The 476,785-nt window shown below is 38.6% G+C and overlaps 1 protein-coding gene across 6 annotated transcripts; it reads right to left on the bottom strand.

The window, feature by feature from the left end:
• Positions 1-27,842: 27,842 nt before the first annotated feature.
• On the bottom strand, positions 27,843-430,655 carry PCLO (piccolo presynaptic cytomatrix protein). Of its 6 annotated transcripts, none has more exons than XM_037389894.1 (26): positions 430,563-430,655; positions 403,414-404,665; positions 391,675-393,084; positions 241,042-242,253; positions 229,058-234,128; positions 226,668-228,682; positions 192,594-194,802; positions 187,187-187,335; positions 179,662-179,743; positions 159,333-159,458; positions 120,205-120,313; positions 119,544-119,611; positions 116,138-116,349; positions 111,047-111,097; positions 109,996-110,126; positions 108,344-108,370; positions 104,555-104,648; positions 98,623-98,694; positions 95,784-95,964; positions 94,397-94,591; positions 92,979-93,161; positions 82,776-82,917; positions 78,793-78,860; positions 37,719-37,853; positions 36,953-37,098; positions 27,843-32,971 (listed from the first exon to the last, which is right to left on the bottom strand). In XM_037389894.1, exons 2-26 carry the CDS (start codon positions 404,467-404,469, stop codon positions 32,831-32,833), a joined length of 15,285 nt encoding a protein of 5,094 aa, XP_037245791.1. In that variant the 5' UTR covers positions 404,470-404,665; positions 430,563-430,655; the 3' UTR covers positions 27,843-32,830. The 6 variants fall into 6 exon arrangements, with proteins under 6 accessions (XP_037245791.1, XP_037245792.1, XP_037245793.1 ...); XM_037389895.1 differs by having other exon boundaries at positions 92,979-93,158; XM_037389896.1 differs by having other exon boundaries at positions 92,979-93,053.
• Positions 430,656-476,785: the final 46,130 nt, after the last annotated feature.

Raw genomic sequence — 476,785 nt, 5'->3', positions numbered from 1 at the left:
TGAAAATGCATACGCTGGGATAGGAAGCATGGCTCATTCCACTCTGGGCTTCGTGTACACATCACAAGAGGGATGACTTTGATCCCAGCCCTACCTCTTCCTTAAGCAGAGTGCTCCCACTCCCTGTGTGCAAATTACTTACGCATACACGTTCCTGTGCTTTGCATGGGGCAGTCAACCACGTTGGAAACAAGATGGGAAGGGAGGAAGCTTAGAAATGCGCCAAACAGCTGCTTGAGACTATTAGACATCTCAAATGCCACAGCACTGTCGACCATAAGGAGTGACTTTTGTTTAAAAAGAAAACTGGTGATTAAGAGGGAATTTGGAGTAGTAATACAATATGATGTTACATTAGAAGCAAGACTAAAAAGTAGTTAAAATGTGCTACCAAAAGACATCCAATAATGATATAAAAAGAGAGCAATGTTCAGAAAATGTTTTGAGTGTTTTAAACAATCCTGTGTTTGTGTAATAATTGTATTTAAATACTTCCTATTCAAATAGTAACCAAGGAATTTAGCATAATCTACTAAAGATAAACTCTTTATAATCAGCCGTTCCAGACAACTTGCACTATGAGTTGTAGGGCCCTGAACTTCTGATACTCGTTTTTACCAAATCTTGTAATACAAGGACATGTTGTGACAATTTGTAGAAAGCACGGCTCCATTATTCCAGGGTAGATTAAATGAGTTGAATAACAATTGACTAGTTAGCCAGAGATCAGTAAATCTTCTCCACAGATATCTCCATTTTTAATAGGCTTTCAGTCCTTGGAGTTCTCTCTCATTTTAGATGAAAAACAGCCTGAATAGTCTTACTTCTGGAAAAAACTGGAAATATCAACCCTGGCACAGGAAATACCCATGCCAGCACATCTTACTGTCTCTGAGAATCTGGGAAATCTACATAGCCATGTATGAGCATGGTTGCATATGACATTAATTTCCTGTAGGAGAAAATGGCTCAAGGCAGTAAGACGTAGCAGCTCAGATCACTTTTTGTCTAAATGTTTCCTCTCCTTGTGCAGAGGAAGCCTAACAGAAAACAGAAATTATTTATTGCTTTGCAATACATTTCAGAAAGTAATTGTGATTAACTAGACTGTCAGTATCCCATAAATCCTAAGAGGCATACTGTGGTTGGATCTGACTCCCTCCAATTTCAAGTCTTAATTGCCTTTTTAAAAATTTTAGATGGTGTTGGAATATAAAACCATACTTAACTTTCTTCCAGCTAGGGATTTGTTTCCTCCCAAAATGGCTAATTAGTTAGATAAATGTCTTCCACAGGGAGATCTCTATGTCATCTGAACCATCTCGTCTCTATTTCATACATTCCCAAATTATATATCATACTTTTTGTTTCCCCATATGCTCATTGTTTCCTGTTGCACTACTATAACTGGGATGTGGAACAGTTCTAAAATCACAGCTTTTCAAGTGGCTGACAGTGATATCATACTTGTTTTATCGCTACTCCCACATAGAAATCCTGCAATATCATTTCTACCAACACTTCATTTTTTATTACAGCTCTTAGTCTGAGAAAGTATATGCAGTCATTGTTATTTATAATGCTTAAAGATCTCTGTGACATTGCAAGAACATAGAAGAGACATTGCCTTTGTCCCTGCTGTCTTTGCAGGAGCATGCCCGGGGAAGCAGGCAAATCTCAGCATGGTTTTCCCAAGTCTGACCAGTGTTATGTCTACACTGCCCTCAAAACTAGTCCTTTATGTAGCCTGCCAACTGACCCCACACTGCTTGGCTTCATGCAGTTCCCAGTGGGCCAATTTATCTTCCACATCATGTAGGTAGGACCAGCCATGTGGTTTAGACGGTACAAAACTTGCCTGTGTCAGGTCCATCTGCTCTATAAACAGAAAAGCTGCAGTTTGCACGCTGAGTGTGGGCTTGGACCAGAGATATGTAAGGCATGTTTGGATTTCAGTTGGGCCTCGCATTTATGATACAACCTAGACCTTTTCATTAAATTGCATTCTGAACTGGTAATACCTGTTAACATTAGGGAACGTTCAGTGCTTACCTCAGAAGTTGACCTGGTCTGTGTTTAAGTACAGGTGTTGCAGCCATTGACAGCTCTGGCTGGAGCCATAGAAGTGAAGATGCTGAACACCTTGCAAACTAACGCTTCATCTTGTCAGGTCTGCACTTGGGTTATATACCACATCAAGATACTGAGCACTCATCATGGCCACTGGCAGTATTTAGCAGCAATATTACAAAGCCAGAGTGAAAGGAACAGAGCATTAACATTCCCTTTTAAAGTACCCTATTCCCTGTAACACTGCAATCCTTCCTCCTGGACTTCAAAAGAATACAAGAATTCATATTGCAAAAATGTTATGAGATTTTCATCAGCAGTTTTTTCTCAATATGCTTTGCCCTGTGGTTTGATTGTTTTTTGTGGTTGTTTGTGTTTTGTTTTGGTTTGGGTTTTTTTGTAGCTATGAAGCTTACGAAACTCATTGTCTTCAATAAAACAGCATTTTAAAAAATTAAGCAGAACACAAAGCATATATGCAAAATTATAGGAGCTAACTGCAACATCTCATGAAAATAGATTTGTCTGTCTTCAAGTTCTGTTTACAGTCTGCCCTTACTGTATAGATGGGCTTCCTAGCTGCAACAGTCCTGAGATTAGAGTCTTGCAATGGGACATGGAGATGATTTTTAGAAGATTCCTTCTTGAGCTTCCTTCTTCCTTCCCAGGCTTCTCAAGTCTTCAGAGTACACTTAGCTCTGCGGGGCTGTGTGCATACAGGTGCATGTGTCTTTTGTGTCGACTACCTCAACAAGTCATTGATAGACCTGTAATCCTTGGCAGGGCAAGGTTTCATAATGACGGCAGCTTTGAAAATCAAACCCCAGGCTTTGGATTGGCAATTGTAGATTGGAAGTCCATGAAAGTATTGGAGCATTTTGCTGTGGTGGCCTGTCCCTAAGGCAGCTCATTGGGCAAAACATATAAATTCATACAAGGACACAGCTGCAGCCCTGAAGAGCTTGACTTTGACTTTACAAAATTATGCATTCTGTGAACTGAGAGAGCAGCAGTTCGTAGAATTTTGTTGGTCCTAAAATAATTTTAAAAACTGTCTTTGGACTGTTCCTTTTCAAATTGTGTTTGTGCTATAGATTTGGCTTAGCTTCTGTGGTGTGTAGGATTTCAGCATATTTTCTGTGGCATATGGCATTTCCACTCCTGCTTGCAGATTGTTTTTAAGACACATGAGCTAATGCTTTTTTTCCTGTGTCGCTCAAACCATTTATGCACAGGCATGTATCCCAAGAGTGAGTAGCTCAGAGGATCCTGCAGGTATCTGAACAAATACAAGCCTGTCAATTAGTCTTAAATTCAAACAATTGCCTCTTCAGCCTCTGAGGTTTGTCACTGTTAAAACCTACTCTAATCATTACCAAGAATATCAGTCAAAATATCTGATTTGATATGAAGTGTTTATAGCACTATGGACAATAGGTGGCAGATGGCTATTCTTTCCAGTATTCTGAAGTACATTAACGTTGTATAAGATTAAATGTTCTCAGCTGCAATACCACCTGGTGGTTTTGCTTTTGTTTATTTTCCCCAAAATGAAAGTCATGGGTGACTGTTTCAGGTGTTACTTTCAGTCCGCCACTTGCCTGATCATGTCATAGATATTTCCAGGAGCTTAGCATCAGCCAGTTGTGCAGAACTGATGATGTAGGCAGAGGTTTGCCTGTGCATGCGTGGCAGCATCAGCAGAAGGGATATTAACAGCAGGGGTGGGAGCGGGGCTCTGAGCAGGAGGGTTTGCCCTTTGCTTCGTTGTTGGCTGCTGATGCATTTTTTCTGGCTGCCTAAATGACTGTTTTCCTTTTGGTTCTGATTGTTCCCTTGCCCTCATTACGGTCCCATTGTCTGTAGGCTCCCTTGGTTTGCTGAGGCTCATGTTTCACTGAATCGGGCCTCTCTTCCTGCTTTTGGTGCCTCCTGCCATGGGAATGAGATTTAAATGTATGCAGCACTTGCTGTCACTGCCTGATGAAAGGGGCTATTTCTGTCCTTTCTGTCAAGACATATTTTCTTCATCTCCTTTCTTTTTTACAAAATTTTCTGTCTCCTTTAGCATTTTCTTGCCCTTTTCCATTTGCCTTCTCCTGTTTTATTCCTTCCATTATTTCAATATTCTCTCATTTTTCTCTTTCTCCTTTTAAATGCTGATACAGCTTTCAGTATTCTCTTATCTATGAAAAGTGCACATAGAACAAAGTTTAATATACTCATTCAGTACAATACAACTTTCTAAAATGCCTCGTTAATACTAAGTAGCTTTTCAGTAAACTGAGAAACACCACAATACCAACAAGATGTCACTACCTGTACATCCCATGTCATGTAACTTCCTGGAGATCCCTTTCTGTGTTGACTAGATAGATAATGCAGCATGGCTGTGCATAGAAAATGCAAAAGTTAGGAAGCCTGACTGAAGAAGGCACAAGTGGCTGTATCAAAACTGAAGCGTGCGATGGGTTTAAAACATTAAATATGGGGTGTTTTCCTGAATCTGAATTTTAGATTCTTGTTGGCTGGATTTCATCCTGCTCCCACAGCAGAAGAAGGGATTTGATGGAAGAGAGGGGAATTTTGGTTATAACCAAATCATACAGCTTTCAAATCAAGGAAAAATAGAACAGAGAACAGAGAAAGAAAAGGGACAAATAAAAGGACGGGAGGTTAAGTCTTATTGGCAATGATGCACAACAAAACAAAACATTAGCTTCATTTTTTGTGTGCCTTGGTGTGGTTTTCCAGGACAGTAGTTGGAAGATACGTTATTTTAAACTCTACAGATCTGATGTAGAGTTACAGTAAGACAAGGAACCTGGAATCTCATGACAGTATTTTATAGAGTCAGTTTTCAGAGCACAGTCACTATTAGATAAAAATTATTAACACTCACCTGTAGCCACCAGAATGTCAGAAGTAACTCAAAGTTAACAGGAACAGAATAATTTCTTGGATACCAACAAATTTTGAAACCTCAAAGGGATACATTTTCATGAAGTTACAAGCAAATGAAAACAGTACCATATAATAAAACATGTAGATGCTATATGCTGTAACTGTATCCTGCAAAAGGTGTAATTGCTTGTCTAATGCACTGCAAAAGTTAAATCTTTGTGACCTTTTCCATTTGCTGCTGAAACAACCAGACAGAGAAGTATAAATGACCGATGGAGAATAAATAATTCAGTTCATTCAGGTAAAGCTCCTTGTGGAACATCAAAATAATTTTTTCCAACAGTGTGGTATTTAGAGTGTTTTCTTGGCTCTAATTCATGTAGAATTTATATAGCACAACATGAAATGGGGGATGTGAATTGGGCTTTTAAGCACATTCTTCCTCCTCTGCCTTGAGCCATCTGTGTTCAGTCAGCCTCCTGTTCAGGGTACAGCAGCGTGAAGGTTTCCTGTGAAGCCTTAACTGCAGAAGTAGCTTGCCAGGGAAATAGGAGTCCTCTCTGTTTATCTTTGCCCTAACCAAGCCCATATGGCAACCGTAGAGTGAAACAAGCCACCTAGAGTGTGGCCAAGCTCTCTCAAGCTCTTTCACACCAGTAAGCAACTGAGTTCATTTCCCAGGGTAGGGCCATCACACAACTGGCAGTCAGACTGCCAAAATGTGGGGACTGTGGGGTAATTCACATTCCTGGCTGATGGAAAAGATGTGCTCACAGATACTGCTGAGGCTGGTGTTTACACCAGGTCTTACTAGGAACCAGTTAAACAATTTCATCCTGTAAGGATGCCAGGGTGCCCTATAGACAGCCACCATCGTTAATAAGTGCACCTCCCACCTCTGGCAAACAAAGCCAGCTTTAGGCTGTAAAGCAGTATGAACATTTGGCAGATACCTCTGAGTGTAAACAGGCTTTATCCTGTCACAAAATTTTTATGCAAGGAAGAGCTTTCTGAAAGGTAAGGCACCAACTACCAAATAACAGGTTATTTTCCTCAAAGTTTCCTTATGATCTGATAATTTACTACCACATCTGCAGGTTTTTTCTCCTTTCCTAACCTCAAAATAATAAGCAGGATTCAATCTGACCACACTTCAGATCGATCAACATCATGAAAGGTGGATTTTCTTAAATACTGGGTTGAGGGGAAAGTGAATTTGTGCAAGGACACACATACCTTGAGATATATGAGCCAATCGGCTTAAAATGTTGTTTTGCCCTGACCTGACAAGGATTGCTGTCTCTGGCAACACATAATCTCTTCTAATATACTACCAGGAAGGTGATGGCTGTTCGAAAGTGCTTCTAAATTGCAGTGTATCTTGAAGGCTGACACCTTAATAGAAACTATGCTATATCTTTGGGAACCCTGTTATGAGCAGGTTTTAATAAGGGTTTGTGTTGATTCAGGAGAGAAATGGATAAGGAAAGACTCTGAATCATCTTGTTATAGGTTTTGTGCTGAAGTTTAAAAAATGGTGTGTCGAGGATTTTAAAGCGGACACTGCCAATGGAGATACCTATTTCACTTGATAAAGTCATGATCCTTTGTCCTGCACATCAGGATGTTTTCCTAATAGTGTGCTGCTCTGATCCATCACTGTCAGCACGATTTAAAGTTGTGCATTTAAGACTCAAGTAAGCTTCTTTGCAAACACTCTTATGAATAGGATCAAAATGGGAAGAGATTACATGTAATCTAATTATGTTAGGTTCCATTCGAAATCCTTCAGTCTAAAAATTAAAAGAATACGACACAGCTTTACGATATGCTATAGTTCACAGGGAAATTATGTGAGCATGTGTGAGGCAACATGTGAGAAAATACCATGCGTTTGGTATACAGCAACATTTGCTTTAAAGAATCTAAATCTGGAGACTGGAGTGGTTTGGTGAACTAAAAATAAATTATAAGAACTTTACCTGCTGTGTCATTAACGTGAAGCTAGCCTTTACTTCTTACTGTCCTGCCACAGCTTATATGAAAAAGCTGATGATCAAGAGATCTGTGTCAAAAAATCAACACCAAACATGACATCAGCAAGGTTGTGGCTGGAGCAGCACTGACACCGAAGATTAACATCTGTTCACAGGACAGACAGTAAATCTCTGTTGCTAAATGGTCTGTACCTTTACACTCACTTTACATTCACTTTATGGTAAGGGCTGTGAGAACATCCATAATCACTAGAGACTGTTTTGAGTAATTCTTCATTTTCACAGTCTTTTCAAAAACACACGAGTGAATTGAATGAACTTTGGCTGTAGGAGGAAGAGAGGTAGTTTCACTGAAATTGCACCACCTTAGGGGCCATACTGAATCAGACCTCAAATTATGTATTAAAAGTCTGATATTCACTTGTGTTCAAGATCTGCTTAGAGGGAAGACATAGAAAGCCCTGTAGTCTCACTCACCTCTTGCCTTAAGTGCTTCAAATGATCTGGCAAGAGGCTCAGGGACAGTATTTCCCCTCCGGGCCACCACCAACGCACCATTAAAATTAGAACTGGACAACGCTTAGTTTGTCACCTGGGTTTTGGAATGAAGGCTGTCCTTCCTAGACTTGGGTCTAGAGAACCAGCCAACTTCCCAAACTGTTCTGTGACATCACTCACTCCCTGGGATTGTAGAAAGCTCATGAAAATGTCTTGTCCAGCTACATTCCCATTTTCCTGAGTTACGTCAAAAGTGGATTCAGAAAACAGGTTCCTTTCTCATTTGGAATTCCATCTACGAGCTTAAGCGTTTTCTAAAAAATCCCCTTAAGAAGGAGAAGGTTGGATTTCTCTTCAGATTTTGCTTTGTTTTAGAAAATGGATGAAGCGGCAAAATTCAGACCTGGGTTTTACACTCCACTACAGGATTCACATTCTAATTCCCTGTAAGACTGCAGATCATTTGCCAAGGCTGTTTCTAGCCCAGTTCCAAACATTTGGGCACATCTTGATCTCATGGTGTAATCTGGGTCTGTCTGACCATGGAACAGCAGCTAGGGAATCCTCATGTTATGTGTTCTACAATCAAAAGAAACAAATACATTTAAAACAAGTTCTGTACCAGTTGCTGGCCAGATGGTATTGTGAATTGTTATAATTCATCAGCAAAACAGAGGAAGGAAGTGTTTTAAAGCAAGATTATATTATTTTCCTTAAGTTCTTGTTATGAAATCTTCCTGAAATGAGCTTTCAAAACTTGAAAACCCTTCCAGAGGGAATGAATGGAACAGGCCAAACCGGAGACTTGCTGGGGAGTAGTTAAAAACAAGGGAAAAGTATAGCATGACAGTGAAATAAAGGAAGAACCCATTAGCAAGTTTTCAGTTTGGGAAGACAAATGAAAGAAAACACCAGTAACAGAAAAAAAGTTGTCCATAAAAGCATATGGTGTTTCTGTCCTTTTAGTAATTATTGATTGGAAAACACCCAGGGTCTTCCCTCCCACTGGAGGGAAATAAGCCTGAAAGCTGAGAAAGCAGATAGGGCAAGCAGTGATATATTCACTATAGAGGGAGACGACAAGGTTTAACAAACTACTGCCAGTAAAGTGCCTTGAGATCCTCAAGAAAAATGCTGAGAAAAAAAGAATTTTATTTTTGCTGTAATTTAAGAAACAAATTACATTTGAAAACCATGAGAAAAAAAATGTATCTAAAATGAAAATGAACCCTGAGCATTAAGTTCACTCAAATAAAACACATCCTGTTTTTGTAACTTTTTTATACAAGGTAGATTCTGGTCTGTATACACTCTTTTCACCCAAGGATTCGAGCCATATTTGAATTTTAATTAGAAGCAGGGGAGGTCGTGGAAAATACAAGGGGCTGCTACCACTTCAGTTAAGATAAAGAGTGACATTTGCATTTGGGAAAACGCAGGAAATGGAGTAAGTTCCTTGTACTGTCTCTCAAATTAGTTGGTACAAAGAGTTCAGAAATCCACCCTCACAGGGCTAACATATCCACTGTATCAGTTAATTAAATGACACACAATTTGCCACTTAAAGTACATTCCTGACTTTCCATACAGTCATAAAAATCTGTCACACAAGGTGCATCAGCCTTTTCTTGATAATTTTGTTCTGGAACTTCTGCATTGAGAACAAAAAGCATAGTCATGTTGTGTCCTGCATCAGTCACCTCAAGTCCTTCCCATGGGAAGAAGGAATCATTGGTGACCCCTGCCTTTATTGTGTGTAAAGAAATCTTTTTTCTCCTTGCCTAGACTTAGTGGAAGAGCTTGGAGAAGCCTGGTGTGTGCAGAGTATCTGAGCAAGCCATAGATTAGTGGGGTTGCAAGTGTATCTAACCACCTTTTTTGAGAGATCTTTGCTTATCTAGCACCTGCTGAACTCAGTTGTACAGCCTGTTTCATGCAAGAAGTTAGACAAGAGGATCTCCTCTCCCAGTAGCCACCCAGGGTAGGATTGATCTCACTTAACCTGAGGTGTCTGCAATGTACGTGCCTATACATAAACCAAGTGTCTAGGCTCCCATTCTGGTTGCTGGCACCTACTCAAAGGAGTTGAGGGCGTGATTCAGTTCATTATAAAACAGACACTTTTAGCTGATTGGATTAATCACACCTAAGCTCCACTGACCAGCTCTTCATTGATTATACTGGGAAATTGCTCAGTAAGTACTTGCTCAGCTTTAAATGTCTATTTTATGCCTGAGACCAGGTTCTGTTTGCAGTTTGACACCTAACAATATGCATCTTCAAGATGTGAGTTACCTGAGTTTCCTTTACAGATAATGGTGATCTGATCAACAGTCAATGAATCCTGAGCAGTGTCCAGCTAACCAGCCATAGGTGCCTCCTCTGATTGCAATGAGAGCTACAACAGCTAGCTCACATGCAAACACCTACGTGCAGATACCTAAATTTAGGTGTCTTAATCTGTCTGCTGAGTCTAACCTTTTACATTAGGTAAATGATTCTGCTTCCAGTCAGCTTTGTAGAAACACAGGTTTAAAACCCAGATTTGAATAACTTTGATGAACTAAATGGAGAGAAGTAAACGGTCTGGAAAATATAATCTGAAGTGCACGGAGAACTGAATATAAACCAGTATAAGAACAAAACAGGAGTCTGCCCTGTATGTGTGGTATCTTGTCTTTAAATGCATACATACCTCCTACTCAGCTGTTCAGATGCCAGAACAGGATCTGCCTTTGTAGAAATAGAACAGGATCATTTGTCCTCTTTCCTGATTATAAGCTGATTGTCTATTTTTGCGTAGATAAAACATACTTTGTGATTGTTCATCCTTACTGAAAAGAAAATGTTTACCTTGCATTGAAATGTGCTGCCTGGTTGATACGTTCAGTCATATCAACATCAAAATCAATGTTGATACAAAAACAATCTTAATGATTCTTGGTATTTCTGTTGCAAAAGAAAATCAGGGATTTATAGGTTTTAGTGTTTTCAGGTGATGACATTGTGTGCCCATGTAGGTCCAAACACTTAGCATTTAATACAGTGTAAAAAATATCGGGTGCATAATCTATTCTTGCCAGAGATTATCTATGTAACTAAGTGTTTTCAGTGCTAATTAAAGCACTCATACAATGACAATGAGTGTTAGACAAATACCTTGTAATCAGGCAGCACTCCAAAACTGCTCCTGTGTTCACACTGGATATTGCTGATAATTATCCTCTTCCCAATCATACTATCATAGAAAACCTGACTGGAAGGGACACTGAGATGGGCTCATCCACTGCATTCTCCTACCCCCAGCTGGATCAGCTCTACCTAAAGTTTCTAAGTATACCTTTTTAAAAAAAATATTAAAATAATACCTAGTTCTTTACTGTTTGTGTGTTTGTTTGTTTGTTTGTTTGTTTTCAGGGTTGGACATTCTTTTATTTCCTTTTGGGGAACAGGAATTGTTTGGATCAAAGAAATAGGTCAAAAACCCCATGCTTTTTCGTTTATTCAGAATCCTGGACAGAATGCAGCTACAAATTTCCTGTCCGTATAAAGAAAGGAGACTGACTTTTTTGTCCCAGTTGTCATGTGTGGACATAACTGGAAGAGGAATAGTAGGCTTGAGGATATAGAAAGGAGAATTATTCTTCATCAAAATCCTACCTCTTCCTACAAAGGGTAGAAGAGGCTTCTAATGATAATAACAGACTTGCAAAAGCCAGAAAACTAATTCTGAGCAATATAAAGGCATGCAAGTTTAATAACAGAAACAGGACAAAGTTATCCTCTTGGATTCATGTCAGTCATTTTTCTACAAATGAGTGGAAGCTGTAGGTGTACAGCTGAGCAGGATACAGTTCACAGCTGGCAACATTCCTCGTACCTGAATCCCTTCCCATGGTGAATCTGTGAAGCTATAAAAAGGAAATGGGGATTCCTTGAGACAATTTCTAATCCCTGCTCTAGCAGATAGGAGCAGATGGAAGAAACAAACAGCTCAGTGTGTTACAGGAGAACTCCCTCAGTGGAGGACAAATTCTGAGATGGCCTGGAGCTGATGTAGTGAAGAAACAAAGGGGCATAAAAACATCTGTATTTTTATGTCACGTGATCAGTGAGGCTGTGAGCAGCCAGATCTAATTTAAAACCAGCATTAGAGTTGCTGTAATTTAGCTTGTGGGTACCTAGTTTTAGTTCCTGAGCTTGAAAATCTGGGCCAATATTTTCAACACATTACTGCAAACCTCCATTCATATACACTGTGTGTTTCACTCCTTAAATTGGATTAAAAACAAGTTCAGAAAGAGAAAAAAATAAACTATAGATATTCTGGCTTACATCTATAATGACAGCAGTCCCCATTTCTGGGGGAACCAGGTCTCAGATGGGGAAAAAGCAAGCCATGAAGGCAGCTGCCAAAGCAGGAGTGACAACCACCCCCAGAGGCATTCTGCAGTTCTGGCTCGACTTTCACCCACATTCACTCATTTGTTGTTCCAGCCCCTGTGTTCTAAATCTCTACACTAGCTTCATCCCACTCCTGTTACTGTTACTCCAGCAATCCCTTTTTTTTTTTTTGGGGGGGGGGGAGTATTCTCATCTTTTCTCTCTCCTTTCTCTTTCCTTTCCATTTGTGTTCTTTTAACTAGTCTCGCATCACCAAAATACTACATAACTTACATGCTTGCTATCAAATGGCAGCCTTCACTTTTATGTATACATTAAGCTGCTTTCTCCAGCTCCGTGCTTTTCTGGAGCAAGGAGTACAGTGTCTGGGGGGGTGGGGGGGTGGGGAGTCTTATGCTTTCTCAGCCTTAGGCACTCATGTAATAAAAATTATTTACCTTCCTAACGTCCCTGTAATTTCACTCCTATAGATTGATCCAAACCTAGACAACTGATTAATGTTAATGTGTACTGAAGAATAGTAGTTGGTCTTCTGCTATCAAAAAGCTGTGCAATTATGTACTTAGCTGCTCTGCAATTTTAGGAGCACCAGGGAGCCAAGGTGCTGTCTGAACTCCGTTTTGTACTATTGTGGCTCTGAGACTGCACAGATGTTATTAGCACTGCATATCCAAAAGCTGAAAACAAGTCTTCATCAAAGGTCAGGAATCGCCACTAGTGTCAGTCCTTGAGAATTGCTGTGCCAGGTCCAGAAAACTGGCAGTTGGAAACCTGGTGCCAGTGAAGTCCATAAGAATCCAGCTGTCAACTTCAAATGGGACCAAGATTCCGCTAGCTTACAAAGCCAAATCTTCGATCCTCAGCAATCAAACGAAACTTCATGCCACTGTCAACAACTGAATCTGTATGTTCATGAAAAACATGAAGAATTTGAAAAGCTTCGCAGCCACATTTAATTCATATAATCATATTTCTTTTACCTCAGATGTCCAAATATATGCTGTTCATCTCCCTGAAGGTTCCTACCCAGGTTCCTAGAACTGAACATGCCAAGCATAAAAGGTACTCCTGAAACTAGAAGATATCAAAAGTGGAATTTAAATAAATTACTAGCTAGAAATGGTCTTTTTTTGGCCTCCTCCAGCAAGAAGCAGATTTATTTATTTATTTATATATTTATATTTATACTGATGAAGGACAAATGCAGGTAGCCGTGTTTTAAAATAAGTGATATATTAAACTAGATTATTTTAAAGAGACCTAGCCAAACCCTCATATTTTGCATACTGTACAGATCTAATTGGACAACTAATGTATCCAGATTTAAGTAAATTAATGTTAGCAGGATTAAGTAGCATGTAAATTGGGGAAGCATTTGATTTCCTTGCCTCTGATGAGAAGAGAGGGGGAAATCAGCATGCACACGTCTCTCCTGCTGTCTTGTGAAGCCCAAGCACAAGTTTCTTATACAAGTGGAATGAAAAAGTGAAAAAAAACCCAAAGAGAAACTAGTCAGTTGGCTGTTTAAAATTAATGGAACTCTCAAAATTCACTAATGGGATTAGTTCATTGAAATGTTCATTGATAATTAGTAAGTCCATTGCCATATTAAGAATATTTCCAGTGCTAATCAGCTCAGCTCTCAATAAAACAGATACATAATGATGAAAATCTCTAATTTACTGTAGTGTGGCTGTTGTGCAGGAGGCTATTATTTTTGAAAACAACAATGCAATTTTAAATTAGGAGATTAACGTTATCATGGAGGTTACTGTAGCCTGGAAATATGATCATACGTTTTTGTCTCCTGCTACATTTGACAGTAGGTTGGGTTTCTCAGTAATCTTAAGCATCCACCTCTCTTAAGAGCACTGATGGCTGGACAGAGACTAGAGACCCAAAGGATCTCCCCTAGTAAAAGAAAAGCTGCAGAGTTCACTGGGAAATCATCTGTTGTGTTTGACCTGCCAAAACCCGGCAGTCTTCACACCATAGCACGTCTTGCTCGATTAATGGATGGGATGATCAAGAGGGCTGGAGGTATGGTGGAGACTGAGAGGACAGGCAATGGAAAGCGTTAGGGATGTAGCAACATAAGGTATTTTTTCAACTACAGAATTAGTAAAGACTGTTTTCTACAAATTTTAATTCAGTCATGCACTGTCACAGTAACCAGAAGTTCCCCTTATATATAATCCCCTCTCTTAAAGTGCCTCTTTGGCACAGATACAGACACGCTGTGTCTCAGCTTCCTTCCATGGCTCGTAGGTCCTCACTGGCACACACGTGCAGATTAATTGGTCAGTAGGTCACATGAGACACATGATCACTGAACTTGTGTTGCAGCCTTTTCCTCACAGTAAGCATTCATTTCTGTCTTTTGTTCCCCTCAGCAATAATTTTCCTGCAACTTTTCACATCTATTCCAAACTCCTTGACAGATCTGGATGACTGGCAGACATAATTTCCTGAACTTCCCCTCCCTTCGAAACTACAGTAATCTTTATTATAAAAATGCCCCTTTTAATTTGTGTGTTAGTATTCCCTAAATATAGGATAATTTTCTTTGCTCATTATGTATTACTATTTCCTCTGCCTGGAAACAGGAACCACGAGCACTTTGACACAGAGAGTTACAGGATGTTTCTCTGCAATATCAGACAGCTGTGTTGAATCAGGCCATCACTTCTTCCTTAGTGCCAACATACTGCGAATGTAAAATGTGTGGCCTTGATAAAACGGTGCAGTGAGAGTATTGGGCCTGGCTGACTTATGGTCTGAGTCCAGATTCCTACCTGGTATTCCCTTCCATCAGAGGGAAGAAAACACACGTGAGCGGTTGGCACTTCATTGGTGATTCCTTGTCCTGCCTCATTGGCATCTGACACAGCAGGGGAGATAAGATGTAAGATAAGATAAAATGTAAGACATCATGTAAGTCACTGACAACCCATTAATGAGCAGCATTCTGGATCAAGCCCCTTGCAAGAAATATTTCACCTGAGGACACTCGAAAGCATCCTTCTCCTCTTGCCTCAATCTGGTATTGACGTGCCTGGCTTCAGCTCCAAACGGAGCTCTTGTTTTCTGTGACTAAACTTCTCTACCCAGGGTGGATTTTAGCTGTGTTCCCCCTGTGAACCTTCTGATTTAGGTGGTACCAAGGAACCGTTAGCTATTACCATTCTGTCATACTATTTCCCTATAAAACTTGTGCTCATTTGGAAGATTCTGGTGTTCTTATTGGATGAAAATCCTGTATAATGGGAAATGAATGAATATTTTCCCCAGTTCCAATAAGATGCCTCTGGTGGTTGTTGTTAGGCGAAAAGAAAAGGAATGAGAGAAAATGAAATGAGCTGACCATTGGCCAAAGGGCAGGAAACAGGTGAACAGGAAGAACCCAGAGAATTCAACATATTTTGCTATGGAAAAGCAGTTACTAGCAGAGGCAGGGACAAGGTGGGTAGAGGGTATAATTTTGTGGTGAGAAGTGTCATTTGCAGACATGGCTTGGCACAAAGCCATGCAACGACAGTGGCCGTTCCCAAGTATGGAGATCTTTTAGGCAAATTTTTGCTCTTGGCCCCAGACCCAGACATCCTTGCCTTATCTTTCACAGCATTCTATTCATAACCACAACAGAGAGACACTGACATCTGGAAGAGACCTCCTTCAATACAGTCGGAGGATCATCAGGCTGAGAGGATCCTGGTAGTCTGTTCCTCCAGCGAGGTCCCTTGTGCCTTTTGTGTGGGTGAGGTGAATGTTCACACCATCTGCGAGAGGCATCTTAATGGTTTCCCTTGGTTCCCTATTGTCTGGTTTTGGCTGGGGTAGAGTTAATTTTCTTCTTAGTAGCTGGTATGGGGCCATGGTTTGGATTTGTGCTGGAAACAGTGTTGATAACACAGGGATGTTTTCATTATTGCTGAGCAGCACTGACACAGAGTCAGGGCTTTTCTGCTCCTCACCCCACCCCACCAGCAAGAAGACTTGGGGGGGGCACAAGGAGCTGGGAGGGGACACAGCCAGAACAGCTGCCCCCAACTGACCAAAGGGATATTCCAGACCATACAGCATCATGCTCAGCATATAAAGCTGGGGGAAGAAGAAGGAAGGGGGGGGGGGGGCGAGGGATGACACGACAGTCACAGTGATGGCATTTGTCCTCCCAGGTAACTGTTATGTGTGATGGAGCCCTGCTTTCCTGGATATAACTGATACTGCTGATGGGAAGTGCTGAATTAATTCCTTCCTTTGCTTTGCAGGCATGGCTTTTGCTCTACTATCAAACTGTCTTTTCCTCAACCCCACAAGTTTTCTCACTTTTACCCTTCAGATTCTGTCCCCCACCCCACCACGGGCAGAGTGAGTAGGTGGCTACGTGGGGCTGAGCTGCCAGCTAGGGTTAAACCACGATGCCTATGCAATCCATAGAGGGAAGGAGGCAGCCTGGAGAGGCATTGGGAGCCGTCTCTAATTCAGACACTGAACAGCCTTGCAGAGGAGTGCATGTCTCTATTGATTGTGTAGAGCCTTGCAGTATCTAAAGTATCTAAATTGGGAAACTAAGGTTAGATACTCTGAAGGCAGGAATGAATACCACCTTTCCAAGCCTCTTATAATCTCGCATTTATTTTGTAATTCTGCTCATTGTTCACATCTTGACACTCTCATAATTGGATGCACGTACCAAAAAAATCTAATGTTAAAGCTAGGGAAATACGATCACTGTAAAACCTCTGAGAAAGTGAGGACAATAAAGGGATGAAAAATGACTGTGGGGATAATAAGAGAAAACAGCAAATAAAGCGGAACGGGGATAGGTCTAGTGACAAAAGGGCTTTGATCATTCACCTGGTTCCCAAGTTGAAGGGAATTAAGCAGTATCCATTACATGGAGCAGTGCTGCCACACAGTGACGGAGGAAGCTCTGAGCAGTAACTGCAAAAATTAGAGCAGCAATGACACTGGGAGCTTTATGTTTAATGACAAAGCCAAACGGAACACTGGATTGTTTGCCAGAGGAACACTAAATGTAATTAGAGGACACAGCAGTACTGCCAGGTAAGGACCTAATCTGAGCCTGACCGGAGTGGCAGGTGTGTTGAGACTGGGTTACAGGTTATTACAAAATACCAGTGGCAGTCATGGAGTTAAAAATGAATTAAAGTCCTTTCTTTTAGCAGAATAATCAATTTCTTTTTTTAAAAAAACACTTTCTTTTAGAGTACAGGCTAAACTTTTCTGAATCTGCTACACATTAATCCTATAACTGATTTTTAATGACTACTTCTAGTAATTAAAGCCTTTCTAAAGAGAAGGCTGATACACGACATATCTTTCTGTTACTAAAGTAGAATAATATCTTTTTTTTTTAAAAAAAACCAACAAACCAAAACCCAAATAAATAGACAAAAAACCCCAAAACACCAAAAAACCAACAACAACAAAAAACCCACCCCAAAGCTAGGGCCCAAAGAAGGTTATGCAGCAAAGCCATATGAATTACAGGCATGGACAAAGTAAAGAGCCCTTAGCTTGCTGCCCTTAGAAATTCCCAGCCCAGGTGAGTATTGTCCTGAAATTTCTGTGCTATTTCTGTCTTAATATCAATACAGAAAACATAACTTGTCTAAGGATACAGTAAAATATGTTACACAGACAGCAGCCATTGTGATGCTGGGACTCGGCTCAGAGATCTGGCTAAATGGGAACAAAAATGCAAAATCTTTTTCATTTTTTCTTTAGGCACTCCTGGAAGGTTCCACATGGGGGAAACCATAATGCACTGGTCTATCTCTTTGTTAGCAGAATTCACAAAGCAGGAAAATAATTTATTTCCCTTGGCCTGGGTGCAAGAACAGGGCCCTGCTCTTCCTGTTATCCTGGAACTACTACACACCTGACCAGAATTAAGCAGTCCTTGAGTTTTAGAGGTGCTGAACCCCTCTGGCTCCCAGTGGGATTTGAATGCCTTCAGCAGCATTGAAAATCAGGTCACAAGATCCTCTGGGAATGCCAGAATTTCACGAGAAATAATTTGCATGAAACTCAGCTAGGGATATGTCCGCCTCATGATCCTTAAAATAGTCTCACTTTTTCATCACAGCATCTCAATTAATAGGTGGAAGTGTCTATATGTATATATTTACTAATTTACCTATGTGTGCCTATGTGTTTTACATTTCAGCTGCATCCCAACAAAATCTGCCTTTGCCCTGGGATGAGCTGCTGGTTACACTGACCGTTGTGGTGAAGCAAGTACTCCTACAAGGTGCATGTCCCATCTGGGTTCATTGAAAGCCAAGGAAATAAAGACCCAGATGAACACTCGTGCTTCATAAAGAAGGGGATCCTGTATACTATCTTCACTGTCCATGCGTGCTATCTAGCAACATTAGAATGGAGAGCCCAGAGTGCTTTATAGCAGCTAAGCACACTTGAATTTTAAAACATCTTTTCCTAGCACAGTGTGATACACTGAAAGTTTCTGTAATGATCCAATGATGAAGTTGCATTTATGTCCCTTATCATCTCCTTTTTTATTTTGTATGAAGGATTAATACAGCTAAAGGTTAGAAAAGCCCTGTCTGGTGCTTGCAGTCCCGGCTTCTAGTTATTTCTAGTTGGAAGTGTGAGGTCAGCCATAACCACAGTGCTGCCAGCAAATGCTATAAAAAGGAAAGCTGCCTGAAATTGGAAAAGTTTTTTCAGCACTTTCTCAGAAAAGGCAGCAGCAGGTCTGTTTAATGCACTGGGGAAGCCACAGCCAAAAAAAAAAAAAAAAAAATCTGTAGTGGGGGTGGGTGTGAAAGGAAACATGAGGTTGTCAATCAAAGTGAAAAAACAGAATTTCCAGGGAGCTGGAAACACTATATTAAAAGGAAGCTTTTTGGAGAAGACCAAAAAAAAATTCTTTCCTTGGAAATGGACAGAAAAAGTGCAAGAAGGCAGAGAAAGAGAAGGAACTGGAAGAAAAAGAAATAAGGTTGATTCCGTTGAAATTCACACACCATTTAAAAGGGTTGCTGGTCAGAGTTGCAGGGGACTGGGAGCTCCTCCCAGAGCTAGCACAGGCATTGTGTTTGCTGTGTGCTGGCCTTTGCCACACCAAGCAGAGACTTTGAAAACTGCTGTGATGTATTTAATATGATCTCATTTGCTTCTAAATGGATTTTTTTTTTCTACAGATTCCTACCAAATACTAAAAGTAAGTTCTGTAAGAACTTTTCAGTAAATTACCATGAATAATAAACAACCACGAGAAAATTAAAATGGGCAAGCGGGGAAAGCCCAGTGCAGACCTAGCTCTCAGGTCTCTCAGTGTCCTTCAGCACTTTAAAATTAGTATTTAAATGTGATACCCCCTGTTGGTATTACAGTACAGCCACAAAGCCCTGTGATCTGATGGGTCATTGTTTTAGGCAATATAAAATCAGTAAGCAGAAAGTGCACCCCCACACCAAAGTGTTACTGTCTCTGTAAGCAAATACATTATTAAACACAATTCAAGTGCTTCTTTTATGAGGCTGATGCTCAGAACAGAAAAAGACCCAATTGCCTCTGTAGTCACAAGAAGATGCAGCGGTTCAACAGATACTGATGAAAACTAGAAACACATTTGGGAGCAACAAGTACTCTGAAAAAAAACCTCACAGGAATGGGGAGATCAGGAAGCAGGAGCACAGGTTTAAATTTAAAAGGAACATAGGCTGGAAATATATCTATTTCAGGGTAACTATTGCTGAAACAGAAAATGGACAAACAATGAATATCTGCATGTGCATAAAACACTGGTTACTAATACTTCTCCCTCACATTTAGGAAAGTATACAAAAGGAGTCCACACAGAAGATGCAGGAAGGAATTTTGTTGCTGGCCCTCACCTTCCCTTTGCAGCCATAGAACTAACCCAATAAAATGTGGGCTACCTGCTTTCTGAGCCAAGTGAATGGCCCCAGCACATTCTCACTCTAACACAGCCCATGGGACACGTTGCAAACATCCAGCAAATACTCCTACACAGAAGAGGTCAGGAAGAAATTCTGTTGCTTGATTACAGCACTCTCAAAACTATCAAGCTACAACAAGGTCTTTCACCATCTCATACCAACACATTCTTCAAACAGCCCCTCTGCTACCTTCATCTCATCTAAGGCATGTGCTCTCTCTCCTCCCTTGTTTCGTGCTCTCTCTCCTCCCTTGTTTCGTGCTCTCTCTCTTCATTGGCTGCCCAGCCATTTGAATTGCCCAGCCACAGCTGCACCTTATCTATATTGACCAACCTGCTGCCCCTGAAGCCAGCCCACAGCTGTACATTATCAATGATAATGCTGACCCTTGGCCACCACAGACCTGCTGCAACAGGGCTCTGGTTACCTGCTTTCTCGGCCAAGGAAATGGCTGTGGTAAATTCATAGCTCTACTAGAGGCCCTTGGCTGCAACTGCAAACATCTGGCCTCTGCTGCCACAGGGAAGGCACCAGGTAGGAGTTGCATTGCTGGCTGTCACCGGCCCTTGGCCACCACAGATCTGCTGCAACAGGGCTTGGGCTACCTGCTTTGTGAACCATGTAAACAGTCTCCATGCTTGCTCAACTGTAACGGAACTTGTACCCTGCATTGGAAATGCCTGGCCACTGCTACCCTTTCAAGGGTGCCAGGAAGGCATTCTGTTGCTGGCCCTCACCTTCCCTTTTCAGCCATAGAACTGCTGCAACTAAACTTGGGCTACCTTCTTTCTGAGCCAAGAGAATGTTCTGCCTGCTTCCTCAAGTCTAGAGGGGCCTGTTGGCCACGTTGGAAGCGTTCAGCTACTGCTCCAACACAGAAGGTGCCAGGAAGGCATTCTGTTGCTGGCCCTCACCTCTCCATTGCAGCCATGGATCTGCTGCAACAAAATTTGGGCTAGCTGCTTTCCAAGCCAAGGAAATGGACCCCACATGCTTTCTGAACTCTAGCAGGGCCCCTCAGCCACATTGGAAACGTTCAGCCATTGATCCCACACAGAAAGTAGCATGAAGGAATTCTGTTGCTGGCCCTCACCTTCACTTTGCAGCAATGGAACTGCCACAGCCAAACTTGGGCTACTTGCTTACTTAGCCAACAAAACAGTTCCTATGCTTTCTCAGTGTAACCGAGTCTGTCAGCCGCATTGGACACATCCAGCCACTGCTCCCACACAGAAGTTCACAGGAAGGAATTCTCTTGCTCTCACCTTCCCCTGGTAGCCACACAACTAAAGTTAGGCTACCTGCTTTCTCAGCCACGAAATCGGTTGCCTCACTTTTGCACCGTTTTTTGGCTCAGAGAGCAGGTAGCCTATGTATAGTTGTGTCAGTTCCATGGCTCCCAGGGAAGGGTGGGAGCCAGCAAGAGAATTCCTTCCTGCCACCTTTGGTGTGGGAGCAATGGCTGGACATTTCCAATGTGCAAGCAGGGCTCCACTGGAGTCCAAAAGTGCGGGAACCTTTTCCTTGGCTCAGAAAGTAGTTAGCCCAAGTTTTGTTCTGTTGGTTCCATGGCTGCAAAGGGAAGGTGAGAGCCAGCAACAGAATTTCTTCCTGGATCTTTCTGTGTGGGAGCGGTTGCTGGACAATTCCAGTGTGGCTGGCGGGCTCTGTTAGAGTTGAGAAAGCATGGGGACCATTTACTTGCTTCAGAAAGCAGGTAGCCCAAGTTTTGTTGCAGGAGTTCATTGGCTGCAAAGGGAAGGTGAGGGCCACCAAGGTAATTCCTTCCTGGCACCTTTGGTGTTGGAGCAGCGGCTGGACGTTTCCAGTGTATAAGTCAGGCTCCATTAGAGTGTGAGAGTGAGGGGACCATGTTCTTGGTTCAGAAAGGAGATAGTCTGTCCTGATTTCAGATGGGATAATGTAATTTTCTTCTTAGGTAGTGCAGTGTTGAGTTTTGGCTTTGTTGTGAGAACAGTGTTGATGACATACTGGGTTTTTTTTCAGTTGTTGCTAGGTGATTCTTTTAGCAAGTCAAGGACTTTTCACTTTCTTAGGCCTTGCCAGTGAGAGGGCTTGAGGGGCACAAGGAATTGGAAGGGGACACAGCCAGGACAGCTGACTCAAACTTGCCAAAGAGGTATTCCTTTCTGTGGGATGTCATGCTCAGCACATAAACTGTGGGGGCTGGCTGGGTCCTGATGATCGCTGCTCAGGGGCTGGCTGGGCATCAGTCAGCGGGTGGTGAGCAATCGTACTGTGCATCACTTGTTTTCTTTCTTCCCTTCCCCTTGGATTTCATTCCTCTCCCCCTCTCCCTCCTTTTCATTATAATTATAATTATAATAATAATAATTATTATTATTTATTTTCCAATTTATTTCAATTATTAAATTGTTCTTATCTCAACTCTTGACTTTTACATTCCTTTCTGATTCTCCTCCCCATCCCTCCAGATGAGGAGGGCGTGAGCAGCAGCTACGTGGTGTTTGGCTGCCGGCTGGGGTTACACCAGGACATAGCCCAAGTTTTGTGTGTCGGTTCCATGGCTAGTTAGAGCCAGCAACAGAATTCCTTCCTGGCAGCTTCTCTGTGGGATCAGTGGGTGGACGGTTTCAATGTGCGTTTGGGCTCCGTCAAAGTAGGAGAGTGAAGGGACTGTTCTCTTGTGTCAGAAAGCAGGTAGCTGGAGTTTTGTTGGGTCGGTTCTGTGGCTGCAAAGGGCAGGTGAGAGCCAGCAAGAGAATTCCTGACACCTTCCGTGTGGGAGCAATGGCTGGGCAACAGTAAATTACACTCAAGAGCAGTGGGACTGCACTGTTGCCAAACAAGGGGTGCTGTATCTTCCTTCTTTGTACAGAAGCACTTCATCTCACAACCACATAATAATAATAATAATAAACCATGATGTTTAATCTAACTAAAATATTATGTATATTGGTGACTGTGACATGTATAAAGCCAGAGGAACTGTCCTTGAATATGTAAAAAATGAAGCTGTAATACAAAGATGTAATTTCTGGCTGTTATATTAACTCTGGAGTCATAGACAGTAGTTTAGTTCGGAAGACATGAGGACAGGTCATCTAGTCAAATTCCCCACCCTCGCTCAAAGCAAGTCCAGAGGTATCAGGTTGCTCAGGGACTTGTCCAGAAGTTTTAAATACTCCCAGGGATGTGGATTGTACAAACTCTGTGGGCAGCCTGTTGCAGTTTTTTCTGTGTTTTTTTTACCCAAATATATAAGCAGAATTTCTCATCTTGTAATTTGTCCCTGTTGACTCTTGTCATATCATTGCACACCTCCGAGAGTCTGGTTCTTTCTTCTTTGTACCTTCCTGTAAGGCATCTGTAGACAGCTATGCTTAACCTTATCTTCTCCAAGCCAAATAAATCCAACTATCTCAAGGCTCTCCTCATACTTCATATGTGCCAGCCTCCTGATCATGTTGGTAGGCATCTGCTGGCCTTGCTTAGGTTCATCAGTGTCTTTCTACTACTGGAAGGCCTAAATCTATACACAATACTGTCAGTTCTTACAGGTGCCAAATAGAAAGAAATAATACTTTTTTGATGTGCTGGTTACATTTGTGATAATGAGCCCTAGTCTCTGGTTGGTCTTCTTTGTAATAAGGGCGTGCTGCTAACTCATATTCACAAGTTGTCTTCTGCAAAGACAAACTTCATTCAGTTTGCCCCAGCCTGCTGCATGGGGTTATTTCATCGCAGGTTCAGGACTTCACATCTGCATATTTCAACTTCATGAGTTTCCCATCAGCCTATTTCTCCTGACTGTCAAGGCCCCTCTAAACAGCAAGAACCCTACTAACTCATGTATTGATTCCAGCTCCCAATTTGCTGGCAGTGCCTTCCATCTTTATCACAGCTGTGGATGCTGAACTGCTGATACAAAGAACTTTCTGAGTCTGTGCTGAAATAAAGGTTTTCTTCTGTATTTTCATCTGTGTTTGAAATCATATCTGATACATCATCTAAAAATGATAAATCTGATGAAGTAAGTGGAATGTTATAGGATCAGGCAATACTAGATCCTTTGGAAAGACCGAAGTAGTAGCCACTCTGAAATGGTAACCACAGTAAAATGACCAGCCTGTACAAACTAGAAATTACCTTTCTTCTGTCAAACCTTCAGTGCCTGAGTCTTTGTCTGCAAACAATCATACCATTTTAGCTATACTGATAGAGATAAATCATCCAAGTATCCCTGTGTGCTTAGTTTTTATTTTTTTCCCCAGTTTGAAGTGATACATGCTGGTGTGACCAATTTGGAGAGATCTCTGATAATTTGTAACTGGTTTTTACTACATTATTTTGCTTATTGTTGTGGCCTAAATTCATAAATACCTTTAACTGACAGACTGAAATTTGTTGAACTTGGTGTCCTTATGAAGCAGGGCTGAAAGAGATGCAGTGCTCTTTCTGCGTCAGGTGTGTCAGGAACATCACCTAGAAAAAGGAAGGGATGAAGGAGTTTCCTAGTTCCCGTGTACAAGCAGACATGAATTGAGAGTAGCCCTGTGGAGAAAGATATGGTGGTTAAATACTAGACATGAGCTGGCAATGGGCACTCACAGCCCAGAAAGCCAGCTGTATCCTGGGCTGTGTCACCAGCAGCGTGGCCAGCAGGGCGAGGGGGGAGATTCTGCCCCTCTGCTCTGCTCTTACAGATCCCCCCCTGCAGCGCTGCACCCAACTTTGGAGCCCTCAGCACAGGAAAGACACGGACCTGTTGAAGCAGGTCCAGAGGAGGCCACAAAAATGATTGGAGGGCTGGGACACCTCTGCTATGGGGAAAGGCTGAGAGAGTTGGGGTTGTTCAGCCTGGAGAAGAGAAGGCTCTGGGGAAACCTGATTGTGGCCTTCCAAAGTACAAAGGGGGCTTATAAGATGGGAACAGACTTTCTAGCAGGGCCTGTTGCAATAGGACAGGGAGTAGTGGTTTTAAACTAAAAGAGGGTAGATTCAGACTGGATATAAGGAAGATTTCTTTTTTTTACCATGAGGGTGATGAAACACTGGCACAGGTTGTCCAGAGTGATGATAGATGCCCCATCCTTGGAAACATTCAGGGTCAGGTTGGATGGGGCTCTGAGCAACCTTATCTAGCTGAAGATGTCCCTGCTTGTTGCAGGACCTTTAAAGGTCCCTTCCAACCCAAACTATTCTATGATTCCATGAAAATAATGTTGTTGAAGATATTTGCTGCAATGTTCTTACTAGAGTCCCTGAGAGTTTGGCCTTCCCAATAAAACAGGAGATCAAATAATTCACAGGTTTTCGGTAGGTTGGATACTCTTTTGCATGTTGGCATAGCTGGGAGCTGTAACTTCTGCTGGACCTCAAAGGCTTGGTGGTCCCTGGGAAGAAAACCTTCATGGAGATGTTCCAAAGCAGAGAGACATTCAGGGTCAGGAAAATATGCCTGGAGACCTGTGTTCCTGGGGACAATTTCAACAATTTAAAATTTTAAGTTCTTATGTGAAGACATGCTTGAGTTACTAATTGTCCTGGTTTCAGCTAGGACAGAGTTAATTTTCTTCTTAGTAGTTAGTACAGTGCTGTGTTTTGGCTCTGATGTGAGAACGATGCTGAGAGCTCACTGATGTTTTTAGTTGTTGCTGGGTGATGTTTATACTAAATCAAGGACTTTTCAGTTCCTTGGGCCCTGCCAGCCAGAGGGCTGGAGGAGCACAGGACATTGGGAGGGGACACAGCCAGGACAGGTGACCCAAGCTAGCCGAAGAGGCATTCCATACCATATGGCGTCAGGCTGAGTATATAAGCTGGGGGAAGAAGAAGGAAGGTGGGGACATCTGGCATTATGGTGTTTGTCTTCCCAAGTAACAGTTACGCGTGATGGAGCCCCGCTGTCCTGGGGGGGGCTGAACACCTGCCTGCCCATGGGAAATGGGGAATGAATTCCTTGCTTTGCTTTGCTTGTGTGTGCAGCTTTTGCTTTACCTATTACATTGTTCTTATCTCAACCCTTGAGTTTTACCTTTCTTTCCGATCCTCCTTCCCATCCCTCTGGGGGGGGGGGAGTGAGCAAGCGGCTGCATGGTGCTTGGTTGCCGGCCAGGGTTAAACCACGACACTAATTTAAGTGAAACTGAAGTGTGTTGAGAAATCTGTACAGCCTACGAGAGGGCCTGAGAGCAGAGGGGAGGAGAGTACGCTGGAAGGAGGACAGCGTAGAGAAGCAGGTGTCTTTGATAGGTGACTTCATTGGAAGAGAGAGGAGTAAGTCAGGATTATTTTTATTTTTGAAAAGAGAATTACTAACAAGGGCTGCGAACGGCAGTGGGAGCGGTTGCAGCAGCGTGAGCTGGGTGCCCGCGGGATGCGGCCGGGCGGTGCGGCAGGGGGCAGCGCGCACCGCGCTCAGACATCAGTGGCGTTTAATGGCCGCGTCTGAGAGCCGAGGGACGCCGCCTCAGAGCCAGAACGCTGAGCCGAACCCCTGGGTATATTGCTCGGTGAGTTCTCTCTCTATGAGCTTTAATTTCAGCCTATGTTTTAAAAATATTCCGTGAACCACCCGATTCCCAGGTTCACATCGTTGTACCACGTGCAGCTGCTGGGTTAAACTCCGCAACAGCACTGTGAGGAAATATTTCTTGCCTGCTCCATGCTTTAACTGAGTAAACACACATTGTTGTTAAACATCATTATTTATTTAAAAAAAAGAAGCATATTACTTAATCATTCTCTCTGTGCGTGTAAAGGGATGCTGGGGTTTTCTTCCAGCAAGCTAGTTTCACAGACCTCAATTCAGATAAACCTACAGCTTCCATGGCAGCTAGTTCCAGTCAGCTTTCTGTCCCATGAAGTTTTTAGCATTTTAGGAATGTTTTCTAACCGTTTCCAGAGGGCCAGCATGCTGGAGAGCATCTCCGTCACCAAAATAAGAGGATGCTGAGAAGTGGGGCTGAGCATGGGGTGAAGTGTTGGTTGTAGCCATGACTATTTCCTCAGAGAGAGGTACCCAAAGTACCCTGAACATACATCTCTGTGGTTAAAGCAGGTACTGGGAAGAGTCGAGTTTGGCTCCTGGTGGACATTAGTAGAAGTTAGCCTCTGTCACTGCTGTAGCAAGTAGGCTAATGTGGAGAAGGGTACTCTTTTCTTGAGGCATCCTCAAAATTGTTGCCTATTTCTCACTATGCTATTTCTTGAGAAAAGGGCATCACCTGACAGAAAGAGAAAAATCCAGGCTACGTGTTCCAGGTGCCAGACTCAAACATCAATTTATCTTGCTTGGGGAGAATGAAATTTTTATTATTTGTATCAAAGAGGGAAACTATGCAAACACAATAAATATAGGTCTAGATGTGACTCATAAATGCAAGCTCTGTGGGAAAATCTCACAGATGTTCTCCAAGTCAGGCACAACTCTGTAATATAAAAATGATTGCTGAAAGAAACTGATTTCTTATTTATAATATGGTCTAGAAGATACAGTTCCTGGAAACCTTTCTACTGGAGGAAAGAGACAGAAAATCCCTTTAGGGTTTCTCAGGTGCTTTCTGATCCTGCCTTCATCAGGAACCTGAAGGGTACAGAGTTAGGCTACATTTTCAATTTTATTTTCTTCACAGTGAGAAGACAAAACCTTGTACATTCCTAAACTGTGCTGATGTGTGCGCATTTTTTTGTTCTCTATATGGGATGTCAGAGATGAATCCATGTGAAAGTATCAACAAGTATATGGGATGTCAGAGACGAATCTGGGTGAAGATATCAACAAGTTGCATGTGGATTCTGGTTCTGACTTGTTTGAAGAAAAGTTGCGATGAACCAACTGTTCCTCATTTCATACTGAAATGTGGGATGTTACTGGTACCCTGGGAGTTGTGCTAATGCTGAAATAGGACACATGAAAATGGGCAGTGTGTACAGCGTTACAATAAAACCACTGTGGTCAACAAATGGGAGATTTGAACCAGCAAAATAGATTTTTGTGCTAATTACGGAAAAGAAACCAAACCAGATATTTTAAATATTTATTTCTCAGACTGGGATAACAGCCTTTATAGAGCACAATTTGCATAAGTTCTCAAGATACATCCTGTATACAATCACAAAACCATGACATGGATTTATACATAAAGTGAAAACTGAGACAGATTTACAAGCATTTTTATACAATTCCCATACTGCTTTTTTTTTTTTTCCAGTTTTTACAACTTTTAGAACAAATCTGTATTTTTTTTTCCTGATGAATCTGGAAGCAAAATCAAAATTAAAAGAAATTCAAACCAAAATGAGCATCAACAAACCACCACCTATGCATGCAACATTCACTGTGGAAACATTACATTTCTCCAAGGATTAATCTTTTTTTTTTGTATTTTTGTGGGTTTTTTGGTATTTTTGGATTTTTTTAAACATTGGGTATGCTGTACACGTTGTCCGTAGCATGACAGCACATGTTAGTCAGCCATTGTGGAGCACCTGAGCACGTCACTGAACATCTATAAGACACAGTCAAATAAGAACACATTCACATGCTTGGATGTCAGATGGAGTTAATAATTTAAACTGTTTTACAAAAATGTATACTTATTTACAGGGTAACAAATTAAGAAAACGGCTTTTGCTCAAATCATCTATTTGAGTTATGGATATCTATATATATTATATTTTTTTGAGCTCATCAATATATTTACCTATTAATCTTTTCAAAATAAGAAAATGGAACATATAGAAAACATTAAAATGCTTCTTATGATTTAAAGAGAGAGTATCCGGTCTCATTTATTCCTTCTATTTTCCTTCTAAAGGCAACATGTATTCATAAAGAGCAACTGATCCTACATGCCAGGTGTACCAAAAATTCACAAGGCGTGTAGGACTATGGTTTAAATATAATGTAGGTGGATACTTACACTAAATTTCCTCTCTGTTTCATTACCTTTATAACTTACACTCACACAAATGCAAACTTTCTCTGTTATTCACATAGGTATGTACATATCTAGATATATACTTAAATAATGAAATCTGGGACATTCAACACTGTAGCAATCAAAATAAAGTACTTAAAAATAGTGTCAGTTATGATTCAAATAATAATTTAAAAAAATACTATTAACATCTTTATGATATCTCCATGAAACTAAATCCTAATTAAATAATCTCTATTGGGCACACACTAGCTTACAATGTAATAGATGTCTTCTTTTTCTTCATAATCATCCTCAAAGTAAGAATCAATATCAGCTGGTTACCAGCTACCATACCCCACAACCTAACCATGCAAACACCCAGCATCCAGAAAAAAATGAATCAAATATTTCCTAGGTCTTGATTTCAAGCCAGTTTAAGTCAACAGATTGGTTGTTATTGACTTCAGCTGGTTTGGGATGGGTTTTGGTTTCTTCCACACAGGATCCATGTAATGTAAAAACATGGTTAATAACGAAGAAGCAGCATTCATCGCCTCTGGATACTATCCCTTTAAAGTGTAATGATAAGGAACTAGCTCAACATTCATCACAGAAACTCTCATGTCTAGTTTTAACCTGAAAAAAAAAAAGTGGCTGTTTGCTGCTTATTGTATGCATAATAATAATAATGATAATGTTAGAAATCCCTGTCATTTGTAAACACACAACACTGTGCTTTTGCTCATTTTTCAGCTTGTTTCCACTACACAAGGCCTTGAACAAAGAAACGGCTTCAATTTCTGTTGACTCAGCAGATTTATGAATAAAAAAAGTTAAAATACTTCTGCTATTGCCTTCCTGCAATATGTGTTTTCAAAGCAATTGTAGGTATGTGTGAACTCATTAACAAGCAATCACTCAGAAATTATAAAAGCTGTTGCCACATCTAAGCACTTTTGGCCAGGTGAAAGAAACAAAAATTAATGAGAAAACAGTGAAAAAAATATACTGAGATATATACAAAAAAGTAAAAAAATACTAATAGTCCTTGTTTGATTATTTTTTAAAAAACATTGTCACAAGAGAGTTTTTCCTGACTTCATTCATAAAACAAGAAAAAAAAAAAGAAAAAGAAAAAGAAAAAAATGCATTCAAACATGAATCTGTGTTGCATAGAGTGATTCCAGTACAACCTAGAAATTTGGTCAAAAAAAGGAACTTGGCACACTTTGAAAGCATCCTTTGACCTCTGAATGATGCTGCCTCAGAAAAGAGGGAGTGTGCTGGGCCCAGGTCTGTCGCTAGCCCACCCTGGGTGACACCAAAGGAGCCCTGGCCTTGTTGCAGCTGGCCAAGGCAGTGCTGCACTCCTGACAAACTCTACTCTGCGTTTCACAACAGGAGTCCAAAACTGCCATTTCAACGTGCAGAAACATTTTTCATGTTGTTCAGAGAATCAAAGATGCTTAAATTAAACCCTTGCCGACAGCTGATTACACCACAAAGGTAGCTGCTCCATACAGCCGCAGCTATACCACCCAACACAAAGTATTTTACAAAATATTGGCCACATTTTTATGTGTGTGAGAGCAAAGCACGCCTGTCCGCTTCTCAATCAGGAGTGATGATTACAGGCTTCCCAGTCAGGCAGCCAGATAGTGCTTGTTCCTGCTGGAAATCTCCATAGCAACTACCAGCGTGACTTGCTGTCTTCATAATAAATCTTAGCAAAAACAAAATTACTGGCAGTTTGCACAAAATTGCACACCTCATGGCTTGTACTTCACACAGTAATTGAAACTGGACTTTTTTTTTTCTTTTTTCTTTTTTTCAAAGAAAGAATATACTATAGCCATCAGGAATGCAAAATAACCCACCAAAAGAGCAACACATATGTCAAATATATCCACGTAGGATTTTTTGGTTCAGTTGGGGATTTTTTTCTTTGAAGTATTTGTTGTCTTATAAAAACATCACACAACATCAAAACATATAGGATGTTTACAATAACTCCAGAGGACTGTTTTTAAAATATATGAGAGGTAGGGTATACATATACCGGTGAAAACATAAAATTCATCAAAGCACACATCCTACTTCCACTGTCAGTGATGTTGTGTTTTTAAGATAGCTAATAAGATTTTGATAAGATTGCTTTGCTTGCAAGTTAAGCAGGCTGCCAACAGGTTATCAATACCTTAACAGGAGTTTCCTTTGTGTGTACAGTATTAATATCTTCTGTGTGTTCCTTCTCAAATTCTTTTTCCACACTGCTAAATTCACAAAGTTAAATCAAAAACTGTATGTGGGAAGTGTCACCAGATTAAATGGTGTAGCTTTTTCATGGTCAGTCCATCTTCTGAATAAACTGAGCCTTATTTCTCCCTTTTTTTTCAAGCATATATTATTTTCCAGAAGAATATTTTCAGTTGGTCTTGCACAGCCTGTGGAAGTGTACTATGTATATTCAGAAAATGTAAGAAGGTGGACATTAAATAATTTTTGAAAAGCCCTTATTGGGCAAGAAAAATAAACATCTGAAGTGCAGAAGCTTGGTCATTTTCTTTTTAAATATGCAAAGGTCATGAGGTAATATTTCCAGGGAAACTACTCTTTAATGAAGCTATGAAATATTAAATGACTTCTGAGTAACTTGGGAGTTAGTGTCGTATTGATTCTTGTTTTTTAAAGAAACTACTATGCTTTTAGGAATGGGAGAAAAAGCTCTCCCTTCTTCCCCAAAACTGATACAAGGCAAAATACAACCACCAGCCTAAGCCATCCCAGGCAGCAGTGCCTTCCCAGGTGAGCTAACTGCTCAGCTTCAAGCCCCGGGCAGTGGGACTTCAGGCGTGGAAGTGCTGACACAGTCTTAAAGGTTTCAAGTACCTTCCAATTTAATTCTTTCTTAACTGAGAAGCCATGATGTTGAGCGGATTATACTCAGACATTCACCTGAGACAGCAAGAGGATATTTCCAATTATCTCTAATGCAACAGCACCCCGGCAGTACCCTCCCTGCTGTCCCTTCCCCTTAGATTTTGAGTGCAGCACTAGTGTTGATACAGAGCCCTGCACCAAGCAGGTTGGTTAGCACGGTGGGTCTACTGCTCCAAAGTGCCCACCAAATAGCCTAGAATTCATCATCTCGGTAGAGTTTCAGAGTAAGACTGGTTGCTGAAAAAAGGAAGGACTAGCTGAAATGATTTTGTTAGTCCCAGTGCTTAAGTCTCTTCAATTCCAAACTTTTTTTTAAAACTGCTGATTCAAAGGATAGGGTGAAGTACAGTGTCACTGACATCAAAACAGCATTTTTTCTTCCTGATGTAGTGCAGTTGGCATCCTGTCCTTTCTTTGTCTTTAAAACCACATCCAAAATTATAGACTATTGGTATAGTTTTGTCCATTACATTCTAGGACAGTGGTTTATATTCATTGTTAACACACAGAAACAAATGAAACAATCAGATCTGATTTTCCACAGTATGGTTTTTGAAGGAAAAAGGAAGAAGGAAAAAAACTAATGTAAAACAACATTACCACTCTGGCAAACGACTTGCAGTTTGTGTCAAGTGGCATAATCTCACTACAGCAATTTATCAGAGATCCTAAGGTGCAGAGAAACAAGTTTTGCACTTCTGATCAGTGAGATTTGGAAAGTCAATCACCCTAGGTGCTTTTGCATAAAATGATCTCCTTCTGATTGCACAGAAAACCAGACTGCTCTTTCCATCGCACTACCTCCAGCTGCAGCTGAACTCTACGGGAACACCTGCCTTCCAGCCTTCGTTATTTCCTTCACAGTTACTCTCTTCACAGAGTCCAATAACACGGAGCCCTCGTATCAGTCTTCGTTTCAAACAGCCTCACTTTAGCTTCTGGGCCCAGGTTTTCTTTTACTTTTGCTGTCTTTTGCAGCAAAACAAGTCTACTAGCCCTCATTTAAGTGTGCTATGTAGCCCAGAGACTGCTCTTTTCTACTTTGTATTCTGAAAGACTAGCTAAACACAATGATATCAAACTATAGTCTTGGAGGGATGCTGTTTATAGCAGACTCTGCAGGTTTTGTGCCCTAAGCAGATAGCTCTGCTCAGTGTGTTTGTGTGGAGCTGACCAACAGTTTGTGCCAGTTTACTATTCTTTTCCTTAGATCCACTTTGTCAAGCCAGATATAAGCTTCCCCAATCAGTGTCTTTTTCATAAACTTTCCTCCATTGGAGACAAGAAGAATCTGGGAAAATAATGATAACAATAAATAATTACCAACGTGCATATTAACATACTGCATTTGCTAGCAAACATGAAAGACTCAGAAATGTTGAGCTCTGATTTGTTACTCACGGAAGAGAAAAGAAAGAACGAGTGCAACCCTTTCTATAGAGTCACTTTCACAAGGGAAAGCAAGCCCTGTGAAAATTGAACCTGCCCCGTCCTCTCTTTTATTGTCAGGGGATGTAGCAACTAGAAGATTACAGTCTTGAACTTCAGCGGGTAATTTGTTCGCCTGCTGGCTACCAAAGACAAACACAAGGTCAAGTTTGAAGTTACAAGGTGAAGCTTGATGCAGGTGAGGTCCTGGTTCATTTTCAGTGTGTGGAAGTCAGAGGGTGCTGGGCATAGGGGCTGTAACTCCGGGCAGGCTAGTGTGTGAGAAAGCCCAGAGTTCTGGTTTCTGACCTCAGCAAGCGGCAGTCTAACTAAAAATGTAGAGTCAGTCTGGAGTCTCACTCCTGCTATGGCTCTGCCACGAGCCACAGTATTGTGTCTGGTCTTATTGCTCCTGCTTGCCCAGCCAGGGAGAGTGGGAAGGGCAAGGAATCGCCCCGGCACTGAGGTGAGCCATGCAGGCTCTCCCTCATTTATCCTACAGACACATTTTCCAGCTGAGGAGCTTTGTGCCATGCAAGCTGAAGAACTTGATTCATTCTGTGGATCTGTAAGTTCATTCTACACGTTTCTGGGAGAAACATTTTTGATAATGTATGTATTTCAGGGCGTGATTTATAGTCACACATTCAGATAAAATTTGGCATTTATTAATTATTAACTGAATTAACAAGCTCAATGCTTCCTTTCTTTTTTATCAACTTCCTAAGTTTTTCAAAAAGAAAAAGAACTCATGAAAAACAGCATTTCCATGCTAGGATTAGCAGCAGGTTTGCAATGTTCACAGTCACAGAGTAGACCTCCAGCAATGAGCGAGGGATGTGACTGATAACTGTAGGAGGCTGTCACCATCCATGTGAGCCAGCAGGAGAGAAAACAGGGCATTTTGTTGCTTGGTTTCAATGATCTAGGCTAACAGAAGGATGGCAGAACTCAAGGATTTTGTACTCCACTGACATGCTAGAAAAGACCATACAGCAGTAGACACAGAACTGTAGAAGAACTAGTGTTCCCAGTAATCAAGAACTCCAACATTTTTGAAAATTTTCCGTTCTGATTTCGGAAACAAAGTAAAAAATGCAAATTTTACATTACAATGGAAATAATAAAAAAAAAAAAAAAGTAAAAAAAGGGAAGAAATTTGCAATAATTTTCCTGGATGAGCTTCCCAGTTCTCTGGCTGATTTTGCAAGTAAGCTATGTGCAAAGGCAGCTTAGACACCTACATATGCCTTATTCAACAGGTTTGAGGATGCAAGACTAAATGACTCTTAGGCACTGAGCTGTTAGGGAGCTCCACTCATCAGAAAGCCTCTCCTTGGGAAAAACAGGCAGCCTGCCTCCACTGCTGGTGGCTTTCTAGGTCACTTGGTTCAGTGTTTCCTAAATAAATGGTCAGCCCACACTCTGGCAACCCAAACAAGAACATCTGTGAAAAACATTCTTCTGGGATTTTCTGATCACACTCACATAGGACATAATGTATTTCTAATAGCAGCCAGCCAGTCAGCCAGGAGCCAGCTAGGGAACAAGGCAAAGGAGCCAGGAGCTTAGTGTTTTCCAGAAAGGTCCCAGGTGGGTTGCCAGGGAAGAGGGAAATCCGGGAAGTGAGCAAGCAAGCTGCCAGGGACTGAGGCAAATGCCTGTCTGAAACCTATCAAAATGTTTTTTGCAGGATGTTTTCATACTGACACAGCAACAGTTTGGGGACAGAAAAAATTCTATCAATGTTCCTTCTAGGATTACCATGTTTGATCTTATCTTACTTTACCTCTGATCTTTTTGCCTTCCTTAATGTCCCAATTCCATTTTTGTTCTGTACATTCTGGTTTTATTTCTTTTCCCTCTCCCTGAAATCCCTTTTGACAGTGTCCATCTCTTTGGCCCTAAATGTTCATCACTCAGATTCAGCATTCAAATCAGCCAGCTTCATGCTTTGCCATAGGAACAAACTGACTGATAAGCATGAAGGTCATATAAAAACAGATGTACTGTGTCAGATCAAAAATCTCAACAAGAAAATACTCTGCTTCCAAAAGTATATAGAGCAGCATTTAAGGTGGAATGTAAGAACAGGACAATCATGTAGTGACACTTACCCAAAATACCTGCTATGATCTGTGCACCATTGACTTCCTGACGCACAAGTGGTGTGTTTCTATTTAACAGATTAGGAGGTATTTTGCCCAAGAATTTGTCCAATCATTTTCTCCAGTTACTTTTTCCATAAAGATACTTAGCATCCCAAATACATTATGGCAATGAATTTTACAGCTCAAACTCTGAGTGGTGTGAAGAAGAAACAAGTTTTGTTTGTTTTAAACTTGTTCCTTGCTACTTTTACAGCCTTCATTCTCTCAGGTATGTAGCACCAGCTCATATCACAGAGTTTCTAAGGAAATGTTGCCAAGTCTAAGTCCGACTGTTCCTGTGGTTACCTCCTTCACTATCCCCCTCCTTGTCAGCTTGATAGCTTAGTTTTCCATATGACTCTGTTGGTTTTTCTTTACTGGTCTACTCACCCCTTATGGTTTCCTCTTCAAACCACCATTGGAACTAAAGTTTTTACAGGAATTTTAGCTCTTAAACTCTGGCAAGACTTTACTGACCACTCTGGATTTCCCCAGGTAATACAACATCTTAAATAGTCTTTTACTGAGTCTGTTGAATCAATAAAGATGTTAGGACACCTTAACACAGGAAAAAGAGTATCTATTTTTGTTGACCTCATTTCATAAACAGCGTCCATTTTGGCTTTAATGTTAATGATACAACCAATAAGCCTAACATAGGCACTTATATATTCCCATTTACTGTAGTCACCAAAATGTAGCTGGCTTGTTTACATTGGTCTTCCAGATTCAGAGCTACACTAAGTGGATGCTGATATGCCCAACATTTCCTCCTACTTACTTTTAAGGTTAGTATGCAGATGCCCCTGGAATTGTCCATCCCTCTCCACTGACTAGAGGAAGCCTGAATATCTGGTTTACATTAGTTATCGACCCATGTGAAAGTAAATGAAGGTAGGTAAAGTGAATGCTACCTATCTAAAAAAGCAAATCTGACCAAATGATCAAATCTGTCTAAGCAACCAAATCACAGGAGAGGGACTGTTCCAAAATCAGTTCCACACATCATTCATCCACAGACTGAAAATCCTGTCGTCTCCTTTACAAATGTACACCAAGAATATTTGACTTGGAATTATCAGTAATTCTGCCATGTCTGAGATTATGACTATTGTGTCTAATTCTAGGCACCACAGCTTTTAAAGTTGAAGAACCGGAGAGAATGATAACATGATTAGACATTTAGGCAGTGGAACATGTCAAAGAAATTTGGTTTACTAGCCTGGAAAAATGGAAAGGAGAGATATGGTAGCAACCTTTCAGTGTGCAAGGTTTTTTTATGAAAAAGAAGCAGAATAGTTTTCCTCTGTGCTTTGTAAGGATATTTAAGGATAAGTAAACTTAATTTAAATATATGGCATATATAAGTCAGATATTGCACTAAGCTTTCTAAATACATAGAAAAGCATTTTTGGAAGGCATGCGTAGCTTCCTTCTCTATGGGTTTTTAAGAACAGATCAAGCATAAAACTTTCGATCAAGGTCTATAAATACTCTTTGCCAGTCTGGGGTGATGGATGAAACCATCTTTTAAAGTCTCCTTCAACCTGATATTTCCATTATTATGTAATTTTGTTATTATCTTTGTAACTTTCTCTTTCCAGCAAACAACTGGGGTAGAAGATCGATCTCAAATGCCCACAGCACAGCATGGACAACATCCAAAATTAGGTTTTAATAAAACACAGAATTACCTGAAGAGAATGCCCAGCAGGACTCAAGCTAAATCTAAACGTTTCATTGAATGAAGGCTCTCGGTCATGCCTGCATACCCTGGTTTTCTTCTTAATTATTCTCTTTTGGGTAGAGATATTGACAACATACAGCTTCACATACAGGTCTGGGGAAAAATAGTTCAATGAGTTAAATACAGAAGCTTTTAAATAATTGTTGTTGCTAATGACTTCAACAGAGGGGAAGTGTTGTGAAGAAATAGAGCATGGTGCTTTACAGAATCATATTCTGTTCTCGTTCACATAGTGTACAAATGGAATCACCCTGCCAAATCCAGGGGAATTACTGTGTGCTTATAATGCTGTCATTAAAGGAACAAATACCTGATGTCTTTATGTAGATCTGAAAATACTATTGCTCACATGAGGTTTTAATTTTTAAAAAACTTTTATGCCAAAATATAATCTTTCACTGGATATAATTGTTCTTTAATAACCTAGGAAGTTGTAATTTTTATTAAACTTAAAAAAGGATTAATTTTTAACAACCAGAAGTAAATTAAAAGAAGGATTAACTTCTGAGAGCTGATTTGTTTCTACCAAATGTTTTTACTTCCATTGAAGTTGCTTACAGGAGAAAAAAAGAACTTCAGAAAGAATCCTATAGATTATGTCATTCTGATTAAGAAGCAATGTTCTCTCCCATTTTAGTGGTGATTTTAAATGACTTGAGATACATCCTACTTCGTGTTTTTAAAGTATCATGAAGCTGGTTGCTGTGTGATACCTGGTAGATGATCTGGAGATTTAAATTTGTATGTGATATTTCTGCACTGAAGGATTTCTACTATCAGCTGTTCTCCATCTGTCTTCATTTCCTTCTTTAATGCAATCTTGATTTCACCCATAACCTGTGTTTTACCTGGAAAAGCAGAAAAAGCAACCCTCATTAATGTTAAAGGAATCTGAATGTATCTTTCTAAATTGGAAAAAAGTAGGTTTCCTTTTTTTTTTTTTTAGTTTGGTGGGGTGAGTTTGGTCTTTTTTTTTTTTAAGGCAGTGTATAGTTTTTACTGAGGAGTATAAGGATAATGTATTGCTTAGATGAACAAATGGTATATATGTGACATACACTTGTGTAACTAGGTTATATGCTTCAGAATGTATTTGCTTCAGAGGACCTTTTTTTCCCAAGAATACAAATTTCTCCAGGAGTCATTACAAGTCATGTAATGGTTACTAAGTGCACCTTTTCAGAAACCTTTACTACAAGATCCTGAAGTTATCTCATTTAAAAAATGAAGGGGGGTGGGGTGGGATGGGGTGGAAAGGAGACCATTCAAAGAATGTTAAGTAAGATTCTGAAAGGCAATGAATTAAGACTTTGGTGAAGTTAGCATTTCATTTTACCTTCTTATATACATGGAACAATACCATTCACACGATTTAAAGGGAAGTGCTCACTGTGACCTTTAAAAGTAAAGGTGATTTTCCTTCTTGTGTGGGCAGAAATCCAGGACCATTACTCCTACATCATATGGATTTCTCTCTAAATCAGTCCAGAGATGGAGAAAAGGCACAGAACGAAATGTAGGCAAAGCTGTTCTGCCTTTCCCCTGCCTTTCCTCCCAAAAGGCTTTACCGAAGCCAGGCAGATAAAGCAGGGCTACATCTTCTCAATGCATGCGGTGCTGTAAGTGGAGCCCATGCCCTCAGCTCCATGCTGTCTATAGTAGCGTCATGTCATAACAGGGGTCGTGCCTCTGTATTTATTATCCTGCTACTGTAAAATATTATTTCACCTTCCACTTCTCTTTATACATTAGTTAAAAAGAAACCAAACTGTTAAGCCCCTGAAAGTCTTTATTACCTAGTTTCTGGTGCCAGCAGGCTGCAGACTTAATGCATTACCGGGAAATTCTAGAAGCTGGTGCCAAGATGTAAAGAGCAAAGCAATTCTGCAGGAAGTAAACAATTATGATACATCTGGAGAAGCTTGTCTCTTTAAGAGTAGAAAGTTACCAAGTGGCATTTAGAGATTACTTACTTGTATCACAAATGTATAACCAGATCCCCACTAAAAATGCCAGCTGTTGTTTCACAGATGTCCATGAGCAATCAATTATGCATTCTATTGTTTTTCCTACTCAAAGTATTTTTTGGGATCATGAGTAAAAATTTAATAACAAATAATCACAGCTACAACCTTGGGCCCCCCTCCTCACGAACTGAAGCTGGAACCAAACAGTTACAGTCGATAACAAATTTGCTGTTGGGCTTCAGCTGGGTCAGTGTTTCACCTGCAGTTTGTGAGGTGGGTGAGGACCTGTTAGGATGCAAGTGATTATTTCACCGTGTCTAATACATGTTTGAACATGTATTAATAGCATCTTGCTTTCTGCTGTATGTTTCATTCAAAGAGAATGGAGCTCTCATCTTGTGATGGCAGCAGTGAAGGTCATCGGTAGCGGGGATCAAAGAAGGAAAGGCCAACAATGTCCCTGTTGTTATTCATTAATTGTTAAAATGCCCTTTTTCTGCAAAGCGTTGAGTGCCCAGTGGGTCTAGTTTGGCTAAACTGTGGATTTTGAATGACTGGAAAGGGATACAAGGAAAAATTATAATGCCACCTCTGCCCTGTGTATAAACTACTGAAACCACTGATGAAGATGTGACATCCCTGATAGGTATTGCATAAATCTGACTTTTTGATCAATATTGATTCTTGCACTGACTACAATGCTTGATCATGAAAAAAAACCCAGCATGGACAGTTGTAGCACAAACCTAATGTTAGTTTCAGGCAGGGGTCCTCAAACTACGGCCCACGGGCCAGATACGGCCCCCCAGGGTCCTCAATCCAGCCCCCGGTATTTACAGACACACCCCCCGCCCCCCCCCGCCGGGGGTTGGGGGGGAAAACCAAGCAGCCGCAGATGGCTGCCTGCCGCTTCATCTATGCGCCAGCCCCCTGGTTAAGAAGTTTGAGGACCCCTGGTTTCAGGCAATCTTTAGTTAGCCACAAACTTTTCTGGAAAATATGCTTGGCTTATTTACCTTACTTTCTTCCCTGTCTGTCCTAGAAGGTCTGTTTGTAGCAGTTGTTAGACCTCCTCTTTCTTGATTGCCTGAGTACCTTCTTTCTCACTGATGTGCATTCAGCCTAAAATGAGATCTGGTGGGTTGGATGCTACCTGTGATGCTGTGAGCCAGAAAAAGGGAGAAATGCTTCTGGTAAATTAGAATGTGTTTGAAAATCCCAGCACCATTTCTCAGCATCTGGAAACTTTCCGTAGACTGTTCTGTGTCCCCAGATACTCTTTATGACAAACAATCCTGCTTCACTATTTAAGCCTTATGGGGAAAACAATGATCTCCAGCTGTGAGTCCATGAAGCATGATAGCTCTCATGTGCTTCCATACTGTTTCATTTCTCCCAGAGCATGCCGTGAAAAAACTTTAACACCAGCCTTATGAAACATTGCACTAAAATAAATCACCACTTCAAAACCTAGCAGAATTTTGAAGATATTTATTCTTTCCATTGCTTGGCTTTCCCCCCTCTTTCTCATATATGTTCCTTACATCTTTCCTTTGACAGGTGCGTAAGGATAGAGCAAATGTACGTTGTTTTGTGGAGATACACTGATGAGGGGGAGTGTTAATCCTCAACTGTCTATGAGCTGTTGAGAGAGTGCACAGTGAGCTGCACTGGACATGCATGTTCTTTGACTGATATGACAGAAATAAAGTTGCTTAGGCTGTCATGGGATTGGATGACCCCAAGGACTGCATTGGCAAGAACAGCTTTAAATATAGTGCCCAGTCACAACCTTTTGCATTCTTATATAAGTTTAGAAAACATCAGTCATAACTGGTGTGCAACTGGAACTGATTGTGGGTAGTTTGGTATACTGGATGATGATAAAACAATGCTATAATGCAATTCTGAAAAAAAGTAAATACAGTGAAAGAGACATTGCATATCTTTCTAGGAAAGTACTAATATGGCTTTCCAAGACACTGGGAAAGAATTTGTAACCTGATTATTAATATTTGCCTCAATAAAGATGAATTCTGGAGCAACAGGTGCAAACCAGGTTTATCACAGTGGCTAAGAACCATGTTGCAAAGCACCAAAACCATTACTTTCTAATTTAGCCTAGGAAACAAGGAATGGAAAAAGATGAATTTGCTTTCTACATATGATAGGGTAAATGTTGAAAAGGATAAGAAATATTTAAGCTGAATTTGTGTGATATTTTACCTCTGATGTATATATCAAATGCAGACTTACTGATGTGCCACAAGAGGATCACAGGCATGCATAGCAGCACTTTAGGAACACGTTAATGGTAGCTAATCAAGTCTTAAAAATATATAGCTATGATTAAATACATTAGTGTTTTTTATGTGAGAGCACACCTCTTTTTAAGGGACCAGATTTATTAAAAATCCATTAACAATTAAAAGGTGATGGTTAATTAACTGAATTGCTTTAAGGTATTTGAGAAGTGAAGGAGTTTAAATTTGTGATGGTGATGGCAACATAAGCTTTTGCTCTGTAGAACTGTCACACTCTGTGCTGTGAAAGGTTAATTAATTCTGCTATTAGTCTTAAATGACCGCTGCTGTAAATCACAGGACATGTCCTATGCATTGTTGTTGTCAACTTCCAGGGATTGATAACTATGGATTGTGCTGCTGTTCCTTTTTGATCAGATGCCTGCTGTCAAACAAAATTACCCAAGACAGTAATAAATAGTTGTTTCCCATTGGTCTGTGTTATCAAGGCTAATTCAGTGGAGCATTTAAATGAGCGGGTAAATCTCCCTGGACAATGCCAGGAATTTCATTCAGTTCAGTTGTCTAAATGTAAATTTCTGAGCTAATTTATACATTTATCTTAGAATCAGTTGAATTGCCTTCTGAGATCAACTATGTCTATTCCCATAGACAGATCAAGTGTGAGTAGGTTAAACTTGGAAATTTAAATGTGAGATGCCTAAATGCTGCTACCCGATAAGCGTTTAGGTACTAGAGTAATTTTCTGAATGGATGCCAGATGGCCAGAAATCACAATTAAGAAAATACATAAACTGACATTTTGTTCCATGGTTGTGTATAAGTTAGTCTGGGCTGCTTCTGTTCCAGAAGAGTGACTGGGAGTATTACAGCAGTGGAATTAAAAATGAAATGGGGGGTATGTGTGGATATTGACAATCATTTCCCAGATTATTGTTTCCAAATGAAGCTTATAACAAAAATATTGTTCCCAAAATAGGTAGGAAATGCTCTTCTGGAGCTTCAGTACTCATACACTTTATGGTCAAGGATTTAAAATCACAGAAAGGTCCCTCTGAGCAGCTTCCAGTGAGCCTGGACTACTGAGCACAGCAATGATAATTTTGGGTTGTAGTTCTGGGGGGTTTTGTTGGGTATTTTTTTTTGTGTTTTTTTTTTTTTTTAATTCTTTACAGCCCAGATCATTCTCTTACTACTTAATCAAAGAACTCAGATGCTGGAAAAAATAAGCAGGACAAAACAAAAAGACCCAACCAAACAAAATCCAACAGTAAAACCCCCAGCTTTACTCTCCTACTTTACAGCTACAATCTATCGGACCAGCATGCCTTATCCATCTTGTATGCAGAAGAGGAACATAGAGCCCTCATTTGGTTTAGCAGGATTTCTCCTCCTATTTTTCCTTTTTGTGTGTTCAGGGAGATGGCTGCATTTCAAGAATACACAGTCTTTCATGGTTTATTTCTACACTTTCTGATTATGAATACTCATGTTACTTTCACTTTTCTGAAAGCACCCATCCCAGAGAGCAAATTCAGCCCAGTTTCCAAATTCTGGTGCAGAACAACAGCTTGCTCTACAGACAACCCCCCTTGAAAGACCAGGCACATCTACATGCTTTGCCATTAGTCCTGTGTCTTCTGACCCCCATCTCGCTGCCTTGTGGCAGAAACAAAAAGAGCAGTTGGGGGGTAGGGGGTGGGATGTGTTTTGTGAGATTTTAGTGCAAAAAGCCTGAGAAAATTTGAGTTGTCTTGTTGCAGCATGGTGGCGGTTGTATATGGACAGCATGATGCTGCCCTGGGGGATGCGAGGGAGAATGCTGGAGCACTAGGTGGTGCACGGCCAGCTGTGTCAGTGCTGGCAGTATGGAACACAGGGAAACAAAGGCGTCCCCGACGCTGTTGGGAGATGAGCAGGCTGTCTCAGGCAGAGCAAATTACTCTGTGCTAAAAGAATTCCTAGGAAAAAACTAAAATCATTCAGTATAGAAATTAATCTAGATCAGGGAGTCAACCAAGGAGAGAAATTATGTGACAGTGCAAATGCCAGTTGTGAGGCTACATGATACAACTCTGTAAATCTCTGTACATTTTCTCTTGAGGGAAGTCTGGGAATAAGAAATCACAGATTTTTGTATTAGTGGCTTCTGGGTTTTGGTACTTGTATTTTGTGGGAGTGTTGCCCACGAGCAAAGTGAAGTGAATGAACTCTGTCTCCCAACTTGCCTTACAGTGGTTCTGAGTATGACATGAAGAATTGTTTCTTCTGAATCCTTTACATTTACAATTCTGAAACAGTAAGTCATAAACCTCAGAATTTCCATAATCTTTCAGTCTAAGATGAAGAACTGAAGAATGATTAGCATAGTGTCATCATAAGCATATGATCAGAAATAAAGACTTCTTTAGTTAGAACAAATTTCATTTCCTTAGGTCTTTATCTGTTTTGATACTCTGAGACATTAAATTAATGAACCTCTGAGAACTCTGAACAGTGTTTACTGGTAGACTACATACATTTTTTTGATGTATTTTACTACAGCTTGTCTCCTAGGTACCTCGTGACTTGGACTTGGTGCAGCTATAGTTATCTCTAACTCTGTAGTAAGACACGATGTTTCGAGAACTAAGCAACTCAAATGCTCCTTACGTAGCTGCATTTCTTAAACAAAACCTTGGCTTCAGCTATATTAGGGTATGTTTGTAATATTTAGGGAGTTAGAATATGTAGTAGCATGTCATAAAATGTAATGAATCCAAGGTGGGTTCTGGAAAACTTGATTCAAAGTAGGAAAATTTACAGCTTTAAAAATATGAGACATGATTAAAGAGAACCTAAAACCATGGGTTCTGTCCCAAGATTCTCATCCCTTAGTAGCTTTCTGTGATCTTAGACTTCACGTCTGTGCGCAGTCTCAGAGGTGGAGATAATAGTATCTACTTCTCTAAGTTGTTTGGATTTTGTAATGAAGTTGGTATACTGTAAAGAGAGAGACACTGATCACGTAAACGTAAACAGGACTTTGGTGTGTGATCCCTAATTCAGTGAGAAAACACAAAGACATCAAAAGGCTGACGAGGACCTATGCCACTGTTATGTATCCCTCCACCATAGTCCATGAAGCCCATACAGACATTATTTTCTTTCTAACAGAGTACTGTTGTAGCAAAAAAATATGTTTCTGCTGGATTCCTTTAACAGTATTTTGAGAACCAGAAGTCCATCCTCCAGCAGACAGCTGTGCTTCAGGAAAACAAGATAACATCGCCTTATTACAATAAATAATTCAGTATTACTGCAAATACTAGCCATTTATTATTAACATTTCAGTATTACAGTTGAACTGCTCCAACTGAAGGTAAAGCAAAATGGTATTCAATATAATTTTAAAATTAAATATACGAAGAATGCAAAATACCAGCCAAAACTTTCTAATCTTTTTTTTAAGCAAACCTTTCTTTTTTTTTTTTTTTTTATAATTTTTTACACCTCATTGGGTACTTACAGTACCAGCTGGTTTTATTCATAATGCTTTTCATCCTCTTGCTGGGACATGAGCTACTGGCAAAGCTGTTGTAAAATAATGATGGATGAACTTTATAAACAATGCCTCCCAATGTTTACAGCCTCCAACCTTCTCTGTCCTTTTGAGGGTTTTTTTCATTACCTTCCTTTTGTCTTTCACCTTTCTCCCACATATTTCTTTCTCCCTGAAAACTGCCACAATTTTCTCTGTAGGTTGGTTTTGTCTTTGTGTTCCTTACTGTAAGAAAAATCAAAGATCAAATACAGTCTTAACTACTACCTCCTCCTGTCTCACAGTGTTTTAAATAGATGTTGGATTTACTGGCATAGGACTGACTCAATAAATGCGCTTTCCAGCTCCGCAGGTGAGGCTGAATACATGCAGGTTCTGAAATTTGTTGTTCTTGCAACTGGATATCCAGCCTGCCCTGCACGATGCTATTGGCTGGTCATGGGACAAACCAAAGCTCAGAGTAAGGCAGTCTCTTCTTATTCCCCCTGCCCTGAAGAGGAGCTGCAGCTGCTGAGGGTCCCTGGTCTGTGTTCCAAGTCTTCTCCAGTCTGCCTACAAGAAGGCCAGGTGTTGTTATATGTGATGGGCTCAAGTGTAATGACAATTTATTCTCTCCCTTACCTGATGTAGATAGGCATACTGTGTGCAGGCAGTCATGCTCCTCTGAGATGGCAAACACTATCGGTTCAGCTGATGACAAATGGGTTCCCCCTGGGATACAGGGATACTCTGTGGCGGGAGGAGGCATGAACTGAGGGAACTACTCTCTTTTGCTTTCCCTCTTCTTACCCTGAAGATGCAAACTGCTGTGAACAGACTGTGTATCATGAGATGAGCAAAGATTAAGGTCTTTCATTAATATTTCCCTGCCTCCTCTGGTGTGATGTGCATGTAATCATGTAATGAGGGAGAGGAGCAGAATTAAGGAACTGTGCTCACAGCAAACACAATTTAAAATTGTGTGGGCAGCAAGAGTGGCTGGCTTTAAGGCTGAGGCACATGAACAAACTGACAGTTTTAAATTGTGATCCTTAGAGCTAGCAGGCTCACTGCACACAAAATTTTGAATATACTGGTGCAGAAATTTAGCCTGTATGCCCAGGATTAAACAAAGATTATTTGAAGGAAAATATGGTTTAGCCTTTGTTTTCAGATGAAACAAACCCCATGTGCAAAATACATTCAGAAAACAGAGAATGCTTCTTGCCCGTTGAGACTCTGAGAAGTGGAATATTTCCCAGAAAAACTCTCTTTCATTTATTGGTTGCTCTGTGTGTGCACCTCTTTTAGAGATTTGATGAACTTCTTTTAAAAGAAAGAAAAACAATAAATAATGCTGACTGCGGACTGATGCCATATGTAAAAACTCTTGGCCTGAAGTAAAGTGATTTGTGGGAGAATAATACTGATGCTTCACACATGCTCAAATATAAAAAAATAAAAATCATTGTATCAATCCAATTTCACCCAGCTTTATTTCTGTTAGTTGGCAGTCTAAAATGTTTTAGGAAAATGTCAGTGAGGCAGTAGGAAGAGGTTAGTGAGGTGGTAAGATTAATTAATATGAATTAGAGGAGAGTTTCCCTAGTGTCAGAAGCTGCCCAAGTCATTGACCTAAAGGACAGTATAATTTGTCCAGAAAGATTTTTTCAATATTTTAGTGGGACTGGTCCCTGTACCATGGAGGCATTTGGAATAACTGAATGGGAAATCATGAGAACTCTAAATATCACATTCAACCAATTTAGGTGACTACTGAGATCGCTTTTAACGATGAAGACAAACACAGAATACCTGTATGTATTTGACAGGTGATAGGTAGAGGGAGAATAAAAATGGGATGGGGGAAGTAAAAAAAAAAAAAAAAAAGCAGAACTAATTCATAGTCCATCCTACTAGATATCTCTTATTTATATTTATTTATACTTTTGTGGAAGGGAAACCTTATGTTCTGAGCTGATTATTCTGTCAACATTCTCTCCGCAGTTCCTGCAAATACCAGATTTACCCAAAGTTTAGTTTTGGTTTAGAAGAGCAAACTAATGACAGGGTTAATCATAAGGAAGTTTAGGTGCCTAATTCAAACTCCTTAGCCTCTGTAGTCGATAGGGATGGCACCTCCTTAAACTTGTATCTTAGGATGGACAAATGCCTTCTGGAGATACCTACCTTTTTTTTTTTTTTTTTTTTTTCCAGTGACAGTTAAGAAGTGATGTGATGTGTTTAATTTAGAAACCTGATCTTTAAACAGTGAAATTAGGCTAGAAGTATCAAAAAGCAAACCTACAGCTCTAACATGTTCCATCACATCAATGACAGAAAGCTAAAATTATGTTTTAAATTCTTCTTCCTATTTTAATTGAACTTCAAAGATAGGTGCAGCCTGGATCTGAAAGGGGGAACTGTGCACCCTCATGCCTCAGAAGGTAGAACTCTCTTCAACCACCTTTTCTCCCTTTCATCCTCATCACAAATTACTGCCTGAGCCTAAATATACATTCACAGTCTTCTTTTCACAATTTTAGCATCTTACATAAGGAGACATACCAGACACTGCAGATAGATTCAGCTGCATAAAAGGCGGCTTGCCACAGCACATCTGAAATTGTGATGATGAAAGGCACACTTTGCCCTGGCTTTTGGATGGACAAAAGTCCATGCAGGCAAAAGAAGAAAGCTATTTAATGTCATACATACAAAGCAACATGAACCTTCATTATTTTAAGCCTAGTCTATTGCAGATTTACCAAGGAGAAAATGTGTTGCTAAAGGGAGAAGAAATTTGCAAACTGCCATTAGAAGTCTGTATTAGACATAACCACAGTTCAGGAAAGTATTTTGCACAATACTACAATAATCTTTGTGTTATAGAGTGTAAATGTTATGTTAAAGTGGGACAAGTGAGTCTGCAACCTCTCCATATCAGTATGAGAACACAAAATGAGTTGTACCAACACAAAACCAAGGGGGATTTTGTTAGATTTTGCTTAGATTCTCATTTAAATGGTGACAGATTTTAAGCTACTTTCTCTCTCCCACAGCAAATAAATTTTGTATCTTTTATTTTTAGTTTTGATATGCAAGTTTTTGAGTGTTTGACAATATATTCTGAAAAGACAGAATCTCTTCTGAGCCAACCTTCATTTTCTATGCCAAAATAATGAAAAAGTTTACACCTTCTCATTCTGAAGATGTGAATATCACAACAGATTGATTTATTCTTTTGATCCACTTGATGTCATGAAATTGGACATTCTGGCTTGAACCACTAGAAACTCCAGAAACTGGATTAAAGTCCATTTGGCTTGCACTGCAATATGATGAAAGTATAATAGAAATAATATGAGCACTGTCAGATGAATGAAATGACTCCCATGGATGGTAGCAGAAATAATAGAAAATTTGCCCAAAGATATAATGAAGAGGATCAAATGATTGTAATTATAATTCAGAAATACTAGGTAGCACAGTATCAGAAGGGAAAAAAACCTAGATTGCCAAGTAGGTTTTGTGTATGATTTACTTTGTGAATCCAAAAAGAAAGTAATACTTTCAACAGAGTATTTTGTACTTGGGATGTAAACAAACATCCCCAACCTAAATTCACATACACAGACGGCTCTGAAAATATTGTAAGACTATGTATTTCCTAAGAACAACAGCTAAAAATGAAAGCAATGAAACCAAAGTACTTGCAGATTGCATTTCTGAAAAGTAATTGTTATTTTAGGAAACCTGCTGAGCCCTTTGGGATCAGTGACATGAAAACAAAGTTTGTTTATATAATTTCCATCAAATGTGTAGGTCAGACACAAGCAAAATCAGTCATATTGCATTTAAATGTAAACTAAAGAACATGCTGCATTACAGGACCAATTAGGAACCTCCCCGTTTGCTTTGGCAGATAGCTGCCCTGGTGGTGACTTTTCATTCCTTTTAGTCTTTTGGACATATGGGCCGATGAAAGAAAAAAATCAAGCCTCAGAGGTAGATGGCCAAAATTAGATCCAAGTCTTTAAAGAATTACAATCATTAGAAAGATAAATAGAAAAAGAGCTTAAGGATAAAGTGCTGACTTCAGGAATAGATGTTACCTACATATCTAATACAGCTTTAGTTTTACTAGGCATGCTAAAGATTTTAAAAGTGGTGACTAAACTGAAAAAACTACTCATGTTTTTTGACTTGGTAGTGCAAATAATAGAATAGTTTGGTGCTTTATCTTTGTCATAAAGCCATCCTATCACAGTGAAATGTACACAATGAATAGGAATTGGTGTAAGAACCACATACGAAGTGTTTTCATTCCAGCTAGTTTGGAGAGCAGCTCATTGCACATTTGCTGCACAGACAATAAGCACTGAGCCTGCACAGTTAGTGCAGTGGAACAAGCTGTTTCATTTCACAGCTTGGCCAAGTCATTTATAGCCCATAAAAAAATTACCTAACACATGGTGGCATATGTAACTCTATAAAGCTTTCTTTGAGAAGGAGGTGGAAGATGGCATTTGTATACACAAATATATCCATACACATACTGAAGCTAATGCAATATGTTAGCACTCTTTTGTGCTATAAACCTAGTAGGCACACTATCATGGTAACTGAAGATGAAAATTTTTGGTAAGAACCTGCCTATTCATTCCTTGCATCATGATTTCCAGATTCCCCCTCAGATTTATACTGCAGCTCTGAGGCTCTTCAGTGAAATATGCTTAAAGTCTTGCTCATACCTCCCTGGAACTACACACTGGTGAGCACAGCCGTGCGTGCTGCACAGCTCGGGTACCAGAGCAGATGCTTCTGCACTGACTGTTCATGTGGAAGACAGGTAATGCTATGATATTAATAGCTTTTCTTTTGCATATTTACATTACCTGGACCAGCGGTAGCAGCCCACTGCTGAGATGCTATTTCTCTATCATTAAATAAGATTTATTACTGAAATAATTGTTGCTAATAATACTACTAAATATAAGAATACGAGAAATTGCCTATTCAGTGTGATACTAAGAGCTGTGGTAATTCTAACAAAGCTCGCTGTGTCTAATATACAGAAGAAAACCAGAGCTGTCTTCCAGGACCACCAGAGTGTTTTGTGGCTGGCTGTAGAGAACCTGAGAGATTTTAGCACAAAAATGAATGCTTGTAATTACTACTGGGATTCAACTACCTGCGTAATCTGTCCAACAGAGCAATAAGGGATGAGCCTTTCCATTAATCAGGATAAACATGGAATCAGCTCAGTCAAAACTGGAAAAATGTGTTAATCCAAATTTTGCTCACGAGGGATGGACAGAAATTATATGCAGACTATTCCACAGTATTATGCAGAATTCAGAGTTCTACAGTCTCTGGAGGATTGATGCCTGGAAGCATTGCTTACAGTAATGTGGAGATGGTTCCTAAAGTTGTTACCAGTTTGGAGATATATAAATTTATCTTTCAGCTCCTGCCCAAAATCTTCTATTAAATAGATATTAATTTTTTTTGTGAAGTCTGTAATCTTCCATTGGAAATCTTTATAGTCTAAAGTACCTGCTTTTCATTGAAATACATACTTTACATTTTCTTCCTCATTCAGCACTCAGCAGTGCCATTATTCTTCATTTCATGCAATGCTGATTCCCTCAAACTGCTATAATAGACATATCCTAAAGTTGGTATTTCATTGCGCTGTTGAACTGATGTGTGTGGTTAAAGTCCATGGAGACACATTTGACTAAAAAATATCATATAAAAACCTAGAACAGAATTAAAAATACAGGGACAGTACAGTACTTACATAAATCCACTCATAGAGCTTGGTGTTGAAGACTGAAATGACGGAAGGAAAAAGGGAAAATTTGCACCTATTTACAGTGTTTGTGAAATGGGAAGAAACTTGGTAAGTAAATGGAAATAGATACCACTGAAAAAACAATTGTGAAACTCAAAATGATAAGTCCATGTTCTAAGTGGACTAAATGAGTCCACAGAAGAGGTCTCAGTCTTCTTTTGGGTGTGGAAATGCCAAAAAAGGTTTCTGAGTTTCTGAACTTTCATGGGGGATGGGGGAGATGGTGGAAGTCCTCTTACAAAAAAAGGAGAACTGGGTTCTCCTAAATATTGAATCACTAAAATATTGAATATGGATTTTAGAAAAACAGAAGGGCCTAATGCTTAGTATAGGTTGGTAGCAGAGATGCAAGGAGAAAAAAGATTTATAGTGCAAAAGTGAAAATTTTCCAGTCTGAGGACCTAAAACATATTCAGGACCTTTAAGAGTTAGGAAAAAAAGTCAGAGAACGAGTCCTGAAGATCTCACATCTCAGGTGCTGAGATGTTTCCCTGGTGCCACACCGAACAGCATTACTGAGGGTGACACAGCACTGGAAGAGGCTGCCCAGACAGGCTGTGAAGGCTCCTCTGGAGATATTCAAAACCTGCCTGGATACGATTCTGTGCAACCTGCTCTAGGAGAACCTCCTTCAGCAGGGGCCAAATGATCTCCAGAGATCCCTTCCAGCCACAATGGTTCTGTGATTCTGTGGGAGCTGAGAGTCTGTCAGAAGTAAGGAGTCTTGAGGCTATGATCAGTTGGCCTTTACCTAGATTTAACAGCAATTCCACCTGCAGCTGGGAAACTTTTCTAAACTGTGTGCCCTAGAAAAGGTGAATCAGAAAAAATGTATTTGTATTTAAATATGGCTGGCTGGCTGGCTTAGGAACTCCCCCTAGATGTTCTGAAGTCACTGAAGCAAATACCATCTATCTGTAGAAATGAAAAAAAACCAAACACTTTTTTGTAACTCATTAATTTTTTTTTTTCTGCTCCTGGGCAGTATATATGCGGTAGGATTTGTATAATTAACTGAACCTTTTCAGTAATGAATACAAAGGAGTATCTCATAGAGAGCTAAGGCTCTGACAGCTCCTGTAGATTTACTGTCTGGCAACTGTCTTTAAACAGAAATGAGGCTTTTTTCTGTCTCCTACCACAGGTGAGACTGCTTTGAGAGTGAAAGCCTCACAGACTTTAGGTACTGTGGCCAACACTTGTGATTTTATCAAGAATCTCTGAGATTTAGTACCACTCTTTTGAAGATGACTATTGAAGTCTTGCTTGTAATTTATATTCAAAAAATTAAAGCTGTGCATATGGGAATTAGAAGTAGGGTTTTGCAAGACCTCACAAACTGAAAGTGCAACATAGATTCTTTATGTAACATGATTTAAAACTTGCCTGGTGGGTTTTGAAATGTGAAATACCTGGGACCTGGAGAAATATTATTACTGTTGTATACTCATGAATTTTGATTAAAGTATAGCAAATATTGTGTTTGTGATCATCATCCAGGAATATGATTCCACTGCCAGCAGGAATTACACAGGCTTTCTTTACAGTTTCAATCAATTTGTAACAGAAAGTAAAAGGTTTTTTTTCAACTAAAAATGAAGACAGATCTTAGGAAAACAGAACAGACATTCTTCTTGATTTTGAACTTACTCAGAAGCATTATATACTGTAAGAGAGAAGACTGAATTGAAGTCTTATCAACAGTTCAGGTCTACATGAACTGAAGAACAATGCCTTGCCCTAAACAGTCGCCACAAAGTGTCTTGAATGATGTAAAGAATATTTAAAATCTCTAAAGTGCTGCCTTTTTAGAAATCCTGAAGAGACATGATATGTCTACCGAGTATCTGCCTGGAATTGGCTCAAAAATACAAAAATGCACTGTCCCTTAGGGTAGTGTTCATGAAGAATGACTTGCTGAGCCCGTGCCAGGCCATAGTTAGGTACCAGGCTGGCTGACATGCTCAGCATCATTAGATAAAACCTTGTGAAGAACAGTAAAGTATCACATGAAACTCCTGTTTCATTACCATGTGGAAGAACTAGCATCAGGTTTTGGCTCAAATGCTATTTGTGAGCAACCTGATGCACAACAAATTGTTTCTGTACCTATGACAAAAAACAGCCTGTGTAGGTATATTTTCCTACAGAATACAAGTCTCTTAATTCTTGGTCAGAAAAAATATTAACAGCTGTAGAAAATTGTAGAAATAAATCCAGCTGTTTAATGTGTATGCTGAATATTAAATGATTGAAGACAGAAAAATTCACAGGCTCTGAAAACTAGTTAGTGGTTCTCATTAGTGTCTGACATTATTTAGTGACTTGAACAGCTGTTCACTGCATTCCCAACAAAAGTAATTAATCACTGAGAACTGAAGCATAAAAATAAAAGTAGAAATATTATTTAAATATGCAAAGATTGAGGTATAGATATAGATTAGCTCAATGTCAGTCACTAAAGATCATTTCAGATTGTGATCTGCCTCTGGAAGGAAATTATGTTTTCCTAAAAGTCGATGAGACAACTTTTTCAGTAGTAATGAATATGATTGGATCTGAATTCATCTTTGGTAAATTCAAAATGCAATATCTGGATTCATCATACAAAATTGACTTTCATGGACTTCCCTGAGAGCAGTATCAAGCTGCCTATCTGATTTGGAAACCACCACATACTGATACTTAAAGACTGTACTACTCTGCCCATTTTAATGGGCATACTGTCTGTGGTGGTAGCACTAATTATTTCTGTGAAGTGATTATCATTATGAAAGACAGGACTGCAAGGCTGAAGTACCTGAAGACCATGTTTTATCTCTGAAGTTATTTCAGCACAATTTTACCTCCTTATGACCACATATAGCAGAAATGTTCCCTTGCATGGGGTTTCACAAGCAAAATCTTGAGGATCTATTGCTGAACTGCAAGTCTGTGAGTGCTGTTATATTCATGTTCCTCTCAGTGCTGAATTCGTAAGGTCTCTGTATTGGTAGCTCTTCCAAAGAGAAGGGCTTTATTTACTAGTCAAATATATACATTTTTCTATCTTCAGATCTGAAATTTGAGGATATGTATAGAACAGAACTCAGGTCTACACTTTTTAACTTTACCATTTTCATTCCTCCTTCCTGATATAGTTTGCCTACAGGGAAGAATGTAGACATTTAAATCCATGCCTTGGAACCAAGGACATCATACCCATGTGGGAGACTCTAAACTTGATTCTGAAATGGCTTGTGAGACATCTAATTATCCCGTGCAAGGCACTCAACTTCAGATTTTGAAATAAAATTAATACAATACAGTTCAGTTGAACAACAGATGCAGCCCTCTACATTAAATAGAATTAAGCCTGAGGTGCCCATCATACTGTCAGTTAATAGTCATGACTTTCATCAAAATAATCGGTTTCTGTCTCAGGCCCTTTGTGATACATACTCTCAACTGCTTGCACAAACTGTTTCTCATAAAATTTTCGTTTGCTTCCCTTAGTAATATTAATACCAGTGGTAGCTGGCAAAAGACAAAAAAAATTAAAATGATAGTATAATTATTTTCAGTTTAGAAGAAACTGAGGTTTAAAGAGCATAAAAAGCTGTCTACTGTTGCCCAACCCAGCAGAAAAAAATCATCAAATAATCCTGTTTTCTGTTTTAATTCTGAGGGAGAAGATACAGAATTCTTTATGCACCTGTTTTGCAGTGCTCTGTATTGTACGTTTACGTTCAGTATTTGCACAAAATTATAAGCAGGTCTTCTAGTCAGAAGGGTCAGACAACTACAGCTACAGACAGTAATTGCAACTAAATTTATATTGGTAGTCTTAATTACTTTTCTAACCTATCTCAGGGAAGAACAGAGACAAAATTATAAGGAGCTTTCAAGCTCCATGCTGAATTTCCTTCCTTTCTCCATGCAACATGCAAGCTGCAGCACATTTTTATCAAGAATGCATCCAGAGACAGAAGACAAGTCTGCTATCCTGCTGAGCAGCGTGCTTTCTCATTCTGAAAGCTGTGTGTTACACTTTGAAAACCGGCACTGGTCATGGCAGAGTTAACTCCTCTACTGGAAAAACAAAACTAGTGCCATTGGGAGCTACAAACATTGTTGCTGAGTCTTCCTCAATGCTTTACCCATAAAACCATCACTCTACTGCTCAGACAAAGAAAAGACAAAGGAAATCTGGTTTGGTTTTTTTCTGTTATTTAGCAAAGATTATTTTTTTTTTTAAATAACCTCCAATTTACAAAGCCTGTGATGAGATATGCCAGGTCTTGCTGGCATATATAAGGTAGGGAAAGAAAAGGGTATGTTATCTGTATGCAGTGGCAGAGGGAACCTCAAGCAATAGACAATAATTATGTGAGAGAAATTTGGCCAACTCAGTGGTTATGAAAAATACTATGGATTGTTTAATAAACAGCCGCAGCAGTTTGCTGCTTTAAATTCTTTCTGGTGAGATGATCCCTTAAAGAAAATAAAACCATCTTGGCACAAGTCTAGCTGCAAAGAACATCTTCATCTGTAACTAATCACTGATTCTTACTCATCTTAAAATGGCATAAATGGGCATTGGCGCTAAAAGAGCTCTGTTCACACTCCTGCTTTTCTCTTCCCACAGTTTCACTGACGTTGTCTCCTTTAGCCAGAGATGCTTGTGAACTAGTTGGCAGAAATGATCCTAGTAACTGCCACCTCACCTCCAGCCCCCGGCAAGGTATTGACTTTGGGTTAGTCACACAAATCCATTCGGCGCATGCTTTACACCACCAGGAAGGATGTGACGAGGTGGAGGGAAAGAAAGAATGGCAGTTTTCAGCAATAGTGCTGGTTTACCACAGTGTGATTTGTAAAGAAATTACAGACTGATAATTCAGGGGGGAAAAGACTGCCGGAGGTCTCCAGTCCAACCTCACATTCACAGTAGGGTTAACTTCCAAGTTACAACAGGCTGGGCAGAGCTTGTTCGTTGAGTTTTTAAAACCTCCTGGAGAGGCTCCACAGTCTCTCTGGGCAACCCTACCCAGTGCTTAACTACATGGTGATTTTTTTTAGGTTTCCTTATATTCAGCTGGAACTTCCCTTACTCCAGTTGGTGAATATTTCCTTTTTTTGCTCCAGAGCTCTGAGAAGAGTCTGGCTCCGTCTTCTCTATACTATCCCATAATGTACTTAGCTACCCATAGAGTAGCTGATTTCCTGGAGTTTAAAGAAACCCTTAGCCCCTCCTCAGTAGCCCTTGCACTGGCCCGTAACGATCGTACTGGCACTCTGCTGGAGTCTCCTCCATCTCCAGAGCCCCCAGACCAGACACACTGTTATGGATAGGGCCTTACCAGCACCTGGTGGAAGGGAATAATCCCTTCCTATGACCCGCTCCCTACACCGTTACTTTTGCCGCTTGGTATGCAGCAATAATGATCACAAAGCCATTTTCCAAATTAATAGTGTTTAAAGAAAAGTTTTTGGTGGTATTTTACCAGTGACTTTCTCAGAGAAAATGAGATTTGAAGAGTGCTTTAAACAAGTTCTGTTGAGCAGACACCACACATTTTGAGATGAGAGCATGTAAAACTCCAAGGACATTGTCTCTAATGCCAGTACTTCCACTATTTTTAAAACTGCTTTGGGCATCAATTTTATTTTATTTTTTTTTTACTCATGTTAAAGAAGTCTAAAGAACACTGAATCTGCTTTGTGGTCCTTGCATTATTCCCCAAATGTCTGAAAACAAATAGTGGCACAAAAATCTCTTTTCATAGACCATCCATTTTACTGTCAACTATAAAGAAAAGCTGCCTCAGGAAAAGAGCTTTAAATATAGCCGTGGTGCTATCAACAAGTCAGCGCTCCTGCATGAAAGCAAGTCCCGTTGTTTATTCGGGAGTTTTGCTGCAGGAGATAGAAATCAGTAGCGCTGTAGCACGAATGTAAGCCCAGTTCTTCGTTGCTTAGTTTTGCTGCAGGGAGCAGGAGAGATAGGATGAATCCACCTTTCTGGCTGGTCATGTATGGCTGAGTTTGCTCTTTGTACAGATGGAAGGTTGGTTGTGATTCCCAAAGGCTTCTGATACTGGGAATGTGCGTTCGTGAAGTGAGCTGGACTAAGCTAAATATAAAGTTTCTACAAAGCCAGCTTGGCAGTTCTCTGAACTGAGCAGGTTTGCTTCAGTTATGCTGAAATCAAAGAGCAAATGTAACAACCCTGATCGGTTTTGTCAGCTGCCTACGAGAGGTGTGATTGCAGCACAGGCTGGGAGCCCACGTTTAACAGTCCGCTGGGGGCTGCCCAAAGCTCAAGGATACTTCAATCCCTTGTTACCATTCCCTAGGAAACTCTACACAATGAAATTTAGGCTTTTCTTCACTCTTGTTTTGACAGATGCATGCTCAGTTTCCTTGTGGGCTGCTCACTTCCCAGGCTTTCAGGTCTACACTACCCAACAGGCCCATGGTGTAGGTGATAAGGTTTATTTTATACTTGCAGACTAGTTCCTACATCAGCTTTGTCCCTACTTCCCCATTTCATCTTTGTGCCTCTAACGGCTCCCCAAGTTGTTTCTCTCCCACCCTCCCAGCTGGTGCAGGCAGCCCTGCTGGGATCCTTGTCTTCCTTCCATTAATGAAGCATTAAGTAGATGTCTAAATACTGATGGTTTTGAACCCAGAAGAAATCGTTGAAGTATGAGACAGTGAACTTGTCTTAACTGCTGAGGTTATTTCTGTGCCTATCCTAAGGCCTGATTCTAGGCCTGAGACTGCAGTTTAAACCTGAGACAGATATCATCATCTTGTTATATATTTCATTACCCAGTTGTGACAAATATTAGGGATCTTGTGTAAAAAAGGAGGAAGTTAGTAATTGTAAGTATATTTAAATTTGTTTTACTTGTCCCCCCCCTCTCGAGATAACAACTGAAGTTATGACTCTGTGTGTTCTTTTTGTGATGAACTACACTGAAGCAAACAGGAGTAGAGCAGCAATCTCCACAGAGCTACAGAATTCAGAAAGAAAACATATAGGTCTTTTTTGGCAACTCAGGGCTTCTTGCCAGGCTTGCCTCAGCTCAACGAGGGAGACTGCTGTCTGCTGGTGTGCTTTGAGGGTGAGATTCTTTCAACAAATACAAGGCACAAACTCTTCTGAGAGACAAAACCAATTACAAGGCAATCAGTAACTCCAGGTACAGTGAATCGTGAGTGTTCCTAGCTCTCTTCTTTCTAATGAGCTTTGTGTCAGTCACTGAATCTATAGAATAATTCTGCAGGCTGTCTATAACATCTCTACAGTGTTAGGGGTTGTTTTTCCCAGTGAGATTTGAAAGGTGGAGAATAGAGAAGATTAGTGTGGGGCTTTCCTCAAGTAGAAGCAAAAGAGAAACTTATTTTATTGCTAAATTGATTACTAATCCTGGCAGAATTCCTGTTGCCGTGGGGAAAAAAAAATCAGACGGTGAGCAACATTAAATTTGGAGAACTGCAAGTATTAAGTTATATAAATGCAATGAAAAGAGAATTATTATTTGTAATATAAACATGCACAAAATTGGTCTTTAATTGAGATTTTTGACCTGCCTCAGTTTTCATCTTTAATGAAATAAACCTGTTCTCTGTTACCCTGTTATATGTTTGTGATTTCAAGATTATTATGTTGTATCCGAGTAAACTGCTAACCCAAAATTTCTCCCCTATTCCATTTTTCACATCTTAATTAGAGCCTTTCCTACCAAACCAAACCAAACCAAACCAAACCAAACCAAACCAAACCAAACCAAACCAAACCATAACACTATCTTGTGCTTCTTGTTAGTTCAAGATAATTATGGAACCAAACACTCCAAATGGTAATTACACTTGCTGTTGAGCACAGCAACCATTTTAGATCTGCAGACCAAATCAAATGAGCATTTTTGTCAAATAAAGTTAAATGAGCTTAAAAGTTACTTCTTGATGCATATGGAATAACATTTTATAGTGACTGTCAGCTAACACCTGTTGGAGATAGACCATGCTGCTAGGATACATCTGCCTGAACAGTGATGTCTATATCTGAGCGAGATGTCGAGGCTCCTTTTATAGCAAAGGAAGAGCAACTGCTCTTCTAGAATGTGGTTTGTCTTATTTGCAAATAGATCTCTAAAGAAGGTCAGATGAATTGTACCTTCAAAATGGTTATTTCTTTCCACTGATTGCAAAAGTTTTACTGAAGTGGCTGATCCTCCCATAACTCCCATGATAAAATTTCTCTTTGCACTGTCTATTTCCGAGTTCTCAGCTGTAGAAGGAAATTGGATTAGTTGGTTGGTTTTTTTTATATAGATATATAGTAGAAAAACCTCTAAGGTTTTTAATTATACAATTAACAGAACTAGAATGAGTATGAAGCTGAAATAAAACTTTTACTATTCATAGAAATTCCTAAACTACTTAAGCAGGTCCTGTTTGCAAAATGTAAAGGAACAGACCAGAATTCTCCTTAACTTCTCTTTAAGATTCACAAGGAATTGCCAATGAAATCACTAATCATTACATTATTGTAAATGTATTTAAAGAAAAAAGACCATGAAATTAGTAGAACATGTGAAAGTAGATTGTAAAACTGGGTGAGATTAATAGGATTCGTTGCCTTTCTGTGTGAGAGCCAGCATGAAACACAGGTCTCATCTTTTCTGCTCTCCATTGTAGCCACAAACAGTGGCATTTATTTTCCAGATTATACAAGCTCATGAATCAAAAGTGATATTTTGAATAATGGAGAATCCCATAGGCACAGATGGAGCATTTTGCTCTGAACCCAGGGGTTTTTTTTCCAAAAATGTATGTAGAACTATTATTAGGTCATAGCATGTATAAGTATACATCTATATGTATACATAGATGTGTGATACAATCATTTATATATGTGCACATACATGTATATAGACATGTACACGTGTGTACAAATGAACATGTATACATCATTGAAGTTGACCTAATCTTAGGAATCTACATATATTAAATCTACCTTTACTTAGCACAAAGTATTCACTTGTTGAACTAATTAACACTAAATCCTTGGGCTCAAATTTAAGTTTATGAAGTTATAGCTACCTAAATTAACTTAAAACTGCTGGCTTCGCTTTTGCTCCTAACGTGGTATTATACAAATTTTCTACTTCAAATTATTAATAAAACTTACCTTCCTTTTTTACAATCTAACTGCAATTCCAAAAAACCCCAAACAAAACAAAACCCCAAAACAACCACAAAAAACCCCCCCAAACAACACTAACATGAGTACAGAAACCAGCTAGGGGAGCAAAAATATTGCATGCTTTGGATATTTCTCTGAGGACAAGACAGGTGATCTGAATTCCAATAAGTTTCTGTTGCAAAGGATTCCTTACATTTGTATAAGCAACATTCTGAAATAAAATACTGCTTATTTAAAGTAAGTATAGTACAGTGAATCAGTCCAGTGAAAACCTGGGGAGTTAAAGAGCATAGGTAGAGTAGGACAAAAGTGCTGCTACACTAATAATGGAGCGAAAGCTGCAGAGCCTGAGCTGGGGGTTGCTCAGAGGACAGACCTCCCACCTTCAGGGATCCTTTGCAGCACTTCAGTTGCTCAGTCAGCTAAATGCTTTGATCCTAATTTTGCTGCACTCTCCAATACTGCTACTGTGTTTTTCACAGTACGTGAAAGTTTCTCATTGTGTGGTCCATCTTCTCTTGTGCCACTCAGGCTGATGAAATTTCAGTGACTTTCATGGAGTATGTCCTGATCTAATCCATAACACATCAACTAGCCCACTACATCTATTTGATTCTGTATGTCATCTACGTATGTCATGACTATGTATACACCTTATATACTTTATAGTATAGTGATGCAACGTTTCCCATACAATGCAATGAAATATATTCGAGTAATTTATTTCACAATTTATTGCAGAACTCAAAGGGCACTATGAGGAATTCTGAATCCCAATGGCAAAATGCCCATTAACTCACTGGAGGCAGTCTCTCCTGTCATAAGCATAAGCTGAATTCCAAAACCTTTAGGAAAGGATGAGTGTAACATAATTTTATGAATGAATATACACATATATTGAGACATTAACTTACTTAATTCAGTTCATACAGTGAGTGAAAAAACATGTAACACCTCCCACAAGAATCCTGATTGTCTGCAACACAACAATGTCTCTTATATTAAGAGCTTTAAATATGTGTCTTGAGGTGAATAAAAAAACCCACTGGATAGCACTTCCTTATAGATAAATTCAGTTCAAATAAAATGAATGACCTAGCATAAGAAAAAAATTATAGGGAAATAAATGGAAATATTGTGGGACTTTTTTGTGTGTCTTTATTTATTTCCTCCTCAAAAGAACCTGAAAGACTCTTTATTAGAGGCTTTCCCTCAGTGCAGTGTGGTAGAACGAGATGAAATATTTATCAGTGTTCACCTCTTTCTTGTTTGATTTCTTATAGAATATGGCAGCTGACATCTATCGCCTTTATTTTGTGTGACTCCAGAACAAAGGGGTTTTCTCACCAAACTGATCACAGGGTGACAGCATGAAAAAGAGGTGTGTATATACCAATTTTTTTATTTTTTTATATATAGCAGTTTTAAAGATCGACAGCAAACTGGGTTCTCAAATGATACAGGCTTATGCTTAGGTGTTTGCTTAATTACCTTTTACTGTGTCTACGCAGCACTAGTCTGGCGCAATAGGAAGAAATCAGATCAGTTCTGAGGCACCTATTTCTATGTTGTATAAACAGCTTTTACTTGAAACTGGAATTACTCTGGTCTGTGATACAAATGTTCCTTTTCTGCATGTGGTCCAGTTCTGTCCAAAGGCCCCATTGTTGGCTATGACATATTTAAAGACAGGAGCACATTTTGTGCTCACCTGGAACAGTTTCCAAAAAAGCAAATCAACACAATGTCAAGCAAGGAAAAATTGAAGAATTTGTTTCAAAGTTATGTTGTTGCTCTGAATCATAACAAGGTAGATGCAGCCTGCATGAACATAATGGTGTCAGAGAGAATATTTTCATGTAAAGCAGGGAAGCATTTGCTTTTAGACTGTAGGTCTTGGTCACTGCTGCATTTCTTAGCAGGGTCATGCTCAGCTTGCTTAGTGGGCTGTTTTCTGTGATCCCTGACATTATTATTTTTTTCAGTGAAATTTTGCTTGGAGAATCTTTTTCTCTCTATTTTCCCCCATACCTTGTGACTAAGTTATCTTTGAAGATTTCTGTCTTCCTACAAAGAGGTTAGATTTAGTGCAAAGTAGATGGGACAGTTATGGATTTTGGTCTACACATGTAAGCTGACTACAGTTTTTGTGAGGCTACACAAGACTGGTTGTCTGCTGAGGATTTCACAGTCATACTGGAGTGATGCTGAAGGTAAAATATTCCGCTATCTCAAGTGGAATGGATATGGATGAAGTTTTGTGACTTACATTTGTCTACAGGTGGATAAATAGATGATTGCTTTTAGGAAAAGGAGACCACAAGGTATACAGTACGCTCTATGAAAATTTCCAGGGGGATAGCAGAGGGACTGACCATCAGCAGTCTTTCCTCCTAATCCCATTTTGGGTTGGGGTGGATAGCACTTGAGTGATGTATGCCTCAGCTGTATGTTATTGCAATGAGTTGAATGTAATGGCATATGTCCATTTGAGATCGCACAGATAATAATTAAGAAGGACAGAATGCACACAGAGTGTGCATTATCTATATTTTCCAGATAGAAGCATCATTTTTGGGTGCTAACTCCACTGTCTTAAAATGATGCAGAAACCTTGAAGTTCCTCTACTAACCACCAAAGGTAACTGGTACCATCAGGAAAAGTATTTACCTAAGGTGCCCCAGCCAGTATTCTCAAAGCATTTTAGGCAGTATTGGAACCCTCATTTTGTCATGGGAAACTACATTATAAAGATCAGGTTATTCATTCAAATGGCTCATTAAGAAACTAAGGGAGAAAGATGTCAATTTTATGTAACCCTTCCTAAGATGTTTTTTAATTTAAAATCTAAAATTTCATCAAAACTTGTAATGTTTTGAAGAATTCTGTTCTGAGATATTTGTTTACATTGAGCTTTGTTATGAAAAAAAACCTGATCTTGATTGGGATTTTTCAGGTAAAACTAGTCATGTATATAAATTCACAAAATGCATCCAAAAAGATCTCACCACTTTTTATTTAATTTATGAACATAACAGACATATTATCTCTAAGAAAGAATTTTCTGCTCAAAATTATAGCAGAAATTTGAATAATTATTTCTTTTGGTCAGTGCTTTAAATATATATCCATATATTCAGTTGATTCCAGAGAGGGGCTGGGAAGAAAGAATGTGTTTGTGGTTTGTGTGTGTGTGTGTCCCCTTTCTCCCAGGATTTACATCAGTTCCTATTGTACCTGTTTTTCAAGCTGTCTTCAACTTAGACTCTAGCCAGTGGCAGAAAATTTTACTTGAAACAAATTACTCAGCTTTGTTCAACAAGAAAACTGCAATATTTAATTTTGGAATTTGATTCAGAACAAGTAACCTGAGGGAGGAGATGCTGCCAATAAAGAGGGGACCGATTTGTCATATTATTCTTGGATGCATCTGTGATTTCAGTGCAGTCTGCCTTACAACGTGACAAGGCATACACCCAGAATAATGAGGCATTTATGGGGGGGGCTTTGGCCTCTCTACTTTTCCTCCTTCTTGATAAGTCTGTACGTACGTACCACCACTTAGATGGAACAAGCCAATTTCAAGAGGCTGGGAAGAAAAGGACGGTGTACAACGACATTAGTTACTGGGCTTTGTTCAGAGAATGGCAAAAGTTGTTAGGAAGACTGGCTTTGTCTCACTTATATTGGTGCTTCTCAGGTTTCTGTTGGAAAACAATATGCTTTCAAATTGGTTCTGCTGCTGCAGATAAATTGTAAAAATTTATTTCTCATGTTGCATGATTCTTGGAGGTATCCCCAATAAAAAAAGAATATTAATCCTCAATTTATGTAATTCCAGAAGAGAATGCTCCAGTCATTTTCTGAAAGCAAGCTGAGACTCTTCAGTGTCTCTTTGTATCGTTTTGTAAATTTGAAGTAGCCCCTTCAGTCAATGGAACAACGTCCAGGTAAGGTGTTGTTGATAAGGAGAGAGAAAGAGCAGCTCCTCAGCTCTGCTTCCCAAACTCCGTTTCCATTTTAATGTGAAAGCTCTTTTCGTGCCCAGAATGTTCATCAACAGGAAAAAAATAATCTCTTGTTAATTTTCTTTCATTTTCTTTCTAACGCTGCTCAGATTCCTTTCTTTGGAAATGCTAGCTTTCATGTACAAATTTCTTATGGACTTACAAAACTATTGTTACACTGTATAGTTTCTAGATTATAATAAGCTGTAGTATAGTTTTATAGGAATTTAGGTAATTTTGCTTTGTGGGTGTGTTTGAAAAGAAAGTGCTGAGTACAAAGGAAGATACTTGGTGTGGATATTCTGTAGGCTTCACTTTTTTAAACATGGAAGATAGCATGAAAAATCTGTCTGTATAATGTCATAGACATGGTGTACTGCTTTTAAACATAAACAAAACACTAAATAGCCTTAAAACCAACATATAAACAATGAGTTAAGGTGTGTAAGTTTCTTACTCTCTCAAATGTCCAGAGACAAGAAGGAAAGCCTCTCTTTTCTCTCCTTTACTTGCCAAGAAAGAAGGAACTCTGAAGATGATCAGACTAGTCAGAAGGGCATAACTTACTAAAAAAAATATAATCAAATGATTGTATTCAGATCAGTGAGAACCAAATTCCTTCAAGAATATAAGAGTATTCTATGAATATGAATATGTTTCTAAAAAGTGAAACACTTAGCCAGATGCAGTCAAGGCAATCAGGAGGCTAGTGAATAAATGCTATAGATATTAGATGAGCAGCAGGAGGAAGCAGCAAGAATCCATAGCATGCTCGGCAGGCAGTGATGCAAATTACATATGGGTTTTTTTCTAGTAGATCCTAGAAACTGACTAATTATCATAGGCAGTATGTTAGCAGACTGCTGGAAAATATGTGAACGTCTAGATACAACAGCAGCATGAAGCATGGAGGCAGATGTGTGCATTAGGTGTTTGACCCAGCTGATCTCCAGAAGCTTTGTGCATTTTTCCAAGGCATGGAAAGTCAATCATGTTATATTATCGCATCACAATCAGTCAGAGTGCTAAGCCAATGTGGCAGACAAAAAAGTCAAAAGAAAGCCTAAAAGAGAAAATATAATGAAAATAAAGCATACCAAAGGGTGTTTCAGAAAAGAAAAAATGATGCAGTGGATGGCACTTACACACATGCAAACCTGGGGACCATTTGGTTTAACTAATCTCATTTAACATCAGCCACCTAAACTATAGACATGCAAACTAAAATAAATAAATTTTCCTTACAATCTTTTGGTTCTTAACAGACAACAGAAAAGGACTGGCAGTCTGTAGTCCATAGCAGCTGACACTGCGGGGAATTCTGAGTACTCTTGGCTGTAGTAGGAAATCAGGTTTATGCCTGTACACACATGGGTCATTTAAGGTGTGGTAGTGAAACTGAAGTATCTGCTCGGGAATGGCAGATATGATGAAGAACCTGTGGGATACCCATGACTTTCTGGAGCAGCAACTGGATTGAGGCAGAAAAACACTTCAGGGTATTTAAAAAAGCAGGAAACATCTGTGTTTCAAGCCCCTGAATCCCTTTGTAGGTAAAGATATATAAACTGCATCCTACTCTACACGCAGAGTACATCACTGCTGCTGGATTTATCTGGTGTTCTGTCCATTTGATTCCCTCCCAGGCATAGCCTAGTAGTATCAGAATAAATAATACACAAAAGAGAAGAGCAACATATAATAGCCTAAGGGAATTAAAAATGCCTGCACAGGACAAACTGTTAGGAATTCTGTAAGAGAAATACCCACTCTGAAGCTTTTCCTTAGCAGACAAAACATTATTCACATAATGCTGCAATGGGTAACACATTTCATTAGAGCTGCAAGCCTCTCAGACTGCTCTCATAGGAGGAAATAATGAACATGGAGCATTATGAAAACCATATTAGCCTGAAAATAAACTGGGGACAAAGCACAAGCTTCTAATTATAGATATGAAAGCAGACTTTCTACCGTGAGAATCAGATGCATCTAGGCAATTTCATTGTAGGAGATACATATTCATTCTAATGCACTGATTTCCTAAAACTGTATTGAAACACAACTTCCAGTCCAATAATTCTGAACAGTCTCACATGCTAACATAAATATCAGCTGAAGTTTAATTTTAGCTTGCCATGTGATCCCACCTGGAAATGCTCTAGTTTCATCTGCATTTAAACAGCGTTCCAAGGCAACTGACCATTAGTCTAAAAAACCAACGGTTTATACTACAAGAACACGAGGGTAAATAAAAAACTCATTTCTGTACCTCCAGCTTAATAGTTTAATTTCTAAGCAAGCTCTACATTATCTAACAGAAATAATAAAGAATAAATAATCTTCTAAACCACACACATGTAATACAATACCAGCTCCTTTTACATGAGTTACAAACATTAAGAATTACAAAGGACTGTCAAGTATAGAAACAGGTTATGATATTCCTTTTTTTTTTTTTTTTACATTTAAAAAAAATGCAACAAAAGCCCAGCTCCATACAGAACTGTTTGGTAGGAACAGCTGTGTTAACATTTGTAGGCAAGCTTAGAAAAATCTATTTATAGGAAGTCCTTCATAAAATATGCTGTGTTTGTGAGGGGAGGAGCTTAGATTTTTGGATTCTTCCTTCTCTCTTTGAGCATTAATTTCAGCAAGCAAAATTAGGCTAGAAGTTAGGAAAAACATTTAAGTGTCAGGGATAATAAAGCACTAGAACAGACTAATGAAGCTGTAAAGTCTCTATGGCCACTAAGAATTTTTTTGGTGCAAGTTGTCAAAAGCCTTTTAAGAACAATATTGTGTTTGGAAGCAATGGGATGACCTCTTGAAATCCCCTCAGCCCCATTCCTGCTACATAATAGCTCATACACGTTTGAGCACTGACATTTTTGTGCTTAAAACAGGTCTATTTTACTTACTTCTTTTTCCTGGAGTATGCACAAAATTCCAGGGTCTAATCACACTGCTAAATGACGGAGATCACCTGAATTATCCAGGAAGATGACATTTAAAACCCCTGCTCAGTGCCTCCTAGTTTCATTTTCATCACAGTGGGGAATTTATTTAGGATTTAGCAATTCATCATATTAATGCTACAACCTGACTTTTGCTGATGCTAAATGAGCACATGTCATGACAAGCGACTGTTTCAAAGTTGTTTTAAATTACTCACTAGTTGAAGCAGCCTTTCTTCAGACTTACACCAGACAAGGCTCAGGTCCAGTACCCATACATTGCAGCATCTTCCCTTACTCCCCCTGTTTGCTTTCCAGTGTTGAAGGTCTTCATTATTAACTGGTATTTGTATTAATTGTGCCATCTGGTATTAAATTAGAATTCTTTCACCATCATATCCTTAAAGACACAGATTACAGAATTCTACCAAAACTTTTTTTTCTGTTTTCCAGAAATGAAACCATGTAGCTTTGTCTAATTTTTGATGGAATTACTAGCACTCTGATTCCCAGCCCAAACACTCTGAGCCCGTTACATCTCCAAGAAGGCACCAGAAGAAACCTCCTGAAGGTCCCAAGCAGCTTTGTTTGTGGAAATGCATTTCAGAGCTAAGCCAATAAAAGTGATTATCTTCATTTAGGCAAGAAAATTATCTTTCAAGGTGATTACTGAAGCATCATATCAAAGAGTGGTATTTTGGTTTCAAGATGAAATACATGCGCTTTCAGGTTTTTCTGTTTTTCTTTTTGTTTGTTTGTCTTAATATCTGTTAATTTTCTACAGATCCCATGGGAAAAGCAGACTGTGTAAATGAAAGTTTAAGCAAATGAAAGAAATCCAGGGGTTTTTTTTAGAATTTTCTTGCCACACAATTTAATGGCTAATATCCATTCAGTCCCAGTTCATACGAGGGTGGCACAAGCTCTTGGCCAGCTACTAGTTAATCACAGTCAGGCTCCATGGTTTGTGATTTTTTTTTTCTTTTAATGACACTTTATAATAACAATTCAGGAACAGGATGATTTGTAAATATGTAAAGCAATGTTGCTTGTGATGCAAATACAAGACTATAGATTATCTTGTCCTTTTTTCTGCTCTGTTTCTATCTCTGGCTGCAGTCTTTTTTCTTATTTAAATACTTTCTGCTTCCTTTTAGGAAAACCAGCTGGACTGTACTGGCAAATACCTCAGGAAGGCAGAACTAATTGCTCCAATTATTACTGGAGAGCCAGGTGGGCAAATTAGGGTATTGGGCCAATCAGGGATAGATAAAAGGAATGTTTCCCAGAGTTGAGAGAGGAAGATGATGATTCTTAGGTTTACAATACTGCTGTTGTTGTTGAACTTTAATCACTTCTTCAAATTAGTGTAGTATTTAGGTATTAGAAGTATGGCTATTCCTAGATTGAAGGAGTGTGCATAAAATATTACAGATAGCTTAAAAAAAATGAGAGGATAAAGACTACTGTCAGTACACAAGCTGGGTTCATTGCTTAAGGATACTTTGTGACTGAAAGCATATCTGACATTTTCAATTTTTTTAAATTAAAATTTGCATTCCCCAAAAGAAAGGAGATACAGTATGAAGGGATCAATGTGTGACAGGCTAGCTGCAAGTGCTTTCATTACTTCTATTCTATTCCTTTCTGTCCTTTTTTTTTCCTCTGTGCTGAAGCAGCTAGTCATGCAAGAAATCACCCTTGCAGGTATTTTCTGCTCAAATTTCGTAGCATTGATTAATCTTATGCTGTCAAGAGTTTTAGATGGTAGGCCTTTGGTAGAACCTGATGGCAGAAAGCAAGGTTGTGATTTTATATTAAAGACAGTTTAAACAATGCCAGGTTGAATTTTAGCTTTTTTTATTTATAGAGATAGTAAAGAAGTCTGGCAATACCATTTTCTTTCATTTAGATCTCTTCTTGGACAAGGATTACAGTAATTTTTTAGTTCACAAACTAACCTCATCTACCTGCAAATCAAAATGGCAATAAGACTATAAAAGCAGTATTACATCTGCTTAAAATGGGTTTTAAAAAAAGATATCACCAGGCTTATATTGCTCTTGAGGAAAGACACTGAGAGCATGCAGCAATTTCTTTTGTTATGTACTGCTGGACATGTACTCAAAACCAAAAAATGCAATTCAGCCACTGTTCAAGTCAGCGTTGGTAACATTTCAGCTGGATCAATACCTATTACAATCAAGTCAACAGTCTCATGCTTGGTCAGTAAAAGATCCTATTGATTCCTGAAAAATACTTGCAAGTCCAGACTGTTTTTTCAGGTTCTCTTATCTTTTAGTATATGTTAGGATTAAAGGTTCAATACTCCTGAGATATTTGAGTTATTGGGAATGCAGCAGACAGCAAAGATAGTATTTGACGTGTGCAAGAACAAAAGAGATGGTGCTCCTTGTGCTTTTCAGATTCCAGTCTGAATCCAAGGCAGTGGGGCAGCCCTGAATCTGAATTTCAAGGTCACTAAAAAGGCCTCAAAAAGAATTTGATCAAGCTTTCGTGCAGAAACATGAAACTATTCCAAAAGAACATAAATTCTTTGCTATTCTGAAAGTGCCTGGTTCTGCCTTGGTCATGTATTGCTGATTTATATACCGCTAGTGTGTTATGAGTTGGGGATTATGCTGTAGGAGATAAGAATTTCCTCTCTGGAAGATAATTTTCAGTTTAACTACATTTTAAAAAAATAAATACGTGTTGGTGTATGATTTGTAGGTTAATTGGAGACTACTCTTGCTAGTAACCTTGGGCATGTGGATTCACAATCCCTCTGTCTATTCAGTCACATCCCCACATAAACATAGAGGTGAGCAGTTGCATGATATATGATGATACTTTCAACTTTCCTTGCAGATGACAGTTCTCAGACTCTTACTTCCCAATACTACACATGTGACATTCTAATGTTGCTTCAGTAATTGAAGCTCAATACAAAGTTAAGAAACTGAAAAGAAAGCGAAATTTTCCCAGCACAGAGTCACTGACTGTATTTGTTCAAGACAAAACACTGGGCAAAGCAAGTAAGATATGGGTGCCTGAAGCTCCTAGGCAAAGCTACAGAAGAAACCACTGTCAAGAGATAAAAAGTGTTTCTACTCCTGTAACTGCAAAATACCTTTGCCTGAATGGGCAACTTTTCCCAGAATACCACTCCCACGGGTACAGGAGTATTTGATGTTTGTGTGTTGAACCCTTCAATAATTATTGTCACCTTTTTCATCTCATAGCATCATAGAATGATCTGGGTTGAAAGGGACCTTTAAAGACCATCTAGTCCAACCCTGCTGCCAAGGGCAGGGACATCTTTCACTAGACCAGCTGCTCAAACCCCCATCCAATCTGACCTTGAACTCTTCCAGGGATAAGGCATCCACAGCTTCTCTAGAAAACCTGTTCCACTGTTCCACCACCCTCAGCGTGAAAAATTTCTTCCTTATCTCCAATCTGAATCCACTCCATTGTTCCTTGTCCTGTCACTACAGGCCCTGGTAAAAAGCCTCTGTCTTTCTTATAAGCCCTCTTTAGATATTGGAAGGCCACAATAAAGTCTTTCTGGAGCCATCTCTTCTCCAGGCTGAACACCACCAGCTCTCTTATAATTATCTTCACAGAAGTGTTCTAGCTCTCCGATCATTTTTCCAGCCCTCCTGTGGACCTGATCCAACAGGTCCATGTCTGTCTTGTACTGGGAGCCCCACAGCTGGACGCAGCGCTGAAGGGGGGGTTCTCAGGAGAGCGGAGCAGAGGGGCAGAACCCCCCCCTCGCCCTGCTGCCCATGCTGCTGGTGGTGCAGCCCAGGACATGGCTGCCTTTCTGGGTTGCCAGCGCACATTGCTGGGTCATGCCTAACTCCCCATCCACCAGTACCCCAAGGCTTTCTTTGCAGGGCTGCTCTTGATTAACTTACCACCCATCTTTGAGTATCGGTAAGAAATACGAGCTCTGTCTAAACACCCTTCCGCTTTACTCATTCTGTGGGTTGTATTTTATTCTATAGTTTAGCCTTCTGGAAGAAGTTACCTACTATATTTTTTCTGATTGCTGACTGAGAAAAGCAACAAAAGCAGTTGGCTTAATAATGAAAAATACATTGGTAGAGATCAGTAGAGAATTTCCTTCATACCAGAGGAAGTTAAGGATATATTAATACCTAGAGTATTTTAAAGTCATCATGTAGTTCATGAGAAGACTTAGATATCTGCAGGGACAAATTATATCACATGAACTAGGAGCTGATACACTTTGGAATGCTGGCCTAAAGTGGTGGTGAATCAGCCCCCACAGAAAGTGAGGCCGTATCCCAAAATGAGGTGCTGCCGGGCTCTGGGAGCACACCAGAAACCCTTTGCTACAGTAACTGGCTGCTATCACAACAGTAACTGGTGTTCATCTGCTTTACAGCAAGGCTGACTTCTGTCCTGTAGCCCCTGGTATCCCAGGGCTGCTGAGGTGGCAGGGGGGCACTTCTGCCTCTCTCCTGTGATGGAGATCCTCCAGCATGAGCCTCTCAGGACTTCCCCAGAATGGGGATTCCACTAATTTTGCCATCAAACCACCAGAAAATTTGCTTCCTTCCATGAATTAATGCGAATCTCTCTGGTCCAAACCCAGAACATCCACCTTAGAGTCTCTTTTATCACATTTTTTGCATTTTCATACCTAAATTACAGTGCTTCTCCATTAAATATCAAAGAACTTATTCCAAACATTTAAATCAAGTGACTGGATGTTTTACCATCTGGTTTCCATTATGCATCTTTGTGGGGGAAGTGTCTACAAATGTTGTAATACTTCCTTTCTTTTATATATATATATATATTACATTTAAGAACAATTACAGTGAAAAATGCTTGTGAGGGAAAAATGGCTAACTATGTCTTTCTGGCATACATGTTAGATGGCCTAAGATAAATTTATGTTTCACAGAAGTTGCATTCTAAGAGATACATAGATATAAGTTAGACTTGATTATAAAAGAAGGGAAGTCTTAGACAATCTCAAATTTACATAAATTTAATATTTAACCTGATCTCCGTCCAACATTGTTCCCTCTCTCAGTGTTTTCATTCAAACTCACCATTACTTGTGGAAGGGCAATAAAATTCCCTGTAATTTTAATCCAGCAAGAAGTTAAATTCTAATTATAACCTCCTTCATGAATATTAAGCAACGTATTTTAATCTGATCTCACAGTCCTCTTTTTGTGTTAAGTGATTCAGACAAGTGCAAGAAAAGTTTCTCATTAGCAGTAAACCCCATATTTTCAGCCTGGCCAACCAAGACATCAAAGTACAGATTTGTGCATAGGCAAAAGCATTTGCAGACCTCAGTAACTGTATTGTGATTAGCCCTTAATAATTTCCTTCATCTGTCTTTTTTTCTCCTCTTATAACTTTCTGGTTGAAGGTCCAAAATTAAGATAATTTCTCCCTGAACATCCTCATAAGCACCAACACAATAGTTCTGATATTTCAACTATTTGAGTTAAAAAATTCCAAATGCTAAATCTTTAACATGTAGGGAGGCAGCAAGTTGATTTAAGCAACATCTGAAGCCCTTAGTCTGTTCGCAGTCATACCACAGTGAGTCCTTTGGCTTAAACAGAGTTACTCTAGCCTAACTAAGCAGCAAGTAAAAGGAGAATGTTTTGGGTTTTTTTTTTTTTCTGAGTTTTAATTACTTTGAAGAACCTGCAAATGCTTAGTTGTTCCTGTGCTGTCAGTTTGTTTCATGCCTTATTTTGGTTGAGAAAGCTAATCCACTATTACTCCTGGGTATCAATTCAAGGGAAAATGTGATACAGTTTGTAAGATAATTTGCTCCAGGGTCTATTCTGTGTAGACAAGATGGATGAAAATTTCACCAGGACTATTCAGAAAGCTTTAAGGGAAAAATTACACATCAAATGATTGACAATCACTTACTAGAGATCATGCACCTTTCCATGAAAACGTTATTAGAAAATGACCTCCTAGCCTGTTTTAAATTTTGTGTGGTATTTCAACCATTTTTCTTATAAATAAAGATTAGACTGTCTTAATTAATGAAATATAAATTTAAGTGATGAAACTGTTAAAACTTCATTACTTTTTTTTATAATCCAGGCTGATGAACTGCAAAGCTCAGAAATTAAGAAATAAAAGGGTGGTTTTTAGTCTAGACTACTCTGAACAGATGGAAGAAATATTACAGAATTGTAAAATTTGCCTGTTAAAGATTGATGTTATCACAGAGCTTGTTTGTTGGATTTTTTGTTGTTGTGGGGGGTTTTTTGTTTGTGGTTTTGTTTTTTTTTTGTTTTGTTTTTTGTTTTTAATCTGTAATTCAGGCAAATGCATAGCATGCAGAAAAGGAAACCCTGGAAGAGTTGTGCATCACCAAATTTTGAAATAGTACCAATCTATTCTTTCTGCTTGGGTGTGAAAGCACATCTACAGAGGCTTTACTAGAATATTCTGCAATTTTCTGTTCAGGTTCAGTCATTTATACAGGGACAGAGTTTCTTACTTATCACAGAATCATATAATGGTTTGTGTTGGAAGGCACCTTAAAGACCATCTGGTTCTAGCACCCCAGCCATGGGCAGAGACACCTTCCACCAGCCCAGGCTGCTCCCAGCCCCGTCCCGCCTGGCCTTGAGCACCCCCAGGGATGAGGCAGCCACAGCTGCTCTGGGCAACCTGTGCAAGTGCCTCACCACGCTCAGAATAAAGAATTTCTTCCTTATATCTAATCTAAATCTACTTTGTTTCCATTTAAAGCCATTACCCCTTGTCCTTTTACTATATTCTCTTGCAAAAAGTCCCTCTCCAGCTTTCTTGTCAGCCCTCTTTAGGTACTGGAAGGTGCTATAATGTCTCTCCAGAGCCTTTTCTTCTCTAGGCTGAACACCTCCAACTCTCTTAGCCTGTCTTCCTAGGAGAGGCGCTCCAGCCCTCTGAGCATCTTCATGGCCCTTCTCTGGACTTCCTCCAACAGGTCCATGTCCTTCTTATATTGGGAGGCTGAGAGCTGAATGCAGTGCTGCAGGTGGGGTCTCACAAGAGCAGAATAGAGGAGGAGAATCACCTCCCTTGACCTGGTGGTCATGCTGGTGATGCAGCCCAGGGTACAGTTGGCTTTCTGGGCTGCAGGTGCAAATTGCCAGATCATGTTGAGCTTCTCATCCATCAGCACCCCCAAGTCTTTCTCCTCAGGGCTGCTCTCAATCCATTCTCTGCTCAGACTGTATTTGTGCTTGGGATGGGCCCAACCCACATGCAGGACCTTGCACTTGTCCTTGAACTTTATGAAGTTCACACAGGCCCACCTTTCAAGCCTGTCAAGGTCCCTCTGGATGGCATCCCTTCCCTCCAGCATGGCAACCACACCACGCAGCTTGGTGTCAGCGGCAAACTTGCTGAGGGTGCACTTAGTCCCACTATGTCACCAACAAAGATGTTGAACAGTACAGACCCCTGAGGAATACCACTCATCACTGGTCTCCACTTGGACATTGAGCCGTTGACTGTAACTCTTTGAGTGCGAGCATCCAGCTAATTCCTTATCCACTGAGTGGTCCCTTCATCAAATCCATGTCTCTCTAGTTCAGAGATAAGGAGGTCATGTAGGACAGCTTTGCACAAATCCACGTCAATGACATCAGTTGCTCTTCTCTCATTCACCAACATTGTAACCCCATCATGGAAGATTACCAAATTTGTCAGGCACGATGTGCCCTTACTGAAGCTGTGTTGGCTGTCATCAATCACTTCTTTTTCCACGTGCCTTAGCATAGTTTCCAGGAGGGTCTGCTCCATGATATTGCCAGGCACAGAGGTGAGACCGGCCTGTAGTTTCCTGTGTTTTCTTTTTCCCCCTTTTTAAAAATGGGAGTTATGTTTCCCCTTTTCCAGTCCATGGGAACTTCACCAGACTGCCATGATTTCTCAAGTCCCATGGACAGATGCTTAGCCATTTCATCCATCAGTTCCCTCAGGACTTGGGGATGCATCTCATCAGGTCCCATGGACTTGTGCACCTTCAGGTTCCCTAGCTATTCTCAAAGATCTTCTTCTACAGTGGGCAGTTCTTAATTCTCCCAGTCCCTGCCTTTGCCTTCTACTACTTGGGCAGCGTGGCTGGAGCACTTGCCAGTTGAAGACTGAGGCAAAGAATTCTCAGCCTTCTCCACGTCCCAGCTAACCAGGTCTCCCCTTTCCTTCCAGATAGGGCCCATGTATTCTCTAGTCTTCCTTTTATCACCAACGGGACTTAATTTTATGACACTCAAAGGATCATGCTCAAAGGACCACTGGAAATGCCAGAAAGTGAGCCTCTGGGCCATGGCAGAACTAACTGCGTAGAGAAGTTTTTGTTATTCAGAATATGGACTATATGGGAAAATTTTTTTTCAAAAGAAAAAACCCACTCTTTTGGAAGATGTGGGTGTGGAACCACTCTGCTCCTATACAAAATTGACAGTTTTCTGGTTTAAAGTCCTAAAAGCAATGAGGCCAAGCACAGCATGACAGAAGCACCGTGAGTGCTCATTTACTCTAAAAAATACTGAATGAGTGAAGCCAGGCCATGCTTACTGACATGTTCATCTTTCCTAAAAGAGTCTTTGTTTGAGGTGAAACTCAATGTCTGTAATTGTAGAGGAATGGTATTTTGCATGTATAGAGCATCTTCAAAATAAGACTATCCAAAATTTCTGTATAGTAAACTATTTAAATTAAAATGCTATTTATATCTATATAATCTCTGTTCTACTAGAATTAGTGGCAATTTGGGATTACCTAGCAAATTCACACTTTTGAAATACATGAAAATAATTTCCCCCATATATTTCTTAACTGGATGAATAGTTGGTAGGTGGAAAATACCATCTGGGATCTATTGGCTGAGCAGTTTCATAGGGCAGAAAGACCAATCATGATCTACAACTGAATCAAGATATTAATCATGTGCTTTTAATCATTAGTTTCAATCCTTACATGGAATGCAATTGGACTTTTTGTCTGTAATGTCTGTAATATTCCATGGCATGTCATAAGAAATCTTTAAACAGAAGATATTGCACTTTCTGAAACGAATAGAGAAACTGGTTTGCATAACTCAATGAAGATCACAATATGTATCATAAGGTTTACTGAAGTTTAAGAAGATGAAGTATTTCATCTGCTCAGGGCAGAACGTCCAGTGTAAGATAGCATGCAACAATGCATATCATAAAAATAACTGTAACACAGTGTCCAAGAGCAAAACTCTGCATTATTTTATATTATTAAGTAGTATGAAAATACAGAATATGACAAGATGATATGTTCAGAGAAACAAAGATTATCATAGCAATACTCACAGTTATTCATATTGACCATTTGGTTGTGTCAGCAAAGTAAATAGTACTGTTTTCCAATATTCACTTATAACTTAACTGATACATCTTAATAGCACAGAAACTATTCCCAGCAAAACATTAGCACATTTTTCAAGTGGGTGAACAGTTACAAAAGGAGCATATTTTCCCCTAGTGATTCCACTTACATACATGACTAAATTTCGATGTCACACCCCGCGAGCTGAATCAGAGCTCTGTTGCTACAGTTTTGATTCAGTTGCCTAGAGACCAGTTTTCGTTGCTATTTAAGAGTCCTACCTTGCTTCACGTCCAGCTACTGGTCCTAAATATCTTGTTCCTCTAAGTCCCCTGCCATATTTGCCAGGCCTGCGTGAATGACTTGGGTGACTAAAATATTTCAAGTAGCAGTAGATTGCATGTTTAGGCAATCGGATTTATTCTGCACGGTTTCAAAGAGAGCCATCCACTGGCTACCTTTCACAGTTCTCTATTAAGAATATTTGAAAATGTAAAAATAGTACTAGTATTAAAAGGTTTGAAGTATAGCACTAAATCCTGATTTGCAAATGAGAATACAAATGTCAACTATGGGAGCGCTCTACAAATTAATGGAAAGTGGGAATGAACACTTCTCCCAGTCAATTGCAGAGCTCACCTGATCCACAACACAGATAAGTGAACTACAGAAAAAATATCATTTGATCTTGAAAACTTAAAGTTTTTCATTCACTTTTGTTCATCTATGAAAAGAATACCACAATAATTCTGTAACACTGTGTAATTCTCAGTTAAACTTGAATTCCTTTAAATTCTGAACTACTTCTGCAAAGTAATTGCATTTGCATGTTGAAACTGAAATGCTGTTAAATTGTTTTTCAGCTTTTAATTTAATTTATCGTTTGAGATTGATCTGTCCCATCTTAGTCAGAAGTCAAGACACTAAAAACTAGGTTGGCTGCCCCAGCTTCTCTCACCAGGGAGAAACAACATTTAGGAAGAGCTACTCACTTGATCAGACTTGGAGTGGTAACTGAGAGTTTTCAGGTAAGGAGAGGTGAATTGCATCATAGGTAGAAATTAGGGAATTATGGCTTTTGAGTTGTCTGCAGATTTTGATGAGCAGAGACATGACTTTGACTGGAAAAGCAATTTTAGTGACCAAATGCTATATACACATCTTTTAAAGCATTTAAAATGTGCTTTTTGTTTGGGTCTGTTTGCTTGCTTGCTTGTTTGAATGACACAAGCATTAAATGAAAACATTTTGTATTTATAGGTTCTGAAATTTATGATCCGAGACCTTACCTAAGGGGTATTTTATGATGAACAATATGATGAAAAGCTATTTGTTTACAATTATCATTCTGTATAAAAGACATCATGACAAAGTAAAAATGGAAAATTCCTGATTTCCCATTTTCATCCCACCATTTCTCTTTTTTTAAAAAAAGGTTTTTCAAATACTTAAAAATACCATTGAACAAATTAAAATTTGATAAGCAGCTGAATTTGGATTTTTGTATGATGATTACTATGTACTGAAAGTAAATTTAGTAGAATGCATATACACAGTTAAAGTTTCTTGCTTTGAAAATGACAGTTTCATAGTTCTACCTTCAAATTCTAATTTGATTTCTTCAAATCTGTGGAACATTAGACTGCTTTTACCTCAAATATAGCAACAGCAATTATTTCCCCATGTATACAGATTGCAGAAACCTGAAAAATGTTGATTTTTTATGACTTAATATGAATTTAACTTCAATTGTATATATGAATTTCAATTTCTGAATTAATTAATACCTCAAAGCTGCATTGAAATGCATTTCAATGATAAAAGTATTATTTTAATGATAAAATTAAGGTCATGATAATGTAGTTTTATATTTGAGGTCAACAGAAACATACACTTGAAAGAATATACCTTATATGCAAAGGGAAATGGAATTTTCCTAACATATCCTTCAATACAAAACTCTTAATTTTCATGCAGTTGTCCATTATTACACATGAAAGAGATAATGACATTGCTTATAGAACTCTGAAAGCCATTCTGTCGGGCTCTTTCCAGCTCCAATATTACAATGTCTCCTTTGGCAGCACCCCATCCATAATGGACAAATTCACTCAGGATTTCCCAATCAGATAAGAGTTTCACTATACTCTTAGTGCAGCAGTCAAGCCTGATATTCAGCTAATATTTTTTTATTTAAAATTGATGTTTTATGTAGACACCAAAATTAATAATTGCTTTATGAAGTAAATATTCTAAAATGTTATAAAAATAGAGCCTGACAGCCATTGGATATTTTTGTCTATTTTAATAAGTATTGAGTCAGCTCCATACTTCATATTTTTTATTCCAATACTATGAAAAGCAATGAACATTGAAAGACAGATATTATTCATTGCAATCTTACTATTTAACTAATTTAGGTAGACAGGTAAGACACTGTTCTCAATTAAACTGAAGACTCATTACATTAGTGCTATGTGTAAAGGGCCTTAGAGTAAACAAAGGTTAGGATCTTAATCTACAATACAAAGAAAGCATAAACTAATCTTTCATATCATAACATGTAAAAGAAATAAACATATTGGTTTTATAAACATGGGATACCACTGTAGTGTTGTTTGTATTTCTTTTTACCTTCTGCATCGGTTAATCCTACTCCAGACTGCTTTACTGGTTCTTGTCCATTCTGGCTCATCTTCCCTCTGTTAAAATATATGGTGGTAGTTGTCAATAAGACTGTAAAGAGATGAGATCTGAGAAAATGCTACATCAAGCCAATGAGGCTTGGTTCTGTATGAAAAGACAAACATCACAGGTATTTCTAAAAAAAACCCAACTGTGTGTGTATATATATACATACAAATTAAATTTCAAGAAAATGAAGTGGATGATAGGTGGTGTTTTTTTTTAATTTGGACAGATCACTTAAGAATATTATTATATATTATTATATATATTTTCTCTCTTTTGGACTTTTCTCTCTTTTGGAGACAACTATAATTGCAGCTTGCTAAGCCTGTACATTCTTAGAGGAGGGAGACATCAGGTGCTGTCTGCTACCTGCCACCCATCAGCCTGCGGTTCCACAACCAGTCTGCATAACTCCTCCTTACTTTATCCTGTTATTGTGAACAGCGAAATATATAATAAGGAGTCACAAAATTGATATTTGGTCTACAATACCGTTACTGCAAAGGTAAGGCATATTTGTGGTCATTATCTTCTTTTAATGATTTACATTACAGTGTAGCTGTAGCATAAGAAACAATTCAGTTCTGTGACTTACATTAATCTTAAAATAAGGTGAGTGGAATAAATCATGCTCTGGAGGTCCCTATCTTTCTCCACTGGATGTAGAAAGAACCTGGATTACAATCTAGATGTATATTTTTAGGCAATGAAAGTTAGGTAAAATATAATCTATCTTTAAATGTACTTCTTGCAAGCTCTAAGGTATGATTACAATCACTCTCAAAAACGTGTCTGCTCCTCTTAGTTATTTGTGCTTCTATTTGTCTTAAGACTCCCTGAAGACTGGAATGCTGTGATAAAGAACAGAAGGCATTGTCTTCAAATGCATGTGGTTCCTCTGGGTTAAATGGTCAGCACTGTTCTTTGCTACCAGTGAGCCAGCTTCATGTTTCACAGCAGCAACAGAAACTGTCCAAGTTCACAATAAACTAAAAACTCAGTATAAAATGTCATTTTCTAAAGTGATTTTAAATTCAGTTTTAACTGAAAGTTATTATTTTCTTCTGCTATTGTAAAGGAATGAAGCTGGGTTAATTAATGTTGATAATATACAGCTGTGGGCTGGCTTGGGGGGTTGGTCAATGTAGGTAAGGTGCAGGTGTGGCTGGTTCAGTTAAGTGGTTGGGAAACCAATGAAGAGGGAGCAGGTGAGGAAGAGAGAGGAGGGGGAAGCAGAGGGAGTGACCCTGCCCTGGGTGAGGAGGGATAAGGAGAAGGCAGCAGAGGGACTGGTATGAAGAATATGCTGGTATGAGATGGTAAAAAGGCCTTGTTGCAGCTAGTTTGGAGAGTGCTGTGAAAACTGGAGTTGTATATTATCAATGCTAATTAACCCATCTTCATTCTGCTTCATTCCTCTACATTCTATGAGGTAATGCTTCATAAAATGTTTTACAAATATGATGTGAGAATTATTTGTCCCCAGCCTTAGATTCCTTATGTGTTGTTCAGTTGTTTTTTACCTTTGCATTCAAAATTAATATAATTTTGTGACAATGTGCTGGTATAGATGGTTACACAATATGAAGGCATACAGAATTTGGTCTTATCAGTGATGGTAACATGAGTAACTTCCACAGATACTAAAGTGGATAAAAAGAATCTTTTTAAAAAAATCTCCCAAATAGGAAGACTTTACAAGATTTATTCAGCTGTGTATAATGATTAATTTCCCTTGATAGTTATAACTATTTAATATTGGCAAGTATTCTAATTAGTTACCTCATCAAGCAATTCCCATGGTGTCACAATTTAATTTTTTATTTTGCTTCACAACTAGATGGTTAAAAGCATTTGGACTAGAGTAAAAAGTTTAAAACTCAGCCTACCCAACACTTTTTCTATTGATAGATCAGAAACTTAATCTAAATGGGATCATATAGCCAAAAGGATTTTAATATGCCAAGACACTTAAAATTATTTAGCCTACATAATGCTTCACATCCAAATTGTGAGCTGTGGTCTTATGGACATGCTGTATTAATGTACAGGGTCAGAGTCCCTGTGGTCATTATCAAGCCACTGCAAATGTTGCTTAGAATTTCAATCATACATGTACTCATATATATAAGAATTTTTATCTAGAATTCAAAACGGAAACAATTATCTATTTCAAAACATTCTCCCCATGAATGATCCCAAAGGTCTCTTACGGTAACCAGTACTGCTGTGATTCATGTTCCTTACATTGCTATGTGAAACCCTTGAAACTAACATGAAAAAGAAAACACTGCCTGTCTAAATGTCCTGTGTAACTTGTAAGGTCTCTCTCTACTATCAGAAGATAAACAATTTATTTTAAAAATGCCATAATAAAAAAAGATAGTCTAGCCCTTAATGGAAAATGAGAGGGCTGCATACATTTGATTTAATTTAGTAAAATTCATGGGAACAAATTACTGTAAGGGAAAAGCTGAAGTCGTGGAGGCTTCTTCCTCCTTTTCAGCAGAAGTGGGGCTGGTTTCAGGCTTAGCAGACTAGTGAATCTGTCAGTCAAATACCAAGTAACTGTAGATACTGTCACATTGCTAGACAATACACAATAAATTATACTGTTTGGACTCAAATTTAGTGTATGTGAACTAAAAACTTTTATTGAGAGCTCCATCTTGTGTTTCTGTGCATGAAGATTTTATTCATCATTGCTTTTCTCTTTAGGAATGATGGCAAAGTAACTTTATTCACGTGCAATTAAAGACTGTCTTTTTGCCACTGGGAAGTACAACTCATTTAAACCTACAACATGAGTGGAAAGTTCAGTGGAGATTAAAATATTGGCACCCCACAACTTGGCTTGTGTTGTCCTCATGAAGATAAGATCGAAATATTAGATTTGTGTCTATTTCCCTTTAGCTGCTAATAAGCTGTATACAAATAACATTGGGGTTTTTTTTTAGACAATTATGAATGCTTAGAAATTTCACAGTTCTAGAGAATTAATTTTTTCTTCATTCAAGCTTTTTAAAGCAGATTGTATCAAGCTCTTGTGACTAATAATTCAGGACTTCAAGGGAAAAGCAAGAACTTGTGTCACAGAGAAAACCATGGAACAACTATTGCAGACACTGAATAAGCAATGACCACCAACTAATATTTTGACAACAGTCAATCTAGAAAATGTTCAGGCCAGAAATTGCTATACTCCTATAAAGGTATCTAAATGAAATTCCTAACTGAAGGTCCATGCTGTCAAAGTTGAGCGGAAAAATTCTGGCAAAACTTTTCTCAGTGGAGTAGTTAACTGGGTAAAATGTTTGAATATTAAATCATTTTATAGGATCATTTCACTGCTGGTAGCTTGATAATTCCTACAGGGACTCAGTCCCAAAGAGCTTTTTCCAGCCAAGAACTGAGCAATTCTACTCAAAGTCTTAAAAACTTGGGAAAAGTTGGGCTATGTCCAGCACCTGAATTTCAATGGCACTAGTAACATCTCTTTCTAGAAGGAGATCAATCTGAAAACTTAAAGTAAGCATTCTTAGGCCTACAAAAGTTGTAATTTTAAAATTACATTGTAATTTTATACATTTATATTACATATAGTTATATAAATAAAATTACACAATGTACATTTAAAAGATAACCCAAGTTCACCTATACACACTTTCATGAAATGCTGAGACTAGCACCTCTCCTGGGTGACAGCAATAAATTCATGAGGTTGAGGCAGAGGTTTGGTTGGTTATTTACAATTCAAAGCTCAACAAAGTAGAATAAAAGTATGGGCTCTGAGAAATTCTCCTGTTAGATCCTATTCTACTGTGTAACCCAAGGCTGCAGAGGAAACAACATGAGAAGATGACTGGCAAGTGAAAGAGCTATACATAGTTCATGGATGATAGAGGATATTAAAGGAAAATCCTTACATTCTTGGGATGGGAAATAGGTTATTCTCTCCTGTGGCACTGCTGCTGCCTTCGCTATCCATGCTGTATCCACTGCCAAAACTACTGGCTGACGAGCCAGTGGAGACAGAACCTTCTGCAGGTCGGTGGTTAGTAGACCTTGCTGTACAGGGCGGGAACAGTGGGTTACCAAAAAACTTGTAAGATATCAGTACCATCCACGTTAAGAAAAACTGCAATTTATCAAAATCACATGCTGCAAACACCTTCATTTTTTTACTTTATATCCCAATATTGAGTTATCATCTTTTGTAGATGTTTATTTTCACATGGAATAAGGTTCTAAACCAAATAGTATACCACCGTATTTTTTCCTCAAATCTTGTTAATAGTTCAAATCGAAAGCCTGAAGGAATAAAAGAGTGGGTTAGATTGATTAACATGGTTTTTCTGATTAAAGCTACAGAAAACCAGTTATTAATCTGTAACATTTCATATGGTGATCTTGTAAAAATGAAAGTCCCAGTGGGCCTTCCTCATATTCCTCACAAAAATTCTTTGCATTTGATGATTTTGAGAAGGAGAGGAAGCTGAAAGGAAATAAAAGAACACCGTCTATAGTCACAGAGACTGTATGAAGATCTCTACCTCTCTTCAGATGTAATGCAGCTACTGCATTATATTTCTCAACTGCTCCTACCCATCTAGACCTTTTACTATACACCTAGAATTTTAATGCCCATATGGTGATGGGAATTGTCCTAATCTTGTTTAAGAACATTTGGTGTAGAAAATCTACACCAGCACGTGTTATTTTTACTTCAGGTGCCTGCTTATTTTGTGTTTTGGATATTTTTGTACTACGTGAACAAATCTTTCCATATTCAGGCTTTAGCAAGTTGAGAAATATAAACAAAAAAGGACATAGTGACATTACATGTAATAATTAATACAGGAACAACAGAGTAGCTCTTCTCATATTGAATAATACAATTGTCTGGGAATATTAATACAGATTTTTAGATTATTTTTTGTTAAATGTTACTTAAATACATCTACTATTGTCATGGCTCATCTATTCCAACTGACTGAGCTTATATGCTGAAGACAAAACCAAATCTTTTGGGCCAAGTTATTTTTCTGTGAAGACTTGATTAAGTTTTATGTTATTTTGGTGAACTGTGAAACTCTAATGCAAGCAGTTAAAAAAGATTATTCTTTAAACAAGAAATCAGTCAAATACCTAAATGGAAATTACTTCAAATAAGAGCCAGAGCCGCAACAGTGTATTGCCTTAAACTGCCAACCAATATTATTTATGTTTGAATTATAAATATTTTTGGTGAAGACTGCTGCATACTGCCTGATGTGGGACCAGGAAGCTGAGTGTGACTCCTCAGATGTAATAAAAAAAAATAGATTAATCACTGAAACTAGAAGAAAGGAATGAAGCAGTTCACGTATCATCAGTGCTTGGGCCAAACTGTGAGTTAAGACAGAACTCTGTCTACAAAGTGATTCTTCACTGCTAAGCCGAGCTGTCACATAATATTTTAAAAAACTCTTCTCTTAGCCTCCTTTGTTTCACTATTACCTATAGCCCAAGAAGGAATCTGTCAGTCTAAATTATTTTTAGACAAATATATTCTTTAGCTCTATTTCATGATTTTACACATTGATCATAGGCTATCTTCTTGGACGTTAATACAAATTAATAAACTCATGGTGTTATTAACAGATACCCTCACTAGCTCATCTGGAGAGAAAGCCATGCATTTTCTCCAGCAGAGACAGCCCGAGCACAGCAGTGTGCCCTGCTCAGGCAGCGGTGAACGGTGGCTTCTGCATCATGTACAGCCTGTGGCATCATGAGTGAATTCTTATGACTATGGTGACATGACAGCAAACTGCTGTTGGGAAACATTGGGCAAGAGCGAGATTTCAGAGAAGAGAGGTCAAGCTCTCCTTTATAATGCATTATTGCCAGCTGCAAGGTATGCAACTGCCTGAGCGGGGGCTAGCTCACACCTGCCCCAAACTAAACCATAACCTCAGTTCTCACAGGGTTTGTATGAATGGTACAACTTCTGACTTTTGTTGTTCCAGAATCTGAGGGTTTCTTTAGGTTGGGTTGGGTGGCTTTTTTGCTATCGTATGACAAATACTTCATAGGTGGGGAAAGCTGGAAAAGCCACGCATCTGCAAAACCCATGGAAGCCAAGACAGCATTGCGCCAGCATAAAAGAGCATCTTTCATTTTTCCCTTCAGCATGAATTTGCTTAGCGTAGCGTATGTGTCCACCATGACATATGGGGCTGAAAGCATTGTTCGTGTCTGGGCTCTAATATTGCTGTAAAAGCTAGTGCCTGACGTAATTATTTTTATATCTTTACTGGTGGATTTCTAAAACCAGTAAGAACCTAGAAATTATTTCAAGCCAGAAAAGCTTGAATTAAGCCTTTATAAATGGTTTAGGAGTTTTGCTACATTGATTTACAATTAAAACAGATGTTTCTTTCAAAACAGCTGTATCCTGATGATACATTTAGTATGCTGTATTTTAAGTTTCTCTGCTGTTTTCACTAATTTACAGCTTTTCCTATATTGATGGTTTTTCCCATAAGATCTCTTGGTAAATGGTTATAATGGAGCCAAATTTAGACTCATGACTGGATTTTGAAAATGCTGACGTTTAATGTTATTCTTTTTTTTTCCTTTTCTTTCCCTGTCTGCTCTAAGAAAGTAATGAACTGAAATGTCAAGTTTGCAACAACAGATGAAATCCACAAACCTATTTACAGCTGGTTTTGTGACAAATTAAGAATCTGGATACAAAGAACTCTGTAACTCATGAGAAACCCACATTTTCTAGATATCTGTATTTTTACAAATATACCTAGACCTCTAAGCTTCTGCTGTTGGTTATATAGGAAACTTTCAGATTTTGAATATGTGGTGATGCTTGCTGCCAGGCAATATTTTTCCTAAGAGTTAGAATAACCATGGTTAGGTTTGTACTCTTAAGTTGAAAGTTAGAACTTGCTTCCTGTTTTCATGTGTGAGGGACTAATTCGTACCTTCATTTCAAGTGCTTCAAGTCTTTCCCTTTCTCTTTGAACAAATGCAAATGTTGTAGGAACTTTCACAAGGCAGTCTGAGCTCACTGTGGTACTCTGGTCTTACTAGCCTATGTAAGGTCTGTGAAGCCCTGTAAGTGTCAGAACAATTGCCACCTGGCTTGGCCAGTGGGATTCCCACCCACATAAAGGACAAGTAAATAAAGTGAGATTAGGGCAGGTTCACTTCTAGGTTACAGAGCTTCTGCTTACAGATGCCTAGGCTAGAAAATGCTTAAGTTTTCAGGTTTTGACTTCAAAGTTCTGTCAGGAGGTGCCTTGGTCTGTAGGGAGTTGAATTGTTCCATATGGATTCACTGTGGTCCAGAGATTGGATATTCTCCTCTGATATCGCAGAGGCGCCTGATACTACAAGGTACAGTCTCGTTTTACTTAAATCTACAACATTTATCTGAATAGGAACTTGGGCAACATTTGAATATTAAGTATCCAGAGTATGGAAGAGCTGTTTCATTGCTTCCTCGCCCTTTGTTTTTTTTCAAATTATTTCCTGGTTCTTAGAAAAAAAAACCAAAACAAACACACCACAAACCCAAACCTTTTAAAAACTCTTAGAAAGCTTAGAAAATTTTAAAAATACTTCTTATAGGCAAAGTCCTGCTGTCAATTACATATGATGCTGAAATATTTCCATTTTTAGAGAAAAGCCTTAAGGTCTCAGCAGATGAAAGAGGCTAAGCTTAGCTGAAGGTCGTTACCCAGCTTATAAGACTTATAATAATGAACTCAAATCAGTCAGCAGCAAAATGGAACCAATCCAGCACTGTCAGCCACTCCAGCTATTCTCTACAGTGAATGGACTTTTTAATTTTTTTTTAAAAAAATATTTAAATTTGAAAAATGGGACTGTGCTGTTCTGTGGTTCCTGTGGGTAAAAGAATATCAGACCCAAGCAGAACTTACTCTTGGGGATTAAGTTGTAGATGTTCCCCTTTTCAGGTATCTGTCTAGAATTCTAGTAGAAATAAAACTCTCAGAATACATTGGGAAAGACAGTTCTATTTGTTCACCAAACAGGAGGAGCAAAAAATGCTTTTGTGTATGCATTCAGGATTAAGTTTTGAGAATTTGCCTCTAGCTGCTTGGAAAAAAATGTTCTTTGTAACTGGCAATCTTGTGAGAAACCCTCAGTGACAAAAAGGGCATACTGAGTCTTCTCAAAGAGATGGAAGCAGGTAAAATCAATGATTTGCTTTGGAGAGTTCTCTGCTGACCAACAGACTGGGCATGTCACATGCAGTGTCTTCTGGCAGAAGCTTGTCTACTCTTCACTCTCAACCACCTTGTGCCTCAAGTGCTCCAACATCAAACTGCCCCCAAATGCCGGTTTGCCTTGCTTTATGAGGGGTTCACTAGCACTCCAAGCAAGTGCTACTCTGGTCTGCTCTGTAAGATTCTGCTGTGTAAAACCCTGGTTTTGGGACTCCAGTTGCATCTTTTGTGAACCGGCAACAGAAAGGGGATACCTAAATAACTAGTGATCAAAGACATATACCTCAGGTCAGTTCTGATCATTTTTCCTCACTCTTTCTTTTACTGAGCAGTACTTCAGACCATGGTTGTGCCCATTTCAGCCACATTTATATATTAGGCGCTGCTCTGACCACCTGCTGAGCAGTGATATTTTGTGACATTTCAACACAGCTCTTTACAGAGCAATTTACCATTTGAAGTGAGTAATGGTAGAACAGCACTCATCTTAAACTGCCGTGATGGCGTTTCTTTACCCAGCAAAGCGATTCTGAAGAAGTAATTTTCTTCCGTGTCCTCCATAGGGTTAGGCTACCATCTAACAGACTTTTTAAATAAGAGTTATCAAATCAAGAATCTGAGCAATTTCCTGAAATTACATGTCAGCTTAAAATGGTGGACGAGTAAATAGCAGGAATAGCCAAAGCAAAATGGACCAGCTATTAGCCTGAAACAAGATTCAAGACAGCCTCAGATTACTGCTCTTTGCAGAGACTGGGGACAAACAGCTCTTGTTTTGATAATGATTCTTAGAAATGGGTTATTTGTAGCAATATGAAGGCCCATTTAAGTTGGAAATTAAGAGACTAGTGAAGCTAGGCATAAAACAGCTTTAGGCAGTAAATTATTTAAAGTATGAAAGAAACATCCTAAATTGTTGTAGGAAATTAAAACATGGCATTGCCTACTAAAAGTGTGAAAATGCGTATAGACCTAAAGGGACCCCAGATAAGCAGGTATTTAAATCCAGTCATATCCAATTCAAAAGGTTTAGAGAACCTAGGAATCAATTTCCTTTCACTCGGCATTGTTGCTAACATCAGTAAATAGAACTTAGTGATAAGGAAAATTCCTGTTGATTTTAATTTCATGCAGCTAAGTGGTTAGAAATCACACAGTGCTGGCTCAGCCCCGTATCATGGATTTCACAGTGCTAGTGATATCTTGGTCCATACATCACATTGCATTTCTGTGTAGTTTTAACCTGTTATGCTGACACTTACGTGAACTTTCGTCAAAGTTGTTGGAACAAGGGAGTTAAAAGCAGGCATGCCCTTTTGAACTGAAGTGATTTAAACCCAAGGACATTGAGAAGTGTAAATTGACAGACTTAGTTGGGAACAATTGTGAAAATGCTGATGCACCTCCTGTCTACTCTAGATATTCTCCCCAACAGTATCAGCTCTGACAGTAGACCTCCCTCTGACCAGCAAAATCGCTTGACACACATACCTTGGGAAAGTAGTTTCCTCTTGGGATATCACAGAAAAGCTTTTGTCACAATAGAAAATTTATAATATAAAAGATGAAATGTTCTCTATGAGATAAGAGAAATAAATAGATTATGGGTACATGCATTAGATTTGGAGGTTTTCAGAGAATGTTGTGATTTTAAATTCCTCTATGTTTAGGGTTGAAAAAAACCCCTTTCTATTACTGACTAAAATAAATATTTGAGAAATTTCTGTAGAAATATATTGTTTGTATTACCTTAAATGATAATTTAACAGGTATGTTTGAACCTTTAACTGAAATACATGGCATTTTCTCCAGGTCTTTAACATTTCCTAACTAATGCAGGTCAAGAGCATAGCACTACTTTTCTCCTGGCAGCTTGTTTGCTTGTTTGGTTGTTTTTTAAATGTGTGCTAAATAAAAGAGGAGCTGCATGTGGCATCTGTCATCATATGATGTTCAAGAAGCAGCATATTGACTTGTAGCTCCTCTCTTATGAGCGTCTGTTTGAAGGGATAGAAAAATGCATAGGACTACAATGATGTTCAGGCTTGAAACCACCTATTGAGCTCCTGAAATACTTCTTTACTGTTCTCCAAACAGCCCAGGAAGAATCAAAATAATTTTCTAGAAATTTTCTTCTTTGGTCAGAAAATAATATTTTTATTGTTGACCATTCAACATTCTGATGTAATAAAGGAATTGTTTTTTTCATTGGACAATCATTGTACCTTTGGGGACAAAACTGGCACCTCTTCCTCTGCAAATAAGGTCCAGCCCATTGAATTTTACCCATGAAGCTACACCCATGTAGAGACCACAGCTCCCTATGAAACTGTGTACTTTAAAAAATGGCCAGTTATGTAGATAAATACTGACTACATGGTGAACACCATCTTTTTTTGTTTGTGCTCTGAGCTTGTTATTTCACTGGAAACTACGCCTTCTATTCTACTGAGGCAGAGCTGGTGCACCTTCCTACTTCACAGGGGCATTGAAGGGAAATTTTGCTGTTCCTTGTCTGTCTTATTCACTTTATTGGAAGTTATTTAAACTAAAGCATGTAATTAATTCTTTTAAAAATATAAACTGGCTTTGAAAAGGCCTTTTACATAAAATCGGTAAATAACTATATTGTAGGTACACCTACTGTTCTATATGCATATATCCAGATAACTGGTAATTAACATTAGAATATCTCTAACTGTTCAAATATCTGAAGAACTCTAAAATAATTTATTATATTTAAGGCACAGATGACCTACTGAGAAAATTCAATATAATGGAAAGATTATTCTGTGGGACAAAGTACTGACTTAAAAGAAGGTGGACTGGTTTACACTCTCTAAAACTGACTCATGTAAACTCTAACACACAGATTTATGTTTAAAGGAATGTGCTTAATTTTATGTGAATGTGTAATTGGCAATGATTCATATTTTTCACAAAACAGAAATCAAATTAACTCAAACCTAGGCACTGCTCTCTCCCTCTGGCTTGGATCCCTTGCAAATTCTGCCTTCAAAGGTTTGGCTCTGAAACATTATTGTTCCTCTCTGAGGGGTGTGGTGGAAATGTGTATTATGCAATCGGTTTCTTTGCAGATCACGCTTTTATCTCTCACAGGCAATAAGAAAATTATACTTCAGGGTTTATCTTTAATTAAATGCCGTAGTTGAATATTGGATTTTACAAAGTTGCTGAACAAAGACCAATTTTCTGTTATAGCGTCACCTTAATTTTAAAAGAGAGTGATTAAAATACACTTTTTGCTATTTAATATGAATACAGAAATAGTTCCATGCAATAAACTTAAAATGATGCAAGTCCTTTGCATTCACAAAATATATATACCGTGGGTGCTGGTTTTGGTTATGATTTCCTTTTTACTTCTCATCAGACATATAATTAATAACTGACAAAACACATCAAATAGAAGCGGTCCTAGGAGTCAGAAGTAGAGAAATAATTCTCTGCAGCATTCTAAGAATGACTAAGTGTTCTTACATTGTTTTGGTTTTTTCAAGTGACAATTGAATTCAAGGAAAAAAAAAGGTATCGAGAGACTAAATTAAAGGAGTAAACTTTCTGAGGGTTCTCTTAGCTACAGAAGGACTGATGATCAGTCACAGCATAGAATCTTTCCCAACACTCTTGTGTGCTTGGACTGAAAAAACCACAAACAGTTGTTCTAATAGATGCTGTTCTCTGATAAAATCACATAGAAATAGCTGTGTTAAAAAATAATAATGATGCTGATGATATGTAATGGCTTCCTTAATAAAGGACTTTGTGACTTAGTGACAAAAAGCTATTAATTTGCCAAGATGACCGTTCCAGTCCACAAAACCAGTTCATAATGGGTTCTTTTCCAGGTTTCAATACAGTAGGCTGTAATGGGTATGGGTACCACAACCATGCAGTATCTCTGTAGGACTTCCAAACTGATGATGCTGTAATATTCACAATACTCTTAGAACTTTTGAACTGCAGGGGAATCCTCTCCTTCCTTCATCACCTCTTCCTCCTGCAAAGAACTCCATAAACTGAAAGCTGTTTTGAGCATCTTTGGTGCTTTTTCTATTTAATGTCATAGTCTCTTCTTGTTTTACTTACAGACTCCACAGAACTGCAATTAACTAATCTTGCTTCTTGTTCCTGCTGAAATGCATGAAAACCTTTAACCTCAAAACAGTAATTACTGGCCCACCTCATATGAATAAATTAGGACAAACTAGTCTTGGCACACTAAGAAGCCAAAACTTCTCACAGATCTGAAACCAGGCTTGTAAACGTTGTGTAGGTGACCATGCATTGCATATTATTGTCAGAAATAAAATGACAAAAGTACCATGTCTCTTCATAGTAACTCTAACCTCACTTATATGTTAATGACATTAATGTGGGCTGCTCTTCCCATAATTTTCCATGATGCTTTTAATATTGCTGAGCCAAGTGCATATCGATACTTCCCCCCCACCCCCCCAATTTTAGAAGTAAAGAACCTAGCATAGCAGTTCAGCGGCAAGAATACTTGAGCAACAGCCTAGCTATTTATGATAAAAGTGTATGTGAACCTTGATTCAACCTTGTATCACAAGCAAGAGGTTTTACTATTGCTTGTCTACACCAAAAGGCATCATAGGACTAGAAGTGCTATGTAGTTCTGTTCCAACAGACATGACACCTCAGAAGATCACCAGAGTTATTTAGATTTCTGTGGTATAGCTCCCAGGAATAGGATGGGCCTTTCAGCTGTGGTGCCTGAACTAGTGCCATGATATCCTCTGGCCTTTGCTTGAATTAAGTGTCTGGAGTTGAGCTATAGAGTAAGACAACATGTGTGGGTGGACGCAAACGTGTGTAGACAGATCTATTTATGGAAGAGTTCTTAAGGCTTTCATAAGAAACAACTTGTTATTTCTAAATACAAAGTTTAAAATAATTTGTTAAATTTGCCCTGTTAATTAGCTGTTTTAACAGTACACTAGTTCTCTTAATGAACCTTTAGAGTACATTGTTTGAAGTATTGTTCCCTCTTTCTCTCCTGCAGCCTTCTCAGCCAGACTGTACTGTCCACAGTGTGTAACAGTGTTGACAGAGAAAAAACTTCAATGACTCATGAGAGCTTTGGAAGGGGTTACAGCACAAGAAAAGCTCTGGGAGTCCAGTCTGTAAGTTTATTGGGATAAGCTCTCAGATTTCATGGAAATAAACAAAATGCTCCAGAAGTCAAAAGATCCGTACCAATTTGAACCAATTGAGATTCTGGCTCTGTATTTGTGATGAGGGGAGAAACTGATGGTATGTGGTATTTAGGTTTGATGTACAGGTGCCTACAGGTAGAAAAAAATTTTTTTAGAAGCCGATAGGAAAGTCAAGAGATTGAGCTATACATTGGTCAAAACTCCCTTTCCACTGGCAGTTTAAAAAATTATCTATCCTAATGACTTTTGACAAAACAACTAAGTTGGGAGAGGAAAAAGAAATTGTTAATGTCCTAATTAGAATTCCAGAAACAAAAATGTGCAATTAGGTTTTTGTCACAGTACAAGAAATGTTCAATCATGCTTAAGCAGACCAGCTTGGATGCATGCTTTTTATTAGGCAACAACATGAACAAAGCTATACCATTTTTCAACAGATGTCTAAGTCCTCCAGTGGAATGGAAGTGCACACATTTGTTTTGTAATGTATCTTAGCACAGCTTTTCGTTATGGATTTATGTGCTGATGTGGAAAAATCAAGCAGATTTCTTGATTCATGTTAACATTTACAGCACTTAATGGGGGGGATAAAATAAATATCGCAATGAATTAGTAGACATGGCAAGAAGGATTTGGGCTGTGATTGGTTTCTTAACCATGTCTTTCTGCTCACCTCCTTCAGGCTTGACTGGTCCATCAGACATCACTTTCCTGAGGGCTAGTTGGCTTTGGTCTTTGTTGTCATTGGCTGGTGGAGGCAGATTGTCAGACTGAGTTCTTTGAATAGGGAGGACTCCTGCTATGCTGTGTCTGTGCTGCTTCCTGGCATGATTAGACTGACCGCTTTTATGTGCTGCTGTGGCAGTGTGGGTGAAATGGAAACCCAGAATATGTATCCTCAGATGGAACCAGCTTAAATGTTATTCATGCAAACAGAAGTGGGTTTTTTTTTTCTGTATTTAAGTAGTGTTTTCAAACACCAAAGAGACACCACATGCACAGCATTAAAGATTATTAAAACTGGCTGTTTCTTTATTAATGATGGTGAAGACAAGGGAAGTAATTTTCCCCCACTTTTTGCATTATACCACGGTAAGTTTATGGCATATCAACAAATCCTGAAGACAAACACAATGATTCCACAGTCAGAGAGTTTTAATTTGCCATCAACTGAATCCTTAGCTAGAATTAAGATACTGGTCTGAAGTATACTCTAGAGAGCAATCCTTTTGAATGGAAAAGTTTTAATTTATGAATCTATTTAAAGTTGTCAGATGAAATCTATCTTGACTGTAATCAATCCATGGCACAAAAATTACCAGAAAAATTGAACTGACTATGACACCTGACTTAGCTCTCAACTCCTTTTGACTTTGCTAACTTGGTAACATTCTTGAAATCTCATGTTGTTAATGACTTTGTATATTTAATGATTTCGCATTTAATGTGTTTAATGCTTTTGTCTATTGCTGTTCTGCTCATCACTTGAATTATATATCTGATATATTAAGAAGGTTGCTTATAGTTCCTTTAAAAAAAATAAATTAGATATTTACAGTCATGTTTCAAAAATAGAAATCTCAGCCATGTAGTTAAAAAACTTTTTTCTTTGTCTTCTTTCTTGTATATAGTACTATCCTTCCCGATTACTACTTATATCTTGTTGTTAATGTGCTCTCAGTACTTGTTGTGTGCAACTTGAAGAGCTGGCAACTGCATCTTTGCAGGTTTTGATTATTTCATTGGTAGTTGTTCAGTGACATCAAAACACTACCACACAATGGAATTCTCTGGGAGTCACGCACAACCATGGAACATCACGGACCCTGAGTGCAGGGACTGATGGAGAAACAGCCAGTTTCACTGCAGTCTATATAAATTAAAATAAATAAATAAATAAAAGACTTCTAAATACAAGAGTATATTGTAATTATATGTATTCACACACAGGCACACAAAGAAAGACATTGAACAGTGAGCACAGTGTGCCAAGAATAGAAAATAAATAGCTGAAAAGGGAAGGACAGCAGGGAAAAAGGCAACAGATGAATATTAAGCTGCCATGCTGAGGAATTTATTTGCGTCTTTTACTTGGTTGAAGACGAAGCTGTTGGACAGCTGCTTCAGCAGCGGCGATGGCTGCCCCAGCGTCTTCAAGGTGAGTTTGAGTGACGCTGGTTTTGCTTTGGCTGCGAGATGGGCCATGAGAGCGTAGATGTCCTTCAGAGGAAGATTTGGAGCTCCCTGGACTGCTGTGGGACTTCTCAATGGTGGGCACCTGCATGTCTACCAAGAAAATGAAGAAGCGCAGCTGCTGCATTTATTAGTCACAAACAGACAGATAATTTCATTTTCTTTCTCTTGACTGCACTTTCCAGCTGCATTCCAGAACAAGGAATTAAAGATTAAGCTGTGCAATGCCATTCAGAGTCTCAGGATATATCTTGATTAGGAAACTCTTATGGAGAACCTTTTTCTACTTCCCCACTGTTCCCTGGCCCAGGGAATAAAATAATTTACTATTGGGTTTCTGTCACCTGTGAATTGTGCCTACTGTGGTGATTTAAACTGGTGGAATGATGGGGTAGCCTAAAGAATTAATGTTTTCCACTTTCTACTTCTTTAGTATGTAAAGACTAACTGGCGTCACTTACACTGGTACCAAACACTTAGCTAATGCAAGCAATTTTATTCTGATGAATGCCACAGTCAAAACCATAACCTAACTTACAGCAGCTTCTATACTACCCTCTAATTTAGATATAGATCTTAGGCACCAATCCCTAGCAAAACGTTACACAGAGTAACAGAGAGGAGATGGAGCAGAATCTTATCACTCTGAGGCTCTCATCTGGAAGCTACTTGGGATGGCTTTTGCTTTGGTATGACATACACTGTATTTTAAGTGAGCAACTGGCCACCAACTACTTAGTATAAAAAAAGAGAGATAAATTTATTGGAGCCGAGATTAATTCTGCTTTTGTAAACATTAGTGTAATTCTACTATATCAGCTCTGCTGATTTCCAATACAATTGAGATATGCTACAGCCCATTATCATAGACTGGAAATGCATATGCATCATTATAGCATAATTTTTATTCTATAAAATATTAATATTAGATTTCCAGAAGATAAAATACCATAGAATATTTAAGAAGCATCAAAAATTTAAAGCTAGATATGTATTGAATTTGGCCAGGGCTACCAGAAAAATGAAAAGGTCACAGAATCTATTGTAGATGTGCAAAGCACGTAGAGCTTGTAAGCTGCTGTTTTAAGGACACATTTACTCAGCAAGCTGAGTGGCACTGATCAAGCCAAATTAAGCCTTGGCTCCAATGAATTAATCACATTTTAAATAAAAATGTATACAAACTTAATAGCAGTAACTTTATTTTTCTATTAGAACATATGCAGCAAAGTTTTCCCATCATCTGGGAAAACATTTTGTATCAGGTGCACCAAGTCATTCCTACCCTTGGAGGGGTCCGGGAAGATTCCATGACTTCTGCTTTTGATGACAGATGGTTTTGGAGATTGCTGGCTACTCTGTCCAGAGTGAGATTTCCCATGATCAATGTTTTCACTCTGCTCTTTCAGAGGGTACCACCGAGGAGTGTTGTCAAGCTGAGAGATGCTGGATAACTCGATTAATACCTACAAATAAATCAAAGTATAATATATGGCCTCTATCTGATCTATTAAAAGTTGTGTACAGAAGAGTCTACAGTTGCATTATCAGAAGTTGCAGTCAAATGTAAGAAGTTAAGGGTATAAGGCTGTATGCTGACAGATTCAGGACTCTGCCCATGCTCTGACGTCACCTGATATAAGCCAGCTATAATCCCAAACCCACATTTGTTAGCATATTGATAAGTCTGAACTAAATAATTCTTGTCAACAAGACCTCAGTAAGGACTATGAGCTTAGAATAGCTCCATACCAAGATGGCTAGATAGTTGAAAGGGTAGCTTGTGAGCATTAACTTGAAGATTACACTGAAAAGACACCTGTCATTCTGCCTCTGTATAGACATATTTTATAGACAGCAGGGTGGGGTTATTTTCTCCCTTTTTCCAGTGTTAGTAAAGAGGCAAATAATTTGATGTCTGTTTTTAATACAGTCTTCAATAATATGAGACTGGTCCTTGTTGATTCTTTAAAAAATCCACAGGTACATAATTTGTAACAGAAAAAAAAAACAAAAACAAAACAACAGGGATACCTTTGCTTTTCACTAAAACAACAGAATTCAATAGGCCATTTAGGCCTCAAAACTTCACTGGTTAAAAAAAAAAGAATATGAAAGGAGATGCAATGGCAATGTGGAAATTAAATAAGCAGCTTGGCTAAAAAAACCCGTCATTGTAGCTATAAACTGCTCTATGCCATCTGCACTGCTAGCAAGAGTTCTGTGAAACTTCTTTTAAAAACAGAATAAGTAAAAAAAACCAGTGAGCACTGGGGCCAATAAAGACCATTCCTCCCTTAATGGTCTTGCAGCTGAGAGAAGGCCAAGAGAGGTAAAGTAGTAGAATCATCATAGAGTCTTGAGTGAAGGAAAGGACAGAAAGTTCCTTGCATTTGGCTCTAAGGTGACAGGATTAAAGCTAATGTCAGGTAGGGACGTTTTAAAACTGCCAGACAAATAAAGCGTGCAATTACCTTAAGGAACCATGTCTTCATCAGTTTATTACTAGTCCCTGAATGAAAGCAAGCCTCTTTGAGTTTAGGGATGGGGAAGTCTCTTCACAACTGATTGTTTGCAGAAGGTTTAAAGCCTTTTTTCTTTCAGCCTCATAGGCTGTGTATGACCTGGCTTGGTCTTTCCGGTTAGGTCTATACTTAATCTGAACAGAGGAACTATTTAGCATGCTCCCTGTTGTGGTTTTTGGTCATAGCTTTGGGAATGACTGGAAGACATTATGGTTGAGGATTGTTCCCAACAGGCTGTATAAGCTGGGGGCTCTGATTTGTAGGAGAAGAGAGGTCACATGCCATGGATGTGAACCATGATGTGCCATGTGCCTTCTGGGGCATGCAGGTGGTGCTGGCCCTATTCAAGCAAGTCCTTGGGGCACAATTTGGATATCCCATATCTGATGTTGTGGTGCAGGATTACTCTGAACATCCTGGTCCTGAAATACACTGGATCGTCTTGTCCGTTCCTTTTTTCCATGAACAATTTTTTTTATATTTAAGGCTGAATGATCTAATAAATAAAATAGTTCTAGAGGTTGAAAATATTTAAAGGCAAAATTTTAAATCTTCCTCTAGGAGCAGCTGCTGGAGCATCCATTTTCTAAATGTCATAAATAATAATGATGTAAATATTCAGTAAAGCCGTGCATTTGGACAAACATGCTGAACTCAACAAGAATACTGATGGATCATGCAGGAAATAAGTAAACATGTAGCCACTTCCTATACATTTATTTTAGTAATTGTTCAAATAGTGACACTGATTGCTCAGTTTTGTAGTTACACAAAGGGGAACTGGAGCTGAACTGAGCACCTTTTTCATGAAATCCAAATGCAGACTGAGCAGAGATACTCAGAGTTACTCTGTATATGAGCGTTTGATTTTCCTGAGCTTCTGTTTCTCATTATAATCCTCTTGTGCAGTAACATTTTTAATTACTTTTTTGACATTGTAGCTATTGCTGGTAATTACATATTATACATGCGTATATTTGTAGATTCACTTTTAAAAGAGAGAGCATACTTCTTCCCATGATCACTCGTCTCATTTATAATTAATTACAAAGTTTTGCCTTCAGTCATACTTTGGTAATGATATTACTGTTTTGTAGTATTAAAAATTAGACCTTGATCAGCAAGAACAAATTACTTAGACTTGCAGATACTTGTGCATGTGCTAATTTATGGCTTGATGGCAGATTTTAATCCTTTAATCATTTTCAAAGACTGATAACCTCCTCAGCCTTCCCATGTTATGTTAAATTCGAGGCAGACACCTTATCAGGCATAATAAGAATTCTCCATTCAGTCACTGTGAAAGATGTTACCATCTCAGGCTCAAAAAACCCTCTTAATTTTCAGTGAAGTAACATTCTGTTGAGTCCTGCGTGAATTTGTCCACAGTTTATCAAGATAAAGGGAAAGTATCTTTCATGTGTGAATGAATGAAATCATGGCCATTTGTTAAGAAATCAGCATAAAAAAGTGATGTAAAAAAGGTTTTACTTAACACATGTACTGTACCTTGCAAAAGAACAGTTTCCAAACACCAGTATGCAGTTCATCAGCTTTCTAACTAGTCAGGGTTTAGAGAGGAGGAAATAAGATACTCACTTCACCGAGGAAGTCATTCGAGGAGAATCGATCATAATCCCAGACAGTCACTTCCAGTGTTTTCTTTTTCAGCTGTAATTTAAGTCAAAGGATAATCAACCCCATTGCCATCATAAACTTCAGATCAAGTCTTTTTGGTGGCTTCTATTCATTATCTGCTCCTTTCACCCTTTTTCACAGTGACAGCTAGGCAGCTTTTGTCCTCCCATCAACCTTGGTCTCAGAAAAATAATTTGGGACTATTACTTGTTATCAAGACAAATGGACTTCTGCTTGGCCCTATTTTAGGAAATTCCACAAGTTGTTTTTGACAGAATGTGCGTCCATTACAACAGCCAAACTGATTTTTAAAGCCCAATTTTTGTATTTCTGTAGCTTTTCTCATCATCAGGTCTGAATTGCCTAAACGCAGGCATTTGCCTCAAGTACCTTTGAGTGTGAATTTCAAATATATTATTTAAAATACTCTGTTTACACAATCTCATTGCTGAAGACCAGGCTTTAATACCCCCAGAATTCAGTGCAGTCAATGGGACTTTGCAAGTGATCCAGGCACGCAGGACAAGTTGCACTGTTAAAGATTTAATGACAGCCATCAAAACTCATTACCAACAGACCTTGTTAAGCATGATAGCTCAATCTGTGTAAGAAGGCATTCTTCTTACAGGCCACAGTAAGAAACAAGCACGTCTTTTTATGACAAGATAGTGCAAGACAGACAAGATGTTGACCAAAGTAGTTGACCTTATTGGAAAGATTGACCTGAGTGTTATTCCAGGGGACAGAGAGAGAATTCATTACTGGTGGTGTATGCTGGAGCAAAAGGCTATCAGGTGGCTGGAGAGGCAGTAATAAATTCATGTGGCTTGACAGGACAAAATCCTAGGGCTATGGGATGTCTACAAAGTCAGGCTGAGAAGTTGTAAAGTGATTTGTTGGACACTTCTAAGCATTACTAAGAAAAACAGGACTCTTTTCACATACTTGAATAAAAGAGGTTAGAACCAGAAATCTGATGTGGTAATTGAGGTCATCATCCTAACAAAAGCAACATGTCACTCACTGCTTTGACTAATAATTGGCTGCTTGGGAAAAAGGGACAACCAAGGATCAAGTCAAAATTGTTCAAAATTCTAAGCTACACCATTTACTGTACTTATATATTTTTTTTTTTTCCAAGAAAAGCACTGTTTGTTATTTACCCCCACTGCCCCTTGGCTTAATGCAACACAGATTCAGACAGTTCTTAACAAAGAGATAAAATTATAATTTAAAGGCAATTTACAGTTATTATGTGCTCGGAATATCTTCTGCTCCCAGGTAACTTTAGAAAAATAAGCAACTACGCAAACCCAGTAGTTTGAAAAACAAGTTTAAATCAGCATCTCCTGGAAAATCCACATAACAGGGAATTGTACTATTTTTAGCATCCACAATGTACTCTTTAAGAAAGCAACATGACTTGAAAGCTAAGATTAAACTAAAAATATTTGAGAGCAATTCTTTAATCTTTGTTTGATTCCCACATAATTAAGCAAGATACTTCTTAAACATTTTCTTTTAAAAATCCTGCAGAAATTAAGGAAGAAGTTAACAAAAAGCTTCTGTTTTGAACATCCCTTACAGAACATTTGTAAAGTTCATTCCCCTGACTGAATAAAATTCCTTTTCTTTGCTGTTTCAAGACAGTATCACAACTGCGTGAAAAAAGAACCTGAAAAAACGAGTTGAGCTGCCTCTGGTACATGCTACTTCTAGTTTCCTGGGTAATGTAATTTCCTGCTAGATGCTACACTAAGTATATGTATTTTTACCTTTTAAGAAAAGAGGAATAGCATAAATACTTTTGGGAGGACATGTTATCTTCTTGTTTCAAGTGCTGACTGTGGCCTAAGATTTGAAGGATTTTTGGTGCAAAGGGGAAAATGGAATATTTTCAAGAAGCTGCAACCCTACTTTGCTAGCCTCTTTGCATTAGCATGATACCAAAAGTATGCTGAAAACTTGCAGTACCCTATATTTCTTTGAGATATCTATTTTAAGCCTCTTAGTTTAATAAACCTTTAATAAAATATTATGACAATGAAAAAACATCAAAAGAGCTTTATTAGGTAGTGTGCATGAAATAGGTTTCAAAGAGGAAGAAAATTTGCTTTTCTGAAGATATATTTATGTACCACTATTGAAGGCAAAGAACACTCAGTGGCTTGTGATTTTAAAAGCAGCCACTATACCATCACAGCAAAGTAGGGTTCTGCCTTACATCATCCAGTTTTAGGTCATGAAGGCAGAAGTTCAGATCCCCGTCAGGAATTTAACCTACAGCAATACTGAAACAGGTTGCAGAAACCCACTATCCATCTGACCATGGCTTTCTGCAAGGAGGCCATGTATCGGCAGGAAAATGAGAAAGCATTCCTATAAGAAGGAGAGCACCTTACATGTTGTGAACCTCATACAAGCACATTATGAAAAAAGTGTTACTAAGCTGCAATTAATTTCAGACTTTGCATTGTAGAAAAATTAAAAATAATAATTAAAAAAAGAAAAACAAAAAAGAAAAACCTACTTAAAAGCATATTACTGCATGTGAACTCCAGTTAGCTTTAGGCTGCTGTGGACAACTGTCATTTAAAGAAAATGAAGGAATATGCAGAAACAGCCAACATGAATAATATTTTCTCTTACAAAGACGTAAACACCACACATACAGAAGTGCCTGCTTCTTGTTTTAAATGTCTGGCGATCACTGGGTGTTGTTATGGATAATTCAGGTCTGTGTTACCAAATATGCGTTACTTGAAATATTTAACACTTATTCCTTGAAAATCTCATACATTTGTACAAGGTATTTGTACAAGGAAAAAAATATAAGATTGCAGTCTCAGTCAGGGTATTTGATGAGAAGAAATTAAGGTGTTGTATTAGATCATGCAATATACTTATTTGTGTTGACATTCATATTTAACATTTTATTGTACTCTATAGTGCTGTACTTCAGTATGTGGGAGGAGAAAAAGACTTTTTGCTAGGACACTTAGAAGCTTACTTTCTCTTGTCCAAGATACTAAGATGTAAGTACCAACACCTTACTGATTCATAAGAAAGCTCTTCTTACTTTTGGAAATAAGACATAGGTTCCTACCTCACTCAAGAATTTTGAAAATAATTACTGTCTCTAAATACATTTCCTTCAATTTAAGGACATGACCTCTAGCTAAAGCTATTTGCTTTACCAAACTATATCAATGATTTAAGGAAATACTCTTATTTGCTTTCTGACAAGTAAGAAACTGAGGCAAAGCCACACCTTATATTGTGGCCATACATTATACCAACAGCCTGACCAGTAACAGAACTTATATCTTTTACCATCTTCTCTTTAAATCATTCTAATGCTTTCTTTCATGCTTTGAGTAGGTATTTGACTTGAGTTAGTAATTATTATACAGTATCTGTAGTGTGTGTGTACTCAGCCTTCCTCTCAAATTGTAATTATCTCCAGTTTATTACTTAACAAAAAGCTGAAATTACTAAATATTCAGTTTAATTTATTTTCTCTCCAACTGTCAAAGTAGAATTTTTCACATGATAAATCTAATCATTCCGACCTTGAAAAAGTCTGTTTCATTTCAAAGAGTGATCTATTTCCCATAATTATTTTCACTTTAATTTCAGCTAGCTATGAGAGAGAAAAGGAACATGAAAAATTTTACAACCATCTGAAGTCTAGACAGTGACGTTAAAAGGACTATGTTAGGAAATATTTAATAATACTTATTTGCTGTCAGCAAGCAACCCATGCTTTGATGAAGCGAAAGAAATGTTTCTTTGAATAAATAATATTTGTAAAGATTCATGAACTTATGTTAGGGTATGACTGCTAACTCTGTATAACTTAGTGTATGATGCAGTTTTGCTTGTTTGATGATCAGAACATTCATTCTCAGTCTGTCACAATTATCTTGCATTTCTCTTTATATTCCTAATTGTTTTGAAATATCCATTCATGAGGGTTATGAGTGCAAACAATATACTATTGCATGGTGATAGTTATTCAAACTGTAGGTACTTATCATCAGCATGGATTTGGTGATTTAGAAACATGCTTTATTACATATTTTCAAAGTCAGGGCATTGAATTTTATAGGGGAAGAATCACCCACACTGGTATCGTAGCACTAAATACAAGCCATGAAAAGCTGTGGAAGGAAATACTATTCCTTGCACACACTTCTATGTGATAAGAAGACAAAATATACAACATATGTGGTGCTCAGATGAAGCTTATACACTTACAATCATTAGCACTGCATAACAGTCTCAGAGGAAGGGAAAAGGAGGAGATTTGCAAATAGAAAGCAAAAGTTCAAAGAATTCAGCCTGTGACCCAAAAGCAAATTTCATCAAATAACAGTTAAGAAACCAACATCAAAGATACTAGGATATTTTCTGTCATAAAAATCTCTGTCCAAGAAATCCTAGACTAAGATCGTTATCTAATTTAGAATCACCAAACAGCCACCGTATATCCAATACTCAAGCACTCTTAATTACAGCTCTGTAAAAAGTCACAGCAGAACCCGAAAGCAAATTAAGTAAACTGAAGAGCCTGTCTTAAATGGAAAGCTAAGTTTGGAAATAGTGCTAAGACTTACTAAACATTTTCACAAAACTCAGAAGACCTAGGGTTTATATTTCAGCGAGACAAACATGTCAGTTTTTCTTTTTCTGATGCTTTCACTGTCAATGAGCTACCATTGATGCAAGCCCACATGAAACAGCATGCAAACCCCAGGAAATAGTAACCACAACATATAACAGGGCACCTCTGAAGAAAATGTGAGCTACTGCCTGTTAAGTTCCGATGTGTTGACTGCATGAGCCACCATGCCAGTCTCTTTGTGGGAAAGGTCTTCCTCCAAGGAAAAATTAACAACTTAATCTGTGTTCCTCTCAATGAACAAGAAGAATGAATGATGAAATTTTAAGTTAGGAAGATAATATTGAGGTCTTGGTGCTGTGTTGGAGAAGTTTATTAGAAGCACTGGGAAATCTATTCACTAAAGAGTCTGGTTATTCTGGGCTGTTTTAAGAAGCACTGAAAGATTAAATGGCATTGAAAAATGAAGTTGAAAGTATCAAGAACAAAACACTAAGAAAGGCAAAAAGATTTAGGACTGCATACAGATCCATTATTCTATAAAATATACTTCATAATTTAAACAGATAGACTGATCATCATTTTTCTCATTATGTCTTTTTGAAATGGTAAAAAGTCCCTTTTAAAGAGGAGATGCAGAAAAAGGGTACTCAATTGCTTCATACTGCTTCAGTGAACCCTGCAGGTCAGTTAGAGTTAGGAAGCCACCAAGAAACAGAGAATGTTTGCGCAGAATTCTTTCCCAGCTGTGAGTTAAATTTTTCTGTAACAAGGAAATTAAATAACTTCTAAATTTTTTTCAGGTGATTCATATTTCAAGCCCATTGCTGTAAATTACTAAACCAAAAAATGTATCTCTCCATTCTATAAATATTTTTTAATAAGACCTGTGTTTTGTTTGACCTTGCATGGCTTTTGGAATGAAGAGTGACAGTGATTTCTCCATTTGCTTCAGAAACGTGTCTTAATTTATTCCCTCCCTCTATTTCATTAGCATTTTTGAAATTGTCACATCTGTACTTATGACATGGTTACAGATTTAATCCCCACAAATCACCATTTTTATGAGTAGAAGGGACAAGAAAAGAGTATTGATATAGTAAGCTCTATCAGCAGCAAGGAAATAGTTCCAAATTTCCCCTAAACATGGCAAGATTTTACAGGGGTTCACAGAACAGCCAGTACCACTGCTCCCTTCACAGCAAGCACTGCAGACCACACAAATAATGAAGCAGCAAATTGCACTGAACAGTACTACCAGTCACGCACCTGCTCCATGGAGATATTTTTATAAATGACTGTCTGATTCCACTCAGGATTCAAGCTTTTCTGTACGTACTTAGTTCTCCGCTTGTACTCAGCACTGAATTTAAACAAAGGAAGGAAACATTACATTAGCAATCTTTTGTTTGTTTCAATTATAACACAAAAAAAACCCACCCACAAAACAAAAAACAGAAAAAGAGAAAGCACTGCATTTCCCATTTCTGCAACAACTCAGAGGTTACAAGAGGACAATGACAGCCTTTGGTTTTTTTTTTCTTTAGCATGCTTTCCTGATGCGGTCTTTTACAACATCTTCCGACTCTTCAGCAGGTTAAGCTCTGCCTATAATCATTCCAACATAAAGCATGAGTCAGCACATGCATATATGCTTTGTTCTCTCATTGTCGGTGTTGGGGTCTGGTTATAAATTGAAGTGATAATGCACTGACTACATTTCCAAGACCATTCTCCTATTAGCACTTGAACGTAGCACAAATCCTTTATACTTATATGTTGCAGCCTCTAATTACAGAAGGCCATCTCACAAGAACATTTAATGAATGCCATGGGGTAACTAATATCCTGTTAATGATAGAAACACTAATTTCTTATTGATCCTGTTCTCTGCCTATACTTCTAACTGTACTGGAAACAAACATAAAAGTGCATCAAGCTCATGATTGTTTTTATCAATAGCCAAGAATAAAAAGTTTGGCTGCATAATCTATTTTTAAAAAGAAATGGTAGTGCTTTCGATTGTACTCTGCATTTCCTGAGTATGGAGAAAGCAATTTACTAACCTTTAACAGAATATGGATTCAACTAGCTCTGTGAGCTTTGATGTCAGATTTGCTTCCATTCCAATTTTAATTTAGTATAGATTTGAATGGACATCTCAAAAGAGCTGGGTGGGAGAAAGTTTTAATACTTTGAAAACCCAACAAGATATAAGGTAAAGAACTCTTTTTTTTTTTCTTTTTTTTGCCTGTCTGCAAGTGAACTGCCCTTTCTCTTCTGTTCAAATCTCTCATAACTTAAAGGACTTACGTGCTGTATCTATTACTAAATTAAATGTGCCCAGGACTGTTCCCCAGCACTAAGGCCAAATGGCACAGATGACCTGTATCTGCCCTATTAAAATCTTTTATGGTTCCTCTACATTAATTTTTGGTAGTGTGCTGTTCCCCTGATTCTCACTTCTGACTTTCAATTGAACTGTGGTTTGGTTCACACTGTGGTATGCTCTCAGAGCGAATGAACTAAATTCTTTTCTCATGAGATTAACTTAGAAGATGCACTCCAGGGACTCATTTAATCAGCTAGTCATTAATGGTGTACCATGCATGGTACAAGACTGGAGCAGGTCTGAATTGAGGTTATGTAAAGGATGCATATTTTACTGACGTGTATGTCAATGTTGTGTCTTTAGCACCAAGATTTTCACTCTAGAAACTCAATTCTACCATGCAGTGCTCCTGTAATTATTCTGGAGTGTCTACTGCCTTTTTTTTCCAAAAGGGGGTAGCCATATCCAAGCTGCCTACTAGACTGATATCTCTCTGAAAGAGACTTGCAGTTATTTTTGCTCTTAGTTTTTGTTTTACTCATTCTATGTAGTTCCACTTATTTTCTTGCAAAACATGGTATCCAATGTCTTCCAGTTTATTGAAAAATGTGAAGGGCATTGGGACCCGTGAAACAAAGTATCTGCCCACCTCTGCTTATGAGAAGAAAGCAGCAACTCTCCACAGTTCAATCAATTCTATCAGCCACACCATACATTGGTGTATATATACAATTATATTTTTTTTGGGGGGGTGGTGGGTGGTGGGGTGAGGCAGGGAGGGGAAGATTTCTTTTTACTTACTTTCAGTAAGAAAAGAATGAATTAAAACCTAGAGGGACCAAGAGCATATGAAAAAGAAAGTCACACAAAGTTATTTCTTTGCATATCTTGGGAGGAAATCTGAAATACAAAATTGGAATCCTTTTGGAAACTAGATTTTGATGGCAAAACCTGTTCAGTAATGCACTTGAATTTTTTAAGCACCTCTTCTCCCACTCTCTGATCTGATAAAAGCATCCCCATCACTCAAAGTATTAATGAGATTTAACTGACCCATATGGAGACATGGGACACCGGCAAGCCACGGCTAGGTTAGCGGTATCTCTGGGCTCACAGTACTCATCAAATGCATGTCTATTCTGATCAGCTATTAACTTGTCCAAACTCCTTCTACACGCAGAGTAACCCACTTATTTCTTAACTAAGCCAGGATAGTATTATATAGTTTGGGCCTGTCTAAATGCCATATGATCTAATGGTTTTAATGAACCATCTTTCTTTTTGAAGAAAGTGGGAAAGGACTATTTGAGCACTCAGCCAAGAAAATGACACTAATGACATTCCCTTTCCTTGCATGGATTTCCTTTCCCACTATTACAACTTCATCACCTATTCAAAGTTTCTGATTCTTTTCAGAAATATGTGAGACATGAGTCATGCAGTGCTGAATTTCAGGGCTGGCAATGACAGAAGGTAAATGTGTTGTTAACATGGTAACTCTGGAGTATTTTCAGTGAAGTCCATAGAGTGTCTGGATCTATACTGGCAAGGGTGGCATTAGCCCACATTCCTGTAACCTATAGTCTGGATCTGTTGCAGAGGGAAGCAAGAGACCTTGGCCACTTCTGAGGCGGTGCAGACCCAGGCTAAGTTGGATGACAACTGAAGGTCCCTAGACCTCTGAAGGGAAGGATCTGGCACATATATTAAGTTCATACCACAGATGCACCTTTCCCCCAACAATTGTGATTAACAGATGGGGATAATTTAATAAAATGCATTCATTAAACCAGTCTATATCTAGTGTGAAATAATTTGCACTTGAAATTCATAGTATGCTGTGTGAAAAGATACAAACTGTATTACTCTTTTCTTTAGCATTTCTCTACGCTTCCTTAATGATAGTTTATTAATGCATAATACAACTGCAAGTATAATGAAAAAAGTGTAACAAAATAGCTGCATATAAAATGTGTAAGCACATTCATTACATAAAGAAACAGACTGATAATAGAGAAGATCTGTTTATTGAAATTAATTTGTTGACTTGTTTGATCAGGTTTCTACTTTTAAACAAATTTGGAATTTGGGGTGAATTACTATGCTTATGTACTTAGCCTGGGCTGATACTGGCATATCTTGAGCACGAAGGTTTTGCCCTATGTTTCCAACTCCAGGACAAACAAAGCACTAGTCATTTTAATAACTAAAAATTCAACTTTGTTTACCACAAATAACTATTTATGTGGTCAAAGAGCTCTAAAGCTGGCTGGGCAACTACCTAGAATTATACCTAGCTTTAACATCTATATACTGTGCAAGGTATATAGAGAAAAATACTACATTTCATTTCCAAAGAATGCCTGTTCTTTGTAGCAGTAACACCATTCAGAATCTTGATACAAGTTCACAGTTAAGTATTTTTCAACTTTCAGTGAGTGAGAATGAAGTTTTAGGTATTTCTGAACTAAATTCCTCCAAACATCAAAAGAAATTTTGTCATCAGTGTTTGGCCCTAAAATATTACTGCATTGATGAGCATTAATTACTTGTTTCCAGTTCCTTCTGACCTGGAAATGGGATTAATTAGAGAATGAATAGCAAAACCATGCTGCAATTGCGTTCCATTGAAACTCAGGAGAAATCTTTAGCTTAGCACGCAGACTGATTGTATCATGCATGCATACAAAAAGGAAAGAATAAAATTGGAAGATAGTACACTCTACCTTGCATTTTGGACAACCATGACTTGTCTGCATACCCAGCATTTACAGAGTTAGGAACATAGAGGAAGCGGAGTGAGAGAAAACGAAAGCAGAGATGAAAGAAAACGTGAATAATGGGTAGTTTGTAGTATAAGAATCAAAGGCAATAGAAGCATTACAAAGAATAAGAAGTCTAGCATAGACTGAACTACAGGTAAAATATATTCAGTAGCAATTCAAGTTTCTGCTTTCAGAAGCAAGTTTGGCACTTTTGAGAAGCTCTCCATTTTCCTTATTCCCTAAAGCTCCAAGTTACATGCAAAACCATAACAGTGCCATGTTTTACAATAATGAACCCAAACAAAATTAAAATCCTAACTCTTCATAACTCAGCAGCAAGTTTAAACCTATAGTTGGATCTGGCCTAGACCTCTGCAGGCCAAACATCTCTCTAGTTCAAAGTCTTGTTTCTACATCAGTGAATTTACCTGCAAACATTCAGTGAGATTGATTTGACAAGTATTTTACAAGTCTCTTCGGTACAATAAGCCCCCCCTCAATATTTAGGAGCTGTTCCTATTATATTCAGTAACAATTTTGGGCCCAGTGCCACTGAGCAATATTGAATGCTGTATATCTGGAATTTGCAAGCTATAAGAGCCTTTAGCTGTTCGATTCATGTGCTTTTAGTGGTGCTTGCCCATGTGCCAAATGCTGAACTGAGACCTAAGCATCCACTTTCCTCTTACTTTGAATAGAACAGAAATACAGATTTTTAGTTCCACGGTCCAAGCCTAAGAGTCTTTTAGGATAAATGTGATTACACAAGCAGAGAAGTTTGAAGGAATTTCTCTTTGCAATCTAAGGTCTATTCCATCACCTTAATTTTAGATATATCTATTGTGCCACAGAAGTCAGTAGGATTATTATAACCATGTATACTTATGCATATGTATGACATTCTGCAACTTTAGAGCACCAAAGAAGAGTTTTAATATTGCTGATATGGAAACATATGTTCTAAAGGAAACGCTAATGAGCTATTTGTAATTACAGAATCTAAAGAAGCAACGGTTTGTGAAAAAATGATTAGTGATTTGTATAGTCATTAGGTACAAAATCACCAGAATTTCTAAAACACATATTAGCTCTTAAAAAAAAAAAAAAAAAAGTCATAAAAAATCACATGGAATGAATGTTATCTGATTAGTATTTCTCATCTTTGGTATTATACTACAATGCTAAATTTATCTCAGATACTAAAATTCTGCATATTTGCAAATCTGTCCCAAATTCTGAACACCTTGAGCTGAAGCAACAATTCATTCCATGTTAAACTTAACATGTAGCTTCCTATATTACAGAACGTATTACATATATTTAGTATGTTTAAGTAGAGTCTGCTGTTCTTTTAATACGTATTTTTGCATGGATTAGAAATTTTAAAAGGAAACATGAAAAAAAATATTTAAATCTTCAGGAATGATCATGAAGTCCCTGAGGTCATTAGCAAATTCTCCTGGGAATAGGGTCTGGCTCTCTATTAAAAGTCCACCCTTTTTCCTGGTGTTTCACCTGGACCTTCTATAGCAGTAACTCAGTTCTGTTTATTAGTGTCAAGTAACAAACCCAAATTAAAAGAAAATTCAGGGTACAATTTCTCCTACACTTACCCTCTCCCTGGAAGAAGGTAAACTTTAACAAAGGGGTCTGAATAGCCATTGTTGTCTCTGGGAGCAAGGTTTCTTGCCTGAAGGATGTGGATGATAAGGTTGCCAAGGTGTTTGTCATAGTTGATTTGAAGCTAGAGAATGTATTAAAACACAGTAAGATTATTAGTTATTTTTACTTCCTAAATGATTCAATACCTCTACTACATCCTTTGAATAAAATGAGTTTTAGAGCTTTACTTTAGCTGGAAACAAACACATTTTAGGAAGTTTCTGTCTCTCTCTCCTGACTTGAATGAGATGCTAGATTATTATGTTTGATCTTGAAACAAATTTTGCTTTTAAAGTCTGCCAGCCTTAGTCAACAAAACAAAAAAAGGAAATATCCATATTGATCTATTCAAATGCTGGAAAAAGCAAATGAAATTTGAACTCTTTATGTTATTCTGAGCAATAGCCAGCTTACTGAGTAGGAATTGCAGAAATTCTGGCTACCTAGAGCTTAAGCCCAGGAAGGATATTATAATACTATGAAAAGACTGTTAGTACTAGTATAGGGGAGAGGGATTAATTGAGGAAAAAATGACTGAAATCTATAGGAAGTTGGGCTTCCTTTATTCTGCTGCTCTCAGTTCCACCAATTTAAAAAGCTAGAATAATGTCAGTTTACGTAAGAGACAACTACAAACTTGGCATTACATGGAAATAAACACACTGCACCATGAGAAACCCACAGCAGTCTTTGCTTAAATGTAAACAGTCTGGAAATTTCTGTAGTAAACCGCAATAAGTTGCCAAAGATTAAAGATTAGAATGAACTTCACTACGCTTTTAGCCCCTTCAGGAACAGTAGCATTTTCCATTCTATCTGTTTGTATCTCACAAGCCAACAATACAGAGGCAAAAATCAAGCACTGACTTACATTAGTGACATTTCAAAGGGCTGGAGTTGAATAAGAAATCAGTTAATGGAGACTGTTTTCTGCAAACTTATTCATCGGAAAAATACATCCAGCAGCAACAAGAACGTGCACAGTAGAAACTACATATTTACCTGAATTTCTCCAGTGATTGGATGGGAAGCAGACTTCGTAGTTTCTGTGGGCTGCCACATTAAAATACATAAATAAATAAATAGGCACACACTTCCAAATATACACATATGCATATTGGAAATAACAGATTTTCAGTTAACTTGTCTTAGAGGTATCATTTATACTGCTGTATCACCACGTTTTAAAAACTGTTTATCTCCAATTTGTATGCTCAAAACGAATAGTTAAGATATTTCAGCATCACCTAAAGTCCAGCCCAGCCTTTTTGATCACCCTTTGTGCAAGTATAGAGTCAGACAACTTAAACACCAAAGTTTTTACAGTCAGAGCAGGTTGGTCACACAGGGAGGCATGGGGAGAAAAAGACATATAGCATTAACCCTGTCTAACGGAAGTGAATGCTGCAAAGAGAAACCAAATACCATGTCAAGTACAAGACGGCTGTATTTCTATTGAAAGGCAAAAGTTACACTAGTTTAAATCAAGTTTAGGTGAAAGCAGGTAGAAAGAGTGGAAAGAATGGTACTAAAACTGATGGATGTGTATAAGTGGATCTCACAATTGCAAGCCATCTTGTAAAATATTTTTTGCTTTATTCTGTGTTTTCTGATCATCAGTTCAGCTACAGCACTTCCCATTCTTCCACACACTTTGGGTGACATGACATTTAAATTTTCTGCCCTCCCCTTTACAATGCTGTCTAATTGTGCTTGCTCCTCTCTGTTCTTTTTCACTGAGCTTCTCTAGGTTGCTGACAAAAGCCATAAAATACTTGGAGTCTTTATTTTTCCCCTTTTCTTCCCTCCTTTTTGTTAGTAGTTGGAAAGTAGTATCACTTGCTTCAAATCCTGGGCTCAGAAATACGCTGTTTTGCTAAATGGTGGTGCCCTTGAGCCACCCTGGACCTACCTCCAATCTGCAAGCCATCAGTCAAGCAAGAAAGCTCTCTCTGGTTCAGTAGCAGTATTTAAATGTTTTTGCATTCTCTCCACACCTGCTTCCTTGGTTGATGCAGAAAAAAAAAAAAAAGGATGCAAACAAGGACAAACTTACTGTTCTCTGAAGACTGATCTGGAAGTCAACTTTTCCTATTTTGCCAGATGTGACCAGCAGTCTGACATACTAGTCTTTGCAGTTAGGATTTCCTTCACTTTCTGAGAAGAGTAAACCCCATCTGCCTCTCATGTGCTGCTATACCCTCCAAAAAATCCCTTAGCGATTTTCTCAGGATGTTGGCCATGAATTGTTTTGACGTAGGCCAATGCAGAGCCCATGTCTCCTGGACCAGAGCATGAAGTTAAGGTGATGCACTGCCTTATTCAGGTTTGCAATGAAGAACATCCCCTCAATTACTCAGATCTGCAGACCAGAACTAACCAGAAAAATCCCAGCTAAACACTAGCACAACATAAATACAGGAGATAAACAGCCCAGACCTGCCCGTTAAATAGTTGTATTCACTGTCATCTGTCACCTTTTTTTGTTTTGTGTGCTTCAACTTGCCTTCTAGATGTGTTCCTTTATGAACACAAGCATTTTCATGGGGAAAAAAGAAAAGTTGATTTTTCTGGAAGTGCATGTGCCTCAAAATATTTCTCATGGAAAATTTTAAATCAGCTTTTCTTGCTACCTTACAAAGCTTTTAAGGAAGTGTCATCCCTCTAACAGCTAAAGTAGGTCACCAACTTATAAAATGTTCTGAATCTTAAATGATATTTTAGATTGGTAGAAAACTACTCCTAAAACTTGTTTGGTCCTTGAAAGAATATTTAAAGAAAGAATTGCACTCTTTCTGCCAAAGACACAGACCTATCTAAGCATCATGCAAACTTTCAAAGTAGGGCTTAAATGGCTTATATTTATTATACTTTACCTCTACAAATGGATTTTATTACATTTTAATAGTTCCGACCTCAGTCTGTACTAGCACAGACAATGCTACAAAATAACATGGAGTTGGTTGTGCTGTGACTACCAATTCACTGCCAGATAGATAAATGCTCTAATTTTTCAGAAGTTTGAACAGTAAAAATAATGAGCTCATTCACTTTAAATATCATGTAATACAGAATGTATTAGTATCAATACTGTAGGAGTTCAGAGAAAAGGCAATGGGCATGCTGAATGGGACTTCCAAAGGTGGTTAAAGTGAATTTGCCTTTAGTCATGCAGTTACTTTGCTTTCATCTACTTGTCTGCAAAAATAAATGTGTATCGTTACATTTCTATACCACTGTTAATTCTCTGTATTCATTTACAACACTATGAGTCAGTATATTAAATAGTTTGTTTTCTCTCTGATGTCAGCTGATTTAAAACTGACCGTGAAGAACTACCCAAATATTTCAAAGAAACATGAATAATTTAAGCTGAACGAGACCTCTCAAGGTCATCTGGTCCAACCCACAGCTCAAAGCTGGGCCAGCTTTGAAGCTGGATCTGGATTGAAAGGCAGAGATGCAAATAAGTATCTTTCTTTATCAGGGAATCAGTGAGGATTAATTTGAAAAGAAGGGAAATTATTTCACTGCCGACTTCTCTAGGAGCTAAAGGAACTGAGGATTTAGAAAAACAATCCATTCTTCAAGATACAAAGATACAATTAAATGCTTCTATAGAGCATTTATATCCTGGATGTAACCTGCACCATAGAATGATCATACATTTACATTACAAAAGAAACAGGTCTGCACAGGGTATAGTGAACTCAAGTCTCCCAAAGGTTACATCTCTCCTATGATGGCTAATCTCACTTCATTCTAATTTCTTTTGATACTCCCTGCATGCACTCACACACACTGTCTAAAAGCCAGTGCTTTGTAATGCCATCATACCTGCCAGAGAAAGCTGTCATGATCATGATGTGAAATTTGTTAATGTCAGGCTCTGATGCTATGCACTACCACTCTCTGTAGTAATGGGACAAAGCATTGGCACTGCAGGATCTCCTACAACACTTCTGGCGTGTACATTCTATACAAAAAAACTTAAAAAAAAGAAAAAAAGATTGTACTTGCTAAAAATAAGAACAGTTGCAAAAACAAGATCTAGGCAGTTTGGATATTTACTCTGCCATGATACTTCGGCAAGGCTGCAGCCAGCTTAGAAACGCCGTCAGCCCAAGGCAAAGAGCCATTCCAGAAAGGATGAGCAGTAGCGTTGTCTTCTAACAGAGATCAACACCATTATAAACTTGGCCTGCAGTCAATGAACAGAAACTATACAAGTCAACAAGAGCTACGGCTGTTATGAAAGAAATGCCTCTCAATTTGATTTTCTGAAAGAAGCAAAGAATGTTTTAAATATTTACCTGATTGGTTTTGACTTTTGCATCCCCTACATAAAGGTATTAATTTTAATTTTTTTTTTTGTTTCATCTTTATAAGCCTCCAGCTGAATTTTCACAAAAGATTACTAAATCCTCTGTGAAGCAGGAAATTAAATTTACATATATAATTTTAGGTGACCTGCTACAGTGCCAAAGCTAGGAACCCAGTCTTCTCATGTGGCCAGGGAGGGGCACCCCTCCAGGATACACTGCACATCAAAGATTTATGGGTTTCTATACACTGTGCAGTGAATTTAGGGGTGTGATGCATTCAACCAGATGAACGGGGTTTCAGTGTAGATGGTGACATCTGTGCTAAGAGCCCTGCCCTCTCCCTTCCATGTAGTGCATACACTTTAGTGGCAGGTTTCATCCAGTCTCATGAACTGTACTTCAGAAGTGGTTTATTCTCACTGGCAAACATAAAGCACATGGCAAACTAGTTCATATGTAGATGTATACAATACTCAGAGTAAGGTGTAAGGAAACCAACTATTCATCTGATGATTAAGCATTTCTGCCAGGTCCCTGATGTTACATGCAGTGAAGCTCAACATACAGATTTAACTTGTGCACCACAGACCTTAATTAGTTCATAAAAAGTCCATGGGAATTGTGGCAAGACAGAATTACTATATAAAACAAACAGATCAATAAATACATTTATAGTTTTTGCTAAATTGCTGGATGAAAGATTTTTGTGTTTCCTCTCACATGAAAGCTATGTAAGCATATTGCAGAGCTATCTGAAATGAGCAGGCACCGTTTGCTGATTTTGATTTGTACAGTGCCTAATGCATTTGCAGTTCAAGTCACAGTCACGGCTTCAACAGCACAAAAATATAAACATAGCAATAATGCAGTAGGAACCTGACAGTCCCAAGAAGGAATAAAGATACAGATAAATAAATACCTAGAAAGAACCCTGTTTGCAATGTGAAGCTTTGCTTCCAATAGTAAGACAGTGAGAAGCTGGGTATTCAGGATAGCCATCAGCTTTAGCTATCTTGCAAATTACTTAAGCAAATGCAGTCTTCGCAGAATTGATTTTCACTTCAGGTGTTAACTTTTTTGACACAAAATGCAAAAATGTGACAGATGACATTATGATCTAGTTTTCAGTTTCAACTGTGAAAAAATGCTACTAAATTCCCACTTTGCCCTTTCCAGGTGTGCAGGTGGGTGCACAGAGAGAAAGAAGTTCAGCTGAGAAATGGACAGGACGTGTCAAAGAAAATGACAACTCATGCTTAACAAGTTCACTGGAACTAGCTAGTGACAAAACACATTTTGATGGTAAATTTATTTTGCATTCTTTCCCTGGTTTTCAGAGAAACGCTTAATATTGCTATGATTATGCATAGCTTCTAACACTTGAAACAGTAGCTTAGTGCAGAGAGGGAAATTACAATCTTTGGAATATCAGCTTCTCCTGTGGAACTAGTACCTCACCATCATGTAGGATGCACTTAAAAAGCAACAGCAAAAAGAATGAAAAGGGCAATTATTTTCTTTAAAAACAATAATATTAAGTTTGAGAAACCTGTTTGCAGAGAGGGCCTAATCTTCTATGACCTTGGACAAATCATGTAGTGCCCTTTCCTTGTGTCCAAACTCTGTATCTTAACAGTAATACTCATCACTGTCGCGGAAATTAATTCATCAATATGTGCTGTGATTTCTTGCTACACTAAAGAAGATAAATACACAGTTTCTTCTTGTCATCAAAATGTTATTGCCACATAACTGAGAAGTTTCTTACCTTGCTGCTGTGCCGCTTTTTGCTCACTGAAGGAGAACCAGGCTGACCAGGGCTAGGAACAGCACTGGAAGTGGCAGAAGTGGTCCCAGAGTGAACATGAGATCCTTTTTCCACTCCTGAAGAAGCAACCAGAGGCGACTGCTGTAGAGAAACCTTTTGGAGCTCTGCAGCCAGCTGCTTGGGATCAACCCCTGGTGACTTCGCTTTATCTACTGGATTAAAGTAAGAAAGCATAGTATTGATAATCACTAGCACATTCAAATCCATCTTGCCACAGTACAGGTACAGGATAATGATCTTTATAAATTTTCATGTCATCTGCTTGTAGACTTCGAAGATGCAAAAGCCAAACTACAAAAGATAGATGTCTCCCCCACAACATCAACATCCCAATTCCAATCTTTCTACTCAACACTGTCAACTAGTGTTACTCACCTCACAAGCTTTTTGACAAGATTATTCTCTAGCAGAAGAAAAATAAGCCTTGCTGATCATTCTGAATCATACTGGAGCAAATTACAGTTTTCAAGACTGTCTGTGCTAACTTCCACTGTTTCGAAGTCCAGTTTCACCAAGTATCTGAACTTTCTTGTAACAATCTTTAATCTCAACTTTTTTTTTTTTAAAAAAAATCAATTAGCCATTCCATAAAACTGAATTCTGCTCCTGAAATAACTTATACAAAAATAAAGAGAAAAGAAGATCAGAACTTCAATGCCACAAATTAACCAAGGCAGAATAAAATGGAAACAAATGAAGAGTAAAAGCCCTGACTCATCTTTCCTTATTACACACACCTATGTAAGGCATCTGCAGTAGGAGTCTGATTGCCCTCTCTACTGCCCAGGAATGACTAAGGAAAAATTAACTTTTGTAGATGGCAATCTCCATTTAATAGAGAAATGAGGTCAAGTAAGTTCCATCTGTGCTTTAAGTGTGTAGAGTTAAAAGGATACTAGGCTCGTCTTGCTTCCCAGGTTCTCAGAAGTATGAGAGGTTTAAAGCAATACGTTAGCCTTACCCTGCCTGCTAGGCTGTATCTGTTTTTAATTTCTAGAGGGAATGGAGATTGTTTCTTTCCAAAGCACAGTCTGCAAAAACTGAGGTGATGGCAAGAAAGACTTGGCTTGGTAGCCAGAAGGGACTCTGCTGAATTCCAGCTCTGAAACCACTAGAAGATTCCTAAACTAGGAGGAAGCATGCCTGCGATAATGTGGCAATTTACTTTTATTCCTGTTCTTTCCCATTTTGAGTTTTCTCCGTTAATAAAAAACACTGTTTATTCTAGCTTCTATCCTTTCAAAACCCAATTTCTGTGTCTATGAATGCCTTTGGTGTTTTTGATCTGCTCACTAAGAAAAAAAACCTGTGTGTAGCTCTGACTCAAAGCTCTGTCAGACTCAGTGTTTGCTTTCCATTAATACCAATACCATCCATTTTCAACAAAAGGTAGCTTAGTAGTAAGTATATTAATAGATGGGAACAGTTACATGGTCAGAAAATGGAGGATTTAATCCAGGTAACTTGTGTTCTTATTGATAAAAGAGCAGCCACAAAACCACAGAACTCAGAATGGACCCATGAGATGCTAAGTGAAACATTCGTAATCTGCACTGAACTTGCTGAAGGGCGGTATTACTGGTAAGATTGTGGATTGTGGTTCAGACTTAGGTTAGTTACAACTAATACCACAACTGGAGCCTGCGGTCATGGTATTGACCGAACAGAAGAGAATCCCCCCTAAAACACTGCCATGTTAGAAGTCATGTAACAAAACTTCACACAAAGTACTTCCTATTGCACCCCTGTATCTTAGTAAATACTGTCTTTTCATCACTAATAACAGGCTGAAGTCCTGTGTTAAGCTAACATAGGCCTTAGGACTTGTGTGTTATTTGGACTTGCTCCAGTTTGCTAGGAGCTTTGTTTTAGCTTGTCTGGCTGCAACAGCAATTGTCTAATGACTGGATGGCTATGACCTTAATTTGTCTGAGTTACATTTCACCTTGTATAATTATATGGTATGAGGCCTATTCTTAGCAATTTAGAAATATATAAAGGCACAACAGTAATTGCGCCATGCAGACTGAAGTATTTTTGACTTCAGATTAATTTGCAGCTTATAGGAGCACAAACTTGGGGTGACAGCAGTGCTGCAAGGTTTGGGCACAGGACAATAGCTGAGGTCCCAAGGATACCAGCTACTTGCTGGTCAGTTACTGACACTGATGCAAACTCAGGAGCTCGGCAAAATAAATTTTAGGAGCGACAGAATGAACAAAGAACAAGAATGCATCACATGTAAAGCGTACAATATCCAGTTAAGTCATATGCAATGCAGAGCTACTGACCACTGAGGAAAGAGCCATCTGTGCTAGAAAACACAGAAAAAGCCCCAAGCAGATCCTGAAGAGGAAGGAATCATCAACATCATCCACCTCCCAGCAAGGAGGAGTAAAACACTCTCACCAAAACCATCACTCCCAGCAAATTCCTCAGGACACAGTCAATTTGCCACAATGCCTCAGAGTGAAAGTACAGCCTGCAGGGCCCAGGGCATCTGCCAAAGCGGGACATTTGTGGCACAGTTTTCTGTGGCGTGTAGAGTTGAAGGGGTAGCTAGTGTGAGGTTTTCCCTGGCTCCCAAATGTTAGCTGCAGTGTTGTTACTGATATTTCCTTTGTATTAATTAGTGTAGACTCTGTAACTATGGATTGAACTGGGCTAACAAGCATAGAACCATGGAATCCCTTAAGCTGGAAAAGACCTTTAAAATCATCAAGACCAGCCATTAACATAGCACTGCCAAGCCCACCGACTAAACCACTAAATCCCTAAGCGTCGTATCTACATGTCTTTTAAACACCTCCAGGAACGGTAACCCAACCACATCCCTGGGCAGCCTGCCCCAATGCTTGACAACTCTTCCAGTGAAGAAATAAGCCTCCCCTGGTGCACCTTGAAGCTGTTTCCTCTTGTCCTATTGCTTGTTACTTGGGAAAAGAGACCAACCCCCACCTCACCACAACCTTTCAGGCAGCTGTAGGGAGCCACCAGGTGCCCCTGAGCCCCCCCTCTCCAGGCTGCCGGGGACTGCTGTGCCCCACGGGCAGGGCCCGGCACTGAGCCCCGCTGCCCCTCACACCACTGGCCTCGGCCCCTCGGCCCGCCTGCCCAGAGCCCCCGCAGAGCCCCCTGCCCCCCGGCTGCCCAACTTGGTGCCATCGGCAAACTTACTGAGGCTGCTACTCGATCCCCTTGTCTTGGCTTATGGTCCACTTTCTGCGCATGGCAAGATTTGGGATGTAACACCTGAGCTTATAATGCTAATATCCCATCTTATATCCCATCCAATTTACAGCTGCTATCCTGTCTTACAATATCGAAGCAACAACTTGTCGCTCACCTGCCTTGACAGGCTCGTGCAGCTCCAGGTGCTGGGGATTCTCAGAGTCCGAGAGCATGTTCAGGTCCCTAAAGAAAGCAATGAGAAGCCTGAGACAAAAGAAACTCTTCCCTCATACCCTCATTATTGTATTAAGTAGATAAATGAATAGTGGTTCATGACAGAAAGCAGCTCCCAAGCATGGCCCCTTCGTAGCTGATATAGATTTGCAATGCTGTTAAAGAGCTGAGAAGAAAAGGTTCCTTTAAGGTGAAATCTTTAATGGATTGAATGCAAGTCTATATATTTCTTATGATGCTTAAATGACTTTCATCTAAAGGATGCAGATTTCAGTAAAAATTAGTGCTAAATTACCATCTTTTTCTAACCCTAGTATATTCAGTGAATTGTATGCGTGTCAATGAGAGAAGATTGTGGCCTGACAATAGGTATCATTTCTTATAGAAGTATAATTACTAACAGCTGATTCATATCTTTCCTTATGACTTTAAAAGAAAACAAAGAACAAACAGACCTCCCACACAGTGAACTCTCACTAATTATTACATCGGTGTTTCGTGCTAACAAAGGTTCCACCTTAACAACTGTAAATTTAAAAAAAAAAAAAAAAGCCATGAAAAGCCAAAAAAAAATGGAAACAGAAAGATGGGGAAAAACTCACAGTCTTACACATATTTCTGCTTCCCCACTCTGTTGAATAATAATGCTCTGGACTTCTTCATAAGTTTTCCCAGTCAAGGGGATGCCATTCCATTCCAGCACCTGCATTCCTAAGAAGGCAAAACAGCATCAGCTCAAGCTCAGATGTTGACAAAGGCATCAGATAGACTGCTTTGATGAGAAGATTTGATGTGACATTCAGTGAATGTTGTTTACATGGCACGACACATTAGCAAAGCACTTTCACTTCACACAGATTCTACTGCCCCTTCAGCTACATCTTACCTGTTGAAACAAGACAGGAGATTAATTCCTTTTGGATTAAAACTATACATGCACTCTCCACCGTCTGGATTGCATGATATTGAAAAACTTTTGCAATATCAAAAACATGCACACCCACCAACATGGCAAGAAACCAAAACATATTCTGTATCAGACGTTTCCTGGCCAGCCATGGTCTTGGAAGATAACTGTTCCCTACAGTAGCACATTGCTGTTCAGAAGCTGAGACTCAAAAAGGGACTGAATTTGTGAATGTGATTTGGTAATTCAAATACATTTTCTCTACTTTGTCACTTCAGAAAATACAACCAGATGAAGGCAGCTGAGTGACGTGATTTTAAACAAAAAATGTACCTCCACATTTAAAACATAAGCCTGGAAATATTCAGGTTGAAATTTTTCTTCCTTATCTTTCTTATGAAAAAGTGACAAAACAGCTGAACATAATTTGTTGTGGAAGATAGGAACAGAGCTGTGATAACCAGGCTGAAAAGTCCTGAATACTGATCTAATCAGTTCTGTCTTCCAAGTGTCCCAGGACTGAGCCAGGAGACTGTATGCAGCAAGGTATTGCTATAAGGAAGTTTTATGCTCAGTATTTGCAGAGTCAATACCTCTATACATAATATGAGGTGTATCCTGACAAGGCAAGAAATTTTTTGGTTACAGTAAAATGCTTAAAGAAAGGAAACTGTAGATTCATATCTGGGATTTATCTTAGGTTCTGAGAACTGCATTCATATTTTGAAGTAGTTAGTCATAAGGATGATTCCAAAGAGATTAACTTCTCACTAATGTGGAAATGTCAAAATCTAAGCCTCCGGCTCTAGGGGAAAAAAAATTGCTTAATGGGACAAGATACTGAATTCTTAATAGTCCGCTAAAAGCTATGTATTACGAAACATCTGAAAAACACATCATCCACACAGCAAAAACCACAAACACTTAGCTTGCTACCACTTACACAGATAAAACCAAGTCTTCACCTGGGTCATATTTTTATTTCAAAATCCTGTGCTGTTGCGTATAACAAATGGGAAAAATAATGAAGTGAAATGTGCAGATAAACTCATAGGAAAACATGTTGCTAAATAAAATATAATGAGAATTGCTTGTGGAATAAAGCAGATGAAATTATTTGACAATGAAAGAATATGAGAAATAAAGACAATAACTTTATTGTACAAATTTTTCGATAGGATTCAGTGAATTAGGATTTGAAATATCAGATTTGCTCATAACTCTGGTCAGTAAGAATTTATCATTTTGTTTGCAGCTGTTTACAGAACTACAGACTGTGCAGAATGTCTAAAAAGTGATGCTCAGAAGGCTGTAAAGCCAGCTGCTTACTGCCAAAATAGATTTGCCTTTTCCTAAAATTTACCCCCTTTCATTTACCAGCCATCATTCAAAAGCATGATCTTGCTTTTGCTTGTTAGAGCAGATCTGATTTTAAGCTCAGTTCCTCTGGAATAAAGCAACAGTAATTATGAATAAAAGCATCTCCCCCTATTTTCTGCCATACAAATACACCAGCATGCACTCTGTCTTTAGAAGGCTTCTAGAAAGGAAGGAACTGAAGTTATTTTTGTTATTTGTGTGCCCTCATAATGCTATCGTGGCATAGGATGTTGAGTACAACAGTACAAACCACTTGAGTAAGCCAAGCCAAGCCATCACTTCTATGTATTGGCAATGAACAAGAACAAAGGTGGAAAGTTTTAGGTATGTGAGAAAGTGGTTAACACCCTTTTGTAAAAAAAAAGAGCCTTGTTGACAAAATGCATCCAGCTACTGTCGCAGATTTATCACATTCTGCTCGCACTGCCTTCAGAAGAAAATTTACCAGGGGAGCAGTAAGGCCATTGTCAATTACATGCTTTAATTTAAAAGACCAGCAGGAAGAGCCTTGCTGAGTACCGCTGCAATGCTGGGATCTGGAAATTAAGTCTGATTTCTACTGGTGAGATTTTCACTGCGTGCAATAGCATTGCAGTCGCTGTCTTGGTCAGTAAGGCCAAGCACACGTGAGCAAAGCAGCAAACCGAAAGGAAATTGAATCTCAGCAGCCTTGACTCACACAGAGATCCATTTAAGTTGTCAGTACAGGGGTATTTTCTTTTTATTGGCTGCCTTGTGGATTCATGAATATTTAAAATCAAAGCAATTTAAACATGACTTAATTGATCTGACTGATAGCCCTGGGGTCTAAGAAAAAAGCTTTTAGGCAGGAAGCTGATTTCTTTTCTTAGAGTAACTGCTAAATACCTTTTGCTGAAAAAACAGTATTTTACAAAGAAAACCTTTAGGAAAAATGTGAGTCTAATCAACAAAAAGAGGAAAAAAGTATTGAGAAGTCAAGGACACTGTGATAAAAAACTTTTTTGCCTAAAACCCAATCACATTCTGTAGCTGTTTTTAGGTAGTCAGGACATGTAATTCACATTTCCAAAACTTTGTATGCTTCACATCACCAGTTTAGTAAACAAAAACAAATAGGAAGATGAGAAAACTTACATTGCTCCATGACAACTCTGCTGACAGAGGAAGAACTAGCAATTGCCCTGATAATTGAATCCATAATTCCTTCTAGCATCTTTTTTTTTTTTTTTCCTTTCTTAATTTTATTGGGATGGCTACATCCTGCATTTATGGTGAGCAATGACTTATTTTTAGCAATATCAGCTCCCACAGTCAGCATATCAGCTTTATATATCAAGACCTCCTCCCTGCTCCACTGAGTGTGCTTACACACATTATCTGTTCAGTCTTTTTGGCATCTACTTTATGGTGACATTTAGAACCTGGAATCAGAAGTTTATAATTTTCCACTGATTACAAAATGATTATTCCAGAGAGGGAATCTCATACATTTGTAACTGCCATGGAGATATCCACATTTAGCTAGCTAAATACTATCCTTTCCCTTAAAAAAAACACAAAAAACATGCTACAGTCCTACTGTATTGAGAGAAAAAAGCCTATTGTGTTCAGATATTCTTCCAAATGCATGTAACTGGCCACAATTGGAGACATTATCAAAATCTAAGCGTACCTTTCCTCTGACACAATATAGGCACAGTGTTCTTTATATGTACCAAATAAATATCTCAAAGTCTCCTGTATTTGTAATAGTTGCTGCCATCAGTGCTTAAACTAAGAGCTTGCTCCTGGAGGGAGAGTTCAGTGCTTACATTGCAGCAGTAAGGAAAAGCCCACCTTTCACCAAAACCCTCATGGCAAGGAGAGGCTGTTACTTTGCTGTATTGGATTATAACGGCATATTTAACACATGGCTTAATGCTGTTCAAGATTGCCAGGCTCTTTTTAGCAACTAGTAAAGTGTTAACATTTATTATTTTTGTTTAGGCATTGGTAGGCCAGTTATCTGTTAACTGGTAATAAAACCTGACGACTCAACAGAACTGATTTCCTTTTCCTGACATATGTCATTTTCCTGACTAGTCATTTGACAGCTTGTGAAATGGTAGCTAAGTACTAGTGAAACTTGAACTTTGCTTTTAACAGTGGGGACCCAGGGACTATTAAGAAGTAGTTTCTATCAGCCCAGGGATGAAAGTGCTCAAATAATTACCTGGAGCCCCTGGGGAGCATTCAGCATGCTTTGTTGATCCTGGAAGATCTGTGAAATTTTGGGGAAGAAAATTTTTGTGTAGAAAATATTAATTATGTGGAAAAAAGATGAGCTCAGATTCAAACCTAGGGCCAGACTTGAGCTTACACCACCATACACAATTTCTCAAGAGCCTGAGTAAACCTGTGTCCCAATATGAGGAGCTAGTCTACTGAAACTTGTTTTGACTGACCACACACATGGTTTGAATTGGTAGTCTTCTGCTGATAAGGTTTTATTGCTTATGGTAAACAACTAAGCGCTCTAATTGCTGACTATTTAGATTTATAAACATCCTATGTGGAACAGCTGTCAGAAAAAAAAAATGCTTACCTAACAGCAAGGACTGTGTTGGTATTGCTCCCTGTTTAGTCTTGTGAAATGTTTTATAGCTGCTCAATCAAGAAGTGCAAAATGCAGCTCACTACTAATGTTCAACTGCCAGTTTAAAATAAGGCATATCTTAATCATAAATGTTTCCATATATTTACAAGTATTGCAGAATTATAGATTGACCAGAGAGATTGTGGAGTCTCTGTCCTTGGAGGTGTCCAAAACCCGACAGGACACAGCCCCGGGGAGCCTGCTCTCACTGACCCTGTGCTCAACAGGGAGCTGGAACTAGGTGATCTCCAGAGGTACTTTCCAGCATCAACTGTTTTGTGCTTCTGTGCAAAATGGTTAAATTTTGCTTTATAGATTATGCTAATGTTTTATTCATATATGCTGTAGCTCTATATTTCAAAAAAAGCAGAAATAGACAATTCTAGGGATATTAGACCTGCCCTGTGATGTCCATAAATAGTGTGCAGTTCCATGAATTAACAGATTTGGTCTAACTGAGGAATAATGAATAATTATTCCTTATCTCTTTGATCTCCTGTAAGTGAGTGGGTACCTACTCAAACTATTTGTCTTTTTTTTCATGAAGAGGAAAATATTTAGAAACAATGAAAAGTCTGCAATATCAAATGATCAGAAATTATTTCCATATTGAAACCTCTGTGTGCCTAAAGCTCATAGCTTCTTTTAAAATCTTGGGTTATACTGAATTTTAAAAGTTAGATATAATTGCATCCTGTATCATGGATCACAGTATTTAGGAGAAACTTACACAAAAACAATTGTTCTTTGTTCTACTTTTTGGCACAGATACTTTGATGTAATTCCTTTGGGTAGACTCTGCCCTCATTAGGTAATTAGTAATCAAACTCATCAACTGTCATCCTATTTAAAACTAAACTGTGAGAAAGATCTGAGCTGATAAAGTGAATCATTGTCTTATTGACTCTTTTCAGAGTTCTGATAAAGAAAAGATACCTAAGAGTGATCAAAAAATAGTACCAACTATGGTCTTGACCCAACAAACAAAACACCCTTAATTTTCAAAGTGTTTCCTACCACTGATTTTGTTATGCTATAGCAATACACAAATCTCAGCACTAAAATTGTTGCTTTTAATGGTTAACAGTGAAGATTCGATGGTATCATGGTTATGTCAAATGTATTAAACTAAAAGCATTTCAGGAGTGGATCTCTGTAGGGCATATACAACCCCTGTTCATGGTCAGTGGTTTGAGGACTGTTTCTTTGGAGATGTTGTTTAAGGACTGTAGCTGCGAACACTCCCTGCCACAGTCCCAGACACTGGTTCTCTTTCTACTTTCACTAGTTGCAGGAATTCCATTAGCTTTACTACTGACTTTAATGTAAAACACTCATACAAGTGCTCTTTAAAAAAAAATCTAATTATTAGATACTACTGTACAATACCTTTGGACCAAAATTTGCTCTGTATTTGTGTACACCAAGAGTGACAAAGAGTGTAGAAATTTTATAGAAATGACAGCTTCTCTCAAATGCCAGTAACAGGAGTGATTCAAAGCCACAACCTTGGACTATTTATAATGCATTTTCATATTCAGAAGAGTTTTCAGGAGAAAGACATGCTGCAGAATACCAAATAAATGACTACTTTTTCTCTGAAGTGAATTTCATACCAGCAAAGCTGTCAGATTTGAAAACTTAAACAATTTATTTATCCACAGAAACAATAGAGCAAAGTTGCAGATAGCCTATGCTGGTGCTTCAGAGTATTTTACCTTAGACCCAGAAGAGCTACTTCTAGCTTCCTTCTCTGTAACTGGTGAGTCCTTGGCTTTGCATTAAGATCTTGAACTTTATTTTCATTTACTCCATGGAACCATGCATCTATCAGTTATTTAGATCCCATGGCTTCATATAGAGCTGGCTGGAGAGGGTTTTGTTCCTTTATCCTGCAGCCTTGAGTGAGAAGCTGATCATATGGCATGAAAAAGCAATTGAGAGAAGGTTAACAGAGCAAAATAACTGAAATGTTGATGATGTCTTTGGGGGCTGGGCATGGCCTGGATTTAGAAAGGCTATAGCATCTGTGCCCAGATCTATCCCAGACATTCTTGTATAATTTCCTTTTTTATGTCTGCTTCCTTAATAGTGATCAAAGGCAGAAATATTTCTCTGCTTCATGAGGATACTGCAAGGGTATATGTATATATATATATATGAAAATATATTTGAAGAGCTCTGACTCTGCTTGGGTGGCTGCTTTCAATAAATACATCCTTCAGTCCATCGCCTGGGCGACAAAGCTGTACTGTGTAACTGAATGTGATTGTATATATGGCATTCCTATTAATGAAAAGGCATAAACCAAATCACAAAATATGCTGGCAGAATAGGTCTTAGTATTAGAGTTTCTGACTGCCAACTGAAAGACACAATATATATCTCAGTTTCAACTCATTTTCTGTTATTTTCCACATTTTCTGTCCTCTTCAGGTTCATCTTTAAGATATGAGCTGGCTGCATGAGTAAAGTTGAAATTGAAAGGAATCTGAAAATCAAAGGATTTTATTTCTCTGAATATGAGCCCCAACATTGTTGCTTCAAATACAGGAATACTAAACTGAGCCTGATTTTTATTCCCATCTGTAACACAATGTACACAATTATAAAGTTAATCTTGGTCACCCTGCATACACTGTTAGACTGCAAAGTCTCCTATTTGGTATATCCAAGGTGCCTGAGAAGTGGTAAAACTGTTGTTGGCTGTGTCACTATGAGTTTGTAATTACTCCTAAAAAATCAGACTACACACATAAACCCGACTATTTTTCCATTTTTTAGAGTCTCAGAAATGCTCTCCTACTGGAATTGAAAAAAGATTTAGACACTACAGTATTAGAATAGAGGCTCTGGCCATCCTTACACCATCATTATACACACAGGTTGCTGGGGTATATTCTCTGCTTCTTCATAGTTTGTATTGCTTATTCTTATGCAAAATAAACTTGTCAGTTTGAGTTGCTATTTTCACTAATCCAATGCTCACAGAGGAAAACTGGACTCCCTAAGCTAGCAGCTTCAATCAGTAGAATGTGAATGTTAGTGTCTTTCCATTTCATAGAAGAATTAAAATTCAGAAACATTACTTTGAAATCCCAGAAAGTGCTATGGAAGTTAAACGTGCACTCAGAATAAGCAGAAACAGTATCAACTTGCAGCCTGACATTCAACACTAAATGACTTTATGTCCTGTGTTCTCCAGTTATTTTTCTTTTATTTCTAAATGTTTCTGATGTTTAAAAACAGGTTGATGAAAGTCAATGTGTTAATGTATTTCCCTGTACAGCTGGGCATGAATCACAGGAAAACTCATTATTTTTTTTTAGACACCTTAACTCTCCAATTCATCATTTGCACCCAGGCTGCGTATTTTCCATTATTACAATAATTATTATATGGACAACACTCACAATTCTTAAAAATGGGTACGTTGTTCATCAAATAGAAATTATATAATGGACCTGCCTATGCCTTATGGCTGCTACAAGGAAATGTCGTTTGTAAAAGTACAGCCAGAGCAAACCAACTGTGTATTTGGGGTGTATTTGGCATTTACAGGCAGCTGTACACCAGACCCCTGACTGGTACAGCTGCAGTTATCAACCCAACACCAAACACCACTCTAAATTAGCCTACCGTCAGATTTCTATATACATTGGCACAGGATTCTGTAGATCACCCTTCAGTTTGAACTATGCTAGGACAACAAGTGATGATCTGGATGTATTTGTACGACTAGGATTGAAGCTCTTGGCAAGTTAAATGAAGATTAGAGTTACTATTTATGAAAATAAGTATGATATAAATGATAAATTTATAGTGCTTTCATCGCTGCTATATCCTCAAACATTGTATTACATTGGAGTTACAGACAGATGATCAGTTTTACCATGCTGAACAAAATGCTGTGGTGCGTTGTAATTATTCAGTGTTTCAGAAAAATAAATGTTTTTCAAAACATACTCTTCACTGAAGCTATAGAGCATAGTGTATTTAATTTGCTTTCAGTAATGTCATATGAAAGATGAGAATTATTTTTCCAGGAAGATGAGCTTCCTGTAGAGAGCTCTAATTTAGCTGAAAGTCTTAAACATTTCATTATCAGGTTGTGTTCACAAAAAAATCCACTTTTACAAGTAGTTTGCTATAAATTCAGATTTTTTTAAAAAAAAACAAAACGATTTTAATAATATAAATACACATTAGAATGAAAATTCACCTAAAGATTCACTTAAAAGATCAGTAAACAATGAGGCAGCAGGAATTTCTTTTTGGCGTCTCCTTCATGAGCGAGAAATAAAAAACATTCTTTTAATGGGAGTTTAATGTCAGGTATGAATTTAAACTAGTATATCCCTGTCTACAGTCAATATTTATCAATATTGATGTATTTAGAATTCAGTGGTGTGTTTTTCAATTGCTATTTTTGAGGAAAAAAATATTCTTGTTTACACAAATGCACTTATCTTAATCCAGCTTCTATCAGTTACAACTGAGAACAGTGATATTTGAAATTTTCTTTCAGAGGGACAAGAGGAACGTGTCATGAGATGCAAGCATACAGTTCTTGTAGAAGTTTCAGTGTGTGTCTGAAGAATCATTCTCTCTGTATTACTTAGTTTCTAGTTTCCTTAACAGTACAAATTACTACAGCGAACATGTCAGTCTATATAGAACGCTGTTTTATTGTGAAAACAATTAGACTCTAAGCACAACTCTTAATTTAGATTAAAAGAAAACTGACATAACTTATTAGTGTTAACATTCCTTTTGTACTTCCAAATAATAAAAAAAAAAGCTTTAGTGGTCCATCTTCTACAGATGAGGAGCGAAACTACCCATACCTCATGCAGCAGGAAGCCCACTGGCTGCTGCTAAGATACCCATGGCCTGATCTTCCCTTTAACAAAGTGAATCTCTGCCGAGATCAAGCTCAACAGAGGGATCCAAGACAGATCCAGACTCTCCAGCCCCAGTAGTGTTAGTGACTGTATGTCAGCAGAGGATTTACACCTGACATTCTGTTCTGCCTCCTATATCGCCTCCATCACTTCTTGTTCTTCAACAAAAATAACCCCCATTAATGAAAGAACATGGGATATATTGGGTTCAGGCCACTCATCATTGCTACATCAACAAACTAGCAAGTATACAGCAGTCTATGGCATCCTAGTTGCCACTCAAGTGGCAAGAAAAACAGGGAAACTCATGAAGATTAGGATCCCATCTCTGTCAAGCAGAGCTACATAATAGAAATCTTAAGACTAGCATGAATGAAATATGAGTGGGAATTTATGTATGTAGGACTGCCAGAAGGAGTGGTGGAGGAAGGAAAAGGAGATTCATGGCACATAGGTTAGCAGGTCATCAAAATCCCAGCACATTTACATGTGGCTTCTCAGGACACTTAGCTCAAGAAAGGGAAAGCAGCCTAAAAAAGACAGGGCAGGCTCACACTTCAGCAAAGGACTGAGGAAACCAGTGCAGCCTAAAACCATAAAGAGACAATGGCAGGAAGATAAAGAACAGGACTAAGGCCTTAAGACCCCAAGATAAAGAAAAAAGGTCCGAGAGCAACCCAGCCACATTTTCCAGTGACTCACAGAGGTATTGTTACAGATCTGCTAATAAGTTAGAATTAATTGACTTTATTTGATTTTATAAAATAATTTAAATAGAAATATAAAGGAATAAGAAATATATTTTAATTAAACTCATAGTTGAACAGCAAAAGCTGCTATGAAATCCTCTGTACAGCCCTATACCAAGGCCAGAAGAATGGGTTAGAATCATTGAATAGGAACGCTTAGAACTTAGGTAACAAATTTGAGACTTTTAGATAATAGTCAGTTACAGATTTTTTTGTATTTGACTAGTCTTCTGTATGTAGAAAGTGTATTGAGATGTCAGAATGCAGAAATAATGGGAACTGGGAGCAACCAAATGAAACAACTCGTAGTTACCTGCCAAGAAACAGTGAACTTTAGTAAAAGGTAATTCCGGCAGGGAGAGATCACGACCACCGACTCATATACCACCCACCCAAATCGTACCCCAGACCCATTTCTGGACCTTTCTAACCTTTACTGTGCAAAATCGGATATGGGAGGAGAGTATGTTAATGATTTTTGGGAAATACCATGTTTATGCATGAATACTTAATGAATATGTATAAATAAGTTCTATAGATGGTGTGTGATTTTGAAGCTCGGTGTGCGTTGATCGTGAGAGGACTCACTCACGCACCCGGCTGTCCATAAAGAAGTGTCTGCTTATCTGCATCACATTGGTGTCGATAAGTTCTTCATTCTGAGGTTTCGATAACAATATGAGGTATAGAAACAAACAGTCAATCACTATCAGCTTCTAAAAGTGTGCAAAAGGCACCTCTAAGACCGTCACATGGGTGCCAACTCAAGAACCCAGATGTTGCAGCACAAACAAACTAGTAGGCTGCAAGAAGGCTTTTACCATCCCGTACCAGGTTAACTTCAATAAGTAGTTGTCAAGCCTTGCCCTGGCACAGCCATCAACCCGCTCACAAGGTTTCTAAGGTTCATCTACTGTCCATGCTCTTTCTTCATACTCTACAGGCCAGTCCACTCTGCTTCTTGCCTCTGCTGCATCCTACTCCCTGTTTCTCCTACCTCCAGGGCACGCACTCTCTCTTCCCTCTGCTTCTTCCAGGTCTCTCTTCATTGACTGCTCCCCTCTATTACCCCTTAGAGCTATTTAACTACTTAGCAGGAACCAGCCACAGCTGCACCTTATCCACATCAGCCAGCCCACCGCCCCTGAAGCCAGCCCACAGCTGTATATTATCAATGTTAATTAACCTGCCTTCATTCCTCTACACCCGGAGGATGATAATAAGAGTCACGAGCTGGCATCCCCTGCTCTCTCAACATACCACCTGCATACACACATTCTGGTGCTTAGGAGAATGTGTGTTTGACAGAATGGGTTTATTAAGAAAGCACAACAGACATAGAACACTAATGTAAAAAAAAAAAATTACTCTTAACCGAGGATCCCCAGCCTGCTGCCTCCATTGGGGTTCCCTGAAGAAGGGCTTCTGATACAGATCTGCACTGCCCTGGGAATCTACCCTTGCTCGATGAAGCTCTGGCTGGTCTTGAGTAATGCCACTGCTAAGGCACTACGGTCCAGTTCAGAAAATGGAATTATTGGGATAATTTAAACACTGAAGGCATGCTAGACATGAGCAAAGGCCATGGTTATGCATTGGATGACAATGTTACTTAGGGTCATATACAAACAAGAACATAATTTTTTTGTAATTCACACTGAGCAAACACCACTGTTCAAGTAAGTCAAGCCTTCTTAGCGAGTATGACTGAAGACCTTAAATTACCACTCTGTTCTATAGGATAGAGTGAGATCTTTACTTGATGTGTTCTAACAGGAGTACTCCATCAGATAAGGAGTCACTGTCAGTCAGTCTGTTCCCCTGCGCGCCAAATGGCTGTACACCAATGCACGCAGCATAGGGAATAAACAGGAAGAATTAGAGATCTCTGTGAGGTCACAGGGCCATGATCTCATTGCGGTTACAGAGACATGGTGCGATAGCTCACATGACTGGAATGCTGTCATGGATGGCTATGTACTTTCTGGAAAGACAGGCCAGCAACGCAGGGTGGTTGCTCTTTATGTGAGAGAACAACTGGAATGTATCAAGCTCTGCCTAGGGGTGGATGAAGAATTGAGTCGAGAGCCTATGGGTAAGGATTAAGGGGCAGGTTAACATGGCTGACACTGTTGTGACTGTTTACTACAGGCCACCTGATCAGGAAGAGGAAGTCGATGAGGCCTCTACAGACAGCTGGGAGTAGCTTCATGATCACAGGCTCCGGTTCTCACGGGGGCCTTCAACAAACTTGATATCTGCTGGAAAGACAACACAGGTAGGCACACAAAGTCCAGGAGGTTCCTACAAGGCACTGATGATCACCTTTTGACACAGGTGGTGGAGGATCCAAGGAGGCGAGGTGTGTTGTTGGACCTTGTACAAACAAAGAAATACTAGTGGGATAGTAGAGTTCAGGATCCTGCATGGAGGAAGCAGGGCAATGAGTAGGATTGCAATCCTGGACTTCAGGAGAGCTAACTTTGGCCTCTTCAAGGACCTTCTTGGAGGAATCCCATGGGTTAAGGCCCTAGAAAGTAGAAAAGTCCAAGAGAGGTGACTAATATTGAAGCAACACCTCCTCCATGCTCAAGATCAGTGCATCCCTATAAGTAAGAAATCAAGCAAAGGGGGCAGGAGATCTGCATGGGTGAGCAAGGATCTTCTGGCAAAACTCAAACAGAAGAATAAAGTTCACAGAATGTGGAAAAAGGGATAGGCCACCTGGGAGGAATACAGGAGCATTGTCAGAGTATGCAAGGATGTGATAAGGAAGGCCAAGGTCCATTTGGAATTAAATCTGGTGACAGATGTCAAGAAGGGCTTCTTCAAGTACATCAGTAGCAAAAGGCAAATCAGGAAAAATGTGGGCCTGCTGCTGAATGAGGTGGGTGCCCTGGTGATGAAAGATACAGAGAAGGCAGGGTTACTGTATACCTTCTTTGCTTCAGTTGTTACTGCTAAGGCCAGCCCTCAGGAATCCCAGACCCTGGAAGCAAGAAAGTCTACAGAAAGGAAGACTCTCCCTTCGTCGAGGAAGATCAGGTTAGAGATCATTTAGGCAAACCTGACACACATAAATCCATGGGCCCCGATGGGGTGCACCCTCAAGTCGTGAGGGAGCTAGTAGGTGGTATTGCCAAGCCACTCTCCATCACCTTTGAAAGGTCACGGCAAATAGGAGAGGTCCCTGAGGACTGGAGGAAAGCCATTGTCACTCCAGTGTTCAAAAAGGGCAAGAAGGAGAACCCAGAAAACTACAGGCCCATCAACCTCACCTCCATTGCTGGAAAGGTGATGGGATAGCTCATCCTAGATGTCAGCTTTAAGCATGAGGAGGAAAAGAAGGGTATCAGGAATTCACCAAGGGGGAATCATGTTTGACCAATCTTCTCTGATGGAATGACTGACTGGGTGGAAGACAGGAGAGCAGTGGATGTTGTTTACCTTGACTTCAGAAAGGCTTTTGATACAGTCTCCTATAACACACTCATACATAAACTCAGGAAGTGCGGACTAGGTGAGTGGACAGTGAGGCGGGTTGAGAACTGGCTGAGTGGCAGAGCTCAGAGGGTTGTTATCAGTGGCACAGTCTGGTTGGAGGCTTGTAGGTATTGGTGTTCCCCAGGGGTCAGTGCCAGGTCCTGTTCTGTTCAACTTATCCATCATGAGAGGGTCCAGCGGAGGGCTAAGGAGACGAGTAGGAGGCTGAAGTATCTCCCTGATGAGCAGAGTCTGAGAGAGCTGGGGCTGTTCTGCTTGGGGAAGAGAAGACTGGGAGAGGATCTTATCAATGCATAAAAAAATCTTAAGGGCAAGTGCCAAGAAAATGGGGCTGGGCTCTTTTCAGTGGTGTCCAGTGACAGGACAAGGGGCAATGGGCACAAACTGCAACACAGGGAGCTGCTTCTGAATATGAGGGAGAATTTCTTTACTTTGAGGGTGGAAGAGCACTGGGACAAGCCGCCCAGAGAGGGTGTGGAGTCTCCTTCCCTGGAGATATTCAAAACCTGCCTGGACGTGGCTCTGTGCAACCTGCTCTAGGTGCTTCAGCAGGGGGTTGGCCTAGATGATCTCCAGAGGTCCCTTCCAACTCCAACGGTTCTGTGATTCTGTGATAATAATCTTCTATACCCTGGGGGTAATTTTACAGTTTTGACATTATGTGATTATTCAAATATAAAGTAGATTTTACTCGCTATTATCTCATTCATGACAGTCATGTAACCTGAAAACTAAGGAAACCGAATACAAACTGCTGGCCAGTGCTATGCAGTTCTCATCTCCTGTATCTATCTATATTTCAGATATATAATTCTCCTTTTAAGAAAGTTTTAGGAAATTATGCTCTTCAGAATGTAAATAGGTAAGGTAAATCCATGATATTGTCTTGGAACCAACATGTTCGTATTCCAGTTCCAGCTGAGCTATATTTTTCAGTCACATACTGAGTTTTCAGATAGGCAGAACCATTATCAGTGAAGATATGTAAAAAACAATTTAAAAATCTTTGGCATCGTTTCAGCTGGAAAATATCAAGCAATTCTTTATCTTCTCCCCCCCCCCCCCAATAAACAGCTTTTTAATTTCAAAAGGATTTTTCAATCCTAATTTTTTGATTTGATAGAATATTTAATTTGAAAGTGAAACATTTCCATTTTTCAGGAAGAAAATTTTACTTCATTAGAAATCCAACTTCTATTTTTATATTAACAGACACAGGCATTGGTGAAAGGACACAGACATGCCAAAATATGGTAGTGATGTAGAGTTTGCTACTTTTTTTTATTTTTCAGGAAAAGGTTTTTTGCTTGTTTCACACAATTTCCATCATTTCATGGACATGTTTATCACCAAACATGTTTATCACCAACAACATTAATTTACTAGGAAGTACTAGGGTAGAACACAGATTTTAAATTGCAGTATAAATAGATCTGTTTGCAAGTTCTTAATGGTATCTTCTGAGATGGATAGATGCTCTAATATTTAATCAAATAAATACTGCTTTAGAAATTTGACTAAATGTGCCAGTTAACTAATTTAGGAAAAAATACTTTGTGTAACAGCTTATAAGCAAGAAGTATTGTTTTTTCTACAGGGAATAGTAACCTATTCACAGAGATTAAGAAACTCTTGATTTCTTATGAGATGTTAAAATGTTTTCCCTTCATAGAGCTGTCTAGAATTCTAACTACTGGAATGACCAAATGGAATGAACAACCAACATTTGCTATGTTTCTTTTGTAGAGGTTAACTTGATGTTTATATGAATTCCTGACATATAGCATGTCCATAGCTGTAGGACCACAGTAGAAAGCATGTGGAGCAGATACATTTGATTATTGGCTGGTTTCAACAATTAATACTCTAAACCACAGATGAAAATGCATAAAACAATCTTTTTCTTTTCCTCATCAAATTTTGAACATATTTAGAACAATAAATAAAGAAGCATGGATCGCAGTATGTATGTCTGCAGGGAAGAACTGTCATGCACACAGACAAAATCTATCTTTTTTTTTTACCATTTTAGGCTTACAGTCAATATACCAATTTTTAGCTGTTTAAAGATAAATGTCTTGCCTCAGCAGTTTTCTAGGAATTTTGAGTAGTTAATGAGCAAGAGAGGCAGGCTCCTCTTAGCATGGTTCTTCTCAACTGACACCTATTTGGAATGAGATGAATCACGTCCCTTGGCGTATCCTTTTTTCACTTGTGGTTAGAAAAGGAGCCCATAATAAAAGCTTAGGAAAAATACTTACTTTTCAGACACCTAAAAATAAGTGGATTGATTCCCTTATTTGTCATCTAAGATTATAAATCTGTCCTAGAAATGGAAACAGACTTTGTTTCCCCTTCAATTTAGCAAACTGGCAGCTGTACCTTATCAACAATGAGATGAATGAACTGAGAGATGGATAGTGTACCTGAAGTGAAGGGAATTAATGGAGCATCATCAGAGATGATGTTGTACACCTACTTCTGCTACAGTCAGTCAGGTGACCGCTACAGGTAAGCCAATTAGCCTCTCTATGTCTCAGTTTCTTCATGTGTTAAAAAGGTGTGTTGGAAAGATAATGGTATTGTACATTAATTTTGAGATTTGCAAGCAGCAAGTGCTGTTTACTAAGTGTATTTGCACATCAGAAATCTTGCTAACATTGAGTTGTAGGAGATAGAACTTTTGAAGTGTCAAGGGCTTGGTATTAACTCACACTTTTGCACCACTGTAACTCATTCATACAGGATTTTACTGAAAAAAGTTAGGATTGTTCAGCTTTAAGAAGAACAGTTTACATATCTGCTAGACAAATGAGAGATACTAAAAGTTACCAGTTAGTAATGATTGGCATTTTAATTCTAAATTTGACAAACTGCAGAATTTCTGTTTTCAATATTCATTCTTCCAAGTTCAGTGATAAAATTAGGCACAAACCCCACTTTTAGGAACATCTACTGAGTAACATTATTGGTAGTCCAATTTCACTGCTGGGTTCAGAGCAACTAGGTTCCCTCATATGATGCTAAGACTGCCTGGAGCAGTATTTCCAGATCCCAAAGTTGCCTTTCCCGGAAACTCAAGCACTACTCACTGTCTTGGCACAACCTGAGCTAGGAACTACGAATCAGAAAAATTTGGCAGGTTTAAATGTGATTTATGAGTAGATTTTAAAAGTAGAGTCAGATCCTTATAATATATATATCCCCTATAAAACTAACCAAATAGGGATAGAAACTTGTGCATGGTCATATTTAAGAATATGGTTTAACTTGCTGTACTGGTTTTGGGTGGGACAGAGCCATCTCCCCCCATCTCACTGCAGGGGAGTGAGTGAGCAGCTGTGTGGGGCTTAGCTGCCTACCAGGGTTTAAACCACACTTGCAAATCTGCAACATGAATCAGAGAAAGGGAAGTGAGCCTCACTAAGAGCTGCCATACATCTCAATGAGAATGGTCCATGATATGCAACTAAAAAGGCCTTTAAAAAAATCATTTTAAATCAAAAAATTTAAATTAAAGAATTTAAAATAATCACTACTCTTCTTGCTACCTTAGAATGTAATTCTGCTGTTGATTACACATCTCTGACATACTTGGAACTGTCATACAAAGTTTTTTATTAACGTCTCTTCGTGCCAATTTGATCTGCAGTGGTTGATTCAAGGAAGTAGCATCATTCTCACAAATAGGTCCATTGTTATAAGTGTAGAATTCATGCATGAGGAAAGAAATAACCTTGTATGTAAATGATGTAAGCTTAGGCCCATGGTTATGGCATTCTCTGTAGGGCTCTCTAAAAGAAATGTGAATGCACAATTACTGAAGCTATACTGTATATTTAATATGGGACGGTGGTTATCTGGCAGCTACATACTTATCAACTTAGATGAATATTCATGCAAGATGTTAAAAAGAGGCCCTGTTGCTTTTACTGAAACTGTTCTTTATAGTAAGGTTTTTTATTATATTACAATAAGCTTTTGGAACTGAAGTCATAGCTTAAGAACTCGCTATGCAAAACACTGCCCAGCTAAAAACAGAAAAAACAACCCATGAAGACCAAGGACTAATCAACTTTATGACACACAGGGTGGGAGAGAAGCTACAGGAAAGGAGCAAAGTAATAAAATAATAACACAACTATGTTCCTGTTTGACTGTTCCATACTTCCTATTGATGTCAAATTTTGATTCAAAAGTTGGCTTTAAATTATCCCCAAGAGACATAAGGAACACTTTCTTTACATGTACATGAGTTCCTTCTTCAAGGCAGAGTTGCAATAAAAATTTCAATACCAAAACCCTTACAGCTGCAGGTTCTTGGAGGGAACTTGCATGATAGAAGTGTGGTTCTTTTTTATCGGTTTTAGTAGGATTAGAAAAACTACTTAGAATTGTCATAGGCAAAAATAGCTTAAATTGTGAAGGCTAGCAGGAGGCAGATAATTGGGTGCGTGTGTGTTTGTGTATGAGTGTTTGAAACTGAACTCCTGAACTCTCAAGAAGAAGTGGCTACTCGCTAACTGCAACCAGTGTGATCTGGTTTGAAATATTGATAACACCTGGACTAAAGGAAAGTGACCCTTCCCGAGTCCTCCAGTTAACAATGAGAAATGAGACAGAACCACCAGTTAGCAGACTGATCACATGGTGTGCTTCTGCACATAGTTTTGACTGAGGAAACCGGTGGGCTACTGGGTCCAGAAATAAGATAAGGTGTTTAAAAAAAGGGCTTCAAAAAGAAGTGGCCTTGGAAAGGAGAAGGGGGTCTGGAAAGGAAAAGGGGTTTTGGAAAAAATAAGGTGAAAATCCTGGCTGGAGGAGAGATGTAGGAAAAGGAGTAGACCCCGGAGATCCAGAAAATGGTTGGAGATGAGTGCCAGGGGCCACCCAAGGGGGCAGAGGATGCCTGAGACAGACACCTTCGAGCAGTGGCACAGCAGGAGCCAACAGGACGTCCTGCCCAGCTAATCCAGACAGCAAGTTCTGGAAGGCAAGTGGGACCTCCTGGATGAGGCGCTGGGTGAGGGATTGAGTGAGCATGAGAACACGGTAGGGCAAGGACTCTGCTTTCATTTGGTAGCAAAAAAAATCCTCCACAACCAGGTCCCCTGTTAGCAGACATTCATGGTCTCATATGGGGTAGACAGCAACCAGTCAGAACAACCAGTCATGTTACATTCATTGCCTGCTGGTTTTAGTAATCCAATGTATTTATTTACTTACTTATTTATAATCACAGAAGATAAGGGCAAATTCAAGCTAGCTTTGGCATATGTACTGATTAGCAGCAGCTTCTATTTCTTCTCTTTATTGACACTAAAATAAACGAATCTTTTACCAGGCAGTCCTTCTATACTTGTGTGCTCCTTACGATCACCATTAACATACTGAATTCACCATGTAAGCATCAGGAAGACAAACAAAAGAAGTGTATGATATCCTTTACTGATAACTATAGCTCTAGAAATATTATTCATGCCCCTCCAGGAAGAGCAGTTTGCCCAGGGAAGAAGCTGCTGTTAACCCAAGGATGACAATGGCCACTTGCAGCTGATGACAAGCAAAAGGAGGACAGGGCTGGTAGTTTCAGCGCTTATTTTCAAGTCTCCTGAAGGCACTTGGGAGCTTTTCTGCTGAAGTAATGGAGTACATCAAAACTCATAGGGAATAATACAGCCTACGAGATTTGGTTTAAAACTTGTGGGCCCAAGGATGAAGAGTTTGGCTTGGTGAAACTGTGGCTAGGTAGGGGCAGGGAAGGTACTGGAAGGATGTGTCTCCAGCCTGAGTGCTGCATGTCAATGGTGCAGTGCAAGCACCCATCCTGCTGTTTCAGCTGCTGTGTAGCAATCAATGATCGCTGCCTATACAGGCAACCTCTTTTAACAACAACTGTAATAAGCCTGTTTTGATCCTCTCATAGTCTCAACTCAGGAACCACATGCTATCCCTACGACAAACTGTGCCCCTATTTCTTAAATCTTGTGTGTCTTAATTACACATCAATACCACATTTAAACACCAAACCATTACTGAATTCTCAGCACTGCATCCTCACTTTAGCTTCACTGGGTATTGCAATGGCCTATTCTCCTTCAACAACATGCCCCAAGTGAGACATTGAGCATTATTTTTAAACTGCCAAATATAAGCATTAAACTAACATTTCAACTCTAGACTCAAGTATAAATGTGTATTATGGGTCAACTATGACAAAGGAGTTTGATCATTTCACTATTTAATCTTTTGAGACTGCTTTCATTTCACCAAGGCTATTGTACAGGTCAAAATCTTTTTCTCAGGACTATATATTAAAATTATTAGTATCAAACAATGTAAGAGAGTAAAACAATCATCTCTGCTTCTTTACATCAAACCACTAAATATCTTTTCCCAGGCAAAAGTAAAAATAGGTCTTGTACTTAACTGAATAAAAAGTACAGATTTTCTTTCTTTTAGAGAAATTTTGAGCAAAAGCACCCTCCCCTCAAACCTGAGCATTTACATCTGTGAAATACTGTGAATCAGTTATGTAACAAAAGGTAAAAAAGGTAAAAATATATGCAAGCAGTAAAAAATGCCAGCTGGAACTATAAATCCCATAAACATACCCAATACAATAAAATAGTAAAGCATAAAGGATGTTGTTTGCTTTAGAGATGAAAGAGTTTTAGCAATACTCCTTCGGTAAAAAGTATCCAAGGAATTCCTAAATTGCCTATCAACTCATCACCATTTCAAAGGCATTTTATTATCTGCATGAAAACCAATAATTATTTTCTCTAAAAGTAATGAACCAGATTCATCTAATGTGAATACTTTTTACAGAAGACACTAAATATTGTCTTGAATGCATACAACAAATTTCAAAGAAAATAATAAAATGCCCAGTCACTTTTCCCAGTTCATTCCAAAGGCTCAGAAGCAACAGAAATATAATTGCTAATTCTACTTCTTTGCCAACTGCCTGGAGGCCTGCAAGACCACTCCTAATCATATTGTATACCTGTCTCTTCGCAGGCAGATGAAAAGAACTGAACCCATAACGCATCCTGAGGGACTATAAATGCAAACTGCAGGTGGAAACTTGGTCTCATTCACATATGCACCTCTTCAAAATGCGCTTTTACAGACTGAAATTCATCAAACAGCACAATTTTTCTCATTCTTCCACTAAACATGGAAATTAAGAACCAGTGACAGTTGCGAACTGGGCATGATGCTCAAATTGCAATTCTAACACTGATGCTAATGTTCTAGCTATGGATGATGCTACCAGGAGGACAGGCTCAAACAAGCAAAAGGAGATATTGCATCATATAACATACAGTTACTCTGCGGAAGGCCATTATGCTGGAAGTCTAAGGGTGAACTTACACATTGCTCATGTGCAGACACCAGATTATGTCTGCACATGCATGCAGACAGGAGCATGCAGGAAAAATTCCTCACAGTTTTCAAATAGAAGAGTACCATGCTGTACACTTGCCTAGGGAGTTCCTGGGTCGTATAGTCTATGTCATATACATATAACCATATGACTACATATATGACTATATGTACAAACATATAATCATACAGACACATACATATATCACAGACATATATGTTTAATTTACTGTTTCTGGGACATGCTAGGTGGTTCATCTGATTAAGTAGAGATACTCCTATATTTTTTTACTTATTTTGCTTTCTGAAGTACATGATATACAATCAGGTCATCATCACCAACTTTTGCAGGAGTAACAACAGTTTACGGTGTTGTTCATTATGACAGTCATTGTATTGGTGGTGGTGTAGCCCAACTCCTATTTCCTAATGTATTTTGTAAATATACACATGCTGGTATAAACCCCAGGGCTAAAGTAATACTTTATTGACATAGTCATGACTTCTACTAGGATAGAGAGCTATGTCCATGGAGCTAGAGCAGTAAACTTCTTTAAGGATGATCAAGAATAATCTATCTGACTTTGACAAAATAGCTAGTTAAATTTCACCTGTAAACACATCAGAGCACTGAGGTACAATAATTTAGTTTCATGTGTGTTTAAGTTGCTGAAATCGAGGAAGCTGTGTGATGACCCCAGTTCATAAATTTAATGCCAGCAAATGCAGAAATCCTTGTATTGCTTGTGTGGCTTAGTAAGTCTTTGCCTCTAAAAAATGCGTATTACATCCCAAGATATATGATTAAGCATAGTGAATTAGAAATTCTTAGTGTGAAGCATTAACAACTATAGGTAACAGGCCTTTATAGAACCCTTGAAAAAGCATTTCTATATAGAGTTTAACAGACGTTTGAAATTTGGGATGCAGAGGGGGTTGTCCATTAGGTGGCACCAAATTTTTCCATACGTCTGGAAACTGTAGGCAACAGAGAGAAGCGTTTATCGGCTAGTGGCTGTCAGATGCTCTCTCAACTACTCTCCATTCAGAGACAGAACCTCTGAGATGGCATTGCATGCATCACTGACAGGTATTCATCCAGATAGGGAAGCGTGTGCTTCAGCCCATGGTTAACTTACTGCTCCTCCGGCGTACAGCTGTTTTTATCATATCCACCAGTCTATCTGCATCATAAGGGTCACTGTAGCAATTGAAGATATTTTTCAGTTCCTTCTTTGGATCTTCAGTTTTTCCTAAACAGTGGGAATTGTTTATCTTTCCTCATGTTCTCCACAGCTATTCAATCAGAAGAAAGCCCCCACTTTTCAGCTAATCAGTCAGCTTCCACTGTGCGAATTGCCGTGCTATTACTATCATTGAGATAGGCTGATACTTGTAAGAATAGTACAGTGGTCTGTGAATAAGACGATGAAAGATTGTCTTTTCTTTCTTTAGCATTGTCTAAGACTAAAACTGTTACTACTTCCCCATTAGCACCAGTCATGAAAGTCCTTGCCAAGAATTTTGCTTCCTTTTATCCTTGTTTTCACACACACCTCAGGAACCCTCAGTTCTCCCTAATCATTCACTTTGTATCCATTTGAAAAGTATAATCAGTAAATGTAATAAAAAGCTTTGCTTTATGTAGGCATGCGTCAATGCATATTTCTATTTAGCAGCCTCAAAACTGTCTGTATGAACAGCAAATGTATCCATGATATAGACTGATTCCACTTCACCCACACTATGACAGAATTAATTTAGCAAGCTCAGTGCTCACACAGTGATGAATATTGCCTGGAATGACTCATTTCCTCTTACTGTGTCATCTTCAAGGATAATTTCATGGGATTCTCTTCAGCACATTATCTAGTAACTAAGACATCATCAGACCTTCTTCTGTTCATTGCGGTGGCTGGTCAGCACCTCTAAATGGCCCTGTCATTGCACTTGGGCAGGTAAATGGTACTCATCCTTCCCCTGCAAATAGAGTCTAAAGATGAACATGTATGATGGACATGAATGACATACACGGGAGTTTGCTTTCCACCACATTGCTTTCCACGCAGTTCTAGAAATCCTTTGCTTTAGCACTATCCAGATCATTCTAATGCCCCCTTTACCTCCTGCCTGCTCTTTTGTACCTTGTGCTTGCCATAATGTAGCTAACGTGCAGCCTAACCCTCCAAGACAGAACTGGCCCATATTTAGCATGCATTTGTAATCTGGTGTCTGCGCATGAGCAATGTGTAAGTTCACCAGTCTGGGCTAAGGGAACCTTGGTTGTACAAAACAGCAGTTGTTAGAGGAGTCTTCTCCTGGCTCCAATAAGAAGTGCTCAGAAAGAGGGATAACCCGAGACCCCACAGTGCTGCTGAAAACTGTGCCCTCATAGAACAAAAGGGCCCATGTGCAGTACCAAATCAACCCTCCTTGCCTGGGTATCTTTGAAAGGTATCCCAGACATGCTTCCTCTTGACCTGAGCTGGTTTGGGATGGGAATGGGGCAGAAAGGTAGCACATAAGCAAGTAAGAAGAATCCAAACCTCTTCCCTCTGTTTTTACTTGCCAGTTTCTTTTTGTAGATGTACATCTCTGGCTCTCTATCCCTCCTGGCCTTTTAAGAATAAACTTATCAAAAGAAAAAAAAACCTACAAATCTAGCAGAAAGTCTTTACGCTTCCACAGACTAAGGAAAAAGTAGAGTACAAGCACTACTGCTGGATGATTGCTGAGTTCTTTCTCATCAGACAAATCAACTGTATCCTCATTGAGGCCTTATGGACTTTTTAAGACTTAATACTTCTCACTTACTAACATGTCCTTTTGGTTTGGCAGCAATGAGTCCTTAGGGTAAGGTCTCTTACAGTCACAACTTATAAGTATATGCATAACATTATATAGGTAGGTGGATACAGCTAATTTTAGATCAAAGAACATTATTATTAAATCAAATTATTACTATATCTAAGTGGGATTCTTCTTGGCATTCAGAAGTAGACATAGAGGTGCAGACTCATTACTCTGCATCTTTGTATACTATTAGTAAACTTCATCGCCAAGAATGCAAAGTGCTTTCTCTGTATTTCCTTAATATCAGCAAGCAGACACTTTTCTACACCTTTTTCATATGAGATCTTAGTATTATTCAAACTGTTCAAATCCAGTTCAAGACCTAGATGAAACTGTAGTCATTCTTCATGTTTTATTTTCAACTGACAGTGGCCATATCCAAAGAGAACAAGAATGAACATATTCTAAACGTATCTTAATTTGCAAGTGTTTGTCACATAGCAGTACACTAATGAACTATCCCTTTTGTGAAAGTCAGTGTAAGACCCAAAATTTAAAGACAGTTCAGCTGGAATGAGCATCATGGTCCTATAATGGCTGCAGTGTTTTACAATTTCATTGGAAATAATTTTAAAGAAAGCTACTGTTTCATAACTAGGTGGTTTAGGGAATGTGCAATAATGCCAAGGAAAAAAGAAGTACAATGAGATCCTCAAGCAAGAAAAAGTAATTGTGTTGAACTGCTGCAATTCCTATTTATGTCAGTTAGGGAAGAAACTGCTCAGCATCTCTGATTTTTCCTTGGCACTTTGCAACATACATTCCTAGGAAAACAGCAGATAATTTTTGAAGAGGATTGACTTGAGCTCCTGAAGAGGAAATTCACTAAACAGAAGTGTATGCCCAAGAGCAAAGGCTGCAAAATCGCAACTCTTGCTTTAATTGTAAGTCACATAGGAATACCTGATGAGAGATTCCAGTGTCACAGTAGTCACTTCTGGACTTTCTCAAAATACGTGAATTTTTTGCTTCACAGTAAATATTTAATAAAATCTTATTGCAGTGTTAAGCTTCCTAAAGTTTTAATGGAATTTCCCTCATTTTTATAAAATGTAAATTTATATTAAAGTGTAATATATTTTCAGTATTTGCCCAATATAAAATTTAAATCTACAGGTAATACACTTCCCGTAGTTACCCCGTACAGAGCCCTCAGAATTAGTCCTGTGGATGCCCTAGCATACAATGAACCGTTTTCAGACCATTTTTTTGATTTACTTTAAACATAATTGACACCTAAACATTCTCATTGTGAATACTAGTGCACGTCCTATGTGTGGTACGTCTCTCATGCTGACATTTGTTACATTAATAATGCACAAAGAAGAGAATAGTGAGCACTTAATTTTCATGTAATTGGTGTTGTGAAAGATGGCAGCCAGAACAGAGGTATACGAATGTTAAAAAAACCCTCACCAGTATCCATAGGAAAAAAAATAATGAAATTTTACAATTGAACAACATAAAATCAGACTTCATAGTATAACTTTGCCACTATCAGATTCAGAGGACTACTAGCTACTTACTGGGAACGACGTTATAACATTCTTTATAGCTATAAATCATGAAAGGATGCTGTGTCTCTGGGAAAGCCATGGCCACAATCAGCATGGAAAACAACTCACTGTTTTATCTAGGTTATTCTTCCAGGGAACATTTTAATGTATTTGTTCCCCTGTTCAGTCTTAAGCGTTTGCTACATTATATGGCATTCTGTTTCAGGTGGATTATTAATCTTAGCCTGCAACTGTGCAGTTCAGTACAAATAGCAATATAGTTCAGATCAACTATAACTTGGCTAAGACACATCCATTGGCAATGTTTCGTTTGTTTCCTGTGCAAGATGCATATTTAGAGAAGGTAAGGATGTCATGGCATCCTTTGGAAAGAATAGGAGATGTAACTTCATCATGTTTTTACCCAGCACAATTTACTGTACATGTACTATCTGTCATGATAACTGAAAGCAATGGAATACATTGCAGGAAACTTAATACAGATATACTGGGAAATATGCAAGAATTTGGGCCTTAACAATATTATTTGAATATTTTGAATCTGTTGGTATGACCACGCTTTTAATGAAGACTATGTCAGCTCTTAGACTTTCAAATTACACAAGCTATCCTTTCATGGTAAGTACCATGGAGAAAAGTATTACAAAATGGTGTTGAAATTAATATTGTGTCATAAATAATCAATAGTGGGTGCCAAATTATGCAGAGAAATTTTTAAATGGGGATCCAAAGGCTTTCATGACCTGGCTGCAGAATTTTCTTCTGTATCCGCACATTAAATCCTGAGTGCAAGAGGAAGCCTTCTCACATGAGGGCAATGGACTGCTTAAAGGCAAGCTGACAGACAGGGAAGAAGAATTCAACATTTTAATATTTTATTTTTATTATTTGGTTTTATATATTTATTATATATGTATTTTATTAAGATTGGAATGGAATTCTACATACTGCGTTATTTCTAAAGTAGTCATAAAGACCTAAGTGTAACGTAACGATCCAGATGTCATCTTTCTTTCCCATTACCTGCTCCTGAGGTATTTAACTGATCATGTGCACACATCATCACAATTAATTTAAAGAGGCTGTTCCTTTACTGGAAAATGTACAACTGAAAGTCTACACACTGTAATTTTATGTCTCACGTTGAACTGACCAGTATATGCCAGTGGGGATCTTGCCTTGCAATAGCAATTGCAAAATTATGCATAAAAAAAGATGGGACTAATTTATAATTGAAAAATATAAAAAAAATTATAAATTTTTTAAATTTAAAAAATTTTAATTTTTTAATTCTAAAAATCCTTTTCCATGCAGTAAAAATCAAGACAAAATTAGAACTTTCCCAGAACGTGCCTGAACTATCACGATACATAACAGATTAGGGTTTATTGTTTGGAAGACAGACCAGCTGCAAAACAGAAAGCAAGATCCAATTCCCAATAAAATGGTCTCAGCTTCCCATTTTTAATGGAATTTTAGAGTTAGCAGCTCAGTTTCAAACAAAGCTCTCCTTAGATGCAGAAGTATCTAACTGAACATCAACCATGTTGGGAAAGGCCCAGAATTAGGGTTTCCTATTCCCTTGGCAGGTACCAAACCACAGCATTTTCACATAAAAGCAGTCAGGATCAGCTACGCCATGTATGTGATGACTTGGAAAAATTCTTAAAACCTACATGTTTCAAATGTGGCATGAACCACCTCACATACCCTGTGTCCTTTCAGAGACTTGAGCAGATCTCAGACCCTGGAGAACTTAGTTGCTATCTGCCCACGCCTGCCAGACACCAGAAGCAGCAGTCTGAAATCTCTTTGCCTTTAGGTTTTTTACTTCTCATATTCTAGTTTACTTCTGCTGTTACACCCAAAAAAGGCAAATGTCACTACATACTGACCTAAAAATGCCATTCTACGATGTATTATTTGTGAAATCTGATATCCAATATCCAAAGTAGCTATTACCATAAGATTGCTACTGTCTTAGTGAGTTGAACATAATTGTCTGCAAAGCCTTGTGTTTTGTAATCGGTTAGTACTCTTCCCCCACAACCATCCAAATCAAGACTAACTCATTTTTTCCAGAAATAATGATAAGATTTAAGTGCCTAACATAAACAGTTTTAAAAGTTACCTAGAATGTATTAATTTACCTATAAGGTAATTTCAGAAGTTTTCAAATGTACCACAAGCCTAAAGACCTCAACAGAATTCTGCTCGCTGCTGTATTTAGAGAGAACGGACAGATTTACATTCATTTTGGATATGAGACACTCCCATTACAAACAAGGAGACATAATACAGATACCAATGAGTTCTAGCAGAAGCCTTTTAGGATCCGCACAGGAGAAAAGCATAGCATACCCTATTATTTTTCAGGCAACATTTCATGTAGCAAATATATATATTTTTTAATTAGAACCAGTTTGGAGTTGGAAAAGATCTGTTATCAGTTACTTGCACCAAGGCTTAAATGAAATCCAGAGATACATTTTGATTTTTTAATAGGTTTTTTTCCAAAAGTTTTTTGTTTTGTTGGGATGTGGAACAAAAGTAAGATTTTATACTCAATTTCTGCTTGATGAAATAAATTCAAGCTTTAGTCATTAATAATTTAGATAATTTGTGATTCAATCTCTTCATTTGGAGTTACATTTTAAGTTGTATTATTATATTACAATTATACTTTAAATGGCTTTTTTTAACCTTTTTGTATAGAAATGGGAAGTTGTAACTATCTAGTTTTACATGGTAAGCCTCAAATATTTATCTTAGTCAAAATGATAAATCTGGATAAAGAATAATCATTTTTTGTCAACATTTTGCTGTTTTCTTTCAAATTATATAATCACCCTCCTCCTTTTATCTTAACGAAACCTGAAGCTTCCCATACAAGATTTTCTCAGCCATACCTTCTGGATGATCAAATTCGCTTTTCGAATAGAATATGTTTCAAGAAATTTGAAATTAAGTCTTTATGTAGTTTTTGAGAGTGCTCATAGGATTTTTTTCTTTGTTTAAGATGACTTCTAAAACATCTTCTGTATTAACTTGCATAATATTCCTATTTTGTACTGTATTGCAAAACTGATTGCAGAAAATTATTTTTTGTTCTTCAAGTTCCTTTATTGTTTCAATGGAATAAGAAAATCTCTGTCAGATCAGATTAAGTCAAAGCACAGCACAGCCTAGTTCAGCATGTTCTCTCAAAACAGTTGATACCAGATGCTTCAGAAGTGTTTAGAAAACCTTGGAAAATTCTGGAATAACATGATTACACAACTTCTAGCGCTTTTTTTCTTCTTTTTTTTTCCCCTAGGTACTTCTAGAGACCAGTTGATTTAATTTAAGTAATTTAGGAGATATCTTGTTTTTCTCTGTTTCCTCTCTGTGTATTACCTGATACTTACTAGAAAACATGGGCTTTATCTATGTGACCAAATTGCTTTTAAAAACACTAAAGTGAAGCTCTGTGACCGAGTATTCCAAATTTGCATCCAAGCTTTACATATTACCATGAGGGAAGTCCATCTAAAAGACAGATAATGTACTACTCTGAGACAACCCACTTTCAGTAGCCCTTCTTTCTTCACAGTAAATTGTTAATAACTGTTAACAGTATTCTTTAGAGTCTTGGAAGAATCAAATGTGCAGACACCTATCTAGAAAATGCTTGGAAATAACAAGCTATTCCAGCAAGCCTGCTTGCTGCAGTATCTAGTTTCATTGGCAAGAAAATCTGCTCTTTGTCAATCTCTTTACTTCTGGGAAGTGTGACTTGCAAACAGCTAACATGCTGCCTCCAAGATGTTCAGCAACAGTGGGTATTTGCTTACCCAGATTGCAGCAGAACAACAGGAAATACAACTGCATCTTCTTACAAGTACACATCAATTTGATTTTAATCCAGTGTTATACTGCAATATAGCCAATGTCCGGCCTGCAGCCACGTCTCTGATGTAAGAATGGACAAATCATGCTACAAATAATGAAAGAAGGAATTAAAGTCTTTTATGGAGACAAATGAATCTTAGTAGTACTCCCAGTGTCAGAATATAGCAAGCACTAACCAAGAAGAGTAAGAGGGGAAGACTGCGACCATGTGGACGGGTGATAGCTGTCAATGACAGAGGCAGAAAATCAAAGCACCCACGACGTGCATGATCAGGTCATGGATCATAGCAGAGAGCTGCACGTTCCCATGGGAGTCAAGAAGAAAGCTCAGAACGCTGCCCACTGCTGTTTCTGCTGTGCTCAGAGAGACAGGGCTTCAGGCACATTTCCTGGAAGGAATGAGGGTTCTTTCCAAGAAGTACCTGGATATTCTTCATAACAGGAACTATCCATCAAGGTCCTGAATAATAACAGCTGTCGAAAGCTGTGGGTCTGATAATTAACATTGTATAGCTTACAAGTACCTTACGATACCTAATAGTGCTTTCTAATATGATCTTAGTGGAATGTTATTGAAAGCTAGTTATAACACAAATGACATTTTTACCAGTGGTCCTCCACAATTTGTGTCATATATCTGATGAATGCTTTTAGCTTAACCTTTGTAATTGTTCTCCACTTCATTACCTCTGAAATGTCTAGTGACTGTGTTTGCATCTACTCTGCTTGAAGCATGCAGGTTATTTTGCTCGTATCTATAAATTAGACTTACCTATTTAAGACTAAACAGAAAACTCTCTAAACAGATATTTTGATGAAATTATTTATTTATTACTACAAATCCAATTTCCTGGTGCGATTTGTATGACAGGGTTTTTCCAGCAAAACTGATTTTCAGCAATAGTTAGCTGTTCAAGGTATTTTCAGAGTTCTTGATCATAAAGAAGGTATAATCTATACCAGTTTATGTGGCACATAGCAAGGCTAAATGCAGGAGTGAAAAAACTGTAACATGTTATGCAAGAGGCCAGATCTTTAATGGCCCTAATATGTATTCATTTAATGCTTCTTTCTTATAGCTTTAAAAAATTTGTAAGTGCCCCATAAATTTTCTCTTACCTTCTGCTTTAGATTACATAAAAAAAGATCCTAAAAGCTCAGTCTATCCAGCTGCACAACTAGTTCCTAGATCCAAGTTATTCTCTAATAGCTATTTTCAGTGTTGATTTTTATTGCAGGGAAATTAAATATAGAGCAATTACGGTCCTGGGCAGAAACATTACAAACTCATATTATCTGCTTTATCTCATTGAAACAGATAGTGCTCATTGAAACAAATATTTCTCATTGAAACAGATATTTTAGGTGCACAAAATTTTTTCTAATAAAGTAGCCTCGCAAAATCCCAGTTTCACCATTCTGCCATCATAAGATTAAATTAAATCTCCATAAACCAGATGCCCTATATTGAGAAGAGTATTATTTTCTAAGTGTGTTTCAACTGCCATAAAACAGGTTTAGTAAATAAAGTTGTGGAGAGTGTTCCAGTAACCAGCTCTCACAGATTTCCACGTCAAGCGGTCATACTGCAAGTCTTTCTTCTCCCATTTCCCTCTGTAATCCCCACACAGGTGCTGAAACAATTCTCATTCCTGCTGGGTGGGTCTGATTTCCTCCTCACACCTTAGCACACAGACAAAGTAAACTCTCATTTCAACTCAGCTCCTACCATATTGCATATGAAATGGCTAAATCACTAGGAGAAACCTTTCTTCCTGCCTTTCTTCATTCCAACAGATACAAGGTTAATTGTAACGTCTGAGTAATATACTTTGTTGAGGTGGCCTTTCCATTAACTTAATTTTTAGAATAGACCTTCTCTTTAAAAACAAACACCCATAAATAATTCAAAATATTTGAAAGACATTTTCTTGTATGTTGAATGCCCACAGACATTAGCAGGAACAACACTGCAGATTATTACTTTTTACTTACTTGAAAAAAGTACAAGGCAGAACAAAATACATGGATTACAGGAGCACAACAACGCAAGTGAAGACTTACAACTGATAGGAGGCATTTAGGGGTTTGTTTAGATTAAGTCCTTTCTAAAGAGCTTTAGGGCAAAGCTTTTGACTGAGCTATGGCATCGCCTGTTATTTTGTGCACACTTCCTTTGATAAAGTCAGTTTCTGCTGGGACAGATAAACCTGAGCCTGTAGCCCAGGGGATATGTTGAGAGCAAGTTCTCTTCTAACCCCACAGAGTAAGTGTGAACAGCACAATAAATCACAAAGACTAATGCTCACAGAAGTGGGTGAAGTTAATTCTTTGTTTTCCCCAGCGCAGTAATAAATTAAAGCAGTCAAACTACAAAATGAAGTGCAGGATGGTGAGACTATTTCTGTTAATTTAAGACCTGATCCAAAGGGGTTTTTTTCAGAATTTTTCCTGCCCTTCTTGTTTTCCTTTTGATTTCTTTTCATCATTTTCCAGCTTCATCATGCTATCTGCTTTCTCCCAGAAGTGTAATTACCAGAGGGACTCAAGAAGGGATGCTGGCTCTTCACTATCCCTAACTTCATAGGGACTGGAAAATCTCTTTTCACTATGATGCCCCGATCAATGTTTCTAATTTTAGCTGGCTAAAGAGCAAGCAGCGCTCACTACAGCCTGTTAAAACTCAGGAAGATCTGGTGCCTACTGCACTTCCCACTGATAGATGACCAAGATCAGTCAGTGTTACACTTGAGCCCATATTTAACTCAGGGATAAGAGAGAAGTGTGGCAAGAGGAGGACGGGGAAGGACAGTGACTTACTGCTTCTGTTCTGGTTTTCTAATTATTTAGGTGCCCCTGACCATTCCAGCCACGTTGCATTTTCCAAGCAACATGCAAAGCATGTCTATGATATGACAAGAGATAATTTTGAGAAGATGGACAGCCATCACACATGTTACTACCTTTGCAAAAGAAGTTCTGGTCTTGTTATTCAGCACTTGGTACTATCCAAACTAGCCCACAACATTTCAACCAGCTGCATAAAAATTGCTCTTAACACTTCCTCTATAATCCTTTCATGGATGGGTAAATAATCCAGTTGCATGTCCCACTGTTCTTCTGAAAGGACTTAAAATAAATCATGTATTTCTAATGCCAGTAAATAATATGCTTTAAGATGACAAGGACTTAAAAGCTTGAGGAGTTATGATTGAAAACTTATGTTCTGAAAATACATGAAGGGAGCACAGACTCATAGAATCATTAAATAGTGCAGACTGTCAGTATGGATTGAACTGGGCTAATAAGCATTGAATCATAGAATCACTTAGGTTGGAGAAGACATTTAAGATTATTAAGTCCAACCATTAACCCAGCACTGCCAAGTCCACCCCTAAACCATGGACATATGCATTGCATCTACGTGTTTTTTAAACACCTCCAGGGACAGTGATTCCACCACATCTCTGGGCAGCTTGTTCCAGTGCTTGACAACGCTTTCAGTGAAGGAATTTTTCTTAATATCCAATCTAAACCTACCATGGTATAACTTGAGGACATTTCCTCTCGTCTTAATGGTTGTTACTTGGGAAAAGAGACCAACACCCACCCTTCTACAATGTCCTTTTAGGCAGTTGTCGAGTGTGATAACGTCTCACCTGAGCCTCCTTTTCACCAGGCCAAACAATCCCAGTTCCATCAGCCGCTCCTCATAAGACTTGTGCTCTAGACCCTTCACCAGCTCGCTGCCCATCTCTGGACATGCTCCAGCACCTCAATGTCTTTCCTGTAGTGAGAGGCCCAAAACTGAACACAGGATTTGAGATGTGACCTCACCAGTGCTGAGCACAGGGGGACAATCACTTCCCTTGTCCTGCTGGCCACACTGTTTAAGATACAAGCCAGGATGCTGGTGGCCTTCTTGGCCACCTGGGCACACTGCTGGATCATGTTCAGCCAGGTGCCAACCAGCTCCTCCAGGCCCTTTCCCACCAGGCAGCTCCCCAGCCCATCTGCCCCAAGCCTGTAGAGTTACGTGGGGTTGCAGTGACCCATGTGTAGGACCTGGGATTTCTCCTTGTAGAAAATCATGGAATTGGCTTTGGCCCATCAATCCAGCCTGTCCAGATCTGTCTGTAGAGCCTTCCTACCTTCAAGCAGATCAACATTCCTGCCCAGCTTGGTGTCATCTGCAAACGTACTGAGGGCACATTCTATCCCCTTGTCCGATCGTTGATAAAGACATTAAACAGGACTGGTCCCAATACTGAGCCCTGGGGAACACCACTTGTGGCAAACCCCCTACATCCCTGGGGCACACCTGAGGTGAAACAGCTTCTGGGAAACGGCTACTTGGCACTTTTACCTGGAGGACTAAGCAAGCTGCTTGTATTCAAAGATGTTACTGCCCAGAACCCAGGAAATACTTTGCAGATTAAACAGCAATGCTAATATTCCAACAGCCTCTATCCAACATTGCTTACGCCCAGATTCATCTTACTTATACTAGCAAAGTACAGTCAATCTTCTCCCCACACTGGCCAGCTCCTCTCCAGTCTGCTCATCAGCCTTATGTACATTCACCTGTACATAAGACGAGGCACTGTAGGTAGTATAAATACTCAAGATCTTTTTCCTCAGATAATACAGGCTTCACTGTGCACGAGGGATTGCTCACACACCATGAATCTGTTGGCTGTCTTTCAGCATTCACTTGCAGGCTTCCCTAGACTCAGAGTTGCTACACAGGGCTCTCGTATTTGGGTTGGGATGAACCATTGCTGGGTTGTCACCTGTTTCTTGTTTTTTTGTAGTAGATTTCCACCTAACATAGCAGCTTGCCTCTTTACCATCAGATACATATATATAACTCCTTATACCTTTATCACAATTTTCATTTTGATTAACTGCCTGTCCTGGAAATAATGAAGAGCTGTGGTAATGACACTTGGACCCATATAGGTGAGGGTCCAGTGAGCCCTGGCTTTTTCTTCTCTATCTTCAAAGAAATCTCTCAGTATATCTTCTTCTATTGTGAAGCCTGAGGCTACAGGATGCTTGAAGTGGCCTAAGTCAGACGCCAAAGTCCACACCATGGGTGAGAGCTGTACAGCATTCTGGTTAAGGCAGATTTCTGACAGGCCTTTGACAGTTGTCTCCTTTTTCTGAGAACTGATGGTGGGAGCTTGGCTGCTCCCTGAAATCCATGGAGGTAATCCATATAGCTCTTTGCTCCCTTTTCCTGCCATATTCTGTTTTGGGTGGAAAATACTTTCCACTGGTCTAGATGTAGCCCTTTTTCACCAGTCACAGCATGATGTTTCGGTACACCCTGTTCATCTTTTATGTCAGCCCTGGTGTGGAAAGCTGTATGGTGGCAAGCAGTGAACACATTTCACTCCATACTGGCTTAACATCTGTGAAGAAGTGTTCTCTTTGCCACTGTGGCCATGGGCCATGGCTTCAAGAGATAAAATGCTTTGCCATCCCATAACAGTCCAATGGAAGGCTCTTAATTTTAATCTGAGGAATGATTCTCGTATTTATTTGGCCTTGTATAGGGCATTAGAGAGCGAGCTGTGTACCAAAGGTCAAAATGAAATTTTGACACTTGAATATATAACAATATGTAAGACATTCTACAGAAGAAGGAAAAGAAGTGTGCATAAATAGGGACAAAAGGAATGGAGTGACTTCAGTTTATTTCCTGAAGGCATCTTGAAATTCTGAGATTCCATTGTTTTCTAAAAGATGAAAGAGAACTCAGACATTCCCAATAAAGACCCACTCATGCAAAATACTCTCCTAAGGGGAACTGGCCATGTGGCCTGAGGAACTTCCAGCACAATTAAAGGCAACCAATCAATTTGGAAAATGGCCCACCTGCAACTTAGCAGTTGAATGGAAGTCTAAAAGATACGGAGTACATTTAAGAACTCATCATCAGCTTTCAGACTTTGATGGTGAGTACACTGGATGTGCTTTTACCTGCTCTTGGCAGGTGCCTGATCAGGCAGCAGGTGGTTCTTCATAGAGGACCTTCATGGTGTTTTGAAGGGCAATGTTTCTTACATCCTAAGGGGAGTAGTTACTAATCTAGATCAAAAAAAGTGCCTAAGGTTTGGGCTGAGGGGCAGGGCAGCATCAACCACCACAGAACTCTCAAATGGCAGTTCATTTTCTCTTCTCTGAGAAGCTTCAACAGGGTGGCATTATCTTTTGTTGTGTGTACATCCAGTAGTTTTTCTTACAATATTATTGGACCAGCTTCAGGATGGGGAAGCTTTAAATATCCCTGTATGATGAGTATTTTTATTAAATTATGAAATTGAATAGCCTATCTTTTTGCAAGCATGAGCTGTTTATATGCTAAACTCTACAGTGAAGGTCTGTGACTCATAGGTAGGTGGCATCCTTCCATGTTATGTTAGAAATGTTACATCATTATATTTGCTATAAAAACAGAAACTGGGAGTGCTATTTCACTATTTTTGATAAGAGGTTTTGTCTTCACTATATATGATTTTCCTATTTTTAAGTTTAGAAAGCTGTTATTGAAATGATGCATACATATTAAAACTAAATATGCACCCATAAAGCCTTGGACAAGTTAACACAGATCTGGTCAGTGTCATGGTCACTGTTGAGTGGTGTATCAGCAAAGACAGTTCAGATCACCGCAAATCAAGCTCACCATTAGCTTCCAGACCATGCACATTCTCTGTAATTGCCAGGCAGCTGGGAAGTCAGGGAATCTCTTCATGTCAGTGAATGTCAGGTGGCTTAAGCACTGCAACACAGGACGCCTGGCCGACTGAAAACTTGGAACAAAGACACCCACGGTTTACCAGTTCCCAGGCTCTTCACCCAGGCTGTTGAAATGGTCCGATAAGACAACTTGAAGGCTGAGGACATCCAGCAAATTTGTAACAGTCGGTAACGCACATTAATATTTTATTTCTGCTCTTTAGGTTCTTCCGTTTCTGAAAAATGCTGGCAGAAATGCCATTCACCCAGTAGATTTACCAGGTGCAATATAACTGAACTGTTTCTGTCAACACAAGAGGGAGCACAGACACATCTATCAAATTGACACAGTCCCTGCACTTGATGAGCTCAGTGGAATGAGTCTTCCACCTCCAGTTTTTGTAATGCCAGTGAGTGATGAATCAGAGATATTTTTGACATCTGAAAGCAATTCAAGGTGAGAGAACCAAGAAGACTGGTATTTGCCAGTCAGAACTATAAATAAACTTTTCAGCACTAAGACTCCTCCAAAACTATTTCAATAGACTAAAATTTTATGGATAGCTATTCCCTAAGGAAAGGAATGCTATCTGTATTCTAAAGTGTGTCACGTCCTCATAGATGCAGTCATGGAGACAGCAGGTAGGACTTTGGCTTCCTCCACAACCACCATAGATCTATCTTTGTTCCTTATGCTATTGATAGGATTTTCAGACCTGACTCAGTGTTTTCTGGTTTTAGAATTAGAGAAATTAATTAAGTTGATAGGATTTTTTGCAGTGAATCATGTTCTTAGAAAGGCTAATGAGTCAAGATATTAGCTTGCAATGACATCAGTGTAAGTTTACTCGATGACTAGGTATATACTCTAACTTGAAGTCACACAGCATTTCAGCAGAAAAAGTGACTCATGTTTTCTATACAATCAGTAGTATGTAATTGTCATTGACAGTTAATGACATATAAAGTTTTCTGTATGTGATGCGACAGACAGTAAACAACTTGAAAAGGAAATGAGGGCTAGCCTCTATTTTCAGACATAACAATATCAGCAATATTGGTAACATTAGCAGTTTGGCTGGATTTACACAGATCAATATGAGAACGACTGAAGACCTCAATGGACTTTAGCACTTCTGAAGGGTAGAAGTTAAATGTGCATCAGCCACATTTCCACTACAGCAAACAAGCAAGACTAAAGTGAACTAGCCAAATATTCTTTGTTGATCAATGATAGCCATCAAAAATAACATAAAAAGTAAACTAGATATAAAGGCAAGATTGAAAAGGTAAATGACAGTAAAGGGAATTGTTTGTCTTGTACACTATAGTAACAGTACATTCTACAGAAAGCATTTTTGCTCTCTGAATGACAGAACATTTAACACATCAATAGTAAAACATTTTGGGACATTGTGTGGACAATTCTACAGATTAAGTATCGTGATTTTGATGGAGTTGATTTATGCCAACATACCCAAGTGTAGGATGCTTTTATAAGGGTCAATCAGAAACATGACTGATCATATGATGGGAGAATTGAACAAAGGAATAAATATTTTACTGTCCTGTTCATCTTTTTATAAAATATGAATAAACCTTTGAAATACATTATGTGGACAGAAAAGAAAACTGTCATGCCTGAACTTCCCCTGTAGTTATTGTAAATCCAAGATGTTCTTGATCACAGCTAAAATATTCCTACATGGTAAAGAACTTATTTAAAATTTAATTTTCAGAGAAGTTCCTGATGAGAAGTGCAAAGACCAGAGATAATTCAAAGCAGTAACTGCTCATCTTTCTTGAAATGTCCAGTCTTGGGGAAATGCTGAATAACCACGTACTCCTCTTTACCTGCTTGGTAATAAAGCAATGCATGCATGATCTAGCACAGCTATGAAGGACCTACTTTTTTGTATGGAGGGACCCCAAATAATACTTGCTTCAAAACACACTAAATTAAGGTTGGTTCTTTCATCATTCCTGTGCAATAAATAGCACTATTCTAATGTTTGATGAGTGAGATACTACCTATTAAATATGAATGGGAAAATCAACTCTATAGGGCAAACAGGAAGATATTTTTGTTGATACATCATTTCATTGACACCGGTGTTTGTGCACCTTTTTACATATATAATTTAAATATTGGCAAAGAAACCACCAAGGATGTAAAAAGCAGCAGGGTTAATGCAGGTGACACTGTTTTATAATACCCACAACATATTTAAACTCTTATTTTTGAATACAGTCTTTAAACAATTTACTCAGCTTTTCTACATCCAAAATACTTTAGTTTAGATTTAATCATAGCTTTTGTTGCAAGTTTACTATTCAGAAAATTTATGTGAAATAAGTTCTGCCTGGGAGAACTATTCTTTTTCTTTCTGCTTATCTTCTTTCCTTTTTGTTATTTTTTTCCAGGATATCTGCCTTTATTAAAAAGATAAAAATAAATAGTTGAATGAATTAGAAACAAATATATTCTATTTTTGTCCATGGATAAACTGACATTTCAGGTGATCATACAGATATTCATATGAGAAAAGGAAACAGAAACTAGTTATATGGAGAAGAGACCATTTATGTGATCATGGATAGAAATAAATTGTTATTAGACAGAATTATCACACTTGTAATAATCCTAGAAGATGTAATAATAACTAAGTCAAATTCACTTCACCTAGCTTTAGTTGCCTAGAGGATGATATGTAGCCTAGTGCAGTTTTCTTAAAGTCAATTGACTGAAAAAAATACCCCCAGCTCTTGAAACAGATATCTATGGTAGATAAAATAATTTCCTTTCTATAGATGCTTCTTTTTCTCTGTCATTTGTTGAGGCAGGTTGGTTCACTAACTTAAATTGGAAAAATAAAGTTAGGTCAGGTAAATTCAGTCAAGTCTAACTTTAGGGAATTTCTGAAAAAGTTAGTGGGTGTAACTGAGAGCCAACTGGATCTGTGATCTGTTTTTACCTGTGCAACTAAGAAATGTAAGCAATCCCAAACACAAATGTCTACATGATCGAGCCAGGGTCAAGACCTTCAAAACACCATGTCCATGATCCACGTTGATGATATACGTCCATGATACGCAGCTGGACTCCAGCCATACTATCTTACCCCCACTGCAGACAGCATGTTGGCAGATATTACTGAAGACACACCATAATATTCTCATCATGGCAAATCTCTTTGGCTATAGAAGTCATTAACGTACCTTCTGTCAGTCCTTTTCTGCTTTTTTTTTTGGCAATGCATTTATCTTACCTTCTATCAGCTTCCCCGTCTGCTCTGCATTGCCCCCAGGCAAGATCTTGGCAATGTAAGCTCCAATTTCCCCACTGCTTCCTGGAATTTCTTTCCCACCTACAACTCGGATTCCCAGTCCATTGCCTGTGATCAAAAGAAAGAGAAAACTTTAATCAGAGATAAGGCAATGAATAATTCACTGGAAAGAGCAGAACAAGTCATCAGAGGGTACTGTAGGAATGCACCAATAACTTCCAGCTATGGTTGGAAGATGAAGGTTAACTGCAGTCACATCCACTGCTTTCCCAAAGACTTTAATTTGGGTAGAAGCACCTCAGTGAAGGAAAAGATCTTGAGTAACTACTGCATGACAGACATAGCAGAAAGAATTGATTTATTAATTTGCTTCGAAGCCAATCCTACCTTCTTCCAACAGCCTTACTGTACTGAAAGGGACTATTTGCATGGCAAACCTATTTCAAGAAACCCATCATTTGCAGTATTATTCAAATTGCATTAAATGGCTAGAAATCCACATGAAGTGTGGATTCAAAGGATAGCTTTATCATATGCCTAAAACATGCATGCAACATAGCTGAAAATTTATAGTAACGGAGCTTTTTGATTCACATAAATATGGAGCCAGAGATCATTCAGCTCCAGCAGCAAAGCATGTACATTTACATGAACATATATTTAGCAGATGCTATTATTTTCCTTAATTATTTGCTTTTAATTGACATCTTTTACATCAAAGAATGCACAAATTATCGAAATGAAAAAAACCTTACAATTGGTCTGTGCAAAGCATCAGTAAATCTAACATATTTCCCTCCTTTTTTAAAAAACTACAAAGAAAAAACCATTTTGATCACTCAGATGATTTTGGCTGGAGAGAAGCAGATCACTATTCTCCTTTATGTACAGAACAATGAGAGCGAAAACAAGAGCTTAAAAAATAGTCTTATAAAGCTAATATTATGTATTTGCAAACTTGTCAAGCTATCTTGCTTTTGTTAAAAAAAAAACCAACACCAACACTTCCCATACAAGAAAAACAAATGTATTCTTTGAAGAAAATTTCCTATGAGATGATTCATACTTTCACCTGGGAATGTAAAGGCTGATTTTCCCACCTCTATTGTAATGGCTAAATAATTAATTTTCAAGTTATTAATTTAATAAGACCAACTTGCTGAGTGATTAGACTATTCAGCTATAGGGAGCTCACCACACAATCCCTTTGTAAAGCTTTATCTTTTTAGATTAAAGTTTTACCTCATGATGCTATTGGTGTTTGATAAGTCAGCCCTGCGTTTGTTTTAGAAGCAAGATAGCCACATCGAGTTTCTGGCCAAAAAAGTTTCCATTATTTTTTTCTATCCCAGTTCAGCTAAATCTAAGTCCTTTGTGCCTCAGCTTTCCTCAGAATTGCATATTAGATGTTTTCCAGACAAGCATTTTCTTTTCTTTTGGAAGATGTTTGGTGTTCAGATGCGTGCGGATACATACACCTGTATCTTCAGATGCATACATATATATAAATATATTGTACAGTGCAATATAAAGGCAAGGAAGGCCACCTTGGTAGACTCATGACTTAAGGGGTTTAGCAGGGATTAACATGGAAACAGCTCATCCCACCACTGGAGGCCTAGACCAAAGGACCAAAATGCTGTATCCCCCTAAGACAGATGATGGGTACAGACCAGACTGGGGAGATGGCATACTTCCATGAGATCTACTTTTTGTGATGCAATGTAACACAGTTTGGGTGGGGATCAGTGATGGGATGACCACTGGTGATGTGCTATCAGCATACAGAACTCTTAGTGAACGGTCTCAGCATGGGCTGATGGCCAAGGATGAGTTTCAGGGTGTTGTAGGGATACGCCACGATCCGGTTGAGGGCTACTGTATGATAAATGGTGTGACAGACCTTGAGTTTTCACAAGGGATGATCAGGATTCTTTGCAGACCAGATCTTGTACTGTTTGTTCACCACAGTATGTAACAGAAGAAACCGATTTTGGTATGGCACTACTGGGAGTGCAGGCAGGAGTTTTATACACATATGTTGAACTGGATTATAGTTATATACAAGTTTGAGATAAAGTTCAGACCTGTCATATAAACCCATTTCAGTGCCTGTATTTTATTATTATTATTTTAACTTGTGTGCTGATATTGCTGATATTTAGTCTTGATACATTCAAAACAGGTAAGAGTTTTAGGGAATATGCAAACTCAACTTTATGACAACATGAACAATACATCTGTAAGTTACAACTGTAAAAGATTTGATATGGCAAGAATGTCCTCTCAAGTTTACTTTGGTTTTTTTGTCCAGTGCAAACTGGCCAGTAAAAAACCCACTATGAAACATGTGCAGGCACGTCTAAGTATCTTCAGTAGTTGTGAATCTTCAGCTTATAGCATGAAATTTGCTATTGAGTTCCCTGAATTTTTTGCTAAAAATTGTAGCCAGTTTGCCCCCTCTCTCTGTGTTTGTCTTCTTTTTTGTAATTAGGAGACCTGAGAACATCTTTAAAAAAGTCAGCTTCTTGTAAGACTTTACACCTGGGAACGTAAAGTAATGCAAATGTAATGCAAAAGAATGGAAGACTTTTTAAGCCTTTCTTTGGACATAACAGGTGAACAGTTGTCTCTCTTTTAACAGCCAATTAAGAATTGGGAAAGTATAAATATTTCAGCTAGAGAAGGGCCCTCTAAACAACACGTAAAGGGACCCACATAATAAACATAAAACAATACCATCTAAATACTCAAGCTAATTACAGGCATGGGGAATATAATTAAATTTCTGCTACAAGATATATCCATCAGGGTAGTTAATATCCCTTTAATTATAAACTTGGTATGGATGATAATTGATTAACTAAACATGTTGCTGCTTGGCTTGTTTCGAACACAAATTGTTTGATATACAGAAAGGATGCTGTGTTTTAAACAACAGCTATATTGTCACTCTGGGGCTGTGCTATGGGTAATTCTAAGATTATTTTTATTGAGGAGAATAATTTTTCAGTGTAATTGGAACAAACTGCATAGTTATTTGAAATTATTTCCTTATTTTCATGAAATCTTGTAATTTAGTACTGGTAAATAATGACTTGATAGAGAAAGCAAACTCCCCATTCTAAGGATAGGTCTAAATGTCCTTTACAATCGTTGAAAAATACAGTCTTTTAAAAAAAACAACACCTTGTTGCATAAAGCAAATGCATACACCTATGAAAGCATGTAAACAGTCCATTAGGACTCAAATTCATATGGGCTGCTCTACACATTTATCAAAGGACTTCTGATCAAACACTATGGAAAGACTCATTAACATGTTACAGATCTGAGGCTCGCAACTGGGAATTACTAAATTCAGTAAATCCAGTAAACAACTATTCTTATACAATGCAACAAATGAACACAGCAACTAATTCTTAACTCACACGATCGACACACGGGCTTTTGAAGACATCAGTAGGACTGGATGCTTTCCATCACGTAGGGGAGTAATTCCAAAGGGCTGGAGTTTTTGCATGATACGCTACACTAGTGTCTCTACCTCTGACAGCTTAATTGTAACAGAATGGCAGAGAGGTGGCTTGCCATATAAATGAGCGCACAAGACACTTGATCTCAGAGGCCATTCAATGGACAACCACGCTAGATAACTTTGACAATCATGGCCTAGATTGGTTCCAATTTTGAAAATCTACAGTGTCCAGCCATATTACTGCTAATAAACCCAATTATTTCCTACACCTATATAGACGGATTTTTATTCCTAGACACTTTGAAGAAGCTTGTGATTTTATATTTGCAGGTCTTCGAGTCAAACGCATGACTGACATTATGTACTAAGTAGGAGCATGCTTGCTAAGGGACAGCCGCAGGGAGGGGTCTACCTGTGTGTGTTCGTACATGGTTTTGCTGAACAATTCAGAGGGTATTTAATTTAATTTCACCTGCTTGTACTAAATTAGAAAACAGTACCCCATTATTACTATGTCGCAAAAATGTTACTAGAAGAAAAAAGTTAGCTTAAGTTACCAAACATACCATTCCTGGCAGTCAGAATGAATGAGCTACTTTCTGCCCAGTGAACTTTAAGTGCTCCATTCTGGCTGACAAAGAAATATTGCTTGCATGCTGCTCTGTTTTCTCATGTGAACATGGGATTTCAAATTTGCTTATACTATATCTATTGAAAATAATGAGTTTACTGTCACAGCACTCTCCAACTATCAAGCTGCAACAAGGTCTTTTACCATCTCATACCATCATACTCTTCATACCAGTCCCTCTGCTGCCTTCTCCTCACTCAGGGCACATGTTCTCTCTTCTCTCTGCTTCTTCCTTGGCTGCCCAACCACTTAACTTAACCAGCCACAGCTGCACCTTATCTACATCAGCCAGCCTCCCCACCCCTGAAGCCAGCCCACAGCTGTATATTATCAATGTTAATTAAGCCAGATTCATCCCTGTACAATTCCCCCTTTTTTCTTTATTTCATACCTCATGTTTTTACCAACCATCACAAACTTTTTACAAATAAACTTTAAATACAGTTTTGACAACTTGTCCCCGAATTCCTTCTTCATTTTTATCTTGGCCTTTTCAGTTTCTACAGGTTGATCACCTTTCTTATCTGCTTTCTTAGCATCTGGGATTTTGCTTTCTTCAGAGGGGGGTTCTGATGAACTTACAGTGCCTTGTCCTTTCACCTCTTGGGTCACACTGGACAGTAACCTGAGTGAGATTTCAGCAGCAGCAGATCTAGAACACAGCACTAACACATCATTCTGTGTCCTGAAAAAACTTCTTAACATCCTTGTGGTTGCCCATTTCTTCTACAAGTGGGGACACCTTCAAGAAGCACATAAACGTGGGAAAGAATGCCACCAGGCTGAGCAGCAGCAGCAATGGCAGGAGCCACCTGCAGCACCACACTGCTCCCACACCCCAACACAGCCTTCACGGCTTCTGGCCAGACCCACTCTGGACCCACCGCCACTGCAGGCTGCTGCCACATCTGGCCACATACTCTGCCGCTATCACCCATTACCCTGTTTCTTAACTCCACAGCAATTAAGCTTCCTTCTCTTTGATCCCAACAGCTCACCTTTACTGGTGTCTGATCCAGATTCCCAGGCTCTTCCCACCTATCTCAACACAATCTGGATCGCAGGCTGTCCCCACTACATTGGGCACCACCATCACTATTCAAAACTTCAAACATGCCCCAGCACAGCCATCACTGCTATTGCTGCTCATTACACTCAGTCTCATAATCTGAAGGGCCTCAATTGTTGCAGCACAAACAAACCAGTAGGCTGCAACAAGGCTCTACCATTGGCCAGATTCTACTGTCTGCACTGTATCTCCTGCCCCCAGAGGTCAGACCACACTGCTCCCCCTCCATCCAACCCCCTCTCCCACACTCCTCAGGGCTATTTAACCACTTGGCAGGAACAAGCTGCAGCTGCACATCGCCCATGTCAATCAACCCACTGCCTCTGAGGCAAGGCCAAAGCTGCACGTTATCAGTGTTAATCAACCCACTGTCTTCATTCCTCTACAGTTTACTACTTCTGTTTGCAATGACATTGCCCAATTTATCACCTCAAATGCAGACAGTTTATAAATTATCATCAACCATATGCTTTCTCAGATCTCTTTTCCCTTTGTTTTTGGATATTTTTTTTTAAATTTTTGAGTCTTAATTCCCATCTCTCAGACTATTTTGGTATAACCAGACATTAATCTTTCAATTTTAGATTTTCAGATGTCTCTCACAGCATCCTTCTGGCCAAGTGTGGGATGGGTGGGTTCACAGTGCGCTGGGTGAGAGGCAGAGCTCAAAGTGAGTGAGGCTACATCTGGCTGGTGACTGGTCACCAGTGGTGTTCCTCAGGGTTCAATTCTAGGACCAGTTCTGTTCAAGAGTTAACAAACTGGATGCAGGAGTTGAAGGCACCATTAGCAAGTTTGCTGATGGTACCAAAATGGGAGCTGCTGTTTAACTCCCTTGAGGGGCAAGAGGCCTTGTAGAGGGATCTAGATAGAATGGAACATTGGGCAATGATTAATGGGATTCAATGGAACTAGTCCAAATGCTGGATCCTGTACCTAGGACAGAGTAATGCTGGGCACAAGTATAAACTGGGAGATGAGTGGGTGGAGAGCAGCCCTGTAGAACAGGATCTGGAGGTGCTGGCCAACAGCAGGTTCAATCGGAGCCAGCAGCATGCCCAGCAGCCAAAGGGCAACCTGCATCCTGGGGTGCAGCAAACAGCATCACCAGCCAGTCAACAGGGGTGACTATCCCACTGCTTTCAGCATTTGTGCAGCCTCACCTTGAGCACTGTGTGCAGTTCCAGGCCCCATCATTTAGGAAGGATGTGAAGGTCCTTGAATGCATCCAGAGGAAGGCAACAAAGCTGGTGGAAGGGCTGGAAGGAATGTCCTATGAGGAGCAGCTGAAGACATTGGGTTTGTCAAGTTTGGAGAAAAGGAAGCCGAGAGGTGACCCCATTGCTCTCCACAGCTTCCTGAGGAGGTGAAGCCAGAGAGGGAGGTGCTGAGCTTTTCTCCCCAGGATCCAGTGATAGGATGCGTGAGAAAGGTTCAAAGCCACACCAGCTTTGGAGGTTCAGACTGGACGTTGGGAAGCATTTCTTTACTGAGAGGGTGGTCAAACACTGGAATAGGCTTCCTAGAGAGGTGGTCGATGTCCCAGTCAGTATTTAAGAGGCATCTGAACAGCACCCTTAATAATGTGCTTTCACTTTTGGTCAGCCCTGAACTGCTCTCATCAGGGAGTTGGACTAGATGACTGTTGTAGGTCCCTTCCAACTGAAATATTCTATTCTATTCTGTTCTATTCTATTCAATTCTATTCTAATGTAGATTTCAAGTGACTAATAAATGAAGAGCTACTTTTGAGAGAAATCCATACTTGGGAGAAAAATATTAATAAAATTGAATGGTTAATAGCTCTTTTTTTTGCTTTTGGGCAATTATTCTACTTTGTGACTTTCAAAAGGACATTTCACTTGTCTTTTCATATCCTTCCAGACATCACGAACTGCTTCAGTGATACATATTCACTATATATATAAAAAAATATATATATTTTAAAAAATAATGTATATTTGAGTAGTGACCAACAACTTGACAAAAATTCTGTCACTGGTGACCCAGCAAGCATCAGTGCAAAAGTATTTTAAAAATTCATCATTCCTTTTTCCTTAATTCCACCATTACATACTTTGTGTCCAATTACACTTACTTATTTTGAACTTGTGCAGCTCAGTGTATCTTAGACCACTATGAAATTGTATCCCCTTGTGTATTTTCTTGTGTTCCAGTAGCAACACAGCAGCAAGACTGTAATTTATTTTACTGGAATAGGCTGACCATAACCTGAGCTCTGCAATTACAATTTGGTCTTTTTTGTCCATTATGGAGATAATGAAGATCAGATTGCTGCCAATCTGTTTCTGTTGCTTTGGTCACAGGGAAGCTCACAAAATCTTATCTTTCTACTACTTTGTGGAGTAGCTCCACTACAGCCTTTAGAGTAAAAACAGCCTAGATTTCCTGGAACTAGTTTAGCATCTATGCAATGATTAGACTTGTCTTTCCAAAAAAACTGTCAATAACCCCTCACATAAGGTACAGGTTAAAAAAAAAAAAAAAAAAAAAAGAAGAAAAGAGCAGAGACAAACAGTAATTCCAGGTACACCAGGCTTTTGCCGGTGTTGGTGGTCTTGCCTTTAAAAAAGAGGTGAAAATTAAGTTTCCAGGGATTTTTCTCTTATAAAAGCAAATAGTATTCCAGCACCAAATGCACGGACTAATATTGTTGAATTATTAGATAAGTCCCATACAGTAGCAACACTTCAGCGTGGGCAGAATGCAGGCATGTGACCCAGAAGCTCTGTGCAAACATTGTTCATGTGCTAATTCAAACAAATATTTCCTCTGGGCTAATTTTTCAAAGTATGAAACAATTTGTCTATCTGATTAGATGAGCAAAGAAAGGAAGGAAGCAATTAGAATGTACAACGAATTTTCAATAATCACACATGAGTTTGTGCAAATTGGCATAGGAAAGTGTAAGTAACAAGCATCAGCAATTTGACTCTTGTCACAGAAACAGAGTTAGATGAATTTTTAATAGACTTAGGTGACTGAATTTTTAAGATAGATATGAAAAAAAACCACTACTGATTTGGATTTCTAAGAGCATAAGAGCATACCCTTCAAGTTGGCATTTGAAAATCATGATTTATTTCTGTGAAAACACCTTTGGATATTATGTGCTTTGAAGCTGAAACTATACAGAAGTAAAATGGGGAAAACTGAAATGGGCTTAAACTGCAAAATGCAGATGAGAACTACATCACATATCTTGGAGTAGTTTGAAATGGAAGGTATGTTGAAACCACATAGATAATAAGTGTTGTGTTTCAGATCCATGAGCCCATGCACAGACATACCACTGAGGGAGGAAAAAACTGCAAGTCCAAAAACAGTTTTCATCACTTTCTAACATCGCTTTCAAAAACCAATTTCAAAACCAGAAGGTTGACTCATAGCCAGCAAGCACAAGGGTGACCTTTTCTGGGCAAGGTCCAATGGTAGCAACTGGATAAATGCATGAGGATAAAGAATGAAAATGAGACATTAGGCATGGAAGATTTTGCAATGTGCCAAAATACTACGCTACAGCAATAAGAACTTATCAATCACACCAGATAATGCAAAGTCTTTGGACTCGATTTGGCTGTGAACAGAGAGAAAACACCTTTCTCCTGTGCTCATTTACTGACGTTATCTCCCCATTTCTCCTCCAGCCTTATCTAGACCAGACATATGCCAGGGCGCTGGTAGGCCCTTATCTGCCGGAACAATTTTACACCACCTTCCATTGTCTGTATGAAACAGCAATGTCAGCCACAGCAAAAAACCACCACAAATTCTCTTTGGAAAGTTCAGACTTAAAAGTTCCATGCAAGCTATTTACTTCAGTATCATAATACTGTGAAGTTTGGAGAACAGACGGAAAGGAAGCATGACAAAGCAAACAAAACAAAGTTAGATCAGGTACTTGGAAATCAGAAGGAAAAGTAATGTGTATAATGAAATCCAGGCTAGATTTTTATTTACATTATTATTCTTCTGCAATTCTCTGGAATACATAACATGATGATCCATATCAGAGCTTGGTTGCCTAGACAGTTCTAACATTTTCAAGCTTGTGCTCAGGAGAATTGTTTTGGTGCTTTCTAATGAAATTAGCTTAAATGAAGTTGTTTCCTAGAAACATGATTAAGCCTACTCAGTTACTGCATTTCTTGGTCATTGGCAATTAAAGCATAAAATATACATGAAGCCAAATCCTGAGCTGATGAAATTCAGATATATTCCAGTTGTTTTAATAGCACAGCATTTCTTTATATCAGCTGCAAATCTGCTTCATGCTGATTTGCACACTGGTTATCATCCTGAAGGATCATTAAGTGGTTTATGAATTAGCATCTTGGAGCACTTGTCATATCTACTTGAAAACAAGACACGGGTCTCTTCTTCTTGGATGATCTGTCACATCAGAATCAATGGTGTCAGCTATGGTAGACTGTAGCTTTAAATCTATAAAAATCCTGTAGGCACTGAGATTCGTGGTGTTTACTGATAGACAACAGTGGCTCAATAAATGTCACTGACTGACAACTAAACTCCATTGTTTAAGAAGTTAGTTTTGAATGTATATCAGCTTTGGTATTTGAGAAACAGCAACAGATTTAATGTAAATGTAATTGTATACAATATTCTACAATATGTAAGATGTAAGGTGTATATGCTAGTCATAATATAATGCTTAAACAAAAGTCTTTAGGAAAAGAGTAGCTCCCTATTAAATGCAAAGCAGCAGTCACTGCTTCACAAAGTGGCTGGACCACAGACTCTTGGAAGCTGTGAGAATATTGCACCATGTTTACCCTGGCCTTAAATTCTCAAATACCTCCTGTCAAGGCCACAACAAAGGGCTAAACAAATTTTATGCCTGACCTAGTAAGACTGTTCTTATCTTTAATAAATTTGGGAAAATTTTGCTATCTTCAATGAACAGTGATCATTATTACACCTGCTAAAAATTTTGTCCAGGGTGTTGCAGACTTGTCTAACACACAGTCAAGCTAAGAAGGAAGGAAGGAATGCATTCCTTTCCTTTATTTAGCATTACTTCTCCAGTAACCATGGTGCTGATATTTGGGGAGCACAAAGGCTATATCTATCATAAATTACTTTTATGAAGCTGGAAGACTGGAGGAAAGGGTTTAGAGGAAATAGAAACACCGCTCCATCCTATTACCTACTGGCCAGCAGTTCATGCTATCTATGCAGAGTGCTGATAGTATCCTAAGGTAAGATATGCCAATGGTGACACTTTTCTTAAATGCACACAGAAATGCAGACTTAGTGAGTTTACTCACTGTAAACTTATACTCCGGAGCACCTCAAGACTTTAGCAAAATCCAGAAAGACCATTCAGTCTTGGTCTTGTTGTCAGGACTGCATCAGTCAAAACATGATCTGGACCCTTCCCTATCTGTTCTGAATCTTCTCTCCCTTTGTCGCAATGTTCTTGCCCACACAACTTTATTTAGTGAGTATCTGATCACGTACACTCCCTTTCCCATCCTAAAATGAAGGACTTTTAAGCAAGTCACAACATATGTTAGATTTACACATCTTAATAGTTATAGGTAAGTGCAGTGGGGAAGAAGTTTTTCTTTACAACTAGTATTAACCTATCCTGTTTTAACTGATGCCCATTGCCTCAGCATCCTGCTGTGAAGAGCCTTGCTCCCTCTTGATAAGCTCCTCGTCGGTATGGGATGGCTGCTGTTATGTCCCCCCAGAAACTGTCTCCTCTTCAGGCTGAACAAGCCCTGTCCCCCAATTTCTGCTCTCAGGGCAGGTGCTACAGCCCCCAGCCACCCCCCTGGCCCTCTGCTGTGCTGCCTCCCATTTGTCCATGTCTTTCCTGTGTTGGAGGTGGGCTGGGGGCAACACCAAACACAGTATCTAGACACAGCCTGACACATATTGAGTAGAAGGGGATGGTCACTTCCCTTGATCTACTGGCATGGTGCTGGTAACATGGCCTGGGATGCTTTTGGCCACCTTTACTGCCAAGGCACATGATGGTGGTTTACAGAGACCTCCCCCAAGGGCCTCTTCTGCCGACCTGCTCCCCAGCCAGTCTCTCCCCAGCTTCCATCAGTGCACAGGGCTCTTTGTCTCCAGGTACAAGATTTGTACTTAATCCTGTTCAACTTCACAATGGTTCTGTTGGCCCATTCCTCCAGCCTGTCCTGGTCGCTCTGAATGGCAGCCCTGCCTTCAAGTGTATTCCCCCAATTTCATGTCATCTGAGTGTACTCCATCATCTCCTCCGTGTCACTGATAAAGTTATTAAATGGTCCCATGACAGGGTCTTCTGTGGTATTTGTTACCTGCCTCTAGGAAAAGCACAGCCCATTAACCACTGTCCTCAAAACCCAATCATCTGACCAATTCTTTACTCATCTAGTTGCCCAGACATCAGACCTTTACATCCCAATTCCAGGCTAAAATTTAATGTAAGAAAATAGTCGAAGTCTAAAGTCCCTTTCCATTTACTGCAATACCCTAATTTCAGTCCAGTTTCACAAAACTTTACAGATTCTTATGAGGATTAATCCACCATAAAAATAAACTTTTGTCTGTTCAGCCAATGTGTCAGTCGATCATTCATGGCTTCACTGTAAAAAAATCAATCCCTGCGGTATTTTTAGTGCTACAGTAGTTGTTTTTAGCTCAAGCATTTTATTAATGTTCTTCTCAATGAAAGAGAATAGTTGAATAGATTTTATTCATGTTTCCTACATAATGTCAGGCAGCCCTGCCATCAGAGAAAAACATAAAAGATGCTTTGCTGGAATATCACAGCTTAGTTGGTATGTTATGAATCTGGCATATTAGCGATGTCTTAGCAACTATTATTAGCAAATGATAGTTCAGTCCTAGGTAAACGGAATGAGCTTTGTTAGCAAGATGTTATCTTAACATCTTGGACCAAAACTCCAAATAATTTGGTTTTATTTAGCTGTTTTGGAAGAGGATCTCCAGCTTTTGAGGCTATCTATATTTTGTTATGAAAACACCAAGTAAAGGCCTGAGGATCTAGCATGTAAATTCTCTCTATTACAATTCTGTGTGCTGATCTTGTGTTACAGACTTGGCATAATGCCCTGCTATTATAGAGTCATTCAAACTGCAGACAAGTGCTCATGTAATTAATCAACTTTTTAAACTCCTCAATAATTTTCTTAGAGCAGAGCAAATCTGTCTGGTGTTTGTGCAAACGTGTGTTGGTGATGGTTAAATAGAAGCTACTCCACTCTACCGCTTCCTTTGGGACAGGAGACACCACAGGGAGTGCACACATTATGGGGAACATTTTGAGGAATCTGTAGAGTGATGATACTGCCTGTGGTTAACAGCCACCCAGCAAAGCCTCTGTACACTAAATAATTTCTCTTGAGGGAAAACCAAAGGAATATCTCACCCAGATGACTCTCCTGCACCAAGGAATCAACTGATACAGTCCTGCATGAGTATCTGCCATGAATGGGGAAGAATCTGTGGAACAGTAAGTTGTAAAATGCCATTCGTCCAAAACAAGCAATACTTCCAATCATGTATTGTCTTTGTAATATACTCTGAATTCTCCTTCTTTTCTCAAAGACAAACACAGTATCTAGTTTTGGTGTACAATTCCTTAAAAACATTATAATATTCATATAAATTACACAAAATAAGTGAAGGAATTGTAGTTCCCCTGTTGTTAAACTTCAAATTAACTTTTGACTCATTGCTTGGAAAAGATCCTAAGCTGGCAATGGCAGAGACAGAAGCTTATGGTTTATTCTCAGAAGGGGTATCACAGAGCAGCTGTTCAGACTGTCTCCAGGAAGGATGGCGTGGCCATTTGACAGTTTGTTTCTTACAACCATTCAGTCTGCAGATACAGGCTAGCTTTGTGTTCGGAAATAGGAACTGTTCGCTAAAGCACGTTGAGACCTTCAATGAACCGCACATGCTCTGTCCCTGATGACATCAGTCGCTGCTGAATGAGGTCAGTAACTCTTTGCCATCACTTCTTATCTAAGTGGGGTTTAAACTCACGTCTTTAAGTAATGAAGTACCTTACTTCTCTTGTACTGAGCTGAGGTTGGTAATGAAAAAATAATAGAAAAATAATACTTAAAAAAAAGGAACATAGAAAAGTACATTTTGCATATTTTAAAGAGGGGGAGTTGACGAAAGGATTTTTAGTTGTTTTTCTAAAAAAAAAAAAAAAAAGACAAGGCATAAACCTTGTAAGACTTGGAATGTCACATCTTGTTTGTGATATACTCATTTGATGTCTCACACAAAATGAGTATTTCTTATAATAACTCAACTGACTACTGCAAAAGAAAAACACCATATGAATTAAGTGCATAGTAATTTACTAGTCAGCTTGCTTTGTTGATATTAACCCTTCAAAATGCAGGGTTTTTTATGTGACAGGGATAAAGGTAATTTATTTACCTGCATACCTCATTCCTTTAAACACTGCAGTCTTCACTTCTATATCAAGAGAATGATATATCAATTTTTTCTATCCATTAGAAGAAGCTGTCAAATGAGGGAAATTTTCTGTCTTTCCTGAGAAAATAGTATATTCTCAAGCCAATGACTACTGCTGTCCAACACATCAACAAGCAGCCACATATAAGCATTTTTTACAGAAAACAAAAAGAAAATTTCTGATAAACACGCAAATTAGCACTTCGATAAGTCTTACATTTTTGCCTCCTGAAATTGTATCTCCTTTAGATAAATACGTATTCTAATGACTATGGGGCACATGATACCTTCTTCTTGCATGGGGTGTTTTTTACAAAAAACAAAATTTTTTTTATAAAATTCATGTAATTTTGGGGTACCTATCCTCAGACAGCTTTGGCTTTATCAGCGTTGACTAACGTCAGCTTCACTCCCTTCCCTGTTGAATAGATTTCTTCAGGAATGAGAAAAATTTCTGGCAAACTTTAGGTTATTTAAAAAAAAAAAAATTCTGACAACCCCCCTCCCTCAACTTCTCTTTACTGAAGCAAACCAGCAAACAAACATGCAGGCACTGAGTGCGTATTACCTGTAAACAATATTAAAGTTTTTAAAAAAATCAGAAACACAGATAATGAAGAAGAAAGGTTTCACTTGACAAATGCTGCACCTGTTAGCTCGGTGCAATGATGCTATGAGACAATCAGAACCTCAGAGTTCTACCAACTCACAAGGAACATTTTCTTTGCGTCAGTGACCTGCAGAATCAGAAGGTCTTAATGTTAATCATCCTGCATTCAGATTGTACACCTAGTGCACTTCAAAGACCTGTACAAATCTGTGAATAGTTAAATAATGTCCTCTACAAGTCTTTTGACTGTTCTGTAACTTCTTTGTATATAAGCCATATCTGTTCATCTCATCTAATTTTAGATCTCTACAAGACATTCTCTGCATTATTAACTTTTTCTGGTGTCCTTTATCAGTTGTCTCATCAATATTATGCAGCCCTGAATGTTTTGTCTTCTACTCCATCATGAGAAAGTGCTGGTCTGCATCCCTTATCTCCAACACAGAAAATTCTGCTTTGTCTTCTGTGAATCTCATTCTCACATGCCAGCTTTTCTCTTGGCTTTCCATGGAAACCTGGGAGGCCGACTGAGCTCTAACATTCAGCGTGGCAGCGATATGTTTCTGCAGCCCCTTCTGCTTGAAAACTATGAAAGGAAACTGGACCTTTATAACCAGTAGATACATTTCACTCTCAACTACCTCCACTCATCTTATTAGACATCCTTCAACAGATGTTCACACACTGAAAAGTGAATAAACAACAGAGCAGCCAAAAAGGGTTCAGGGAAAGTATTTTAAGTACACACACTAGTGCTTTTCAAATTCAATTAGAGACAAGGCACATCAACATGGAATATATGGTCTGTATCTCAACAAAATGTTTTTAACAAATCCAAAATATTGCTTGTGATCATATATATATAAAAGACAAATGATATTAAGTTCTTTCTAAGATTGCTTTTAAGACACAGAAAGACATCTTTCCTTCCATTTATTTCCATCCCTGTCCTTACTTACTGCTATATGACCAGTGGAAAATCTCTGACATTGCCTGGTTGTAACGGCTATGTCCCTTTCTGTTTATGGGGTTTTACCTTCTGTACCACATCTCTGATAAGGAAAGAATGTTTAAGGCAATGATGGCCATTAATTAGGGATTAAATCCTTCGACAGTGACAAGTTAAAGGAGGGTACTGGGGTTTTGTGCAAAGTATTATCTTAGTTCTTCACAACATTAAACCAAAGAAACAGGACGAGTTATCCTCTAAGAAAAGAGTATGAGGAGAAGAGATGGGTTACACTTCTCACCCTCTGTTTTTCACTACTATATCATATTCAAGACACAGACTGTGACTATATTTAATGTGGTTTTTAATTGATTAGTAGTCACATACTCACCATACTTCAGTATTTTGGTGCAAGAACTAAATTTGCTGAACTTGCAGGTGAAAGAACCCTAAATACATACGGTTATTTATTTACAGGCTATCTATAGCAGTAAGGCCTTGCTATAGGAAAATTCTTTGAATCCTCTTCCTCTCTTTTAGGATAAGTACCCCATGAGCTGGCATGCTGCAGAAGCGTAGTTTTATGTACAGGAATCAATGATCCTTATGGACAGTATGAGGCATCTCTGATGTGTACGTAGCATCACAGCTACCCCGTCATCCTCTTAGTGTTTCACTGACATCACTGCTGAAGTGAAGATTAGGGACACAGCCTTCTCCCACAGTCTAATTCTCTTCTTTACTGTAAAGTTCACAGCTTTTTCTTAATGCTTCCCTGCCTTTTTATTTTCATGAGAACTGAAGAGGATGTTGCGCAATATGGGCAGCCTGGGTTCTCAAAGGTATGTTCTGCTGCCTGGAAACACAGAATATCCTACCTTTTGAAAGGGAAGAATTCCTTGTGAAGTAAAGTAAGTGAAGTAAAGCAGCAAAAATTACCTTTGAGTGAACTCATTGCACCTATAGACCTACTGAGATGTGTCTACCTTGTTGGGTTATCACCCAGCTTTCTGATCAGGAATGACACAGTGTTAAGTTTTTATCTTTACAACGTTTCCAAAGGTATTGCCAATGCTTTCATTACCTTCAATAGCCATGTCCTCTCTTGACTTTTTCAACTATAACTATGACATGTTAAAGAACAGAAGAGAAAATTCTGGCAGTATAAAACAGTGCTTATGCTGCTATGCTAAAAGATCCAAAAGGAGCAACGGATTCTCAGTGAAAACAAACAGTGAGTTTCTGGAGCGTTAAACACTGCTACATTATCATTCACTAATCACTGCCAACATTGCTTTGCAACTCAGCATAACCATGATGCCAATTCTTTTTCTTTAAATTGCAAATTATTAATTGATCTTTGCAGAGAAAATCCTTGACAATTCCTTCATATCTATCATCATTGCCTGAGGAGGGGGATATTGCACACCTTGAAAGCAAAAGATGTGACTTCTAGATGATGGCATATGCTGATAAACAAGAACCCTCAAGAGAGAGTCCAGCGAGCAAGTATACATTTATTTTTCATTCAGAGCTACTATTCTCTTTCCATCGCAATTTTGGCTGGTTCCTTGCTCCTTAAAAACCTCATTCACATGCTAAAATTTGCAGAAAATATTTTTGTGTTTAAAATTATGCTAGATTATCTAAGAGGCATCAAAAGCATCTGTACCTCTGAGCTAGTTTCTATTAATCAAGAAAGTAAATAAACAGAATGCATCTGCACATAGTACGTAGTGATGTAGCCTGAATTTTAAGTAATTTGGCACTGCTATTATTAATATTAATGATTTGACAATTTCTGGATCCATAAACAGGAAGTAACCTCCAGTATGGTAGGTATGTGATGAGATCTATGGAATTCAAATTATAACAATGATACTAGGATGAAATTCAAGCTTGCCCTATAGTTACAGGTGTTGTATAGCCAGGTCCCTGGGCTGACCCAGCACCCTGAGTCATTCATGCCAAGGCTGGCCCAGGAACTCTCCAGTGAGATGAGGTGATGGGCTGAACCAATGGCCAGCTTCCCAACAAAGCAGCTATCAACAGTTAGAGGAGTTCTCCAAGTGGGAATTGTGGACAGATCGGGAGATTTCCCCATGTAGCTCCTGCTGGATATGCACCAGTTAAGATACCCCATTTGTATACTTAAGATGCGTTCATTAATTCCCTGAGAGGAGAACCTGTCAGTCTCAAGCAACTCCCCAGGCAACTCCTGCTGTTGAACTGACAAAACTGCACATAGATCATTTAAAGCATCAGCAGAAACTGTTCTTGCATGTGCAGAAATGATCGCATAGGACAGGCTTTTGTGCATAGCGAAGACAGAGGATGTACACACTGTACATCCTGTAAGATAATCAGAGACAACAGATGATGCATATGCTGTTGTGGCCACCCAGGACCACAGGCCAGCTGGCTTGTAAGAATACAGCAATGCAAGGGTTCAGGTAGTCTTGTCCAATACAGCCAAAGATGCTGCTGAAAGAGTGCTTGCCCTGAAGATGCTGCAGAAAGGACGGTTGCCCTGAAGATGCTACTGAAAGGATGATTACCCTGAAGATGCTACTGAAAGGATGGTTGCCCTGAAGATTGTACTGAAAGGATGGTTGCCAGAGAGACGCCCATCAGCACGTGGACAGTGACTGGCTGTCCTCTTGGAGAGATCTGACACCCCATGTGAGCTTTATTGAGGGTGGTTGGTTTTTTTAACATACGGTCTTCCTCTGCCTGTGCAACATTTTGGTACTTTGGGTAAGAAAGAGAGGATGAAGGAGAAAGGGAGAGCAGAAGAATGTGAGTAAGGAAAGAAACAATGAAAAAAAGAAAAAGAAAGAAACCAGCTGGCCAACACACCAACAAATCATGGCATCTAGATGAATATCCAACAAACTTGTAGCAAGGTAGCTGTGGTGGAGTAAGAGTGTATGTTGTTTAATGTACCAATAGGTTAAGCAAATTTTGCTGTATAATAGATTTCTAAGTCTGCCTCTGGTTAACAGCAATTGTCTGGTTAATGAACAAAGATACTGGCTATTAGTTTGCAGAGAATAATCAGAATTGATTTTTTTAAAAAATAAATAAAACCCATGTGTGCGGCTCTGAGAAATGTCATCTGGAAAGGTGAAGGCTAAGCAGAAAGCACTGCATATTTAAAGAGAGTTTCCGTGCACTTTAATTCTTCAGACACTGAGAGAGGGGGAGGAAGGGACGTATGAAGTCAAGGAGTCACAGTACTTCAAAGACGTACAAGGTGCAAAAAATACAACTTCTTCTGGCTCAGATCTTCCCTGTTGGCATCCTATTCCACTTTTGGCTCTTTTCTGTACAAAGCATTTAAGCCTTTTCACACCTGTAGGGAAATCTATAAGTACATCATATAGAAGTATGTCTGTGCAGGTCTCCAAAGGTGTATCTGGACTAAAAGCCAAAAGTATGACTGCAGCTTGTAGACACATAGCCAAGCTTGCTTAATCCAATTAAAATGTAGGTACAATACATCACAGCTATAGCAGCCAGCAGTCCTAGGGTGGGCTATGAAACCTTAGCAGGATCCTGAGTAAATATTTGATCCTGTGTGATCTCATGTTGTGCAGGGTGTTAGTCAATGGGAAGTCAATACCTACACCTTGGTTTCCCAGTCACCATTTACAAGGCATTTACACCGATGCACAGTACATTGCTGTGGCTGTCAGCACGAGAGCTGGCAGATAGTCTGGAGTAGACAATTCACATTGCGTGAGAATAAGCAATTTTACAGAGGAGAGCAGGCTGTCAGAGGCATTATATAACGAGCTATGCACAGTTGTGTGGTTGTAGTTCCACTTGTTCTTGAGTGAGCCAGCAGCTTGGTACACAACGTCACATCACCCTGCAGGGCACCCATCCCCACTAGGATGTCAAGGAGCTCCTTAGGGACTGAGGGCCCTGGGCAGCAGGGGCTGACACATCAGCCGACCAGGTGGCTCCTTTCAGACTCTGCTGTGTGTGTCTGGGGGTCTTTCCGTATCCTGAAATCATCACCGGGTGTTGTTACACTGGCTAGCAAGAAAATACATCATAACGTGTACAGAGCATTCATTTAACAGCCTAATTATGAGGGAGATACTGGGGATGGAAGTGATCAAGATTTTACTGCCAGAAACCCTGTGAAAACAATATTTAGCAATTCAGTTAAGTTCACGCCACTTTATACTTAATGCTTGAGGGAACACCAGAGCTGGAAGTCAGTAAATACTTCTGCTAGAAAAAGAGGTTGACACATGCTATTAGAATTTTTTAAGCAAGTTAAAACAGAGTCTGATGGTTTCATGACAAAACCGCTTCGAGCATGTACCTCTGAAAAAAGACAAGGAGCGTATTAAAAAGGACTTTGAGTTCCTTATCAGTATGAGATGTGAGAAAGAGGGCAATTCCAAAAGCTTGGACAGACAGACCTTACCTGTGCTAGCTCTAGTAACTGGCAGCCTTTTACAATTTGATACATGAAAACATCACACTGCGCTCCCGCTCACAGTCCGGGAGGTGAGCAACTGTAACCTTTGCCACTTTCATCGCCTTTGCAAGCAGAGTCAAACTTACATGAACATTTGTGTTAGCACCAGGGAAAGCAGAATAAATCTGAAGTCCTGTGATAAATGCCTCCATGTGAAGAGATCACCGAAAAATGGGATCCGATTGTTCTGCTAACCCCCTTGTAAGTTCCAGTACAGAAAGAATAAAATTCTCGGTTCTGTACATGCTGAACACCTACCCAAGCCTGTTTTATAGAAACTTCTCATACAGAGAATATAGTTACATAAAAAGCAACAGCAAACCAGACTGCTCATATGTATAATACAACAGATTTCCTCTCTGTTTTTAATGTCTGGATGGCTTATATATCTCAAACAGATCTTGTGACCTTTTTTCTGCACTGCTGCTTTCTGTTACAATCAACTAGCAAGATTTAAAATGACCACTGAATTCCCTGCTGCCTATGACAGAGAAACTATTTTTAATACTGCAAATCTTTTGCATGATTCACGCTAATCAAATTAATTAACATGTCTCGTAGAGGGCTGTGGTTTTTTTACCTGAAACTGTGTGATCCTTCGGGTCTCTCAGTAGTTTGAGCCTTGCGTGAGGGAAAATGTACTGCAGGGGCTTCCCATTTATCTGAGGAACACAAATATGCAAGTCATAAAAAGATAAAACAGCATCAATTCTATCACTAATTTTAGACAGCTGAAACAGAAACAAGCAAACCAACTGATTTCACCCAGGGAAATATCACGGCTTCACAATTCAAATGATCCTCCAAGTTTCAAGACACTTGTCAGACTGGAAAATCCTTCTGCAGGGGAATGAATATTTGCTTCCATAAAGCCAGATTAATTTTGGATACAGCTTTAGATCTGATTTCTATTTCCTAATGACTAGAAGGTGGTCACTGTCCTCTGCAGCTTCTCTCAACATTAATCATTTGTCTAAGCAATGTTCAAGAGAAGAATGAAATTCAGTATAATTCCTGTAATTTTTATAAAATCCTGTTCATACAGACCTAAACAAAATGGTAGTGGAACACGCAAACAGGCACGAGTTACTACTCTAGTTTCAGCAGACCCACACATCCCAACGTCTCTCTTGCCATCACATTGCAAGTCTTTTGAAAGACCCAACCTAAAACTTGTAGGACTACGTTCTGAATGACAATGCGCAACATTTGCTTGGGCTAATACTGGGAAGTGAACAAGCTGAAAGCAACACCTCCCCACCACACACACTAAAGAGCAAGGTTTCCAGCTGGGATGATCCCACCTGCCCCATGACACAGGCACAGGAGGGGCCACACAGCAGGGACTAACCTATCTGCCGGGGATGGTCACCCTGTGTCCCCACCAAAACGCCTTTGCAGAATGCACGTTTGCTGCAACGCTCACACACCTCACAGATATCACGCACCCTCTTCGCCTGCACTTTTGGTCTTCCAGAGGCAAAGCAGAATCCACCACATCTCTGCCCATGCCATGCTGGTGCCAAGCCAGAGCGCTGCACCCGGACCAAGAGAAGTGAGTGCCTGTGGCTGCTCAAGGCTGGGCATCAAGACAGGATGGGACCCGGGGGAGGCAGGATGAAGGAGCCAGTGGGACAGTATTAACCAGCATGGTAATGCAGCAGCCTGAGTGGATCAGCAGCCTGCTGTCAAGGGTTTATTACAATTACTTATATGTCAGTAGCATTTAAAGGGATTAATCTCCCCCTGAACTAGGCACTTCAAACCCAGTTTCCCCCCCTGGAGAGTTTATCATGATAATGGATATCAGAGAAATGACAGGAGGGGAGAGAAAGAAGTCAAGGGACTCGTTTAGCTCAATCCCAACACGAGCAGAAGAGGTGTTTATACATCTGTTGTCATAATTCAGTTTCTTATCCAGTGGATGATGCAGCCAGAAGGCTGAAATCCTCCCGTAACACAATGAGAGAAGTGTTGAGCGTAATTAATCTCACACATAAAGGATATCAGGGATTTGGTAGTGGACAAGTGGACTCCAGAATAAATCAGAACATGAGATCAGGCAGACTTTAGGGCTTACCACAGAATTTTGCCAGGGCATAGGGTCTGATGCTACCAGAAGTGTATGAAGCACCATGACACTTCCATGCTTATAAATGAATAGGGACACTGTTACGTTTTTAATGACATGATCAGAAATTCAGCAAGTGTAATTTAACAGTAGAAACAATTTATTTGGCGTGTGTAGCTTACATAAAATTGTAAAAAAAGTGAAAGACTGTATGTAATTTTATTTTTACTTAAATAAAAAAGAATACAGATCAGTGCTATTCAAGAGAAGCCTATGAACACATTTGAGCAGATCCTTAGTTGGGATCCATTTTGGTGGGAGCAATTCCATTTAACTGAGGAATGTTGCAGCTCATAAACTTCAGTTCACATTGTTTTTCATTGCTCTATCTTATCTTTCTTTAGCAAGATTGTTTTTTTGAATAAATAATAATCCAGAAATATCCAGTGCCGTATTGTACATAATTCCTGACAAATATATCAGAAAACAGAAGTCTCCTACTTTAGCTTCCTCATTACTTTCACTTCCAGAATTTTACAAGAAGTATAAATCTTGGTGATTCATATAGGTATGAATAAAAACATTAACGTTTATTAGCATTCAGGATGGCATATTTTTTTTTATTGGTGGTGGGAATCAGTACTTAAATCGAACATGCCATTAGGCATTTACCTTCAGAACAGCATGTGTCTGAAAGTGGCAGAATAAACAGGAAAAAACAGTGGTTGCTGGAAATAGATAATGCAAAGAGCAGCTACATTGTTTTTGATGGTTTTACTTTAACCACTAATGCTTGTACTTATCTGAAATCTAGTAGTCTATTTGAAAACCTGCAGAACACAAATTATTTTCTGTTCCCAGCTGTTTGTTTCTTCTGACTTCCACAGAAGTTGATTTCGCTTCATCTGAATATATGCCAGGAGCCCTTTCTATATGACTGTCCTCCCAATCACCCCAGTGAAGATGCAGAGGGACACACCGAAGTTGCACAACTGTGACAGCGTAAATCTGAGCTGTGGCACAGAAGAGGCAGTCCCTCCACTGCAAGGCACAAGAACGGAAGATGTGTAAATTCCCAAGCCCAGATTTAGGTCCCAGGGAAAAATGTGACTTGATCCTGCTTACTTGCTACAAAACCCCCAGATTCCTGCCATCTGTCCTTGCCATCAAGACCCTTTCCTCACCTTTCTGGGAGCATTTGGTACGCTCCAGTAACAATTTTTGTAACTCAGCACTGGCAATGCCATCCTCTTCTGACTGCAGGCACATTTTGACTCTCCAGTGTATCTCCCCTCCTACTGCGCTCCAGGAGCTGACATGGGACTCAGCTCATGTTTTTTTTCTGCATATTACTCAGCAGGCCCTCGGGGGTTGCATCCCAGCGAGTTAAATGAAAACGGGAGTATAAAGTGTTTCCTCCAGGAATTTAAGTTCTGGTTATGTGTTTCATGTTATTTGTCAGCTCAATGCCTCTCCAAAAAAGATGGAACGAATGGCAAATAAATGCACTGAGGTTTTCTAACACTGTTACAGAGGATCAGTGTAAATATACACTTTATTTTCCCTTTGGTACCTTTAAATGTTTTATCTGATAAAGAAACTCCACAGAAGACTCATTTACTGGAATTTTATAAGGTAAAGAGCACAACTAAGAATAAATTTCTTCAGTGCTATATTTAAGAAATAAAAAAGCATCAAATGTATTTCAGTGTCCAGGCAGAGCCCATAGCAATAGCTGTAACATATTAATTGTTTTTTGGATCAGGTCATCAAAGCCACAGTAATTCCTGGTTTTAAGTGGCGCTGCACCTCCCCTTCCACCAGTATCTTAGACAGGACCTGGTAAGGTGAATCTCAGCAGCTACACCTGGCTGAGTCCTTTAGGAAATCCAGTCTGCCAGGAAAATTCTACCTGAGTTCTGTATCCAGGAACAAGATGGTGGATGCTCAAGGTGACGGGTTAGACAGTATCTGTCCTAATCTCTAAACACAACAGGTACTTGCATGGCCTGCGAAAGCTGGCCAAGGATTTCCACGGCTAAGGTGACCCTGCCCCTTTGAAGCGCTACATCTCCTCTGCACAACGGATGAGTGTCAATTTGTCTGGAAATTCTCTGTACTGATAGATCCCTGATGATGGAGACGTTTTGCAAAAGAAGTGCTGAAGAAAAATGTAACAAATACAATGTTCCTGCTCATTAGAAAATTGCAAAGCCTTTGCTTCTGCTATAAGGTCAGTACAGAACTCTGACTTTCGATGTAGAAGTCATTCTGGTATGCAGTGAGAACATCATTTCTGGATGACTCAAAAATGAGAAACTGCCTGCTAAATTCCATCCTGAATTACAGTGAGGGGGTGGCTAACAATTCACTCATTAGATTAAATATTTTAACAATTACACTAAATTTGGAAATGTTCTGTTTCTCATCGTATTTCCAGAGAATGTGAATCACAAAACGCCTTCCTCCCCTCAAGCCTCGAACAGAGAAAGCAGTTCACTATAAATGAAAATAAAATCTCCCTGCTAGCCAGAAAAAAATCCAAACCAAGCAGGATGGACTTAAAAAATGTGGAACAGAAGTTTGCAGGTAGCCTTCTGGATGTCTGCCACAAACAGTATTTTCTCCTTTTAACCCCCCTGCTCTACAGTACGACCCATTTTGTCATAATTTCTAAATATTCAAGTGCCTCTTAAAAGGCATGGCTTAAATTTCAAGGGAATGATACAGATCCATGAACCAAGACAAGCATCTACTTTTTGAGGCCCTTTAGAAATAAAGCCCTTGCCTTCTCCTTGTGATTAGCAAACTGTTGCCAAAGCGAACTGATGACAACACACTGGTATTACGATAAATCTGGGATTTTATTATTCATTTAAGAAGGCCCACTAATGGTCACTGTTAGTTCTGTATTTAAGCAACTAAGCAAATTGTAGAGGTCAACAGGGATCAGTGAGAAATCTGCAATAGATTATGTATTGACTAGGTTTTAACCCATGTTTAACCCTCCTCAGGTAAGCAGTTCAGAATTGTTATACTGGGAAACAGCTATTGAGACACTAAACTGCACTGCAATTTAATGTGATTTAAGAATACTATGTAGCACCACAGAAGTTGTATAGAAACAAACATATTTTAGATTAATAATATAGTATAGTGAGCTTAATCCACGAGGTTATAAGAAATCCATGGAAACTTAGTTCAGGGTTGTCACTCTGTTGCATTCTTGCTTCAAAAGCACAGGGTTGTACTTTATTTACTACCTTTAATTGTACAAGGTCTGTGGGACTTAATCAAGCAGTTCTGATTTCATTTAGCAAGGAAATTATGTTTCACTCATGAAACAAAATCTTCTGGAATACAAATGTCATAGTGGTCAGTAAAATATTCGCATTTTTTTACAAAGGAGAAAATTGGCAAATTCACAGCCAATAAGTGTATTTGGAAACATCGACTGATACATTACAAACAGATCAGTGCTATTGATGCCAATGCTTCCTTTTGTGCCTGGTGTGTGGCAGTATGGGATACTAAAGGAGTTGCAATGGTTTAATACTGTGATAACTAGGCATCTGTCCTCCTAACTGGTTTCAGGAAAGCCTCTGTGACAACGCAAGCTCTGGGTGAAGGTGGACCTGTTGGGATGGTCAGGATGAAGAATGATTTGCTGCTGTTGGCAACAGAGTACTTTATACTTGGACACTACAGCTCTCGGTGCAGAATGGAGTTGTGGACCCAGGAGACAGACAGCATGGGACAGTGAATTCATTAACTTTTTTTTTACAGAAGAGACAGGGCTGAAAGAGCCTTTAGGGAGTGTTTACTTTGCCTCAGCACACTCACTGGCCTGAAAAAGGTTTCTTTTTCTTGATAGCTCTAAAATATAAAATGAATGCTAAACCCCAGAGATGTTAATACTGATTTACTTGATTCCGTTGCTAAGTGGTTTACTTTCAGGATTCAGTGTGGAGCTAATTAAACTTTAAAATGGCTCTGACCCTTTTTATCTTGTCTTAAAGTAACTCCATTTCTGGATGTGTCTGAAAATATGTATTTTTTAAAATTATAAGAAAGAAATGTTCACAGAAGGTATCTAACATGCACAAGCTCTGAGTAACATTTTGACAAGGTAGATGATGCAGAGTTGGTATTTCTCCCTTCTGCAGACACATTGGTACTATTTTCTAGCAGTGGGTGAATGTCAGTAGCTAAACTCTGCAGAAACTGATGAAGAAGAAATGGCTGTAAATCTTCCACATCACTTTTCTTCTGCAGAGGCTTTACATGGCACCCCACAGAATCATTTAGAACATGTTCACTCCCCAATTTCCAACCCAGATTTTACAAAACCTTAAAAAATGCCTTTGGGGAGATCTAAAATGTGGTATCTCTATTTCCATATAAACATGGGCATATCATGACAGCTTCAGGGAGAAAAAACCCCAATCTTTTCCTTTTGGAAATAATCCAGGAAAACAAGAACTCTCAGGTCCCTTAACTTCCTTTCGAAAATTTTTGATCAAAGTCTTTAAACCAGTCCTAGTGTAGTGCTATGTATACAAGAGAACAAACAAGTATCAGAGCTTTGAGTAAATTGCCTTGGAACTGCTTCCAAGGACAAAATCTCTGGAGTTCTAAAAGTTAAGTACATCTTACTGACCACTTCCAGATCACAGAGCTCAGTGTAACAGCAACCTTTTTCGATAAATCTGCTTTTCAAGGGAAACCTTTAATTCTACCTCATGACCATGTAGTGGTCAAATACAATTATCTAGACTTAGAATAATGCATGTTTCCCATGAGGATTAAAGTGCTCAGATGATAGGCAGTATTTTACCTATTGCCAGTGATATTAAGAGCTGTGAAGGCTCTAAAACATCATTTATCCTGCAATAAAGTTGGTTCATAGAATGAGTTATTTGAATAGATTCCTGTAAGACTTGTATCTTGTAAATCCCTCTTTCTGAACAAGAAATGGTCAGGCTCAGTACAGCCTAGGCTGTGTGAATCTCAATATATGCTAAACTAGAGATAGGAAAAGAGGGAAAAATAAAAATAAATTACTTTTTGTATTGTAAGACCTTTGAATGCTTACTTCATAAATTCTACATCCTTACTTCATAAAACCTACATTCTATTGTCAAATATCAGCATAATTGCTCACCAGCAAAAAAGTTCCAATCACTGCCAATGACATTAGGATATTCATGTTTCTATGTTATCAGAGGAATTAATAGGCTAATAAGTACCACATATACCATATACCACTATAGGCTATTAAGTACCACATATACTATATACCACTATAGGGTACTAAGTACCACAAAGAGGCCATGCAATACCTTATCTTGCATCCATTGCGCCTCATGGGAAACAGTATAATCTCAATCAATCAGTACAAATGACAACTGATAGAAGCAAAGACCTTAAAGATTTGAAATATATAAACTTAATTAATACAAAGAAGACATTTGATGGTACACTACGGTGAAGCAGATTTAAAAGTTGGCAAGCTTGAAAAGCAGAATACGATGTTTTTATTTCTCCCGATAATAAATTAAATATTCTAATTATTAGAATGATAAAGTCTTGCTGATTTATTCAGTAACTGATCACAGACTGTTGGGATTATACTAACCAACCAAAAGCAGGAACAAGTGTCAACACGATAAAGCAACTCTTTTCCTTAGAATACTAAAACAACGGTTTGAATTTGGATGGGCTAAAGCTGGTAAGGTAAAATGGGACTGCTTTATTTTTGTATTTTTTATTTAAATAGGAATACCTTATGTATAGATAGCTGTGGTTAGCAGATTAAATCCTTTCAGATATGTTTCAAAAATCAAAAGACAACCTGATTAGTACCGAGTTGCAGATGAATGTTACTTCAATTTAATCAAGTACTGGTGACAAATACAGGTTCAACAGCACTTCAGCTGAATGTAGCTGGAATTTGATTAATCCTGTAGTCTCTGCACTATGGGGCAGTATGGTTAAATCATCAAACATTTATGAAACTAAATGCGCATCTTACTTGACAGCTCACTTGATCTTGGTGTTGACTTGTTGGTCGAGAGTGGGACAACTTCTCTGGCAGCCTTCTGTCGAGGGCATGTCCGTTCTCCAAACGAGACTCCCTGGGTTTGTCAAACCAATCTGTTTCTTCACGACGGAGATGATAGGCTTAGAAAACCAAGGACAGGTCAAATGTTCTGATCCAGGGCTGGGCAAAGGGCAATAATGTGCATTGTTCATAGCAAACATGCATAGTGGTTACTAATTGGCCATGCAGCTAAAGCAAAGATACAGGCGAGACTTGAGACATTGAACTCAGGCATAATTTAGCAGTATGTGATAAAGTGAGAAGATTCTGTTTATGCCAAAACTATGGATATTAAATACCAGAAGAAACCCACTGCTGGGTGCTATAGCCATCTCCTTCCTTCTGGCAGCTCAGAAATACACTGTAGATCCCACACATTTGAAAAAAAGTAGCCAAATTAGTTAATTTGTAGTAAGCTAAGGAAAAGAAAACAACCCCAAAAATCAAGCCTCAAAACCCAATCCCCATTAATTCCCAAACTTATGAACTAAATATTGGTCAAAATATTTTGGAAGTCATCTAGAACTACTTGTAAGCAAATTGACTCCTTTATGAAAGCAGTATCATCCCAAACCAAAGATGACATGAAGCATTCTATACTCTTGGTAATCCTAAGCAGAAATGCATTGCAAGTGTTGTCCTTTTGAATTCCATCCCCCGATTTTGCAGTAGGAGCCTTTGCGCATGGAAAGTCAGTCAGAATGTTCTTTCCGCAATAGTTCTAAAAGAATACTGTACTTACATTTGCAACTATTTTAAACCTGTATAAAATCTATTGTGTTAGACAGCCGTTCGGGACCAAACAGCACCGTTTCATTGAAATCAGTTTTGCACACACACATATTTATGCCTATTGACTATTGTGTCAACTGTCATAGGTTTCACTCCACTGAGATTGGAATCAGCTCCTATATATTTAAAAGTACTTCCACTATACAACATACAGATTTCCATCCATGTTTCCCATCAGTGTAAACAAAACAATGTGCAGTTAATTAGAATGTAATGCAAGTTTGAATTTTATGCTTTAATAAGCAAGATACATTTGGAAATCAAAGAAAGACAATATTTGTTTTGGCAAAACAACCAGAAATTGCAAACCTTAATTAAGGTCAGTTGTTGCTATAGTAACAAGAGTGAATGCAATTGTTCCATGACACAGAAGAGAATCTAGAATGAAAAATGGTAGCGTGTGTAATCTTGTCTATTTTGTTGTTAAAGTAAATGTAATATAGTAACAAATAATTTGAAAAGTTTAATGGGAGGAAAAAAATGTGTTTTTTCATTACTATTTTATGAAATTTCTCCAAAAAGAAGAGTATGCATGATTTTTGAAAAACTGTATTTTGTGTGTGGTAAAAATAACATCCTCTATTATATTAGGCCTTTGGAGAATTCTTAATCTTGGTTCAGATATTAGGCTATCTCTTCCTTCCTAACTGTGCACAAATTTAATCTAATACAAAATGGTTTGAAAATATTATTTAGATCAGCATATCTGAATTAAATAGAATCATTATTAAAGGTTGATGCTTGTCTGGCTAGTGATTAGTTATTGATTAATTGCTCTCAATAAACCATTAGAATCTAACATGCAAACAAATCCCTTAAGCTTTACATTTTTATGCCAACTGACCAGTGCATGCACGTAGCAGGCTCGTTCGTAACTCATCCTCTTGGACTTCTTGCTGAAGCTTACATGAAGAACTTAATGCATTTTTCTGATCCCAGATACTAATGCTGACTATTGCAATCTGTGCCTTCAGATTAACAGAAGAATGATTTTTTTACTTTTGTTTTCCTCCTCGTCTCAGCTGAAATCATTTTGCTGGATTCCTTCTTTTGAAAAGCTAGCACGTACATAGAATCCCATACTGCAGTTCAGACCATCCTACTTTTTTATCAAACTGTGATGAATGTGCATATTTTATATGAAGTTTAAAAAGTGATGTATGTATGTGTATATAGACACACACACGCCACACTCACATGTACACACAACTGGGTTTGGCTTGCTCCATTGGGATTTGTTTCAGCTGGAAAGCTAGAAGAGCCCAGATGAATCACTGACAGTCTGCGAGGGTACATCCTTTTTTTTTTCTAAGACTAACAATATGCAGCCAGATGGTTCCACCTGTAAAACACTCCTGCTGGAGCCAGTAAGGTCCCACGCTGTTACTCACACACAGTTTAACACAGTGAGATTGAACTCCAGGCTGTGGAGTCCAAGAAACTTGAACGGAGAACTAATAGTGAACACTAAATCCCACAGATGAAAAATTACAAGGGGTCAGCTGTATTGATGTCTTGATGGCTTCATATCTCAATTTTAAACTTCTAAACATTATGGTAGAATTTTTTAAAAAAGCATATAAAAGAAAAAACAATCCTTTAGGTGAGAAAAGGTATATCTTCTCAGATGGCCAGTAGAGACTATTTACATTCATAACATTGAGTACTAGCTTTGGCATCCTTGAAAATTAATGTCTTCAACACATTTAATAGCTTGTGGAAACTGTGGCAGCTGTGGGGTTAATAAAGAGCTATTTGCTGAATCAGAGCTTTCATGGTACTCTGACCCCTGAGAAAATACCAGGTGTTTCAAAAGCTCAAGACGCTATTTATTTTCAATAAGAAGCTCTGGATGCTGTGCTTTTTTAACACTAAACCCATTTTTTAACCTGTTTGAAGTTTGGAATCCTAGCGTAAGGTACTACTTCAGTGCTTAAGCATGGTTTTAAGGTTTGTTACAATATGTAGGTGTACTTAGTAAAAACCAGAAGGTTTGGCCTCAAAGTCCTATTTGGATTCTCTTTTGGTGTTTGTTATAGAATATGACATAAAAAATGAACAGCAAGTCAAGAACCTCTCTCAATTTGAACTGAATAAAAACATTTTTAATGCAACAACTTGACTTGTATTCATTTTTAGAAGTCTCTAAAGATGAAAATTCAAGCTTTAGCACAAGAAGAGTTTTCCTAAGATAGTGGTTAAGACTAATTTCTTTTAATGAAATCTCATCAAAACCACATAGCAGTTGTTTAAAACAAATTTAAAAAAAAACCAAACAAACAAAAAAGAAACCAAAAAACCAAAACAAAACAACAAAAAAACTAAAGCAGAAGCAAAGCCAATTAAATTAAAAGGCTGAATGCCACGCACCAGAATAGCTGTCCACTGCCAGGGCATTACAGAGAAAAGTACAGTCCGAGAAAAACAAAGCCATAACTTTCTGAAGAACTGTAATTGCTTCTTCAGAACATTTTTTAGCTTAAATCTAAATCATCAAAATTATTTTCAACTCAAGTTACTTGCTATTAGACAGCATATTTGAAAATAATGTCATAAAGTGTTTTGATTTCCCAGGACTTTACATGAAATGGTTGCAAATATAAGCTATTTTTGAGGAAACAAAAACTTCCTAGAAATTAGAAAAATATGGCTGAAAGGGGAAGCCCCGCTATTCAGGATCATATCAACCTAATAAGGAACATGTGGATTGAGTTAGAATTCTGAAAGAGTGTAACCAATCAGAAACTAATTTAAAGCCCAAACATGTTCACCCTCTAATGTAACATGTATGATATGTACAAATATGTAACAGAAACATAATGCACTGTAGTGCAGAAATATAATTCCCTGTAACTGGTCTATATGAAGTAGAATAGCAGCAAATAACTTTTTTTGGTCCAGTTTGGTTCTCCTTAGTTTTCTGGAGGAAAAGTCCTATGTCTTCCACAATGTGACCCTAGAATGACCCTTAAAAGTCAGAAGTTAGGCTGAGACAACATAACATGTACTTAATTAAGAATGATATGAGTTGCAACTTGGGGAGTTCCTCTCAGCTGCCTTCAGATTAATATTACAGGACTCTGTGCCAAAAATTTAAGAATAGTGAAACCACTTAAACTTCTGATAAAAATCAAAAAGCTGATGATCCTGAACCTCTCCTGAAACACAGACTTCATGAGGGGGTTGTAAATATCTAAGAAATATGAAAGCAAACTTACAAAACAAAACACTTCAATATATATTATTGCAATTTTCTTTTCTTTTGATTCAATTTTCTAATGCTTATGAGAGGTTCATCATATGTAAAAAAGCAATAGTGCAATAATGAACATTGAGGTTCATATAAACCTGAAAACCAAACCATACTGCTTCAGAATCATGCAGATGTGTCTTTTGAGACAATCATTGCCATTTACAGACAATATAGCGCATGCAAAGTCTCTTTTATTGTGCAGTAAATACACATAAGAAAAAGTTAAGGGAGCGCATACAATTTTGAACATATTAATTTCATTTTCTTTCCAACTGTCTTTATGATTTTTAAACAATTCAGAATATATTAAATCTGAACTGAATCAAACAAAACTAATACATAATTTGCAATTCTTTAGTACTCAACATCAGCTTTAACATTCTGCTATACTTCTCTGGAAGAAACTTTTTTAATTGCACCATATATAATACATCAGGAAGGTTCCTTTCATGAACCTAAGCGAGATAAACTCTTGTGCTTATTTGGCAGACATATTGTATGGGGTGCATATAAAACCAGCTATGCTGCATAGTCCATCAATAGAAGTAAAATACTCTATGTATGTTTATTGAAGGATGAGATTGTCTTGCACCATCCAAATGACAAATTATCTTACATCATCACAACCCTGAATGCACAGAAGTCCACATGACAGGATGCTTTCAACAAACCATACGTAGAACATCATTTTACTGCTATGTTAATCTCTATATGGTTCTAACATACAATATGTACTTAATGAACATACTATTTCTATATAAATGCAGGTCTAAAGGGGTGCATCGGGAGATGGAATTTTCAGTTCTTTAATATATCATGACATTTCATGCAAATAAAAATACTAGAGTTTTTTTGAGATTTGGGAGATTATTTCCAAATCCCAACGAAAACAATTTCAAATAAGTTCAATGATTCACAGTCACTGAAGGCTCCACATAAAGACTGATGGCAAGGTCTGTATCATACATGGAATATTCTACACAGCGTCATCAGAAAAGTAGACATCAACAAGTGAAAAGGAAAATGCACAAGCAAACCAAAAGGAAAGCAAATCCACAACAATATAGTGAGCATGCTAGTGTAGCTTAACACCATCCAAAAACTGCTGTTAGGGTAAAATAAAAAATAACAAATGAAACAAAACAAAACAAACTCCAAAAATGTAGATACACAGAAGATGCACCAAGGAACAGAAAAAAAAAGCAAGTCTTTGAAGAAACAAGAATCAGACACATGCATAGAAATGAGGATTTGTGTTGTGATAGTAAGATACCAGTCTGAGGCCTAATTTACCTTCACTGTCTGACATGGCATGCTGGAAGTCATCCATGATGAAGGCTATATCTCGATCATAGCCTCGAGTCCGTGACTCCTCCCTCATATGTTGCTGGACCTCAGGTAATGAATGGCTTGATCCAAACTGGTCCCTGGTATCTGCAGATATTGGTGGCAAGGGTCCAGCTGCTGCTCTTGCCATTCCCATTGGCTGGCCAACGGGACTTAGCGGGCTCTCCTCCTCTGAGTTCTGCGCTACTATTGGGATCCTCCCCCTGCTTTGGCTAATAGGTAGACTGGTGGGTTTAGTTCTTCCAGAAGGTGCTGCATGGCTAAAGGAAACATCTAAGGGTTCAGCTTCCTGGGCTTTCAGTCTTAAAGAAGAACTGGAAGAATCCCTTTTCAATGACAAATCAAGCCCATAAACTGAGGAGGGTCTAGATGAGGGCCTAGATCTACTACCGCTGCTATAAGACTTGTCTGCTTCATCTTGCAATGTGGATCTCATTGTTGGACCTAGCGCAGTCCCAAGGCCTGCTCCAATGGATGAAGTCAGTGGTGGCCCCATGTATTTCTGTTGGTCAGTGATGTTTTTTCTAAGGCCAAAAGTGATATCATCCTGAAGAAGCCTTGCCCTAGTAGTAATTCCCCCAAGAGTTGAAGTGCTAGAAGTCATATAGCTTGAATAGTCAGGCTCAAGGTCTCTGCTTTCTTGGATAGGTGAAAACTTTGTTAGTTTGGGGTCTATCAAAGCTTTCTTGTGTTTTGACTGCTTCTGGTAAAGGAGGGCTGCTGGGAGCTGCTTAGCAGCCTGTTTCTCAAGAGTAAGCCTACCTATGCTGTACTTCTCAGATTTCGGAAAATGTCTGTAGCTGCCCTCCGCGTGGTAATATTGTGACAGGCCAGCCAGATGATCAAGACTTTCTGCACCTCTACGGAACTCTTGTTTTATCTGGTGTTTCAGAAGTTTGAGTTCATAAGGATCTTCCATGGGGTCTTCCTCAGCTTTAACGTAGGAATGTAATCTAGAAGAAGTCTGCAGTGGTGCTAAGAAGTCTGACACTTCTTGTGCTCTCCTTGCCTCAGTTGTGCGAAGCAGTCGATCAGTTTTGGTCAGATCTTTCTCATGGAGGCTAAAACTGGAACCAAGAGCTCCTGTTCCTTTAGTAAGTTCTCCTATGTCATCAATCAGCACATAATTACGGGGTGTGTGGTGGTGGTCTATATCTGCATAGAATGAATCTGCAGATATGCTTGATATAGGGCTGCTTGCTATGCTGTTTCTCTCATCTAGTCCTATCCTTAAGTCCAAGGTGGAATATTTACTGCCCAGCTGGGAAACAGCATAATTATTGTCAGTTGAAACTGGTGCTATCATGAGAGGCTGATTGCGAATTACATCATAGTTTGTTGTTATCTTAGGCTCCAGATATAATGTGGTCTGTCTTGGCTTTGGCTGTATCACCATCATCTGTGATGGGAGTTGATATGATGGCTGTTGAGATGGTGGAGGTTGAGCCTGTGGAGTAAAGGACATAGTAGCTCCTGTTTGGAAAGCTGTCTGGGTCTGATAGGGTGAAACCTGTTGGTGATACAAAGGCTGCTGTTGTTGGTAATGTGATTGCTGTGTGAACTGAGTCGGTGCTTGAGTAGGCAGAGCAGGAGATGAATACTGATACTGAGCATATGGGCTTGTAGCAGGGGCAAACTGTGTTTCTGGTTGGGTTTGTGGTGGCATAAACTGGTTAAATTCTGTCTGGGGTGCAGTGCGTGGTCTTTCCAAGCCATGCTGAGTTTCTATTCTGGTTGACCTTGTATTATTAACTTCACTGTCTGACATATAATCGCGTTCTTCTGCTACTCCTTGGAGATAGGCACGCTCTCTCTTTTCTCTTTCTTTTAGTAAGGCTTCTTTCCTCCTATTAATGCCCATTTCCAAGTATCTCAGCTTGGCATCTATTTCTTTTTCTTCCTCATCTAACTCTGCTTGCTTCTTCCTAAGCTTGGCTGATTCACGTTCGACCAGATCCAATTCCCTGTCTATATCCTGAAGAATTTTGGCTCTCGCCATAGTGTTGGTCCTGCAAATCCTTCTCCGTGAGACTGATCCCACAGAAGTATATGGCGACTGAGTTCCTGCTGTTGCTTCCTCTGGAGGTGGGTTGGGCAGAGTCCTCTTCACCTTCTTTTGAGTGCCTGATGGAGTTATGCTTGAGGAACCTTTTGTCTGAAATAGAAGAAACAAGATTGAATCACTACTCTGGAAGCTTGATTGCAAAGTAATCACAAGTAGTTTAAATTTTTTTCATGGTATGGCTTTATATCTTAACCACATACCTTCCCTAATGTAAAGGAAATCTTCTGGTATCTGTGCATAAGCAGCACAAAACAGCACCAAAACTGCTGTCAGTCTGCTAAAGGTCAGGAAGATAAGCAATCTAATGCAAAATAAGGGTGACACTCACTATGACTTTGTTTAGCCTAAGAATGAAAAATCTACTTTATATTCTTGACATTGAATTGACTGTAAATTAAGAGTTTGGGGTGGTGGGTTTTTTTTGTTTTTTTAATTGCCATATGCTTATACATAAACTTATACAGTGCAGATGTGCGAGGGGAATACATATATAGACCTACACTCTCCTTTTATAAACCTATGTGAAATTATAAATGCAGAAATACACATATTCATATACAAATATACGTATAATCTGTACAATCTAATCCAAGTCTCTGAGCCAGACAGTGAGCGCATACTGAGCAGCTATAGCTGGTACTGAAACCCAGACATCAAAGCAGGACTTTCTGGTGCCAACACATTTGGGACAACATGTAGCTCTTAGCTGATCTTTTAGTTTTTGCCTCACCTCTGCTGCTACATATATATTTTCAGGGAAGAATCTTGTGCTTTACAAAAGCGGTATGCACTTTCTTCAGTTACTCGAAGACTTTAGTAAATTAAATTTGTTCCAGTTCCAAAGCTACAGTTTAAAACTTTTAAAAAGTTAAGCAGTATAAAAATATAGGGATCTAGTTCAGTCCAGCTGTCCTGACTTCCCCACAGCTAATGGTAGAAGGGTGACTCATCCTGATCTAGCAGAAATATCTACCTCAGCCTGATGAGTCATTTTTTGGAGGTGCCTCTCTCTCTTCATCCACTGGGAAAGTAGGCAACGCAACTGGTTAGATGCAATCTAAATTGAACTCTAAATTACTAGAGGTTTTGAAAAGCTCTTCTTAGTTTTGAAGTAATTTTAGGCTCCCACACTACCTAAATACATTAAAAAGTGGGACTTGAATGATTTTGAAATTGTATCCTGTCTCCCCAATAGCTTCTTACAAACTTTGCCTTAGTAAAGGAAAAGGAATTGATCTATCCACACACGCTAAAAATAATCTCCTCAGCCATTACAGAATGCAGCTGTGTTAATAGCAAAATATGGAAACACTTCAGCACAGTTTAATAAGGGAAGTAAAAAGAGTATTAACCAACTTGACTCTTCTGACTCTGCAGGCAAGGACAGCAGGTTAGCAGGCATTAACTGTTATTAATTAAAAATAGAATTTCTTCTAAAATAAGTGCTACTTCACTTAGATAAGAAGTCAACAAGATTAATTTCAATTACGAGCTTATAAATCACTGTTTTGTCAGTTTATTCTAATACATTGTCAACAAACTGTAGAAGTTTTTAAGAATTGTTGGCAACTCTTTTGCTGCTCCCCTGTTACCTAACCTTACCAAATCACAATAATCAGCACATAATTTGTTACAGATCTTTAAAGAAACTTTCACTACCTTTTCAAGTGCCATTTAAGCTCTTCTCATCCTCTTCATCTAAATTCCATTAACTTTTGCCTGTCTCAAATTTCAATAAATGCAATTTAATTTTGTTTTCAGCTTCCCATGGTCATTTCCCAAACCCACGTTGTGCCAACAAATCAAAGAAACTAATTTTCTCTTGCTCAGTGTGTACTTATAATCAAAGACAAATTAATCATCTACAGTAGTTCTAGCTGGCTATTAATTTCTATTGTAAATTCAGTGTAATACCACTGTTTTTCCCCCTCCCAAATTGAAATAGCAATCACAGATGGTGAAGCAGTCACAGATGGTCACTGGTATTGGGAAGAGCTATTAATAACACCTTCATTAAAAGGTCTATAATACTTTATGAAATTGCTACTTTCTGATGACAGTTAAATTGGTGATGAATAAATCCCAGCATTAGCTTACAATACATTTTATAAAAAACAACAACCCATATCTTGTTTTTTATCTTTGTCTACATAGAAAGAAACTCATACTAACAGACATTGCAGGAAGATGTACCCACTTGCTTTTGAAAAAGTATTGATAATCTCTATTTCTCATCAGCTAATCTCACAAAAGGCAAGTCTTAATTATTTTTACTTGATATTTATATTGGGATAAGAAAAAGAATAAATATATATCTTAGCAGCGTAATAAAATGTGTGGGGTTTTTAGTTCTTCTTGGATATTGTCATCATCAGCTATGTGCTAGTAGATCAAAGGGAAGTTCAACTGCAGTATTTTGGCAGATAGCTTTAGAGTAGTTGTTAAACTTAATTTTTGCATTTCCTTTGAATTTGTTAAGTAGCAAGGAAAAAAGACAAGCTAGGGATGATCTTCATCAAATTCTAATCTCTTTATCACAAAGAATTGGGAGTGAAAAGCATTAATTGTGCTGCCTAGCTCTATCCCTGTATTTTTGGTCCCTGTAACACATGTATAAAGTAATGCTTATTTTAGGTTTAAAATATCCAAAGGAAAGATGGGGCAAAAAGACTTTGTGAGACTTCTCTGGAGCCAAATAAATCTATAAAATACAGGTAGGCCTTCTTATGCCTTACAATTTACTGGTTAAAAGTTAGGTTAGTTGTCAGACAGGTGACCTTAGCAAGCTTTCTGACTGAGTATGCCATGGTTTTCTGCCAAATGTTATCACATTTTCCATCTTCTTCATTCTAACCTATTTACTTCTAGCTACTTACTATTACTGTCACTAATTTTAAAAAATCATTTTGTGTTTAGCAAGTGATTACTCTAAATTCTGACTGTAAATCTCAAGAACTAGAAGTAAATTATTCTGCTCCTTGTTTCAACATGACAAACTTATAAACATTATGACTTTATTCCTGACCCTGTAGATGGACAGAATTTCACACTAGTCTAGGACATTCCTTCAGGATGGACATAACGGTGATCAGATCTGCTTCTGAGGCAAAGCTGGCCTTGCCAAAGTAAATCCAAAGCTTGTGCCTGAAATAAAGCTACATCTATGTTCTCCCCAATAGTACAGACTGAAGAACTGAGGAAGAAAGTCTTCTCCCTTCTCCACCAATTTTTAAGCTCAACGAGGTTTTGATAGTAACGGCAGGAGAAAAATGTGCTCCTCAGTCTTGCAGTTCAATGACAAGGTAACATCGCAGTGAGGAACTCAAAACACTGAGCTGAAGGTTGCGTGCAAAGAGATTTAGCAAAACCTTCCTTTTCTGCCTTGCCAATACACATTAGTCTTGATGTGCTTTATGTCCTGAGTTTTAACATTTAGAGGTCATCTGGACAACAGCTTGCAAACCCTGTTAAATGGTGTGGTAACTTGGGCGTAGCTCCTTTGAGATGACCATCCTATTCCTTTTGAATCTTTGTGAAAATGGGTTTTTCTAACTGGTTTTGTCTCCTCTAATTTGATGGCACTGCTGACAAGGCCAGAAGGACTCTGACCCACTACAAGGATCAGTTAAGCACTAGGAAATGCTCAAACCTTCCATTGTTTTTTATCTGTTTTACAGAGAGAGTTTCCTTTGGAGGACTGAATGGTTCAGGAGATCTGTGATGAACAGACCTCTAAACAGTGTGTTTGATCCTAGTTACTCGATCTTTCTCCTCCTCTTCTCATCTGAATTTGTTTGAATATGATACATTGCTGTTCTTACCTCCTCCTCTCTCTCTATTTATCTACCCATATATTAACTTCATTTGCTCAAAGAATTGAGCTTTAACACTTGGGCATATAACGCTTATATATTTATACTTCTTGCATATTTTGGATTTTAGTAGCAATTATGTAACCCTCATTATTCATTGTTCTTCTAATGTTTTCTGTGATCACAACACAAACAAACTACTTCTGTCCTCTTTAGAGCTCACCAAATAGACTTCTATTTATATATATTTTTTTGGTACAAGTAGGGACAAATCCTGCAAAAAATGTATATAATATACACATACACAACAAACTAACTACAATTGCAATGACAGCATCCTTATTAGTTTGCCACCACTAGCTTATCTATGTAATAGCCACAGTGATGTCAGACTAACTACAGTCTGGGATGCGATGAAGCAGCAAACCGAAGTGTATCACAGCTGAAGCCACTCCTCTGCCACAGTCCCCTGAAGACTCAAAAGCATGGTGGCAAGCTTGTTCTACACCCTAGAGGAATAAAACCTTGCCATCTGCAGGGTAAGGTTTCCTAAAGCATCTGATGTTGATTTCCAACAGACCTGAAAGGTCAGCAGAAAGCTGGCTGCACCCCCAATACTACAAAACCAATGCAAATAATATTTTTTGCCTTCAAACAAGGACTACGCAGTCAATAAGCTTGCTCAGCAAACAGATGACTAGCAGCAGTTTGAGAGACGCAAGCTGATGTGGTAAATTAAACTAAGCAATACAGGGACAGAAATTACTCTCCCTTTCAGAAAAGAGGTTGCTGTAGGTGGGGACCAATGTGCGTTACTAAGGCAGCGATGGGGTGGCAGGTGAAACCTGTGCTGTAGCTCTCTGTATTCTAGCTCTCACATCTGGCATTTTTCATGTATCAAAAAAACCCCAAACCCAACCCAGATGCAACCCCTTCAAACCCTCAAAATGCACAGAAAAAAATGCAATTGTAATGAAGCAGTTCTGCTTATAAAGGGTTGTTATGGGGTTCTTGGAATTATGGTATGTGATCTTCATTAAAAAAGCATTAGTAAGAACAGTTTAAAATGTTGGCAAGTCATTATTTTAAACATTTAATCTACTTCAAAGAATTTGTGAAAATGTTATTCATTACAGATCTTTCGGCAATTTAACAGTACCTTTAAAATTTCTTGTAAATTAAACCTAATTCCCAAAGATACTAACATGATATACACTAATATTAGACTACTTCATTGTAAGTACAGAATTCTTAACTGCATCTTCTTATAGGATGCAGACAGAGATATTGGACAATGTATTGCAGCTTATCCTGTGCAAAGAAATAGTTTCTCATGTAAGTTTTTGTGGAACATTCTAGACTGAATGTCTGTTTTGTGGTAACCACTGACTGGAGGGTTAACCCTAGATAACAAACATTAGAGCAAGAACATCGAGACATTTCTCTCCACTGGCTTGGCTGACACAGGGTCACTGTCATGGCATGAAGAACCACAGAGCGTAGGAGCGACCTCTGAAGCCAAAAGGTAAAGGGAAGCAGATGAATTGTGCATGGTAAGGGAAACATTAAAACATGTATTTATAAAAGCTCAATAGCAGTGCTGAGAACGGAGTGATACCTGCTGTGAAAAAATTCTAACCATCAGTAAAACCCTATCAGCCAACCTGTACTACTACTGGCTCATGTACCACTGCTGGCAAGGGGAGTGGAAGAAGAATTTGGGGAGCTGAATTTTGTCTTTTGTATGGGAGGGATATACCCTGTTTCATGAGTAATATGCTAGAGCTTTCTTTTAATGTAACTCTTGTCTTTTTCTTTTATGCTAGTATTTTGCTCTGGGGACTGAGCAGTCAGGCAGAAGACTAGTTTCTAAATCACTACACAGCAGCACTGAGATGCCAGTCAGTCTGATTTTCTCATGTTTGGGTTTTGGGTTTTTTTTTCCTCCACTCCTTTGGAGGATCTGTAAAGATAAATTTCTCTTCTGTTAAAACCAATATATTTTTTTTTATAAACAGTCTATTCCAAAACAATAAGCATTCTTCAGGTTTTTTTGCTTTCACTTGCATCAGTCAGTCAGTTTTGCTCCTTTCATTTTCCCTGTGAAATTGTTTGAAATTGCCATTTTCACTTCAAATGCAAGGGGACCAGCCCAGTGTACTTCCTAACAGCTGACATGACATGAGATACTAAGTTCTTTCCTCAGTTAAACACATAAAAGGCCATATGCTTCTTTTAATCTCTGGGGGAGAAAGGAGAAATGCAATGGAAATTTGATATGCAAACTACAGACAGATGCGGTCCTTACACAGTGATTTTCAAAGGGATCTAAACCTACGTTTCATCTACCTTATGTGAGTAGGCATAATAGTTGTTCTCAGTCATTTGCATAGAAAAGGTAGTTTTACACAGACCAACCAATTTGGGATTCATTTGGAACAGGACTGACAACTTTTGTCTGTAAGGGAAACAGGGCAATTCCCTCCTGAATTTATACAGGTAAGAATCAGGAACAGCAGTTTAAATCAGCAGATATACATCAGTGGAATATTGGTTCGTGACAAGAACTAAAGCCAGTGTTTTGAAACCTTCACTTTAAATAGTTTAACTGGAACAATACTCCATACGTGTGCATTTAACTGATTTTAGGCAACTTATACATTATTCCCAAGCTATATTCACAATATTCATACTGGTTGCTATTTCTGCTCAGTGAAAACACAGCAGTCTCTTTACTCATTATGAAAAATTGTAATTTTTTTCTTCCGTAGCTTAAGCCTTATACAAAATGAAAACATTTCTGGCTAACTCATACAGTAACATCATACCCTAAATTCACCTGAAAACAATTACTTTCTTTTTTATTCTTAATTTCTTTTTGCTTCTGATATTCATTGCTATTTATCTTTGTAACCATATTACTTATTTTTGCAAAGTGTTCTGGGATACAAGTTTATATAAGAGATTCACTGCCCAATTATATTAAATGTACATAGAATTACATGTATCTCAGTTACTTCACAGTAGGGAAAAAAATCTCTGGCAGATTGATTTAGACAACAGGCATCTGCCAAGTCAACAGAAAGAGTCCAATTGTCAGAGCTGAGCATTGCTTCTACATTGAAATCTCTGTACCAAATGGGCTCAATATTTTCCCCACTATTGAATCTCTGAAAAAAGAAAAAAAAAAAGGGAAAAAAATAGGGGAAGGGAGAAAGGAGAAGTGAAAATCCCTATCCTCAAAACAGAAGACCATGGTCAGAGATTTCATACTTTGCTATGAATGGCTTGAAAACATTGCAGGAAGTATATATTTGCTATTTAGGCAATACCTATTGATGCTTACTAGCTGTTTCTTTTTATATGCTATGTACTAAAATATGTTAAACATTCTTAAGTATTTATTTATATATCAGTATATTAAACACTACCAAGGGACTTCACAGAAAGAAAATACTATTCTACCACTGCTACAGCACTGTGTTTTCAGTACCAACTCCACTTAGTACTGACTGCTATAGTACTATAGTCCAAATCCAGGACCAAAACCTGAATCTGATGAAGAATTCAGAATAAATACTTTTGTCTGTGAATTAAAATCTTTCCTCATTTGTACGTTACTTGTGAATTTTAAGAAGATAATCCATTTTTTGTTGAAAAGAAAAAAGGATCCAAATGAATGGATTTATCTAGATGCTATCTTTCTTATGACTCATGAAAGTTTCTGAAGAAGAGGTTTCTGAAGCATATTCTGCTTTGACAAGTCATAAGATTATGAAATAAATTACAAAATAGAGGATAAGGTATATGGAATTCTATGTACTGCACAACAGTAAGTTGGCCAAGAAAAAGATTCACTATCTGGAGAAACACTACTGGAAAAGCTAGAATTGCTGTGAAGTAGGTGCTTACAAGATCATGAAAAATGCAGAGTCATGGTGACTGTACTATACTGTTATAGCCTACAAGCATACTACACTGAATAATGAGTATTTTGAATCAAACAAAACTTCTTCCCCCCCCTCTTGTTTCACTGTCCATCTAAGAGGCACTGTACAGAAGTACAAAACTGTAGATGCTCAGAACTTCTAAGCCTAACCTGTGGAACATGATCAGAAGGTCTCTGAAGCACATGGACCATGCAATGCCTACGCTAGGTTAAGATACAACTAACTTTGCACATGATGCAGCCTGTCTCCAGCATGGACTGTTCTTGGATTTAACCAACTGATGACACAGAACTGTACCTCAGAACATCTGATACAGAGGGGATGTGATTCCATTAGTAATTCAAAAGAGTTATACTAAAGTTTATCACACCAAAGCATTAATTGTTAGCTTTGGGATTAGTTGATCGTGAAGCTGTTTGTGACAGGAGAAAAAGACATCAGTCATCTTCATCTTGGTATGACGAAGTCCTCGGAATAAATCTTTTTGCACTTAAAGCAGCATCCTTAGCATGGGCTCATTCCCTCACAGTAATTAATAATATGCTGCTTCTCACCATGTAACACAAATCATATGACATTGCCCTCAGTCAGGATAATAAATGTGATTTGAAACTCAGATCTCATCTGTGGGAAATTTTGCTGGATTATAAAACTTTTCCCAGTCAACAAGAACATACTTTAAAATCTCATGCTTTGCGATCTAACTGAGAATCCTGGCTAGAAAATACTGGTGAGAAAAATTCAGAACAGTTTATACTTATCAGTAGGATATGCATATGCTGAATTAACACCATCTGTTTTCGACTGATATCAGACTACTTTGCAAACTTTCAGCTACAATTCAAAAGAAACCCAAAAAACCCCACAAACAAACGACCAAACCCCCCTCTGTCTCCGAAAGAAAGGAAATACTAAATCTTGTTTACGCGGGGGCGGTTCGGAACAAAAAAGGTGCGAGAAAATCTTGGCTTTTTCTTCCTCTCTTTCACTACTAACTTGCTCCAGAGAACTGTAGCTGACAAGACTCCACATGCTGTGCCACAGCCCTTGTTTATTCGCAAGAGTGGGGATTCAATCTGCCCAGGCGCAGACATAACGTACAGAGCTAATCTGAGCCAGTCCTCTAGACTACTGTGCTGAAAGAAAGTGCAATTTTCCTCCAGCTCACTCCACAATCACAACTGTTCCTCTTACCAACTGTATATACAGCTGCATGTGAGGCAGATGTCACCTGTAAATGTCTCAAGAGAGAGCAGGTCAGTCCCACTCCCAGCAGCTGCAACAGCCTGAATTCCTGCCTTTGGCTCCTCATGCAGAATTTGCTTGTGGCAGAGTTTTAATCCTGTCTCTGTGCAGGAATCTTGCCACCTCTGCGATTCTTCAGAAATGACAACTCTCCTCAGCAATCAAAGGCTTGGGGTTTGGCTCAGTTTGATCGTTCAGGCAGTATTTATTTCATTCTGCGCTCATGATGCTTTGCTTCCCTGGTCTAAGATGAAAGGTGGCAGAGTCAGCAGAGCCCTGATTAATCACCTCCTTTAAAAGGCGGTCCATGCTGGGGAACAACGGCCCCGTCCCTCCTGCCGTAAGGCACGGATCAGACAAACTCACCAAGTGCCTACCTGCTTAACTCAGGCCTTTCTATACACATCACGGCTCAGCCTTCACTTTGGCTTTTCTGCTCATCCGTCCTGCTGCGCACCCGCAGGACAGCCTGCGCCAGCCTTCCTTCCCCCTCTTCCCAAAAGGGCCTCAAAATCTACCAATGCCACACATTCTGTTGTAGGAAAACATACTTCTTATGCTGCTTTGGTACCACGCACAGGATTTTCAAGTTCTGTAACAACCACTTGTCCTTTGTGGTGATTATACAGTTGTCAAAATCCCAGCATTACACAGTTAGACTGGAATAGAAACAACAAGCAGAACAGAAACAAGAAGAGGTTGGTGAAATTCTCCTTGGTTGCTGACACCTGGCTTCCAGGCTTCACTCCATTCCAACAACTCGCAGCTTTCTGCCCTGCAGCAAATTCTGCATAGTCCCCTCTGCCTCAGCTGGGCAAGCAGCTTCCTCCATCAGCTCAGGCGGTGAGTCCGTTCCTCTCTGCAATTTCTCAGTGCCTCCCCGAAACTTCTGTCTATTGGAAACCTTTCCCCCCTCTCTCTCTCCACCCCTCTTTTTCTGCAGCATGAGAACTCCTCCTAAAACATGCTCAGTTGCTCCCAGGGCAAAAGCAATCACTTCCCACCCCCAACCCCAAAGCTTCCAGCCAGCCCTGTCCTCTCCCTTTTTAAAGCAATGTAACTGAACCTGACAACAAACACAGATCGTCTGTCACAGATGGCTCCACTTCGAAAGTGTGAAAACCACTCACAGTATGTCCAGATTTTCTATTACACTTTTTCTGTAGTGAAAAAGTAGCTAGCTTTCTACTAGCCAGACCACACAAAACCCCATACTCCTATTCTCAGATAAGAATGGCATTTCCAGTTTGATATAAACCCATTTCCAAGTGACACAAGTTAAACAAAACCAAATTGATCTCCTGCCCCACCCCAAACCTTCAAAAAGTCTGCTTTTCAAAGAAGGCAGTAACACTTGAATAAACATGTCCAGAAATTTGTTATACCAATACAAATCAGAGTATCTTCTCATGGAAGAAAACCAGTTTTCACTGTGCTATCTGTTTAATTTTATACTTTTTTTTTTTTTTAAAAAAAAGGGAAGTCTTTTAAAGGGTATGAAACCATTTTTTCAAAGTTCACCTTTTTTCTCCTGTTCTTCTTGTATATGCATTCTACAGCATATGGATATTACACCTGATTTAATCCGTGGAGCTAGGAAAAAGAAGTGGCAAATGGCTCATCATTTAAGAACACTTAAAACCAGACTAGACATCAGCACCAGCTCTTCAGCGATGAAATCCAGTCATGGCACTCGACTCAGTCTTGGTTAGCTCAACTGTGAATAAAACTGGGAGAAAGTCCTGATTTTTAGAATAGCCTCCATCTTTTAAGTATAAACTGATATACTCTTTATACCTGATTGTTTTAGCAATTATTAAATATGGTTTATAAGACTAACACTGAAATCTAGATTTATTTCCAGAAGACAAAGTGTTTCACTCCTCGATAAATTCAGTCAAGACGACAACCTTGCAAGCAATGTGATATTTTAATCCAACCATGTAGGGTTGCGGAAGAAGAAAGCAGTACCCTTTAATGAATTTTCTTCTTCCTATTTTAATAGCAATTACACTAGTTTAGAATCATGACCTTCCTCTTCCCATTTCTCCTTATTGTGACAAGCAGGGCAAGAAGACAGAAATTTGGCAAGCTTACTTTTAAACACTAATGAAGTTAAAAATACAGCCCCAGAAAAAACAGAATGTGAAAGATGTGCCATTTGCAGTTTCTAAACCTACATTTGTATCAAAAAAAAAAAAAAAAGACTTAAACTTACTGCAATATTTCAAGAAACCACATAAAAATCAGAATTCTTTTGGTTGACCTAGAATCAAGGATATACTTTCACTGCAGATACAAAAGGCAAAAATGCTCTTTTTCTTCCCACCTATTTTTCAGAGCCCCTGTTATTCTTGTTCCAAACCATTCTTTGCCCACCACTGCCACAGGTCAAAATAAAGCTAAATAAAAACTAGCTCTACCTGATTACATGCACAGGGACTACAATGGTTACCCTAAAAATGCAGTGCACAGGGAGTTTTACTACAGAAACACAGGAAATAAATAGTAAAATATGTTTACAAGATGAATATCCATTTGGAATGGTTCTCTGTTGGTTTTATGTGTTTTTCTCACTGTTTAAAAATTTCTAGTGATACTAGTGAGTCTGAAGTTGATCTTACAGAGTAAACCCAGAGTTTACAAAGAAAGGGATGAAACCCTGAAATGTACATAATCTTTCCACTGCACATTCTAGACCAGTGGAAGAGTAAGGGCTGAAAAAATCAGTTCAGACCATTCAAACTGAATGGCTACTGAATACACTGCTGACATTTTAACTTCAGAAAAGTTCACAAAGACTTTATAGTCATGTCATTCAATGTTGTTTGGGTCCAGATATATTCACAGAAAGTCAAATGATTGCTTTGAAGTCTCAAGCAGTCTGATGTTCACTGTGGCTTACTGCAGCCTAAGGCACAGCGTATGGATACATCTTCTTAGATAAGAAATGGCAGTATTTATGGGTTAAAAGCAGAACTGTTGGGCGCAAGTGTGATTTGTCAAATATGTGCTCCCTAAAGACAGAAAAAGGCAGAAGTGACTGATGGTTTTTAGCTGTTGAGGATGTCAGAATAAAATGTTGTAATACACAGCTCCACAACATGTCTACATAACATCTCCACAACAATCAACACAACAATGGTTTAAGAAAACAGTATTGCACAAAACATGAACAGGGGAAACTTTACCGCGTCAGGATAAACAAGACAAGCACATTTACTAGTTAATATTTGTAAATGTCTTGGAAAAACAGGAGAAAATGGCTGAGAATGAAAAGGGTTCTTCTAAACCTTTTACTTCTTCTAAACCATGCTACCGCTGCATGTCATGATTAAGAACAAACTTTAGCTACATTATATAAAATTCAGATGGGGATGCACCCCAACATCCCCCAGGTAAGAACCACTCTGGAAAAAAGCCTTGGCTTTCTGAAAACAGCAAATCAAAGGATGGAAGAACAAGCAGCACAGACTTTAAGCAGCTGAATTCTGAAAGTTACCAGTCAGTAACAGGACATAATGGCATGTTTAATAGTATCGTAGAGGTGAAGAATGCCTACCTGAAACACTAAATACCTGGATGTTAGTCAGTGTTTGATGCAGAAGAATCAATTTGGTCATTAGCTCACCTGTACAAAATCTATGGGTGTAGAGGTTTTGTTTCAATTTTTCTCTTTCCAAGATAAATCTGTTTTTGTGCAAGGCCTAAGATTCTTAGCTTTTAAGAGATCTAAATTACAACTGTAATAAAATTATTTTACTGCATATTTTGCAAATTATTAATACTTTTGGTATTTTGTAGTATTTATAGTATTGGTTTTGGTATTTGGTATGTATATGTAGTTTTGGCATTTGGTAGTATTCTTAATATAAATATTTTATTTTTTTAAAGCAACATCGCGTAGATGAAATATTTTGACCCTGCATCAAAGTTAATGCTTAAAGGCCGCCAAGCTTATTAGCCATTAATTTATCTGCCTCTGAGCTAAGACTGGCAAAAGGTAATTGTTTAGTATCAATCGTGCACTGATTTTAGAACCTTGGATAGACCAGGATAGATATTATCAAGGCATCTCCCATGATGAAGATTGCTGTTATTTAATTTGTAAAGTCATCAAGTCAGGAACCTAAATGGGTTTTACTTCATTTTCAGATGACAGTATTTCTGTTCATAGATCTTTGATAGATCCATAAAAAAAGAATCTTTCCATAACTATTACAGAACTAGCTGTTTTTATTTCAGCAGGAAACACAAAATCCCTTAGTTCTCAGATCTATATTATGATATCTGAAGGCAAAGTAATCACTCTAGCACATTGCTTAAATATAGCAAGAGAGGAGCCAAGCTGGCTGAATAGTGATGAAGATTACCTTGACTGACGAATCATTGATAGCTTTTAACTCATCTATAAGCTCAGTGTATTAGTGTGCAATTCCTTATCGTGTTGTTTGAACATTAATTTACACATAAAGACTAAATACTGAAGTCATGATGAAACATTTTTCTTTATCTGCTCTGGTTTCTTTCTGGAACACATTAAATGACTTTGTATCTGACCACTGGCAATATTGTTCACCTACACTGCTTTTCTGCCACAGTGTTGATTCCTTCTTAAAGCATTTTTCAAATTATGTAGTCATGAAATATAACTACAATGCTGTAATATAATAATAGGTTCAGAGACGTAAGATGACAAAGAATTAGAAAATGGAATATGTAACCTATATATTTTAGCTTAAAGTAACATAAGAAGATCAATGTTTTTTTAAAAATTTTAGAACAACTAAAACTCAGGACCAAGTCAGGACAAATCCACTGGCGCAAGGATCTCCAAAAAGCAAACCCTGAGCTCTTTGTAAGCCTTTAAGAGAAGACTTTGAGGAGGAGAAAAGAGGGGATACCATTACTTTCTAACATGTTCATCGATCTGGGTCAGAGCATAAGAGCACCCTGTTCCACTCAAGAGAAATGTCCTTAACACCTACATTCATTTCATGAAGCCCCCAACACCACAGTCTTCCTATGCAGCAGTTCTGAAAGAACACTGGAAAAGTGCTGCACCACTTTGTACATATGGATCATATACATGAGGGATACACTCTACGTCTTGTAAAAATCACTTGTTTGTATGTAAAAAGTATGTGATTTTTGTGTGTAATTCTCCAGCTCACCCCAGGAAGGGTAAGCACCTAGTGATTCAAGTGATTTGGAACTGATCTAGGTCTTCGGAAAAATCTCTGCTGCAGACTTCCTATGTGAAGTGGAAGAACAGTTCAGAAAAAAACCCCAGTATTCTGCCCTAATACTTTCCTTAAAGCACTGAATATTTTCTAAGGTATAGTAAATGTGTATTTTCCATTCTGTCTTCAGATTAAAAAAAAAAAAAAAGAGAGAAAGAACATTTGTATGGATAATGAAAATGTGTTGCATTTAACAGCTCATATTAAGTAAACATTTAAATGGAATATTAAGTTAGCTTTCCAGGGTAAGACAAGTTCTGTTACAGAGGATGACGCCTAACTTCAGACGCTGACTGTATTTCATCCTTTACTGAAAATATATGGATTGGTCACTGTCATGGAGAAAAGGCTGAATTAGATGGACTTTGATCTGAAATTGTGTTGCAGATCCTATCCTCACAAAACTAAATTCCAATTGTTGAACTGCATGTGAACAAACCCAAATACCTGAAAACCATCAACTTGTTCTTCAGTCTATTCTTTCTGTATGACCAGTGCAGGAGAAACTATAAAGTATTGATTTAAATTTGCAAGAGAAAAAAGAAAAAGCAGTTTGCCACTAAATTTCAAGATATTTTCAAACTCCGAATAGTCTGAACTGCAGGAAAAATATTTCCAACACATTTCTTTAAAAAAGTTTTGAAGTTTAGTAGTAAATTTTTGGTAATCCCATATCTTTCAGCAGGAAACTCACAAGTGATCATAATGACTCTCAGACAGAGGACTGGAAATATGCTAATATTTTAAAGCATTTACATGTTTCTCCTCTGAACAGCTTAGGACCCATCGTAATCCAATGAGAAGCCACCCATTGGCCACAGTTTATGTGCAGTTTGTTATGTCCTCAGATCTTTCATTTAAGTTTACACAGAAGGAAAACCACTGCCTTACCTTGAAATAAAACTACCACTAAGTTCTTCGCAGGTGTTTTGACAAGTTTAGGAGACAGCTGAACTGTAGCTTTCTGCTTATAAATGAAGTGGTAAATTGTAGAAAGAAAATGCAGTGTCTCCAGATGTCTATTTAAGCCTCTGATGAGTTAACTCCAGTGAGGTACTCATTCAACCCATTGGCATCTGAAGTGACACCAAAGGCTTAGTCAAACCTGCTGGAGTGGAAAACCTACATCTTTTTTTCCTCCCCAAAACACTGCATAATCTAGAGGTTGGGGTTTTGTTTGTTTGTTGTTTTAGAGAGGTGTAAGACATGATACACAAGGGGAGGTGGAAAAGCCTGGGTTGGTTTACTCTGGATAAGTTTAAGAGGTTAACTACCATCTTGTAGTCCTTAAAGGGGGCAGGGCTATAGAGAAGATGAAGCCAGACTCTTTTTAGAGAAGAGAAAGAACAGCAAGGAATAGTCACAAGCCACAGCACAGAATTTCTGACTAGATATTAGGAGGCTGGGCAGTAATTTCAGAAAAAGCTTTAGGAGCAGGCTACAGAGAATATGCGTATCTTCATCCAGGGATGGATGATGAGATGTGTGAAGCTTGTTTGGACAAGGTCCAGAACAGCATGATGTACCTTCAGAGCTAGCCTGGCTTTGAGAAGGAGGTTTGAATGAATGGATTCTAGAGGTCTCATCCATCCTAAATTTCTCTGTTTCACAGCCCTCACAGAGAAGGCAGATGGAGTTTGGATACAGTTCTGCTTATTCATGAAACTAGATACATTTTTTGTGGAAAATATTTTGTAAAATCACCTAGTTTGGTGAATTTTTTTTTTTTAACATTGTCAGAACCCAGAATAAAATGGATGCTTTGTTCTGGATGTTATTCCAACCTTTATTGTTATCCTTAAACATTTTTTTTTAAATTGCATAATTACCAGCTGTTTAGTATAATGAAGTTAAAACATACTTTATTTTAAATTTCTATTCTTTGTGAGCAGGACACCTTTCTTGTTTCACCTTGTTTCTTAATTTATTGCTCATTCCAGTGTTTGTGTAACATAACGTACCAGTGTGGGTAAGATACACATCAAAAGAATTTACTAGAGACTGATAAAACAAAATCAGAAATCTGATTCAAAATGAGACTTCTAGAGTCCCAGGTATTCTATAAATATCTCCAGTCTGATACACATATTCAGAGCTCTTCTATATATTGAGCCCCTTCTGGGCTTTAAAGCAAATGGAGATGATTATCACTGTCTGTCACTTCCCACCATTTACTTTATTGACTGTGGTGTCAATATTTCTAGAACAAGTCAGACAGTTGGAAATTCTTCTCCATTAATAATTTTTTTAAAAAAATATATTTCTAGTAGGATCAGAAGTAGAAGAAAAAGCAACCCGTGCCTGCTTAGGTTTTTGTTTTGTTTTGTTTGGGTTCTGTGTTTGGGGGTGGTGGTGTCGTTTTTTTGGGTTTTTAGGTTTTTTTTAATGTGGATAGGAAAAAGTCTGTTTTAGGAGAATCACTATCTATATTTTTTTGGCTTGCCAGCTGCCAGGGCCTTATTTTTACTTTCTCTCCATAGGCAGCTGGCAAACTACCACTTTATACTTTTTTTTTTCCCCTACTGTATAAAACTTTCTTTTTTCCCGTGCAAACTGGAACGTATTCAATATAAAATTCAGATTTAAAGGATATTTTCTACTAGAACACTTCCAGTGGCACTATTTCAATCATTTCAACAAACAGGCTTCCTCCCTGTTGCCCACATTCCATATATTTGGAGGTTCCACTCTTTATAATAATCAGAATCAAGATATTTTTTTTTTTAAAGAAAATGCAAAAAAAAAATAATCCATATTGGAAATAGGGATATAACCAGTTTAGAGACAAAAAAATATTCTAATTTCCTCAAAGCATGATCCATAGCTAACTGAATTAACAGAGTGTACCGTTAACTTCAGAGAATTTGATATGAGTTATCTAGTTAACGTATTCTGCAACAACACTTGAGAGAGAAGCACAAGCTTCTATGGCTTTAAAAGTCAATGGAAATACTCAGATTTGAATTTAAGTCATCATAATAGATCACAAAGGGTTCAGCAGCAATGCTGGTTGAAAGCATTTCCATCTTTCCTACTACTCCACATTTTATCTGCCTTAACTAGCAGATATGATGTATTTATTATCACAATGTTAAACTAATAAAATGTATGACCTCTTCTAACAAACACTGCTCCCCTGTTACTTGGATAATGTATTTATGGACCATGAACAAACTTTTCTATTTCAATAGGATTTGAAAGACAGGTCTCACCTGCATGTGAATTTATTTGCTTAAGCATATTATAAACATTCATTACTCACTAGTAATGGAAAACATTACTATTTCTTCAAGACCAGGGGTCACACACCTCAAGAATCATTGAAGAATTTGTAAAGCAAAATGGAAATACGAGTCAGAACCACTCTAGCTCCAGAGTTACTGTTCTGCAAGAAAATTTAGAGCTACTTTATTAGAGACATTTGCTTAAAATTATAAAAAACCCCAACCAACCAAACCAAAACAAAAAAACCCAAATTCTTCAAAAATAGAGGAAACTCTTATAACATTAAGATTCTAAAAATCTTCAAAGAAATTCCAAAATAAAAAGGCATTAATGAGTGCCAAGTTGAATTTGGGATGCTGCTATAACTTACGAGGCATTTTGGGACTGCTCCATTGCTTATCCTTCAATTGTAGCTTCTTGTTATATTTGTATAAATCATGGAAATAGTTTTGCCATATTTTTGAAGGAAATCACTTATAGAGATGTTTTACAGAATACTGTCACTGGATTTTGGGGATCTTTTTTTCAAAGTCTAGTTACCCATAACAGGGGAATGAAAGAAGCATTTTCTAATCTATCAGCTAAAAATCTAGAATGCAGTAATAACAGCCTTTCTCTTTATAATGATGACAGACATTGAGGTATTAGTATCTCAGAATGTATATAACATTACATGCCTATAAAAAAAAAAAAAAGCTTTTATTAGGAAAGGATAATTTCTCAAAACTTCAGTGTATCAAAAAAAATCTAGAAAAAAGGAGGCGGTTCTAGCAGCACACACACACACACCCCAGCAATTTCCCAAATTACTTTAACCTAATCTTTGGGATTGAAAGCTTAATGAAGGGTGTAAGCTAGTGTTTCCTGAACTGTACTGTGTGTTCCTTTCTAAAGTTGCATAGGAAGTGCTTGAGGGAACATCATTTGCTTCTGAAGCAAAGCAGTACAGCAATCCAAGTGTCACTGCACTCAGGCTAATGAGAACACCACTTAACTAGAACAGCAGGACTCAGACGGGAGAGTTTCCCATACTCTGTGCATCCTGTTTTATATCCACACAAAATATTACAAATCCTGGCTAGAGAGTGCAACGTAGGCCAGTGAGATGGTCTGGGCTTGTGGAGAGTGGCTGTTCCATGAAGAGAGGCTAAGGGAACTGAGCTTCTTTAGCTTGGAAAAAACAGCTAATTGCTGTCTTCAACTCTCCAATGCAGCACTACTGAAAAGCCAGACCCAGACTTTCCTAAGAGATGCACAGTGAAAGACAAAAGGCACAAGTTGCACAAGGCAAATCAAGCATTCATCATCGTAAAAGCAGTGACGTCCCAGAATAAGATGCCCAGACAGACAGTAAAATCTCCATCCTTGGAGGTTTTCAAAATTCAAGTGGACAAACCCTCTAGCCATCTGATCTAACTCAGAAATTAGCCCAGCTTTGGTGTGGAGGTGGGACTACATGACCTCCACAGAGCCCTCCCAATCTAATTAATTGGTGATCCTTTTCTCTGTCACTGTGATGGCTGAGAAGTTCAGATAGCTAATGTTTGCAAAACGTAATACAGGCACCACCATACTGATGGATTTACTGCCAAGATGCTGTGGAAGATGTGAAAGAATAGGCACTGCAGTATTTATTTTTATTAAATAAAAGCTTCAATGTGGGCAATAATGTTCCAGAGCTGCAGTATTGCTGAGATGAAAAATACTGTTAGTCATGTTTGCAAAATACCCTCCAGAAAAACTATTTGCTTTTTTACTTTTTTTTATATATATATATATATATATATATATATATATATATATATAAAGGGAAAAATGTTACTTTTGTCACATCATGAAAACTTGTTTTCTTTGGTGAGGTCTTGGGCCAAATGATAAAGAAAAGAAAAAAAGAGATAAAAATGGGTTCCTCTGCCTGTGTTACAATTCTCTCGGACAAACAATGTTCCAACAGGCTGTAAGAACATAAGGGCTGGGAGCAGCCTACACTACTGCTGTCACAAGAATGACTTTTACTGCCTAAAGAAATATCTGGAGGCATTACTACGGAACCCTCGATACTACCGTATCACTGATCAAATGAGCAAAGGACAAACTCAGTGATTCCTCTCGGCTCTTCCTAGAAGGCCACGATAATTCTGCTGTGGATTGTAACTTAGGAATGATAAAAGGAGTATCAATATGATGGAAGTTAATAACCCAGGCTGAAATTTCTGAAAAACACGGTCATTGCTTCCAACTTTAACTCAGACAAGAAGCATAATTTTATTCCACTATTACCCTCTTACATCATATATATACAGCAAAAATACAACTGTGAAAGAAATTATGGAAAATGTGCTCTGCAAGCTTAGGAAGTAAATATTACTTCCAAGCTACCTTATGATTTCCTGAGGCTTATATCACTGCATTTTATTAATGCTATACAGCAGCTGAAAATAAACACTGAGTCTCAAATTAATCTTCCCTATATTAGGCTAAAATTTGAAGTGGGTAGTCCTTGTTGGGATTAACCCTGCCCATCACCCTTCCTGACTACCTCTTCACCTCTGGCAACTTCTGTCTAAATAGAGCAGTCCTCCAGATTTAGAGAAACCACGACCATTATTTTCATCTTGCACACACTGAGGAAATCCCTAGTTTAACCTTCCTTCAGGCCTTCCTCCATCCTGTTTAATTTCATCCCTGCCTTTACTTTTAGTTCATGGCTAGCCCATTTAGTCTGCTTGGCATTTACAATCCTACACCAGGGAAAAGGTTTGCCGGGCAGTGTAAGAGCACCAGCACACTCGATGCTTGAGCTGGATTCAGCATTAGCAAGCAGCTTGCAAAGTGAGTAAGGTGAGATAATCAAAGCTGTATTTTGATAGGAACCACTTAGATTGGATGAAAGAAGGTGTTAGAGAGAGACCAGCTGGGAAACAGCAGTAGGATTTAGAAGGGAGCTTAGAGGGAAGATATGGACAGATGGAGAATGTGAACAGAAATTGAACCAAGACCCAAATTCATCCTGTACAAAATGCAAGAAGTTCTGGAGGAGAACCGAGACGCAGGCATCCTCTGTAGTCTCATACAGAGGGAGAGGAGGAATACAAAGAGACAAATTCTAGGCTCTGCATCAAAGTTTCACAGAGATGTCTAAGCTGTATCTTTTGATGGTGTTTCAGACTTGCCCCTGTCTCCTATCTTCATTCCCAATAGAGAGACTGTAAGCATTTACCATACCATTATGGATTCCACTCGCTGAGCTGAACACTGCAGCTGGGAAATCACTTTTTTGTGTTTCTGAAAAAAAGTCTACCAGTGTTCAACTCCTCCTCAGTATAAAAACTGGAAGTTATTTGGAGAAACTGAACTGAGAAGGTAAGTACAAAGGAAAAGCTTGGTCTCTCCAGGTAAGAGTTGAAAACTGTTGACAGGATAGCTTCTGAAAGTCTGAACTGGTGTCAGCAAAGCCCACGTTCTTCCGTAAGTAAAAGGTTTGTCTGCGCTATGATGCCCACCTGTCAGCAACCATTCACCTCAAAAGCATGCTGGGAGAAACTGGAAACTATTGGAAAGAGCTCTTTTATTTTGATAGACATTTCAGTGAATTAAATGAACACTACTTTAATTATATTTTTTTTTTAATTGTGCTTTGGTAGCTAGAAAACAATTTATAGTCTTAACTTTAACTGAATCATAACTTGCGCTGCACAGAATTGATAAAAGGAAACTAGGAGCAATTAATCCACTGTTTTTAATAAGAGAAAAAGCAGGAAATAGGAATACAGAAGATACAGAAGACAGGCTTTTTGAAAGACCATGGGATTCACCTGACCAAAAGTAGTCTCAGTCATCTAGAATCTCTTTGTAGCCAATGGAGGAATGGGTGGGATTAATCCTACTTTAAAATAAAAATATAGAATAAGTATATGAACTGTTGTTCCCTTAGAATATTTTTGCCTGCAGATTATAACAGGAATCTAGAGTGACCAGGTCAGGTGTGACTTTACACCACCAATATCTAACAGTAAACATCACCTTTCCATTCCTTCATACATTAGCTAGGTAGCCTATGTTCTCATGTCAGTGAAGGAAGATGCTAGATCTCTCTAGATTTCTGAAGATAAATGTAAAGTGCAAATTAAAATGGGGAATAAATTCCACTTCAGCTAAGGGACAGAAGGAACAAGACAGGTGGCATTTGGGCTATGGTATTATGGACTTAATTTCTTTGTCTCAGCTTCTTATCTCACAAATGAAGGCTGCATCACTGAGGTCATTCAGATTAGCAAAAGAGCCCTATATGATGAGTGGTTAGTTTACTCAAGCAGTTTGTGACGAATGCTGCTATCTATACAAACTGACAACAAGGATGCGGATGATAATGTGTAAGAAGAGCCATGAATACTAAAGACATTTGTACTTCATTTTAGAATTCAGTTTTTAAAGATAATGCTATTACTCATATTCCTCAAGATACTCTTGGCTTGGAAGGGAAATCAGTCATGTAGGCTATAGAATCATAGAATCATAAAATCATGTAGGTTGGAAAAGACCTTTAGGATCATCAAGTTCAACCATTAACCCAGGACTGCCAAGCCCACAACTAACCCATGTCCCCAAGCACCTCATCTACGCATTATTTAAACACCCCCAGGGTTGGTGACGCCACCCCCTCCCCGGGCAGCCTGTGCCAGGGCTCGGCCACCCTTTCCATGAAGGAATTTCCCCTCACACCCACCTAAACCTCCCCCGGCACAAGGTGAGGCCGGTTCCCCGTGCCCTGGCGCTTGTTCCCTGGGAGCAGAGACCGACCCCCCCTGCCTACAGCCCCTGCCAGGCAGCTGTAGGGAGCCACCAGGTGCCCCTGAGCCCCCCCTCTGCAGGCTGACCCCCCCAGCTCCCCCCGCCGCCCCCCCCCAGCCCCTGCCCCAGCCCCTGCCCCAGCCCCTGCCCGGCTCTGGACACGCTCCAGCCCCTCTGCGTCCCCCCTGCCCTGAGGGGCCCGACCCTGAGCCCAGGCCCCGAGGGGCGGCCGCGCCGGTGCCCAGCACAGGGGGACGGGCACTGCCCCGGCCCTGCCGGCCACAGCGCTTCTGACAGCGGCCAGGGCGCTGCTGGCCCCCTTGGCCACCTGGGCACGCTGGGGGCTCCTGCCCAGCGGCTGTGCCCAGCCCCCCCGGCCCTTTCCCCCGGGCAGTTCCCAGCCCCCTGCCCCCAGCCCGCAGTGTTATTCCCAATTCAGATGTAACACGGTTTCACTAAAATATATTGCTCCCAAGGCATTTGTGTGATTGCAATTATCAAGTTTTTGTTAATATCTACTAAATATCCGAGGCCACAAGTTGAGATAATTCATTTCCCGCCTCCACTAGACATGGAGAGCACTTAGTAGCTGCCCTATTTACAATAATGTTTAACACATTGAAAGACTCTTACCTTGCTCAGCTTTGGTCTTTCTAGATGAACACAGCCAGACCCTTCAGCCTTTCAGCCAATGCCTTGTTGTCTAAATATTTCATCCTTTCTTATTTGCTCAACTTTGAAATTTTTCAGCCTCTCTAACTCTTAAGTGGTGCTGACCTAAACCACATGTAGTATTACAGCTGAAGTTTCACCAGCCACTGAGTAGGGTAGAACAACTGCAACCTGTATCTTACACATGCACTAGTAAGCAGTTCCCAAGAACATCACTGCTTTTCATGCAAGCACCTCATATTTTTAAATCACATTGTCTGAACTTTTGCTACTACACCTGAACATTTTCGGTGTTGCTATTGCCTAAACAGCTACATTCCTTTTTATTTATTTTTTTTTCTGTTGTACCTGTGGTGTCTGTATTGTTACTGAATCTGATTCTGGAAAACTGCTCTGAATTGCAATTCTGCTTCCCAAAGTAATTGTATTTCCTATATTGATGTACAAATGCTGTATGCGTGCTTTCTCCATACTCTAAATTGCAATTGAATTATTAAAGAGTCAGGTCTATGACAAAGCCTTGCCTGACCCACTTAAAACTGCTACGCAGTTTAACAGTGACCAGTTTGGCCTAAGATATCTACTTCCAGCTGGCAGATAGAAAGTAAACTCGCATTAAAAAAACAGTAATTGCAAGAATTCTAGTTTATCACTAAGTAATGTGCTGGAGTAAGAAAGTAAAATAGTACAGTAGAAGGAACTATTTTTCTCATTATTTCATACTAAAATATGATTTTGAACACCAATATGTAAACCCGTAAGTCTACACCTAGTTTAATGCATACCTGCAAATAGTTATTTATCTTACCAAATTATTCTTAATATGAAATCACTGGCTCAGAAAACCAATGCCTGAATAGAATTATTTTGAGGATCAGGTAAAGTTTAGTTCTAACATAGGCAAGCCTTATTAATTAAAACAAAAATAAAACCAAAACCCAAACAGAAAGACCCAACAACCTTTCAGGTGTTATTAGCTCACACTGCAATTTGAAACACTGATATCATGAGAGAATCTGGCCTATACAGTACTTCTAGAGATATGAAGTAAAACTTCAGAGCTCTGGTAGATGATTTATGAAGGTAATAATGCAGTGATGAGTATTAAGAACACTCATCTCGCCCAACAATTACTGGATACCAACATTTCATCTTTTTCTTTACTTTTACTTTTTGGGGTCATCATATGGGGTGTATGTAGCTATGCAGATATTTTTCTTATTTTTCCTTAGGGAAAATGTAAAGTTTTGAAATTTTTAGGAGCTCATATACTAAAAATAAATTAATCTCCAGGGTCACGCTTGTCCCTGGAGAAAGCATGCCCAGGTATCAGAATTTAATTGAGATGCACCCCTTTAAAATCTAAAGAACTGATTGCAAAGAATAATTATCTCAACACTAGCATACCCTGAACTGTTTCAAAAAAAATGACCCCCAACAAATAAAAAACCAGGGATGATTTTAAATGCACTTTGTGATGATTTAGCACATGATTTGTGCTAAAGGAGCATCCCAGAGGTTTCATATGCAAAGGAAAGGTAACCACTGACACAGTGGAGAATGAAGAGGCATACAGAGTATCTTTTTACTTTTCTGAATTTTTTGTTCTGTTTAATCATATCTGATCATAAGTTTCAGATGTACTGTGGGTTTGGGTCTGGTTTATTTTTAGTAATCTTCATATAAGACATATGAGCTCTCATGGGTTTTTGCCAGTCTTGGATCACTTCCAAGTAACATTTAATCACATTTGGCTGATCAAGACAATATTTTATAAACTTTAAAATATTTTAATAAAATGATGGGGAAAAGTGTTGGAATTAAAGCTTGCAGTTTTTTATTAGATGAAGTTTAGAGTACTTTGGCAAGAACAAATTGGTTGTCTCTAGTTAGTGCACACTGCTATATTTTGCATTACATTCCTTCTGGAGAAAACTAAATAGAAATCATTTCCATAACTATATCTGAGATGTGCTCAAATCCCAGTGAGGAAAACCAGCCTGAGCCCATGACTGGCTCCTTTTGGACAACAACACAGTATACTCGCAGATACTTCAGCATCGACTACTCTCATCTACTGTTCTGCTTTTCCTGCACCAAACAACTTGCTAACGTAGCAGACAGTGCTTCCCTTCCAGGGAAGAGTTTATGGACATTGGTCTTCTGCTCCTTTTGGAGAAGGTACGGTCATTTGCTCCATCAATATGACTTTCCTGTGCTTCGGTCATAGCTGCTCATAAAAGAGTAGACAGAATACAGTGCAAGAAGCCAAACATAGCAGTAGAACATGTGAAAGGAACTCTCTTCAGAGTTCAGTGAGGCAATTACACTAGCAGAAATGTTACCCTCCTACTACAAACTGGCTAATTACAATGCATGGCTTGATAGGAGATGAAAGTCTGAAGCAAAACAGAGCTGAAGTAGGACAAAACTGGCTGGTTGGTATGTGCCCCTCTGTCATTCTTCTGTGCCTGCTTGGTTCTACTGTATACTTTTATATGCTGTATCTATTACTTTAAAGAAGGAAACACTGTATTGGCTTCCCTCCATACCCAAAACTCAAAGTAGTCCTAAAATGGATAACCACAATAACCAATCGGCTGGATAGGAATAGAGAGATAGTATTGTACCCTCACTCTTCTTCGTCTTTTATGGAAGATAAAATAGCAAGCGATGGGATTTGTTGTCAGGGGTGGTTTTTTAATGTGTATATGAGAGCTGGCTTAAGAGGAAGATGGATAAGCTGACAGCTGGTGAGAAATGGTCCAAGTGACCGAAAAGTTAGGCTCTTTGTCAACTCTGCCATAAATAATTTCCTTTATAAAAGATAGTTAAGGATCCCCTTTGAAAAGCAAAAGAGTGAATACCATACTAATTTTCTGTTATGCATGAATGTCCCTTGGTTGAATAGAGACTGTGTGAAATCAACTAATCTAAAAGTATCAGTCAAGACAGACTGACCCGGTTAAATGTGCTTCAGAAAATAATTTTTATATGAGATACTGACCAAATGTGGGGTAATCTTTCTGTTTTGAAGATATGACAGATGGAAAAAAGACTCCTCATTTGAGTCACATAATTGTTATTCCAAAGGATTTCAAATACAGCACAAGAAGCAGTAGTTTGAAATGTTAACAGGACTCTAAATTGTAAATAATTCAGACCATTAGTGGAAAAAGTAATCTAAAATCTAGCTAAAACCACATAGTTCAAGAAGATAGGTAAGTCCTATTTCACTATTTACACAGGGGTAAGATTGTCTAGAATTGTTTCTAGATTTGAGGGAGATCATCTTTTCAACTCAGTTTCCAGTAAATTCAATTGAAACACACACAAAAGTGTGTGACGATAGTGAAGCACAAAAGGAACTCAGTGGTTATGTTCACACCTTCTCTTGCTGGCCTGAATTCTATCTCAAAATAAGATCTCCTGTCCAAATGCAATGACCCAGCCTCATATGTAGCTGCAGGACACTCTTCAGGGATGCAGGAACATGTATGCCTAACTAGACCCAGTGACTTAGCCTATGCTAAGCATGTTAACACACCGGCAGGCAGATGCAGATGTGCTGTTCACAAACTGTGTACAAACAGGAATCATGCAAACCAGGCTGCTCCCAGACTGTTAAGACCGGTGTATGCATGGACAAAAAGAAGGACCAGTTGTCACCAGCGCCTGAAGAAGCATTTCATTAAACTACAGCCCACAGATGTCATTTAGAAGCAAAGGTAAAAAAAAACCAAAAAAACCCAACCAAACCACCAACCAACCAACTTTGCACTTTAAATCTAGGTTACTCTAAGACACTCCCAGAGATGGCTCCTCACTCAACACCCAACAACAGCTTAAACCCAAACAGCAGCTGTTTCTGCAAGATGTAATGGCTCCTCTATACTGAAATGTAACTTTTACAGAAAACGAAGTGTTCTTCCTTTTTTTTCTGGACCGAATCATGGGACTAAAATGGAAAATTAAAGTCATTGAATTAAGCTTTTTGCAGTTACAGCCATGTGGCCACCTACATCTCAGACTATAAAACACTTAGGAATATTTTACAGTAACTATAAGAGCTATAACAAAGTACCAACTTCTTTTAGCTGGAATTAGGCCCAGATAGCAAGAAACCAAGGGAAACATCAATATCCTGTGCTCCAATAATAGCAGAAATCTGTGACCTGAAATTCTGGCACGACTTTAAGCAATGAATCTATTCCCTGCTTCTGAGGAAGGGAAACGGAAATACCCAACCTCTAACCAGGTGATTATCCCTACTCTTTATGCATTCCCCAAGTAGAACATTCCTTGCTGAAATACAAGCCTGGTGATCAGCTTAGTCCTGAATAAACAACCAAAACATCATGGATATGATATAACAAAGGTTTTAATTCTACTGGGAGCAACTACCCTGCTTCCCTTCTTCAGTGCCCAGATGTACAGCACATCTGATGCAACAAAGGACAGCCCAAATCAGTGAAGTCCTAAGCTTCAGTTTTAAAGTTGAAAACTTCAGAATACCGTAGAAGATAAAATACAGATGGATGTACTTTGTTTTGATTACTTTAAAAATGTATGTCATTCGAAGAAATCTGCACTTTTAAAGTCAGTATAAAATCACTTCTGCTTTTACTACAGCAATGGATGAAGTCCTGCAATTCTGACCTAAATAAAGACACAAACTTTTGGGATTTTGCTTGAAATCATGTCTATTTTACTATAGTATACAGATTTCAATAATATTTGCCTTACAAGTACAGTGACTCACATCAAATAAAAATTTCAGACAGAGTCTCTGTTAGCTCTCTTAATAAACAGATTGATAGAATTTGTTCTAAGTGTTGAAGTTTAAATGCACAATTTCTACCCTGAAGCTGACAGACGGTTGACAGATGTGTTTTTGCATTAGTTTCATGAATACAAACACTTCTGCTGAGTCTTTATGCACTGCTTAGCTGTAGATGTTGTATATGTGTGACAGTTCACGTGCAAGACCTGCAATTTGCTTCAGTTTAGTTGAGCAGACATTTTGCATCCAAAGGCAAAGGAAGACAACTTCCATCTTTGATTACACATATGCAATATGTACCAATGTCAGACCTGACTGTGGCTGGTATGTGACTTTGATTCTGTGATGCACTGGTGTAAAACTATTTCTTTATTAAAACTAGACAGGTACTCACAATTTTTTGTTGCTGTTGAATGGACAAATATAAATCTCCACTTCTAAACTCTGCTAATGCCTCCTGGTCCCCTCATGGAAACCACTGCTATGGCTATGCTCTCTGTGGAATCCTACCATGCCGGACTACTGGACAGTCTATCAAAGCCAGTGCTGGGGAGCTCATTGCCACTGGGAGCTCAAGTGGCACAAAGCTCACAAAACAGGAAAATTAGGTCTCTTTGTAAACTATCAATTCCAGATGGGTGGCTGCCACAACTTGTTTGGTGCTGACAACTTACAGTTCACAAGTTTTCCTTGACACAGCTACACTACTAATACATATCATAGAAATGTACAGCACACAAGAACTACCAAAGGGAACATAATGGAAAACAATACTTCTATGCTGGATTAATAGGAAGCCACCATCTATGTTCATTCATGTGTTCATATAGAGGCAATGACTACTATACATAGTAAATGAAAATGTAATGTAAACATGTAACTTGTTATTTAAAAATTAAATGTGAAAGCCATATTATCTAGATACTTATTATTATGTGATTAACTAGCAGGTTATTTTTCACTCTTTCACTTATACTAGATTCTATCAAATACTGGAATAATTTCCTATACAATGTGCATTGAAGAATAACATCATATTTAAAACAGCAGTTCTAAAACACAGTGTTAATTTAATCAACTTATTCATAGTCTCTATAAACTTTGTCCTTGAGATGCTGTAATAAGTACATTTTTCAATGGAAAAAGCCCATGAATTATGAAAGTGCACTACTTGAAGGACAAGGTATCATTTCATTGTAAGCCTTAGAAAGAGACTAATTTTATTCTTATCCTTTTAGTCCCACTGATTGCATAAGGATCAACTTTTTTGATAAACTCATAAAAAGAAGCCTCTGAAACATATAAATGAACACATGATCACCTTTTTCACCTGCATTGTTTATGGATGCAAAGACATAACCCTGAAACAAGAACTATTAACAAAGTGATGTGATATTCATCCATGCAAAAAGTATTCATATGCACACTCTTTAGTGAAAGATCAATCTTTCATTTCCATTTTACTATTTTATGTTCAGCTCTAGTAAATTCTCTTTCCCAGGGCGAGCTGCACTGAACTTCACTGTTCTGAATGACATAACTGATCTGTTCTACCTTTCCCTTTTTATAATTAAGCAATTAGGAAATCTCCAGTCAGGAGGCACAAAAGCATACACAGATGATTAACAGATAAAGATTTCAGCTGTTGTGGGCACCGTACAAAGAGAGAATGAAAAAAACAGTCCAACTGCCAAAAATGTTTTAAACTTGAGGAAACATCTTACTTTCACACTTAGCAGGATAATCCAAAGGTGATCCTGTATTTGAACTCAAGTGTAACAATGATCTGTTGCTATAACAACTCAGTTCTACAGCTGAGAAAATGTCAGCAAGGTTCACGCTTTGTCAACAGTGCCACTATTTGTATGCCAACTCTCAGGGAGAACTTGGAGTGTGACAAAAGGTACCAAAAGAAGAAATCACTGTCCACTCTTTCCTGTGCTTCCAAGATGATATGGTCCTAAAACCAGGTTCTCAGCTGGTGTAAACAAACATAGATGTGCTGGCGAGAATACTGTAAGTCTCATGGAAACTTGGATATTGTTTACACTGCAGATCCTTCCTTCACAACGTCACTGGACTGAGTAATCGAGAACTGAAACTGATACAGCAACTGCAAAAGCAATTTATTGCCCATATTTCCAGATGCTGATGAGGTCATTAGATTAGGTTCTGCAAATGCCACTCTATTTTCTTTTTTGTCATATTTTCCTCCTTTAAAATGGATGCACCTGATCCCAGCCTAAGCTAACTGAACCTCAGACAGTTAACAAAACTCTATCAGAAAGAGAGAGTGTAACAGGCTAAATGTTTAATATAACATCAGAGCTGAAAGCAGCTATGGTGGTCATGGGAGGTTTGCAGAGCAGTTTCCTCACCATATGCTGCACGAGACAGTGCCGTCCACTTTATATCCGTGGAAGCTTTTTACTTTCATTGCATTTGTCTACTTGCATCCCATGTTCCATAAAATTGCCCACCTCATTTGTTTAGCCTGTAAGTACTCTGAGACATGGGCTATTTGCTGCTTGATGGCTGCATACTAATAAGAGTAATACAGCTCATTACTGTTTGAGCTTAAGGCAAATTGGTAATAAACATGGGTAAAAAAGAAACAACGATGTGCAAGCCCTTTGTTTCCATGTCTCATTAATGAATACAGTGTGCTGAAACTCTACTGTAAAAGGCCTTTAAACAATCAGCTGTTTATAGAATGTATCATCCATCATACAAAATATATAATTCATATCAAATATATATGAATCTATGAAATAACTAAACTGAATAATTTGTCCTTAGCAATAGTTTCACTACAGTGAGTTACTTTACAATATTATACCTACTCTCCGATATCTAGTAGTACCCATCACTTTCTAACCCACGAGCAACATCCTTCAAGATGCTGTTCCAAACCCTCTACATCAAACTTTAGTGCTCATGCAGGTTTCCCCACTGTGCTAATCCTGCGTTAGGGAATGATGTTTATATGGAGTGCCAATGTCACGACTACAGTTTTCCCTTGAAATTTGCAGGTACTGTTCTCCAAGCAGTAACAGCATAGAAAGCATTTAATATCTGCACAAATACGTGAAGCTGCAGAAACTGCTTACAGTGTGAGCCTTGGAGGGTATAACCAGATAATTCTGCATTTGAAAGACACCACAAATTATCAAACACAGAAAACAAACCCTCTTTATTCTATCCAGCTGCACTAAGCGCTCATGTATTCAAATATATCTGAACATAAAAGATAAAAATTGCTGAAGAACTCAAATGGTAAGTCTTCCAGAGCTCTGACAAGAAAGATACTGACCCTGCAACTGACAGAAGCCAATGGACGCAAGGACAGCCAAGAACACGTTAAATTATAAAGGTGGGGTTTTTTTCTTAGCCAAGACTTCTTCCTCTTATTCATAAAGAACGGACTGATTCCCAAATCAGAAATCTTATTTCTCAAGGAGTACTGCAGAAATGAAAAATCTTAATGCTGATGATGTCACCATTATTCAAAATTGCCTCCTCTGACCCCTCAGAAACAGCCCTCAACACTTGCATAACTTCTTGATAATCCTCCTTACCCAAAACAAACAAACAAAAAATGGATTTGTGGTATGAGACCTTTTGGTATGGGAGAGATAAAAGATGTACACATTCAGACACAAGATTTCCCCTAGAATCACAAATGGCCAAGAAACCTCACGGGTGTCTAAAAGGACAGCTAACTAAGGTAATTACAAATCTGGTGTCAGCTGTCTCTCAGAAGGCACATGCAGCAATTTCAAGGCAAATGCGCTACAGAGCGTGCCACAAGAGCTGGGTGTTGACTAGAAAGAAAATGCTTTGCATTTTCTGAAGAATTGGCAGTAACCATTATATTGGCAATTAACTGTGATGTAACATACAAAGTGCCTTCCAAATTCTGAAGAAGAATTTGTTGTGTTTTTTTTCTGAATCTTAGTAAGACTATAATGTGGATTCCTCTATTCACAGGCAAAGCAATGAAGCAAATAACCATTGCTTTAGACAGCAGCTGTTCCTCAGGACTTTTCAGCAAGGTGTGCAAAACCACTACATACACAGGTATTGCAAATGAGTGTGTCAGCCATCATGCTGTAGTGATAACTGTAGAAATGCATATTTAAAAAAAACCCAAACAAACAAAACCCCCAGAAAACAACCCAAACCCCAACACCCTCCCCCCAAAAAAAAGAAAAGGCAAGCAAATACTTCTTACCATGAAACCCTCAGTGTACTGAAACTGAGCTCTGGAACTGTCTTCTGCTGTGGGACTCAGGGGCTTAGGGTCAGACAAAGAGCGTTGCATCATCTTTCCTGCTTTTGGGCTTGACGGAGGAACCTTGGCAATGTCAGCGTGCAGCATCTTCTGAGGGCTGATGTCATCAGTGATGGGTTTTTCATAGGGTACAAATGCTGACTCTATAACTTTGCTTGGTGAAACAGGTGAAATCGGTGAATAGAGAACTTTGGGAGATTTGGGAGGGGAAGGGACTACCTGCAATGTGGAGTCTGGACGAAGGTGGGATGAGTATCCTATCTCTAATGGTGTTGGGCGCTTTTTGTCTTTCTGGGGAGATGAAGCTGACATATATTGGGGACTCTGAGTATCTGACTCTGTCTCTGTTTGACATCCCAAACTTTCTCCTTTATATGTCTTTTCTGGAGCTGAAATATGCTTTATGATTTCAACCTTAGCATCCAATCGGGCCCTGATTGAAGGTGTTCTTATTGTTCCTACAGGTTCTGTTTGTACTGAAATCTCTGCCACTGTCTGAACTGCAATACTAGATACTTTGGAGAATTGTTTAGCTTTGTCTGGCTCAGAGGTACTCTCACTGTACTTCCCTACACGAGGCTTCCTTCTGGATCTGCTGGAAAGATCCCATTCATCTTGATCTTCATCATCTGTCTGAACACTCGTATCAACACTCTTCTTACTTCTCCGTCTCCTGTTTGTGTAACCTCTGTCTGCTCCATCTTCATCATCAGTTTGCACTCCACTGTCCACAATCTTTTTGAAGCACCGGGGCTCTTCTTCCATGGTCTCCTCAAGCTCCTCATATGGGCCACGCAATTTCGGCATAGAACTTCTCTTTTTCAGTTGCTTCTCTTCTCTAACATCAATATCCTTAAGGGACATTTCTGAAACGGAGCTTAAGATGCCAGACCTTGGTATGTATTGAGTAATGCCATCAGACTGAACTGTATACCATGTCTGGCTTTGTGGAATTTCAATTCCCAACACTCCTGAAGCCGTAGTGGTTGCGTCATCAGTAGGCCAAAACTGGCCATTTTCTGTGGTTGCATACTGTCCTTCCAAAAGTGTTTGATCTGTGGTCGTTTGTGGTGAGCCAGTTCCTGAAGGGTCATAACCATACTGATATATTTGACGAATTTTTTGCTCCTCTAACTGTTGGTGGAGCTGTTGCTGAAGTTGTTGGAATTGTTCAAGCTGCAGCTGCTGTTGGGCTAATGTCTCTTGCCTCATCATAAACTGAGCTTGTCGTTCCTCCTCTTGTTGAAATAAGAGATGATGCTTCATGGATTGCAACTCCTCAAGTTTTTTTTGCACCATAAACTTTTCTTGTTCCCTAAACCTTTGAATTTCCTGACGTTCCCATTCCAGCTCTTCTGCAAAGCGCTGCTGCTTAATTTTCTCAAGCTCAAGAAGTTCACGCTCCAAATCAAGCTGCTGCTGTTTGCCTTCTTCAGGGGCAATGAGAAGGGCAACTTCATCTTCAATCACATCTGTATAAACTTCAGATGCTGTAGTTAAAGCAGGTATCAAGTTGGTGGGCTCAGTGGTAATAGGTTCTATAGTAAGAGGTGGTAACCCTGTCTCCATCTCAATGGCAGTAATTGCACTATCTTTTTCAGCTGCCACTGTTGTCAAGAAACTGTATGATCTTGGAAGTGGTTGATTCTGTTGCAAAGTTGATAAAGAGGTCACCGAGTCAATTGTTTGGAGAGTCGGTAAGTCTCTGACAGATGTACTGAAAATAGAACCAGGTTGTGTAGTGATGGCAAATGTGGATGGGATTGGAGTCGCTACTGAAGAATAAACAACACCATTGGATGATCTTAAAACACTTCCAACACCAAACTGGGAACCCAGAGATGATACCATTCTTGCTTGGGAATACTGTGGTGTACTAAGCCCGATGCCAGAAATCACCTGACGAGTCTCTGGATAAGGACCAGTAGTCTTGCTTGAGTAATCCATAACCTCACCTGAAATTACAGGGCAAAGTTACAGTCCAGTCCCACAAAAGAATGCTGCTTTGTGGATTCTGAAAGTCATCCCATCTTGATGAATTACATGGGAAGGGAAAACGGCATGCAAATCTTCAGGTTAATGATCTACTTTAGATGTGAAAGAAACAGCATTTCTGAACATGCAGGCACATGCAGGCACCTCTGTGCAAAACACAAATGTAAAATGAAGAAATGAAAAACACGTGTAATCCAGAATAATTTGTCACACTGTCCAGAAGAAAACAAACCAACAAAAGGAAGGGAAAAATAATAAAAAAAATTATCCGGAAATGAGGTGAGGAACATCAAAATTATATTTCAAAGAAAGATCTGCTGCTGTGTCATACTGACCTGTAGTAACTCTTCCAGAAGTAAGATCTACTGCTGCATCAGTTGCCCCAACTCGATAATCAAAGCTATTCTTGCTTTTATATGCAAACAGTCCAGCTTCTGACAAATTTGTGTCAGACATAGATGGTTTCATACCCCCCATTCCTCGGTAGCCATATGACCCTGAACGATCATACTGATAGTGGTCATCTCTGTAACCAAACCGATCTTCAGGAAGTGTAGTTGGTGGCTGCTGTGCTGTACAGCTCCTACCAAATGGCAGTTTATAAACCATATCACAGCAGACAGCTCTTCTCCCTGCAGTCAGATCCACAGGCTTTTCATCATCTTCTATTACTGTCGTTATGATACCTGAAGTACTTTCATCCATTGTCACTACAGTTCTGTGGGATTTTGTAGTGCTAAGGTCAACTGCTCCACTCTCCATTGGCTCCTGGGAAGTGGAGAGATCAGTCCAACCATTTGTGACACCAGCAGGTGGCACAGTAACAGGCTTTGTAGTAGCCCACGTCACTGCGTGTGTTGAAGTACCTAGGGATAAATTTATTGGCACTTCGTCTCTACCCGCAGAGAATGCCTGGCTGCCTGTTACTCTGTATGCAGGATCAAAATGTTTTGATGTTGTTAGCTGGAGTGGCATTGTCATTGCATGTCCCAGATCCACCAGGCTGTCTGTACTGGCAGTGTAGCTTACAGTGGCAGTGCAGGTCATTACGGTTACCGTCTCAGTGACTACAGACAGAGAAGGATCGGCAACACATGCAGTGCTAAGATTTATTATAGCTGGCTGGACAGTACTTACTGGCCGCCCACCTGTATCACTTGCTGGTATCTGCCTTCTCACATCCATGGAAACAGCAGACAGATCCATACAGCTGTCTCTCTTTTCAATATCCAACTTAGTTAAAGTGCGAAGATCAATGACATCACCCAAAGGATGAAATCTTCCATTCTCTCTATACCTGGGTTGATCTACTACATGTAGTGGCTCTGGAGGTATAGTAATAGCGACACTACCTAAACCAAAACCAAGCGCCGGGCCCTTAACCACAGACACTGTGGTCTTGGTTATCTCTGTTGTTACTGCTTCTGATTTTGAACTTGGTATTTTTTCAAAAGCAGATTGCGTTGTGACGGGAATAGCTTGCAAAGCACCTGAAATATACATACTATGATCTGACATACTTTGAATTTCCATAGCTTTCACGGATGGAGTAAAAACTGGTTGCATAGGCTGGGGAATCTGTTCTTTCAAAGGTTCTTCTAAAGGCCAGCTGGTAACAGCCTGACTAGTTATAGCTTCCGTGGGAGTTCCAGGCTCAGATGGTAACGTGATGACAACATAGGTTTCCTGTGAGGGTTTTGTCAGCCTTGGCGAAGATTTGTTAGAGTGTGGGGACAAAGGGGAAGTGGGAGACGCTATTTTGTATTCAGCTGCAGGGACCAAATTCAGAGTCATACTTGAAGTCAATGACAAGCCTGTTGGTTTGGGCTGTGGTTCTGCTGGCTTATGACCCGCTATTGGGAGCGGAGGGACTGCTGGCTTAGGAGCAATCGGAGGTTTCGTTACTTCAGTGGGCCTGTGGCTGAAAACAAGCCCTGCGGGAATGGAGGATGGTTTGGGTGGTACAGGAGGTGGTGGTGGGGTGTATGTTTTTGTGATAGGTACTACGTGATTCTTTAATGCAGCTGCAGACTCTAGTGTTGGAACACTTGTGACTGAAGGTACCGCTGTGGGAGCTGCGGCTGCTGGTGTCTTAACCTGTGACTTCTTTTTGGGATAAATGGCTGGCTTGGGTAAAATAGGTGGAGGCAATGGTGGTGGAGGAGGTGGTGGAGGAGGAGGAGGAGGTGGGGATGGAGAAGGTTGTGCAGGAGAATCCAAAGAAGAGCTTCTAAAAAGCGAGAATACTTTGGATGTTACAGCGGGAGCTGAGGAAGGCACGGAGACCATGCTGGTCTTACTTACAACACTGGGAATAGGTACAGAAGATGTTTCTGATGCAGGCTCTGTAACTGCTACTGGTGCTATACATACAGGTGGTTGCTCAGATGTAGCACTACTCAAATTAATCCTTGTCATATCAACACTCAATTCCTTGTGTGAATCTTCATGATGAATTTTGACAATGCCAGCCTCTGCTGTACTTTTCATTTTTCTAGCTGCTTCCTTCTCTGCTTTGGAGCTATCAAAGGTGATGGTATCAGTTGCATATTGCCTGGGTTTTATAACTGTAGTTGACACTGCTGAAGGTGCAGTTTCAGCTAAACAAACTGCAGTTTGATCCACACTTTCCATACCTGGTGCTATAAACGGCTTTTTAGTGGCTCCAGCAATAGATTCATAAGGGATGCTCACTTCAGAGTACTCTTTTGTAGATGTTAAGGGAACTTCAGTTATTATCCTGATACCTTCAGAATCTATTAGTTTACTTACAGCATCTGCTGTATCTATATAACCTGTGGTTGCACTATCTATAGGTGATGAACTATCTGTGGTACAAACTGAAGATGTAGATGATGTTAAAGAAGCTGTATCAGAAGGCAAAACTGATGCAGCACCCTCCGACGTCTCAGAGTATGTCAACATTGATGTTTCATGAGAAATTATTTCTTGAATTTCTCTGGCATAATCTGTTAAGTATTCATCTTCAATTTCCTCAGCTGTAAAATGCTGTGTTATTTTAACATCTGGAATAGAAAGTGCTGTGCTACTGACAGGTGATACGTCTGAGATTGCTGAAGTAGTGCTTGATGTTAAAGATGTACTATCCACTATTTCTCCAACACTAGATACCTTTGTATCAGATGTGGGAACAAAACCTGAAGTTGGTTGTGTTGGACTGGACCCAGGGGTTAGCTGCATTCTCTGTCTTTTCATAAGCTCTTCATAAGCAGCTTCTGCATCTAACAACTGCTTTTCCTCAGTGGAGGAACTTACTGTGCTGTCTAACACAACTATTTCATGACTTTCTGGGATAATGTAAGAACTAGAAACAATATCTTCTTGAGGCACAATGGAATGTAAAGTCTCAACACCATAGTAGTCTTTCTGCAGGTCAGTAATTTTCTGTGGTTCTTCATAGATCTGTTCTGAAGCTCTTATTTTTTTCTCTTTTCCTCTTTGTTGTATATACTCATTACTCTCATCTTGTCTCATTACAAGATTAGTGTCAATAGTTCCATTGTAAGTATCCTCTACTAAAGATTCATAAATATAATCCTCTATTAGCATTCCACCATATAAAGACTCTTTTTCAAATACTTCATCTTTTTCACTTGTAATTTGAAATGACTTGGACTTATGGGTCTTGTGCATCATCTCCTCATATACCTCTTCAGCACTTTTCAATGCCTTTTGACCACTTTCTTCTTTTGGGAGTCCAGCTGGTTGTTCATCTGTTGGTGAGTACAGAGAGACAGCAGTAGGCAATTTGTAAACTTTTTGTACTTCTATTATTTTTTCTGGGCTGATTTCAAATCCTTCAGGATCTGACTCAATACTAGGTGAGTATTCAGAACAGGAAGATCTGTGCAGCTCTTCCATTTCTGCTGCCTGTCGTAATTCTTCTGTTGGAGATGCATCTTCAATGGGAGAAAGATTACTTGGTGGAGTCTTTGGACGTTCCCTTCTTCTCTGAGCTCTTAGCTCATCCTTGTCCTTTTTAGATTTTTTGCTAGAACTTTTTCTTTGCTGCTGTTCTAATTCACGCTGTTTCTCTTGTTCCTTTAGCAGTTCTTCCTCTTCCCGTAGTTCTTCTTCTTCTGAAGAATCTTCAATAGTTGGAAGAAGAGGACCATGTGACCGATGCCTGGCTTTGCGCTGTTGTTTGCTCTCCCCTCCCAGTTTTTTGTGACTAGGACTGCTGTCACTGTCTTCATCGAGTGATGACACTGAAGTAGGCGATGTACCTGGTGTGAAACTAGAAGCATGTAAACTAGAAGACCCTTCTCCTCTAGATCTATCTTCTGGTGAATCTGTAAGACTCTCCATCTCTAGCTCAGGCTCTTCATCAAAATACAAAATACCCTTCTGTTGTTCAGATGCTTCAGAATATTTTTTTGTTATTGTACTATTTAATTCTATTGTTTTGAAACGCCGAAGACCTCCTCCTCCAGATACTGCAAGTTCTTCACTGTCTTGACTTTTAGTTTCTCTGTATTTTGGCTCTGGGCTTTCATCAAAATTATCATCATCATCATCATGCCATGAATGCCTTCTTCCTGCATCCTCATCATAGCCCGCACTACTTTTCCGTGCCATTCTCCTGTGTTTTCCAGCTGTTCCTTTGGCTTTGCTTCTCACTTCTTCTTTCTTTTGGCTTTCAGTCACACTGATCTCTTTGAGTTGATTTCTAATGAATTCATCATCTTCAGAACCTGAGGCATCTTCATCAGCACTCATCTCTATGATCTGTTTTCTTATGAAGTCTTCCTCATCACCTGATCCCTGACTGTCATCTCGTTTGTATTCATCACTGCTTGAAGAACCGACACTAGCTCTTCTTTTTCTCCTTGGGACAGGCGAATTTTCACTCTCACTGCTGTCTTCCACAGAATCATAGCGTTGTCTTCTTGCTGATATGTCATCTCCTTCTTCTTCTTCCTTGTAGGCTGCCTGGGAGGAAGCACTTCCTTTGCCATCTTCTACAACAGTTCCTTCAGCTTCTTGAGTAGCTTCTAAGTCTTCTTCATCTGAACTGTAAGATTCTGGAGTGACTGGCAAAGGCTTTGCTTTATGTTGATCCTTTGTCTGTTCACTGTACGTTTCATAAAGCTCTTTGCTCTTCGCAGATTTTTCATCAGAAAGCGTACTTGCCTGAGCTTCCAAAATAGACAGTACAGTACTTTCCAATTTAGCTAGATCTGAGGGGCTTGGTGGACTTTCATGTGAAATAGTGTCTTTTTTATTAGATTCTCTGAGCAAATCCTTTTCATCACTGGGGATATGACTTGGGATTTCACCAAGTGAACTTGATATCCCATCAGAAGAATAGCCGGTGTCACTCAGACCTTGTGGACTTTTCTGTTGCTGAGAGCTTGATGTGTCTGATTTGTCATCCTCCTTTTCCTAAAAAAATAAATACATATGCGTGTGTACATATTTATATATAAATTCTTAATGTCTCCAGGCAATTAAATACATGTGATTTTTTTCCTAAAAGATGAATTAATGTCTTATGTGAAAAATTATGATGCCAAGAAGATATATATTAAACCAGAAAAGACTGAACACTAGTTTTGTTATTCATAGCTATTAAAATAACATTTAAAAGTTCCTCTGATTTTGAGTTTTTCATTGAATCTAACTACGTTTTGCATGGCTATCCACACTGGCAAGTGATTTTATTAATTGTAAGATGATCTTCTATTTTTCAGTATAAACAAATACTGTATTTAATTGTTTTCAGAACACTTCCTAATGATAATCTATCATTTATTCACATATGCATGGGACAAGTTGCTTGGGGGTTAATTTAAATGAAGCTGTGTTTCAAAACTCCCTATATAGTTCTAGATACAAAGCAATATAGCTTGCCAAACATCAGCCTGCAGTAAATCTGGGGCCTGCTCCCTTCTTTGCCCATTTAATCTTTTGTAACTGTCTAGCAATGTGTCAGTCCTCTCAAATTTTGGACCTATGGTTTCCTTTTGTTGATTTAAGTGTTACACATTGCACCATGCAACAGAATACATGGAATACTGAAACATGATTCAATGCAGTTTGGAATGTCTCTATATCTGCAGCGTGGCACTTTACAAACATTTTCTGAGCACCTCATAAAGAAGAAGTTTCTCAGTAAATTTGTAATGCAGAGGTAAGCTGCTGGCAGGGGAGTGTAGCTGCAGGGAGGAAAGCACGATAGCTGTTGATCAAAGGAAACAAGGAAGCAAACAAGGCAGGCATACCCGACTGTGCATCATAACCAATGTTTTCCTTCTCATCCCTAATTGAACATCCTTAGTCATTCTCCTAGATTCCAGATCCTTCTACAGCATTCTGAATGACAAGCACATCTACCTCCTTCTTTAGATAACAAAACCACCAAGAATATCCTACAACAGGTATTTCCACTCGGAGTTTCCACACCAGTTTCCCTCCTGCTTCTCTCAGCTGTGAAATGCTCTATACTTTGTGGAAGTACCTAACCATGCAGCTAACAAAACAGCTCACTCTCCAAGTGACAGGTCATCTTTGCTGTCATCGTACCTGACAGCCTTACTAAGTGTCCTCACCTCCACTAGCAATTTGAGAACAAGCATCCCAAAGTCTCCTGATTTAAAAACTGTCATGTGATCTTCATATTTGTTATGACCCTCAAGAGTACAAGTAGGTAGTTATTTATCAACTTTGCTTATCTAAGCCAATGACCTCTGAAATACAGCAAACCATTTATTTAAATGGTGAATTTATCAACATCCTTGGCAATATGCTGAGTTAAAAAAAAAATACTGTGGAATAAATATATTTAGAAAATGATAACAATGGTTACTTATAATTTAAGGGTGCATTTATACTCATGTTAAATTGCTATCAATTGCAAGTATTTTCAAATGTTTATGCACACTAAAGCTATATTTAATGCCAAAATATCACAAATCAAATAGTTGTTATTGTCAGTTATTTCAGTTTTAAAAACTGGTCAGCTTTTTTCATTATTTGATTTACAGTTAAAGTACCTGTTCTTGCCTATAGACATATCACTGTGCACATAATTCTATATTAAATCACTAATATTAGTATTAATGTTACAGTAATCTACTAATCAATATTTTATTAAGTAATGTGCATTTCACAGGATTTATGTTCTTTGCAAAATCACATACTACCTTGAATATAAACTAAGTCTGTTGTTACTAATATTATACCCAAAATGATAAACCCAAATATCTGATATCAGAGCAATATCCATTGCAATTAAAAATCAAATATGAAAACAAATATTTCTAAGTACAACTCCAAAGATAAGGCTGTGATTAATATATAAATATAGAGAAACCTCTGTATTTATGTACTACAAACAACTTTGGGAAGTCATCAACATGTCAGTACTTATTATTCTGAAAAGTTAGCCTGGGATATTCTCCAGCCCTTAATGACAGAATTATATATACTCTTCATAAAAAGTCAGTAATGAAGCATAGTCAAAAATTTTAGGCTTTGTATGTTATATTTAAATTTTTCTTCCCTTATTACAGAAGAAAGTGTTCAAGGGCAATTTATTGTTTTGTTGTTTTTTTTTTTAAATACATATTTCATTAAAACCAAAGGATTTTCCCATCTAGAAATACCATGCCCCTCACTAAAATGTCACCTATGACGTGATTGTTATTTTTTATTTCCATTGTTCTTACTTAAAAAGACATACCCAAACAAACCCTGTGATCAATTTAGACAAGCTACGAGAAAATTCAAATATTGCTCAAGCTCAGAAGGTCTCCCAGGACTGATGGATAGACTGTGTCCATCTAGTGAAAATGCATGTCAGATCTTGGTTCTCCACAGGGAGGTGAAGTGACACAGTCACTCGTGAAGCAAAGACAGAAGGTATCAACTAAACAGTTAAGCTAATAAATAGGTAGACAGCAACTGGACATAGAACCACTTTAGCCATACTCCTTATAGTTCGTGATGGTGCCACTATCTGTGAGTCTAATGATTGGTACCTAGTCAATGACCAAAGCAGAGGAGATGGCAATGGATACTGCTATTGCCCATCTTCTTGTTGAACCTCAGTATATGCCATAATGTCACTACTATGAATAACGGGAAACTGAATATGGGAAAGACTGCTATTTGTACAGTACAGAGAAGAAAAAGGTCTACAATAAGGAAATAAATGTGATGAGAAAATCCACTTTTCTTTCAAAGCCCACCACAATATGACTATCTTTTCTACCATTATTGTATGTAAAGTTGTCTGCCCTGAGATATGTAATGCAAAAATTATCCTGCACATTGTGTTTTGAGATCATATGCATGTAACTTACAATAAATAATATTTTGTCTTTGTTTTTTTCCCCTACTTCCTGCAGCCTGAGAACTATATTGTCATAAGCTACATCTATTCTTAAATGACTGGTAATTTACTTTCTACAGGGTTGCCCATCACATACACAAAGACAGTGTCATTGTCAAACTTGTCAACATACCATAAAATTAAAAATTTTAGATGAGTAACAAAATACTGCAGAAACAATGCTGCTGAGGATCATATATATATTCAACAACTGGAGAATGAAAGAACATATTTTAATCAATAAGAAAAAAAACCCCACTTTTTTCTTGTAAAGTTTTCTTTGTACATGTTGAATTACTGGGCTTTTCTGAGTAGTTGAATGGCATTTTTCTCTGAAAGTTTGTCTACTGGGACTTTTTAATACTGGACAAATTTAGCTCCAATACAGACTCTGCTGGGAGAATCTTCTTTAGACATGATGAACCTGGAGATGTAAAAGCTGGAGGCTGGATAAGACTGTTTAAAACCAGCAAATGCAATCTCTTTAAGTAACAGTAAAAATGATCTAATGTAGGACGTATTTGTACTATTCTAGTGGCGTTTCTACAGTGTCAGTGCCGATACATCATACAGCTATTTTACATTAGAAGGTTTTGCTTTAGAAGTATTATTTATTCTTACACTTCCTCACTTTCAGTATTCTTATTTGAAAATATAAAACAGTGCTTTAAAAAGTCGCATTGGTTATCAAATCCAAATTGTCAGTTTTTAAAATTATAGCTAGCAAGATTACATTCTGTTGCACAGAACAGAAATTTTATTTTGCAAAGGAACTTAGTATTTTTAAAAGGTCATTCTGCTTAAATAAGAAATAAAGATATCTACATTATCAAAAAGTTTCAGAAAGTTAAAAGCAGTCTTTGGTTGACTAAACTGTTTAATCTGTATTTGAATTTTATATCAACAAAATGCAACATTTAGTTTGTGTCCAGAAAGACTGCTTAGAGATAATTTTTTCCCCTTTATTCTGACTCTCTAGTCTGTGGTTTGTCATTTATGGCATGTGCTAGAATAATGTTGTCAAATTACAATATATTAATATTTATCTGTTACTTCACCTAAGCACATGATCATTTCTTGGTAAACATAAGAATATAGTAATAAGCGTACTTTATATAACACAGCTGATGTGTTCTAAATAGATGTCCAATTTACACCGTGGGAATGTGTTCACATAGATATGTTGAACTACTTATACGTTAACTTGTAAGTTCCAAGATTACCATTTTATACTGACAAACTGTATGTTATAACTGTCCAACATTTCTAGGCAGCCCTGTTAGAACATCTAACTGCTATTGCACATGCGAACAGTAGATAATGCAAGATGGTTTCTCAGGAAAAGCACCTGTAAATCATGAGCAAAGTCAGTTTATTATTTAAAACCTTTTGGAAGAGATCACTGTTTAAATTATTACTGGGAAAAAAATGCTTTGAAGAAAAAATGGCTTTAGGATACCTCAGATCATACTTTGAGACTCAAATATTTTAAAATGTTTCAATATTTAACTCAGTTTGGTTTCAAAGGACTCTGGATCTCTAAATACCATTGATAACTGTGATTTTCCAAGCATCATTATACTGATTATACTGGAACAGAACGTTACTGTCCCAATGTCTGTAAGGATTTCTTGTGGGAGTATTGTTTTGGGGTTTTTGTTTGGCTTTTTTTTTAGTGAAAAATGAGAATAGTACAATTTCATTACCTCATTGGAATACTACAAGAATTAATAATTACTGTTTATACAGATTTGGATATAAAATGCCATCGGCAGTTTGTCAAGTGCAGAAAGTACTAGTTTTTCCCTCACTACCCTATTTAAAAACAAACCTACCTGAAATCCTTCATATGATTCTGCCCTGAAGTACATGTAAAATATATTCTTCAATGTCTAGATATTGTCCTTTGCCCGCTGAAATGGAATCAATGTGTGAGATCTAAATTGTTATCTCCTCTTTCCATTCTGCCCATGCTCTCCTGATAAGAATCTTATCTATCAATGTTCAATGTACAGCATAGAGAACATTAAAATATTACCATAAATATAAATAATAATTTCAAAAATCAGTAATTTTTATGAAGTACAGGCTAGGTGAAGCACCATCTTTATTTTTAATTCAGAACAATTTGAGCTGCTGCTTTTTTTTTTTTAATTCAGATTTTTATAAGGATCTGAAAAAGAAGGGAAAAGGGAAAAAAAGGCTTTTTGTGTAAAAATAGCTGTTCCTTTTTCATTTCTTGTTTGTTTTAATTTAAAAAATAGAAGAAGATATGTAAGAGTTTGGGTTTTTTATTCATGAAACTTCTGTTTTACTAGGTTTAGGTAAGTGTGCTTCAAAGTCTGATAACTAGAGCAAAAGAAAGATAAACCTATTTATGTTAATAACTCAAGAAGTCCTGACTTCAGTTAGAAGGCAGTGGGAGGAATTAAAATATAAGTGAAATACGAGTGAAACATATGTGTGCACCACATGAGGAATCACTAATAAATCTACAGTTAAAATGTCACTATCAGAGATGGAAATGTAATATGTGTATCTAAGATTTGTCCAGAGTATAATATACTTTCACCTTCTTACAGAATATAAAAATGACCAGATAGGACTGTGACTAGCGTATGATAAAAATTTTCCCTTACAAATGTTTTCAACAGAAAAAAAACCCCCAAAACAAAACCCCAAACAATCAAATTTTTAACAGTAACAAAATTTTAAGTCAACTTCTTAGGTTTTCTGCTATGAATTAAAAAAAACCACCAAAACTAAACCAAAACACAACCCAGAAGTGACATTTTGTTAACAAAAATAAGCTTACTCTTCTTGGAAAGTCCTGCAGTAGTGTCTTATGTTTGATACGTGATAATCAAATTTATACAGGTTTTTTGTAGATCTCCTTGTTTCTTCCAGAAGGGAGGATTTCTGGCTATGTTACTCTGAGCATAATTCGGAGATTCCCTTGGCACAAGCAGGGGAAACTGTAACTCTTGATACGGTCAAGAAGACGAAACACAACGTGATAGGAGATACATTTCAGACAGGAAAGTTGGTTTACAACAATAGTAGTAATTTCCACAGCACAATTGCTGAATCAGAATATTTTTCTGTCCAAATATCTTGGTTATCACAAGGAATGAAAAATAATTACAAAAAACCCCACAAAACCCTTGACCTATTTGACTAGGATTACTTGAAAACATAATTTTGTCAAAGGTTAAACACTTTTCCTAAACTTACTCCTACTTTCACAACATAATAATCAGCATCTAATTTGCAGTGCTGATATAAAAAACACATCATTTTTCATTTCCCAACAAATTATGTATATTACCCAGTTCAGCTGATAGTGACTTGGTGACTCTGCATCCAGCAAATGAATTTATTTACGAAATGTGGACCTTCAGTAAGTGCTATCAAAAACTCATCCATTCATCAGACTTGAAAGCACACCAAGACCCTTCCTAAATGTACTTGTGCATGTGAGATAAGCAAGTGAAATAGTAAAAAGATGTAAAGGTTGCATGCTTTAATATATCACGTTCAGGCATCATAAAGTATTCCTCAAATGTTTATTGTATTTTGCTACTGCAACACATTGTACACCTTACCATCACGGATTATTCCCTTTCGAGATTAAGAACTAAGAAAACACTCCTTTCAATAATTAAACTCCAAAGTCTGGATAATCTCCAGGTAAATAAATCAAGAAATATTGGAAAAATGATTAAACAGGAACTTTGCCTTAGTTTCAACTGCTTAACTGCTTGAGACTGAAAATCATGCAAGAAGTATTGAAAAGTTGCACGTAGAGCATAGGACTGACTGGTGAAACTTTCACTCAACAGGAGGCATTGATTTAATAATTTAGAATCACCATGTACAGAGACTAACAACAAAGAGCAGGAAGACATAGAGGAGAGAACTGTAGCAAGGGAGAAGGGGGGTGGGAAGGAGAAAAGCACTTACTGTTTTTTCTCTCACTGCTTCCACATGGTCAGCTCCTGGCAAAGGTGCTGTTTGAAGAGGAATTTCTTCTTCCTGAGCTTTTTCAGCTTTTGAAACCATTTGTGAAATCCCAGTTGTCAAACCCTCTTTCCTAACGTCCTCTTGCTTCTTAGCTTGCAGTTCCTTACAAGGTGCTTCAACTTCTGCTTTCTGTTCAGCAACGTGGTCTTTATTCTCAGCTGTAATCTGCTCTTTTTTGTCCTCTGGATGTGGTGTGCTTTTTTCTGGAAGCACAGATTTTTTATCTTCTTCCAATATACTTAAGGATTTCTTCTGGTCTGAACTTATTGTTGCAGGAATTTTATCTGCTGCAAGTGTCTTCAACAGTTGCCCTTGCTGAAGTTTTGGTTCTTTCTGAGCTTCCTGTTGGATTTTCTCCACTGATGAAGTTTTCATGATTTTCTCATGTTGAACTTTTGGATCTTCTTTCTGAATTCCATGTTGGATTTTATCAACTGAAACTGCCTTTGACAATTTGACCTCCTGAAGTTGTGCATCTTCCTTCTGGGCTGCCGGTTGGATTTTGTCAGCTGATAGTGCCTTTGCCATTTTCACCTGTTGGAGTTTTGGGTCTTCTTTCTGAATTCCATGTAAAATTTTGTCAGCTGAGGGTATCTTTGCCAATTTTGCCTGTTGAAGCTTTGTGTCTTCCTTCTGAACTCCATGCAAAATTTTATCAGCTGAGGATGTTTTTGCCAGTTTTGCCTCTTGAATTTTTGCATCCTCCTTCTGAACTCCATGAAGAATTTTATCAGATGAGGCTGTCTTTGTCAGTTTTGTTTGCTGGAGTCTTGGGTCATCCTTCTGAGAAACACGTTGGATTTTATCAGCTGAGGGTGTCTTGGCGAGTTTTCCCTGCTTAAGTTTGGCATCTTCTTTTTGAATGTCTTGCAGGATTTTCTCAGCTGATGACGTTTTTTCCAGTCTCCCCTGCTGAAGTTTTGGAGCTTCCTTCTGAACACCTGGTTCTTTCGTTTTTGCTGCAGTGGGCGGTGTGGAAGTCTTTGGAGGGTGATGTGAAACAGCAGGCACAGGCTGTTTTTGAGGAGTAGCAGGTGGTTTGGATGCTGGTTGTGAGGGGCCTGGTTTCGGAAGTGGCACCTTGCCCACGTCCCCAAGCTGACCTGACATTGCCCTTTGGGTCTGGCAATTTAAGCACAGCCATTCCTGTACCTGTGATACAACAAAGATATGAAGTTACTTATTTGAAAACTTAACAGTAAAATCATATGGTGTTTTCAACTTACACAGTTGAATACTTCTAGCCTGAATGCTGTGCATACTGAGAGTTTACTTTCTTTCTTTGCTGCTCTTGCAGCAAGAGCCGTAACAACTTTCTAACAGCAATGAAGTGTATCAGGTCCCAGAAAGCCAAGCTGAACAAGTATAAAAATACACTGTGAAAATTAACAGCAACTACATTGTTCCAAATCATTGATGACCTTTACGAACAAACTTTGCTTATATATTTCTAACATCTATTGTTTTCTAAAGTCTGATAATCTGTCAATAGGTCCCACTGATTTTGTAAATCTGAGCAAAAGGGGACCCATGGCTTTTTGTGTTTCTCTTCAGAAGTTACCTTCCCCTCTTGAATTTGTCTATATGTATCACTGCAGAAATTTAATAAGGCTGTAACCCAAAAGAAAGATCCCCTGTATGGTCTTCTGCTCCCTTTACTGCTAAATCCCTGTTTCACACTGGTTCCTTTACTTGTCTTCCCAGAAAATCAGAAAAAAAGGACAAATGCTTATATCTGTGCAAAAGACCTTGTTGCCAGTTGCCTAGCTACTACATGAGAGGAGTTATCAGACTGTTTCCAGTGGGATTTGGGGTACAGTTTCTTTAGAATAGCAAAAGGAAATTCTGAACACAGAAAAGTAATGAACGAAAAAAGCCCAGAATCTTCCAGATACTAGAAAAGATAATTAAGCTCTACTTCATTAGTGCAAAATAAGCTCCACTGGAATATTAAAATCTTTGTATGCTTTTTTAAAACTTCTTTTACTGTGACAATGAAAGGTCTTGGCAATACAGTTGTTGTATTTCTCTGATTTAGAGAACTCAGTGACCTACTGAATATGAAGCACATGAAAAAAAGCAAAATTGTTTTATTAGTAATTATATAGGTAATACTGAAGATAATATTAGGATGGCATGGATGACTGATCAGTTATATACCATTGGATATTTTAGAATCTCCAGTGGTATAAAACCAGTTGGACAGATGTGGCATTTAGTCAGAAGAAGGGGTATCTGGCAGAAGTGTGTGACCCCAGAAACATTTGTGTGTTTTATATTAACAAGTAAAACGGTAATAAATGAGCTAACACCAAAAGTGGAGACTCTTAACTCTAGCTCTGCTCCTGCCAACAAATGCCCAATGACAGGGGTATAAGCATCAGACTCCCTGCTCTCCTTTCGACTCTAACTTGCCTTTTTCAGTGTAAAGAGGGACCTTAACTTCAACAAATGCACTGGCAGGTTTTCCTACCAAGAATACTTAATGCTTGGTGATGCCACTGATGTATGTATGGATACAGAATTTATCACAGAGGGATAAGGGTTGGTCATGACAGGACCACAAATGGCTTTTCAAGATGGTGAGGCATCTCTCTATTCATCTCTAATGATGGAGCTTACACGCTCAGGCTTCATATCCCATCCAGGATATTTCTGAGCCCATTGGTGCACAGTAGGTATGTCCAGGAAATTAAGATTTTTGGTATCTTTAAGAAATTTAAACATTTTAAGATTAGCTGGTTTAAAGCATTCATCGGAATTGTGTAAAATCTACCAAAACTCCCATTTATGAAGTCTATTTGCACACTTCAGATCCAAATCCCATTGTCTTTACAATGTTACTGGATTTTGATTGTTTTTAAAATAATTGAGTCTCTACTATGATGCTGCTCCTTTGGAAAAAAATAAAAAATAGCTGGTTAGGCTAATAAGTAAAAGATAAATTACAAGAACTGTAGATGAAATGACAATTGCATGTGAAACAAAATTTAGTAGGAAAAGCTCATTTGGACTAATTTTGCTGAAACAGAACTAAAGAGAAGCTATTTAATGCATAAAATAATTGTCTTTGTCTGGCAAATATTGTTTCAGGCACAAGAAATGCAAGAATGCATGCATTATCATTCAGGTCATCTAACAGTTGCCTTGCGTATTTATTATTCTACTTTTATAGAAAATGACCTAACTAGAGTGTCCTGGTAATTAACACAAATAAATATTTATTAAAAGTATTTGACAATATTGTCCCAATAAATGAAGTTTATTGACTGAATCAGCTGTCTCGAAATGCAATGAAGCCCCTAATAATTACTGTGCCCTTTGCCACTGAATGTGGTTCTCTATCAGACTATTAAACATAATTTAGGTTTAGTTTTTCTGTGCAAAAAAGGATTAAAACATAATCCTCCAGGGAAGATTACCCTTCTCCATAAGACAATGTGCTCCAACTACACATCATTTGTCTGGGAACTCCTAATTAAGAAATACGAATAAAAGGAACTTGTATTTTAATAAATGTGTAAAATCTAACAGGTTTTTTGCGAGTATTTCTGTTAGAGGGGTTTGTCTGGATTTTTTACTATGGTTTCCTTCCTTTTTATGGGCAGCAACATTTTTTTCCTAGAAAACAATATTGGAAGCTGTAAGTACACTGTGACCTGCCTTTTATAAACTTAAAATAGAATAAATACATCAGGAAGCAAATCTGGTGAACAGAAATACATGTTGTTAGTATTATCAGAATTCTGTAAGTGACTAAATATACTAGATAACGTTTAGCATAGTTAGACTACAGACAAAAAGATACAGTTTCACAGTGTCCTTGATTCTTTTCTCATAAAAGTTGTAAAGACCACTATACAAAATTGACTAGATAATTATAATAGACCAATTTTGATGTTAAATTTATTGGAGGGCACAAAAGCTTTTAAACCCACTAAAAAGTGGGCAGGTTTTTCTTTCTTAAATCAGCCTGACAAATACTCATTTCACAATGCAAGCAGAAATAATACCATTATTATTTGTCTTAATATAGCTTCTGGCACCACAGGGTACGCCAATAAGGAAATACATTAATGTTATTAAGCTTCTCAGAACCGAGGCTTAACCATCCTTGGTCAAAGCCTTGCCAAGCTGCTGAAGAGGGTTTTAAACTAAAGTTGCCACGGGAGGGGAACCACAATCCATCCCACTCCTACCAGTTTGGTACTAATGCCATCAAGAGATGCCTAGAACCTGGAAAAAAATTGCAGGGCAGCGGGAGACCACCTGAAGAAACAAGGGAATTCCAGCAACGGCACCCAGTCAGTCAGCTTCATCGGGGCCCACCTCACATGCCTCTATGCAAACTCACGCAGTGGGGAACATAAACAAGAGGAATTAGCGCGCACAGCTGTGGGGCTGTGATCTGCTTGGCATCAGGGAGAGGTGGTGGGATGACTTTTCTGGCTGGAGTGTTGAAATGGAAGGGTACAGGCTGTTCAGGAAGGCCAGGCAGGGGAGGTGAGGAGGGGGTGTCACCCTCTGTGTCGGTGACCACCTGGAGTGCACGGAGCTCTCCCTGGGGAGGGGTGAGGAGCCGTGAAGATGATCAGAGGGCTGGAGCACCTCTCCTATGAAGACAGGCTGAGAGTTGGGGTTGTTCAGCCTGGAGAGGAGAAGGCTCCATGGATACCGTAAAGCTTTTTCCAGCACCTAAAGGGGCCGACAAGAAGGCTGGAGAGAGACGTTTTACAAGGGCCTGTAGTGATAGGACAAAGGGGAATGGCTTTAACCTTAAAGAGGGCAGATTTAGATTAGGTATAAGGAAGAAATTATTTTCTGTGAGGGTGGTGAGACACTGGCAGAGGTGGCCCAGAGCAGCTGTGGGTGCCCCATCCCCTGGGGTGCTCAAGGCCAGGCTGGACGGGGCTTGGAGCAACCTGGTCTATTGGAATGTCCCTGCCTGTGGTGGTGGGGGTGGAACTAGATGATCTTTAAGGTCCCTTCCAACCCAACCCAATCTATGGTTTTATAATCTTCAGTTTCATAACAACATAATTAGGTGCATGGTTCAAGACATGCTATACAGGTATTCTTAAAGAACATGTAACTTCATACATCAAATGCACATGTTTTCACAGTACCATTTGTTCGTGACAGAATTGGGATTTATTTCCTTATATTTGTATCCAGTTTCTAGTGTCTCTATGTTTGTTTCTTTTCTATGCATCTACATTTGGCTCTTATTACTTCTCCTAGCTCTGCTGGTTAAGTAGATCCCATTTACTAATTCTTCAGCTGCACCCTACTCACTGCTCATACAGTTGCTCATTCTCAGATTCATCAAGCCACTTCCCTCATTTAAGTCCTTCAGAGACTCAGTTCTTTGAACTGCCTGTAATGACTTCAGCAACTTTAATAATAGTAGTAAGTATTTAAAAACAAGAACAGTTACCCAGCCACTGTTTCCTCTCAGCTTTGCTCACTGACCCTATTCAGTCTGTCTTTCTTGGATTAAGGTTCTTCAACTCAAGGACTGTGCTTTGAGTTGAGGACATAGTAGAATAAGTCTCTTAGAAAGGAAAACATTTACAATTAACATAAGCAATGGAAGGTGATGATGAGCAAACTGCATTAAATCTTGTCAAGAGATGGAAGTCCCAGCCTTGCCTCCTTGCCATACTGATGCAAGTGATGCTAGTGAAATAACCTGGAATTGTTCAGATACACAGTGATTTAATGAACACTGCTATTCTCCTCTTGGAGTTTTGTTGTATCTGTATCTTTTTACCACTTCATTTTTTAGTATTGCTATACACTTCTCCCGAGCTGTGTTTTAAATTCCAATCTAAGTTTTTATAATCATGTGGATATTTGATCACAAAAAAGCCAAGAAAAATCTTCTTATATCACCAACCCTCTAGCTCCTAATTCTCTGTCAGAACAGTTCTCTGTAAAATCAAATTTTGTACCATGAAGTCATATGCCTCAGCTTTAGACTTGTCTTTTCCTCAGTTAACCTCATGCCCTGAATGCAAGCTTTTCCCTAAGGCTATTTTTTCAGTTAGCCTGTCAACCCAAATTCATGAGGACTTGGGAAATGGACACCATCTTCTTTCAGCAGTCTTCACTCGATAAATCTTATAAGCTCTTTACAGAATTCTTCACACCCTTTGTTTCCAGAATTGGTAGTCAACGCTATTATTGAGCACACTAGTGATACTAGTGTGCTATGGCACTTTCCCTGTGTTTTCAGCAGTCCTTAAAACCCCATATTGATGTCCAGAACAATGTAGCTGTTTCCCAATGTTCTCCTCATTCACTTTCATAATAAACAAATGCCAACAAGAAAAAGGCAGACAACATTCATTATGCATATCTGTTTTCCAGTTGTCATGCAAGAGCTCAGGCATTTTGGTTCCTTTGCTTTTGTATTCATATACCATAATATTAGATAATTTCAAGTAGAAAATAATAGATCAACTATTCCATCTCCCTGCCAGTCAAGGATTCTTTATTGAAGTATGTTGATAAGTTCATTACCCACTCTTGGCAAACACTGATTGGCAAACAAGAGGTGTTTTTTCTCACTCTAAGTAACTCAACTTACTTAATATATCTGTGAAGGCAAAACCAAACACTTCTTCCTAGAAAACATCTCTAAGTTACTTCAGAAGGCAAATACTTTAATTTCATTTAGATACCAACCAACTACTCCCTTTGTCATGGTTAGATGATATCTTTATCCCTTCCTAATTCTTCCTCCTCACTGCTCTCTGGAAAACAAAGTCATAAAACCAACACAGGAATGAAAAAAAGCATTAAGAAATAAATCTCTGAACAAATAATATACTTCTGATTTTGCTTTCTAGAATAATCGCATTGCAAAGCAGAATCTTTATCAACAGCCCCATGCTAATTATAAAAAAACCCTGAATATTTTTATGAAAAGAAAAGTATGCTTTTTCTCCCTGATTACCTCATAAACAAAACAGAGGAAAGGAGCAATGCATGCAGTCACTAAAATATTTTTTCTTACTACTCAAATTTGCCATCTTCTTTTTTACTAGGCATAGATTTGAGTATGTTTCTTAGAAAACACAAAAATATACACCTAAAAGTAAGATGTCTCTGGCATAAATACTTATATTAACTAGTTGTTATAAGATGCTAAGACAGTTTTGCCTTGGATATTTGTTTGTAATTTATTTGGTTTTTTGTTTTCACAAACTTGTACAGCATGTTTCCAAGATCTCATAGGAATAAGCCACTTAATGAAATAATTGAAAAAGTAACCAAATAGCCCACCCAGAGAATAAAAGCTATCTGGATGAGCATAGCATCTTGAAGATCAGAAAAAGGAGGGATGAGGAAAGAACTCCCAAAAACTGAGCTAAGACCAATTCTGCAAAGGAAATGTAATCAAGCAACAAATATTTGGTAACCTTGTAGACAAAAAGGTATCTACAGAGCAGTTAAGACTGCTTCAGATTAAAGTATAGTCCATGTAATATGTGCTTTGATCTCCAATTTTTATGATAGTGATATTGAACAGAAGCAAATGTCAACAGAAATGAGGACACAGAATATAAATCACCATACTGAACATGGAAATCCATCAACCTGAACAGTATCCATTAAAGTGTATTGGCATAAGAAAGCCAAATTAAGCAGCTATGAGATACGCACAATCCACCCAAAGTGAGTGACACACAGCTTAACCACATTCAACTCACAGCCACTTCTATTTAATATGTAGAAATGTTCCTGGTAACTACGGCTCTGCTAGTCCAATTCAAATGTTTAGAAAGTTTTAGAAAACTATTTGAAAGAAAGTTGAATTGATCCTTGTGATGAAGAGAAGGGACTAAAATGCAACATGAGCTTACTGGGGGAAGACTGTGTCAGATAAGCCTTGTATTTTTTTCTTGAATAATGTAATTTATTCTAGAGGTAAAAATTAAACTATTACATGTTGAGCCTACTTGGATTCCAGCACAATAACGAAACCTGTGCCACCATGAAATGTTTAGTCAAATTTGCAGAGATGAGTCAATAAATTTCCAGGTATGAAAAACACATCTCTTATAGAGGGAAATTACCTTCCATTCTTTTTATGCTTTAGTTACTTTCCTACTGTTTTAGTTTCTTTACAGTAGATATGAACACAGGTTTTGGAAGCCTTCACATCCTCCTGTCCCTGAGAGATCTATTGTAACATGAGGCCAGAGTCACTCTTCCCCTTGTGAGGTCCCTGTCCTGCTTGTTACAGAATGGCACGTTTTTGCAAACAGGAGAGAAGGAATACTGGAAACCCTTGGCCCAGGGGTTCAGATGTCTATGATGCAAGGCGTAGGTTGGCGCAGCAGAGCTGTAAGTCCTCAATTGAGTTTTACTGTGAAAAAAGGCTGTAAAGATGTGAGAAGGTGTTTGAGAGAAAGCCAGGTGCTATAAGAAAATAAGAATAATAATAATAAAAAAACCCAAACAAACAAAACCCAACAGAGTGTCATTGGGAGAAGAATTCAAGAAGAAAAATACTGACATGAAGAGATCTAAAACCAAAAGAAAAATACACAGAAGTGGATGACAGCAACTCAGCAACAGCGATGGTCAGTTGGTTTGTTCCAAGGAGCAGAAGCTGATGCTCCCCAACCTGAGTGACGATTGCCTGCCCAGCAAACGCTATACATGGGCCCCGCTGAAGTAGTGAGTATATTAACGGTTCTTCAGATGCATGTCTGCTATGTGTGTTCATCCACAAATAATTGCTCTGCACTCCTAAAGTGTACTCCTTGCTGAGTCCCTCTGCACAGAGTAGACATTGCCTAAACAAAACAATGCAGAGAGGGAAGGTTACATTCCCATATAGAATGGGAATGGTGGCCTGAGCATTCCCTTAGGATGTGTGAACTACAAATTCAGATCCCACACAGACTGAGAACTCAGATCTCCTACCTTTAGGGGAAATATTCAAATCGCTAGACTTACGTGTAAAAAAGTTACCACCACCATCACACAGAATAGTAGAGGGACATACATATTCAGACCATGACCAACAAATCAGGTCGTAGATCTGGCAGGAGAAAAATAAATAAATAAATAAATAAAACCCCCATACACTGTTCTTTATCCAAAGTGTTAGGGAGGATGTAACTGCCTAAGCAGCCAGCTTGGCACAGACAGGGTCCACAGCTGAGCCTCTACAGTGTCCAGAGTTAGGAAGATATAAGAAGGTTTTCATAGATGCTGTGTGCCTGTGGAGGTCACAAGCAGTGTTCCAGGATTATTCTCCTGAATTGGTACGTATAAATTTTGTCTAAAATGTCACTTAGGATCTTAAACATATTTTTTGATTTTACCCCAAGTGGAGAAAGGATGTGCAAACAAATGCTTAGTCAGATGACTGGGTTTCGGAGAAGAGGTTAGAAAAATATGGCTAATTTAACCTAGGGAAATTAATCCCACAAGTATGACTTCTATTGGAGGAAAGGTATACTGGCTGCAAACCAAATGGATATAAATTTTCCATGGTTAAATTTAGGTTTTAAACTAGAAGAACTTCCTTGTCATTACTGATTTGCAGTTTGGAGTATGACACAATAGGAGGGGTGGCACAGAGAAATGCAGCTGATTTCAATATATGATGTGATTGCCAACAAAATCAGTCAAGGATTCATGAAATCCTACCAGTTTTACCAACCGCATTCCTGCATTAGTACTCATGAGCAGAATGCATTGTATTATCAGCATTAAACAGATTCACAGCATTTAGCTGACTTTAAATGTCAAGCTATCTTTCAGCCACCAAAGAGAGATCACAGAAATCCATAAAAGCTGATTCAGCTAAATGCAAAATGTCAACATAAAACAAAACCAGCAAAATTTGCTGTAGAATAAAGACGTTTGTCAACAGGAGGAAGGATTACTCTTGTAGTCTGAGAATGCCTTTTTTTTGTTGTTTGAAGTTACAATGAAGATGAGACTGTTACCTGAAAAATGCAAAAAGATGAGTAGCTTTTATCTTTCTCAAATAAAGGCTTTCAGTATGTGATTGAGGAAGACCAAGTTATCTCAGCATCTCAGGTTATTGTCATTAATTGATAAGCTTGCTTTTAAGCCATCACAACTGTGAAATCAAATAAGTTATTTTCAACTGTTTTCCTTGCAGACTTGTATACGTACTCAGTTACCGCTGCTCATGTGACATGTTGGGATATTTATTAAAAGTCACAAAACCCGACATAACTAAAAATGGATTTTATATATTTATCTCTGTTGCCACTGGGAAGCCAATACAGCAAAAACAAGTGAAAGGCTCCTACCTATTTTTCCTGCTTGCATCAGTAGAAATATTTGCTATATGCTTCCTGGCTACTGCTGTGCATTATCTATCGAAAACAATGATTGCTATCCAGGTTTATGCTGCTCAATTATTGTAGATACACAAAAGTCTCAAAAAACTTTGGTCAGTGTGTTGGAAGATACAACTAATATCAAAACAAGAATAGAATCCAGCTTACTTCTCTTTATGTCAATTTTGAAGTGCTACAGAAACCTAGAAGAAAAGAAAACAAAAAGCCAAAAAAAAACCCCCACTTAACCTCTGCATGTTTAAGGGTATTGCCTCTGACAGTGCTGGTATTTGTTCCGAACTGCGATACCTTAGCATATAGTCTACATGGGTTGCCATTTCTGCATGCTGCTCTAAAGCACCTTCATGTTTTTACTTGGCATCTAACGGGCAGCAACAAAAGTAAAATCTATTTTATTCTACGGCTGCAGTCCACAACCTTCTGTCTTAATATTATGGGAATTCCAATCATAACTGAAGGAAATAAAGCAGTTCTAAGAAAAGAAATCTTAAATTTCTCTAAGGCTGTTTTAGCTTGCCATCTTCACAATAAAACATTTTGGAGTAAAACTGTCATTAAATCCTTTAAAAATTACCTCCTGATCTTTTTTTGCCTTCAGTTGCTTCCAGCATCTTCCAGCATCTCAGTAATGGCAATATATTTCATGGTTTTAGAGTGAGAAACATTCCAGAATATTAGAAGACATTTACAAATCACATAAATTCAAGTTTATTGGAATACTGTATAACTGTTTACTGCGGTCTAACTGCACACTTATTCTTTAGGCTGTTAAATCTTATTTGTAGCTTAGCATTGTTCAAAACTGGGGTCGGCACTACCTAAGCATGTGAGAATGCAGCATTCCCACTAAACTGTGGATGTGTATTGTGCAGACATTTATAATTGTGGTTGTTAACTTCTACCTTCAATGGACATAAACGGTAACATTTAGAAGGCAGTTAATGTTATCTATTACAGGACATTAGACAGGAAGACTGGCACTTTTAAAGTGCCTGTGTCCACTGAACACAGGGTGGGAGTGTAGCTGATTAGACCAGTTACTCATGTCTACAGTTGACAGTGAATATCACCTTGATTTTCGAGCTGGAAGAAACTGCAACAAATAAAAAAAAAAATACGGGAGAACACATATGGCAATGAGGTAGCATTGACTAGTACACTAGGTGCATAGTTACCCCCTCAAAATCTGCTCTGAAGCCTCTGTCTTGAATGCAGTGACTATGTGCAACCACTGTTTGGGTCTTCCCCTCCTTTGTGTTTTTTCTTCTTGTTAATGTCTTCCATTCAAGTTTGTGCTCACTCACTAACAGAAGCTTTCAGAGACTCTGAATTTTTGAATGAACACATCTGGATGCTGGAGTGAAAACAACAATGTAAGTTGCTCAAAAAGGTGCCAAACATCTCACCTGTTTTTCTGAAGTGTTGGTAGATCCCAAGAAATTCTTCTCTACCTTGTTACTGTCCTGTCACACAAAGCCTGATGACCTCCACAGGTCCCTTTCAACTGCAACCATTATGTGATTCTGTGAATGTGCTAAAAACTAATACTCTTGGCAGGAGAAACTGTATCATTTTATTCAGTCAAAAGGTTTCAAAATCTAAATTCAAAAATAAAAAGGTCTATTTTATAGAGTGGTAGAGCAATCAGCAAGTTATTCCCCTAAGATTTTGCTTTGGCTCCAGAAAAAAAATGAAAGCCCTCGTGGAACTTTGTCAGCTGGTTTGCTGTCATTAAAAATCTCTTTCCCTCACACCAAGCATTAAAGGAAGAGAGTTGTAAATACTGCTGCAGATCACCAGAAAAGTACAGAGGAATTGGTGCTTCTCCCATGTGTCAGGAATTATTTGCTTCTTAATTTTAATAAGGTTGGGACTTCTGAATATTCCACTCAATTATGAACAGATGAAACACAAAATATGACAACACAAGGATGACCTACTTCCTCAAATGAATGTATATGGCCTTACCTTACTTCAAGATACATCCCAATAACTTCAGAAAAAGCTCAGATTTTCTATCTTTTTTAGCAACTGTTCTGCTGTCTGGGAATTTTTATTTTAGTAATTACATTTGATAGATAATGGGATTTTTCTGTGTATAGTGGCTGTGTATACTTTCCGTTAGTTATTTTGCTGAAGACCCTTAGAGGCTTAGAATCATGCTGTCAATGCATAAAAATGTATCACTAGTGTAGACATCATCATAGATGCAAAACAAGCAAAGCTGTCAAAAAAATAACTGTTTTTTATTGTGGATGGGGAACATCACTACACTTGGTTTTACTCTACATCTACCTGCACTGTCATGTGTTTGTTGGGTTTTTTTCATGCACTATTATAACAAGATGACTAACAGTCCTCCTTTGTATTGGCATATAGAGGTAGGAGTGCTGTTGCCCAAAACAAAGGAATGAGTCTTCCTCCTCAGTCTTACACAGAAAATTCCCGTCAAGCACTTTGCTGCCTCTGGTGACCACTTCTTTTGTTACCATGGCAAAATCAACGCAAATGAAGGAAAAAAAACCCAAAAGTGGATATGTGCATCATCCAAATGCCAAAGAAGTCAATGGCAGATCCTCAAGGACTTCAGTGGAATTGGGATGATTAAGATCTGTGTACACTTCCGAGAAATTCTGGATTATAATGGAAATCCATAAACATTATCTTAAATGGAATAAATATTTCTTTTTTTGTTTGTTTTTTAGGTTTGTTTTTTGGGTTTGGTTGGGGTTTTTTTGTTGGTTTTTTTTTTTTTTTTTAAACTGTAAGGAAAGATTTGGAAACTGTAACTCCTTTGGACAATTATATATCATACTTGCAGTATCTGTCATGAAAATACTGAATGATCTCCAGGTGCTACCACAATGTAATTTTGTGTAACCTCTGCTTCACACAGAATGATACCCTGTAAGCCTATGGGTTGAATGTTTTAACTAGTGATTCTATAAAACTGAATTTAGGAGAACCTGTTAACAGGCAATGTTTTATTAAGAGAGTGTTAAAACAGTCTGTCCTATAATAAATACCCTCTTGATTTTCCATCTCTACCAAAGATTCATTAAAATATGTATCCTACTGTTGGTTTCTTTAGTTCAAATGGAGAGTATCTACTTCATGTACATGCTTTATGTTTTCACCTTTACATACAAGTTTTCCAGAGTCTATACTATGGCTTTGTTTTAGAATACATACTGCCATCCATTTATTTTTGTATTTCCAATATGAACATCTAAAGAGTTAAGATACATGGAGTGGCATCTAGGTTTGGGTCTTGGGTTTTCTGCTAAAGTGTAATATTCCAAGGTTTTTTTCAGATTACTTCCACAATTAACTGCTGTCCTCTAGTCAAGGAAATAACCCACCCCTATCACACCAAGGCAGTGTACCCTTCTTTCACTGTGACAAACTCCATAAAACATAAGAGGATCCACAGGGGAAACATATCTATTCTTACACCACAGTTTCCTTCTCTGGCAGGAAACTATGCATGCTCAGTTGTGCAAACTATATTGGTAGGCACAGGTATTCATGATATTGCCTTAAAAGATAATACAAATTTTAAAAACCAAGAAGCCAATCAAACAAAGATCAACTAGATTTCTTTTTCTTTTTTTCTTTTTGTTTTTTAAGTTCTTAAGATATTTTTGAATATTGACTTTTACAACAAAATATGCATGAAAATCAGATGTGGAGAGTGTCAATACCATCTTTATGTTAAGCAGCCTTCCAATCCAAAGTCCATTCCAGCATGTTTTCAATATTATTTTGGTATCTCACTTCACTCAAAATGACACTGGAGATTCAGTATTTACTTCCAGGATAAGAAGTTAATAATTATAAACATACTTCAGCATATAACTGACAATCATAGTCAGATAACAATTGTTGCAATGACATTCTCTTTCACAGCTTCTTTTAAGGAGATTCCCAATTAGATGACCAAAACAATTTCAACTTACTTGTATCCATGAGACATGAAGGTGCCATTGTGCATTAATTAGTATCAGTACATGACCTCTATTTACATTATTCTTAACTTGTTTGATGGCATTATTGTAGTTATTCCACTTAGATCATATATACCGAAGTTGTGTTAGTGTCTGAAGCAATAATTTTATAGTATAACAGTGTTTAATAACTGGCTAGTTGCAAACTCTGAGTTTTAAAAATAATGTTAATTATCGTAATCCTTCTTGGCTATATGTAGATGTTGAGTAGCCCTATTATGCTTCTTTGTACCCTTTATTACAACAGTCTCAAGGAATAACTGCATTCTGCGCTTTCTCGTAGCTGAATCATTATTCCCCACACAACTGGTCAGCAGAGAGCATGAGTATTCCCATCCCATCACTGCTATTATTTGTTCTGAACTGACAAAATGTCTAGTGTCAGGGATGGCATTAAAACAACAAACAATTCCATCCCCTGAAGAGTTTGCGGTCTGTTCAGTCCTGTGTTCAATGCTGACCTTTCATGGAGAGTAGAGAAAATGTTTTTTGTTCAAAAACTGGGGCTTAGCTGTGGAACTAGATGAGGCGAATTCTGTACTGAAAAGGACAACCTATTCTTTATGTTTCAGAGTGTCTAGCACTCCATGGATCTTTATCAGATCTCAGACTATATATTTGATGATAGACTACAAATGCAACCTTTTTTATCTGAACCTTAATGGATCATATTAATAAACAGCTCAACCACTCTCTGTAATATCTTTTTTTTAATTTATTTTGGCCATTCCACATGGAAATACAGAGAACTGATGTACATCATTATTCTGAAAAGTCCCCTTGCATTTTCTTTGATCTCGCAAACCAGATAATCCTAAAACTAACATATGTGTTTCACTTCAACAATGGGCTTTGCAAAAACAAAAATCTCTTCAAAGACAGCTTGAAATGTGTCTGTCTTTTGCCTGTATTTTGTCTGTTACTGCATGCATAGTCCTTTTTATGAAGAGGGATCTGTATGCTATTTCACATAAGTGGAAGTGGCTGATCAACACTCCAAGTGAAATGCTATGGAGGACGATGGGAATACTTAAAGAACAAAAGGGTTATTTTTTACGCTTATTTCTATCCAGTCTCATCTCACCTAAATTCTAATACTTAACCGAGGAGCTGGAAGTTTTGACCCTGGCTACTCAAACTCACTTACTGTGGGCATCACCTCCGGATATGAACACCACTGGTGGGCTGACTGCTGCATCTATTCCTGATCAGGGTGAGAGCCTGCAGCAAACTATGCTCCAGACAAACCTCACTTCCAAGAAGAAATCTGTGAGATGTGCTGAGAGCCCACACTGAAGTCCAAAGATAAACGTTTCTTAAAATGATAGCCTGAAGCAAGGTCCTAAATCTGTTATCTGATACCTAAATAAATGGTGTGATATTTGAAAGCTCTAAATACCTGAAGACACTTCCACTTCCCATTTTTCAGTTCATCCCTTCTGTTTGAATCTTACCTTAATCAGAACCACACTGCGCATATCTGTTCCATCACTTATGTTTATTTTACTTGACTTTACCATTTGAGTTTATTAGCATTTAGTAATGATTTATGTATAATGTTTGCTCTCTGTGTTATGTGACAGATATATGAACCCTTTAGATGCCTGAAAATGAAGGGGAAAGGCAAAGAAACAAGCAAACAGAAAGACTGGGGAGTAATTCATACTGGAGGAAACAGACTATACTCAAGGAAGAGAGCACAGGTCCAGCAGAAAGTGAAGGAAAATCACTTACCTGGCTTTGGAAAATTACATAAATCATTAACTACAAATACATTAAGGAGGTTGCATATGACCATTTCCTGATATACTGGCAGCTGTCATGGCAGTAAAGAGATAATAAAAGAAACCAAGGAAACAGATATTACACCTGTGCAGTATGACCACGACTTTGGGTGGCACAATACGAGCTGAGAGGCACACACACCTTCCAGCAACTTCTTGAGCTCTTCCCAATGGACGCCTCCTCTAAAGACCCAACAGGAGGAGGTGAAAACCGTACTGACCTCCCTCCTTTAAGATCATGACACAGGCAGTGTGAAGAGCTGGCAGAGCACAGGGATAGTCACAGCTTCCATCTCCTACAAATTCACCGGCTGTTTTTGCAACAGAGGGCTACGAATAACACTTTATCATTAGGTGTGGCCACTGCCACTGATAAGAGGCAAATTCCCAAGCTTCCAGGCAACGCAATCCAAAGTCCAGGGAAAGGCAAAGAGAAAGATGAGATGCAAGTGCAAAAGGGGAAACCCAACCTTTTTTTAGTGCCGTGGCTTCTAGCTCCTTTGAGATTTATGCTGATTATGTCTCAAGAAGACTGTGGTAGGCATATTTTAACTCATCGTAATCTTTTCTGTATGCCCTGCTCGTTGATTTTACCTTGCACTTTCCTGCCTACAGTTTTGCCCTTGTACAGCCACACAGTATGAGCTACTGGAAAGGTTGTCTGAAAAAACCAATATGCCATTAGTCAGCAAGATAATCCTGTCAAACATGGTAACTCAAAAAAGGGGAGCATGCTGTGTACTTCCATAATCTGGCAAATATGTAAATAAAGAATTTAAAAAAAAAAACACCAACCCACAACATTTTTCTTGGAAAACTTCAGACCAATATTCATTAAAATTTCTTCTCAATATTTCTCACAGAAACATGCTTGCAATCTGTTTAAAAGCACAACATACTGTGATGGTACAGTATGACTTAAAGCAGATGTTTTCTTAGCATTTAATGTGCAAATAAATAAAGCAATCAAACACAATAAGCTTGAGTTTACTTTCAAGAGACACCATAAGTACAATTATGCAAAGAAAATACCAAAAAATCTAAACCCGTGTAAGTCTGCCCAAAACAAATGTACTTCTAACTCTCAATATAGACATTAAATACAAGAGGAAAAGACAGGGTTTAAATGCTAGTAAAAAAACAAAACAAACCAACAAAAAACCAAACCAAACCAAACCAAAACACAAAACCCAAAAACCAAACCAACAAAAAACTAACCAACCAAAAAAAAACCCCAAAACCAAAACAAGTCAAACAAAAAACCCCAAACCAACAAAAACCCCAAGCAAAGAAACAAACAAAAACAAAACAAAACAAACAAAACAAAAACAAAACAAGCCAAATGCAGTGAAATAAGGGGCCCTAATTTTTCTGTTTTGTTAGTGTTAGAAATCACTGGTGGCTCCTTGGACCCCAACACAGTGAGTTGAGCAATGGTAGGAGTACTGTTTCCCCCTGGACTTGCAATGCCTGCTGACCGACACATGCATTATGCTGTCACCTCATGCTGAAGTTTTGTAGTCACAGTAAAACCTCAAATTATATCATCCATGGAGTCCAACAGTGCACTCATAAAATGGAGCTTTTTAAAATATTAACCTTATTTGTATTTTATGATGAAATATTTGTTTCTGTAAGACTGAATAAGTTTTAATCAAATTTCCAAAAATTTCTAAACAACAATACTAAATGTTTCAGATCTCCTGGAATACTACCTTAATTACTTGAAGATTATTTATTTTAATTGTAAAATTCAGTTTTTCACGTCTTAAAATACACATGATTCTACTCTAATGAATATGAAGTGGGAAAAAACATCTAACAGATAACAAAAAATAAAGTGCCCCTGAAATGATTGCCTTGCAGTCCTTAGTTGCTCTTTCACTACTTTTTACTATCACCAGAAGAATAAAGAATCTTCTCAAAACAACTATGTTAGCTCAGCTTTAATACTATATTACACAATTACTTAGGTAGTTAAGATGATTCAGAATTTCTCCTTGATGAGAAGACAGAGGATCCCTCCTCAAATCTTCAGCCAACTGCTGTAAGATATTAAATTTTCCATGGAAAGGTCAAATTGATAATCTTACACTCGTACATGTATGAGTGATACACAGATGGATGTTCACATGCAGACACACGGATGCAGGATGTTGCAGGAAGCCAAACAATTTCACTCAATATATTTATAGATTCCTATGGCCAGAATAGGCTGTTATTCTCAACAGATTTGATCCTTTAATGCTAAAACCCATCTAGATTCACCAAGAGGTTTCTATTCTCATCCTTTCAGCACTTCTCTTGGGAAGATATGCAGATTTCCAGGGGAGAAACTTCTCCATCCCCAAAGTTAATTGTTCCAATAATTACTCTATACAAAATTTTTTTACATGTAGACTCCTAGATGACATAAAAAAATACAGAAATGTCAGTGAAAATATGACTCTCTAATTATTTTGTCTTCCTAAAGTATCACATTAAAAGTTTAAAAAGTTAAACCGTAAAGGAAGTATTGCCAAACCAAAACTGATGCAATACAAACTCAGCACTTTCCTACAACTCAAAACTGGACTATACATTTACTTTATACTTATGCAGTCGCTTTTGTCAACAAATATCACAGTTATTTTGTCAGGAAAATAGCTTCCACTTTAAACTAGACAAAACTCTACAATGCTAAAAAATAGAATAAATACGGCTGTACTTATTTTGAAATCACACAATTTCCATTTGTATTTTAAATCACATTCATTGATTTTGTACCTTATGTCAGATTTAATAAACCTTATTCTCGTGGTTAATGCCACATTTTCATATCATTCTTACAATGTCAGCAGAAACTGCACAGAAGCTCAACTTTTATCTTAAAAGCACGGCCTGTCTTCAATCATGCTTTTAAAAAGGCATTTGATGCTAAAATGTCCTTGGTAAAACTTTTTTTTTTGTATTGCAAATTGTAGAAAACTTGTAGCAGTATTTTAAAATAATTTTAATATAAAATGTTACTGAGTTCTAAGTTTAACTGCTCTATTGACAAGAACCCATCTCTCCTTTTGGAAGTAAACAATTTTCTTACTTTAGTTTACACCCAAAATATTAATATCTGTTGCAAAATTGGTGAAAAAAAATAATTCTCCAAACATTGGACTGAATTCTATCTTTTTATCCCTTATTAAAAAACAATAAACAACACATACACCAAGTAAGTAAATGAGGAACATTATAAAATAAAATATATAATATAAAATGCAATATTATAATTTGCTTAAAATGTTATATAATATAATAATAAACATTCTATAATGTAAAAACTACAATTAATTTGAATTTTTACATTTTCAGTTTGTTTCTTTACAATTCCCTATGTGGCCCACAATTAGCCATCTATCAAATGTGTTGCTGTTTTTTGGAACAGACTGGTCTTATTTTCTCATTGATAGTAAATTTTCAAGCCTTAATTCATCTTGAATTATTTGCTCAACCCTTGAAACACTCTTTTAAAGAACCTGTTTACCTCATAAATAACATAACACGATGCAATCTTCCAGGATGAGTGATACTAAACGTCAGCCTGTAATTAATTTAATTGTAGGTTCCCTAATAAGTCAAGAACAAACATCTGGAGATAAAAATGACAGAGCAGTCAATAGCTCTCAGTTGTTGAATGAAAAATCGAAAGTAAAACTATAAAAAAATCCCACCAAACCCAAAATATCTTCCTTCATAAGTTTGGTATTACTCCTTTCCTTCTCCCTCCTCTCTTTCTAGCTGGGGGTGGTGGGGGGTGGGGTGAAACAGAATAGAAGCTGAACAAGAGGAGTCAGCTAGGTTTGACATGTCATAAACAAACATACAAAATGCTTCTTTTTTTTTCTGCAAAAGGGTTGTTAATGAAAAAAATGTGTTCATTTCTGTACTGTAGACTATGACAGCCCAAATTCAGCCAACGGAATTCAGGTGGTTAAACGAAACTGAGGGTCTTACCCAGACAGCACCTCTATTGTTCTACGGAAAAATCATGAGCAAAAATTTTTCCTGCATTTTTATGGTAATTTTATTCTTCAGAGACAGACTCACAGTTTTCTCTGCTATTTATAACTTCTCCACTCTCTTCAGGATATTCATATAGTAAGTGGTCTAAACATAATGAAGGTCTAAACATAATGAAATAACAACTTTTTACAACAACAAAAAAAAAAAAAAAAAAAAGTGAAACAGACTCCTTATTTTTCTAACATTACCACAATTTCCAGAGGGGAAAAAAATCCTTGTTGGTAAAAAAAGCATAAATAATTGTTTAGTTCTTGGCTTTGTGGCATGTGAACAACTTGGATAGTTTATTTGCACTTAATTTACAATTTATAAACCCAAGATTTATATTTTTATGTTTGGTCTGTTGTGGGTTTTTTTTTTAAAGAAAGTTCCCTTTGGAATAGAAACTTACACATATATTTCTATGCAACTATAAAGGTTAAATTAGGAGTTCTCATTTACATTCTAAATTTCTTTTTAAAAATAATTGTATATATGTGTGTATATATATATATAATGTTAGTCAACTTGAAAAAAATAATCAAACCTTTTTGGTAAAATTGGCACCTGTCTCATTAAACAAAAGATCAATTATGCTATACATTAGTTGCAATTTTAAATAACCACAGACAGCAAGAGACTCTGTAAACATATGTTACAGAGAGCTGCAGACATAAACTCATGAAGACTGTATTACAGAAATCATAACTCCAGATGTATGGCACAGAGAATTCCCATCTAATTCTAAAACATAACAGAAATTATCATACCTCTATTATAGACTATGTAATCCATTGCCAAGCCTTTGACACTAGAATAATATGCAGTGTGCTTGTAAAATGAACCATTTATGAGCTCTCTTCAAAAAAACAACTCTAGGCAATGAAGTGGAAATTTCACATCTGTCTTCAAGGGCAGAACTGGAAGCAGTTTCCAGGGTGCAGAAGTGAATTTTTGTACATCAAAGCAATTACAATTATGTCCTCCAATAATCTGCATTTAATATAAATCAAGTAATTCAGAACTGATCTTTTTTATTTAAAGATGGCACTTGGATACAATCATTCTATTTATTCTGCAAAGACAACTAAGCAGATTTTTTAAAAAAAACTTGAATTTTTACTGCTGTGTTTTCATATTCTTTGCAGTTTAAATTATACTTTCACCTGTTAAAAAAAAAAATTAGTGCAAATAATTATTTCAATTGACTATTGATTCCATCGTCATGTTTGGTAAATTCAACCATAACCCAGAAAGACTAGCTAGATTCATAAAATTCACCATTCATGAGTTTTTTTAGGAGATTGATGGTTGAACATATTAGCGTTGGTTCAACATCTACCTGTGTAACCAATCTGACAGATTCATTTTATCACAGTATTTATCATTGTTTCTTTAAATCTCCCTGATTATGCTACATTGGCATTTAGAAAAAAACCCCAGTACTTTTCCATCATAGTTAAAAAAAGTATATTACAACTATAATGTATTATAATAAAAATGTAGATAGCTCAGGAATTACCAGTTCTTTTCAGTTCTCTCTTACTAACGGAGCATTTCCCCAATAAATCTTCACTAGGCATTGCATCTTACAAAACTAATTTCCTGATATTTTTCATTAAGTATGCCTTATAATATTACCAATATATTCCTTAGAAATAACTTATAAGAAAAGTATTGCTATCAATAATTATTAATTAAATTCATTGATTATTTGATCATGCCAGTAGGAAAACAAAGCCATACCTGCAACAATATTGAGTATTTTAGGAGAAAAAATTACCTATGTAATAGCAGAACAAAGTGTGCTGAACAGAAGAAGCCAGAGAAGAACTAAGTCTGGTTTTGTCTGGTTTTACGTAAAACAGTTCACCAAACTAAATCTACAAATCCCATAAACAGATTTAACAAGGACATACACAAATAGAAGTAGGAAACAGTATAAGACTTAAACAAAAATCTGGGTGGGGAGGGGGGGGAACAACAACCCAAACCCTCAATAATTACAGAAGCTGGGGAAAAGATGCTATAGCACATCACAAGGCTTACCAGAATGAATGCTCACGGACATCAACGAAAACAACTGGGAAATTCAAATGCTGGAGCACAAAACACAGCAAAAACCCCAGGCCACTGGAAAGCTCCAAGTTCACAGAACCATAGAATCACAGACTGGTTTGGGTTGGAAGGGACCTTAAAGATCATCTAGTTCCAGCCCCCTGCCATGGGCAGGGACACCCCCCACCAGCCCAGGTTGCTCCAAGCCCCGTCCAACCTGGCCTTGAGCACCCCCAGGGATGGGGCACCCACAGCTGCTCTGGGCAGCCTCTGCCAGCACCCCACCGTCCTCACAGGGAAGAATTTCTTCCTTATATCTAATCTAAATCTACCCTCTTTCAGATTAAAGCCATTCCCCCTTGTCCTGTCACTATATGCCCTTGTAAAATGTCCTTCTCCAGCTTTTCTGTTGGTCTCTAGGTACTGGAAGGTGCTCTAAGGCCTCTCCAGAGACTTTTCTTCGCTAGGCTCTTGAGCTTCTTGTTGACCAGCACCTCCCCAGTCCTTCTCCTCAGAGCTGCTCTAATCCATTCCATGCCCAGACTGGTTTTGTGCTTGGCATTGAACCGACTCAGGTGCAGAACCTTGCACTTGGACAGGCAATGCTGAACTTCTACTAGTTCTACTAGAACCCAACTAATATTGAGGTTAGCATGGGCCCACCTCTAAGCCTGTCAAGGTTGCTCTCAATGGCATCCCTTCAATTCAGCGTGTCGACCACACCACACAGCTTGGTGTCAGTGGCAGACTTGCTGAGGGTGCAATCAGTCCCACTGTCTGTCACCAAAAAAGCTGCTAAACAGCACCGGTCCCAGTACGGACCCCTGAGGAATGCCACTCATCACTGGTCTCCACTTGGACATTCAGTTGTTGAATGTAAGTCTTTTGAGTGTGACCACCTAGCCAATTCCTTATCCACCGAGAGGTCCACCCATCACATCCACGACCATCCAGGTCAGAGGCAAGGGTGTCGTGTGGGACAGTGTCAAATGATCTGCACAAGTCCAAGTAGATGGCATCAGTCTCTCTTCCCTCATCCACCAATGCTGTAACACCAGGCCACCAACTTTGTCAGGCACAAGTTGGCCTTAGTGAAGCCACTTTGGGTGTCATCAATCACCTCCTTATTTTCCACATGCCTCAGCATAGTTTCCAGGAGGATCTGCTCCGTGATCTTGCCAGACGCAGAGGTGAGACTGGCCTGTAGCTCCCTGTGGGTTTTTTTTTTCCCCTTTTTAAAAATTGGGGTCATGTTTCCCCTTTCTCAGTCCGTGAGAACTTCACCAGACTGCCATGAATTCTCAAATATGATAAGACAGTGGCTTAGCCACTTCATCTGCCAGATCCCTCAGGACATGCAGGTGCATCTCATTAGTTCCATGGACAAACACACTTTCTGGTTTCTTAGATGGCCTCAAACCTGATTTTCCCTTACAGTGGGCAGTTCGCCATTCTCCCAGTCCCTGCCTTTGCCTTCTGCATCTTGAGCACTATGGTTGGACCACTGGCCAGTGAAGACTGAGGCAAAAAACTCATTGAGTACCTCAGCCTTCTCCATGTTCCAGGTAACCAGGTCTCCTGCTTTCTTCTGGAGAGGGCCCACATTTTCCCCAGTCTTCCTTTTATCACTGAGGTACCTAAAGAATTTTATCTTTTTACCCTTGACATCCCTGGTGAGATTTAATTCTGTCAGGGCTTTAGCTTTCCTAACCTGGTCCCTGGCTGCTCAGACAGTTTCTCTGCATTCCTCCCAGGCTACCTCTCCTTCCTTCCACCCCCTGTAGGCTTCCTTTCTGTGTCTGAGTTTGTCCACGTTCTCCTTGCTCATCCAGGCTGGCCTCCTGGCATTTGTGCCTGACTCCTTTATTGCGACTCATTGTTCCTGAGCATGGAGGAGGTGATCCTTGAAGATTAACCAGCTTTCTCATGAGCCTCTTCACTCCAGGGCTCTCTCCTGTGGTACTCTCCCAAGCAGATCCCTGAAGAGGCCAAAGTCTGCTCTACTGAAGTCCAGGACAGTGAGCTTGCTGTGCGCTGCCCTAAGGATCTTCAACTCCACCATTTTGTGGTCACTGCAACCAAGGCTGCCCTTAAGCTTCATATTCCTCACCAGCTTGGCGGTGAGAAGGCGGCCCAGCATAGTGCCTCCCCTCCTTGGCTCCTCTATCACGTGGAGAGGGAGTGATCATCAGTGCATTTCCAGAACCTTCTGGATTGCTTATGCCCTGCTGTGTCTCTCCTCCCACAGATACTGGGGTGGCTGAAGTCCCCCATAAGGACCAGGGCTTGTGAACGTGAGGTTACTCCTATCTGCTTATAAAGGGCTTCATCCACCCGGTCTTCCTGGTGGGGTGTTCTGTAGCAGACCCCCACTATAATGTCACCTGTCCCTGTCCTTGCCTCTGCCCTCCCTTTGATCCTGAGCTAAAAGCTCTTGTGCACCTCCTCACCCCTCCCCAGGGAGAGCTCCGTGCACTCCAGGTGGTCACCGACACAGAGGGTGACACCCCCTCCTCACCTCCCCTGCCTGGCCTTCCTGAACAGCCTGTACCCTTCCATTTCAACACTCCAGCCAGAAAAGTCATCCCACCACCTCTCCCTGATGCCAAGCAGATCACAGCCCCACAGCTGTGCGCGCTAACTCCTCTTGTTTATGTTCCCCACTGCGTGAGTTTGCATAGAGGCATGTGAGGTGGGCCCCGATGAAGCTGACTGACTGGGTGCCGTTGCTGGAATTCAAGAAAGGACAGTCTTTACACTTACACTATCAATAAAGATCCTTCACAGAAAAATATTAATTTAAAAAAGGGGGAAAAGAGTGCTGCTCTCTCTGCTAAGCCTTCACGCTTTGTGAATTTGTCTTACATAACAGCACTAAGTATGGTAACAATACTTTAAGAGAAAGACATATCTGTATGATGGGCAAATCTGATTTTAAAGATACCTCTTTAAAACCTGATGAACCCTCTAGGAAGTTGTATGTTTGCTAGTTGGATTTGAAAAACATGTCATTGTGAATCTGTTGTAAAAGCTTATCATCTGCCAAAGCACAGGGTTGAAAACTGATGTCCAAATATAATTTTTAAGAGCTTCTTCTTAATAGGAATCAGTTTTAATCAGTATGTCAGAAAATGAATCCATTTTGTCAAAAGGACTATGAGAATCATCTATGCTTGATAGAGCTTTTTTTGTGACCAATTAGGAATTGAACTCACAGAGTTTCTAGAATTATTGGAGATACAAAAATACGTCCTACCCGGTCTGAATATAAAGATTACAAGGAAATAAAAGACTCAAATGAAGCTCTAGAAATTATTAAAAGTCATATTGAATACGATGCAGTACTTCACAGTCAGGCTACTTTTCTTAAATGCCACTTAACAACGTGAATGCAGTTTATATTTGCAGCCCAAAACCACCCACAACCCTTCTCAAGCCAACCCAGATTGATTCTACTTGGTTTAAACTCTCCACATTTAGCTGGAAACTGTCATCACTTTATATTATCTTTGAAATGGTGAAAGGCATGAAATATTTCTAAAATTTCTTCTTGTGAAAAACACTGCATGACCAGTTTACATTTTCAGAAAGTGTGCAGCATATTTCTAACTAGACACTGAGACAACTAAGTGAACAAAAAAAATCACTGTAAAATGGAGCAGACCAAGGGAACTTGGAAAATGTCATTTGAGGGCAACAGTGAGATTGCATTTTAGGAAGCTCAGAGAACCAGTACATTTTTTATGCTATCTTCTGTTCTCATTAAAGTTTGACAATTTTCACCAGAACAAATTAACTTTGTGATATTTTCTGTTCTCATTACAATCTATGTGACAAGAAAGTATTATAAATTTGCCATTTTCTATCCTTTTTACAATTATTATTACAAGAACAAATTACACCAGCATTCATGGCTGAGAGTTTATCACCCTGTGCACAGGTCCACTATATAGATAGATAAGCATTATCTCACTTCAATCTCACATTTACCTGTTGAGAGTTAAAAGTGTCATCAGTAAAATCGAGACCTTTGCAAATTTATGCAAATGTCATGTCAGATGTAGGTAAACATGAGGCTAATCTACAGAGTTCAGATGCAAAAAAACCCCAGTGAATGTGTTGCAGCAACAGATGAGGTGGGAATAAATAATACTTATCTTTCGCTTCTTTAACTCTTCCATTCTGATCTAGGTAATTTTTTTTTAATTCTACTCAGTTTCTGCAGACCTAATCTACGTTTCTAAAAGATCACTCTTTTGTGGTGTCATCTCCAGACTCCACCATTCTTTCTCCTGTCCTACACGGATGATGATGTGTTGCATTAAGACATTTTGCTCATTTCAGAATGTCAAAGACCTGCTCAGAATTTAATTTACAATGCTCATAAGAAAAAGCTAAGAAGCATTACAGCATTTTGTGGAATAATCCAAATGTAATTGGAGAAGTTATGATTTATTTTAGACCATCTAGTGAACCAGCCACAAGGCCTGGAAGTTGTCTTCTAGTTCAGTGTCTGTATTCCCTCTTCCTTCTTGCTCTAACTGGTTTTGAGGAAATCCAGTTTTATATTTTGCTAGAAAAGGGAAACAAAGGAAAAGGCAATGTCCCAATAATTTGACAATAAATGTTATAAGCTCCTGTTTTGTATGGTAATCCAGAAAAGTACCAGTTAAGAATATAAAGATTATTTCTATTTTAGGAATATGACTCAGTTTACTGAGGCCTTTTTTGAATTCCGTATAGGGAGGGTGTAGTCATTTTAAATAACAGGGTTAAAGACAACTCACACAAATTCCAGTTAGCTTTCAAAAAATATTGTAATACAAACATTATTTTCATACAAAAAGATCTCTAGATGCTAAAGAGTATTCGATCTGATGTGGTAAGAGCATATGCTGACTTATGTAATACATGTCTAGAACAGATGTGCAGTGGTGAGAGTAGTCACACTCAAAAACTGCTGATGTGTTTCAAGCACATCAGTAACTGCCATTGGAAAGAAATGTCAATAAATCATGACAGGCATTTTGAACTTTTGTGTTTCCCATAGAACTCATCTGAACTGTTAAAGAATCATTGTGATTTAAGGTAGGCCTGTTGCAGTTCACCCTAAACAGACAACTTAAGATTCAGGATATTGTAAGGTAATGAAATAGTTTCCCACGCAGAATAAGATTATTTAAACTGCAGAAGGGTCAACAACTATTCCTCGATATAGAATGCTTTAACTGAAGTCAATTAGATCTGTTCAGCCCACAGTAGCTGAAAGAAACATCTGAAATGCTTTGTGTGTGTATGCATGTTTGCTTACATGTGTAAGTTTCCAGGTCTGTAGGCTACTAGTATTCACTGCAAAAGCCACACAACCTTGACAGAAAAATGAAATACTCTATTTTTATACCTGGACTCACCATATCTTAATAGAAATCAGCTCAGTCTGTAAATAGTTACTACAGCAGATCTCACATTAGTTCTGAATAGAAAGGATGATGTAAGAAATGAACGTGAAAGTCACAGAAAGACAGCCTTTGAAGGCTGCCCAGCTTCTCTTCTGGACAATCCAAAACAGAAGAACCACAGAACCGTAAATCTATCTCCCCCTCTTCAATTGCATAAACACCACCTCAGCTAAAACAGTCAGAACAGATGTCAGTAGGACATTACTCTCACCTGACTTGAAACACCTAACAGAATACATCTGAGCCCGTTACCCTAAACTGACATTACAGTGTATGAAAAGAAACATGCATGTCCAAAACACAAGTCGTTGTCTTACTTATCTGTCTTAAAATTAGATACAACATAGGCCTAAAACATTTCAAGGGAGAAAATTAGGCATTAAATCTGTACCCTGCTGAGCAATTACACCATTTTATCTCAAGAGATGTACCAAGTCATGTTGTTTTGTGCTATCAATCTCCCTTATGGGCAGGTCTCCTTTTACATTACAAATAAATGGGTTGGGGTCTGTTCTTTATCACTGAGGTTAAAGTGGCACAGCAGAGCTCCTGTATATATGGCTTTACCAGCCCTTCCCCCTAAACACATTTCAGCCAAAACCAGAATGACTTCATCCAGACTGCTGTGAATATTTTACATCTGTTATGCAAACTATGACCATAAATTGCCTGGATTTTGATAAACGGGCACCCGTTAAAAACATGCCACAGAGCATGCTAGTGATCAACATTACAGACAGCTTCAGGCCAGTGCTTGTTCCACAACTCATAATTAGTTTCCTAATAGTTTATAATGCTTATGGTCTGATTATATCCACTATGTTGTGTGAAAACATTATTTCAATACACCTAATAAAACTTTTTTGTATTACTTCATCAAATATTTCAATGAATTCAGGAGAAACCTATCTTTTAAAACACACTTTCAATGAAGGGAATTGTTACTTTTGACCAGCTTCAGCACTGTAGCTGAATATAAAAACACATGGTTCTCCCTTCTAATTAAAGAATAGTTTACTTCTCAATGAACACTATGAATGAATTCACTCAATATTTAATTTGCCTCAAATTAATGATAAGCTCTAAACCAGCACAAGGTAGATTATTTGCATCACAGAGCAACTCTTAAAAGAGTGTAGTTTGGTCATTAACCACAATTTGCAAATTATCCCATATAACAGAAAGCAATTAATAGTATGAAATTACATGTACAGAATCACAGCTGAGCAGAGTCAAGTTGGTAGAAGACGACAAATGAAAAAAGTTTCTTGAAAGTTCTACATAGATTTAGCTGGAGAAAAATACTTTTGTAATAGATGGGACACAGATACCTTCTAACTATTCCCTACAGAAACTACATAATGCTATTTTTGTAGAGTGCAGAGATGTGTACTTGAAAGAGTGTATGTATACATAAGCACGTGACATATTTGCTGGCAACCTGCAAAAGGCCCAACTAAACACAGACCAAACCCTCAGTTTTCAGGAAGGATAAACAGCTGGGTAGAACTGGAGAAAATGTCATTGTTGTACCAAATTTCTGTTTACCGACAATACACAATTTCCCATGAAGTTAATTTACATTTTTCCAAAGCATTGCTGTCAAGTTCATTTTTAATGTTAGAAGAGAATGAAATCTGAGGGTTCAGGTATGCATGACATAGTGCAATAATTTTATTAACTTAAGTTTTTACGTAATTACTTTTTTAAAAAATATATTTTTATTGATTGTTTCCATTTTTTATAGAACCTAAAATAACAGAGCCTTCACTCAGTTTTATCCATGCTCTCTCAGTAATGGGGTGAATTGTAAAAGTTTTTTTTATTTTTCCTTGATAAAATTTTCTGTACCATTGGAAATAAGGAAAGAGTATACAGCTCTCGGCAGGCCTCACACTACTACATTCCTCTATGAAGCTGACTATCTTGGCAAAAAAATTCAGCACCTACATGGGAAACAATGAAACTCACTGTTGTGAATCTGTTTGTAAAGAATGCTATCAGTTATGAAAGAAGCTAAGCTTTGTATTTCTACATTACTATTTCATGTCAACCAAGTCTTTTACAGTCTCCTACATAGTTATACCCAGGTTCCAAAAGCTATGTATACATTCTAAAATCTGAAATGGTTTATTACAAGATCTGAAAATGGTTTCCCAGAACAACTTCAATAATCTGCAGTTCTAACAGCAAGCTACCTCATCCTAACTGATTCATTTTGGACATACAGTTTTCAAATAAAAATGGTATATGTTTAAGAAACAGTGATAAAGGCCTCATTCCAAAAGGTGTCAAAGCATCCTAAGAGCCTTCCAATCCTATTTCAGGGCAGCCAACAAAAGTTCTTAATTGAATATTAATTTTAGTCTATGTTATTTCCAAACGGAGCTTGGTTGCTTCACATGGTACTTTGCCTCTGACAGTGGATAACTGATACTTTGGCAAGAGGTGAGATCTCCTACTGGTTACTCGCTGCAGGTTAGCTGAAATCCTGAAACACTCAAATTTATCTCTACTTGTTACTGGTAATTGTTGTAATATCTTAAGACTTTCTTGTTGTTCAACCCTTTTCAAACTTGCCATTTACTCTTAGGAACAACTTTTAGCAATGAATTATACAGTCTGATTTCAGGTTTGTGAGGGCACATTTGCTTTGATTCTGAATGTATCATTTTAACACTAAAGTTTTTCCATGGTTCTGTGTCTAACTCCATGTTAAGTCCTGTAAGTGAGAAAGAATCTTTATGAAGTTCATTATTTTAAACATTTATCTGCACTGAAATGCATCAGAACTTTGCAATTGGCTCTTACTATTTTAACACCAGTATTTGAATTAGGGATTTGGATTTTGTGGATTTAATCCATCTTTAATATGTGTACATCTAAGCCAAATTCAGGAATATATCTTTAATGACACAAAGGGAGAAATACTAAATGGAAAAGACGAATCATGTTGCTAAGTTTAGGTCTGTAATACGTGAGAGTATAGAAGAAAATCTACACTTAACCTGTACAATTACAATTTCTATTAGAAGTAAATTCCACTATGCAGGAAAAAAAACCCCAAAACACAATGAAGAAAAATAAAGATGATAACCTTGGTGACCTGCCTACATGAAAATACAACATATACAGGAGGTCTTCAGTGATACCTACATATAATCTGGAAACCCTGTCGACTATGAACAGTGAAGAATCCAATAAACTGACTAAACACTTTAGTGTCAACTACTGTCTATGAGAGTTTAAAAACAGGGGAAGAATATAAAGCTGAACAAGTAAACCAGAAATGTCTGAATCTCCAATTCTAGATGCTATTTTAAATTAATTTTTCTTGTTCTCTATTAATTTTACTATATCAAAATATTCTGCCAAATTAAAGGGGAAAAGTTACAAATATATTAGAGTCTGTTTTTCAGAAAGGTTCATGTAGCATTGCAAATCAACCAGCCTTCAACGCCAGAGCATATCTGTAGCATAGGACATTTCTGTAGATGGAAATTTTATTTTCATTTTTATTCACTCTCCTAGGACAGCAGTCTTCTTGAAAACATGCTAGTTTGTCAAGTTAGGCATGGCTTACTGAAGTGGATTTCATTGAGAAGTTCAGAGGTCACTGAAGTTCAGAGAATCAATCATATATTTTTTAACAGAATTGATTCTGACTTTAAGGGAAAATTCAAATCAGTTTTGTAAATGTAACCAGAGAACACAGGCATCAGCTTGTGTTCTATGTGTTATTACATGACATGTAACTATGGTCATAGGTATACTTAAGAAATTAATTAAAAATTATAATAAAAATCACCAAATTTACGATTCTACATCATCTAGTTCCCTCTTAGAGTATGTTTTAGCATATACCACTATTTTTCTACATAGAACCTTAATCACTGAAAATATCTGGACATTTACCTTTTTTTTAATCTGTCTCTTACGTATGCAAATAGCAATGTGAATGTACAAATCCCATTAAAAATCAGAGCTAAGCTAGTAAATTCTGATAACACAAAACCTGCAGAATCCAGTAGCACTCACAGCATTCGTAATCAAAGGTGCATCTGAATGAACAGAAAGTGTGATTAGGCACCTTTGAAAATAGTTTGCACAGTGTGTAGTGTCTTACTGATAGAGTGTACTGCTTTTTATGCATGACATGCCACAAAACGCCGTTTCCCAGTAATTAATAGGAAAAGAACCCTTAGTTTCAACAGGAAACACTCCAAAGAACTGACTGGATTCTAGGGAGAGATTAATGTTTATCACCTCATTTATTATTGCTCAGACAAGTTAAGGCTTTTGCTTTTTCTTGCCCCTACGGAAAGTTGCTGACAGAAGCAGGATTTCACTGTTTTAGCCATCTGCTGAAATGCCTTTAACGAAGCTTGAAAGAGTAGTTCACACATTTTTCTTGCTATCGAGATAAGGTCAGGGGAAATAACTTCAGACTGGAGAAACTTCCAAACCTCTTCACTTCTGCATGTGGTAAATTAGACCTAAGGTTTCTTTGAGGTACACCAGAGCTGGAATCACTGCCCTGTTCATGGAGATGTACATGGCTATGATTTCATTCACTCTGTAACATGTTCTCACCTGAATCCTTTAAGTGTTATATCAGAAAATGTTTACCCATTGACATGAACACAATCCTAAATGGGTGGAAAAAGGGTTGATGAACATGCTTCTAGTTCCTATGGCCCAAAAGAGACAAATCCTCTGTATGGCACATTTTCCGTAAATAACGCTAACTATCAGCACTTGTTCTAAATGATCAAGAAAGGGCCACATAAGAACACAGACCACTGGTTTAGAACTTAGTATTATTAATTAAATTACCATAGCATTTTCTTACTATTAGATGGCACAATGTATTATCTCAAGGCTTCTCCTGCAGACTCAGATTAAAATTCTCCATAGAAAACATACATACAGAAAAGAAAAGAAAAAAAGAAAAGAAACAAAAAAAAAAAAAAGAAAAGGAAAGGGAAAAAGAGTACTAAAGAATAACCTAGTTTCAGGATGTTATTTCTTGAAAAATTATTTGTGAAAAATCAGAACTTTACATGTTAAAAGATCACCATGAACAAGAATATTCATCAACTTCAATTTTCAAGTACTATGTCAGAAAATATCTCACCGAGAACTTCCAATGAAGTTCTTCTTTCATTCCAAAATGCTTATTCACCATACCCAAAACTCTCTGGAGAAGTATACCACCTTCGATAAAATGTCTGTGGGGGAAACATTGAGAGGGAAGTGCTCTCAGATTTTCTAACACAGTCAGCAACATCAGAGTGCTCACAGAAATACAGCAGATATTGATATCCATAAATTCAGAACACAGATATAGAGATATGAAAGATACCAAATAGCTACATACATATTGTTGAACGTAAAGATAAATTTTGAAAAAAAATTTGCAATGTTAATTATTTATGCAAAATATAATCTTTAAAAAAAATGAAATTAAAGTAATCCATTCCAGACTTCACAGAAATGTGAAGAATCAATTTTTGCTTGAATCATATGGAGCATAAATATGAAACTGTCTCTTCTAAAGAGTTCCAGAATCTCTGGCCTGGCAATATTTCATAAATGTCAAGAGATTAAGGTAGTAAAGAAAAAACTTCCTGCTCAGCTCCAACATGAACATCCTCTAATGTTTTTAGTCATGTCTAAAGTTTTAAATCTTTTTGTTCCTATGGAGTAGTTTTTATAATTACTGCCAAGACGTAATCTTACTTTCTTGTTCAGCCAGCATTCAGAAAATATTAACTCACTTCCACTCTAGAAAACTTATTTGGTGTTTATTTAAGCAGTTAATGTAATTCAGCAACATTTACATTAAAGATAAAGTCCTTAGTCTCTCTCTCTCACTGACATGCAGAGAAAGCAAGAGGAGGAAAACAGTGAGAGGAAGAGATAAGTTAACTAGGAATTTCCCTTTCCAGAAGGGTGTTGCGAAAGACGCTATTAATCTCACGCGTCTGAGTTGACTGTCAACGTGCAAAGACATGGTTGCTTAACGTTGATGGAAACAGTCAACCAATAGGAGCTTAAGTCATTTTTTGTGGTGCTCAGAGATTAACCAATAAAATTTTGTAGGGGGATGGAAAATGTGGATGTTCATATAAAGAAACAGCTTCATGTGTGCAATTCTTTTTTTTGGTAGAAAACTTTGAATTAAGGAATGATAGTGTCATTTCTTCATATTTTCAGAATGTGAACAAACCCCAAACACAGAAGTACAAGACGCTGCCTTCCACAGCGGGAAGTCTTTTTACTTAAAATCATACATAAAGAGAGTCTCTAAATTATAAAGACCTTGTAATGACTATGAGACTTTACCCTGCCTACAACTGGGAGCAGTGAGAGGAACTTGATCTGAGATTGTGACACCTAAATTTTATTTTCATGTGCTAAGGGTGGCATTCAGTTGGTTGAACCTGGGGGTCACTGCCATTTTAGATGCCTGATCAACCTGCCTCAACTGTGCCCAACCTTTTAATATAAAATGCAGTACCAAATACACAAAAAAGGGGCTGGAAGATATGAGCCAGTATCTACAGGAGACCTGTGCCTTCTGGATTGCAAGCAACAAGCGAAGAACAATGCTTTAACATGCTTGAAATGATATTAGATATCTGCATAGCCACCTGAATCCTTGTCTAGTTTTCCGAGTTCACATTATGAAGAACTCACACAAAATAGAGTCTTGGTGGCATCTCACTAAGCGCCCTAACTCTCTCTTTGGGCTCCATTAAGTGGACTGACTGCATCTTCACTTACTGTAACAGGAGGCTGGATACCTTCTTGAAGGCAACTAAATTTAGAGATAGTCATCTTTAACTGAATCCCTCCCACTGAAGACCCACAGTGAGTCCCAGGAAACTGATCCAATGTCCTACGTTTCTGCCATTTCTTCATGGAACTTTGTATTAAAAAATGTGCATCCACTGTAGTCCAACCTGTGATTTCAAATTCTTTTTAAATATTAACTAAAAATCATAATAATGCTAAGAAATTAAAAGGTTCAAATATAATTTAAAATGAGAATAAACAGAAGTGAGCAATGTTCCTACAAATGATAACAGAAAATACATGGCAGATCTAAAATGCAATCTCACGGGTCCTATTAGTCTTTGGTCTAAAAAGTAGTTACATTTCCTCTTCAATGTCTGTTTATTAAGAAGTAGTGAAACACTTGTTAGAAACATCATACGATATAGAAGAAAACTCCTATAAGTATTTATGTACAAGTATTCACACACATCAGTGAACACAATTGTGATACGGTGCTTAACAAACAAGCGCTCATTAGATAAGGTTGTGTAACTATCAGCGTGTGCATTTTCAGCCCATTCCACTGCAAACTAAAACACAATAGTTTATTGTGATGACATTACTTCTACCGATGTTTAGCCTAATGCATTTTAATACAAAATGAGGATAAGCTGAGGATATAGCTATAAGCAATCACATTACTGCAGCTTAGCTGCCAATGTAGCCACACAACCTGACTAAATGTTCATTTCCATTCTGACTGAATTTTAAACTGTGGCATGCATCCATATATTAGGTTGCATTTGTAATGAAAAAAGTTGTCTTATCATCAGTTAATTCTGCTCAGTTGACATGAGCTAACTCATTATAATGTGATACTGATTTCTTTGCAGCCATTTAACAGCCGACATTTAATATAGAATCATAGAGTCTCATTTAGGTTGGAAAAGACCTTTCAGATCATCGAGTCCAGCCGTTAACTCAGCACTGCCAAGCCCACCACTAACCCATGTCCCCAAGCACCGCATCTACGTGTCTTTTAAATATGTCCAGGGATGGTGACTCAACCACCTCCCCGGGCAGCCCGTGCCAGGGCTTGACCACCATTCCAGTGAAGAAATTACCTAATATCTCATCCAAACCTCCCCCAGCACAATGTGAGGCTGTTGCCTGGCAAAACCGACCCCCCCTGCCTACAGCCCCTGCCTGCCAGGTAGCTGTAGGGAGCCACCAGGTGCCCCTGAGCCCCCCCTCTCCAGGCTGACCCCCCAGCTCCCCCCGCCGCCCCCCCCCAGCCCCTGCCCCAGCCCCTGCCCCAGCCCCTGCCCGGCTCTGGACACGCTCCAGCCCCTCTGCGTCCCCCCTGCCCTGAGGGGCCCGACCCTGAGCCCAGGCCCCGAGGGGCGGCCGCACCGGTGCCCAGCACAGGGGGACGGGCACTGCCCCGGGCCCTGCCGGCCACAGCGCTTCTGACAGCGGCCAGGGCGCTGCTGGCCCCCTTGGCCACCTGGGCACGCTGGGGGCTCCTGCCCAGCGGCTGTGCCCAGCCCCCCCGGCCCTTTCCCCCGGGCAGTTCCCAGCCCCCTGCCCCCAGCCCGCAGCTGCCGGGGGCTGCTGTGCCCCACGGGCAGGGCCCGGCACTGAGCCCCGCTGCCCCTCACACCACTGGCCTCGGCCCCTCGGCCCGCCTGCCCAGAGCCCCCGCAGAGCCCCCTGCCGCTCCCCCCATCCGGGTGCCATCTGCCAAGGGACTGAGGGCGTGCTCTGTGAGCAGGGTAGGTACTCAGCGATACGGGTAGGTGCCACAGCTCAGCTGACCAGTAGTTTCTCAAGCTGCTGTAATTCAACTCATACCTGATCTCATGTTTGAGCACATTTTATAATTTAGTCTAAAATAATTTAATACTTTACCAAGTAATTAGTTTAAATAAATTGATAAGTGAAAGAATTGGCCACGTACAAAAATTATCTTAAATATGAGAAACGGTATGTTGCATCAAAAACACTATTCTCCAATGAACCTGTCATCAAACAATTGGATACTGATGAGCTGCAGCAACAAGACTTGGTTATCAAGCTCCTTGAGGTACCAATAGCCTAATTAATACAGCTGCTGAGCCTAGGTGCCTTAGGATCAATAGAAATTTCTGCGTACCCATAGAGTTACTGGCTGACATTGCATGTCACAAAACTGCTTAAAGAATACCAGCATGGGATACTGTATTTGGAAAAAAGATGTGATCTCATGAAGCATCTCTGTTAAACAACAGCAACAAAATTTGTCAACACGTACAAGCAAGATAGAGATCAATTTTATATATACACAGGTTTGGGGTTTTTTTGGCATTTCAGCATTAACAGATGTCATGAGGTAAGGAAGCATGTGGCATCAATGTGGCAACTCTATCTTAGAGCAGAGAGAGCCTGCAGAAGAGCTTTTGCAACTGCCTAAACCCACATTCACTTGGCACCTGTAATCTAGTGTAATGGTCCGACCAACTTCTCAAGTAGGAATAGTGCCATGATAACAGATGGATAAAAGTGTAGGCAGCAATAGCAGCATGTACCAGCATCCAGTGTATTTACTGAGACTTGGAAAACCTAGCCAGGAATGACTCAAGTGACTGAAATAAAAGCCTATGGCCAAGATGGCTTGCCAATGGTAATTCAGCTCTTGCCTCAGCTAGCATTTCAAAGTACATACATTCCGGCACTTCTAAGTTAGGGATGACAAAGTAGGAAAACAGGCTGTATAGTAAATATAGGGGACCTTGGGTTTTCAGTCTTATCTGACATGAGGGTGCCTGTGCAAGTCACCACAGGCACTGACCAAGCATCTCCCAGTTCTGTTGGTGGATCTGGGATTATTGCCATGGCTACCCCATCAGACTGGGACAGCTTTGTAGATCTTTATTTACAAGATTCCTTAGGGTGAGTAGTGCTGTTTTATCTGCACTTTAGTGATCAATGTAATTGCTGAGCTTGCCCCTACTGTGCTACAGATGACGTAGGCAGGTTGCTATTTTCAGAATTCTGTGAAAAGATACTTGTGTCCCTCCACAAAGCAGTTTTCCACCCCATTACGTAAAGGCTTTTCAGACTAGCAGGAGGAAGCCACCAACAGCTCTTGTAAGCCACAACTGGCTCGAATGTCAATAGTGTAAAGGATTTTCTCCTCAGATTTTTACAGTCTGGTCACCAGAAACTGTTACAGAAAATATTCCTGACTCTTGCATTCACGTTTTCAACACTAAATTGAACAGGACTGTAACCAAAGATCAATTGATTTAGCCAGAAGAACCCAAGTGAAAGAAAACGCCTCCTCAGCAATGTCTGCTCAGAGGGCAGGCAGCTGTGAGGTTATCTCTGCACAGGAAAAGTGCTTGCTTTTTTCCTGCCAAATGCGGATCACTGTTCCATTATATGAAGGAGACCAGGAAGCTGGTCCCTTTCCATAGTTATCAGTCTGACAGCAGTATATGAAAAAATAGGGAATGAACTCTGCTCTGGAAATTGGACTTACAGAAATTAAATTTGTGTGTACTTCAGCATACAGTGTAGCTGGCATTAAGTTTCTAATAGACCATAACCAGAACTCTACAACACAATAAAATGGAGAGGAGTGGGACAGAGGAAGGAGAAGCAAAAGAGTAACTATAACTCTTGTACCAAGTAATGTCCTCGAAGAGCATACAGCACTTTTATTAAACAAACTTGCCTTCCAGCAAGTTGTTACGCTACAGCACAAGCTCACCAATTCTTGTAACAATAAAGGTATGACACATGACATGATACAACCAAACAACATATTTTGGTGTCATGTCTTAAAATACCCTCTTAAAAACTTGTAAAAAGCTCCTGTCCTCTAGTACCTGAAGTAAGAGGCTTTACATAGCTCCTGTCCATCAGCACTTAAATGAAAGACTTCATGTAACACTGTAACTAGACTATCACGATCAAAAGCTGTCTTTTCTGACATGGGCTAATATATACGTAAAATAAACAGAATAGATGCATGCTATTTACTACCTAGACTCAGAAATAGGCTGTTTTCAAAATAATATCAGCATCATGCTTTTGGTGCTGTTCCAAGGGTTAGAGACTGACAAGTTGAGGAAGGAGAAAGTAATATTGATGATGGATGTGTTAGGCTAATGGTTGGACTCTATGATCTTGAGGGTCTTTTCCAGTCTAAATGATTTCCAAATAAAATTACTCAACACATTAAGTAAAATTCAGCAAGCACCTGTTATATTACTTAGAGTATTATAATGCAGAGCTCATAAGAACTGCTACCACTACCTGTAAAGTTTTATTATAAGTGGACACATCATTAAAAAGACACAGAGCAGTAACACTGGACACCAGGTGACAAACCATGTACCAAGCCTTGTAGCTTTCTAGAAAGGCTACATTTTTCAACACAGTATGGAAAAGTGGGGGAGAGACCAGAGAGAGTACCTGTGTGAAAATGAAGAATGCCTCTGCTTTACAGGGAGCCTAAAAGCTGCCTGGCAAATTGAAGTTGATGTAATAGAAGTTCCTTTGCTTTGTGGAAACTTTTTGAGAGCATAGATTTGCCGAGACTGCCATGGGCAGCAGTTTGTGATGCTTGGGTATTTGCTCTGTGTCTGCGGGGCAGCAGCACCCACCAAGCATTACAGACCCATCTGTTAGCTGAAATACTGCTGTGATATCCAAGAGGAGTGCTCATGTCTGGGTACGTACAAAGTGAAAAGTGAAAGACTGCAACAAGACTTGATGCAGGGCTCTGGGTACATGAAACACATGCAGAATCGGTGACTTTGGGATTTCTTATAAAGCAAAATTGTATATGAAAAGGTATTGTTACTTAATAAAGCAAGACATCGATAAGATCAACACTGTCTCGAAATGTTCCTTTCCTTCTAGTGATTACAACATAGAGTAGCAAATTCAAAACCAAGCACATTTGTTTTCAGTACAATACACTGGCCTAATGCCAACAAGCAAACAACCTTGTCAAATGTTGGCATTGTTACACTTTCATAACTGGGATCCTTCCCTGGATGTTTAATCTGATAATGGCTCAGCAAATGCTTTCTTCCACTCACCTGATGACAGCTTCAGAAAGCTACTGCCTGTGTCCTACAGGGAATCCACAAAGATACCCTGAGGGCACAGAAAATGCCTAATCTCTCTATCTGGGTTCAGAAAGATTCTGGGATGTGCAAAGACAAGCAGCCCAGCAAGCATCTTCATGTTCTGCAATCATAAGTCACAGAACACACAGTATGAGAGAGGACTAGTCACATCTGGTATCATTAGCAAGTCTCTCTCTAATGATATATTTATTTGTTTTTCCATTCTCTAGATCTTGGAGCACAGACAAGGTTGATGCATCAAAACCAAATCCATTTGATTTTGAAGTATCCATTCAGAGCCCTGAGGAACAGGGCAGGCATAGATTACATCGGCAGTAGCAAACAACTTGCAATTTTTGTTTCACGTGTTACAGACACTTGATCACTAATCAATTACACTTGATCACTAATCGACTACATTGTCACAGAGTCACAGGCTAGAAAATCGTCTAGTCTAACCAAGTTTATCCAGACTTTTCTCATTCATTTTGTTCACAGAGCTTCAGCTCACACAAAGGTGAGACAACAGTCAATCTGGATATTAGAGAAACGTCCTGGTGGCCTTCACTGTTCTGTGTATCCTAAACCGATGGCCTTTTCCCAGTTATTGCAAAAACAGTGTTTGCTGGGCTACAAGGTGTAGTTCTCTTGACTTCTATTTCAGTTCTGAAATGGTAACAGATTTAATTATTTGGGAATCAGAGGAAAATCTGCTCTAACATTTATTCAATCCATCTAGAAGACTTCTTAAAAGGTCTCTCATTGCTCCTTTTTTAGTACCTCAGCCATCTCCAGGGAAGCATAGGATGAAGCAGGTGTCTATGCTGGATCTGCGAGGACATGGAGGGAGACAGAAAGCTCTGGACTGATCAGGAATAGCTGTACAATACCATCACGAAAGGCAATAATTAAGGGTTGGCAAATTTTTAGTCTTGAAAGAAAAGATGGGCTGACCCAGTCTGCAGTCTCCTCCTTTTCCTAAACATGTCACTGACTGGACTCAAATAAGGGTATTTCTTGGGCCAAGAGAGATGTTACAGGTTTGGGCTTCTATCCTTATGCATTGAATGGAGATTATTTATGCGACTGAAACTGAGCCCTAATGTTTACTGTCTACTCATGCCTACATCATCCATTCACATGACAATCAGTCAACACTGAAATACCAACAGAGGTCTAGCACTAGCACCGGCCCTTAAGATCAACAAGAGAATCTACTGTGTGAGTTGCTACACATTTCAAGCTACACAGTAGGGGCACTGATAGTCTTCACACATCCTCCTACTGCTTTCCCATTTGTGAGGAACCAACCTCCCAGGGTCACCACAATCCCCTTCAGCTGCAGAACGTGCTCTAGGAACTGAGTACGTGTCAAGCTCTGACTTCAACCATTCTTCCACAGATGCCTCTCAGTCACAGTGGGGCTAATTGGTTGAGATTCTTTAATAATGACAGCTAGGCTATAAATAAACACAGTATTCACACTGGTTTTGCTGATTCATTTGCAGGCAGTATAACAAACATATGCATGAACCTTTGAAGTGTCATACTAGATGCCTCAGGAATGCAAGAAGTGTTACTTCTGATGAAATCAACTGTGTTATAAACAGGTTTCAGAAGGAGGTAAACATGGCTAACTTGGGGAGAAGGGAATGATGGGGATTGTATTTATAAGAACTCCCTACTTTATTTTAAAATAAAGATTGCCATTAAATGTGAATACATACTAATCCTTAACTGAAGGAATAAGGAAATAGCTTTCATTGCCTGTAATGATACAAGATACCTTCTATTGATTTGTTCATATATTTATAAGTTACCCGTTTAGCTATTCAATATTCTTTGCCTGTCATGTTTCTATCAAAATGGATGTAGACATGGAGTTCAATGTTCCTGGGGGAATTTTTCACAGAGGAGTACTTTCTTTGCATGGAAAAACAGAAGAAAAAAATTGGATACATTAAATAAAATGGCTATTAGACTGCGGATGACTGGAATGGCTTGTTCAATATTTTTTTCCATATTAAAAGAGAAAACAGTGAGGTAAAAGAAATAATAAATCCAACACCAATCAACACCAGATAATCTTATTAACTTGAAAAGCTAACCAAGGTTGAAGAAACTCAGTAGTATCTATGGTTACACTGCCTACAAAGAACTTGTTTATAGCTGGCAACTGTAATATAATAAAGCAAGATATTATGGTGGTAAAGTATTAGGGATAACTTCACATTTCTGGTCGGCTTATGTATGGCTCTTTCCTGACAGCAGATGGGATTAAGATCACTTTGCTGCTGTGACATCGATTTGCTCTTAAGAGGCAATTTCTGTATCCTTAAATTTAGCCTTCTGTATACTGACACGTGTGCTCCACTGTCCACAAGACATAATTAATCTAAAATATACACAGCTCCTAATCAGTGCTCACTTAGTCTTTCACTAGACAGAAATCATTACTGGATATTACATACAATTTTGAGAAAAATACTGCTTCTGAAGAGGGCCAGATGTTCTTTTCCACAGCTACCGCTTCAGTTCAACTGCATACAAATACCCTACATGCCAAAGTAAACATTTTAAAACCTAGTAAGAAAGGGTCACATATCTATATATATGTATACATATAGATATATATGCATGTGTGTATATGTATATATGTATTCACAGATATATGTTTATGTCAGAGGTAAATGGAAGAGAGGAAAACTCCCTTGGGACCTTCTCTGGAACCTGTGTAATAAATTTACTTTTGCCTAACTTCCGATCAACAAAAATTAAAAGCATTTCCTACTCAATCACCCTCTTTTCTTGTGCTGAGAACACAAGGTAAAAGTATTAGAAAGCAGCACCATGCCTCATGTTTTCTATATATATGAGCATTCCCTAGAAGTACTATGGCAGAACAGAAATATATGTGTTACTGCATATAAAGAGACTGGGGGAAAGAAAAGGTCATAGTATCTGCTGGTTTTTTTCCAGGTTCTATCAATAAAAAGGAAAAAATAAACAACTCACTATGTATACCAAACCAATAAAACTATGCATAGACACAGAAATACATACATATACATACTTATATCTGCATGTACACTGATCAATATATAGTTTTATTATTTTCTTAGCCACAATAGGAAAAATAAATTAAGCATAATATTAAAATATTCTTGTATATATTTCTTGAAATACAATGGCATGAGGCAAATTTGCCTTTGTAGCTAAGAAAATATGAGCTCAGAGGAGCTTTTCTTGAAGATGTAACTTTTACAAAGAACTCACCCAAGTGGTTTTGCTTTTGAGACCTCTGCGCTTTGTCAGATCTGAAATTGCCCCAACATTCAGAAGTTACTAAGGTCTGAGGTTTTCTTGTTCCATTTTAAAGAAGAAAGTGATGAAGCCCTGGACGCCACTTGCACTACTTCCACACCTACATAAATCTGTTCCAGTTTTTTCTTTAATTCTGAAGTACATAAGATCACAGGGGAGCTATGGACAGAGTTGGGTTTCTGTTACAGTCTATATCAAGACGCTTGATTATATTGCAAACTAATTGTTCATATTACGAGAATGTGATGGTTTGTGTTTTCCTGTTTATTGCAAATAATTTTCTGTCAAATTTACTGCTTCAAGTGAAATATGATTTCAGTGCATTTATCAGATGTATTCATAGCACTATCAGCTAAAAAGCATTAAAATGCTATGTCATTTGTTGCTTGGTTCTATCCATGTTTTGGCTCCACATCTGAAGATAGGCGTGCAAACTATAGTGGATCCAGTCATAACCTTTACCAGTGAAGTGGTCTACAGCAGTTCTTAAACCCCTGCATTTAATGTTTCACACTGATTATGCTATTCTTACAGTCTTTATTCTAAAGACCCTGGACTTTCTCTTTGACATCATAATGGATATTCAGCCATTGCCTCCAGCTGATCACATTAATTGATTTTCCCTCTCTGCCACAAACTCTCCCTGTTAACACCTTTTTAATAATTCTGAATGATACCAGCATCCTAGCTCTAATTCAAACTCATAACCTGGCCACTATTGTCAACTTAGAGCTTCCTCTAGATCTTTAAATTCAAACCATGCTTCACAGCATCCTCTATCACTCAACTACACTATAAGGCAGGATGTAAACTCTTTGAGCCTAATCCAACCTCTTATGGGGCTTTAAGTGTGTGTGTGTGTGTGTGTTTGTGTGCGGGCGTGTATCTTCTTGAAAAATATTGCTAAAATATTTAGATAAAGAAATCTGACAGCCTTCCAAACTCTATTTTCCCATTTTATTAATATCTTTGTAGCCTTTCTAATATTCAATTCAGAAAATGTACCAGGTCCTATATTACCATTTCCTATAGCAATAAATTGGATTTTTCCAGAATGTCTTCCCATATAGGATAACAGCTCTTATGTCTTGATCAATCAGCCTAATTATTTTAATCTTTTCTTCATAGGTTATTCTTGTTATTCACAACTGTATTCTCTCACTGATCTATATATTTCTTAAAGCAAATACGCTCAGAGGGACACGACATTCTAGCTGAGATCCTAATAGCAGCAAATGCAGATGAAATACTAGACTCCTTATCAAGTGTCTCTTAATTTAGCAGAGTTAGATTTGTCTCCTGTGAAACCACATCACACTGTTAATTTATATGGAATTCACAATGGGTCATAACCTTCAAATGTTTTTCTGCCTTACTGATGCCCAGTAATTTTTTTTCATGTATTTGTTACTTATTTTCCTACTAAAAGTAGAGTTTTGTTCTTGTCATTACTGAATTTATCTTGTTGGTTTTAGACATCATCCCATTTGCAGCTGTATTAGGAATTCTAACCTTGCTCATCACAGTATTTGCAATTCTTCTCATCCTTACTTTGTCTTCAGTTTCATACCTTCACCCTCTCTGTCAATGTCAATAATGAAAATACTGGGATCTCACTGAAAGTATCTCAGGCAATAAATTATGCTGCTGATTCTTAAGTCCTGTGGGACTTTTCCTGTCCTCTGTAAAGTCTCAAAATAATCACGTACAGGTCAAAGACTACTTTGGATGGATCTTTAAGTACACTCATCAAATGTTTTGTCATGACCTACTAAATGAAAGTATTAATCTTTTCCTAATAGTGTCTAGCCTAGTCAAGCCTTATTCATACTGAAAATATATCTTTTTTTTTTTTTTTAAGTAATGTGATTAAGCCTCTGTTTACCATACTTGTAGAAGGGACAATGAAAATTAATGTGCCACGGATTGCTCAATAAATGTCAGGCAACAGTGAAAGGACTTTTCAGTGATATTAAAAACAATACAACCTAACATAACTTAATTGCAAAGGTCTGCAATTCCATTTCTCTCCATTTCTGTGATTTCCATGAAGTCCGATTGTTGCTTATTCTCCCCTCCTTCATCCTGAGAAGACTGCATAATTATAAGCCTCTTGATCTTGGGCTATGATTTCACGTGTTTTTCTCTGGCAAAAATACCTCTCATCCATTTACTCTAAAGTTTCTGAAAACAGATGTGGAATTAACTAAGGAACTAATATGGCAAAAAACAAATACTACCCAGGCTTCATTTTTCTTAGGACTGAGGAAACTTTCCAAGTCATCTCATGGCCACACGAATGGTTGGGCTAGTGCAATTCAAAAGGTGGATACGGGACAGCAATGAGCAACAGTGAAAAAATGCCACATAAATCACTGCAAACAACACTGACATCATAAATAAAACGCTTCCTTTGTTTAGCAGTTCAGTACCTGAAGCAGGGCATTTACAAGAACTACACTTGATTCAGCCAGGTTCCCTTCATAGCCAGTGGAGAAAAATAGACATTTCTATGACACAGTTTTTATCATTGGAATAGAGGCACACAGAGAAGGTCAAACCAAGAATCTTAAATGTACCTGTTTCTTTCCATTCATATCATGATTGATCTGATCTACTGTGGTTTTGCAGCAGGCATGCTCATGGCAGTGTCCCCACTAGCAAAGTGCCTTCTCTATATGAAGAGAGAGTAGCAGAGCTTGTGTTGCAGTTCTGACTCAAAGCATCCATGCAAGGCACATTAAAATATATGTTAAAAACCAACAAAAAAAGATATTTTGTGATTCTGCTAGTAACCTTAAGCTAATGTGACATCATGCATGTAGTTCCAGACGCCTCCAAATTTGCACATTGGGTTTTTTACACATTCATGGTTTGTTTTTTTCACTTTTGTCTGAAGTTGGGTATCACCAAAACATTTCTTTGCCTCTTCAGTCACTAGTTAGATTATTTCAAAAACTCACTGATTTATGCCAATATTCAGTTGTTAACAGTGCTTTAACTAAACAATTTACTATTTATATAATCAAATTTGTGCCAAAGTACTGTGTATAAATGTAAGGCATTTAAGATAATTAAATTCCAAGCATTCAGTATGGTTCAGTTCAGTTCACTGGCCTCAGTGGCTATTCAACTAATAGATTCCAATGCATATGAATTAAAAAAAAAAAAAAACAACAAATAAAATTCAGTTAATTAGAACAGCAATTTTCAAATCTGCATCTATCTCAAAAGCTTCTTCCCAGCTACAGAACAAATTTTGACTTTTCAGATTGTATGCAAAACCAAAGAGAGAATAAGATTCCCCCCCCCCCCAATACCATATTCCTTGTAATTTTATTCAACAAGTAACTCCTGCACATGCTATCCTAAGAAGTCTTAGAAATTGTAAATGTAGAAACCAGCACAGCTAGTAAAAAATGTAAAGTCAGGTAAGGACTGTCCTCTAAAAACAAAGATTTATGCAAGGAAATATTAAACTACACTGTTTTATTATGAAAAGAAAAATTCTTCTTTTTCCCAAGTTAACTTATTTCATTTCCATCCATTCAAATTAAGTATTTTATTTCATATTGCTTTTTGAGTCAGAGCCTACCTGACTAGGTAAGAACTAAGGGTAGAAATTCCAGTATCACGAAGCTTGAAATGATATTCTTTCTCTTTATCCCATATTGTGGACACTAATATAATTTTAATTCTTCACGTAGCATAGATTTCTTATTATTTGCATTTTGTTATGTCAACAGCTTTATTTTTCATTGAACCTGGCAATGAATTGTCACACTTGAACTAATGCAGTCTCTTGGATGAATTCCAATTAATTCAGACGCCTCCTTGCCCACCTCTTACCAGCTAGGCTCACGGGCTGGACTTCCTTCACAACGACAGTCCTTACCACAGCTTCTCTTGAAAGTACCATTCTTAGAGGAAATATATTCCCAGGGGAGACTGTAACATAGAGGCAATTTTCAAACTATCAGGAACTTCTGTGAAATCCCAATCTTTGACAAGGCTGAATGAAATCAGAGTAAAAGGAAAGCAGGAATAATCTGAATACCAAAATCAGAGACATTTGAAATGTGACAGGATTCAGGGATCAAGTCATCTTCAGCTCTAGTTTCTCTAGTTCATAATACTGATTGTGTGAGTTTCAGGTTTTATAATATTTATTCTTCAATATATATAGCACCCATATCAATTTCCTTTCTCCATCCCAGTCCACCTAATTATGAAAAGCATCCAAGAAGCCTCAGATCTTCCCTTTACTCTACGAGTTTCAACACAGCCGAATAACTACTGCATCACATAAAAAAGATTATTCTGTTTTCAGTGTCATTCTCGTATTACATACTTGAATTACTTTTCCATGTAATGTATATACTTTTATATGTTCAGTACTTTATGTACCTTTACATCACAGACGATACATAGCCCAGCATGTTGCTTTCAGTAAAATGCATAGTAGAGAGGAGCTTACTAAATGTTACATAGATATCCAGGCTGGATTTCTGTTCTGTTTAATAACTACCTGTTTTAACAGTACATGCTTTACATCCAAAAATACTCCCACCCCCATAAAAATCAAGGTTTTTCCCATTATTCCTAATGCATGTAATGCAATAAGAAAAAAATATGGTCTGTTTCACTATCTCATCATGTTTGACTTTGGGGAGGGAAAGGCTGATTACTCATAGCTGGATTTAAAACAATTTTGTGCAGCATCATCATGATAATAAACAGATTTCTCTCTACATGTGGAGCAGTAGACATTCACACTCAAGTTTAAAACAAAGAGATAAAGAACCTAATTATGAATGCCATGCAGCTGCCAGTGCTATGCTCTGCCACACTGCATGGCACAATGCCAGAGATGTTCAGGACTACCCATACTTATAGCGGGAAACCAAACTGATCTCATCCCAAAGCCAGGGGAGATCCCACAATGTGATGAGCCGGCAGTTATGCAGGCCAGGTATTAATTAATCAATGCTGTAGCATCATCACTCCAGGATGGCCACTTGCAAGGAAATTTATTGAAGAACAATTTTAGTATTACAGAGATTGGAGCTGTGGCCCACCTCAGTCCAAACTCTGCTTCCGTCTTCCTCCTCCTGCAACTGTAGATCTTGGACCCCTAACTGCTGAATAATTTCTTAAAAATGTTATTATCATTGGTGAGGCAGCAAGTTAAATTAATCCTGCTGAAATAATAATTACTGAGTTCCCTCTTTCACCTGTTGATCAATGGGAACACTGCTGCAACCAGAATGCATCTTATTTTAGAGTAAATTCTATTTTTCTGAAAAGAAAAAAAAACCCGCCAGGCAACAAAAAAACCCAAACTACAGGGATACTAGGATTAATAATGTACAAAAAAGAAATCAATTTTGATTAATTTTAGTTTTAATGAACAGGCTTCCAAATAAAATAAAGGAGAAACTGTAAACAAGAATAAGTGTAGCATTCTCTGAAGAGCTTAGTCATGTCTTGACTATGCCACTGTAAAAAAAAAATCAGCTTTTAAAATAATGTTTCTCTAGTTTTCAAGATTTATTTTAATGTAGGAATTGTAATTTTCTCCTTAAATGAATGAAATAAAATGAGGATCAAGAGGCTCTAAAGTGAAATTTTAATATGTCTAATGTAAATTTAATAAAATGACTTTAAACCAACAAAGACCACAGGTAAGAAGCTAAGAACTGTGACATGGAAATGGGAAATTCAGTCACAGATTGAAGTAAAAATGCTGAGAAGCATTAAATGAAGAGAGAACTGTATTACATTCATGACTTGCAAACGGAAAGGTAAAAATATCAGTGTTATGGTAGTTAGCTATTCAGGAAGAAAGATGAATTCAGATTCTAGACTGGACGTTAACAAGCCAAAATTACATAGCAAATAGGACTAAAAATATTCTAATTTGAATTGAAATTGATGGCCAGAGTTGGCTGTAGGATTCAACAGCCTGGTCGATGGGTTACCTTATAACATCCTACTAACTAAATATTCTGCATTTCCTGTGTTTGCATCTGTGTTTGACCTGTTCCTGGCAACAAAACAATTCAACTTCCATAATAATCATGAGAAAAGGTGCAGAAAGCAATGTCAAAACCGAAACAAACTAAAATTACAGTAACTGGAGAATGTCAGTATCTGTGATAATAGATAATATTGACACCATTTGGTAAGTCCACTGTGATGACTGTACAAAGTCTGTCCTTACTGCAAAATGACACAATAAACTGAAGAGGTTAACTGAAAGACTTGCACAGCTAAAAATAGGAAGTATGAAGTCTATGAAGTCTAAATAGATCAGTCTTTATGTAGCACGGGGAAAAGCACTCAGAAAGATGTTTCAGAAGCAACCTTAAAACCTGTGAGTCTGAGCCCTAGACTCCAAGCTTCTAGGTAACTTTGGAAAATGACACATAAGAAAAATACACACAATGATACAATATCGTTAATATATTGTACCTATCTTAATCTCATTGAAATGCATTTACTCACTGCCTTCACTACACTCAGAAACAGAGTTGGAACATACAGATATTTTTTTTCCCTTGGGATAAGCAGTAGAAAAATATATGAAAGCAGCATGTATTAAATTGGAGGGTTTGAGTTACACGGTAAATACATTATCACCAGAAAAGAATTAAGGAAAACAAACATGAACAAGAAAACACATTTACATTTTGTATTTGTGTGCCTATGAAAACTGCAGGAACTGGCAAGTAGCAACTAATTGCAACGCAACATGTTTTGGTAAACTAAAATCAGAATAAATGAAAGTTTTAAAGTGGCGACTTCCCTGGGCCATTCCAGCCTCGCAAGATTTTTATTAAGGATATTTTTCCCTTTTGTGATGAAACTTCAACTAAAGACTGCCAGATCAAGGGTCCCTTTTCAGTAAGAGACCTAGCTGAACATTTGGAAAGCCTGATCTGGGTCATGATTTTTCAAATGTTTATGAATGGAACAGGTTTGTCAAATATGCTTAAGTACTAATGAAACAAACACAAGATTTGTTGCTAACTCCAAGCACTCTCAAACCTCTGGGAGGGAAAGGCAAAAGTGGGAGCATCTATGAATATGATTATGGGTAAGTGCAGATAAGCAGGGTCCACTTAGAAAACAATACATAATTACTCTAATACAGATTTTAGGAAACTTTTGCATGTGCATTCATACAAGCTACTGCATAGAAACAAAACATATTCCTTAAATAACTAAAAATATATGAAATATTAAACACATTTTAGAATCCAAGTTTTAAGGGGCAGAAATTAAAGGTGCTAGTCTGTGAATAACAGAATCACACATTTCAGGATAACAATAAAGACAGGAAAATATAAGACAGGAAAAAATAGGGATCCATCTGCTTAACAGTTTTTATATTGTGGCTGAACTGAAATCATCAATGTGCTGATTTTATTCTGGGTTTACTCCTCATGTGCAGTTGGCAAATCATCTTGGCTGACATATAGAAAAAGCTGAAGTAGAGTTTAGAACATATTTTTTTTAATGGGAAATCATTCATCCCCAGTAGTGTGAATGAACAATGCTGTGTTCTGAACACCAATGTCTCTCAGACTTCTGACACTAATACTTCCAACTCTAAACATGCTCTGTCAACACCTTACATCTCTGTGTCAAATTTAAATACAGCACAGACAATGCAAAGAAGGGAAAAGATATGGGTCCAAAGACGTGCTACAAGGCATTTTCCAATGCAGACGGCTCTCTACGGACCAAAGTGTCCCTAGATTCAGGAGGGCAGCATTGGTTCAGACATGTGAAGCTGAGCGTTTAATCCTTTACAGGCCAAAGCAGCTAGATGGAGGGAATCCCTGCTTGCAACTTTTCCTCTGCACAAAAGTGCACGAGCTAAGGCACAGCTGCTGCCTGCCTGCCTGCAACTTCAGGATATGGCCCGTATGGTTTGCTTATAGCTGTTTGCTCCCCGTTTGGCTTACTATTGTTTACATAGAAGGATGGTGCTAATACCATATTGCTCCATATTATGAATCACAGACCAGCATATGACCATTTATTTTCTCATTACCCATTTCTGTTTTGTCTCATGAATAGGCAGAATAAGGAAATTTACAGGCAAGTTTCTGTAGACTGGAGGACACACCAGGGAAAAATGCAACGTGTACACACTCAGAATCTTATCATCACTAGCTTATTGGGCAGCAGCCAATTTATTCATCAAAGCACTCAGCTTTACATCTTTTTTAATATTCTATATGGAACAATAAAACAGCAAGACATTTGGAAGACAGAGCTAGTGATTACTTTTTTTATTTTTGCTAGCATATTTACAGATATGTTCAGAAAATGTCTTTGTGTTCTAGGATGCAGAAGAGGAGGAATGAACTGTGTCCCATACTTGGAAAAATTCCGAAGTCTCCAAAGCACTGCAGTGAAAGCCTTGGAAGGTACATGTAATATCTTATGGATAAAATATATGCTGCCAGTTCATTTGTTTTCTTTTACGTTCTTGGTCACGTGCAGGTGATAAGAGACTAATTCCCTACAGAAACCTGACAAACATGTCTGATAGCCCTCGGACGGAGGACACTAATTATTGTGCAAGTTTTAGTTGCCCTGGAGTCTCCCTGACCATGCCAGGTTCACCTGTCGGGCACTGCTAGGAGAGACACCAACCTGTAACCTCCGTGGGAGATAAAGGCAGGCAACGAGCTCTGGATTAACAAAGCCAACAAGAGTTCTAGGTAAAACCATACATATAGACGGTTGTGTTAATACATATTTTCTTACGCTGCACCTTTCCTGTTGAGATAATGTGTATCTGTGAAGAGGCTGATCTGTGCCGTTGTGTTTGCAGGTCACAGCTCCCAACAGTGAGTCCTGTAGGACAGTCAAAGCCATCCAGGCCTGCAGGACTATCATGTACCCAAAGTTTACCCCTCACATGGCCCAGTCAAATAAATGGAAGAACTGGGAGTCAGAGAAGGAATAAGATGCTGGAGTTCTGCTGTGCTTGTATGGCCTACCACCACTGTCTCAGACAGATGAAGTATTCTGCAACCCTGAGTCACATCTGCCAGCCCAACTATTCACAGATAATTTGGATCCCTGAAGAACCTCGAAGAGCACAATATGCCTTTGCTGGGAGATCCTCACCAGTGGAGTGAAGAGAGCAAATTACTTGATAGGATGGTAGGTTTCTACCCTAGAATGGGCTGAAGCACTTCTCTGAAGCCAAAACCAGGACACAAAGTTTGCTGTTAACACATTAACTAGATCTGTATCAACTGTAACAAGAACTCAAGAGATCTTTTCTAAGTACATGTGAAGCAGAGATGTATTTTTATATGAACATTCAAAACCAACATCTAATATTACACATCTGAATCTGGACATTGAACTGGATCCCATCCTATGCACCATGGGGTAAAGAAACGTTGCAAGAGGGAAAGGAAGCACCCAACTGGTCGGTTGGTTCTGCAGAAACTGGCTTGTTCCCATCTGTTTTCCCAGTATACAGAAACAGAAAATATTAAAACCCCCAAAACCAAAACCCAAAAAACCAAACCACAGCATTTTAATGTCTAATAATAATCAGCAAAATTGAGTGATAAAAGCAAAAAAGCTTTCAAAATGAAAAGTTCTATAAAGCAAATTTTCCAGGGTACCCAGCTGGAAAAATGCTCCCAGCTGTTCTCTTCCTTACTAATATTAGTAGTTGCAAGGTGGTCAAAAAGGGGAAGTGGTATGTTACCAGAAATCCATGCACACAACCATAAATTGCAAGGTTTTACAGAATATCTCTCTTAGACCAGCATTTCATAACGGAAGAGCAGCATCAGTCACCATTTCTCAGATTTAAAAATGGTTGGGCAATGACCTGGACAAACTGACAGGGCTGAGAACGTGGCATAAAGTAGTGGCAAAGGTGGGAATAACAACATTCCACTTTTGGGTTAGCAGTCCAATGAACAAGGCAACTACCCAGGCTCCTCTGATATAGTTCAACACTGACCCAGCCTGTCATAAGATATCAGCTGGGAGAAATAACTAAAAAAAGGAGAAACCACTTGTTTTTTCACCATTAATGCCAACTGCATGAAGGTCAATGGAAGGCTGAACAGAAGCTTTTGACTTTTGGCTGGAAAATGTTCCTCATAGAAATGGAAGTCAAAAACCCAATTAAATTTTCTTCACAATACTTGCCTAACAATGATGCACTTAGTCCTTTTTGTTTTCAAATTACTTTGCAAACATTATTTAGTAAAGGATGAAGAACATCATTTAAGTAACAAACATGGGATGAATATGAAATATTAAAAAAAAAAGATAACTTTTTGTGCAATCATAGCATCTGACAAATAGTGGTGATTTTTAATTACACCGAATGCCTAAATATTACAAATTACCACGTATTTGTGATACAACAGTTTTGTTTACTGGATCACAGCAGTTACTTGGAAAATACGGAGAGAAGACTTTTCAGACATAGGTCGTATGTCCTCCAAAAGGTATTTCAGATTGCTTTTTCCATACTTCCTCAGTAACAATTAGTCACAATTTTTTCGATTTATCACGTAATCGGGTTATTACTGATTTTCAGCCGCTTGGAGGAAAAAGGCATTTTACACATCGCTGCTACAGTATTACAAATTATGTAGAATAATAATAGGGTTTGGAAGACCTCACAGACTGAACTAAAAACAATTATATGAAAATATAGCTAATGAAGTTTGTATTTTAAGGTATATTCACAAAGCCCAAAGACAAAACATCCACAAAGCAGCAGGGGTTACAGCCATGTTTTATATATAGCCAAGCAAATTGTCATAGATAGAAATATTAAAACACATATTGTAGTAAAAGAGATACTAAAATATATCTGAAATTGATTTTAAAATTAAATAGTACAGTAAAAAAAATACAGAAACAATTTTTTTGTCATTTCTTTTCTCAGTGGAAAAAATTACTAATTACTGCATTTTACTATTAAAGCCTTCCAGTGTCCTCAAGACACCAATTACATATTTTTTTTGCTAATTAAAACTTCAAATAAAACTCACACAGCTTACAACTGCAGGCTGGAATTGTTACAAGCATCGTGCTTCTATCACATAACAGAAGGATTTCAAAGTAGTTTCATATAAATTATTCACATGTGGGATACTCCTGGTTTGATCTTAGTGCTATGATATAATATAATATAATATAAATTATAATATAGATTATGTTCACATAGTCAGTGAGAAATTTTGTGTATCATCATGTGCTCCACTTCAAGAAAATTCTAAAAACTTACCCATTTTCTGACATAGTGTAATTTGATTGCTTCCCTATTTTAGCAACTGATTGGAACATTGTGGGTACAGAACTGTGGATTAGAATTTATTGTGCCAAAACTATAATGAAAATGCTCATCTTATTAAGATATGGACCACTTTCCTGATTTGTCCCTAAAATAATTTCATCTCCATTCTACTTTTAGTAACCATTTTGGTGCCCATTTTAAGCTCATGAAACCCGAGTTTCTGGAGTTTACACCTGATTTGGCACTGCAATTTGGCACTAGGCTGACCTGTTAGCTTCTTACGACCACCCAGCATAATATATGCTTTCTGAAAATCGTTGTTAGCAAAATGTAAAGAAATAATACATGAAAAGGGCGCATAAAAGTGACATTCCTCTCTCTTGTTCATACAGCTTTTCATTTTACTTAATTACAGTATGCTTTTTCTGGCACTGAACTTATAGCAGTGTCTCACTGTATTTTTCAGGAAGCAAAATAAATTCTTAGGTACTAAAATAAGAGAAAGACTGACATGATTTTTTTTCAATGAGTTTTAGAAAGAAAAATGATATTTTCCACTGAATCCTAGAACATTCCAGAGGCGATACAGCACAGCAGAGGTTCCAGAATGTATAGAATTTTCCATGGCACATTACTTCATGGCCAGAAGAAAACAACACACTGAAATGATGAATTACTATTTTAGCATAGGTGAGATGGGTGTTTCCTTTACTGAACTCCCAAGACACACTTACCCACAGTGTGCAGGGTCTAAACAGCATCTGAATGAGGGCTCCAGCAGTCACTCTGTGAGCACTTCACTGATGCTGCTGTTCCCAAAATTAGTGGCCAAGCTGCTGCCAAGTTCAAGGTCAGCAAGTGCACACTCACACCCAGCTGCGGGGCCATGTGTGACCGCCATGGTCTCACAAAGGTTGAAATACTATCCTCACAAAATCAGAACTGATGGTTCTCCCGAAAGTTATTTAGGAATTACTCTGGGTTGCCCAGTAAATACAGGGGGCATGGGGGACACACACAACTCTGCTGTCCTTAATATGTCTGTAACTGCTCTGCCCCATTGGAAGGGTGAAACAGCAATGACATCTACATCAAACATGTACGGTTATTTCTGGTACATTAAATTTTATGAAGGTTTTGAGGCAAGTCAGCAGAGGGACCAAAATGCTGAGGGATGCAGTGGCGGTAAGAGACTAGACGCAACCTAGGCAAGCACCAGGACATTAAGGAAAGGGAAAAGGCACAACAGATGATTACGAGAGAAGACTGCTTCTTGATGCTAAATTTCTACCACATCCAGCCAGTAAGTTTTTTCATAAAACTTTTGTAAAAAGGCAAGCTCCATCAGTGCTACCTAATTTATCCTCAATTCCTTCTGGTGGTGGAAACAACTTTCTGCATCCAAATTTCTACTTGACTTACATAATGTTAACATTTTACTGTACAATGTAGGATGGAAGCATTATTTAACATGCATTACCAAGTTACCATTGCTGTTAATTGCTTTTTGAAAACCCATCTCAGTGCTAATAAGTGGAGACTACAACACTGAAGGATGTTTGGAACTAAAAATGACTAACGCTTACAGTTACTTTGCCACAATTTCTTTGTGCATCCCACACTACAAATTCATATATGTATTTTAATTGAGGGAAGGCTAATTCACTCAGTATCATGTTCCCGTCCACTTGTTTCTACATTGCAATTAAATAAAGGAAAAGGTCAAAAACGTTGTGTGGTTGACACCAGCCTGTCTTGGCACCTGTAAATTCAGTACCAGCTTCTTTATGAGTGAGTATTACTTATTAAGAAAATCGATCCCTTCCTGAAAACAGGATGAACAGCCAACTGTGGCACACACAATGAAATAAGAACTCACCCTCAAATTCAGAAGCTTCACAGGTAAGAAGAATATTCACAAATCCCTGATATATCAGATTTCTCAAAATTATAAAATCACATAAATGAAGATAATCTTGATTTAACTTAGTGCATTCATTTATTATAAAAACTATTCGAGGGGGAGGGCAGGATGCTCATTCAACCACTTTGTTGTTACATTTGTAACAAATGTATAGTCATTTAGAATATTATTTTTCTTTCCATCCTTCACTGTCACTCACTATTTACCATTTTGCTGTTCAGAAGAGAAGCCTTTGGAATATCTGCTGTTAAAATGAAACAACTGTACCAAAAAATTATACTGGCACAATTGTAATGATTACTGCCTATAAGCTATACCTGTGTTCCAGCTGATTCCGTAACACTCATCCTCAGCAAGCATTATCCACACTACTTCAACGTAAGCATGACTCTTGCTTTGGAAAGATAAAGGGTAGAGAATGAGACATTGCAATCTCATGAAAAGTAATAGGTAAGAGGATTATTTTTAGTAAAATAGGAAAAAATACATCAAATTGGTTGCTCCTCGACCAATCCACACGAGAAGATCACCATCAGAAGTAGACTTGCAACACATACAAGTGTCAGCGCAACTAAAGAGGCTTCTTCCCTTACAGAATCTTTCCGTAACAAGAAAACAAAACCTTCTCTTACAATTTTCCAAGGAAAGCTTTGGATTTCAAAAGAAAAGTTCATAAGTATTCTAAAACCTATACTGTTCTATTCTAATATGCTTCTCACTATAAAAATAAAAACTTTACCTAATCCATTTATTGAAAAGGTCTCTTTCCCTTGCTTATGGTTTTAAGAGTGGGAAAGCCTTTTATTTTACTTAAAATCACAAGACGAATGGAAAAAACTATAAAATCAATGTTACAGAAATAATGATTTTATTTTATTTTGTGCTTACATATACCTTTCAACAATTTACCTAATTCTTCAGGCAAACTGAATACTTGCTTTAAGTTGCTTATCTCACCAATATAAAATGGAAACAAAACTCATGCCCTTGAGACATGAATAATAATAATAATGAACATCTGACTCAGTCTGCCAGGGAAAGAATTTGGTCAGGACTAAGGAATCAGAATTCACGAAGCACTGACAGAAAAGCAGAGAACACAGCTATATAGTCTACAAAATACGCTTCACGTTCCAGTTCAGCTCTCAAGTTATTTAGCACATGGAAGTCTTAAATATGGTGTAACAGCTGTGGGGTCACTGAAAAGCTGAGGGCTACATTACATAAAAGCTGGCTATAACATGAAACAGCAGGTCCTGATGTCCCTCAAGTACGTTCTATGAGTTATCTCACGAGATTTTTAGACACCTGGGCTCTTTTCTCTGCCTGAGGCATTATGTGTGACCTGAAGTGCACAGAGTGTGTGCCTCTCGTGACAAAGACCAAAACTTCCAACCATGAAACATTCACAGGGAAGTGTCAGCCTGGTTACCCCTGACTGAACAAATGCCTGTGCCAACATGTAAATCATTTTTTGGTGTTTTTTGGTGTGGGTTTGGTTAGGTGTCTTTTTTCAATTTCATTCTTTTCAAGAAGAATTTACCACAAATATGCAGCCAATTAATTTTCCATTTTAGATTATAAAATTAACCAAAACCCATTACATCAGCTAGCCTCAGCAAACACAGCAGTTTGGACTAAACTAAAATTTAATCTTAAAAGGTCTTGCTCATATAAGTGGATTGAGGTTTATACCTAATACATGCTAGTCACTGGTAAACTATTCCTTGTCTCTTGCACAGTATTTGCAGGTGAGATGTAGGAGCATGACAAGCAACTCTGCAGTGCTAAAAATACAACATCTTGGGAGAACTGACAGATTCCGTGCTGGAATCCATGATTCAATAAAATAGCTTGCACTTCCTTTTATTAATGTTCCAAGGGGAATGCAGTGCCATAATACAAATTCGTTTTTCATATATCCAACATCACTCCCCACCAAGCACATTTCTTCTCTCAAGCTGACATCTTCTGTACTTGAGAACATCAAATGGGAGTACAAACCTTTTGCAAGACTGCATTTCTGCAACAAGCTTTCTACAGTCTCCATTCTGAAGCACAACAAGCCTGCATAAAGCCCTTGTTTGATTCAACTGAACAGCCTATTCTGCAGCTCTAACTGCTGGTTTAACTGTGTGACTCAGCCAGCAGCAACAGAAGAGTTTGGATGCCACCAAAATGAGATTCACCCAAGTACAGATTTATATCTTTGCTTTTTAAAAAATATTTTTACCACTGCAAAACTAAAAGACACCCTTAAAGTCAAATCTATCTTTATGTTTTACTCCCCCAAAAGTAATATTCTCCTGAGGCTGGGATCACCTCTAGGTTTGACGGTCATTCAAGTGAGTAATAAAGAGGATTAATGTCATTTCTATCACAGAGGCAAAGTTATCCTGGAACTTGAACACCTGGGTAAACTTCAACTCCTGCAAAAACTTTCCATACAAGTTAGACACTTTATCAAGGCTCCAGAGACTTTGACCATACAGAGTTAAGTAGAGCCATGAGTGCCTCCAAGCACTGCAATTCAACACCTGATGTAATTTAAATGTTAGGCGGGTCACTAGCCTTAGCTTCAGATCCTTTGCCTTAGCTTCTGGCCATGTAAGTAGCACTGTCCCAAGGGGCCTCCCATGGGCAGGTTGTGGGAGTTAGCCTGGGCCAGATATGGATGTAACCACTTTCTTGGGTGAAACAGTTCAGTTTTAGGGGAACGGGTTATTTTCTGCCAGCAGGACTCAGCAACTTCTGGACAGACTCAAGTCACCTGTATGAATGTAGCTGAAGAACTGACTCATCATCCATTCTTAACCTTGATGAAGTAATGAGGACTTTTTGCCACAGAAGCTAACGCGCTGTGATTGTCGGTACAGCCTTGCTGAGTTTCACACTGTGATGATATGCTTGTAGCTGCCATCTAACAACACTATGCTGAGACCCCATCACCTGGAGCCCAAAGCCTAGTGCCACTGTTTCTAAGCCCACCTGGTGGCCCCACGCACCTGCTGTAGCTGGTTACAGATCAACTAATGGCTCATAGCCTGCAGCACCCAGAGCATGAGACAGGCAGTGATGGTCCAAGGCAGCAGAGGAGATGTCCCATAAAAATGCACATTCCTCACCAGCAATCTAACACTAAGGATCCTCCCAGGTGTCTGGACTGAGCCCTAGTAGGAGAGACACGGCTTAGCTTTCACCCCTGTCATGTGGCCATATGAGAAACATTCAGACACTGGATTTCTCAAAGCTTGAAGGATCCACATACACCAGCTTTCTGCCACTCATACCTCCCCACTGTGATGACGCACTGTGAAAACAAACTCAAACTGTTCCCAAGATATTCAGATGCTGTGTTCACCAGCAGTGTGCAAGTCTTCACATAAATAAAATTAATTTATCCAATGGCATAGAATGAAGATTCTCAGCATCAATGCCAAGGAAACTTCTTATGACTAGAATTGCAAATTAGAAAGGAATTAAACACCATTAAAACATGGCTATCACAAATTGTGCTGTATTTATTTGACAAGGTCCAGCTCAATAATCTAGCAGATATACAGTAGTACATTTCATAAATGCAATTAAGCCTTAGTAGTATGAGACCTCACTACAGCATCTGCTATTAAATCCTTATTGAGGGCTGTAAAAGAGACAAGAATTTCTTTTCTTTCGTCCCAGTCTTTTTGGGGGAGATTATAAAGGGAACTGCTTAATGAAGTGCAGATTACCATTATTTTACTGAATGTAACTGTGACACAAAATTTACACATAATTAATTTATCTCTGACTTTCCCAGCCATACAGATGCTCAGAACACAGGGGTAAAGGATGAGGGCAAAATAAAAAAAATAAAAAAAAAAAAAAAGAAAAAGAATAAAACCCTGAATTTCTTTGTTATCTTTTAGGGCAACAGGGAGGGAACCCTGGGGAAAAAACACCCAAAGCACTGCACAGTGCTCATTGATGCTAAACATGGCTCCCAAGAGCAGGCAGAGAAATCAGAACTGTGCAACAGATCTGTGCAGTGGTGCACAGGGGGGGCACAGCTGACAAGGACGCATACAGCCAGAACCTGGCTCAGGCCATCATGTTCAGCTGGCCAACTCCTTTGTCATTCCTGTCACTCATCCCTGTTCATCAAATTGGCAGCATAAGAATGTATCTGGTTTTCATCATATTGGTATCTCCTGTGCTGTCCAATCCACTGGATAATCAGAATCAATAAGCTACCTCATGAGCATCCCCAACTCCAATTATCACTAAAGAAATGCAGAAGTTGAATTCAAACTTATGAATATCAAGACTGAAAACTAAAACAAACTAATGCTTCTCTTATTTACCTTCTGGATGTTCCATCACAAAACTATGATTAGAAATCACATGAAGAATGTAAGTAAATTCACATTCAGCGTCTTTACCTTGGCAGCCAGATTTCCCTGATGCTCCTCAGAATCCACAAGATATCTTTGGCATCCCCAAAAATACTGTTTTCCCAAATGCGTTTAATGGCTGTCAACCCTGATTCTCTATTGAGAGCTAGTAATAAACTGAAGCTCTTTTTCTCCTTTACAATTCAAATGCAGGAAGTAAATTTAAATCTGTATGTTTAAAGAGCTTGGTACTGAGATCTAAAACTCACCCCATCAGAACTCAGAAAAATTTTCATTCACAGCAGGCAATATCACACTCTAATTGGTTTAGTAAAAACTCTGTTAGGTGTTGAATTTGCCTGTCATAAAGAGGGTGATCCACATCTGGCAAATCCTCATTATAAACCAAGTCTACTTGAAGTGAGTTAAAAACACAGATCATGACTAAGTGTCAAATTTATGATTTATAGGGCACATTTATGGGGAGGGTGGATCTCTCACCGGATTGCCAGTGAGTGAATCTACAAACAAAAACATATTTCTTATGAAATTAGCATAATTTTTTCAGGGCGGAGGCAACATCAGGATGAGACTTGTTGATTTCTGGGTACCAGCTGACACTATGCAAATATCCTGAGCTGAAGGAACCAGAGGAAGAATTATGGGAAGTTAAACTTGAGAACAGGTAGCCATCAGCTGTGGGACAGTTGTTCATGTTTGAGCATCTATCTCTAAATGCAGCAGCTATCCTGTTAGCTTTGTATTTTCAACAGAATATATTCTTTATGTTTGCCTTAAGTAATAGCGATGTCAGCGCTGCTGGAAAACTCATCCATCCCTCAGGCAACCAACTGCAACGCAGGGGACTGTTCCACTCTAGCCTCTCAATACCTCAAACACAAGAGTAAAGGTCTCCAAGATGCTGCAGTGTGCTCCTCCACTAATCTGCAAGGCATAGTTTAAAAGTCAGTTAAGTAGGGCATCAGTTTTGAAGCCACACATCTGAGCAGCAGCCATTAAACACAGTCTTCACCGCATTGAGCAGGAGAGCAGAAAGACCATCTGTATAGATGAGGAAAACTGCCTTCACAGCAGTTACTCCTGTACTTCGCCTTTCTGTTAGACCTCTCCTCCAGAGTGCTTCATTGTTTTTCCTTGCCTTATTTACTTTGCTTGGCCTCTTCGTCCTTCATGTAGCCTGGGAGCAGGGCAAGGCCACCAGCTGCACAACTGCTCTCCAGCTGAACAGAGAGGGCAGCTCCTTGGCCCATCCCCAGTTGTGCATGATGGATAAAAGACATGGAAACGGGGAAAAAACCTCTCTCACACAGGGGAAGGGAGAAGCGAGTGGATCTGCCTGGTCTCGAGGAAGGTGTAGGCTCACAGCTGGAAGAGGAAACCACAACTCCTTCACCTCCCGAAGCAGGCCTGACACACTGCTGCAGGCAACTGACCACCCAGGAAGATCGCTTCCTGTAAAGGACAGGAATTTTAAGGTCTGTACTTCCTGGAATTACATTGCAATTGCTTCTAGCCTTACAAAGAAAGGTAAACCAGAAAAACATCATGCATAAAAAGGGCTTTCTGACAAAAACAGGCAAACTAGCTCTCCATCAGGTGATCTCCTCTAGCTCAACAAGAATATGAAGTATTTTCTGCGGTAGGTTGTTGCATGGGTTTTTCCCCCACGTGTGCACAGAGATTTTTTTCTAACCCTACACAGCTGAAGGTTCACTACAAGAACTCTCTAGACAGTTCCAGGAACACAGAAAAGCAGGTCATCACATTATTATTGCACAGAATACTTCACAGAGGACAAAGTAAAAGTATGGTACAAAACAAAAAAAAACTATGTAAACTTCCTTTTTTTTTAAATAAAAGGTTCTATTTAAAAACATGAAGATTAAATAGGAGGTTGTGAACTGGATATTTCTAGTTCCCGTCTGATTCTTGAATTTTGCAGACATAAGCAGTATAATAAAGGAGGAGGAGTTGAGGAAATAATGTCAGCTTCTAAAAACCACATTGTTTCTTCTTGTCCTGATTTATACAGAAATCTAAGTATAATAATGTATGGATTCCCTTAATTGTAATTAACAGGGCAGAGGTTGTGATTCGAAAGGATGTAATTACCGTATTTTTTCCAGAAGAACACAAATGAGAATAACTTTGCAAGAACAGAAATAAAAAATACCACAAGCAAAATTGAATAGAAAGAACGTAGAGTACTATCGCAGCTCAACAAAAACGAAGAATGCTAATTATAAAACATTCAATTGCTCAGGGAAGTCCAGTTCACACTCATACTAATTAAAGGATGTCTTCATGACCAATCCAAACAGCCAGCTGAAATCAAATTTTCTTAAAGGATTAAAAATGCAGAAGCAATGGAAATACTTAGACCAGAACAGCAAACTGCCGAAGGCACATGATGTTCCAGAGCAATGCAGAAAAGAGAAACATGTCAGAAGCATTTATTTTTGAATTCTTTAAAACAAGCCAAACTGGAATGCAAGATACCTTCAGTTTACCCTCACACACAGTGTTCACAAGCCTTTCCCTTCTTTCAATTACTACACACCATTAGTAGTCAGTGAATTAGTTTGTTTCAGATACAATAGCAAAGAAATCAGGTGTTAAAATTAGACCCACTGAAATAATTATTTTTCAGTTGGAAGGCTGCCACTATACACCATAACATGTCCTGTAAGCATCATGCCACTTTTCAATAATTAAATATTCATTGGACTACAGATAGAGACTGACTCGGCAAGGCTAAGGGTTCAGAGATAAAAGATCAAAGCTCAAACCTTTGCTCCAAATAAGGCTTAAATGGGATCTGGATGTGGGATTCCCTCTGTCCTGGGCAATACCTAACTACTTGGTAATTGGGACTATAAAGCGAGGTGATGCTGTCGTTTCAGCTCCTGAGAGCAAATCAGCTCCTTCTCCTGATGAACTGCATCTCTGAACAGTTGAAATTCCTGTATATATCATTTCAACACATTATTGACACTACTTCTACCCTAGTGAAACAAACAGGGTCATGGAACAGACTCAAGCACTGGTCCACGGCTCTCAACCCCATTTCAGTGACAGCACGTGTCATGGTCTGGTATTACCTTTGTCAACAACTGTTCAGCTTAGGGGACAGCGGCAGACAGACCCTCGTTGCTACAAGGCTGCCTCTGGTGGGAGGGTGAGCAAGTTTAGCTGTACGGATGCAACCTGTGGCATGCAAGGGCAGTAAACAGTAGAGATACTGCAGAGATACAGCTTCAGAGGCCACCAGCATCAGGTAGATTTCTTGCAAGCACCAAAGCCAGCAGGTAACTGGATTCTATCCCCACAACAGAAACATTCACAAGGAAAACATCACAGAGCACTGGAAGGATTTTGCTGTTAAAAGGTCCACCTGCACTGAACCTGGGGAATTTGGAAGACAACAGTAACACAAATTTGCCCAGGCTAGATTCTTTAGTGTCAAGCAGGCATCCTCAGGAGGAAGGAGGGTGATCAGGAGAGTCTGCTGTCCCAGAACTGCACAAGAGTTTTCAGACAATTGAAGAAGAAAAGAATTACTATGAAATTAATAGACATGTAACAAGAAAACTGGGGAGGGGGAAAAGAAAAAGGGACAAAAAGAAGGCCAACAGAGAATTTGCTAATGATGTGGCATATGATATCATACATGGAACCTCATCTGAGCTAAAAAAGACAATCTTGCAATTTGCAGAGGCTAGATAAATTCCTAACAAAAAGAAGATTGTAATTTGGATCAGTACGAATACAAAACAGAGGAAGAATAGTTACAATTAGAATCAACCCTTGCTAAAGCAAACTAAAAGTTATGAATCAAAAGAAATTATCTAATAGAATGAGGCTTATCACAAATGACAACACTTTTGCATGAGATGGTATCCAAAATACTAAAAAAAAAAAAAAAAAAAAAAAAAAAAAGACAAAGACCTGAGGCGGTAAGGCTGACGAGTTCAAAGCAGTAGCACAGCAAAAACAACATACACAGTTGCATACACTGTCAAAATGAAAATAAGCCAAGAAAATGCCCAGGAGATACAAAAATTTTGCAAATGTGAGCACATACATAGCAATAGCATAGATGGGAAAAAAACACAGTCCTTTTTGATCAGCATGTTTGTAAGAGTAATACATGATGTTGTGGAGAAAGTGGGGAAAGAGAATACAAAATAGACAAGAGCATCTCAGCTGATAGCTCAGGTGTTCGTGTCTGCCACAGTTTCACAAATATTTGATAGTGTATGTGTGTATGTTAGGGAATTGCAGCAAACTGAGGTGTTGACACCAGCATTTAAGTTTAGCACATTGGACAAAACAACAGAACTCCCCTCATAATCCCGAAGGAAATGGCACAGAGGCCCAAACAGCCTACAGCTTCCATTTGGAAGATCTCAGAAGGCACCAACCACACCAAGAAGATGGAACGGAGGTGCCAGGATAAGAGAATTCACAAGCTCTTAATATTTAATTTTCTAGAAAAGCCAGCAGGCCCAAGCAAGACTGCTTTAAAAATTAATCAAGCAATATTTGTGAGCTGAAGTCAGGAAGCTACTTCACATACCCATGAACCTGGGTGTTATATTCATTTGATCTTCATTTAGTTTTGTACTTTTATGGATTAACCTCACCAGCCAGAACCTGTGAGAGGTACTGTGAGGCTCCTGATGGCATACGCAGACAGTGAAACAAGAAACAAATATGGATTTTTTTTCTTAAGGGCAGAGAAAGAAGCCTGAACAGCACTCAAATAAAAGATGCAGTAGTTCATACACTGACTGCACAGGGCTTGGGGCTTTCCTGGAGGCTGGGAAATAGCAATAGCAAGGGCCACCTGCTAACTGGTTCCCTGCACTAGCACTGCAACTGCCTCAGTATGACTGCTAGAATGTTCTAAGGAAACTCTCTTTATCAAAAGTAATTCTTAAAAACAAAAATAAAAACAAAACAACAACAAAAAAAACCCCACCAAACAAACAAACAAAAAACCCCAAAACCAACAAAAAAACCCCAAAACCAAAAGGAGCCTTGCAAGTAGTCTACAGCCACTTTAAAGTTGTTTAGCAATTACAGAGTAATGATTGCAAAACAGTAAATAATTCCTTGTGGAACAGAAAGGTTTTGAGTTTCACAAGAAATATGCATTTCTACAGGGTCTTCCATGGTTTCAGCCTCTCCCTGGAGAGGAATTAACACTAAATTTGTAGCAGCAATGTCCTATAGACTAATGGATGTCTGGCCTAAGAAATTCAGATCTCTAGTCATTCTGATAATGGCTTCTGCTTATTTCATTATAGCCTCTCTATTATAATGTATCTCAAAAGCTATTTTAGCATCTACCACATTTTTCAAACTGCCATTAGTAAAAGATAAGCAAAAAACATTTCCAGTGCATGGAATCCAGACACCTACATTCCAGAAATTTCCAGTGAGAGGAATATTCCTAGCTTTACTGTCTTTAGAAACAATGAGCATTGGAGTTGTGGTTCCTACTGATAGGCAAGATTAGCAGTTATTGAACCAAAATTCACTCATCTGTAGTTAACTGAAACTACAATAAAGGTAAAACCAGGATTATTTTTTTTAGTATTTGTGAGTCATCCTTTAGTTCTTTTATTTATATGAGAAAGCAGCTTGTAATTGTAAAATCTTGTACCTATTTGAGAACGATGGAAGTAATTTCTGAATCAGGCTGATTCACTAATTTTACTTTACTTTTATAGCATATGAATGCTTTTTGTAATGTTATACAATATGCCACAGAGTATTTATTTCTTCATCTTCTGCCCTGGAGTCCTGTGGAGTCTCGTATGGGTATGGTTCACTCATCACACAGAAGTGTGATTATATATTAATGCTAGAAAAGACAGTGCAATGGGTGATAAGAATTCAGTTACTGTGGACAATATATTCTAGTATTCCACTCACGGCTCTAAGAAAGTGCAAGGCCATGCTCAGGACATCTATAACTAACTGTAGAAAATAAGTATTATATCATAGGAAAAAAATGAGCAAAATTTGTCACAAATCATCTCTGTCCTTTACTGATCACCAAAGTATCTTTAAACACAGCCCCTGCAAGAATTTTCTCTTTCAACTATTTCACCTGGCATGGTTTTACTATTTCTTCAAGCACAGTTATAGCAGTGTTTGTCAACAAAGCACAAAAGGCAGTAAATTTTTGCCTGTTCAGAATATTGTCAGAATTTCAATACAGTACCGTCTGACTTCTGCCAGCACTGATCTAAGGAAATGATGTCCAAATTCACCTTTAACAGCACTATGACGTCCCACTAGTATGCAAGTGAATTCCAAGACAAAGTGTTTTCCTCTTACACAAGAGAAAATTATATTAATATTAATGTAGACTATAACATTAAACGATCATCATACATGTTAGCTCAGGAGATTAGTTAAAAGGAAACTACTGAGTTATATTACATATTTTATCCCCTCTTACCTTTTTCATTTTGGCTTAAAGTTACTGACTTTTTATTTAAGATTACCTTCTATTACTTATTAATGTTAGAACTTGAGTCATGACATGTCTGTTGCTCTATATATGCTCATGTCAGCATAGACCAAATGCTGGTTTCATTAACGTTCCTATGTCCCCCAGATCTCATCCCACTATAGTGTCTTAAATTCACTGTTGTAAATTGGAAGTAGAAAATGTAGACATCAAATTCACTGCCAGGAGGCAAAGAACCTAATTCAGTCTTCCAGGAGATAAGGCTACAGTTTGGCACTGACTTTATCAACTAAAAGAAATTTAAAAAAAAATAAAAATAAAAAATCCTGGAGCAGCTTTATCTGACCAAATGTGTCACATCAGAGCTGGCTACCTTTGACCCCCCTATAGTCGCTGGAGAGGTATGATTAATATGACTGATTTTAGATGTCTACTTCAGGATGAGATAAATAGTACCCTTTCTAAGAGGCCTGCTTTGTTCCCCTGAGCATGTAGGTGGCTTCAGGTGACTCACTCCAATTGGAGACTTCTAATACTAAGTGAGATGAGTCCCTCTTGCTCATACCCACCTTCTGGGGTGATACAGCGAGTATCACAAAATACATTTAATAATAGCCATTACAAAGAGTACAATCATCATCAAACCAAAGAAAGCTTTTGCTTGCTACCTTTTCACCCTGGGGAAGTTGTCCATTTCTTCTGACTCTGTTCCTCATTCTGTAAAAATGCAATGGCACCACATTCACCACAGTACTACAGATGATGAAATATATGGATAATTACCTTCATTTTCAAATGCCATGATCCAAAAGTTTAATCATAAAACCATTATTTTCTAGGACTTGATAAAGATGCTGGAGAACTTTTGGCTGTTTGCAAAATAGTTGGGAAAGGAGAAGAGCCAACAGGCACAGGCTGAACACAGACCACCCATGTCAGGAAAACCTTTTCACACCCGGGAAGATGTTGCCCAGAAAAGCTGTGGACTCTCCATCGCTGGAGACATTAAAAGTACTGCTCCATTTGTGGGGTGGAGCAGAGGGCTGGAGCAGAGGACATCCACAGCGCCCTTCTACCCTCCACAAGTCTGTTGCTGGAATTCCCGCTGTGGAATGGTGGACCTGACATCACGAACAGAAAGCTCAGAAACGTGCCCCAACTACGTTACACTTCCTTAATGAAATAATTTGTCAGATTAGTAAAAATTCTGATTTATGTTGGCTTGTGAAAGTAGATTAAACATATCAAACCTGATGATGATTTCACAACAGCTCATCTGTAAAAAGGCTGCATTTCACATGAGACATTTTACGGTGGAAAGGAAAAGCACAAACAGTGATAACCTGTGTTACTGAAGGTGAAGAGTCTAACCTTGGTATCTTCACTGACACTAGTAAGACCACAGACACAAGCTTTGATATAAGAGCCTAGCCTGCACAATGCTTTCACAAAGCACCGCAACCTTTTAATAACATTTAACGAAATTTAAATCTTATGCCATTCCAAAGAATATTTATATGGAGCAGAAATTAAAGGATGGCTTTTTTTATTATCCTTAATTATTAACTATCCTTAAACTTCCTACACAATTTTTTTTTTCAATGGTAAAACTTCTTACTTCTGGAAGAAAGCACAGAGGCTTTAGAATAATGTGTTTTGTTTGATGGACAGAATCGTCCTCTTTGTGCAGTCAATGACATTACCGAACACAGGGCTATGACACTATTAAAAAAAATCAAAAAATAAGGCCTGTGTTCTGTTTTTTATTTGCTAATACAGTTTAATAAACCTCTGACTTCGAGAAAAAAATAAAAGTAAATACACTGCTCAGTCAAACATTGCACCAGTTTACACAGTTTGCTTAGCACCATTCAAGCAATCAGATTTTTAAAGTGCACAATTAAAAGACAAGTACACCTTTGTAAAAGAGGGGCCTATGCCAATTCATACTGAAAGAATGGATGATCTTCATCCCAGTAAAATTCAGCCTCACTGACTGTAGAAAAAATTTTCCATATGGCCACATTGGAAAGGATGAGCTGGATCCCGTTAGTGACAACCAACAGTACTGTGCTGCTATGCAGCTGTGAACAAATGCACAGTAACTTCTGCTGGGGGCGGGGGGATAATGCTCTATTTGAATCTTTTGTATTACTTCTTCATAGGCTATGAGTTATAAATTATTTCTGTTTCGTCACTTGCCCTTACTCCCACTGACATTTTTCTGTAGCTTTGTAGCTGTATTTTCATTACGCTTATTTACAATAAAATGTTTTCTGTTGTTTTAATCTTTCTTGCTTCTGAAGGAAAAAAATGTTCAAACCATGAGGGACACCCTGAAAAATCAACTATTCAGAAAAAGAAAGTGCTGTCAAATGTTTGCAGAAGTCTCTAAGTGTTCACAAAATGTGGGTTCAAAAGTACAATTAACATTAGAGTAGAAAGTGCTCACTACCTGGGAAGCTACTACATCAGGAAAGAATAAAAGATAGCCACTTGGTGATGTGGGAAATTAAAGATATTCTAAGAATAAAAATAATGTTCCATGAATAATATATATAGGAACAACAAAACAAAATAAAAAAAAAAAAAAAGACTAGAGAAGAGACACTGAAAAATATGCAACAAAATAATGGGCACCCTTTTTTATTGCAAAGACCAGGAATACAGTTTCATATGCAGTTTATGATTTCTCTTTTTTCCTAAAATAATGGTATAAATCAGAGAACTGCTGAGCATCAGAGAAGCTCAGGAATTGGTTTATATTTTGTTATCTATTCTGGAATCACAAAACTCTTACTGCAGCACAGCAAGATGTAACAGATTACTTGTTGATATAAACCGACTTATTAAACTAGTAAGGCTCACAATCTTCACTCAGCAACACGTTCTTATGTGTTAGATGAGAACTGTGTGTTATTTTAACGTTAGTTCTATTTGTGTCAATCCAAATGGGAATAGATTAGGATTTCTTTCAATCTTCAAGACAACACAATAAACCTTTCCAACTTATTGCGAAAAATTACGGAGATTTTAACCTAGAATTCATGAAGTTTATTTTGAACTCTCTTCATTAAGCTTGAACAAGTAATGATTGCAACATCCACCTGCAAATATTTATTACAGTGATTTACTATGACCTGAAAAACATCATGAGTATTTTTGTAACCTCTGGCTAGACATCTTTAAAGCGATCCATTACAGACAACCTATAGAACAGAGCAGAGACTAAGGATAGTTAGCAAGAAGAGAACCTTTGGAGTAATTGAATGTTTTTTGTTTGAGACATTAACATAGCAACAGAAAATACACATATTAACTCTCATTTCATCACTAAAAGCACACCTATGGACGTTAGCTAGGTGGGTCACCCTGTTTGCTTTGGTGGCATACAGCTATATGATGTTCATGAAACTGCATCTCTTTTTCTTAACTCCTTTATGCAAATTTCTCACCCTCATTGGCAATGTTAAAAGAAACACACTGCTATACAAAGTATGAGCTACTAACTTCAGTAGGTTAGGAAATGACTCTAAATTAACAAAAATATTCTGTCTTCAATGGACAGTCAATTAAAAACGTAGCGTGCTGCTTTAATGGGGTACTGAGACTTCCTTTGATTCTTCTTCGGAAAGGAAGGAAATTACAATATGTGTTTTGGAAGTTATCATTATATGTGCAACAAACTGCCTATGAATCCCTATATCTGATATGACCGAAGCAACAAACTCAATAAATTACCTTTGACAACTTCGGGATTTTATGCCTTCGCCCATAACTTTTATTCCCCCCAGGGATCAGCACTTGCTGATCTAAAATGTCTTTAAAACTAAAATGACAATCTACTCACAAAATGGCAATTCAGGCTTTCACGCTGTTATTCTGAATGGTTCATCACCTTGATTGCTTAGGGGGAATACGGTATCTACAAAAGTTCAGTGACTGCTTTGTTGATTTAATCAAGAAAAAAAAATCCAAACAATTAAAATTTAGGCCTTGAAGGAACTCCTTTGTGGGCACACCTGTGCATACCTTGCTAATAAAAACAGGCAGTGATCATGGCCTGATGCTGTGCAATGACAGGAACCTACATCTGCTGTGACTGAGATAATTAAAATGCAGAGTGCCTCAGCACATGGAACAGTAAGAGGGGGAAAAAAGGAACTCTGGCTGGATAGCTTCTTTCTTTTTTTTACTTGACTTTGATCTTCCCAATATTGGCCCTTCTATCGGTCTTTCTTTGCAATTTCTCCATTCCCTATCTGCTACACTTTTCTCATTTACCATGATCAGGCTCATATATGATACTTTCCTTAGTTCTTTTTTTTTGTCTTTTTTGCATTCTTTTTTCTTTTTCTTCTGAAGCTTTAGCCTCCATACCTTCTTCTCACTTTAAAAAAAAAAATTAGTTGTTGTTGGGGTTTTATTAGTTTTGGTTTTTTCTTCCCTTGGCTTAAGTGTTTTTAATTTCATTTCCCTGGAGCCTTTGGTTTTCTGCATGCCTCCCTAAACACCATCTGCTCAACTAATTCAACTGAACATATGATCCTGGAGCCTCGGTCTCCTCTTGTACCTTTACCACTCTTTTACATCTTCCAGATTCAATGGAAATATTTTCATTTGCAATGGCATTATTGAGAGCACAACCCTAACAGATGAAACACGGCTTTATTAATTCATCCTGTTTGAAGCTGTTCTACTGAAGTATTTATGGGACTAGAGAATGACTCTCTAGCCTAGAAAGGCAGGAGTTAGCAGTTCTAACGAATATTCAAGTACTTTATATATAAGCAGAACACTTCCAACAGGAGAGACAGAGGTTAGTTATGTCCAACCAGTTAAGTAATATGGGGAGAAGGAGTGAGCACAAACTTTTAAATGACAATAGTTAATGATCTGTGTTCCCTTGCTGTGTTTTTGGCCACAGCCATGTGCATCAGTGACCTGACCACCACATGCACTGTTCCCAACAGGCAACTGGGCAAGGCTTCACTGCCTCTCCTGTCTCTATCCTACAGCATCCTTCAACCCCAGTAAGCTTTGCGGTCTTGAACACCTCTGTATGTTCTCATGGTACATTGTACCATAAGGTACAGAACATATACCTTAACTTTCCTGCCAGAAAACCACTAACACAGTCCTCCCACTGGGTAAGGCTTTGAAATTAACTCCTGCAAGATGGAAAGATCTTGGTATGAATCCAAACTTTGAATGAGGCAAAAGGATTGAAAGATGTCTTGAACCAAAGTCTTTAGGGGTACAGCACAACACAGCAAAACCCAGACTGCTTTCAGGAAGTTTCATTAGTCTTCCACCGAAGGGTGCCAAGACAGTAGTAAAAGACAGTAATTGGTAATGTATCATTATTCTACTTTATGAAAGTAGGAAAACATCAGCAGTAGCTTGCCAAAATGGTCTTGTGCCATACTTGGTTGATATTTTTAAAAAAATACTCTCCAATTACTCCTTTTAGAAATAGCATTTTTTAAAATTGTTTTTTAAAGTCAACTAGCACCAGATTAAAAAACAAACAAACAAACAAACAAAAACCAACAGTTTAAACTTCACCAAGTACCTGGAAATCAACTGAGTTTTGTAAAACTGATTCAATATTTCTCATTTTAAGGCCATTTTAATTTTACTTTATAAAGAGGTCTACATGCAGTGTATTAATATATTATTTTTACCCCAAAAAAGTGTTTTTTTTTTATTTCAGCAAACCACATAAATTCAAGATGACAAAACCGAGAACTGCATGTATATTCAATAATTTACTTCCATTATGTCATAAAATGGGAAGTTAGAGAGTAGAAGAATATTTTCCTTAAGGCAATCACTTAGTGGTTTGACATTTCTAAAATGGGACATTTAACAGCGAGTAATATCACAGAAAATATCCTCACAGAATAATAATCAAATCAGAGGGAAAATGAGGTGAAGTGTGAAGGTCTCAATGCCATGATTTGTTTAATTACATTTTTTATTAAGTCTTTTTTTCTGCTCTGCCAGGCTGTAAAATTTCTTCACTAAATTTTACGTATCAAACTAACTTTACATGTTAGTTCGGCCACAATAGCTTTCCTCTAAAAATGCATAACTTAGCCCTGTTTAATATAAAATGAGCAAGGAAGTATAGAAGGAAACCCAGGAAAAGGAAAAAACAGGAATGAAAGATGGAAGGAGAAGGAAAGAAATCGAGGAGATCTAGGAAAAGGGGGAGAAAAGCTCAGGTAGATGGAGGCACAGAGACCATTCAAAGGGGGTGCCAGAAAACTTGCAACTTGCGTAACGGTCCTGACTAATGAGCAGTTATTGCTGTGTTTCACCTTTGATCTTGGAAGCTTACAAATGTAGGGGAATGGTATTAATTTGTCACCAGTAGATATTAATTACAGTTTATGCCACCCCGGCACACACCTGCCAGACCTTCCTCTCGGAGTAATCTGATGGATGTACACTCGTGACACGTGCTTCTGATGCAACCCGCTGTTCGTGCAGTAATACGTGCCACACAATACTGATCCCTAACAGTTCTTCATCTTCAGAGGATTTAAGAACAATGGGGAAATGGTACAGTAAGCTGTAAAGTGACTAGGTAGGGTGAGAAGTTACATTTCAGATATAGCATGTACTGTTGAAAGTAGGACGTACAACACTGGAGTTAGGAAACCATATATAATGCTTTCAAAGACAATGTTAAAGGAGCGAGAGCAAAACAAATATTGAAGCTGAGATTAAATGCACTTCCAATTGTGTTGCATGAAGGCTGAATTTCACTGATGAAACCTTCTATCAGATATGTATCCTGGACATGAGGCAGCATCTGTAAATTTGCAGGGCATTTAGTATTTAACATTCTTTTGTCCCAGCAATTATGAACAATGTGCTGTTTCATTTCTAATGATATCCCTTATGAGATCCTCAAATAATTACATTCAAATAGAAAGTTTCTAGGAACCCACTTTGCCAAAATTTTAACTCCCCTGGACAACCAACTGTATGCTTAAGAATTTTAATCATAAATACCACAGGATAGATCCTAGAAAAAGCTAAGGAGAGGCACCTCCACATTAAGCTGCAGAACCTTATTCAGGAAGGACTGCATACGTTCTCAAAGTCATGTTTTTCCCCACTTTTATAGGCACAGAATTTTCTTCATGGCTTATTTTTCAGGTTTACAGTTCTGTTTTACCAGATCTGAACTTTTACATTTGTTTCTTCCTTTATTACTTTGTTTCAATTTGAACTCCCAAATTGAGTATTTGGTCCTTTGAATCAAGTATCCATATAAATCCAAGCAGCACCAGAAACCAACCAAGTGCCTGTAACATTTTTTTTATTTTTGCCACATCATAAATATATGTCTGGTTGAGTACAGATGCCAATCCTACTATCTTCTGGTCTCTACACACTGCATCTTGTGTGTACAGAACGGTCTATCAGCCATTTTTTCCCATTAAATTTAGAGTTGTCTGCAGAAAATATTCACGTTTGACTGCAGAGTGGGGATTTGAAAGCCAGGCACCTCCTGCCAGGGACTGTTTCAAATCACACGCCCCTTTTAAAAGATGTCCAACCCCATCATCTTCTTTCAGGCATTTTTGCCTCCAACACAGATTTATTTTATGTTGTTTCTGGAAAAAAATACATTTTATGGGTAGATATCTGTTGTAACTAGATTTCCATAATGGCCAAGTGCCCAAAGCAGAATGGCAACGCCATGGGTTTTACCTCCTGAGAGATTTAATTCTCATTAACTTTTGCATGATCTTGGGCATATTCCCTGCGATCCAAGGCATTGGCTGAGTACATAACTAGCAAGTGCTCTGGTGGTATCTCTGTGTTTTTCTGACAAAAAAAAAACCCAACAAAACCCAACCCAAAATGCAAACCTGAGCCATTCTAATAAAGCAAAGGTGAGTCACCTACATTGTGTAAAGCAAGATTAGCACTGCTTGCTTGTTCAAACCAGCCATGATGATTAAGGGGAAGAAGGGAAAGGATTAGCTAGGTGCAGAACAGGTGGCTCAGTTTACCTTAGCTGCCTGATTAGACAAGAACAATGAAAGGGGGTGGGGGTGGGGAGGCACTTGAGAAAGATACCTGCTGACAAGACACCAGTTAACAGCAATAACTTCATAGTGCCCAAACACAAATACAGTGCTGTGCATGGACAACGAGGAATGCAAAGAGAATGGAGAAGCCACAAGACTTGCATGGAAACATGTGAAGAAAACACCAATAAAAAATTAGCTGTCTAGTTCTTGCCACTTAGGAGCATATGTTTGTTATATTTAAATATATTATGTGCTAGAAGAAAAGCTATTACATGTAGTAAGGGAAAATAATTGTGAAGAACATGATTGAAAGGCGATAATGTTAGCAACAGGACAGCAGCTGCTTACAGATCCGCAGTCAGTGTCACTCTCTAAAGACAACAGAGGTTTTCATATATACATCAGCTAGACTTTGATAGCCCAAATAAATGTCCAAAGACTTCCTGCAAATGCCTTAATGTAAATATTAATGAAAAAATACATCATTACATAATTCTTGTAATGTGAAGCCAAGACAAACTATCACAGATACTTAGTGAGGACCAGTAGCACTAATACATCATTTGGGACGAGGAAATAGCCTGCACTACTGCTTTTCCTTTTATAATTCACTGTTTGTGACTAATTGTACTTTCCACAGTAATTTCTGCTGGCATAACTGCATCTCTCTCACATTTTTTATTACAAATACCACTTTTTTTAAGGTGTTCACCTATTTATTCATGGGTTAAAAGTTTTCTTGAGACATTTCTCACTTAAGAAAACTGCTTTAGTAAGCAAAGCTCCTCCTAAGCCTACACTAGCTCCAGGTGGAGGAGCCTAAATTACTGTAGTTCCATCTCAGGTGCTCAGATATTCTTTTTCTTATTTACTTTTCAGCTTTGCTCTACCTTCTCCAATGCCAAAACCCTTAACGTCTCTGTCTACAGGTCATCTATTATAAAGTTATGAAGTATATGTTTCCTTTTTCTTCCCCCCCCCCCCCCTTTTTTTTTTTTAATTCTTCATTTGTCACCTTAACTACAACAGTGATTGGCTACTAGCAACTACCAGGGTCTTTTACTGGGAAAGTAAAACAAAATTATCATCTGCCTGAACTCAGGAGGTGCCAATCTACCATTAATTATAAAACAAAATTGTGCCTATTAATCTTATTTTTTTTATAGCCTGGCCTTTTTTTTTTTTTTTTCCAAAGTATACCTTCAGCATCTATTAAACAGAAGGAGAATTTAGTAAGAAAAGACTTTACATAGGTATTTACACCACAGTCTGCAATTAATACATGGAAATTCAACATCTAAACAAAAGCCTTTGCTTTTCAGAACTTATAAGAATCCTCTTGATTTGAAGATTAAAGGTCAAAAGAATTATTTTTTTATTAGCTAAAGATGGATAATCTAGAGATGGATTTGTCTGAAATTCTACAAGGAGGCAATCTGCAGAGAAGTAGGTGGATATTCATCTGCCCCTCCAAAACTGAATCATTTTGGTTTATTTTGTTTCTTTCCCATGACAGAGTAAAATAAGGAGGGTGGGGATGGGTGAGGTGGGGTGTGATGGTTTGAGGTTTTTTTGTTTAGCAACAGCACTGGGGATAAAGGAAGACCAGTAAAAGTTCATTGTGGTCAACATGGTATGTGATTCCTCCAGTTAATTAGTCTCTCACTAAAACTATAAATTAAGTAAAGCATCAGTTGAAAATTTTCTTTCAAAAAACCCCACATAATTATTTTTGGCTCATACCTTTCCATAAATAAATATGAATAAGAATTACTGAAAAACACTATCCCATCTGCATCTGTGTTTTGAGTAACATCACAAAAGAGGGCTGCTTTTGAGAGTTCTATCAGAATAATGTTCCATGTGGATTTCAAAACTACAAAGATGTCAACTAAATCCCTTTTAAACCGTAAGCAAACTGCTTGAATTTATGTATCCAAAACATCCACTTGTAGTTTCAATTTTTTTTATATATTTAAAGGGATAAAAAAGATAAATTAATCATGTTAAGACTACAATAAGTAAGTAACAGAATAGATCCATGAACTGAATTATTTAAAACTCAATTGGACAAATGTCCTTATTGATTATATAAACCAGATGGTAGTTCAGTTATATACTACTAGCACAAAGTATATTTCCCATGCCTCCTTCAAAGGTGATTGTGAATATAATTTGTGATACACAAAAATAGAAGGCCAGTGTCTGCCAAACCATATACTTGTAAAAATGCTGAACTAGCACTCTGCTTCATTTGTCTTTCTGGGAAGTTTTATTCTAAGCATATTCATTATACTCTGAAATCTGAAATTTTGAGCTCTGTGGCTTTTAAGTTCTTAAAAACAAACTACTTTCCTGAAAATTCTAGTTTAGAATAGTTAGAAGGTCCCAAAAACACCAACATGGTTTGCTTTTTTCCCCCATAATTAATATGCTGAAAAGCAATTTCTATTATTGATAAGGCCAGGTATTAGTATCGTCTTAAATAAGCTATTGCTAATATTGTCCTGAACAATAAAATTTTATCAAAGCCAGTAAAACTGGGTAGGTTAGGAAATGTATCTTGTATGTAAATGTTTGCTGATAACCATCCTTGGTAACTGAAGGGACTTACATCTGTTCTACTGCTTTTACTCTAAGAACTATAGTTAAGTGATATCTCCACAACAAACTCCAGGACCAAAGAACTAACCCAAAATTACTACTGACGTTATCTGTTAGCATTTTCAGGCACAGGTTACAAATTAAGATCACAGTTCATACCCTAGACTTCAGCTCTGACCTGCAATATCAGGGTACACAGTAACACCCACTATTAAATAAACTCCATGCTGAGTTTTTAGCTGTGTCCTTTGATTTTGTAAGGCAGCTTAGGCTTCAGCAATTAATTTATGAGGTGCTACCTTGGTCTGAGGCTGCTTCCAACTTTTCCCACTTGCTTCCTTACCTGAACACAAGGTCTGAGGCAATTAATACAACTGCATTGGATATGCAGTGGTAAAATAAGCCATATTTAGTATTTTTACTACAGATCAAAGCAAGGATTGATTTTTAAGACATTCAAACAGTGTTTGTGTGCATGTGCACAAACTGTAATATACTATTCATATACATAAACACAGAAAAAATCTTTAATGAAATCCTGAACCAGAGATACTCTCATCTATAAATATTAATGACATAACTTACAACCCAACAGCAGCAGCAGCAGTTTGTACACGTCATTTAACAAAGCATTTGCACGCTCCATTTTTAATTTGTTTTCTCTTTCAGCTACAATCTTTAGTGTTCACTCTGAATCTTTTGGATTTGGTTTGCCATCTATTTGCAAGAAGCCTTCTCTGAGTTAAACTCCATTTCTGTCTGCTCTGTCTGGAAATGTATGTGGATGGGTAATACACCTAGAGCAAACATAAACTAAACTAAAACAATAACAAAAAGATAAGGAAAACAAAGTCCCAGTCCTGGAGAGCTTGCAGTAATACAGATATTATGCTTAAAAAGCTGTAAAAATATACTGTGTGTCTTTATGCCTTGTCTCTAAAAGATGTTTATTAGTTTTCAAGCTTATGTTTTATAAACAAACCAAAGAATTTTCAAAGCAAACAAGAGCATCACTTAATGTTATGCATTACACTGTTCCCTACAGTTTTTTAAGGGCAATCTCTTTTTGGAAACTAACAGAGGACCCCACAAGTAAGACTTAGGGAGTAAGCAAAGGTTGGTTTGAGCTTCCTTCTACCTGTAGGTAGCAAAAAAGGTCAATTTCTGAAGTATTTTACAGTAACAACACATTTAAAACAGTGAACTCAATAAGGTAAGTCCTTCTCCAAAGAAGAAATTTGTGTTATCAACACTGAAGAATTAGAAAGTTTGGGATTTTGATTTTTTTTTAAACTACCAAAAATATAAATTAACTTGAGCTGGAGATATCTTTAGAAGTGTTTCACCTGCTGGTGAAACATTGCAATAACCCTTCTTCCCTTCTGTCTGATCAGCAGAATCAGTTACTATTGGAAGGAAACCACTGTGAGAAAACAGAGATTTTTAATTCATCACTGTAACATTTATGCTGAACTATACAGAAATGTACTGTCTGTCCTTTGCTCAAGACAAATGCTGGTTATCTACATTAATCTGCAATTCCAGAAAAAGACATGTCTGTAAGTGGTAGCAATTCAAAATGTCTCTTGTGCAATCTTATTTTTAAAAAGTGATGACCAAAGAAAAGTATTTTAAAGTGTCTGCAGTGAAATTCAATGAATGCTAAATTTCTCATTATTTTATGAACTTGTTAACATTTCCTTATCTCTCAGTAAATTTAGTGCTCAATTGATGAGCAGGGTAGAAACTTAAATTTTAAAATAACTCCTGAGACTTTTCCAATGTACACACAGACATGAAATGAAATTGGATTTTAATTTTGATATCAGGAGTATATAATTTTATACAAAAGAAGCAGGTGTGCTGATCCTATCTTGCTATTCAACATGCAATACTCACCACTCCCAAAACACCAGAAAAAAAAATCTCATTGGGGAATTTGTCTGCAAGCAAATTTGAAAAGAAATGTGAAGATTTTTACATTTGTTGTGAAATATAAATATTTTTATTATCCATTTTCATTGTATCCCTTTACTGCTAACACTTCAAATGAAACATTATTACTTTACTGATCACCCTCTCTCATACCAGATAGCTTCTTTCTATCTGTAAGAAAACCTAATAATGTGTCTTGATCTTCCTGCCCTTCTGAAATTTCAGTCAAACTGACATTTCAAGTTTGACAGAACTGGGCGGATTGCTTCTCCAAACCAGTTACAAGGGAAATGTAGAAGCAAATACTGAATAGTTATGGAAGAGCATCTCCACAGAGGGATGTTCTCCCAACATTACAATGAGAACAATGTGAATTTATAACCCTGACAGGTGTTTTTTTCAGTAGACTGTAGTTGTTTTAACAGTATCCTCTCTGACAGCTAACTTAACCTCAGAACCTGCAGAGGAAAATCAAGGCTCCATGGATTAATCTTTTCTAGAAGGTATGTTTCTTTTAGTTTTTCACTTTACCATTTTTTACATTTTCCTTACTCGTGAACTCTATGACCTATCACCTAGCTAAACAGTGCCATTCTTTCCAGTTTGTTTTCTGTTGACGGAAGTTTCAATGACTGGATTGATCTGTATCATAAAAATATATATTTCCCACTCGCATATGTTCATCCTGATCAGCTGGAGCGGAGAACAGGCTGAGGCCACTGGTGCCATCTGTGTTTACATGAGCGTTGTGCTTTCCATCGGTGTGATCTGTGTGCCGGCCCTTTCTGGCTCTCCGTGTACTGCGCACGTGTGTTTGGGGAGGTACCTGTTGGGAACTGATGCTGAGCCTCACCTCTGGCTGGACCTGCAGATATCCAGCTGTGTCAGCCTTGGTCTATTGAATTCCTGGATTTGGCAGCCCCTAACCATCTCTAAAGGTTTTCCTGTTATTTCAGATTTTTGAGACACAGTAGCCAGAAAGCAGTAGAGATTTTCAGGCCAAAACACTTAACTGATTTACATAATAAAATTGCAACAGACCTTGAATTTTCTTTTATCACCTTCCTCTGAAACTCAAGGGTACCTTTGCATACCAAGCCGAAATTTTCATTCAGCTCTCCACTATGACATCTACAGTTTTTCTCCTCTGGCTGCAGAGATAACGAGTAAGTACACACAGACACAGACATGTGAACCAAGAGCAACCACAAGGGAAGCAAAACCACTACCATGAAATTCAAGTCTGAAAAGTGCTGATACAAGCCCTAACACAAGTGTTAACTAGTGTATAAGTACTGATGTCAATATGTAAATCCCGCAATCTACTTAACCTTATAACCTATCGCTGACTTTTTTGGAAATATCTTCCACGTTCCTCTCCATTAATGTATTTTGAAAATCGAGAAAGTTAGCAGTTATTAGATAATAATGTACAGAAGCATAAATTAGAAGGCCAAACATTTTAAAGAAGAAAAAAGACCTAGCAGGTTATCTTCTTTAATCCTAGCTTTATTTTTAGTGTTGATACACTGCTGGAAGAATAGTTGAATATACCCCTCAAAAAAAAAAAAAAAATCAAACCCTTAGCATCAGGATTTCTGCATTTCACTAGATTTCAAATCTAGGAAATAAGATTTTATATTTTGACAATAATGATCTTAGAATTCAAGATGAAAGTAAAAGAAAAAATAATTTTATTTGATTTAGTCACAAATGATCTAACAATCTAATATTTGTAAACTCCTTTCTGAATGTGTATCATCTTCACACAATTTATACATAGAAACATGACTTGCATAAGCAAATCCATCCCACATTTTTTATAAAGCAAATACAATCACATTCGAATTATATAAAATGTGAATGTTTTGCTGCATTCAAAATCAGCAACCTAAACCCCAAATCCTCTATCTTTTAAGTTGCATTAAGAAAAAAACTCTGTGGTGGGTGGAACTGAATTAGTTTTATCCCACATGTCATTGAGCCCTCAAATTCACTGTTGTTGTTGTTGTAAGCATGTAAAAGCTTCTGTGGTTTTCACATAAATGACATGCCACTACACCACACCTCAGGGCATGGAATACTTTCCTCTTGGAACAAGGACAGATAACAACTTTTTTTTCATCAGAATGTTTAAGTGATAAGTACAGGCTACAGCACAGTTATTGAGAAACAGCACACTGGAATCAGTGCTACAAACCAAATTTTAAACCAGAGTCAAGGAGTGGTACCTACAGTTCTGTCATCAGTGGTGCACAGCTACTCATCCCTCCTGGATGGCAACTGAGACTTCTCACTAGCAGATTCTCATCCTGGTTTTGCACTAGAATCATTGCCTGAGAATTTGTCAGTGAAATTAAGGATACAAAGTAATTTCTCCTTCCTGTAGTCTGGCCAGCTGAAAGTTTATTAACACTAACTATATTATTATTGTGGATATTTCCAAGAAAATTCCTACGCAGGCAATAACAAACCAAAACCACATGCAATTAATCTTTTCCCTACACAGCAGTACTCATATATTTATTATTTTGCAGGACAAGCTAATCACAACAGCAATTAGGCTTTCAATTATGTATTTGTAATGTAAGTATGTAAATATCTAGATTGGCATCCTGATAGAAATTAATTATACATTCTTTGCATTGCTCCTTAATTTTATATTTAAGGTAATTAGAAACAAGATTTACTTTCTGTATTATTGGCATTCTCAGGAAGTGCAGTTGTATTAATTTTTTGTTGCCTAAGATAAGAAATACGAACGGGCAGGTGAGGTGGTTCGCATAAAGTCATGAACGAGTATTTGAAATTCTTATTTACCAACAGAAATAATACTCATACAACTTTGACAGAAGCACTGCTTTTCCTTCCCAATTTTATTTTAAAAAGCATCTGCCAATGGCACTTACTAAGGCAAATTTGTATTAAAAACTGCAATCATGTCCAGCTCTGGGTATCAATGTGTAGCATACGAATACATGCACTCACAGTATGCTGTGCATGCAACCCATAAAAGAAGAACTATCAAAATTAAAGAAATTGTTTCAAAATTTTAATTTTAAAAGCATTTGCTGAAAGGCACCCTAAATATGCTGCATCAGATTTAAATTTTCTGGCTTCATCTTTCCGCTATTTTTCAAATCCAAAATGCCTTAATTAGAGGCGGTGGGGAAGGCATCAAGCACATCAGATCACTCTTATAACACGGTGACAAATTACTCCAATCTACAAAAAGGCAATCCATGAAAGTGTATTCTCAAAATGCTAACCCTGCAAAAAAGGGAAGGAAAACATTAGGTCAATTCTTATTTACTTGCTAACTGTCCCTGTAGGAGTACATTTTAAAGTCCACTTTCTTAATAGTGCTGTGAGTCACAAGGAAACAAACAAAACTTCTGTTCAGTTAATTACAACCTACATGACTCAAGGCAGCACAGGTGTGTAATTCTTCCCAGTTTTACCCTGTAGTGGGACCTTCAGCAGCAAAGAGGTTGCCTCTACAGCCACTCCCATTTACAAACCTTTGTGTGAAAACCCCATAAATTTTAATTCTTATCTGTTGAAGCTGTAGCATCATTCTGCTCTTGTGGATATTTTTCACAATAGCTTAGCAGGTTACATCAAGCGCCCTACTCAAGATTACTTCAGTCCAGTGGAGATTAACTAATTCACCCTTGAATTCAGCAAACCAGATATTCAGGTCTGTCCCAAGGGGGAAAGCTCTTCTTTCTTTCAAGCAGACAGATATTGAGATATCTGTAGTATAAAGCTAAGCAGAAAAAAATGGTTGGCGGGGGAAAGTTCTAGCACCTCTAGCCTTTGTTCCTTTTCAGCACTTAATATAAAAACATTTTAAAACATTCAGCTTTTTTCTATGAAACTCCAAGCAGTAAGAAAACACCTTCTGTAGAGGTTTTAACAGCAAAACCTGAATATGGCTGAATTTTTAAAAAGACAACATGAAAACTGCTTAACTAATAAAAGGCTAACTCTAGTAATCTAGGTCACCATCCTGTTTCAAGTCAAAAGTTACTATACCTTAACATCCACTGTGAACTTGTGTAAAGCTGAGAAATTTGGGCTGTGGTTTCAGATGGAGTTTAGAGTTTATTTAGTGAATCTCATACCGATAAGTCAAAGGCTCTTCCTGTGATATCTCTGTGCTGAGCTATCAGTGAAATCACTATGATTCTGCAAACAGCCTGCTTCTCTGGGAATAGGATGCCCCAGCATTCCACACTAGAGCTGAGGGAAAAACATCCTGCATGAAATGTCTGAAACAAAGTGACAGAATTTTCCACAATTAAAAAAAAAGTTAAAATATCCCTTTCTTAGAAGACCCATTACAGGAAGCAAACTTTTCCAGACAACTTTGCAAAGAAAGCCATAAAGATACTACAGGGCATTATTTACTAAAGTAACTTTCTCTTTCTTTCAGCAATTGTGTTTCTCTGGCATTCACTAGATTAATCTTCTGGGGTGTGCTCTTTAAAGTGGTCACAGAATCATCAATCTCACTCTCAAGCTGCTATAGCCAAATAATTCGTATTGGCACTGCAGCACCTGCCAGTCCTGCATTTCTCCCTATTGCTAATGTAACAGTTTAAAGGTCAGTAGAAGAACCTGAACAAAAGGCTCATTGGCCTGAAAGAAAGTGGAAATCTAATAGAAAAAAGCACAGAAATTCTCAGTCTCCTTTTTATATCACATGCAGGAATCTTCCTTTTGCCTTGTTTCCAGAGGCTGGTCAGTTTTATGCTGAGTTGATGAACTTCAACTGTTTCTCCCTAAGAAAGATCAAATTTGTTCTGATTTACCATCTTCCATCAGGCACTACCTCTACTCTGTGTGTAAATCCAGGAAGAATGAGGCCCACCACTTTAAATAGCACATTCCAGGCATAAGTTATCATGACAGCGTATTTCACCCAGAAGTGTAATTACAGAATCTCAGAGATGCTAACTAAGAGGGAAAAAGCTGCATTGCTAAACAGATGTTTGTGCATCTTGCTAAAAAAATTCTTCATGCTTGCAGAATCAAACAGGAGGGAGAGAAAGACACATCAGAGGAAAGCAGGTCATGTGCGTGCAAATATGGGCATCCTCGGTACCACAGCACTGCATCACACTGCTCGAGCAGCACCCTGAGCTAAACAAAAACCTGCTGAACATCACAGAACCTTTTGCCTCCAGTGAATAATAACCTAAAATCTTCCTGGAGCTCTCTCTTCAAAGGCTCCAGTGTCTGCCAGAACACTAACCTCATTCTTACTATCATCTAACCAAACTTGCTTCCTGACCAAGCTAAACCACAAGTGTCAAACTGAAATAAAAAAAAAAAAAACAAACAAAAACCTTCCCCCAAAACCAAACTAAACAACAAAAAAACCCCACCAAACAAAGCACAAACACCACCGACAACAGAGACAGAGGTAGCATGTTAGACAATTACTGATTTACACCACCCTTCCCATTATTGGTCACATTGTGTATCGGTATACACACAACCTACAAATCTGAAGGACCCATATGAAAATCCTGAGCTAAACTCCTCTCACACGAAGTCAGTAATCTAGATTCAAGTAAAATGTTCATTAAAAAATACAGAAGCACTTACTCACCTGGTGCTGTTACCATGGCACCCCAGAGGCCTGAGCTACTCTGTTACTTAGTGATTTTGTCTGGTGGGGAAAGGAGTTTGAAAAATGTCTCTGGGGAGGGTTGAGAGGCACTCTTATATTTGCATAAAGCAATTTATCTTCTCGCTCTCCTTATTCTCCATCTTAAACTGAAGGACTATTCACTTTCCCCACATCATCTTCCCCCCCCCCCCCGCCCCCCCCCCCGAGGTGATATGTATTATTAGCCTCATTTTGACAGCTATAGTTAGTCTTCCCACCTCATATGAAGTAAAAGGAAAGACACTAGTGACTTTACAGGGTGACACAGAGGAACAGCTTACTTCTCATTCTCTGATTTATCCTGTTAGATGTCTAGAGCCAGGCAGTAAATATACTGTAGATCGGTGCTTTAAATAGAGAACTCTAATTTCATGTGGCGGTGCAGAGGTATGTGAGAGAACATGCACATAAAATACACCGCCCATAATCCCATCACACCCAGGATGCAGTCCTGCATCCAAACGGGGCACGTCACCTTGGTCACAGAACCTGAGGACACTCTGCACTGAGGACCCAGACAACATGTACCGAATATAGCCCTCAACTCTGGACATAATGATATATGGAAAAAATACACCATTTTTCATCACAGTTTTCTTCATACTTATCTTGGATGAGGCTCAACCAGCAAACTTTCAGAAAACGTCAGTTTCAGCAAGATATTTTTTTTCTTCATTACTAAGTTTAAGACATACATATGTACACAAACAAGACACACACCAATAGTAAGAGAAAAAGAACTGATATTAGTCCTTGAAACCTGTCGGTTACTACCTTTTGTAAACCTTACAATGGGAAGGAAAAGCTGCAGCATGTAGATCTATCTATACCAGTAGAATCTGAGTGTGTAAACACCACATCACAAAACTTTTTAATACACAACTAAAAGCTCATGAAAACACTGTGGCGATCTGATGTTTCCTCACAACGTAAGTATGCATGCATACACAAACAAATGGAGTATCTTTAATGTACCAATGCTTCAGAAAGAATTAAGAAATGCCAGAGAAATCTAATGAGTCAAGAAGTCTTGCTACAGTTTATATAATGGTTTCCCTTTCAGTAATGGGGTAAAAAGATATCTGAAGCTAAATAATTACACCTAAAAAGTAACTGTTTTCATCAGTGATGTCAGCATCTATCTATATCTCTGTGCCTTCATTTTTCTCAATGAATGTCCAAGAGGGTAGTGGTCAATGGCTCAGTCTCCAGATGGAGACCACTGACAGGTCGTGTCCCTCAGAGGTCCATGTTGGGACCAGTACTGTTTAATGTCTTCATCAGCGGGATGATGCGCTGGGATCACTGGATGAGGCAGTGGGCACTCTCAGCAAGTTTGCAGGTGACACTGAGCTGTGCTGTGCGGTTGACACACCTGAGGGATGAGATGCCATTCAGAGGGGCCTGGACAAGCTCAAGGAGCGGGGCCCATGTGAACCTCATGCAGTTTAAGACAGCCAGGTGCAAGGGCAGCCCCCAGTCTCAGCACAGGCTGGGGGATGCAGGGACTGAGGGCAGCCCTGCCCAGAAGAATATGGGGATGCCGGTGGAGGAAAAGCTGGGCATGAGCCCACAATGGGCACTCGCAGCCCAGCAAGCCAGCTGTACCCTGGGCTGAGTCACCAGCAGCGTGGCCAGCAGGGCGAGGGGGGGGGGATTTTGCCCCTTTGCTCTGCTCTGGTGAGACCCCCCTGCAGCGCTGCGCCCAGCTTGGGGGCCCCCAGCACCAGAAGGACACGGACCTGTTGGATCAGGTCCAGAGGAGGGACACAAAAATGATCAGGGTGCGGCTGGGACACCTCTCCTGTGAGGGCAGGCTGAGAGAGCTGGGGTTGTTCAGCCTGGAGAAGAAGAGAAGGTTCCGGGGAGACCTTCTTGCAGCCTTCCAGTACCTCAAGGGAGCATATAAGGAAGATGGGGACAAACTTCTTAGCAGGGCCTGTTGCACGATAGGATGAGGTGTCGTAGTTTTAAACTAGAAGAGGCTAGATTCAGACTAGATGCAAGGAAGAAATTTTTTATTATGAGGGTGGTGAAACACTGGCACTGGTTGTCCAGGGAGGTAGAAGATGCCCCATCACTGGAAACGTTCAAGGTCAGGCTGGATGGGGCTCTGAGCGACCTGGTCTAGTTGAGGATGTCCCAGGTCATTGCGGATGGGGTTGCGCTAGATGACCTTTAAAGGTCCCTTCCAACCCAGACTACTATTCTAGGATTCCATGATTATGAATACTTTGATCTGTTGTCAAATGGCACGACTTTCCAGATGGCTACAACAGCAGGGTTTGTGGTTAAGGTCATACCTAAGTAATGAAAACAAAGTAACACCAGCTGACTCCTTATGAAAAAACCTTCAAACTGCTATCTGAGTAAGCTTCATGTGAATTATGCCTAGAACTAGGACCAGTCAGGTACTTCACCATTCTGTTTTCATATCCAATGTAACACTGTTGTATACTGCTGCACCTTGTGATAGTTGCTCAGAGGTTCCAATGCATTGCCCCTTACTGTGTTGTAGTCATGCCCTGAAGTGGCCACAGACCACAGGGTGACACTACAGAATTACACTGCTTGCCTCAGTTTTCAGGGTGACAATCTGGTGTGGTAAACCAGAATAGTCATATAGAAAATGTATTTTCATTCAGAGTACTACTTAAGGAGAGGCCTTTTCCATCTTAAAATATTTCATTTAGCCAAGGCACTTAAGCTGCTCTGAAGATGTTACTGTTAGAGAGCTCCTGTTATTCTAATATTGCCATGGAGATTTTCTAAGTATTTCACAGCTCCTATAAATCTCATGTTGAGTAGTTTCCCGTATTTCAGTGGAACCGAATATTTATTGCTTCCTTTTAAAAGTATTTTTGTTTCCATTGTTCCACACTATAGATGCTGCAACAATACAAACATTTTCTTGTCTTTAACATCGTTACGGTTTTAAGATTTGAGGTACCCCTGCTGATGTGCATGAACACACTTCTCGCAGTCATCTCACAGTCACAGCTTTTCTCTATTCCAGAGAGGTATGTCAATAGGAGGATGGATAGCTACAATATCACAACACCCAGCAATACAACCAGTTGTAGTGGTTCCACTGGCTTCTGCAAGAACAATTCCTAGCCCACAGCACTGACTGTGGACAACCCATCCTACTAAAAATGCAGTGACATAACAGGGTGCAATTCAGAGAGCAACTCAACCCATGTCTCACCTAGTGTTTCCAACCCTCTACACCTCTGTCAGTGCTCAGACTTTCCTGATATTTTAGCTGTTTGCCTGAAATTTCCCTCTGTAGTAATCTTCTGTCAAATGAAATGTTCAGAAGAGCTTGTCCTTGGGCAGGCAGATGCTGCTGTTCTACCCTGAGCACCACAGTGACTGAGGTGGATAACTATTTACCTCCCAGAGGAGGTGGCAGTGGTACACATAGTGGTATTCTGCACATCAAAGGGATTAAAGCACTTAGCAAAGGATTAGAAACCTGACTGTAGACCCTCCTGAGCTTACTATCTCCCAAATCCAGCCACAAATGTACCAGCCACAGCCATACATGAGGAGGGAATCCTCTGTTTTCTCTAGTCATTTCTTACTGATTTATTGGGCTTCTCCCAGATGATTGCCCTGTGACTGTTTACCACATTACTGTCCCGTGCCCTTTGCTGAAAGTCATAAAAATGGAACATGGCGTTATATTCAAAATCTTGGCATGGACAAAAGGAAGACATTATAGATAAAGAGATTAGAATTGACTGTTAGTTGAATTAATGTTTAAACAGTCACATAATCCAAATTATGTAATTAATGCAACAAAACCCATTAACAATAGCTACACCTAACTCTTCTAGTATCTACTCATTACATTTGATGTGCTTGTTCATCCAATATTCCTTTTGTTCCTAGGGTTGGATGTTACAGTCCTCCTTAAATAGAAAGAGGAAGAACTACAAATAGCCATAGGGAAACTACAGGTTTTGAGCAGCCGAGATCCTCGCTGGGAGTATGATGCTCACTGTTGTGGGAGTTTCCTCCTTTTGCACCCTGTGGTGTACTTGGAGCTATATTTGTATGTTTTCTTAACACACTCTGCCTCTTTCTCACTGCTTCCCTGCTGAAGTCTGAACATCACCTCCCCCAGCCTCAACTTACATCAAGGGCTGTTACATGCAAGGCAGTGCTGCCCCAGGTTTGGCAGACCTTTCCCATTCATGGTGCTCACACAAAGGTGAGGCGATAGGCACTTGGCCACTTGGCTATCCTTAAAGCCGTCTGACACTGTGCCAAGACAAACCCACACATGTCCTCATACCCTGCACTGTCAACTCAGTCCAACGCCTTTGGCCTTTTACCAGTAATGGAAAATTCATGTTTTCAGAGCTACAGCAGCAAATGTTCTGACCTTCTCCTCTTCCTTTTCCTCCTCCCTTTCTACTGAAAAGATAACTTCATTCCTTAAGGGTAGCTGCCTCCAGACATGTATACCAGTTCTGGATACAAGATCCATTTTTGCTGCGTTTCTCCTCCTCACAATTTGTAAATCACAGAAATCTGGAGAAGATGGCAAGGAGCCTAGCAGGGAAGCTTTGTCTATGTCAAGGAAAAAAAATAATCACATTTTTTTGAAATAAAACCACAAGGCTTCATTTCTTTCTTCTTTTCTTCCTTCACCTAGGCAGATGTGGTGGGAAAGGGAGCAGCGAGTTTTAATTACAGCTGTATTTAAAATTTATTTCCCTAGTTGGTATTCTGAGCTTGACAAACAAATTGCTAGAAGAACTTGATCATGTATACTGTATTGGAGGTTAGTTCTGTATCATAGAATCACAGAATCATTTAGCTTGGAAAACACCTCTAAGATCACCAGGTCCAACCATCAACCCAGCACTGCCAAGTCCATCACTAAATCACGTCCCTAAGCACCACATCTCCATGTTTTTTGAACACCTCCAGGGATGGTGATTCCACCATCCACCACCTCCTTGGACAGCCTGTTCTTTATAACAGTCCTCTCCAACTTTAACGTTTCAATTTGAATATTTACCTAATGCAGTATTGTCTTTCTTTTCTTCTGTTGAGATCACTGATGAAAGACAATGTAGTAGCAATCTCTTTTATAACATACATTTTTGATAATGCATTACCAGATTTCTCTCTTTATGGAGAGCAGATAAGAATGATGCCTTCAAGTAGGCTTTAAATGTCTTACAAAGCCCTTTCCACAATGTGGTAAGTACTGGGTCATGCAAACAGAATTGCTCTTGGATACAAATTAATTACAAAATTCTTAGGCCCCTACTCTTTTTTTATCTACATTCCCTTTAAAGACAGCAATTTGTGCCTCGTTTTGATACACAAATTTCCATTTTATCCTAATTCTGTAAGTATAGGAACTTACATCCCTCTGGAAATAACTACAACTACTATCTAGTCTCAATAAAAAATGGTTTACATCAATTTCACACAGATCGGTTGTATTACCTTTAAAATAATACAGGCTTGAGGAAACATGTTTACAGGCAGAATAGAAAAATACTTCTTTGTAATCTAAATGACTGGTTTAGGATTATGTTCATATTTGGAAAACTAACTGGAATTTATAAAATGAGTTTGCTGCAGAAGTCCTTGCTATTTCAACATTAGGAACTGCAGATCTTAGGTAAATGTTAATAATGTATTAGATACACAAGGATCTCATCAAGTCTAAGTGTTCTTAGAACAATTAACTAGCTAGCTTGCTAGCTTATTACCAGAAAAATGTCCTACAGACGTGTTTCCACTACACATGACAGAAAGGGATGTAATTGACCATACTCATATGTTAAAAATATTAACTGAACTTTCAAGAAAGGCTACAAACTGAAAATCAGCACTGAAAAATCTACAAAACTCCAGACTTCCTAAATGAGACATTTGTCAGCTGTTGCCACTTTTCTCTGCTTAATTTAGCATGAATTGTTATTTCAGGATGTCATGATTGCTGTAGAGTGGTTTATTATTTAAATCACTATGATGTTTGAATAAAATACTCAAAATCTGGAAACCATCTATTCAGTGGATGCATTCATTGTGTCAGATGTTTGTGAATCACAAACAAGCAACAGAGACCTACAGTGACTTGTGAACAGATTGTGAATCCCTGAATGAACTGCTAACTATCTTCAAAACCCCAATGAAGATATTACTCATCAAATTTCTGTAATATTCCTTGTAATGACCCTGTTAAAATACCCCATTCAAGGTTTTTATTGCTGCCTACAACTGACTTCAGGACAAAGGTAGGGAAAAGATTTCTGACAACCCCCTGAAATACAACCACAGAAGTTAGAACTTGCAGCCAATATTTTTGTTCCTGTTGATTTATATTCATAAAATTCAATGTTAAAAAGCTTGACATTTAAATGGACAATTAAGAATACTCAAGGGAAATTTTGAAGTTACCTTGCCTTTGGACAGTGAAAGATTAAACATAGAAACCTGTTAGACATGGAAACCTGTTAAACATGGAAAATTAATTGTAATGTATTTAATGTGGTTGGGGGTTTCGGTGTTTTGGGTTTTTTTGCCTTCTGTTGCACGGCAGAGACAAATTTAGATTTAGTTTGTCTTTTCTTCAGTGGCATTACAAAAGCATAACTGACTCCCTGAAACAAATTACTTTTGATCACTACTTAAAGAATTCATACAGCACTCCACATGTTGGGATTTTATATATACAGTACTGCTATTTATACTTCAGAACATTTCTAGGTGACTTCTCATGAGGACATACTACACTTAGAGCTACCTCAGAGCCCAGGAACACAGGTAACACTCCAGGGCATGGTCACAGCAGGGCTATTTCTCTGCATACCGTCTTCTCCAGTACTTTTTTGGGCACTGAGGCTGAGCAAGTTCTCCAAACTGAGCACACCACACCCATCACTTTTGTTTATGAGTCTCCCTGCTAAACAGCAGGGGCAAAACAGGGCTGGGTGCCCAGGCAGCAACACTTTTCTAACCAACAGCTGAGCCAAGGGCCTTGCTCAGTCCTGCTGCTCACAGCCATGAAATGGATTTGGAAGTGAAATGCTGTAGCTGCCTCTGAGCCAGGGATAGCACTTAAGATACCTCTTATAGAGCAGAAATCTCTTCTCTTGCGTAAGGCCAACATTTATTTTTTTTCAACTCTAAGCCATTGTCTAATTTTATCATGCCTAAAACTGACCTTCCCCTCAGTACTAAGCATTTTCAAAAGCATAACAAGGTCTTGCTAATGGTGAGGACTATTTCTGTCCCATATTTACTCTAAATCCTGAACTGGGAACTCGAAGTCTGTGTGTGTGGTTAGACTTACACACTGACCTGTCCAAGAAACAGTGCCTTATGCTTTTCAAAACTGTGTATTTATCCAGATTTTGAGGCATATTTGAGTAATAGTATCACAAGATGTGGGAAATTATTCATATACTCAGATGTTAGCTATCGTAGAAGTAAATAACATGCCAATGATTTCTTATATAGAAGAAGAAATAAGCAATCTGACGTAATTTCTCTCACACATATATGCAGACATTTTTTAAAGACAATTTACTTGACATGGGTTATTTACACTGAATCTACAATGATGGTACATACATCTAAAATCAGCCTCAACCTCTAAACATTAGATTAACTTCCAGTTTTCTGAAAAAATACTTTATAACAAACACTTCAGGCAATTCCTCACCACACAGAATGATGTAAGCACAGGAAATTTAAGTCATATTGAGATCTACTGGCCTTTAGCTCTAAGTTGTCTCTCCCAGACAGAAAAAGTATTTACTGATTTCATATTAAAAAAAAAAAAAAGTGAAATATCTACCTAAACAAAAGTGAAAATGACAGCTGAGATTTAAATATCTGAATTATTTCTGTCTTTTAGAACCCCTGAGAGCTTTTTTTAGACATTAACTGGAATGCTCTCAAATATTTTGCAGGTTAGAAAATATATGTGTTCCTTCATAAAACATGTTACTTTGTTTGTACTCTGACTAGGATTTTCTAGGCTCTATTACCACATTTTGAAATCTGTAGGATGATTAGCCTAACTCTGATTTTCTAATTTCTTTTAAAATAGAATGAGCTATAAAAAGAAAAAAGAAAAAATGAAGGGGGGGGGGGGATAGTTTCAATCTAACAACATATTGCATGTAAATATAAATAAATGTATTTCTTTATTTTTCTGTCCAAGGCTTCCATTTAAAAAAAGGAATTAACCAAACATATCAAGAATAAAACACCACAGAATTAATAACAGAATACTGAATTCATAAAACTAAGATTATCACTAAAATGGAAATATTATTCTGTGGATGACAAACTCTGTTCATTATGCACGTGAACCAAAATTGTTGCATTTCTATTAAAGAAATCCCCCTGTAAGTGCTGCAGGGCTGGCTTGACGAACCATAATGGGACTCCGGGACCTGCAATCTCTCCACCACTGGTATGGCTCTCCCAGTCACCAGTGGGTGAGAAGTCTCCCCTGTGCACCTTTTCAGTGACCACCTCTTCCCAAACACTGGGTACTGCACACCTAGCGTGGTCATCAATGGAGGAAGTATTGCCTCCAGCATTCCACACGCAAACCCCAAACGATGAAATGCTGAGGTGTGACTGACATTGTGCGCCTTTACTGTAATGTGGACAGTAATTCCTACATCAGACACTACTTAAATTCCCCAGCAAGGCTAACTGCATTCACATTTATAAACAAGAAGTATGTATCCTAATAGCTCAGGTGTTACTAGTTTTATTCAAATGTACATAAAATATATTTTATCTGCAGTGGGCTAGGTTTTGGTTCTTTCTTTGCAGGACTTTAGCTAGCTGAAATAAGGAGAGACTGATTTTGTGTGTCTGTTGCTTTGCTGCTGAACAAACCAGCTTGATACATGCAAAGAATTACAGAACAGCCTTTATCTCATCTAACTGCAGATGGATACAAAGCAGGCATCTCGACCCCAGACAGCTATTTCAATTTCCACTACAGTGAATGGAGACTTAGATCTCACTTCATCAGCCAAAAAGAGATGTCAGCAGAGGACCATCAGTGTCAACCCAGTGCCATCAGATATGCCCTGAGACATCTGCATGGTGGCAGATGATACAATCTGCAAGCCTTTAGATCACCCTAAAAGCTAAGCAAAATGCCCCCCGGCATCTCAGCTAGTACTAGATGTCCCTGTTGAGGCAACTGAACCAAGCCCCTAGTCAATACAGTCAATAAAATTTAGAGCACTATCCATCTCACCATGTATATGTGCCTACTTGAGGCAGGGATGGCATGTTAACCCCCCTGCTGACTGCACTGAGCAGCTCCCCCCGGCTGCCACCAGAATGCAAGGGGTCTCCTGCAGACACAGCTGAGCTCACCCAGATTCCATCTCATTTGAAAAATCTACGTGGACCTACGAAAGACAGTCCCCATGACAATGATAAAACAAAATGCTAGCCTGTTTCAGCACGATAAACAATCAGCTTGTTTTATCTTTTTTTTTTTTTTTTTTTTTTAAAAAAAAAAAGGAATTATAAATGCCTCTATGCATTTTCTTAGCATTTTGGCTGAGTTATACATCTGTTTTGTACACTAAGACAGTCCGTATCGGTTATTTGCCAATTAAATTCTCCTTTGAAAATCTCTGATTTCACCTATACTGAATCCATAGATTCTCTTCCTGGTATTTAATGTCACCACCAGGGTTTTTTCTCTTTCACAAGTAGTGCTGGTGTCTAGGTAACACATTTTGGGAATGATTATCTCCCTGCCTCATGGCTTTTACACAGAATTACAGTATCCATTATTTTAGGTTTTCTGTCCTCTTGACAACTAAAATACAGGCCCAACTGATTTTCTTGACAGCGGTGTATATAATTCTGAAAGAATATTAAGAAAAATCATTATAATTAGATTAAAAAATAAATTTAATTTATAGAAAAGTATGACATATACTATATAGAATTTATAGAAAAGTCATACTAACAAAACATGACATTAAGACATGCTAACAAAACAAAAAAGCAAATTCCAAATTGCAAATGGATTGAATTTTGTATTACTATGTCAGTACTACTTTTTTGAAATACTATTATTTCTTTTGAAGTAAGAACTCCAAAGCTATGATAATACAATCAACACAGAGCTTTCATTAATAAAATGGTATACAAGAGGGAATTGTTATTTTTAAGGCATAGCCTCTTTCTACCAGCCTTATACAATCAGAAAAAGTTAACTTTATGTTAAATATCTCAGCACTAATAATCAAAGAACAAAGCCTAAGACGGAGGAAGAAAGGAAGGAATGCAGGAAGGAAAATATGTTGTCGTTTGTGGTTTTTTTAAATTAGTTTTGTGGCCACTTCTAGAATTACGAGTCATTTGAAACGTAGCTGTGAGCTTTTTCTCCCCTTCATCTTTTATACTGTGTACTCTCCGATCTGAAGGATACCTGGTCATTTAAAGTGAAAAAACAAAATTCCAATATATCTGGTTTTTATACCAACACTGGAAAGTTTTATTTTCACTGTGACATATAACAAAACCAAACTTTGAAACCCCAAGCCTGCAAACAAAAAAATTCAAACTCATGACTCTCAAGGTATGTCACCTACTTAAACACTCCCTAATTCATATCCTTCTATACAATTGGGGTTTGAGACTAAATACTTTATTCCATAATTAATACACAGCTCTCAAGTATTTTATATATTTTTCATTATATTGCTCTTTGTCTTTCACAGCAGTATGGATCTTCCTCTTTGTATTTCTACAACACACATCTCCTTGCTGTGAGGTAAATCACATGCTGCTGAATTATGACCAAAATAAAAGTGCCATTTTATGGTTACTTTAAAAAAAAACCTGAGGAGCACCATTTCTACAATTTATAACACACAAACTGTCATAAATTAATACCTGAGCATTAGATTGCTTTTTTGGGGCCAACTATTACATCAAACACTTTCTTAAGCTACTCTTCTAAAGCCAAAAGGACAAGCCCATAGATGAATCCCAGTTGGGAATCAAACTTTTGCCTCTTCCCATGGTCATCTGTTCTGAATTCCTGCCTGTGAGTAAATCTGAAAGCGGTTTTCAGCAGGCAGAGCACAGCAGCAACCTCTTTAAGCTTGTTCTAAGTGTTAAGATTTGATATGGAAATGCAGTTGGTTGGAACTATTTACAGCGCGGACCAAGTCCAACATCTGTTTTCTCCATCCCACATGAAAAATTCCATGAAGTGCATTTCTGTTATTTTTGGACATCCACTGATATGTTGGTTTTCTGTAATCTGTAAAATGAAGGGGTCGTATTAAAGAAACTCTCTGAACAAATAGCATGGCTGTAGCTGACTATGCTTTGCTAAAAAAAAAGAAAAAAAAAAAAGTGGTTATCTTTATTTCTGAGAAGGGAGCGAAAAAATGTATGTTTCTAGCTGTTACCTAATGCCCACTTCTCCAATTTCTTATGGAAAAGCAACGATCATGTTCCAAGACATAAAGAAAATGGGGACCTGACAAGATGCATTAGAACTGTCCTCTATTCCACCAGAACAAAGGAGGAGTGCCATGAATGATGAGTGCTTTAGCTTGCAAAGGATAAATCCATTGATCACTCGGAACATGATTTAGTAAGTTTTCAGAGCTTGATAATACTACAATGCAGAAATGTCACATCAAATTACTGTTATTCAGTAAGAGGAAGTTTAACATTTTGCTTAGAAAATTATCTTTCAGTAAAAAACTACTTTGGAGAAGTAGAAGCTAGTAGCTTTTAAAAAAGGTATAATTAGTTCTCAAGAGAACCTTTTGGAGGACCTCTGAACAGAGGATTTGCTATTTTGGTATAAACTTTTATAAGGGAAGCTTGGGGGAAAAAAACCAAACAAAAACAAAAAAAATGCAGGTGAAGACTATGCAACAGCTATTATGGAAATATCTTCAAAAGAGTAATATGAACAATTAATAAGCTAGAGTTGACAGTACTCATATCTAAACAAACAGGCAAAAATACAACTGAAATTTTTAAGTCAAACTTCATAAAAATATTTCATTCACCCTCAAAATACTCCCAACACGTCAATACATCATCCATAATTAATACCAGTGGGTTTTAAAGGGGTTAGGATTTATGCTTTGTTTAGGATAGTTTATTAATAATTTTGTAAATTTGTGGTTTATAGAGCATACATAGGAAGCCCAACATGTATTCCATTGTACCTCAGTCACTAACAGCCTTTCTTTTTTACTCTGAACTCACAAGCGCGCCTGAGCTTCACTGTAGTTGGTAGTAAAAACAGGTACTTTAAAGACCACATGTAATCTTGCCTATGTCAGATATTTCCTTCAGGGTGCGGCAAAATACTTTTAAGTTCTCCCCCCTCCTGCTGCTGACTGTAAAGGGAATTTCTAGGCAACCATCTGAGATGGAGACACATACAACAGATGCTCCTACACCTCATAATGTGAATTTTATAACTTACACAAATTAAATTATGAATATTCTTTCTTTTCAAAATAAAAACGCAAGCCTAAATTTTATGATGGATTTGTACATGGAAGTGTGTGTCATGAAAGAGACACAGACAAGTTCTGTCAGTGCCATCACCTACATTGCATCCCAGGTGTAGGATCTCTCCGCCAGCCCCACCCCACACAGTACAGGAAGACCTTGAGAGATGGGAGAGGCTTTAAGGGAGGGTCACTGAGTGAAGAAGCTGAGGGACAGTGTTTGTTCAGCCTAGACAGCTTCTGGAGAACCTAACAGCAATGCCCCAGTAGCTACAGGAAGATTATTGGGAAGGTGGTGACAGGCTCCTCACAGCCGTGCCTGACGAGAAAGTGAGGGGCAACGGGTGCAAGCTGAAAGAGGAGAGGTTCAGACGGGATGTTGAGAGGAACTTTTTCCACCAAGAATGCCAGGGAGCGGCACAGATTGCCCAGAGATGTAGTACATGCCTGCAGGTTTTCCAGACCAACTGGGGACCAAAGTCTTGGGGAACCTGGTCTGATCTCCCAGATGACCCTGCTTTAAGCAAGAGGTTAGACTTGATGAAACTCTGAAGCTCCTCTCAACCCAAATTATCCGACAATTTTACGTGACGAGTTTTCATTGTGACAGGCCTGACACACATATTTCTGGATCTATACAGCTGAAGAAAACAACCATCTTACAAAAAAAGCCAGTAAAGCCTTAGCTAGGATGTGTGTTTCTGAACCAGACATTTTTGATGCACAACATTTTGACACGTAAACCCAGAAATAGCTGAACCATCATTCATGTGTTTTTACAACATATTAATACAGATCCACATACTGAAATACACAGAAAAAAAATAAGAAACAGCTTTGATTTTTGGTTTATTTGTTTTTGTTTTTTTTTTAATGATATGCACAGCATGAAAATCTCCTAGCCAGTGAATTTTGTTCTTTCTGTATTTTAGAAAGGCCTGTGATGGCTTCTGGATCGCAAGAGCAGCTGGCTTCTTATATGTTAGATGTATGACAAACTGTGACAGAGCCCGTGATCTACTTCCTTAGAGTTCTTAAAAAAAAAAAAAACAACAAACAAACAAAACAAAACAACAAACCCCCTGCAACTGTCACATATTGTAGATCACTCACATCAGTTAAAAGAGCCTGTCAGCACCATTGCTTTAGACACTGGAGTTGCTCAGTGGATTACGACATATTCAGGACTTACAGATTCTCTCATAGCAAATCCTCTTTCTTGATGCAGGGATGAGAGATTAGCCCATTAATTACAACCTTAAAAATAATGCTACCCTAAATCTCTTCTCTGACAAGTTTCTATAATTACATATATTACAATCTTTAATCAGGTAAGTCTTCTGAAAGTTTCTGAATTATGAAAGCTAAATGAATGCCCCATAAAAGAGCAAAATATGTACTATAAAATGAGAATAAATTCGGGGCAGGGGACACTCGGTGTTTTTCAGCAAGAAGACGCAAGAATTCATAAGTAACAGAAATACGAGAAATAAAAGCTGTGGAAACACACAACCACACACACACTTAATTAGTTGACTAACTAAGGTTATTTCATTCATACAAAAATTAATTTAATCTGTGATTATACCTCCCATTCACTCAGTGTTCTCATACCCTTCAAGTATTTTTCTGCTTTGGCTTGAAAGAAAAGTCTGCTGCAATGTTTTGTAGTGCCCGCAAACTTTAGCAACTCATTCTTCGCACCATATGCAAGTCATTTGTGCATGGACATAAGCTCACATCTTGGGGGAACCAACTGGCAGCTTCTCTAAACTGTGAAAGAAGGACTATTTATTGCAGCATTTTTATTTTTCCTGTCACCTAACTTCCTTCTTATCCAGCAGCAGCAATACTATATTGAACGATGTATCATGGGTCACATTTAGAGGAAAAACTAAACCTGAATTCCATTATTGTATGGTCTGTTGTGGCATTAAATTACATGCAAATGTACATTTGGTGACTCATAAGCAGAACCCAATGGCTTTGATACTTAAGTCAGTCAAAAGAGTATTTTCTTTACCTTATTTATATGCTCAGTGCTACATGTGCTAAAATGGAGTCTTAGCTACAAGCTCTTGCCTGCGATATTACTGACTTTTGCATAATAAAATCTTAACCTGAAATTAAGACAGGGCATAGGGAAGCATTTACTTCTTCAGAAAATAGGCCAATTAAATAATAAACAAATATTTATTGTGGTCTTTTAAATATATCTAAACTTACATACTCTCCCCTCACAAATCAAAAACCCTTACAACCTAGAGTACTACGATTTTCTGTCTGTACTTGCTGCTTTTGAATTGTTTAATCCTCAATAAAATAAATTTATGTTTCACAAAATGTAAATTCCCATTTTTAATTCCATTTCAGTAAAGTGTTTTGAAGAGTCAGGTGCAATTTGGAAAAAACGTTGTCTACACAAAGCTGAAGTACCTTATTCTGCTGTTGTGACTAGATTTAGAGAAGGTAATAAATGCGTTAGGTACAGCAGCATGCACGGAGGCTGCTGTTTTAAAGTATCAGTCCACTTTCAACGAAGGTTAAATCTAACTGGTAGTCACAGAAGTTTAGAGCTGACCTAGTCCAGGTGCCCTGCTGAAGCAGGGTCACGTACAGCAGCCTGCCCTGGACTGCAGCCAGCCAAGTTCTGAGTATCTCCGAGGAGGGGAACTCCAAAACCTCTCTGGAAAACCTGTCCCCGTGACCGACTGCCCTCACAAAAAAAAAAAAAAAAAAAAAGAAAAGGGGGAGAAAGCATTTTTTCTTATGTTCAGATGGAATTTCATGTGGTTTACTTTGCACCCATTGCCTCTTGTCTTACCAGCAGGCACCACTCAGAAAAGCCTGGCTCCGTCTTCTTTACACCCCCCCCCCCACTGGGTATTTATACACACTGGTAAGATCCCCCTGAGCCTTCTCCTCTCCACACTGAGCAAATCCAGGCTCTCTCAGCCTCTCCTTATACAAAAGATGTTTCAGCCTTAGACCTTAGCTTTTTCCTGGCTTTACACACTTTCTTTCCTTCTCTGAAAAAAATGTCACTCTCCTGTAGGCTTTCTCTGCTACTTGGTTTCCCAGACATGGACTTAACATTTCCACAGACAAGCACACTCCCTCCTCCCCACAACACTGCGACCATAGCGTTACTAAGACTGACTCCCCATGAAGCCAACAAGGCAGACTCTGCTTCCCTGTCGCCACTGATAGTGACGGGAAAAAATGGAACTGTCTACATGGAGACTGACCAGCTGCCATGGCCAATCTCTTATTTCAACTAATCACATCTGTAAGGCCCCTGCAACAGAAGTGAACTTTACTCTCTTTACTTCTGCTATGAAAAATAATGGTCTTAAATTTCCAGGTGATAGCTAGCATTTTTATCTGCATAAATAAAACTTTTCACCTGCATAAATAAAAGGAGGGTGATTTAGAACCACGTCTTTTATGTCTGAATGCATAAAAATACTGCAAAAGAGAAACTTTCAATTATTGTCATGTCCTCCCAGCACAGTCATACCCCTTAGGACATTTTTAACAATTCTTTGCAATGCTCTAAAGAAAAATCCTTAACTAAATCCTCTGTCACAGTTTGAACTGAATAGTCAAGGAGTTTAATCAATCTTCAGATGCTTTGGCATAGGTCAAAGTCTCAACACAAGTTTAAATCTGATGCCATCTGGTAAATTGCAAAAAGGAATTACAAGACCAAGAAGCACATCTGACACATCTGAAAGACATAATATGTTTCACTTCAATCTCCCCTAAAAGTATGGCTATACCAGAAACATCGGAGATGTTGGCACAAAAGGCTAATGACAGCACAAAAAGCTGTTTAGTTACAGAATTAATTAATTACTCCAACAAGCAAGCACTGTACTGTCAAATCACGGTTTTACCAGACCGGCTCCAGCAAAAGAAAACCCTTGAACTGGATATTTTTTCCTTGAATGTCATAAGGAGGAGATTATCAAAGCATGATCCTGAAGTCACCCTGTATTTTTAAATATATAAATAAATAAATTATATGTAGAGCATCTATTAGCTACCAAGTTTTATGGAGTTAAATAAGCATCATTTTTATTATGTTCTTTTTAATTCACACATAGTAATATTGCCTTTTATAGTAAGATAAGTAAATAAATGCGAGAGATTTTTGTCCTTTATCACATCTCAGAGAAGCATCTCCATTTCTCCAAAAGAAATTAAACCAAGCTTTCTGACTTTTTAGCTTTTATGATGGGTAATTTGTATTTGCAATTATGATCAAAGACTGCATTTCCCTTCCAATGAAGAGCAGACAATTGCTCTCCTACGACTCAAGCTCATTAACACTTCCCCAGAACTCCGAGCCAGACTGTGGAACCAATGCATGGATAATAGCACAGCTGAAGAGGAAAGTGTGTGTCTGAAGGGTGTATATGGCTTACTGGTATAACTTGCAAGCATCTCACAGACTTTCTGAATATGGGAAGTGTCTATTTTCACAGCTTCTCTGGACCGCACTGGAGCAGGCTGAGTTTATATAAGAATGAATTGATAAAGACTGGCAGAAGAGCAAAGCTGAGATGAGACCAAGTCTAACCGAATGCATAAAATAACATTGGCAGGTGGTTATGCTCCACTCTGCCCTCTCAACAGGCAAGCCAACGATAGAACTTCATTCACTGATTTGCAGCTTCTCAAGGCCAGGAAAACAGGCAATTAATTTAACCCAGTGCAGTTTAACCTTACATGCTTCCTAACATCTCCTTAGCACATAAACTGCACCAATTACTGTATTTTAAATACTGGATGAGAACAGGTAAACACTGAAGTAGTTAAGAATTTAAGTGGCCATAAAGAAATGTGTAAAAAGACATCTGATTTACAACACCTCATTTATCTTAATTTTTTTAAGCGTCTATTTTCATTCTCTTTTCGACCTCTGGTATTTCTGTTCTTAAGATGCAATACCCTGCAGCCAGAGGTTGTGCAGAGGTGGTGCAGGGCCTGGAGGTTTTCCGGACGAGTCTGGATAAAGCCCTGAACAACCTGGTCTGAGCTCAGAGCTGACCCTGCTCTGAGCAGGAGGCTGGACAACAGAACCTCCTGAGGTGCCTTCCACACCGATGCATCCACATTAAAATGAAGACAGCACTTTATAAGAGGCATTTTTTCTGCTTCTACTGATAAAAAGTCATAAAAGCAAGTGCTTCATTACTGCTGTGTGGGTCGGACAGCTATTTATTGTATCAGATTTATCATATAAAACAAATTGTTATTATGAAGAAGGCAGTGCTTTAATTGCACTTTCAAAGAATTCATTATTCAGCTACGACACAAATGAAAGTAGCATTTATTACCAGAGGAAAAGCAACAGCAGTGTTCAAAACTGAAATTATTGTATTTACTGAAAGGAAGATATTAATAAAAAGGAAGCATTAATCGCTGAAAAGACTTTTTACAAATGGAGCTTCATGGTGCAGACCCAAGGCTACCGCTACACAGGTCTACATGCAAATGACAGCAGGATCTTCACAGTAAGATTCACGGCAGCCCACATGCAAAGATAAAGCTGCTTAAAGAAAGCGCCAGAGCAAGCCAGGTTTTCCTGAAATCCTACAGTCAAATACCTAATTCTAGGCTTCAGGGAAACAGGACTGCTTTGCCAGAAGCAGCAGAAAAACAAGAGTAACAAATATCAGGTCTAAATAAATGTAGCAGGATTTTAGATAGCATGACAAAGGGCTAACAGATTTATGCTTGCACTGCCTGGGCTACGAGCATGAGATAGTTTTAGTTCAGGTGCTAGAGCCATGCCATTATCACATATCCCAACAGGGATATAGGTCAAACTTCCTCAAGCATGGAGCAGCACAGAAGATGAATACTTGGCTTCAAGTCTAGAGATGTCTTATCTCTGGACAGCTCAGGGAATGGGACAGCACAGCTGGTATCTATTTGTGTATGTTCCTATAGTTATGTCCTTTGTGGTGTAGCAACTAGGACGTATAATGCTCCTACAACACAGAAGGAAATTTCAGGGGTTTAGGCTGTCATGCAGTAATCGCTGGTGAATTATTGGTAAACAGTAAATCTCTGGTAAGTTTTTAACAGGCACCTAGCAATGCCTAGGAGCAAAGGACTTCTGTCTCTACATATGAGAAAAGCACTAAGATAAAAAATTCAGTTTAACTCCTTTATGTGACTAAGCAAACGACTTTGGGAGACTATTTTCTCAATGTTCCGGTGAAGGTCCCTTGCAACCTGTATCACCCTGAGCAACCTGTATCCATCTGTACTATGCAGCCCTCCCCACACAAGGCAAGGCAACCTCCTTAATAGTCTTGAGACCTGTGTACATCCACAGATTTTCAGTGTGACCCACTCAATGTTATGCCTTGACCTAAGCCACATTTTGCCATGCTGTATAAGGTCTCTTTGCTGTGTCACAGAACAGCACAACCCAGACACTTTCCCTTTTGTACAGAGAAACTAATTTTTCATAGACCCTGGCAAAGCTACTTAAAAGCTTAATACTGAACATTTCAAAAGCAATTCCTGTGATCTGGGTGCCAAACAGAAACCATAACAGATGCAAAGAACCTGACTCGAGTACTAGGTGAGTACTTGAAATGAGCTCCGGTGAATTAGACATCGTGAATTTCTGTGCTCCTACCATCAAGTCAGAAATAGGCAGCATGCTGATGTACTATGGAATATACTGACAGGAGAGCCAACATACTGTAAGTAACAGCTGTTATGTCCCTCTGGAACAGAGTTACCTGGTATAACGTATAGCAAAACCTGTGATCTGCTTCAGAACTTCAGTGTCAAAAGTTGTAATGAGACAACTTGGAGCCTCCAATTCCTCTTAACAGGCAGAGCTCAATTTAAATCCAATACTCAGTTCATATCCCCCTCTTCCAACAAAAACAACTCCTCCCCTCTGTACTCCTGTCCAACATCTGGATTGCTATGCTTCCTTCTCATTAGCCTCATTCCTGTACAACACCTGTTACATTCTTGACAACAGAGACACCTTCCCACCTCATCGAACCACCAGCTCATCCCTCTATTCTTCAACTCATTCTGGGTAGTCAACCAAAGCATTTAATTCCTTATCACTGCTATAAACCCGATTTCTTCGTGCATTTAGGTAGGAATCACAGGTATGGGTTTGCCTTACCAGTAATAAAATTACATTCAATTGTCTTCATCCTCTCACCCAGAAACACATGCCTCTTGCCCTGTTCTAATTCCTTTTTAGTCAGCTCCATGTATATTGCTTTTAAAGATTTCACAACGCTGAGTAATTTTTAAGGAAAATAACCAGAGAGTGCAAAGAACACACAGTCTAGAAGAACCTAATTATAGCATAACATCTGACAAAATAGAATGTGTTCATTTGTGAGGTGACCTGTACAGATTTCCTCTGTAGAGATCCCCACTATGCTTCTTCCATACTACTGCCTAGCAGGTGGGCAGAGACAAAATCGAAGATATTCTCATGACAAATCAGTGAAGCTGAGTCAGTACCAAGTTTTTACTATTTTGCAAAAAGCAGACAGCTGGTTTACACCCCTGAGAAAGCACAAAGTGAAAGCATCAGCACAGGTGATACAGCCTAAGACAGCAAATGTAGCGTGGGTAGCACAGATCAGAAGGTGCTGGAGTCAACTCATTCATAATGTGCATGAATTCAGAACCACTATAAGCAGGTAACTTCATAAAATCATAGAACAGTTTGGGTCGGAAGGGACCTTTAAAGGTCATCTAGCGCAACCCCATCCGCAATGACCTGGGACATCCTCAACTAGACCAGGTCGCTCAGAGCCCCATCCAGCCTGACCTTGAACGTTTCCAGTGATGGGGCATCTTCTACCTCCCTGGACAACCAGTGCCAGTGTTTCACCACCCTCATAATAAAAAATTTCTTCCTTGCATCTAGTCTGAATCTAGCCTCTTCTAGTTTAAAACTACGACACCTCATCCTATCATGCAACAGGCCCTGCTAAGAAGTTTGTCCCCATCTTCCTTATATGCTCCCTTGAGGTACTGGAAGGCTGCAAGAAGGTCTCCCCGGAACCTTCTCTTCTTCTCCAGGCTGAACAACCCCAGCTCTCTCAGCCTGCCCTCACAGGAGAGGTGTCCCAGCCGCACCCTGATCATTTTTGTGTCCCTCCTCTGGACCTGATCCAACAGGTCCGTGTCCTTCTGGTGCTGGGGGCCCCCAAGCTGGGCGCAGCGCTGCAGGGGGGTCTCACCAGAGCAGAGCAAAGGGGCAAAATCCCCCCCCCTCACCCTGCTGGCCACGCTGCTGGTGACTCAGCCCAGGGTACAGCTGGCTTGCTGGGCTGCGAGTGCCCATTGTGGGCTCATGCCCAGCTTTTCCTCCACCAGCATCCCCATATTCTTCTGGGCAGGGCTGCCCTCAGTCCCTGCATCCCCCAGCCTGTGCTGAGACTGGGGGCTGCCCTTGCACCTGGCTGTCTTAAACTGCATGAGGTTCACATGGGCCCCGCTCCTTGAGCTTGTCCAGGCCCCTCTGAATGGCATCTCATCCCTCAGGTGTGTCAACCGCACAGCACAGCTCAGTGTCACCTGCAAACTTGCTGAGAGTGCCCACTGCCTCATCCAGTGATCCCAGCGCATCATCCCGCTGATGAAGACATTAAACAGTACTGGTCCCAACATGGACCTCTGAGGGACACGACCCATCACTGCTCTCCATCTGGAGACGGAGCCATTGACCATTATTCTCTGAATGTGAACATTTCAGCCAATTCCTCCTCCACCAAACTGTCCACGGAGACATGTTTCTGAACAAAATGGGTTCCAAATTCTGTATTTTCCTTATTTGCTGCTTATCATTATTCATACGCTGCTTTTGTTTGTTGGTTTGTTTACCTGTGTTGTTTTTTAAAAAGATCTGTCTTTGTTCCCTTGTTTGACATGCTTCTCTGTAAGTAAGGAGCATCCACTTTTCACCTACAGCAGGGCTCCGGGGCTCTTCAGTTCAAACAATCTGTCACAGGTTATTTTATTAAAGCCACGAGATGCCTGGCAAGCAAATAAAGGTCACACTTCCCCATGAAATATTTATAAGAAATATACATGCAGTGTAATTCTTGCACTTGAATATGCATCCTAGAAATGGGACGTGGCCTCCCCTCACAGGATGCAGTGTACTGATGGTAGGTCACCCCTACCAGGTTGCTTGCTCATAACCAGTGCAAAACCACCTCAGAATCGATATCTAAAGGGACTCTTCAGAAACACAACCACGGATGGTGACTCATGCGTAAATTAAACCTGACCCACAGCACAGTCCCTATGCTGCACTCAGCCACCCTGTGAAACGGTTTGGACAGTTTCTGGAGTGGGTTTGACCTGGGTCACCTCAAACCATTCCCGGGTAAAGCAAAGGATTGCTCTCAATACACACTACAAATGTCACCGCTGCATTTTAGAGGGTAAAAGTTTTAATGGCAAGGCCAGAAGCTCTTCTGTGGATGGCCTCAGGCACACAACACTGGTATAGGCACAGTTAATTACAGCCTAGTATCACAGATCAGCTGTCTTACACCAATTTGTTTTCCCACGTAAAATATTTCGGAATTATCTTAGCAGGTGCTCAGGAATCTCAGTTCATAGACCATGGAAGGCTGCTGAAGGACAGGGTCTGAAGCTGCAGGAATATGACACAAATGCAATTTACATTCCTTTATCACTTTGAGAGCTCTAAAGTGCTAACACATATTAAATAGACCGAACAATCAGGTCTGATGTTTCTCTAATTAACCTAGCTGGTGTTCTTGCTTTAATCTTTATGTCACACTGCAAGAAAAAATTAGTAACTGTATTCATTTGCTGATTTTTGCAATATGCAGTAAAAAATGAAGAGATTCAAATCATCAAAATGAAAAAGAAAAAAAAAATATAGCTAGTGTTGGGGTGGGGGGGAACCTGAACCTTGTTATGTAATTAAAAACACCTTATACTTGAGAAGTAAGGAAGGTGCAAGTGGAAGTCACACTTGTCACCTGAAGTCCTGCATATCCAGTTTTTAAGTGCTTGTTTTTTCAGCTTGCAACATGCTTTCAATACATATTTTTTTTTATTTGAAGTATAGAAGTCCTGCTGACAAGTTCTACAAGCAGAAGAAGGATTTCCAAACAGTAATTTCTGGCTGATAGATCTTCAAATGGAAAAAAAAACCTAATCAGGAAAAACATTTCATTTTAGGAAAGTTCTGACTACAGAAAATGAAGGGATCATCCAAAGGGACTATAAACAAATACAAAACAAAGCAAGCCACATGGTAAAAATCAGCTGAATAGATGAAGAAACTGACCATAAAGATTGGCAACACTGGCAGAAAGCAGGTACAAACACAAAGGTCAGAGAAACTTCAAAGGAGTTTGAGAAAGAGAACTTTAAACTGGACAAAGAGGGAGGCTGGCAGAGCCTAAGTATATATGAATAAAGGACCTCTGCCTACAGAAGCGGACACTAGGAGAGTATCAGGGGAAAGCCTAATAGAAGTTTTCCCTGTTTTTACTCTTCCTTTGGCATCTGCCACTGATGGCAACAGAACTCTTTGCTCTGAGTATCTTGGTCTGACCCAATACCCTCACCCCTATGTTCATATAACCCCCCTGTATGCAGGCTGAAAATCAGAAAGGAATACTTTATATAGAATTGATGATTACGGCCTACTCTGAAACCATAAACAAACCAGCCTGATGATGCCTTATCCATGTCTTCAGGGAATGAATTAACACCTTGACAGCTCTATACACTACTACACAGAATCTGCACACACACACAGAAGCACACATATGATAGGTGGGTAGAAAACAGGTTTCCTAGCTTTAAAATTAAGATTATCTCTGGAAACATGAAAATTATTTTTTTTTTAGATTTCTACCATTTTCTGTGAGTTACTTAACTTTTCCCTGCATTTTATTTATATTTTTATATATATATATATGCATGTATGTATATATATGTGTGTATGTACATGCATATATGAACTTAGTTTAAAATCATTCCCAAAAGTTAGAAGAAAGTCTAAAAGCAGGTGAACAGGATTTCTAGCGGCATCACCTGGTGCCTGCTGGGTTGATGGAATAAGAGACTGTCACCGGCAACGCAGTGGGTACTGCACTTCTCCAGCTAAGGAGGTCTTAGGGTCCTTCAGCTTGTCTCACCAAAGGCCGGGCACTATTCTGACGGACAGTTTCTCTCCTGTTCATAACGGATGCTAGAAAATTTCTTTATTCTCATCAAGAAACAGGAAACTACTTAAAGTACTACATTCTTCGCAATTCAGGCAGGTTTTTCTGTTACTATGTAATTTTTAATTCTTTTTTCCATATATTTTTACTAGACGATCATTCAGTGACCAAGACACAATGTGCTCAAAATGCTTATCAAAAGGCTCCGCTCTGGTTTTAGCTGCATTCTTGCCTGGAACAGCTGTTCTGAGCACAGAATACCTTCCTACCTCTAAACATGTGAGCACTTCTTGCTTATTAACATGTCAGTTATCACAATTACTGCTTTAGTCAACAGGGAAATTCACCTCCAATGAACAAATACTGACAGCCTAAGCAGACGACCAACTTCCTGCACAAAAGGAGCCTCTCCATCAAACACACAAAGCGCCCTTCATGGGCAATTCAGGCAAGGTGCTTAACTGTTTGATGGCTAGAAGCAGAGAGATTCATCTGAGCTTCAGACAGTAAGAGACCAGCATTCCACCTGGTATGAAGTCAGTTCCTGAACGGCTGCTGACCCCAATGGTACAGGCTCCTCTCTTAACAACTTGTATAATAGGCTTATGTTGCAGACTTCTACTATTTAATTGACAATACTTAATTTTGGCCTGTTCAATCAATTGCCAAGCTTCATAACAATAACTTATAATTTTAAGAAGTAAATTCTACCAGCTGGAGAAATGACTACATATGGTTCTTTGAGTATACATAAAGCTAAATAAGGGAAACATATCAATGCCGTCTCTGGTCTGAAACACACATATTTTAGTTCTAATAGGACAGTACAGGTAGGACAAGCAGGTCAAAGCTGAATTCAAGGAACCTGTGGCTAGAGGAGTAAACATCCCTGTCTCTAACATTATCTATCTCGTTTACAAAGTCCTATATTAACCTCTCATTCCTAGCTCTTACATTGGATGGCATTTTCTCACTGTTGTTATGGAACAAGCAAGGGTTTGTTTCCTTCCAGAATAGCCATTGTACACAATTTTAAACACCAGGTTTGCTTGAGCTAAACGACCAAAAGGAAGGACACCCGCAGGTGGAAGTGACTGCCAGAACGTCATGCAGAGAAATGACATTCAAAAGGCAACTTGTCAACAGTTCTAGATGGCAGACAAGCACGGTACTTTAGGGCATCAACCACATTGCCCATCTCCTACGAAGGCATCATTGCCAGAACATTACCTAATTTTAAAACAAGAAAAATTCACCTCAGATGGGTGACAAACTGGAAAGTCTCTGAATCTAATCCACAGTTTTCATTATTATGAAGGCCCAAATCAATATAAAAATACATAATTCTCAAGGGAGATGACTAAAGCATGTATGAATATTCTCACCATTCAAGAATTACTTGCCTAGTTTTCAGGATAAAAAAAAAAAACAAACAAAAAAAACCAAAAACCCAAACCCCACCTAATTTATGACAGTAGAAAAGCTCTGCCTAGTTCCCAAACGACACAGTTTTATATGCCTGTAAAACAGTAAATTCTTAACTAGTAATTTGCTGTTACACCAAGAATCTACTAACAGTTACAGTATCACACTGATAAGACTACGAGCAGAAACAACGTACTGAGTAAGGTACCTCAGCAGACATGTGTTGTGTGTCATACTAATACTGAAAATATACAGAGAGGCTTAATTAAGGAGATCGCACAATGTAAGTGCAAAATATAAAACACATCCATTCAGTTGAAGAGAAAACTAAGATACAGTACAAGTTTGGGGTTTTTAAAGGACATTGCTTACATTAAAAGAACAGCTCTCTCCCTCTCAAGAGGGAAAGGCTTCCAATTGACTTATCCATAATAATGTGCACATTTAAAAAGAAACCATCAAATGTTGCATGGCTGGGCAATGTCACTGTTTCCACATTATAAATGTAACATTTATAGCTATGTACTTATTAATGTTCTATTTTTGTCTGGTATCACTGTGTGTTCTAGGAGAGCTAAGAGGGAGGACTAGGATGAAGGAACAACTGCTTCACTCCTGCCTGGCAGTTCCTATGCTCTTACGAAACTATCATCCGTTATTATCAGGCTGTTTTTAAATATAATCTGCTGAGGGTAGAATTTGATTTGCAATATTAAATGACATCAGTGCAATCACATAGCTCAATTCCCATGCGCCCCTTTGAAAATCTGCTCACTTTTGTGCTTAAAACTCCTCTTCTCCTACAGAACAGAGCATTGATTCCTCTTCTTTAGCAAGATGAATCGCTTCCCACGTGATTTCACATGTCAGTCTGTTCTAATCACTTCCAGCTGCCTCTGCTCATCCAAGCACAGTGCTAGCATTCGACAGAGCTAGGCGATACTTCCCTTAGGAACTCCACTGGATAGGAAACAGGTTACTTTGATGACTCTGAGATGTGGATAAGTAGGAGACGTTTCCAGTATACTAACCTGCTGTTGACAGAAATAATACTAAAAACATAAATGCCTGTTATATTGTCTGGCCTTCTATATGCTGGATGCTTTCCAAACTTTTTTTCTTTGACTGATTTGCTGCTTCACTAAGTACCTTGTCAGAAGAACGCCAGTATCATTTCCTACTGCCGTAACAATGTTGAACAAGGTCAGGATTCAAATAAAACCTTAAAATAAATAAATAAATAAATAAATAAAGATCCCTTGGACTACATGAGAACATGGAAACCCGACTTTGTGTCTGTGTGTGCGTTTTTCCTCATATGTGACAGCCAATTTGATTCTTCTGAAGTATTTTACCAGACCTACATATATACAGTACACACAAATATGTGCATACATTATTTACATATCTACACTTATGTTTAATTGGTTTGAAAACTTCTTTGACCTCTATGGTGTGGCAATAGCTTTCAATTTAAAAATCATTTGTTAATGTTACTTATCTTAATATTCACCCTCTCCAGTAGTTCACATTGAGATTGTCAAAATACAACCAGTCCTAAGAATAAAACTAAGCAGACGTATCTGATACAATAGGACTTCTTATTCTTATTACCTTTAAAATTACTGAATCTTTTGCTATTTCTACAAACCAACATGTAAGCAATCAGTTTTGCCACAAAAAAAAAAAAAAAAATCATTAAAATCCTTAGTTGCAAATGCTAGTTTTCTAAATAGTGCGTATTAGGTATATTTAAAAGTATATGCCATGTCCTTGTGTCTTTCACTACAACACCTTCTTTTAAGACTAAGCAATATCAGTAGTGTAAATATTCAAGTTTATTTTAATACCACTTGCAATTTTTTATGTTCATACACTTTACTGGAAGAATAATTGGAGAGAAAGTAAATTAATATCAAAAATCAATGGCTATATGCATATCCTCTTTTACATACAGACCTAAATACATATTATGTAATTGAATACAGACATCCAGCTTTACATGTATATTTTAATCTGTTTGAAGGGGGGGTGGGTGTGGAATTCAGCAGAGTAAGTATAGTGAAGCAAGAATTTTTATACATAACTTCTCTAAGAAGTTAGAAAAATGTACTTTCAAAAGTTGTTTCAAAGGAGTTCAATATTAATTTAAAAAATCAATCTTTAAAAATGTTAAATTTTACTCTTAAACCCCATTTCTAAGAATTAACCACAAAGCAGCTGTTTTCAGAATTACTTCCTAGAAGTTTGATTAAAAATGTTGCTGATTCTGCTCTTTCTGTGATTTAACACCTGAGCATTTATTTTCCTTCAGTATCCCAAAGGGACAAACAATAGTATACCATGAAAAATGGGTTTGCTGCCTCCATGCAGATTGTATGTTTGCTTATTCTTTACTTCTTTTTCACTAGTATATGAAACACACTATGAATGTATACATACTACATATACGTTACTACATATTATGCAATGTAAACACTGCATGTAACTTATACATTGCATGTATTTGTATGCACATATACATGTGTGTATATATGAATATACACATGCACACACAGAAGGAGTACTAAGACATTGCATTTAATTTCTTTGCCTTCGTGGTTTTTCCTCAGACATGAAAAGGGAAAAGGTCCTCACTGCAATGGTTTTCTACCTTTTTTAAATGCACAAGCATTTGGGGCACAGGCAGATGAGGAATGAGAACACAGCAGGGAAAACTTCCTCTTAGAAGATCACAGGTTTTAAACACCAAGGGGAAAAAAAAAAAAAAAAAAAAAAGATCCTCATTAGATCTAACAGGTTCAGCTCCAAGAAGATTATGGCATGACACCAGCTGAGGACCTCAGACATCAGACATTCACATTGATAGAAAGGAAACTGTTTTACCTCTGATATTTCCTAAAATCATCAATTAAATATAGATTAAATTGAATTACTACCAAGAATTAGGTCAAAAGCACTAATTCAGCTTAAGGCAGTTTTTCTACATATAGCTGCTTACAAAGTAGCTTGTACTCTAATTTTAAATGTCTTGTGCCTGAATTTCTTATTTCCCAAAAGCAAAACAACTGTAAAATTTACCTGCCCAGCTATGATGTCAGAGTTACATACATTTAGGTATTCGGCTTAGAATCTTCCAGCCTGGAGAGTAGTGACTTTTTATCAAGCTACCTAAATATGTCAATGTCTGTCACATATGTTGCAAACATTACTCTTGAAGGGCATGCCATAATCCCTCATTTTGGGGAGCAATACTCAGGCACAAGAGTCGTGGTTATAACAGTACTGGCATATAAAACTGCACAATTACTTTCTATTTAAACCAAGTAAGGAACCAGAAAGGAGTAATCTTCCATCTAAACCCATGAAGGGCTTGAGCTAGTATGCCTCTCAGAGCACTTGAAAAACAATGCAAATTGCAGTGGCATCTTGTGCTTTCTTACATAAAAACACAAGAGGGGAAAAAAAGCAATTAAAATATGTAGTCTCCCTTTTTCTGTAATAACTTGCTGGCTAAAACACTATACATTTGGTATGGGTGACCCAGATTCAATTCTGTTCTCTGCACAAGCAGATTCAAACCCACAGTTCCAGATATTCTCTAGCCACAAAGTTGAGGGACTATATGGCATTGTCACCTAGAGTTTGTCCGCTGTAGAGACAAATTATTTCAGGAGTCAAAGTGTCCAATTGTGACATGGTTCCACTTGCATACAGGATGCTCAACTGAGAAGAGGTGCACGGGCTTGTCTCATTTTCCTATTATACATGCCAAAGTCATACTGAAATCTTGAATGATTTAAGGATGCCCAAGACCACACATCCAGGCTATGGAGAGTGCTTCCTTCCCCTAAATGCCCAGATACCAAGCTATCCTAGAAATTAATCATGTTTTAAAAGTTCTGAAAGCCAAGAGTATCACTACATCAAAAGCTTTGTTTTAGCCAATGCCTTTTCTCGATCATCAAAAGAAAGTGACTGCTTCGGATAATCCTTCACTTACAATAACTCTAAATCAAGAAAAAAGACAACTTTAAATTGAACTCTGAAGCATCATTTTTTTTGTTAAAACACAGCTTCTTCTTCAGCATGTCACATTGGATATACTGTTGGATCCACCTTAAGAGACTTCACGGCTCTTTATGTAACTACCTACAAGCTCACTAGATATTTTAGCAACCGTACTGACAACCGAGCAAACCAGTTTTGACAATAACATACTAACAAAAACTTAAAACTCACAGTCTGTGTTGTAATTTTATGTGTATTTATGTGCTACTGTAAAGACTACAATGTGCTATTGTAAATGCTATGATGATTTACAAAACAAAACAACCAAAGTCACACTGGACTTACTGCATTAACAGACTTCCAAAAATGGCAACATTCTGTGAGTAAGAACTTAAATGTCCAAAATTCTCAAGTGACATGGAATAGTCCCTTGCTTTTCCATCTATATGAGTAACTCCAATCAGTACATCAGCGTTTCAGTAGTCAGGATGAATACAGCTTAGGAATACACAGCTTATACCTGCACTGAAATTGCTTTTAAGACAAACCCATCCGGTGAAAAGGGGATTTTTTAAACACAAGGAAAAAGAATGGTTTGTTCTGGGGAAAAAACATTTCATTGAGGAGGTAAAAAAACCCCACCAAAAGCCAAAAAAATAAAACCCCAAACAAAACCAAACCTGAAGTATACTTTCAGAATTTTCACCACAATGCCACTTACAAACCTTCCTCCCCAAAGAACAGGTCAGACTATTCAGGGAATCTAAAGCCACCATGGAAGAATTCTGAAGCAAGACAGGAGGAGGCCTGCTATAAAGTGTTGATATAACACTTCTGATAGGAGAAGTACTCGCCTTGATACATAGATCAAGAGAAGACTTCATTAAAGTACTCTCAGTAACAATCATGGGGCAGTCTTTACAATATTATTTTGCATAACTCCATTATGGTTAAACCCGAAATCATTCTACACCACTAGGCAATCTGAACCTTTACCATTGTATCTGAACTTTAAGAACACTGTTTTACTATGGAATGCCTGCTGCTTCGTTTATGTGCTGTTAAAGGGGGGTGGGGGGTGGTGTGTGTTTGAATATGCTAATTTGTACTAAACAGGTGCTTATCAGCCATTTAATCACATTTGTATTGAAGTTGCATTACATTATGTGGCAAAAGATGGAACTTGTCTAGTTATTATCTTGTTTAACATGACAATTACATTTTGACTAAAATTATTTAGAAATTCATTTTATTCTTAATTCACAAAATCTCACAGATTGCTTTTTTCTAATCTTTCCTCTGCTCCTATATACATACCTGTTGCTTATCTTCCTCACTAAGCACAAACACCTATTGAAGTACGCTTCCACTAACACAATGTCTCAATACTAACTCAGACCCATTTTATTGGAAATACTGTAAGTAATTTCACTTGATAAAGGTAATTTTTTAAAATAGATTTTGTCATGTTCTATATACAAAGAGATTATTGGTTGAAGAGATAACAGCTCTGCTGCCAGGGGAAAAGGGTTGCCTCCCTCAACTCTGCATCTACACCCTGAAGAAAAAATTATATGAAATAAATAAAAGCCAAAAATATGTTTTACCACATTAGAATATCAGTCTATAGTCAGGATCCTGTATATTGTTATAATTAATAAGTATATCTTTCTCAAGTAATTTCAACTTCAAAGATTTTCATTTCAGAAAAAGTTTTTCTTGCCTTTAAAACAAATTGACTCTGAATTACAGAGGACAAAATTAATAACTATGCCTGCTGACCATTAAAAATAAAATTAACTAACCCCTCCAGAAATCTGTCTGGATGCCATGTAATGTAGTTGTTCTGCTGGTTGGAGTATTCCTATAGTTCTTTCTGGGTGGAGTGCCACTCTCCCTAAACTGTGTTTGTACATAATTATGATGAAGATACTGATTTGATCCTCCTTCTTAAATTTGCTGAGGAATCTTGTCTTAGATTAGGGTCTTAATCTGTTCTCAATGTTACCATACTCACTGTCAGATACAGAAATAACCTCATTTGTACTTTATACATTAAATAGCAGGAAAAGATACTGATCAGGTTTTGTCTAGATATTTTTCCCTTCCTAGAAAATCGCACTGGAAGAACCAAACTCACAGCTATGGCAAAGTTATTGTCCTCACACCAAGCAGCACACCTCACTCAGTTTTGTAGCGCCACAGCCAGTATCCCTGGGGCTGGGAATGGTAGGAAAAAGAAAGCCAGAGACCACATAACTGCAACTCCAACAGCTTTTGATATCATGCTGAAATTCAGCTAATTCTTTACTTGACACAAGCAACACATGCAGCAATCTCTACTACAACCATCCTTTCCAGACCTTCTTAAGGTCTATATATAACAATTATATGCTAATGATATAAATTTGGGCTTTTGATATTTGTCTGATGTCATTTCAGGTTTCTTTTCATCATTCAGTCGAGGCCGATTTAGTCATCAAACTAATAGATTACTTAAAACTTAAATCTATTAACAAGTGAAATGCAGAAAGTCATGCAGCAACACCCTGGGCAGTCATTCACACAGTCAGTTACCAGGACCAAAACTGTTACCTTCACTGCAACCGGTAGGTGCCTACAGAAATACCCTGTCAGATTTGCTTGCTTTGTTTCCAAATTGTATTCCTTCAAATTCCAGAAAACAAACATACGTAACACCATTCCCAACTTCTACATTACCATTTAATTTTCTGGGTTGGGGTGGGATTTTTTTGGATTTGGTATGTTTGGATTTTTTTGAGATTTGTGAAAAGCAGTAGCAAAAAAACAATGGAGCCTCAACAAAAAGCACAGGTTGATACACATTCTAGTGGTGGGACAACATTTTACCAAATATTTGGTAATCTAAAAAACTGATCAAATAGTAGGAAACCTTACTGTCTCCCTAGCTCTTATAATTAATTGTTGCATGCTTGCCCAAGTGATTTTTAGTGAAATTATCAACACCCTATTTCATCATCTTTCCTTTTTTGATTTCACGTTCAGAGAGAGAATTAGCAAAGCACCAAGATGCCTAGTTCTAGCCAGCTAAAACCCACCAGATTTCAGTTCTGCACATTCTTGAATGCTTTATTTATGCAGAAGTTTGTACAGTCTACAGGAAAGGTGTATCTCCCTCTGCTTTGCTCTGTCTAGTAGGGTCTCTGTCCCCCAATCAGAAGCATCAGCTACCAGCATGCTAAGATCAGTCCACTCCATTCATATAGCCAGGTTCCTGCTAGTAATTTTGAGATATTTTTTTTTTTCCTTGAATGACAAAACTCACTGGTTAAAACATTCTGTTTTTTTCAGATTCTCAAATACTGACAGGAATTAATTCATCAAGCAATACATGATTTTGGGGAAGCCTATGAACTACAACATTAGCCTGTTAAGCACAGTTTGAAAATTGAATAGAAGGCACATAACTATTTCCCCAGCTGAAATTGTATTACCATTACTGCCATTTCAGTTATGGAACATGGTGTAATTTTTGCCATTTACTTGTACAACAATGATTAGTAGGAAATGACAACTTATTCTAATTCCAACAGCAACATTGCTGGAATCGCTCACAACTGCCTCATCCCAAATAACTTTGCAATAACTACAAAATATGACACAGCTCCCCTCATCCTCTCTAGGACTGAAGTGACCCATATAATATGTTTATTTAGATCAATTATGAGACTTAACACTGGATCCGCAGAACAGTACCAAAAGATGACAATATCTAATACACTCACAATCTCATTTGCCACAAGTTTACAGAGAAATGTCAGCTCTAATGTTCTGAGATGTTTTACTTCTCTTTGAGGGAACAGTACTTACTGCCTAATCCTGAGCTTACACTAAGTATCTCAGCAAATACCAATTCAGTCAAATGTACATCTTAGGTCTCAGAGCAAACAGTGCAAAAAGAGTAAGCATAAGGAAAAAGGACAAAAGTATGTTTCTGGATAAAGGAGCAATATATGGTATAAAATATCTTGGGCAGAAAATAATATTTTAATAAAACTTGACTTTAATATGTTGCTGGGGTTTCAAATCATTAAATATTCAGTACTTCTGTACCTTGAGAACTGTTGTATTCCCAAGCATATAAAATTTCAGTCTGCCAGCTACAATCCTACCTTAGTGTAGATCTTCTCACCTTCCTGATCTATTATGCAAGCACTACTAACAATTTACTTGATAAATGCTTCAAATGAAAAACTGTAACTTCTATTTTTATTTATTTAACAGAAGAATTTATATCTCCAATTGTATGGTTCAGATTGACAGAAATCAAGAAAAGCAAAATAAAGCAGCACGACACCTTGGCTATCTCCTTGCCAATAAAAGTATCTTTATGCAGTACAGATCACTGTACTCCATTATTAAAACAAACAGCAGATACTGGTGCTCAATAATCAATTGCTGCATGGCTGATCATTTAATATCTCACCTGGTTTGTAAATGTCCATGTCTTTTTATTAAATGTGAAGTCAAATCACACACTTAAATTTTGAGTTTATGTATTACTTAACTCGTGAAGATTACTATAATCCACTGAGGAATGTTTGTTTGTTTGCTTGTGTTTCTTTTTTAATCCACCATATCATTACCTAGTTGTAAAAAAAAGGAACATTTAGCAGCTTGTAAGGAATATAAAACTGCACACTTTTGTTCTCAATGACACTTTAACATTTGCAAATATGAAATATGTATTCAAATGAAATTTGAAACTGTAAAATACCACAGTTGAACACCCCTTCCCTTCTTACCATGTCTACGAAAGGCTACAAGGCATTGCCAAAGGACTTAAAGAAAAATGAATGGCGAATGCAAGGTAAAAGAAAGCTCAGAGCACATGCAAAGACACATCTGTTCCCTTGATGTCAAATGAAGACTGCATCACCAAAACCTGGGAGCCTAAATATCAAAACTAGTCAAAAGGGAGATGACAGCGCTTGCAAGGTGCAAGTCAAGATAACCAAACCACAGATTCCTAAATCTGTTCCAGAACAGCCTTGAAGGTGGTGTAGAATAAAATAAATAACTGCTCTCAAGTTCCAAATTAATTTGAAAACAGCCAGGAAATAAACCTTAGAATGAATTAGGACATCTGAATGATCGATCCCTCCCCACCAGAGCATAGCTAAAATGAGCACAACCAAAATGTTGATACTGAAGCTACTATAAAGCTTAAGATAATACAGTTTATCATATTAAACACAAGGAAGCCCATCACCTGAAAATCCTCCTCAGCTCTCAGGGTTCAAACACGGGGAGCTAACACACAAAAATAATCCAGGAACAGGTGATTTGAAGGGGAAAAAAAAAGTTTCAGTGGTTGTAAAGCCTCCTACACACAGCCTCTGAATGGAATGGGATTGCTTAAAAAGGAGCTGGGTAAGGCTGCACAGACAGCCAACACAAAATGATCAAGGCAACAGTCAGACCTGGCTCCGCAGGCAAAATAAACGGTTGCCCTTGGAAACAGGCTGCCAGAAGCAGCAAAATGGCTGTGGGCCTCCTGCCGGGTTTGTGCCACAACCTGTGAAAGTCACAGCTACTGCTGGTGCCCCTCTCTTCCTCCTCCTCCTCTTCCTGCTCCGACTGCTGCAAGGCCAGAGGCAGCTCACCAGCTCTGCCGCGCTGGGCTGCTCTCACTTTTGCCTCCTCTTGGCATCACTTCCTTAGAATAACAAAAATCATTTGTACCAAAAAAAAACCCAACAAAAAAACCCCAACCAATGATCCAAACCAAACCCAGAAAAATTATGCAGCTATCCATTCTAATTTACACTTTCTTAAAAAAAAAAAAACAAAAACAAAAACAAAAAAACACCACCAAAAAAATACAGGCCCACCTCATGAAATGCAGATAAAAGCCTAGCCCTGGTACAAACATACCTGGATTATCTTTATAAAATTTACTAATGTAATTCACTAGCAGCACATATTACCAAGCTGTAAAGAAGACTTTTACATGGACAAAAAAAAAAAAAAAATACTCAGTGTTTAATTTGTGTTCATTAGAAAACAAATGTGCGCAGTAAGATACAAACTATGATAGCTCAGCCACAAACTCTTCACTAAGAGACCAAGAAAAATGATCTTTCCCTGGTGCACCCGGAATTCTGCAATAATCATCATAATTTCTTAGACCCCATTCTGAAATACCCGATAGCAGCCAAGGTGAGAGGCTTAGTCACCAGAAGGGTTGAGTTTTGCGTCTTGGGTTTTTTTTACTCCCTGCTATACACATAGGAATCACCATTTTCCTTTCTGCTGCTTCTTATTGCAGATTCCCTCCCACTGTCCTGCTCCTATTCACCACCATTTGCATTGTCACTCCCATCTCAGCGCACCTCGAACTCTTTCACACTCCTGGTCTACCAGGAGAGACTTGATTGCATGTCGAGCAAGCTAGAGAGCCCAAAGGCCAGGGGAGCTGACCCACCATGGAGCTGCTCCCCTCACCCAACAGCTTTCCAAGAAGCCAGCCCACACCACTGCACTGGCCAGCACAGGCAGGACATAAAACATGATCCATTCATACATCATCAGAAAGACCTCTGAATTGTTACCCATGATACTAGTGATGGATACAGCTAACCAGATTAATTTTGGTGCTCTTCAGACTTAATACTACCAACTTTTTCAACCTCCACCACAACAAAGAACCAGAAGACTATTAAAAAAATATAGCAAGAATTGGAGGAAAACGCACAAGCAAAAAAACCAGTAACACAGGACATTCAGAAATTTTATAAAGCAGACAGAATCAGGTGGTTCATTCACTTGTTTCCATACAGCTGTCTCTGTGGGGGTATTGGGGATGCCCTACAATACCCTCCCTGGCCTCCAGCTGCTGTTTCAGAGAGCACATGCCTGATCCACCAGCCCGTGTGACTGTTTTGCATGCCAGGGACATTTGGACAAGGCAATTAAATTGAACCCAGAATGCTCATCAGTAAAACCAGATAATATTATAAGTAAATTTTAAGAAATAAAAAAGTAGTAACTTTTTCATTTATCATCTTTCTCTAGGGCTTCCTAGCCTTCACTTTCAAAAGAGATCACAGTTTAGAACAGCAGGTTTTTCTGTCCTAAGAAAGCATGCATTAAACCCAACCCACACCCAGAATACCCTGAATGAAATCAAAGAGAATGAAATATAAAAGAACAATACAGGAAAAGCCCTTGAACTGGAACAGAGTGAGAGATCCATCACCAGGTGCATAAACAGAGTAGAGAAGAAGGAGAGATACAATAGCATGAGTAAGCTGCAGAAAAGGGAGAGGAAAGTATGAATTCAGCATATGAAACCCAAACCAGCCACTTTTGCACACACTTATAATGTCAAATTGATTGTTTCCAACTCTTTCCTTGATAGTTGTTGTGTTTATTCAATTAACTGATCTATATGAACTGGTACAATGCTGAAAAATGTCTGTTAAGGGTCACTATTCTTCTTCCAGTGAAAACTGAGGACACTTAGCACTTGGTAGGAGAAAGACCCCATGTAGAAGGTTAGACTAAGCACAAAAACACAGCCTTGCAAGTTCATACTCGGTGATTCGAGGCAGAAGAACCTTGCCAAACCAGCCAAGGTTATGACAAGTCTCATACCTCTATTCAGTCACTGCAAGCAGAGGCCTTCACCCCTCACGTTGTGCTTAACAACTAAAAATTGTCATGCCTTTGAAAAAGGCAAAACGAAAAATCTGACTAAGACTTTAACCCAATCAGCAGCTCATATTTGAGGGAAATTCTACTAAACCCCAGCCAGAAGCCAACACAACCTGTGGCTTCTTCAGAGAGTTCAGGCAAACAAACATGATTTTTGAGTGAACGGTCAACTCTTTAGTTCTCTCCTGCTGATTAAAACAGCCCTGAGCTTTTGGTATCCTCATTTCATTTCAATGACAGTAAAATAATTGAGGTATGAAAAAGTAACTAGTAACAAGAAGCGTGAGCTCTACTGTTTAGAAGTGTACATTTTGCTTAAGCTAACAAAAGACGTTCCTACTGCCGTGAGGAGGATGGAGATACAAACCCAGCTCCTCCTGCCCCAAAACCACCGAGGTGCAAAGCATCTGTCTGCTGCTTTAGGAGTCTGGAAATGCTTCAGACTTGCCAGACTGCTACTCATTCCCATAAGCTCTCCAAAGGCCAGATTTCTGTTTTCAATTTACTTTGTACTCTTGCCCATTCTGATTCTGCAGTATTGTAGCAGTGAAAGGGAATTAGTGGGGAGAAACATACACAGAGGTAGTGAGAAACATGGCAAGAGGACAGACAGAGGAAAAGCACATTATTATTTTTCAGTCCCAGTTCTGTGTGCCATGATTACCTGCATATCATCTCTACCACAGATGACTGTCTCTAGGGGATCGGTAGGTTTCTCAAACTCTAGTTACAACCAAGAACTGTTAAAGACATTAAATAAAATGAAGGAGGTTCTCAGCATACTGAAGGGCCCGGCAGCACTAACAGGATGTTAAGAATGAGGCTGAGATGCTTCAAACTACACTGCTTCTGCTAGGAACTGAGGCTGCTTTGCTGGATATGACCACAGATGATAGCTTCTCACAAACGCACATATAGTAAACACACACATTGAAGTTCAGAACAACATCTCACTGTCATCAAAATGGGCTAGCAACAGGATTTTGTAACTTTACTTATGGAAGATTTGCATACTACTGCCCATTTCGCCTCAAGTGCCTTTCCATTTTTTAATCAAAACATTGCACCCTGTAGTCTGTATGCAATAGAACACTAAGCACATCAGTGCTCTTTCTGCATGGTTTTGGGGTCATTATAAATGCATTAAAATTAACAATATTTTAGGAAGAACATTGTCCTCCTCCTTTATGCACATGTATACCTAGACATGCATTACCCACTCTGCATCTGTGCATCTTTTTCTATGTCAGTCGCAGAAATCGATCCCAGGTGGCATTAGTTATTTAAACGCTGTTGACAGCTTCATGAGAAATTCTTAACTGTGCTCACAATGAAAGGAGGCTCACTATGAGTCACAGTGCCTGGGTTTTGGACTGTTGCTATTACACATACCTCCTTTTTAATCAGGGATTGCTACATCAGATAAGGAACCTCTCCTGCAATATTTTGCCTCAAGGAAAATAAGGCAGATTATTTTCTACTATGAAAGGAAAAATCTGATGAAAGACTTATAAGTTGACCTTAGAGAAACACCTGAATTTGGAGTAAAATAACACTGAAGGTTACTCAGTGCATATTTTCATAAATCAATTAAAATCCTCTTGCACAAGATTAAAATAAAGTTTCATTATGCTATACATAAGAAAGAATTTCCCCACACGCAGAATTCCAGTGAATCAGTTATCTTGGAAAAGGAACAAAATTACCACAAGGTAAAACACTATAAAATTAACACAACCACACTGCACAACTATAAGAAACAAAATCAGGATTAACAAATTTCTAGTTTTCAAATATTAATACAAAAATCAGTGTTAAGTGCACTTCCAACTCACAGAAGATTGCTATCTATTTAATGCAAAGAACTTTTATACCTATCTCGTTTAAGCCTATAGTAGAGTGAGCATTACTTACCACACAATGATATTAAAAGTTATGTGTAACTTCAGTTCAGGAAAACAGCCTAGAATTATGGAAAATACATCTGGATGCATTTTATGGATACCAGCAACTATAGCTCAAGCTAAACCAATAAACTGAAGCTGTAGATGTCCAAGCCTATGATCTTCATGCATCTGCAGAAGAAATGCACGATGCTTCAGATACTTAGGCTTTCTGCTCTGAATGATTTGTAGGAGCACGTACTTAATCCAGCAATGGTGAGAGTCTGCTGTTAGTACTGAGTAAGAAAAGAGACACACAGCAGTTACTGTGGACACAGAAGGCAACAGCCAGGAGCACAGGCACTTTCCCAGAGCCCAGGCAGGCTCACAAAAGTTTCATTTCCACACATAAGACCCATATATTTGGATAACACAAAGGGAAATTCACCCCAGAGCCACTTCTCTGAGACTCCCAATATCACAGAAAACCTCAAGATTGGGGTGAAACGTAGGGGGAGGAAATAGAGCTGGGTTACAGCGAAGGAGCTGATATCACATCATCACTTCTGCTGAGCTGCAAGAAGTCACAATGGTACAGCAACTGTGAAATATAAGGAAAAGACATCGACTTTGTTCAGACAGCTCTCAGCAATGCTGGCTTAGCTCGTCTGCCTACTGCCACATTAGAAACCACTGGGAATAGAAGCCAAATAGCTGTTTGGATTTCAATATCACAAAGCATACGATGAGATACTGCAAGTGTAAAAGGCACCATTGTGGAACTTCAGGGCATCTTTGTTTTGCTTTACTCTTTCCTCAATTCAGACCAAAATGGGTTTTACACTTTTGAGTTTGCCTTGATAAATTATAACTATCACTGAAACAGATGGATATGTCAGTAAGAACAGGTGGAGAATTTATCCATCTGCTACACATTAATAACTATGAATAGAATAGTGCAAAAGCGATTAAGTTTAAGTCCATACTACTTTTCAGCTCTAAGTGTACAAAATGCTGTATAAAGTCTGGCAGCAGCAGCAATAACCAGCTCTCCATACACATAGCCAGAGAATTCAGGAAGAGAAAGAACTGAGATGTTATTAGACTTAAAAATAAGACCAGTCAAAGGGTGAAAAGAAGTGACAAGGTTTGAGAGAAGAGAAAGATAAGAGTTAAAGAAGCTGGTGGAAATTACAGGAAACTATTTTTAAGGTGTTATTAACACTTGCTACATTTGAAGTGAGAATGAAGCAAAAATTAAACGTTCCAAAATAAAAGCTTACATTGAGTAATTAATGGAAAGGTTACTTTTCTGAGAGAAGTGGCATCTTCATGTTTTCCTAGATGTTTGATTTACATACAAGTAAGATAGCAGTCAATGTATTTCAGACGATTAAGACAAGAGGAGGGAAGGCAAGGAACTAAACCACCAGAGGACCCTCAGCCATCTGTGAAATCCCTGTGAACTACACTGTTTCCCTGGGTACAATGACAGCTACACTAATAAGCCACTTGTCAGAACTTCAGCTGCATGAAGAATACACAAAATGCATTTAGATGTTTTCAGTTCTCTCTAAATGTAAGTCTTGCTTCACATTCACAATTATCTAATCAGTAATGAAACTGCACTGGCATAATGCTAAGTTAAAATGAAGATTAGTCACTCTGACTATGCTGAAGCATCTGTCAGGGACGTAATTTCATAGTGTTTTTCTTGGACTGAGGCCACACATGCCACGTTGGCCAACAAGATGGCTGAATTTAAAGACTGCAATTTCATTGCAATGAAAGAGACCATTTGTACAACTGCACTGGTAAAACTAAGTCCAAGCAGTCATTGTCCCATCCTACCATGCATCAGGAGTGTCAAAAGAGAAAAGATGCTTTGTAAAGTCTGTTCAGTGACCTGAATTCAAACTCCAGTCCTGATGCCCAGGCACATGACCAAAGGCACATGCAGTTGATTCGGTTTGGGAGTCTCCTCAGAAAACAAAAGAAATGACAGGGAGAAAAAAATGTATCCACTCCCACACCTAACTTTCCTAGAGTTAAGACACATTGGCAGAGCAGCAAGCAGGCAAGAAACCACTACTACACCTGACCAGTTCTTGAGATACTCAGTTTAGCCCTGTTCATGTACACAGGTGAAAGCATGCGTATACCTAGTTTAGCCCTTTTCGTGTACACAGATGAAATTATGTGTCTGTGTGAAAGAATATTCCTGCGATGTGCCAATGGCTATAAGTGAAAGAAGTATCAAATTAATACACCCATAAAAAACTTGAGAAAGTGCTAGCATGAAACCTGGATCTGACAGTATGTAACAGTAGCTACAAGAAATGTGATACAACAGGCTGAATATATTCCATGCTGGAATACAGCGCAGTGACAGACATAGCTCGGACAGAGCCGGGGAAGAGTCATTAAGAGAACTTTCTTCTGAGGCTGTCTTGGTTTTGTTGCTGATCCAGAAGTCAAAGCTCCTTAGCTAGATATATAAACTGGCAATCAAAACCAATCGTGTAACACAGAAGTAAGTTTTAAAGTAGATAAGTGATTATCAAAACCTCGGTTTATACATTAACATAAATGAGACTAGACAAATGAGAACAGATGTTGTCTCGAGGCCATTATTTACCACTGGTGATGTATAAAAGTGCAATAAATGTAGCTATTAGCATAGGAATGCTTTCATCCAGCTGTAATCTCAACATTCACTGAATTAAAAGAGAAGATAATAAACCAAAAGATACCTCTTCCTTCTCCACATTAGAGAAACATAACATATACTGCAAAGACAGAAGTCTAGAGAAAGAGACCTTTATAATGTCTACACAATCCCATTTAATAATAATAAAAAAGTAGTAGTGCTAACCACAAAGCTTACACCTAGCTCTACATGTTAATTTAAAAGAGGCAGAAGGGTTCAGATCTAGTGACCCAGCTAAAGACCATTTTAAGATTAATTTTATTTGATCTTAACACACACAGAGTTGCAAAATCCCTTCTTCTGCAGCCTAGTTTTACATTATTTTGTGGGGAAAAGGCAAAGATAAGACTCAGTGCAACCTTCTTGAGAGCTAAATATTAAGATATGGGTTTTTTCCAAGTCATTCTTTATTTCTTGAGTCAACAAAAATCAGTTCTGTTTTCTGAGAAGTTTTAGTTGATACGGTATTAAGTAAGTGCTGTACACAATACGGAAAATGGTCAGTAGTTGGCTGCAGAAACCTTGAGTTCTGTTTTTCACTATTTTCTCCATTTCCAAGATCACTATGAAGCTAGACTAAATTGTAACCATAATAGATTTGCAATGAAAAATCTTTTCCTCTAACAATATGACTATTAGTAGGTAGGAGAATGGAAATAAATGAAGACTTTGCCTACTCTTAATGAAAAAAACCCAAACCCATAGTGTCATCAATCAAAATTTGGTGGCATATGAATCTTTGGAACAGTAAAAAAGAGAGGGCTTTGGTCATGAATCTAACAATCTTTGCTCTGCAGGTGACAGCACTTTTCTTCTCTTTGCTCAGCCACGTGTCAGAGGAAATTTAAACTACCTGAGAGCTCAGCTTCAATTACACCATTCATAAGGCAGTAGAAATCACTTTTTCCAATTAGTCTAAGTGTTTAGTGTTTAACACAAACCATACAGTCTTACCTAAAGAGAGACAATCTCTATTTATTACATAGACTGCATCTATTTTTTTCTTCATTTCAATGGCATTTCTGGTAGTAGCTCCTCATGTCACACAATTGAAAAGCAGCATATTATCACCAGTTCTCAGTACTTTGTTGCAATAACTAGCTGTGCTTAGTCCTGCACCTTTTCTGATTGTCTAAAATTAGCTATGTTGTTTGCAATTAGAATTGTTTATCCTGAGAGCTGTATGCTATCAAACTATGTTCATTAGGTACTCAAAGAATCTTAAACTTCTCATGATCAAAACAGACTGAAAATGTATTTTTTTCCTCTCTCTAGAGGTCATCTGTTTGTTTACATATAAAGTAATTGTTACAGCTTCTTGGGTGCCCTTCTAACATATTAGCATATTTTTTAATTCCAGTCACAAACCCATACATTTTATACATAAAATAAGCATAAATTGTGAAATACCTCTTGGCCTTTAAGTCCAGCACCATAGCAATACAGTACACCAGCATTCTTGTTAATCCAGGACTTGTATGCCCACTACTTCATATCCCATAGTGTCTACTAGAATTTATGTTTACACCATAGTCAATGTTTAACTAATCTACTCTTTTCACTTTAAACATACGGTCACACTTTACCAGCAGTCCATTATACAGCATCTCTTTCTAATGCAGAAGTATTATAATATCCAACAACAGAAATAAACAAACAAAACCAGATTTGCATATTCATTTCAGATAAACACCCATCATGAAATGCTAACATGAACCTTTCTGAAAATCTCTTGGTTCTGCAAAATGTAGGTAGTAATCTCACTAGGACAGACCTCCTAATGATTTCTGATGATTTACATTCCTAGTTGGGTCAGAGCAGGATGTATGGAGACAATAAAAAATCTCCCTATTCAACACAATGCAAATTGGGCAGCAAATATTCTGTATGCTGATATACAAGCAGATGGAGACTTTCTAGAATTTTATAATGCCCATTTTAAAAGCTGTTGTCACCATTTATATTTCAGTAGCATTTGAAAACCATGGCTAAGATTGTGCTGAGCAAAATGGAAGCCAAACAAAGCTGGCAGACCAAACAGTCAAGTCAATGACTGGAAAGGGAAATGAAAACCCTGCCCTTGGATGATCAGCTTTAGAATTAAGAGCTCTGAATATCCAGTTCAAGTCCACCTACAACAAGTGTTCTGAGTTACTATGGCCACAGACAGCCATTTGCATGAAAAAGATGGCTTGCCTTCAGAAATTACTGTAAAGTTTAATTCCACTCTCTGATATACTGATGCATATGAGGGAAATTCTACTGTGTCAGTGAAGATAATTCAGATTTATACTGATTTAAATGAGAGCAGATGATGGGCTGTAATCTGCTGTCTGGCTTATAATAGCTCAGAGATTCACATGGAAATGTTATATATCTTTACTATAACAACCCTAATAACCGTCCTCTTGCATAAAGAAAATCAGCTGATGACATTAATCCCAACAGAACATAGTGAATGACCGCAACTAAACAACCTGCCAGCTGACACCACATAGCAAACAGGAGCAATGACTGAGAGGACACAGACTGGGGGCTACCTTGTCATGCCCACTGGCTAACTTTTCAGTCTCTGGTACTCATGTATTCAGGTGATCTTAAAAGTTGAAAATAATACATGAAGGATGGTCAAGGCAATTTGCAATTTGAAGCCTGTGACTAGGCTTAATGGGAAATAGGCCTTTAGCTCCTGCCTTTCCTCCAAAACAGCTCAGCTGTAGCAAAAAGTGGCTTTAGAGTGCTCGGCTATGGCGAGGTGCAGGGGAAGGCACTCAGTTTTTGAGCCTAACCAAACATTTCCTTCCTACCATGAGTCAATAGCTTCAGCCAGGTGGAGCTGGGCTGGTCACAGACTTCTGCTAAAAGACCATGGACATCACTGCTTCTGGCTATTACCCACAATTCAACCCCCAAGACTGATTCTAATCTGGGATTCCAATCTCAAAATAAGAATATATATTAAATCCACATGGAAATAACAAACTTCTATTCAAATGATACCTACAGACCAGTAATACATAGACACTTTCTTCTTTGGACACAAAAGTTAAATCTTCACTAATTGTCAAGGTATTCGGATTTTTTTAAAAAAAATCTCTTTTTTCCCCCTAAAATTGAGCTATAGGGTTGAATATTACAGACTATTTCTTTGGTTTGTCAATAAAATTTTGTGCTTACCACATTAAAACTGGCTCTTTCACACTCTTTTAACTTAATTATTTTCCCCACTATGCTATCATAGTAATCATCTATTAGAGATAAAGAACAAATATAAATAAGCAGTCATATAAAACTAACATATAGAAACACCTCTTTCAAGCAACCTCAGAACATCTGTCAGACTTTCAATCAGATATTAGAAAAATAAGCATTGCTATGAGTAATGATAAACACAGTAACTCATACTAATACTATTTTTATTGTTGAAGGACAGACTCATTGCTATGGTAAACCAACCTGATCTCATACCAGTCACAGAATCATAGAATCATTTAGGTTAGGAAAGACCTTTGAGATCATCAGGTCAAACTGTTAACCCAGGGCCACCGAGTCCATCACTAAATCATGTCCCTAAGTACCACATCTACATGTTTTTTAAATACCTCCAGGGATGGTGATTCCACCACCTCCCTGGGCAGCCCGTCCCAATGCTTGACCACCCTCCCAGTGAAGAAATTTTTCCTAATGTCCCATCTAAACCTCTCCTGGCGCAACTTGAGGCTGTTTCCTCTTGTCCTGTTGCTTGTTACCTGGGAGAAGGGACCAACACCCACCGATCTGGCAGCTGTAGCGAGCAATAAGGTCTCCCCTGATCCTCCTTTTCTCCAGGCTAAACAATCCCAGTTCCCTCAGCCGTTCCTCATAAGACTTGTGCTCTAGACCCTTCCCCAGCTTTGTTCCCTTTCTCTAGACACACTGATTTGATGATACAATTTGATGTGTTGATATGCTAAGTCTGACAATTCCTACATAAAATAAAGTTGAAGAGGAATATCTTTTTATTAAATATGACAGATACAATGGTATCAAGTAGCTCAGTGCAGAAAAACAAGACATTATCATAATGTTTAGATGGACAACTGCACTAACATTCAAGTAAATCTGATCACAGAGGCAATAGCTTTCTCATCTCTGGGGAACCAAAATGGTTTCTTATGGCTATGAGAAATATAAACTGCCATAACAGGCACAGCCTATGCCTGGACTAGGAGACTATCAAAACAGGTTGACATCAATATATACTACTTCAAAAGCCAAACAGCATGGTAAAGTAAATATTTCTATATATCTTTGCACTTGCTAGAGTATTCCTGCATATTTGCATATACTGTCTGCAATAAGATCTATGGCATTAAAGCAGCAAGCTATGTACAGGGGACAGGATGCCTCGATCTCTGAACCCTGCTTCTGCTCCAGAATTAGCACTCTAATTAGACTGCCTACAAAGAAGGGATTTAGAAACACTGCACAGCCATGTGTCTAGGAAAAGTGAACCTTAACCTGGATTGACCAGCAAGGGACACCAAGGACAAAAAGAACAGCTTCTACACTAAATAAGCAGGAAAAAGGTCTGGACAAGAAAAATATGGGCCCACTGCTAAATATGGTGGCTGTAGCACAACCTGGCTACAAAGAAGACCTGCAGCACCTTGGGCTGCTTTAAAAGGACCATAGCCAGTAGATCTAAGTGAATGCTTCTGCCCAGTATTGATCAGGCTACGTCTGGCACACTGCATCCACTACCATGCCCCCAGTACAAGAAAACCAGTGACAAACTGCAGCAACTCCAATAACAGGCAAGCAAGATGTTTCGAGGCTAAAGCAGCTCCCTTGTGAGGAGAAGATGAGGGAATGAGCTTTGTTCAGCCTAGAGAAGACTACTTCAGGGAACTAACAGAAGCCTAACAGTACTTACGAGGAGGTCATCAAGAAGACAGAGCTAGGCACTTCAGAACAGTGGGAAAACAAGTACTACAGGCATAAATTTAAACAGAATATGAGGAAAAACTTTTTTCACCATGAGGACTTGCAAGCATTGGAACAGGTTGCCCACAGACATTATGCAGTCTCTATTCTTGGAAGGCTTTCAAGACCAGATGGGATAAAGTCCTAAGCACCCTGATCTGGTTCACTGACCCTACTTTGAACCGGAGGTTGGACTAGATAACCTACTGATGTTCCTTCTGACCTCAAACATTCTGTGTCTCTGCCTTTGAGCCAGTTGTCTGGGATCCCATTATAGTCAGTGGAGATCTAGTTAATACCATCAATGGAGTTTAGCCAATAATTAATATGGCCAAATGTAGATGAATCACATTACTTCATTAAATATATTGATTAGCTCACTGTTGAGTAAAGTTAACCTTCATGAACTTGACCAGCTGCAGCTGTTGACATCATATACAGTCATACAAGCTCCCCCCATTAGATTTCAAATATCAGTTTCCGAACACATCTCTTCCCACTAATAAATAAATAAATAGATTTGAAGTGTCAGAATCCTGAAAGCACACATTTTGTTTCATCAGAAAAAGTCCAGCCAGCTCTAGGAACAATTTTTGGTGGGGATTTGCTTAGAGGAGTAAGGGGGCTGAAGCTGTGCCATTAGCAATGCCTGTTACAATGTATGCATGCAGGGCCACATGAGAGGAAGATCAGCCCACAGAGCAGTCTCCCATCCCCTTCACCCCCATCTTTGATGTCCCCAGCTGTCAGCAACACTAGCTGGACATGACAGGGCCCTGAGTACACCAACAGGCTCCAGCTGCCCTGGGCAGCCTCAGACCATCTTTCTCTGTAACCCTCCTCCTCCCCTGCCCACACAGGTTTATGTACTTGGGTTAAAGGTCTGCTCTGATATGGCATAGCTGTGTAAGCCTGGATAAGATTTCCATAAAAAGAGCTAAACCATGGGTGAACTGCTACAAGAAGCTCCAAATGGGGCTTCTACCCACATAGCCTCCACACCCGGGCTTGGGGGCTGCACTGAAGCCTCTGCCCTGCTGCAGATACACCACGTGTTGCCTGTGCCTTGCTGGTGTTGACCCTGCCTTGCTGACCTGGCTCAGCCTCAAACCTGTCTCACATTGTAGAGGAACAAAGACAGTGGGTTGGTTAACACTGATAACGTGCAGCTGTGGCCTTGCCTCAGAGGCAGTGGGTTGATTGACATGGGCGATGTGCAGCTGCAGCTTGTTCCTGCTAAGTGGTTAAATAGCCCTGAGGAGTGTGGGAGAGGGGGTTGGATGGAGGAGGAGCAGTGTGGTCTGACCTCTGGGGGCAGGAGAAATAGCATGAGCAGTAGAATCAGACTGATGGTAAAGCCTTGTTGCAGCTTGCTAGTTTGGTAGTGCTGTGACAATTGGTGCCCTCTGTAAGGAAAATTGATTTGGACCCCAACTGCAACATTATGACTACAGCCTTCACTGGCAATCACCAACCAGACCATTGGCTGAATTTTGTCACTACCACCAAACCTGCTCTGCCTGTCCTGTTTGGGTACTGTGGGACTGCACACCTCATCAATGAGGCCACTGTCTTGCCGTCAGCCCCAGCTCCCCTGTTACGAAGCCCAGACATGTTGATTGCTGACTGCAAATGACAGCCAAGGAGTCAGTAGCATCACCAGTAATACAAATGGAAGCATAAATGATAAATATATATTAGCACTGACTCAGACTCTTGGACATCTTGTTGATCAGATTCAGAAATCTACGGAGCCACAGGTCAACTGTGACTCCAAAATTTATGCCTTCAGAATTCTCTTTAATAATACTATTGCTTCAAGATGCTATTCCTCCAAATTCCTCCCCCAAATTCTATTCTTTTCCCTCTTCCTTGCAATTATATGCATAGACTAAAACCATTTTTAATATATTTGCTTATATGAAACATGCTCTGATGTCTTCAAATATAAATTCCTCTTTCTCCAAATAAAATAAAAATTCAATTGCACATTTAGGAAAGCTTGAGACAACATCCAAAAAATACTGCACAATCACCCAAAAGTGCCTACGATACACTTTGTTTCTTTACTTTAGCGATTACAGGTATGTGACTAATTTTCTAATCATAAACAAGTTATATATTTTCAAAATTTCTCCATCTATGCACTAAATCACTGCACACAGAAGCAGAGCAGTACCATGAAAAAACAGCATGCATCACTTCAAGTGATTGCACCATGTTAGTCACCTTCCTGAAAGACTTCATTCATCATAATGGTCTTTACTCAGAAAGAATGGAATTTGTCACCTACATTCCTAATAAGCTTTCTCCTTCTTTTTAAATAGCTCAATCAAGCAGACTTGAGCTCCTTATAGGATGTCACTCCTTCAAAGGAGTGAAATGCTGTAGCACCCTACCCATAAGAGAAGGCTGAAGTAGATCAGAGTACTCATGAAAAAGTTTATTACTTGCTTGACTAAGGCTTGAATGGTTAGTTTCCAAAATTTCCTGAGAACTTATAATTTTGGAAATGTAATATTCAGGGTTCTAATGCCATACCTTTGAACACATCTGGAAATAACTGCTAACAGGAGCCAAAGTTTGTCACTTAGCTAATCAATTTAGCTCTGAAATCCTAAGTGCTACTATGAAAGTATATCCCTGGAGACAGAATGCAAGCACTTAAATCAGTATTTAGTTCTGCTTCTGTTAGTTCTGAAGGCTGACTCGTTCAGTCCCATCCTGCCAGACAATACTAGCTACTAAAACCGTGAAACACATTTCTGTCAATTTAAACAGTCACTACATGATGCTGGGTGACCAGTGCTAGCCTCTCTGAAATCAGAGTCACTACCGGCAACTCCTGGGAAGTAAATCAAGGAAAATTACATTTATATTACCTATCTGATTAATTTTGAGACTCCTTTCTTCTAAAAGACATCTCTGAGACTTCCAAAATTTACTTCAGCTGCCTCCCAAATAGACATGAGGAATACATTTTTAAGAGCCTGAGGAGCTCCAACTGCATGACAAAAGTAAGGTACATTCTTTCTGGCAGTGATAACTACATACATCTTGCTCTTGTGCCACAGTTCAGTTGCCTAACAGAGTTTATCTTACAGTGGTTTGTAATCATCCTTTTTTTTTCCTGCTTTAATGTCTCTGAAAGGGGCTTAGATCAGTTGAAGTCAGCAATAGAAATTTTGGATTAATCAGAACCAGGTGAAGAAAATACAGAATGCTTGAGATTGCAGAAATCTAATCCATGATCACTCATCGTTAGGTTAACACCATCCTATTTATTTTTACTAATAATGTGTCTATGGAAATTCTATCACTTGCAGTCATACAAGGGACATCCACAATCAAACATACTACTTATATCACACTCTCAAATGTCTTGCCAAACCACGATTCTCCCTAACTCCTTCCCTTATCTCACCTTCCAACTTACCTTGACATGCTTGATAGGACTATGCTGACAGACAGCATGTCACAGGAGCAGGTGCTGTGGGACTCCTGCATAGGCGAAGTGCATCACCTTCTCATGGGCCAATGAAGGGAGAAGAAATTACTTGCTCTGTTCCTTCCTTTTCCTTTCTCACGCATCTTATAAAACCTTGAACACATCTGTCTAGTTTAGAAGCTGTTGGTGCCATGACTTTTCGACCTGTGATGAAGACTGAAGGCCACTGCAGAAGTTAAGACAGTGTTTTCTAGGTGAGCACCCTCCGTATAGCACTTACAGGCTGATGCTTCCCTTTTAGTAGCTTCTTGTGGGAAGGACGAGTTTTGAAAACTGGATAGCGTGAGAAAAGACAGTCTTCAAGAACTGATTGTAGGAACTTTGTAACCTATAAACTCCATGGACCGCAGGGAAAAAGCCTGATTAATTAAATTGACCAGTTTGTAAGCGATCATTCAAATCCACTCCTGTGACTGACAACCTCCATGCCCTTCTATCTCTATCTTTGTTGGTCATGCATAATTCAAATATACACTGCTTTCACTTTCTGCACTTAAAATTATATTGGAGAGCTCATTTGGGGTCTGAATCAAAACCTTACACAAATGGACCTCCTACATCCTTTCCCTCAACGCACTGCAAGGTTTTATATGATTTTATTCTGCTCATATATAGATAAAGCATTCACCATTAAGCATCCAAGCATTTAATAGATCAGACTCCTGGCCTTTTTGATCAAACAAGGAAACCATTTCACCAAAATTCAAAAGAACTAGCAATAAGGTAAAGTAACAATTTAGAGCCTTCATTGGAAACAAAATGGCTTATGAAATGTACATATAAATCTTTCAATGAATCATTTGCAATGAATCTCTGCACTCCCCTACGTTTACCCCATCAAACCCAAGAGTCTGCAATGCATGCTAACCACCAAAATACCCAACTTCTAAGAGAATATGCAAAAATACACACCATCTGCAGACACATAAGAAAGTGGTATACAGTATGAATCTATGCATTTGAATCTCTGTATATGTCTATTATTTTTTATGATGTTAAGAATAGATACCATAGAGACTGAAGTGCCAAACTAAATCATGACACAGATGATTTAAAAGCCCTTCTTTTTAATACTTTCATAGAAGTAATTCCATTGTATTCTACCATGCCGAAGCACTGGCCTCAGGTTTGGTATGTTCAGGAGACAAAAAGAATGTAACTGCAAGGAAATACACTGATGTTAACAACTGATCTTACTACCTTTTATTACACTAACTTGCAAATAATCATCTTTCTGTCAGCACCTTCTTCTTTCCACTTGTCTAGTTTCATTTCTCTTAATGTTTGAAAAAAATATATCTTACTTTTTGGTAATTAAATAAAATGAGGTATTCACATGTTTAACTTTACTATCAAGTGGAAAATCGGCAATAAGATTAACTGCTTTAGAATGGCTGAAAAGAAAAGGTGGCGAGAACGATACTACAGCAGCAGTAGTTTTGAACAAAAAAATTCAAGATGTGTCTCTTTTCAGACAGATTCAGTGCAACAGACTTGAAGTGCAGAGAAAGAGGGGATACCAAGAAAACAGCAGATGAGATCTATCAACAGAAATAAGCATTTTTGTCTCAACAGAAACTACATGAAAGGTATGTTCAAATATGTGAAAGGACTTAGAAGGCATACCAGGGAAATGACTGTTTTCTAACAGCTAGCACCTGACCCTACTTTATCAGTAAGTATGTATTTTGTACTTAGAAATTCAAAGTATAAACTTCTTAGAACAGTGTCAGTCTACTGGCATTCCTTTTCTTTTTTGTTGAGGGAGTTGTGTAAATAAAACTCTAACGCATGAAGAGAGTAACCTGTGCAGAGGAAACTGATGTGCCATTGCAAGGACACCTTCAGCTCTCCTGGTTTCTATTACAGGCATACAAATGTCAGTACTGAAAGGAATTAAATGCTTTCCAATGCAGTCTGCAAATGATTTCTCACAATGAAATTTTTATACAATGTGTATGTAAGCAACAGGAAACTAATTAAAAGAGATATTAACACCCTGCAATACACACAGAATTAATCCCAGTTAAAAGGACAGAACTAATCAATTGGAATAAAGCAAAATGAAGGAAAAAAATATCCAAGTGCTGCAATCATTATCATAGCTTCAGAGTTCAGAAAGAAAATTAGCGTAAATTTTCCTAGACATCCTCTAAATATTATATCCTGCATGCTGATGAACATTTCACCCTGATTCCTCTTATAATACAGCAATAATTATTTACTATTAATTATTAATAACATACAGAACAAGTGGAATTTATATCATCTTCTCTAGTAGAATTTCACTCTAGTGATGACACATCGATTCTGATGTCATAGATCTGGATTTAAAAAGCAAATGACTACTGATTTTTTAATAGCAAGTTTAGATCAAAAAATATAACCTATGTGCTTACAGAAAATTATTAATTATATATTGACAAGTCATCCAAACAAAACATTACTTAAGAGCATGAAACTCTTCAGAAAACTTATTAGAACATAGGAATTAACTGTTTTCACATACATGAATGTTCAGAAAACAGAACAATACCAAATACATTTTCATTTCAGCATACTTCAAAGGTCTGTAAATTGCAAGGTGTTTTGTAACGCCTCATATTTTACAATACGCATAGGCTATTTCAAGATGCAACAGTACAAGTTCTGCAACTGGAAAATCAGTTCCTAACTAATGAAGTTACCTAATTAACCCTGCATTTCTTTCTCCCCTACTGCCCTAGAGCAAAAAAAGACTCTTAAAAAATGAAACTCCCTAATGTAAAAGATGGCAAGAGGCAGGAGTCCCACGGTTAATAAAAAAAATAGCAAATAGAAACAACTCTTGCAACGCGTAGGGAGAGGAGGGTGATTTAGGAGGAGGAGAAAGTAGAAAGTGGTATTTAGCTGAACTGATTTGATTATAAATTTTCCAGACATGCAGACCAGGAGCAAAATTCAAGTCCTGCGACACGTGTGAAATTTTAGCTTGGATTCTGTTCTAACCCTTCCTTCCCTCCAAAACGGTATCTACACCTTTTACTTTTAAACCTGAAGTCAATACACACTTGCCATGAATATCTGCTAAAATACATATTTTGTAGAGATATCACAGTAATCAGAAATCTGCACTTTATACCTTTGGCTACAATCATTTTCTGTATTAAGTTCACTGATGTACAGTGAGTAACGGCCAATTTAAAGTTAGTACTCCTTGGAGGGGACTGATAGGGTTTCCTCTGGGCCTCATCACCTCCAAAACATTTATAAGTTAGTGACTGTGTTTACAGCGATGTGCTTCACTGCATCCTGCCAGTGTGGTGCTGTAGGACACAATACATGTGTGTTCTGTGCCCTTGAGTATGGTGTGAGAATTAGGGGAGGCATGGGGCAAAAGGCATGCTTGAATGCTTGCAGCATCCTGGGTTGTATTAGTGAAGAGCATAGCTAGCAGGTCTAAGGGGGTGAGTTTCCCCTGTACTCAGTCTTGCTGGGAGAGTGCTGTGTCCAGTTCTGGGCTCCCCAGTACAAGACAGACATAGAAATACTGGAGTGAGACCAGCAAAGGAGCATCACTCATACAAGGAGAAGCTGAGAAGGCTGGAACTGGAAAAAAGAAGCCTGGAGAAAAGAAGGCTCAGGGAAGTCTTCTCAGTGTGTGAAAATAGCTGATGGGAGCGTGAAGAGAAGATGAAGCCAAAGTCTTCTGAGAGGTATCCAATTAACAGACAAAAAATTCACATGGGCTTAAATTCAAATACCTGACAATCCATTCAAATAAAAAAAAAAAAAAAAAAAAAAAAAAACAGAAAGAAAAACTACAATGAGGGCAAAGGTCACCTAAACGGGTTGTGGAGTCTTAATCTTTGGAAACATTCAAACCCTGACTGGCCCTGCTGAACCTGCTCCAGCTGACCCTGATTTAGGCAGGGCGTTGGTCCAAACGATCTAATCTGTAGATGCTTCACTCTGCCCACTACAGATACTAAAGACAGTTACAACATCTATCTTCATTTCATCCTGGAAAGACACCCAGGAGCAAACTCAAATGTGCCCCAGAAAATCACCAGGGAAAGTGCATCATGCCTCTGAGCCACACCTGGAAGAGCTCAACTGACCCAAAAGATCATGTTAAAGCTGAGCCGCTCCTGATTCCACTTAACCAACAGCATATAGAAGAAATGAGAGTGAGGGAAGTGCATGAATTTCACTGAAGCCTCCAGTTATGACTGTAACTAACATTATGGATATAACACATTATGGATTGAAACAAAAGCTCCTTTAGCTACACTGTGCATTACGTCGCATGAAAAAAGTATTGAGCAGATTTGTCATTTGAAGGATGACAGAGCACTAGCACAACCTTTACAGGTTGGGAGAAAAAGCAGCACAGGTAAAATACTTAAAAGGATGCCAAATCAATTGAGAGGTTATGTGTTGATCAGGAGACTGCTCTACTAGTAGGTGATATAGAAGAAAAATGGCAGCGTGCTTTCTCTTGAGAGGTCTGGGATAACAGTGTAATTGAGTCCCAGCTATACTGGGCACACGACTTTAAAAATTCACAACACAGCACAATACAAGTGTTCTTGGCTCAGACATGATTCAGGACAAACCAGAAACGCCCTGTAGGTCAGCACAAAGGTGTACGTACAGAAGAAGCCTGCGAAAAAGAGTTCTGTTTTACTTGTTCTGTAATGAGTACAAAGCCTGTGCCTTCCTACTCTTATGAATGTCACACCATGACACCGACCTTGAGCCATCTTAAGTAGATTCAAAATTTAATTTCTTTTTTAAAAAAATCTAAACCAAAACTTGGCTTTCTTCAGGATTCTTGTCTTCCTATAGTTAAAATTAAACATTACAAAAATGCAAATACTTTCAGAGATAGTGCTGGAACTACCCAATGTCCAGCTCCAACTATACAATAAAAGTGGAAAAGAATTCTATTACAAGACATAAAACACACTAGACAGCAAGTAGAGCATGTTGAATCTTTACTGTTTTAACCATTTTCAGTGTAAGATAGACTTTTGATCAAATAGCAAAAGCATTTAAGAAATATCAGGTACTTCAAATATTCCTCCGCCCCCCATTCCCCCCCCCCCCCGCCCTTTTTTTTTTCCATAATATAATTGAAAAGCAAGAAGAAAGAATCTGAAGTTGGGTACATGCTCAGGCTGTTTTTTATGTAATATGTCACAGTTCAATGTTTCAGTAAAAATTCCAGTTGAATTTCTGTGGGAAAATAATATTTATATAGAAATTTAAGGGTTAGTATGTTGGTTTGGGGGAGAAGCAGGGAGAGCAGGGAACAGGAACAGGTGTATCTGGCAGCTTTTCCAGACAGTAAAGGACTGTGCATCATGCTTTAAATGTACAAAAAGATAGTTACTAACTAGTATCTTGAAGATAGTAGTTGGGTTTGTCAGCATTCAGAAAGAAATGCGTATTTTTATGTTTTCTTCTTGTATAAAAGAGAAGATATGAAACTTAAGATCGACTACAAAAGTGACACTTCAACAAAATTCAGAGATTTGTAGTGACAAGTACTGATGAGGGTCAGGTATCATCTTCAGTGTACTCCTGTATTTGCAAATGTGTGCAATTATGAAAATGCCATTGTAAAACATAACAATAAAAATAATCACAATATAGTCCTTATGAATAAGTCACAAAAATGTTTAGAAATCTCAAAAAAAATTTTGAAATATTACAAATACATCTGGAGGCTTTAGCCCAATAATTCATGTAACTTCTAGGACCCAAAAACTCCTCAAACAAGTACCTACATTCATTAGAAGGATATGTTTTAGGACAAGGTTTCTTATGCTTACTTTCTAATCTCTGTACATAAGAACTGGACCTTTGCCAATGTGAAGGCTGTCTGCTGGGGGGAAACAACCCACATCCACAAACCCAAAAGATTACTAACCTAGAAATACTAAAAACAGAAGGCTACCATATGGTCTTATCAAGTCTTGTCCTTGGAAGCCTCAGTCACCTCACTGTCTGAGTAATTTCATTAACCTCCAAAACACAGATGGAAAACTAATATACCTCATTATTCTTCTCCATGAATGTTCTAGTCTAATACAGCCTAGTGGCTGTTAAGTTGGGTTTTTTTAATGACTGCAAAAATATTATTTTTTCTTCACCCTGACTTGACAGCATTTTGTACAAAATTCAGTCTGAATAGTTTAAAGGCAGCTTGCCCCCCTCCTCAGCATCAGTCCATGACCTCCTGCTTCAAATGCTGCCAGACAGCATCTCAAACAGCTTACTGGCACGAGTCTAATCTTCTTTCCACAACTATATAATGGCTTAAATTCCCCTCAGCCTCCATCCTTACTCTTAATAATACTGGAGAAATCAATTTAATACATAAGTAATATTTAATCTAAAGGCAGGTTCGTTCTCATTCTGGTCCACTAAGCCATATGCATTTCATAAGTATTAAAAATAATTACGGGCCACTGTTATTTTAAGTGACACATTCTTTCCGTTACTCAGGGAGAAGCACTATTATGCAACATACAAAACAGAGATCAGAAAACTGCCCCATCTTGTTCATTCTTCTCTTTCTTTAAATCTTGAGCTTTCATTATTTACTTTTACTGCTGGTCACACATCATGCAAGCAGTTAAAATAAATTGCAAAATGCCATTGAAGACACTTGTGCAATCCCATTAAGTTCAAAATCACCACACAGCCAGGGCAAACAAGGGATTTTTTAGATTTGCTTTATGCAAAATGTTGACCTTTTTTTATAATGTACTCTCATGGTGTAATGAGCCTTTTGGTCAGGAGAAGCATGACGTGAAGTTTTAAATATATGCAGTAATGGGAACTTACTGCTGTTGAACATGAAGAGTTTCATTCTGTAAGAAATAAGATCACAAAATGCACGCAAAGGTTTAAATTTACAGTACACTGTCTTTTCAGAATTTTGTTAAATAGTCAAATGACTACCTGTCCTAGTAAGCCAACTATTACATTAAAGAATATCCATCAAAAATAGTGTTTTCAGACATATAAAATCCTCAGCGTTATTTTAAAAAATGCTACTAGTACATTTGTTCCTAGAAAGAGCATCAGCTCTTCATGTTGCTGGAATAGGGAAAAAAAAACCACAGAACACCAAACAAACAAACAAACAACCACCAAAAAACCCCGAAGAATTTCAATTGAAGCTACCCCCATAGCAAATCTATCAGAAGACCAAATCCATGTAAGGTTCAGATAAAAAGGTAAATGCTTTATATTTTTACAGTCACAGAAGTTTTGACAGTGTCTGCACATATTGTTAATGTGATCAGATAGTACGTAATGTCTTACTAAGGTATCTCAGCTGGGCACTGGAAAAAAAAAAAAAACCTGAGGCACTTAACATCCATTAGGTTTTGTCTGTTTAATTCACGAAATCTGGATGTGGGTCAAAATGTTTTAGACTTATTTGGTCTTATCTTGAAACTAACTAAAGCTCACAATATTTAAAGTCTCTAAATGATGCATTTTTGTTTCTCAGTGTCCTGGTTTTAGCTGGGATGGAGTTAATTTTCTTCCTAGTAGCTAGTGTAGTGCTGTGTTTTGGATGTGGTGTGAGAGCAATGTTGATAGCACATGGATGGGTTTGGTCGTTGCTGGGTGGCGTTTCTACTAAGGTAAGGACTTTTTGGTTTTTCAGGCCCTGCCAGCGAGAGGGCTGGAGGGGCACAAGGAACTGGGAGGGGACACAGCCAGGACAGCTGATCCAAACTAACCAAAGGGATACTCCTTACCATGGGACGTCATGCTGAGTATATATAAGCTGGGGGAAGAAGGAAGGGGGGGGCATTCAGTGATGGCATTTGTCTTCCCAAAAAAACATCATGCATGACAGAGCCCTGCCTTCTTGGGGATGGCTGAACGCCTGCCTGTCAATGGGAAGTGGTGAACGAATTCCTTGTTTTGCTTTGCTTGTATGTGCAACTTTTGCTTTACTATCAAACTGTCTTTACCCCAACCCCACAAGTTTTCTCACTTGGGAGTCTTCTGACTCTCTCCCCTATCCAACCGTGGGGGGAACTGAATGAGCAGCTGTGTGAGGCTTAGTGTCCGGCCAGGGCTAAATTACAACACTCAATAAAACATGAACAAAAATGTATTTTACTGCAATGAAAAAGAAAAAAAATATATTTATCTCAATAAAATAAAGTCTTTTTAAACTATTATCAAGTTCACTAGAAAAATTCAAACTCATATGCAGTTAACGCCAGCTTAGCTTTCAGAAGACTTCTTCCTCATTTAATAATGGGACACCAACCAAATTTCTAATGAAATAACAGAGAAGAAAATCACCTGGCTGAAGGCCAGGTCAGTAATTTTCCTGATGATCTGTTTTAGATTTGTGACTCCAGCTAGACCCTCTCTAATACGCTAGTCTATAAACTGTTTTCTTAATGGCACGGGACAAAAAAGCAAACCACACACAAGAACCAACACTGAAAGCTCTGCATTTATCATTCACCTAAACATTTTGTGTTTCAAAGGTGCAAAGACATCTAGAGATGGAACAGATGCACATAGGTAAAGAAGTCATTAATGAGGAAGTCATGGATGAGGAAAATAGCCAGCTAGACAGGAACTACACATGTTAGCAGTGGTGCTGCAGTAGATATCCCTTTGGATTTCACACCATCAGTGGCCATTACCAACATCAATAAAAGCCACCTGGCCTTGCATAGGTTTATGTCTATATCTTATTGTTTGTTTCAACTGTATTTATCCATCCCTGGAGTTTTTTGTTCTGAGAGGTAATTTGGAAACTTTTAGAAGCCTGAATAAAGAAAACAAACAGCAGGTAATTAATCATGTTAATAGTGCTTCCAAAGGTCACATTATTATTTTCAGCAATTATACCAATCTTTTCCACTCCTCTAATTTTATTCCGGGGGGTGGGGGGGGGGGGGGGGGTGGGGGGTGGGGGGGGGTGCGCGTGCATGTGCGAAGATTCCCTAATTTTATGGTCATAACTACTGGAAAGAAAAAAATTAACAAGAATGCCATCTAGTAGCTAATGCCTTGAATAGTCTCCTTGCAGATCTAAGAAGCCTTGCTTTCAAATAATGTCCGAAGATCATCACGTTCAGAAGTATCTATCAAAACCTGACTGCCAAAAAATGAAACTGCACTAGTGTATAACTTTCTTTGGACCATGTAGCCCTACTGAAATGCAAGTTCAGAGAAACTTGTTAGAAAGTAAAGGTGTTTTCATTTTCCTCTATAGTGACAGGGAATTCAAACAAAACCATGCCAGGACATCTATTAATTAGCTTATCTGGATGCAATGGCTTACTCTTGGCTTTACTTCCTCTGTTGCAACTCTAAGCGTGCAAACTTGTGGGGTCTTGGAGGAAACCAGAAGACAACAAGCTTGGCTGTACCATCCCAGCAACAGCCCTGAGCTGAGGATGGCAGTCCTGAAGTCATGTGTCTACTTGCAGATCTGTATTTTGCACATAATACTATTGGAGAATGAATAAACTCAGCAAACCACCACCCCATTGTATTTGACCATCAGGAGGCTTTATTATTGTCATTATTAAATAAAGCAGCCAATAGCTGATACGCTTAATGCCAAGTAGTAATGCCTCTGGGTGAACTGTTCTCAAACACATGCCAAAATCAGGTCCCAACAGGGATTTCATCTAATGTCTGGACTCAAAGGGAAACAGAAGCCCAAAAAACACTGCTCAAAAGGAATGACTCAAGCCATGTGCAGACAGAAGTTCAGGCCTCTGGAGAATCATCAGGTCAAAGCAGGGGTGTTTTTTGGAACACAGCTTTAGCTGAGGTGTCAGAGAAGGACAGAAGCTCCTAATACATACAAGTTACCATGGACAACTCAAGCCTCTGTCTTTAACCATTTAAATACTTCTGCAAATAGGAATACCAGAAGCCTCTGCTGGTGAAGCTTAAGCCCTTCAGCCTTGTTTCAAAGGTGAATTCAGACATTAATTTATCTGCGTTAAATTTTGACTAAATCATCCATCAAAGGGCCATTCCATATTAACCCTTCCATTCCGTATATATTCAATACATGTGTTTTACAGGAAAAATGGAAGAGGCGAGTCATTCTGCTATTAAAAATATTTCTATTTTAATGTTGTTTCTATCATGCATACTGAACTAGTTAAACAGGCCTAGGACACCTTCTTTGGAGTTAAATTAATTTCATTCTGACAGACAAGAAATACAGTGAGGTTTTTATCATCTAACATGCACTCTGTTTTTCAATGCCAGATTTTATCTTTCAAAATAATAATTAATAGTAGTTTTAACATTTTCTCTTATAAAGCCTTATCATTTAATAGATAAATTTTCCATAAACTATAGTGAATGCATTGTGTTAGGCTATTACGTTCTTTATTATTTGGCTACTGTTATTAAACAATAAAAGCATTCACTTCCTTACAATCAAAATTTTAAAAGGAGCTTTAAATATAAAAGAAGAGGGAAGAGGCAAAGAAGATAAATTATGCAACTGAACAGGGTGGTTGTTTTTCTCTTTCTATCTTAAGTGCAAATTCTCCTTCACTGTGTTTCCCAGACACCATCTGTTTCCAAAAAAAACACATCACCAAACATTACAGAGGAGATATGAACTTCTAATACGAGTTAAGCCTTCCAATTTAGAGAACAGTCTGAGCTTTCTCACATAGGAAAAACATAATAGTACAGAGCTGTTAATAAACTATCAAGAGAGGCAATGGGTGTCTCCTCAGATGATGCAGTACACTGTTTTAGGGATTTTCATCAGAATCATCGATGGCTCATTACTTTACAGCCTGCCTGCATGCCTGCTTTAGGAAGTCTAAACTACATTTGCATTTAATAGCAGGTTCATTTCAGGATAGGGCAGGGGTTTTTTTGTAATTTTTATTTTTTAAGCCTCCTATTAAAGCCTGACTATGGGTGACAACTGCTGAGGGCTCACTCCCTTTGCAATTAGGTATCAATGAAAGTTTGGAAAAATAGAAACTGCCAGAATTATTTGTATCAGAGACCCACCTATGCCAGTACCCTTTCTGCAGGATTTCAGGAGGAGGTACAAGAAACCAAGACATATTCGGGTATATGACAACAAGCCACAAGAAGAAAGCTCCCTTCATCTCCAGAGAGTCTTGTATCAGTTGCAAAATGCTATTTACTGTAACTTCTAGAAGTTCTTATTGGAAGAGCAAGGTATCTCATTTTTAACCTGGTTACACTATTGAGTTTAGCATTAACACTGTACTTAACTTAGCAAATGAGTTTATCTTTTTGCTTTTCCCTCTCTCCATAGTATGTGGGGGAAGAAAAAAAAAATCATTTAGTTTGGTCTAATAAGTAACAGTGCCAAAATAAGGTATCAGAAAGGCATCTAAATTATTTTGGTTATATGCATCTGTTTTTTAAAAAGATCTATGATATAAGAATATGGCTTGGACAGGAGCCATTAAGGTCACTGTATACAGATTCCTGCTTATAGATTCCTGCTATCATACCCACCATGTCAAAAAATACAAACAATATTCTCCATAGTAAACATATTATGAAACATCCTTCTCTATGTGAAGTTGTTTATATTCTCTATTCTGATCACATCTCTTGACAGATTACATCTTTTTTAAACAAGAAATCCGTAGTAATTCTGAGATATGTCTTTTCTGCCTTTCCCCAGTCCTCCCTGTCTTCCTTCATACAAAACAATTCTCTCCTTTCTGTGGCCCCAATAATTTATTTCACACATGAAACATTCTTTATTTCCAGGTACCTTTCCAGATAATTTTATAGCTATCAGTAGACTAAAAAGTGCTTCTGTTGTTCTCTTAGCAGTTCTATTAGATTAAATCAATTAGCACACTCAAATGTACACACATTACATTTTGAGCTCTTTCTGTTCATAACACATGACTCTAAGATTTTTCTTTCTTGTTGCCCATACAGATTCTACAAATTTGGATATCTTTGTTGTCCTTAGCTTAGTTTATCAATCTTTTTTTTTATATTATTTTACTACTACATTAATTCAGCACAGGTTCTATATGCCTGACCTTCTGCCTCAACATACTTAATTACATTATAGGCAACCATCTCTGCTCCTGTGCAATATTCTGAGCAGCTTCACTGAGTTTTAAATGCACAAAATGGTCGTTGCCACACACTTCATTTCTGGCTTCAGCAATTGAGATCTTGTGCTTTGTTACTAAAAATAGAGCTGCTTCCAACTACCTGAGCTGGAAAGCTAATTACAGAGCCGGTAAACAGTGCTCCTCCCTATCGAGTAAATGGCAGAATGAGGAGTCTGCTAATGCACTGGGATGCACATGGTCCTGTGGGTCTTCAAAATCTATCAAGTGTCATTTATTTAGCCATTTGTTGCTGTTTGCTTCATGGAGAAATTACCATTTAAGTAAATAACTGTTTGTTGGATCAACAAATCAGGGAGAGAAAGAACAAATCAGCCCATTTTAGGAAAATGTATTCTAGCCTAATTCTCAGCTTGTGCAAATCAGAATAATGTCACTGAAGTAAACAGCGTATGGTTGATTTAGACTAGGCAATTCTAGTTCTCTTATTTCCTGCAGTAGAGGGCTTATTAGAGGATCGACTGTTTGCTGCAGTTTTAAGACGTTTTTTGGAAGTTATTTCTGTCCCTTACAGGCAAGAACAAACAACTGCCACTCTAAGAAAGCACCTTCTTCCCTTAACTGTGCTGTCAGCCAGATCTGCAGCACAGCACCACACTGCCTGGGAGACGCTCCCTGCTGAAAGATCTTAAGGGGGGGAGCGTCCGTGGGGTTTAGAGTCTCCTCTGTATCTGTCAATGAAACACAGGTTGCCTGGCCCCATGGGACTCATTCTTACCATGCAGGCCAACGCAAGCTTTGTTGGCAACAAGGTTTCAGCCATCACTCAGTCAATAAAACTCAACTGAGGCAACAACATACAGATAAGACATAAGCAACTGTTAGAATCACTGTAATATACCTGCAGCTCCAAAGCAAAACTATAAAATACCCACTACATTCGTTCATCCACAACACCTTCTGGGGCCAAGAGGGAATATAGCCTTCTGGAATTATTTTTTTTTTTGTTTGAATGGAGAACATGGGAATAAAAGATTTAAGTAGAAAACTACCAGAAAGACCAATTTAAAAAAGTATTTCTATTTCTCCTTCCTAACTCCTCAAAAAAATAGCGAGACAAGTAAATAAATCCTCCAAGACTGTACTCAACACGTTAGAGAAGTTTAGCAGAGGAAAAGAGTTTGCTAGTGAGTGTAAACTATTTGCTCATTATCATGTGTCTATCATGTAACAGGTATACAGTATATACAGTGCATGCAGGGACAGAACTGCTATCTGAGGTTAAATACATTATTTACACAGCTCATTTGGGAGAGGAGAGGATGAGCTCCCTCTTCTGTCTCCCATCTTCATGAAAAGGAAAGTCAGGCTGTCCTCAGCCAAGTAAACCACCTCCTGTCGTGAAGGAAAAGTGGCTTGCCAGTTTTTAGCAAAAATGATTGAAAAAAGGTAAGATGGAAAACTGGACAGAAGTGGAAATCTGTAGTATAAGGAAGAAGAAAATGCAAGAAGGAGCCAAAAAAAGAGGTAAAGAAAGGTACGAGGAAGTCACAGCTACAGAAAATCCATAGTATTTCCAGATCTGCATATTCCAAAGAATAGAAACAGAACCTTCTGACAGTTACAGTGATGGGGAAAAAAGAAACAGAGTATCAGCCGTTTCATCTCAAGCTGAAGAAATACAGTATTTCTGCACACCACCAGGCGGTCCCACACTATCACACTTAAATCAACTCAAGAAGCCATGCAGCCGGACTTGCGTAGCTGTCATTTTAGCACAGTGTTACACCAGAACTGACCCATCTTGTTTCCGTGGTATCCTATGTAGCATACTGGAGCGCCTCTGGAAAAAGGCAAAGGCATTTTTTCACATTTGAAATCTGTCTATGTGCATAAGTGTATGGGGCAGGGGGTTGGACAGTGATGGAGGAAGAGGTGTGTTTGATGGAATTCAGGGCATAAGCAGCACTGAATTGAATCCTGGCTTTCAGTCACTGATCAGTCTTCCTGTGTTTTCAGACCTTTCTCTCTGACCTAAATGACCACAGGCAGCAGACAATACATTCATCAGTTAGATAAAATGTGCTTATTATAGTAGGACAAATGCCTTTCAATGATAGTATATTCCAGAAGATAATCCACAAAAAAGAGGATATGCCGACATCAGCAATATTTTCCCTGCAACTTGGTATTTCTCCCAACATTGTTCTCACTTTAAGGCAGAGAAATTATAACCTCTAACCCTGGGAGCTATTTCTAATTTCTTCATTCAGATTTCAAAGCCTCAACATTGACGTCCACTTTCCTCATGTCCTGCGCAGGCCAACTTACACATTTAAATTACTCACAAGTGGGTTTAGGTGGTCTGGTTCTCGTTGAGCTGAACTTGCCAAATTGATAGGGCAAGTGAGATGTGCCTCCACCTCACCTTTCTGTTAAACTAGTATAAAGTTTCCAATCCCCTTGCCAAAAGATTACATGAAAGAAAGGAAGGAGGGTAAAACTGTGCAAAACTGTTGAAATTAAGTTGCTCAATTCTTTTAAACATAAATTTGCCCTACTAGATCTCTCTTGGGCAATCACAGAAAAGGCACTTTCACACTCCTTAACAAAGTGACTTTGTGAACCTTATGTTATTCACACCAAAAAATCACATATTTCACCACTTAGGTATGACTCAAACTTCAACCTTCCTAGTGAGTACATCAGCATGTGCAAGTACTCCAGAGCCAGAATGAGATTAATGGGATAAATTTAGGGATATAAATAGGAATAAATAGGGAAATAGGAAGGAAGGGGAATAACCAAACATTAACACATTCCTTCATCCAATACTTGACTAAATCAGGGACAGTGATTAAATAAGCACACGTTAACATATGATACTGAAGCATATGAAAAAGAACTTTACCTCATGGTAGACTGAAAGTACCGTAGTTTGCTGGATCATAGTAGCACCAATTTCAAGAGTGCATAACCATAATTAACTATCTGCTCTATGCCTCAAAAACCTAGCAACCAGCTACACCAGCCTCCTTTAATCTGCAGAAAATTCATCAGTACTTTCTGACTACTGACCAAGTTTCATATGACACATTTAATTTTAAAAGCCCTCAGATGACAATTCAAGAGCTAAAAATCAGCTACAGACTGGTCTCCCCAGCACAGGGAGCCTGCAGGTAGGAAGTAGAGAGTAATTACAGATTCCACCGCCTTACCTCAGCTATGTGTGGCATTGGGTTAAATCCACAGAGATTGCACACAACATTCTTGCACTCTGTACAGGTATTGAAGTTGGGGGGATCCTTAGAACCAATATTTAGTCCAGTTTTACAAAGGGGACAAGACACTTTAGGCTGGCTGGCTTTTTCTGGTTCCGACAGCACAGCAGGTTTCTTTGCTTCAGCAGGCTGAGGCTTGCTATCTTTAGCCAAACCAGGTTTCTTTTCTAAATCAGATCCTTTAGTTGTGAAAACACCATCCTCTTTTGACGGTTCTGATTTTTCGGTCATAAGAGTCTTGGCTTCTTTCTTTCCAGGAGCAGCTTTTGGAACAGGCTGAGCCTGAGCAGCCTCTTTAGGGGCTGCCTGGGTGGCCAGAGGCTGTGATGGAGGCAGTGGCTGCTTCGCTGCAGGACCAGACGGCGGGGGGGCTGATGTTTGAGAGCCTGGCTGACCTGCTGTGGAAATTAAATTTGAGGCCTGGCTGAAGATAGAAGCTCCAAATCCAAAGAGTTTCCCAGTGACTGTTTCTTGCGGTGTTGTAGGCTGAGGCTTAGGGGCATCAGTGATGCCTCCCAGATTAAGGCTGAAGCGCCTCGATTGCTCAGGGGTTTTCTGAGGTGGCTGGGGCTGCTGAGGGGCCAGCTGTGCTGACACTGCCCTGGGACCTGCCCCTGCTGGTGGGCCCTTGGGAGCTGGCTTGGGATCAGGCTTTGGAGCCGGTTTTGTTTGTAACTTCTTAGGATCATCTTTTGTTTGTGTTGGTTCGGCAGGCTTTTGAGTTTTAGCATCTGGTCTAGCACCAGGCTGAGACCCAAGCTTGGGATCTGACTTCTGCTGAGACACTTGTGGAAGCGGTTTGGAATCTGGTTTATCCCCAGCTGGATGTGTGTCCTGTGACGGCTTGGCAAGCTCTGGCTTTGGGGAATCTGTCGCTTTCTGTTGAGTCGGTGGAGGTCTGGGACCTGCCAAATCCTGTTCCGGCCCTGGCACCGCAGAGGTAGGCACTGTGTCTGCCGTAGGCTTCTGTACACTGGGTTGTTGTTGCTTCTCTTCAGCCTGCACTGGCTTGGCCTGATCAGACTTTGGAGCAAAATCTGTTTGCTGGGAGATCTCAGCAGGCTCAGCGCTAGGTTGTTTCAATTTTACAGAGGGAGACCCAGGCAAGGATGGTTGCTTTTTCTGTGGCTGGTTTTTTTTCAATTCTGCTAGCTGCGAAGGATCAGGTTTTGGAGAAGCATCTTTCTTTTGAACTGGCTGTGGCTGGGAAGATGGTTTAGCTGTTGAAGGTGGGATGGGTGTCTTCTGCTTGGGTGGAGGCAGCTGTGGCCCAGAACCAGGACCTGGTGCTAAGTCCCCACCTAATGCTCTTTGCATCTGGCAGTTTAAACACAGCCATTCATTAATCTGCAGGGGGGAAAGAAAATAATTTTACAGGATTATAATTAAGATAAAACAAGGTTAATAAAATTAGCATAATAGGCTATTCTAGTGTATGGCTTGTTGCAGTATTACAGACTTCTGTGTAAAATGGGAGGAATATTACCACTAATATTGTTTTGCGGCTAACATGCCCAATTGTTATTTTCATTCTTATCTACACTCCTGAGCCCATGCTTCTAACAACTTCACATTCAGTTTACACACAGCTGAATATTGGAGGATAAAAACCCAGCAGAATGAAAAAATGCACAGAAATTTCACAGGACCCAGCAGTGATTCATTTACAGCAATGATTTGCCAGAATAGAGAAAAAGGACAAATACTGCTAAAATAGTTTGACACATCAGCACTGCTGACAGAAAACAATAATCAGAATTAAAACAAAGTAAATGCATAATTACCTTGAAGCATACATCTATCAAGCTCTTCGTATAGCTTATGTTTTTAGTAATGGTTCATATTACAGAGCACAAGTACTGGCAGTATACATGTATCCAATGAATTCGGCACGGAGGTGTGTTAAGGGGCATCGTATATTACACAGACTTACACTTGACTACAAATTTTAGAGGGCAAGTCTTCACTTGGAATCAGTGAGGAGCTTTGCCTAAGCCCTGATGATGGTATTTAAAGAGCCATACTTAGGTTTTCCAAAATGCCTTTGTTATGAAAAGAAGTAACTACTGTATGCCTGTATACTACTTAGGAGAAGGAATAAGGCAAAAAATGTATTTACTCATGTTTCTCATCAATTTTAGTACATCGCAACTTCAAAATATTTTCTCTCCTTCCCAAGAAGTATTACATTAGAGGGAAACAATATTTTCTAGGAAGAGAGAAAAACTCAACAACCCTAAGTGGTCATCCCTACCTTTCCTTTTGTAAAGCCTCACAGTCTGAGGAAGGATCAAATAGGCTAAAGCAACACAAGGTCAAGAAGAATCACATGCCATTTTCCACATTTTCCATTACTAGCAGAAACATTATAGGCAGCAAAACCACCATTCAGAGTCCCATGTGCCTACAGCAGACACTTAAACTCTGCAGAGCTTGGTAGCTCTACTTCCATTGGTCTGTGTGTGAAAGGCAGAGCGCCAGCACTGCACGCACCACTGCGAGAAGGAAACGGTGACCAGGAGGGGACAGGTTCTAAGACTCAGATCTTTTTCCCCTAAGGGTGAAGATTTCTGGATCCTGTTTCTCACTCAGGCCTGAAATCTCTATACCATACGTCACGGGATGAATCTGGAGGTACCACCTGCAAAGAAAGATTTTGTCTGCGTAATATCAGAGCTCCCTGGAAGGGAAGAACTCTGATGTCATGGACTGAGGCGATGAATTCACTGTTCTGGTATGCTTTGGCAGACTCATATTTTAACAGCAGCAAAAATTCAAAAAGAGCAGTTGGATGCAGCTCTCAAACACAGTTATTCCAATTATTCTGATAAGCATGGTATATACGCACTCTGGAATATGAACTATTACAAACAGCTTTACAAAGAGATGCCCAAATTCAGCCCCAGATGTAAGGTCACAGTAATCGTTACCATTCATAATAATGTTGCTTTCATCTTCCACTTTTAGCGCTTTTTTTTTTTAGATTATTTAAACAATTCTCCAATCTACTTGCAACCCCTACAGCAAATGGCTGTTAGAAAGCGAAACCAACCGAAACAAAACTGGAACACATGTTTAAGATCTGCTTTGAATTATTAAAGGAATTAAATTCACAGCTGCACAGAGGACCTGAGCAGAGATTACATTTAGCTTAACTCCCATTTTGTTTGATTGGTGATCAGTTTCCCTTCCAAGTCCCTATCCAAGGGACAATTTCTTGCAATAAGTAAATCTTAATTCTGACACCTGCTATTAGATATTAGTGATCTTTGATGCCACGGATCCCAAGCTGTCTATTTTTAGACTGGTAGATAGGGTGGCTGACTGGTTCTTACTGCTAGAAGAAATCTGAAAGTGATTTCCTGTGTCCTGAAACCCATGCTGTCAAGTGCCATGATTAGGACTGTAAATCTGACAGATTTCATGCAGCATTTTTTGTTCAGATTTCAGCTACTGAAACCAGAAAGTGCTACCTTGCTAACTCACTGATGTAGAAACTATAGGCCCTCATAACAAGAAAATATATTTTATGTATTCATCAATCATAACATCTTAAAGCTTCATAAAGGCTCTACAAGTTGGGAGCCCCATATTAATTTATTCACAGTGTTTTAGTAACAACATCCATGGAGAATTATATTGAAGAAAATTATTGTACCATGTTCCACAGCTTGCCTTTCCTTTATGCATTCATAATCTTAACAGTTGATTTCAATAACAAATATGAGAGACACTTCAGTTCTCCTTATAACAAACAAAGCCTACACAACCGAAGGCAATTCAGAGCCTATTCCTTTCTGCAAAAAATGTTCAGATTTGTTCTAACTACACAAAACCAACAAAAGCAATAGGAAAACTGTCAGGGAGCAAGTGCATCGACTGGCATGCTCAATTTCTATTCCTGCAGATGATGTAGGGGAGGAAGAGAATCCAGCTTGACTCCAAGATTCCAGATGTACGTGAGAAAGAAATTTGACTTGCAGATTGAACATATTTCATACAAAAATTACTGGCACACAATATGAATGCAGCTCTCAGAAGCCATTTTTAACAGCCCTTTTGCAGAACAGAGCCACATACTAAGGCAACGGGTCTCATTCTCATTTAGACCAGTAATTTGGTGCTATAAAAAGGAACTCTTAAGATATGCATAAAATATTAACATCCTTTTACATCACCAAAGAAATGCAAAGATTTATAGAGCCTTTACATTGCCACAGATATGTAAATGGACCTTGCTGACATTGCTCAGTGATGCCCCAAAGCTTTATTGATAAAATCAGTTTCTAGTCTGAAAACGTATCAGCTTATTTGGTTCCTGACAATTTCAGAGAGAAGTGAGGACTCCAGATTTGGCTCTTAGCAGACATTTCTGCCAAGATGATCAGAGAAACATGAAAAATGAAGCACTTGACCCCATGATGTTATGCAGCTTCACGTAGGGTGGTATAATATTGTAAGAGACAAGGAACTAGATCAGAAAATCCTCTAATGCACAAAAAAGAACAACTACTATCACAAAAGAAACCGCATTAGTATGTCAACATACAACTGAAAAAGTTTTCTAAACAAGCCTGGGCAATACTAGAGACAAAGTTTTACTTCTACGCCATCCTTCCATGAATAAGTTCTCAGCTATTCAAAGTAATTACACTGAAACAAACATTTCACTATCATACATAGTATGCAACTGATCCTCATTTGACGCAAATAGATCATCACTACAAAATATTTACCTTCCTTTCAGATATCAGATGTAAAAGGCAACTAGGGAGTTTATCAGGGAACACTGACTCAAGACGCACAGAAAAATGACGGTAGGTTCTAGTCAGCAGCATGGTCCCTTGGTACCCACTCCACAAACCACATCACCAGTTACAAGCACTGTAACTTGGTGCTAAACCAATGTTTGAGAAAACTTTTTAAATAGCCATTCTAAATCACTATTTTAAAAGGTTACTTAGCTATTTTAAAACTACTGAAAACATTACTGGACTAATTGTGTTATGCAGTTATCACAACCTTAAAACATTCCACTACTCTGCTTAAATTACTATTACACATACCTATAGTTTGCATATGAACTATGACAGTTTGGGGAACTATTCTTTCATAGCTTATATAACTGGAATCATAAAGCAAAATAGCAAACATAATCTTTTGACTTTTTTTTCCCTTGAACACCAGTTAGGTGTAACAAAAAGTTCATTTTTACAGCCAAGCCCGCTTTAAAGCTTGCACAGCACAGGGAAAGAGACTTTTAAACACAGCTCAGTGCACTTCATGCTGCATCACTGCAACAAATGCTAATTGCTTTCATTAACTGCATCTAGATTTAATATACTAGAAATACGTGAATGATTACCAAAAAAACATAACTGCAAATCAAGAGAGCAGCAAAGAAAAGGTTAACACAGTTCATCTGTGCTGCACAGAGTGCATCCCAATGAATATCACCGGGATTTGAAACCGGATTATGCTGTCTGGTCAGAGCAGGGCAGGGCCATGCTTCCTGCCCAGTGATTACCCAGCAAACAGCATCTCCACATCACATGGCCTAACATAGTAGTAAATTACAGTTGCTGGGCAACAGCAATACTGGCGCAGATGGCTCACTGCAGTTGACATCTTTAGCTATGCAGATTAATTTATTATTTACTTGGGTTAAAAACTGGACAGGACAGTTTTCTGGGTTAATGAGAAAACACTCCAACATATTGTAGACTATTGCCCAATTAAAATATTGAGAAACAATTCGCCATTCATAGGTCTTTGCATCTTTCCATGTTCTGCCCCTTTTGTAAAAGAAAAAAAATTGCATAGGGCATTAATACTATTAATACATCTAATCCTAAATGTAAAGCAGAAATGTAGGCACATAGTCTTCCTCAGAGAAAGAAAAACTGTGGGAGTGTGTTTAAGAACATTCCACAGAGAGAAACAATGTTCTATACTTCCATAACCCTTGTGTTTGAGGATCTTTACAATTTTCCCAAATGCCTGTGTGGCAGTTCTAGCCAGGGGCAGAACTAAAGGAACTATATTAACTTCATTTCATCACAAAAATTGTGAATACTCTCCATTTCCATACAAATTGCAGTGTTAGTAACACTAGGACACCCCACGTACTCTTTGGACCAAACCAAGTATTTCACATTCAAATATTTCAGCCTTTGATCATTTTTAAAAGACGACTAAACAAGGCTTGTTTAAATATGCTTTCTGATCAATTTGAACCCAGACCAAACCCCACCCTCTTTTACAGAACACTTCTAGCTTTAGTTCGGCACAGTTAAGAGTTGATACTTAAATTACTACTTTGAAAAAGTTAAAAAAAGCTTTGGCTTTGGTTGTTTGGTTTTTTTTGCTTAACTCATTTCTTTGCAACTTATGGTCAGAATCAGGTCCTTAATTTTTTTCTACTTTGTTTTGCATTACTTACATAACACCTGATATCCCAATTCTGAGCTTACATAGCACGTACAGTTTCAAAGTTATTTTTCCTAGTATAAAAAAGCTTAGTCTTTGTGGCATGTCACTATCCACAGGGACAGCAGTTTTATTTTTGTTTATGTCATTTCCAGTCCATGTTGCATTCTGGTTCTTACACATTACCAATAACACAGCAGGGTCTAGACTGTAAACCACAGGGAATATTGCAATTAAATCAATACCTTCCTTTACTGTCCTGTAATCAAAAAAGATTTAATAGAGTTATTTCTATTAATAAAATTGTAAGTATAAGCAAAACTTGACTATAATTTTTGTGGTGAATCCAGGTATCTTCCTTATATTAACGGTATTTTAAATAATTATATATTCCTTTCCCGTTACAAACTAATAATAATGATAACTGAAGACAACTAATGCATTTCTGACTGCTTTAGTTACTGAAAATACGTCATGCCCAAGTATTTGCTACTGTTTAGCATACCTAGAGATGCAGGAAATTAATAAAAACAAATACAAATAGCAGAAATCACTATGAATATTTGAAACAAATCTTGGTCCTCCTAGATCAACAAAGATTGTGATATGATTGTACACAAAAATGGAAGCAGAAAGAAAGAGCAAAAAAATCAAGGCTGTAGTACGTAGAGCAACTGATAAGGAAAATTTCTAGCCCACAAAAATAACAAATTCCAACAACAACAAAAAAACAAGAAAATATTTTTAGATTGGGTTAAAAACAATTTTTCCTGTTGAATTGAAAAATAAAGGTATAAATCCGCTAAAATTTTCTACTTGATCTGAAATTATATGCTCCATTTTGGGAGGCTTGACCTTTTTTCTCTTTTTTTTTTTTTTTCTCCTCTTCTTTCCATTAGGATTAAGTCAACTTTGATACAGCCATCTTGTTTCAAAAACCAGAACCAGTACAACAGTTTTCAGAACTCACTTTGCCTCCATCCAGAATAGCTTTTGGCAAGTGAACAAATCCTACAGCAATATACACTGCTTCACATTATCTGAATGTGCAATTTTCAGCAAGTATCTAAGTAAAATTATACCTGACTCCAAGATTAATTTTAAATGGTCTCTCAAAAGCATACTGAAACAGTGGATAAAATATGGACTAACGCAGATAAAATGCATGAAAAATAATCTCTTCTAAATACTACCTAGAAGACAGGCATTCTCATATGTGCACATACTCATCAAGGGTGGGCTAATGAAGTACAGCTCACGAACAGCCAAGTTTCCAATATTAACAGCTTTAACACTGCACTTGATCATCAACTTTACAGATGCCCATCATAAAGAATGTCACAATGTATTATTACACCTTAAACCTTTGCTCAGCCTGTGTTGTCTGTACCTTCCAATAACTAGTACACAGGGGATGAAAATTTACTCCAGCTATTGAGCATCTGGACTATCATTTAGATTTAACTATACTAGTCCATGCTTTTTGCCTAGCTTTACCAAAACTACACATAAGTGTTTAACAGAAGAGATAGTCCCTCAGATGTCTTCATTCGTTTTCAGAAAGCCTACTCATCTTTCAAATGTTCTAGAAGGCTGAATGGGCTGGGGGGAGGGGGGGAGGGCTGGTTTCTGTTGCTAATGCCTCATGGGAGCAGTTTTGGCAAAATAATATTTTTTTTTAAATGAGTAAAATAAATCACTTGAGTAATAAAATAAATACACACCTGCTACAAGGTTCTGAGGTATGTGTTTGTGAAAGGAAAAGGGAATAGAGTACCAGTCATCAAACCTGTTTATATAATTTTTCCCTCACTTTATGCAACTGTTGCTAGGCAGTCATGTGCCATGGTGATGTGTGGAGTGTGAATACCTAGACAGATTAGAGAGACATATGTTACCGAGCACATTACGTATGGTGTGTTTTCTCCCTAGCCTGCTGTACAAAACCAAGATACCAACCATCCCTTTTCCCCAGCGGGACCACAATGTCACATGGTTCAGAGAAATAGTTCAAGGGGTCGGACCTTGTGGCAACACAGGTATCACTGCCTGCTCCTAGTTACACAGTTCTCTCCAGTGAGTTAAATCACGGAGCGGATGTACTACTGCATTTTAAATAGAGGTTTAAATGAAAAGAATGAATAAAAAATTTTAAAGTCAGCTCTTTTTATAATGGTTTTACAACACATGCAATCTACTTCCTGAGGCAGTTTGTAAAGCCTGCTATATTCTTTCCAGAATCGGCTAGAAATACAGAATATAGAAATTTAGAAAGATCTGTATTGGAAAAGTAATTCACTCTTTTAGTTACGAAGACTGAACTATCCTGTAAGAAACTTGTAAGAAGAATATCTTAAGAACATAGTTCAAGCAGCTGTACAGGGGAAAATGTTAAAGAACGTAAGTAATATAAATACTTTTCTAAATAAATGCCTTTTGCTCTCCTCACATCCAATTTGAAATTATTGCTTTCCAAACGGTAATGTGTTTTAACATGAGCAATAAAAACAGTGGCTATAAATGGCATGGGAAAGGCACAACACAGGATTACAGAACAATGAACCTTAGCAAAAAGAACATCAGAAAAGGTCAAAGTATAGCAATAACAGGTGAAGATCTAGTCAGTAAGTACATGGGTAAGAGAAAGTCTTTTGGTCTTTAATAAGACTTTAGGAGAGCTTCAAATAAGAGAAGCCAAAAGAAAAAACTTGCACCATAATCAAGAAAACTGGCAGCTAAGACACAAAACATTGTTTTCATGCTAGACAGGAAGAAGCGTATGAACTATTGTAAAGGAGGAATCAGGAACTTTTGCTAATAATCTAAAGATTGAAAGGAAAGGGAAATTTCAGGGTAACTCAAGTGGGAACCTTTGCAGCTGAAATAAGTTAAATTTTTGTATGTGCCAGAGCAGGTTCTATTACTTTGCTCCAACTGTTCTGTAATAAAAGTCAGATGTGATTTTCATCGTACTTCACTGCAGACTGGAGCAGGACACCCACAATGAAGTTTCAGCAAGACAGCTGGTGGTGCAAAGCTGAGCAAATGAGAAAAGTCTGAGTGGGCGTCAGGAGCTTGGAACTAATAGCAGAATAAATTAGATGTCCAATACCTTCATTTACTGAAATGATTTCAGCATGAAATAAATGCATATCCTGTGTTTATTTCAATGTATAATATGAAATTCAAATCTGCTTTTACATATGTATGTAATCAGTCTTAAATGCAGCTGTATTTATTGTCTTGAAGTTCTGAATTTCACACTTCTAGAGTACCCACTCCAAAAACTAGTCTTTATTCACAGAATTTCGAAATACTTTGAGATCTTCTTACATAAACTCTCTCAAAATCCATTTCATTTGAACATACCAAAGTTATTGACCGTTCCCATGGGAAATCTGAAGTTTTAAAAGGAAGACTAGGAGCTGCAAGAGACTCCAGGAGCACACTACAGAAATCTACAAATCAGCATTCACAAATAAATGTAAGAAATTCTGGTCTAAAAACATTCTGTCAGAACTTGAACGTAAAGGTTTCTTACAAAAGTTCCTCTTTAACACTGATCTATCATGTTTCTTGTCCGTTACACAGAAACATCTTTTTTTACCCTGTCCAGAATGACATGCTTTATGATCTTTCCTCATATAGGCCCTGATAATATAAACTTTGAGCACCTGGTTAGCTGCAGGTGTTCTGAAATTTCTGCACATGGCTGTTCAAGTCACTTTTTTCCAGTCCAAGCATTAGTGCCAACTATCTCAATTCTGAATTTCCCTAAACTCAATCAAGTGAGTACACTTCTAAATGATACAGTGGTTACTCCAATTAGTCTTCCAGGTTTAAATTTACAATTTTAACAACCAAAAATCAATAAATAATATATTCCTGGATGCAAAAAACCTGCTGTTTGTTACCAGGTACCAACTAATAAACATGTGCCTTGGAAAGAAACTTAACTGCTAGGAATGTTCTTAAATCATTGTGGTACTGACAAACAGGTTGCCCGGAGAGGCTGTGAAGTCTCCACCCTTGGAGACATTCAAAACTGCCTATGAGCAACCTGCTTTAGGTGACCTCGCTTTGAGCAGAGGGTTGGACTACATGATCTCCAGAGCAGCCTTCTAGCCTCAGCAATTCTTTGACTCAATTTAAAATGTAGGGATGTTATTTGTCAGGTTCAAAATATAGTAGTACTCTGTACTTCCTCCTATCAGCATCTCTGATCAGCTAAACTAATACCAAAACAAGACAAAACCAAGCATCCCAAACACTCCCTCTGGCTATTTATCACTAGTCAGTCTTTGGTGTCAGGTCTGCTATGCTTGACTTCCTATAAATTTATAAAAGTGTTGGTACTGAAAACGATTCCAAACTAATGTACAAATGTAAAACTAGCATATCGGGATGTATGAGAAGCTGTTCAAGCAATAAGAATGGATCAGACATTCATATGAAGCCTTGCTCCCACACAGAGCAAGTAAAGGGTATGTATAAGCACATAAATCAAGCTACTGCAAACATCAGGTTAAGTAAGTTGATTTGAAGTTCTAATATAACATTCTATACCATTTCTATGCTATACAAATACAGCAAGAATGGTGATCAAGGTTAGAAATAGTCCACAGAAATCTCTTCCTTAGCGCCCCCACAAGAATGAAATAACCTGAGTATCACCAAGCCAGAATTCATGACTCAGGCCTTCAGCTATTGAACACTGACACAGCTACAAAGCAAATCCACCCCACATCCTTTTCCAGAAAACACACCGGGGCTAAAAAGAGTAATTTCCATCTTTTTTTGCTTAGTTAGCTCTTACAGCAGCAAATTTTATTTATTTATAAACATATTAGCACGTGACTATTGTGGTCAGATTATAAACATAGCTAGCAAGTGCTTAAAATCAAGTAAAACAGCAAGTCAGTCACATTAGGGATCCTCCTCTTCTTATATGAAGAAATGGGAACACCATTCTGAGCACTGTAGAGAGCCATTACCCTTTTTTTTTCCACAATTTCACCCCTTTTACTCATTAGTAATAATATAAATAAATTTGTATATGTATAATATAAATATAATTATATTTTTAACAAACCACAACTCCTGAAAAGCGTTATCTTTTTTCACCGAACTTGTTAAGGCCTTCAGTGATCGTGACGATACCCTATAACACACCAGACGTTTCAGCAGAATGAAGGTAACCTTAATTTTGCACTCCAAGTAGGGAAGGTTAGTTTCAAAATGACTCACCTCTGTCAGATGAGGATTAGGGTTGAACCCGCAGAGGCTGCAGACGACAGTGTGACACTGGGTGCACGTGTTGTAATTGGCCTTTTCTGGAGTGTGTAGCAGCAGTTCTGTGGTTGTGCAGAGAGGACAGAAGGTTTTCTTGGGGGTGGGCTCGGCGGGCTGGGCTGCACCAGCTTGCTTTTGCTGCGACGGTTTTTCGGGCCCCGGTGGCTGGCCTGGTGGTTTTGTAAGTCCCGGGGGCTGTGCCGGGGGCTTTGTGGCCCCTGCAGTCTGAGAGGATGGTTTTGTAGGCCCTGCCTGTGGTGGCACTTGTTTTCCATGCCCTGTTGGCTGTGGAGGTGGCTTCCCAGGTCCAGGCTGTGATGGTTGTTTTGCAGGTCCTGTCTGCTGAGCAGATGGCTTTTCAGGTCCAGGTTGCTGAGGCGGCTGTCTTGGAGGCCCCGTTTGCTGGGAAGATGGCTTTACAGGACCTCCTTGCCGTACCGACTGTTGAGATGGTTGTTTTACAGGTCCTGGCTGCTGCAACGATGGTTTTGTGGGAGGTGGCACTTGGGATGATGTTCTAGTGTTGTCTGGTTGCTGTGGCAATGGTTTTGTTGGGCCCGATGAAGGTTTTGCAGAAGTTTGTTGTTGAACAGGCTTCACTGGTTCTGATGGTTGGGGCTGAGATTTTTGTGGTCCTCGCAGCTGGGGTGGTGGTTTCGCTTGTTCTGGCTTAGAGTCCGCTGGGTGACCGGGGCCTGGTTTCTGAACTTGTTTTGGTTCCCCAGGCTGCTGCTGAGGCACTGGTTTGGAAGACTCAGTTTGCTGGGGGGTAGGTCTGGCAGGTCCTTGTGGTTGAGCAGCTGGCTTTGGAGACTGCTGTTGAGCTGGATGTTTTGCCAGGCCCCTCTGGTCCTCAGGTTTCCCTTGCTCTTTCTGGGTAACTTTTTGTTTCCTACTGGCTTCTTCGTTGGCTGCATCTGAATCTGATATCAAATCAAAAGGGTTGAATTTGTTCACAACCGAAGTAACTGCACTCAACGGATTGGCTTCCGAGAGAAAACTGGGCATCATACTTGGCTTCTGGTCTTCTTTAAAATCTGTCCTGGACTTTGATTCCCTTAGACTAATAGAAGAAGGGCTCCGTCCAGGTGCCCGTTGTTCTGTCTTCAGCGCATCCACTGTTCTGCTCTTACTTAAACTTGGTGGTCCCGGATCTGGAGGCTTACCTGGATGCCTGGGATGGTGACTTGTATCAAGCTCAGGATGTCTGCAGACAGAAAATGTGATAAAATTAAAATAATGAAAAGCACTAGAGAAATGTGATCAAATCAGACATATCAGTGACCCTGGAAGTGCTCTGGTAACACTGTGAAGTTTCTCAGGTGCTTAAGTGCTTGCAAGACCAAGGCTTACAACATAAGGTGCATACAAAAAGTATTTAAGTAAAAATTATTGTTCTTTAAAAGCTTATACAAGTATTCATTCACAGACTGATCTATTATTTAGAAACTAATTTAATATGAAAACAATGTTTAACCAGACAATTTCTCCTCAGAAAGCTACAACTTGCTATTTTACCTAAATCCAAATGACTAACTCTCCACTCTATCCCTTGGGAGACAAACACAGGGAGACAGAGAAGACTAAAAGAAACAGAGGTGTCAGAAAATTAGCCAATCAAAGCACAGTCGTACAAGACTAACACTGCACAATACACAATGTTTATGTACTTGTATTTTGGCTACTTGTACAAAATTTGGATATATTTACAATTCAATATGCAGCAGGGATTTAAACTCCTAAAAATCCAGGTACGTTAAGGAGTATATGCTTCTTTTTCAGGTATCTATTTTGCCACCCATCCACTCACAAATCAGAATTTTCAGATAAAACAGTTGCCAGTTCACAGAATTACTCCTGAAGCTTGGTGGGTTTTTTCCTTTTTAGATAGAACTACTATAGAACTTCCTCTCAAGCATCACCCCAACAATTCACATTGCCCACCAATAAAAAGAAAATGTCTCATTACATAGGGATTTTTCCCAGTTCTCTAACAATAACATTTTGCTGTGTTTTCATATAGAAGAAAATAGAAATAAGAATGTAGGAACCAAAATCAGGATCACGTCTTCTTACATGGCATGGGATTCTGCTTGTTGTTATACTTAGCAGCAGCTCAAGGAAATAATATTGTATTCAATGCTATTGCTAAAGGACGTAGTAAAATATTCTATTCAGTGCTATCACTGTGCTTTTGCTGGAAGATATGGTGTTCTCTTCAGCCTCACAACAGTGTTGCAAATATAAAATTTTCTGATTTCTCTTTGAGAGATCCAGTTAACGGTGATCTTGGTTTTCCAGACATGACATTTCTTGAGCATTCATGACCAAAATAAACAACTACTCATTACATGTAACTGTATTCCTTAACTAACTAAATAAAAATTCGCAAAATTCTGTTTAAGATTTTTATCAGAAATCTGCAGAATTACATATAGCAGGCACATGGAAAAATGTATTCCAGCCTGTTAATGTTACCATGGGGTTACTATTCTGGTTTACTATTTCTGATCAGTATTTAGAGTTTCCATTACATGCTTAGCAATAGCAATATAAAAGGACAGAGCTAAGTGGTAGCCATTTCTGTGCTCATAATTCTCACAACATGGGATTTTCTCACAATCTCATATCTGATTATTATTTTTTTAATTAAAAATTTCCATATGAAATGCTCATTAAGGACAAACTATTTCCAGCCTTCCAAAACTCCATTTACCCTTCCCCATTCTTATAAAATTATGCTTGTAAAAATTACAGGTGTGTTTCCACTGGCATTAGCGAACATTAACTCATTATTCATAAAGCAGGTAATTCAGAAAAGCCCAATGATAATCCAATTCCTTCAAATAGCTGGCATTTTTGCTTGTTAAAGGAATGATTTTATACTGTCTTTAGCAAGCAGGTAGGTCTACCTGCAGTTCTGTTTCTTGTATTTAGATAAGCACTCTAGGCTTGTCTGAAGTGATACTGCTTACTAAGTGAAATAATTTCAAGTAGCCTGTTGGAGCACTCTAGTGCATGTCCAGCATTCAATGTTGAAAGTGTTCAAAATGTTGGAAAGCTTCATTCAGCAATGCCAAGAGTGACAAGGGGAAAAAAGAAAAGGATCAATGGTACTATTAAAATTCAGGTCAGAAAAAAGGGTACCATGTCCAAACTTATAGTGTGAAGGTGGAAGAAGAAGAAAAAAACCAACCCAAACCTAAAAGTTTTTTTAGAGATTGAACTTGGACATGAACAATAAGTAACTGTGGATCCCTATTGGAACACAGCTCTCCTCCAGCTTCCATTTTTATCAAAATAATGCACACCTTAAATTTCCACCTAATCAGATGTCAAGACTTGAAATGAGATTAAAACCCATGAATCTAGGAAATAAACCTAGGTAATTCTGCAAGGCTGCTGGTGTATTCTGAAGAACTGACTTGTCATGCCTTTATACATAACAATGTTTCTAACGGAGCCAGAGCGTGGTTAACTAGTGGAAGAAAACACCTTGAAAAGATAAGCTCCTTTAGAAATGTTACCTTTGTCAAAAGCCAGGACCTGCTCCATTTATTTTTAGGTAGCTGGAGGCTGAAGCTTTCTTTTCTATAACTATTTTGCAGCCAGCTATGAATTGATATTGAACAATTTTAAATAATCTTAAATAATCTGTAGAATCAGAAATCCTAAAAAAAAAAATAAAAAAATCTTGCCTTTATTTGAGAAGAATTTTCTTATTTTTGAACCTTTTGAATCATGAAAACCCCACCACTGTTTTAAAATCTTCAATCCAGACTCAACAAGCAAAATCATTTAATCCTCCCTCACCTAATTCTTTTCTTTGTGCTGCTATCTTTCTCCTCACTTTGGCCCTGATTCACAGAGCTCATCTTTATTCATTTACATGAATATTACAGCCAAATCAAAGCTTACTTTGGAGTCAAAAGAAGATTTAACAAAAAGACTATTAGTCTAGTTCTTGAATGCCATATCTATTAAAGAAGTGTTTAAAAAGGCATGGGATTTTTTTCTATTCATCAGTAAAAACAGTTTTAAAAAGAAGTGCAATAACTACACAACTCCAAGATAGTTAGATCTTTTCAGATCTATGGACAAGATATGTATAAACTTACGCATACCCCTAGTGGCTAATTATTTTAATTTGTTTTAAGAGTGATGGGATTAAGAAAAGTACGTATTTCTTCTGGAAAATACATCATAAACATACTTTAGAAGTGTAACACTTGATAAGACTTCTTACATTTCCTCTCAAAATGCAGAAAATTTCTTTCTGTTTATGTCTGTTGTGAACAACTTAATGAACTCACACACCCCCACCCAAAAAAAAAAAAAACGAAAAACCAAAAACCCACAAACCAACCAACCAAAACACCCAGCCACATTAGACAGTTCATATATTCATTTTGGTCACATAATACTTTCAGATGATGTGGAACAATTAACAATTCCTCAGCAAGTGGACAGTGACACAGTTACAAAGTCATTCAGTGAAGCTAGAATGACTGGAACTTGCTTACAGATCAACTGTGTGCATTTCAGCTACACTTCCTAACCAGGAGTTTTCTGAAAACAGGTAGTTAAAGTAGAATAGAATGATTTCCATAGGTGCTAAGCATCCCAAACTGTGAACGTTTTATTCTCTAGATTCCAGTCAAAGAAAAAAAAATAAATAAATCAAAAGTTACATTTGATTTAGGCAGTTCACTTCAGGTGCTCTAGGTCTAAGTGCTTATATTAAAATGCATAATTATTAATTGCATCTATTTATCTATTGCATTTTTGAAGACTTAAAAGCTCAAAGACTACAGAAGTCCTAGAAGCTACAGCATGTGTTTTATGGTGGTAGAGGTGCAACTATGTTTCCTGGTACTTACTATTAAAAAGTCTGTAGTTGCAAAAATTGGTACTTCAGGAGATCATCAATCATGAGAAATTTGTACACTTTAAGACTTGGACTACTTTGGGAGGGGTATGAATGCATTTCGAATAAGACATAATTATTAGCCTCATGGGTAAGACTGGATAACAGCTCATGTTACAATGGAAAAATCCAGTTAACGACATGAAAAAAACTAACAGGCAATGCAATAGGAAACACTGTCATAACGCAAGGCTATATAAGCTGGAAGCCAGAATTCCTCTTTTGGTCACTACTTCAGTCACTTAACATTTGGAGCGGCATAACCACACTAAGAAAAAAAGAAAAAGGAAAAAAAAAAGCGCTGTTGAGAACAACAGTTGTAGAACATCAGTTAAGAGGTATTTTCTACATCTGAGTTCTTTAGCCACACCTAAACTAAAAAAGAAAAGATTGAAGCTGAGGAATCTGAGTCTCAGCAGGCTAGTTCTTTACTTAAATTGAAGTCTGAAAGAGGCTGATCCTTAGTCCTTAGAAAATTCTTACTCCCAGGGTTTGGATCATGTTCTTAATAATTATTTCCATCATTCTTGGTAGATTTCAATAGCAAAGAGAGAAAGTAAAGCCACAAAATAAGTGCAGAGGTAAGTAGTAACCTCATTATTGGGGTGACAGGCACAAAGATGCTACGATAGAAACTGTTCCAACCCCACAAGAGAAGCTAGTTGATAGAGTATTGCACTGAATCTTAAAATGTCAATTTTGACTAAAAGTTAAAAGGCTGTAATTCAAAAATACAGAGTGCCTTTAGTTCAAATGGAGAGTGAAAGTATGGTATGCTAACAAGATCAAACTAGTTTCTGGTATCATGTTTGTAGGAAAGCAGCCATTTATAAATGCAGAAATATTCACACTGCAATGAGTTTAGCCTCGTCTAAAATCCTAGAAGAATATTTATCTTACTTTTTACTGGAACATTAGCATGAAACAATAAACTTTCAAAGTCTTTGTGTCTTTGCTCATAGACTGTTATACAAAAGGGAATTTTGAGTTTAGTTTCACAGAACTAACCAATATCTTTTCTTTTTCCATTAACATCTACAGAAGCTGTGTAGAGCCCTGAACTGAATGGAAAATTATATTTTACATACAGTGTTAATTCCTGCTTAATAATTATGCAAGGCAATATTGGCAGATTGGATTTCCAGTTAAAAAAAAAAAATGGAGACCATCATCTTGGGTATAATCCCAATGACTTCAGTAGTTTGCCCAAGGATGAATCTGGTCCCACCCTCCTCGCTTCTCTTCTTCCAGAATTCACTTATATAAACCTGATATTATATAAACTCAATATGCATTTATCTAGGGCGAGATCAATACACAAGAGCCATGCTGAGCAGTCGGTCGAGGAGGCTCCTTTCAGCATCCTCCTTCAAGACAAACACACCCGGCCCCGGAGACGAGAGAGAGCAACGGAGCCGCCGGCCCCGGGCGGCGGGCAGGGCACGGCGGCGGTTCAGCACCACGGACAGGGGCAGGGCCGGCACCGGGCGCGGAGGAACGGGCTTGTTGCACGTCGGGCAGGGCATTTACCAAGGGGCAGGGCAACGGGAGGGGAGGAAATCACCCTAGCCCTAGCAGATGCGCAAGGAGGTAAAGCCATCACCCTCCGGAAAACCGAAACCCGTGGCAATCAATTTATTTTGCCTCTTTCCCCTTTCAATACAAAAGGAAAGAAGAAAAAAATTGAGAAGAAAATTGATGGGGGGGAGAATGGGGGGAGATAGACTGAAAGAGCCCTCCTCAATGCATGAATATTTAATTAAGCCAAATGGTAGTTGTAAAGGCTAAGAATTGGCAGAGTAACGGCTAGCAAATACATTATGCCCCAAAAGCTCTGAAAGATTCAACAAGAATCTCTCTCTCTCCAGAAAGAGAAGCTTAGAGACCCCATCAGCCCCGGGGAGAGCTTCCCTGGCTACTGTCTGAGCTGTGGGGCACTCCAGCCCCGTAAAACACACGCACACATACAGAAAACCCAAACGTTGCCTGCAAATCTTCCCCCTTCCTCGGCACAGAAACTGCCCGTGCTCCGGCTCGGTGCGAAAGCGAGGGAAGGGGAGAGGGCGCAGCCCACCGGCACCGAGGACCGTCGTTATTATTAGAAACCACCGGAGCGGGGACCGCCGGTGAGTGCCGGCTCCGTCCCGGTGCCCCCACTCGTGCAGCCGCCCCCTTCCCTCCCTCAGCCAGCAAAATGCAACGCCCGCTCCCGATGCTCGTACTGCGCCTCGCCCCCCGCCCCACCGCAAGGAGACGGAGAAGGGGGAAGGGAGGAGCGGGAGAAGGGAGATTTTCCGTGCATGCCTTTGCATGGGAGGCGGCTCCGCGCCGGCGAGGTTCCCTCTGGGCAGCCCCTGCGCCCTTGACATGACAGCGGCGATCTGCCTCCTCTCCTCCTCGCTCAGCTGGCTCAGGTCTGCCTCCACCCCAGCCGGGACCAGGCGCTGCAAGGGGGCCGCGGAGCCGCCGCCATCCCCGGCCGCCGCCGCCCCTTCGGGGAAGGCGCCCAGCCCCTCGCCTCCCTCCAGGCTCGCCTCGTTGCCCATGGCCGCCGCCGCTCCCCGCTCGCCGCCGCCGCTCTCGGGGGCACACCGGGCGGGGGCGCGGCTGGCCGGCGCGCAGCGCCGCTCCCCAGCGGGCGCTCAGGGCTCCGCGGCCGCCGCCGGGGCCGGGCTTGCTGCCTGCCGCCGCGGCTGCTGGCCGAGTGCGGCGCCGCCGGCCGCCCCCCGCGCCGCTCCCCGCCGCGCCGCAACGCGCATGCTCCGGGCGCCCCCCACCCGCGCGCCACCGCCCCGCCCCGCGCCCCGGCCTTTAAAGGCGCCGCGCGGGAGCGGGGTGGCCACCGCCCAGGGGGTGCTGCCGCCGCCGCCCGCTCTCGGGCCCCCGGCACGGCACGCTGTGCTCGCAGGCAGCCGGAATAAGACGGAGACCGGCTCGCCCGGAACGGGAGTAAGGGGGGGCTGGAAGGTGTGTCGCGAGGGCACCCACCGAGTGACAGCCCCCCCCCCCCAGCAGAGCCAGCGGGGGCAGGGTGCTCGGGGCCGTTGGCGGCTGAGTCTTCACTGTCTCTGCGGGTGGAGATTTCCCAGCCTCTCTGGGCACCTGTGCCGGGATCTGACCGCCCTCACGATGACTGGGTCCAGTATGCCAGTGTGGTTCCAGGACTGGTGAGCCCCACGACTGGCCACAGGACCCCTAAGGCAGGCTCGCCGCTGCTGAATATATGGAGAAGAATCGCTGCCTTTCGCGAGCTGGCTATGCTTGAGGTAGCCCAGGCCAGCCTGCTGCTGGTATTCCTCATCACGCAGCATCCTGCTGAAGCGCAGTCACCACCTCAGCCACCAGAGCTGCCTTGGGGCCAGCCTGCCCTGGTGTGTGGAGTTACTCCTTCCCAGGTACAGGGCTCTCTGCACTTGCCTTTGCTCAACTCCACCAGGTTCCTGCCAGCCCACCCTCCTGCACACCAGGGGCCCTGCAAGCAGCAGCCCTGCCTTCCAGAGAATCTACTGTTCAAGCTGGCATCCTCTGCAGACTTGCCGAGGGTGTATTCCATGCCTTTGCTCGCATCTTTATCAGAGACATTGAATATTATTAGTCAGAAAGGTACAGCTAGTAACATGCCACCAGCTGGACTTGAAACAACTAACCACAACCCACCTGAGCCTGATAGTTCCGTCTATTTTTCACGCACAGTACAGGTCTCACTAATTTGGCTATAAGGATGTTACAGTTGATTGTGCTGAAAGCCCAATGGAGTGTGATTTGCCTGGCGCTAACACGTGCTGTTTCCAGTAACCTTCCTGCCCTTCATCTGCTTGGATGTGGCTTCAAGGGAGGATTTGTTCTGTAACATTCCCAGGAAAGGTACTAGCCATGTTAGCCTATCTGCCTTGTAGTTCTCTTGTGGATCCCCTTTCTTGAAGACAGGTGCAAGTGCTTGCCTTTCTCTGGTCATCAGGGAACTTTCCCAATGACCTTTTGAAAATGACAAGAGTGACTTTGCAACAGCATCAGCCAGCTCCCTCAGCATCCTTTCATCCACCCCATCTAGTGCCATGAGCTGCTGGATGTCCAACTGGTTTTAAGTGCTCTCTAAATCTGTCTTACTCTAATACAGGTCATGCTTTACTCCCACATACTCTGATGCTCAGCTCAGGGACCTGAGACCAGAGTACAAACGTTACACATAAAAGCTGTGGCAAAGGGCCACTAAGTATTCTCAGCATTTCTATGGTCTTTGCCACTAGTCTTCCTGCCTCATTGATCAGCAGCCATTTTTTTCCCAAATCATTCATAGAGATCTTACTAAATCATGGCTCTATTTTGAATATTCCAATGCGTCTGTTAAACAACTAGGTCTTCACAAATACCAGTTGTTTTAGCTACAGGGATGTGACAGCATTTGGTGCTCTTGCTTGTCTCCTTCTGTAGCACCATTGCTATTTTTCTCCAGACACAGCTGTATGCAGATCAGCCCCCAAAATGACCTACACAAGGGTGCCATCCAAATATTTATAATACTGTGTTATTGTAACAATCAGAGATATTTTGTCCAGTGCTGGTTCACAATAAATGATGAAACTAGTAGCAGTTGGGGGCCTCCTGCTTTTCTCTCAAGTGACTTTAAGTTACACATCAAAAGAAAAGCTCAGCAGAGAACATCATAAAGCACGGAGGAAAGATCCTTTAAATGGAGTAGCACTACGTGAGTGTAAGTGGATGTGTATTCACATGATGTTTCATGTAAAGACATCAGAGAAGCCTGTGGAAGAGGTGACACACAACACAGTCACACTTGAACAAAGGTGGATTTACTTGGCATGTGAAGAAAAGATACAATTTTCAGCTAAGGGGTTTAGGGGGAGGCAAATACACATCCCTATTCATTTAGCACTAGTGAACATAATGTACTTAGGTATGAATAGATGTGCAAAGTGCTGCTGCATGAAAGGAGGCAAATGCACAACAAAGATAGGGAAAGAGGGATGTAATCAGTGAAAGCATTTTCTTTTGTGATACATACCAATGTAAGCATTCATATGCACTTAAATATACACATGTATTTAAATATTCTGTGGAGGGTGGTATTCTTGTCCTTTAGCTGCGTAGAAACTGTCCAAATGAAATTTTTCTGTACAACTCCCCTATGTTTCTTTATTCAAAGCTGAGTGACTAGAGCTTTTGACTAGACCTGGAAGTCATCTTACTTTTAAAAAGAGATGGCACATGTCAGATATAGATGCAGACAAAACAAGTGAGATCAAAACACATTAAATTCACTCAACAAAACAATTTAAACTGGGGAAATAGCAGCTTTGGTAGTGCTTGCTGATCAAAACTACATACACTGTTTCTATTTCACTGTTAACATGTCCTGAGATGAATATAGGAGGAAAGAGACATAATGCCTAAGGAAGTAAGCTGATCCCAAATGGGAGTCACAGGAGGAGAAATTACCTTTGGTAGGAAGTTCACTGTTTGCTTCACTGGAGCCAAGAGTGTCACCTTAAAATTATTATGATTTCAAGTATCCTAGGGATTTTTATGGCAACTGGCTATTTTCAGAGTTCTGTGACATTTGCCTTTTCTTATGAAAAAGCATTAAATCAATAGTTACCTGTCCCAGAAGTCCGGCTGCAGGCCTGTTTTCCCTAGATCACATCATTTCCACATCTTTCTCCCTATATACTTCACAGTCTGTCCAAAAGTGACACCAACTTTCTCATTTTGATGTTACTGATGGAACTCACAAACTATTGAGGCATATAATTCTGTTGTAGCAAGGAAAGAAGAGTTACCAAATGCATCAGCCTTTTTCTGAAAAGTCATAATATCTAACTTGCAAGAAACAGCTTAGTGGTGTCAGGCTAAACACTCTTACTAAAAAAAAAATATTTTCTTAATCACTAGCACTAAGAAATATGATTAAAATCCTTCAGAGATAAAACAGTCTTTTTAAAAGTGCATGCAAATTAGAACTCTGTATAAATTTAGAGGCAGAGATACAGAAGCAAGTTGCCTTCCCTTAGATACTAGGTAATATAAAAATAATCATGAACAGAGGCAAATCCAACTACCCTTTGAGGGCTTGAGGTTTTGTAGAACTTTCATTGTATCTGTTTGATTCAAAAATAGATCAACTCAATCCACAGACATTTATAATTTACAACATTAAGTCCATGTGTGGTATTATTATCCCTGCAAAACAAAGGCACAGTATATCTGAAGTGGTGTAACTTCATTCAGTCTGAGGACTGTGCTATACCAGTAATGCAGTACTTTCATCTGGGCCTGACCCATTTGGTATGCAAAGTACATGCATCAGATCTCCAAAGGAGCCAGTCCAAGTTAGAGCTGAGTGTGCAGAAGCAGCACGAGGATGCTGGTTCATCTTTTGCCAGTGCTGAATCTGATCTAGGGCAAGTGAATCTCAGTTAAGTGTGTACCTTCAGCACTAAAATGAGTTCTTGATGTTAATTTACTGATTAACAACACTGAAGACATCCAATCTTCTGGTCAGTAGGTTACTTAGAATAGATGTACTTTGTACATTTTAAAGTGGGGGGGAGAAAGCCATTTAGTGCATAGAACTTGGAGAAGTAATCCTAAGATCATCAGAAGAAAGGAATAAGAGGTCAGTAACACCTTGGCATGAGCTGGCGAAATGGGAGGGGAGGGAAAAGTCTTATATCTTAATAATATGCCAGGCATTATGCCCAGATAAAGGTGAAGGAGGATGAAGGTGTGTTAATCATCAATGATTAACAGAGGCTGTACTGATTGGTACCACAAAGGAAAGTGAAGTTAAAGGGGAGCTAGAATTTGCATAAACATATTTATAACACTTTAGACATTAATTATTTCATATTCTAACTTGCACAAATACCTAGCTAAATGTTACTGTGCCACTATCAAGTTTACCTACCCCATTTCAGAGACAGACACTGTGGAGGGTACTTTGAGTTTAGGAGACATTCCTAAGATGCATCCAACAGTTCAGTCCATCTGCTGTATAGAATGAGCAATGCCTTTGAATGATAGCTTTTCCCAGACAGTTAAAACAATAAATTTCATATATTTAAATATATAAAAAGAAAGGGAAATACAAAATACCATAGTGCAGTCAGTTGCACAACTATACTTGCTGTCCTCTCCTACGCACCATCTCAGAATGCAAGTGAGCACACTGCACCAGAGATTAAACAGGGAGGACACACCAAAATCAGGTTTAATCAATATACTGGATGGAATTCATCCAATACAAAAACCTGATTAAGTTTTTAAAGGATGAAACAAAAGAATATGAATCTGTTTTCTGGAAAAATATGGTGCAACACCTAGGAAGTAATCATTTCAAATATGGTATGTTATAGCTATGTAAGTGCATAAGCTAAAAGTACATGATGCTTTAAACTACACGTTTGTATGTGCACCTGTATGTGCCACTGGTGCGCAAGTGTACTAGGCAGCTCGCTGGTACAGGCTATATAAAATACTTAACCAGGAGTGGAAACAAATGTATACACGGTCTGCACTAAATGGCTGTATGCTCTAAAACAAAAACACAGTAAGTCTTCTTCTCTCGCAAGTACTAATTCTGTATCAAAACTGCTCTTATCTACATGCCAACCAAAGTTTGGCTAAGGACTGCACAGCTAACATTCTTTGAGATCATAATGACTCCAGTCTCATCTGACTTACTGGTCACCAAAACAAACCAGCAAAGGATGATAAAAAGGTACCTTGCAAAGCACTGTACATTGCTTTTCTATAGAAATACATATTACTCTTCTATTCAAATACATATTACTCTTCTCTGTCTACACAGGATTTTCTATACCATCACTTTGGACATGCAGGTTGAGAAACCATTAAAATAGCAAGTTACCCTGTTCCAAAGATCCTGGAAAAACCACCTACTTAAGGAAAAACAAAACAAAACTGACTATAGCATAAAAACTCCCAGGTAAGAGAAAACACCCTGGGCAGAATTATTGACAGTATTCCAGAGTTCCTGAATGTCTGGGTTGTGGGAATACCATGCGTTGTAATACAATACCATTAATGTTCCAGTATCCTATTTATTATTAAACAAATTGCTTTTGAACAGCCACTGCAGATATTTTAGCCCCATTATCATCAGTCCAATCAAAACAGGATTAGTACATGTACTTCATCCCACTGAACAGCCAGTTCATAGGCACCTGTCTAAATTATCCTAGCAATCTCACAACCAGATTTGCTTGCTTAAACAAAACAAGAAGGCCTGCCAACTGCTGACAGCACAGCAATGCTGATATGCTCACAATATAGACTCCCACAGCATAGATTAGTCACAACGTTAAAAATCTTATTTTATTTGCAATCAGTGCTTCTAATACACAGTGATTTGCATCTTAAACTGAAGAATGGGGCAAAAAAACCCCTCAGTCTCAAAGTCTGTATCCTAAATCACCTGCAACAACGTTAATATGTAGTTTTGCTCTGTCATTCTCCAGTTATTTCTTCTAATTTGAGTTTATCCACCTGCAACAGTTCAGTTAAGTACAACTAATAGCAGTATGGACATCATCACAAAGAGGTCAATTGTTATTTCCCTGTATGGTGAAACAGTCATAACTTGTATTATTACAATTCAAAAGCAAAAGTAGTCAGTTAGGAAGATCCCAGGGAAAAATTTCAACTATCACTGACATGAAATTGTGATAGGTCACATTAGAATAAAGTAACTTCAGTTTATTCTGTTGAGTTTGCATCTGTAAGCCTAACAGTGAGAGTCTCAGGATCTTTCTATTAGGATTGTTACTAGTAAGTTAAGTGTTGAAAGTTTTGATTCCTCTAGCAGTTGTCTCTTTCATGCCCAGAACACAGGAGGACTTAAACTGAAAACTTCATAGCCTAAACAGAGGAAAGCCTCGTTAGTGAAGCATGTATTTAGATTACATGTCCACGTCCTGTCTGTACCACAAAGCACAGGCTTTCATTTTAAACACAGTCAGTTTTTTTTCCCTATAATCCTTGGGGGGGATGGGGAGAGGGAAGTGGATATTAAGGTTCATTAGGACTATCAAAAACAGTTCACTTGTATTCATGGATATTACTTAAAATAGGATTCTCCAGTTAAACTTGCCTTACTGTAAGTATCATATATAACTAAATATTGGCCAAGGCCACCATTCTGGAGGATAAGAGTTTAAAGCTAAGCACCTGAGTCCGTCCTTAGGAGTTCAGATGTAGAATGATAAATAGGGATGCAGAACACACAGTTCCAGTGGGTGCTGCCCGTTACTTTCCATGTGCTAGAGTGATGCGTTGTAGACCATGTTAAATACACATTAACTAGGTTTTCTGGCCTGAGCTACCAACTGGCTCTGTGGTAGAATTAAAGTAGTCCAAACACAATCTTAGAATCACAAGATCACAAAATGGTTGGGGTTGGAAGAGACCTCTGGAAATCATCTAGTCCAACCCCCTGCTAAAGCAAGTTCAAAAACAGCAGGTTGCACAGTCATGTCCAGGCAGGTTTTGGATATCTCCAGAGGAGACTCACCAGACTCTCTGGGCAGCCTCTTTCAGTGCTGTGTCACCCTGAAAGTAAATAAGTTCTCCCTCATATTCAAAAGGAACTTCCTATGTTGTTTGTGCTTGTTTCCCCGTGTCCTGTCGCTGGGCACCACTGAAAAGAGCCTGGCCCCGTCCTCTTGGCATTCGTCCCTAAGATATTTGCATGCATTGATAAGATCCTCTCCCATCCTTCTCTTCCCCAGGCTGAACAGCCCCAGCCTTTCCCACCAGGGAGATGCTCCAGCCCCATCACCATCTCTGTAGCCCTCCACTGGACCTTCTCCTGTTCCCTGTCTCTCTGTAACTGGGGAGCCCAGCACTGGACACAGCACTCCAGATGGGGCCTCACCAGGGCAGAGCAGAGGGGGAGAATCCCCTCCCTCGATCTGCTGGTGATGTTTCTCCTGATGCACCCCAGGATCCCATTGATCTTCTTGGCCATGAGGACACAGTGCTGGATCATGGGCACCTTGCTTTCCACCAGACTCCCAGGGCCTTCTCCACAGAGCTGCCCCGCAGCAGGTCAGCCCCAGCCTGCACTGGTGCATGGGGTTGTTCCTCCCTATGTGTAGGACCCTACACTTGACTTTGTTGAGCTTCATTAAATTCCCTCTCCACCCAACTCTCCAACTTGCTCACGTCTCACTGAATGGCAGTGCAGCCTTCTGGTGTATCAGCCACTCCTCCCAGTTCTGTATCATCAGCAAACCTGCTGAGGGCACACTCTGGCCCTGCATGCAGGGCAGCGAAGAATAACTTGAACAGGACTGGGCCCAGTACTAACCCCTGGGGAACACTGCGAGATACAGGCCTCCAGCTAAACTGCCACTCAGCCAGTTCTGAATCCGCCTCACTGTCTGCTCACCTAGTCCACGCTTTCTGAGTTTACATATGAAGATGTTATGGGAGACAGTGTCAAAAGCCTTGCTGAGGTCAAAGTAGACAACATCCACTGTTCCCCTCTCATCTACACAGCCAATCATTCCTCCACAGAAGGCTATCAGGTTGGTCAAGCATGATTTCCCCCTTGGGGAATCCATGTTGACTGTTCCTGATGACCTTCTTTTCCTCCACATGCTTTGAGATGACCTCCAGGGTGAGCTGTCCCATCATGTTTCCAGGGACAGGGGTGAGGCTGAACAGTCTGGACCTGGGTGGGAAGGAACCTCTGGAGGTCACCTGGCCCAACCACTCTCTCTAAAGAAGGCCAACATAGATTAGGTTGCTCAGAGCAGCTTTCAGTCAAATTGAGTATTTCCAAAGATAGATATTTCAGTCTCTCTGGGCAACCTTATATCTAGAATTTCTTCTGTTGCTGCTTGCCTCAATTACCTCTCATCCTTTCTCTATGCACCTCAAGAATGGGTAAGGCTCTATTTTCTCTGTCTCCTCCCATTAGGAACTTGAAGATAGCAATAGGATTCACCCTGAGCCTTGTCTTCACGAGGCTGAACAAACCTCTCTCTCAGCCTTTCCTCATTGGTCAGGTGCTCCAGTCTCCGAACAGTCTGGACAACCTCTACTGGACTTGTTCCAGTTTGTCAATCTCTTTCTTGTGCTGACGAACCCAAACCTGGCCATAGCACTCAAGATGCAATATAACAAATGCTGAGTAGAAAGGAATAATTAGTTCCCTCAGTCTCTTGGCTATGACACAGCTCAATACACTGTTGACCATCTGAAATGCAGAACTTTGCACAAATCCTTCCTGAATTTAATGAGATTTGTGTCAGCCCATTCCTCCAACCTGTCTACGTCTCCTTGAATGCCAGCCCTGCCATAAAGTACATTGACTTCATCTGCGAGTTTGGTATCATGCACAAACTTGATGAGGGTTCATTCCTCCTCCTCCTCCATATTACTGATAAATATATTAAAAAGGCTAAGTCCCAGGATAGACACCAGAAGAACTTCACTTCACCTGACCTCCAGACAGATTATAAATAATTTCCCAGTATCCTTTGAACCCAGCTTTTCAGACAGCTTTTCATCAATTTGGTGTTCAACCCATCTAAACTGTGAGGTCCCAACATTGATAGAATTCACAGGAGACCATGTTGAAAGTCTGGCTAAAATCAAGATTGAAGACCCCTATTACTGTACTCCAGTCACCCACAGACTTAGGTCTTTTTAGTTGTAAAAGGCCAAACTTGGCCAAAGCATAATACACCTGTTGCACATCTATACTGGATATTTCCATTCACCACTTTCTCCTTCATTTGACCAGAAATTGTTCGCAAGAGGACTCACTCCATGTTTTTTCCAGGAATGAAGGGGAGGCTGACCTGCACTTCGTTCACTGTTGTTATTTTTGCCCTTTCTGAAGATGATTGTGGCATTTTCCTTCCCCTGGTCATCAGGGAGCTCCCTTAATCTCCATGACCTTTCAAGGACATCTGAAAGTGACCTCACTATGACATCGGCCAAGTATTTCAGTGCTCAACAGATGCATCCATTCTAGTCCCATGGATCTGTATATATGAGATTACTCAGGAGATCATTCAGGAGATCACTGACTTTGTTCTTTTCCACCGTTTGGCTTACCTACATAAGTAAGGTAAGCCTTCTAAACCTACATAAACACCATTCCTACATACCCAAGCAATGTTTCTAAATTCCTCCTTCACAGCCTGCCATCACTTCCACTTCTATAAATGTTCTTGTTACACTGGACACCAGTCAGGTCCTTGCTTAACCAAGATGTACTCCTGATCCATTTTTGTGAACACTGGAATGGATCAGTCTTTTGTTTGGAGAAGACTGTCCCTAAAGATCTGCTAATTCACATGAGCTCTTCTGCCCTTCAATACTCCTTCCCACCAGTTTATACTTCCCAGTTCTATGTTCTGTTGCTTGCCTTCATCACTCCCCTCAGGATCTTGAGCTCTGCAATTTCATGGTCACTACAGCCAAGCCTGTCATTGATTATCACCTCCTCAACAAGTTTCTCAGAGGTCATGAGTAGCAATGTCCAGCAGAACGTCACCTCTGCTTGTCCCCTACAGCACCTGTATCATGAAATTATGCTTGACATCCTCCAGAACTTTCTGAGATTGCCTGTGTCTAGCTGTACCACCCTTTTGTCAGGTGTCAGGGAGGTTTAAATCCCCTGCAAGAAATAGAGCCTTTAATATACAAGGAGGCTGTCCACTTCTTCACCAAGATTCCGAGGGTCTGTAACACACTCCCACCACAATGTCATGCTTCCTGGCCTTTCCTCTGATCCTGACCTGCAAGCTCTTAGCTACACTGCTGCACATACCACAGAAGAGCTTCACACATTCAAGCTGCTCCTTCACATTGGTGGCAATCCCCTTTCTCTTCACCTCCACCTGTCTGACTGAAAGACTTTTTTTCCATCCATCTCAGCACACCAGGCATGTGAGTGGTCCCACTAAATCTCAGACATTCCTGTGTTCTCATGAAATATGCATTCCATATGAAATATTAAATGGCAAGTCCTTCCTCTTCACCAGCAGGATAGAGAATAGAACCCAGACTCCTCTGCTGCTCACCCTTGCCTCTGGAGCCCTCTAATCACTCTTGCTAACCTTGGGGTCTTCCTTGGCAGTGTCATTGGTGCCCATGTGGGTGAGCATGCAGTGGAGTGCATAAAAAGCACAATACCTTTCTCTCATTTATCATAATTCTACTATCACACAGGTCATCATGCTACTGTATAGTATCCAGTACTTTAAAATATAAAATTCCATTGGTTATAAAATACTTATCACTGGTATGTGCAGGTTTCATTAGTCTCTTACCATTTGTGCAGCATTATGTTTGCACATGGTATAATCTCCATGTCAGAGAGAGAACCTCTCATACTAAACATCTAGTGACTTCATAAAAGAAAGCAAGATTTTTTATAATTTGTTGACTATGTGCCAAAGAAAGCTTTATTATAATGAAATAAACTACTATGAAATTCAGTGTATTCCACAAGCCCATGTTTACTATACTTAGTACACTTTTCTAACTCTTTTCCAGTACAACTTTCTTTAGTCATTAAGCATGTTGCAGTGGCTTGTACCATCAGGCAGTATAGCAGTGCCTTTTTCCTCACCAAATTGCTAAACCTAAAAGATGGCCCACAGCTTAGGTAACCAACACTTTCTGCTGTTGAAGAGACTTCAATATACTTTGGGAAAACCTGTAGGTGGTCACTAGAAATTAATCACCGAGTACCTTTGTGCAGGAGACTTAGTTATCTTTTATGTGGGGACAGTGATACCTCTTACTCTAACAGTGGTAATTAATGGTTTTAAGATTTTAAAAACTCAAATACTCTAGTGGTGAGCTCCATAAAAGTATCTTACATTTTTATAGGATCCGCAATTCACAAATACACAAAATAATTCTATATTGCCTAATATACACACAGGTATTAATTTAGATAAGAAAACTGTATAAATTTGCTGGCACAAAGTCACTAGCTGTTTATCAGCTTATCAGCTAGTCAAAACTGCTAACTCATAGATACTTTCACTAAGTCCTGGTGAATTAGTGCAGATATGCCTTCATTCTGGATGCAAACTCTTGCTTTCCACTGTTATACATAGTGCTGTATCATATATCACAATGCATAAACTGATTGAATTACAAATTAAAATTAATGTGATGGTAAGAAAGATGTAGTTGGTTCCTTGCTCAATAAAGTTGTGTGTTTGTTTGTTTTTTTTTTCTGAATTTCTCTACTGTAATGGTAAATGTCTACTTCTAAGCATAAGAAAGTTAACATTTACCATGTAGATTTTTTCCATTCCTAGGAGATTTTTAAGGACCCCTGAAAAGCAAGGAGATCTGGTTTATAAGGATTTTTGATTAATACTATTCAGCATAAAAGACAATAGCAAGGAGAAGGAAAAGTCATGAGCTGAACATGCTGATACACAAACTCTAATGAGCAGTAAGCAACGGAGACGTTAAGGGAGATGAGAACTCTTAGGTCACTGATGGATGGGCAATTGAAGGAACCACTCAAACATAATCTTGAAGAGGATCAACCAGCATTTTGTGATTTATAAGAATGAAGACAAAATTATCATGAGTGTGAAGAGAAAAAACAAAATTAACATGGAATATTGGAGGTGGACTGTGGCAACATACAAAACATTATGGGTCATTTAAGGGTCAACAGTAGGGAAAGATCAAGACTGAAGGGGAACAAAACCACAGGAAAACAAAAAGAAGGGGGAATAAAAATATGGCCAGCTGTTTGTTAGCAGGCTGCCAGTCAGTAATTCTGTCTAGCCAAACCCTATGCCTTATCACTGCAGTATGAGATATCATATTACTACACTATATTCCTAACTGTTTTTCTTTGTAAGTGCAGTATTTTGTGTGTGAGACAATACCTACATCAAGATGAAGCTAACATTTCACTGTCAAGTAAAACAGAAGGTCTCAAGATTGGATAGATCTAGGACACCTATGAGAGACTTGTGAGGGTGTTTGTGTGATATGCTAGAAATCTTTAAACCCTATTATCTGGCAAGTAAGAGCAGGATCAAGCTTTTTATTCATGTTTATATGAGCACTGGTTGGATGTATATAGCACGTATGCAGGCACTATCTGTCTGTGTTCATTTGTTGACTGTGTCTATAGTAAGTAGTAATTGTGAGCATGTGGGTACTGATGGCATGTGCTTGGCCTCACTACTGGGTGGACTTCAGACAGGGAACCACAATAGCTTTAGCTCTGATGGATTGGGAGGAAAACTCCCTTGGGTCCTGAAGTCCACTTCTCCTAACAATTTCTGCTCTCTACAAATAAGCATTCAGATTATCAGAGTCATTACCAGCATTTTTCCACTAAGCAATTAGATTCTAGGGTAGGATTAACTAAATTAGGATACCCACACTGAAGTACCTACAGACAGACTCTACACGGGAGCTAAGTGTTCAGACTCCCATTGTAGTTGGAGAAGAGCCAGTCCCTAAAACAAAAAGGAGGAACCAGGTGAACAACAGATGGGATTCAGTTGCATGAACATGTTATATGCTAGACTTCAGCAGCCAATGCAAAGAGATGGAGAACTTTCATAAGATATGTAATTTGTTTTATAAATTCTCAGACATATCTGCCAGCCCTACCGTAATCAGATTAAATAATATTGCACTCCTACCTGTTGGCACATGACTCAAGGGAGTATCGTATACCTCAGAAAGTTAACCAGCTTGGTGTAAGCTTCCATCAACTAAATGGGAAACCAGACAGCCAGCTTGTTTAAAATTTAGATGTACCCATGCCCTCAGCTGAATCTTATTTTAGGTATTTTCTTGAAAGGTAAAGTTTATAAGCTTTTCTGTCCCCTTATAGTACAAGCCCCTGGCTGATACATCCAGTTCGAGTAATACCTGCAGTTAAGATCAAGAACACATTCCAAACTTCACAGAGAAGTCTTTGTAACAGCTTGAGGCATGGAGAAAAAGGACTATGTGAACTGTTTCAAACACTACTTCTGAAAAATGATCAAGGCAGTCATGGGACAGGTGGCAAAAACATGTTTTTACAGATTTGTTGGAACATTTGCAGAATCACAGAACGACAGACTGGCTGAGGTTGGAAGGAATCTCTAGACCATCTTTTCCAACTCCCCTGCTGAAACAGGGCCACTGGGAACTGGTTGCCCAGGACCATGTCTACATGGCTTTTAAATACCTCCAAGGATGGAGACTCCACTGCTTTCCAGTAGTTCAGTGGAATACTTTTAAAAAAACCTTGATGTTTCACAGTAAAACAGCACCAAAGTCACAAGCATGTCTATGACCTAATTCAGCTACAGGGTTTCCCAAAGCAGTAAAAACGACAACAAAAATTCAGTCACTTCAGAGATTAGGTTACGGAACAGCAGCAAACGCACTATGAATAAAAATATCCAGCTCATTTCTCTTACTAGCCTGACTGATACTTTAACTAAAAATGTGACTAACTCATAAGAGTTTTAAATTACTACTATAAACTAATCCCATTTATAGTAGTAATTTAAAACCTCAGCCATTTGGGCTTACCTGTTTTTTTCTATTGCAACCATTGATTTTAGTCTCTCAGATTATCTCTCACCAGCTGAAACAGAATTTCCACTTTAACAGAACTCACTCATGTTATACAGAGATGCTTAGAGTTGTAGCAGATGCAGTGAAGTTTCTTAACAGTTCCTAAAGTCTTTTGGACTAATTCACACCAAAAAGTTCTGAGGATATGAAGGCAGATGAATCTCAAATTTCAGCTAAAACAAGCAAATATTCCCTCCCACACCCCCTTTCATCTCATCCCTCCTCCTCCTCCCCTGCCCTGGAGTATCTGCAAGTCATCATTCCACCTATCTGTAAGTCCCTTAACGCCCGTACTAGATTTAGAAAAATAAAAGTTAAAATAATCGGCTGTAACTCAGAAGCCACAGAAAGAAGATAATCAAAGAGAAGCAGGGAACTGCCACAGGTTCTAATGGGAGAGGTGGGGTAGAATCATAAAAACATTTAGGTTGGAAAAGACCTCTGAGATCATCAAGTCCAACCGTTAACCCAGCACTGCCAAGTCCATCACTAGTTCAGCACCCACAGGTCCACCAGGAAGCTTTGTAGCCACTCTGCCCCAAGCCTGCTGCATTGCATGGGGCTGTTGTGACACAGATGCAAGACCCAGCACTTCTCCTTGTTGAACCTCTTACAAATGGCCTCAGGCCTTCAGTCCAGCCTGTCCAGTTCCCTCTGCAAAGCCTTCTGCCCTCAGGCAGAGCAGCGCTCCACCCCAACTTGGTGTCATCTGCAAACTTGTTGAGGGTGCACTCATTCCCCTCATCTAGACTGTTGGTCAAAATATTAAACAGGACTGGACCCATCCCTGAGCCCTGGGGAACACCCTGTGTGCCCAGTGCCAGCAGAATGTTACACCATTCCCCACCACTCTTTGGGCCCGGCCACCCAGCCACCTTCTAACCCAGTGCAGAGCGCCCCTGGCCAGACATGAGCAGCTGGTGTCTCCAGGAGATGCAGTAGTGAAAAGGCTTTACTTAGGTCCAGGTGGACACTATCCATGGCCTTCCCCTCATCCACTAGGCAGGTCACCTTGTCCTAGAAGGAGATGTGGCTCGTCACGCAGGACCTGCCTCTCATAACCCCACGATGGCTGGGCCTGATCCCCCAGTTGTCTTGCACACGCCACATGATAGTGCTCAGGATGATCTGCTCCATCACCTTCCCTGGAACTGAGGTCAGGCTGACAGGCCTGTAGTTCCCCAGATCCTCCTTCAAGCCCTTCTTGTAGCTGGGCACCATGCTGGATGACCCCCCCTCTGCTGGGGCCTCCCTGGTGAGCTGGGACTATTAATAAATGATGGACAGTGGTTCGGCGAGCTTCCCCACCAGCTCCCTCAGTACACTCAGTGGATTCCTTCCAACCCCATAGACTCATGTGTGTCTAAGTGGAGCAGCAGGTCACTGACCATTTCCTCCTGGACTGTGGGGGATTCATTCTGCTCCTCATCCCCGTCTTCCAGCTCAGGGGGCTGAGTACCTTGAGGGGAGCTGGTCTTACTATGAAAGGCTGAAGCAAAGAAAGCCTTAAGTACCTCAGCCTTTTCCTTATGCTCTGTGGCAAAGTTCCCCCCACCACAACCAATAAAGGATGAAGATTATCTTTGGTCCTCCTTTTCTTTCTAATGTAGTTGTAAAAAGATTATTTATTTTTTCTTTTACAGCAGTGGCCAGCCTGAGTTCTAAATGGGCTTTTGCCTCTCTAATCTTCACCCTGCATAACCTGGCAACATCCTCATAGTTCTCCAGAGTTGCCTGCCCCTTCTTCCAAAGGTGGTAAACTCTCCTTTTTCCTTGAGTTCCAGCCAAAGCTCTCTGTTCAGCCAGGCTGGTCTTCTCCCCTGCCAGCTCATCTTTTGGCACACGGGGACAGCCTGCTCCTGTGCCTTTAAGACTGTCTTCTTGAATAATGTCCAGCCTTTCTGGACCCTTCGGCCCTTCAGGGCTGCCTCCCAAGGGACTCTGTCAACCAGGCTCTTAAAGAGGCCAAACTGAGCCCTCCAGAAATCCAAAGCAGCAGTTCTGCTGATCCCCCTCCTTACTTCTCTGAGAATCAAAAACTCTTAATATCTAATGATTGCTATGCCCAAGATATCCTCTGACCACCACATCACCCAGCAGTCCTTTCCTGTCTGTAAACAGTAGGTTCAGTGGGGCATCTCCCCAGGTTGGCTCAATGACCACCTGTGTCAGGAAGTTATCTTCCACACACTCCAGTAATCTCCTAGACTGTTTCCTCTCTGCTGCGTAGTACTTCAAGTGGACATCCAGTAGGCTGAAGTCCCCCACAAGAACAAGGGCTAGTGATCTTGAGATTTCTCCCAGATGCTTGTAGAATGTCTCAGCTGTATTTTCATCCTGGTTGGGTGGTCTGTAACACACTTCCACCAGGATATCCACATTGTCAGTCCTCCCCCTGACTCTTACCCATAAACACTCAACCCTACTGTCACCACCATTTAGCTCTAGGCAGTCAAAACACTCCCTGACATACAGAGATACCCCACTGCCTCTCCTTCCTTGCCTGTCCCTTCTGAGAAGTTTGTAGCCATCCACTGCAGCAGTCATGTGAGTTATCCCATGTTTCCATGACGGTGATTATGTCATAGTCTTCCTGCTGCATGATGGCTTCCAGCTCCTCCTATTCGTTGCCTATGCTTCAGGCATTGGCACAGATGCATTTAACCTGTTCCATCAATTTTGCTTCCAACCCTGGAATGCTGCTTTGAGACTCATCTCTACCGAGCTTGGTTTTATTCCCTTCCCCTTCAAATCTAGTTTAAAGCTCTCTTGATGAGCCCTTCTAACTCCCAATCTAGGATCCTTTTCCCACTTTGACACAGGTGAACCCCATCTGTTGCCAGCAGGCCTGCTGCCAGGATCAAAAAACCTGAAATGTAGCCATTGGCAGCTGGTCTGGAGCCCGGTATCGATCTGTGTGACCTTCCGATTACTCACTCCATCATTCCCTGCAACTGGCAAGATAGAAGAAAACACTACTTATGCTCCTGGTCCCTCAATCAGTTGCCCCAGGGCCCTGAGGTCTCTCTTGATTGCCCTCAGATCTCTTGTCGCTTGGACTTCATCATTGCCCACTTGGGTAGTAATCAGAGTCGCTGATGACAGCCACCTTTCTTTTCTTCCTAGCAGAGCTGGTCATGATGCATTGACTTTACTGAGCTCTCAACTTGCCCATTATCACAGTATCTTTAATAGTCTTATGATTGTAGAGAAGACTAAAACATTTTACTATAAAAATAATGGATTTATGCAAAGATTTAGAGAAAATACGCACCTACAGAGTCTATGCTAGTTAAACAGATATTCTTTCCTTTCTTTCAATTTCTTCCTGTTGACCTAGAAAAGTTAATTTTAAATCTGAGATTCATCTTTGTAAAATATGGCCTAGATGCTTTTTACGCCTTCCAGTAGGATACTTTCTGAGTTTGTCTGCAGCAAAAACATAACAGAAGAAGAGTCCTATAAATTTAATTATTTTTCTCTGTGTTAAAGTGGTGTCTACCAGTTTCATTTACATACCAAGATTTCATAGACAAATACTAGTACAGCCGTGTTTGCTATAAACTATGCACCCCAGACCTAAAAAATTATAAAATAAAATAAGATTAAGAAAATCTACAACACAGGCAAGATATCACATTCATTAAAGATATCTCCTTCCAGAAACAACTCCAGAGCAGCAAATCAAAACTCCTCAGAGACCAAGCTTTAACAACTGCCAGTAGTCTCGGGTTTAAACTTGAAGCTATTTCTTTATCTTCTTAGCTTTCCATGATCCTGACTTAGTACTACCTTAAGGACTAGCTCATTATTTTTTTTTATTTTTATTATTATTTTATTCAAATCCCTTTCCAGCTAAGTCCCTCCCTAGCTCCTCAGCATAAGTTCCTCACTCAGCTTTGGTAAAGCTATGGATGTGCTGAATTACTCAGCTGATGAAAGTGTTTTCTTTGTTACCATGGGGATCACAGAAATACAAAAGGATGACTGTCTTGCCTTATTTGTTGCATTTTTGCCCTATATTGACTAGGAAATCAGCTGAGCAGTTCTCTATTTTCATTCTCAAATTTCCTATAGGCACCAAGGAAAACCATAGGAAGCTTGAGCAGAGAAAAAGGCAGGGGGGAGATTTGTACACAAAAACCCAATAACTGAAAATTAGCATTCTTGGATGAAACATTCTAGGCATAAGCATAACATTTCCCTTACGTGGTCAACAGGCATGTACATAACAGAGTTTCAAATGCCAGTTCAATTCCGAATTCCTACTCTTGTCACCCAGCTTCTGCGGATTTCTATTTAAGAACTGTTATTTTATATTTATGTTTAAGATAATTTTCTTTAAATTAATTGTAAGTAATCTAAGGCTTGGTGCCTTTAATAAATTTTGTTCAAAACCGGATTTGTGGTACAAATTTACTACTGAATTTATACAATAAATGGCAAATAAAATACTTCTTCACCAGATGTTTTCAAGATCCTAGAAATTTCTAGAATTAGTACATAACTTCAGTAACGAGGGTCACAATACATCCCAAAAGATTAAAATCACTTACTTGACATTATTTTTAAGACAATTTTTTCTAAGTACATGAAACTTTAGCAATGCAAAACAGTAGCATTTAGCAATATGACTAATTGGACAGTGTCCTTCTATGCACGTTTACAGAAATATTATACAACAGTTAAGACTGTAATTCGAGGGTTGAAGTACTTATTTTTCTTCAGGTTTTATTCCTGTCCTTGCTTGTCCTGTAATTGTCCCTTCTTTCTCTTTCGCTTTTCTCAAGTAAAAATTTGAAAGACATTTATTTTGCCATTCATGAACACCTCTGAGAAACACCACTCTCTCCATAGTGTGGTTATGATTTAACTGTGTATAGCTAGTGTTCATGATGTTTAAAACCCCTCACAGAGCTGCTGATCCCACTGCCAGAGAACACAGCCAGAAAAAGGTAACCCACACAAGAAACAGAACATCTAGCATAACCCTAAAAAATAAGTATACATTTTGAAAATACTAAGAAAGTAATCCAGCTGATAATATCTCCCATTGGGACAAGCATAAAAATCCATACAAGCAGTGTTTAATTATAACTTATTATCTACTATTAACCTATTTTATGGAACAATGAATTATAATGAAAGATTATGTTATATAACACTACGATGTCTTTAATGTATTATATGCTTCTATGAAGATAAAATGTATTGTGTTGCTTATCTGTTTTCTAGCATATGATTTCTATGTACCCATACAGACTTGATTTTTTTCAAGGAATAAGCAACTCCTAATCATTCACTGACTTTTACCTCTTTGCCAGAAGTGTCTTTCTTACCATAATGTAAATAAAGTTGGGATCAACAGTACTATTACTTAGGAGTTCCGCTAAGGAAATTTAAAAGAAAAGGTCAGTTAGTGGTTATTATGACTGTTCGCCTCCTGAGATTCTTATTCTTTTTTTTTTTTTTTCTTTAATTATACATGGCACTTACATTCACAATTCAATATGGAAAATGTGTAAAATTGTAACGAAAAAAAAGGATTGCTTACCTTAAACTTTAGCTTTCCTTGCAATCTTGATTTTTTTGTCTTCATATCTAGTGACTCCAGGTAGCAGTAGAATGGGAATTGCCTGTGTCCCTGTGAATGTCCAGAGCAAAGAGGTTAGTCTGTGATATATTGGTCTCTCTAATCTCTTCATATCCTCCCTGGTGCAACTGAGTATTTTGTGTAGCTCTTAATACTGAACACAGATTGCAGAATCAGTGATTCCAACGCAATGTAGCATGAGAGTAATTTGATTCCACATACTGTTTTATAATGCAACTACCTTATATAAGGTTTTGCCTGTTCAAGATATATTTTACAAAGGAAACCATTATTTTCAGGGCAGGAATATACCAGTGTTATACCTTTGATTGTGACCTTGACTATTTTATTATGTAATGTTTCAAAAAATCCTTTTTAATTTAGAAAACTACCAGTAATATAATTAATGCAGTTACAGGCAGCATGCGAGTAAAAAAGATTTAGACCATAGCTGGCCCTAATCCAAACCCCTTTTGCCACGTGCCCTACTTGCACACACACAAACCCTGTCCAGGACAGCTGCCAGTGCACACCTACCTTTCCTGTCCGAGCTGTTGTCTGATGCTCTCTTATAACCGATAACCACCGTTCCTCAGGAAAGCAAAGGGAATGAACTACAGGAGGAGGTGGGATTTCTTATTTAGTGAGCAACAGATTTGCGTGGCCTGTTTTTATTAGTGTCATATACACAAAAATTTCTAATGATTTAAAAGTCTAAATGTTTAACAAGCAACTAGCAAAATATGTTTGTTTTCTTCACAATAAATTCCCCAAATTATTTGTCAACTAATGCACTTTCAAATTCATTGAAGGGGGAAAGCTTTTTAATATTCACTGTCTAGTATTTTTTACCTGCTTTGTTATTTTCCCCTTCAATTCTCAGTTAGTAGAATTGAAAAGAACAAACCCAAACCATAGCTGGAGTAAGCTGACCTAGCATGATTACTTCCGATAGACCAAAGCAGATTACATCACATGAGGATTATAGACTAAGATTACTGCGCTGATTGTGCGAATGCCTATGAGGAGTTCAGATTATTCTGCATTTCTTTTATTTCCTGTAACTTTACCATTTGGGTGGGCTCATTCAGTGTTTTCACATGTATAACTTGGTCTGTGCATTTGTTATGTCACGCTTCAAGTGGAATGAAATGTAGCGTGACAGTTGTTTTTTTGTTTCTACCAATTGCCCTCATACAAATCCATGAAAGGCATTACACATTCTAGGGGGGTCTTAAGAAGCTCCTGTAGACTGAAAATCATAAAGTGCTGGAATGACAGTCCCCAAGCTGGGATTCAAAGGAGTTGGCTTCTGTTTCCACTGTGACACAAAACTGCCTGCATGAACAGTACCTAATCCTTTAGAGACAGATATCCTACTGCTGAAATACCTGTAAAGTCTGACCCTGGTTTAGATTATACTCAGATATACCCATATATATGTACACCTGTAGAGAACAAACACTCACACCACACGTGTGCAAGCAAATTAACATGTAAAAGCATTTAAATATTGTGAAAATTCCTATAAAAAGTGGTAGCATTTTCCCTGATTATATAATCACACGGCTGAAGCTTATCTTAAGACTACTGCAATATACTTACTTTTGGTTTGCTTTGACTCCGATTGTGACCTTTCAATGTATTCCACAACCACATGCAAAACAGATAATGCTAAGGCTCGTGCACGTTGGGCAAGGGAGGTGTCCCTGCTCTTTGAAAACATCTCTTCCAAATCACTCACACTACACTCTTTAGCAACGTTGTGTTTTAACACAGTTCAGCAGGTGAGTAATAGTTCGAAGAAAGTTTCTGATAGACCGTCATTATACAAGCCAGATGACTGATGAGGGTTCTCCATTGACTGAAGCTATCAGCTTTAGACTGGAAAGCTGAAACTTTAGGTGATGTGTTTTTGCCTCTGCATAAAACACATATAAAGTCTGTTTTGCAGGCCTCTGAGTAACAGAGGCTATTATTTATTTTAGTTGTATGCATAAAAACAAAACAAGTACCTGTTTCCACTAATGAGTATCTCCTGAACAATGTACCTTTTCCATGACGTTCCAATTATTTTACCAAAACTAAAAATAACTTTTACAAAATATCAATATTCATTTATAATCTCTTCCAAAGATATCTCAGCTAAGAATGTAGCTGTAACATTTAAAGTGTGGTATCTCCTTGCCAACATATGAAGTGATAAAATTGGCTGAAATGTTTCAGAATTTCAATGATCAGAACATGTGAAATGAAATTTCACACTTCAACCACTTTAATATTTTTAAGTGTTATATATTTTTAATCTAAATACCAATTTTCCAATTTTATTCTTTATTCAGCAAGACTTAATCACAAACATCCATTGAAGCTAGAAAACAGTGAATGAATAGATTATCCTATTGAAGTTAGTGTTTTTTTTGTCATTAACTTGTGCACATCCAGCATTTTTTCCATTGCTGCCTCCAATTCATTTATTCTTCCTTCTGCTTATTTAGGGTAGGAAGTATGTAATCTATGTAAGCATAGTATACAAGTGATTAGTCTAAATTCTGAAGACATTTGGAAGGGGAAAAAAAAAAGACAGTAGCTTATACTTTTCTAATTTGTTTGTTCTATATTTCAAGCATTCATTCAGCCTATAGACATGACTTTGATAAACAATTCAGAATTATAAAGAGATTAATATTAATTTTTAATCACCCATCTGTAGTTTTATTCTTATAGTATGCCTCAATACTTGAACTTAAAAATCAGAAAAATGCCAACCAGCATCTCTGCATATTTGAATGGTGCGCTTACTTGCATATCCTGCATCACCAAATGGTTCCTAATTAACTGTAAAAATAGAAAACACAGCCATTACATGTACTAGCAAAATAAGGCTGATTAAATGCATTCATCTCTCAAGCATCAAACAGTTAATTGGATTGACATCTTCCCAAAAGAGGTGCACCAGCAAGTGGCTTTTGAACATGACAGAAGCCTACAACTGCAGATCATTGATCAGTGGCAAGATCCCACTGGCTCTCTTTAGCCCTGGGTTGAGTTACACCTAATGAAAATGATCATGACTTGTGAGCCCTGGTATCCAGCCCAGAACCTATGGACTTTCCCCATGGACTCAGTTTATGGAAAGAGTTATAATTTATACATTGGTAAATCATCAGATAATTCTGGTACAGAAGAAACTATTATTTTTTTCCTCAGAGACACACAGTGATCTGTTCAGCAGCCTTATAGCCTCAGCTCTAAAGGAAATCAGACAATTTGCAGGAAGCAGTTATGAGGTAACTTCCACCATAGATTACACATTGATGCCAATGGGACTACACCAGAAGAAATGAAGCACGAATTGTGAAGTACATTTATGCTCAGCCACAATCCTGTTTTCTCCCCTCAAGCTTGAAGGTGGAACTTTGCTTTTTATATCTATTATAAATCATGTTTCTTTCCATTGCCTGCAAGCTTGCTAGGCATTTCCAGAGGCATAAACAGAATCAAACCAAGACAACTGCTTGTGCTGTTAGTACAAATGCTGTCCTTTTCTCCAAACATTTTAACTCTTCATTAACAAACTTTTTAAAAATTATCCCCTTCTTCCCAAAAGTAAGGCTATATTTATGATTTATTGTAATATAGCTTTAATTGAAGTTTTCCTGTAATGGAAAAACTTTTCTGAAAAGAGTTTATTTCCTTGCTCCTAATACTTGAAGCAAGTTCTTTTGCCACTGGCTGTCAAATTCACTTATCCCTTCTGTAAAAGTGTACAATGGATTAATTTCAGTCAGGATTGACTCAATTTCTTGCATGGCTTTCCAACTTCTACTATAATATCAGAAGCAAGAAATCAAAAGTTTTTGTTTGCCCTAAACTGGGGTAAAATACACTAGATATTCCTAGACATGATTCAGAGGTTCAGCTGGCAAGTTCTGGAGAAAATCTTGCTTTCTCCAGCTGTGGAAGTAGAATGTTCCCAAACTCAGTACTGTTAATTGTCTGGTAGTTATAAATGACAAGAAAAATAATTCCATTTCTAGGGCTGTGTGGTCATCTGTGAGAACAGTATGTTCAGTTCCTTAACAGTGATGAAAGAACTTAAATTTTAAAAAAAAAGTTCCTTAAGTTCTTTATAGCTTTACAGTTAAGAAAAGAGCATATATTTGATCAAGTCTGAAAAAATTCCATGTTCAGAAGCTTTTTTGTTTGCTTGTTTGTTTTTAAGTCCCTTTTTATATACATTTTGCCATGTTTTTCAGCCTTTCATCCAACTGAACTGTAATTACTAGAAATATTGGTTATACAACTTCATAAAAAGACATCTAATATACTCCTGTTTTTATAAGAACTTCAGCCTACTACAAAATGAACACTTTTACAGTGTAAAAGAGAAAATGAAGTCTGAAAGGAGCAGAAAAAAAATATTTTAAGAGCAGATTTAACCTGTCTATTCCAAACTCCATTTAAAGGCCAGAAGTATTTAGTGTCTATAATCTAATGATGCAAGTGTAAAATGCAAACAGAAGGAAAACTTCATAAAGAACAGGACCTTTTTTTTTACCTTAATGAAGAGTTTTTTGTAGCTACTTTCGCGCTGTAATTAATTATTTATCTTGTCCTTACAGTGCAGGGGAGGGGGAAAAAAAAAAGAAGAAAAACAAAAACGAAAAACACTTGCAACTTTCATTATCTAAAGAAATTATTGAGATGACACAGTTCCTTTGTGCCAGGGCTTCTCTTTCCCTAAGGAAGTCAATATTACCATACTTTTTCCCTTGAGCTGTGTTCCACAACAGAGCACAGAAAGGCTACCTGCAGACAGAGGTCATGACAGCTGCATTGGATAGAAAGTTCATGCAGAAGTTTTCCCTTCTTCATGTAAGTTTACAGTGTTAAGGTATTGCATATAGTAAATGGACATTTATCCTAAGTTTCTTGAGGAAACTTTCTAAACACTCCTATTGCTTATTCATTGACAGCCAAATGTTGTAAGTGTTACCAGAGAAAACTCCATAAGCACACAGGTAGCAACTTCAGGAAAAAAAAAAAAAAAAGACAGTTTTAGCACTGCAGATAAAGTAATTTTTACACCATGCAAACAGCCTAGACAACAATTAGTACCATCTAAATCTACTGTAGGAGTTGATTTCTTCCTATTCTTTATGGCAATTCATGGAACAGGAATGATGGAACATTAGCCTTTTTTACCTAGAAGCAGCCTCTTCTCTCTGAAAATTCTCAGGGGAATAGGTTAATCTATTGCGCTGTGCACTGGAGCCCTCGGGGGAAAGACACAAGGGGAGGCTCAGTAAGCCATACATACTGTTATTTAGGTATTTCCTCAGGACCCTTCTTTCTCTTTTAAGGGCTGAATTATCAGTGCTCTGCTGATAATCTGAGTAAGATTCTTGTTATTTGGTAAATTAAAGGATTGAGTTCAGCTGGCCTTTCAATTGTTGATTAGCCAGTTGCCAGCTGATACCAGGTCAGGCAGTGTCCCCAAGCAGGTGGTACTGAGAAATGTCTGGAATTAAACCAAACAGCATATTCAGGAAGAAAGAAAGGGGTTTTCTGTTGAAGACTACCTAAAAACTGCTTCTCTGCTTCTGTTTTATCATCCATGTGGTTGTCCACTATTTTGTCAACCTCTCTAGTTTATTTCAGTATTGCAGTTCAGCTGTGCATCATTTGAACAGACCTAGCTCACATTTATGTATCTCTAAACTTCTACCATATTTTTATGATGGTGGTACACAGAAAACATCCATTGTAATGTTTTTATTTTTCACCAGAAAATTTCCATATTCAACAACATCCAGTACGGTTCTTATCCTAGAGATGTTGGTTAAAAGAGGATTTGAAATGTTTTAGACAATAAAAAGGGAAAAAAAAAAGACCAGGTCTTCAGAAAGAGTTGCAAAGTTTATTTTGTGCAGAGAAAGTAATGTGGTATACAAGGAGCAGAAAACAAAAGTAGCAAAAACAAAAAAAAAATTATGTGATTCTGGTTGAAATGGCTTAGCTTCAGATTGAAAGCCTACCTTTGTTTTTTTTGGAGTGCAGGGTGCCTTTCAAGGCTGGTTTGCATATATGTGATATTACAGAATAAAAGGTTTCAATGATAATGATTTAATGCTGCTAGTATGAAGCACTCAAAAGCGCATAAAAGACCAGAGATAAGCTAAAGTTAATGCTAAAGCCTAAGCACTAGAAGACTTAATTTTTGAGAAATATTTTGGGGTTTTGCCTCTTACTTTTTTATCTTTTCCAGTCAAGCACATAGGAGACAATATAAAGTGTACTGAGTAAGAGAATCAAAGGAGATTTCCCTCCCCATGTGTTCAGCTGGCTATTTTTAATGGAAAAAAAAAAAAAAACCCAAACAACTTTTTATCCATAAGTTACGAGGGGCTGTATGTTTTACAGCTTATGGGCACCTGCATATGTCAATAGACAGGAATTACATTTTCTGAGATGTAGCAGTTAGATGCCTAACTACTACTGATTTCAACCCACTAATATGGCTAGCCCCTAGAGAATAAAAAAAAAAAAAAGAGGGGAACTGTATCAAAGTTTTTCTTTAAGCCTAAGATTAAGAAAAGAAGATGACCACCAGTGTAAAGCCCACAGGAAGGTATTCTGCTTGTCTTATTTCAGATTCTCAACATAAGACCTTTCTTGCAGGTCATTAGTTTCTACCTCTCAGTATGCAAATAAAACCCTACAGGCGTTCCCTTTTATATTTCTCCCATGCGTTTCACTATTGAGACAAAAAAAACCCCCAAGGTTACTCTTTAAGTTTGCCTTTCACCTATCAAATTGTTTTGCCTTTCCAGTACCTTTTTACACATTTAAATGTTCATACTGAAATAATGGGGTTTATCGTTATATACTGATGTAAAAGTAAATGAGAAAAAATGGATTTACAAGTCTAAATTAACCTAAACTTTCCACTGTTAAGAGGCTGTATTTTCATTTTGCTTGAAAGTTGGGAGCATCTTACTTATCTGGATATCAGTTAAGGATCTGAGCTATTGCCACACTGGTGGAAATTGGATAAGGTTGAGATATTCAGTTTTGTGGAGAACTGGAAAGCAAGAAGTATGGAAAAGCACACTGAGGAGGAGACCAAGCTTGGGGAGGGTTTACAAGTAGACCTTTTCTAGAACTCATCATGAGGTTAATCTTTCTACTGCATTTTCTGATGCCCTTGGCACAAAGTGGAGGAGTGGATTAATGAGATTTTCTTTTGAAAAAGAATGGGAGTCATTGTCCATACAAAAAAGAATGGAAAATTCTCTTCCATATAGGAAACATTGGCTGACCCTGAGGACGGTAATAATAGAAATGAAGTGAAATTCAATACCTTGTGAACTTACTGCTAAACAACAGGAATTGATGCCACAATCTAGAGGCTGAGTGTGCAGAGGGAAAGAACATGGGTAAATATATCTGTTACAGCATGACCAGAAATCAGTGGTGCAAGAAAGTTCTGCAAAACAGCAAAGATAATCTAAGAATGTTTCGGGCTTTATATTTTCAGGAAAGAAAGAAAAAAATTAATGTCACTATGAAAGACCTTAAGGTCTTACTCTCATCTGCAATACTGTTTATATCAAGTATGGTCATTCTGGTTCAAGAGAACTTAGCTTGAAAAAAACCAAACAGATAAGAAACTTAACCAAGAGTACCACAAAGCTGCTTTTAGGAGTGGGTATTAAATGAGCCTAGGCCTCTTTACCCTAGTAAAATGAAGGCTGAGAAAGGGATATGATTGCACTCTCTAAATATACAAGAAAAAGAAACATACAGAAGGCCAGAAGCTACAGGGCAAGTTTGATACAGGAACAAGTGGATATATTGGTAATTAACAAATTTAGTTTGGAAATTAGAAGACTGTTTCTAGCCAGAGAACAGTGAATTTATGGAACAACATTTCAACAAAATTAGTGGGGAAAAAGCATTATAGGCGTTAAAAATTACCTTGATCAGTTTAACGAAAAGGATAGTATGATATGGTTGTCCATGGTGGGAAAGGGCTGGATTTAAACACTCAGAATATCCTTTTCAATAAACTCCAGTCTACTAGGCTATTTTGACCATGAGCTGATAATGCTGCTTCTCTTCTTTTCAGAATCTTGATTTGCTACTACAGTCTTTTGGACCTTAAGAAACAAAATAAAACCTGACACCCGTCAAAGCATATTTTCAAAGAATCCTAAAAACAACACACAGAAATCTGATAATACAAACAGAATTCTACCCTCCTCAGGGAGGGTATGAGATTACAAAATTGTGGGACATTGTGATGGGTTAACCTTGGATGGCCGCCAGGTGCCCACTAAGCTGCTCCATCATTCCCCTTCCTCTGCTGGACAGGAGAAGGGAAAAAATATGATGAAAGGCTCATGAGCTGAGGTAAGGACAGGGAGAAATCACTCACCAAATCCCATCATGGGCAAAGCAGGTTTGACTTGGGGAAATTAGCTCAATTTATTGCCATTTAACAGCCAAGTAGGATAATGACAAATAAAACCAAACTGTAATACACCTTCCCCCCCATCAACCTCTTCTTCCTGGGCTCAACTTCACTCCCCAGTTCTCCACTTCATCCCCCCAAGCAGTGCAGTGGGACAGGGAATGGGGGTGTTGTGGTCAGTTCATCACACGTCTCTGCCGCTCCTTGCTCCTCACACTCTTCCCCTGCTCTAGCATGGGGTCTCTCCCATGAGGGACAGTGCTTCAAAAACTTCTCTGATGTGAGTCCTTCCCAGGGGCTGCAGCCCTTCATGCCCAGTCAAGCACATAGGACCCAGCATGGGTCCCTCCAGCAGGCGCAGCCCCCCAGGCCCAGCAGGCCCCAGGGGGGTCCTCCGCAGGGTCCCCAGTGCTGCCCCAACCCTGCCTGCAACGCTGTCCCAGCCTGGGCTTCTCTCCCTATGGGGCCACAGACCCTGCCAGGAGCTGCCCTAGCACGACTGTCCACGGATCATGGCTCTTTTGGGCACCCTCTGCCCTGGTGTGGGGTACCCATGGGCTGTGGGTGGGGGTCTGCTCCCCCATGGGCTCCCTGGACTGGGGGCACAGCCTGCCTGGCTGGGGGCTTCACCACGGGCTGCCAGGGAATCTGCTGCAGCACCTGGAGACCCCCCTGCCCTCGCCCAGGGGGCTGCAGGGCTGCTGCTCTCACACAGTCTCACTCCTCTTTCCAGCTGCAGTTGTGCAGCACTTTTTTCCCCTTCTTGCATCATTATCCCATAGGCACCACCACCGTGGCTGATGGGCTCAGCCTTGGCCAGCAGCAGATCTGTCTTGGGGCCAGCTGGCATGGGCTGTGTTTGACACAGGAGAAGCTTCTAGCAGCTTCTCAAAGAAGCCACCCCTGTAGCCCCCTCATTACCAAAACCTTATCATGCTAAACCCAATACAGGCATATAATATTTGCATATTCAAATGCTGGGATCTAATTCTAATGGAACAAACGTGCTTACACCGATGTACAGCAATTAGGTAGATACATTGCAATGGAAATATGCATAGCATGAACTTCTGCCTGAACAGAAACAACTGTTCCTGGCAAGTCATTCGAAGCAGGCATGAAGACTGATCAGTCAGCTTCAGAGAAAGTCCCCATTGGAGGTAGACCTATACATAATGTGAGGACATCAAATAGCAAGATATGTAGCAACTTCCAATTTTCACATGAATAATTACAATCTAGGAGGTGTATTTCATCATCTGTTGCAAACAGTAAACTTTCCATTAATAATTAAATTGACATTTAAGTGTTCAGAATTAGCTTTTAAGTTAATCTTCTCTGAGATGTATCCATGTATCTCTGTTGTAATTATAGCATATTTGCCTCATTTAATTGATGCTTTTAATCTAAAAGGTTATGTTTTAAAGCACGTTTCCCCAAAACATGTACTAGGAATGAATTATTGGTAAGACAGCAAAATTGTTCTGAGGACCATAAATCAACAGAGCATTAAAGATCCTGGGCACTGATTTTTATTTTAAGATAAAGTAACTAGAAGTTACCTCTGATGATATGTCTAAGTCTTCTAATAAGTGATCTGTATTCAAAAGTTATGTGCATGCAGGTGCTACAGACGACTATTAAGGAAAACTAGCACTTAAAAAAAAAAAGTCTGCTAGACATTTACTTTACACAAATAGAATTGGAGTTAACCAATCTAATCAAAACAAAACAAAAAAAAACCTTTCACTGATCAGTCTTCCCTAGCTTAGACACTGAAGCATAGAAGAATGGTTTTCATCATGCTTTTTGTGAGGCTTGTTCAACTTCAGTGGGATATAATTCCCAAACTAAGACTCAGTTAAAAAGTTAAATTTTGGAAATATTGTATCAGTAAAAACAGCTGAAAATAGTACTTTACAGGATCACAGCCTGGTAAGGTTGGAAGGGATCTCTGGCATCACCTATTCCAACCCCCCTGCTCACACAGGGTCAGCTTCTGAGTATCTCCAAGATGGGAGACTCCACAGCCTCACAAAGCAACCTATTCCAGTGGTCAGTCACCCTCGCAGTAGAAGTGTTTCCTGGTGTTCAGACAGAGCCTCCAGCATTCCAGTTTGTGCCCATTGCCTCTTGTCTGTCACTGGGCACCAATGAAAATCTTCTTTGTACCTTCCCTTCAGATATTTATATACATTGCTAAGATCCCCCTGAGCCTTCTCCTCTCCAGGCTGGACAACCCAGCTCACTCAGCCTTTCCTCACAGAAAAAATGCTCTTAACCATCGTTGTTGCCCTTCACTGGACTCTGCACTGTGCCGACACATCTCTTGTACTTGGGAGCCCAGGATGGGACACAGTACTCCAGCTATGGCCTCACCAGCAGTGAATAAAGGGGAAGGATCACACTTCTCCACTTGCTGGCAACACTCCTAATGCAGCCCAGGATACCACTAACTGCCTTTGCTGCAAGGGCACATGCTGGCAACACGTTCAACCAGGTGTCCACTAGGACCCCAGGTCTGTTTGCTGCAGACTTGCTTCCCAGCCGTCAGCCCCCCAGCATACCCCAGTGCCTAAGGTGATTGTTCCTCCCAGGGGCAGGACTTTGCACTTCCCCTTGAACTGCGTGATTGATTCTACTAACAGGCCTCCGTTGTGTGTTGGATAGATTATATATCTGAGATCAATTAAAGGTAAAGACTGTGTCTCTGATTAAAATGAGACTGCAATTTCAGTGATAGAAAAGGATACTTATATTATGAGCTTAGAAATGAGCAGAGTACCAAAATCAAATATTATACTAATAAACAGAGAAAGATTGTAGAGATTAGAAAGCTCTTTCACATGCAGAGGAAGAGGCAGCTGAATCTTACTCCCCACTATGCTAGACTGTAGCTTCAGTTCAGCAATAATAATATTTTTTCCCCTTCATTGGGTATTAACACTTTGCAATTAAGATTAATATTTACTGGGTCAGATATCATGGTGTGAATTAAAGAAATAAACATTCTGCCTTGTCTACCTAAATTGTGCTATCCCCTAAATACCACACATTTTTCTCTTTGCAGAGATTTAGCAGTGCTCATGAGTAGCTCCTCACCAGCCTGGCAGATCTATGTACTTTTCACTTTTAAACACACCCTAGATATTTCCATCTTCTTCTCTAGATAGTTTCAGTTATAAGATGATACTGAAGTACAAAATGTCTTAGTAGGTGTTAAATGAAGATTTAAGCAGAGCATAAGAAAAAAGCAACACAAAAAAAAGAAAAAAATAATCCTTTTTACAAAAAGTGTTGAACATTATTATAGCAAAATAAAATGTAACTTCTGAAAAATATATTTAGAACAGTCTCATGGAATGACAGCACCGTGCTAAGTAAAAAGTTGATTTGCTTTCTGAAAAGGGGTCAGCTAGCTAAATAGAAACCTGAATGTACAGGCAGAAAGATTTTGACAGATAAGCTTTAGAAACTGGATGGAATAAAATGAATGAACATTCTATATTTAACTGTACTGTCGAAGCCAGACACTCAAAAAATCACAAGCCAGACACAATAAATCATGAGACTGTTAAAAAAAAAAAGCACTCATGAATTTTAAGATGTCTTATAAACTGGATTATTTTTATTTCCTATCTGAATTGAACGTGTAAGAGTGATGATCTTGAGGTTTTCTCCACAACCTGAAGGGCGAAGGACCAGATAAAATCTCAAGAACTGATGGCAGTATGAATAGCTTTACATGCAATGTTTTATTTAAAACCTTAGTTTCCATGAACAAGCTAAGAATTCGGTCCAACGAATTTCTTCCAGGAGACTGAGCTTTAAATGAAACACTGAAAAGCATGAGACTCAGGATAAAATCATAACAGAGGATATGACAACATTAGTTAGAGAAAACCCTGATCTTTTTTGTGCACCACAGCAGTAGTACAGTATGTAAAGGTTCTACGGAAATAAGAATTTAGAGATTTATAATTTTGTTGTTGTTACCATCATATGAAAGGAAATATTTTGAACAAATGAAACCATTTTTAGAATAAACCGGGTGTTACAAGGGTGACCTGCAGACAGATTAGATGCAGTTTTTATTGTCCTCAAGTGGGATTGGGAGAAAAAGTGCAAGGCTCCTTCCTGGAAGACTGCAATATCAAAAAGGATATGAGAAACTTGTGCTGAAAAAAAAGTGGGCTTTTTTACTATGACCTTGCCATCCTGTCTTCTGATTTTTTTTCTGAATAACTTTGCTCATTAAAGGTTCTGAACTGCTTTTCCACCATGCCTTCCTCTTTTCTGGAGATAAAACTAGTGTGCAACAAGCCTAGAATCAAATATGATTTTTTTTTCTTCTCTAGGAAGAGGAAAGCCCTACTGTCAGATGAATATTTTTATTTCCTTCTCTGTGAGGATTTCAGTTTTTTAATTAGATAAGAAAAGATTGCAATGGAGATAACTTATTTATTGAATAGTGTAATCCTTTGGAAACAAGATACAGCTGACTTAAAAATAAGCAAAATTCTAGTATGTGGAAATCAAATGGCCTTTTCTTTCTAATTGTGATGTAGCAAAAAAATTCAGTTAACAAGATTGTTCAGAAGAACTCCTATTTCTGCAAGTCCCAGAGAAACTGTTTTACATGCAGATCATTGGTCTGGATTTGACAAGTGAAGGAAATTACGATAAACTGAGGAAGTATTTTTCTGCTATCCTAGAGAGGACTCTATAGACCCTGCTGCTCTGTGCTGAGATTGTAGCCAGTAATTTATTACTCTGAAAAGCAAGTGTGCGCTTCTCGAGTCATAGGCTGTCCTTTCACTGTTCCTTGCCAGAGCCACTCATAAATACAGGAGCAGGCTTCATACACCATGGATATCAGTCACCAGTCTGACTTCTACAGATGAATGGGATATACACATCTGAGATTTTAGAACTGCTTAAATTTAGGCAATGAGATTATTTATTTGCATACATCCCATTGTTTAGAGTTTTTTGTTTCTCCTAGAGAAGTAATAACACCGTAAAAGTGTGTTTACCTGAATCCACTTTAAATACCAGTCAAGCTTAAAATAAAAATGAGACATTTTATTTTAGCATAACTGTGTCAACTTCTTGATTACAAAACTGGGCAGGGTGCTACAGAAGAAAAGTATGAAAGAAGAAAATACATCCTGCCGTTTAATCCTAGTGTCCAACATCCTGTTTTCAATGCCATTTCTGATTTCTTGAAGTTCAATATCAGCTGTAGAAGCCAAGATAACTATCTAGCTTCACTCAACCCCCAGGCAGTGCCTTTCAGAAACAAATTTTAAGTTTCAAGATTAGATGACCTTCCCACCTGCTTTGATGAGACTGCCTATGAGAAGGATATGCTGCCTCCCTTTCTTCCAGATTGGTCGTGCTCCCTTTCTCCCACATGTTTTTACACTTAACTGGAAGTGGCATCACCATGCAACACAAATTTCCCTTCCCTAGACCTCTGAGTTTAAAAACCTAATTTGTTCTTTACTCAGCATATCCTCCCAGATTAAATGGTTTTCCTGCTAGTCCTGAACTTTTCAAGGCGGCTGCTACATTCTAAAACCATGCTATTTAAAAGCAGTCACTCTACCTTCCATTTTATTGAATTTGCAGTCTCTGGTGAGCCCACTATAGAGACCGCACCAAATGTGTTGATGGTAACAGAGTTTGTTACTCTTCTGGACTACTTCAGACATCTGCTAAATTTGAGTGAAATGAACCTAAGTATCAGATCCTCCAACTACTCAAACACACATTCTCACTTTTCAAGATGCAAGGGGAGGGAAAAGAAGACATGGCAAGCTAAGAATGGCATAAAACCCCAACTGTAGTTCTTTTAGGTACCAATCATCCATTACTGGATAGCTGTGAGGGATTTTAGTTAGGAGAGGCTACCCATCAGGTGAAAAAAGCAAAATAAATGGGACACACTGAGGAGATAAAAAGGCTGCAAAACAAAGCTGATATGAAGAGTCTAAATAAGGAGGAAGAGCAAGGTGGAAGTAAACCGCGTGTGACAGGAACAGTTCAATCAGAGCTACAGGAAGTTTTTGGAATGGTAAAATGGCTGTTGAGCTTGGTGGACTATAACTACAGGTTTGGTTTTTTTCCGCCGCCCCCCCGAAGCAATTTGCAGAGCTGACATGAAGGAAAGGAGAAAGTACCATCCATCAACCGGTTCCTATAATTCCATGACCTGTAGAACTGGGCTTTACCTGTCTATTTTCCATTTTATACCTTATGTGACTTAAAATACAATTGTTTTTAAACATCAAATTAGATATTTATAATATGAAAAACGTATCAATACAGTATTGCATAACTTAAGAGTTAAGTAGTTTGTGCTGTTGTGTTTCCACGATATTAGAAAATCATTTAGCAGTTTGTCCCTGGAAAATATTCAGTTAATTCTGCCAGAAAGTATAAAACTTTAAGAAAATAAGAGTATATTTGTAAGTATGTAGTGATAATTTACAACATCTACCAGTGAAGCAAAGTACTTTACAAGCACTACTAAATTTAGACTCTCTGAAGCCTTCCAGACTACAGAAACATAATTATTCCTGGGTTTAAAACAAATTAAAATAAAGACATTAATTGACACACCAAAGACCTGAAGAAGTCTCAGGCTGGCATGGGGAAACTTAGGTTTCTTTTTCTCCAAATCCTTTGTCTTGATTCTTGACTGTCAAGAGTATGCGATTCCCACACTCACATCTCTTATCTGCCCGAATAGATTAAATGACTCCCAATTAATGACCAAAAAAATGATCTAAGTATTTTCTAAATTGCCCATCAGTAGAATATAAGAGCTTCCCAGAAAATGAGCCTTGCCTAACTGAAGGGCCAAATGAGCTATACTGCCTTCAGCTCTTCTTCCTACTATGATCTTAAGTATCTGTGTCTTCATTTCAGATTTTATTTTCTTTTCAGTAATTCCAATCTGTGCGACAAAGCAGACATTAGATGCATAGGAACTCAAAAAATGCTGTTACTGCTACCAATCTTAATCTCACTTGTCCTCACAACTATGGGCAATTGCCATAGCTGTTCCCATTAAAAATAGCTTTGATGGTGAATGACTGTCTGATATGTTATATTTAATGCCTTAGCTGATGGCTTAATGTGCACAATCGTGTTCTTAACAGCTTATTCAACTTTGGAACTATTGGAACCCGTCCAATTGCATGGGCAATTAATGATTGTTTGGCAACTGATTCAGGAAAAATAATAAAAAGCTACATGCAAAGCAAATATTTTATGTAAGTTATGACCATTTCTAATTAGGATTAAGATCTCTTTTTAGATTCAGGTATGACAGCTTCTAGGAATGCTAATGTATTTTAAAGGCAGTTTTTACATTCATATGTTGTAACATAATGAACCTTCATGCTTTTGCTCAGCACTTCTTGAGAACCATACACTTTGATACTTTGTTCAGAATGTTTTACATTATTTTATATTGAAGAAATAGCCTTTTACTTGCACCAGATACTCCTTTTTTCCCCCCAGCAATCATGTAAATATTCGCAGGAGGATGTATTTATTCATACAAGTCAATCCTTAAGTCCTAAGGTTTTGTAAAGAAGGCAAAACAATATTGTAATTACAGAATCTTCAGCTTGTCGGGTGGCAAAGGCCTGATGGTTTTGGTTTTTTACTGACAGCAGCATGTGTATGGTACAATTATTATTGTTTTTTTCCCCAGCTCATGTTTAATCAGAAATGTTTGCTTGCTGATAGCTTTCCACTGGAAGAGATAAGCAGTGGGAACTCAATTATTCAAAGGTCTTCAGATCCCTAAGGAGTAGAACCTGAATGTAGATGTCAAGATTTGTTAACCCAGATCTTCCAATCCTGGACAAGAGTAGGTCAGGAAGGCTTACTAAAAATACATCAAGTTTTCTGCGTGGGAATTGAAAGATTTACATGCCCAGACATACACACAAGAGTAACACACAATAATACATTGAACTTTCTTTTAAAGGAGAACAAATCCTTGACTGCATGAAGAAAAGAATCATGGCTTTATGTTTTAATCAGTGTTAGGAGAAAAATTAATGAATCCAGATACTACAGACAGTCTACCCCAAACTTTTGATACCTGAGGCACATTATTTTCTATGTTGAAGTTGATGGCATGTGACGGATCTCCCTGAGCAGTCCTGACTCTGTCCAACACAGCTATGACCAGATGCTGGACCTGTCATGTGTGATACTCCACCCTCAGGGTCCCTCACGCTTTCCAGGCTGTTTAGACTGGTTGCAGGACAGAATGCTCTGGCCACCACACTACACTTGTTGGGAATTTTTACTGCAAGGCATCAGAAAAATAAGTAGGAAAACAAATTTGAAAACATTTAAACTTTTTATTTTATGCACAAACTCAGAGAGAAATCCTGGTCACAATGAAAATAAAAAGAGCATGTCCTTTGATCTCCATTCTCCATTTATGTGAGTCCTTACACAAAATGAGAAAAAAAATATAGCCCAAGCCTTACAGTCTCTGAAGTTCAAAAAAGTTCACTATGTTTTTCACCTTTCTGGAATTTCAGGTTTCAGCTACCGCATCCAGTCCTGCCAATGTATTATAATCAAAGAAAGTCTGCGTATATACACTATACAGACTACCAGGTAGGTGTTTAGGTTTGATTATTTTTTTTTTTAAAAGGGGGCAAATTCTTCTCCTCTCCAGAACAGTACTGGTTTGCTGGCATTGTCTAGCTTGTCATATTAAATTATTTATTTTGCTATCTTTTGTATTGCTCTGATTAAGTCAAACATAGAGCTTTACTCTTCTTGGTGCGAGGGAAAATGCTACCTGAAGCACATTTTTCTTTCACTGATACCCCAGCTAACATGGTGTAATTGTTCACTGCACAACAGGCCCCTGACTCATGATATGCAGAATTAAATTGCTAAAGGGAACAATGGATGCCATAGTGAGGCAAGTAAGATTGCCATTTTCCATGCAAACACTATAGATGATTTTCTGACTGCAGCCACAATAATATTGCACACAATAATACTGTGTGCAAGGATTACAATGATGGTGATTGAGAACACTTTCAATAGAGCTCCAAGATTAATATAATATTCATAGAAGCAGAATTCCTGTATCTGTAACAGATAACAGCCGAGTTACTAGATGTAGTGAAGAACTGTGTATGTAGGGTAAAAGAAAAAAATATTAGAGCTAAGAGAAATATGCAGGATGCAAAAAATGATCAGGACCTTTAGTTGCCCAGGAACATCCCCGTAAAGCCAATATGAAAACCTTGTATTATATTAATTATCCGAGGAACTATCAGAGAGTGAGTGACTTGCATTTACTTCAGCAGAAAATCAAATGTCAGTTTTCAATGACAGCCAGTGTTCTAGGAGAACTGCTTAAATAGAAAATAAGAAAACGTACCCAATCATTCTAGTAACTCTTTCCGTATTTTGCCATTTGTGTAGCAAAACAACTGAGGAAATAATGCCATGGGGCAGTCCTTTTCCCTGTCCTCCTGCAACCTATTTCTTAGCCCTACGAAGGGGGTCTTGCGAACTGCTGTAGTAAGTGAGTGTAGCAAGGTAAGCTCCAGGGCCACAGCCTGAGCTTTAGGTCCAGTCATTGCAAGTATGCATTTATACAGGGTTCTACTGAGCAAAGTTAAACAAAAAACTGCTTCCAGAGTTAAGATACGGGTGAACAAATCAAAAGCTGTCTTAGCCTGCGGAGATATATCCCATCCATTTTCAAAGAGCATTAGCTGTTAGCAATTCCTGCTAATAATTTCTACTCCAAAAGTATGAGCTACCTTGGGGCTGACTGTGGCAATAAAAATAAGCGATGACAGAAAATAGAAACAAAGATAAAAAATTTAGAGAAGGATAGGTACAAAAGGGTAGAAATAGAAGGGACCCTGAGGAAAAAAAAAAAAAAAAAGGCCAAAATAATTTAACAAAAAATACACAAACCTCAAGAACAACCCCACCCCCCCCCAAAAAAAAAAAAAACAAACAAAACCCCAAAAACCACCACCAAACCCAAAACACAAAGAAACAAACAAAAAAAATCCCCCAAAACCACCAAAATGAAACAAAAACCAAAAACCCAAGATTTCCCAACTGGGTGCTCTAGGACAATGAAGAACTTACAGGAACTTAGCAAGGTGATAATTATATTTTTTTTACTAAACGATGGAATAAAAAAATGCTCCAGTCTCTCTGCTATAACAAGGACACCTGTTCTGCACTGAGCTAAATATAGCCTGCTAAAACGTGTACTTTGGCCCATTAATCCATTAGAAACCAAGTTTAGTACTGTTGGCCTGTTCATAGAGCATAAGATAAGGCTTCAGGCTTTCAGAGTGATCATAGACAGAAATGCAGGTGAAAATGCATAAATAACAACATGCTAATACAGACACATTTAGATTGCTTGAAGATATTGACTTAGGATGAGTGTTAAATAAAACCACAACATCCCCAACCCCTTTTTCTCCCCTTCCAAGCAATACTGTTTCAGAAAATATGCAACCAAGTCTTTTTGTTCTTGCTGGACCCAGGATCCCTTATTCCTGTGATGCAAAATGAAGATGGACACTCACTAGCAGTAAATATAAAACAGAATTTAATCTTAACTACATTTTAAAATTTCTGTTCAGCTTTGGGACCAGACTTCAGAATTTCAACGCTGGTTTGCTACTCAGCAAAATCCTCTAGACTGTAAAGTTTTTTTTCTTAGGACAGAAAGCCTTAAAATCTAACCTAATATTTAGACATTAAGTATAATATAAAGAAATTGTGAGAATATTTGTTTTTGTAACATTTAAACCAGTAATATAGCTTTTTTTTATATTATTCTAGTGTCAATACATTGTACTACATGGTGATAGTGAAGGACACAAGGAAATTGAACCGAGAATTTTTTGCCATCTCATTCTGGTTCTAACAACTCTTTGGCAATGAGTTTGCTTTACTGTTTCTTGTCAAGGCACTGACAAAGGGACTCTGAGCATAAACTTGTGGCAGTAGTTTAGTTAAATTATACTAAACATATTGATTTATGCTTCTGTCTGAAATCCTTGGAACCTTATGAACCTGCTTTTGAAAGCTCAGCTGTACAGAATGCATTTGTTGCCAAAGAAATGTCAAATGTACTTGCTTGGGCACCTAAGTGGAGTGCAAAATTAGAGAGGTGGTATTTTGGTCTTTGAAAACCAGTATCATTTATGGAGCAGCTGGGTTTTCCTAAAGATAATTGAAGTCAGGAGTGTGCTCTCAGAAAATACCTAGCATATAGCTACAGAATGTGAGTACTATTAATTAATCAATTTGTCTTGAGTCTACTTATAAGCTGACTTCCAAGTACCACACATACTAACTTTGCATAAAGGTTCCTTGACTGTAGCTGTGGAGATAGACCTTAACATTAATGCCATGATTAGATTGAGATTGAAGTTGTACTTGGTGCAAAATCAAACCAACAATATCATTGCCAGGATTAGTCTTCTGGCCACCTGAGGTCTATTCCATATGGTAAGGCCTAACCTTCTTCCTTCCTTTGGCCTCCATCCATTCAGGAAGCATGGTGGCTTTTCTCAAGCAATAATGTAGAAGAATGGGGAGAGGCACCACCCTCCTCCCACCTCCCCAGCAAGGGACAATCCTCCCTCCCTTTAGGATAGTACCTCTGAAGTGTTCCTGTCCACCTTAAAATCAATGAAGGCCTCCCCCCCGGTAGCTGTGCCACAACATACAGGAGAGTTTTCTTGTTCCAAAACACCAGTATCACCTGGCCCAAGACTTAATAGCATTGTAATAACAGGTAATACTGTAATCTTTTGAGGTTGACTGGTGATGGGTAAGAGAATTTCACTCTTTCATCACACTATCTGTTAATTTACATGGGCATATCTGGAACATTTTAAGCAGCAGAAAAATCATTTGGGCACTTCATTCCTGCATTAGTCTGTAATTTCCATCCAGGCCCATTGTAACTGGCCACTGAGATAAGATCCCTCAGTAAATAAAATCACTTCTACACCATGTCTAATATTCCTTACTGTGCTGTGTTTCATCAGTTTTGCACAATTCTTTTCTGTAACTTCGTTTTGGTTCTTGACTTCAATATTGCCTTTATTCTTTCTTCTCACAGCACTTTATGTGGTTAACTTTAGCTGCTTAGTTTTCTATACATCCAGTTTTATTTGCATGCCTCATCAGCCTAAGCAATCCAGTCAAAATACCACTGAAAATGTTCCTGTTTATTCCACTGACACTTCAGAGGGAATTCAGTAGTAAAACTAATAAAAACCTTGATATTTTTTTCTAGGGGGGACCACCATAATCATATTATATCTACTTTTTAATTAATTTTGTACTAATGTTTCCTACACAGACTTCTTATTCACTGTGTTGTGTAACATAACAACCTTTGACTAAAGTCTTTCTTGAACCATATGTTCTTTGTTTTACATAAAAATAATGTTTAAATGTTATTTTTTGATGATATCAAAATTAAGAGATATTTTAAAATATATTGCCTTTTTAAAAAAGTAGTCTTAACAATTCATTTGTTTAGATAAAAACAGCAGTGTACTCTCTTGAATACAAAGCACAAAGAACTTGTTATGCTTCAGTTTTGGTTTTGCAATTGCCTCATTTTGTGGCCTTGGAATCAACATTTAACCTTTCCATGACTTCAAAACATCATTTATATAACAAAGATAATACTCATCAAGCTAGAGAGAAGCATTAAAAGCTACTTAAGTGCTTGTTCTAAAGACTTGTTAAGTGGATGGATATGTTTCTATCTATTTTAATGACTTTTAGATCAAGCTCTTAATTCAGAGGATTACATTTTCATTACATTTCAAAAGAAAAATAAATCAATATAGGGAAAACTGTTGTTTGATACACAGTTCCTCACCGCGTTTGTATTCCAAACAATGCCTCATTGTAGTAATGCCTGACAGCTAGATGGTACTGCTTAGAAACAGGAGTCTACTCACTTTCTTTTTTTAGCCTGGGCACTGAAAATATTATCTACAGAATAAAAGGATAAATTATAAATAAATAATTAAAATTTAAAATAAATCTTTTTCAATGTAAAATGTATGGTAACATTGGTGGGTATTTACATGCTAAAGAGAAAATGTCAGTCTCATTATGGCTTTTAATTTCATCAACTATTAAAAAGAAAATGTTTAAGTCCCCAACTAGCTATGGTTTTTGCTTCCCTGTTCAGTTGCCCCTGTAGACAAACACTAGAAATGAAAACGCATCAAAACAAAAACAGTGTGCAGCTCATCACCAGTGTACAGGTAAAAGTCAGCCTCAACTCTCCAAGTGTCCTGAGGGCCACCAAGAAGTTTAAACAATTAATATATTGGAAATAATTTTCGGTGTGATGGTGTTAACGCTTCAGAGCATGACACTGTTTAGTATATGAGTGTTTTTCTTATATCAGAGTAAAGCAGGTGAGACTGGCAAATGAATGGTCACAAATTTTCAACTAGATATTTATTCTGTATGTGCTGAATTAATTTGGTTGAAATAAGACAGAGTTGTGGGAATGGGGCTAAAAAATGAGTCAGAAGAGGCAGCAGTATCAGGCTGAGGCACAGACCAAACCTATATCAGAGCGAATGATGCCTGAATGTCTTTTGGTTTATTAGTTATTTTACAACTTTCACGTCTATCCCTCTTTCTAAATGACAACAAATCTTGGTTTTGATCAAACTGTAGGAAACAAAATAATCACAGATTTTTCATAGTCTCAACAACTACTTGCCTTTATAGCTATAAAAACCCTCAAAAACAACATATTAACATCATTTTCTTATGAAAGTTTTGCTTAAGAGCATCTTATTAAAATTTCCCTAAATAATCGACTGCTTTTAAATCGGCGTTTTGTTGCAGGTAGTATAAGCAAATTGCTCTGATTTGTAGGCTGCCTGCTCAGCTATTATCAGTTCTGCATACTGAGGATTGTGATCAATGATGGCTCTTGACAGAAAAAGGCCTTTCTGAAAAGATATTTCCAGCAGGAAAAAATAATGTCTTTTAAGATCTCAGACATTTCACCATTTGGTAACGAGTCACAGAAGCATCTGGCATCAATTTGAGCACCTTTGAAGCATTTATGCACCGATAATGTTGATACACACTTCTTTGTTTATGTAAAAGAAGATGTGAATACATTCATTACTGCCTTTGATGAGTATAAGGGAATGGAGTTATCAGAGGTAAATAAATAAAAAAAAAATTGAAAAGCAACCCAAGACCAACTGGCAAAATAAATGGCAATGCTACATTCATTTTTGTGAACACAGCATCTGACAGCTTTGCCAAAGTGATGATACATCCATTTTCAAGGATGAAGTCGAGACAGACAACAGATGCCCGAAGGAATTACTATAGTAAGACGTTTTCACCTAATTGTTAGTTTGCAGACAGCTACTCCCTTTTGACAATAATGGCTTAGAGTCAAAGTTGAAGGTGTTGTTTGTGCTTAGCATATCTAAAGCACAGGGAGATTAATCTCACCATTATGAAAAACCAGCCCAATTTAAGAAGGAAGTTTTCAGAAGCTACAAGTAACATGAACATTTGGGAAGACATGATTATCAGAACTACTGACAAAGCAACATTTTATCTACAGCTCCCCCCACGCTTACAAGGTATCTTACCCCTTCTCCAAAACAAGCCATCATCTGTACATATGAAGGAGACTATGTACTTATTAAAAATGAAAAATATTCAGAAACAAGAAAAAATCCATTAAAATGTAAACCCAGCAGTTGCTAATAAATAATTCAAAAAGGCTACATAACCAAGTTATTTTACAGTTATTTGCAATAAGAGCATGCTTGCAACTGTACAAGATTAAAGGGAATTTTGTGGTGCTTGTTGATGACAGCATAGACCCCATTTTTTTACATGCTTTTCTCAGTTTACTTCAGTAAAGTACTGATGTACATAAATCCAGGTTCAAACCCATTATTTTGGCACTAATGACTCACCAAGGAAAAATTTTTTCACACTCAAATCTCTCATTTGGCCTGTCTGCTTAGAAAATTTAGATAGCTGAACAATCCAAGGCTTTGAGAAAGTTTTAACATCACTATAGTCAAATTTATTCAGTAAGTTGCCGCAGCACTCTCCAACTATCATGATGCAATAAGTTCTATTACCATCTCATACCATTACAGTCTTCATACCAGTCCCTCTGCTGCCCTTGCCACACCTCATCCAGAGTTCACACATGCTCTCCCTTTATCTCTGCTTCTTCTTCCTCCTCTCTCTTCCTTGGCTGTTCCCTCTTCATTGGCTGCCCCCTCTTCATTGGCTGCCCAACCACTTCACTTAACCAGCCACAGCTGCACCTTATCTACATCAGCCAACCCGCCGCCCCTGAAGCCAGCCCACAGCTGTATGTTATCAATATTAATTAACCCTGCTTCATACTTCTACAGTAAGTGTTCTGAAAATCACACCGATTATTGCTTGCTTTAGCTGTTGGATCTTCTTTGCTAACCAGAAAAACACAATCAGAGTATTTTAATAATTAATGGGGAAATAATTAAATAGGAAGAGCAGGTAGAATCTGGCACATATCAGATCAATGTAAGTGTCTTCCAGCACTAGGTCTTGGAGATGCAGAGAAGCAGTAGGTGTTCTATCTTGAGTCCATTAGTTCTCGTAAACTAGGAAAGAAAACAACATGAATAAAAAATGCTACAGGTTGGATGCAAAACTAGATAGCCATGCTTGCAGAAGTTATCTGTAATTTCTTGGCAAATAATGAAGAACATATGAAGTGATACTACATAGGGAGCTGTACTGGGATAATGGAAAAATCTTGATTGCTTTTATTAATTTCCCATTACAATTTCAATGACATTAATCTGGGGGAGATTATGAATATACTGGAGGATAATATTGAAGTCTATAACTATTACATTGAACAGCTGGAGAAATGGCTTCATGTCTATGGAATTCTGTATGTAAAAAATGCAGTTTAGTTTATTCGAGCAGGCACATCCAGTTAATTAAATACAAGGTGAAGAGTGACCAGACAGGCAGCAGACCAAAATTTGAAGTTATAACGGATCACATGTCAACTACATGGTCTTGTTAAGTCAAACATGATATTACCACATAAATCAGAACAACTTGTATGGTATACCTTCTACTTTGCACCTTACCTGTTTCTTGAATGGGACACCTTCCAAGTGGACACTGTACCTGCTGCTCAGTAGAGTTCAAAGAAGAGCAACAAAATATCAGATTCCAGGAAAAAATATGTTAGACAGTGGGAGTAAGAGTTGAAAAAAGAGACAGACTGAAGAGGAACAGAACAACTTTCCTTTCTATAAAAGGGCTGTAAAGAAAGAATAATGTCCTTTCCATCTGCTTTGGCTAGTTCTTAATTATCAAACTACATATATTTAATCAAAACTATCCCCTTAAACGTGCCATATAAAGAAAATGCAATAATATTCAAAGCAATGTCAAAATATTAATATTGCAAATACTTCTTAGGTATGAGGTTTTGAAATCATTAAAGCAACCAGTCAATAGACCAGAAGCCAAACTGACCCAAGAAGTAAACTGCCCATTTCTAGGAACATACATTAAAATAAGATATGACTGAAAGAAGTTTTCACCAAATCGAACGCAGATTCTCAGATTCAAAAGACTGCATTTTCACTCTTTTATTTCTTTCCTTTTGGCACCACAGCACCTCTCTTAGAAGAGGAAAAGCAGTGAGGGAGCAGTGACTGCCAGTCTGTTTTCTGCAGAGTGTTTTTGTCTCTCACTCTAAGGGAAAGAGCACTGCTCACTCAGAATGTGAATCTGTTGAACAACAACAACAAAGTCTTTTACTGTAGAAATACAGAAGTATTTTGTCTACTGCTTTTCTATTCCAACATGGAAGAAATATGTGCTGTTTAAAACTGAAAGAAAAAATAATGCCACTGGAAGTTTGTTGTTGGAATTGAACACGCTAGCTGGGAAACATTAGCTGATGAGTGTGTCTGTGCGAAGTCCAGCCTCCCAGGAGGATCCTAAGTAAATGGCTGCGGTTAGCAGTAAATTCTTTGGATGGGAATAAATATTTTAGTGAAAGAAAGCCAAAAGATGACACAATATGCTGGGTAAACTTGGCGCTAGCATTACTGTGTGAACTACAGGCCAGTCCCATGGCTCCAAGTTCTTCTGGGATATCCCACCGCAGGAACAACTTCAAAGGTATTAAATCATACATATTGTAGTCACTTAAATACTGAATTTTGCTCACAAAATCAACATAGCGAGCCAATTACTTTTTAGATTAAGCACACTCAAAGAATTAAATTAGGATGAGTAAATCAATCTTGGGAGAGGCTTTTACAGTGTGAAAGAAAAATAGTACCTCATTTATCAAATCTACCCTCTATAAAAGGGATGGAATATGCAACTGGGCATTCCTTTTTCACAGGAAAAAAAAAATCTTCCAGTCTTTCCCTCTTCCCTTTGTGTTTTATGAGCAAAGATTTCTCTCTGTTCATGCTGCAGGAGAGACTGTGAAAGTTCTGTTAACTGCTGTATTTGTAGTCATGCTGAGAAAAACACAGGATCATTGTACTCAAGAGTTACATTATTGCTGGAATTGGCAACGTTGATCACCTGGCAAGTAGCCATGGAGAACATAATCTATCAAAAGCCTTCCGCTACCCTTGAGGCTTTTATAGCCCATATAAACACATTTGGTTGCATTAAAAATTAAGGAATCATAATATTCAGTTTTTTCTTCTGATGGATGAAAAAAATACATATACTAATAAGGTCTATAATGAGTGGCTTGTATAACTACTAAGTAAACTTAATGTCAAAGTTATAGTAACCACTATATATGATTGAAATATTTGAAATATTAATGTCATGTCTTAATAGAACAGCACATATTGGGTTTTGTTCCTTTATGCTTAAATATTAAAAAAAAAAAGAGGAAAAAAAATCATACTTTAGTAGCATGTTAAATTTCAGCCTGAGAAATGTTCATATTGAAGCACTTACTCTTTCAGCCATCTGTTTGCCTAAGGTTCAGAGTGCTGGCTGAGAAGAAGTAGAGAATACACCTCAGTTTAATTTACACTGCTCTCATTTGCTGCCAGATTCTCTCATAACGCGGGAGGTTTGCGACAAATAATAACATACAGCCCAAATGCTCATGCTTGTTTTAGTACCATGGGAAACAGGCCCTGAAACAGAAAAAGAGTGTAATTCCTGCTAAAGACTAAACCACCATAGAATCAAAACACTAGATGAGAACATAATTGTTCTCTCAACTCCTAGTTTTTAAGCAGTACATTCTTTCTCCACAATCACTTACTTACTCCTTCAGGAATACAACAACGTACTAAGTGAAATGGCTAATACCAAACTTGGTGTCATTACTACCTTCCCCTGCACCCAGAGAAACAGAACCCATCACACATGGTTTTCATACACCAGCACCACAGTTTCTGTAGCTCTGGCTACTGTACAATTTCAGGCATTGCTTTCTTCTCCTTTGAGGGTGAAGTAGTCTGCTGGAGCACTATGTGATAAAGCCTAGATTTACCTCAAAATAAACAAGTAAATCTGAGAGATACAGCATTGTACGTGGACCCAGGCTATCCTGTATATTTCAGTGCATACTATAGATGTCTGTATTTTCTCTAAACCTTTGTCAAATATTTTTTCTCGCACTGAAAAAATGTTCAGCCTTGTAAATAAAAAATTACAGCCTTAGATTTAAAAATTGCTTAGAAAGAAGTTTTGGGCACCCACAGTTCAAGTATTAAACCCATCAACATCCATAAAAAAGGAATCTGAAAGTAGAAAAATATATATGTATGTTTATAGTTAGGAGGAAATGCTATATGTTCTTTTACTGTTTTATTTAATGTTTTTATTCTAAGAGGTTTAATGGCCCAAAGGCATTTTAACGACAGAGGGGATTTCCAAAAGTGCCTGACTACACTAGACCTCCAGCTCTGATTTCTCACTTACAGAAGGCACTGATCAGCATTCTTATGTGTCTAACTTCGCAGGTCTGACCCTTAAGCTAGGTTCCCATTATGTTTTGCCTGTCACAAACATAGTAAAATAATGACTTCAGCTCTGAGGACATTAGTTGTAATACTCCTGGAAGGCTGAAGGAAAGAGGAGCAGATATTAAGTTTATCTGTGATTTGGGTAGGATTATCTGTAAAGCCTATTGGTAGTCAGAAGCTTAACAGTTAAAAGGTGACAGTTTTCTGTATGGTTCATTGAAAGCAGAATTTTTAAGAAGAATTTTCAGCATAGGTGATTTGATAGATTTGTGGATCCTAACAGATTTTTCCAAAGTGTATGACAGACATATCCTGCTGGTAAGGTACATAAATGAATGGTCTATTTTATAAACCTTGATGCAGTTAGGAAGAAGGAACTCAGAGAACTGTGTCAGGGCTTGTGCAAGGACACATTTGAAAGTTCAACGTTTTCAGATTTAAAATCTTACCATCAGCTAATTCCTTCTTAATACTAACAGTTTCTGTCAATAATTCCTGACAATAACTTCTAGATAAAGTAACACGAGATCCTTAGAAGACATTTTAAACAAAAAAACCCCACAAAACCAAAACCAACTACTTGTGATACTAATTTCATCCATTTTTCCTGATACGTAAAATTATAGTAAACTTAAATTTTCATGATCTCATAGTATTCTGCTTGTGAAAATTGTGTTGTGATGGATTGTAACATCTTTAACTAGATATGGGGTAAGAGGAAAAGTGAAGATATTTCTTGATTATTCTTGGTCTTAATTGCCTTAAATAAAATCTTCCTTTTTTTTCCTTTTTAAACACACTATCAAACATGTGGCATGCAACCTTTTTTGTCATACTATTAATACAGTATTCTACTTAATAGTAGCAGATAAATATATTCAAGAAATGGGAAGGATCAACATGGTCATCTAGTTTGTTTTTCTAAGCTGCATAAACCAACAAAACTTGATTTCTAAATTGGACTCAGCAGCATCTACTTAATGTGCAACAAATGTTTTAGAGGACATTTTTACCTGAAGAACAATAACATATGATAGTGATCTCAAATTGTTTGATTATCCTGACATTTAAAAGGTGACTATTTAAATGTTATTTATGTGAAGGACAGAAATTCTCAGATGACTTAGGAATTAACTATGACTTTTATGTTAAGCTGCCAATTCAAGTCACTGTCAACCTGAGCTGAATCTGAAATGCCTTATACTTTGGTGGCTAAATGAAGGCTTCTGTGAAATTAATAAATGTTTTTACCTATTTCTTCACATAAAGAGGTCTTACTTTTTTTCCATTTTGGTTTTATGCTATTATGACTGGCACCTTTTTGTGAAGTAAATAGAAGAAAAAGAAGATTAAGACAGTCTCAGAGAGTAAACTGCTCTTCCACACTCTTTCTCCCGATTCAAAACAATGCTTAGCTATGAAGTGATATATAGAGTTGCAGTATCAGTATGAGGCAATATTTTTTCTCTCCATACAGCTTCATTTTTAAATTAATAATATATACCAAATGATTATTTTAGTGCTTCATTTAAACTGGAAAACAATTTTTATAAGACCTGAAAGAAATCTCCAAAGATTTATTAATGATAATTGTTGTCTTTCATAGACCTTGAGTCCTGAATTGTTTGTATAAGACTTTATATCCATGTAAAAATGCCTTGGAGTAATAATTGAGAATAAAGTGTTCTTATTAGTCTCCCTGCATTCCTTGAAAAGAGTAGTTTCTGAGAGAAAAGAGAATACTCAAGGTTATGTTGAATGCAGAACTTAAATAATACAACTTGAGTCAAAATTTACAATGCTGGAATAACATATATTTTTCAGTCAAAAATGGCTCAATAATAAAAACAAAATAAAAATACAGCTAAAATAAGCATTTCTGATACTATACTTACTAGGAAATTCACAAAGTGTTACAGATTGTCTTCAAAAGTCCCCTGCTGTTGATTTTACCTAGATAGTACATCAAGCATATACAACAGCCAGAAGAACCACACTGAAATTTACACAGTCAACATAGAAGTTATACTGAAAATTCACCGAAGCTGAATCAACTTTAAATTCTCCTTCAAAGTCACAGAAAAAAACGCCAAAACCAAACATAGAGAAATGTGCATCTCGGGTGGGTTTTAGAACATCATGACTTCAGCCTACAGTGAGATATTTGATTTTGCTATACAGCAAAACCATTTGAGAATGATACCTCATGTTAGGTTTTCTAGGCAGGTAAATCTAATATTATGTTGCTGAGATGATCATTCTGGCATAATTAAAATAAAATAATAACCAAAAAATCAGTACTATTATTTCAGTTCTAAAACTGGGGGACTAAGGCCAAGATTCATCAGAGCAAATTCAGCAACTCACATCACAAATATGTCCCTATGAGTTAGTTGTTTAAGCTCTCTTTATAGTTAGTGGAGAGCATAAATCTTCTCTAGAACATGATTCATCTCATCTCCTGAAGTAGCCACCTAAAATAGGTTAGATGAATCATGCCCTAGATATTTGTTTTTCTTAGCCAATTCTAAAGGGCATCTAGGCAACTAGCTCAGAAGTAGCCAGATAACGTAAAACTGTGGGCTGTGTCTCTTTCAGCAAGTGCCCTGTAAAAAGGACAAATCTTTCTGGTCCGTGAAGGTTAAAACAAAACTTCATGTCTAATATTGTTCAGAAGAGAGACACAGCCTATAAAATAGTTGAAGAGCAGAAAAAAAAAATTATCTTACCACTTTGCTTTTGATGTATGTTTCGAAGTAGTACTGAAAATAATAGAGTAATATGAATTTATTTTTTCAACCCCATCATAATGCTCCCCATAAATAATATCATTACAGAATGCAATAGTTGGATGTGTAACCCAAATACGCACCTACAGTTCTGAGATTCGACATGCCCACTGCAGCAGTGGTCTGACTTGAGGTTGACTATTATGAGTTTAAATCCTTTTCAAAAGAGTATTATTATGAACATATTGCTTTGGGTTTCTGGTATTCATTCCCTAATGGTTTTGTGTGAAATGTTGTTAAAAGCATGGAAAGGACATTTCAAAAAAGCTGGAGTCAGATCTCTACTTGGCACCACTGCATTATTGAGCAACACTGAAAACTGTCATAGAAATTGCTGAAATATTGTTTGATTAAAATCTTAGAAGAGGGTTACCTGATTACATAGAAGTAAATGGTAAAAGTAGCTTGTAAAATCATATTAGAAAAACATTAAAACATCTAATCAAGTGTACTATGACAAGGATTTATCAGAGCTAAACTGTTTGCAGTGATCAGATACAGAAGATATCAGTGGCTAAATAGAATGCACTTCTAAATGTATTCCTGAGTCTGTGGAGAGGGCATCAAATCAGAACAGCCATATAGATGAAACATAAGGAGTTTCCACCTTTATACACAAACAAAGGAATAAAAGAAGGAAGGAAGAAAAGAAAGAAAGGAAGAAAGAAAAAGAAAGAAAGAAAGGAAGGAAGAAAGAAAGAAAGGAAGGAAGAAAGAAAGAAAGAAAGAAAGGAAGGAAGAAAGAAAAAGAAAGAAAGAAAAAGAAAGAAAGAAAAAGAAAGGCAGGCAGGCGGGCAGGCAGGCGGGAAGGAGGGAAGGAGGGAAGGAGGGAAGGAAGGCAGGAAGGCAGGAAGGAAGGCAGGCAGGAAGGAAGGCAGGAAGGAAGGAAGGCAGGAAGGAAGGAAGGAACAGCAAAAGCTGGAATGTGCATCATCATTGAAACCTAAAATAACAGCAGTCGTGGAGAAGCCAATAGGTCTGACTGCACAATGGACAAAGCAATTCAAGAAAAAGACTAAAACATATGCAATGCCTCTAAAACCTGTGAAACAAAGATCCAGCCAGAGACAACGAGGGAGATCTTAATGCATGTATTTCTTTTCTAGTGATGATAATGCAAAGAGAACACCTAAGAAGTTTGGACTGAAATAACACTCCTTAAACCATCTACATAGTCAGTTGTTATGGGGACACTTGTTACTGCTTGCCTAGGAAAGATATACAAACAGTTTTTTTCCACTCTGCCCTGGAATTTCACATGTTCAAACTGTCCCCAAATCATAGTTCAAATACCACATTGAAAGAAGTTCTGATGTCACTCCCATCAAGCCTGATATGCCCAGGGACATTAATTCTATTACATTTAATAAGTATAGAAAATTAATTATCTTATTAAAGAAAGATCACAGAATTACAGAATAATGTAAGTTGGAATGGACCTTTGGAAGTCACCTCTATGAATTCCAAATCAAAGCACAGTGAACGTCCAAGTCAGAGGATGCTGAGGGCTTTGTCCTGAGTTTTGAATACCTCCATGGGTAGAAATTCCAAAATCTTTTCAGAGAATGTTCCAATTTCTGACCATCCTTATTGCAAAGAAATCATCCTCACGTTTTTCTGGTACACATATCTGCTGTAGCTTGTGAATGTTGCCTTTTGCACTTTTCATGTGTGCCTTGAAGAAGAACATGGTTCTCCCTATAACCACCAACTTTTAAGTCATTGAAGATAACAATTGGATTGCATACCATCATCACCTCTCCAACCCATCTCCTTCTCGAGACAGAATAAATCTAGCTTTCTGCACCTCTGCTCACACACCCTGTGCTCTGAGCCAGCGGTAATGCTGATAGCCTTCTGCCAAACTTGCTTAAGCTTATTGAAGTCTTCCTCATAGTAAGAAGCCCAAACCAGTACACAATAGTATAGTTATGATCTCACAAGTACCAAAGTAGAAAGTAATGACCACTTCCTTCAGACTGGTGGCCCTATGTTGGGAGAGGGGTCTGCCGGAGTCAAGAAATTACTCAATATGAGTTATGCATCTTGCTCATCTTTATTGGCTTCTAACACTTCTTATATAGACTCGATACACAAGCATGTTCCCAAAGCAAAAATATAATTGGTTATTAGCCCCTAAGCGCGTGCTGCTCTCACACCACTAATTATCATGATTAGAACAAGCATTCTATCCATGCAGCTATTTGCATTAGCTATGTTTTAGCTTTGCGGTTTGCTACTCCCTTTATTCCCATTCCGCTCCCTATCTCCCTTGGCCTTGCACCTGTCTTCCCTAACAGCTGCAGCTTGTTATAGCCATGGCCTGTTAGTACAACAAAGTTACTTGGTCTCAGGATTCAAGAATAGATCAAGGCCACTTTCTTGTTAACTTCAGCACAACAACTTTGGCACAATTCTAATTCCAGGCCTATTCTAATTCCAGGCCTGGATTGTGCAGATCTTTAAGGATTCTGTGGCCACGCTTCTGCAGCCATTCTTCTACAGCCCTACCCTTAGTAAAGCACTCAGTAATAATTTAGTCTAAATGATCTACTTATGAGCAAACTTGGAATGCATATTACTCAATTTCCTGCGTATATCCATATCCTTAATTTCCCATTCCTTAATCTGCCCTAAAAGATTACATGATTTAAAGGTCAAATATTCAGGCCTTAACTTCCACCAATTATAATTTTTAGAAATATTTGTCTTGCTAAGATTCACTCAAATGACATCACGGAGCTGCTTAACTTGCTCTGTAATGTCATACATCTGTTTCTTATCTCCCGATTACCTCTCTGATTTTTGTCTTGAGTTCTTTATCTGCCTCAGAATTGTCATCTACACAGTAACTTCTGCTAGTGCACTGTTATTCATATTATCCTACCACATATGTCTTTGAACACTGAGTTAACTTATTTTGGTGAAAGCTGACCCAAGTATTCTATTTTCTTTCTCTTTCTTCCTAGATAAAAGATACGGTTCTCTTCTTATTCTCTTTTTATTTATGTACCTAGGTACTTTATTTTTTCCACTTTCTGTTGAAAAGTCAAAATTAACATGTTTTTTGTCAAGCTTTACTTTATCCCTACAGTGCTGACAGAACTTTGTCATTGAGCATTCCTACATTCCACAGATAATCTTTTTTATTTGCTAGTATCTGTCTAGGTGTAGCTATTTACCCCACTTGCTTGGAAGCGTTCCTTCAATGTTTTTTTCCTACTTATATTTAGAATACAGATTTTAAGTAGATTTAGCTGCTTTAATTTCAGTTCAAAGCCTTCTCCACGTAGGAACCTACAGCTACTAAATTAGGTTAAGTTCATAAGAAATTCACATACATAATCTGAATTTATTCTTTTTAAACAGTGAAATGTAAAGATCTCCCTTTTTAGATTGTGTTAACCAATATTCTATACTCTTCTGCCACAAGATAAAGGCTAAAAACTCATTTTGATATCAGACTTGTTGTTCCTTTATTCCAGCGATGCAGGAAATTGCATTGCTCTGGTATATCACTAGCCACAATACCAGTGTGACACGGCCATGCAGCAGCTAGAAATCCAAAGTGGCTTCATTGATAATGTGTGTCAAATTCACAATACAAAGTATCATGATAATCAATAATATGGTCATGTTATCCACTTCATTTAACTAATGATTATTTTGGAAAACTAAAAATCAATCAAACCACTATCCTAATCCGTACTGCTGAGTATTTAAATCTATTAACAAATACCAGCAAAAGTGCCACATATCAAAAATTTCATTCCTCTGACTCAAGGATTTTAATCTGTTAACACAGAGATTTTTTTATATCTAAGTCCAAGTTTACACATTTGTATTTAAACTCAAATTGAATCATTGGGAAAACCTGATAAAAGTCTACTTCTTACTATTTCTGACAAACAGACCTCATAAAATATCTTCACATTTTATCAGAATCAAATCTAAACCAATGCTACCTCAGGTTGGTTAAAGACTATTTAGTAGGAAATTACAGCCATTACATCAAGTAATATCTGTGCCCTACAGCACTGTCAGCCTTTCACTTCAATCTGTATCTTAGATTTTACAAACCCATTATGACAGAATTTCTGAATTTCTGATATGATTTGTTTCTCTAATACCACTAGAGAAATCATATCACTATCTAGATCTCAGTCTGACCTTGGGAAGTCTACTGTAAAGTTTTGAGCACAAGCTCAGTGCAATTTCCTATACCCATCCTTTCTCAGAGTCATTTTACCCAAAGACAATTTATTTAATGCTGAAAGGCACAGTCTACTAGACCTAAGAATGGGGCATTTTCCATGGCAGTCATGTTCACTTAGCTGAGTAAAGACATTTCTAAAAAGTAGGTGTTCCTTCTTTTTGTGCTAAGACTAATTTTTGGTTTGGTTTGGTTTGGATTTTTACTTGAAATTGTCAAGAAGTTGACTGAAGAGCTGAAATTGGGGAGATTACTCATATGCTGCATTTTCCTATGTACTGCAGATATTCTACTATAACGCCTAAATCTACTCTCTGTTTAGAATGGACAAAAAATGAACTATATTACCTGTGGGGATTTTTTTTTGTTTTGTTTGGTTTGGGTTTTGGTTTTGATTTTTTTTCCCTGTGGTATGTTCTCATAAAGCAGGGGAAATGTCAGACCTGAGATTATGGGAACATACATTTTGTAGCTTTAGAGTAACTTTGGTGAGAAGTAACTCTTACTTGCTGTTTGGGAGACTTACACACTATACAAATGCAACTACTAAGGAATAAATACACAATTAGAAGGAAGTCATGGATACAAGATCTAGAAAAAATCCTAGCAGTATGGTGACATTTATTTATTATTTTTAGCTGTGTGGTGTAGAATACACCTTGCATACTTCAACACTTGCTTATGATTTCATGATTAGTTCCAAGTAATAACTGACATCAAAGACTTTATCATCAAAGGAGATCATATGTCTGGATAGTATCTCCTGAGACCTTGCAAGTCTGTCACTAAATGAAAGTACCATGCAGACCCGGGCAGTGTTTGTTAATGAGGTGTTAAATTCTATTTTTGTTTATTCAAATGTAGGAGAAAGGGAGAAAAAAAAATACAGATTATTTAATATGCAGCAGGGGAGGCATATCTATGCCACATCTCAGGTGGCAAAGATAAAAAAGCTTACAGTAGCCATCTAAGGGTATACCAGGTCAGAGACTTTTTTTTTTTTTTAATAGGATCTTCCTAGTGTCCACCCCACATTCAAACCATCTACTTCACATGAGCAACCTTACCTGCCACACCAGCCCTCAGAAACTGCCCTGCCTCTATTTCTTTTTTGTATTTTTACAGATTTTTATTTTTTTTCAAAGTATGTTGAAGGTAGAAGTGCTGGGAAGAACAGGACGTTGTATGGAAAGAACAAAAGGACAGAAAAGACCTACAGCCCTGGGACCACCTACATGATGTTGTTCTCTGTGGAAGGCCAAGCAACATCTTATTTTACAATCTGTAGATGAGCAACTGTGGGCAACACCAAATACTCCTGTAAAAAGAAGGGCTATGGCAGCTGCTGCCGTAGTGCTGAGTCTCTCACCCATTGGATTAACACTCATCGTGGGTAACCTCTTCTGGAACCACATGGTTACTCTGTGTATGGGGTTACTGACAGAGCAGATGGGCAATTAATTATAGAATCATGGAATAATTCAGGTCAGAAAAGACCTTTAAAGATCATCAAGTTTAACCATAAGCCTAATCTGGGATTTTAAGGTGTCTCTCTTCAAAGCCCGAATAGGTATAACAGGGTAGTGAGAGGCTGCCTCTTTGCTTAAAAAAAACAACCAAACAATCATGGAGATGTCTTTGGAGATGATCTGATTCAAACCCTTCAAAGAAGAGCTAACTTCTGCATTAAAGCAGGCCCCTCAGGGGCATGCACCTAGCTAACTTCTGAATATCACCATTGGTGGAGATCCTATAAGCTTGCTAGGAAACCTGCTCCAAAGTTTGACCCTTTCCATTGTAAAGAATCTTCTTTTCCAATTATAATCAGAATTTCCTTTGTTTCACGTGGCATCCTCCATCCTTCATCATTTTGTGGCGCACCTCTAGAAGAGTTTGGTGACCTCCCAGTAGGTAGCTTAAACAGCAGGAAGATTGCTCCCTGACCTTCTCAGCCAAAATGTAACCAACCCATCTCTCTCACTTGTCGTTTTGTTCCATTTGTGGCTAAAATGGTATATTTTTCTTAGATACATCAGCTGTGAAACCTCAAATGAGACCAAGTGTTTCAGTCCATCAAAAGCAACTAGAGGACAGACAACAGCTTCCCCCATCTTCCTCATCCGTGTTTCTTATTACCCTATGTTCCCTGTTGGTTCCTGCTGTTCACGGGTAGCCACTGCAATGTGCCTTGCAGAGAAGGTTCCTCTCAGAGTTCAGTGTGAAATCTGTAGCACAGTCTGATCCTCATGTGATTAGCAGCCTCAGGACATGGTTATTCTTAGATGTTGATCCAACCTCAGAAAACGTTCTTTGACCGACAACAGGTTTGAGCCATCCCTTCCCTCTGAGGTGCTCATAATGCTAATATCCCTTGCTAGGTATGACAGTTTAATCATGTAGAACTCATTCCACGTAGGGAAGGAGATTGTTACAACTCCATGGAGATAACTAAGTACTTTATTTCTACCACTGAAATTATGTGGAAGGGAATTAAATGCTATGCAATGCATGGTAGTAGTATTCACTGGAATTATACATACCTTTATTTTAATAGAACAGTTATATTAATTAATATAAAAGTAAAACATTAGTTTCCCATTATGTTGTTTGGGTTTGGGCATTTTTTTTGCGTTTCCAATAGGGTTTTTTGCCTTACTGTACATACATGTAACAGCAACTCTACTTAATCAGTATACCAATTACAGTCATGGATCCTAGAAGTAACAGTGTTTTCTAGGATATTTACCCTTTGTTGTGGTGGGCTTTTTTTTTAAAAAAAAAAATCTCATCTAAGCCCAAAATATAAGTTCATGCTTCAGCAGGAAGAAATGAAAAGACCTCATACACGTCTGCAAGGTATAAAGCTACAGAACCAAACATTCACAGGGCACAGCAGTAAGTCAAGTGGTTACAAAAGTAAAGACTGAGATCCCCAGCAGCTGCACATGAGCACAGCATCACCATCACTGAGGGAATTATAGTTATTTCCACCACCAGATCACTTTCTAGTTGAATACATGCTAGAGGCTTGATTTCTGCCCTTTAGTTTTTCATTAGGTTTTTTGTACTAATGTGAGGGAGACAACTATAGAAAAAATATCAGTTTGTATTTGAAAAGTTACTTCTATATTTTCCCAAGCATTTATTGCCTTAGCACAGACCCAACTGTAGTGGATAGCGAAGGAGTATTTGTGACAAGCTTAGTATTTATTAAGCAAAGGAAAAATATCACTGTTATTCAACCCAGAGCAGCACTGCAGTTTGAAAACTCCAGGGAGATACAGGCAGACGCACAGGAAGCTGGTAGGCTCGACCACCACAAACAAAATCAATCCTAAATTATCCGTAAAGATGTACATATACCAAGAATGGAAATATGGAAACAGAGTTGTGCGAGAATGCAATCCTAAGGTTGTACAGGGACATCAGTCATGCTTTGAAATGACCACAAACCCACAAATTACAGATCTGGTTCCCTGTAGTAAAGCCTGTGCTCAATGTATACCTGTTTGTACCCACCAGCTGACCTACAACACATAGTAAGCTGTAGAGGAATTATAGAGGGATGAAGGCAGGTTAATTAACATTGATAACATACAGCTGTGGTCTGGCTGATGTGGATAAGGTGCAGCTGTGGCTGGTTCCTGCTAAGTAGTTAAATAGCTCTAAGGGGTATGAGAGGGGAGTAGTCAATGAAGAGAGGTCTGGAAGTAGCAGAGGGAGGAGAGAGAGAGAGTGTGTCCTAGATGTAGGAGAGACCCCTGGGCGAAACAGAAAGAAGCAGGGGGCCTGGGTGAGGAGAGGCTGGCTGGAAGAGGAGCCCAGAGAAGAGAGAATCTGTGTGCAGCAGAGGCAAGAAGCAGGGTGGACTGGCCTGAAGAGGCTGAAGAAACAGCGGGCAAGGTGTGGGAACTGCTTATTGAAGTTAACCTGGTATGGGGTGGTAAAAGCCTTGTTGCAGCTGGCTGGTTTTGCTAGTGCTGCAATAGTGAGCGTGTCCTACAAGCTAGCCAGTTAAGTCTATTGAAGTAGAGTATTAACATTACCATAGTTACAGCTTATCTTGCAGCAAGCAACTATTACTGTTATGGTCAGTTAAGAGACAGAAATACACATCTAGTTGAAAAACACACCTGGTACTGTGTTCTGTAAAGTAAAACCTAATGTTCTGTGGCTTGTACTATGTTTTACACAGGCTTGCCAGGTTTAGTGTGAGGTGCTGGGGCTGGCTGACCCCACAGGCATTTCTTTAAGCTGTTACTAACATTCATGCTGTTCCAACATGTGCCTGTGTCCAATGGTTCAGTCAAAAAGAGCCATGGTGGGGATGAGGCACTGGTGCTGCAGGGTAGTAGCATGGGGCTGCAGGGCACAGCTCCAGCATGGTCCTGGGCTGGTCATTGCCAGTTCCACCAAAACAACAGGCTGTAAATGTTGGTGGGTTGCAGAAGCACATGGAGACCATGCTCAGAGGCAGCCAGAGAAGTGGCAGCTGCTGGAGCAAAGGCACCCCTGGGTGACTGTGGGTGTCCTATGCCAGGGCAGGGATGTGCTGATGGACCGTGGGGACACAGGGGTGAGACACCTCACCTTCCCTACCCCAGGGTGTGATGTGGGCGGCTGTTCAGCACAAATTGGTTTTCCACGTGGCTCAGCTGCAGGCATTGGTGGGGTGAAAGTGAGAAACAAGGGCATGGCCCCTGAGGAAAGCCAGCAGGGTGAAAACTACACACAGGAGCCAAACCCGAGGAAGACAACCTGTTGACAAGATGATGGATTTCTTACTCAAAGAAGAACTGGGAACAAACAGAAATAAACTAATTAATGGAGAAGTGAAGAAAAATGGATCAGAACAGCAAAAGAGAATATTAAAGCAAGATAGGAATACTGATGCAACAGCCACAAGCTATTATCAGGTGCAAAATCTGCTTTTAAATGACTGGGGTGATCTGAAAAAGGCACACCACTGCTCCTTTTACGGATATGAGTCATTTTCCCAAAGCTTTTTTTGCCCATCGTTTTAATGCCAGCTGCTGCCATACTGCAAGTGCACAGATGCTCCCGTGCCTTCTGTAGGAAGCAGGTACCCAGCGGGAGAGGAGCCTGGTGGGTGGTGCTGCTGCCAGCCTGTGCCTAGCACCATCTAGTGAGCCCTGGCCGGCCGCTCGTACAGCAGCTCCTCTGCTCAGATGAAGACCCTGCAACGAGAGCACTAAAAATAGTATTTGGTAATCTCCAGTCCACAGAAACACTTGGAGAGCTGTGCAGAGTCCTCTGAAACTTGAGTTTAGGGGCAGGAGGAAGACCTGTTCCAGGCGACTTCTGAGGATGCAGATCTTCCCTTCTTTCAAGCATATGCCTTTTCTGGGATAAGGAGCAGGGCAGGGGTGTGTGTTTCGACAGCAGCATGGCTATTGAGATGTTCTGTAAATGTTAATTCTGGCTTGGCTCCAATAGTCTAGCTTGAGCAGTTGTGCTTTTATTAATACTGTTGGTTAACTGGATTGGTGATTAGCCTAAATGATATTTAGTCTATTCTTATAATGTTTATTATAATGTATTATAACATAACATTTTTTTTACTCCTTAGAAATCAATATATATTATTTCCAATTAAGATGAAAACGAGTTTACAAAATACTTACAGTAACCAACATTTTCCTGGGAAACACTAATTATTTGCCTTTTAGACAGTTGTTGCAAAAAGCAGAATCAGAAAATACTGATCATAGCAATAATTATCAGTACAATTGCAATGTACTTTGATCTACAGCACTTCATGAAGTTAGGTGTGTATGTGCCACGTTTCACTGGGTTACAAACTGACTTAGAGAAAAACTTCATTAACAGTCAACTTCAGGCCAGAAAACAACTTTCAACTCTTCACTCTGGACTTCTAATGATCCTTCAATAATAAAAGTCAGAGTTAAGAAGAGGAAAGGTAAAATTCAGTAGATAAATGCAAAGACAGAATGCAATATTTCTTTCATAAGATCCATTAACTGGAGGATCATCAGAGGAAGATAACTGGTATTACTAGGGTTCTACCATTCTATCCTGCCTTGTGATAATAAACTTGATATAATTCCATCGCTTTGTCTTCCATTCTGTCCTGTCCTCTTTAAAACATTATACATTCAGTAGGAAGCGTGGAGACCTTAGGGGCACCTGGAGTTTTGCATTCTACTTTGAGAATGAAGTGAAAAATGAAAAAAATAAGCAATCTGATCACTATTTCTGCACACATTCCTATTGATGCAATAAATCCTGCACAAAAGTTCTTTATAGTACCCCTTAGAACAGGATCTCTGGAGAACCACCTACCAAAATCCTTACAGATGTTTTACGTTAGGCCACCTCAGGTATTTGAGCAGAATTTCTATGTATTTTCAGCTTAAAAGGAAAAGAAACAAAGATGCCTGAATTTGTATTTTTCTTCTAAAACAAGAAAGAGCTAACAATCTTCATATTGTTTGCATATCTGTATCTTAGAATAAAACTTTATTTCTTGACAAAGGTGGAACTGTTTTGGAAAAGCCTTACTGAGGCTGCATTTAATCTCAAGTCCTAGCCTTGGACCAGTATGGTTACTTTTAAAAAGCAGTTTGAAAAGGAGCATAGTATAGTAATAGAATAGAAATGGCTCAATAAAACAATATTCCAAAGGCTCATGTCAGTTTTCATGTTTGTGTTTTCAAGAAAGAAGGTGGGTGGAGTGCACCTTTGAGGCACTTCGTAGATTTTTGAGTGTAGTGAATTTGGTGCTTGTGAAAGCAGGAGAGTCAGTGCTATCAGAGCCACAGGACAAGGACCCTGAATAATCTTCCTCCAGGAATTCCCCTTTCTGGTTCCTGTCAGTGGTGGCAGGAAAAACTCTTGCACCCTTCTTGTCATTTGTAGTTATATTTTGCTACATTCAAAACTGATTTTGCTCTCTTTTTGCATTCGTTCTTATGAGCAATACTGATTCCTAAGAATGGCTATTGAACAGACATTTTCAGAATGTGACAGTGATTCATTTAATTAAGGAAAATAAACTTTTGTATGACATTAATTTCAGGTTGACACAATTAGTTGTCCTAGCTGGGTTTAGGTGTTATTGTCACACTACCAATTTGTCTTTAGTGTGTTCATTCAGGGAACCAGTGGTGTGATAACAAAAAGAATCTCAAGGTTTGCAAATGTTTAAAGTAGTATTCAGTACCAAGAGATCAGTAATAATCAATAGGTAAAATCTGATTGTGGGTAAGTGAGTATAAATGATATATTAATGAAGTTTTTATTGTTTGCTAAGAGAAAATAAAACTAATTTCAAGAGATCTCTCTTTCAAAAAAATACTCCAGCCACTTCTATGTGTGGATGTCCTACTTGTTAATTGCTTAACATAGTCTGACTACATAAATTTAAGTGAAGAAAAATTAAATAGAAAACTTTTCCCCAAGGAAATCAACTGAAGTATGCGATGGACTTCAGGGAAGCCAGGGTTTAATTTAAAAGCTACCAGACATAGTTTTATCTAAGTGATACGTAGAATTTTAACTTTCTCTTTCACGCAGGCACCATTCTGTCAGTTTTCCCTTGTGAATGCCTGTGTTTCCCCTGAAGGAAAATGTTAATGCCTGCCACCAGGCCTGTCCCTCATGCAGTTTTCTCCACAAAAATAAGTGGACTAAATTGGGTATTAAAATAATTCAGCTCTGCCTAACAAGAATGTTTCTTCCAGTTAAGAACCAATTACCTGCTAAGACCCTTGAGGCTATCTGGTTTTGCAATGGATTTAGGTGCTGAATCATAACTTACAAGTTTTCTACCAGTGCTTTTCTATTTTCTTAAGTTTGTGGCTTCTTAACATGTGGGGTTTTTTTTAACTGACCCCACATTTTTTTAGCAGACCCCACATTAAGCAAGGGTAAGTCATTCAAAGGATTGAAAACCAGGGCACTTGCTGAAGACCAGAGTTTGGGCAACTAGTGTTGAGTAAAATCTGCAGAACTAGCTGGCAAGCAGGATTTCCACTTGCTGGAGGGTTTTGGTTGGGTTTTTTTTCTGTTTGCTTTCTTTTAAATATAGTTTCAATTCAAAAGAACGTGTTTTCCCCACTCAGAAACAAAGGAATTTAAGAAAGCACTGGAGCCTACGTTTCTAAGAGTATGCCTACTTTTTATAGTTTCCAGCCTTCCTTCACAAGAGAGAATTCATGACCTCCATGAATCTTGCCAACTTTTTTCAATGTTTATGTATATATTTTAATGGGCTCTTGGAGAAGAGACTAGAACTTTCTCAGTTCACTGCTCATAACCTAAGAGGCTACATGAAAAAGTAGATGTCATCTTTCCCTAAGCTAAAAGGTATTAGGTTTTTGGTATACAAGCCCAACCTCGCTGCACAGGTTGAAAGTTTTTCCTTACAATAGGTCATTTTCCTGAGGATGGAAATTGCTGAGAGGAGTGGGAACCTGTTTTTCTCCCTTTAGCTCCTGAGCTTTTGGATTAAAAGATGGCTAGCAAACATCATTCATCTGATCATCATTTGAATAGAAGCAGTTTTGTGTAGAAATCAATACAATCTGCACATTAAGTGAACTCTGAGGACATCTAATGTATTGATCTTCTTAGCAGACATGTAAGCATCCAGTTTAAAGATGCTGAAGAAATTGAAACAAGTTTCAAGGCTCCCAGGCCTACCAAAAAAGACACAACTTTTAACTACACACAGGAACAAAACTGTGGGTATCTTTATAAACTTAGTATGGAAAAGTAGGTTAAATTCACAGGATTTAACCTGTAAATATTGAAAAATTCTCTCTTGGGTGGCTGGAGAGTTTAGCATGTTAAGTTCTTAGAAGGTTCCATATTTCCATCTGGCTTGACATCTGTTTGATCTTGTGAGATGTTAACCCTTCCCTCTCTCAGTCATAACATTTAAACAGTTGCATCATTGCCTCCATGACAATAATGAATTCTGAAAACAGACCTTTATCTTGAAAAGCAAAATTAATGCCTAGGGCTTCCAAGAATTTGACTTATAAAAGGACAAGGGAACTTCTAGCTGGAGTAAATATGGCAGAGAACTATAACTGCTGTATTACAATGTTAAGTCCTGCAAAATAAAGACAGATGGATAAATGGTCTAACCCACTCAGACATCCCACCTTATTTCCCATCCTGAGTATGATTAAAAGGCAAGTGCTACCGAATCACTTCCTCATTCCTCATTATATTGTATTTATCAAGTGTATTTTAAATGTAGATGTGGGTGTTTTCTACGTATGCTAGGGACAAGAAAACTGAGTAATAGGCCAACCCAGAAGAAATGTTAGTTATGAGCATCACCATTTTAAAACTATATTTATGAGAGCTGAAATTCAACATCATATAAACAAACAGAGCTATGTTCTACAGCCATATCTCAGCTTGATACTGAGGCTGGATTTCAAGGTATGGTTTTTGTTATATAAAATATTGTTACTGGCAAGAGAGATACATTGCATATATAGAACTAAAGCATCTGAACTGAATTAATGTTTTAACAGTCTAATCGTCCAAGTTTGCTAACCCAAACAGCAACTCATATTAGCAATATGGTTAAAATCATTACACAGAACACCTCTTCCTGTAATTCTCCCTTTTCTCTGGCATTATGATCATCCTTCAAATGTTCTTCTTGTCCTAAGGTTGACTGTTGCACTTTTCTTCATGCAGGAGTTGAGGTATTGGTTATAATGAGTTGTCAGTCTTTTTTTTTTTGTTAATTATGATGAGTTGAAAACTTTAGAATAGAGGAGAATAGCATATTTTAGTTGGAAGGGACCTACAATGATTATTTAGTCCCACTGCCTGACCACTTCAGGGCTGACCAAAAATCGAAGCATATTATTTAAGGGCATTGTCCAAATGCCGCTTGAACACTACTGACAGACAAGGGGCATCAGCCACCTCTCTAGGAAGCCTGTTCCAGTGTTTGACTACCCTCTCAGTGAGGAAATGCTTCACGATGTCCAGTTTGAACCTCCCCTCCCGTTGTCAAGATGGTGTTCACAGTGGGTGGGAGTTTCTTCCTCTTCCCTCTTGGGGTTCACTTGGAGTTATATTTACATGTTTTCCTGTTGTAGTTTGCCTCCTTATCACTTGTTCCCTGCTGAAGTCTCAAAGATGTCTCTCCCAGCCTTGGTTGGTATCAAGGGCTGTTACTTGCAAGGCAGTGCCTCCTCAGGTTTGCCAGACCTTTCCCATTCCTGGTGCTCACAAAGCTTCAGGTCATACAAATATGAATAAATAGTCACTTTACCATCAGATGAGTGTTAAAATCAGCTGAAACCTTGTTGATACAAAGCCAAACATGTTCTGGCACACTGCAATGTCAGGTCAGTCCAAGCCTCTTACTGGTTACGGCAAAAATTCTCTTTCCTGGGCTACCGTGGTGGCACAGTTCTCCCGCTTCTCTGGGCTGTTCTATGACCTCAGGAGCTGCTGGCTATGCCTCGGTGCATTGAGTGATGAGTTGGGCAGCGAAGCGCCCCTTGACTGTACCCGTAACTCCTACTCAGCTAAGACAGAGAATGGCACTGCCCATGCTGGAACTCCTGTTGACTTGTCAAAGCAGGGAAGAAGAATGGAAACAACCAGTTACTCCCTGACAACCCCAGAACATTCCTGCCAGATCATGATCTGAGTGGTAACTGATGGAGGGATATATTATTCCTGATTTTTTTGAGAAAATTACCAACTCAGGTTGCAATTGGGATGGAAATTTGCTGGTGGCTAAAGCCAACCATCTCATGACCTTTATAAACAGCGGTCCCAAAGTGAGACCCTTTTGAGCTTTCCTGGACAGCAGCAGGATGTGAGCATCTTGGGTAATGGATAAGATATCAAAACTGGAGACAAATTAGCTGTGTGTATATTATTTCTACAAGTTTCTACTTTTGCTGTCTCCATAGTAAGGAAGTTATTAAGAAGTGAACATCTGCACTTTTCAGTGAGCTGTCTCTTACCTTCTTGAATTTAAAAGGTGCATTTGTATTCCATTTCAGTATTAAGATCACAACTCTTAATGCTTTAAAGACAAACACAAGATTTCCAAAGAGCCTGTCAGGGCACTGGGAGAGCCAGCAGCAATCTGGGCTCGAGGTAAGCTGTGTCAGGGGCTCCCTGGGGCAGCAGGGCAGAGCCCAGCACCCAGGGACATCCCCCAGCCAGGGCAGGGCAGGCTGGGGGGCAGCTGGAGTAGCCCCCACCTGGGGCACCAGGCACCTCACTGGAGATGGGGACTGCCTGGGACATCAGGCAGGGGGTGGGAGTCAGGATCCAGGTGCAGGAGGCCAGGACCTGACACGCACATGGCTATGGCACTGCAGGGTCCGGAGCTCAGGTGGGGGCCAAATGGTAAAGACTGTGAGCTGGCCTCGAGCCCCTCCAGCCCAGGCTCGGGCGGGGGGCGGGGGGGGTGCTGTGAGGGTCCTGACGGTTTCTCTTTCACTAGCAATCCTTTTATAATCTCCACACTGGTATTTTTCTCACAGGCTGTGGGGAGGATAGGGGCAGAGGAGAAAGAAGCCAGTAAAACCCCAAACTCTTTCAAACATCTGTTAGACTCTCCCAAGCAG

The sequence above is a fragment of the Falco rusticolus genome, chromosome 5 (assembly GCF_015220075.1).
Source record: "Falco rusticolus isolate bFalRus1 chromosome 5, bFalRus1.pri, whole genome shotgun sequence".
In the NCBI taxonomy this organism is placed as follows: Eukaryota; Metazoa; Chordata; class Aves; order Falconiformes; family Falconidae; genus Falco; species Falco rusticolus.
This window is presented reverse-complemented; position numbering and strand designations above follow the sequence as displayed.

Excerpts from the sequence above, each read along its gene's own strand:
- PCLO (XM_037389899.1), bottom strand. The coding sequence starts at position 410,931 with ATGGGCAACGAGGCGAGCCTGGAGGGAGGCGAGGGGCTGGGCGCCTTC. Across the intron at positions 98,695-104,554 it reads AAAATATCTCCATGGAGCAG|CTGAAAAAGAAAACACTGGA; the intron begins GTGCGTGACTGG and ends CTTAAATTACAG. Across the intron at positions 78,861-82,775 it reads CTATTTCCCATCCCAAGAAT|AGGGAAGATGAGCCAGAATG; the intron begins GTAAGGATTTTC and ends ATATTTTAACAG.